Raw genomic sequence first — 459120 nt, 5'->3', positions numbered from 1 at the left:
CATTAAAATTAATATATTTATAATAAAAAAAAAGTAAATAAATAAATATATAATATACACTCACCTAAAGGATTATTAGGAACACCTGTTCAATTTCTCATTAATGCAATTATCTAATCAACCAATCACATGGCAGTTGCTTCAATGCATTCAGGGGTGTGGTCCTGGTCAAGACAATCTCCTGAACTCCAAACTGAATGTCAGAATGGGAAAGAAAGGTGATTTAAGCAATTTTGAGCGTGGCATGGTTGTTGGTGCCAGACCGGCCGGTCTGAGTATTTCACAATCTGCTCAGTTACTGGGATTTTCACGCACAACCATTTCTAGGGTTTACAAAGAATGGCGTGAAAAGGGAAAAACATCCAGTATGCGGCAGTCCTGTGGGCGAAAATGCCTTGTTGATGCTAGAGGTCAGAGGAGAATGAGCCGACTGATTCAAGCTGATAGAAGAGCAACTTTGACTGAAATAACCACTCGTTACAACCGAGGTATGCAGCAAAGCATTTGTGAAGCCACAACACGCACAACCTTGAGGCGGATGGGCTACAACAGCAGAAGACCCCACCGGGTACCACTCATCTCCACTACAAATAGGAAAAAGAGGCTACAATTTGCACGAGCTCACCAAAATTGGACAGTTGAAGACTGGAAAAATGTTGCCTGGTCTGATGAGTCTCGATTTCTGTTGAGACATTCAGATGGTAGAGTCAGAATTTGGCGTAAACAGAATGAGAACATGGATCCATCATGCCTTGTTACCACTGTGCAGGCTGGTGGTGGTGGTGTAATGGTGTGGGGGATGTTTTCTTGGCACACTTTAGGCCCCTTAGTGCCAATTGGGCATCGTTTAAATGCCACGCCCTACCTGAGCATTGTTTCTGACCATGTCCATCCCTTTATGACCACCATGTACCCATCCTCTGATCATTTTTTATTTTTTTTTATGTCATGACAATTTGTTTCTTAAAACAAAATGTAATTATATTGCAACGAAAATGTATTATATTGCAAATAATTGAAATTTGCTTTTAAAGCATTTTTGCACCATTCTGGAACAGAGTATTCAACAAACGGAGCAAGATATTTATCACCTCTCAAGTTTAATTGGGTTTAAATGCTTTTAATCATTATTTTATCACCATAAATAATGAATTGCCAGTAGAGTAATTATAGCACTGATCAGAATCATTGAGAGATAAACTCTCCACAGTGGCTAACCAGATGTTTCACTAAAATGACGTCTATATTAGACGTTAACACTTTAGATCGAACCCCCTCTGGATTTTGTTCATTGAAAAATTACAGTCTTTGGCTCTATGTCAGTCTAGTTTCCTTTACAGTAACAGACGGATGGCTTTTCTTCCTGTTATGAATCGTGTTTATTTGTGAAATCCAGACATCATGATGTTTTAATCAGGGTGTTGGAGATGCTCAGCCTGATTTGGTTTCATAAGCCGCCGTCAGCTCTCAGTCATATCTAAATGTGACAGTGTGATCTGTGTGGGTTTTTTTTTTCTGCGTCTCTCTGGTACACACACTCACACACTCCCTCGTGATTGTGGTTTTTGAATGACAGTCTGCCCTTGTCTCTGTGTATAAGCGGCTGGCAGCTCTCTCTCTCTCTCTCTTTCTCTTTCTCTCTCTCTTTCTCTCTCGCTCATTCTGTCTCAAACTCTCACAGGATTTCTCTGGATCTGAGCCCAGTGCTTAAATAAATATGAAAGTGCCCTATTTTCTGTCAGAACGCTGTCAGAAAGGCAGGGTTTTGTTTATTTCGCTTCACTTTCTCGAGTTTAGCACAATGGTTTAATGCTTAAAAGCTGTTGTGATCAATTTACAGAGCGGAATGAGATCAAGCCAGCTTTAAAGATTAAAATGGATCACAATATAAAATAAAGTTGCAAGCGTACGGGTGAATCTCACAGAAACGAGCTACATGTTCAGGTTACACTTGCCCCAAAATCAAAGAACAATCAAACAAAAAAATCATTAATTTTTTTATATATATTTACATTGTATACAGCCCGTCAGACAGATGTATTATTAAAATTAAGTGTTTATGCACCATGAAAGTATTTGTTGTGCCTTTAATTAATGTAGTTTTATATATTATATTAAAACAACATGACAAATTTATATAATTAGTTTTAATAACTTTAACGCACCTGGACATGTTACTGTTGAGGTGTTTTTTTTTGTTTTGTTTTTTTATAGTAATCCTAATTATTCTGAGTGATTTTCTCTTTAGATACTTATTTCTGAAATAATAAAGTAATTTTATTACAGTAATATTTTTCTTTATTATTACAGTAATAAAGGCTTCTATAAAATAGTTTAAGTAATATAAAATTAAATGTCATTGCATTTTTATTTTAAGAAATTGTGTATAATTTATTTATTAAAAAAAGCAATAAACTAATATTTTATTATATAATTGTCATAATTGTTGTCAAAAGATCTGACATTGAAAACATTACACACTTCAGCTTTAATGGACATACTTTTTGGAAATATTTTTTATAGTATTTGTTGATTGAAGAATGTTGGTTACCATTGACTTCCATTGTATGAACAAAAATAAGACATTTCTCAAATTATTTTCTTCCACATCAATTCCACAGAAGAAAGCAAGTCATATAAGTTTGAAATGACGTGAAGGTGAGTAAATGATGACAGAGTTTTCATTTTTCAATAAACTATACATTTCCTACCCATTTAAAACCCATTAAACTCACTGAATTATTTAATTGTAATTGCAGTGTAAATGCATTCATGCCATTTCTGAGCCACAATAAATGGTCTGAAAATATCTAAATACCAATTCAGATGCTGCATATGAAAATAAAAAAAAAGCAGGCCCGTTGTAGCCTAAAAGTTTGCATAATAAATGCCATGTTGAATAAATTACATTTATTACATTCTAAAGCTACTTTTTGTGATGTGTATTTGATACTTTTCTCATTTAACACAATAATGATTAATTAATGAATAATTTCTTTTGGGGGTCATTTCTCAGCCTTTTAATTTGCTTAAGTAATCAGCACATTATGTAAATAATTATATTAAAATATAGAGATCGATGTAGATAGATAGATGTAGATATATGTAGATGTAGATAGATAGATGTAGATAGATGGATGTAGATAGATATAAATGTAGATAGATATAGATGTAGGTAGATAGATAGATGTAGATAGATAGAGATAGATGTAGATAGATATAAATGTAGATAGATGTAGATGTAGATAGATAGATGTAGATAGAGACAGATGTAGATAGATAGATGTAGATAGATATAAATGTAGATAGATATAGATGTAGGTGGATAGATAGATGTAGATAGATGTAGATGTAGATAGATAGATGTAGGTAGATATAGATGTAGATAGATAGATGTAGATGTAGATAGATGTAGATAGAGACAGATGTAGATAGAGACAGATGTAGATAGCTATAAATGTAGATAGATATAAATGTAGGTAGATATAGATGTAGATAGATAGATATAGATGTAGATAGATAGATGTAGATAGATATAAATGTAGGTAGATATAGATGTAGGTAGATAGACAGATGTAGATAGATAGATGTAGATAGATAGATAGATATAGATGCACATATTTCTTTATTACTTTTTTTACATTTCTGGGATGGGATGACATGGACATGTTCTTGACCCATTTCTTGAGATTCGTCTGTATAGTGAATGTCTGCTTAGTGCATTTTCTGCTTAGGTTGGCAGGTTTCCCGTGTCAAGCGTGGAAAGAGAGATGGGCGGAAGGGTGATTATTAAAAGACGAGAGGCTGTTGATTAATCATGATTGAATCCTTTTCTCTCTCGTTCTGTCTTCAGTTATATTTTTTCTATTTCATTCAGGCTCACACCAGACTCATCATCCCATTGTTCTTTTTTTTCCCCCCATCCTCCTTTCTTTCCGGCGATGGCCAGAGCACTCATCTTAATCTTCATTTTTCTTTTCACCCTCTTGTCCGGTGATATCTCTCTCTCGCTCTCTCTCTCGCTCTCTCGCTCTCTCTCTCTCTTGCTCTCTCGCTCTCTCTCTCTCTCTCTCTCTCTCTCTCTCTCTCTCTCTCTCTCTCTCTCTCTCTCTCTCTCTCTCTCTCTCTCTCTCTCTTCCTCTTCGTCGACTCACTGCTTGCAGAATTGAGCCATGGGAGAGTAGGACTGTCAGACTGTTTTTCTAATCCTTCTCTTTTCTCATCCATCCACTCCTCCTTTTCTCGTTCTACCTCTCCTGTAAATAGAAAGCACTACTTGGCCGACAGCTCTGAGATTTGAGAGCATTTATCTCAGAAAAAAAAAAAATCCCCTAAACAATAGAATCAGGCTGCAGAGAGAAGTATGACCTTAAAATATACTGGTCTGTGAATCAAATCAATTCCTGGTTGCACACATCTTTCCCACAATGCACTAGTAAGGTAACTGCAATTTTGGGGTTGGTTTTGCTAAGATGCATTTTTAGATGTACATGGTTATTTTTCAAGTAGAAATGTTTCAAGGTAAGGTGATATACAGTATATAGTATATTATATACATAGTTAGTTCAACTATTTTAACTATACTTTTCTGTCCCGTATCCTTAATGGATAAATTAGTTAGCGGTCTAGTTGGTTGGAGTACTATTGGAGTTGGTTGATTGTTTTATGTCCTTTTAGGTGTTTGACTGCCTCTTGTCTTATATAGAAAGATATTAGTTAGTTGGCTGGTTAATTAGTTGGAATTCTTTTATGATACTTTTCTGTTTTATAAGGACTACCATTCCTCATCCTGAATAGTTGAATAGATGTTAGTTAGTCGACCTTTAGGATATTTTTCTATCCTAATAGAAGCTTGAATCTTTCGCTCTCTTTCGATTTTAGTTAGTTAGTTGGTCTACTTTTGTGATATTTGATGTACTTTTAGAAGATTGACTGCCACTCATCCTGGATGTATAAATATATGTTTGTTAGTCTGTCAGTTAGTTAGTTAGCTGGGATTCATTTATGATACTTTTATGTCCTTTTTGGAGCTTGACTGCCACTCATGTTGGATAGATCAATGGATTGGTCAGTTAGTTAGTTGGTTGATCAGTTGGTTGGTCAGTTAATTGGTTGGTTGATTGGTCAGTTAATTGGATAGTTGGTTGGTTGGTCAGTTAATTGGTTAGTTGGTTGATCGGTTGGTTGGTTGGTCAGTTAATTGGTTGGTTGGTTGGTTGATCGGTTAATTGGTTAGTTGGTTGATCAGTTAATTGGTTAGTTGGTTGGTTGATCAGTTGGTTGGTTGGTTGGTTGGTTGGTCAGTTAATTGGTTAGTTGGTTGGTTGATCAGTTGGTTGGTTGGTCAGTTAATTGGTTAGTTGGTTGATCGGTTGGTTGGTTGGTCAGTTAATTGGTTAGTTGGTTGGTTGATCAGTTGGTTGGTTGGTCAGTTAATTGGTTAGTTGGTTGATCGGTTGGTTGGTTGGTCAGTTAATTGGTTAGTTGGTTGATCAGTTAATTGGTTAGTTGGTTTGTTGATCAGTTGGTTGGTTGGTTGGTTGGTTGGTTGGTCAGTTAATTGGTTAGTTGGTTGGTTGATCAGTTGGTTGGTTGGTCAGTTAATTGGTTAGTTGGTTGATCGGTTGGTTGGTTGGTCAGTTAATTGGTTAGTTGGTTGGTTGATCAGTTGGTTGGTTGGTCAGTTAAGTGGTTAGTTGGTTGGTCAGTTAATTGGTTGGTTGATCAGTTGGTTGGTTGGTCAGTTAATTGGTTAGTTGGTTGGACTACTTTTATGATACTTTTCTGTCCTAGAAGCTTGACACTGTCATTCTGAATGGATGTTAGTTAGTTAGTTAGTTAGTTAGTTAGTTAGTTAGTTAGGCTACTTTTATGACACCTTTGATACTTTTAGGAGCCTGACTGTCACACCTAAGGAATGAATAGGTGTAGTTACTTAGTTCACCAATCAATTGTTTGCTTTCATTGTCGTGTGAATATTCTTCCAAATTTCTTCCATATTTAACAAGATTTTTGGATAAAATCTTTTTAAAAATCCTATATCAGTTAGGAGTAGAAGCTGGAGTCAGAACTGAACTGAGCTTTTTTTTTGGCCTAAGTCACTATTATAATCCATCTCTCTCTCTCCCTCTCTCTTTCTCGGCCTGGATGTGTTGGAGGAGAATCTGTTATTCCTGGAGAGCTCTTTCATCTGAAATTCTCATTCTTTATTCATTCGTTTACCGCCTCCTCCATCCATCAGGCGTCTGAAGTAGGAAAACACCTCGGGCTACCAGCACAATACTGCCCTTTTGCCCTTCTCCATCTCCCGTCTACTGTCAATCTATCCATCCTTTCCTCTCCTGATCTGTCACTCTTTCCCATATTGTTCTTTCCATCTGGCTCTGTCTGTCTCTGCTTCAACTTTTCAACTCTTTCTCACCTCTCCTCTCTGTTCCTTTTCTTACACCTTTTCTGTGCACTCGTCTCCCCTTCTTTCCCAACTTTCTCTGAATTGCAATTTATGAGTCATTCTCAATTCTGGATGGTGCGCAACCCTGATACAATAAAAGCCTGACTAACTTTTACTGGACAGGTTCATGTGCCGAATATAATAATGATGGGAGGGGCTTATGGGCCTGAATAAAATCCCTACTGGACGCCTCGACCTCGCCCTCGCCTCTCCTTCCAAATGGTGTCCCACAAGGCTGCACTCTTTGCTACCGCCAATAAGCAGAGGCCGGGTTAATGGCATGTGGTCATTGTGCGGTCTGTTTACACCGCTGGAGTGGTTGTGTCGCAGTCACAGGCGGCCTGGAGTGGTAATGTTTCTGAGTAAGACGGAGAGCCTGGCCAAGTCGAAGGACTCTGCTCATATGGTTTAGCCGGTTCAGTACACTTCACATAAAGCTTCTGTTCTTATGTTAATATATAGTATAGTATACTGTATAGATGGCATTTACCTCACAGTGCTAACAACCCCTGACGTCTTGGATGTACACAATATGTACAAAGTGTGGGTCGGTATTTAAAGGTGCTCTAAGCGATCCCGGGAGTCGTAACTTCTTGTTGACATTCGAATTGTTGTCAAACAAAACGGAGGCTAGCTAGACCCTCCCTCCTCCTCATCCCGTCTCCTCCCTCCTCCCCTCCCTTCCGGCATAAAGGAAAGTCAAAATAGTCACTACAAACAAAGTTAAGTTTTACTGATACTTCATTCAATGTGTAATGTCGCCAAGTTAGATAAATGCTTTTATATATTGCAGAACAGAATGCAGAAAAAGAGAAACATTGTCTTAAAATCGTTTCGCCACCTGAGGTTATAACTATAGCTCCCATACAAGGACGCAATAATAGCAAGATAACGTTAGCTTCGCGTTTCCCAGTGAGCATAAACAACGGCGGCGGCGTAAACAAAATTTAGTCAAAGTTGTCAATAGCCTATAAATGGACATTCAAATTCATAACAAACAGTGGGTGAAAACAGTCATTCAGACAAATTGCCGCCCTACTGTGAATTTGCTTGATCATTTACAATAGAGATTGATCGCTGCTAGAAACATAACTTACATGTTGTATTCACCAAAGTTAACGCTGACTGCATAGTTCTAGCTAATTACATCCTTGTGTTGGTTTGGCGAACATGAACGTCAGTTTAGAAAGAAAAATGGATTTACCTGTTCTGCAAAAACAGAGCAACTATGTCGGATTGGAAGCCCTTCTGCCGGCGGAGTTCTCGCCACCTTCGAAGGTTTTTCCGATGTAAATTCGGGACTTCACGCGTTCCTTATCCTTGTCCCTCTTCTTTGCAATTTGTTCATCGAAACGTCGTCTCTTTGGTCGTGTGTCGACCATAATTCAAACTTCCCTCTTCATGCTTCTCTCTCCTCCACACCCCCTTCATGTGTACCTGCACTAACCCCCCAAACCCCACCCTCCAATACTTCTTGTCAGTCATTGGCTGGAGCACTGTTTGTTATGTTTCGTGGTGCGGGTGAGCCCAGTTTGTTTTTGTTGCCGTTTGTGGAGCCTGTGGTGTCTAGAGAGACCGCGGTTTTTTTACAGTGTGTTCGGGGGACAGGCAGCTAGCGGATAGTGAGGAGATGTTTGCTGTATGTGACAAAAAATGTTTGGGCCTAAAAAACGCATCGCATCACTTAGAGCACCTTTAATATTATAAATATTGAAAAACCTTTGTCTTCTAAACTGGTACAGTGGCACAACCAATGTGCATAAACATCAAATGATATGATCGTTTCTTAAGGTATGAACTCTTATTGTCACTATTTATAATTAAATAAAATTAAATGTAAAAAAAACAACAACCAAAAAACCAATAATGGGTCATAGTTATAGTTTCTGCCTTAAATTAAGTACAATCTACTTGGTTGTTTAAAGGTCCCATATTGACAAAACTGAAATTTCCTGGCTTTTTTCATGATAACAGAGGTCTAGGGGTTATGTAACTACCATATAAGTTTCAAAACAGTCAATCCACAGACAAATGCACACAGCCTGCATAAAGTAGCTGTGCCTTTTCACGAGCCGTTGTGACTTCCGTATAAATGTGACGTCAGAACTACTCAGTCACCACCTTCAGTTTTCGCGTTCTGTGGGCATCTTTGCACATTTACCACAAGTACACCTTTTACAGAAAAAATTTACATTGTATAAGAAATTGTTGCACATCAACTTACTGTATCAGTAGAAAAGCAATAGTTACATAGCTTACTGCATTCTGTGTCTGTCTGCTAACGTTACATATAAAGCAGTTAAGTGTTTCAAAATCATGGTATAACTAGCTATTAACGTGCATATTTTGGAATTTGACAAAAAGTAGTCTGAGTTTGTTTACAGACAGTTTAAATTAGCGTTACGTTAAAGGAACACACCGACTTTTGGGGACTTTAGCTTATTCACAAGCTAGTCCCAAATAACAAGGTGTACAAATAACAAGGTCACATGAGAGCAAATCACTCCGCCCAAGTAGCAGTGCTTCGCCTTCTGAGAATATAGTTCCCAGTATGTGTACGGTTAGAAGATGGCTGTGTCTCATGTGACCTTGTTATTTGTACACGCTGTGACTATACAAATCTCAACATGTAAATAGGAAAATGTTGGCGTTATTTTGTCACTTATTGGGAGCTGTATGCTAGCTGGAGCCGTTTACCTCCAGTCTTTGTGCTAAGCTAGGCTAGCGGTGGGTGCGTCAGACAGAGGTACGGAACGCACAGAGATGAGAAGGGTATGTATGGACTTATCTAACTCTGGGGGATACGGTGAATAAGCTAAAGTCCCAAAAAGTCGGCGTGTTCCTTTAAATCTGCGTGCAGCATTGATGTAATGGTAATTATACTCTTACAATAACGCCGAAAGTAAGGAGGTGGTGGTTTGTCTCCTGTCGTCCAGCTCGAACATATAAGGCCAGATAAAATTTTCCTCAGCAATGTACATGTTTTATTTACCTTACTTGTGAGCATAACCAAGCCAGTGCAGGCTACAACATACATGACCCTAGTTTCCTGTGGTTGGCCTGGCTGTGTGTCACTCAGAAAACAACAGTCCAATCAGAAGAGAGACTCATGAATATTAATTAGACAGGCCAAAATCGACCTGTTCTAAGCAGAGCTCATGAGAAATGAGCTGTAAAAATATATTGGGATGATTTTTGGCACTTATACCACAAATATATATTCTTAAGGACATCAAAACCTAAAATAAAACTTCAGAAAGGTGTACAATATGATTTCAACTTCAAATGACATTAAACTGACATACAAATATGAGTTGAATCTTGTATAACAAAAAAGTTGAAAATTGCTTAACTTTTTTTGATGAGTAGAAGCAATGTAAAACATATGTTGTCGACTTATTAATCATTAAAAAAAAAAATCAGTGTTCATGTATTAATGTAATATGATCTGATTTAAAAAGTGATTTAGGCCCTGTGTCAAACAAAGCGTTTTTTCGCGCGGCTGGCGTATTTTTCCAGTTGTTTTCAATGGGAGCGATTTAGTTTAGTTTAATTTAATTTAGTTTAAATTAAATTAAATTAAATTAATTTCCTTTCCTGAGAAAATACGTTACATTGTATCGACATTTTAATATAGAATCAACACAGAAACAAAATATGAGTGAAAAGAAACACTAGTAACACTTTCACGGATATTCTGTATCATAACAAGCACAGCGTCTCAACTGAAAAAATGCTGCGCTACCAAAACGCTCTCAAGCGCGCATAGCTAGGCGTTTTCAGCTGGCTAAAAGCGCTTTAGTGGACACACCGCCTTATACTGTACATAACAAAAAAATATTTTTGGTGACATCCACCAAAACGGAAAGTTGTTTCAGAATCATTATATTTTGATGAAAAATTATGAAGTTGACATGTAGCTACTAATGAAATGTTCACAATAAGACCTGTAATTTTGATTAAAGGTGAAGAGGAAAACACTTTTCAGCTTTATGAAAGTAAATAGGGCCCTTTTTGGTTTCATGTCGACTTTAATACAAAGCCATACTGTTTATTTGTGCACTTTAAATCTCAGGAACTGTAATTATACACACCCCTGGTTACATATATAAATCCCAGGGGAAATTATAACGTTAATCCTTAAAAGTCTTATATTTTTGTAGCCTAACTTGAAGTTTCCATGCCTTCATTTTTCAGAATAGCAGTCTGTCAAAAGCAGTGCCCGAGGTTATTTTTACCGTCTGATATTTCCTTACCTGACACTCCGGTATGAGCGCGCGTGAGAGTGAATAAGTGACAACCGCAATCCAACAGAGCAGCTTGTGAATGTTTGCGATAGACTGTCCGAATATCAAATGTCATTTATAATTCTGTGTACACTCAAAGTTTCACTATACATACAATATTTAGTGTGATATATCAGCCAGAGCTGGAACAGAAGGCCCTCAAGGGCCCAACGGAGAACAGGTCATTGGGGGGAGAAGGGGAAGATGAAGAGAGACTTAAAAAATTACTTGACGGATGATAAATCAGTGAGAAGAGGGAGTGAATGTTGTGGTTGACAGTAAACAATATCTTCACTCCCACTAGTAGTCAACTTTGTTGCACGCCTAGACATGCCTGCATTGAATTCTCATGCAACTCGCTGTCGATGTGAATGTGCTCATGTCCTCATTAGGTAAAACTTTGCGTCACGCCTAACTCAGTCACTTTGTTCCTCTGTAATTAGCAGAGCGAAATCTCAAACGTGGCCACCGCGCACCACGTCTCCTTTTCAAGTGTTTGTCGATTGAAAGCCAAACTAAGGGAACATTATGATCTGAAATTTAATTTTACAGCTGCACTGTGGTATAGTACATTCAAGCTTTAGTTTCCTCACAATATGCGTTAAATGGCTGATGTCGAACGCTCTTGTAATTCTGATTTGTCTCTTTAATGCAAGGCTCCCAGCAGATGGAGTTATTTAGCTGGATTGTGATCTGTAATAGCCCATTGCACATACCCACAAACCATTTTTATGTGAACACTGTAATCCAACACTGTTGCAAACAATAAAGGTTAATGCTGGAATCAAACCAAAAGAGAACTAAATTGCTTGAAAGAGGAAAAACGATGGAGATCAATAAGGTGGAAGAGAAAGAGAGTCAAAATGGAGAAGGAATTCTTGCATCCTGTGTGTTTTTCCGGGACGGGTTAATGTTGTCTGTAACAGGCGGCATTCCCAGATGGAAGACTTTTAGCTGATGAACTTAATTGGCATGACATGGGCCGGGCATCATGCCAACTGGCCAGACCTCTCTGCAGCTGCGCACAAAGAGAGAACTTTCATCTCATTTATTTTCAAGATCCTTTCCTTGTCCAATTATGCTTTCAAAACAACAACTACAACAACAAACACTACATTATTCTGTAAAACCTCTTGAAAGTAAGAAATACTTCAGCTGAAATTAAAATTGTGTCATCCTTCACTCACTCTCATGCCGTTCCAAACCAGTATGATTTACTTTCTTCCGTGGAACACAAAAGAAGATATTTTGCAGAATGTTCAGTGCTCTTTTCCGTACAGATGAAGACTTGAGTTGTCGAGCTCCAAAATGTCTCAAACGCTTTATTGCACGCCTTACAAAGTCTCTAGATTAGGAACAAACCCAAATTTAAAGTCAGCATGAAATGAACATTTTCACCCTATTTTCTAAATGCACATTATTGATAATGTTTTGTAATGTTTTATGAAAAAGTCATAACTGGACCTTCCAGTGAAAACGTCAGACTTCTCTCTTGAGACGTATGCAGGATTCTCCAATCATTTAGTCTAACCCCGGATTTCCACCAACTGCGGAACGGCTGCGGATCCGCTCCGGGACGGCGGCGGAGTCAATAGGTTTCCATTAAAGTCAATGTGTGTATTTTCACTGACTGCGGAACGGTTGCGTTCCGACTCCATCCTAGCTCCGGCGATCCGCAGCCCTCCGGAGCAGATACGCAGATCTTCTATTTTTGCCGGATGCCGGAGAGCGCCACAGCAATTTAGCACTTATATCGTGCGATCATATGTGAATAAGCGAGATCTCGTGGGTCCTCGTGACTTCAGCTGTCAGTCATGGCCGCAGCCATTCCGCAACAAATCCGGACCTGGTGGGTATTGAAGGACGGTGGAGCACGGAGCCGACCCGCAGCCGTTCCGCAGTTGGTGGAAATCCGGGGTAAGCTTACGTTCATCCGCTTCCACTTTTGAGTGAAACGCCCACATCTCAAAATCAAATCCACATCCGATACACAGAATAATGTATATATAATCCGTTTCACAATCCGTTTTTATCGCCATCTGTAGCTGAAACCTAAAAATGCAAGATACTTGTAGAGTTGGGCTGTTTCGAAATCGCCCACTATTCCCTAAAACACTCCACTTATATAGCTCACTTGAGGTAGTGAATGAAAACAAGCGAGTGAATTCGGACACTGAGTGCACCGGAATGGCTACTGATTTGCATAGTTTGTGCTTGCTGTTTAATAATCATTTGAAACTTCGCAAACTGGCCGCTCCAGTAGTAATGAAAACTCTGCCATGTATAAACCTTAATTAAACAATTTAATAATCAAGTACAAAGGAATTTATACCTGTATGATATTACGCTGTACCCACATTGGACCAGCGGTTTGGATAATGGATGATTCGGCTGCGGGCGCCATCTTCTGGTGAGACTCAGGAATTCATTCGACACAACCATCTCAGTGCATTATGGGTATTCTCTAGCCGTTGAGCGTACATCGGTTGTACACTCGTCATTGCGGTGCATTGTGGGATTGAATGAGTGCACTTGATAACATCCACTATGCTTTCAGACACGGCTGTTCCCTCAAATATTGCCCCATTTAGGGTATAGGGGCGATTTCAGACACAGCCTTTTTTTTTTTTTTACTTACTGACATACCTTTAACTTAAAATTCCACAACCCGATTTCCGAAATATTAATGTACTATATAGTAGGCTTACCATTGTGATTTTAAAATGATTTTTAGTAGGGATGTACTCTAGGACTAAAGCCCAAACTATACTTCGGCTGTCCACATTCCGCGACGGTCCATCCACTGTCCGTTGTTACACAAAGTTGAGATGTTGTTGTTAAAAAAAATTTTTGGGGTACCTCATGTACAAATTATTATTGCAGACCAGAATAAACTTCAGATCTGGATCGTTTGTGGTTGTGTTAGTAACTTGTGTGTGTTGACTTTGTTTGCTGCATGCTGTGTCGTGTCCTCAGACTGAAACATGTGCCTATAATAAATCGCATAAATCCTCTTCTCTGCCTGTTAATTCACTTCCCCTATGAGTTTAAGTCGAGCTGTTTTTTAGGCCATTTAAACCACAAAATTCCCTCTGGATTCTCAAAACACGCTATCTGGAATTTTTCAGTGTTTACTCGCACTGTCTGGCCCTCAGGCAGAGCGCATACACTTTCTCTCTTCATCTTTCTTTTCCTCTCTCTCATTCTGTTGATTATTTCACAAACCCTGTTTTCCTTCACAAGCTCTTTCCATTCTCACACACACACTACATCTGGTCACAAGAACCTTTGTTCTTCACAGTGCGTTTTACACTTACATAATGCACCAATGCAAGCCAAAGAGAAAGAGAGATGAGAAATTAGAAACACAGCAGAGATTGAGTGTCCATTGACATTCAGCATCCATTTTTGTTCACTACAGTCACATGAAATAATAAATGTTTCTAGTCATATTGTGCATGTTGTTGTAAAGAATAAATGTTTGTCTCAAACGTAATATAACTTGCTCTGCCTTTAAACGACTTTCCTTTTGTGATGATGTCACCTAGGCCATTGGTTCATGATAATTAGCCAAAACTATATGATAGTTTTTGGCTACTGTTGTAGGTAACATAACGTATGTGTGACCTTAGCACTCACAGTCCAATCAATTTCCATTGGATAAAGTCCTATTTTCTTCCCCTCGTTAAATATCCTGTTTTACCTTTATATACATCCTATTACAGAAGTACATGGGTTACAAATGCTATTTTATGATGATTTTAATACATATTGACGCACGTTCACTTTCATTTGTAGTCTCCGACATGATACAATTTGCAAATGTGTCTCACAATGTCAAAATCTTCCACTCAGCTCCATCACCCTCTAGGACAGCAAAAGATCGGTCATAATTCATGTAGAACGTCCTCTATTTCCTGTAACTGCAAGGTTAGACAGTATAGCTAGTGGATATCATTATGTGCTGCATTCAAGTCCTCAAGGGAAATTAGTATTTACGAGTTTGCAAGTTGTAATTACGACGTCAGATGTGTTCACATCACAAAATGGCGATTCTACAAAAAAATACAGCAAGGTTTTTAATCACGTTTGCTTCAGAAGCGAGGAAACATAGTTAGATTTAGGACTTTATGGTTTATTCATAGGGTTCGTTTTCATTGAGGCAAAAATGCATGATGGGAGATTTGACAGAGCAACTTTTCTTTTGCTTAGAAGTTGTTTGTGGCATGATGGATTTCAATAACAATTGCAAAGGCCGCAAGAAAAGTAATTTTGAATTCAGAACTGCATACTTGTATACTACTCATACTACTTTTACCATTTCTTACTATGGTAGAAATAGTAGTATGCAAGTGTGTCATTGTCTATTGTCAGTAGTGTATCGATGTATGAAGCACGGCTCACACAGAAGTCACTTTCAAACAAAGCAGCTTTCTGTTGGTCAACTCGGCGAGTCCGGGTGACATACTTGAACCCATTCCGAAATCTGTGCCCTCATGCGAAAATTCCCGATCGCGCAAGTTCCTTCTAAAATGCGGCGAACACCGGTAAAAACAGTCGCATCCAGGGCAGTGCACAGGGCCCTGCAGCGGACGGACCTGAGGGGGGCACCCCTGGAACACGATCGCAAACAGTACCCACCCCCCTGGGACGGGGGACCCGCTTCCGCTACCCCGCACTGGGCCCAGCCCCATGCTTGAGACGGCCCTGATCGAAATTCGACGCCCTGATCGAAATTCGACTCCCTGCCAAATTATTGTTGGAAACTGCTACCTGATTGCCTAATCCTAACCCCACCCCCTAATCTTAACTCCACCCCCACCCCCACCCCACACCTAATCCTAAACCTACCCATACTGGGGGCATAGGGGATCAAATCTGGCGGGGGTCAGAATTCGGCACAACACTGGTCTCAATGTAAGACTATTATTAGCATACCCATATGTTTGCTAAAGGTCTGTGTTGTAGAATGATATGTAGGCTACATTACCGAAGCAGAGAGTGTGAAAAAATAAAGAAAAGCAGCATCTTTAGATCTGTAGTTCATGACAAGCTTACAGGCAGATGACTGAGGAAAGACTGTGTGGTGTTTGATGGCGCGAGACGCTACTCCGATTCAAGCTGCCACAACAGGTGAAGCCTTAAGTTAATTACTGGAGAGAGGCCACACTGATGCGCTCGCTAGCTAGCTTAGTTCAGTTAAAGAATAGACCCCATCTATCACAGCAATCGATACTCGCTGACAAAGGTCGTCTCTCTTTTCTTTCATTGTGTGTGTCCGTAGGCTTACATAGGCCTACATATATGCACACATCTCACTGTAACAATGCTAGTATAGGCTATTGCTTTACATTTGGTTTTACAAACATTGTTACAATATATTACAGTGAATTTTATGTAGCCTAACAAAAATAGTACTGTGGTACCATGGTAAAGATGAAATGGTATAATAACTCCCTTTGTGTTCCACAGAGAGAAAAAAAGCCATGCAGGTTTTGGAACAGCAGGGCAGAAGAACAATGATGACAGATTTTTCATCAGTTTAATAAACAATCTGCTCATTAATTTACAATGTTATCATAGAGCCACTATGACTCACCGAATAAAGAGAGTGTTTATTTGTTATTTCGCTTAATTGTTCAAGGCAGTCATCACTAGATGCTACACGTTGCTCATTTGTCAGTAGCGGTCATAGGTGATCATTTATGCGGCGTGATTGACAGCTGGAGGCGGGAGCGCGGAATAATCGGAACTTCAATGCCCACAATCCCTGTAGACTGGGCTGCACACCGGCCGCAGCCAATCAGTGGCCGCGAACGCAGCAATTGGTCCGCTTTAATCTCTGATGTCAAGCACCAACGTGGGTCCCCGAAGGTTTGATTGGTTAGATCGGATGAGTCGCTACAACCAATCAGAGAACTACTGGAGAGTGCTCCACAGCCTCGAAGTTTTAAGGTGGTCTGGAGAAAGGTGAGGGATGTGATTTATCTCGTGTAATTTACTCTTATAAAACTTAAATAACTTGATTTATATCTAAAACACGAATAAATAAGTAGAGTAAATAAAATACAACGGGACTTGTGATATTGCTGTGCGTATTTCCGTCATTTTCCCCCGCTTATATTTAGGTAAACATAAGACCGAAGTTTGGTCAAGAAAGCTGTCAGGACACTCGACACATTCTATTCAGCAGCCTCTTTATCTTTTACAAGCTTTTATAAGTTTCTACAAATACGACTTATAAAATATGTCTTGTTTGCTATATTGTTACAAATGAAATGATATATTACATGGATGGAACTTTGTATCACATTATTTGAGAACGAATTGCCACTGGTGCTGATTCGGATCAAATGTGAATCAGATGCTGATCTTGATTAATAGTGGTAAATTGTGTTCATGCAGGTACATTTCTGATTGACAAGCCCATTTATACCATGATATGTTTATTGATTATAGATCGATAGATAGGACAAAATATGTCAAAATGTCAGAATAAGTTGTAAATGCAGCTATAGTGATACATTATCCAGTTCTTCTTTCCCTAATTGTCATTTTTATCTTATTTAAACCCTGTTTACCTCTTACAGGATGCAAAAGCCCAACCAGTTCAGGGCAGATTATTGTCAAGATGGTAATTTCCATGAAGTCTGTCTGTTCTCAGCCAGCTTCACAAGTATCGTAATAGGTTGAAGGGAGAGAGTCGTGTGAATAATTACCTGTCTAATCCGCACAATTAGATAACGGCGATTAGGGCAATACCTGACCTGAGAGGTGTCGCAGACAGAGGGATGACTAACAAGAGACACCTCTGAGGAGAACAAGAGAATGATGAAGAGATGAGAACATGGTAGGGATGACTGAAATTTTGTGTCACACTAACAATCGAAGTGAACATATTCTGGATAAATCAAGGACGTGAGTTTTGCAATCACAACTACATTTGCAAGTTTATTTCTCAAAGGGCAGATAAATGCTCCTCTGTCAGAGGCGTACGTGGAAATATGAGGTTGGACACCGTGCTTTCAGGGAATTTGCTGGCAAATTGAATCATTCCTAATCTCTCTCGTTCTCTTCCTTTCACATCCCTTGTTTTCTGATTTGTTTTTCCCCTGAGGCAAACCTCATTGCTCAGAGGTTGTTCTTTCAATTCTCAGGAGACTGATTTGTGATCTCAGTAATACTTCACTGAAGTATGAATTTTGTCTCTGATATGATATTTCTTCTAAGAATAAATTGAGACCCAGTACAAATATAAGGAATAAACATTTGAATAATTTGATGAGTGCATATTGAAATCTCTTTTTATTGCAGATTTGGCAATTCTGAGCACAGTTTGAGACATTGAGATCTGCTGTAGAAAAGACACATTTCTTCCTTAACTAGGGTAAGTGTTGTTTTTCAGTCGAAAAATATAAGCAGGACACTCTTCATTTAATCTAGGAAACACAACTGAGATATCTAATTTGTGTTTTTTCCCCTATAGGTCTATCCGTACGATGATATGAATCTTTTGGTGGTTCAAAGCAACGATCATGTATATTTGTTTGTGTGCATGTACTGGTATCTATTTCTGTCTCTATCTCTCCGTAGCTATCCTTTATCTATCTCGCCTGGTCCACCTTAAGTGCAGCTTGAGCAGGCTGTCGTGTTTGTGTTGAAGCCAACAGGCACAATATATTACAGTCTAGGGCTCACTGCTGAAAAGCCTGCTGGATCTTCCAGTGACCTGCTGTTCTTTCCTGCTTTCCTGTGTGTTTTTTTTCTTCCTCTCTAGATTTAGATTAAAAACAAAGCCCGTTCCTTTTTCTCCTTTGCCTTTTTAGACCTCAGCAAAGAAGCCCTGTAGTTTAGAGGTACTGTTACAAGGTTGGAAGACTCGAATGGAGATACGTGTTTGTTTTTGTTGCTTATTGGGGACATTTGCAGAAGGACGAGACAGCTGGACTTGATTCTTCTGATTTCCTTGCTTCTCCCTGTCTCCTGATCTGTGGGGACTGAGAGCCGGACAGTAACGGAGTGGGACGTCAGGGGATTCTGGGGGGGAAATCCAGTCTTAAGTGTGAGTAAGGGGATCTGTTTTAGGAGGACCCTTCGTCAGATGTGCTGACAGCCTTCAGCGGCTCAGAAAGGACAGAGCCGGGTTCCCAAACTCGATCTGGGGATCTGTCCCCTGGTGGAGGGGGACACAGGAGTTCGGAGGGTCAGCGCGTTGGCCGTCAAACCGGCATCCCTCCGGTGACCATGTACCCACAGGGCAGACACCCGGTAAGTGCTACGCTCTCTCGTTCTCCCACATGAACAAATGGGACAGATGAAGCGCCTGGATGTAAGAGAGACGTCTCTTTAGGCTTTCAGCCGCACATACGCATATCACCCAGGTGTCCTCAAGAGCCAGTTGATAGAAAGTTGTGTGGGAGGAATCAAACACAATGTGTGTCTTTATTAGTTTGTGTAATAACCCTTTCTCAACGCCCCCTCTAATAGATGTCATAGTGCATTTGGGCAAATGTAGAGTGGTTTAGGTGTGTATGTGGGTGGGGTTGGATAGGGCTCACTGTGGGAAGTTTATTTGTCATCTGTTATCTGTCTTGTATATTGATGTTTCTAGAATCTGCCGTACATTGCAGCCTGTTTTAAGTGTGGTTCAGCGTACAAGCCTAAACTTGTAATACATGAAAGAACAAGGCATCAGTTGTGTTTATGAATGAATGAAAGGTCCCTTGACTGATTTAGTGTGTATGTTGGACATTTCCCCCATAGACTTACTTACATTGTAAGGGTGAAGCTCACAAAACTGCCATGGAATATCCAGAATGATAGACATTTCAACTTTTCTTCTTTTTTATCAGAAGAAAAGATAATCTAGATTTAGACTAAAGTCCATTTCACATCTTCCTCACCTTTCTTAGACCTCAGCAAAGAAGCCGTCAGATGTCTTTATTAATGAATGAAAGGTCCCTTGAGACTGATTTAGTGTGTCTCTTGTTGTATATTTGCCCCATAGACCTCCGTTGTATAGGGTGAATCTCACAAAAACTATAAAGAATTGTCCAGAAAGGTTCATATTTCACCTTAAAATCATAATTGAAAAAACATTTTAGGACCATTTTTGCGTTTGAGTTAACACAGGCATTTCTTCATGAGACTACTTACATATTTTGTTGTTATTTTAGAAATTAAAGATATAAGATAGACTTTAAATGCATTTTATTTTGCCTATTTTTTCATTTCTATAATTTTTTTTATTTTATTTTTTTTGCTGAAATATGACCTGAACATTTCTTTAAGTGATTCAGCTGTAAGTACATAACTGTCAGTGGATTTTTACCCAAATTCTTATTACACAGTTTGTATTTTAACCCATTATGTTCCTTTAACAAACATACAAACATGTCCTGAGGTTCCTAGCTTGAGTGGTTGAGCTTTTTTTATGAAACCGTGAACAAACTCCAAAGGACCAGTGAAATCTTCAGCGAGGTTTTATTTTGACCCTTATGGCCTATGAAACATGACCTACACCAGTTAAAAGGTGTGAGAAAGGTCTGTGCGTGTAACCATGCATAAACATTGCCTTTTGTACTCACACCTTTTCTTTGTCTCTAACTTTTAAGAAATCAAGTCCATGTGTGAGAGTATTCAGTTCTCAGAAAACACTGAGACACATGCTTTTTTTATTTTTTTTATTAGCGGTTCTAGTTAAGCCGAGCATCACTGTTACTTTTGCTCATACTTGCTCTTAAAAATGGGGGTTCTTTTAATACCATCTGTGGTTCTATGAACATCCATAGAAACTTTTCATTGGACAAAAGGTTATTTATAGTGGAAAAGGTCTTTAGAGTATTTTAGTGTTCTTCACGCAAGAAAAAATATGGTTCTTTTAAGAACTGTTCACTGAAAAATATTATTTGGGGAACCCAAAATGGTTCTTCAATGGCTAAAGAGTATACTCATTTCTACTTGAACCAACCAACCAAAACACCCTAGAAAAACCACTTAAATCCAGTTAGAAATCCTTAACATCCACCTAGCAATATCCTGGCAACCATACCTTTAGCACACTTCAAAGTTGTACTATTCAGAGGTAAATCCATCAGTGGTTTTGTCTAACCGTTCAACACCATGCAGTGCAAATCAGATGGAGACTATCAGTGTGAGATGAGTGTGTTTGCATGTGTCGGAGTCTGCACATACCTGCCTGTTGAAAGGGTTAAGCCTGATTTGCAAGGCAAACTGCATCCGGAGGACTGGTAATTGGTTCCACTGGATTTTTGTGGTTAGTGTTATCTGAAGCAGGGGGATTGGAAGGTGGAATGAGAGGAGGTTTACTGTGCTCCGTGCTTCTGAGCCAAAAACAATAACAATAAAAAAAGCCGGGCAGGGAAAGCTCATAATCCGCTGCAGCCACACCTTCAGTTTCCGACTGTTACAGAACGCACTTTGCATGTTTTTAGGCCTGGATATTAAGAGTCTAGAGGCAATGCTGGTATTCAGTCAACATTCAAGGGTGAGAAGTCCATAGATGTCATGTGTGAGGTGTAAGAAACATGAACTGTCTGTACAGGAGGTCTGTGGATATGTTTGACACAACAAGAACCCGATACAAATAAGAGGCTGTAATATGAGTGTGTTAGCGCACGTAGCACACGAGGCGAGTTTGCGCTCTCGCTAACAGTACCTGTGTTTGCAGTGTGTGGATTTATGGCTCTTTCTTGGCAGGTGCTTGCGTGTTGTATCAGGATGAGAACATTTATATGGTTACTGAGTTCATGATCTAATGGTGAAGATGGCATAAAGAGAAAATTCAACTGTCCTTGGTTCATCAACGTTTCGTCATTTAGTTTCAGATATGATAAAAGCGGTTCAGTGAGCAAGCCAGAATAAGCCAGTAACGGCTCATTCAGAAATATGATTCTCTTAAAAGAACCGGTTTATAAGATTTATTCATTTGATAATCGGACTAGACTTATTGTGCCGTATATTTTTGATTCATTAAAAAGAGCCGCCTCAAAAGATTCATTGTTCAAGAATCTGACTATATTTAAGGTCATGCTCGTTATTCACCCCCCAAAAATCTTGGCTAGCATTTGTTTGGGAATCAGACTACATTGCTCGGTCTGCATGTTTTTAATTCAGTATAATGAATAGGCTCAAGTTCAGATTAATTTGTTCGGAAATTAGACTAGATTTTCTAAAACAAACCGGCTTGTAAGAGTCATTTGTTTGGAAATCGGGCTAAACTGGTTGAAGTGAATGTTTTTGATTCACTAAAAACAATCACATTTTTAAGAGTAATTAGTTCAGTACTCAAATTGAGAATTATATTACACTAGTCAGTGTGTTTTTGATTCACAAAAAAATGCACAGTTTGGATTTTTATTACATTTTTTGTAATCAAACTAAAAGTTAAGTTAGTTCTGGTAATAAATATGGCACCTGAAATTTCTTTTCCTCACTTCCCAACCCTTTATCATGACTTAATAGCTGCTTTGACAGTTCATACATTCTCTGATTCTCTGATTCTCTGTAACTTTTATTCATACATGTTTTTTAGTGTTATTGTGTGTGTGTGTGTGTGTGTGTGTGTGTGTGTGTGTGTGTGTGTGTGTGTGTGTGTGTGTGTGTGTGTGTGTGTGTGTGTGTGTGTGTGTGTGTGTGTGTGTGTGTGTGTGTGTCTGAGAGTGAATGCCATCTTTCTGTTGCACTGATGTGATGGCCAAGTGAAAAATGTGGCCAAATTCCATGGCCACAAAATTCACATATGCTCATTTAATGAGCTGATAGTTTGGGCTGGTTTGCTCATTTTTACTCACTGCCGTATTGTTTTAATAAATGTTTTTTTATTCTGGCCACATTTGGATGTTAAATTTGGTTTCATATCTTCACACTCTTTTATTGTCTCTCTTTCGTGTTGGTCGGAAACACAAATATAAGGACTTCTTTCTTTCTTTCTTTCTTTCTTTCTTTCTTTCTTTCTTTCTTTCTTTTCAGCTAAATCCATTGGCGATTTACTCTGTAAAGTATAAAAGCTGTTTTCTCTGCCTGCCAATCCACGGTTCCTAATCCAGTATTGGACAGCGATGGCTTTTACTCTGCCTCACAAAGCGAGCCACTCCAGAGCCGCATTGTCATTGAGTCGCCAAGATATAGTCCCGAGCAGCCACCCGATGTCCAGCATTCAATGGGGTTTAAGATCAGGTGAAAGCTTCAGATATGATGAGCAAAAGTGGAAGTGGAGAGTCGTTTAATGAGCCGGTTTGAGGTGTACCTGCTGAACTCGAGCACCTCGAAATGATTGTATCCTGGGAATTGTAGTCGGTTTGTGGGGACAAGGTCTTGCAGGACTGGGCAGGAAAGAAAGACGAGTTTTTAGAGTGCGAGATCACACTCACACGCACTCACACATTCACCCAGATCCCCCCGAGATCACACTGACACTTCTCTTCCTCCCACTCTCTGGTGATCCTCATCTATTCGTGCGCCTTTTCGCACTAAATATTTCACCAGCGGATGATTATTTCATGGATGTCTCCATCCCAGCCTGTCTGCGAGGATGCGAGCTGAAAACTGCTCCGTATTTGTCTCGGCCGTTACTCTTTCGACGTGTCTCCTCCTTCAAGCCGATTTAAGACATTGTATCCAAAATAGCAACTCGAGCAGTGATATATGAGATGATCAGAGTGGGCGATTGGGAGAGATTTCATTTCCCACCATTGTTATGGGATCTGCTCATCTCTCTCTCCCCCTTTGACCTCCCTTAGAAGATAATCTCCAGTAATTCTAGGCTAGCCTGCTGCAGCTCGTCTAAATTGTGATTGACTAGCTGCTGTCCCACATGGCTTGCTGTCTGCCTCGTCCCCCTCCGTCCAGATTAACTGGATCAGTTTTGGATTTCAGGATTCCCCCTCCTTCTGTCCGACACACACTGTTGTGTCTAAACAGACGCTCTTTTTTTATATGCAAGTTTTGCATGTATGTTTGTACTGTGTTGTGAATCCCTCCAAATTTAATAGTCCGAACGAATCTATTTTTATAATAACTAAAAGCAAAGAAAGATCCTTTATTTTTTTGTTATTTGCAGTGCTAATTACTATTGCTCATAAAATACTCAGCATTTTCATTGTTTTGATGTAAATCACTCGGCACCATTTGACCATCAGACCTGATAGGCAAGGCAAGGCAAGGCAAGTTTATTTATATAGCACATTTCATACACAATGGCAATTCAAAGTGCTTTACATAGAAGAAATTAAAATAATAAAAAGAAACAAGAATAATTAAAACAGTTTAGAAAAATCAAATGAAATACAATACAGTACAGTCGGACGAACAGCGGCACAGTGCTCATTCAGTAAATGCATAGCTAAACAGAAGTGTTTTGATAGGACAGTTTTTTTTTCTTGGGCCAGTAAGTAACCACCTAACAACCACCCAGAACACCCTAACAACTGCATAGCAACACCCTGGCAACCACTTATCATCATTCCGGAAAATGCATTAGCAATGCTCTAGCAACCACCCACAACATCTGAGCAACTGTTTATCAACACCCTGGTAATCACCCATAGCATCCTAGTAACCACATGTCAACTGTGCAGGAAATGTGCAGCAACGCCCCAGCAACCACATACCACCACCCTGGCATCTGCATAACAACTCTCTGGCAACCACCCACAACACCCTGGCAATCATTCACGACATCTGAGCAACCACATAGCAACACCCTAGCAACTGTAGTCAATGCCTAGGCTACCACTCACAATATGGCAACCGCATAATAATTATCTGGCAACTGCATAACACCACACTGACAGCTACATAGCAACACTCTAGCAACTACCCACAACACATCATCAACCGCATAGCAACACCCCGGCAACCACCCACAACATCCTAGCAACCGCATTACAAGATCCTAGCAACTGCATAGCAACAGCCTGGCAACCGTGTAGCACCACACGGCGACAGTGTAAAAGTAACCCAATTCCATGGGAAAACCGTGGCAACACAGCACAACACCCTAGCAAATGCTTAGCAACCATTCACAACACTAGCATTGTGGAAGCTGGTTCTGCTCAGAAACTACACATTTCCTTCAGAAAATGTAAAAATTGAATATTTTTGGAGAAATGATTCAATTGTCACAGTAATTTAAATGAGACACTTCCTCTAAACGTTCCAGTAATATTTAATTCCTGGTTCTTGTGTTGTGGTGTGGCGTTCAGGATAGTTACTACTCACACACACGCACACACGTGTTTGAATGAATGAGGGTCAGTAGGGATATGATGACGCTCCCCCTCCCTCTATCCACACACAAACACTGTGGGGTGTGTACTGAACTCATCCAGTCAGCTGTTCTCCTGCAGCTTAATTACTCGAAAGCTCACCGAGTGTCTGACCTCCACCGTTAGCCTAATTGAAATTTAATTGAATTTCGCTTGTCTAGACTAATTAAGCTCCTACTGAAACCGCCAATCTTCAGCCGCTCACCGGACAGCGAGCTTCAGAGAGAGAACTGTAAGCCCAGAGGAGTGCAGGACAAAGGCGGCCATTTTAGGAAGCAGCTGACAGAATGGCAAACGTGTTTAAAAATAGCAAAGGAAAGGACTCTGGTCTTAATGAGGAGGAGAAGTAGGATCAGATTAAAGCATGTAGGTCTTGCTCATAGATGGGCCCGCATGCAATGTTTTCAGAGGGAAAATGTGTGGGTGTGGTAAACATGGTAACGTGTTAAACAATTCAGAGTACTACGCACTTATTTCAGTAATCTCTGCAATTGATTCGTTAGTCTTTTTGATTCACTAAAAAGAACTGCTCAGAAGAATCATTCATTCAGGAATCAAACTAGTCTAAACTCTTTAGCTGCATCCATAATCGCACACTCTCCAAGTAGCTACTGCATTTTAAAAAGAACTTTGTGACTGTTAAAGAGTATGTTCTGTGTAGTGTGAGTGAAATTCGGACGTATACTACATCCGCCATGTTGTCATTGTCATGCGACCAACTGTGTCAGTTGAATTGCTTCTCTGCCATTCACAACTCCTCTCCCGTGGCCTCATGGGATAGTTAAGTGTCCATCGGATGTACACTTCAGATTCTCACTGGAAGTAGTAAATCATCTAGGTACTTTACTGTTTTATGAATGCTGCAAATTCAGACGTACTAGTTTTCACATACTGTATTCGACTTCTATATAGTAGGTCAGTAGACATTTACGATGCAGATGCCTGTACTCTTTTGGTTCACTTAAAAGAATGAACTCTTAAGAGTCATTAGTTTGGGTTGAGTGGTTTGTTTTTGATTCAACTTAAAGAACCAACCAGAGGAGTCATTCTTTCTGGAATTAGACTCCACTGGTCAAGCAGTTTGTTTTTGATTCACTACGAAGAGGTGACTCATAAGATTCATTGTTCAACAATCGGACTACACTGGTTCATGATCTGATTCATGTCATTGTCTAGTTAATTGGTTCGTTCGGAATTCAGATTCATAATAGTGAACCGTCTGCATTACCATTATAGTTTTTGGTTTAGTAAAGAAATGCATTTTCTCTAATTATTAATAAAGTAGAAATCATCATGCTGGGTTTGTATAGTATTTTTGGAAGGACAAATTGAATTCTGAATATCTGACGGTACAATTTCCATGCAATACTCGTAGCTGCTTATCTAAAATAAATGATTTTCTCTTGAGATTGGGAGGCATATTCGTGACTACCAAGAGTTTGGGTTAAATCTTGTGAGAGCTTTGCAGAATGAGGGTTAACACGACCCCATAGAAGTGCTACTGTTATCAAAATGTCTCTCCTCTCTTACTAAAAATGCATGAAGTGTTTGTAGTGAGGCCAAGGTCAAAGATAATGTGGTGGGAGCACATTTTCATTTGTATTTCAATGAGTCACTTTTGATAAATTAATTTACCCAGTCCAATCTCCCAGCACAGAGTGAGGGCTGTTTACTGATTTTTAAGCCATCTCTTTCTCGCTCTCCTTAGGTTCCTCTGCAGCCTGGACAGTCATTTAAGTTCACGGTGCTGGAGACTCTGGACCGCATTAAAGAGGAGTTCCAGTTCCTTCAGGCTCAGTATCACAGGTGAGATCGTACGAGCTGATTTATCTCTTCCAAAGGCTGATAACTGGCTGATAATGCTACTATATTGTACACAGCAGTATGACATCAACATTTTCATGTGTTATTCACTGAAATGTACGTTCACCCCCGTGTTGGAGAGTAACTGACTAAAAGTGGTGATGGTGCTAACCACATTTTCACTCTGGCTTTTCAAACAACAAGCTACTTTTCCCAAGAATTCGTGGTTTTATATTACATTGTTACAGCTGAGCAAACTGAAACAATAATTAAAGCTCTGCTGATCTGACCTTTGTCAGTAGCATGAGAGAAGTCTGATTCGTTTAAGTGTATTCGTTTGTGTTGATTTCATAAGTGAATCAATTTGTTCTGATTCCTTTGAATGAATTGGTTTGTTCTGATTGATTTCAGTGAATTGATTAATTCTTGTTCTCTTTCTGTGAATTGGTTTGTTCTGATTAATTTAACCTCTGGTGCAGTGACCGAAAATGTAACATCTGTTTTTTCTTCATCGGAATGGTACGAAACTTGGTATAGGTTTTGGCACTTGCTATGTGAACACAAAAAAATCATGGACATGATTCGAACTGAAAAAAAATTGTCACACTTGTGCTCCTCGCAGTCAAAAATGACCGCATTGGAAATTAATAGGAGAAGAATTTCATCTAATGAAAAATGTTGGTACTGCGGCCAAACAAAAATTTAAATAGTATTTTTGCACATTTTTCAGAACAATAAACATAAAGTTCTGTAACTTTTTTTTTTTAAGTTAACTTTTTTTTTCTTTTTCACTTCAGCAATAATCTGCCAAGTGTCGTCTTTGAAAAGAGATCATACTTAAGTCTGTGCTCTAAAGCATTCAAGATTTACGACTGTTTAAGTTGGAAATTACATTTTCAGGTCTATGCTCAATAAGTGAATAAATGGATTATAAATACAGCGTAAATATAATTTAGTACCATAAAATCCCCTAAAAATACAAAATATTGAATAAAAAACATTATCGAACTAAAATATAGTACATTAGTTTCATTGAGATAAAAGATTAATTTCAGCCATTTTTTTTACTAAGCTTTGACCATGTTCTGTCATTTTTGTTTTGATTCTTGTAAGTAAATTGAATTATTCTTACTAATTTAAATGCATTAGTTTGTTCTGATTTATTTAAGTAAACTGGATTCTTTTGATTAATTTAAGTGAACCAGGTTGTTTTGATTTCAAGTGAATTGGTTTATTCTGATTCATTTAAGTGAATTGGTTCACTCTTGTTAATTTAAATTAGTTGCTTTGTTCTAATTCTTTTAAGTGAATTTGGTCATTCTGATTCATTTAAGTGAGGTGAATCATTCAGATTCATTTAAGTGAATCAAATTGTTTTGATTCCTTTAAGTGAACTGGTTTATTCTGATTCAGTTAAATGAATTGGTTTGTTCTGATTTATTTAATTGAATCGGATTCCTTTAAATGAATTGGTTCATTCTGATTCATTTAAGTGAATCAGATTGTTTTGATTTGTGTAAGTAAACTGAATTATTCTGATTAAGTGAACTATCTGCATAGTGTCAGCATGTGAACGGCTCTTTCAGGGAAGTCAGCGTGATGTCAGATTTAGCATGTTAAATTAAGTCGTTAGCATTAAATTAACATCAAAATTGCACAATTTATATATTTTTCTACTGTGTTTTTCATTCATATTTTTCTTTTGTGTTTTTCACAGTCTCAAGCTGGAGTGTGAGAAGTTGGCCAGCGAGAAGACAGAGATGCAGCGACACTATATCATGGTGAGCTTGTTCATCCCTCATATCGTCAGATCTGTCGTACGCTCCAGTAAATACAGCATAAAAGCCCTTCTGTATTTAAAAGAGAGATTGCGTTTGATTTGATGTTAGGGGGTGTTTGGTTAACCTGAGGACACGTCAGCGGGACGACGATAGGGGTTGGGGAGATGAAAAAGTGAGAGGGAGAAGGACGGGTGATATGCGAGAGCCAGAAAGAGAGGAGGATGGAATGAAGAGAGAAACAAAGATCGCAAGCACAGACATGTAAATAATGAGAGGGAACAGCAATTCGGTGCTTGCAGAAAGCAGATAACCCAGAAGGCTATATTTAGCCCGCTAGACCTGCCATGTAGACTAAGACTTGTTTCAACAGCCTTCCCTCTTATTTGAATGCATTTGTAGTTTACCACATTTTTCTCTCTGTGCTCTTTGACGACTAAACGGAGGACTGCGTGTTCTTCTTGTTTCTCTTTAGTGAATGATTTATATGTTGATGATGGGCATGAAATAGTTTTCTGAGCTCATTTGCGATGGTGCGTTAGCCTCCTGGCTAGCAAAAGCAACAGAGACAGTGAATTGGATGATATTCAAGCATTAAAAACCTCGTTCGGTGCCATGATGCAATGGCTGGCGCACACACTCCTCATATTTTGAGCAATGCTGAAAGTCTTATCTCTCTCTCCACTATGCAAAACTCCCCAAAAATTATTTCAAAAACATTTGAGTTGTGGCATTGGTCTTAAAGTAAGGTGTTTTGATGACTTTATCCATATAAAACCATAATTTACTGACAAAGCATTATGAAATCATTTACTTGTGGTTTGTGATTAAGCTGCGGTCAGATTCAATACAGATGACTGCTTCATCTTTCAACAAAAGTTTCTTTGCAAACTCTCCATTACACCGTGCCTCGTTTATAAAAACAAAATGCTCCGAACAAACATAAAATCCTCCGATGCGATCCGGGATGGCATTAAAATAAACCATCCACTTGTTTTCGACACTGGAATCCTTTTGAAGTCTATACAGAAACACAAACGATCTGTTTTTAACTGAACACTCTTTCACTCTTCCATTTGTCTCAAGTGACTCAAGTGTGTGGAGAATGTCAGAAAATGAACACGCATCTGTATATTGTATCCAGTGTAGACAGCGTCAGTGATTATAATGGGTTCTATTTGCTTTTGACGTGCTGCGACGCTCACATTTAGTTTAGCAAACGTCAGCCGTTAAGCGACTGAACTCTGGTGGGCGGGGCCTATAGTGCGATGATGAATAACTATTCGTCGATGTCTTGCTCTGGAGGCAGTCATATGCAAATGCTTTTGCCTGTGCGATTTCACAGATCCTGCAATGTGTAAAACGAGTCTTTTTGGAGCTTGATTAAATAAGTTATTTGTTTATAATGAGGAGGACGTTTTAGGCTATACAAATTGCAGGTTGTTTTAATGGTTTAAAGGCAAATTTGATTTCTCATGTCATGACCACTTACCTCACACTTTGTAACACATCTTTCCCTCAAGGGTCAAAATGACCCGAATCCCTAAAATTATACTTACATTTTTATTGTCCAGAAAACTTATTTTATATCATTTTGATCATTTGTTTTCTATTTTAAATGAAATTTTTTGGGAGATTTTTTTGTTGTTATTTTAGAGATTTGATAGGTTTAGAGGTTTGTGGTTCAAGTGCGACAAAAGCCCTAAGGTCTTGGACCCCTCTGATGAACACTCAATTTTACATAAAAAAAAAAAAAAAAAAAGAGATTCGGGACAAAATGACCCAAGGGAAGGATATTGAGCCATGGTGCAGATTCAGAAGAATCAGATTCAAATCTGGCCTTTGACATTACATCTCTCCTTCCATAAAATCTTACAGTTGTCTATCCAATGAAACAAAAGAACCTAATATATAGAACTATGTTAATGCAAGTTCGAATCTGGCTTCTGACATGTCCTGATCCAACTCTCTTTCTTAATAATATAGTTAGGCCTAAATATTAAATCGCAATATAAATAACAAGGCTATGGCTTAAAAAAGCTTGTTGAAGTTGTGGCTTTTGTCTTGATATATTGAGCTATGATGCTCATGTGGAAGACAGAGGTACGAATTCGCTTCAGGAAATCAGTGTCAGATTGTGAATTGCAGTATATGTGTGTCTGCTGATGCGCCATCATGATCTAGCCTTTAATGAGCGACCGTCTACATGGTCACTCTGTGACCGTTATGTGTAATCCAGACCCTGGGGCGGCCGAGGATAGAAAGATGGAGCGAACGAGGGGGCTAATGCGCTGCTTTTGCAGTAACACCCCCGCCTCGACTCACCCGTCTGATGCTCTCTGCTCGCCTCCGAACATTACTGTCACAGATTGCCCTCGCGCCAGAGAGAGAGAACATAAGGAGAGATCAGCGGCAAAGACGAACTAGGAGAGTAAAAGAGTGAGTGAGAGAGAGAGAGAGAGCGCGGTGATTGAAACACAGCAGTAAAAAAAAATAAGAAAGAGGAGGGGAAGATAAAGGCTGATAGAGAAGATGAAGAGGAGAAGAACTGACAGAGTGAGAGAGACAGTATAAAGACACAGCGGGATACAGTAAGACGAAGAAAAGACGAGGGCAGAGAAAGAAAAACAGGAGAAAGAGATGAAGAGAAGGGCAAAACCAGGAAGGCAGAAAGGATAAGACGCATTTGAAAACGATTACTTCTTTGTGAGCTAAACATTTGAGTGCTGCCATGTGTGTGAGAATAAGAGAGAGAGAGAAATAAAGAGTGCAGAGGGTTTAAACAAACAAAAAAAAGATACTAATGGATTGCTCCTGTTTTGAGAGATTTTGATGCTTGTTGATGTCCTGTGATGGAAAATAACTGATATTTCCAAACCAAACAAATCAAATTGTTAAGCAAACAGCAGCAGCAGCAGTGCAATACATTGATTTACTTTCAGTTTGACTTTAACTCTCATTTAAAGCTACGGTGCACAATTTCTGCTCCGTTAGCTAATTGCAAAGATAATTTTCGAAGCAATTTAAAATGATAATTTTTTTCCCGAAACATCTTTAATTTACTTTCAGTTTCACTTTGAACTTTCACTTTGAACTATTAAGGCTTGAAACATTTTCGTCTAACCACGCAAGCTTGATTTCAATGCCGAGAGTTTGGGTCGGGACTTCTGTTTCCAGATATCACCTTTAATTTATCCATCATGGTATGTTGGTCAACAACCTAGACCTAGAGGAACATTTTATTCTCCTTTAATAGCTCACGAAACCTTTGCTGTTGTCATTTTTCATGTATCATTCAACTCACATGTTGCTCTTAAATCTTTTTATGAGACAATTGTTGACATACAGTAAGAATATAGAGCTATAAAATTAGTGCGGATAACTCAGATAATTTTGATGATAAATGTTTGAGTTCATATTGAGATTTTGGCACCTTTGAGATATTTTATGTCTAATTTTACTTTGGTATCTTGGCAAATCTGAGCACATTGTTGATATTAGGGGGTGTCGCGATATACCTGTATGATGATAACCATAAATTACAGTGTATATATCATGTTAATACTACACATAAAATAACATCCTAAATAAGCAAGTGGCAGTAACTATCTGGTTGACACTCCAACATGGTAGGTGGCAGTATTGCATCTTATGTGGTTGTTCACATAGAATGCATTTTTGCATTCCACTGCACTTTTATTAAGCGTTTCTCAATACCAAGAATATAAAATAAAACATAAAATAAATAAAAAGAATAAAACATAAAACACAACCCTGTCTTTTTTTTGTTAAATGTCAGATTTAATGAGCAATAATAACCATTAAAAAAGTATAAATATAAAAGCTTATACAATAGGAAATAAAGACAGGCAAACAATTCAGCCAAACATACAAAGTCAGCGCTTTAGTAGCCTACAACAGTATTTAAATATGTAAAATTATGAAACTTAACTTTGCCCTCAGCCAAAACGATATGCCCGGGAACAAATAATAGATTCACATATTGCCCTTAGATATAGACAAGATGAATTATCTCATATTTAACCATTATAGAGACATCAGAGCCAGCGGCAAATGTCGAGGTTAACTTATGACTTGCCGAGGTAAGGCTGGTACATGAGCGCTGAGCACCTGGTGATCGATCGCCTGGATGTCACAACTCCGAAAACGTCGGAGAAAATTTAAGTAGTCGCTATCTTTATTAATAAACCACATTTGAGCTTTAAACAACTACATTCTCACCTGAAAACTCTTACAACTACAGTTCGTTAAAATATAGCAGTAGTATTTTTAAAATGATGCGGGTTTTCTCCTCTGCCATTGACGCTTGCTAGTTGGTGCGAGATGCATTCTGGGATACCTGGCTGTCTCAATGTCGCACAAGTCACCTCTCAATGCATCCTCGTTAAAAGGGGCGGAGCAAGAACACATCTGGGGATTTGAACTGTACTTGGGTAAATGTGAACTTTGAATTGGAACAGTACTGAGGACGTAACAGCCCTGGTTCTCGATCTCTTCTAAAACTCTTCTAGATTACTAGGATCTTTTTCTCAGGAAAAATCTTAGCAACAGGAGAAAGTCTCCTTTTAAACTGAAAGAATTGAGACATTATATGCATATAAGTGAGCAAATGGGAGATATTATTATCAGAGTGTTGCTGTACACATTAATATTTGTTTGCATTTCAGTTAATAGTGTTCCTTTTCAGAAATTTGCTATACTCCTCATACTTATCTAATTATTCAAGGTTTTATTCAATTTGAAATTCAATTTAATCAAATGGCTTTCTGCAATTTACTTAATCTATAATTGCTCTGATATGAATTGGCATTCTATGAATCACGGCTCTGGTTTTGTGTGGCTGATAATGCACTCACAATTTTCCTCCGTCTGTCAGGAAACTTGCCAGGTAACTCATAATTCAGTCTGGGATTCAAGAACAGCCGCCAGCAGCACTGTCACTTACGACATTCGTGGCTTTCATATAATGTCACTTTATTGTCTGGGGAAAAAAGGAAGTATAATGAAATAATTTATGGTACAGCTTTTTCTGTGGCTGATTTAAATAATGTCTTGGATTTAAAGGCACACTATGCAGTTTCAGTTTTTCTCAAACAGCGACCCCTAGAGTCGCTGTGGAGTACTTGTATTTAACGTTACTGTCGTAAATGCCACTCACACAGAGCCGTCTCTGCACTCTTTCAACCGCGCTTTCTTCGTTTTCTTCGTCAACTCTGCCATGATTCACGTCTGAAATGCGTGCTAGTGTCTTCCATAGAGGCTGCTTCATATGTTGTTGATTTATGTGACGTCGTGCCATAAAGCAAGTCGTGATTCTCGCGAGATTTGTGGGGGCGCCACTTCTCAAACCTGCATTGCTGGTTTTGCCAGCGGCGCCCTACTATGAGTTTGTTTACCATCGAAATTATTTCGAAGCTGTTATATTAAAGGGGTGGTAAAAAAACGATTTCACTTTTCTAACTTTAGTTAGTGTGTAATGTTGCTGTTTGAGCATAAACAACATCTGCTAAGTTACAACTTTCAAAGTTTAAAGCAAAGGGAGATATTTGCTTTTAAAGAAATCAATTTCTAAGAACTACAAAAAACGGCCAGTAGGGACTACACGACATTCCTGCGGGCTTGCTGACATCACTAAGCCCAATATTTACATAAACCCCTCCTCCGATGAAGGATTCGCACAACGGCTAGTCCTGAAAGATGGAGCAGTTCCAAGTTTAAAAACAGAAACTGTTTACGGGCCACAACCTGTAAGTATGATTTATTTTTCTTCGTTGTGTTTTCCTGTAATAGTTCGTATTGTTAATTTTACGTTGTAGCAAGGAAGTAAACGAAGGACAACGCTGTTTGGCTCCACAAACCAGTTAGTTAAATGCTAACGTTAATTCATAGCCTACTTATCCGACAAACACATACAAACTTCTGTTTAATATCACCAGCGCAGCGAACTTGGAATGTTCGTGGTTGTTGTCGTTTATGTGATCAGTGTAAATTATTCTTTGATTATAGCTTTTATGTATTGTTTATCTACATGCTTGTTTATCTACAGGCATGCTAAACATGGTTTTGTGTTTGATTTGGCTACTGTTGTAAAGCCAATGTTTAGTGTTCGTATTGGATTAATAGTTCAGGCGACAGATATTTAGCTACAATCGTTTCTAAATATACAAAAGTAACAGTGTCATATAGCGATCTGCAGTCTTAAAAAACATACCTTTCTGAAACGTCCTTTAACAGCCGTTTTTGAACAGGTTCTGCTCGATCCTCTCCACTAACATTCTCTGGGTCTGATTCGGGCTCAAACTGGTATGGCAATATTGACGCCGTTGTTTACTGAAGCACAAACTACCGGTAAAGATTAGGGGGCGTGACGTTTCCGAACAACGTGCACTTGGCGGTTAGCGAATCACAACACACTGGGCCAGCTAACCAATCTGAGCCCATTGTGTATTTTGAAGGGGGGGGCTTCATAGAACGCGGAAATCATCCGACCGTTTTTACAAGGAGGGACAGAGCAGTGTAGAATTTTACCACCCCCTTAAGGTACAAATATTGCATAGTGTGCCTTTAAGAAGACAATGAATTTCTTAATGCACAACTTATCATGGTTCTGTCATCATTTACTCACCCTCATGTCGTTCAAAACCTGTATGACTTTCTCTCTTCTGTGAAACACCCAAAAAGATATTGCGTGACATTTTTTTTTGTCACTACAATGAAAGTCAATGGGGTCCAATCAATATTGTTTTGGACCCCATTCAATTTCATTGTATAGACAAAACATTTTTCAACATTTCTTCATTTGTGTTCTTCTAAGAAAGAAACAAGTCATACAGATTTGGAGTGACATGTGACATAATTTTCTTTTTGGTTGAACAGTTCACAGTCTTAAAATCTCCCATTGACCTTCACAGGTGGAATGCTCAGCATTTACATCTTGAATTCACCCCATGTCGCATTTACCATAATTATGTTTTCAGAATCTGAATTATGTGTTTCTATGGCAACACTATTAACATCAGAATGAATCTGTGTATTTTGAGGAAAAGACATTATATGTCTTTTGTTTACTTTCAGATTATTATTTACACAACAACACTGTTTTGGGGGTCTGAAAATGCAAACTTTTGAAAAAAGATACCGTTATAGTCTCCGTGTAAACTACTAAAATGTGAATTTGTGAAAATGGTGACGTCATGCATGTGTGTTATCAGGGGGGTAATCGAGCTCTCGATTTCCGTACCACCCCCGGCGGCCGCCATTGGCTAACAAGCCTTCACCTGCTGTTAGCATCCCATTGACTCCCATTCATTTTGGCGTCACTTTGACAGCGAATAACTTTACATCTGAGGCGTTTAAAGACTCCATTTGTCCATTATTTATTTCTAAAGAAACACGACAATGTATAAAATGCTCCATTACCTTGTATCTTACGTTATGGCCACGTAGAAGCAGTTTTTGTAAAAACAGGCTAACGATTGCGTCATAACCACGCGACTCTCTGGAAATTACCGTATAGACAGGAGGAGAAGCTCGCAGTCAATCGGGGGGACGTGGAGGCATAAAGTCCGATAAAGTCAAGGGAGAAGCCCATAGAGAGTCATAAAGTTGCTCCTGCTCCTAGCTCATGGACAGCTCCTACTCACGCTCTCCGTCTCTGCAAGATTCGGAAGGGAATGATTCAGATTTCTCTTGGCACAGCTACTAGAAGACTTAAAACTGTCAGACAGGCTGCTCACGTCACATCCACGTCGTCAAGCTCAGTTTGAGTCTGCGCAGTTCGCTCGGCAATCAGGAAATGAGTGCTTCTAATTTGCTTCACTTTTCTCCGTTGAAACCTATGGGGTCGCTGTGTCCAGTTTATATAGTGTCTATGTGTGTTATGTGTTCAGTCTACTGGCATGTAGTGTTTCTTTACAAAGTGACATCGCCATCTACTGGCCTGGCATAAATAATACAGCGTTTTTAGTCGCTTTCATGGATCCTTGTGAACAGGGATCATTTTGACGAAGTTATCGTCTGTATGCGAAGCTTTTCACAAACGTTTTTATTACATTGTTGTCGTGTAAATGTAATCTAAACCTAAAATTCAGTTTTTCCTCGTAAACTCTAGCATTTCTTTCTAGAAGTGCAAATATATTTAGTATTTCCTTTTTTGGAGCTTAGAGGGTGGCTATTTTTATATCAGTCAATTCAAATTGGGCTGTTTGGTGTAAATGGGGTCATGGCTGATGCGATGATCCTGAGAGTATAACCCAATGGAAATTACATCTCATCAATGTTGCCTGTCTAGTGTTATTGGATCAGGATGAGCCAATCAATGTGTCTGAGCTTAGAAGATCACAGCTGCATGCAGTACAGGAGTGGACTGTCACACACACACGCACATATACAGAGATTTCAGCAAGAGCCGAGTGTCCAGCGACACAGCAGGATGTGTGTACGAGCGACGGATGGCAAACAGCTGCCGGGTTGAACCAAGGGACACCCAGTACATTTTGCCTCTCGTTAGACCGCCGAGGACTAATACACACACGCATTGCAAAGAGAAACACACGCACACACACCACGGCTGCGGCAGGAGGAGAGGCTTTGTTGAACCTCCGCCGCACTGAGCCCCGCTACATCCGCCACATGCTGCGCGCAATCTGCTCCAGACAACACACACACGCGCACACACACACACATTCATAGACTCAGGGGATTACACACTCACGGTGTAGAATGAGAATGCACATAACATGAGAGAGCTTATATAACAACGAGACACGACGAGGGAACGCAAGAATATAAAGCCATTACGAGCCAAAAGCGTATCAAAATCCCACTGATATTCAGAATAACAACACAATCACAAAAAACAACATCATGTCATGGTGAAACTCACACACCTTCAGTTATGAGCTTAAATACACATGTATGCTATGTAAACTTTTGCATCGCCACACACAGACTTTTTTCCCTCATAATAAAACTGTGTTCTTATCCTGACAATTTTCATTGGCCCCACCACAAAAAATAAATAAATAAATATATACTTTACTGTTACTTTAATTTCCTATTATCACTGTTTAAAGCTGCTTTGAAACAATCGGTGTTGTTAAAAGCACTATATAAATGAAGTTGACTTGACTTTTAGCAACATAATCATTTTTCTGTCAAGAGCAAATGTATTTGTTATTCATTACATTGATAAAAAGATTTATTTAAATTAATTTGAATAATTTACAAATCAAAAAGTATTTTGTTTTTTAAAAAGTATTAATTTTAAAATGGTAAATTAATTAAAATAAATTAAATCAGTTATTAAATAGCAATAATAGCTGAAAACATGCTTGCTGTATAATTTCCAACTATTATTACAAATAAAAAACGATTTAATTTATTATTGTAAGTTTTAAATATTTTTTTGTGAAGAAAACTTACAAAATTACGTATCTAAACACATTTGCTCCTGACACACTTAAACAAATTTAATTTAGCTATAATTTCATACAGTTTTGCTTTTTTTTTTGAAAATGATAGCAGTCAGCATTCTTATTGAATTCAACAAATTCTCTCAATTTTGAAATTTTTTTATTTTTTTATTTTTTTAAATTTTTATATTTGTAATGAGAATTTTGCCTTTATTTGAAAGAATAATATTCAGATTGAAGATCTTTATTTGTCACATACACTTTTATATACATAATACAACCTGCAGTGAAATCTGCTCCATAAACCGTGCAAAACATATATAAAGGATAAGCATAGAAATGATAATAGAAAATAGCTAAACCTGAAGAACTGCAAAGACTGTATACAATAGAACTGAGACATGAATAGAATAGAATAGAATAGAATAGAATAGAATAGAATAGAATAGAATAGAATAGTCAAATGTACAGAGAGTGTGGCATCAACAGTACAAAGTGCTGTTTGCAGATAATTGAGAACTGACAGGAAAGAACCGGAAAAGAGAGGGATTTGACCCAGTCTGGACTAGAACTTGTGTCCCCATGAGCACAACAAATGACCAATGTCTTGTTGGGTCATGTGGGAGGTCAGTCAGCTGGTCCCAAACCCTCTTACACTTGGCCCCTGGCGATCGGACTATCTTTTATCTCTAATATTGTAACCGAGGAAGCTGAAAGTTGCTAATAAAGCTGAACATAAAAGACTAAACTGCTTTGAAGAGAAAAAGAGCTGCAAGTGTCCCATCGCCTGTCTGTCATTCAACGTTTCCTCTAGGGAGACAGCAGACACAACACACTGACAATTTCAGCTTCATTAAACGTTTTATTTACTGGACTGTGTGTAGGTCGAGGTAATAGATCACTTGTCCACAACTCCATGCTTGACTGTACATAACTCAAGGCCATGATGCTGGAATGTTCTGGAAAGTTGTCAGCGTCACGGGTTTTCTAGGTTAGCCACTAAACATCTAGAACCATTGTTGCTTCAAACCAGTGTGTTTGGCATTGTGTTAAGTTTGGCTAAAGGTTGGCCCACACTAAAGCCAGGTTCAGACTACAGGATTTTCAGGCCGATTTATTCCAGATTTACCCCTCCCAATATTCGGAGAAAAAAATCGCGTCCAGGGCATCAGTCAGTTCCGATGTTCGTCCCAGATTATGTCGTAATGTGAGGCGTTTACTGATTAAATCTTAAATCTCCCGATCTGCTCGCGGACACATCTAGCCCGCCACGACAATATCAAACATGTTTGATGTTTAGGATTTGAAATTGCGACTATGATTGCGTCAACTATAGCCAATGAGAGACAAGGAGACGGAAGTGACAGAACTTTTGAAATGGTGACCGCAAAATAACATGCAGCTGTACGGGTCTGTTTTACAACAGAGATTATGGAACGGCTGGTCGAAATGTGTCAACAACATGGCTACCTTTTATAATGTCTCCTCATTTAATGTCTACAGCACGTTGCCGCGACACAGTATCCCTTTAGTTTACATCCGTTTCTCTGAGAGATGCTAAATCTGGCATGATAATCTTAAAGTCCCCCTGTGGTCAAAATCAAGTTTTTAATGTTGTTTATATGTCTATGTGGTGTTTTTAATACGCTTTAAGACAAACCATGTGCAAATTCATAAGTGAACATCATTTCTGAGAACTTTTAAACTGCAGTGAGCCAAAGACAATCTCAAAAACGCGGTTTGATCGCTGGTGTTTCTGGCCTTCTACCATGTAACCAATCAGGTCAATGTGATCGGCAACGAGTGGATCTCTGAGCTAGTCTGAGTGAGTGGAGGCGGGGCTAATTTGCATATTCATAGAAGCGCGTATTCTAAATGAGGCAAGGGTGTAGAGTTATATTCAAGCTATTTTAGTAAAAACTTTTAAATAAGTAATTTTAGTGATATTTAAGTGCTAAAATTGTTGACTACAGGGGGACTTTAATAATATCTTGTAGTGTGTGATGCGCAGTGGTGTTTCAAATCTTGTAGTGTGTGTACAGGTTTGAGATTTGAAAGAAGAAAATCTGTGAAGACTCTCCTTATGTGCATAATGCAACCAGATTTCACAATCGGTTAAGATTTATAAACTCCTGTAGGCTGAGCCCGGCTTTAATGTAGACATTTCCATTCAGTTGGCATCGATGTGTCAGCCAGGTCAATTTATTGACTGATATATCGCCCATTTTGACGAGAATTTGAATTGTCGCTCAGCTTTTTCTCCCTGGATTGATTCTACATCAAAACATGCTGAGAACTAATGTTGGTGTGGAATGATGCAGAGACCTTTTTTGGCCGTAGCGGAGGTAATATGAGCGCCGCTGAATATCCTTCTGGGCCGCCGCAGAGCTTTTTAAAGCGGAACTGTTTCCAGCGGCCCTGCTGCACTATCAGCATGCAGAACCAGCGAACATGATTTATATTTGTGTGTGTGTGTGCCAGCAGACCAGATAGATGGGGAAATAGTTCTGCTGTTTTGTCACGCTTTATCCAAAATTCATCACCCACCGGAGTGATCAATACTGGAAATGCAATAAATTTAAATAACCGCGCTACATGTCTAAAATGCTTCATTTTATAGACTTGCATTTAAACTGCCAGTCAAAAGTTTGCACAAAGCTTGACTGGATTTATGGCTTCATGGTCTTAAAATCCTTTTGGTTTAAAGGTTTATATGTAAAGGCTTGAAATGAGTTTTGTAGACAAAATTGTTTCAATGCATGACTTTCTTTGCAAAACAAAAATGTTTTTTTACTCCATTTATATTACTTGTAAATTAAAAATTGCCATTTCATTAACTATTAACTGTTAATTCCTACAGGTTGGTAAATGCTAATACTCTTTTGCATTTTAGGATTAAAAACTATGCAGCTCCATAAGCCACACAATTTGAGGTATCATTCATTCATGCCCATAGAAGAACCAGGAATATTAATATAGATACTTTGCAAGCACTAATAAAGAATGAATAGGTAGGTGTGTCCAAACTTTGAAATATTTTACCGCTTGTTAACCTCATATCGACACCTTTGGGGTTTCCAGGCGCTGTCATTAGATATGGTGAGACTTTAATCCTGAGATTAAACCACAGAGGTTTGATAGAAGAGAGGAGGTCAGGCACACATCACGGATAGGAAATGGAGTTTACAGAATAATAGAGGAGAAGGGCAGGAGAGAGGAGGATTAGAAAGGAAGGTCGGTAACGAGGGAGCCGATCGGAAAAGACAGAGATAAGGGGAGAGAAGAGGAAAAGGGATTTTTTAAAATCGAGCTACTCACAGAGCGGTTATCGAGTGTGTGAGCGTGACTGACAGACTGAGAGAGACACAGAAAAAGCGAGCAGTTGTGTCAGGTTTCATCTTCATCATTGGCATCGCTGCTCATCTCCCTGCTGAAAGAGACACGCTGAACCACGCGCTGTCGCTGACACGCTCAAAATCTCTTCGTCTTACTGTAGTTTCAGCGAGTCGTTAGTGTCTGTCAGGCCGCTGAGGTTTTAATTTGATTGATGATGATTCACTGCTGTTTAATTCATCAGATTTATGCTTTCACGTTTGTGTTCCCACAGTACTACGAGATGACCTACGGGCTCAACATTGAGATGCACAAACAGGTAAGATAAACCTATGGGGCAAATTCACTAAACCGTTTTGCCTGTGGTATTTTAGGACTCGAAAACAACATTTATTCTCTGGTCACACTAATCCGATTTTGTATTTTAAGTCAGATTAGGACAGGCTGTTTATAGGTTTTCAGCTATGCATAATATTACACATTATCACATTAAGCTTGCGTCGTGTCCTTAATGATTCTGATCATACTGTTTACACTCTAAATACATATAGATGTGGTTTGAATCTGGTTTGTAATAGCCTAATTTCATGTGATCTGACCATTACACTTGAAATACATATGAATGTTTTGGATCCTGTTTATAAACGTGATTTCATGTGATCTGACCGTTTACACTTGTAACATATGGATGTGGTTTTGATCCAGTTTATAAACATCTGATTTCATGTGATCTGACCATTTACACTTGTAACATATGGATGTGGTTTGGATCTAGTTTATAAACATCTGATTTCAAGTGATCTGACCGTTTACACTTGTAACATTTATGGATGTGGTTTGTATCCGGTTTATATACATCTGATTTCGTGTGATCTGTCCGTTTACACTTGTAACATATATGGATGTGGTATGGATGTGGTTTGGATCCGGTTTATAAACATCTGATTTCATGTGATCTGACCATTTACACTTGTAACATATGGATGTGGTTTGGATCTAGTTTATAAACGTCTGATTTCAAGTGATCTGACCGTTTACACTTGTAACATTTATGGATGTGGTTTGGATCCGGTTTATATACATCTGATTTCGTGTGATCTGTCCGTTTACACTTGTAACATATATGGATGTGGTATGGATGTGGTTTGGATCCGGTTTATAAACATCTGATTTCATGTGATCTGACCATTTACACTTGTAACATATGGATGTGGTTTGGATCTAGTTTATAAACGTCTGATTTCATGTGATCTGACCGTTTACACTTGTAACATTTATGGATGTGGTTTGTATCCGGTTTATATACATCTGATTTCGTGTGATCTGACCGTTTACACTTGTAACATATATGGATGTGGTTTGGATCCGGTTTATAAACATCTGATTTCATGTGATCTGACCGTTTACACTTGTAACATATATGGATTTGGTTTGGATCCGGTTTATAAACATGGTTTCATGTGATCTGACCGTTTACACTTGTAACATGTGGATGTGGTTTGGATCCGGTTTAAAAACGTCTGTTTTCATGTGAACGTTTACCCTTGTAACATATAAGAATGCTTTTTGGAACTGAGCATGCCAGCTTCTAAAACGAGGAACTTAACTGTGCACATCATGTTCAATATGCTATCTGATTTACATAATTCCTTTCATGAATCAGTTACTGAAACCACATAAACATGTGAGTGCAAATAAACCAAACTATCAGTGGGCGCAATTCATGCTCAGTGAATTCCCACGTGTGCACAATAAAATGGTTTTAATGGGGTTAAATCCTCCATGATACTTCATAATCACGTACATACATTCATAACATCATGCGCACACACATGATTTTTGGAGTAATGTTAAAAGCATGAAGCAGACTTTGTTTACATTTTAAAAGTATAATTATATATTTTTTTTTTAATGACATTTATTTTATTAATTTAAAATTGAATACATTTTATTTTAAGCCAGCCAATCAGATTGGAGCAGGCGATCAGTCCCTTTCCATTTCTGTAGACAAAATGCATCATAAGATCCATGAACGGGCTTTGCGCTGTCTGTGAACATGCCACACTTCATCAACAGCTTTTAGTGTTAGTGTCTGCTGTAAGAATAGACAGTGCTGTGTGTCTCTCTTTCCTTTCCTTTGACTGATTTCACAAAATCAGTCTTTCCCAGCCTCAGCGATGTGTGAGAAAGAGGGTAATCATACCCGCTCTCTGTGTGAGCTGGCACAGATGAATGGAGAGTGATGGAGGAAGACAAGAAAGAGAAAACGAAGAGAGAAAAACCTTTAAGTATCAGCATAAAGTTTTGTCAAGAATCACCCACTTAGTCAGGATGAGACTGTCTGATTGAAATGTGAAGCAACCAACCACACTTTTTTTAATCTTTTTTTTGTGCTGTTTTGGGGTGGGTCATGTGATTGTGTGTCAGTGGGCGGAGCTTCAGTCCTAATGCTTTCTGATTCAACAAACTGATTTGCCTCCTAATAGGATTCCACATCTCTCTGTCTCCGCCCCTTCTCTAATCCTTGTTTGATATTAGTTAGTCTCAGCCTCAGATGTCACGCTTATTTAAGTTGGCTGAACATCTGATGCGTATGGCACACTTATCCTGAAACACTTCAGGAGTTTCGAAGTCGCCATCTGATTGGTTGAATTCTACAGGATGTCCTGGAGACGTGTGTGTTGCGTTCTTTAACGGTCCGCCCGGAAACAAATGCCGTGACGCCAAACTCCCTCGTGGAAGAAGAACGCCGTCGTGTTTCCATCTGTGACAATGAGCGCTTACCAGTATCAACTAAATGCTGGACTTTCAAAAGTATGTGAAATACATACATATACATTTTCACGCCCCTAAACATGTCGCGGAACGAACTGTGATTGGTTACGTTATATGTCAGTCAAACGTCCTCATGGGTGGACCCTGACCAATGAAAGCTGTGAGAGAGCTGTGCTCTGATGTTTGCACATGATTGGCATCTCAATAGTTCACCATATCTGAATACATGTGTTTACTGAATCCCTGAAGAAATGCTCCATCCATCCATCCATCCATCCATCCATCCATCCATCCAAATCCATCCATCCAATCGCAGTGATATGTGTGTGTCTGAGAGAGCAAGAGATGAAATAGTGGACAAAATGGAGAGGAAAAAAAAACAGCAGAACCACAAAAAAGTGGGAATATAAAGCCACACACACGCCTTTAAAGTGATGCCCCCGGATGCAGGTTTGCCCCTTTTATGTCTAATGGAGCCAATCTCTCCTCTCTCTCTCTCTCTCTCTCTCTCTCTCTCTCTCTCTCTCTCTCTCTCTCTCTCTCTCTCTCTCTCTCTTCAAACATTTAAAGGCAAATATTAAGCATTGAGGCTCTAATCACTGATTGTGGTCACAGGCACTGAGGTATTCAATAAAGCCCTCATTTTCTCCTCTCCTCATCTGTCACACTGCGCTCTCTCTCTTTTTCAGTCGCTGTGTCTCTTTCGCCCCCTGTCTCCCTCTATCTGTGCTTGTTCTCTCTTGAATTCTCCTTCTCTCGTTTTGGCTCGCTCTACTGCTCGCTCGCTCTCCTTTTCTCTTGCTCTCTCTCTTTCTCTGGGCAGTGTGCCAGCCTCTCTTCCCCTGGCACTTCGCCAATATCCCTCTCTCCTCCCTCCTCTCCTCTCTCCCTCTCTTTCTCTCTGATTGATGGCCCTTCCATTCGGAAAAAGGAAGAAAAGAAACAACGAGGGAGGAAAGGAGAGCAGTAAAGCACTGAAAATCAGACACACACACAAAGGAGGACACAGGCACACATATATGCACAAAACCCTACACACATGCAAAGGCTCATGGGTAATTAAATGTGTGGGGGGAAAGCACTCGTAGAGGAGGGATACAGACACATTCCTGCACATGTGTACACAAACAAATATAAATGCACACACTCTCATCCAAAAACATTTTATAAGTTACTTTATTTTAATTATTATAAAAAAATATATGTTGATACTTAGACTATACTTTAGTGTACTATTTTTATGTAATATTTATTTTAAATGTTTTTGAAGTGATATAGTGAAAATATGATTTATTGCATTTGGATTGTAAAAAGTTAATAACTGTTCAACACAAACAAAGCAAGCATATGCAAATGTAGAGATATGTCCACACACTCGCGTGAATTCTGGGTAAATATATGTGCACACACAAGCAGCGGGGCATCTGCACCTACTCAGGTCCTTTTGATCGAGTGACAAAGCCATTATGCTAAAAGGTTGGCACCCTGGGACTTCCTCACAAACATGCACACACGTCTTGTTTTCCTTCTCCGTTTCTTCATTTCCCTCCTGCTCTCTCTCTCTCTCTCTCTTTCTCAAACACACTCGGTTTCATTCCAAAGCAGTTGCGTCACTCGCTCCCTCAACCTCATTATACACAAATGAGCTCTGTTTCACTCACACACACAATCTGCAGATGTTCAGCATCACTGCTACACTGTGTCCCAACAAAAATGCAAACAACCGAACATGCTTCCGTTCACTTGTCTGCGGTCTCATGTGGCAGAAATAACAAGTATTCTGCCAGGTAATAATAATATTGACAGATGATAATTATTCTAGGAAATTTCACAACCTAATTTTAGGCAAAAGTTAATATCCTTAACATTGTACTACATATAGATAGATATGTAGACAGGCAGATTGATTAAAGGGTAGGAAGACTTATTGACTTGATAGATAGATAGACATACAGATAGATAGACAGACAGACAGACAGACAGATATATAGATAGACAGACAGACAGACAGACAGAGATAGACAGATGGAGTTTACAGAATAATAGAGGAGAAGGGCAGGAGAGAGGAGGATTAGAAAGGAAGGTCGGTAACGAGGGAGCCGATCGGGAAAAGACAGAGATAAGGGGAGAGAAGAGGAAAAGGGATTTTTTTAAATAGAGAGACAGACAGATAGATAGATAGATAGATAGATAGATAGATAGATAGATAGATAGACAGACAGACAGGAAGATAGATAGACAGACAAACAGATAGATAAATAGATAGACAGACAGACAGACAGACAGATAAATAGACAGACAGACAGATATAGATTGATAGATAGCAGACAGATAGATGGATAGACAGACAGACAGACAAATAGATAGATATATGGATACATAGATAGCAGACAGATGGATAGATAGTTAGACAGACAGATAGATATATAGATACATAGATAGCAGACAGATGATAGATAGATAGACAGACAGACAGACATACAGATAGATAGACAGACAGACAGACAGATAGATAGATAGATAGATAGATAGACAAATAGACAGACAGACAGACAGACAGACAGATCGACAGACAGATAAATAGATAGACAGACATATAGATAGATAGACATAGACAGACAGACAGACAGACAGACAGACAGATAGATAGATAGATAGACAGACAGACAGACAGACATATCGACAGACAGATAGATAGATAGACATAGACAGACAGACATACAGATAGATAGATAGATAGACAGACAGACAGATAGATAGACAGACAGACAGACAGACAGACATATAGACAGACAGACAGATAGATAGATAGATAGATAGATAGATAGATAGATAGATAGATAGATAGATAGATAGATAGATAGATAGATAGATAGATGGATGGATGGATGGATGGATGGATGGATGGATGGATAGATATAGATAAATAGATAGATAGATAGATAGATAGACAGACAGATACAGACAGACAGATAGATAGATATATAGATAGATAGATAGATAGACAGACAGACAGACAGACAGGCAGATTGATGCTAGAATAACTGTTTCACAGCACAAGATTAATTAATAGCAAACCACAAATATCCAATCAATTCCCTATGGAAAAAATCAAGTCCTGCCTAACATTCTTTCCTGTTCGAGAAGCCATTTCACTCGGATATAGAGGGTAATGCATTGACTTCACTTTCCCGCTGTGAGACGCCCGCTCAGCCTTCTGCGTGAATGGATTTAATAGGGGAAAATGTGAGTAAAACAAATGATTTTCAGTTTAAATTAAAGGTTGGACTTGATATAAGTGTTCCTTACAACTTACCAAAGATCCAGTGATCCATGGATATTGACATGCAGCCAGGAAACCTGTTTCCTGACATTTATATGTGCCTGATTTCAACGCTGGGGAAATACATAAAGCAAATTTGCCTGTGAACGTTTTGTATAAATACAATATAGGTAGGTCTAAATCCGGATGAACACTAATATCAATGTTATATATATATGTTATATCATATCGTCCAGCCCTAAACTTGTATATTTTTTGTCAGTTTATTTAAAAACATCCAATTATGCAGAATATACGATGGTAAATATTTCGTTGTCATTGTCAATACAATGTATAGGGTATGATTTTACCCCAAAATTCTGCATATTAACACAAAATTGTAACTGCAAATCCAAATTTGCTTCTCTGTTCAGCTTTCGGCAGTCTGTAAAAAATATCTCAGATTTCTTGTCAAATCACTCCAATGGCCAATGGTGATGTCATGCATATACCCTCTCACAACTTCTGTTTCATGCTGCCTTTAATAGTACTGTGTGCAGATTAAAATAGCTCCAAAACAGGTTTGCTTCGCTCCTCATGTAGGTATTAGAGTACATTTAGAGGTCTGCTGTGTTTCTGTGCCTCCATCACTGCAAATACTCCTCCATTAGTGTGTGTGTGTGTGTGTGTGTGTGTGTGTGTGTGTGTGTGTGTGTGTGTGTGTGTGTGTGTGTGTGTGTGTGTGATCAGAGAGCCTTATCACAGGACAGAAAAGACTGGAAAAACTGTAAAAAGAAGATAATAGCTGCTGCATGGTGACTGGGCACCCTGTAAAATGTGTTGAAAGGAACGTGTGTGTGAAAGAAAGTAATTAACTGTTCTTGTGTTGCAGCGTGTGTGAAACACTTGTCCGCCTGTCTGTTGTTGTTCTTAGTGAGACTATAATTAAACGTGTGTGTGTTTGAGTGCTCTGTTGCAGGGAGATTGAGACTATTCAAGCTATTCAGCCCTGAAGTGCACTCTCTCTCTCTCTCTCTCTCTCTCTCTCTCTCTCTCTCTCTCTCTCTCTCTCTCTCTCTCTCTCTCTCTCTCTCTCTCTCTCTCTCAGGGAAATTGCTAAATGAATAGAACTCAGCACACACACAAACTAGACATTTTTGGTAGAAAATGTAAGTGTCACTTACAAACTCACCGCCTTAATTCTAAGGTGTTGCTATGTGGTTAGTAAGGTGTTCTGAGTGGTTGCTAGGATGTTATGTGGGATTGTTAGGGGGTTGCTAGGGTGTTTTGGGTAGTTTTTAGTTATTATTTAGTTTGTTATGAGTGGCATACATATAAGTGCATTGCTATAAGTGCATTGCTTGGGTATTTTCTGCAGTTGCCAGGGGGTTGTTAGGGTCCTCTGGGTGGTTTCTATGATGTTTTAAATGTTTTTAGCACATTGCTAGGGTGTTCTGGGTGGTTACTAAGATGTTGCTAGGGTGGTTGTTAGGGCATAGCTGTAGGGTTTATAGGATTTAGTTATTAAAGTATTTCTATGCAGTTGATAGTGTTTTCTGGTCGTAGTTTCGATGTTATGTGTTTTTATGGTGTTCTTGGGGATTGCTGTAGTTACTAGATGTGTTTGCTAGATTATGAATGGTTTTTAATGCATTGCTAAGGTGTTCTGTGTGGTTAATAGCACGTTGCTATTCAGTTGATAAGGTGTTTCTAGAGTGTTTTGCTGGTTGCTAGGGTGTTCTGGGTAGTTGCTAGGGTTTTATGAAGGGTTTTTAACTCATTGCTAGTAGAGATGCATGACTCTGGATAAATTGAGAATCACGATACTGAGTTCTGACAACTAAAAAAAAACATAATTTACTAGAGGTTCTGACAGTGTTAATTGCTTCAGTCTATTTCAAATGTTTAATTAATCTGAATTCTTTTCTTTTTTTATCGGTTTGAATGAATGATTCAATGACTCACTCATAAATACTTCACTTGTTTCATTACAGGATGAATCAGCCTTTTTGAATGAATCTCTTGAATGAATGATTCAATGACAAATAACAAAATTTAACAGTCACTTGTCGCCACCTACTGGTGCAACGATGTAATCGCTACAATCGTTATTTGAAGTGCTATGTTACAATTGTTATTTTAAGCGCTAAGTTACTTTCAAATGGTGATTTGCTCTATTTTGATCGCTACCGTGGACATCAGCGTTTATATCCGAACTATATACGTTTATACCAATACTTCTGTGATAATCTAAATTATTGTAACACGGAAATAACGATTCTGTGTGGTTGAAAAGACTGTTTGTGAATCTATTTCATACCTATACATGACAGCTGCTGTCTTTGGATCAGCGCCAGCGCAAACACAGATTTCAATGTTCCGGTGTGATTTTGCCAAAGGTTTTATAGACACAGGCGAATCGTTGTCGTTTAGGAACGAGATCGCGTGGGTGTTTGAATCGAGATCGCAATTTTTTTTAACGATTAATAATGTAGTTCTAGTTGCTATTGTTTTCTTGGTGGTTACTATGAGTGGTTTTAAACTAATCTCTACGGTGTTCTGGGTTGATAGCTCGTTTGGAGTATTTTTTTATCATTCATGTCCACAAAATTACAATTAACCTTCATCCTCCATCACAGCAGTGCTAAATTGCCTTCATTACATTATTATCTGTCACTCTCTTTCTCTGGCTTGTGTATCTGTTGTTGCTGAGACATCATTGTCATGAATATAATCTAAGCTGAAGCCATTTGTGTGCTTGGGAATTGAGAGCCCAGTGCAGTAGTACAGGTTTATCACTGTCATTGTTTTCTCTCCTAATCGAGCGTGTGTATGTGTGTGTTCTCTTGCAGGCGGAGATCGTGAAGCGACTCAGTGCTATCTGTGCTCAAATCATCCCTTTCCTCTCTCAGGAGGTACGCTGACAGTGATTGACAACTCATCAGGGTTCTGGGGTCTTCTCCCAGAGGCACACACACACATACACACACACTTTCTCTCCCCGTCAGACTGATTCCCCCTCAGTACAGCAGACAGCTTCTAGATTTTAACGACCCCGTCTCACATCTCCAACCAAACAAGGATTGCTGATATCCTGCGTTTTTTAACGAAGCAGCAAACTCCTGCCGTGTCCGGTTACCGAGAGTCATCTGTGATGGTTTGATGAGCTCAGTTTGCAAATTCAGCTCGAGTCCAGCATCTCTGTTTGCTTTATTAGCAGCTCTACTTCTAGTGATACCAGCAGGTAGTCCCGTTCCAAACCCATGCTATTGGTTGAACCGGAAGTCAAACAAATTACTCGCTTCACATTAATGAGCCAAAACATCAAATTCTAGTAATTCGTGCAAAAATCGAAGAGTTCTCGGGGAGCGCCGTTCAGTCACATGTTGCTTGTTTCTTTCAGTTCGTATGAAGGGTAGAAGGAGAAGCTCTTGAGATTCGGCTGTTGCTTTTCTAGCTGTACTTTGTTGCGAATGGCTAAGGCTGGAATGGTTTGTTTTGTGTCCCATCATACTCAAAGCTCCAGTTCCGTTGTCGTGGAGCCATAGGTCCATTATTATCTTCAAAGCTTTGGAGCTGCAATCCTCTCAAGTCCACGGTGGGTTGTATGAATGCACACTATGAAATTAAAGCAACTCTCCTTTAGAGTTCAAAACTGTACTGGAAAATGAGAGAGGATTGATTTCTCTCAAAACTTATCAAAGATTTAGATTCATCAAGATGATTTGTCTTTTAAATTATTAAATCCTTCAGGACAATTTCAGTGACATCACCTGCACACAGCTGATATCTCAACCAATCAGATGCTTCAATTATTGTACTTTACGTAAGACTTCTGTAAATAACATATCTGTTTACCGATCATTATTCATATAGTCTGTTTGTGAATATGACCTTTGATATAATGTATACTGATACAGCTCCCTTTCATGTGAGGATACCTGTGTTCAGAATGTAACGCCTGGAATGGATCTTTATTTCAAATGAGCGGATTTATTTGGGCAGATGAGCAATAAAAGATCAGGCGGACCTGTATTGATCAGGAGGTCACCTTTAGCATTAGCTTGAGTTAGTGTCTGCTGACGGGGAAGGACAGAGTGATATGTCTGTCAATACTTGACTGTGTGTGTGTGTGCGTGTGTGACAGACAGAGGGATGTAGAGAGAGAGTGTGTGAGGATAAATAGTTTAGCTGTGAGATGTTTACTTAAATTCACTTTTTTTTTTGTGTGTTTGAGTTTGTGTGTCTACAAATCTGTATTTTGTGTCTGTTTCTTACCAGTTATCTGTGTGTGTGTGTGTGTGTGTCAGCATCAACAGCAGGTCGTTCAGGCGGTGGAACGTGCCAAACAGGTCACCATGGCAGAACTCAACGCCATCATAGGGGTGAGTGACCTCTGACCTTTCTGACTTCTCATACAGACGGTTGGATGGATAGATAGATAGATAGATAGATAGATAGATAGATAGATAGATAGATAGATAGATAGATAGATAGACGATGATAGGACGATAGATAGATGGATGGATGGATAAACGATGATATAACGATAGATTGGTAGATGGATGGATGGATGGATAGATGGATGGATGGATAAACGATGATATAACGATAGATTGGTAGATGGATGGATGGATGGATAGATAGATAGATAGATAGATAGATAGATAGATAGATAGACGATGATAGGACGATGGATGGATGGATGGATAAACGATGATATAACGATGGATGGATGGATGGATGGATGGATGGATAGATAGATAGATAGATAGATAGACGATGATAGGACGATAGATAGATAGATAGATAGATAGATAGACGATGATAGATGGATAGATAGATGGATGGATGGATAAACGATGATATAACGATAGATTGGTAGACGGATGGATGGATGGATGGATGGATGGATGGATGGATGGATAGACGATGATAGGACGATGGATGGATGGATGGATGGATGGATGGATGGATGGATGGATGGATGGATAGATAGATAGACGATGATAGGACGATGGATGGATAGATAGATGGAATATTTGATCTCTTTATATCTCTGTCTGTATATATATCTGTCCATCCATCCATCCATCTCAGTTTATCTCCATGTGATATATCTTTTTGTGTATGTGTGCCTGACTGTTGTCTTTCTCTCCTTCTCTCTGTTTGTGTGTCTGTCTCTCAGCAGCAGCAGCTCCAGCACCTGTCTCACCACACTCCAGGTATCCCTCTCACTCCTCACCCTTCAGGTCTGTCTCTGAGCGGCACCTCGGGTCTGCTGGCCCTCACCGGGGCCCTGGGAGTCTCCGCTCACCTGGCCAACAAGGACGACCGCAACCACCTGGACCCCGAGCACCTGCGAGGTGAGTGTCTGTCTGACCTGTCTTACTCTTTAATCTCACAGGTGCATGGGGTTAGTAAATGACTTTAAATTAAATAATTAATTGTAAAAATAAAAATATATAAATATTTACATTTAATTTACAATAGAGAATATTTATATTTAATTTAAAATAAATATATTAAATAAAAAAATTTGTTTTAAATAAATTTATCAAAGGAATAGTTCACCCAAAAATGAAAATTAGCCCATGAATTACTCACCCTCAAGTCGTCCTAGGTGTATATGACTTTCTTCTTTCAGATGAATACAATCGGAGTTATATTAATAAACACCCTGACGCTTCCGAGCTTTATAATGGCAGTGAATCGCTGTTTCTGTTTTGAAAGTGCATCCATCCATGATAAAAGGGCACCACATGGCTCCGGGTGGTTAATACAGGCCTTCTGAAGTGAAGCGATGCGTTTGTGTAAGAAAAATACCCATATTTAAAACTTTCTAAAGTAAAATAACTCTACACAAAATATTGATTCGACTGAGTTTTAATACTTTATTAGATCACCAAATACAAAACTTCCACGAAGAAAAACCATTCCTAGAAGGCGTATAGCACTGCTGACTTCAGTAACCCGGATGAGCCTGCGTTATCTGTTTTGAGTGGTTGTTATCTGGGAAGCTATTGACCAATCAGAATCAAGTATTCCACAGAGCCGTGTAATAAATATGTATATTTTTCTTACACAAACGCATTGCTATGCTTCAGAAGGCCTTTATTAACCCCCCCCCCGGAGCCGTGTGGAGCACTTTTATGATGGATAGATGCACTTTTGTGGACTTTAAAACACAAACGGCCATTCACTACCATTATAAAGCTCGGAAGAGCCAGGATTTTTTAATATAACTCCAATTGTGTTCGTCTGAAAGAAGAATGTCATATACACCTAGGATGGCTTGAGGGTGAGTAAATCATGGGCTAATTTTCATTTTTTGGATGAACTATCCATTTAAACTGGAACGCATAAATTAATATGAATAAATATAAATTAATTTATTATTAATATAAATGCATTGGGCAGTTTCTCTCTTTTTCACTTTTTAAAAAAGACAAAGCTTTTTTTTTAGCTGACTTAACAAAATGAAACCTAATTTGTGAGCATTAGGTATGGATCTTTATCTGTGTATTTTATCATTTTCATGTTGCAATTCTTCATCAACAGTGCACAAAATGCATGCAGTGTTCAATTTTTGTGACCAATACCAATTAACTTCCGCTATGATTTATTTGTTGACACACCCCCAACTAGTTTGTTGATTAACTTTCATTACGGCACCGTCCATGTGCACTTATGAGTCTTCCGACATTAAAGTGATCATTTCAAGAGAGTGATGGAGCGAAAAATGGCCCAAGAAAAACAAAGCGGAAGACTAGCGAGAAGGAGCTGCTACAGTAGATTTGATATACTTCTGAGAAGCCTTAAAGCTCTGATAAGACTGAAGGCCAGAGGGGCGACATGTTCAGGGAGTTCAATACAATGGATGTATTTTTATTGCACCCTTACTGGATTTTTCAGCATGACCTTGGCTTGCAATGGAATTGTTGTTATTATTATCTAGACTGACGTCAATCCCCAACCCCTCCTTCTCTTTCTGTCTCTCTCTCTCCTCCGCTCCCAGAGGGTGCGCCCAGCAGGGTGAGTATCAAACTTGAGTGTTTGTTTGTATATATGTGTCTCCACCCCACTGACTTTGATAAATGATTCCAAATACAGAGTCTTTTAAAGAGAAGTACGGATTATGAAATCCTAAACTAAGACGCTTTAAGCACAGTTCCTGCCCACTGCCATTAGCACTAAGGAAAAGGGTTCATTCTGTACTTTTAATATAACAACCCATAGTTCTCTGTCATTTGGTTGCATCACAGTTAGCCTTAAAGGAACAGTCCACCCCAAAATGAAACTTGCTTGCTGGTTCTCTTACCATCCAAACTCCAAACTCTTGTGATTTCTATGCGCTGCGGAGGTTAACATTTTCAGTGAAAAATGATTTAAAAGCTATGAAAAAATGTCAAAAAAGTACAAAAATCACAGAATTTAATATTTGGGTGTACTGTCCCTTTAAAAGTTTTGATTTTCCTTTTAAGGGATTGTTCCCCCCAAAAATGACTGCAAGGTCATCATTTACTCACCCTCATGTCCTTCCAAATCGATATGACTTGTATGAGCTGCAGAGGGCAAACTTTTCAGTGAATAATGGCTTAAATTTAAGTCTGGCATTTGGTGACTTTTAATATAGCGTGCGAGTCATTTAAACTACTTTTATGGTATTTTATGGAAAATAGATGTTTTAAGGTACTTCCAAATAGTTTTTTTGTGTGTTCCAAGAAATAAAAACAGCAAATATGTTTGGAACGACATGAAGGCGAGTAAATAATGATAGAATTTTCATTTTTGGGTGCACTGTCCCTTTAAGAGTTTTATTTGGGGAAAAAAATGTTGAGAACTCCGAGGAGAATGATTCATAACAGTCGAATTCTTTGAGATGATTTCTTGTTGCTGACTATAAAGGAAGAAAATGAGGGAGTCAAGGAAAGGTCTAAGTGAGGGGGAGTGAAAAGAGAGAGAGAGATTTAGTAGAAAACAGGTTTGTTTGAGAGAACTGGGCTTCTTTGTGCACTTTTTCTCATCACAGTCCAATGCACTTCCTGTTTGGCTCATAAAACTGCACCGTTGCAGAAAACGAAGTTGTTTGAAGTCACTGATCTGAGACCGGTTTTGCTTTACTCCCCATAATGATAAAAGTTGAGAGACTGGACAGTTGACACTGGATGGTGACTAAATGTTTTGGGATAATTGAACTGTCATCATTTAATCACATCTTTTCCATACAATGACCTTTCTTAGTGGCCAAATACCCAAATTTACCTTTAAAATCCCTTCCACGGCAGTTCTCAAGTCAAATATGACGCAGGTTTTACATCATGACGTTTGGTTAAGAGACACTCGAGAAACAGTGACATTTGTTGTTATTGACCTCCAAAAGTTTAGCATTCAGTTGGGAATGAGACCGTGTGTGTGTTTATGCTGTGTTTTCTGTCTATAGAGTAAATCAGTGTCGTCGACTGACAGTCAGGCAGCAGATGATCGGCAGGGTCCGTCAGGGGTGTATCCCTCACAGGCCAGCAGCGATGCCAAACGCAGACGGTGTGATGACAAAGACGTCATCCCGTCTCACTACGTACGTCACATGATGATGACATCATTCTTGTCTTTCCCCCAATTAACTAAATGAGTGTGTTACACTGACAGTCTATCTATCTATCTGTCTGTCTGTCTATCTATCTATCTATCTATCTATCTATATATCTATCTATCTGTCTATCTGTCTGTCTATCTATCTATCTGTCTATCTATCTGTCTGTCTATCTATCTGTCTGTCTGTCTGTCTATCTATCTGTCTGTCAATCTATCTATCTATCTGGCTGTCTATCTATCTATCTGTCTGTCTATCTATCTGTCTGTCTATCTATCTGTCTATCTGTCTGTCTGTCTATCTATCTGTCTATCTATCTGTCTATCTATCTGTCTATCTGTCTATCTATCTGTCTATCTATCTATCTGTCTGTCTGTCTATCTATCTGTCTATCTATCTGTCTATCTATCTGTCTGTCTATCTATCTATCTGTCTATCTGTCTGTCTGTCTATCTATCTATCTATCTCTCTATCTATCTATCTGTCTATCTGTCTGTCTGTCTATCTATCTGTCTGTCTATCTGTCTGTCTGTCTGTCTGTCTGTCTGTCTGTCTATCTATCTATCTCTCTATCTATCTGTCTATCTGTCTGTCTGTCTGTCTATCTATCTATCTGTCTGTCTGTCTATCTATCTGTCTATCTATCTGTCTATCTATCTGTCTATCTGTCTGTCTGTCTATCTATCTATCTATCTCTCTATCTATCTATCTGTCTATCTGTCTGTCTATCTGTCTGTCTGTATGTCTGTCTGTCTGTCTATATCTATCTATCTGTCTATTTGTCTGTCTATCTATCTATCTGTCTATATCTGTCTATTTGTCTGTCTGTCTGTCTGTCTATCTATCTGTCTATCTGTCTACTTGTCTGTCTGTCTATCTATCTCTCTATCTATCTATCTGTCTGTCTGTCTGTCTATCTATCTATCTATCTATCTATCTATCTGTCTATCTGTCTATTTGTCTGTCTATCTATCTGTCTATTTGTCTGTCTATTTGTCTGTCTATCTATCTGTCTATCTGTCTATTTGTCTGTCTGTCTATCTATCTATCTATCTATCTATCTATCTGTCTATTTGTCTGTCTGTCTGTCTGTCTATCTATCTGTCTATTTGTCTGTCTATCTATCTATCTATCTATCTATCTATCTATCTATCTATCTGTCTATCTGTCTATTTGTCTGTCTATCTATCTGTCTATCTGTCTATCTGTCTATTTGTCTGTCTGTCTATCTATCTGTCTATTTGTCTGTCTATCTGTCTGGCTATCTGTCTATCTATCTGTCTATCTATCTATCTATCTGTCTATCTATCTATCTATCTGTCTGTCTATCTATATATCTGTCTATCTATCTGTCTATCTATCTATCTGTTTATCTATCTATCTGTCTATATATCTATCTATATACATTATATTATATATATATATAGAGAGAGAGAGAGAGAGAGAGATTTAAAAATATATATATTTTACTGATTTCCAGTGAAATTAAATTTTATTCTTAAATGAAATTCAGCTTCATAATTGTTTCAGTCCCTGACTGTAAAAATATGTTCTGGATAGTTATGAATACAACATCTGCGTTATTGTCAAATTTCTAATATAGAACATGATTGAAATTTGTGAATTTTTATTGACATTTTATTTCATTGCAGCTTCTATTGTGTTTACTGGACTGTTGTGCTACTGGACAATGTTCTGGGTTCAGTACAAGCTTGCTTGATATGGTTTTATGGAAAATAATGTTTAAAATTGTATAAATTATTTATTTATTTATTTAACTAATTATAAATAATTTAAATGTAATATGTATATTATATTATATAAATATTTTCATTAATAAATATAATTAAAAAATATTTAAAATAGAATTTTACAACTATATTTTAATATGAAAAATACACATTATATAATATTATGTTATATTATAATAAAAACGTATGCCTAATGTATAGGTAAAATCTTTTTTACTCTATAATTTTTGTAATATAGGTCATTATGCTCAACAATGCATTTACCAAATGCATACATGTAGGATGTGACCATCCGGGCGGGTGTAATTAGGGGGATGATGTCACTATAGGGTGATGGTAATAGGAACATCAGGCCATGATCACATCAAAGCCCTGTTGCCATGGTAACTAAGTGCGTTGTCAATCCCTGATTCCCAGAGATGGGCGAAAGAGGAGAGTGAGATGAGTGTGAGCTGTGTGAGAGCGATGGACAAGGTGGTGGGAGAGTCTCCCCTACTGTGATTGGTGAAATTAAACACAAAGGGAGGGGCGCGGAAAGAGCAGAAAAAGGACAGTGCAATATTGTACATGTACCTGATAAATATCCCATAGGGTTATATATTTTTGTGCCTGTGTGTGTGTGTCGTCTAACACCATCCTTCTCCTGCCTGTTTGCTTTTAGGACAGTGACGGAGACAAGAGCGAGGACAATCTTGTGGTAGATGTCTCAAATGAGGTCAGTTCACACGCACTGCTAAATTAACGTCAGTGAAAGTCTGGACTTACAGTTGTTCTGTCAATCGATTAAACATCCTAATTAAATTAATTAGATGATATGCTGATTAATTAATAAAATGATTTGCATATATCAAAATTTGCAACCAAAAAAAAGATGAAGGCATTATTGTGGTAAACAAGATTTAATTTACGTTACAAAAAGTAGGTTTAGTCATTAAGATTTAGATATTATTGTTTGTTGCCATATATTACAATTATGGTTCATATTGTCTTATGATTGTGATACTTTTAACTCAGATGGTAGGAAAATTCATAATTGCGGAATTTACATACAGATCTGATCAGCATGAATAAATGCATTTTTTATTTATTTTATATAATAAACTAAATTAATGTGTTAAATTGACGGCCTTAGTAAAAAAAATTAAGTATTTTATCAGGAGCAAAAAGGTTGCTGGCCGCAGACGTCATGCACGATGCGATTCATAAAATAAAAAATGTTTTGCTAGACGACTTCAGCTTGTACTGGATTCAGTGTGCGGCCAGAAACCTTTTTGCTCGTTTTCAAGTATTCCCTTGGCTCTATGCGCCTGAAGCAAAAGGATTTCTTGTCAATTTAGAGTGCAACATTTTTTTCTAGTTTTGTATTTTTAGGCACAAAGAAATGTTATTTTGTTTTAAATTAACATTTTTATTTTATTTATTTTATTTTTGTTTTGTTTTCTGGTTTGCTCTGTTGTTTTTGTTTTTTTGTTTGGCCTTTTAATTTGGTTTGGTTTGATTTTTGTTTGGTTTTGTTAAACAAAAATCTAACCAAAACAAAAATCAAACCTAACCAAATCAAAACAAAACAAAAGCAAACAACAACAAAACAACAAAGCAAACCAAAAAATAAATAAAAATCATTCAAATAAAATCTTAATTTAAAACAAAATAAAAATTTCACGGTGATAAAATACAAAAAAGAATTTAAACTACGGCTGTCAATTTAACACATAATTTGTTTTGTTTTGTTTTGATTTGTGTTTTCTTATTCCACATCAAAATTTACCCGATTTACTTGCTCCTGGTCTTATTTTGCACAATTCATCGGTTCATTCATTCAGTATATTGTTGCCCATAAAAAAGTTAGACTTCATAAACATTAATCAAAATGTAATAACTTTCTCTGCCTGTGAATATCAAACCAAGCCAATTACTGGAGACTATAATATCATGAAGATTTGGGCCAGCCCACACAGCAACCACCCAAAAACACCCTAGTCTTTCACTGATTTTAATCTTAATGATGTGTATTTGTATTTGATTGTAGAGCAGCACAAACAAATGCAATTCATCCTGAAAAACTCATTCTTTATTATTATTTCTATGCAATTATCATCCATTTCAAGGTAAAACGTTACAGCTCTGTTTCTCAATTACTGGATAAATATTGAACATCACTCATATTTATTAAACTGCATTCATTCAGTAATTGCTGATAATATCGCTCAGGCGAATCAGGATTGTTTTCAGCTGCAGAGCGGCTGGAGTCGGCGCTATGCTTTTATAATCATTAAGTGACCCCACTGCATAATTAACATGTTTAAAAAACATGATCCGAATTCCTGCAATATCCCACACCAAGGATTAAACTAGGACCTCTCAGCACTGTTTTGTCATTTACAGTTGAGTAAACACATTTGAGTGAATGGATGAGACCTTGATTTGTTGAACTCCAGGTTAACAAAGTTTAATGAAGGCAAGGATCCATGTTATTTTGAACAAACCCTATTAACTCATGCCTCGACATCTAGAACGTAAAAGGAAAATTCTCATATCCAAACTAAAGCATAATGCACTCAGGCTCTTGACTCTCCTTAACTCCTTCACTGTTTCCAGGAGGCTTCCTCTCCCATAGGCAGTGGCCTTCTGTCTCCTCATGGGAATGGATTGGACCGAGCCCCAAACCTGAGGAAAGAGCTCCCAGGATCCCCAAGTCCCCCACCGGCCTCCCCACCACACAGCCCACCCCCTGGCAAAAACAAGGACACCTCACAAGTACGAACGCTTTTCTTAGATACCTAATATGCCAGAGTTTACACTCATACTAAATATTATATGAACTGTTTTACTTTATACTTCTACTTTATAATTATTGTAAAAACTAGATTTGCAGATTTGGCCTAAAGCTATAGGGTACAGCTAGTTTGGGACAAGAAAAAATGTTGGTTTGTAGTTACTGATAAATATATTTTCTAGATAAAAAAAAATAAATACAAAAATATATATATATATATATATTTACTTATTTATTTATAGTTATTTATAGCTATTTTTAATATAATAAATTCCATATCAGTGTTACTATGGGGTAGGGGTGTAACAATACCCTCATGTCACGATTCGATACATATCACAATACTAAACTCACGATACGATATTATTGCGATACTTCATCAAAATGCTAAATTTAATATTACATTGTGGGTGTAAATTAATAGGTTTGGACTTGGTGCTGGTATCCCAATGCATGGGACATTAGTGACACCAGAATAAAAATATTCATGATTCTGAAGCTGAAAATACTGATTTATTTTAGACGAATGCTTGCACTCTTTCACTGACTAGATATATTTTAAATGATAAAGGCCACTTTTTACTGGGAACATAAGACATTTGGCATTATCAGGACACACAAATATTCCCCCATTGCATTATCATACATTACATTCAACATAATATATATTAGTTTAATGTAGTACTGACACTAAAACTCTGTAAACTCTGTAATTTTTTCAGATTGTCACTATGCATGATACATATTGTTGCATTTTTGTTTTGCGATATATTGTGACACCCCTACTATGGGGTCATTATGACAAATAATAGCATCTGTCTCTTGGTTCTATTGGCAGACAGAAAAATCTCAGTCGCCCTCCTCTAAATCAGGCAATTCCTCTCCCTCTCACCATGACCCTCTCACCCCGGGTCCACCCGGGCCCAGCACTTCCTGTTTACGCCTGGTCAACAAAGCTGCGTCCTCGGCAGACCCTCTGGGTAAGACGTTGTCTGTTTGCGTTTATCGCAAACACAATTCAATGAAAATAATTTGTTTAATTGTGTGTTCTGTAGCTCTACGGAGTCCCTTGACTATGACGCCTGGTTCTTACCCGGCTCACTTCGGGGTGGTGTCCCACGCTGGGCTTAACGGAGAGCTGGCCAGCCCAGGCGGGTTCGGAGGCTCGCTCACCCTCTCGCCCCAAATCAGTGCTGCAGCCAGTGCCTACACACGCAGCCCTATGGTAACTGTGTTTCCGAAGCTCGTACAGTTGACAAAAGTCCACCGAAAAGCACTTTAACCTTGATTACTTTTCCTTTACAGGTAGCGTATGAATCACGTTCACATCTTAGGCCCTCAGGGTTGTCCTCCTCGCTGCCTGGCTCCACCGGTGGCAAGCCGTGAGTTTTTCCTCTTTCTTTTACCTCCCTCTGTTTTGAGATGGAGTTGCACAGCGATGACCAGCGTATTAGTCCAAAATAGTGCTTCTTTTGTTTGCTGTGCTTGTAATACAATCCCCTCTCGAGCCCCCCACTGTCAGCTACAGCGAGGAAAACACTTGAATTTAGGCAAACATCCTTAAGGCAGCAAATTATTGCTACACCCACTGAATGACACATACATACAAACTTCTCATAATTATGTTGTCAAACTTAAGTACTTACGGATTGAATCAGCTCCTATTCTTATTTAAATTTTTGTTCCTTGAAGTCCACTTATAATGTTAGTTGCGGTTTATTGCACCAAAAACAGCCATAATTTAGTTTTTATGACTATTTTCCACAATCTGACTGACCTCTCAACTTGAACATAGCATTTTTTGTCCATACAGTGGAGGTCAATGGGGTCCAAAGTTTGGACCTTATTGACTTTTGTTGTATGGACAAAAACATCTTTCAAAATATTCTTTTTTGTTTTCTGCAGAAAAAGAGAAGTCAAACTTTTATTTGTAGAGTTAACTACCACTATAATGTCCACTTATGTCCACAGTGCTTACTCGTTCCACGTGAGCGCAGATGGTCAAATGCAGCCGGTGCCCTTCCCTCCTGACGCCCTCCTCGGCCCTGGCATCCCACGGCACGCCCGTCAGATCCACACCCTCAGTCATGGAGAGGTGGTGTGTGCGGTCACCATCAGCACCTCCACGCGTCACGTCTACACCGGCGGGAAAGGCTGCGTCAAAGTCTGGGATATCAGCCAACCGGGCAGTAAGAGCCCGATGGCCCAACTGGACTGTTTGGTGAGATCTGCATCATGTGAAACTCTCCTTCTAGTTGGTATTTACCATCCTAGTTGGACTAAATAATGTCTACCCTTTCGTCCAATCAGAATCGAGACAACTACATCCGATCGTGTAAGATTCTCCCAGATGGGCGGACCTTGATAGTTGGAGGTGAAGCCAGCACACTGTCCATCTGGGACTTGGCCACGCCGACTCCACGGATCAAGGCCGAATTGACGTCCTCGGCTCCGGCCTGCTACGCTCTGGCCATCAGTCCCGACAACAAGGTCTGCTTCTCCTGCTGCAGTGATGGAAACATCGTGGTCTGGGACCTGCACAACCAGACGCTCGTCAGGTATCTAAAGACTCCTGCTGGTGAGATAGATGACGTTCTTCTTCCTGAGGTCATGTGATGTTCTTGTGTCGCCCTCCGCAGGCAGTTCCAAGGCCACACAGACGGAGCCAGCTGTATAGATATTTCCAACGACGGGACCAAACTGTGGACGGGGGGTCTGGACAACACAGTGCGCTGCTGGGACCTGAGAGAGGGCCGACAGCTGCAGCAGCATGACTTCACCTCACAGGTACTGCAGCTCAGTGGGAACATAGTTGGAGTTTTGGGTATATAATTTTGAAAGAACATGAAACCTCTGACTCAGAACACACTAGCAACCACACAGCAACACCCTAGCAACCAGCTAGCAATGTTCTAGCAACCACTCAAAACACCTTAGCAACCACATAGCAACAACCTAGCAATCCCCTAACGCCATAGCAACCAGTTAGCAATGTCAACTTACGATGTCCCAGTAACCACCCTGCCTGAACACCCTAGCAACCCCATAGCAATACCCTAAAAATCCCCTGAAAATCACCTCAGAACATCCTTTAAAAACACATAGCAACACCCTAGCAATACCCTGGCAACCACTTAGAACATCCTGAAAACCACATAGCAACGCCATAGCAACCAGTTATCAATGTCAACTTACAATATCCCAGTAACCACCCTGAACACCCTTGTAACCACATAGCAAAACCCTAATAATCCCCTGACAATCACCCAGAACATCCTATAAAACCACATAGCAACACCTTAGCAATCACTTAGAACAGCCTATAAAAGCACATAGCAACACCCTAGTAACCAGCTAACAATGTCAACTAACAATGTCCAAGTAACCACCTAAAACACCCTAGAAACCACATAGCAACACCCTAGCAACCAACTACCACTGCCCTAGAAACCAGCCAGAGTAATGAATGGCTTGAGCTGTTGCATCATACATAATTAGACAGAACCATTTATTAGTAGAGTACATTCTGTGTCTTTATATTCCAGTTTTTAGAACTACTTGCTGTCGATTTTCATTCAGTTTTTATTAAAGTGTTTTTATGTGCACACACAGATCTTTTCTCTGGGTTACTGTCCTACGGGCGAGTGGCTTGCAGTGGGGATGGAGAGCAGTAACGTGGAAGTGCTGCACGTCTCCAAACCAGACAAATACCAGCTGCACCTTCACGAAAGCTGCGTTCTCTCACTCAAGTTCGCCTACTGCGGTACGAGAGTCACTATAAACTTGTGGTTTCTAAACTGCTCTTGCAATCATATGATCCTTTATTATTTATGCCCCATTTAAAATAAATGCTATTTCATAATCTAAGATAGAGAGGACATGATTTGTTTCTCTTTCAGGGAAGTGGTTTGTAAGCACAGGAAAGGACAATCTGCTCAATGCATGGAGGACGCCATATGGAGCCAGTATTTTCCAGGTTTGTTCCAAACCCATGTGACTTTCTTTCTTCCTTGGAACGCAAACGGAGATGTTTTGAATGTCCTAAACCTTTAAATGCTGCTATACTATTAACAGAACGGAATAAGAGTGCAGCTGTGCGCAGACAGAGAGCTTGGATTTAAAGCAAGACGGTTCTCGGTTTAGATTCAAAAATGATTTTACTCCTCTCTCTCGCTCTCTCTCTCTCTTTTATAGTCAAAGGAGTCCTCGTCTGTCCTGAGCTGTGACGTGTCCCCAGACGACAAGTATATTGTAACTGGTTCTGGTGATAAGAAAGCCACGGTGTATGAGGTGGTGTACTGAACGCAGACAAAGACATACGGATGGATGAACAAAGAGCGCCAAGCATGACACAATCATGGCCGCGTGGCAGGCAACCATGGCTCTTCTATTCGCTGTCCTTTCACTCCATCCAGTCACCATAACTTAAGAGATAGAGAAAGGCTTTGCTCGCAATGGCATACTAACATACTACTCATACTATTTATGCAGTATGTATCTTGTGCGCAGTACGAACATTTTCTTTATATTCGTAAAGATTTCCTTCAAAATTTGTGCGATTTCGAAGGAACGATTTCCTGTCAAATTTCAAAACACTATGTGAGATACTGTATCCCATGGCAATGTGCTCAACTTGACCTTCCAGTTTAAAGTCGGCATGAAATGGAAATTCACCCTATTTTCGAAATAATCTTATTGTGAACGATTCATCCATGCATGTTTCATATTTTTTGACCTATGTAATTTTTGTTTCTCTTCAGCAATTCGAATGTACAATAAATCACAATACGGAAGAAAAGATTTGTTGCTACTTCTGTTACATTGCGACTAACAATAACACATGACTTTCATAAATTTATTAGACTACAATGTTAAAGACAACAAAATGTAACTTTATTAACAAAGTGCACAATTTGCATTACTCATTAATTCAAAATGCAACAATGTAGCATACTACTATTTATCGCAACAATTTTCTGTTCTCATTGCAATAACAGTATATACTGTGAAGTATGTAGTACGCTAGTATTCCATTACGAACGTAGCATATGAGAGTGAAGCTGTTAATTAGAACAGTCTCCAAGCTAAAAGAGGAAGCCCCACAGACACCTGGTACTTAGGGAGCTGTTTCTTACAGCAACACCAAAACCAGACAATCATTTCATTAGTTGCAAACTCCCTCCATAAAGAGAGTGCAACATCATCCCCCCCCAATGAGAAAATGCTCACGTTGGAGCATTTCTGGATGAACACGAAATGGGCGTACAAACAATTCTCCACTCGCCTATCCAACCCAATTAGACATTCATGTGGCAAATCCCAGTCGAATTCTCCAACCTGCATTTAATTTCCTCCTTCCACAAGTCAGTGTCTAATGAGGAGCAAGGGTAAATCATGCAGGATTCGTGTGGCAAATATTCACAACCACGACCGTTATTTGTTTTAATTCCTGTGGATTATCATACAGATGTTGCGCTCATTTGTGGTTTAATGCTCATTTTCATGTCATTAATTATCTTTTAGGAAACCTTTTCATGATTGCTCTTCTTTAGTGAGATAAAGCAATGCATCAGGACCTATAATGCAAATACCTAAAATTTTGAAACTAGTATATGATATATACCATCAAAACAATTAATTAAAAATAAATCAAAAATTAATTATTATAAAAATGTGACAAAAATATATAATTAATCAACAGCATGGAAGAGAATGCAATCTTTATGAAGATAAAATTATTTTAATTTGGGGGCTGCAAATATTGATATAGCAGTTTAATTGGAATTAATAAATAGGGATATCATGTAACGAATTGAAATGTATTTTTTAATCAAATGACATCCCTAATGTAACCTCTTCTCAAGTTGAGAGAAATGTTTGAAAATCTGAGCGGTCCTAAAACAGAGCCCTGATGCACACCATTAATAAGAAGAGCTGTGGTTGCCAACCTGACCAGGAATTTTCAAGGAGAAACTACAGAATTCATCTACTACATGCACCAAACATCCCGCCGGGAACAGATTTTTTTAATTAAGTTTTTTTGTTCATTCTTCTTTTGATCTATAAAGCTTTTCTCAGCACTTAGAAAACGGTTGGATGAGTCAAACTGTTTTTTCTTGTGAACTGAAGGAATTGAATCATTAAGTTCTTTCTCTTTTTTATGGCAATAGTAAGCAGTGATACTACAGTGTTTTGATCAGTCTGTTTATTATCCAGAAAGTGCGGTGTGTTTATTTTTCAAATAGCTGAAAATATGGCTGCCTTGAAACTGTCATTTGTCTGTTTCAAGGTAGACCGTCTCTACTGCACGATCTGTCTTTGACATCATGCTATAGAAATATCTGTATCTATCTACCCTTATATAATGCATTATGTTTGTATACTGAACAATGTTCACTGTCAAGATTTCATTAAAGACTCTCTCTCTCGAAAGCCAAGGAACTTGGGCATTGCTGTGATATCCCTGTAGCACTTCCCATGTGATGTAAAAGACATATGTATACATCGACAAATTAAACTTGTGGTCATCTTTTGAAGTTGTTGCATTCTTGAGAGTGGTTCAATATCAAAGAATTATTACAAAAAAACTGAAGACATTATCCAGACCAACTCATGTTTATGCTTATTTTATTTACAGATGTAAAATTATTTACTACACCAAATTGTATTATGTTCAAATTAATTAATTTTAAAACGTGAACACCAGCTTGGTTACAATTAATGAATTTAATACATTCACATTTAAATTTCTTATTGTAAAAATTGTACACAAGTAAATAAAATTGGCATAAGTATGAGCTTTGGGGTCTGCATTTTATTTTTTTATTATATTATCTTCAAAATGGGTGAACAAGCTGGGATACCAGAAAGCATTTTACCATCTAAATGTAATTAAATTATTGGATTTACTTACTATCTACATCATTATGCAGGGTTCAACATTTTTATCTTCTTTATTATCTATATTATTATCTTATTCATTATGAATGAGATTTTAAACTACAAATAAATGCAAGTGTCTTTTGGCTTTTAAAGAGCTTTATTTACAGTTCATACATACCAAGTTTGTGACCAAACAGTCAAAATAATTTTCAACATGCTCCAACATACAGTATTCACGTGATAGGACATTAACTGAGTGTCTTTATAGCCATTTCCCTGAAGTCAATGAAACACTAAAATCCTTGTTGTCCTACATCATAAAGTCCATCATCCATACAATCATAACACAGAGCCGAGATCAGGTCAGCTTTAAGAAAACGATCAATGAAGAAGTCTTAGGCAAGTCCGTAAGTTCTCATCATAAATCGTTAATCCACTGCGGGTCCATAATTGTCCATTTCCGTGAAAATTCCGAAGGCTAAAAAAATAAGATTTCTTTTACTACTATATTCACTACAGAGGTTTCATCTTGTTTAAAAAAAGAAAGAGAGAAGAAGAAAAGAGGAGGTCTTTGGAGATATTCCATGTTTTTGAAGCTAGACTACCAGCTTTTCTCACAGCATTAAAAAAACAACAAGGTCAGTTCTGAAGATCCACCATCCGATCCTGGAGTTGAAAAGTACAGCCGTCCTGCTGTCTCAGAGTCCATATTCATGTCCATGTCACACCTTTTGTCTCCCAACTTGGAGACAAAATAACGATGAATCTGGTCTCCTCAATCCAATCAGTTTTTGTTTTATGAGCGACATTCTGAACACATTCAGTTTAGTAAATGACTTCATACACAGTAGCCTTCTTATCTCCTGAGCCAGTGACAATGAACTGGTCGTCAGGCGAGATGTCACAGCTGAGGACGGATGACGATTCCTTAGACTAGGGACAAAAAAATGATTAGTTAAGAGAGTTCGTTCAGGTGTTAGATAGCATTTCTAATCAGTGTTTGTCTTCTGTATCCTGATAAATATGGCACATAGAAAGTCTATTCAATAATAAACATTCATTTCTGACACGTCATTAAGTCTCCATGATACTGACAAAAATGTTTATTTATTATTTATTAATTCTTGTTGTAGCACAATGTAACCGATAATTGCCCAACAATCCCGGGGAAGCTTGTAGTTTGGAAAGCAAAAATTTGAGGAAGTTCAAGCTACACTTTAAAGTATTTAGCTAAACTACAAGCTAACTTGAACAGACTCCAAGTAAGTAGAAAATAGTGAGTGAAGGTATAAATATTAATATTCAAAACATCTAAAATGCTGCACAGATCAATATGAAGTAGTTCATTTATATAAACTGCTTGAACGAACCAAACAATGTATATTTTGGTGCTACAATGCTAATGTTGCTAATGCTTAATGCTAATGTTTTACTGGAAAAGCTGCACCATTTAGAAACTTGCTTACAATCTAGTTAGTAGCATCACTACTTTTAGTTATTTACTCCCCAACACGTTAGTATTTATAATCAGCAGGCACCATTTTGTAACCAAACAGCACAATACCTGGAATATGCTTGATCCATATGGAGTTCGCCATGCATTCAGTAGATTATCTTTGCCTGTGCTTACAAACCATTTACCTGCAACAGTGAAAAAGTATGGTGTTATGCATAATCTTTTTGTTTTTCCATAATGCTCAACCTCAAATGAAAAATCCACCAAACATACCGCAGTAGGCGAACTTGAGTGAGAGAACGCAGCTTTCGTGAAGGTGCAGCTGGTATTTGTCTGGTTTGGAGACGTGCAGCACTTCCACGTTACTGCTCTCCATCCCCACTGCAAGCCACTCGCCCGTAGGACAGTAACCCAGAGAAAAGATCTGCGTGCACAAATAAACATATTGTTTAATGCTAAAAATTATCACAATTCTTCCCAACACTATGAAAGTGAATAGCAGGCACAACTTTGGTACATCCAAAGATATCGGGTATATTATGCATCACATGACTAAACGTGCATCATCGTTTTTAAACGCCTCTGTTTTCATAATCCACACTACAACATAAAAATGGCATTTTCAAATTCATAGGTTTGCACTGGACAAAGACCCAGTCTCAGTGTGAACGAAAGGCCAAAATGTACAGAAAAAGATGCGTTTTCAAATCTTTCCTAAATAATGTTAAGAGTTGAATGAAAACTCTTCAAATGCCCAGTACCTGTGAGGTGAAGTCATGCTGCTGCAGCTGTCGGCCCTCTCTCAGGTCCCAGCAGCGCACTGTGTTGTCCAGACCCCCCGTCCACAGTTTGGTCCCGTCGTTGGAAATATCTATACAGCTGGCTCCGTCTGTGTGGCCTTGGAACTGCCTGCGGAGGGCGACACAAGAACATCACATGACCTCAGGAAGAAGAACGTCATCTATCTCACCAGCAGGAGTCTTTAGATACCTGACGAGCGTCTGGTTGTGCAGGTCCCAGACCACGATGTTTCCATCACTGCAGCAGGAGAAGCAGACCTTGTTGTCGGGACTGATGGCCAGAGCGTAGCAGGCCGGAGCCGAGGACGTCAATTCGGCCTTGATCCGTGGAGTCGGCGTGGCCAAGTCCCAGATGGACAGTGTGCTGGCTTCACCTCCAACTATCAAGGTCCGCCCATCTGGGAGGAGCTTGCATGAGCGGATGTAGTTGTCTCGATTCTGATTGGACGAAAGGGTGGACATTATTTAGTCCAACTAGGATGGTAAATACCAACTAGAAGGAGAGTTTGACATGATGCAGATCTCACCAAACAGTCCAGTTGGGCCATCGGGCTCTTACTGCCCGGTTGGCTGATATCCCAGACTTTGACGCAGCCTTTCCCGCCGGTGTAGACGTGACGCGTGGAGGTGCTGATGGTGACCGCACACACCACCTCTCCATGACTGAGGGTGTGTATCTGACGGGCATGCCGCGGGATGCCAGGGCCGAGGAGGGCGTCAGGAGGGAAGGGCACGGGCTGCATTTGACCATCTGCGCTCACGTGGAACGAGTAAGCACTGGGGGCGGGAAAGATGAACAATTTCATTCAAGACAGATTAGACCAAGAGCGTTCACACTGGAGAATTGGTGCATTTGACATCAGCAGTCAACCAAATGGGAACTGGCATTGGAAACCTACGGTTTTCCAGAAGCTGCTGACTGCAGGCTACCAGGTAACCCTGGTACTCTCATATGAGGGTGAGGAGACTCGTAGCCCACCTTGGGAAGTAATTAGGGCAATGAGATTAAATCGTAAAAGGCACAAGGAAAATGTAGGGTTAACTGTTTTTTTCCCCTCACCACAGGTGAACGTCCATATCCAGCCGCGGCAGCAGCGGCAGCAGCAGCGGAGCCATTCATCTGAGGGGAGACGAGGTGGAGACCGGCACCGTATCCCGCGGCTCCCGCCAAATCACCATTAACTCCCGGAGGAAGCCCAAATGCACCAGGGGGGTACGCGCCCTGCACAGCCAATGGGTTCCTCAGACCTAAAGCTAGGAATCCAAAAATGGGGGGAACTGAGTTATAAAGGTTTGTTTCTCAGTGTTGAAGCATTTAATTAAGTAATAATTAATAAATACTTGATTTAATTCGGCAAGTAATAATTTAATAATTGTCAAAATGAAACAAATAGATTTCAGATTGCAGAGTTAACACCAAATCCTTTTCAAATTAGTTTTTAAAAAATGTTTTGTGGTAAAACTTTTCTTTAAAAAAATATCATGAATTAGTCGCGCCATGCCATTTCTTAAAATAAAATTATGGAAAACTACTAAAGATTTTTTTTCCTTGAGAAATAATAAAAAAGGGTTTCAAGCTTTCATCAATTTTCATTCTTTAGAGGCTTTTTCTTCCTTATGATATAAAGACAGTAGGACTTTATGCCCTAAAAAATTATGAATTTTAATTCAGTAATTAAAACCATGTTCATCATAGAAAAGAGGTGCATTCAAGTCATTGTATGTACGAATAGTATTTTAAATTCATTTTTGAATAAAAAGAAAAAAAAAATTGGCCCTTTAATATCACTCTCAGGAATGCTAAAATTAAAGGAGCTCAGCACCATGATACAATTAAAACAAGACGTCCTCTCAAAAACAGGAAGACCACTACTGCCCTCTGCTGGCAACCTGACAACCCTCAAAAAAGACATTCAAACCTGGTAGAACTAAACACTCTACAAATACAGTCACTAAAGACTTGGACTATCGGGATAAAACAGAATCGTACCAAGAGGGTCAACGCCTGGCTTCCCAGGAACGGGACGAAACTGCGGAGGAACGCTGGGGCCTGGGGTGGACGACTCCTGGGACATGGGCGTGCCAGGCTTCATCCCTGGAGTGCTGGACTTCTCTCTCTATAAGGTTAAGGAACACATTTACACACATTAATTATTCAGGAAAGGTATATAGTCAATGAAAAAAGATGCAGCGATAAGTCAAACTCAAGCGGGAATTGTCTGTTTTTGCATTTTTAGGAGCAAGGGATGAGATGTGCAGGAGGAAGAAACGGTATTGTGCACTGCGAGTAACCTTCGTTTGAGGGAGTTAAAGGAACTTGTTCGCTAAACGAGCAATGCATTTGTTTAACATCGAGCAAACATGTTTGTGTTTGTTTTCGAGTAATTTATATATGTACCGGTGGAGGCTCCTTGCTGCGTGAAGGAGAAGCAGCACTGCTGGAGGAAGCCAGCGAGGTCGGACTGGCCTGGGGCAGAGGCTCCTTACGGGAAGGAGGGAGTTTATCTAATCCGTTCTCTCTGGAGGAGTACGACTGCACGCTTCTTGGAGAAGAAGGGTCCTGAGGGAACGGAATGCACATGACGATTTAATCAGGGGAAAATATGGCCAGCCCTGTTTTCATTCTTTAACACAAACCGACCTCGTCAACAACCAAATTGTCGTCGCTCTTCTCCGCGTCGCTGCCCTGAAAGACAAAACGCCGTAAGAGTTGAGCGTGTGTGCTTAAATCAAATAAAGATCATGCTTATGATTCATGAAAGGAGAGGAGGATGTAAATTTAACACTTACGTAGTCTGTCATAAACTCCTTCTCATCTGCTTTTCTCTTTTTTCCATTGCTGAGGTAGTCTGAAGGCCTGCCTTTGTCTCCGTTTGAGAGTGAACTCTGGCAGAGGAAGAGAAAGATGAGGAAATGAGAGTGGAAGAGACAGTGTAAGTGTGTGTGTGTGTGTGTGTGTGTGTGAGCGAGAAGAAAGAGATAATGATGTAGGAGACGAGGGATAAATCAAATCAGCTCTATAACTGCTGGACCCACAGGCAATAGAGACGCCTAATGCATGACAGTCTGCACTGAGAACTCAACTAGAAAGAGACAGAGAGGGAGAAAGAAAATGGAAGAATACTACAGATACTCACTGGTCCAGGTTCACGGTCTGTGTGGATCATGGGAAGGGCAGGTAAACGTCCCCGATGCCAGTCAAAACAAACCAAAAAACAAACAATGTGACTATGACAGTTAGACAAAACTCACCCTCTAACAGACAAAACAAGGCTTTGAATTACCCCACAGCTAAAAACAACAAAAGCAGATTCCTTCAGTTCCCACTCTTTCATGTTTCATTGATGAAATGCATCACCTGACAGATTTTAAAGGTGAACTGGTCAACGTTTCAGGGTAGATTAAGGGCATTGCTTTGTGATTACTAGCATGTTGCTATGTGGTTGTTATAATAATAATAATAATAATAATAATAATTAGTATTATTATATAGGAAATTGATAGACAAATAATTTTTTGGCCAAATTGTGACATCCTTACATTTTTTTTTTTTTTTTTTAATTCCAATTTGAATTTTTTCTCCCCAAATCCGTGCAGCCCTCACGAGTAATGTTTAGTTTAATTCGTGTTCAGATGATTTAGTTCATCACATGCGTGATGTCATCAAAAAGGCGTAAACAAGAGCGTAAACAAACAATGACTACCGAAGAGATGTGTTAGCTTAAAGCTAATTCCAGTTCTGACCGGTTCAACTGAAGCGCCTTCGCTATCATTCGCCAGCCCAGCATTTATCTTTTTTTACTTTTTGATTGTAGTTCCTCAAGAAAACATCATAAAGGCTAGAGTATTATTGAAATACCTCAAAAAACCTTTCCTATATTGCATAATTTCACCAAACAGCACCAATAAAATCATCTCTTTTTCGTTTCGGCATGTTTGAAAGCTGTGTTACGGATGAGCTTCTGTGTTCCTATTGGTCATCTTCATAGATGTGAATGAACCTGTCGCGGAGGACCGGAAAAAAACTTAAACTAACAAGCTAGTCTTTCTGTCGGGACGTCGTGAAGCGTCGTCTGTTGGTTGTTGTCCACTGTGACACACTACAAGATGAAATAATCGATTCTTGCGTCCCGACGCCCATTGTCGTTTACGAATACCCACGACACCCTACATCAAACAGATCGTGCCAAAATCAGGCTGATATCGTGTAGTCTGAACCCAGCATTAAACAATAAGTTTAATTATACATTTTATAACTTTAAAAGTTCAATTTCAGTTGGACTAAAACAATAATTCATCCTTCTAAAACACTTCATTCTAACTGAAACCATGCCAGTATGGTTTTTGCAAAGTCAAACTAACAGTTGTAGCTCCACTTATACACTCGTTAATTGGACAACAATTGGCCGCATGGTTTGAGCACTTGCTCCGAAAGATCCATTCGATTACGCATTTGTGACGTCCAATCGATTACTCGACAAAGCTCCATTATAACTGCACTTGTAAATGCATTTATTTTTTAAGTCCTGTTCCTGTTGTTAATAAACTGGTCAAGTGATCTGTCAGGATGATTTTATTTGTTATACCTCTGTGGTGCTCGGCTGCGGCGGCTGCCGCCACTGCCTCTAAATGTGCTCGCTCGTCTTTAGAGGCCAGTTGGGCACTAAGGGCCCCGGACAGGGCCAGCAGCCCAGAGCCGCCTCCCAGAGCCAGTCCCGGGTGAGGCAGGCCGGAGGGGTGAGGGGCCATGGGCAGCCCCTGGGCAGCATGCTGGGAAAGGTGCTGGGCCTGCAGCTGTTGCTAGAGGGAACGAGAGGAAGAGGACGATGGAGGGATGAAGGAAGGGCGGGGGTCAGAGAGAGGGGGGGAATAGATGAAGGGAGTGTGGGAGATAAAAGAGAGCGACATAGAGGCCGAGATGGAAGTGGAGTGAAGAAACAGATAGCCAGAGGAAATGAAAAGAGCATGAGGAGGAGGAGAGAGAGATGAGAGGAAAGGGAGAGGGAGAGAGGGAGAGAAAAAAAAAAAACACACAACACAGTTAAGACTTGGATCTGCACCACAGACGAAGAGGCCGTTACAAAGGGAATGCATTCATGACCCCTTCCCAGTGCCCCGAGAGTGAGGGAGCGTGTATCGAAATGGTGTTGACCTGCTCTAACGGGTGGGTCGAGGGAACAGCACATTCGCTAATGAGCACCCCAAAATTAAATTAAATTAAATTAAAAATCGCTTGAGCTGAAGCTGATGACGGCCATGTGAGAAATCAAAACGGAAAAGTGAATAAAAATACGTGAAATGAGAGGTGAAAAATCGTAAATGGGGATTAAAACACACACGCATTCTTAACATAAACAAGTCGACTAGTTGTTTAGCCAAATTCGAAAATATGGAGTTTTGCATATCCCTAGCCTAGTTATTTCAAACATTCAACGAAACCATAAAAAATAAAACCGCAATGACAACTCAAGAGGAAAGTGTTAAATAAAAAGGATGAAAAGATGGAAGTACACACTGTGGAAGGCAGAGGGGGGAGTCCACGTACCCCTATCGACGCATTCAACTCCCCCATAGTCACCTGTTTGGCGCGCTCCATGGCCTGGACCACCTGCTGCTGGTGCTGTGGACGAGGTCGAAAAATGGCCGTCAATGATAAACAAACAAGCAACAAAACAAGGCAGATGGCCACCCTAGTGTGTCTTTGTGTACTGTGCGATTTCCATTTTCTGGGGTGTGTGTGTGCGCTAACATTTTGTATGAATACACACTTAAAACAGGAGGGGGAAGTTGTTTTTTCTGTCAGGAAAAGCTTTGAGCAAACCGTAAGCGTTTTTGTGGAAGTGGGTTTACAAGAATAACAATAGGCTTCCCAGAGGCATCAGAATGAGAGACTATGTGAAAACGTGAGGAAATATGAGAGGAAGAGAGAAAAAAAAGTGTGATTGCATGTATGTGAGAAACAGAAAGAGCGATGTTGTGTGTGTGTGTGCGCGCACGCGCACAAGTGAGTGATTATCAATCACAGAACGTCTGAATGCAATGTGGCATGTGTGAGTGTCATGATGTGTAGCTGTGGGACTAAGTGTGTGTTGGTCTCATCTCACCTCCTGCGACAGGAATGGAATGAGCTGGGCACAAATCACATTCAGCCGTTTGGCGATCTCCGTCTGCAGAGATATGGAGAGCGAGAAGGATTTAGAAGCAGAAAGAAAGCAAATAAAAACTGATTTCATTTTTGCACAATTCCATTTTTTGTTAAATTACCATTTTCTACCCTAGTTTGGCTATTTTATGATAATGAAGATACTACAACTACTACTGATAATGATAATAATAAATTGACATTTTATGCATCTAACGTAAAACTATTAATTATTAGTATTAGTAGTTTAATAGTAGTTATACATAAGATTAATTTACTATTACTCATCTAAATGTATAACTACTACAAGTAACAATAATATTTATAAATATGAAGTTTATTATTATTTAAATGTATTATTAGTAGTACTAATAGTAGTTATACATTAGAAGAATAAATGTACTAATCATAATCAAATTGATATTTTAATGCATCTAGCGTATAACTAGTACTCCTACTAATATTAATAATTGTATTAGTAGTAGTCGTCGTCGTCGTAGTAATAGTGAGGTAGTAGTAATAGTAAGGTAATAGTAGTAGTAGTAGTAGTAGTAGTAGTAGTAAGGTCGTAGTAGTAGTAGTAGTAGTAGTAGTAGTAGTAGTAGTAGTAGTAGTAGTAAGGTAGTAGTAGTAGTAAGGTAGTAGTAATGTTGTAGTAGTAGTAGTAGTAGTAGTAGTAGTAGTAGTAGTAGTAGTAGTAAAGTGGTGGTGGTGGTGGTAGTAGTAGTAGTAGTAGTAGTAGTAGTAGTAGTAGTAGTAGTAGTAGTAGTAGGGTGGTGGTGGTAGTAGTAGTAGTAGTAGTAGTAGTAGGGTCGTCGTAGTAGTAGTAGTAGTAGTAGTAGTCAAGTCAAGTCAAGTCAAGTTTATTTGTATAGCGCTTTTCACAATACAGATTGCATCAAAGCAGCTTCACAGTATTAAATTAAAATAATACAACAAAGTTTGTTTCAAGAGGAATTTATTGATTGATAAAATTAAATTAAATATCCCCAAAATATCCCCAACTGAGCAAGCCAAAGGCAACAGTGGCAAGGAACCGAAAAACTCCATCAAGTGACCTAATGGTGTCCTAAAACTCCATCAGGTGCCTTAATGGAGAAAAAAAAACCTTGGGAGAACCCAGGCTCAGTCGGGGGCCAGTTCTCCTCTGGCATTGGATAGAGGCCGGATTGTAGTTTGAACTGTAGGATTATATGAATGCCTGGCTGAAGAGATGCGACTTTAATCTAGTTTTAAACTGGGAGAGCGAGTCTGAGCAACGAACAGTATCAGGAAGACTATTCCAGAGTTTTGGAGCCAAATGTGAAAATGCTCTCCCTCCTTTGGTGGTTCTGGATATCCTAGGTATGACCAAAAGCCTTGAATTTAGTGATCTCAAAGAGCGCGATGGATTATAGGGCGATAGAAGATCCGTTAAATAGACTGGAGCTAAGCCGTTTAGGGCTTTATAAGTCAGTAGCAATACCTTGTAATTAATACGGAACTTTATAGGTAACCAATGCAGTGATGATAAAATCGGTGTTATATGATCATATTTTCTTGATCTCGTAAGAACTCTAGCGGCGGCATTTTGGACTAACTGTAGCTTGTTTATTGAGGATGCAGGACAACCAGCTAATAAAGCATTACAGTAATCCAGTCTCGAGGTCATGAATGCATGAACTAACTTTTCTGCATCAGAAACTGATAGCATATTACGTAGCTTAGCAATGTTTCTAAGGTGGAAAAAGGCTGTTTTTGTAACATAAGAAATATGATTTTCAAAAGACAGGTTGCAATCGAGTATAACACCCAGGTCTTTTACTGTAGAGGATAAAGTAACAGGACATCCTATGATGTTAAAGTTGTATTGTGCGAGGTTTTGTGGGCGGTTTTTTGAACCGATAAGTATTACCTCTGTCTTGTCTGGATTTAATAAAAGAAAATTACGCGTCATCCAATCTTTTATATCTTTAACACACTCTGTCAATTTGGAAAATGTAGCGTTTTCATCCGGCCGTGATGAAATATATATTTGAGTGTCATCAGCATAACAATGGAAACTAATTCCATGTTTCCTTATAATATTTCCAAGTGGCATCATATATATTGAAAATAACAGAGGGCCTAATACAGATCCCTGCGGCACTCCATAGTTTACTGGAGTTATGATCGATTTTTCTCCATTTAAATAGACAAAATGGTAGCGGTCAGATAGGTATGATTTGAACCAGCTTAGTGCTTGTCCTTGAACACCAGTATAATTTTGTAGTCGATCTAAGAGTATTGTGTGATCTATAGTATCGAACGCAGCACTAAGATCAAGTAAAACTAGTATTGAGATACAGCCTTGGTCAGAAGCTAAAAGTAAATCATTTGTGATTTTAACGAGCGCAGTTTCAGTGCTATGATGCGGTCTGAATCCAGACTGAAACTTTTCATAGATATCATTTTGTTGCAAGAAAGAGCCCAGTTGAGCGGACACCACTTTTTCTAATATTTTAGACATAAATGGAAGATTTGAAATGGGTCTATAATTTGCTAGATTATTATGATCTAATTGTGGTTTCTTAATGAGAGGTTTTATAACTGCCAGTTTAAATGTTCTTGGAACATGACCTAAAGATAAAGACGAGTTAATAATATTGAGGAGAGGCTCTTCCACTACAGATAACACTTCTTTCAGTAGTTTAGTTGGTATAGGATCTAATAAACATGTTGTTGTTTTAGATGAAGTGATAAGTTTATTTAACTCTTTTTGTTCTATAGTTGTAAAGCACTGTAATTGTTCTTTCGGGGTGATAATTGAAGCTGAATTGTAAGGCGCGATTGAAGATTGAACGTTTATAATTGTGGTTCTGATGCTTTCTATTTTCTCAGTGAAGAAGTTCATGAAATCATTACTACTGAACTGTAACGGGATATTTTGTTCGGGTGACGTCTGTTTATTTGTTAGTCTAGCCACGGTGTTAAATAGAAACCTTGGATTGTTTTGGTTGTTTTCTATTAGTTTGCGGAGGTGCTCGGCCCTGGCAGCTTTTAGGGCCTTTTTATAACGTGACATACTGTCTTTCCACGCGATTCTAAAGACCTCTAAATTAGTTTGTTTCCATTTACGCTCTAAAATACGGGTTTCTCTCTTTAAAACATGCGTAGTATTGTTATACCATGGTGCTTTATTTTTCTCTCTGACCTTTTTTAATTTAATAGGTGCAACCACATCCAATGTTCTAGAGAGAATGGTGCTCATAGTGCTAGTTAGTTCTTCTAGTTCATCTGTTTGTTTGGGTTCAGGCAGCAGCTGAGACAGATTAGATAAGCAATTTGAGAAATTATCTATGGTGGATGGGAGGATTGTTCTGCCTGGTTGATAACGCGACGCCGCATGACATATTACAGCAGTACGTAATATGCAAGTTACCATGTAGTGATCAGTGACTTCATCACTTTGTGGAATGATATCTATATCGGTTGGATCGGTTCCGTGTGATATAATTAAATCGAGTGTATGATTAAGACGATGAGTTGGTCCGGTGACGTTTTGCTTGACCCCAAATGAATTTAATAAATCTGTAAACGCAGCTCCTAACGCATCATTTGGATTATCTACGTGTATGTTAAAATCTCCAACAATTAATGCTTTATCGACATTGACTAATAGGTCTGAGAGAAAATCTGCAAACTCTTTTAGGAAATCAGCGTAAGGCCCTGGCGGTCTATATACGGTAGCCAAGGCTAGAGATAATAGGGATGTTTTTCTAACATCTAAGAGCGTAACATTTAGTACAAGTACTTCAAATGAAATAAACTTATAACCCGTTTTCTGAGTAACATTTAGAATATCTTTATAAATGGTTGCAACACCTCCGCCACGGCCAATCAGACGGGGCTCATGCTTATAACAGTATCCAGGAGGAGTAGACTCATTAATACCGAAATAATCATTTGGTTTAAGCCAGGTTTCAGTAAGGCAAAGTACATCGAAGCTATTATCTGTGACTATTTCATTTACAATAACTGCCTTAGGTGTGAGTGATCTAATGTTTAGAAGACCTAGCTTTAGAAATAGTTTTTGTTTACTAATAGCAACATTTTCTGTTTTAATAACAATTAGATTTTTCCTAGATCCTGCATTAGATTTATTATTTGATCTCACTAAACGAGGAATAGACACGGTTTCTATGCAATGTTCTACACTAGTATTTATATCAGTTGAATTGGTGCAGCAGAGTAGTAGTAGTAGTAGTAGTAGTAGAAGAATAGTTTAGATGCAGCAACAACTATTATAAGGACATCCAAACATTGCTTATTTAGTGATGCCTAACACTCAACTTCCCACTCAGACAGAAAGAGTGTGTTTGACTGAAATAAAGTGTGACCAACCAATTTTTGTTTTAAAGAGTAAGAAAATCTGAACATAAGCTAACCTAGCTAACAATAACTTACATAATCACAAAGAATAATTTGTTTACTTGCAACTACCTTTCACAAACAAATCTACTGAACCGGTTTCCAAAGAGTTGATGCCATAAACAGTGCAGATTTTGCCTCATAAAGCCAAAGAAATTATATGAAACCAGACAGTTAGATTAGCGATCAAGTCTGTCAGCTATTACCATATTTTTAATGCACAAAGCATCAAGCGGCCCATGAATCTTTGGGCATGAGTCTGAGGCGGAAACTACAGTAACAGACTGAAATGCCTAAGCAACAGCAAAAAATACAATCCGGTCCAACAAGATGTTGCAGGAGTGTAACCTGCTACCTCCGCTCACACAGCTAGTAAATATTTTAGCCCTCCACATCTGGTTCATGCTAATAGTTGCACAGTGAGGAGAGAGGATCCCTGAAATATTCATGCCCAGCATCTGCTGCTCCGGTCCAGCCCAGAGGAGTGACACTGGTCTTGCCCCATTGAGCTGCTGAGTCTTTAGAGGCAGTGCTGGGGGTTCTCATGCTCAGGCCACTTTAATCTTAAACCAACAACCCAAACAAGAGCTGAGGGCAACTCTCTCCACCACTGCTTATTTTGCCAACAGGTATAAATTAATACTGTAATATCAACATTCACCCTCATGCTACAAAATACAACATTTCTCTTAAAGGGATAGTTCACTCACAAATTTCTGACTTTCATGTTCCAAACCTGTATGACTTTTAAAAACACTTAAGATGATATTTTGAAGAGTACAATGCAATGACAATGAATTGGAGACTGAAGCTTTCAAGCTTTAAAAGGAGACAAAAACGCCATAGAAAATATCATGAAAGTGATTCATACGACTGTCTTCTGAAGTCACACAATAGCTTTGTATGTCAGATGAACACACCAAAATGTCATTATTCACAGAAAATCTTGACATCTAGATGTCCTTTGCACATTCATATGAGAAAGCCTTAAGATTCATAAACAAAACGGTGTTATTGATAAATAAAACTATTAAAAACATTTTTGTTATTTGAAATAAAGCTGAAATAAAATATAAATATTAGATGGACAAACTGCCCTGGCAAGGAAATAAAATGTTTAGCCTGAAATTACTAAAATTACTCAAAGTAAATAAAATAAATAAAGCTAAACTGAAATATAAAAAAAAGGCACATGACAAAATTACTCAAATTTAAAATAAATAAAAATGAAAAATAAAAATAAAAGCTAATTTAAAATATTAATAAAAAATGTAATTTTTTTAAATCACAGTGGAACAAAAAATTCTTTCAGAAAAGATATATTTTATAAATCTGTTTGATCAGTTCCCAAAATGATTAATTTTTACAAATCAGACTGATCAGTTCTCAAGTTCAACTCACTAATTCAATCATCTGGTTGCATATGAATTCAATTCCAGTTTGCTCTTCACACAAATGTATCGTATGACCAAGCGATATTATAGTAATACAAAAAATAGTAATTTTTTTTTTTTATCACTTGAAATAAAATAAACTTTAATTGAATTTTATAAATATTTAAACTTATTATTTTATTTCAGCTAGTTGGCAAGAAAACATTTCTCATTTCAATTTATTTTAGTGATGTACTAAAACTAAAAAAAATAATTAAAAAAAACGATACAATGATACGCAAATTTCACGTTCCTTTTTGAATTCACTGTAATTGCCTGTTAAAGAGCGACCAGTGCGCTCTTCAAAATGCCTCTTCGTATTTCAATATATTTTACGGTGAGTGAATGCTGACAGTATATAAATTTGAGTCCCCTTTCCCTTTAAGTGAATTACTGGCTGTCCACCCCCCCCAAAAGAAAGGAGGAACAGACCCCCCGCCCCCATCTCCTCTATATCTATCCATCACAGCCATCCCCAGGGAAACACAATGATTTCTTGTTAGGGAACGGCAACTACAAAATGACATCTTCAGAGGAGAGAGTGGGGGAGGCTGGGAAAAGGGGAGGGCGGGAAGGAGGGAGCGAAAGAGGAGAAATGGGGAGAAAGAAAGAAAAAAAAGAGGCTAGAAGAAAGGCACAGTTAAGGAAATTACAGAGTGATGGGAGAGATGCAGAAAGATGAGGGAGGGGGAGTTACATTAGAGAAGGGAATTCGTGGAGCATGTCAAAAAAGAAGTGCAATTGAAACAGAGGAAGAGAACAGACGCTCCGAGAGCACTGACCTAATTTAAACTGACCTGACATCTGCACGAGAAAGAGAGAGAGAGAGAGACTGAGCGAGGAAGGTCGGGAAATGCAGATGCAGTACGCAATTTATGAGGAAGGAGAGTGAGAAAGACATAGCTAGCTACTTTTAGATAATCGCTTGTATGTGTGTGTGTGTGTGTATATATGTATGTGGGGAAAAGGGGAGTGTGTGCCGAAAAGGGGAGTGTGTGCCGTAGTAGACACGTTATTTGTTGATCTAATTAGTGTGTTTGCAGATTAATTTTAAAACAAGTGCCACGAGCCAGACCTAAGAGGATTTCAACTATATAAAACGGCTGTGGAAAAAAGATCCCTGCATAATTGAATCTGAATTATGAACCCTACAAAAGATAAAAGGAATAATAAAACTCTTCAGCACAAATCACAACGTGACATTGAATAGGCATTTTTACACCGGCAGCCCACGTTAAAACTGTCGAGTGCTTGCATGTATATGACTAGGGAAGGGTCACGATTGTCAGCTAGTCATCCAACAACTGACTAGCCGTTTAGTGAGGATTATGCTTTTTTTTTTTTTTTTCATATAAAGTTCTGAAATTGTGAGGGAATAGTGAGGATCCTTTATTTAGCAAATTTTTAGCTTATCCTGTAGAAAGCATGCCTTGGTCATAATAAAGCCCTAATGAGAAAAAAAAAATGCTTTTGCAATTGCAATTCATGACCTTTCCATAAAACCCCCCAACATTTTAAGGCGTTTACATGACTTTTGGCTTAAGCATAATTGACAAATTTGCTTAAAAGGAAACCAGCAAACTTACCTGTTTGTGCATCTCTATGTTGAGGCCGTAGGACATTTCATAGTACTGAAAAAGAAGAGGATATCATTAAACTGACGCATACTAGAAAGAGTATTTGAGGTAGCGGTTTATTAATTTCCTTATTTGCTTGGAAAAAAGAAGCAAAAGAGGTTCATAGTCTACTGTCAGTGTCACCAATGAGTGATGTATGAGGCACAGCTCACATAAAAGTCACTTTCAAAGCAAGCTTTCTGTTGGTCAAGCGAATTTGAGAGACCAACTTGAACCCGTGGTGAAATCAGCAAAAAATCTGATTGCATGGATTCCTATTGACACAACTAGATGTGACTGCAGGTCTTACCACAAACGGCTTGTTAATGCTAATCTAAGGCCAGTGTGTGCATATGATTCATTGTAAAAAATTGTCTGGAGAAGTTGGTCCTCATCCAGTACCAAAGTCCATCTTAAATCAGAACAGCACTCATGTAAATCTCGTAAAAAAACAAAACATTTATCTTATTATAACACACTGAACGCGCTGCACCGCAACAGCTAGAAGCTGTCGACACTGGATGCGACAAAGCAACTGTTGCAAATCCATTTGTCCTTCTTATGAGAAGTATCGCAAGTGCTTGGAGACCGTCATAAATAGAACAAGGCGTCAGATTACTGTTGGGGATTAGTCATGTAGCATCGCGTCACGCCGTATTCCAGTGTAGACGGCATCACTGATTATAATGGATTCTATTATCATTTGTCGTGTCGCGTCCGGTGTGGACACGGTGTAAACCTGTATGGGGTTATTTTTAAGAGTCTTTTATACAGTTCTTGCCATACAACGGCAGTGCATAGTGATTACGTCCGAAAGGTTCAAAAAGGTATAAATGTAGTCCACATGAACAACAAACTTCAAGAACAACAATCAAGAAACTTTGCTGCCGTACCATGAGTCCAGCAGGCGTAATGATATGACGCAGCGCCTGAAAATAGTCCCCAGCTCGGTAACTTCCAACGTGACTGGGACTAAGTTTGTCTAACCTATTAGACCTATTTTCAGGCGCTGCGTCATATCATTACGCCTGCTGCACCCATGGTACGGTAGCAAAGTTTCTTGATTATTACGCAGGAATGAGAGTATAGTTCCTAGCCATATCAGCCTATAAAAATCGCAACTTTACATTTTCCGTCGGTCTTAGTACACGATGTAACTACAGAAGAGTCAAGTTTTAAATAGGAAAAATATCGAAACTCTTTGGTCATTTTTTTGAGATAGATGCTAATGGTCCTGTCCGATTCAATGATCTATGCTAAGCTATGCTAAAAGTGGTACCGCCAGACCCGGAGATCGGCTGAATGGATTCGAAAACGGTAAAACTCAACTGTTTAACTCTGGGGGAGTTGTAAAATGAGCCTGTGGAGTATCCCTTTAATGGAAAATATTCACCTTCACAGAATCTCACATTAAGTCATCTTTTTTTAATCTGAATGTGGGTGCAAAATAAGTGAATACTAGTGCTGTCAAATCGATTAATTGCAAATAAATCGCATCTAACATGATGAAAGTGTCGATCAGATCATAAGTGGACGACGCTAAATACTATTAAACGTTTTGAGTCTAAAACGTTTTGAGTTTATCCACTTTTGACCACTTCCAGAGGTAGTTGAAAACGGATTCGACCGGATTGCTTTCGTAGTGTAAACGCTCCTGTGGTCGAATGAGTTCGAACAGCCACAAAAGACAGTCTTCTCTCCGCCTACTGACCTAATGCATAAATATCAAGGGAAGCGCTCTAGCCAGACGGGATTTAAACTTTGACGGCTGAAGACCCAAGTTTGGTTTGAAGATGAAAAACGCAAAGCACAATGTTCTCTGACCATTCCTGATTTTTAACACACACTCATAGTGTTCGGCCTGGTCTTGAGGCTGTCAGAACAGAAACGAAAACCGATTAAAAAAAACCCCGAAATCTCTGTATGTTTCTCTGTCATCTCCGGGCGCGTTCATATGTAAATTCTTATTTCGTCCATTAGATTGAAAGATCTGAAAAAAGAAATACATTTACCCACCCATAGACCCTCCCCTCGAAGAAATCAGGACAGAAGTGGTTGAAAGTGGACAAAAGAGACGGATTAAAACACCAGGTGTAAACGGGAATGTGTCTCCCTCGTCTGCCTTTGATCCGATCTACCAAAACGCATCTTAATACCAGATGTAAACAGGGCCTCAAATATGATTAATCAATATGACAGAACTAGTGAATACCGACACATTTTGAAAAAAGGAATAAGATGGTGAGAAAACAATTTTAACTTTTTACTAAATTCCTTTTAGCTAGCTGGATAAATACTGGTATGGCAGAGTCAAACAAGTGTAATTTTATTAGATAGAGAGAATCAACTAAAAAGGAAAGGAGAGGCAGATAGAGAAGGGTAAAAACAACAGAGACGGAGGGATAGAAAGACCCTGGCAATAAAAGAAGCCGGCCTGACAGCTGCCTGTTGTATTCACCAGCTCTGCCAAGAGCCCACGGTGTTGCTAGGCGACTCCCACACTAAAAAAATTATGAGCCAAGAAAGAAAAAAAAAAGGGAGAGAAAGAAAACGGACAGAGAAAAGGGGTTAACCCGTCTGCCAAGAGCAAATGGCATGCCAGGCGCACATAGCTGCCATATCTGTGGGCACTGAGGCACATGGCAGCGGCTCTGAAAACTCATTCTCTGTGATAGATGAGCCGCGTTTGAAGGACTTCTGATTGAGAGCTGAAGGAAGATGGTGTCTGGTGTTTGGATGTGTGTCGCATCTGATGCCCAATGCAAAACTAAGTTGGTGTGTGTGTGTGTTTTTTCTTACCATGACATAATGTCTCTGTATTTCTGTCTTCTCTGTGGCCAGCTTTTCACACTCCAACTTCAGACTGCAGAAGAGAGAGAGAGAGAGAGAGAGAGATGTTTTGTTGGATTGGTGGAAAGACTGTTTTGGTGCTCGGACATTTTGATTTACTTATAGTGTTTATGAATTGTCTAATAAATGTATCAATTTCTCTTTTGAATCACTCCCCTCCACTTTTAACAAATGCAGTGTATGCTGCCTTTGACAAACTGCGAAAACATGACGCAAGGACAGACATAAATATATAAAAGATATACAGAAAAACACACAAGACCCAGAGACAAATGGATAAATAGGCAGAGAGATGACAAAGACCAAAAAAAACTAAACAGATAGTAAGAGACAAACTGAGAAACAAGAAAGACACAAAGACAAACTGATGGATATGCAAAAAAAAAAAAAACCAGACAAATAAATAGAAAGACAAAAGATAGAGATAAAGACAGACAGAAAGAGACCTATTGAAAGACAGACAGGGGTAGACTGACAGACAAACCGACAAAAAGAGACAAACCAACAAGAAGTATACAGAAAGACATTTACAAGACAGACAAACATACAGAAAGACAGAAATAAACAGACACACAGAAAGCGAATACAGAAGACCGATAGACAGACAGACCCAGACTAAATCCACTAAGATCAAACAGCACACACTTTCTCATCTCCTGGCTGTATTTCAGCTCTTCACACACACTGACTTGTTTGCAGGCGTCAGATTTATGCGAGCGCGCGGGAGGGCCTGGGAAAATTAGAATATGATTAATACCGCAACATTACTGCGCCGCAACAGGTAATAACGGCACATCCGCTCTCCTTCACTGACTGCGCACAACCGTCGATAATTGACTCATTTATCACCGCGAGTGAGGAAGAGCGCAGAGGATGATGGGCGTGGGGTGTGCGGGGAAGTGAGAGAGTGATAGAGGGAGCTGTGGAGGATTAAATTCATTCCCCTGCTAGAATTTATTACACTGGAATTGCCTCACTGCAAAAGTCACCCCCGTCACAGGATTTCCGAGAACTGACAAATCTATCGGTGCGCGTTTCGCTGAGACCGTCTCTGCTTATTTATTTATTTCCCATCTCGCCTGAATGAGTTGGCCTCAATTATGCGATGCGGTGAAGACATCGCTCCCTTGTGCAAAATCGCAGGGGAAGTTGGAGAAAACAGCATGACGGCTCCAAATATTGTCTGGTTCATTGGATAAAGATGCTAGATCTGTTTTCAGGCTTATATTTACATAGTTACGAGTTTAAATGCGATCATTAAAAATTCTCCCACGTGGAAAAAGGGCAGCTGAGAGTTCAGCGCGCCGCGAGGCTGGAGTGGATTGAGGTAAATCAAGGCTAATGTGGAATTAAACTTTAAAGGGTAAAATCCGTTAAATGCAGGCACGACACCTCAACACGCAATAAACAACAGCAACTGGAAGGTTCTGCAAGTCCAAACAAAATGACTGATCATTATTGTTCCATCCCTTAAAATTTAGCATGTAACAGCTTGACAATTGTCATCAATGAAAGATCTTAATGTCAAACAATCAAAAAGCGTGTTTAAAGAAGATCCCATCTTCAATTATTAGTGGTGTTCTTTTTATAACCCAAGTCTCTTTTAACATGCATCATGGTGTTTGAATGGTTAAATGTGTTGTTAGGTGATCAAAACGATATTAAAATTCTATATTACCTCTGAAAAACTGAAAGCACTAAAAAGTAGGGGTGGGAATTACAGGGTAGGCTACCTCACGATATGATATACGATACATGGCTCACGATACCGATAATATCACGATACAGCAATTCAGCGATAATATATTAACAATAATTATAACAATAATAATAACAATATATTGCTAGACAATCCTGTAATACATCACGATATCTGTCTAACTATGATAACGGTTAAGTGCGTGTTTTCCAGCCTTTGGACTTAAACGTGGCTGGGGCAACTATTATTTTACTCACACAGCTGTTCGCCATCCCGTTAAAAACCTCTTTTTCTTAGGCTAGTTAATTTATGTTCACGTTTTCCTCATTCATGTGTTGAGCGCCACCTCGAAGAGGCATGAAGTAGCGACGCTGGGAGCAGGGAAATCTATTTAGAGAGCCTTATTTTATCAATTAAAATATTGATATTTGGCGCCAGAGATTCTCGTATCGCACGAAGATGGACAATGATATATTGCCCTATCGATATTTTGTCCTACCCCTCCTAAAAAGTCAAATAAATCAATTTAAATGCAACAAGTTAATTTAAACATCAATTTTACAGTACAAAAAAAAAAAAATGGATATTGATTTTGAGATTTGTTATTAAATTTGTGCTTAAGATTCACTTTAAATGAGCATTAGGTCATGCAATGGTAAAAATAATGCATAAAGTAATCATAAATCTTACTTTTACTAAATTCCCCTATGCTGTTGCTGAGAATATGAGACTGTCCAATAAATTCAAGGAAAACACCAACTGCCCAAACATTGCTAAAAATTCCAACCCTTAATTACATAAAATCAAAACCATGCAACGAGAAAGGTTGATAAAGAAAAAAGAAAGGTCTCTTTCTTTCCCTGACAACAAATAAGGTGATCGTCGGAACGGGCAACAAAACAGTCGAGCCAGCAAAGCACCATTAGGTTACTTCAATACACTCACAAGCTAACTGCACTTTTAATCATGTTGCACACCACAACAGAGTGAATTTATAATGATGACTTAAAGTAAAGCATCTGAATGAGAAATTTGAGTGAAAAAGCAAATATTCAGTCTGACGGTGAGGAGTATCAGTCCAATTAGAGAAAGTGAGGACACTTCCTCACAGATCTCATCCTCATTTGCCATGCCTGTGCCTCATTAGTAAAAGCCCTTGTGTCTTCTGTATTCTCATAGTGCTTTTTCATCTCTCTGCTTAGAGTGCACGCACACATAGTGATTAGTTAGTGAAATAGTCCAGTTCAGAGCTAAATTAAACCCCATTACTGCCTGAGAGAGGATTGATGAAGGTTTTGACTTTGGCAAATTTGCATTTGCGGCACACACTCTTTGAAGCCTGAAATGTGCTTTATGATAGAGCATGAAGAATAATAAATTTTATGCTTTGTCGTGTTCAGAAATCGCAGATTCGTAAAGCAAAGTTGTATTCTCTGCATTTACCACAGGGGGTGCTAATGGGTTTTTTTTTTTTCAGGTCAACAACTGTCATGGTGGAGCACCAGTTTGAAGAGAATACTGCTGAACAAGTTGATTAATTTTTATCATGTAACTGTTATAATGGAATATATATAGGGAGATTTAATGCATACATATGCATTATGTATAGTATGCAAATCTTACACTAAGGTGGCAAATGTAAATGGTATAAAACAAGGCTGTGCCCATGTTTTACCACATGGTGAAAACCCCCAAAAATCTCCATCGATACAAGTATATGGCAAACATTCCTGATGAAATACTCTGTCAGACACACACCAACATTAAAGCGCAATTGCAAACCAAACCACCCACCACAAACACATGCACTTAAATACACACGCGCCCGATGGGGGAATGCCGGGCCACACACATACAGCTGTATTCAGCAAAGCAGGCCTAAACCACAAACCCCAGACTTCATCATAAAGATGCCTAGAATCCACTAAAAAGTCCACTCTGTCTAGGCACAAAGAAGATATCATGGGTATCAGCGCAAAGCTGTTTCTGTGCGGGTGGCTGTCTGTGGGGTGGTTGTCTTCATGTCTGAGCCATTGCAAACCCAGAGGACACATTAGCAAGGTAGGTGAGCTGCTGTGTTCGTAAAAGGGCTGGGCAAAGCAAAAACTACTGTAATGAGAACCTCCGGTCTAAAGCCCTCCTGTCTGCTGATTAGAGGCCTTCTACACAAAAAACACCAAAACCTAAGCACACAATCACGAACATGCAGAGACATAGTCAAGTCCAATCACCTTCATTTATATAGCGCTTTTAACTATATGGACTGTTTCAAAGCAGCTTTACAGTGATAATAGGAAATTAAATTAATAGGAAATTAAAGTAACAGAGATTGTATTGGCTTTACAGCAGCTCTAGAATAAAAGTTATTGTCCAGCTTAAGTTAGTTTTGATCGATTCACTTCCGTTGCAAAGATCATTAGTTATTAACTATGGGGCTGCTAACACGACACCGTTCTAACAGAAAACCCTTTCAGAATTAGCAGAATTATTTATCGCTTCCGAGTAGCCATGTGAAGCGGAACTATTTTGACAACGTTTTATCTGTACAGAGGTAAAGGGAAGGAGAAGGGGGCCTCCACAGGGGAGAGACTAGTTGACACTTCAGGACTGCGTTGTCGTCATGTCCAGGCGCAGGTCCTTCATCAGATCTGGATACGGCCTGGATCCGTCGGACTTCCCGGACAATGTTAGGAAGACTGTTCCAGAGTTTTGTGTGCTAAATAGGAAAAGGATCTACGCAACGGTTATAAATGAGGCCCCAGAAATGTTATTAATAAAGCAATCTTTAGTAAATGAAATGATAGGTCTAACATATTTTTAACACAGAGTCGGCTTTGAAGCCTTGGCTAAATGAAGTTTACACGAGACTAGATAATGATCTGAGATGTCATCACTCTGCTGCAGAATTTCAACGGCATCAACATTGATTACATGTGATAATATTAGATCTAGAGTATGATTACGACAATGAGTAGGTCCTGACACGTGTTGTCTACCGGTAACTCCAATAGAGTTCAGAATGTCTTTAAATGCCAATCCCAATGCATCTTTTTTTCGTTATCTACATGTGTATTAAAATCACCAACAATTAGGACTTTATTTGCAGCCAGTACTAAATCTGATGAGCAAGAAATTAGCAATTTCTTTAATAAAGTCTGTATGGTGCCCTGGTGGCCTGTATACAGTAGCCAGCACAAATCTCATTGGGATTTATCATTTACACTAGATAGTGTTACATTAAGCACCAACACTTCAAAATAATTATATTTGAAACAAGACATCTCAGTAATTCTTAAGATATTACTATAAATTACAGCAACACCTCCCCCTTTGCCTTTCAGACGAGGCTCATGTTTATAACAATAATCTTGTGGGGTGGACTCATTTAAAGTAAGGTAATCGTCTGGTTTTAGACAGGGTTCTGTCAAACACAGCACATCTAGGTTATAATCTGTGATCATATCATTAACATGAGGTGCTTTTGAAGTAAGGGATCAAATATTCAGCAACCCAAGATTTATCATTTGTTCATTTGTATTCATCTGTTTTTTAATTTGTTTTTATTACATACGCAAAACATGTGCAGTGCAAACAAGACAGCATGGTAACACCGTATGGAGCAGCTCTCTTTGTTATGCAGTTCCTGCCCAGTTCACATTTCCTGCCGGACCTTGCGCTGTAACCTGACCTCGGCCTAAGTGTGTTTCTCACATAGACCAGCGCCCAGCCACCCACACACAAACACACCTCTCCCCAACTCATCTTGCCAAATCTCTTTAGCTCTGACTCTTTCCTGTCCTTTAATCCAACACCAATCAGCCTCCAGACACAAATTACGAGAACTAAAATTAAAATCTAAGCCACGCCACGTATAGCCAAGAGCTGTCTGTGCCTGTCTGGTGCGTCCCGTGTGTGCCTGCCACGTTCTACCTGGAGCGGGACCAGCTCAGTGGCAGGAGAATGCTTATGGGAAATGCCACATCTGAAACACCATGGGAAGGCCACTGCTAATCTTGTTGCCTGACCTAAAGGAGGTCTGTGATTTTAGACTTCACATTGTAATGCTTCATGAAGTGCCATTCAGGGGCTAATTACAGTGCTAGTAAGAAAATTAGATCAAACTGTAAAATCACCCATTGACTTGAAGTCATAGAATGTTTGACATTCAAATTATAATGCTGCCTTCGTCGTGTTGGAATGATTGTATTTACGAGCTAAGCATACATTTACAGTATTGGCTGTAAATACCAGTGGGGAAACTCTGGATTTCCTTACAGCCCAGACTTTGAGTTGGGGGCATGTCAATTAATAGGAGAAGCTTAGTGGTATTGATCATAATTGTGAATCTTGACTCTACGGTGTAGTATTCACCCATTTTGTGTACCATTGTGTACCAAAACAGTGATAAAGCTTGTCAGAAAATTCTACTCTTTTAGCCAGGTTATGAGATGCCAGCCTTGTACATCCAAATTCCCATCTGTGGCAGCATTTAAATGAAACAAAAGCATTTATTGCACACCTAACCATGCACATATTTTGCTCTTTATTTTGTCCATTTCATTTGTACCCAAATCACATTGAAAATTAAAACTGTAATATCGAATTACAAACTCCCACACCATAACTTTCATAAATCATGCAACTCTAGTATTTACATACAGTACTGATTGTCATGAAACACAAAAGTGGTTCATTACTCCTTGAGCAAAGTATTCAACTTATGTTGAAATGCTCTAATTATAATAAACACCCAACAATGAAACCAAGAAATGTCTCCCGCTCTAATCTGATAACAAGTGTGCAGGTGTTTGGCCCTCTGCATCAGGCTTGAGCCAGATTCATTAGATATTCGAGCACCAGCTAACTGCGAAAATCAAGAACAGATGAACAACTCTTAAAATCTGATTGGGAGACCAATACAGAGCCACATGAGAGTGGTATTATCCATTAATTTAGAAAGGTGCACAAAATATCTGCTTAGCTGTTGGCTTCTGGGAAAGATTTTGAGCAAATACAGCCATAAATATCCAGGCTGATATATGTGTAAACCCAGCAGCCATCAGAAGGGCTGAACTCTGTTTATACAGAGGATTTTTGAGCTTATTTGACTGAACACTGAAGGCAGGAACAGAAGAGACTAACAATAGGAATGTGGGGACTGGGTGGATTTGCCGAGTCTGGCATGAGGAATCAAAGCTGTAGCCGTGTGAAGGCTTGCCAGTAATAAGGAAGGGTGTGCGGGTGTGCAGAGGGGGCATGGACTACCGTGCCGGAGAGGATGCCAGCACCTACTAGAAATCACACACAGGTCATGCCTGGTCTGGCCACATTCCTGAGCCTCAGAGTGCACATAAAACAAACCCACAGATCCAAAGGAGTATGTATGTGTTATCAGAAAGCAGTGGGCCTTCCCCTTTTAGAAGCTACATCAAGGGATTTCTTTTGAATACTAACAAAAATCTAAGCCCTACTTGTTAGAAATTCCCACTAAAACTACACTCTGATGGTAGCTAATTTACATGTTGCCTGGCTGGTCCAAGCGAGTGATTAGCTGGTGTCGAAAAGGGATGTCCAATCTTGCTCATGGAGGGCCACCTTTTTGCAGAGTTAAGCTCTAACCTCCCAAGAATTTTCTAGTAATACAGAAGATCTTGATTAGCTAGTTCAGGTGCATTTAACAATGGATGGAATACTCTGCAAGAAAGCATCCCTCCAGGAGTAAGATTATACATCCCTGATATAGATGGATTTTTAGATGGACGGCAAGAAGTCAATCATCTTTGTCAAGCAGCCACCATGTTCCAAAAAGCAACCTGACTGCCCTAACCACTGACATTTTAACCTTTCTTCAGCCTTCTTCCTACAATTACATTGCATCAGGAATTCAGCAAAGACATTCTCCCATGGGTTAACTAAATTACAGGCTTGGGAAAAATGTATTTCGATTATGTTGACATAGAACATCTTAGCGAGTGTATGTATTAGCAAGGGGGTTGTACCTGTGATACTGTGTCTGCAGGAACTGGAACTCCTCCTTTATGCGGTCCAGAGTCTCGGGGTAAGTGAGTTTCAGAGGTTGGGTCGACCCCGATGCTGCAGCGACTGCGGCTGCTGCTGCTGCAGCTGAAGCCGAGGACCCGGGGGGTGGTTGCAAAGGTGCCTATGGGGGGGGAGAAAGTAGGGTTAGAATCTGAAACTCTTTTTTAAAACAGGATGAAAAGCATTTTTAAAAGAAATTACACTTAAAAGCTCATTTCAAGCAACTGCAAAAAGCTCTGTCGTAATGCACGAGTCAATAATTGTTCAACACTTATAATGAAACCAGGCTTAAAATAGTCATATTTTGCATTCTTTTAAAAATCAGACGGTTCAGAGAACTGATCAGAATCATTCAGTGCGAAAATATGATTTGAGGAGCTCATTGCATGGAGGTCTGTGAGCAAGATAGAGAGAGCTGTGCACAAGGCAGAAATGAAGGACATTGATGAAAGACAAGCTCCACAGAATGAGAGATAAAGCAATGAAAGAATGAGAGTGGATGGGGGTTGGGGAAGTTCCATGACATAGGCTCCATTGTAAAAGGATAAAGCATTACAGACAGATGCGTGTCTATATCAGAGTGGTTGTGTGCTGGGATGTGGGACTGGGGTGGGGACCATGCTCACTGCTAGAATTAAGACATTTGTTTAAAATTAAGCATGGATTAGAAGAGGGAGCAAGAAAGACTACCCCATCAGAAAGGGACCCCACCAAGCTAACTGAATTCCGCTGGCACCAGCAATTAGGAGCTTGGCCTCAGGGTAATGCAGACAGACAGGCAGACAAAAGCCTACGTGCGGTACAGTAAGGCCTGTCTATCCATCTATCTGTCTCCAAGCACCTCTGCTGACGAAGGTCCTCGTGCTTGTGACTGCGCATCACAGGGGTTCTTGCACTTCTCACGGGAATCTCTTCTTCTAATGAGCTAAAAGGAAAAACTGCCAAAAGGGACATGATTGACCAAATGTGAAAGTGCATAAAGCCCCATTACTTCAATTAACATGGAGCATGGTTTTGACGGTAGTCGCATTTACTGCCAAACACTTGAGCGGCTAACCGTTGGCAAAGTATCATAGGGTGTTATGAGCATGTGTGACCTGCATTAACACATAAAAGGCTTTGACCTAGCCAAGAATTAGAGAGAAAATGAAAACATAGTACATGGACAGTTTAAGCTTAAAGCTTGTCTTGGAGGGATGGGGACAGATGTAGCTGCAAATGTCAAGGGGGGTGGAGGGTGTCTGTGGGTAAAAGGGGTCACCCTGTGTCGGGGCAGCAGGCTTGGAGTACTAGGGGGGATGTTTGAGGAGGGGTTGGACCGAACTACACAGGGAGAATAGAGCTACTCGGCCTTCGGCTCATGGGAGACACGGCGCATTGTTAGAGTCTCTAACGAGCTCCTCTCTCCAGCCCTGCATTTCAATCTGCTGTCCAGATCCCCAGGCTCTCACAGCTCCAGCCTAGCAGGGAGCACACACACACTACAATTACTTCTCACAGGCCAAAGAAAAGAGTCTAGAGAACAAGAGGAAGGCCATTTGACAGGGGGAGGCGGGAAGAAGGGGGAATGACACTTGGCTCTATTCCCTTCTTCCCCTTTATCTCCTCTCTCTCTCTACCCCACCCAGCCTCTCACTCTGATATTCACCTCTTTTTATTGAATTTTGCGTACAGGTGCAAAGAGACTTCCGAAAAAAAAAAAAAAAAAGGAACGACAAAGAAAGCAGGTCTTTTTCTGAAAGGCTGAGACCAAAGAGCCAGTCGCATGGAGCTTCTTGGAAACTGAATGTTCATTAATTTGACATTCAGGTTTCCGAAACCAGATTGTCACTACCTCTCAGAGGCCATTATTGTGGTTCTTTCTATGTGTCCAGTCTCAATATGGGAGCCATTTTATTCAATGCTCTTATAACCTGCTTCTCAGGCTAAATCGCCTTACAAATCCTCTGTGCAACTTTCCTTGGTGGTTGTCACAATAAATGGCTCACTTGACCTTGACAGTTTCACAACAAGGTTTTAACCTGGCATGGTTTTGGCAGGACATAATCAGCATTGTGGGCCACTCTTGTCTTAGTGAAAGTCATGGTCACAGTTATCTGTATTATGGCAAAACTCTGAACACTCAAGTTTATTGAACTGATTAAATATCTTATGCCATGGCATGCTGACGGGTTACACAAGAAAAAGGTACCTAGAGGCAGTAATGACTTCAATCAAGGCTAAATGAAATTCTCACTTTTTGGATTTTAAATAGTGAAGAATCTCTTCGTTCTCACATGAACCTTAGTAAGGAATAGCTCAGGATCAAGTTGGGAGTGTGCAGGAAATTATAGCTTGAGCTGCCTAGATCCTATGAAAAGCCAAGTATATATATATATATATATATATATATATATATATATATATATATATATATATATATATATATATATATATATATATATATATATATATATATATATATATATAGGCATGTCCAAGTCCATTTCTTTACCAGACTCGGTGGTAAACACTCACACTCAACAATGAGTCTTGGAAATTGTGAGTGTGCATGCAATGTTTTCATTTCTTTTCCTCTAATTACATTGTGTGTTGATGTGTTGCATCAACCAATAATGATCTCCCAAATCCCCCTACCCACCCACTTACTAAGACACAAAATGTAGAAGACTAAAGAGACTGCTAAACACTACAAACAATCATACACACAGAGAGAGAACTGCTGCTTCTGTGTCCACTGAGCTGTCCAAACCACAGCTTCTTTCTTTCTGTCAGAGGTCTGGCTGAGGGACCTACAAGACTCCCACATGGCCTACATCTGAGAATTGCTACACAGCCTGTGAAATGCTGTGGCCGGGCCATGATGACCGACATGGCAAAACCTGTCAACACGGTTGCCTAACCTTTGATAAAGCCGTTTCTCTTTTCACACACAAATCACTTGGAAAGAACAGACCACGTGCTTGACGTTTCCATTCCCAGAGAATAGCTACAAAGCCCAATAAGGGATTCTCCAAAGCTTCTAACTCTTTCAGACCAGAGTATAAATTATAACTGTGCTTTAAATACCGTTGTATATTCTCTTTAGGTGTCTTTTCATGGTAGCCTCCCCAAGTGAAGCTTCTGAGAACCAGCAACCCCACTAATTATATCATGTTTTTCCCTAAAAAAAAACTAAAAAACATCCACCCTAGGAAATGGGGTGGAGATAGGCTAAAAATAATTGGAATGGACTTTCTGCATCTCTGAACCATTTGAAGAAGAACCTCTTTTTAGGTGTACACACAAATCCAAGGAACCAGGCGTTGCTTTCTGCAGCAACGTTTGAAGTTCAGGCATTGTATATGAAATCTTTCGACTACAGTGTCAACAACCGGCAGGCATTTGCATTTTAAAAAACCTCCCCGGGAATCCGACCTAGGCGTGGCCTTGTTTCATTGATTCCGTACTCTACGGCAGCATAGAGCTTTAAGGAATGCCCCAGTAATCCCTTACTTAGACGGGGGGAGGGGACATGGAGTGTAGTATGGTGCCAAGCACCTGTTTCATTAACATCACATCTTTTCTCTACCCTCTCTGCAAGCTCGTTATTCAAATTTCCCCGCTGTCAGGATACATTAGCAGTGCCGCGACGTTGGCTTGTCAGCTGTGGTAATTGCTGTAGGTGCTTCTTTATGAGGTAACCCGCAGCCTGTTTGTTCTTTTGCTTTCAAGGAATTCCACACTTTCTTCCAATGACTTTTGCAAACCTTGCCCAAAATGCTTTACTTAATGGCTGAGGTTGCCAAGGCCGGAAGGGGCCATGCCCTGATTCCCTTGGATTCCTCTGGAAACAGAAGGCTGGAGGAAATGGGATCACCATCAGGGAGGAATACTGAGAGATACCTCACATAGGAAGGATAGTGGTGCACCTCTGTTGGAGACATCTTGGCCAGAGCAGATCCCTCCAGAAAACAGAATCAAAACCAATCAGCAGGTGTCAGTAGGCAATCTGTAGGAATTGCCCACTGTTTCAAACTGGGAAATAAGATTTTCCACTTGGTAGTTAAATTATATGCAATGTAATAATAAAAAGAAGTCGTTAATGATGAAATTTGCAGTCTCATCTGTAAACACCCCAGTCTGTAGTTTACTCAAACAGCAATATAAATACATAAATACAGGTGCAAATAATTTCATCTCCTTTACCCAAATACAAAAGTCTTGTTTAATCCCTTAAAATATATGACTCTCCCTATTAGCCTAAAGTTAAACTGTGTACTACAAATACTTACTCTCTCATTCAATGTTAATTGCACTTTTAAAAACTGATGGACTGACTAATTAGCATGAAATTTGTCTTGGTTAAGAGTGGAATTGAGAGATTTTTTTACTGAAACCATCCCTTCATCAAACAAAATGTTTTGTGTTAAAATGCTTGTTTTAAACAAGATGGTAATTTGTGTATATGTATTAACCTTTTTCACACGTTGAGGAATGTGTGGGTTGGTTCTGTCTGTTTCAACCGCTTTTTTTATTGCACACGGTCTTTCATCAAGATATTTCTACTCATAATTGACTAAATTAAATGCCTGTGCCATAGTAACACTCTATTCAGATTTCATTCTTTAAGTTGATACTTAGCCTACAGGTTTTGTCTAGAAACTTTAAAAAAAAAATGATTTGGACTGAAGAACATGTCTTCCTTATTGAATGACAAAACAGCTGCATCACATCCCAACCACCTTTTCGTGTTTTAGGCTGTTCAAGGTGAGCGGAGAGAGGCCATATTCAGAAGTAGCTGGGTGCCCTGGAAAAACAGGTTGGACCAATCTTTCATTCTAAAGAGAAATAAGAAAAGAACCGAGCAGCCTGGTCACTGCAGAGCAACAACCAAAAGGGTTGGAAAACCTAAATACTTCACCCATGTACCATGCATCTCCTTCAGATCACGAAATTGCACACCCCAGTGGAATCTAATTTCCATCCCTTAGGAAATGAATGTCAAAGCACTCTTAGGGAAGGTTGGGGGTGCTGGGGGAGGGGTGTATGGTGACTGTAGTGAAATCTCATGAAGGATTTTAACACATAGTTTGATTCAATCAGTCCAGTACATTCAATAATAACTGCCTTTTATTAAATAGAGGTCGACCAGTATGAGCTTTTCAACAGTCAATACTGCCAATATGACAACTAGAGAGCATGGTGACCAAGAAGATAACACCCGATATACTTGATAAGGCTCGTACACATTTTAGGTTTGAGCAAATTCAATGTACACTGAAACCAAACAAACTTTTCTGACACAAGGGAGATCTACAGCATCTATTAATCGGCCAAGCAGTGCAATCGGCCAATTTACATAATAATGGCCAGACACAGACCGATTTATCGGTCTGGCTTATATATCAAGTCCCAAACTAGCTTTATGAGATGATACTTATGGTAAACAAAACAACAACCAAAAACTATGCAAAATGAGCATACATGAGACCATAAAGCAAAAAATATAAGTCTAAACCTTTATCATAGAGTGGTCAACATTGGAGATTCATGCAGAACTGAAATTTGAATATTCATGAAACTTACATGTATGAAAGGTGAAAAGCAATGTACTGTGGCACTTGAAATTACAGTAGCTAAAACTTACAGTAGCCTAGCTGAAACATCAGAAATACAGAGATCTGCCTATAAGCTATTAGGGGGTAGGCTATAACAATAACATAACATAACGGGAAGGTAGTATCATTTAAGCACATTGATTCATTTATCTAACTGGCTGCCTTGAATATCTCGGATAAAAAACTGACTATTTAAAGCACATTTCAGTGTGGTTTGATTTGATCTAATCATGCCTTGATGATCTGCACTACTCGGCCAACTCCAGTTTCACAATCAATGTGAACGTGTACCTTAAATGATGAGACAAAGGGTACATTCACACTTTGTTTTAGCCTGTACGTGAAATTCACTAAAGCGCATTGCGCACCAAGCAGACGTTCATTTTACAGAGTAGTAAGGCAACTTACCGGGGGTCGATTCTGGGGAAACATGGCGAATAACGGGGTCGTTGCCGTTTGAGGTTCTTCTGTTTCGGTGTTGTGTTAAACGTTGTTTCAGAAGAGTTTGCACCTTTTTGTGGGTCTCAGAAGAACATTTGGCCCTGTTTCGGCGGCGCCAGGCTCGGTCCGCGCATTCCTCGCTCAAGACTCCCTTTGTTCTGCTTTATCGCGCGATATAAGATGCGCCCAGTCCGGTATCGAGTCCCTCAATACGACGCACCTCGAAATATCAGAATGCTCGGCCTTCAGAGCTCCCCCACCCTTGATGTGTTTTACTGATGAAAATAATAAAGAAACCAAGTGGATGGCGAGCTATCGTGCTCCCAAGACGCGACACTCTACGCAGCCGCAGCTTCTTTTGTCTCTCTCTCTCTCTCTCTCTCTCTCTCTCTCTCTCTCTCTCTCTCTCTCTCTCTCTCTCTCTCTCCTCATCCGCTCCTTCCTTTCGACCCTCAGCTGTTTTTCAATGGGACATGCGAGTTGTTTTCTTCAAGAGAAACGCAAGCCCCCCCTGTGCAAAAAAAAGAGAGAAGGGGTTTGGCTTGTGGTAACCAGAAGCAAAGAGTTAAATTCTCAAGTTACACTCATTTTAGGCTGCGGTGGAAGTAGGAACCCTTAAAACGCATGGATTGATCTGTTCAGTGCTGTATTTGTTGTTAATGACAAATAAGGATGTCTGAGGTGATTAAAAAGAGAAATTAGTTTGTGGCTTGTTATTAAAAATGTGATCTGCAGTGTTTATGCTGGTTTCATACATTTTTTAAAAGAATTTATGTATTTTTCTACAAACATTCTGATTTAATGACTCCAAAAATGTCAACACTGTAAACAATTATATTCATGATTTGGTATCACAACATTTTTTTCTTTTGTCAAATCAACTTTAATTTATAATAATTTATAATGGTTATTTATATGGTTCAGATAACATAATATTGTGAGTTTCTGTTGATTAAACCAATCTCCTTCATTGTATTAACTAAATTTTTTTAATTTCAATGAACTTAAATTTTGAAGGCAACCAGGTTACAGGTTACAATATTTGTTTACAATGCAGTAGCCTAGTATAACCATCAAGAAGTAGTGAGTGCACACAACCTAAAAACATTTTTGAAGGAAACATATTTTTGATTTATGAATATGAGGACATTCTTGGGGTTACTCCATTTGAAATGAACAAACAGCGCATTTTTATATGAAAGTCTGTGATTTATTTTACTATTTTTTTTATGGCACATGACAACAAAATGGCTACCTTCATTTCAGTTACCACTAACCTTAATTTGGCAGACAAAGGTTTTTCAAATATTAATAATTGAATAAAAAGTATAGAACTGTTTGCTTCAATGCTCTAGAAATAAAAAGGTTACCAAACAACTTGTGCCAACATTTCTTCTTCTTTTTTCTTCTTCTTTTTTTTTTTTTTTTACGAATTTAAACTGTATAATGAGACTTTAGTTATTTGTGATGATCCGTTGACCATAACACCACCTACACATTTATATAAATATTGAAATATAAAAACTTCATTAAATAAGAATTTCAACATATTGTGCAAGTCATTTTCTGTATATAGCATACTGATTTTCTATGTATTTTAGTAGGCTACAATAATGTAAAATACAAGCATCACGACGATTATCCAAAATGCCTAAGTAGTGTTTTAGCAAATATATCGATAAAGATTATTAAAATAAATAGGTCTAATAGAATCTCCTCTGCACAAAATTTTATATTTTGAGATGTGGTTTAAATATAGCACCGTCTCTGTCGGCTATTCACACGTTCTCTTCACGTTGTCTAATTTTATGCACAGGACTTCGATTGAAAAATAAGGGTGCAGCTAACTGTACAATGATTGAATGAAATCTCCACGTGGGGTTTGACCCAGCCACAATCAACACTGGCTGCGGTAGCCAATCAGCGCCGAGAGAGCCCCACGTTGGGTACGCTGACCGCTCTCTGATTGGTGCGCGTCACAATTATAGAACCCCAAACGTCAGTCAGGCGCTCAGAGCGACCGAGAAAACCAGTTAACCCTTTCGGTGCGCGCGGTGGAGACATTTGATTTCAAATTCCTTTTGTGATGTAAAGTAGGGGTTTTTTTTCTCTCTCTCTTCTCCATTTTATTACTTTAAATCGCTTTGCATTGTTTCAGGGCGACCACAATGAAATCCCACGGCTAGTCGTTTAAAACGAGGGACTATTTCCTATGTAAATCACCTTTTGTTTAGGCCACCAGTCTCTTCATCTGTTTATGAAATGTCTTGATTTGAAGATTCCTAAGATAGTCAGTCCGGTATTTTGATCTTTGATCTCGAAGACACACGAAACATCCCTTCGCTATAAAGATAACATGCTCCGGGGAACAATAAGAACCAGTGTGTGACCTAAATCAAATCTCTTGTGAGTGTGTGTTGCTCTGGGTCAGGGAATACAGCTTAATATGCTCACAAAGGTATTATAAACCCAAGGAATCATGGAAGATCTTGGATAGCTTTTTTCGACAAAACAATATGAACGACAGCTATTTTCATGCACCGCTGTGACATAAATAATCAAATACGCAAACCCTCTTTTGGTGTTAAGAAATGCAAAAACGCATGAGCTATTTATTAGTATTCCAGTGGCATGACCCCTTTAGCTGGGCTCATAATTAGAGAGGCAGATATTGAAAAAGCAATTTTCCCACTGTAGAAATCACTACCTGGCAGCAGTGCGGCTGAAAAACAGAAAGAAGGGATGCAGAGGAGGAGAGAAAATAGAGGGAAGGAGGAGTGCAGGGATCTGCTGAAAAGAGAGATACAGATTTAGAGGATGTATGGAGACTGGAAGTCGAAGGGGGAGGCGGAGGGGGGTCATTATTGCCATTTTTCCCATGAATTTTAATGCACAGAGCAGGTCTCCTGGCCACTGCGGTCCATATTGGAAACAGTCATAAGCGAGCCACATATTAGAGTCATGCTGCAGGATGTCTGATATATGATGTTTGGTGTGTGTGTGTGTGTGTGTGTGTGTGGGCAGAGAGAAAAATAAGCGTTTTAAAGCTCAGATTTCACAAAAGTTTTACAAGCAACGGTCAATATCTCCATTTTTCAGATCTGACGAGAGACGCCTTTGAACCGTGTTTCCATTGGGCCCAAGAAAACCGAACAAAAAGACATTTTTATCCCCTACAATGTTTGACATTATTTATTCCAGAGACGTCCTTCACAAGTAACAAACTTGATCAATGATCTTCCCCCGTAATTCACTTTCACATGCAGCCCACACAATTGCAACAACACAGATATGAGCTTTTTTGAAAGCTGAACAGAAAAAGACCAACTTGCTTCGGTACTGGGAAAATATGCTTTCAGCATTTAGAACTGCAGTAGGGAGGATATTTAAAGGGATAGTAGGCTACACTGTAAATAAAAAAAGCTGCTGATTATTTTTTTTAAGTAGCCTACAATCCACTTCAGATGTTTAAGTCATTTCAACTTAAATTACATTAAACTGACTTAAAAATGAGTCGAATCTTGTATAACTATCAATAAGTTATGACAATATGTTTTTACATTGCTTTAACTCATTAAAATAAGTTAAGCAATTTTCAACTACAAGTTATACAAGATTCAACAAATTTTTAAAGTCAGTTTAATATAATTTAAGTTGAAATTACTTAAACATCCAAGTTGATTGTACTTAATTTAAGGCAGCATCTATTTTTTTAAATGTTATAACCATCAAATAAAGAGTATTTTCAGATTTATTTATTTTTATACGTGCAATATATTTTTCAAGATAAAACTTGCACTACATTTTACCACTTTAACTAACCTTAAAAGTGAAATTACCAGATTTTTTAAGAGACATATTGACCTTGACAGTCAAGAATGTCTTCAGGAGTCCTCTATATGACATAATTTCCTGTTTTAAGAGGTTTCTGTTTCATTATGATATCAGGACAGTTGTGTCACCCTGACATTTTACTTTATTTATTTGACATAATATGTATGTGTATTGCTATTCTGGGACTGGAATATTCCATTAAAGGGACAGTTCACCCAAACATTTTATTTCTGTCATCATTTACTCAACCTCATGTTGTTCAAACCTGTATGAGTTTCTTTCTTCTGTTGAACACAGAAGATATTTTGAAGAATGTTGTTAACCATTGACTTCCATAGTATATTTTTCCAGCTTTGGAACAACTTTTCAAATTTGGGTGAACTATCCCTTTCAACACAAACACGAGGCTTTTGGTTTCCCCTTTCCCTAACAACATACAGTTTCCATGGTGGATATATTGTTTCATGCACTGGATTGCAAACATACCTGCACACATATATCAAACTGACAGCGCTGACTTCACTTTCTCCAATTAAAGAACTATATTTAGAGCAGAAATGGTCACTTATTCCATTTGTGTTGGTACTTTGCTCTCGATGCGACACTCGTAGTACTTGACAATCTGCTTAATGTGATTGCTGCAATATATGCACTTAAAATAATGGGGTCTTGCTAAGAAAGCTCTTAATATGAATGTAAACTTGATACACACTTATCCACTTTTGTATAAACTTGACATTCAAAACACTAAAGAAAGAAAAGGAGAAGTAAAAACTGATAAATGAATGGATGTATGGTAATGAAGGTCTGCGGCCTCATGATTGGAGGCGTGTGAGTTTGTTGCCTGGCCAGTATGGAGGTGACTGACAGCTAGACAAGGCTATGCTGTTGTTGTGATCCCCCTCTACACACACACATACACACAAACACACACCCCTCACAGACAAGCCCCATGTCAGCACGGAGACGGGAGGCTGATTTATTGGACTCTCCTCCCCTGGGAACCCCTTACCATCCTCCACCTTTTCCCCCATCCATCCCTCCATCCCTCCTCCTCTTTCCTGCTTTCCCCAGGGGGCAGAGAAGGGGTAATGACCCACATCAGCATCCACACACACACACACACACACACACACACACAGACCCTATCGTTCAAGCACATTTGCACCCTTCACAGGATATCAAACGTCAAAAAAACAGGAATCAGAAATTCCACAGCACCCATTATTCAAAGTATAAATTAAGATGATTCATTCAGACAAAAATTAGGCTTCAACCTGGAACCAAGACAATGTATTTGCATATACAGAGATATGTCTCTATTATCTTAGATCTGTATCATGCTGTTGGCTTCCTGTCAGTTCTTTTTTTATTAGAACAAATTCATATCTGATCAGATTGGCAATATAGGCTTTTACAAAATTAACTATTTTATTGTTGTATTTTTCTGACCACCTTTTATAAGCCAACTGCGTGATGACATAAATCTTAAAGTCTTAAAGGGATAGTTCACCCAAAAATGAAAATCCTGTCATCATTTACTCCCCCTCAAGTTGTTCCAAACCTCTATGAGTTTCTTTCTTCTGTTGAACACAAAATAAGATATTTTACTGTCAACTGTTTGGTTACCAACATTCTTTAAAATATATTATTTTGTGTTCAACAGAAGAAAGAAACTCATACAGGTTTGGAAACTTGAGGGTGAGTAAATGATGACAACATTTACATTTTTGGGTTGAACTATCCCTCTAATTATATATTTTGTTTTGCAAGTAGATGTAAGTGATTAGCAATATGCTATGCTAATAAATAAAACAGTATATATTAGCTTAATATATAGGCTACTGTTTTATTTATTGGTTAATAATATATGTATTCTAATTTGTGTGCTCATTGTCGTATTCATTGCAAATCCGCTAATTTGCTTCTAATAAAGACTGCAATCGCAGTAATACTAATGACAACATATAGCATGTGTGTTACGAGCTCCGGCTGCCCCCTTCAGTTCATTATCAGTATTGCAAGTGAGGGAGTCAGCAGATTACCATTAAAATTCATAGAAGAGGTGTTATAATGCGGTAAACATGTTGACCGTGGGCGTCATTGCAATCCTCACATGTTGCGGTCTATTTCTGAAATAGATTCTCACGGTTGATGCATCTTTATCTTGAGCACTTGGTACGACAACGTTAGCTGAGCTTGCGGATCTCGTGGACGTTTGTTGTTTAGTAAATATAGTGAATATATTTGGATAACTTCTATAGTAATGCAAAAGTATATGTTGTACTTTTGTTGTACATGTTAAATAAAAAAAAAATCTGTAAATTGTCACTCAAAGTTAGGAAGACACGATGAGACGGTTTCTCAAAAACTCTACCTTTTTTGTAAAGTGACTATATTTTATAGATTAATATATGTTAGTGGCGTTATCATGGTTTCGTTGGATTGTCAAATACCATGTTGTGCCTCACGTGTTCACGCGGTTCTATGGTGTAATGGTTAGCACTCTGGACTTTGAATCCAGCGATCCGAGTTCAAATCTCGGTAGAACCTAGTTTTTGTAAGTATTGCAAATAGTAAGTTAAATACGCCGAAAACAACATGTAGAACTCGACAAAATTCCTATGTGAACGATAAAGACGACAGACCTGTATGGTAAACTGCTTACTGCTTACTACACTGACATATTATTATTATTATTATATATATATATTTTGTTTATTAACAATTTATAATTTATAAAACAAATTTTTTTTAAACAGTAAATGAAACACTATTATTCCATCATAAATATTTAAAATATGCTGCATTGTCCACAGTCTCAATATGTATCACGTGATTCAGTCGGTGTTCACTGTCCAGAAATCATTACAGTTAAACTGTATTTTTAATCGATTTTCAAGCAAAAACATCTTGACTGTTGGTATTCTGGCCATTTGAGGAATAACTCCTAAATAGTTCAATAAAATAAAACATAAATAAAACTCCTACCAAAGTAGTTATAGCAGCATTTAGTCACGTGACAGTTAAGATGTTATACTTGAAATGCCCAAGAGGAGTCAGTATATCACATATTACATGAACGTGGAAAAAAGTGCATGTTTCGAGTTCATCAATGTTACTACTATTTTAATATGGAGATCGTAAAGGAGGGGAGTATATATAAGCTTAATAACATTTAACATGAATTAAAAACATGATTTACTTTATTTATTAATCATTTAACCTTTCAAGGCCGTACCCAGATGCAAACAAAGAGAGGTTTTGTCAGATTTAGCTAACTTCTGGTATAGCTAAGAAACCCCTACTCAAATACACAATCTGCTCCCTTGATTTTCTTAGTCCCTCCACTTTCTAGATCTTAAAATACTCAATTTCTCTCCTCTCTCCAGCCGTAGAACTCACATTTTCCCCCTTTACCCACTATCTGTTAAACTTGGCAGTTTAACAGACCCTGCATTTTCCAGGCCTGAGCCGCTGCTGTCCATTCCAGATGTCTGTGGATTCAGGCTCAAAGGTCAGTCCTTCAGGCTCAAAGGACTGTACATGACTGTAATTTGTAGGTATAAAATTCCAAATTTATTAAGTATACAAGTCTACTTGTCTTGACCACCACAACATGTTTTTTTGTGTAAGTAAGAAGGAAATTTAGCTTGGCTAGTGTTCAGGACAGGTTTTCATTGGATCAAGCATTTGTGCATCAAAGTCACTTTAATTATGACCTTATAACAAGCTATGGAAAAGTTTACTTTGAACTTTTAAACACAATTAAATATGGAAACTTTTTTTAGTTTCACTCAAGTATGCTTTTGGCTGGTCAAAGGACTTGCATTTTCTCCCTTTTACGAGACTGTCGACCACTCGCAACGTGTACAACCGTCCAATGTGTTTTACCTGTAATAATTCCTCGCGGAGCCGCAGAGAACAGCAGCAACAGTGAGCGAGTATAAATATATAACCCATCCAGCCGGTGGTGGGTATGGCCGGGAGCCAGGCATCACTGACCTCTGGGCTGAAAGAAGTGTAGCATTGTCTCTCTGGGCCTCCAGCTCGGTGCATTTCAAAATGAACACAAGCCCTTCTGGATTATTTACTTTTGCCAGGCTATATGCCACATATGAGTCAAAATTACTATTTCCATAAAGGAAGAAGGCTGTCTCTGGGCAATAATGAACTGTAGGAAATTATTCTAACAACTAAGTACCTTTTTGTAGCAGTTGGGCTTGTATAAGCAGTAAACAAGAAAACCAAAAATTATGTAGATGAATAAAGTTATGATATATACAGTGCCAGGCTAATGACATTTCAGAAACATTGCAAATTTAGAAAACTTGGCAAAACTCACCAATGATTCTTTAACACGAAAAACGTGCCATTCTTTCCAAAAAAAAAAAAAAAAAGGTGATAACTTTTTGCCACATCTGCCAATGGCCGGTGACTTAAGAAAATGTACCGGCCATAAATATGTATTTACCAGTCATGAAACATAGAATAATCCTTATTAAAGTTCTAAAGTTTTTCAGTCAAGAGCAATGAGTCATAGTGGCATAGTGCCCCCTACCGTATAACAGTGAAACCACGGAAAGCCGGAACATTCCGTCAATGGCGGGGAAAGTTAACATTAAAAACACAGGCAGCAGCAGCAGGAATATTTGGCTGCTGTCACTTTAAGAGCTAATGCACGGATCCAATATAATGTTACATATGTGTTTTATTTCTCAACTGTTTACGTTCAGTCAAGACGGGTATTTTGACATAATTTTGTTTGAATATGTCTGTTCAAGCACAAGAGGACCTGAAAGAGAGTTCAATTCAGCATTCGCACACAGACGCGGATTTCTGGGTGTGTGCTTTGCGTGTTTGCGCTCAGAAAACTTCCCACACTGCGCGCAAGTAACGAATTGAATTTCCTTTCGTGTCTTTTTGAACTTGAATATTTTAATTTGACTAGGCTTAAACTTTAGTGATGATGCATCACTGGCTCGTCAACGTTCCCGCGCATCGTTCACGTTTGTTCACGTTCTCACAATTTTGCATTGTTAGAATTCATAGAAATGTTAGCGGCCAACTGACTGATGCAGTTTCACATACTCACCAACACAGATTTTTACTCGAACTTGGCAGTTGGCGAGTGTTAATGTTTAGGCCCTGTACGCAGCTCTCTGGAAAACTTGATTCTGATTGGTTAGTCGCGGCATTCAGCGGACAGATATTTCCTAATGTTTGCATGGTAATACTGTACATCAGTCCACTTATTGGTGGAGCTGAAACTGCGGCGCTACTTTCATGTCTCAATTGTTTAGGCCCTGTACGCAGCTCTCTGGAAAACTTGATTCTGATTGGTTAGTCGCGGCATTCAGCGGACAGATATTTCCTAATGTTTGCATGGTAATACTGTACATCAGTCCGCTTATTGGTGGAGCTGAAACTGCGGCGCTACTTTCATGTCTCAATTCTCTTAAATGGGGAGGGGCTTATAATAAGGGACTCGCGCTCTCGTGTTTCACGCAATTGCAACTGGCGCCATTACATCTCAGTATTCAATTGTAGTGAAAATGACCTCGATAATATACATGTAAATTTATTAAACAATTTCAAATGGCATATTAATTGTAAAAATAAATAGGAGTTCCTTTTGAGGGAACACCAAATAACATTAGCAAACATTATGAACTTCGCCAAATGAAATGCAGTACAGTTGCCGCACACTGACTAAAAGATTCATCCTGGGGTGCGTTTCCCAAAAGCATCGTTAGCCAACTATAGTCGCAAGTTCCGTCGTTATCATAGCATAGTTCAACGAGTCAGTGTTTCCCGAAACCATAGTTCTAACGAACATTCACAAACAGCATTGCAAAGCTGTGTGGTTGGAACGACAGATCTCGACCTGTGGTTCGAAGCATAGTTTCTTGTTTGCATGACTTATTTTATTGTGGACTCAATAAATCCTTATCTTGAGCAAAATAAGCAAGCTGACATTCAGTACAATCTGTCTCTTTTATTTAGAATACGTACAAATGTCATTTACGTCTTGTAGTTTGTCAAGAGATTGAGATTTAGTTTTTGCAGAATGTGTCAAGCTAAAAACTGAGCCCTCTTTACACAAAATGATCCCCAAATTAGTTATTGGGGGGAATATCAACATGTAACGGACGTAGGCCAGTAAGAGCTGTGCATGTAAACTTCACTATTTGCATCCTCGACTTTTGCATCCCTAATTTGCGATTAACGCTAGTGGCTGTGGTCTTTAGCGTCCTTGTTAGCGTGCCTCCCTCCCAGACCCCGTTTCGAATCCCGCTCAGAGTGGGTCGAGTAGGACTGGTTACATTTGGTGCCGTGACCCAGTTGGGAGTGAGGTTTAGGGGGGTGAGTGTAACGGACATAGGCCAGTAAGAGCTGTGCATGTAAACCTCACTCCCCTGATCCCAAGATCTTTAGCGTCCTTGTTAGCGTGCCCGCCCTAGTTCGAATCCCGTTCGGAGCAGGTCGAGTAGGACTGGTTACACACAGCTAAAATAGTTCTGAACACAGTGGTGTGACAACAGACCTACAATAATCCCCAAAACAAATAAAGGTGTTAAATATGTTAGAACAGCCTATGCTTTCTTTGACATCTTCTAAACCCAAATCTTGCATAAGCAGAGGCATCAGGCCAGATGGAAACCCACAAAATAACAACTTACAGCTGAGGTAAAAGGAACGCAACATGATATAGAGTAGCAAGAGGGGTTTTGTCTTACCATTGCAGTTTAGGAACACAAGGGTTGGATGGAAGTTTTGTTACCATCCTGACTAGCGATTACAGTTCATACTAACATATGTTATAATACAAATAATGAACTGTGCGCTTGTAACAACCTATCTGCCCACTCATACCTAATCACAGTAATATTATTTTATATGTATTATAAAAATCATAGAATATAATTAACAGTGCATTTCTTTCTCAATTTCTTCACCCTGACATGGAATTGTAATTGGTGGTCTGATTGAACTCTTGAGACTTTATTTTGAAAGAAAACTAGCGCATTTGTAGTCATAGCTGTGGCTGAATAGATGGTCATCATTAGATGTCTGGCTACTGCAGTTCTGGACTGACAGGAAAGTGCCCAGCAGAACATGGCTAAAGTAAATTACATTTGCAAACCGAATAAAATAAAAAGTGTTTGACATCCACTTCTGGCTGATATGTCCTTTAGGGTATGTAAAACTAAAGTTTGCATGTGGATTGAATTCATGTTTGTTCATGCTTACATAAATACATATATTATTGACATAGTCCTTCTGGATTAAAATATGCTAACTGGATATGCAAACATTAAATGTACCAAGTACACTAGAATACAAATGTGGTCAAAATAGACATTTTATGATATTTATCATTTAAAGTAGTGCTATACATACTATTAAAGTGTGGTACTTAATAACAACAAGCAGATTATTATTACAAATATTTATTAGGAATTTAGACAATGTAAACAACAATTCACAAGTTCAATAAAGCTGAATGCGAAAATTAAAAATGAAGCAAGGCTTGCAGATGTTGTAGTGGTATCTTAATTTAAAATTTTAAACATAGGGGGACAAAAAAAAAAAATATCCTAACAATTTTATGACATTATTCACTTTCTGCAATCCAGATTACTATTTATAATTATATACTAGATTTAATTACTAAGGCACATAATATTGGAAAAATACAGACAAGCAATGATTGCCAACATTTTAAACCACAGAATATGGGATTCTGTTTGGTTCGCCATTATTTCAGTAAGATTTACAATTCAAACAAAGATACATGTTGTACGTAAAACCTGATCCAGTACGCAGATTTAAAAAACAGATTCAGTCCCTTAATATCTGCGGCAAATCGTTTTGATTAAAATAAGTTGATTAAATACGTATAAAGAGTTCTCTCTCACTTGAAACAAAGGAACAGACACTAAAGCTTTTTCAAGGAGGACCATTGTGAGCATGTGCAGTCTTGCTCCGCCCCCTCCCGTCAGTCCAGTGGTTTGTGGGAGATGTAGTGCGAGTGTTTGTTCTCATTTCTCTCACACAGGTCCGTAATAGCCGAAATGGTTATGGTGGTCCACCTCGAAAGCTGTGTTTCTGCTCCTCGACTTCTGCTTCCGCCTCTGAACTCGAGTATTGAGGTGAAGGACGGACCTTGAAGAAATTCGCCACGTATCGCACCTGTAAGAGACAAGGAATGTTAGAAGAGTTAAAGACCTCACAATGCTACATTTTAAACTGAATGGCCTCTTACTTTTGGGTCACTTTACCAGAAAAGGAAATATTCAGTGGGGTAAAAAAAAAAAAAGGTTTGAGGTTTGAAAGAAAGTCATACTGGTTTGGAACAACGTGAGGGTGAGGAAATGATGACAGATGTAAAAATGTTGGGTAAAAAGTGTTAACTTACAATGAGAATTGCAATGAGCGCCCCCTGGAGGAGCCCCACCAGCACGTCGCTCCAGTGGTGCTTATAATCGGACACGCGGGTGTAACCTACATACACAGCAAAGGCCACCAGGAAGAACTGGATGGTTGGCCTCAGAAGACGGGCCCATTTCGCATTCAGTCTGGCCTGGACATAGAACTAAGGAAAGAAAAGAAAAATAGGTGTCTTTCATTTGCTGAATGATAATGACTTAATTTGTTGAGAAGAAATAACGAAAGCAAATGGCGATAACAGTTTTATCTCAGTGAGCTTTTAGCATTTAATATATCATTAAATTAATTCAAGGTTTTGCAAACTCTGCAACGAAAAACTCCTATTATTGTAAATACCCGCAACACCATCTATTCCTCATAGTGTCCTATTTATGTCATATCTATACTATGCTAAAACAGTTGCTCCTTTCAATGCTACACTTGACAAGTGGACCGGTTTGGCTGCTAAATTGTTGGCAAAATTTTCGAATGTGACCGAATTTTATGAAGCACAGCTCATATACAAGTCTCTTTGAAACCAGGCAGCTTTCTGTTGGCGAACACTGCGAATTTGCGTGAACAATTTGATCCTGATTCAGAAATCTTTTGCTCTCACGAGGAATTCTCGATCACGATGTTCCATTCTGATATGACTGAATTTGCTGAAAAATGGTAAATGTGACTACACATTTAACCCTCTGGTGATGCTCGCGTGGCAGTCAAATTGTTTTTTTAATTAATTATTTCAATAAAAATAATGTTCTATAATTTAGTTTGATAATGTTTTTTTTTTATATATATATATTTTGTATTTTTAGAGGATTTCATGGTACTAAAACTGGTACCTGAAAATGTCCAACTTAAACTGTCATAAATCTTAATTGTTTTGCACAGACTTAAGTTTGGTCTTTTTTTAAAGAAGACACATAGCAAATTATTGTTGAAGTGAATTTAAGTTTATTATGATGAAAAATGCATAAAATATTTATGTAAATATTTTAAATAAATTATTTATTTTATTTTATATTAAATATATATTTTCCAAAACATGTTTTACTCTAAAACTGTGAGAAAAATCAAAGCCATAAATCTAAACAACTTTTGTTCAAAATTTGAGGTTGATCAAACAATGAGCTTTCAGTAAGATTTTGTTTGGGCGCAGTACCAAACATTTCCACTTGATTAAATTCGTTTCCCATTTGTTTCCAATGCGGTCAAGTATAAGTGCGACTATTTTTTTCAGGACCATCTAACCATCTTTTTGTGTGTGTGTGTGTGTGTGTGTGTGTGTGTGTGTGTGTGTGTGTGTGTGTGTGTGTGTGTGTGTGTGTGTTCACATAGCAAGTGCCAAAACCTGTACCGAGTTTCATACTATTCTGATGAAGTAAAAAATTTAATAATAAAAAAGAAACGTACATTTTTTCAGCCAAAAAAGACAGAACAGCCAAAAAGACCTGAAAAAATTATTTATGACCAGAGGGTTAGATCTATACTTTTAGTGACACTAGTAAAATCAAACGAAACTGCAGAAATAAAGCCTATTTTCAAACATGTTTCCCCATTTGCCATTGGTTGCAAAAACAAAAAGACCCACTCCCAAACTGTTGGTTGATCCCAAGGGGTAAATGTTACACCACTCACCGCTAGAAACAGCATGCAGTACATCCCGAAGGAGGAGTGACCTGAGTAGAAGGACAACCTACGACACACAAATCACATATAGTTCACAGAAATTCACTGAAATCAATGCGTTAAAAGGATTTATGATGAGAGACATACCTGGCTTCGGTCACATCACGTGGGTTGCCAGTGCAGTTGATCGCAGTCACGTATCCTTTGCAGACTTTGGGGGCACACACTGCTAAGAAATGTGGACGTGGTCGCCCAATGGTGTACTTAGCCAAGTCCGTCAGTGATTGGCTGACAGCTCCCCCAAACAGGAAGGCGCCCAGCACCTTGTAGATGGCCGATACATATTGATTAAATGTAGAGTTGGAGTGAATTTTCTTGCTGTACACCAGATACGCTTCACCGGATGATATCTAGAGGAACAGAAGAGGTAAAAGTTGAGTGACGTGATGCATTTCTGTAGCGTTCAACAAGGATCAAAACGGTTACGCTACATTAGGTTTGTCATAAATCTGTCCATGAGCACAAAATGCTGTGTTGTTGTGCATAATAAACCCCTCTTCTGTGCAGAGTCATGAACGGACACTTTGTTGAGGATCAGCATGTGACTCAAGGGATGATGAGATCATGGGAGGGATGATGGAGATGAATGAACGAGGGACTCACGATAATGATAGTGCAGGTGATGGTGACCGCAGCCAGCGTCACGTGCGTGATGGTGTCCGGTCTTACAGGGTAACCGATGCTCTCGTCCTGGCAGAAGATCGCTCGCTCGTATGGCCGGGACGCGATATTCATTATAACGAAGGGCAGAGAAGCTACAGGAATAAGAAGAAAAAAATAAATACATAGAGAAATAAATATCTGCTTCCAAATGATGAGTTGACTAATGTGGAGAATATACAGGGTGAATCTCCTAAAACCTGGAAAAAACCTGTCTGGGTCATATTTCACCTCAAGAAAATAAAATTTCCATATATTCATGACAATTAAAGCACATTTTTTCCAGCCATTTCTCATAACCAAATACATATCAACAATACCAACATTATATTATTTTCATTATAATGTATATATTTACATGTATACATCATTGTATGTTTGTTACACTGCCTTTATTTTTATGAAAATCCTACATTAAATTAAAAAGAAGTATTTATAATTAAATCAAATATAATTATTGATTTATGGGTGAGATGTCATATTTTTGGTTATTGTTAAAGTAACTAAATAGCCCCAAAAAAAAAAAAAAAAAATTCATAAGCACATTTCCCTAACCATTTCTCACTACCTTAATACCAAAAAACTATATATTTACATTACAAATTATCGATATTCAATACCATTTTCGATATCACAGGGAAAATTGCCATATATACCTCCATTCAGATAATTTATCATCTCATAATTGTTTTATAATTTTGTCGTAATAGCTTACACACAGCACAGGAAGGCTTTATTTGAATCGTTGAACTAAATTAACAAAAATTAATTTAGTAAACAGTCAGTAATAAAATAAGAACAAATAAACAAACTTTGTTCTAAAAAATATATTTTTTGTTTTTCTTTGATTAACATGACAGACAGGTTTATTAGGCTGCTGTCACTTTAAGAGCTTATGCGCGGATCCAATATACTGTTACACAACATGCGTTTTCTCCAGAGGTTTCTGAAGAGCATTTTTGAAACCCAAAGTGGGAGGAGCCAGCCGTCGCCATCTTGCCAACGCATCACCGTGCGTGTCTCCCGGATAACCGGAAATGGGCAAAGAGGCGGGATTAGCTGAGGTGACGCGTGCCGCTAACAGACAGAAGACAAACGGCTAGTAGTGACAGCAGCGGCAATCCACCTGTCACTCAAGTGGCCACGCCCTTAATTATGCAGAACTTTAAGACTTAATATAATTTAAACGGATGAGTTATAAAAAAATTCACTCCCCTCACAGTTGTCATGAAGGGCAAAATTAGCTATATAGACCAAAACCAATTTTTGTACGAGGCTGTAAGCATATTCTTTTTCTGCTGTAAAGTTGGGCATATTAACATGGGGGTCTATGGGATTGACTCTCTTTTGGAGCCTGTCTCTAGTGGTCAGTCAATGAATTGCAGTTTAAGTCACTTCCATGTTGGATTCAAAAGAGAGATCGGTTGCCACCTGGTTTTCTCTCAACTATTTACTATAAGACTCTATAGACTTTTTTTTTTAGTAACACTCAGAACACCATCCGAATTAAGTCATGGAAGCAGCGTGTATTTATAGTACCTCTTTTTTCCAGAGTCACAAGGAAACACATTTATCCCACAGCTATGAGGAAGTCACCAGACCACACCGTTTTAACCCAAAAACATGTTTTGTGCCATATCATAAACATTCCTGTCCACACCCACAGCCTAGACATCCTTTCCACAACGCCTTGATCGGTGGACTGATGTGGCTGGAGATGCACATGTCTGAATGTTGCCACGGCGTGAGCCTTTAATGAATGGAAAATGACCTTGGGACATTTGGAAATGTTACAAAATCACTCTGCAACCACGTGATCCTAAGCCACAGCACTTAAAGAGAACAGTAGGAGCAATTCTACTTCCTGTAATTCCATTTTCTGGACATATAATGGCACAGTGTTCCAGTAAGTTTGCATATCTTTAACTGCCAGAAAGTATGTTTGAATGGAACATACTTGTGTAGATATTTTAAGCCGGCTAAGAATGTAAAAGAACCTTGTTTCTTCCAGTCAACATCAGGAAGATTCTACATCAGCAGGAAAACATGGTTTTTGTTGGTAAAAGCCAAAAATATGATTCTGGACCTTATGGTTGACTAAATATGGATGAGCAGCATCCCACACAAATCCAGGATTGCTCAAGTGCCATTTATACCACTGCGGTATTACAATGTACAAGAGCATTTGTGAGACAGACGGTCCGGTCCATCTCAAAATTTAACTCTGGGCTCACTGTGATATTTACACATGGTTTATTCTTCAATATTATTCTACAAGGGCCATTCAAAATATACAAAGAACAAGCTCATAATCTGTACATATGGAGCTTACTAACAGAATTTAGAATAATATATTCCAACTAGAAAAAAAAAAAAAAATGTTTTTGCCAAAACAAAAATATGTTTTGTTTTCTTTTGTTTTGTTAAAACAACAAAGCATTATGCTGGATAAAACATGGTAGCAATTTCTAAAATTTCATAATGAATGTTCTAGATGAATTAACACATGGAAACACCAGGGAAACGTACAAGAAAATTAGAAGTTTGCCTGTTTTAAACTCGTATTTTGTCAGTTTATAGACAGAGAGAAAAAGGGATTATTTACTGAATTGAATTGTTGGGTCATATGAAAAAACAACCAATCAATCACTTTAGCAAGTTAATCTTAATGCTGAATGACAACTTCATTAATTGAAATTTAATTTGAAAGTTTTAGCACTAGAGATGTTGAACTAAATCCTTGAGAAAAGTTGAAATGCAATGGTGCAAAATACACATCCAAAACAAGTCCTTTTGAGTTTCAGTGTATTCTTGAGACGTTCACGTCACGACAAGAGACAAAGAGTAATCGAGTCATAGAGAGTCACTTAAGAACAAATGAGTTTCTTTGTATTCCAAAAACAAAGAACAAGGGTGTTTGAAATGACACTGTATTTCCATACACTGTGGTCTGGGACAGTGAGAACACACACACACACACACACACACACACTCACTTACAAAATATCATAATGACATCCTCAATGGTGCACTAATAAAAACACACTGCTCATGTAACCTTGCCCCAAAAACAGTCATTAGTTTACTACGCTGTGTATTATTGAACTAACAATTGTGAATTTTGGAGCAATGATTCACAATTGTCAAAATCTGGGTCAAATTGTATCCTCAGGTCAAACAGCTCTAAATAACTACTGTTAAATCAGACTCCGGCCTCAAACAGATTTATTCTTTAACAATTATAATGTTTTGTTTTCTTTTGCTTTGTACCTTACATTTTTTATATACATGTATATATTTACAAATGTTTTGGTTTCTTTTTTTACATCTTTCATTTTTTTTATATTCACAAATGTTTTCTCTTTTGTTTTGTACCAGACAAAACAAAAAACAAGTGTTTTTTTTTTATATTTACAAATATGTTTCGTTTTCTTTTGTATTACAGCTTGCAAAACAAAAAAACAAATGTTTTTTGAAAATATTTACAAATACGTTTAGATCTCTTTTGCTTTGCAGATTTCAAAAACGTTTTTTGCAAAATATTTACAAATAGGTTTTGTTTTCTTTTGTTCAAACCTCCTGGGAAAACAAAAACAAAACAACTTTACCTTAAATAGTTCAGTTAGCTCGAAAGGATGTGATCCACTTGCTGAAAACTGTGTACTGAATGTAAACCCCAAGTTTTATTGTCATTAAGGAGATTTACTGTTTACAAGCAATGAAAGAAAAAGAAAAAGAAAAATGAACTATCCCTCAGGCCTCATTGATCATCATTGTGAGGGACTCGAGACCCCAAACAATGGCTACAGTTTTAACACTAACTTGAGATTCAGACACTCTGAGGATCTGGAGCTGAGCTTGGATGGCCTTTTCTGTATGTTTGCCAGCTGTATAATCTCCAAACAAATGAATGAAATGCCCAATAAAACTTAAGTCTCATTTTTCCTTCTTCCTCTCCAGGCTTTTCAACTCCTGAGACACATTATTAGGAAACAAAAAGACTAGTAAGACTGAAAGGTTTTTGATACAGATTTTTATGGCCAATGGAAAAATGAAAAATGAACCCTGAGGAGTAGTTTTTTTTATTTCAAACTGTCATTGATTAATGCCAAACACAATTAAAACACCTAGAAACACTGAGAACGAAGTCTAAAATGTCAACTGTGCAGTTAAAAAGGCCAAGCAGTATATTCTGGTACTCGTCAGTGAAATTCATGAGCATTACTTCTGAAATATTTTCCAGATTGTGTTCCCAAGGAATTAAGTCAGTATAAGGTGCATTAAAAGGTCAAAGAACTTCAAACGGTTCGAGTTCAAAGCCTCAGTTGGCAGGTGCGAGCTTGGCGGACGCTTAATTACGCAATGAAACAGGACTGCAGGGAGACATGTGGCGCTTAGAAGTGAGAGGGCAAGAAGTCTTGAAGAAAGGCACAGTTGACACCCAACACATTGCAATATTGGGGCTGCACTGAAAAACAAACCTCGTCTCAACTGCCACCAGCCGCCCCCCTCCAACCATTCCCTGAAACAAATTAGTTCCATTTGAAGGTACAGGAAGTCAAATTTCCTGTAAAACATTAAGGGAACCCGTTTTGGTATGAGCTCTTTTTATGAGGCCATGGACTGTGTTTTTCCCCCTTCATGCTATGCAAGTAAAAGGAATGAACTCTAGTTTTCTGAATAGTTCATTAATTAAAAGTCGGTAATTTACCTAACATCGTGCATTTTTTACTTGGGAAAAAAAGTTGAAGAAAGGAATGAAAGCGGATAGGCTTCAAATTAAAGAAGACCATACAACTTCTGCTCTATATTCCGAGTCTTCCTAAGTCATAAGTCATAGTTTTGTGTGAGAAACAGCCTGGAATTTAAAGTCCAGTTTAACTTGCTTAACAGCAGTGTTTTTTTTTTGTATTATTTATATACTATTCTAATATTCAAATAATATTTGGAATTAGCTTTTATTTTTAAATTATCAGTTTAGTTTGCATTAGCAATGTTGTTTATGCCTTGGTAATTTTGCTTTATTTCTTTTTTTAAATATGTATATTTAGTTTTATTTTATATGCATTTCAGTTTTAGTCATTTTAGCACTTCGAAAACCTATTTTGTTTCAGTTTCCCCACCAAATATTTATATAGGAATACATTTCATCTTTAATGCCCATGATTTCTAATAATTTTTAGTTTTAGTAAACAATAACAACATTGTTTGACAGTCTTGGTCACCACTATCTTTGATCGTATGTGGCGCCGCTCGGTTCCACAGAATAAAGACCGCGATATAGTTTTGGAATAACATGACGGTAAGCGAGGAGTAAACCATGAATGACTTCATGCTCCTAATGGAAAAAACAATGAAAATATTTTAACCATGGTTGCAAAGTTTCCAGACTTTTGGGGAATTTTCATAAACTTTTGGAAAGTTTCTGGAAGTTTACAGGAAATTCAGGCCCTTTGCAACCCTAATTTTAAGTTGAGTTGAGTTGCATTAGTTGAGTTGCAACAAAGCAATATATAGACTAAATCAATAGGGGGAGGAGAGAGTAAAATGTTTCTGGGTTGGTGATTGCTGAAGTGGCTCAGTGAGGATTCACATCCTTTTGCCCATCCCACAGACAAAAATTAGCTTGCCACTCCTGTAGTCTCCACCTCATTCATTCATAGTTTCCCAGTTTGTTTGGAGCCTCCTCCTTCACAAACACTATAAATATGAAGGGCAGAACTGAGTGTTGCTATATTTGGTTCAATCTGATGTGCAGTTATGGTATGTAGGAAGATAATTGTTGGCAATCTGAGTTAACTGAGTTGGAAACACTTCCCCTCACACCGCTGGAGGAACGCCAGAGCCATTATTGGACGAAACAAACAGTTTCATTCAGTATACAAAAGAGAAGGTTCACCCAAAAATGAAATTGCCATACTCGAGTCGCCCTTGTGTTATTCCAATTGGTGAAGTTAGAACAGGAAAGCAGAGGTTTATCAGAATGTCTGAGCTGCTCACTTTCCTACAGTGAAAGTGAATGGGGACCAGGGACTGTACTGGTTCAAAGAGGACAAATAATATGCATTACAGGAGTAGTTTAGATGACATGTGCACTATATTCCAAGTCTTCTGAAGTCATAATGATGCTTTGGTGTGAGAACTAAACAAACTAAAGTCGGTATGTAAATCTTGGTCACCATTCACTTTCATTAAAGGGAAAAGAGCAGCTTGGACACTGCTATAAATAACTACTTTTGTGTATCACAGAAAATCTTATACAGAAAAAAAAAAATCCACAGAAAAAAAACCATAGAGTCATCATTGTAAATTACACAATTTTCATTTTTGAGTGAACTTTCCCTTTAGCATCAGCTTACAGTAGCTCAGCTATTTTCAATCCTATTTTTTTTTTTCACCTTAAGGTTGTGGTACACTGTACACGTCTTTTTACCTTAAAAAAAAAACAATACACTAAAAATGCCTTTTACATTGTTAGTAATATTTCAAGACAAACATTTACTGGACAGAAGCAACTTAAGTTTACATGATTATCCATATATGATCAGGCTTTTGAGGAAAGTACATTTTTACTCCCAATCATCATTGTATTGCATTACATTATATGTTTTGTTAAGCTTTGATCATAAAACGGAGCATTTAAATATCATCTTACTACATCATATTATTGTGAGATTTAGAGTGACATCTGATATTTATGTGCATTTTATGTAAGTGGTCTGTTATACTATTATAAAGATCTCACTGATTTTACAAGCTATCAGAATTTAATCGTACTTTTTGGCCATGTAAATATCAGCGACTGCAACAAATTGCATATTTTTGCAATTGTGTGGGTTTTTTTTTACTTCTCAAATATGAGCTCCATATTCTCCTATATCATATTTGAGCATTACAATTCTGATATATCAAATACTCAAAAAAATATTGTCTAATAAACTGCCTTTGGCCCTCTGACTATTACTTTATATGTCAGGCTTTACATGGTTAACTACTTATTAAATAGTTTGTAACTTTGGAAGCTAAAGTTTCTAAGTAGCTTTCCCAACACAGGCAATGTTGGTCCAAGAAACTGAAATTCTGTGAACATTTAGCTGATACGTTTACAGTAAATCTGAGTTGCCCTGCTTGCAGTTTCAAGGACATACGAGTTGGTGCATTTCCAATGTCACAGGACTTGAAAATAAGAAAACCCTGGCGAAAATCCCATTTGTTTTTGTCTACACCACACAGCCTGTGAGGGAGTAGCCTGTTTTCTTAGGGTCGGCTTTGACCTTCACCCTGACATTGGCTCACCACCTTTCATTATCAAACCCTATGTTTTTATTGACCGCTTGTATTCTAACTCATTTTCAGGCATTTCAACAAATATATTAAGCTTTCAACACCTAACTTGATACATTATGGCTTCATTTCAACATTTGAAACCCAGTTCATAGCAGCTAAACCCACAAAGATCACGTTCGGTTTCTACTCTGAAGATGAAAATGAGATGTTCTTGACTTTCTTTGTGGGTTTTCTGGAGTACCATCATAAGTGTTACGAAAATACAATGTCGCCCCTTAAGTGAGAGTTTTGAGGGCGGTCTGTCTGCCGGCAGCACTCCCTGCGCGGTAGTTTGGCAAGGACGCCTGACTCATTTGGAAGCTATGTGCTGAGCGTACAACCTCGCAGGAGAGTCTGGAATCCTACTTCAAGAAGAAACACCCGCCCTCCTCCTCTTTTCTTTCACCATACACCAAAGTCTATCCGTCTCAGCCCTCTACCTCCCCACGCTAATGCTAGTGTGTGATTTACACTCTTGGAAACCATGGAAATGTATAATATTGCGTGGGAAACAGGTTAGCTGGTACGCTAATAGTGTTTAGCAAGTGTGTTTTGCTTTAAAAATAGCTTCTGTGATTAATGTAACAGCATCATTATGTTAATGGTCTCATGGTGTGACCAATTTCAGAACAATTTTGTTGATGTTGCAATTGCGATCTCACACAGACTGTTCTGAACAAGTTTATCCAAGACCTTAAATATAAAGAATGACTGTCCCAACATCCTGCAATTGTTCTTGTCGTTCTCCCATATTTCGCCAGTAGTTTTAGGGAATGAATCCAAATCGTGTGGCAATGTGTCTTTATGGGTTATTGCGCAATGATATGATGCTAAAAACCTTCACTATTCCTTGCTGGTGGAACCTTATACCGGAACAGCTGGCTTTTTTACTTTTCTTTTTTTGTTCATTTTACTATTTAACTGTCACGCATAGTCTATATCTCCATCTCTGTCCTAGCTTGCACTGTGAAAATATGTTGTATTGCAGCACTCATGTTTCATTACTACTTTACATTAATTGCATTCTTCATTCGTAAGTCACTTTGGATAAAAGGATCTGCATACAGGTCCTGTAAGCAATATAACAATTATCTTTTGTGTTGAGAAAATTGTTAAAAATACCAATAAAATGAAATGTAAAAAAGATGCCTGTTAAAACAGTTTAACAGAGGCCAGCTAGTAAGAGCTGTGTTGGTAAACCTCACTCCCCTGGCCTCAAGAGGCGCACTAGAGACTGACACTAGAGACTGTGGCTGTGGTCTTTAGCGTCCTTGTTATAACATCTGCCTCCCATGTCAGAAACGCTGGTTTGAATCCCGCTCGGAGTGGTGCAAGTAGAAATGGAGGGGTTAAGTAAGCCGCTTTTCCACTTTCGGGCCAATGCAAGCCTGTGCTAGGCGGGGCCACTAGCCTCGGACCTCAAGCACGAGGTCAAAATCAATTTGCGTTTCCACTGTCGGGCCAGTAGCCCCGCAGCACTACTCTAAAACACGCCTTCAGAGAACAACGTCTACAAATCCCACATCACCAGCATGGTGAAGCTAGTTGACTGAAAACTAGCTAGATTGTAAAATTAACATGATGTTTGGTCTTTAAATACTTAAGCATCGATATTTGACCAATAATTTACGCTACAATTTTTTCACAGTGACAGTAATTTATTAATTTGTGTCAGGACTGCACATCAATCATGCTCAATCAAACCGTATTTATCATTATTTATTTTTTATCATTATTTTCCATGAAATTATGGGATCTGAGGAGGTTTGAGCGATCTTTTCCATCTCACTATACTGTTATAGTTTCAGCTGGAGCAACAGAGGGAGCTCACGAGCAGAAAACAGGAGTTATACGAGTTTACCGGACTATATATAATTTATGACATGTGCGAATGCATTGCATCTGCATCAACAAAGGGACAGGGAAGAGATGGATGAAACATGAAACCAAATAAATACACGATTATAATCATATATGATTTGTTGAAGTTCTTCAAGCAGTCTTTGGTATTTTCCATAACCATGTATATTTATTATGGCAATGTTTAGCATATGTAGCCTTTAACATCGCATGTAAATAAAAAATAGATTAGAATCCCCATCGGATCGCACTCTGAAGTTATTTCAGAAACTCACTGGTGTCTGAAAGTGAGTTTTGAGCTGAAAATTGTTTTAAAATGTCTTAAATGTTGGAGTTAGCTGGTAGTCTGATATGAAGCATTGGAGATGAGCAACAGCGTTGTCCCTCTCCTGACTCCGCCTTTGTTCATGAACTCTCCTCAAGCCCCAGTTGGCCTGCTTTGGACCAAGGTATTAGGCGGGCCAATAACGCCTGGATGTTGGCCCCGAGGAAACCCTGAGGAGGCCCGATCAAGCCCTGGAAGTGACAGTGGAAACGCGACTGGCCCTGGCACGCACTAGCATGATCGATTTTGGGCCGACAGTGGAAACGCGTCAATTGGTGCCGTGACCCGGATGGGAGTGAGGTTTAGAGGGGTGAGTGTAACGGAGGCCAGCTAGTAAGAGCTGTGCATGTAAACCTTACTTCCCTGACCTCAAGACAGGGGTCTTAAGCATCTTGTTAGCGCACCCACCTCCCATGCCGGAAATACTGGTTTGAATCCTGCTTGGAGCAATGCGAGTAGAACCGGAGAGGTTACATTGGTGCCGTGACCCGAATCGGAGTGAGGTTTAGAAGGGTGAGTGTAACAGAGGCAATTTCACGATATAATGTTAAGAACGTTAAGAAATAACGAGCTTTATTAAAAACATACCAAAATACACTAGAGGTACCTGGAAGGAAGGCCTGGAAAGTCCTTCAGTACTGAGCCAAATGCTCAGCTTTTTATTGCAACAGATAAGCATAGATAATTCTCTCCAATTTCACTTTCACTGAAGTAAAATGCTGATCTTGTGGCTTTGACTTGCTGTATCAGTACAGAAGAACAGAGGCAGAATATTAAATGTCAACTCTTTTTTCTGTCAGTACTCAATGACTGATGATGTAAAATATCATAAAGAAAGGCAGCAGTAAAATACACACCGTTAGCCTGTGAGCGAAACCAAAAGCCAGACTGTGTTTGTGTGGAGGGAAAGTTTACTTAGACAGAAGAAAAAGAGAAGCAGAGGGTGGTGGGCTGGATTGAATGTCAAATACAGGGCTGGGAAAAGGATATTAAGTCCCTGAAACACTTACCGAAATTCGCAGTCAACTGGATTCAGGGACTTTTCTGTTAGTAATACAGCAATCTGAGAGGCTGATGTTTATTTGAAAATGACTGAATATTTCCACCTGTGCTGCAGTAAATCTTTCTGTACTTTCATTACCTCAAGGCCAAATGTCTCAAATTTATAGGACTTTGAACCATCTTTTATGTCAGAACCCAAACTATCCATACATAATGTAGCTATGGGTTTCTTAGCCCTTTCTTCCATACATTACATTAATTTCTAGCAGAAAGCGGTACATTTTAATATATTTACAACAAGTTGGAAATTCTTTAATAAGGTTTGTAATAGTGACGGAATGTTCATATTTGATAAACTATTCTGTTGTACGAAAAATATTGTTGGTCTTTTTATGTAGACTCTTAAAAGAATGATTCAATGACTCACTCATTTACACTTCACTTGTTTCATTAGTGAAAGAATCAGATTTTTTGAAAGAATCTCTTGAATGAATGAATTTCTGAATAAATTTAGCAGTCGCTTGTCGCCACCAACTGGTGTAACAATGTACTCGATACAATATTTATTAGAAGCGTCAAGTTAGTTTCAAAAGGTGATTTATCCTTTTTTTCCGCACTGTAAACTTTTATCCTAGTACGTCTGTGATAATCAAAATTTTTGTAACAAAGAAATAATGAAACTTAAAAAGACTCTTTGTAAAGCGGTTTCATACTTAAACATGATAACTGCTCTCTCTGGGTCAGCGGCAGCACAAACAGATTTGAATCGCTGTGATCATACTTGTCAAAGGTTTAATAGACAGTTGAATTATTGTCATTTCACCCTTCGCAGGGGGTTTGATTGACATGCGATCTGACCAATCATAATTCGCCATCCGCCGAATCAGCCATTTTGTCCGACAATTATGGTGCCTTCACGTGCTATGGAAAAGATGATATTTTCCACTTGTGAACTGGTATTTACCAGTGTGTTGTGTTCAAGTGCTTTTGTTGTCGTAATGTAGGTAAAAAAAAATGGACTCACAGATCCAGACCTGTTATTTGGCTAAAACAATTTTAGATAGCTTAAGTCAGTAAATCATGGTGTCGCTGGCGTACACTACAGACAAAATACATTCACGTGAGTAAATTGCCTGACCGCTCATTACTAGGAGGCTCCTATTGACTGCTAGCTAGCATCTGCTCTGGGTAGGTAACAACAAACCAAACTGACACTGAGTGTTAACGCATTATATTACAATTTTTAATGACACAATATTGTATAGGCTACAAAAACTATCCGCTAACAGTAGCAAAAAAACGTTTAGTTGTGTGCAATGCTTATTCATGACTCTTGCGTTGCTCTCCGCCATTTTGAAAAGGTCAAAGGTTATCTCATCTCGGCAACTCGTGCATCAAAATATTCTACGAGTTGCCCAGTGGAAAATACCACATGAGGGGGTGTTCATGTGCATTTTCCACGTCGGCTTTTGGTATTTACCATAATTACCATAGCACGTGAAGGCACCATTAATCATGCAGATCTACTATTTAGTTTTTTGCTTATTTCAGTTTTAGTCATTTTAGTACTTCAACTTGGCAAGAAAACATTAAAAAAATGTCATATAATTCTTAATAGAATATTTTTTTTCAGCTTTATTTAAATTAAAGAAAACTATATATAAAAAAAGAATGGTCTTAGTTTACTATAACAACACTGCACCACATGACTTTTTTTGAGCGATTACATTTAAACGTTTGCTGAAAATTGAATTTCAAAATCATATGTAACTCATATCTTACACTAAGAATGTGGCACATCCATTTTAAACTAGATTTTAAGAAGAATTTCCCCTTTCTCGCATTTTGTCATTATAGCCTAAATGCAAGAAAAGAAACATCTGTAATTGTCCTAACCATCTGATGCCCTTTATAGACTAGACGGACAATATTGTCTATCCCTGTCTACAACATGGATCATTTCAAAACGAGAGACACTTGCACCTGTAAAGGTGTAAAGGTGTAAAGGTGAAGGATCATGCCTAGGGCACATTCTAGCCCTCGTGAAATCCAAAGCTGAAGGTTGGAGAACACAGACACAACAAAGACTTCAAAGGGCAGGTGCAGAAACTTCATCTCATAGTAGGGTTACCTCATGTGGTTAAGAAAAACAGGCTCAAACACAATGTTTCCAAAGGAAGTAATGGTCATGATGGTTCACACTCACTTTAGCACTGAGGCAAGTCGAATCTTTCCGTAAATGTGACTGTGTTTATGGTCATTGAGTTTGTCTCACAGTTGGTCTGCAAGCAAACCCCTAAATAAAGCCAAAAATGCAAGATGAGGAACATTTCTGTGGCACTACAGGCTGCCAAACACTGTGGGAAATACTGACAGGCTTGGATCACATTTCCATAAACAAATACTCAACTTCCTGAACGTGCAAAATCCAGGAAAAGAAGCAAAGACGAATGCAACTCAGCATTCAACACAGAGAACACACCTCCCAATACATATTTAAATATGAAAATCTTCTAAAGATTGGCCCCTCACATGGCCACTGTCACCTAAAGCACCTGTTTTTGCAATAAGATAATATACATGAAATATCGGCAAAAGTCAAATACACTAGCTTCCAGATCAGTTGTAAATATATATTGCTTTATATTGCAGTTTAGTGCAAAGCCAAGCCAAGGCAATTTTGCAAAGTGTGAACTTGTGAACAAAAGCATATTTTATGTTTAAATGTCTAATAATAACCTAATGCTGTATACATTTATAAATTATACAGGCAAAGAAAAAAAAAAAAGGTCAATCAGATTATATACACAGGTTAAACATAAACCTGTTTTTACATACTTGCATATTTCACGTATTGTTGTCATAAAGCACACACTGAAAACAAGTTTTAAAAACAAAGTTCCTTACAAAATACATATTTTCCACTAAAATAATTGTGTTGATTAAAAAACGTCAGTGTATGTTATTTGTCAACAACCCAGTTACATAGCCTAAGATATAGTTTAAAAAAGAAGTTTTGTAAATGAACTTCAGAATATGACACTGAACGTTGAAACATTGAACTCGCTTACCTACAACTACACACAGCACGTCAACCAGGACGAAGAGTCTCTTTTTCCTCAAGTCCGTCATTATTTCTTTAGCTCGGATGCACTTTAAAACTAGCACTTTAAAAGTCACTTCATTTATGAGATAATGTCAAAGATAATCCACCTGGAAGAAGAAAAACAAAGGGAACGCGACCAGTATTGCGAGTTCTTCCGGCTCTGCTGTTCTACCTGCGCTGCTCGTGCTCCGCTTCAGCTCATAGGTGACGGTGAAACACTCGCGTCCTTTACGACTTTATATATCTAGAACTTCAAATGCTGACGGCAGTGACGCGTAGGTGCACATGTTGCTTTTGTTAAAGAAAAGACTTGTGTCCAGCCCTTCAGCAGATTTTTGAGGACGCATCCACTCCTTTTCCAAAAATAAAGCCGCTGTGTTCCCACTCGCGCTTGTGTACTCTCTCTCGCCGTGTCACACCTTGAGCTGACAGTGTGAGGCGCATGCGCAGTCGCGCTGCCTGGATATAAATCTCTGCACTTTGAGCTGAAGCGCAAAGCAACATGACACACACATAGACTATTTTTATTGCACATCATCCCATAAATATTAAATTGGTCAATTTATTCTACTACATGTATCTGTCACATTCATCGTTACATCTGGACATGTTGTGATTTACAAGTAGCCCTATTTCTGAGAATAAATGGATGGATGGATAGATATTTTTAGTTGACTGTCTGAACACACCTCTGCCAATATGATGATAGTCCTATATGTGACACAAAATAATGTATTTGTTTTTAAGTTAAGGGAACACCTAACTTATTTCTAGCACGTTAACATCGCCACACCCCAAAGGCTTCCTAACAATTTTTGTCTACTAGAACGTTATGGAAACGTCACTGACACTACAAATATTACAATTAGGCTATATAAATAAAACCTAAATAGTAGCCTACGTACTTAGCTATATTATTTGGTTCACCTAGGGTAGAGCAAACATTTTAATAGTTTAATTTCCTAATGCTTCATAGATGGTGACGTTCAAATGCTTTCATAATGTAGGCTAGTTAAAAAACTATAGCTGATAGCTAGCTATAGTTGACGTCACTCAGATCAGGATATAATGGCAGATTACTATTCTAATTAGTAATACAAAGTTTTTAAAGGTCCATCCTAGAATGTAGGGTGTAAACCGAAGCATGTGCCTCAGTTCAATCTTCTTTATCCGCTTGCTTGACATTTCATATATGTTAATCTGCCCTCTAGTGGACACTGACAGGCCACACAGTAAAACTATAGCAGCAGTTCGAGAATTATGTTGACAGTACTAAATAGGTTTATTAATCAGTCTACACATAGTTACATCCCCTAATTATGTAATTAAAATTAAAACAGACCACAGATATTCATGCTTCACAATGACAAGCCGTCAGCTGTGATGGCATTGGTCATTATGAATATATATATATATATATATATATATATATATATATATATATATATATATATATGTATATATATATGTATATATATATGTATATATATATGTATATATATATATATATATATATATATATATATATAAGAAGTTTCTTCTGCTCATCAAGCCTGCATTTATTTGATCAAAAATACAGAATTTTTTTTAATATTGTGATATATTATTACAAATTAAAATAATTGGTTTTCAATTTATTATACTTTAAATTATCATTTATTTCTGTGATGCAAAGCTGAATTTTCAGGATCATTACTCCAGTCTATCCTTTAGAAATCATTCTAATATGAGGATTCATTATCAAAGTTGGAAACAGTTCTGCTGCTTAATATTTTTTCATAACCTGTGGTACTTTTTTAGGATACTTTGATGAATAAAAAGTAAATATATATATATATATATTTTTTTTTAAATAAAGGATTCTAAAGGATCATGTGATAGACTGGATGTCACATGTGACACTGAAGACTGGAGTAATGATCCTGAAAATTCAACTTTGCATCACAGAAATAAATGATAATTTAATGTATAATAAATTGAAAACCAATTCTTTTAAATTGTAATAATATATCACAATATAAAAAAATAAAAAAATCTGTATTTTTGATCAAATAAATGCAGGCTTGATGAGCAGAAGAAACTTCTTTCAAAAACATTAAAAATAGTAATGTGTCCAAAGTTTTGGCCTGTACTGATATATATATATATATTGCTATTTTGCAAGTTCTCCCACTTGGAAATCATGGAGGGGTCTGAAATTGTCATCGTAGGTGCATGTCCACTGTGAGAGACATAATCTAAAAAAAAAATCCAGAAATCACAATATATGATTTTTTTACAAATAAGTATTTGAACACCTGTCTATCAGCTAGAATTCTGACCCTCAAAGACCTGTTAGTCTGCCTTTAAAATGTCCACCTCCACTCCATTTACTATGCTAAATTAGATGCACCTGTTTGAGGTCGTTAGCTGCATAAAGACACCTGTCCACCCCATACGATCAAGTCAAGTCAAGTTTATTTGTATAGCGCTTTTCACAATACAGATTGTATCAAAGCAGCTTCACAGTATTAAATTAAAATAATACAACAAAGTTTGTTTCAAGAGGAATTTATTGATTGATAAAATTAAATTAAATATCCCCAAAATATCCCCAACTGAGCAAGCCAAAGGCAACAGTGGCAAGGAACCGAAAAACTCCATCAAGTGACCTAATGGTGTCCTAAAACTCCATCAGGTGCCTTAATGGAGAAAAAAAAAACCTTGGGAGAACCCAGGCTCAGTCGGGGGCCAGTTCTCCTCTGGCATTTATGAGCTAGAGGCCGGATTGTAGTTTGAACTGTAGGATTATATGAATGCCTGGCTGAAGAGATGCGACTTTAATCTAGTTTTAAACTGGGAGAGCGAGTCTGAGCAACGAACAGTATCAGGAAGACTATTCCAGAGTTTTGGAGCCAAATGTGAAAATGCTCTCCCTCCTTTGGTGGTTCTGGATATCCTAGGTATGACCAAAAGCCTTGAATTTAGTGATCTTAGAAGATCCGTTAAATAGACTGGAGCTAATCCGTTTAGGGCTTTATAAGTCAGTAGCAATATCTTATAATTAATACGGAGCTTTATAGGTAACCAATGCAGTGATGATAAAATCGGTGTTATATGATCATATTTTCTTGATCTCGTAAGAACTCTAGCGGCGGCATTTTGGACTAACTGTAGCTTGTTTATTGAGGATGCAGGACAACCAGCTAATAAAGCATTACAGTAATCCAGTCTCGAGGTCATGAATGCATGAACTAACTTTTCTGCATCAGAAACTGATAGCATATTACGTAACTTAGCAATGTTTCTAAGGTGGAAAAAGGCTGTTTTTGTAACATATGAAATATGATTTTCAAAAGACAGGTTGCAATCGAGTATAACACCCAGGTCTTTTACTGTAGAGGATAAAGTAACAGGACATCCTATGATGTTAAAGTTGAATTGTGCGAGGTTTTGTGGGCGGTTTTTTGAACCAATAAGTATTACCTCTGTCTTGTCTGGATTTAATAAAAGAAAATTACGCGTCATCCAATCTTTTATATCTTTAACACACTTTATGCTTGAGTGTCATCAGCATAACAATGGAAACTAATTCCATGTTTCCTTATAATATTTCCAAGTGGCATCATATATATTGAAAATAACAGAGGGCCTAATACAGATCCCTGCGGCACTCCATAGTTTACTGGAGTTATGATCGATTTTTCTCCATTTAAATAGACAAAATGGTAGGGGTCAGATAGGTATGATTTGAACCAGCTTAGTGCTTGTCCTTGAACACCAGTATAATTTCAGTATAGTTTCAGTATGAAACAATCAGTAAGAATCCAACTACTAACATGGCCAAGACCAAAGAGCTGTCCAAAGACACTAGAGACAAAATTGTACACCTCCACAAGGCTGGAAAGGGCTACGGGGAAACTGCCAAGCAGCTTGGTGAAAAAAGGTCCACTGTTGGAGCAATCATTAGAAAATGGAAGAAGCTAAACATGACTGTCAATATCCCTCGGACTGGGGCTCCATGCAAGATCTCACCTCGTGGGGTCTCAATGATCCTAAGAAAGGTGAGAAATCAGAACTACACGGGAGGAGCTGGTCAATGACCTGAAAAGAGCTGGGACCACCGTTTCCAAGGTTACTGTTGGTAATACACTAAGACGTCATGGTTTGAAATCATGCATGGCACGGAAGGTTCCCCTGCTTAAACCAGCACGTCAAGGCCCGTCTTAAGTTTGCCAATGACCATTTGGATGATCCAGAGTAGTCATGAGAGAAAGTCATGTGGTCAGATGAGACCAAAATAGAACTTTTTGGTCATAATTCCACTAAACGTGTTTGGAGGAAGAAGAATGATGAGTACCATCCCAAGAACACCATCCCTACTGTGAAGCATGGGGGTGGTAGCATCATGCTTTGGGGGTGTTTTCTGCACATGGGACAGGGCGACTGCACTGTATTAAGGAGAGGATGACCGGGGCCATGTATTGCGAGATTTTGGGGAACAACCTCCTTCCCTCAGTTAGAGCATTGAAGATGGGTCGAGGCTGGGTCTTCCAACATGACAATGACCCGAAGCACAAAGCCGGGATAACCAAGGAGTGGCTCTGTAAGAAGCATATCAAGGTTCTGGCGTGGCCTAGCCAGTCTCCAGACCTAAACCCAATAGAGAATCTTTGGAGGGAGCTCAAACTCCGTGTTTCTCAGCGATCAGAAACTGATCTAGAGAAGATCTGTGTGGAGGAGTGGGCCAAAATCCCTCCTGCAGTGTGTGCAAACCTGGTGAAAAACTACAGGAAACGTTTGACCTCTGTAATTGCAAACAAAGGCTACTGTACCAAATATTAACATTGATTTTCTCAGGAGTTCAAATACTTATTTGCAGCTGTATCATACAAATAAATAGTTTAAAAAAATCATACATTGTGATTTCTGGATTTTTTTTTTTAGATTATGTCTCTCACAGTGGACATGCACATACGATGACGATTTCAGACCCCTCCATGATTTCTAAGTGGGAGAACTTGCAAAATAGCAGGGTGTTCAAATACTTATTTTCCCCACTGTATATATAAGACAGACAGATATATAGACAGAGTTTGTTTTCAAATTTTTTATTATTATTTACAAAATATAATAACATGGACAATAAATCAATATAACAGGAGCAGTAATACATAAATTGCTTTAAAAAAGGTAAAATAAGTCAAGGCAGTGTTCGACTCCCTTTCGTATCTTCTAAACCTTGTGTAAACTACAGACAAAACTGAAAGCCAATTAGAAAACATGTTGAAGCTGAGCATATATAAGGGGATGTGGATGATAATACATGATGCTTTTTAATCCTAAATAACAGAAGTCCAGTCACAAATGAGGTACTACACTAGATTTGACGGTGCCAGTTTGTCTGGAAAGTGAAGGATTCTGGGTAGTATGGTGGGCTGACAGGTTGTGGCTTCACGCAAAGACAACTGGCTGCAAAACCTGAGAAACTTAATAGAGTGAATCCGCCACTTACATCAGGATTTGTTGGCGAAGCATACGGAGCGTATATTCATAACCCATTTAAAAACCCTCTTCAACACTTAGTACTGAAGTACCGACGGACCAGACCGAGAGGGAAACGATCAAAGCCCCTGAGGAACTTGTGTTTTTTATTATTATTGCACAAAGAGAACCTACAACGGGAAAGCCAACAAATGAACGGCGACGCAACTGCATTAGTAGTTCATTTTTGATGATATCTTCTTTACAAGTAAAACATTTTATGCTTTAGCAAAAAGAAATAGATTTAAAAATTAAAGTTCTGAGAGCTTATAAGAACTACATGCAATGAAAGAAAGAATTTACTGCGCAAGCGCTTACAAAATGAGACCATCAAACATTTCAAAGGGACTGTAAATCCTCGCATATTTCCAAAGAAGCTTACAATTAGGTAGTTAAAAAACACTTTCATTGCATGTAGTAGTCTGACAGAGACAACCAGCTCCCTAAAACACCTGGTTACTAGTTTAGTAGTTGAAGACAGCATGGTTTAAATGAGGAATTCTTGAACACATTCCTTGATTAAAGGGATCATTCAGGCAAAAATGAAAATTCTGTCAAAGTTTATTCACCCTCATGTCGATTCCAGACCTGTATGACTTACTTTCTCTGGCAGAACACAATATATATATATATATATATATATATATATATAAACATAAAATAAAAAAGTGTGGAAAAGGGGATCTGAACATCAGATAAAAGTAGTGCACTTTTAGTAGCTATTGGATTACGTTTATGCTACCTTTACGTAATTTTTGGAGCTTGTAGGTTTTGGACCCCATTTACTTTCACTGTATGGACAAAATCTGTGTTCAAACAGATTTGGAATGACATGAGGGTGAGTGACGATGACAGAATTTTCATTTTTGGTTGAATTATCCCTTTATGTCAGGCTTTTCTGGAGTAGCATGAAGAGCAACAACTGCAAATTCCAGGTGAATGACAGTTGTCACGTTTGCTTAGATCTGGAATGTTTCCCTTCCCAGTGAGTTGCTGTGTTGGATGGGTGCAGAGCAGATGGAGGAAGGGGGGCACAAGAGGCTACCGAGTACCCCAAAATCTGGGACGGGTGGGACAGGCGAGGAAGGCCAAGAAGAGTCAATTTGAAGCCTCCGTGAGGCAACGTACTCTGAGCAGGCAGGTATAGGATCTTCAGGAAAAGACCCCAGTTGTAGCTGGTAAAGACCTGCTCCCAGGAGCCCTGAGTCTGGCTGGGATGAAGGGACGGAGTGGCTAAGGGGGAGCGAGGAGAAGTAAAGCTGGGTGGACGGGGAGGCTATGTCTGGCGTCTGGAGCGCTCGTGGGAGAGGCGAAGATTGTCTGAACAACTGCTCCACCTGTGGGCTAGAACAAGTACCTGCACATAGTTCCAGCTCCCCAATGTCTCGCTCAGAACCTGGAAAAATAAGAAAATATTAAGGAAAAAGTGGTAGAGCATTTGGGGGAAAACAGAAAAGAAAAAAACGAGTAGATGTAGTTTCTGTTTCACAATTTAAAACGCATGCACAAAGACAACTTTTCCAAAGGAGTTCCACTCTGTTTATTCTTGTAGTGATTGGATCATTCCTGTTACGCAGTACCACATTTAATAAATATGCTTTGGTCGCGTTCAGACACTTAACTTAATTATAGCTTCATTATTTTCGAAAATAATGAAAGTATGAAAGTATAACAGGGTGGAAATAAAGAAATGAACAGGATAGAACTGAATAGGGCGTAACTAAGTTAGGGACTTGACAGTTTATAACAATCTTTTATTATAAACAGATGAAAAACTTAGAAAATTAGAATGCTGACTAACTGAAAGAAATTTGTTGAAGTACTAAAACTAAAACTGAAAAAATAAAAAGATGAAGCACATAAAAACACTAAAACCTAAACTAAAATTGAAATTGAAAATATAAAAAATAAACGCTAAATTAGAATATTAATAAAATACTAAAATAACACAATACAACACTGATGTAAACAAACAGATAAAGTTGTGAAATTTTGTCAGATTTCTGTATTTTTATCTCACAGTGCGGAATGTTTTAAAGTGAGTAACAGGACGGAAAGTAATATTGAGGACAAAAAAACCCTATAAAATAATTAGTGCTGTCAAATCAATTAATCACGATAAACTGCATCTTAAATAATATATGTGTGTATAATATATATTTTTATATATATATATATATATATATATGTGTGTGTGTGTGTGTGTGTGTGTGTGCTGTATATGTGTGTATAAAAGTATATTAAAGTATATATATGTATAAATATGTGTGTATGTGTATATGCAGTATAAACACACTATATACACACACACACATATATATATATATATATATATATATATATATATATATATATATATATACACATACACATATATACATATATATATATATATATATATATATATACACACATACACATATATACATATATACATATACACATATATATATATATATACACACATACACATATATACATATATACATATACACATATATATATATATATATATATATACATATATATATATATATATACATATATATACACATACGCACATTATGTTAACAAAAACTTTTATGTTAGATGTGATTAATCAATTTAACAGCACTAAAAATAATTAAAAATTTAAAAAAATATTCCACCCCTAAAAAAACCCCAGCTGTGTAGAAAATTTTGATTAGATACAGGAAAAAAAAATCTTGCAAAACTTTCAGGAATATTCCTTAAGTCAGTTTTTATGTTAGTAAAGCAGCCGAGAACATAACTAATATGATTACCATTTTTTAAAAGATGATTTATTTTTTATATAATAAAAAAGTGAGTTTAATATTTTATTCACTATATGAAGACATATGATGTGGGCATGAAAATGTACTACATAACAGGAATGATCCATTTCCCGGGACTTCTCCACTTCTGTTTTTACCTGTGTATCTGTCAGTTTTAGGCTGTCTGTGAGCAGCAAGCTCAGGGCTTTAATAGGAAGCGCGGTGTGCGTTTCCGTCGTGGACGACCCTGAAACTGAGCTGCGCAATTCAGGCTCTCCTCTGGATTGTTCGACCAAATGAAAGGTGACGGAACATAAAAGAACACAAACACAATAGGGAAAATGCTGGCAGATGGAAAACAACAATGAAACAAATCATAGACCAAAACCAAGAAAAATGCATTTATGCTGGACATAAACAAATGAACATAAATGAAGAAGCTTGTAAAAAATTAAGAAACTTGGCCGCAATGGAAGATTCCATGAATACATATGCATGTGGAAAAGTAAGTACTATATCCAAGAACTATAAAGCGTACCTTTTTTATCCAGCTCCATGACTGCAGGTGGCGATGGAGGCTGGAGTTGAATGGAAGACCTACTTGGCAAACCTTGATTGGCACCTTCTACATCACCAGTATCTCCATCCGGCTCAGCATCCTCTCTAAGAGACACATAAACCATTTAAATAACATCAGATCATTTATCTAAAAATGTGAAAACTTCAAACAAACAAACAACAAACACACTCACGTGTTCCCAGATGGTAGATTGCACCTTTTCCGACCCAGCTTGGTGGCCTGCTGTGTGAAATACTCATGCCGCTCTGATTTCTTCCATATGTAGTAGTACTCTACACACTCACCCACCGAGCGCGTGCGGACCTGGGTGAGGGCAAATAAGAGAGACCGACACATGAAGGCACTCTAATTTCTCTAAAAGTAGAAACATCAGCAGCAAATCCTACTGGGAAACAATTTATGTTATGATACAAATTTGGTACTCACCTTGTTGCCCTGTATGAGGTGGAAGTTCTTCCCATAGGCACGGTAGCCATGCTCAAAGTTACGACACTCCTCCTCACTCCAGGCACAAAGCTCTTCTGGGAATTTTTTTTAAAATATTTGAGATTAACCAGCTATACATATCAGGATTGTCACTTCCTGCTAAAGAAGGTTTGAGAAAGAAAGGCATAAAAAAGACAAAACAGAGGTCTTACCATTGAAAACCTTGACATTAAAGCGATATCTTCTTAGTGCCTCTTCTGGATTAAAGTTGCATTTTACTAGTTCATAAAGAGCCTACAAAAGAGATGGAATGAAAGAATAAGTGCAACCACTGAAAGATCAAAACATGACCCACTGAAGACAATAAAAACTTACAACGAGATACAAAAGAATGAAACCACTAGTGAAAATGCATCTATGTAATTTCAGAATGTCTTTTTATGTGGCATGTTGCCGCTTTGCTTCAATGACAGTAGCACCAGAGTTGTATGAAATCTACAAAACCCGATGATCATATTTTCCAACATGTTTTGTAAAATCAAAAAAAATAAAATAAAAGCTTATATAATTAGAAATAGTGCAGATTGAATGTCACTACATAGTTTAAGAAAGTACTGGGTAGGAAAACTTGATTAATTTTGCACAGAGTGGTCTACTGATACTGACACTTAACTATGGGGTCCCACTGGGCTCTATTCTTGGACCATTATAATTTCATTATATATATTTAAATTAAATTGTATATATGTATATACACTATATATATTTGGACAATGAAACTGAAACACCTGGTTTAAGACCACAACAATTTATTAGTATGGTGTAGGGCCTCCTTTTAGAGTCAATACAGCAGCAGCATCTGTTCGTCCTGGGAATGACAGGCAGAAGTCCTTCACAGTGGCCAGAGGGATTTTGAGCCATTCCTCTTCCAGAACAGCGGCCAGGTCACTATGTGATGCTGGTGGAAGAAAACATTTCCTGACTCGCTCAATAATATTTAAGATCTGGTGACTGTACAGGTCATGGGAGATGTTCAACTTTACTTTCATGTTCATCAAACTATACTGTCACAAGTCTTGCTGTGTCTTGCTTGCTGTCACAACTATCATGCTGATACATGGCACCTCCTTCAGGGTACAATGTTTGAACCATTAGGTGCACATGGTCCTCCAGAGTGGTTTGGTAGTACTTGGCAGTGACGTGCCGATTGAGCACAGTAGGGGATGCCATGATATTGCAGCCCAATCACTGATCCACCCCGTGCTTCACTCTGGGCAACAACAGTCCGGGTGTTAAGCCTCTTTGGGGCTTCTCCTCACCGTAACTCCCACGCCGGATGAGGGAAAGACAGTGAAGGGTGACTCAAAGAACAATTCGGGCCCTATCTTGCACCCAGCGCAATTGACTTTGTACACCGACGCATGTATCATTCCTATTTTGCACCCGCGCACAGCGGACTTTTCCCTCCACAGACGCACGTCGGTAAACTAGGAAATACACTTGCGCTCCCCGTGGCGGTTCAGCGCAAAGAGGCGGCGTGTTCCGGTGCAAACGTTCCCTGGTGCTATTTTGCAGGTTTAGAAAACAATTCCGCCACTGACCAGGAAAAACCTAGTCTAAAGTCAGTGGCGCGTTGCACATGTTATTCATATGCTAGTTTAAGGGCGCATGCTTGGCCATAATCAATGTAGCGTGTGCACAACGCGCATACACTTTGATTCTCTCATCTACACAGAAGCAGCAGTTTTCATTTTTGCAAATCATACATTATTACAATAGATAGATAGATAGATAGATAGATAGATAGATAGTTTATTATAAAAGCATAAATCTAGCTTACACATTTTCCCAAATTATCATACGCCTGTTTAACCGAAGTTAATTTGGGTGGGTTTCTCCATCCCCAACGTCACTTCTCTGTGTTTTACGGCCCTGACGAGAACGTCGGTCTCCTCGGCTGTGAACCGCTCCTGGCGCACGTCTGGCAAATCCGCCGTTATAATAGCAATCCGCCATAGAACAAGCGCCTGCTCTTAAAGGGAATGTGAGATGTCGCTCTGATTGGTTTATTTCACGTTACGCCCAAACCACACCTATGAATAATGAAGCTACTTCAGACCAACCCATTTTAGATTTGCGTCGGGCGCAAGAGTCATTTATCCCGCCGGTATAATAGCAACAGCGCCCAAGTCACCAGGCTACGCATTTATAGGTATGAAAGCTCCAACAGTATATTGCCCGGTTTCATTGTCCAACCTCTGTATATACACACGCATGTGTGTGTGTGTGTGTGTAAGTTTAATTACAAGATGTAACTTGTCAAACACATCATACATTATTATTTGTCATAAAAATAATTAAGCAAAATTCAATAAATCAGTCTAGCAAGCAGTGTTGTTATTGTTATCTAAAGCTTAAAATATTAAAAACTATTTTTATAATTGAAATAAAGCTGAAATAAAACAAAATAAATGAAATGGAAAATAACTGAAATATATCCTGAAGTACTAAAATTCCTAAATCTGAAATTACTAACATTAGTGAAACATTAAGAAATACTGTCAAAATATTAAAATTCAAAATAATAATAAATGCTATATTACTATATAAATAATACTAAAATAACACTGCTAGCATGCTTCACCCTCCAATTCAGCCACTTTCAAATTGCATGAAAAATAAAGAGTTATATCTGAGTGATTCAACCCAACCTGCTCATTGTCTTTGACTATATCTCCTGTGGTCAGACTGTTTGAAGGTCCACTGTCACTCCCTTTTCTCTGGACTTCAAGCAAAAACTTCTCTACTGCCAGACTGGACAACACATCAGGAGTCCACAACAACTGGTCCTCATTTTCATAGGCTGGGGATAACAGTAACAAAACAGGTGTGGGTCCTAGGGGACTCGACAGGTCGGTTATGCAAAATAGACCACTGAAACCACAATCCTGGAGCCAGTGTAAAGGATACCAGCCGAGAAAAGACACTCACCTCTTTCATAAAAGGTGTGTGTACAGAGAGAAGGAATTAAAGCCTGATACTGGGGGCCCACCATGATGTCCTGATAACCAAAACATGGCATAAAAGCATTACTACAATGTTTTTTTTTCCACTAAGCTGAATTTTATAATATTATAATTGAATATTGAATATTATAAATTCAATTTTATAGATACAACTGTTCAAACATTTGTGGTCAGTAAATTTTTTGTTTTTGAAAGAAGTCTCTTATTCTCACCATTGGTGCATTTACTTGATCAAAAATACATTAAAAATAGTAATAATGTGAAATATTCATTCAAAATTAAATTAATATAAAATAACAGTTTTCTATTTGAAAATATTTAAAAATGTAAATTACTCATGTGATGCAAAGCTGACATAATCCTTTAGAAATCATTCTAATATGCTGATTTGGTACTTTACAAAAGTACTTCACTTTGATACAATTATTATCAAAGAGTATGAATTTCTTTTAAAAAACATAATGGTCATGTTTTCCAACGTGAAATTTTTAAGTATTGTGTCAGAAAACTTTATTCATTTGGCACAGAATGGCCTACTGATCCTTTTAAACTATGGTGTACCACTAGGCTCTATTCTAGGACCATTAAAATGTCATTAAACATAATTGTTAACCAAAGCTAAAACTATTAAAATAATTTTTGGTCACTGAAATAAAGCTAAAATTAAATTAAATATAAACATAGTAAACTATAACATTAATCATTTTTTTTACCTTTCGGCCATCACTGGAGGGGTTAGAGGTGCTTTCTGAGTCGTCTTCGGAGCAGCTGACTGAAGTGTCTTTGTCTTCACCTGGCAAGATTAAGAACAGGTTCAGAGCTCAAACATTTTTGACAAAAGAAAAACATGATTAAGTTTCAAATGTATGCGCAGTGTAGAAAAATCGGATTTAACAAAATAAAAATAAGGCAGCTAGCATGACATTGCTTACAAGAATATTCACTTAGGAGTTGATAGTACAGTAAAATAAGAGGCATTGTAATGTAATGTGCTACCTCTTAGGTGGTGTAAGAGGTCAGATGCATGGGACGTGATGGAGAGTGTGAAGTCATCAGCAGAGGAATGGTTGTCCACATCCTCTCCTCCTGAGAGCAGATCTTTACCTGTCTGAACCTACAAAATTACAGACTTTATTTGCAATTATAAGAAATAATATGTTACTTTGCAATTTTCCAAATGAAGGTCAGAGCATTTCAAGAATCTACTAAGGAGGACAAGCCCAAGAGTAAACCAGTGATAGTGACCTTGTCCAGTGTTATTTCAGGCAGACTAGCTGCTAGCTCATTCGGCTCCTGTTGTTGTTCCAGGACAGGATCAGGCATGTTGTACCCATAAAGTGCCAGCAGTTGCTCGAGTGGCATCTCACCACCCTGTGGAAAGGTAAATGAAACAATCCTTTTTTTTTGTAATAAGAAGCTAATTTAATCTATCAATGCAAAGCAAGAAGTAGTTCCACTCACTGAATGGGTCTTGGTTGCCATCTTTACCGCCTGCTTCCGCAGGGCTGCCAGGGTCCAGTCCTGCTCCTCTAGGAACGTGGATGCCCGGGAAGGGGCCTCCAGTGGCGCCGCATAGCCCTGGTGGAAAATGTCTACACGACTGTGCCGTTGTTCCTTGGAGCCCATTCGCACAGCTAAAGCACAATGAAAGCAAAGAATTCTCAAAATACATATTTCATATCAATAATTCAATTATAAGTCAATTACATTGCTAAATGTTGGTTAAATTTAAAAGTAATTGGAAAAATAGATTATAAAAATGTTTTGAGAATAGGTGTTGCATTATTTGTAGGCGGATGCCACTTGGTTTTATATTTTGATTCTCAAACGTTGACATTTCAGGCATTTTTAAAAGTGACTTATGTCTCCAAAAAACTTACAAAGATAATGTGGAAAAATGAAATAGGCCAGCCACTGTAAAAAATAATAGTTGGTTTAACTTTAAAAAAGTAACCAACCTGGTTGCCTTCAAATTTTGAGTTCATTGAACAGATTGGTTTAATCAACAGAAACTCAAAAAAGTATGTTATCTGAACCACGTTAATTATCTAAGTTGATTTGACAAAAAAGACAACAAAAAAAGCTGACAAAATCCTTACAAAACTTTACCACAAAAACATAATTTTCACCAAAATTACACTGTTTAAATCATTGTTCCAAACGTAGGTTCGGGAGGAGCCTAAAGATTCAGTCCTGTCCTTCATAATAATGAGCATATAAGCAGCAGGCACTGCACCATCCCAGCGACAATTCTTCCAGCATCCCTCCTCCACCTCCTCCATTTCTCTTATAATTCCTCTGCACATTACTGTTATGGGGGAGTTTAGCTCGAGCCTCCATCGAGGACAGCAAGCCAAGTTTGTTTACCATTTAACTATTAAGACTGCAAAGGGCAGGAGAACTCGTGAATTACTCTTCAAAGACTTTTAGACTATTTCATGAAATATTTAATCTAGAAGAATATTTCCAATACTAATTGTACAAGATTTTTTAGAACATAAGCCCTTACAAAAATGTACCATGGTAAACATAGTTTACACCAAAATAGCAGTTATTGTTTCTACGGTAGAAATGTGATAAGAAATTGATCAAAATTGCAATAGTATCACTAAAAATAAAGGTTCCAAAAGTGGATTTTCTCAGTGATGCCATAGTGTGAAGAACATTTTAATAATCCAAAGAATCTTTTTCCACTATGTGCGATGGAAATGTTCTGTGGATGTTAAAGGTTCTCCGTGGAACAATCAGTGCCAATGAAGCACCTTTGTTTTTAAGACACATGGTTTAGTAACATCTTGTCTCTTTCAAGCCTCCCTTAGAAAAATGACTTTATACCTCAAAATTGAACTTAATTCTCAAGGCGTACCTCATAGACACTTCTAGACGTAGTCTAAAACTCAAAGTAAAGAATTTTTAAGCACCTCAAACATGTTTTATGTGTCTTTTTCTCATTTTTTCCTAACGGTTAAACGCATATGTGACCTCTTTGAGCTTTGCTGAAGTTTGCAGCGGTTAGTCACTCAGGCGCTTTCCTGTAAGTCAGTGCTGAACATTTGCACCGTGACTCCGAACCGGTGCGAGAAGGAAACAGTTTTAGGGAAGTCGAGGAGGCTGTGACAGTATATCTGAAGTTTTGAAAGTTTAGACCTGCCATCCGTCCTGCTCCGCGCGCACCTGGGACACACTTCAGCACCAGCGCTCGCGCAGCTCTCCCGTTGTTTCGTACGGCGCTCGATCTGGCGAATTAAACGCTCGTGAACGCGTACAGACAGAGAGATAGATAGAGTGGCGAAACGCTGAGGAGTGCTCCCATTTTAACTTCCTCCTTATTAGTGACCGACTATCTTTGCCGTTTTCTGGGTCGGTCGGTCAGACGGCCGGGGTCTTAAGCTGTCTGTTAATGCGCGGCTGGCGGTTAAAGTGTATCGGAGCGGTTGAAACGTTTAATCCTTGTGTTGTTCTTCCCCCAAGCCCCGCAGCTCACTTACCTCCGCCATTCCGATTCTGCGCAAGCGGTGGAATGCCCGGATGTTGTGTAGAACTCCTATTGAACTTACATTCTGACTAACAGCACTGATGATAGTTACCAAACCATGTCAAACTAATCATAGAGGTTCTCTTATGCGGTGTATATATTTGTGTTGAATAGAAATGGATCCCACCGGTAACATTTGTGAGCAAAATATACTTTAGCGTCGAAGGGTCTAAAATAGATGATGTATTTTCAAAGTTATCAAATATGATTTAAATTGCAACTGTCTTGACTTCACGTGAGCCTTTTTACATGGCTAATGTACAGTCACATAAGCAGATGTTTAATTTCAGTTTGTGCCATGATCGGAGGTTCGTGAAAAAGGTTACAAAACTTCTACCATATTTGGTAGCCTACATCTGATATTTTTTAAGTGTTTATTGTTAATATATTTCCAACTTTTTGTCTCATATTAATCATGATCACAATCCATGTTAACATACAATATCGTAGTAGGCTACCGTTTAAAATTTAAGGGGTCTGTAAGATAAAATAAAAAATAAAATTAAAATAACTGGTTCTTTTCAGCATCATTACTTCAGTCTTCAGTGTCACATGATCCTTCAGAAATCATTTATATGCTGATTTGGTTCTATTGAAATATTTCTTATGTTGAAACAGTAGGGCTGCTTAACATTTTTGTGGAACATTTGACTACAATTGTGCTACATTTGTCCTTGATTTTAAGTATAGCTCCAGTTTGAATAAGTAGGCTAACTGATTGATTTACATTGTAAAAAATAAAAAATATATTTTTTAAATCCCCTTAGATTTCAAAATATTATGATTAAATGTATTAATATTAAATTATGTTACTTTGTTGTTTGCAACTTTCTTTTAGGTCTTAACTTTCCTTTCTTTTTTTCAGTAGTTTTCCACCGTTTACAATTTTGACCAAGAATAAAACACATTCTTTCACTATTGTTTTGAACTTTATTATTATTATTCAATATTATTACAGTTTAGAAAATGTAAGTTTGTTTAAAGGAGTAAAATACACATTCTTAAATAATGGGATTAAATAAGTTGCATATGATTTGAGTAGGTTTTTATTTGTTCTTAAACAACTTTCTACTTATAAATTTTTTTTTTTTTATCTTAAATTAACTATAATGCACGGGAGCGGGTAAACTCTAAGAAATGAGCATTGAAAAACTCACCAACTCAATATCTATGGTGGCCTTGGTAATGCATGTGGTAAAGACTCCATATGATATTTCTGTAAAGTTACAAACTGGACTATTAAATCCTAATGCACGCAGTTTTGGATGACTTGGATTTATTTAATCCAAAGGCAAATCCAAAAACCCCTTTGGATGGGCACTTCAAATGTTAGTCTATTGTAAAGATCTTGTTTTGAATGGTTTGTGGTTGCCCTGCACGCATAATAAACAAACTCCAGCTGGCCCAAAACACAGCAGCTCGAGTTCATAGAACCAGCAAGTGTTAGGCTGCATAAAATAGGTCAACCGGAACCAAGAACACTTCCCATAACACCCGATGTACTTGTTACATCGTAAGAAGAATGGCATCCATGCTTATATTAGTCTCTCTGTTTATCCAGAGGTTACCGTAGTCAGCCGTATCCGGTCCGTATCCAGATGGTGAACCTGCACCCTAAGACGACCACAACGGCCCTGAATCTCAGCGGAGACCCCGTCTACTAGACAATCCCCCTGTGAAGACCTTGTCGACACGACAGCCATCAACACAGATCCTCAGCAGAGACCACAAGAACCAGACAAGTCCACTGCACAGACCCTATGACCAGTTTCGGCTCCATACCGGCGTGATGAATCCGATCTTCAAGCAAAAGGAACTGAATGAAATATTTGAATGCTACCGATCCACAATCTGATTTCTGACTTGTGATGCAGCCTGAATCATAATCACACCATGTTCATACGTTGGGAGAACTGAGTTTTTTTCTCCATTCTGTCACCTGATGGAGTTTAGGTTCCTTGCCACTGTCGCCTCTGGCTTGCTTAGTTCGGGACACTTAATATTCAACAATATTATTGATTTGACTGTTGTATGAGAACTGAACTGAGCTGGACGATGACATCACTGTTTTCTGCAGAACTGCTTTATAGATGAAATGAACTAATTAATAATTGATGATCTTTACAACGGAACTGAACTGACTTCAGCTGAACAATGACATTATTTTCTTTAAGAGCTGCTGTACAGCCAAAATGATGGCTGGAATAATTTTCCAATTGTCACTGTAAAGCTGCTTTGAAACAATATGTATAAAGCGCTATATAAATAAAGGTGACTTGACTTGTATATAAGGCCTGAATTGCACACTTGCACATGCTCACAGACTGTGTTGTTTTGACATTGGATGGCATGTATAGACTCCATGTGATCTGTGCTACTAATCAGATGTAAATTCAATGGAGAGGATGAAGGGGGAGTGGCGAGTGTGTTGCTTGCAGATAAACTCATGTATAACAGTGTGTGTGTATCAGTACGGGTCGTCCTTTTGCCTTGATGTTCTATAAGCTATGCTTCCTTGCCAAAAGCCCAATCCTAGAGACTAACAGAAACCACACCACTGGTTTCAGATCAGAAATCAACCGTAAAGTCTGCAAACACCTGTGCAGTTTCTCAGAGGATGTGGTCTGACTGAAAAGAGCTGACGGGTTCTTTGCTGTGGAACAATTCAACATTCATAAATAATGTTTTAAATAATTGATATGATCAAATACATTGTATTTAAAATAGATTATGAGATTTGATTCTTTTAAGGAATACTCAATTATATTGAATTAATTAAGTAGGCCTATTTTTTCTCTGCTGATTTTGACTTATGAAATTTTATATTGATTATATATTGATTTTAGAAAATATGACTGTAAAACCAAATGCAAGAGATGCAGATTGAATTCCAGTTGATTGCCATATATTTCAGTTCTGTTGACTCGTCCATGTCATTTGATTCAGAAAGCTTTTATTAAAGATAATAGAGCTTGTTTAATATCCTGCTCATTGCCACAGAGACACAAAACACTGATTCCATTCACGTTTGCATTTACATACACTTGCAATCAAAAATAATCAAAGTGAGAAAGTAAGAATTCAAAACCTTACGTCGTTATCAGTAGATGTTTATTATATCCCAAATATTCCATGAGAGAGGTGTCAGCTGGGTTCATTTAAACTCAAAATGATGTCAAATTATTTGATCAAAATTGCTTGTATGTATCAATAAATATTTTGATCTAATTACTGAGACTTATTATGTATATTTTAATTCTATACACATTACCATAATACCTTTAAGGTTCTGGGTTGAATATTTCAGAATAAAAGTGAATATACGGTCTCATTGATGTAAAGACCGAACACACAAAAAATTGCAATGAAAACACAAATGCAAAAAAAATAATCGAAATAAAAACTTTGTGGGGAAAAAATATATTATATTTGTGCACATATGCATTACAACGAGAAACAAACATTTACACAACAACCTTGGATCAATCAAGTCCCCCTGTGGTGAAAATCAAGTTTTTAATGTTTTTTTTTTTTTATATGTCTATGTGGTGTTTTTAATATGGTTTAAGACAAACCATGTGTAAATGTATAAGTCAACACCATTGCTGAGTTTTTTCTCCTTAAAACGGCAGTGAACCGTAAAGACAGTCTTAAAAACGCGTTTTGAAATCGCTGGTGTTTTTTTTACGTCACAAACTACTTTGTAACCAATCAGGTCAATGTATGATCGGCAACAGAGCTGGTGCGAGTGAGTGGAGGCGGGGCTAATTTGCACATTCATAAACCGCGAATACTAAATGAGGCAAGGGTGTAGAGTTACATTCAGGCTATTTTAAGGCATGAATAATTTTTTGAGAAAGGTGAGTTTTAATGGATAAAATTATTGACTACAGGGGGACTTTAATATTACCAAAAAACACTAGGGGGTAGTGTCTGTAGGCGACCCTCTTCCTGTCATTAAAGATGCAGAAAGCGATTTCTGAGAAGTGCTGTTGAAAGTGGATCACACAGAGAGCGAAAAGACACTTTTAGCCAATCAGCAGTAAGGGGCGTATACACTTAATAGGGGGGTGGAGCTATCAAGATCATTTTGGGTAGGGGCATGTTTGTTTTGGTGATTTCATTTATCAACAGCCTTTTTCAGAAATCGCTTGCAACTTTAACTTTGATTTAGTCAGCATAAAGTAGCCTACTAATAAACCATATGTTCATGCGCATACAAAAGGCTTCAACAATTCACATGAGTCCTTCTCCAGTCATCACTTCTCTTTAACTGTAAGCCTATATCATATCGTTCCCTTTTCTATGAGCTGTTAAAATAAAAGCAGACACTCATTTTGAGAATAATCCTTTGTTATAGCTCAAATGTCCTGGACAATCAAAAATGATTTTCTCATGTTTCAGTCATCTGAAACTGATTTATCAAATCACTGTAGGCTACTATTTACTCACTTGTAATTTCATCAGTTATCTTACTTTATTAATGTGTTCCTTTCTATGAAAGCGCCAAAACAATAGCAGAATATCGAACACATGATTAGGCAAAAATATTAACTCGGCCATTTAGCCTAACTAATGACTGGAAGCATAGACTAAAAGAAAATGTTTATGTTTAATTCAGAACTCAGGCTTTTCTTCTCAAATTTGTGAACTTTGATTAATTTCGAATCCAAACGTCTGAATCCACAGAAACAGATTTAGAATCAAACTTAAAACTGAAAATAATCATAACGTTTGAGGATTTTGAAAAATTAAAAACGACGACACGTTATTAAAACGAAGAATTGAAATTCGAATCATATTGTTAAAAATGTCATCTTTATGTAATCTTTTGAGATATTTTTTTATTCATATATTTTTCCAGTGGACAGGATGTTGGAAAGCACGTTCTTCTGGTGAACCGAATAAAAAACATGATTTAATTTCCGCTGAAACGTTTAAAATAGAAGTGCTGACAGTTTAAATTAATGAGTTACTCAGGCCTTTATAAACATATAAATACCATTTCCTGCCATTTGCCAAATTTTCTATCGCAATGAAAGCATTACAGACATTGAAATGCAGATAAGCTGAAAACAGCTCATTTTAGAATGTTTGCACAGTTTGTCACTGATAGTATAATAATATATTTTCTTTTTGTGCAGTATTCGAGATATTTAATTATATCATTATTTGTTTTGATTATTTTTAAAGCAGACACCATCAAAATTATCTGTGGTTTGGCAGTGGTACCAACAAACCACCAGAAGGGGGCAACGTCACCTCAAGACTTTCTTAAAAGTGTTCTTTCTAGAGGTAGACAATAAATTAATCGAACTTTTGACAGTAATATCTAAAATTATACACTGACACAAGATGAAGTCTTCAGTCATATCAGTCTTCTAGAAATATCAGTTATTCATGAAGGTTGTCCCCCATCGTGGTGACAGCATTGATATATCCAGCCAAGTCACTTTAGCCTGTCTCACGCACTGGTTCAGGCGGACACAGGCTGACAGTGGTCAGGTCAGCTGTGTTGGTGTTTAAGGGAAATAATAAACAAGTTTGTAAATGTAAACAGAATGAGGAAGAATATTTGTGTTTTTGTGGTCCTGTTTGTGGATGACACAACCAGTCTGGGATAACATGATGTCCTTGCGTTGTGCCTGAGCATTACCGATTTATCATGTGACTTAGCCAGAGGAATTTTAAAGTAATGTAATTTATTGCTTTTACGTTTACACTAAAAAATATATAATCAATAAGTTATGACAACATATGTTTTTACATTGCTTTAACTCATCAAGTTATAATTTAAATTATTTTAAACTTAAAAAATATATAAATATAATACAAGATTCAACTAATAATTTTATGTCAGTTTAATATAATTTAAGTTGAACTGACTAAAACATCCAAGTTGATTGCACTTAAAAATGTAAGGCGTTCTTCTACTAATTCTAATACTACTAATTCTACTATTTTCACAAGATCATTAATTTTTCTTGCTTATGGTAAAACACGTGGACAAAAACACTGTGTTACACTAACATGTATCACTCTCTTTCTCTCTCACAGTATAAACAGGATGTTTATGCCAGTTTAAGGGACATAGACAAACCCAGAGCTGATGGTCAGATAGCCCAGTGAGTTCCCAGAGTAAACCTCATTCTTCAATCTAGATTAACTGGGATTAAAACCTCCATTCTGTTTAGTTTAGACTGCCGCAGGGCCGAAGCTTTTCCTGTAGCGGCAGGCGACGTGTTTTAGGATCGGATCCCAATTGCCTGTGCTTATTTCACTGAGCCTGGGTTTCTTTTCATAACAGCAACACACCGTCTGAGTTCTCAAAAAAATAGGATTATCCGAAAGTAAACATGCAAAGTTATGTTCGCAGATGTTCGGGCATAATAACAACTCAAAACATGCTATTTACTTTTATGAGTGATTAGACTCAACTTGCGAATGATTAAACGGACAAGAGACCACAGTATCCCTGCTGGGAAAAAACAGCCCAAGCTGGTTTACTGGTTTTAGCTGGTCTTGGTCATATCCGGTTTAGAGGGCTGGTCTTAGCTGGTCCAGCCAAAAACACCAGCTGAACACCAGCTTGATCAGACTGGGAGACCAGCTTAAACCAGCTAAGACCAGCATAGGCTGGTTTTAGCAGTTTTTGTCCCATCAGGAATCTTGGAGGCGGACCAATTAGAAACCACCTTGCGACGCAACATGCTAATAACCACCTTTGTAGCATTGAGTTCTGTGAAAAGTTTATATGTCTCTTTTTGCGACAATTTGATACAAAAATGTGACAGTAATAATAAAACGCCTCCTAAATTGTAAATTAGTATGGCATTTATTGCAGTTTTTTTAATAGTTTTCTCTCAGGTCATTGTAGACTATAGCTGGAGGCAGTTCTAGTAAAGCCAGAGGTGGTAATTCGAAGGAGAGTTTCCTGTAAGCAGCAATTAAAGTTGACAATTTTACCCAGGGCAGCCTCTCTGTTTACCTTTACAAATATCCCTCTCTTTCCTCACCTTCTGCTGTTTTATTTTCAGTATAGTTAACTTAAATAGTTTTGCCTTCAGTGTATCACAGAGTTCAAAAAAGTGTGATTAAGAGGCAAAAAAATAACGAAGGATGTCAACAGGATTAGCTAGCTGTGTGTAGCGCTAATTTAACCTCTTGATGTGACACAAGAGATTCAGTGTTGCAGGACTTTAGTGTTATTTTTCCAAACATACACAGCAAGTTGAGTGTAATTTGGGCCATGAGTGGTGTCATTAAACCGGCCAGACACACAGCGCATTCACGCTCTGACTCAGGTACACACAAGTGCCTTAGATATCCAACACAATTCCTCTCTTGTGTAGGAATTCAACTCAAACGGTTAGGACTAACACGCTATACAACATTGTTGATTTACTCGAAGTGTTGTGGAATCATTCAACGGCCATTTCCAAAGGTCTTATATGAAAAAGCAACATCTTGAAAAGCATTGGCTGACAGATACTGAGTGTTAAGCTAAACATTCAGTGCCTAGCGCTTTCCAATGTAAATATAGCCTTGGACACCAACTAGCATTTGAACATATTTCTTTTTCATTTGCATAAACATGTATTATAGCAAAATATACTTCATTCGATACCCTAAACAAAACTTAAAATGTCATTTGAGGACAAATTTTAAGCCATCAAATACTATTAATGTGTTGTCACTCTTTCCGAATGAAGAAAAAAAGGCTTAGCCTTTAACGCTAGTCGTGACTGTCAGCCTCCTCAGAGGGTTCTGTTTTAATCTTTTGGTTCCAGTCCATAGAAAACAATTCTTCAGAGCTGATGTGGAATGGATGCCGTGAGAATCAACAACCCTTTTGCGAAGTCGTGATTTGATATGAGGCACTTTATTACTGATAAAACTCCTTCCCAGGAGGCACCTCAACATGAACCATTTATGGGCGTGTTGACCCACAGCTAAAAATACTTTGGAAAACTGCTGTTGAACGGCACAGACCCTTTCTACAATTTAATAGAGACTGAAGGGGATATGACTAAAGGCCCGTTCACACCAAGAACAATAACAATGCCAATAAACATAACAATCTTAAGAGTCCACACCAAGTCGGGTGGATTCTGATTGGCTTTCAATGTTTTTATTGCTCATCACCTGGAAAAAATCGTTCTGAAAGTTATTCTAACAATATTGTTCCTCTGTGTTATTATCGTTGTATTCGTGGTGTGTACTTTGCTATTCTTTATAGTTGTACAGTAGGTATCACTATGGTTATCATCCTTGGAATAAATAGACATTAGAAGGGTCCTATTATGCTATTTCAATTTTTTTACTTTAGTTGGCGTGTAATGTTGCTGTCTGAGCATAAAAAGATTTATGGTTACAAAGCTCAAAGTCCACTTCAAAGGGAGATATTTTATTTAACAGAATCCACTTTCCAAGATCTACAATGAATGGCTCATTTGGGACTACAACCCGAATTTTCCGGGCTTTGTGAAGTCATAATGTTACTCATTTTTAATAATCTCCCCCGACAGAATGCTCAAAAAAGGGGACGAGGCCTGGTTGAGCTGCATTAGAGAAGACAGTGTTTTGTCCACCCCGTTTCCAAAACTAATTTGTTAGTTGCATTTTCCATTAACAGCTCCAGTTATACGTTTTTATGTTGTTACGATGTAAACAAAGGGCAAAGCTTTGCCTCCGCTTGCCTGCTAACTAACGTTTTTACAGTATTGATGTAGTGTTTACTGTAGCTTTTGTAAGCTCTCGCTTTTGTAAGGCTGTTCAGTGTTCACCGCTCCTTAGGAAAATTAACCAGGTTTTGTGATCGATTACTGTTTGTATTACCATAGTTTTTGATTAAATGCTGAATAACATCTCACAGTATTTAAAATGTATAAAAAAGAATTACAAAAAAACCCCATACCATTCTGAAATGTCCTGTGAAATCCGAGCTTGCAAAGTCCGGACATGAAATCCGTTCTGGACGATCCTCTTGTTTTTTAAAACATTTTTAAGTCTGAATCAGGCTTGAATTGTTTTGAAATTGACGCCATCCTTAATATTTACACCTGAGCAGAAGAAACTCGCAGTTATGGTAAGGGGTGTGACATTTCCCGAAGACGTGGTGCCAATCCCAACACACTGGGCCAGCTAACCAATCACAGCACATTTCGTATTTAGAAGGAGGGGCTTCATCGAAACAGGAACTAATGACGAATTCAAGCCAGACTGGGGAGAGAGGTGCTGTAATAAGCATGAAAGCATATTCTAATACACCCAAAAAACAAAGTCAAGTCCTTGTATATGAGCATAATAGGACCCCTTTAAATCACTCAAATCTTGAAAATGTAGCTATGTTTAAAAGTTGTGAATCTTAAACATTTAAAGTGAATTAAAAGTTGTGAATTTATATTGAAACAAATTTATTTTCTATTTAAAACAAAATTCATACTCAAATTTCTGACAGTTCAACCCAGGCACAACAAAGTGACAAAACACTGAACGTTTTCGTCCCAACCAGCCGCGACACTTGCTTTCTATTTCTGTTGCTGACTTGGTAGCCCCGCCCCCTGTGGAATCTCACTGGCTTCTCATAACTGTGTGATAAACATCACGTTCTGATTGGCCACGACTATGCCACATCATTGAAACAGTTTCGCATTTGAGACCTTTGACATTTTTTAACAAGGACATTGTGTTTTCAATATATCATTTTAACTTCAACACAAGATAAAATTGTGACACTAAAAGGCTTTTCACGGAAACAATTTTTAGAATCACTTTTAAAGGAACCGTATGCAAGATTGTGGCCAAAACTGGTACTGCAATCACTTTCAAATTACTGTAGAGCGGTGTCTCCCCCCCGGTGTATTCCCGGTGGTGTTGCGGTGTATCCCCCCGGTGTATACAAAAAATGTGGCTGCGATTAGTTATAACAACTTAAAATTTGTTGAGATAACTTAAATATCCAACTTAACTAAAGTTAACTAAGCTTAATATTTTAAGTCAAGCATGAACACATACTTTTTAAAGTTGAAACAATGTTGGATTTTAAGTTGTGCTAAATAATCGCAGCAATTTTTTTTACAGTGACTGTAGAGCGGTGTATTTTTTTCGGACTTTGTCACGACGTATTTCGGATTCATAACGAGGTCTTTTAGGTTTCGTAACGTTAGACATTTTTTATCCGACACGTTTGTAGCTGCAGCTGTGGTAACTAGAGCAGAGCTGGCAAGCCGGGTGCCGAAACACTACTGACTTCGTGATTGGTAGATAGGTGGAGAGTGGAGCATCAGGCCAAAACACAACATGACAACATCAACATCAGTTGAGGGCTGCAACTTCACTTTTAAATGACAATATCCTGGCCAGACTACTGTTGTCAGTGATATAAGTATTTTAAATGAACATGATTTCTTAATGTCTAGTGACATATCAGGACCATTTTATGATTAATTGAAATACATTTCTTACATACGGTTCCTTTAAGTCTAAGGTAGGAAGCAACATTCCAAAGCAAGGCCAAGAACACGTTTTTCCATTCTACTGCGTTACTTTTCCTTTCTTTTTCTTAAACGTGCTAGACGGATGTGCTTGACCATTGCGTCTCGCATCGACATTGTGTTTTTTCCTTTCCTTTTCCTGCGTCTCTAACCGCAAAAACATGTTCTGTGTGAATGGCCCCTAACAGAGCTAAAGTTATTCCAAATGGAAATGTATACTGAACTGCTAACATTCAATGTGACATACAACAATATAACCCAGAAATATGTTAAAAATACCCTGGATTAAAAATGTTAATACCTGGCAAAAAAAGACATAGGCCTATGCCAAATCTGACTTAGCTAATGGCTAACTAGACTCTTCATTGAAACCTAATTCAAACTGTGTTTTACTTCAAAAAGAAACTGCGTTTCATCCAGTCTGTCAGTTGGGAGGGGGTAGAGGAAAGGATGAGCTCATTAGAGACTAGAGAGATAATTCCACACCAATTCAATTCTTTCTTGGTGTCTTTCCTTCCCCACGCCCAGCTTCATGCTGAGTTTATTTTCACACCACATTCTCGTAAGGAAGCCTCCCAGCCAGAACCACATGACCTTCCAGCATCTTCAACCTCCACACCTCACCGCAGGTCACTCTAAGGATCCATTCAAGCGCGCCTTAGTAGCGTTAGCCATACGCTATGTCCGCCTGCAGACCCCCCACAAAAAGAGCCCAGTTCTAAAAACACGCTCAGTCTCAGAGGTGTATAAACACAGGTGCTGATGCAGGGCGGTAAGGAGAAAATGTGCCAGACAGATGCGCTTTAAAGATCTCAGGAGTGGTCCAAAATTAGTTTTTTTTTTCATTTTTTTTTTTAAGTCTGTTGTCCTGGTTGTGTGTAGGCTGATTCAAGACCAGCAGGCAACGTCACCGCGCCAGACTTTGTTATCTTAATGCAGCTTGAAATGCAACAGATCATAACCTACAAGGAATGTCTAAAATGCAATTGTTTATAACAGTGATCGACAAACCCTGAGAACATTTTAAGTATATCCACAGGCCTATCAATAACACTCAACGTCAGTAACACTTCTGCAAAAGCAGAAGTTTGTGGTTACCAAAGCTATAGTATGTGATCTCAACATGGCGGCTCCCTTAAGTGCATACAACTTTTTTCTTAACATATTTCAAAAAGTATGACAAATTTTGGACTAAAACATTTAAGTGCATCATTAGCAGAACTAATAGTGATGATTACTATCATAACCTGGATATCTGTAGCATTTCAAGAATACCTTGGTTTAAGGGAAATATCAAGGATGGAAAATTATTGTATCATCTGTACAAAAATATCTCATGTCTATGTTTATGAAGCTAAAGCGCACTGAACTGCAGTAACACAGGGTGAAAAAGAAACCCTTATTTGGGTAATAAGGATTTACTATCAGGCGGCGTTCTCTAGTGACGGGGTTTTAAAGTTATTGAGGGTAATACGGCGTGAAATGTTGTTTTTAGCACTTTGGTTGGTGAGGCACATTCATGGAGCCATGGAGCTTTGGGAAGGTTGGTTCAATAGTTAGACAGTCTTGTTCTTCATTGGATACGGTGAGAAGGTCAACAGGGCACGTGCTACCTCTGCAGATCTCTATCTCCGCTCTTTATGTCGTCACTCCTCTATTCATCCTCTCTTCTGTCTGTATAGTGGAATAGTGGAACTGAATTCTTCTGCTGGACAGAAATAATAATGAGAGGATATGTTACAAATTATCATGCAATACATTTCAAAAGGTTTAGTGTTTTGGAAGATACTTCTCAATTTCTCCCTCTGTTGAGATTGAACTCATGTAAACCAAACCTTTAAGTCTTTTGTGGCTTTTATATAATTAACTAACTAGACTTTTTAAACAAAATATTCAATATAATATGTCCTGTCCTGTCCTGTCATAGTCATGGGTTTGATTCCCAGAGACTTAATGCTTAAGTTTTTTATGCTTTTTATTCAATGTTTTCTTAATGATTAATGCTTCACATTTATAAAATGTGAAAATTGTTCATATTTATTTTTACTTTTTACAATAACTAAAAAACTTATTTGACAATGTTATTGCAACTTTCTCATGCAAATTAATCGCACATCAAAATGATCATTTTAAAGTCATGATTGTGTTAAATGAGAATAGCATAAAATTAAAACATTACAACAAGAATTTATTAGACAAACTTTTAGGCTACAATGGTCATGAGGCCATTAGGGTGAGTATCAAGACAGAATTTTCATTTTTTATTAATATATGGAATATGAAATAATTTTTTGAATCAAATAATACTCTAAATAAGAAATTAAAACTGCCAGTGGATCATTCATTCATTCGTTTAAATGGCTGATTAATTTTCGAATGAAGTCAATGACTCTCTTTATGAATCGGATCATTGAATCATTGGTTCACCCGATTGATTCGCTCATGACGTGAATTCATTGAGAAACACTGCTGTGTTGCTTAGAGATGCACAATTGTTTAATCATTTCCGTTTACAAAAACGTATATAAACTTAATTATAAAAACTAAATATTGCGTCTAAAATATTACAAAAATATTAACTTCTTATGTATTGAAACGTTGTATAAAATCAGTATCACATTTACACTTGTGCTATTTGGAAATAAAAACAGCCCTTGTGTGATATTTCTCAACTATATCACATGATATAAATATGAGATAAAAATTCATACAGGGGCATTTTTGCCCCAACACTGTAAAAATGACAACTCAAAATTGTTTACCTTACTAAGATTTTTGCATTCACTGACAATAAAATTGCTAGTTGGAACTTGAACTATCTGTTATAAGCCACTTGAACTCACTTTCAGACGTTTCTGAGGAAAAGTTCAGCTTATTTTATAAATTGAGTTGATTTTATTTTGAAGTTGTAGTTGACACCCAGTTAGAGTGAGGTCAACTTATCTGCGCATGCTCATTTGAAATTTGTCATGGCAACCGACTGCAACAGGGTTTCCAAGGATTTTCCCAGGAGCTCCCTTCGAAAGTTTGCGTCTGCCATCTTGTCACGATGCCAGCTTATTGACATGTGCCTTATTTGCTCTGGACACAAGTGCTTTATTTGAACTAAAAACAAATATTTTATGTGTAGCTGTCATATTACTGTCAAGAGACTACAGTATTGATTGTTCAGTAGAAGCAAGCTGTGTTTCACCATTACTGTTATAGCCTGCATGTTTGCATTTTTGGCTAATTTCAAAGTTCAGATAATTCAGAAAGTTCCGATAATTTGGCTTTTTCAGCTGGGGATTTACACATTTCTGAATTAATACTTACTTAATACAACTGTTTATCGGTCATCTTTGGCAATATTGCATTATTTGTAAGGTCTCAACAAGAGTCGGAAAGTAAAAAAAAAAAAAACTGTATTACGGTTCTGAAACCTGATGTATTTGCTTTGGGCATAAGATTACTTGTTTACATTGTGGAACTGTAAAGCTGTTTGTGCCAAAGTCGTTCAAATAAACATGCATAAATTAACTGGTTTACTGTCAGTGGATGATTTAATGTGGGGTGGGGGTCATTTAAACTCAAAATAGTAAGTTATTACAGGGGATGGTAATCTGAACTCAAAATAGTAAGCTTTTACAGACTTGAAAGTTCCAGTAACTTGAATTAAAAAAACGTAGTTGTCAGAACTTGAAAAACTTAGCTGACGCAACTTAATAATTGTAGTTCTTCAAAACTTAAAAAATTAAGTTGATATCTTCAACTCAAAAATTCTGTGCAGTCGGTTGCCTTGAAAATTTTAGTTGAACTAACTTTTTCTTTTTTACAGTGAATATCTTGAATTTTAGGGGTATATAACTGCATTCTAATGGCGCTTTTCCACTACACAGTACCAGCTCGCCTCGGCTCGCCTCGCCTCGACTCGGCTCTGTTTGGTTTTCCACTGTGTAAAAGTTGTACCTGTACCTGCTTCCAGGTACTTTTTTTTGTACCACCTCCGGCGAGGTTCTAAGCGAGCTGAGGCGATACTAAAATGTGACGTGAAAACACGGCAGACTGCTGATTGGTCAGAGAGAATCGTCACTATTCACTGCGTCATCATTGCACGCGCCAGACGGAGTATCCTGAATAAAAAACAGCAAAAACAAAAATAAAAACATCAAAAAACAGCATACACTCGATTTCCTCCATTGTCCTGTGTGTGTGGGTAGCGGGTGTGTCTCGCGTAAAAGATTAAGTCACGGCAGTTTCCTGCGGCGTCGCTATGACGACCAGGCACTATTGTGGAGGTACTATCTGCAATGGAAAACGGAGCGAAAAGCGAGCCGAGTCGAGTCGTGTCGAGTTGAGCTGGTACTGGTAATGGAAAAGCACCATAATTGGCTCCATCACGGAAGGAGTTGAAATGTCAGGTGACCTATAGCTAGTTCTGGGACCGGTGCGTTAAATGTGTTAATAATTTTAACATATTTGTGTGTTTGTTTGTGTGTATATTTACAAACTTTTATGTTAGACGTGATTAATCGACAGTTTAAATTTAAATAAGTAAGTGTTTCGTGCTGCCTTAAAATATTACGTTTGGTCAACTCAAATATTCAAGTTGTCATTTAGTACAACTTCACATTCACATTTCAAGTTGACTGAACTTAAAATTTTAAGGTAGCATGAACACTTTTTTAAGTTGAATTATTTTTTTTACAGTGCACTAATTCACACACACACACACACACACACACACACACACACACACACACACACACACACACACACACACACACACACACACACACACACACACACACACACACACACACACACACACACACAATATTAAATAACTATAAAATGAAAATATTACTAGTATATAACTTTACTATTATTTATTACATATGTATATTACATATTATATGTAATTTTCAAAGTGTCTTCATCAGAATTTCCCATAGTCACATATTAATGCATCCAGGGTCCATTTGCAATCTTCAGTTGTCGGATTTCCAGCAGATGCACATCAAGAAGGAGGGAGTTGAATAATAACATTTCTTGGAATGTCTTCTTCACTTAAAATAGTTTTGACAACTTACAGAATGCTGAAAATGAGGATGTGGTGAAGTGTTAAAAAGAGTGAGGACTGGATGATGATTGGACCTAAGATGTTTTTCAGGCTGTTTGAAGACATATTGGTCCAGATGTTTGATATTGTGAGACAAGGTCAAAATAAGCACTTTCAGAATCACTCCAGCCTTCTGTGACACCCTTGAGGGAGTCTCATTTTGACCTTGTCTCACAATCACTAAACATAGAATAGCTTTTGTTTGGACATATGGAGCCAAAATGCATATTTTTTGAATTCCAGAGAAGACAAATGCTTTGGTCCAATCCGTGGGGACAGAGATGGATTGATTTAATAGATGACCTCTTTCTACACTCGACATCTAACATGAAATGGACACATCTAGAAGGCACATCCCCACCCTCAAACGTTTGGATTAGAAAAGCATTCCCAGCCTTGCTGTTGTCTTGAAAGTGCCGAGTAGATTCAAAGTGCTAGAGTTGTTTACATGACGGCCATCCAAGTTCTTCACAAGTTATTTTCAACATCAAGGGGCAGAAGTTTATTTAGTGCAAGCCAGTGCACGTGTTTGCAAGCCAAAGTAAATCTACATGGTTAAAAAGTTCCTCTTGTAAATGACACATGACCCCCATACACATTCAATGATAAAAGACCTTTATGTTCAAATAGCGTCATTATGGCTATATATGATCATTATCATTATATTATGATGGTTAGAAAAGTAAATAAAAAATTTTGACCTACAATTAAAAAGGTATAGCTTTGTTGATTATAAGAACATATATGTCAATATATGTAATAACTATACTAACCCCTAAACCTAACCTTAACCCATGTAGTTACCGTATATTACCCAGTACTTTCTTAGGTAAGTACACTGTAAGTACAGGTAAGTGCACGATTTTAAAATGTAGAGAAAAAAGCAGTTTAAATAGGACTGTCGGAGGTACAACAGATGTCAAAAGTATTCTTAGAGCAACATCTGGATTGTAAAGTCCCAAACGCCAGTAGATAAGACAATGGGAAAAGCCAAGATAAGATAGCCTTCACACTCGTATCAGCAGATATATGTCTGAGAGGACTCTGATTGGTATACAAACAGGAATTTTAGTAGACGTTATTGGATCCCTGAAGGATCATGAGAACGTGGATGTGAGAACATGCCGTTATGTTCTGATGTGGCGTGCCACTAATGGAAAAGGAAAGCTTTCATTGATGGGAACTAGTAAAATGTGGTAAGTTATTGTATAAGCAAAAGCCAGATGTTTGGTGTCTGAGCGCAGGCGTATGGGTATGGGCTCGGGGCAGTTAGGATGGAGGCATGGGCCGGGGCAGAAAGGTGAAGGCCCGAGAGATTTTCCATTTTCCTACACTCATAAACACATACCCCTTGAGTTCCCACTGAACTTTACATTCCAAACCAGCCAACTCACCATTGTGTCAGGAAGCCTAGACTCACAGCAGTACCCATAAGCATTCCCAAACATCCGCACAATAAATCTAGCACGTTGCTATTAAAAACATACCTCGAAAATGACGGGCTGATTACTCGGAAGAGAAATCGCAAGGGGCTTTGCGTCTACGGCATCTCCTTTCCCCAAAGTCCAAGTTAAACAAAATGTGGAAGTAGGACACAAAGGCCATAACAAAGTCTTCTGGATGTTTTTGATAGAATTAATGGTATCTACACTCATGCGTCGTCCACATTAATCTAGATAAGTAAAAAAAACACTTATTTCTCTTTGTTTTGACCTTCCTTCTACACTGAGCTGGCATTTTGTCCAGTGAAAACCGCTTTTTGAAGCTGCTCTACCAAGTGGATACATTTGAAAACATTGTTTTTGGGACTGTAAATATAATAAATTATTATTATTATTTATTAGTCATATGATGCATATTATACCCATAGATATATATGGTGGTACTGGCATTGTTGTGCCAGCTATTCACATTCATAGTCTTGTCACTTAAATGTTGCCCTTGTATAATCTTCTTATCACCAGTGTTGGGGGCAATGCATTGCATTGTAACAAGTGCACAAAATTAGTTTTTTCAAGTAACTTTTAAATTTACAACAAAATATATGTTTCTTTGTGCATTTCTTTTTGTTGAATAATAGGCTAAATGATCCACCTCAAGCGAGTGTACAAGTTTCATTTTGGAGATCCAAAAATATGCATAGAGTTTTTCATAAAACCATTAAAGTTGGGTAGGCCTATTATGCGACCCATTTAAAATACTAGCCTATACTTACATTATTCCAACAGCCAAATTAAGCCAATTATGCCATACATACGTTTCAGAAAAACGCTTCACAAATAACAGAAGGTCATTCAAGTTTTTTTATGTGTTAGAAATGCAAATAGCGGTCAAATCCAATAGATCATCGGCAAAACATGGCATGGACCACTTTGTAGCGCCATTTCTTCACTTCTTAAAGTCCCCCAATAGTCAATCATTTTATCCCTTTAAACTCATCTTTAATCACCAAAAATACATATTTCAACGTTTTTTCCTTGAGAAATTGAAAAAAATGTCTTAAAATAACTTGAATGTACCTACACCCTCGCCTCATTTAGTATACGTGGTTCTATGAATATGCAAATTAGCCCCGCCTCCACTCACTTGTTCATGATCACGTTGACCTGATTGGTTAGGTAGATTGTGACGTCAAAAACACCAGTGATTTCAAACCCCTTTTTGAGACTGTCTTTGGTTCACTGCAGTTTTAAGAAGAAAATACTCAGCAATGGTGTTGACTTATGAATTTGCACATTAAAGCATATTAAAAACACCACATAGACATATAAACAACATTATAAGCTTGATTTGCACCACAGGGGGACTTTAATACTTTATTTTTAATATATTTGAAAAGGATATAGCAAGTGATTGATAACATCATCGTTAATATGCTTAATTTTCCTGAACATATGTTCACAGGTCATAACATAAATATCTTTCAGTGGTGTATGAGATGGGGGATCCCCCAAATGAGGTGTTGGATCCAGATCCGACTTGTTCCGGCAAAAATTAAGCACTGGCTGCGCTGTCTACTATAAATGCGTGAATTTGAATTTCCTGAATTTTGGTGCTAAAGGGCCTTTAAATATTCCAATAATACATATTTTTTGTTTGTTATTTAAAAAAAGACAAGAAAGCTCAGCCTTAACACAAAAGTAAAGTAACATAAGTAATGTGATTAGTTGCTTTTTAGGGAGTAACACAATATTGTAATGGATTACTTTTAAAAGTAACTTTCCCCAACACTGCTTATCACATTCCAAATAATATGACAGAAAATGTACGCGCAATTGCGGTAATGCGGCAAACCACGACAATGGTTCAAAATATGCCATAAAGGGAATGGCTATTTTAATTGGTTATTTTAATTAAGTGGTGGGATATTTTGCTAAGAAAATGGTTGTGTCAGAAAAATGGTGTGAAAACTTTATTATACATGGTCTCTCGGTATCATCTTAGTGAGCTTTTATTATGTTTTAAGCTGGTGCAGTAAGATTGAAGCGTTTTCAGATGTTTCAGTGTGGACGAGCAACTTTTGGAAAACACTTTAAGTCCACAAGAGTGGACAGAGAGAGTTTCACTGCTTTCAGTTATATCTGGATTGATGTGGGCGCAGCACTAAAAACCCACTGCTTTTTAGAATCTTTATTTTTAAGAGTGTAACTTAATGTTCCCCCCACATTTCCCTCATTCAACTTGAGATCTTCCATCTGATTGGACTGAGTAAAGTGGGGGAGATCAGAACCAGGAGAACGTGATAGTGGTCCATGCAGCGCCCCCCTCCCCAAACATTCCTTTGCCAATGCACCATCCCCAAGCTGGAACGCTAAATTGGACACTGTCCTCTGGGAATACTGGGAGAATGTGAAGTCTGGTTTGTGCACAGCAAGGGAGAAACGCTTAAGTTCAGCTTTGATGTTTTTATATTTATTAATCACTATGGCTATTTAGAGCCAAGGTCTAATTTAAGGCCAACTGTCTCACATATGAAACCAGACAGAACTTTTTATTTTTTTTGCATGTGTGTCTTGAGTGGATCGAGGCTCTGGGAGAGTGATGACCTGTCGCCCCAAAGGGAGGGGAAAAAATGGCTTTTCCCATTTTACCATGAAAAACAATGTTTGATCAAAGAATGGATATGAGATGTTGTAAGTGGAAATGTTTTGGGCCTTGGCTTGTCATCAGGCAATATATCAAATGAGGCGGGTTTAAAAAAAAAATATTTAGGTTATTTTGGATGCCCTATTAAAAGAATAGTTTAGTCCAGAAATCGTCGTCATTTACTTACCTTTGACGTTATGAACTTGTTTGACATTTTTTCTTCTGGGTGTGGAACACAAAAAGTGTGTTTCACATGCAATTAAAATGAACGTGGACCGAAGTTGGTTTCAAACTTCAAAAATCATCATAAACTATCATAAGAGTATAGATCACTGAATCAGTGAGTTGTAGGTATTAATGAAGGAATCATATGGACCGGTTTTGTGAACTGGATCAAATATTCATTGAAAAAGTCTGACTCCAAGGAATGATTCGTTCACAAATGGGGCAGTGCTAACAATAATAATGACTTGAGAAAACTTGGAATATAGATCACCGAATCGTATGGATTACTTTTATGACACTCGAATTATCTCTAATTTGCCTATATAAAAATGCCTAGCAAAAGTCAGAAAGAAAATCATAACATGTGAAGTAGCCTACGCTGTAAAAATTATGTTATGATCAATAAGTTATGACAACAAACACACACACACACACACACACACATACATATAAAGTACAGGCCAAAAGTTTGGATTACTATTTTTAATGTTTTTGAAAGAGGTTTCTTCTGCTCATCAAGCCTGCATTTATTTGATCAAAAATACTGAAAAATATTGTAATATATTATTACAATTTAAAATAATTGGTTTTCAATTTATTATACTTTAAATTATCATTTATTTCTGTGATGCAAAGCTGAATTTTCAGGATCATTACTCCAGTCTTCAGTGTCACATGTGACATCCAGTCTATCACATGATTCTTTAGAAATCATTCAAATATTCTGATTTATTATTAGTGTTGGAAACAGTTCTGCTGCCTAATATATTTTGATGAATAAAAGATTAAAAAGAACTGCATTTATTCAAAATAAAAAAATATTTTCTAATAATATAAATCTTCTTTACTATCACTTTTTATCAAGTTAACACATCCTTGCTGAATAAAAGTATTGATTTATTTCAAAAAAAGAAAGAAAAAAAATTACTGACCCCAAATTACTGACCAGTATTGTATATTGTTGTTATAAAAGATTTCTATTTTTAAAACATTTGCTTCTTTTTTTTAATTTCTTTTATTATTATTATTATTATTTTTTATTCATCAAAGTATCCTAAAAAAGTATCACAGGTTATGAAAAAATATTAAGCAGCAGAACTGTTTCCAACTTTAATAATGAATCATCATATTAGAATGATTTCTAAAGGATCATGTGATAGACTGGAGTAATGGTCCTGAAAATTCAGCTTTGCATTACAGAAATAAATGATAATTTAAAGTATTCAGGATCATTATAGTATAAACCAATTATTTTAAATTGTAATAATATATCACAATATTAAAAAAAAAATCTGTATTTTTGATCAAATAAATGCAGGCTTGATGAGCAGAAAAAACTTCTTTCAAAAACATTAAAAATAGTAATGTTTCCAAACTTTTGGCCTGTACTGTGATATATATATATATATATTATTGCTTTAACTCATCAAAATAAGTAGCAATTTTCAACTTTTTAATAAGTTATACAAGATTCAACTCATTTAAGTCAGTTTAATATAATTTAAGCTGAAATGACTTAAACATCCAAGTTGATTATACTTAATTTAAGGCAGCAACTTTTTTTACATTGTAAATGCGAAATTAAATGTGGTAGCCCATTCAAAACTTTTTTTACATTAACCGATTTGTTCATAACTTATATAAACTTCATTTCATTGGCTAAATCATCAAAAGAGTCTATTGCGTGTACAATATAATGAGTAATCAAACCTGGTAGCGCGCTCTTTCACTCTTGAAAATGTCGTGTAAAACACTCCTTTACACAAGTCAGGTGTCATAGGTCATCATTATGATGACTTATACGCGGTTATGTCATTCTGCGTGACTTAACCCAGTAATTTCCCTCAGTGCGTGATGCAAGTGTAATGACAGACGTGAAAATAAAACCAAAAACATCAGAGGATGCTCGCGCACGTGCGCGTTTCATCATCACTGTCTGATATTAGCGCGCGCCCTTTCCAAACAAACTCAAATTCAGAATCCAAACACACACGACGGAACGACGAATGTCCATACGCTGCCGGGGGAAAAAAAGTGCTGAGTTCCCGCCCAGCATGAGAGGGAATGTTGAGGAAAGACGAGTTTAGAGTTTAGGATCAGAACTCGCAGGTGAATTATTTTCCAGGAATAATCTGTCAGCACTTCTATTTGGTTCAACAAAAAACAAACAAACCTGGAAATAGTTCGGGAATCGAATCGGGAAAAGCGGATATATTGCTTCAAGGATTAAAAATTCCTCACGTCTGATCGTTGAGCCTACATGTTGGAAGTCTTTCATCTCCATAGAATTGTATTATTTATTAACCAGTAACCCAAGATGTAGGTGCATCTCTCAGATAAATAACAGGTAAGTCTGTTTCATCATTCAAAAAGTTATAGTCTTATAAAGGAAAGCTGTCTTATTGCCATAATTGTACCGTTTATACAGAACGTTATTGATTCTATAGCATCAAACCACTACTAACTCATATTAAAGTAAATTTGAATAAGCAGCTTTTGGTTAACTTTCTTTTATTAAGACAGTATAGCGACTAATAGGCTACCAAATCACCAAACGATTATAAACTGCCATTTTGAAAACTATTTAGGTACTGTATGTTTTTGTAAAATAGCGTGCTTTAGTTCAGGATAAGTGTCGCAATGCTTTAAAGAATAGCCTGTGTAATGACAAAAAATATACAACAAACGTCCACACCGAATATTATACAAATATAACCTACAGGTATCATTATAATTTAAGTGGAAGTCATAACACTTCATGGTGATATGACGGATTGGTGGTAAAATTAACTTGTTGTGTGTCTCATGGCTAACGTTAACTTGAAATGAATCCTGTAGTAACAAAGTTTAAATCAAAGTTCAAATAGGCTATACAAGAACACACAATTATTGAAAAATAGTCACTGATAATATAATACAGCCTAATAATATGATAGATAGGTAGATAATTGATTATTAATGACCTTTTGCATTAGCACACAGACCAGACACCTGAAAAGCTCTACACTTTCATAGACTGAAACCACATAACATGTACCCTTCATTCATTCATATAACTGTTTGCTTGATAAAAATATGCAAACCAGCAAGAAAGTTTTCTACAGGCATTTTAAACCATATTTCCAGGTCTTACTATCCGTTGTCAAGTCAGATGACGTTTTCTTTGCCCTGTTTTTGGCATTAGGTCCTACAAGAATCATGTGTGAAGTGGTGGATCCCTTTTCCAACTTTCTCACTGGAAGCTGCTCATAAACGCCATCTGCTGTTCAAAAGAGTGGAGCGAGTGTGTGGAAAATGGATGTCCAGCCTGAACCTGGAATGGATGAAATTATAGTTAACCACTACAACCACTCGGGCAAGTGGGGAAGACCAAAAAGCGTCGGTACATGCAAGACAGTCTTCCTGATTTGCATCTGTGCTCTGATTGTATTGGAGAACATCACTGTACTACTGGCGCTGTGGCGCAACAAGCGTTTCCACAGCCGCATGTACTTTCTTATCGGCAATCTGGCACTTTCGGACTTGTTAGCTGGAGTGGCGTACGTGGTCAACATCTTCACCTCCGGCCGCAATACTTATTTCCTCAGTCCCGGCCAGTGGCTTCTGCGAGAGGGGAGCATGTTTGTGGCGCTTAGCGCTTCGACCTTCAGCTTGCTCGCTATCGGGATCGAGCGCCACATGACGATGGTTCGCTTGCGTCCGTGCGAGACCGCGGGACGGGGGAGGTTGCTAGCTCTCCTGGGAGCCTGCTGGGCCGTTTCGGTCCTGCTGAGCGCTTTGCCCAGCCTCGGCTGGAACTGTTTGGGCCGAGTCCACACCTGCTCCACTGTCCTACCGCTGTACGACAAAAGCTACATAGCCTTCTGCATCAGTGTCTTCACAGCCCTGCTGGCGGCGATCGTGGTGCTGTACGTGCGCATTTACCAGCTTGTGACGTCCAGCGGGCGTAGAGTGAGCTCCCGGCCGTCGGATCGCTCGCTCGCACTTTTACGCACCGTAGTGATAGTGCTAGGGGTTTTTGTGGCCTGTTGGGCTCCTCTTTTTCTACTACTCCTGCTGGATGTGGGATGCAGTCCAGAGCGGTGTCCGGTTCTGTACCAGGTGGACTGGTTCATCGCTCTGGCCGTGCTCAACTCCGCCCTCAACCCTCTCATCTACACGTTATCCAGCCGCGAGATGCGGACCGCGTTCATCCGAGTGCTGTGCTGCTGCTGTTCCGAGACGCCACTGGACTCTCTGCCTACGGTGGCAGGGGCGGCGCTGCCGGGAATAGTTATCGCGACCGCGGAGAACAGCAAATCAAGCATGGCCGGGGCAGCCAAGTCCTCCCTGATGGGAAGTAAAGTTCCTACCCCGTCAAACTCCCATCATCAACATGGGGACACGTCTCAACCAGCTGTCACACACCCCTCAGGGCCAGGTGACCTACTGTCCGCGGTGCTGGTTAAAGCTGGCGCGCTTCCCTCATTGGGGAAGTTTTGAGACTATGGGAGTCAGCACAAAAGAGCGGGAATTTGTCATTTCCCAAGATGTTTTGGTCACGGTTCCCGTGTGATTATGTCCTGTTTTTTCAGCACTCTGAGGAGAACAAAACCTGGATTTGCTTTCATACAAAAGACAATGAGATTTTAAAGGAACTATTAAAGCATGATTGCACAAATGCTGACCAAAGGAGAAACAAACTGAATTGACTTCTACATGTATTAATATTTATGAAACTGAGCATGTGCTATGAGCACATAACATAGAGCCACTACAGAATGTAATCACTCGAAAAGCTTAAGTGTGCAATTTTTTCTATCAAAATAACCCAATTTGTAAAACGGTATATTAGCTTTTCATGAAGAAAAACGCCTTAACAGTATTATATATATTATTATGTGTGTAAGACTGACCTTTAACATATTCTCACAGTTCATTACTAGACAAAAACGTTTTGAATAGTTTGCTATTCTTATTACACATAAAGTGAGTGTTTAAAAGACTGTGGATGTTTACGGTTAATATTCTGTGGATCGGTTTAGATGGCAGAATGAGGTGGTTTCGTTGTGAATGTCTTGAATTTTTTTTTTTTATAGTACTTGCTAACTTACATAAAACTGTCAAAAAATGTATTTATATATGTTAGTGTGAAAACAACTCACTCTAATGTTAAGATTGCCTTGTAAACATTGTGTATAACCACTAGAGGGAGCTGTAGTATCATATTCAAACAGCCTGCACCACAGAGCAAATAATGTGAAGGCAATGGACACACATTTTGTCTGTGAATACAGTCAAGCACTATAATTTACAGTCGCTTGGTAGGCTCATTATAAATGGCTTTGTCTGTAAAAAAACATGATCAATGGCATCAATCTTTGAGCTATACTGCAGTAAATACTAACCATTGCAGTGCTATCTTAGATCATTATAGACAACTTGCTTTAAAGGGATAGTTAACCCAAAAATGAAAATTGTCATAATTTACTCACCCTCATGTTGTTCCAAACCTGTACGAGTTTCTTCTGCTGAACACAAAATAAGATATTTTAAAGAACGTTGGTAATCAAACAGTTTATGTGAGCCATTGACTTCCATAATATTATTTTTCCTTCTATGGAAGTCGATGGCTGCCGTCAACTGTCTGGTTACCAACATTCTTCAAAATATCTTCTTTGTGTTCAACAGAAGAAAGAAACTCGTACAGGTTTGGAACAAATTAAGAGTGAATAAGTAATGACAAAATTTAAATTTTTGGGTGAACTATCCCTTTAAGTTCAGTCGACAGCACTTGTGGCATAATGTTGAATAGCACAAAAATGAAATTTGACTAAATTTTGAGCCAAAACCAAGGTTAAAATGAGACACTCGCAAAGGAACTGAAGGAGGCCAATCTGTAAACATTAAAATACATACGGTTTCAATATTACTGCCACAAGACAAACAATATGCGTGTTAAGATTTTTGTGCGAAATAATCGCTTTTGAACCTTTTCAATGTGGTTATATATCAGATGTGACAACTTTGTTGCCATGACAGTAAAACAAGCGTAACGACGACAAACTTTACAGTACACCTCTAATAATAAAAAGTTTAAACAGAAGAATTAATGGAAGTGCTTTTATAAAAATAGAAGCTTCACATTTCGGCATTAAAACCCTCTAAAGATTGGCCCCATTCACTTATTTAAAGTCCCCCTGTGGTCAAAATCAAGTTTTTTTTATGTTGTTTATACCTCTATGTGGTGTTTTTAATGTGCTTTAAGACAACCCATGTGTAAATTCATAAGTCAGCACCAATGCTGAATATTTTCTCCTTAAAACTGCTGTGAACCAAAGACAGTCTCAAAAACACGGTTTGAAATCGCTGGTGTTTCTGATGTCACAAACTACCTTGTAACCAATCAGGTGCGTGCTGGCGGGCTTTAACATATCATTAACTCTGACCGCTCTGAAACGGTAAAATCTCAAAGAGAAGCCAGCTTATCCCGGTATATTTTTCTGTTGATATGAAAAATCAGGTATATTTAGCAATATAGGGGGTGTATGATATATATTACAATGAACTATATGCCTTTCTCCACAGACGTTCAGAGTTGTTCAAAGCATTTCTAAGGATACTGAGGCAGCGGTCTGACTCTGAGATGGCAAACGTGAACATGGTTCATGTAATATTAGCAACACACGATTAGCTGTTTCATAACAGTCAAGCAAAAGGATAGTCATATTAATATGACATTACCGTTGTGTGTCCGACTCTTGTAAAGAGTGATACCATTGTACAGCGTTTACCTCAGTAAGTTGGCGGAGCTGGAGTGAGTTAGTGGAGACAGGGCTAATTTACATATTCATAGATCTGCAATCTATGATCTAGGCGATCTTAAATATGTATTTTTGGTGATAAAATATGAATTTTAAGGGCTAAAATTGACTACGGGGGACTTTAAGTGCTTCACTGTAGCCTGGATTTTTGCGGTTTTAACGAAAACAAGTGATTAATTGAAAATACATTGAAAATGCTGTTGATTGAGCTCAACTTGAATTGAACCAGGAATTTTCCCTCATTAAAGGGTTAGTTCACCCAAAAATGAATGTTAGTTATATGAGAGTGACCCAACGTATAAGAATGTAGGAGTAGCGTACACTGAGAGTAGACGCAAACAAAAACGTCTAGGCAACAAACTCAAGACATGTCTTTTTTTAAATTTTTTATGTTTTGCTCTATTCTCTGCGCTTCTGCGTTCGTCAATACGTCATGCGTCGGGTAATTCTACCAATTACTGAAAGGCAGGAATTGCTTAGACGTGCTGCTTCTTGCATTGTTTGAACAAAAAAATAGAAGTTCAACATGACTTTTGTTCATATTGAGAACATTGCGAGAACAAGTGACATTTTGTTGAAGAATGTTTTTTGCAGCATTTGACAAGTGTGACATTTCGAGTAATTTACCACCCTAAGCTGTAGACACTCTCTCTCTCCATCACCGTGATCTTTGCAGTCAGGTTGATGGGGAAAAAATAGAATTGTAAACAAATCGAACTCATTTACAAGAGCCAAAGCAGTTTCCTTGGTTAGATCATGTCTGTTGGCATCTTGTAGCTGAAAACTAAGTCATTTAGTATCACAGAATCCGTTCGTCAAGAGATTTCACACCAAACGGTTGAAGTGTCATGAAGAATCAACATCAACAAAAAAAAACAATGATGGCTAAGTGTGATTCTATAATGCGTAACCTTGAGCAAAAACAAACATCAACCCACAACACACGACAATAAGCCTTATGCAAAGTCCTTGAAATAAGCACACGCCACATAGAGGACATTAATCCTTTCAAGTAAGGCATTACACACTTGCCACACACAATGTGCCTCTGCACCTCATGTAATGAATGGCTCTTTGCCACAATGGATCAAAGCACGGACCACTGAGCTATTGTGGATGGCCACTATTGAGAATATTCATTTGTCTGTGTGCTTGTCAGAGCTGAGGGGAGTCTCTGTGGCTGAATACATCAGACTGGCACATTGCTTGGCTCTGCACTCCGTGTGAACAATGCCTCCATCTGGACCAGTGACTCAGGATGTGCCTATGTGAGAGCACTCAATTGATTTTCTCCCATTCTGGGACCAGGGGTCACATTTAACAAGCTTTCAAGGGTTGACTGAGGTAGAAGGTGTTTGTGTGTACGTGTGTTGCTTAGGAAATGCGTCAGGACTAAGATATCGAAGCCATAATAATCTCTTTATGGTTCACTTCTGGTCGAGGTTTGGAATTGGACCTCCTCATTAGCCCGTGACCAGGCTTGCTAGCCCAAGACCTGAGATTAGGATTGGTGTAGAACAATCATTAGCTAGAGCCCTGGTCTTAAAGGGAAAGTTCACCCAAAAATTAAAACTGTGTCACCATTTACTCTCCCTCATGTACGTTCCAAACCTGTATGACTGATTTGCCTCTGGAGAACACAAAGGATGATGTTTTGAAGAACATTTTGGGTCCAAACAATGAAAGTCAATGGGTTCCAAAACAAGTGCACCCTTTCATTGTACAAACAAAGACATGGAAACATTTTTCAAAAATGATTTTGTCCTACACAGACATTCAGCTTTGGGATGACATGAGAGCGAGTAAATTGTCGTTGATCACGCCAAAACTATTGGTACCATTTGCTAGCACTTATTAGTGCAAGGCAGGATCCAGCACCCTTGCCTCAAGACCAATCCAAATTGGATATGAAAGCGGAGATGAGATGCTTCGACTAAGATGCCAGACTTTGACAAGCTGTATTGTGACACAAGCCCAGTCATCTTTTTTGACAGGGCGAGTACTAATGAAGGGGTGCCCAAATTTTGTTGGTTATATTTACAAAATTAATAATAAAATCGACTAAATGGTGGAATACTAAAATGCATGGCTGTTCTTCACTGGCAGAAATATTGCAAAAAGTGTACTTTTAGCTTGCCTTTGGGGCAGTACCCCCCAAGGTACACCGTTGCAACTTATCTACCCCTAATTATACCATATAAGTTCTTTATGAGGTAGATATGGTACAAAAATATAAAAATATATAATCCTCCTGGAGGGGCACCTTCCTGCAGAGTTTAGCTCCAATCCTACAGTAATTAAACCCACCTGAACCAGCTTTTCAAGGTCTTCCATTTTGATTTCAAGGGGACTTGAAGATTTTGGCTTTTAGCATGAATATGTTATCCTTACTGTTATCTATAAGCTAGTGTGCTCCAAAACAATGACAATTCGCTTTTAGAAGACAAAGTCTTCAAAACTTCTCATCAGATTTTCTGTCCAATCAAATGCAGTCTAGGCAGTTGTGTTGGAGCTAAACTGCAAAATGGTAGCCCTCCTGGAGCAGGACTGGACACCTCTGAGCGAGAAACAATTATTTGCAAATTTGACAACAGTGTTAAATGTATGTATTCTTCCACCAGTGAGATCCAAAGTTGTATAACTTGTGAACCCTAGACTTTTAACCAAGTCATGCAAGAACCACTACCCCTTTGCTTTTAGGGGTAGGTTTGATGAAGTATGATTGTTTGATATGAATCTTGGCTCAGGACCAGGGATATCGAACCAAGGAGCATTCCTACTTGGCCTAATCACATCATACGTGCACCTGAATTACTATTATGAGACCTGGAAATCTGAGGATCATCTATCCTTATCCTCTGAAGTAGAGCCCAGGATACATTCAGTCCTCCCCCAGAGCCGTCTTTTTCAATTCATTACAATAGCCTTCAGCTGCAGCCGTATGCGAGCTGCATCTGACGGGGCTTTAGGAGATAAGCTCTCCAAGATGAGGACTTTATCTGGGCCAGCTGCCCACAAGGGCGGGAGGAGGGTTCAAAGGTCAGATGTCAGTAAATTAACAGATGGTATAAGTTGCCAGTCCTCACCATAATGAAATCCAGATGACACCTTGCTTGAGCGACGGTAACACGATAATGACGGCAGCCCTTGTGAATGTGGTTGATTTTTTTCCACCCTTCGGTGCACATCTGGGCCCCCTTTTCACTGCTGGGCTTTTGTTTAAGCTTGCGGCTGAGAAATGCCTCTCTTTGTAAGGCCTTATTATTCCAAGACTAGTAAGAGCCTAATTACCAGAGGAATTAGCGCAGCGTTCATTGTGAGGAAGACGTCGTAGGGCTTTTGAGTTATTGACACAGTAGATGAGCCCCCAGTTTCAGCTGTTTAAATTTTGACCGATCTCTGGTTACAGTCTAGCAGACACACCTGTCGAAAAGGCTTTCCCTCCAAGAGTGAGTGCGTGCCTGTTTGTGGAATGTCTGAGCGAGATTAATGTGTCTGTCTCAGACAATGTGATACGAGGCGCTTGAGACGCACATGTGGACATGCCTGGATATGTGTCAGAGCAGCTGGGAACAATCGTTACCAGTAGCCAACACAGAAGCCACGAGCATTAGATGCCATCCGCCGTGGGATCGCGAGTTTTTGGGCTTGGTCGAGATTGGAGTGGTCAGAGTGTGAAATTATTTCTGGCTCCGTTGTGATCGCAGGTGTCTTTTTCAGTGAGCGCATCTGATAGATCATCATCTGCTTCCAAATGTGCACATTGGTGAGGCATATCCTAAATTGTGATAGACATCTCGAAGCACACCAAAATGTTATTGCATTAAAAAGCGTCAAAAACAACTCTTAATTTCCCCCCTCGCTTTATCTCACCATCTTCCTTACTGTAGTTGGATGGACGAGGACTGATCTGAACCTCCTTCTCCGCCCGTCACACCAGTAATCATTCTCCGCCATTTCATTTGGCAGTGTAATGAAAGCAATCCCAGAACGCTTCGCTTCGGCAGAACAGAGATAATGAGGAAGCACACACACACACATAAACACTGCCTGATTTAGGAAGACGGCCTTCTGTGGGCTGCAGTGGGAAAAGAAAAACGTTCACACTCGTGCTTTACATTCAATCTTTGCAGTCTTTTTGTGCATGGCATGTGGTCCCAGGATAAAACATGTGTATAATAACCATTTACACATCTCTCTGTCAATCTCAACACCATTTTCTCTGTCTCTTGATAATAAACTATGTGAAGCTATAAAAATAATATGCATGGCAAGCTACAGCAATTAAATTGCCTACTGGTGCTTTCTACGATAGCAGTATGACTTTTCAAATTCCAATTTATTTATAAAAGAACATTAAAACAACAATGCTGACCAAATGACTAGCTCATTCTTGGGTTTAAGGATGTGCGCAACCGCCTATCCGTGGTTCCTACATGCTGGTTACTTTCTTTAAGCAATCAGACTTTTCATTATCTCAGATAATAAAACAGACAAAAATTGAAGGATGGACCCAAGCCATATTTAGAAAGCAGAAGATCATAGAGACAAAGGGGATGGGCTCTTTTGGCTTAGGCTAGTATGCAACAACCTAGCAACCACTTAGAACAACCAAGCAACCGCCCAGAACTCCCTATCAATCACCCAGAAATCCCAAGCAATCGCCAAGAACTACCTAGCAGCCATCTAGAATAAACTAGCAACAAGATGGTGGGTTTTGCATATGTAAAATACAAATGTAAAAATGAATAAAAATCTTGTCTATATCTCAAACTCTCTGCAACTGACATAAAATACAGTTTGAAGCATCAGTTATTAACTACTAGCATTCTCTTTAGGAAGTTTATTATATAACACATGTAAATCAGTTTACAAACAGGAGTTAAAGAAACACAATTCAGCATTTTTCTGTATCTGTGACCTAATATACCAATTACAGGAACATCTCTGTGAGTGATCATGATTCAAACATCACATCAATCAGTTTCAGCTACTGTCCTCAACATTAAAATTTGCCAACATTCACTGATCTACGACCAGCCACACCGACAAAGCTGAGGTCAAACAAAGACAATGAAAGTTTTCCAAGGTCTACAGCCAAACAACATTTGTGTGTGGTCTCAAGGGTCTTACTAGAACCAAAAGGCTTTACAAATTTCAAAGAGACGATAGTCATAAACGGCCGTGTGGAAATGTCTTTTACAGCAGCTATAAAAGAGCGGAGGCTCGTCCGCTCATCCTAAGAGGCTACTAATCGATCAATAAACATTAGCAGTGGCAAATTCACCATCCCAGTGGAGAATAACACAGACAGACGACTGAAGACAAGCAACAGGTCTCGCTGCCACCAGTCCGGTACGGTTCACATAAGGTTAATTTGGTGAGATTGAAAAGAATTATTAACAAGTATGTGAAATGGCATGTGAACAGATCTAACTGTAAATGGATTTGAAGTATCTAATGTAAATGTTTGTGTCCTCAACCAGATGCTTTGTACAATCAAGACATGAGGAAGCCATAAGTTGGTGTGCCGAATTTGTTGAATGTTCATTCCCAATGGCATATACCTCTGCTGTCTGTTTTCACTGCAGTGCTCTGACCAATCAGAGAGTCTGAACCAGCACAGGGAAGAGCAGGGACAAGTGTTCAGCTCCTTTGATGGGGAGTTTATGTGTGGTGTAATAGTGGATCACTTCAGGGATGGTGTCAAACGGAGGGCTGTTCTGGCCCAGGATATAGCGGCCATCTTTGCACTGGCTGAACTTCATGTGCATGAAACCTTGGCAGCTCCTGAAAAAGAACATACAAAACCACTATTATTCTTTGGGCATGTTGAGCAACAAAATAAACCTGAAAATGCTTTCAACAAAACAAACACCACTTGTACCATCGCATTATACCATCGTTGAACCATAGCGCCATAGGCTTGCGTCATATGTTAAAATCCATATATTCCAATCATTTTACAATCACTTGCCAGCTTTAATATAACATGATCCCTAGGTGGGCCTGTGAATCTCGTATATAGGTCACTGGTGAACAAAAGACTACCCACAATAAATAGGACAATCTGAGTAATGTATAAACCCGGGTGCACACAGTGCGATTTTGGCCGTCTGAGACAAATTTTGCAAATCCTAAAAGATTCCTCTGATCCTAGGCTAAAATCTGAAGTCTTTGATCGTTAGTTCGACATGTTCACTGATAGCCGATTAATAACTGTTGCGATCCAATTTTACCTCAGATGAAATTCTGCCAGTGTTAGAAGATTTGACTCTGTCCTGCAGTGTGACTTCTCCTACGACGACCGTCAAATTGTCTTTGTTTATCAAGACAAGCCATGACCAAAATTAACGTTAGAGATTTCTTTGTATCCACCATTTAAATCCCACGTGTAATGCAGCTCGCATCACCGAACGTGTCATTGATTGATGATGTAAAACTCCGGACAAGTTTACTTGCATGCGTCCGTTTTTAACGTGTCTTGACTCTTGACTGTCGTACAGTCTGACATTAATGACAACTGAGATCTTACAGTGTGACATGGCTTACAGAGATGATCATCTTCATACAGTCTGACAAGCAGCAATCGTAAAGGACTATTATAAATCGCACAGTGTGCACCCGGCTTAAGAATATAATAACTTCAGCACGGCCTGATGTTAACATTATTCTAGACCTCCCCTTTAAGACAGTCCAAACTGCTGGATTTCTATGTATAGAAACAGGAAGTGATTGGTTTGTTTGAGGCTGTCATTATACTGTACTATACAATTCACTTTAATAAGAGTGAATAAAAACACAAGGAGGCTGAAAATATCTTTCTCACCCTTTTAAAAATCAAGCTAGCGCTGAAGCAGCACATTAAAATTCAAGACTTAACATGTTCAAGGAGCTTGTCGTCTCCAAAAAGGTATTATCTACCAGGTACGTGACGAACAGAGTCACTTATAGAAGGATCTGGGCTCGAGAAAAAGCCTGTGAATCTCAATGGCGGCTCGTTCAAAGCTCTTGGTGTTGAGCTGCTGTCACTTTGATTTGGATCAGACCTCAAAGGCCGCTGGCGTACAGCATTATGACATCAGACAGCGCTGTTCATTCACCCATTCCCACAGTTGTCAGACGCTGTCGTACGAATGCGGTTTGTAAAAATAAGATTTCACGTGAACAAAGTCTCAGCGTGTTGTTGAACGTGTTCTGGAGTGTTTTTGCCCATGACTTATGAAGTGTGCAGTTGTGCACTTGCATTACAAGGCGTGTGTGATTACGGAGTGTGTTCAGGTGTGTGAAAGGCCTCCCCGCTTGTGTCTGCGGCTTTCTGCGGGGTCATTCATATTCATTAATGCTGGCAGGAGCAGCTTTTGTGAACTGAAGAGCTGTTCACCTGCCTGATTACAGCTCGGGGAGAATAAAAGGAAAAGAAGAAAGAGGAGGGGAACCAGGGGCTCTGGATCAACACCGTAATTAGAGCTGCGAGATTTGACCAGATAAGCATTATCGCTCTAGCTGATAGCCAATCGAAAAGCACATCAGTGTGCAAATGAGGCAGGGGCCGTTTTGCAAAAGGAGAAAATTAAATCAGAATACAATTATGAGAAAAATAACAGTATGATAAAACAATAGAAAAACACGTTTTTAAATGTGAGATAAAAGAGCAGATGCATAGATAATTCAAGAAATACTGTCCAACACTGTCCAAAAAGTCACATGAAAGCAGACAAAGTCTCCACAGTTTTCTGATTGGCTAAAAAAAGGTTATTAATAATTGTAGGCAAACAAAGGTTAACAGTAATATCACATAAAATCACAAAATATGCTGTATTACTAGTCAGTTTAAAGCAATCAAAAATATGCTTAAAAACACAAATTTGAATCTAAAATGTGACTTTTTAATAAACAGCATGTTTTAAATTAAATTATAATATATTATATAAATGAAGGAAATAAATGTAAGGTATGCATATATAAAATACACAAATAAAAAAAATGATTATTATATTATAATTATATTATATTATATTAAAGTGAATTATTATTACATTCATATATTGCAATTTCTTTGAAAAGATTAACTCTTCTGATGAGTGAAAAAAATAATTGTAGGTGAGAATGAAGAACAAAAACAACTAAGATACAGACAACTAGACACAAATGAAGCAAAACACAAGGCAATTAGCTGGAATGGGGTAATGGGGATGAGATTTGCTCATTTCATTTAACGGTAATGGAGGGAATGGAGAAATAAAATGTGGCTGTGTTGGAGGGAGGCTGTACAGTACCTCAGAGAAAGGGAGTAGTCCAAGCGACTGGTCTCGCTGTTTCGCACCAAATAACTGCACTCCTTACAGAGGGTCAGTAGAGACTCAGCCTCTGAGCGCGACAGAGAGCCGTGATACCATCTGAAGGACAACATGATGTGATGTCAGAAACATGATATTTACACATCAAAAGCTATCCAGCAGTTTTGATTCTCATTTCAAAGGCAAAGAGGTTAGCAAATCATAACAAAAAATATTACCATATAGAAGTCTTAAAATGGCTGTATTATGCAATTTTAAAGGCTCCTAATTTTGTTTTGGACGTCTCCTACAAAAGGTTTACATGCATCCAAGGTCAAAAAACACTTACATTTTCCCATAATATAGATTGCAGCTACTCTGCTCTGAATGGTCAGATGGCACAGTCTGTTGTGATTGGTCTACTCTTCTTGGCTCTGATTGGTCAGACGGCCCAGTCTATAGTGATTGGTCTAATATTCTTGGCTCTGATTGGTCAGACGGCCCAGTCTATAGTGATTGGTCTACTCTTCTTCTCTGATTGGTCAGATGACCCAGTCTGTTGTGATTGGTCTACTCTTTTCTGATTGGTCAGATGGCCTAATCAGGGCTGCGTTCAGCCCCAACAAAAAGTTGCAAAACGTTTTTTAAACGGAAACGGTGGTGTGTTGAACACCCTGTTCTGATGATGCAAGAGTTGCAACTATGGCAGCTGAGAAGGCCATTCTTTGTGTTCTTTTTGAAGAATTTTCTAAGCCTGATTAAATCGGTATAAATACATGTTTAATAGTGCAAAACACGCTCTGTGTTACAGTCACTACCCTTGCCGTCCAGAATAAAAGAGAACATCCCAATAGAGTGAAGGGATTTGTGGAAACTGCGGTTCCTAATTATTGTGATCCAACATTTCAATTCGAACTGGCAGTGCTGAAAACAGTCTTCTCTACATGTCGAAAACACAAACCAAACTCTTCCAGGCCTCAGCTACAACTACAGTGTTTGAGGGCGGGTCAAAGTAGATGTTGTTCGTGAGCAGCCAGTGAAAAGCATAGGCTCGCATTATGCAAATTTGTTACAAACCTACATAGGTTTGAGCAGGAAATAAGACTGGAATTATTGATGACTTGTTTCAGGCAGATCAGAATTGGTTCTTTCGTTTGGGAGAGAATACCTTTATATTTATTGTGCACTTTGATCTTTCAGATTTTGCGGACTTTTAACATTCACAAAGAGGTTGTTTAATTCTAAGGGTCCACCTAAACTAAATTACCACTGCTTTTGGTGCAATACAAATGTGTGGAAATGACACCTGTAAATATTTTGAGAAGTGAGCGTGTGTGTTTGTGACAGTTGTGGCATGTCCCCCGTGAGACCACAGCTGCTGTCTAACTGAGGTTGATGTGTCTGGGGGATTTTGTATCCTGAGCAGCTGACTAATTCATAGCAATATTTTGGACGCACTTGACTGATCTTTCTAATGGATACTCCCATGCACACTGCAGTTATAAATCATATTCTCAGTCATAAAATGATAACACACTATGTTGACGTTCCCAAAGGCCCGAGAGTCACACTGTGAGACCATCATGCTAGTATCTTGAAAATGTCAAAACTGTAAATTCTGTCACCATTTACTCACCCTCAATGCATTCAAAACTCGCATGACATTATTTCATCTGTGGAACCGAAAAGAAAATATTTTGAGAATGTCTCCCACTGGACCTCACGGACAAAAACAAAATATCTTCTTTCATGTTTCACAGAAGAATGAAAGTACGTACAAGTTTGGAAAGATATATGAGGGTCAGCAAATCACAAGATGCATTACAGGATAGCATTCTAATTGCGGAATTTTTTTTAGCTTAGCTGTCTCTTTTCCTCTCTAATTTTTTTCTTCAAACCTCTAATGGTTTGTGGCGACGTGTTGGACGTACACTTGTTTCTCCAGGGGGAGGTTGGGATCCACTCTCTCCCCGATCGTGGAATGAGGATCGCTGGGCTTGCGTAGCTTCATGCTGCCTGTGGTCTGTAGGGGCCTGGAACACCTCAGGCGTTCTGTGGGAGAACAGGAACGGTCCCACTCTGCACCCTCAAACTGCACTGTATGAAGGACACGGCGAGAGAGACAAAAAGACTCAATTCAACATCAAACAGAAGTACAAAAGTGATTAAAGTTGTTTGAAAAATGAAAACACGGTAGGTTTTCTACCACCGAGTCCTAACCAGGAATGATGCAACAAACTGGCAATTGATAAAACTCTTTTATGTTAGTCTTAGTTTTATGCTTCAAATGATGTATGTGGTTTGTGGCGTAGTGTGGATACAACAGGATCAGCAAAAGACTTTAATCGGACAACTGTCATGTTGCTGAGTTGCGCCACCTATCGTGAAATGTGATTGGTCGTAAATCCTGTTCCATATATCAGATATTAAACAAATAAGCTTGTCGCATTATACCTGGTTAAAACGGTCAAAACAATGGTGGATATGCAGAGCAGGAGGAGTCTAAACCAGGGCAACGAGGAGTAATAAAACAGGAGGGTTGTTGGAAATTAAGGTGTCACATTTATAACGCAAACGTGCCAGGGTTCAGCGCAAACAATACAATGTGAAAAGAGACCTGCTGATCCATAGAAGGGGTTAATCGAACTGAAGTTTGGATCAAACAATCAAACCAAGTGTGAACGCTAGGGATGCACAATTGATCGGTACCTTATTGGTAATCATCTGATATTTTTTATATTCGTTTTATCAGTAGGTAGGCATTTAATTCGACACGCTCATTTCTCGTATTTTCACATTTAGATTATCTTTGCCGTCATCTAAGGCTCACTTCACAGCTGGCAAAATGGGTTTTCAATTAAAATTGCCAGCCTATACAATAGAAAGGTGAAAAAAATATATTTGAAATCGGTGCTACCTGACTAGAGAAAACAGAGAAAAAAGGCTGGTGTCTTCCCTTTTGCCAAATAGTTAGAAAAACTTCAACACCCATAATGCACTAGGCATGTTGCCATCCAAGGCCACTCCGACCAGTCGGCTATGGATACACTTGACCAGAGTCAAATACCACCTTGCTTTAGTAGGAAATACTTCTTGGCAAACTTTGTCATAATGGTGTCAACTTGGGTGCAAGAATTCAAAGAGTCAACATTTAGTTGAATTACTTTCAGATTCCAATGAAGGATCAAGCGTGATCCTGGCGGACTTTTCTTAACAAATAAACGTGAATTTCTCGGTCCAAGTAACATGAGAATGAGTAGCATTGTTCATTTACATATTCAACCGAAATTATAAAAATACTTTATAACATTGTGATGTCTAAATTCACTTGTCGCATTTAAAATAATTGTTTAGAATTGCAATATCGGCCATTTATTGGCTGAACAATAATCGACTTATCTGTATCGGCTGTATGTTTTGTTAAGCGTTTTTATCTTTTTTTATATATATTTCCATTTAGATTTTTTTTATTTCAATTGCAATATTTTGAGTACATCTACTTGCACTTATTTCAGTCAATTGCCAAGGCTATATTTCTAATTTTCATTTAAATCGTTTTTTTTTTTTAATAGTTTAAGTTAACATTACAACGCTGGTCTCAGTAGAATTATAGTATCGGTGCATCCCCAGTGAAGACCTCATGCACTCATCACATGCTACCGTGATGAGCGCAGCTCTGAGCGGGAGTGACTGAAATCAAACGGGAAGCAAACGGGAGTTTCCTAGCAATACAGCGATTCAGCGAGCTTGGCAGATGCAGGACACTGGAGGGGCAGCAGTGAGGAGGAGGGGTCAAAGTTCACCTTGCTCGCCACAGACGGGCTCCTCCTCCAGCTGTCCAACCGGAGGAGGCCACGGCAGCTCGGTCAGATCTTTCATATCTATGTCGGCGCAGAGTGAGTAATGCAGACAGTGAAAGACAGAGAGAGAATGGTGAGAAACAGAGAAAAGAGACACAATCCACCGATGTCAGTGCTTATCAGGCAGAAATGCAATGTGAGAGCTGACTCAACATCTAATTACCATCTCAAGCCCATAAATCTCATTAACACCACATATATACACACTCAAACAGGGGCCGTTGCGACACATTTAAGCTAGAGATGCTCATTTCAGTCAGATTGGCTGCTTGCGAAATCCCATACTTTCACAATGTGTGCTGAATTCCAAAAAGAACTCTGACTTGATGAGGTACGTTCCATTGAGAATAAACAGTAAAAGGTCTGGTCCATAGATCTTATTCTCATCTTATTTTTAATTAATCTTTTTAATTAATTAGCTATTTTGAATAGGTAAAAAAAAAAAAAAATCTAAATATTTGCCCAAAAATTCAATTTTTAAGCATCTCCATTGCAACTCGCATACTTACACGGGGCGTCTTGTAACACATACAAGCGCATCACACTCTCAAACAGGATTACAAGATGAAGAATAGGCCAAAGGGGAGGTGTGTGACATCTTTATAAACAGACCACCATCCGACACTTCCACCCCCTTCATCGCGCCCTCTCGAAAAGAACACAACGGGGTGATGTTTGGAAAAAGAAACAGGCGGGCCCATACGTCCCCCGCTGACTGGTGAATTATTGAAGACAGAATGTCACAGACTCTTTCACCCTGTTCCCTGTGCATTATTGATGCCTGGTGCGGTACAATGGTCCCATCTGGAGAACCAGAATCAAAAGTGTGGACCCGCTAATCCTCCTTCAAACCCGCCTAACCCTGTAAATAATCCACCTAATTCCACCAATAATTCGGATGATTTCACAAATAATCCAGTGTAATTCTTAATGAACCAACTATATGCATAGTAATATATACTGAATAATGATCTCATATATATAAACCCTGATAAAACAAATAATTAATATAAAAATCAAGGAATATGCCATTAATACATTTTAAAATGACAAAAATACTTTTATATATTTGTAAAATGACACATACATACAACATACATATATACATACACATACACATACATATACACATATCAATACATCATTTGTATTGATAAATATTATGGATGCAAGATATATCGTCACCATCTCGATATACGTTCATTTTTAACTTGATCGTTATCGGATTCGGCCCAATAAGAAAATTTGCCCGATATATTAAAGCCGATAAATAATGCATCATTTCCTTCAGCTGAGACACTTCAGATGCACACTGTTCGCCATGACGGTTTTGAATTGCGTAAAATATGAAGTGCAACATGTGCAGTGCAAGTCTGTCATATAGGCTACAAAAAATTATAATAATAACATTATTAATGTGTGCTTGGGACACGGCTTTTGATGGTGAGATTTTTGTTTTTGTAACCAGGCTTTCAAAAATGATATAAAACTTGGATTTAGATTTATCGGCCAATATATCGGTTATCAGTTTTCAGATATAAAGAATTATCTGTATCAGCCGATAGATATATATATATATATACACACACAGTGTCAACATTTGAAGGGGATCAAAAAAGTTCAAAGTTGTCCTAAGACAAGAACGGTTATTGTTCAAATTCATGTATAACTTTGATGAAAGGTTTTGATTCACTTCAAATGTTGACTACTGTATGTATACACTGCTTACACCTAATCTATGCAGACAGACTCCTCATTCTCTAGCTCTATAGACCTACAGGTGCCCAACATCTACTCTGGTTTTGAGACCTCTCTGGCCCTTCCCTGTATGACTCTAATGCTCCACATTAACTGTCCCATCACTCCTGCGGTTCCAGCATGCCTGTCAGACCCAGTCAGGCTGACAAAGGGCAGCACATCAGTGCCTGTTAGCCACAGTCCTGCAAAAAACCCACACAGAAGAGCTCCAGCCACTCGCCACAAAGGTCATCTCTGGGCTATAATACATCACGCTGGGACAGATGGCCACACCATTCGTACATCATTACTACTAAAGCACAAGGCTTTAGCGAAATGCTAGATGGCTAGAAATGTGCCGAGACGGCATATTACTCTAAGTGTGAGAGCCCATCTGGGATAATGAAAGCCTCATTTGAGCATCTCATAAAAAAGAAACGATATTACATCACTGGAAATCTGTGATTAAGTCTCAATTTACACAACAGATGTTATTACTGAAGGTGCAAACAAACTCTTAATGCGCTTTATGCTTTGGTAGCATTTTATGTGCGCTGTTAAAACTCATCTAGAGGATTTTTTGGGGGAATCTGGATTCAATTAACATGTTGTGGCACCTAACATGCACAGATTTTACTGCTAATGGTGACAATTAAGGCTGGGGGATACAGCTAAGTAAATCTCAACATTTTTCAGCCATTTTACAATACATTTTTATCTCAATACAGTAACTATCTAGTTAAAAATATATCAAGGCATCCAAGGATACACAAAAACATTTAAATTATGTCTGCACATTATAATATAGAGTATTTTATATATACATATTTTTGTTTTTATTTGATGTGTATGCATCTATGCGTGCGTGCGTGTATATATATATATATATATATATATATATATATACAGCTGTAAATGAAGTATATATTATATTTTTTTTCACTTGTTTATTTCATTAACATCAATATCTACCTACATATTCCACACACGCATATAATGTGCAATATGTAGATAAATATTGCTATATATTTTATTTATTTATTTTGTATGTGTATAAATAAATAAAGTATATATGTGTTAATATATATTTTATACTGTTAATGGTTTTTATATATGTATGACTTTTTTTAAATGATTTTATTTATATATATATATATATATATATATATATATATATGAAAAAAATAATTTTTAAAATTAATTTTATATATATATATAAAATCATTTTTAAAATTTATTTTTTATTTATACACATATAAAATAAATAAAAATATACAGCAATATTTACCATTAACATTAAAAAAACCTAAATTAACATTTTACATCCTCACAATAATCAGAAATATTTTGTTATCACCCTGATCTAGTGATATATGATAAAAAAATTGTTTATTCTATTTACCGCAAAGAGACTGTTATAATGGACACAATGACAAATAAAGCTAATGTGCTATTTACCTCACTTATTGTTCACGTAATTACCGGAAAACAGTGCTAAGAAAATCCCATTTCTCTCCTTTCATTACATTCATCCGTTTCAGTTCCACTGTCTGAGCTTTTTATCTTCTTTAAACCACTTACCGCCCTCTTTCCTCTCTCGCTTTCATTTTTCCTCCTAAGTGAGATGACACCCCCCCCTTCCCCTACATGCATTTCTCCCTCTCCTGCCTCAGTGTATTTGCGCGAGAGCGAGTTACCAGGACATGCCTTTTCATTACTGTCACAAAGAGAAAAAGAGAGAGAAATAAATTGATATAGGAGCCATTCTCGCTTCCCTCGGGCTTGCTTACAGCGGCTTGACAGACCCGGGACAAGCGAGCCACCACTTTCTCTCTCCATTTCACACACAAAAACCATGTCAGGACTTTCAGCCAGACCAAATCCTCCACACAACTGATCCAGTTGCACTTCGGTTTGGGCCGAAGCCCTTCCAAAAGAAGTGTGGGAGAAGTTTTAAAGGGGACACATTCGAAAACAAGTCTATGTTACATTTAAAGATTGCATGCACAATTCCTCATGTTTCCTTTAACCCCCAAAACAAACTCAAGAACACACAAGCCAACAAACCCTTAAATGGACCAAATGCCAGACAGTTAAACCAGCGTTCACATGCTCTACTGGTGTGACTGGGTGATCTACAGTCGGTGGCGTGCTGTTGAATGCATCTGTGTGGTAGATTAGCGTGGTAATGAGTGCAGAGAGGCTTGAGGGACGTGCCGGGCGGCCGTGTGGCTTAAGTGATTGTGGTAATTGAGTGGATAGTGACAGCTTTGCAATGGCCTAATTAAGACTCACTGGACTGAGGCCAAGATTTTACTGTCATCGTCACACTTTTAACAACCGAACCGAGATGGAAAACGAAGCTGAAATGCAAATAAAACAAAGCCATCTGTTGTGAAGGTATGTCAACACACAAGCAAAGGAGTTTGGGACATGTTTTATGTGACATTGCAGTCACATTTAGTGCAATCACTCAATGTATCTCAAACAGCTGGGAATTTTTTTTTTTTTTTTCTTTAGGGCCACTTATGATAGATACACATTTTTCTACTTTGCTTTCAAGGGGCTGTTCGAAAACGTTATATGCGTCTTGGCCGTTCATTTACATGACAACGGCGTTTTGATGGCCTGAAAGCGGGTTTCAAAGTGCACGTTTTTGAAAACTATAGCTTTATCGTCTCTGTGTAAACTACAAAAATACGAATTTGTGAAAACAGTGACGTCATGCACATTACGTGTTCAGGCTAGACACGTAGTGTTTCTTTACAACGTGACATCGCCAACTACTGGCCTGGCATGAGTAATACAGCGTTTTTAGTCATTTTCTGTGTAAACGGGAAACGTTTTGACAACGTTGTTGTCTGTACGCGAAAAACGTAAAGGAAAAACATTTCTGTTTGTAGTACATTGTTGTCATGTAAACGTACCCTAAGACTATATGCTAATGACCACTATTCTGACTGGCTTACCTTACGACTCTTGACAAGCAAAACGGCGCGATTAGAACTAGGAGTAGAGATTATAGAGCATGTTGCTAAGCTAATAACGCAATACTCTTAGAAGCTTAATAACACTTATTTTGGGTAAAATTATCTAGTCTGTTTTTAATTAAATAGTAGTTTAATTAAATAAAATCAACTTTGATCAATACATTTTAGCATATTTTTACTCAACGTTTCTCTCGACTCGCCATCGTGTTTTTGTCTGAACCTTTCTTGATAAGTGACTGCATAATTAAGTTTACCAATTAAATAAGCAACAGTATGGGGCGGGTTTCCGCTTAACTGGGTTGAAGGAGGAAACAATTGTGAATTTTCCACTGAGCTCAGGGCGATGGATTCTGGGAATGCCTTTCTTATGAGAATACATGTGATGCTGCCTTAGAATTTGGCCATAACACTTTGGCAAATAAAACGTAATGAAAAGAATGCTTCACCTTTAGTAACTAAGCATCTAAATGGCTGAGTTTTGAAACGGTCCAATCACAGGGCAGTTCTAAAATTGAAATCGACTGTATACGTGCTAAAGATGCTTTAATGTGTCCTTCGGTCTCTCTGTCCCCCTCAGCTCATCCCGCTCTCAGTCCAGTTGTCTTTTTCACTCCCTCTCTCCCCCGAGTGTGATAATCAGCACTGCTGGAGGGGTAGATGGGGGAGGAGGTGGATCGAGATGCCCCTGAACCCCTGCGGTGGTTTATCAGCCCGAGTGTGTCAGCACTGCAGGAGGACAAACCTGTCAGAGCTGAAAGGGTGAGAGAGGGAGGGAGGTTGAAGAGAGCGGAGGTGTCAGTGTGTGACTGATTGCGGCCCTCCACTCGCAAGGCTAGCCCCCTCCTCACATCACCCTCGTCTCTGCACACAAATCCCTTCACTCGCAAGAAGAAACACACACACACAAGTGCTTTCAGCATCACTATTCTGTGGTGGAGCAGTGTCACTACTAGAAATTTCCAAAAGTACACATACCGGACAATTAGTTGACTAGTTGGTCTTAACTAAGCTCTCCATTTCCAAAACATTGGTTTAATTTATTATCCGGATGGATGGATGGATGGAGTCACTTTATGGTTTCCATGGTGACGCGTCATTGCTTGTCACGTGACACAACAACAGCGCTGAATGAACGATTATCTGCTTTTATGTAATTTCCCCCTTTTTATTCAAAATATTAGCAAATTTGTTAGCTATGGCATGAAATATCTGATATTCCGATTGTCAAATATATGCAAGTGGAAGTGTTTTGTTGTTTTTACACCGTTATAACGATCGCGTTAGTTGAGCTGTATGTGCATGCTAGTTTGTGCCGCAGTTCAGAGAATCGGATCTGTTGGATTTACAACACGTGAATTCATCCACTTCTCCCGAAATACATGAAAGTAAAGTGAACTGGGAGAAGAATAGAGTAAACTTTAAAGTCACTTACACAATGTGTATCTGATATGAATAAAATGTGTCTAATTATAATGGAAAGGATTATTATTGCCTCTTCCATAGACATCAGTGTGTATTTTACAAACTCTAAATGTATGGGTTTTTTAGTACTTATGTGTATTTAAATGTCTGAAATCTAAAATAAACATTATGTGGTTGAAAACACTGAAAAGTTGTGATATATGACCGTGCTAAGCGCGCTTGTCTCTGGCTCAGCGCCAGCCAACGCACGAAAGCACAGTTTGAATATAGCAGTTGATCACGTGATGCACTAACCGTTCTAATCACACCGGTGTGATCGTACGTGCGAAAGGGTTAAATTAATTGGTAAATCAAAGTACTAAAGAGATTTAATATAATAAAGATAAAATTATAGAACTCAAATTAAATGAAAAATAAACAAAGAGAATTTTAGGGCCCGTTTTTTCCCACACTACAACACAGACTATGCAAGTATGACTAATAACTTTGACTAGTCGGTGTTAAGGAAGCCCTAAATAATCAGGTTCCACCAGATCCACAGATTTATTAGGCGGGGCTCACAAGATATGCTTTCTTTTAGTTTATTAATTTCTTTCCTTTTTTATTTCTGTGCTACAAAAGCAGGCTGTCAGATCAGTAGTTACCGCAGACCCCTTCCATTCGCTTTCTTTCTCTCAGCTAAAAATACAGAGTGCTTTTGCGGCAGTAACCCATTGCAGTATGGATGTTTTGCACTGCTGACCACTGCTTCTGCTATACTGAAGCTCAGACATGCTGAGAAAGGCTCTAATTAATGGGGAAAAGTGTGTATGTGTTTTGGAGGTGTGTGTGGCGAGCGAGGCGGGGGATGATTTATTCCAGTGTCACCTTGACCCCTGACGCTGAGATACAGCTCAATTAAACAGGATTGGCCCCACGGCACCGCTTTGATCTACTGCCCGTGAGTTCTGCAAAACACGCACACACATGGGGCCAGATTCACAAGACCCAGTAACATCCATATGGAGCGCTTTTCGCTTCCCTCTGCCACCAAAAAACAAAAATGGTAATGACCTCAACCAAAATAAACCAATGAACAAAATGAAAAATGAATGCAATAACATAAAGAAATGATTCCTACAGGCTGAATTGGTTCTTCTGTGGTTCCTAAGTGCTGTTCTAGGCATCTGTTCCCAAAACACTTTAAATCATTATCCAGAGATCTATAAAACTGGCCTCCGATCGGTGGTAGAACATGAAACAGAATTAACATGAAACAGCCAGCGCAACCCGTTTGACTTCCATAACGTGACGTGTTTCCAAGTGTAATACAATAAACAACGATTTGATCGAATTGATTTTCCTTTGCGCCCTTTTAGGCATAGGCAACAATGAAACATACTTTCCCACTGAATCCTTCACCTAAATCTCACAATTATGTTGGATGAATCCATTGGATGCCACTGTGGAGATGTGCCGCCCACAGAATTAATTAATGAATTCTTTACTAATTGACTTATGAACATTTCTTATTTCTTCATTTTAAATGTAATCAAGTACATTATATTTATTTTCTATGGTTATTTTTATTAATTTATTCATTCTTTTATTCATTCGAAAATTAATACAATTAATAATTAAATAGGGGCTAGAGACATGCTGGCCATATATTTAATAATAAAAATACTTTATTAATATAAAAAAAAGTATAAAAAATTATAAATGTAAAAAAATAAACCTAACTGTTACAAACAAATCCCCTGGACTTTATTCGTTTATTTATTAATTTAATTCATTCATTCAAAAATGTAAAAAAAGGAAACAAATGAATACAACTGAGGATTAATAAATAGGTGGCAACAAATTGAATGATGAATTAAAATAATTTTCACATTCACTTTAAACATGTCACTTTTACTTAACTTTTAAAATTATTATTTATTTATTTTTTTACATTTTTAAATGTATTAATATGCATATATTATTAAAAAATTTTAAATGTAAATTAATTAAAAATAAAAACATAACTCACAATACGTAATCGTTTTAATGAGGAATTTTGATGACAACATTCCCCCCCCCAAAAGTCGGATGCCGCATAAAATCGAGCAAGTTAAGGTACCTGCAAAAGCTTTAGAGATATGTTCCTTCTTCCACTCCCACGGTTGGTCGTATTCATCGGCGGGCCTCTCGTCGTCCTGCGGCAGCCTGCTCTCCCTGCCCTCCTCGGGCAGATCCGGCTGCCCTGGGACGCGCTCCTCGTACGGGGTGTCGTAGAGTTGGACCTCCCCTCTCCCCCAAACTCCTGCTCCACCACCGGCTCTCCTCTGCAGCTCTGCAACACCAAACAAACCTATTACAACCTCTCATCCACATTGAATTTGCTCCATTCTGCAAATTTCCACTTATGAAAAGTCAGTTCTGAGCCCTTAAAACAAAACCCCACTTCACATGTCCATTAGATGGTCTCTTCCTGTACAAGTGGGCGATCGTGGTCAGAATGAGCTGCAAAGTGGACCAGACTTTGTGTTGATGGTCCAAAGACTATTGAGAGATTAACAGTTGGGTTTTGTGAGCAGGCATCTTCTAGACTGACTTTCGTTGTGACGTTCATTAAAATGGTGCGAGACAGGGCATACTGTTAAATCAAGACACAACAATAAATCGATATGTTGCCTTGGCTCCACAGCTGGGCTCCCTCGCCTGGGCCACATTAATTATGGAAATGTCTGGTGAAGAGTGGCGGGGTATGAATCTGAAGGAGAGACAAATTGTGTTTGCACAGCTTGCTGGTTTCATAAGGGAGGGCTTAACAAAGAGAGAAAGAGATGTACATGTGTGTGCGTTTGTAGATCGAGTCCAATTTCAAGGATTGGGGTCTCTCTCTCATTTCCATTATCATACCTCTCAAACGGCAAGAACCAAACAACAGGATGTCTGAATAACCTTCAAGGGCTTTTCAACAAAACATAACAGTCGGTTAAAAGCCTATATGACATGAACTGCAGCTACAAAACGCTACACCAACATGTGATGCTCTTAAGGTTTTTTTTTTTTTGTGATCTCCAATTTTAGCTAATGTTAGCTTGCTAAACTGTTGTCTTAAATCAGTAGAAGAACTTGAAGTAGGGAGGCACCAGTTTTAAATTCTGGTCGATACCGATAAACTGATAACAACAACAAATTCTAAACTATTTTGTCTGAATAAATAAAAAATTTAACACTAAAAACTAAAATCAAACATTTTAAATGCTACAATTGTATTTTGGGATCAGGGTTATTAATGTTAACTAAAACCATAAAAAAAACATCTATTACTTCTAATAAAATAAAATATATTTAAAAAAACAAAAACGTTTTTAGTCGGCGAGGCAACATTTCTAATTTTTGAATATTTCTCATTTAAACTTAAAACTATTAAAAACAAAAAAAAAGACAAAAAATTACTAGAACTTTAAAGTAGAATTAAAACAAAAAACGAGATAAAAATATTAGCAATATTAATTAACAATATAAAAACTATTATATTAATGGTACTAATATAACACTGTTTAGCATCACAACATAATGTACAGCATGAAAAAAATAGATATTCATTTTGAGATTTGCTAAAGATTACATTTAACATTGTTAATATTTTTTACATATTAAAACTTAGTATTAGATGACAGCAAATGTAATCTAAATGTAGTATTATTTAAACTTTATTATAGTACTTAATATTTTCAATGAGATTTTATTTTTATATTATGCTTTAGTAATTTTATTCTGATTTTTTTTAGTTCAGTTTTAGTTATTTAAACTTAAAGTTATTTTATTTCAGTTAGTTGGCAAGGCAAGTTTTTCATCTAATATTATATTTTAGTTTTTTTCAAATCACTAAAACAATGTTTAATAGTTTTAGGTAATGATAACAACTTACACGGACCCTATTATTCCGATTGTAATCGAACGACTAGTACAGTCGTAATAAAAAAAATGATCACATGTAACCATGTCATTCAGAATGAATTGGTCAAATCCGATTAAAATTTCACTCGGATTGTAAGAGGTGGTTTAAACCTTTTCTAAGTGTAAACAACTGATCGGATTGAAAACCGAAAAAGTACTGCGCATGTGCGATGACGTAGAGATGGCATAATGACGTATGACACACGGTGCGAGCTGTTGTAGTTGTTGAACGAAGCGTCATAACTGACACGAGTTTCAATCTAAAATTTTCCTTCCACTAATCGTCTGTGAAGTGGAGCAGGACAACGTCCCATCAGTTCTTGTTTCGGACTCTCATCCAAAGATGCGGGAATGGGCGTTTTTACTGCTTGATAAATATATAAGCAGCACAACACAACGGTTCATGTGCTCGTCGTCTCCTAATTAGGACCCGAAATAGATAAATATTAGAATAGTATGCAAAAACAGCTGGAAACTGTATATTCAATGCAGTGCGCATGTCTAAAAACTATTCCGATTGGTCGTGACAAACGCGCACATCAACCCGATCACTTTATTTAGCGTTCATATAAACACTAAGAACGGATTCATCAATCGGAATGAATTCCGACAAAGGGTGCCCATGTAAACGTAGCTACTGGCATGCACAATTAAATATCCATCATAAATTTAAAGAATCTCTAATATCGGCCTATAATCAATTTGGTACCAATATATTGTGCATCCCTTGTTCATAATAGCTGATTTTTGTCAATTATGTCAAGCGTGAAATCACACCAGACATGGAACGGACTACCTGTAAAAGCAGCACTGGCATGGATGTGCGCTTTAGAGAGAGAAAGAAAAAAGCAGGATTGAGAAGAAACCAGAGTAAAAAGAGAAAGACAAACTTTAACCTTCACACATCCTGCTTCTATTGGGCTCCTTAACCGTCTCCATAGCGACAGAGAGGCCCTGGGGGACCGACCCTGAGGTGGAGGGAGTGAGGGAGCTATGGGAGTGTGTGTTGATGTTAAGTGTTTGTGACGCGTGAGCTAGATTCCCCATACCTGAGAACTGATGGAGAATGAGAGAAGAGATTAACCTGTAGAGATGGATTGAAAATTAAATGAGGCTGCCTTGAAGGCAAGACCGATCTGAGGAGAAATTAAAGTGGATGCTGGGGTCTCATGACGAGAAAATACGCCAAAATTTCCGTGAAAACCAGGGAATGCATTTTTGCATTCCACTGCATTGCTTTTCCATTATTTTTTTTAATGTAGCGAGGTAAAAACATAGCCTAATAATTCGTGTATATGACTCACAGCATTTCATTTATTATGACTGTTGTGATGTTAAATAAAGCATTTAAAACGGAAGAGTATTTCAACATTTCAGCACAGTAAATGCACAGTAAGGACACTTTCCTGTCATATAGCATATCACATAGCCTTTGCGCACTTCAGTAAGCCCAAAGAATGCAGGTTAATACGTTTACATGCCGGGAGAAATCAGGGTAAAAGGGACAAAAATAAAGCCGAGTCGATCGGTTTATGCTTAAGCCGTTTATGACTTCACTCTGATAAAGGTGTGAAGGTAAACACGCTCAATTATTCCTCAAAATGTGAAAGCACAAACTGACCGAGCTTTTGGCGTTTGTCGCTGCATTAATGGCGCATTCTCTTAGAGACGTTTACATAATTACTCCACACGATGGGCATTTTGACATAATTGTGTGTGTATTCGACCATTCAAGCGCAACAAGACGTGACCGAGAACTGAATTTAACATCAAGCATGTCCCGCTCTTTATATTCGCATTCATGCATTTCATCACACTGAAGTGTCAATAGTGCTATATATATTTCCATATCGCAATATAATCGATATAGCAAAATATCTAGACATTTATACCGTGGTAATAATATCGTCATACCACCCAGCCCTACTTTCAAACTTGTTTGGCAAGATTGTGATTCCTATTTCATTACAACAGCAGGCCATTTGCCAATTTATCAGATTACAAACATTCCATGTCATAGGTATTTATGGAATATAACATGCATGTCCGACAGATTTTGATCACTGAATGGATCATTTTGCATTTGAAGGCTCACACAACGAAAGAATGTTTAGAAGTTGTGAAGAGTTTACCAATTTTACTAAAAATCAACTCATCAGTTTTGATCAACAAGCCATGTGTATTTAGATATTGTATAAATTTGTAAAAAAAAAAAAAAGGCCCTGAAAGAGGCGTACGCCACTTCCGACACATAATCTGTGATTTATAAAAACAAAAAAACATTTGCGCACGTGCACGCAAACTCTGACCCATGTGTACGAACATTTTGGAGACGGAGCAGTTTGGCAACACCAATGGTGAGCTGTTAAATGGCATTTTGGTCACTTTTAGATAAATTAAAAGAAAATTACACATATACATGTGTGTAATTGAGCCAAATATAAGCCAAAGTAATTGAGAAAAACTGGAATGACCGCTTTAATATATTTATCTATTTAACTAATACTTCTAAATACTACATTGTGAATTAAACAAAGGTCTTTAGTTAATATCCCAAGAAGAGTTAGCATTTACAGTTTTGAGCCATGGGTTACCTGAGGAAATTTTGTAATAAGTGTTCAGAATAACAGTTTGAGTAAAATAAGGCCGTGTTTTGCTAGACAACATAAATTACACAAAGTTACACCTCAAATGTGTATTTCTGTAGCCACCTTTTGCTTTAACATGTAGCTAAGTTGCTAATTAATAATGTTAAGGATAGAGTTTACATACTTAACGAATCGGACAACTTCGCATTTTCATCCATACTGTACGTTTTCTAATTTGACATTTTGAAATGGCGATTAGAAGCCTATTTGAAATTGACTGCAACTACAAAATGCCAAAATGTGACGTATTTACATTTGTGAGGAATATTATGCTTCCATTTTTAGCCAAAAATAACTTGCTAAACGGTTGTAATTTCAGAGGCACTGGAATTAAAATTGTCTGATACTTCTAAACTGATAACTGCTAAACCAATTTAGACTAAATAAACCAACTAAAACGCTAAAATAAAACACTAAAAACTAAAATCAGTCATTTTAAACTGAATTTCGACATCACAATATTACAATGTACAGTATGAAAAAAGGATATTCATTTTGTGATTTGATAAAGATTACATTTAACAGTGTTACTAAATTATAGATTAACAATTAAATGAGCATTAGATGATGGCAAAGTAATGGAAAAATAGAGGAAATGAGCGTCGCAATTAAATGTAACCTTTAAAAAGGTATGATTGTTTGTCATTTATGTTAAGGAACCAAACAAAATGTGAAAGTTTATTCAACTAATGCTAACCTCGTTTTCCCAAATAAAAAAAATACTATTATAAAAACCCAAAGGAAATTCCCAAGGGAACCCATGTCGAATTAGCCATGTCAAATTGACATCATGACTAAATAACTCTACACAAGTTTGTTATAATCATCATTTCTCTGGGCTCTGCCACTACTACCACTGCATTGTGGGACTGCTTCAACTGCAAACAATATATAAAATGCTGCCTTAAGACTTGGCCAGGTGTCTTAGAAATCAGCAAAAATGTTAGTGGCTACATTTCTTCACATTGGAAACTTGTCTTAAAATGTTGTCCAACTTATATCTCTCCAAACAGCAAGTGCAGGGGGCAAACAACAATTTGGAAGGAATAAAACAATGAAACAGATTACATAAACACAGAACTGTAATCCGTGAGACTCCACGAGGGAATCAGCAGTGAGTCACCGTCTGACGCCCTGGATAACTGACAGCGACCGAGAGACTCGCTGAGAAAGACACACTTATAACACTCATACTTCATTCTCTCCATACGACTCAAAGGGCAAACCAGACTCCCCTGGGGCATGAGAACACAGACACCAAAATAGAAACGAGAAGAAGTTTGACTGACCGGTTATCACTTTCTGAGCCTCGTAGGGCTCCATGTAGCCGTTGTTCTCAGGAGTGATTGGGCCCTGGGCTGTTTCGGGACGCGGGTCCAAGCGAACATCGAATGGGTCGGAGTAGTCGGTATCGCCCATAACTGGAGCTGATGGAACCACCTGAAACCAGAAGAGTCATGTGATGATCACCCAGGAGAGGGAACACAAGAAATCCCTTTAATTCGGTGCAAAGAAATTGTAGATTATCTTAGTTTGCTGAGGGATGAATGAAGATAATTATTTTTTACATAATTCTGCAGCCCACAAAAAAACAAAAACAGTCATTTACAGTCAAATAGATTGCATCTCGTTTTCTAATTTTTTTACACTACTATTTGTTAGCACCAAAAAATTTCCCTAAAGTTTTGTGACTCAACAATACGAACAGCGCCACGTAAATCAGTTTGTCTCAACCGACTATTATAAGCAGCCGACGAAAGTCGCTAAATACTGGCTAATTGTTTTTATATAAACATATTTGGTCATGTGACAATTTCTGAATGATGCAAATTTGCAGCTTCGAAAAATAAAACAGAAACCATGATAAGGCTTAGTGCGATTATCAAAATGTAAAAAAATTGCTATTTAATTAAATAAATATATGCGCTGTACGTTTCAAGTGAAGTGAAGCAACACGTTTATTTACACACAGAGTTTGTAGAAAACTTCAAATGTCCCAACCATCTTCCCACACTTGTAATTAGAAATGCTTATAAACTGCCTGTCGTCATCAAAAGAGAAGCTTTAAAAGGCAAGTAAGCGATTTAGAGTGGAAAAACTGTTGAGAGTGGATCGGACTGTGCAGCACAACAAACTTGTAGCCAATCAGCAGTAGGGGGCGTGTCCGCTCATGATAAGGGAGGAGAGAGTAAAATCAACAGTAGGGGGCGTGTCCACTCATGATGGGGGATGAGACAGAAAGATTTGAAGAAAGACTGTAGAGAGAGATGGCTGAGAGACATTACAAAAGGCAAGGCAAGTTTATTTATATAGCACATTTCATAAACAATGGTAATTCAAAGTGCTTTACAGAGAAGAAATTAAAATAATCAAAATAAATAAGAATAATTAAAACAGTGTAATCAGTTGGACGCACAGTACTCATTCAGTAAATGCACAGATAAACAGATGTGTTTTGAGTCTGGATTTGAATGTGACTACTGTAGGAGCACATCTGATCTCTTCTGGAAGCTGGTTCCAGTTGCGGCTGGCATAATAGCTAAAAGCGGACTCGCCATGCTTAGAGTGAACCCTTGGTATTTCTAGCTGATGTGATCCTAATGATCTGAGTGATCTGTTGGGTTTATATTCAGTGAGCATATCTGCAATGTATTGAGGTCCTAGGCCATTGAGTGATTTATATACCAGTAATAATACTTTAAAATCAATCCTAAATCTAACTGGGAGCCAGTGTAAAGACCTGAGGACTGGTGTGATATGTTCATATTTTCTGGTTCTGCTCAGAATCCTGCAACAGCTGCAACTGTCGTATGGTCTTTTTGGGAAGGCCAGTGAGGAGTCCATTACAATAATCCACCCTGCTGGTGATGAAAGCATGCACAAGTTTCTCTAAGTCTTGACTGGAAACAAAGCATCTTATTCTTATTCGTTAGGCGATAGGGCTAAGTAAAGCTTTGTGTCGTCTGCATAGCTGTGGTAAGCTGTGGTAAGCAATTTGGTTCTTTCTCATTATTTGGCTCAGTGGGAGCATATACAGGTTGAACAGGAGTGGCGCAAGAATTGAGCCTTGAGGGACTCCACATGTCTTGGATGTCCATTCAGACTTATGGTCTCCTATACTCACATAATAACCTCTCCCATCTAAGTATGACCTGAACCATTTTAGGACTATCCCAGAAAGCCCGACCCAGTTTTCCAGCCTGTCAAGAAGTATGTTATGATCGACAGTGTCAAATGCAGCACTGAGGTCGAGTAGTACCAGCACTGATAATTTGCCTGAATCAGTATTTAAGCGAATATCGTTTATTATCTTTATGAGCGTCGTCTCTGTGCTGTGGTGCGGTCAGAAACCAGACTGAAAATTGTCAAAGTATCCATTCGAGCTTAAGAATTTGTTCAGCTGATTGAAGACAACTTTTTCAATGATCTTGCCTATGAAAGGAAGATTTGAGATCGGTCTATAGTTGCTTAATATGGTCTTATCCAGATTGCTCTTTTTCAGGAGGGGGAGTTTTTTCGATTTTCAGGGAGTTTGGAAAACTCCCAGAGAGTAGTGAGGAGTTTCAAGCAAAAGAGAAAAGGTCAGAGGAATATCCTTGGAAAAAGCTTTAGGACCCGCGTTAATTTTAGAAAAGCTTTCCAGCGCTGGAGAGACCCAAGTGGGAAGGCCTGAAAACGGATGCTGAGGTTGCAATGTTTCTGCTCCATACGCGAGTAACAATAGTTTTGCTATGTTTCACAGAAGCAAGACATGCTGTTGTGATGTTAGCTATAGTAACAGAACTGTTGTGAGTGTCATTGTTTGTCTGAAGCTCAGGGCCTGAATTTCATTTTGGAAAATGGGGGGGAAATCCCCCCTTAAGTGATTCTTATGTGGGGGGATTTTTTATTTGAGGGGGGAGTTTAGACTTTTTTTTTTTTTATGACATTTATCTCGCCTAAATGTATGCTCACTCATTGCATTTTTACAATGGGGTAATTTTGTTCTTAAGAATTTACACAACACAATTTAATACAACCTACATGCTAAAGTGAATCAATGTTTGCGGGAATTTCCCGCATTATAAATGGGAGACCTGCGGGAATGATTAAAATTATGCGCAATACCCCGCGCCGAAATTCGAGCCCTGCAAGCTGCTGGCGAATAACAATAAAATCTTGTTTGCATACAATCTTGTGTATTTTACAACATTTACAATCTAAATGTATGTTAATTGTATTGTTTTCCTTGTCATTCTTCATATTAGTTTTATTTTTCACAAAGCATTATTTTGCTTCGCTTCAGCTATGATACAGAAACATCCACTCTTGCATTGCCTGCATTTTAGGGGCGGAGCAATGAAGCGAGGGGTGTTTGTGTTTGGGCTGATTTCAAATATCAACAGTGTTTCTCAGAAATCGCTTACTGCACTTTTAAAGGTCCCTTTAAGGAGTCATATTGATATATAAATCACAAATATTTAGGTCAGATTGTTCAGCTCTACAAAACAAGCACAATAAACCTGTAACGTTTATTTAAAAAAATATATATAACAATAATAATAATTATATATATATATATATATATATATATATATATATATATATAATAGTAATAATATATATCAGAAAATTAGATTTTTTTCCACAAACAAAGCAGCCCTAGTGTCTCCACATACTTTCAAAACATGTACATTTAGAAACAACACCTCATAACGCGGAAGACGCAGAAAACCAGCAGACTCGCAAAAAATGTGCTACCTTCCCCCGTGAAGCAGAAGGAGGCTGAGGGGAAGTGTTGATGAGCATGTTATGAGGTGCGTTTGTCTCCCAAACCAGGCTTGGGAGGAAGCCCTCAGTCAGTTGGCACTGGGTCAATTACAAAGATGGCCATATGGTCTCTCAAACAAGGACTTTAGCCAACGGCTCCATGCGGCACCATTCAGGCTGCAAACTATGGCGTGCAACAATCCCCCGATTTCCCTCCAGGCAAATCGGCCATTGTCTAGTTGATCTTTAACAAGAATAGGAGGACAGTAAATCTGAAATGTTCATTAGGAACGCTATAAAAACTTAATTAGGATTACGGTGGAAATTAATGAAGGTTAACAGGGAATGATGCGAAACGATGCTTGCAAGACAATGCACTTAGAGGGTCACCATTAAATTGGGATTCAAATCGATGGCGCGGCATTGGCAGGATCGTTCCTCAAGACCAACCAATCAGCTCGCTCATCACTGGTACTGATTACAATCAATGAAACTCCACTGAAGGCTGCTGTCTGTCCGTGTGTGTCTGTGCGTGTGTGCATATACCTCAACTGTCTGCCAGTATTGGGTCTCTACTCAATGTCTGATCACAGGAACCTTTCTGGCTCTTATGTGTATTCTCTATGGGATTGCCCCATCCCTACCAGCCTAACTAAACTATGTATTATTCAGGAGCTTCAGCTTTGGTGGATCAAGGGGTTTTGACACCTACGGTGCTCCGAGACACTAAATCTAATGCAGGGTTAAAAGGGGGTTTACATGAAAGATTGTTTCACACCGCAAATCACTTGTTTGACAGTTTGTTTTATGCATTTCATGACCTGATGGCTTCAGGTATCCTTAAAACCCCTTAGATCTTCGACTACTTAACTTTCACGAGACACGATAAATTGTGTATATTGAGTTTAAGTATAAATAATTTTTATACACAAGTTAAAAACATTTTCACATACACTGTAAAAATGTATTTTTAGTTGTAAATAAAACTAATTAATGGAGGACGTTTTATATGAAAACACAATTTCAGTGTTTCTACTTCGAAATTTCACATTCAATTCAATGTGTCACTTGCAATTTGTTTGTAATTATTTGTGAAATTTACCAGCAAAAATTATGATTGTGTTCAAAGTTGCTTAAACAAACCCCATATCCCATTGGATGGTCAAACAGATAGCCCCGCCTCCAGACACACACCATTGGTTAAGCCAATGTTTTTGTGTTGGGCTGGTTGGTTGTGTTTAAACTACAAAATAAATATTATAAACTTCAACTTTAACTTAACATTCTACACATTATTCATGGCAAAAACGTTCTCCAAAATATTTGAAAACAGGAAATTTACATTGAGATGTTCAGACTTCTGTTAATCGTCCAATGCAGATAATCTCAAAACAGACAAAAATTTACTGATTACTAATATTTATATTTAAATTACTCACCGGATCTGTTGCTTCCTCTAAAGACACGGAGCTCAGGAGAATCTTGCTCCGTCCCAGGTCTTGTGAGTCCACCTTTATGAGGCGATGTTTCGGCGAAACGACCTTGATATCCAGACTTGAGGATTTCAAAGGGGATCCGAAGCTCATGTGGGGCACTTCAGTTGACCCATTGTCATTTCTAGCCCTGTTCTCGAAGTCTTCATAAGGGTCTTCAAAGTCTAGGTTCTTCTGTGCACGATACGCCTTCAATATCTCACTCTCTGTGTAGTCTGGTTTCGGCGGTTGCGGGGGAACACGTTTGCTCCCAAAACTTAAATAGTCCTTTAACCACTTTGCCATTCTAATCTGTTAATGAATGTCCAACAGTGAAGGACACAAAGAGTAAGTGTCCAATGATGACCTATAATCTGAAGTCAAGGAACTAGATTATGGAGAAAATTAGATGTGTATCCTGAAATTAAGATGAATACCTTTGGGAGAATACACTGAATTCATGTTTCAGTTCAAAGGCATGGCTGTGATCCAAGGTCAATCCTTGGGAATACCGACATGGAATTACAGGTGGTCCATGGACGGCAATGATCTTGAGGTTCTCAACACCTCTGGAACAGCAGAAATACACATTCAGGAATGAGATAAATGCATGCAAAAGAAACACACACAAAAAAAGAATAAATGCAACTCAAAATATCCATATAAAGTATTTTTTTCATGATACATATATGTATCTTCTGATCAATAATATGTCCTACTACTACAGACCTGTCAGAATTAGATAGATAGATAGATAGATAGATAGATAGATAGATAGATAGATAGATAGATAGATAGATAGATAGATAGATAGAGGGTTATACTTTGGTAGATAATAAAACTGCATGGGCGAAGAGCAGCTGCAACAAGCTGTTTAAGAACAAAAGCAAACAAACTGGTTTCGCACGTGCTTGTGATGCGCACAATAAACCATCTCAGTTCAACCACCAGAAGAAATTATTTCACAAAACCCCAACACTGACATTCACTTTCGAGTAAAAAACGTAATTGAGCAACTCTCTATGATAACAGCTGAGAACTCTTGTAAACTAAACGTGAACGCGCGTCTGCGATGAACAGTCGCACTTTTATTCAACGTTAAACATTTTACAGCTGACGTGGTGAACACTTAGTCCGATATATCACTGTATATGATTTTAGATCAAATTAAACGGCGCTGAAGAGACCAAGTTGTGATACTCACGTTTTTTGATAGCAGTGTTAAATTATCGTGGAACTCCAGACGCGGTTCCCGCGTTCCGAATGTTACAATGTTGCACGAGGACAACAACACACGCGGCAATAATGTGATGAAGAACGTGCTCGCTCCTGGAGAATATATAAGGAGAATATATGAGAAGAACTGTAAAGCTCGTCTGAACGCGTCTGGTTGTAAGTGAGTGAGAGAGGGAGAGCAACTGAGCGAGAGAGCTGTGGCGTTTAAAGGGGAGGTCCTCACATCCAGAGGTGCTGAATTTTCCCTTTAGCCGATTATTATTATTAGAAGCTGTGTATGGCATAGATCTGAAAATCTGCTTTTCATAGGTGTCTTGTGTTTAAGATTGGATACTGTTAACGGCAATCAATCAATCAATACATAAATAAGCAAAACTCCACACTTTTTATCCCAGCGAATATTTCTCTGAATGGATTTACAGTATTTTAAACAGACAGTTCTATTTAAAGTCTTGACTACAAAAAAACTCTTCACACTATTATTTCTCAAGGGATACAATGGGGTAAGTTGTCACAGTATAACCCAACGTTAAATGGCCAGTTATAGGCTTATCAGCCAAATAAAATAAAATAAAATAAAATAAATTTATGTAATTGGACTTTTGGCTCATGTAACTTTACTGAGATATAGTTCACGTGTGACTAGCCCCGGTCTCCCTAAAGCTGCAACTATTGTCAAAATCTATTGTCTACATAGACAGACAGACAGACAGACAGATAGATAGATAGATAGATAGATAGATAGATAGATAGATAGATAGATAGATAGACAAACACCTCCTCAAAGCAGCTTTCACACCTGTGAACCTCTATGACAGGATATGACAGGCTCACCAAAGTGTTAATGATGTGAAAGTGTGTGTAAGTGATTTGCACACCAGAATCCTCTCTCAGTTCCACATTTGGAGACAGCATGGAGGTAGAAAGACATCAAACTGAGGCCCAGGGCTAATCATTTACAACACAACAAATAAAAAACGCACATCTGTGCTGCCATAGCTTGAGGTTGCAGACGTCTTAAAGTCATTCAGATGCAAATTGAATTCAGAGAAGAAGCAGATGACATTGTCAGCATATATACTTTCCATGCCGTTCAAATGTGAACCTGGAAGCCTCACTATATAAAGACGCTGTTTTTACGACAGCCATGATCTCACTCTCTCTTCCTCCCCACATGGAGCGAGGGATGAGGTCATAGCAGACGGCTTCCACCACCCCCTCCATTACCAGCCAGTGTCGACACACATCTTCCCCTCACTTTTCTAAATTGCCCCTTTCAAACGGGGACATGTTGGAGAGAGGAAGGGCCTCCTGGGACAAAGAAAATGACAGTACAGAGAGGGAAATTGCCCTTTTTTTAAAGAGAGACCGAAGGGAAAAGGATAAAGGTTAAAATATGGTTTGAATATTATACATGCATAGATTTGCATTTTTGCCTAAGGTATACCAGTGACTGTTCTTAAACTGTATGTAGGTTTTTATGTAGCCTATAGAACCCCCCCCCCCCCCCCCCCCCCCCCCCAAAATACAAAAATACCTTTACATACACAATATGTGCTGCTTTCTAATGGAATATAAGAAGTAATGTGAAAATAAAACGATATAATAAATCACAAAATGTTTTCAATTCATTTAATAATTATAAATATTGCTATTTTCATCTCCCTTTGCTGTACTAGCTTTATCTATTTTATAATTCCACATTATATGAATATAATTTATACTATAATATAATACCAATACGTATTTATATTATAATATAAAATATATTGTACATATGATACACATATATATGTCGTATTGTACTGCATTGTAAAAATGTTTGAAGAGCCAATATGAACATATTAATTTAGTATTTATCGCCCCCAAGTGGTGATTCATAACTATCGCCTCATCTGAATGTCCACGTGCTCCTCAGCCATGTGGGATTTTTTATTTTTTTTATTTTTTTTAAATACATGTTTACAGTAGCCTACTAACATAATTACAGTTATAGCTACTTTTAAATTAACTATATACTCAACAATATAATAAATGAGTTGAGAAATAAAACATAAGGCTCACCGGCTAAAGAAAATAATCATATTTGCTTCAAATTAGTATTCCAAGTGCAATATTTAAGAAACGTCAGGTGATACATGCATTCTAAGCACTGATTGATTGGCTATTAGGATTTTAAACTTTAGACGATTAGCTTTAGGTATTTTTTTTACATTTTATTTCATATAGCCAGCATATATACTTAAATATATTTAACATTTTTCTTATGTTATTCTTATTAAATTCAGCGTCTTATTTAATTATTTAACACTGCTTTGTATTAAAAAAAAAGAGAGAGAGACGCGCATCGGTGAATCGCACATGACACCTGAAGTTTGAAACATGCGGTGCGCGGAACTGTCAATCAAGACTCTACTACCCGCCCCTCGTCGCTGATTGGTCGGATTTCGTGCCCAGTCTGCCAAGTCCAACAGGCGTGTATTCTGCAAATGACGTCAGGGCATCCCAGCACAGGACAGATCTCATACTGCAGACCTTAGGAAAGCAAAAGAATAACATCAGACACTGAATGTAAGTCATTGTGCATTTATCTTGCTTTATTTACTGCCTACTCTATAAAGCTTCTCTGTTTATTTATATGCTTCCTAGAGTTGAGTCTTTAGACTCAGAGCAAGAGCGATAATTCAAAAAATAAATAATGATACAAAATAAACTACGACGCAAAGTTTCTATCGATTCAATGTGAGACTTACTGAACATATTTCAGAAATTATTTATAGGCCTATATAATACTTTTCACACGCACGTGTGTGTAAAACAGTAGACTATTTTAATTTCCTAATTAAAAAAATATGTTGTTTTGTTCATTACAGCTCATCAACTACTTCAGAACAAGATGAAAACCTTAAAAGCAAAGTTCAAGAAGACAGAGGTAAGAGCCTGTCACGTACTAAGTATGCTAGATTTCTTATGTTTGACTTTTAATCCGAGCCATTATGTCTGCAAAACTGTTTTATAGTAGCTAAGCTGTTAAATCTCTTGAGTATTTTGGTGACTTGTTGCTTTGTATCTGTAAATGTGTTTTACCATTAGAGGAGCAGGCCAGCATGCAGACGGCACCTGTAACCAGAGAACTCTATAGTGTTCAATTATTGAAACACATTCATACACACTCACTCACAGACTGAGTATATACTGCGGTCTTCGTTGTTTTGAGTGTTCATTTAGCATTGGAAGCTTTTATGGCTCTTCATCTTCTTTAATATTCATAAAACATTATGTTATTGGATGTAATCCCACTGTGTGAAGACGAAATGTGTGTGTGTGTGTGTGTGTTTTCCCCCTGCTGAGGTGGTGTGTGTATCAGATTTGAGGTTGTGTTGGGATGAACAGATAGATGACCCACTGTAGGGGAGAGAAAGTGAGCTGCTTGTTTTCTCTTTGTTTTTAATATTATCTTTCATTCGAGCCTCATGTCTGGGTCAGATGTCCACAGGGAAACTGTCTCAGCTGCTACTAAAGTCAATGATGGATGGATAATATATCAGAGTGTGTTAGGAAAGTTATATTTCTCTGGATGGTTGGCTCTTATTAAACACTTTTATATACTTATATATATATATATATACACTCACCTAAAGGATTATTAGGAACACCATACTAATACTGTGTTTGACCCCCTTTCGCCTTCAGAACTGCCTTAATTCTACGTGGCATTGATTCAAAGAGGTGCTGAAAGCATTCTTTAGAAATGTTGGCCCATATTGATAGGATAGCATCTTGCAGTTGATGGAGATTTGTGGGATGCACATCCAGGGCACGAAGCTCCCGTTCCACCACATCCCAAAGATGCTCTATTGGGTTGAGATCTGGTGACTGTGGGGGCCATTTTAGTACAGTGAACTCATTGTCATGTTCAAGAAACCAATTTGAAATGATTCGAGCTTTGTGACATGGTGCATTATCCTGCTGGAAGTATCCATCAGAGGATGGGTACATGGTGGTCATAAAGGGATGGACATGGTCAGAAACAATGCTCAGGTAGGCCGTGGCATTCAAACGATGCCCAATTGGCACTAAGGGGCCTAAAGTGTGCCAAGAAAACATCCCCCACACCATTACACCACCACCACCAGCCTGCACAGTGGTAACAAGGCATGATGGATCCATGTTCTCATTCTGTTTACGCCAAATTCTGACTCTACCATCTGAATGTCTCAACAGAAATCGAGACTCATCAGACCAGGCAACATTTTTCCAGTCTTCAACTGTCCAATTTTGGTGAGCTCGTGCAAATTGTAGCCTCTTTTTCCTATTTGTAGTGGAGATGAGTGGTACCCGGTGGGGTCTTCTGCTGTTGTAGCCCATCCGCCTCAAGGTTGTGCGTGTTGTGACTTCACAAATGCTTTGCTGCATACCTCGGTTGTAACGAGTGGTTATTTCAGTCAAAGTTGCTCTTCTATCAGCTTGAATCAGTCGGCCCATTCTCCTCTGACCTCTAGCATCAACAAGCCATTTTCGCCCACAGGACTGCCGCATACTGGATGTTTTTCCCTTTTCACGCCATTCTTTGTAAACCCTAGAAATGGTTGTGCGTGAAAATCCCAGTAACTGAGCAGATTGTGAAATACTCAGACCAGCCCGTCTGGCACCAACAACCATGCCACGCTCAAAATTGCTTAAATCACCTTTCTTTCCCATTCTGACATTCAGTTTGGAGTTCAGGAGATTGTCTTGACCAGGACCACACCCCTAAATGCATTGAAGCAACTGCCATGTGATTGGTTGATTAGATAATTGCATTAATGAGAAATTGAACAGGTGTTCCTAATAATCCTTTAGGTGAGTGTATATATATATATATATATAATATAGTAGTCAACATTTGAAGTGGACCAAAAAAGACATCAAAGTTATCACAGTTCACAAGAACGGGTATTGTTCATTTGATTAAACTTTGATTAAAAGGTTTTGATCTACTTCAAATGTTCACTTCTGTATAAGCACAAAATTATAACAAATATTTAAATATTTAAAATTTAAAACTGTATGAAAACTGAAAATATAAAAATTATAATTACAAATAATATTTATATTTATAAAAGAATATATAAATAAGGTAATTCAAAATATTAATAAATACTATAATGATATAAACAATACTAAAATGACATGTTATTACTGTAACAAAAAAACCAACGATATTTATATGTATTTCTTTATTTTATATGTTTATATTTGTTATATATATAGAGAGATATAATTTTAATATATAGATAAGTTTTATATATGCATATATATTTACATTCATATATACATATATATCAGTATAAATTAAATTATTAATAGTTTACGTTAGTAACTGTACTATTTTTAGTATGTTAATTTATTTATGTAATACCTTAAAATATACTGCATTATATTATCTCTTTTGAGAATAACCATTTAGAATAATGGAACATTTACACTTTATTCTATTTTTTATATCAGTTTTAGTAATTATAATATTTACACTTCAACTTATTTGATTTTATTTAGTTGCCAAGGCAACATTTTAAGTTAATTTTTTTAATCTAATATTTTAATGAACGAAAAATATTTTTTAGTAAAAAAAAACAAAGAAACAATGAATGATAATACGCTTTTCTGCATTATGACGAAAAATATTTTTTAGTAAACAATAACAACACTGAATGATAATACGCTTTTCTGGATTATGATCATGTAAAGTAATGGTCCAATCAAATCTTGATGGTTAAAATCCTAGCCTACATTTTTTTGTAATTTTTTTTTTATGTTGACTATCATTTTTAACTCAAAATATGTCCCATTACAGAAGTAAAATGGCTTGTGATAACACTATTTTATATTGACTTTCATGCTGGAGTCTTTGCTGGAGAAAATGTCGCAAAAGGGAAGTTTAGAGAAAAGCCTACATCATTCTAGAGAGCATTTGATTGGACAAAGATATTGCTACACCTTTGTGTGAAAAAGATGAGTCATCAATATTTATAAAGAGAAAATGCATCAATATGCCTGTTTTTGCTAAAGCTATTTTGGAAACTATTTTGGACACTGACTAAAAAACACAAAAACTGTTATTCTACAGCATCACATCATCACAGGAAATGACTTAATCAGACTGAGTTAGCATGAAAGTGATACACTAGTGTGCACTAGACTGTTTATTTTTATACCTCTGTTCAGTCTGATTGCTGACTGCGTATTTCTCTCTGGTGTTTGCTGAGCTCTCTCCCCCTGATGCTAATACAGTAGCTTTGGGACCAGAGAACGGTTAGCCATGAACAGTAAATTACAAGGAGAGAGAAGTTAGACAGAATTGGGATGGAGAGTAAAAAAGAAGGACACCGGGACAGAGAGGTGTGTGCGTGCCAGGCAGAGACTGCAGTGTGTGTCGTAGATCTCCGCAGACAGCAGAACAGGAACGCATAGCAAGAGTTGCACTCGACAAATCAGGACAGATCAGATATATAATCAGACTTGCATATTCCTTCGTGTTGTTACCGACAGATTAGATATAAAGTCATAACCTTGGCTCTTTTGTGACAGCTTTGGCAGAATGTTCAGGTTCAGTTCATTTGAACTTTTTTGTGGAAGTATTCAGGGTGTTTGTTGAGAGCACATAGTGTGGATGGCTAGAGGAAAGAAGCAGAGGTTTCATACGTCCTCTGAGCTCTATGGATCCTCATGTCGTCTTTAGCCCAATGAAACGCTTCTGCATGTGTTACGGTGTCATTACGGTACGTACAGCCATACACACGGAAACAGGAGACTGCATTGCAACAATATTTCTTAATCGTTTAATTTTTGGTTTTTTAGTCAACATATCTGAACATCCTCAAAACAAGATGAATGTACTTGAGAAGCAAAAAAGATATCGTGTCCCTATGATTTATGAATACATTCCCTTGTTTTTAGTTCAAATGTGGCCATGTTGAAATATTTGGATTTAATGAAAATGAGGGTGTCACAATTGAACTTAAACAGGAATAAATCTGCACAATGTGGTCGGGATGTAACTAGAATGAGTCGAATGAAATTGGTATAACATGATTACAATGCCTCCCTCTGAGGATAGATTTTTTTTATTTCAATGAAATGAATGCACTATATTAAAGTTCGATAATGTTTTTCTATTTAATTATATGTATTTTTTGGCAGATTTTATTGGACTAAATTATATTTATCATATAGTTATGATCAATTTATTACCTGTGAATCACTTTTTGAGAGGTCTCATAGACCTAAAAAAAAAAGTCTAACTTAAACTGTCATAAATCTTGAATGCTTAGGAGCACAGACATTAGTTTGGTCTCTTTTGAAAGAAGACACTTAGCAGATTATCTTGATATGAATTTTTATTTTATTTTTTAAGTGAAACTAAAAAAGTTATAGAAGTTTAAGTTTATTATTATGAAAAATGCACAAAAATAAAAATTTTAAATTACATATAAAATAGCCTGTATATTTTCCTAAACATGTTGTATTCTAAAACTGTGAGAAAATAAAAGCTATAAATCTAAACAAGCTGTGCTCCACTTTTGAGGGTGATATCTCAAAAAATGAGTTTTTAGTAAGATTTTATTTGGGCGCAGTACCAAACCTTTCCACTAGATTTGTCTAGTAGACAATTTGTCTCCCATTCATTTCCAATGCAGTCATTTTTGACCCAGAACCAGTCACAAGTGTGACTATTTTTTTCAGGACCATTTAACCTTTTCGAATCATGTCTATGATTTTTTTTGTGTGTTCACATAGCAAGTGCCAAAATCTTCACCAAGTTTCTTACCATTTCGATGAAGTAAAAACTTTTTTTGGTCAAAAATGACTGAACAGACCTGGAGAGTTAATTAAAAGGAGGGAATACATTTGTACAATGTGGTCGTATTTTAACTAAAACAATAGAACAAATTAGTACAACAATGGTCGTCATTGATCTAAAACCAGAGAACGAATTTGTACAATGTGGTCGTGATTTAACTAATACGAATAAACAAATTAATAAAATGTGGCTATGAAGTAACTAGCAGTAGTGGAACCACATTCTTAATTGTTCCATAATATACATTTTTTCCGTATTTCATTGGTTGACGCATGTTGCGCTGTAAGATCTTATTGGTGGTGAGGAATCACAGCCGATGGCATTTTTGAAATGTGCAATTCACAGTCAGCTTCATTTATAAAGAGAGTTGAGGTGCGTTCACGCCATGTTGTAATTACTTCAGTTACGAGATTTCAACTTGTAAAAAGTGTTCACATCCTCGTAGAGCTCGTAATTACAGCGTGTAAGATGGGAATTTTCTGAGCTCTTACTTGAACCACCTGACCACTGCAGATTAATTTCACCATTGATAGCGTTGCCATAGAAAAGCATAATTCCCAGTCCGAGAATGTGAACAGCTCCGAATAGAACGTTATTCGGATATATAGAACGTTACATACGTAAACTTCTTTTTTCAACTCGAGACTATGGTAATTACGACATGGCATGAACGCAGCATTATTCTGCTGGTCATGTGATCTCAAAATGGCGGTCTCCGTGAGGGGTCTTTCTTTTCTCACCTTTCGTCGCTTCTATCCTTTCGGGTAGCGTGTTTCTGCCTGATCTTCATCTCAACCAGACACCTCCATCTGTCACAATCGTTTGTATCTTCCTTCTCTAAGCCACACCACTCCATGTCTGTCTTTATGGTGTCTTTCCAACGGTGCTTTGGCCTTCCCCTCTTTCTCTTTCCTCCTACTTGTATCTCCATGGCTCTCCTTATGTCCGCCTCTTCATCTTTCTGGCACACGTGTCCAAACCACTGTAGCCTTCTTTTCCTCATGAGATCTTGTATTGGTATTACTTGTGCTTGCTTCCTTATCTCTTCATTAGTTTGGTCTTCCTCTAGACTTATTCCAAGACAGTACCTCAGCATCCGCATCTCACAGGATCCAATCTTGTCTGCCAGGTTTCCTGTTATGGGCCATGTCTCACTTCCGTATAATAGTGTCGGTCTTATAGCTGTCCTATAGATGAGTTTTTTTTAACTTTGTTGGTATTTTCTTATCGCACAGAACTCCTGTCAGCTCCCTCCATCTATTCCATGCTTTGCTTATTCTCAACTCTACCTCTTTCCCGCAGCCTCCATCTTGGTGGATGGTGGTTCCCAGGTATTTGAAGGCTGTTTGTAGGGGAAGATTTGCGTGCTCTGTGCTGCCATACTCTCTCAACCTTATTCGCTCTTTTTTTCCCGTAGGTGGCAGGTGTTCGGTCTTGCTTCTGCTTAACTTCAGTCCAGCTCCTTCTAGTTTTTCCCTCCAAATCTCCAGTCTCCTCTCCAACTCCTCTCTATCCTCATCACTTATAACAATGTCATCCGCAAACAGCATTGCCCATGGTGTCTCCTCTCGTATATCTTCCGTGATCACATCAATGATTATTATAAATAGTTGTGGGCTCAGTGCTGAGCCTTGGTGTAGTCCAACCTCAATCTCCATCTCCTCTGTCTCTCCAACATTGGTAATAACCTGCGTCGTACAATCCTTGTACATATCTTTGATTATATCAATGTATATCTCTGGGACCTGTCTTAACCTTAGGCAGTGCCAAATCAGCTCTCTTGGTATAGTGTCATATGCTTTTTCCAGGTCTATGAACACCATGTGTAGCTCCTTGCTAAATTCTCTATATTTCTCCTGCAACATCCTCAGGCAGAACATGGGCTCGGTGGTCGATTTTCCTTTCTGGAATCCATATTGGTTGTCGCTGATCTGGACTACACATCTTATTCTCGCTTCTATCACCCTCTCCCATAGCTTGAGAGAGTGGCTAAGAAGCTTAATTCCTCTGCAGTTTCCACAGTTTAGGGGGTCTCCTTTCTCCTTGTATATGGGTGTGATCTTGCTTTTCCTCCATTCAGATGGTATGCCTGCCTTTCCAAATTCCCTCAAACAAGATGTCATCCATTTAATCCCTGTTCCTTTCAGCATTTTTACTAGCTCTATAGGGAGTTCATCTGGTCCTCGTGCCTTGTTAGCTGCCATCTTTTCTAGTTGTAACCTAACCTCTACGTCTGTGATGTTCTCAATAAGATAAGAGTTTTTTTTATCCTTGAACAGGATCTGTCTGTGGCAGTTCTTTTCTGTTGTTCTTTGTATTTAGTAGGATGTTGAAATACTCTCTCCACCTCTCCTTGATCTTGACATCTTCACAAATGATCTTTCCCTCTTGGTCCTTAACTAAGTTTAGCCGATCAATATCCTTTGCCCTCCTCTGTCTAGTCTTTGCCAGTTTGTAGATCTTCTTCGGCCCGTTCTCTTCGATATCTCTATAAAGCTGTTCGTATGCTTTGTCTTTTGCCTTAGCTACTTCTGATTTTGATATCTTGTTCAGATTGGTATATATCCGTGAGGGGTCTTGCTCCATGTAAAATAAATCAGCTGAAATGACTGGAGACCATTAATATGTATTGAATTCAAGTGTATTTTCTCACGCTATTGGATAAGAGTTTTTTTCTGTTTCAATTACAAATCTAACACAATTTAGTTGTTTATACTAGTGCTATCAAATCGATTAATCGCATCTAACAGAAACGTTTTTGTTTATATAATTTTTGTGCATATATTCTATACATGTATATGTGTGTGTGTACACACACCCATTTATTTATGTATATATTATTACATTATTATAGTATTATTATAGTATGTACGCACATATATATAAACAAAAACTTTCTGTTAGATGTGGTTAATAGTGATTAATCGATTTGACAGCACTTTTTTATACTTAAAACAAGAGATTTTTTTGTTTGCCAGTGGAATAAAATAAAATCAAGATATATTCTCTGAAAATGTCTTAATATTTTGAATTTATTAATGTGAATTTATCTTGTTTTAAAAAAAATTTTTTTTACTATTTGAAAAGTTAGACAATTGTTTCCGAATTTATACTTTTTATATAGTTTATGTGTGTAAAAGATTATACAGTAGGTTTGGGTCACAGATAGTAAAGTCATGTATAATTAAAATTGTTTGTAATTTTTTCAGTAAATTGGAGATGCTGTAAACGTTTATATGGTTAATTAAATGTGTTATTATAAATGATGTGTATATTTGTGAGTTTGTGTCTCTGTGTTTCTAGAGTCAGGACTGGAGTAAGACCGATGATAGATTGTTGCAGGCTGTTGAACAGAATGATCCGGAAAAAGTAGCCACGCTTCTGGTGAAGAAAGGTCTCTACCCGTCCAAACTGGACACGGAGGGCAAATCAGCGTGAGTAAACTTTTGATTTCAACTATATTCTGGCCTCACTTTAGTGACATTCTTGTAAAAAAAACCATCAACAATCAAAGACATTGTTCACAGGTTCCATCTTTGTGCATCTCGAGGTCGGTTGGATTGTCTAGAGGTCATCCTCTCTCATGGGGTGGACATCAACGTAACAGACGGCACAGGTACGATTTACTCGACTAGTTTTACTAATAGAAGTATTGAAAGATTTCAATGAGATCTGTTGGTTTCTCTCTGTAGGTTTTAATGCTCTCCATCTTGCTGCTAAAAATGGACAGTCAGATTGTCTAAAGAGACTTCTTCAGGTAGGAGTCTTGAACACAATCCCATAGTCCAAGAAAAATAGAGCTAATATTGATGTACAGTTGTAATGTTCGTCCTGTAGGAGAGGATTCCTGTCGACTCCACGGACAGTTTCGGGAGGACTTCCCTTCACCATGCTGGTAATAAAAACGCTTCTAATATATTCAAACATAATGAACATTATGCAAAACGTCGTATTTGTGCGTAATAGGAAGCTGTTTATGGTTCATTACGTATTTGTTTGTGTGCAGCTGTAAGTGGCTGCTTGTCCTGCACTGAGATTCTGTGGGACTTTAAAGCCAACCTTGACGCTCAAGATGGAGTAAGTCCATTTGAACAAAACACTATGTGAAAAGGTCATTTACTTTAGTATCTGAAGTGACATTCAAAATATACTTTTTATTAGCGTATGCATTGACGTATCCACCAAATGTTGAGTACAGTAGTTCTAAAGGGTTGAACATCCGGTTTTCTCTTAGGATGGGTCAACTCCACTGATCCTGGGGGCCCAGATGAGCAGAGTCGAGCTGTGTGCCTTTCTTTTGGAACGAGGAGCCAATCCTAATATACAGGATAACCAGGGCAGGTTGGATATGCTTTAAACAGCTGGTATAAAATTTGAAGGATCTTTAAAATTTTATTTTATTTTCAAAAAGGACAAAATACTGCATGGTTTCAATCGTATTGTTAACTAAAACTACTATAAATTGTTTCGTTTTTTAATTGAAATATGCTGAAATAGAATATAAATATTACTAAAGTAATGCTGGTTTAAATCACAATGTAAAAATTATAACATAATTGACATCAGCGTATCGAACCGTCACACATCACATCACATCACTTTTACTACAGTGAAAAGCCACCAGACGTGTATTTTTAATGTAATTATTGTATTATAATTTTTTTTATATTATTAATAATTTATATAAATTATTTTATCTAAAAATAAATACAATGAAAATGTTTTTTTTTTCCGTTTTTGTTGTTGTTTTTAGTCCTTTTGGGTAGTTTTATATTTCTCCATCAGTTTTTATTTCGGTTATGTCATGATCTGGGTGCTTTCATTCACACTCTCTTTCACGCGCACACACACACACACACACACACACACACACACACACACACACACGCTCTCACATACGCTGGCCATTAACACTCATTTACTCTTACGCACACACCTCTATTATCTAATCATGTTATTCAGCTGAGGCTCCTTAACGTCCTCCCTTACCTATCTCTCTCACCACCTGTCTCTCCTTTCATACTGATTACTTCTCTATATACCCGCTCTTTTTTCTATCTGACTTTGCTTGAGTATTGAATTTATCAGAGTTGTCTTTAAGGTTGACTGACCCTTGTTCCTGTCGTGTCCCAGTCTTGTCGTGTGGTCCTGAACATTGTGTTGCTACCCCGGGCCAGAGATATTCGCTGCCTGCTTGTCCTGTCCTGAGTGTGAGTTGCTCCAGAACACCAGTTAAACCTTGCGAACTCTACCAGTCCGTCGGAGAGACCTACCGGTGTTGCCACACCCTGAGAATCCTCTGTTCTATATTATTGCTGCTTTATTAAGACTCTTAGTTTCAAGAACTACTTCGAGTGGTTTTCTGTTCCCTTTTGTGACTGCTTCTGGTTCTGTTATCACCATCAAGCAACTATTAAAGTGACTGTTTCTCCGCATTGCTGTGTTGTCCGCTTATCTTCATGACAGAATACTCAAGCCAGCCTTCGGACCCAGCAGCGGAGAACCCGGTACTTTCTGCAGTCGAGCTCCAAGGCGTGATGCTGGGTAGACATGAGCAGGAGCTCTCCTTGACTCGTCATGCCGTCGATCAGTTGGCGGTTCAGGTCAACGACCTTACTCAGCAGCTCCACCACCTTCGGCATAATCCACCTGTCTCTCCTGGCTCGCCAAGCGCGTCCGAGCCGCGCATCAATAATCCGCCAAACTATACTGGTGAGCCAACCCAATGCAGAGCTTTCCTAACTCAATGCGAGGTAGTGTTTTCTCTCCAGCCTACTACTTATGCCAGAGACCGGTCCCGCATCGCCTACGTCATTTCTCTTCTCTCCGGGAGGGCACGCGAATGGGCCACGGCAGTCTGGGAGGCAGCAGGGGAGTGCACCGAATGTTTCCAACTCTTCAAGGAGGAGATGATAAAGGTTTTCGATCGTTCGGTTTACGGGGAGGAGGCTGCTCGTTTGCTATCTACGCTCCGGCAGGGAAGACGCTCGGTGGCGGACTTTTCTATCGAGTTCCGCACTCTCGCCACCACTTGCGGATGGAACGAACCCGCATTGCTTTCCCGCTTTCTCGAAGGTCTCAACGCTCAGGTTAAGGATGAGGTGTTGGCTCGGGAGGTTCCCAACCGTCTGGATGTGCTTATCGAGCTGGCCATTCGCATCGAGAAGCGGTTTGAATTACGGCGCAGAGCCAGAGGTATGGAGTCTTCTCTTCTGGCTTCATCGACTTCCACTATTACTCCCGCCGTAGAGGTCGAGACAGAGCCCATGCAGCTGGGGAATATCCGTATCTCGTCCCAGGAGAGGGAGCGAAGAATAGTCAACCGCCTTTGCCTCTACTGCGCTTCTGCTGCCCACTTCGCTTCGACCTGTCCGTTAAAAGCCTCCGCTCGCCGGTAAAGGGAGGGCTACTGGCGAGCGCAACTTCTCTGGACTCTCCACCACGTTCCTGCACCACCTTTGAGGTTCATCTGCGGTGGCCGGGGTCTTCGACTACCTGTAAGGCTCTCATTGACTCTGGCGCGGAGGGGAGTTTTATCGATGAGGCTTGGGCGCGCGCACAAGGTATCTCGCTCAGAGAGCTGGAGGGAGCCACGCCCCTGTTCACTCTCGATGGAAGTTCTCTTCCTAGAGTAAGACAAGAAACCATCCCTCTGACACTCACGGTTTCTGGTAACCATCGTGAGACCATCTCACTACTTGTTTTTAGTTCTCCTTTTCACCCTGTTGTGTTAGGTCATCCTTGGCTTATAAAGCATAATCCTCAGATTAATTGGTGTAAGAATTCTGTTGTTTCATGGAATGTTTCGTGTCATGTTAATTGTTTAACGTCTGCCCCACCTTCTGTCTCCTCTGTCTCTGTTTTTCAGGAAGAACCCGGGGATTTGTCCGGGGTTCCGGAGGAATACCAGGATCTCGGGATGGTGTTCAGTCGGGCTCGTGCCGCCTCTCTTCCTCCTCATCGTCCTTATGACTGCGCTATTGACCTCGTCCCCGGTAGCACCCCCCCTCGCGGACGTCTCTATTCGTTATCTGCGCCCGAGCGCGAAGCTCTTGAAAGGTATCTGTCGGAATGTCTAGACGCGGGTACGATTGTTCCTTCGACGTCACCGGCTGGGGCGGGGTTTTTCTTCGTGAAGAAGAAGGATGGATCCTTGCGTCCTTGCATAGATTATCGGGGGCTGAATGACATAACCATTAAGAACCGGTATCCCTTGCCTCTTATGTCTTCAGCCTTCGAGGTTTTGCAGGGCGCAAGGATCTTTACTAAACTCGATCTTCGTAATGCCTACCATTTGATCCGCATTAAAGAGGGGGATGAATGGAAGACGGCTTTTAATACCCCCCTGGGGCACTTCGAGTATCGGGTCCTTCCGTTCGGGTTGGTCAACGCTCCGGCCGTCTTTCAGGCGTTGGTCAACGACGTACTCAGAGATATGTTGAATGTATTCGTCTTCGTATATTTGGACGACATTCTTATTTTTTCTCCCTCCATGGAGATTCATGTTCAACACGTTCGGCGGGTCTTACAGCGTCTTTTAGAGAACAGACTTTTTGTTAAGGCAGAGAAGTGCAGGTTTCATGCTAATTCCATCTCCTTTTTGGGTTCGGTAATTTCTTCCGAGGGGATTAGCATGGACCTGGACAAGGTCAAAGCCGTCACCGGGTGGCCAGTACCTGATTCCCGTGTTGCGCTTCAACGTTTCCTGGGATTCGCAAATTTTTACCGTCGTTTCATTTGCAATTATAGCCAGATCGTTGCACCTTTGACCTCTTTAACCTCATCCAAAGCCCGGTTTATGTGGTCAAGTTCAGCCCAGAGCGCATTTGACCGTTTGAAGTCTTTGTTCACGTCTGCGCCTATCCTTCTTTACCCCGACGTCTCGAGACAATTCATAGTTGAGGTGGATGCTTCCGAGGTGGGGGTCGGAGCCATTCTCTCTCAGCGCTCGGTCGAGGATGATAGGGTTCATCCGTGCGCGTTTTTTTCACACAAGTTGTCTTCGTCTGAGCGCAACTATGACGTGGGAAACCGCGAATTGCTTGCAGTGCGTCTCGCTCTCGAGGAATGGCGTCAGTGGTTAGAGGGCACTTCGGTTCCGTTTGTCGTTTGGACGGATCATCGAAACCTTGAATATATTCGTTCGGCCAAACGCCTTAACGCTCGACAAGCTCGTTGGGCATTATTCTTTACCCGGTTTGATTTTACCATCTCGTTTCGTCCGGGTTCCAAGAATGTTAAGCCTGACGCTCTTTCTCGACTTTACGATCCCAACGTGGAGATTCAGCCTGAGGTTCCCATCATTCCCTCGGAACGCGTAATAGGCGCCGCTATCTGGGGCATCGAGCGAATTGTCAAGCGCGCGTTGGCCCAAGTCGTTACCCCTCGTTCGTGCCCTCGTGATCGCCTGTTTGTACCGGTCTCTGCCCGCCGTGCGGTTTTACAGTGGGCCCATTCATCCAAATTCATTGCCCATCCCGGCGTTAGGGGCACGTTAGCTTCCGTTCGCCAGCGATTTTGGTGGCCCACCTGCGAACGTGATACGCGGCGCTTTATTGCGGCTTGCTCTGATTGCGCTCAGATCAAGTCGAGTAACACCCCACCAGCTGGGCTCTTGAGACCTTTACCAGTTCCTTCTCGGCCGTGGTCGCATATCGCGCTTGATTTCATTACGGGTCTCCCCGCGTCTTTAGGAAATACGGTTATTTTGACCATTATTGACCGTTTTTCTAAGACCGCACACTTCATTCCGCTTCCAAAACTACCTTCCGCTAAGGAGACCGCACAGTTATTGGTGGAACACGTTTTCAGGCTCCACGGTCTTCCCTCGGATGTCGTGTCGGACAGAGGTCCCCAATTCACTGCGCTATTTTGGAAAGAGTTTTGCAAGTCTATTGGGGCTTCTGTCAGTCTCTCATCGGGTTTTCATCCACAGACTAATGGGCAGGCTGAACGCGCTAATCAATCCATTGGTCGTATTTTGCGCGCCCTGACGTTTCGGAACCCTGCGTCCTGGGCTGAGCAACTTCCCTGGGCCGAATACGCGCATAATTCCCTGCCCTCCTCCGCCACGGGGTTGTCCCCTTTTCAGGCCAGCCTCGGTTACCAACCTCCCCTTTTTCCCTCTCAGGAGGCGGAGTCCAGGGTACCGTCCGTTCAAGAATTCGTTAGTCGTTGTAAGCGCACATGGTTAAGGATCAGGTCAGCGCTCTGTCGGTCTCGCAAACAGACTCGTAGGGCAGCTAATCGTCACCGCATTAAGAGCCCTAAGTATCGTTGCGGGCAGAAGGTCTGGCTCTCTTCGGCCGACCTTCCTCTTCAGTCCGTGTCACGTAAACTCGCTCCTCGATTTATCGGACCTTTCCGCATTTCTAAGATTCTTAGTCCGGTCGCGGTCCAGTTAAAGCTCCCTCGATACCTGCGCCGTATCCACCCGGTCTTTCACGTCTCACGAATTAAGCCCGCTGTTCGCTCTTCTCCTCACGTTATTACGCCTCCTGTTCGTGTTGAGGGAACCCCTGTTTACACTGTTCGCAGGTTGCTGGATGTTCGACGCCGGGGTCGAGGTCGGCAGTTCTTAGTGGACTGGGAGGGTTATGGGCCGGAGGAGAGGTGCTGGGTACCATCCCGGGATATCCTGGATCAGTCACTTATTGATGACTTCCTCCGGTCCCGCCAGTCCTCCTCCTCTGTGGCGCCAGGAGGCGCTGTTGGAGGGGGGGCACTGTCATGATCTGGGTGCTTTCATTCACACTCTCTTTCACGCGCACACACACACACACACACACACACACACACACACACACACACACACACACACACACACACACACGCTCTCACATACGCTGGCCATTAACACTCATTTACTCTTACGCACACACCTCTATTATCTAATCATGTTATTCAGCTGAGGCTCCTTAACGTCCTCCCTTACCTATCTCTCTCACCACCTGTCTCTCCTTTCATACTGATTACTTCTCTATATACCCGCTCTTTTTTCTATCTGACTTTGCTTGAGTATTGAATTTATCAGAGTTGTCTTTAAGGTTGACTGACCCTTGTTCCTGTCGTGTCCCAGTCTTGTCGTGTGGTCCTGAACATTGTGTTGCTACCCCGGGCCAGAGATATTCGCTGCCTGCTTGTCCTGTCCTGAGTGTGAGTTGCTCCAGAACACCAGTTAAACCTTGCGAACTCTACCAGTCCGTCGGAGAGACCTACCGGTGTTGCCACACCCTGAGAATCCTCTGTTCTATATTATTGCTGCTTTATTAAGACTCTTAGTTTCAAGAACTACTTCGAGTGGTTTTCTGTTCCCTTTTGTGACTGCTTCTGGTTCTGTTATCACCATCAAGCAACTATTAAAGTGACTGTTTCTCCGCATTGCTGTGTTGTCCGCTTATCTTCATGACAGGTTATGCTGTTCGCGATGCTTCATGGTATTGTAGTTCTTTCCTTGTACTTTTATATTTTTGTCCAATTCTTAAATTTTAAATGTTCTGCTTCAAATCAATGTTTGTAGTGTTATGATTCATTTTGTAGCTGGTTGGCTTGGTTCATGCCTTAAAACACTTTAAAGGGATAGTTCACCCAGAAATGAAATGGGTAACCAAACTGTTATTTGGCCCCAGTAACTTCAATGGAAGTGCAACTGTCTGGTTACCAACATTCTTCAAAATATATTCTTTTGTGTTCAGCAGAACTAAGAAATTCATACAGGTTTTGAACAACATGATGGTGAGTAAATGATGACAGAATTTGCATTTCTGGCTGAACCCTCCCATTAATGAAGACTTTTTTGAAATCCCTATGGGAGAAATGAATGGAAAATATACTTCCGGAACCCGTGCACTAATGCACTCTATTGTCCTGTGTGGTGTCGTGTTTCGAGGCAGATCAGCGTTGATGTTGGCCTGCGAGAGTGACAGCATGGAGACTGTAGAGATGTTACTGAAGGGCGGAGCTAACCCACACCTAACCGACGCCCTGGGACATAACTCCGCCCACTACAGCATCACTGCCGGCAACCACAATATAACCCAGCTTCTGCAGAACGAAGGCGTGACCGCAGGTAACACACACATATCGCCCTCACCTTTAATTCCTCAGAGAGAGGGGCCATCTGGAGCCTGGTGGTTCTTCATCCCCTCGCCTCTGATGTTTGGCCCCATCTCCACTTGGATACGCTTGTAATCTGAGAGGAGAGACTAAAAAGCAGATGTTACGTTGGGTCAATGGATGAAAACATAGAGAAGTTTGCTAACTCGAGTTACAAAGGCTGATTGGAAACATATGTCGGACTGAGATGGAAATGGATCCCAGTGTTAATAAAGGGCCCCTGTGGTCGTACCACCTGACAGAGTGATAAATGCGCTGCCTGTCTGCTTTCATGTTGCCTCTTTTTTACTGCAACAGTGAACATGTGGTGGAACGGGAAGATTATATATAGTTATGTGTTTGAACGTGGTTTACAATGTGTTTTTGGAGTGGTGTGTGTAAGTCTCACCGCACTGCTGTCTGTTTCTTATTTCTGTCCTGTGCATTCCCAGCTGCTGAGGGTTCGAATGAGGAGGTAATACTTACTAATGGCATTTAAAAAAAAAAAACTTCCAACACTTTATCACATGCATACAAATAACTACACCATAGAAAACCTTCAAGGACAGTCAGGGATGCATTATGCTGCTGTAAAATACAAATGTTTCACAAATATTGTTGTAATTCAACTTAGAGTAGGGTAACTGTAGTATCTAAACTGCTTGATTTAAAGGTGAAGTGTGTCACTTTTGCGCCCCTTGTGGCACTAGACTGAATTGCCAATTTCTTGCCTAAACTAATGGCTTAAGATGCATTCACATTTATCATTGTTCTGCGAATTTTTGTGGCCGAAATCCAGTAATTTTAATAGGAATCCATGCAATCTTGAATTCTGTTTGAGGGCAAATGACTTTTCCACACATATTTTGCAATGGTTTTTAGTTGGTCAAGTGAATTCATGAATGACTTCTGTGTGAGCTGTGCTTTTTACATCACTACACTATTGACAATGGACTTTTTTGCCGGCAAAATTTTGCTAATGTGACCACACATCATATAGTTGTCTCAGCATGTTGGGATAGGAAAAAGTATTTAAACCAATTTTCACTTTAACATCACAAAAGAATGCATTTCACCTTTAAAGGGATAGTTCACTTTGAAATTAATTTTTGGTATGTTTTAGCTTACCTCAAGGGCATCCAAGATGTAGGTGTCTTTTTTTCTGCAGTAGTTTCAATTTTGATATTTTTAGGTCAAACCGTTCTTGTCTGTCAGTCATATAATGCAGGTCTATGGTCACTGTCTCAAAGAGCATGCACAGAGTCCAAATTAAAACAATTCCCCATCGTCCAAATTAAACAATTCCCCATCGTAAGTACACATTGATGGCCTAAGACACGAAACGAGCGGTTTGTGTGAGAAAACGAACTGTATTTATATCGTTTTTACCTCTTATACACAGCCATGTCCAAGTGATCTGATCTGACGTGTACGCAGACTGGTGCATAGATATATACACTAGATGTCGCCTTAAAGACATTCGTTCCAATGAACTGCCGTAGACAAGGCGACATCTAGTGTGTATATATCTATGCACCAGTCTGCGTACACGTCAGATCAGATCACTTGTACACGCTGTGTATAAGAGGTAAAAACGATATAAATACTGTTCGTTTTCTCACACAAACCGCTCGTTTCGTGTCTTAGGCCATCAATGTGTACTTACGATGGGGAATTGTTTAATTTGGACGACGGGGAATTGTTTTAATTTGGACTCTGTGCATGCTCTTTGAGACAGTGACCATAGACCTGCATTATATGACTGACAGACAAGAACGGTTTGACCTAAAAATATCAAAATTGAAACTACTGCGGAAAAAAAGACACCTACATCTTGGATGCCCTTGAGGTAAGCTAAAACATACCAAAAATGTATTTCAAAGTGAACTATCCCTTTAAGAACTCATTGACGTTGTGAAAACAGAAGCGTATGCTACAAATCTGACTAACACTGCTGCTACTTGCTTTGCTTTCTAACCTGTGCATCCTGAAACCCCGCCCACAATAGCAGGCTCCTCCTACTCCCAATCCCCCATCTAGCGGAACCACACCCCGCAAGAGGAAAGCCCCTCCTCCTCCTAAATCTCCCGCTCAGGTACAACATGGGATTCATGGATCCCGTGAAACATTGCTAAAAAAAAAGGAAAGCTTTTTTTTTTATTTGTCTTAAAGGATTAGTTCACCCAAAAAGTCTGTCATCATTTACTCACCGTCTTTTCTTCTTCTGTGGAACATAAAATGAGATGTTTTAACAAATGTTGACAAGTCAAGTCAAGTCAAGTTTATTTGTATAGCGCTTTTCACAATACAGATTGTATCAAAGCAGCTTCACAGTATTAAATTAAAATAATACAACAAAGTTTGTTTCAAGAGGAATTTATTGATTGATAAAATTAAATTAAATATCCCCAAAATATCCCCACTGCTCTATTCCAACAATGAAGGGACTGTAAAGCTTTAAAGGACAAATAAACACCATAACAGCATGGACTTTTCATTTTGCGTGAACTATTCCTTTAAATGCATGACAGTGGGTTTCATTAGTTAATAATTTCATGGATTATTCATATTTATGCGCACAGGAGAACTTCTCGCAAACAAAATGTCTGGCTTATTCATAACCCGTTTGTACGCAGATTAATTAGTACTTAACCTCATTCTAATGTTAATAAATTTGGAATATTCTAAATAAGCGCATGCCCAAGATTAGCATAAAATACGCCTAGACCATCTCCATATAAGGGCTTTCCCGACAATTTGAAAGTTATTGATGATCATGATTTTTTTGTGTGAAAACATTCGTACATAGATTTCACTCACAAATTTGTGCATACAAATTCAATGAAATCTGTTTTATTTTTTCACAAATTCAGTTTTTTTGAATTTTTATTTCTCTGGTTTTAATGGTTAAATTTAAATTTTTTATGACTGTATTCTGTGATTCAGTCTGCATTTTCTGCATTACTGAAATCACAGGGCCCTAGTTTCATAAACATGGTTATTGAATGGCACCCATTGTTTTCACTTACATATGCATGGCTTATGCATAATAATTTTGCAGGGCCCGCCCCCTTCCTCAGACGCCTCAAGTATGCCACCTCCCCCTGACCTCACACAATCACCTGAATCCCAGAGCCCTTCTCCACCTTCTCCCGCCCCCAGGACCCAACGTCCCCCATCTGAGAACCTTGTGAGTGGCAACGAATGTGAAAACTTTTAAAAGCTTTTAATGAACTGTAGCCCTGATTGTTCCAACATAACCCATAGTCAGCAGTTACAGTACATTATAATCAGTGTTGGGGGTAACGCATTACAAGATACGCGAGTTATGTAATCAGATTACTTTATTCAAGTAACGAGTAAAGTAACACATTACTTTTACAACAAAAAAGTTACTTTTCAAATAATTAACGCAAGTTACTTTGTTCTCCCATTTATTGGCTGACAGCTCTCCTGTCCCCATGTTGAGAGAAATTGAGAATAAGTGCAGAGGCGTTTTGTGTAAGCATGATGGTTATTGTAGTTCTAGACTAAATGTGAGCAGATATTTACTCATCTCACTTGCACAAAAACAGATACAGTGTTCCTCAAAATGAATAAAAACATTGAAATGCAAACTCTGAATATTACACAAACCTGTAATAATGAAATATGTTAAATTATACAAAATATACTTTATGTATATAATCTCACTTTATTATTATCCAATGCCTTTGCTGCTGACCTTCGGTTTTACACCTTGAGTTTACATCTCGCAAGACTGAGACTTATTCTGACTTCATAACACGCAATTGCAATTTATATCTCGCAATTCTGACGTTATAACATGCAATTGCGAGTTTATTTCTCGCAATTCTGACTTTATAACACGCAATTGTGGCGATTATATCACGCTTTCTGACTTTTTTATCTTGCAATTCTGAAATAAAGTCAGAATTGCGAGATGTAAACTCATAATTGTGAGATAAAAAGTCGCAATTATCTTTAAAATGTTTTATTCTGTGGCGGAAAGAAGCTTCCATAGCAATCCAGAATGGCAACACAGCTAAAAGGTTTGTTTGAGCTACACCCTCTACTGTACAGGCTTGAATTTACATTTCCTTCATCCGGAAGCTTATTCATTTGATGTGTGGTGGTAAAGGGCCTTTATGAAAAACATTTTTATTGTAACTTTTTTTGTTATTATTAAAAAATAGACAAGGAAGCCAAGCCCAGGTAAGAAAAAGTAGCTGATTATAATAATGTACACATTTCGTAATTTGGAATAATCACATACGCAGTTTTCCATGTGACTATGTTGCAATGTGTGTTTGTGTGTCAGACGGAGGATGAGGAGGTCTTTGAAGAGATCCGTAAGCTCAGACTGGAGAGAGGTCGCCTACTGCAGAAAATTAAAGTTCTGGAGCAGCAGCAGAGTAGCGCCACCACTGCCCTGGAGGAGGTACTGCACTTCTTTAACTATAATACACTTATTAGCACTGACAGGGAACAAAATGAGAATTGAAACTCTTGAAAAGTCACATTTCAGTTAAAGGGGATGCTTTACCTTCAGAACATTTTGATTGTCAACCGCAGTCCTCACCAGTAAATCAAAACATATGATGTTTGCCATTTTTGCAACCTAGATTTGAATGATTTTGTTGAATTACAATTGTTTTTCAGCTAAACTCTCTGAGAGAGCGTCTGAGCGAGGCTGAGGCAGAGCGTGACCGGCTGCTGGCCGAGCTGGAGGAGTTGAGAACGGCTCGGGTGAGCGGCGTGACCTGTGACTCGGAAGACGCCGAGGACTCAGATGACATGCTGGACTTCCCTGGTGAGCCAAGAACACTTCCTGACACATCAAGATCAATGAACATCAGTTTGGTTGGAAAGACTCTGATAAGTGGACATTATTTGAACATTTTTATATGTATGTCATCAGGAGCAGAGAAGTTGCTGTCTAGGCAATCACGAGGACTAGATGCTGATTCGCCGGCGGACCGGGACGAGGGCGCCTCTCAGGGGAATCCTGCCATGGTGGAGCAGCTTCGCAGAAAAGTGGAGGAACTGACGTCCCAGAATGTCGACCTGGTTCTCAAAGTGCAGGTGGAGCCTCTTTCCTTTAAACACTCACATGCAGACAAAGCATTAAAATCACAGGCATGCACACACACACACGCACACACACACACACAGAACGCTGACCTCATTGTTTGTGTTTAGATGTTTTTGGCAAGGTTGTTCAGATGTACAAGATAAAAACAGACATATATGCGCTAACCACATACTGCATCTGACTTGCTTCTTAAAGCATCACAGTTAATCGGATGCTGGATATATAGCTCATATATTCACTTTGAATCAGCATATTTTAACATATTGTTTACAGCATATAATGTGGTGAATTGCATATTATAGTAATATACCTAGACTTTTTACTTCTTGTATTATTATTATTCTCAATGGTGATTCTCAATGTTTATTTTTATTTATTTTTTTGCATTTAAGTATAAGTGGGAAATGTGCTTAACTGTAACACAAATCTAAAATGTGCCTTATTTTCATAAGAATAAAATTAATTGTTTTACTTCAGACAGATTTCTTGATATTCAGATCAAACCAAATAGAGATGGCGTTACATGTTGACACATGCCTCCCAATTTTAATCACATGTTTCATGGTCTAAAGATACAGAGAGTTTATTTATAAAGCTTAAAGACAGCTGACATTATAATAGCACTAATCAGATCAGTGTGGCACTGTAGCATATTCTGGTAAAAATAGCATGGCGTGTAATGCTAAGCGCTAATACGGCATTCCACTTACAAAGCCCTTGTGGGAAATGTTTGGGGAAAGTGCAGCACGCTCATGTTTTCTCATGCAAATGAGCTAAGTCGAAATTGTTCGTAGCAAAATGAATACTTATACTTTAACTGCATGTTTGGCATAAATCAATGTTTGCAAGAGTTCTCAAAAACTGAAGTCCAGGGTTAAACAAACAGATCAAAGAACACTATGAGGGTAATGGCTGAGGCAAACATATGGCAACTACATGTGCTGATAAATCTATAAAACATTTTCATTGCAGATGCTGGAGATGTTTGAGAAGGATGACACGGATATGCAGAGCTCGGGTCCAGATTTTGTTTCCACGGCTCAGTATGAATCTCTGAGGAAAGAGTTTGAGGAGCTACAGGAGAAATACTCCAGAACCCAGGCTTCAACTGAAGCCTCAAGCATTGCAGAGGATCCTGGGTAATGTAGTTAAAATGAAATCAGACTAATGTCAGTCTTTTTCTTGATATGATTCAGATTATTTCCGATTCAGGTAATTGATTCACTAATAGCACATACTGTACGTGTCGCCAAGACATCTATTCAATTTGTTCATTTTAAATGCATTATCAAAATCATAAACAAATGTATCATAAACACACTGGTTTGTAGTGCAATTAGTTTTACAGTTTACTGCTCTTTGTTATTATTCTAGTTATTTCCCTATGACAAACAGAACAAATTTAAAAACAAAATTTCTGAATTTAAGTGACCGCTTATTTTATACAATATTTACTCAAAATGAACAACAAAATATATATTTGTAAAGAGAACATTGACCATTCACAAGGATGTTGTTGGTAGATATTGGAACTTGCACTAAACTAATATCCACCACTCATGCACTTATGAATCCTGTCAAGTAATTGAAATGTTTGCTTTTCTTCTCAGATCTGAAGAGAAAGAGGAGAAACATCAAAACGCAATAAAGGAACAGCTGGCCCAAGCCCAGGCAGAGTTAGAGGAACTCAAAGAACAGATGCTTCTAGGGGTCTACTCCGTGGAGGACGCAGGAGCGAAGCCTGAACGGGGCTCTGAGGCCCCCGAGAAAGGGGCAAATTTGGAGACCCAGCAGCTGAAAGCGAGGGTGCAGGAGCTGGAGGCGGAGCTATCCAGAAAAAAGAAAGATGGGGAGAGGCTTAGTGAAGGTGACAATGACACCATCCAACAGCTGAAAGAGAGGGTAAAGGAACTTGAGGCAGATCTGCAGGATAGAAGGAAAGGGAAAGAGGGAGAAGAGGAGAACGAGACGGTTGTGAGCCTCAAAAAGCAGGTGGAAGAGTTGGAAAAAGCCCTGGAGCAAAGCAAAACGGCTGGGCGTAAGGAGGGCGAGGGAGCGCCGGTGAACGGGTTGCAGAAACAGGTGGAAGAACTTGAGAGGGAGTTGAAGGATAGCGTCCCTCGAGTTCGGTTTGAGGAGGTTCAGGTCACTTTGGGTCTTCAGCTTAACCAGATAGCTCAAGAACGAGCCGACGTGGCTACACGACTCAACCAGGCCTTGCTGGAGCTGGAAAGGCTCCGCCCCCCTTCCCACATAGACGGAAATGAGGACGACGAGGACCCGTCTGAGAGCTCAGAGGTTTCCATTGCATCTGGTGAGTGCACCTGTTGTCCCTCCGAGACTCTTGGAAATAACCATTTGATTCCAGCCTTTAAATATAACTAATTTTCGACCAATCAGAGCACTCCCTGCATCTGTCGCCGGGGGGACGGACCTTGGAGGCGATACAGGAGGAGCTGGAAGTTGCGAGGCAAGAGGCAGCACAAGCTCTGGACAGCCTGTGTGCCGAGAGAGAGAGCCGGGCTCATGATGTACTACAACTGAGAGATGCAATACCCCTTGTGAAACACCAGGAGGCGCTGTCTGCAGTAGCCCAGCAGTTAGCTCAAACTGAGAAAGAGCTGCAGGCAGAGAGGGCGCTGCGTGAGCATGCTCAAACCGAGCTCGCAAGGCTGCAAGCCGAGCTGCAGGCGCTGCAAAAAGACTCAGTTAGTAAGGAAGAACATGATAAAGTCAAGGTGAGTTACACAAGATGCTATATTCCATTTGCAAATAAATTGTTCTTTGGAAACGGCTCTTTTTAATTATGCATTTGATTCACTTATGTAAAGTGGATTTCTCAAAGCTACTAAAATGAAAATGTCTATCCCTGAATCCAAATATACCTACTTCCTTAGTGAATAGTAGTCAAAAACAATATATGAAAAAAGTAGTACTGTTCAAATTCATAAAACAGTAGGTGACTGTAACTACTGGCGAGAGAGTGCGAATCTGATGAACAGTTTTTTCCCCATGAGGCCACGGGAGAGGAGTTGTGAATGTCAGTGAAATGCAGTATGTAGTATGTATACTGTTAATACTATGTGAATTTTCTGAATGCACAGAATACCAGAATGACTTGCTACATTTTCCAAAATGGGAAGTGTTCATCAGAGCACACTAGACAGAATACTTACCAAAATTCACTCAATTCCAGTGTGGTAAATTACCAGGAAGTAAATACTGCCATGATTTCCTTTACTTTGACTGGAATGCAAAATAACGGTTTTAATGATAAAGAATATATTTTAAAGGCCCTTTGAAATCAAAATTTAAGGTTTTTAGCTTTTAGTATGAATATGTTAGTCTTAAGGTTATGAATAAGCTGGTGTGTTCCAAAACAATGACAAAATTCGCATTTAGGAGAAATAAGCATTCAAATCTACAGTCTATCACGGATTTTATGACATCACCGCGTACTTCAGCTTCTCATCACATCTTCTGTCCAATCAAATGCTCTCTAGAATCTAAAACGTCCCGCGACTCACGACCCCTATGCTATAAATACCACCTGGCCAAATCGAACGGTGTCACGTCACAGAACAATATGGGTTGGAAATGTGTTTTCAATTGCTCAAACGCTCGGGTTTTATTCCGTTTTCCAACTGTACATTGGTTAAGAATGAAATGGCAAAAATGTATTCACACCTCTACTATTGAATCATGGTGCTGTCAAGTGACTTGCAGTCTGTGAGGTAAACTAAACGCTATTGGCTATTTGAAAAGGGGGAGGAGCCATTCAACATGTCCCGCCTTAGCTTCCTGTTTCAGTGGAAATGACTTCAACGCATCATACAAAGCTGCACTTCAGTGAGCCTTTAATGGCACTCGCTTGCAACATAATGAGGACATGTGGCAGAAAAACATAACATTTATGAAATAAATACAGTTTTAGTATTCAGTAAGTAATAAACTAGCATTCTTAAATCTTAAAAACAGAGGTTCTTTATTGGCATTGTGGTTCCATGAAGAACTATTCATTGCACAAAAGGTTCTTTAGATTATTAAAATGTTCTTCACACTTAAGAAAGAAAATGGTTCTTTTAAGAACTGTTCTCTAAGAGGTTCTTTGGGGAACCCAAGATTTCTTCAATGGCATCACAGCGAAAAGCCCCTTTTTCAACATTACTTTTTAAGAGTATACTATGGTACACTAAGCTTGATTCTTCCTCACTTCAGGCAGAGCTAGAGCGCTCTCTAGAGGAGAGTCGGCAGAGTGCGACAGCGGCGCAGGATTCTCTGAGTGAGAGAGAGACCGAATTGAAAGAGCTGCGATCACAGAAAGCTTCAGAACAGGGACTGGTGTCCAAACAAGACCACGAGGCCCAGAGACTCTCCCTACAGGCTGAGATCAACACACTCACAGCCCAGTTAGCTGATCTAGCACGCAAGCATGAGAAGACCTGCATTGAGGTGTGTATGTGTGTGTGTTTGTTGTCCTTGATGTTGTTTATGACAGTTTCCACTCCACCTATTTGCATATATCTTAAAAAAGTGTCCCTCCGCAGGTGTTCCAGGTGCAGCGGGATGCTTTATTTAATAAGAGCGAGCGTCAGGTGGCTGAATCTCAGCTGGAGACGGTTAAAAAGCAGCTGGCGGACCTTCAGGCTGAGTCCACCCACATCCAACAGCTGCACCAGGACATCCAGCACTCGCAGGGGCTCGTCAAAGAGAAAGACCGCAAGGTGTGAGGGAGGAAGAGTCTCCATAAGGGAATTGAGTTTTAACGATAATTTATATTCCATTAAAGACAGACCTACTGTGAGCTACAAGATTAATCGATGGTATATGCTTTCGTTGAAGCCATCAGCCAACATTATTTCAACTTATACTTTTTTTAATAATCCTGTTCAACAGTAGAATTCCTGGCGATATATTTCCCATGATTCAAAAAAAAAAACCTCCACCAATCAGGTACGCAAATTGCAACAAAAGACCACAAAAATAAAGAGTTAATATTGAGTAACTTACATTTTAGACACAATACTGTCATTGTCTGTTTTTGCTCTGCCAATGAAAATAGAGCAACACACACACAATTTGTTTTCATGTTTTATGGGGACTTTCCATAGACATTTTTATACTGTACAAACTGTATATTCTATCCCCTTAACCTAAACCTACCCATCACAGAAAACTTTCTGCATTCTTATATTTTCAAAAAACATAATTTAGTCTGATTTATAAGCTGTTTTCCTGATGGGGACCAAAAAATGTCCTCATCACGTAGGGTTTACCTGGACCACATACACACACACAGCAGTGGTGGCACTGAATAAATCATTGGTATTGAACGAATCGGTCAAGTAAATGATTCAATGACTCACTTATAGAGTTTCATTCCTGAATGAATTAGTTTGTTTGAATGCATTAATTGAGCAAATGAGTCACAAATGAAGTTTTTGAACTAATAGGTTTGTGTAAGATTATTTGACTATATAGTCTTTTTTCGACCCTATAAGCCTGTTCACACAAAGGACAATAACTATAACTGAACAGTTATAATAATCATTTTTATTCTATGAGAATAGGTCCACACCAAACTATTACGATAACGCTGCAGAGGAACGATATTGTTGGAATCGCTTTCAGAACGCTTTTCCAGCCGATGAACGATAAAAACATTGAAAGCCAATCAGAATCAACCAGACTTTAAAGAGCTTGAGCATTTAAAGCAGCAGACGACATAACTGCTTATAGTAAACAGAACGTTATCGTGGGTTAGTATGGAAGCTAATATGGTCATCGTTCTTATGCAGAAAGATTCAAATTTGAGGGCAGTTACTGACTCTTGTATAAATAAATAAAAATCGAATCAAATCCATGTTACATAAAACATAACGTAACGTAAAACATTTATATTTTTACATCTAACATTCAGTGACATATTTTTCTAAATCTGATCCAGATGCACAATGCATGCAAAAACCCATGAGATGGAGATTTGATCCTTTCTTTTTCCTCTTTCTTAGATCACAGAGTTGTCTAAGGAGGTGTTTCGTCTGAAAGAGGCTCTGGGGGCTTTGAGTCCCCCGCTGGGACGTTCTCAATCTCCACCATCCTCAGGGACACCTGGACAACAGCTGGCACTGCAGAACCGTGTGACCACACTTACACAGCAACTCCAGGTACTGTAAGCATAAAGTCATCCTCCCTTTATCAGTTTTGGAGTTTTCTTCCGGGAACGAACACATTACAATATTCCTCATTTGTATAATTCCCGCCCAAAGCATACACACACAAAAAAAAGTGATGAGGCCTGGTTGAGTTGCCTTAAGTATGTTAAAACTCACGGTTATTGAAAGGGGTGTGACATTTCCAAAACAAGCTCGAAGTGATTGACCAATCACAGCACACCGGTCCAGCCGACCAATCAGAGCACACTGCGCTTTCTGGAAAGTGGGGCTTCATAGAGACCGTAACTAAAAAGAGCGTTACTGACTACGTTTACATGCAGCCAATATCCGGGTTATGGTCGGGTTAAGGTCACTATTTGGGTTTCTGAAACATTCGGAATAACGCGTTTACATGCGTGAGCAGAGAGAGTTACTCCTGTATACATGGAATTTACAATATCCCGATGTAAACGGCGACGCGCGGTTAGCGTCTGGACGTACGGCCTTCCTTAAGACGCAATATGCGTCATTTCCGATTCTTTTTCCTGTATCCAAAGACAACAACAACAGCAGCAGCACGCGGATAATGAATAGTTCGGGGCAGATAGCGATCGCCTTTGTTTGCGCTTTCCTCCTCGCTCCAAAAGTGTGGTGCTGTGCTGCGTCTCGCCATGTTTACCTCTATTTCTTGTTTACTTCTTGTATACTGCACGCGGGTTTCTGTATGCGCCGTCCCTACTCAAAAGACCAAGATTCCTTGCGAATAGAACATGCGCAGAACACAAATCAATGTCCCTTTTGATGGGGATATGCCGATACGCGTTTACATGACCAAATATTCGGGTTAGAAAGGGGGTACCCCAGGTATGATATCCGGGTTTTTAAAAACCGGGATATGAGCATATCCGGGTTTTTGCCGGTGTTTACATGGCCGTGCGCGACCGGGTTATTGCTAATATCCCGGTTTTGAACGGGTTATTGGCTGCATGTAAACGTAGTCACTGACAGACTGGGGAGAGAGGTGCTGCAACAATGAAAAATATGGGAAAAATAATGAACATTAAAGCATGAAAAACTAAATCCAGACTTTGTAGAAGTGAATACAACCAAGTCTTTTCTTTCTTCTTGTGCTCAGGACTGGGAGCGCAAACACAAGGCTGTCATTTCAATATATCGTTCTCATCTATTAGCTGCTGTACAGGTGAGACTCATAAACCCAACCTTACTTCTACAGAAACATCTGATGTCTTATATTACGCTTATCTGTGCTACTGTTTTTGACCTTAACAGGGTCGGATGGATGAAGAAGTTCAAGCGCTTTTGCTCCAAATCCTCCGTATGACACATAAAGGTCAAAATTAGTTAACTAATAGCTATACATACCCTTGAGCCGAAGCGTATCAGCACTGTGCACCGTCACAGAGAGGCATTGAAACTATGAATGAGAAGATGTAGTTTTGGAACATGACAGAGATTATTCTATTTCCTGTACCTGATGATGTATGAGGGAGAACACTGATCATTTTGTACCACGTTTCAATAAACACTGAGAAACGCTGCTCGTCTTTCTTTGCAACTCTGCGGTTGACACTTACATTGCAGGCCTCTCAAATGTTACTTTGTGATAAAAATAATTATTTATGATGATCACGTCTGTTAATACAGGTTTCTTTTCCTTTTCAATCAGAAGATTATTTCAAGTAAAAATGTATAATTTGATCATTATCTCTTCATTCAAACCAGTATAATTTTTCTTCCGTTTAAAACAAACGGAGATGCTTTGCAGAATGTCCGAGCTGCTCTTTTCCGTAACTTAAAAAAAAAAAAATCGAAAGAAATTAATACTTTTATTTAGCAAGGATGCATTAAAATAATCAAAAGTGAAAGTTAAGACATTTATAATGTTACAAAAGATTTCTTTTTCAAATAAATGCTGTTCTTTTTAACTTCCTATTCATCGAAATATCCTGAAGAGAATGTATCACAGTTTCTACAAAAATATTACGTAGCACAACTTTTAACACTGGTAATAAGAAATGTTTCTTGAGCGTCATTTCTCAAGGATCATGTGACACTGAAGACTGTTGTAAAGATGCTAAAAATTCAGCTTTGCATCACAGGAATAAATATTGTAAAATATATACAAAATGTCACTCTATTACTATTATTTTTACTGTATATTTGATCAAATAAATGCAGCCTTTGTGAGCACGAGACACATATTTAGACATCTCTTAAAGGGTGACATTCATTTTTGGGAGTACCATTCCTTTAAAAATAAACCAAACATTTTCTTATAATTTTCCCTTCCTGTTGAGTTTTATTGAGAATGCTTTTAGAGGAACACAGCATAGAGAAACAATATCCTGAGAAAGTAAAGTAAGTGGTTTTTGCTGTTGGCAAGGAGGAAGCTAGCCGTTATCATTCCCATTCATCTCAATGTCAGTTGCCCGGTTGGCACAGGAATCCCGTACCAATGTTTGTGTATCTAGGCCTATATATGTTGCTTACAGCTGCTTTTAAATTGCTGTCAGTGGATAAAATGCTTTTTTAACCCACATGGTGTGGCTAGAGCAGCAGGTGCCGACTGAAATATGCTAACTAGCTCAACCTTAAATTCTATTTCTACTGCATCTGTATATGGCTGAAATAGCAGTGTGCTAGTATGCTATTCTGAAGTCTGCATCTGACATATTCTATGCAAGAGCTGGGATGCAGAAAGAAAGTATAAACCATAAATAAGTGGTAAGATGTTTTTGAAATAAAAAATAAATACTTTTAAGGCACTGGAATGTTTTCAGATAATGTGGGAAGACATATGAAAGAAAATGTGGTTCTTAATACATACACTGTAGTGAGCCAAACACTTTTTATATAACAAGAATATTTGGACATTTATAAAGGCAGGTTGTCGACTACATTTCTCCAGAAAGCAGCTTTTAGGTTGAAATACGATGTGTGGTTTTTTTACATTACAAAATATGTATAGAATAGGAATGTATGAAAAAAGCTTGTGGATGACTTTTGTGTCCAGATAAACAAAACAAATTTTTTTTTAAATGAGGTGCATTCAGTAGTTCTTTAGCTAGCGTTAGCATCGCTGTTCTTTGTGTAATTTAAATACCAAAGCCACAATAGCGTGAGATGCTGCACTGCCATCTATTAACGTGGTTAGCATGGTCGTCTCGTCTTCTACAGAGTGAGCTTGACTGGTTTACATAATAATTCATTCCATTAACTGCTAAACAAAAAATAGTTTCCACTGATAATAAGTGTCTTTCATTGTCTAAATTTTTTTGTTCATCGCATCATCACGACCCTGCTGAATGTAAGGCCGCTACAATGAACGAGTTAGACTTGGCTTTTTATCTAAAACAGGAACAGAAGACGCCGCTCGAATCGCCGCTCCGCTGGTAGCTAAGCGTATGGGGCTTATTGTTGTGATTGGTCATAGTGTTATCCAATTGTGTGCAGTGAGATTTTCAAATGCATGCTTGGTGCCGCCCCTCGAGCTGGCCGATTTTCATTAGTCGACGCCAGACCATTAATCTTTTAGATTTAGGTCTGGATTTCCAGGCTAAGGAAACTAAGTCTTTTTCTGTTCGTCAACGTGGCGAAGCTATGACCAATGTCAACCTGTTGTGAAATCTGCGTAGGGAAATCTTTCGCCTTCGTTAAAACGGCACGCTATTGATAATGAACAATAGGTTTTTTTTCCCACCTAAAATTTTGCTAATGTGACCACAAGTCACGTCATTTCACACCATACATAATTAATATACATATGAGTAAAGTCTTCTCATGTGAGTGTACACCAATCAGATGACTCTTCACAAAAGAAACTACTGAATGCATCTTTAAATGAAACTGTGCGCATTGTGGACATTTGTTGATGTGACTAAACACAAAAGAGAAATGGAATATGCGTAATTGTGAAGTATAATTCATGTCTGGAACACTATCGTTTAAAAAAGGCCATATCACATGAGCATGACCCAAACGTTTGGTCCTGAGTACATAAATTAAACATGTGCATTTGATACGACTGCATTAGAGCGACTGAGCTTTACACAACGTCCTTAACAAATACTGCATCCTGAGAGCAAACTGTTGGTAAGCACAACAACACACTGATGTCCAGAGTTTCAGAGGTGACCATCAGAGAACAGAGTCACAGTTACCGAATACATTTAGAAAGGACGACAAACGCTTGTACGGATGAAAAGGAAGGGAATAAGACGGTTTGTCTCATGTGTTTCTTATAAGTTCACATTTCTGTCAGGCGATGCCAAGAACAGTCTGCTGGGAAACTCAATGTTCACAATCACTTTATTTCCCAACGCCAAACTCTCAGTTGGGGTCTTCTCTGTTGAAGAAGGGGTCGATTTAACAGGGCATGCTGAAAGCTGTTTGTGGTCAGTGCCTAAGGAACAGGGATATCCCACAAGTCCCAGTGGAAGCTCACAGTCTGTGTTTAAGGCAAGTGTGAGGCCTCTAGATTGGCGGCACAGGGGATGGCCTTTAACCCTGAAAAAGCAATACAAAATCTGTGAATTACGCAACCAAAAAGCTTTGATCGTCTGTAGGAACATGGCGCAAACCTCTCACCATGTACATGGGCTTCAAATGGAGGTCAGTGCTTTCTGCAGACCACCTGCTGGAGGTGTAACTCGCTCTCCGCCGCAACGATTGGCAGCTTGTTCGTCAGGTGGTAGTTGATCAGGTGACTGATGCTCTCAAAAAGCATGTCTTTAGTCCGAACCTAATGGAAACGGACGATTAAAACAAAGTTCATATAAGATGTGGCTTAAAGGGATAGTTTACCCAAAAATGAAAATTAGCCCATGATTTACTCACTGCTGAAGTCATCCAAGGTGTATATGACATTCTTCTTTCAGACGAATACAATCGGAGTTATATTAAAAAGCTTTATAATGGCAGTGAATGGCATTACTCTCATAAGTTGTGCTTTAACACTTAAGTGGAATCAATATGTGCGTTTGGCCGGAAGCTAGTTATTTAACTTTATAAAGTTTTAAATATGAATATTTTTCTTACACAAACTTATTGCTTCGCTTCCGAAGGCCTGTATTAACCCCCCGGAGCCATGTGGTGCACTTTTATGATGAATAGATGCACTTTTATGGACTTCAAAACAGAAACAGCCATTCACTGCCATTATAAAGCTCGGAAGAGCCAGGACATTTTTTAATATAACTCCGATTGTGTTCGTCTGACAGAAGAAAGTCATATACACCTAGGATGACTTGAGGGTGAGTAAATCATGGGCTAATTTTCATTTTTGGGTTAACTAACCCTTTAAGTGTTTTCATAATTGGTTTGACTGAGCTTGAAGCGTCACTCACCACTCCTTCTGGATCCACCAGCAGCAGATGTTTGGGAAGCCCACACTGCATCCCAGTCAGGACATATTGGCCTGGGTTAGTGGCACTGTCCCGCACCAGGAAATCCCCGTCTCGGCCCAGCAGATTCTCTGCGTCCCTGCGGCTCATGCGTCCGTGGTACCACATCTCCCGCCGGAGCTGGTCCTCTGTGGGTGCGACGGGGGCCCGGCGCCGTGGGGGACTCGGCCACTTGTCCTCCAGTACGCAAACTCCACTGGCTTCATGTAGACGGAGGGCGTCCTCAAACGGCCCTGTGAGGTCAAGAACAGTACAATTTGTAGGATGAAGTGAGTTGTATGCATTCTTCTTATTGAGATTGATCAATTTCAGTCATTTGCAGTGGACTCACTCATATCAAAAATGTCTTTCTTCGGGCTCTCTGGTCTGCGTCCTCTTTGGGCGTCCACTGAAGCCTCCATGTTGTCCAGATTCTGGGTGTTTACGTACAGGTGTTCCTCATAATCGCGGCTGCCGGGAGGATGACCGTCTGCTCGCAGGTAACCATCGGTAGTCAAACCTACAGAAAATAAACTGGTTACTAAATAACATCGCTGTTAGAAGGAAAAAAATTGAAATATCGGACCATGTTACTTCCAGCACCTTTAATATGTTAAAAAGCAACAAAAATCAACAAAACGTCACAAAAGTAACAATACTGATAATTAACCACCAGGCGTCTCACTTGAGCTGCTGTTCTCCGTGTCCCAGTGCATTTCATAACACAAGTGGGCGGCAGGGAGGCTGCAAGCATCTCTTTTGGCTGGTGACCCCATCTGAAAGAATAATTTGTATATTCTAGAATTATCATTTCTATTATTAGAAATTATAATACGTTGTATAATGTATATGTGTCCTCTAATAAAACGTCTTATACACTATGTTTCTTCTCAAATTATAAAAATTAAGAAACTAAAAAATCTTTTTTTTTTTTGCAGAAGGTACTTATAGCAAATTATGATGGTTGGTTTGACAGGGCAGGTTAAAGAGGTCAAAGGTTTCGAAAGGTCAAGCAGTTTTAAAAATAATCATCGATAATTGAAGAATTGCTCAGTTCTTGCAGATGGCATATAGGCTTTCAGCTTTCATTCGTTTTGTTTGGCTGACGCAATTAGCTTTATGCTAATAACACTTACGGAAGTGAAAGGCCAATTTTAGTTAATTCTCTCTACAAACCACTTCATGCTGTTCATAACACAAATCAAAGCAGCAATAAAACTCCACATACATTTATAATAAAGTCTATTGTTTTACCTGAGCAGTTTTGCTCTGTGGTTGTGTGTGGACGTGACCCAGTAGGCCCGCAGGAGGCCTGAGCCTAGAGTCCACCACTCCCCCAACGGGAGGCTCCTTCCCTGGGATGCTGTTGTAGTAATCGTGCTCAGACGATTCCTCGTCATCCCCCCACGCCGACTCTTCTGTTCGTATAGCCCTGAACATTAAATAAAGCTTTTTAGCATGTTTGTGCATTAACATATTAGCAATCAGTGAAAAGGTAATTATATATTTAATTCAATCTAAATATATAAATCATAAATATATTTCCATTTGGTACTGAAATGTGCCAATAAAAACATGCTTATTTGGTAATATCTACTTACAAATGACTATTTTAATTCATATTTGTCTGTGCTTTATGTTTTTATGCTTATTAAGGTATGGTCACATTTCCTGTTGTTCTGAGAGTTTTTTACAAGCAAAATCCAGTCCTTTTAATAGTAACACTCGCAATTGGGAATTTTGCGCAAGGGTGAAAGGTTCAAGTTGATCACGTGAATTTGGAAGTGACTAATGTGCTAATGTGATCGCAACCTTTAGAGTTTCATGTGTTAGCTTAACAACATGCTAACAGCACACAGAGCTGTTTACTATGTAGTGCGGTTAACATGGGTGATATCAGTTCCATTTCAGTAGGATCCTGTCTATATAGGGAAGTAGACTTATATTAAAGACAAGAAAGAGCATTTAACAACAATGATTTATAATTAATCAAATTGACCCATAACTGATGTGACACTGAGCAGGCTTGTGGTTTCTGAGAGCCCCTTAAATAAATTTAGCTTTAAATAACGGTCTGCGATCAAAACAGGATGGGTGAATGAAACACAAGCCGTGTGTATCCTGTTTCAACCTTGTGAAAACTGTTCAGAGCTGAAGTTTAACATTGACTGCAGATAAAACGATAGAGGAACTACTGTCATTTTCATGTTTTGATGCATCCAAAAGCCCAAACAAACGCCTATGGTTCAAGGGAAATTATGTGAATCTCACCTATCCATGGTGGGAATGGCTTTGGGTGGGCTGTGTAAGTACTGTTTGAACTGCAGTTCGAAGGCCTGGCCGATGGTACTGATCACATTCTGGGCAAGACCTTCACTGCACTCCAGGATGTGACACGCTAGAGGGATGAGAACAAGGTAACATTATGCACAAGTGAGAAATCTAGCCAAAATAATCAGTGACACAAACAAAAGAGAAGGAAAATCAATGGGAAATGGAATTGGGGACATGACGCGAGCTGGGATCAAACCCATTTTTCCAAAACAAGCACCATAGCTCAACATGTGCCAACTGAAGACCAACACTATAATAACAACATAATATGCATACACAATAAAATAACACACACACACACACACATATATATATATATATATATATGTACTGTATATATATATATATATATAAGTAAAAATATAATAAAAATACCTCTTTGATTGACAGGGTCTTTGGCCACATAGGCGACGTAATCGGGTGTATCCTGCAACACACGAAGAAATCAGAGTCAGAATCAAGTTGCAGTTTTAAATGTAAAGAGAAATGATATGAGCTTTAAGAAGAGGCCTTGAACAGTAAACATGTATTTTAGAGGTCTTACCGAGTCTCCACCAGAGGCGAAAGATATGGACTGCATGGGGTGATGGGCAATCACCTACATAAAGAGATGAAAAAAGTGTGATGTCTGCATTAATTCAAACTGTCCGACCGTATAAGTATTAATACAAAAATATAATAAAATAGAAAAAAATAAATAAACAAACAGTGTCGGGGGAAAGTATACAAAGCTTAAAGGGATAGTTCACTTTGAAATAAAATTTTGGTATGTTTTAGCTTACCTCAAGGGCATCCAATATGTAGGTGTCTTTTTTTCCGCAGTAGTTTCAATTTTGATATTTTTAGGTCAAACCGTTCTTGTCTGTCAGTCATATAATGCAGGTCGATGGTCACTGTCTCAAAGAGCATGCACAGAGTCCAAATTAAAACAATTCCCCGTCGTCCAAATTAAACAATTCCCCATCGTAAGTACACATTGATGGCCCAAGACACGAAACGAGCGGTTTGTGTGAGAAAACGAACAGTATTTATATCGTTTTTACCTCTTGAACACAGCTGCGTCCAAATGATCTGAGAGCGCGGGCGGGTATAGATATATACACTAGATGTCACATTGGCTACTGCGAAACCATAGCCAATGCGACATCTAGTGTATATATCTATACCCGCCCGCGCTCTCAGATCACTCGGATGTGGCTGTGTTCAAGAGGTAAAAACGATATAAATACTGTTCGTTTTCTCACACAAACCGCTCGTTTCGTGTCTTAGGCCATCAATGTGTACTTACGATGGGGAATTGTTTAATTTGGACGACGGGGAATTGTTTTAATTTGGACTCTGTGCATGCTCTTTAAGACCTGCATTATATGACTGACAGACAAGAACGGTTTGACCTAAAAATATCAAAATTGAAACTACTGCGGAAAAAAAGACACCTACATCTTGGATGCCCTTGAGGTAAGCTAAAACATACCAAACTTTTATTTCAAAGTGAACTATCCCTTTAAAGGGGCAATATATATTTAAATATATATTTTTTTTTTTTTTGAATTAACTCAATAAACTGAATTAACTTGGAAAACTTTAAGCAATTTAATTTCATCTTTAATTCAATTTAATTTTAATTTTAATTTAAGCAATTCAGTCAAAACATAGAAAAGAATATTATAATTTTACTACAGTACTGCACAGGAACTTGAAACAAATCGGAATCTGTTCATTTACATGAATCATCTAAAATAACTGATCCACTAAAATGAATCAAACTTTCCAAAGTTACACAAGTAAGAAAAGGCAGTTTTGAAATGTTTGCTTATTACATCTGCTGAAAAATGTAGTTTTGTAGAGTTACTGTAACTCCTCAACACCGTGTATAGGAATGATAATGTTGTGATAAATCAGTTGAGGGTGAGGCTGATATGATTTAAGGGGGTTATTCTGTCTAAAGGGCCGACCTGTCGCGTGGTGGGGACGAGTAGACTCAAACCATCAATGGAGATGTTGACGCCGATGCTCATTCCAGCGAAACGTAGGTTACTCTTTCCCATGATAGACTGGAGGGTTTTGTTGGTGGTCTAAAATGGGCAGCAAAACAAGTATTTGGATATCACTACATTTTCTTAGATTTGTGTTTAATAATTAAAAAAAAGGTCCAAAAATGCAATTTGCTCTTACTTTCTTCTTCCAGGCAGCTTTTCCTCCGGGTACAACTTCACACAACCTGTTGATGGCCTCCCTGTGTTTACACACACAGACACACACACACACACAAAGAGAAAGAGCACTATTAGAGCGGTATTACCAGATCTCACAATCTCACATACCCAGAAAACCCACAAAAAAACATTTCCTTTCTGTTTCAGTGCAACCGCTGTTTGAAAATAAATAAGGAATGTGTCTGAGCCTAAGAATAAAGCTTATTTAAATATTGCAAGTGTTTTGTCAGTGTATAAAATAAACAGCGCAAAACAAAACAATAAATCATGGAGGGCACAATCTCAAAATAAAAGAATAAAATAAAATACAACAAATTAATAAAACAAATCAATCAAAGAAATTGTTTCGGCTCAAGAAAACAAAAACAAACCAAAACAGACAAAATTGTTGTCAAATGAGAAAAGACCAAAACTCGCATTAGTGATGGGTGCCTTAAAGTGTTAGTTCACCCAAAAATGAAAATTCTGTCAGTAATTACTCACCCTCATGTTGTTCCAACCCCGTAAGACCTTCGTTCATCTTCGGAACACAAATTAAGATATTTTTGATTAAATCTGAGAGCTGGATCACTCCTGCATAGGCTTCTAAGGGACTGAAACTTGCTGGCCCAGAGAAGTTATTAAAGAGATCGTTAATATAATCCAAGTGACTACAGTGGCTCAATCTTAAGTTTATAAAGCGACAAAAATACTTTTTGTGCGCAAAAACAAAACAAAAATAATGACTTTATTCCACTATTCATTTCCTTCTCTCTGGGCCTCGAGTGAGTTCACGGAATGTTTTAGCGCAGCGCGTCTGTGTTGCACGTCACCACGTAGGCTCACTATTGGCCGACGCTGGTCATGTGTGTGATGCGTGTGACGTACAGCACAGACGTGCTGCGCTATTACACTACGTGAAAAAACTCGAGGCTCAGAGAGAAGGAAATAAATAGTGGAATAAAGTCGTTATTTTAGTTTTTTTGCGCACAAAAAGTATTCTCGTCGCTTTATAAACTTAAGATTGAGCCACTGTAGTCACTTGGATTATATTAACGATCTCTTTAATGCATTTTCTGGGCCAGCAAGTTATAGTGTCTTAGAAGCCTATGGAGGAGTGAGCCAGCTCTCAGATTTAATAAAAAATATCTTAATTTGTGTTCCGAAGATGAACGAAGGTCTTACGGGGTTGGAACAACATGAGGGTGAGTAATTACTGACAGAATTTTCATTTTTGGGTGAACTAACCCTTTAATACGACTAATAAAACAAAAAAAAGTGTAATTTGTGAAAAAATTTCAATAGCTGTGATGAGTTTGACAGAGGGGCATCATGGGTTGTGAGGTCAACAGCGGACGGAGTGACTTCGAAACACCAGCATGCTATCAAATAGCCCATTAATTATTTAAAAGTCCCAACTGTCCCAGCAAAGGACTTTTCAGGGAATTTTTCAAATAAATGTTATAGGATAAGCATTGCAAAGTGTGATTGTGACAATTTCCATTGGTGTGTTTTTGTGTTGCAAGATTACGCGCCTGTGTGTGTTTTGCCTCTTTGTTCTTATGGAGATTGCTTCTAGGCCTCACTCCATGACAATGACAAATGAGAGAGCCCACCCACACTCCCTCTTTCCCCAGAGCACCGCAAATCAGCTGATTTACAAGCCGTTCGTTTCTGCTGCAAAATAGATTCCGGCTAAATATGCAGCCTGTTCCAAGCATTCCCATTATAACCATTATAATGTCATAACGGACTGCCGCTCTCTACTCAAAACAATCACTCTTCTCCAGTCATCCTTGTTTATCAACTCTAACTCCACCCCATGCAATCTGCATCATCTTGGGCCCCAGAAGGCCTCCACAGTCATTAGTTGGAGTCGTTAATAATACATGGCTATATCACTCCGTCTCCATCTCGCCTGTGCTATCTGCACTTTAGTCCACTGTGGGCCATGGGGTTCGGGTTTCTGCTGATCGATGAGCAAGGGCAGGGAGAGGGACTCCACTGTTGCCCTCGGGAATCTGGAGCTCCGCCCCGTCACCCCCTACAAGAATGCACATGCTTGCACACATATAAATAAATAGACACCTAAGACCTAATGCAAGCGTGCACACTTACGTACGTTCAAACATGGTTTGGCACACAAAAAGTGAATCGCAAAGTGATAATAAATTGCTTACATGTGAAGTATATCACTCAAATGTACATTACGTAAAAATAAAATAAATAAAAACGAGTTAAATCAAGGAACTTGTTTCAGCCAATTTTTTTTTATAAATAAACAAGCTAAAAACATGGAGGGTAAGGTAAAACATTATATATATATATATATATATATATATATATATATATATATATATATATACACACTCACCTAAAGGATTATTAGGAACACCATACTAATACTGTGTTTGACCCCCTTTCGCCTTCAGAACTGCCTTAATTCTACGTGGCATTGATTCAACAAGGTGCTGAAATGTTGGCCCATATTAATAGGATAGCATCTTGCAGTTGATGGAGATTTGTGGGATGCACATCCAGGGCACGAAGCTCCCGTTCCACCACATCCCAAAGATGCTCTATTGGGTTGAGATCTGGTGACTGTGGGGGCCATTTTAGTACAGTGAACTCATTGTCATGTTCAAGAAACCAATTTGAAATGATTCGAGCTTTGTGACATGGTGCATTATCCTGCTGGAAGTAGCCATCAGAGGATGGGTACATGGTGGTCATAAAGGGATGGACATGGTCAGAAACAATGCTCAGGTAGGCCGTGGCATTTAAACAATGCCCAATTGGCACTAAGGGGCCTAAAGTGTGCCAAGAAAACATCCCCCACACCATTACACCACCACCACCAGCCTGCACAGTGGTAACAAGGCATGATGGATCCATGTTCTCATTCTGTTCACGCCAAATTCTGACTCTACCATCTGAATGTCTCAACAGAAATCGAGACTCAACAGACCAGGCAACATTTTTCAAGTCTTCAACTGTCCAATTTTGGTGAGCTCGTGCAAATTGTAGCCTCTTTTTCCTATTTGTAGTGGAGATGAGTGGTACCCGGTGGGGTCTTCTGCTGTTCTAGCCCATCCGCCTCAAGGTTGTGCGTGTTGTGGCTTCACAAATGCTTTGCTGCATACCTCTGTTGTAACGAGTGGTTATTTCAGTCAAAGTTGCTCTTCTATCAGCTTGAATCAGTCGGCCCATTCTCCTCTGACCTCTAGCATCAACAAGGCATTTTCGCCCACAGGACTGCCGCATACTGGATGTTTTTCCCTTTTCACACCATTCTTTGTAAACCCTAGAAATGGTTGTGCGTGAAAATCCCAGTAACTGAGCAGATTGTGAAATACTCAGACCGGCCCGTCTGGCACCAACAACCATGCCACGCTCAAAATTGATTAAATCACCTTTCTTTCCCATTCTGACATTCAGTTTGGAGTTCAGGAGATTGTCTTGACCAGGACCACACCCCTAAATGCATTGAAGCAACTGCCATGTGATTGGTTGATTAGATAATTGCATTAATGAGAAATTGAACAGGTGTTCCTAATAATCCTTTAGGTGAGTGTATATATATACACACTGTATATACACATACATTTACAAACTTTCATACTAGATGTGATTAATCAATTTGACAGCACTAATATACTATACAGTATACACACACACACACACACACACATACATACATATATATATATCAAACTAATCTACACTAAACTAAGCATGGAGAGTGAGGTTATGATTTGAAACATGAGAAATTTCCAAAATAAAAAGATGAATAAAATAATACAATAACAAAAACTAAACTAAACTACACAAAACATGGTTGGCGTAATCTCAAATATAAAAATAAAATAACAATAATAAATAATAAAATAAAAACAACCTGAGTTACATCAACCAAGGAAATTGTTTTGGCTCAGCAAAAACAAAACATAACAAAGCAACACATGAAAAAAAAGAAAAGAAAAAGAAAAAAAAAAGGAAACAAAGAAAATAATACACATTAAAAAAAAGCAAAACAAAACAATAAAATCATGGAGGGTGAGGTATTTGTGTACAGAAGTTTGTGCTTAAAAAAAGATCTACGTTCAGTAGCATCCAAATAAAAAACACTTTACCTGGTGACGTGTGTCCTTGTGCTGAAGTCCAAAGATCTCATCGATTTTAGAACCTCAATGCAGCCCATGTACTGCAAAAAAAATTAAAAAATAAATGAGAGCACAAAATGACACACATTACTTTCATTATACTTAATTAGTTTTTTCCCAGAGGTCATAATTGCTTCATGGAAATATGTATCTAATTCTTGTTGGCAAGAGCCAGAGTCCATGATGTAGATGCTAAAAACAAAAGCAACAATTCTCTCTCTCTCTCTCTCTCTCTCTCTCTCTCTCTCTCAAACACACACACACACACAAACAAGGATGGTTCAACTGCACAATAATGGCAGCAGGGTGCATTTGCGTATTTAGCATAACGCCGCATAATCACAGATAAATACTAAACGTATAATTCCAGCAAGACAGCTTGTTCTCGGCGGTTCTGAAAAAGACGACATAATAGCTGTGCTGGGGAAGGTAATTACAGCGAAGTGTGAGGAGATTGACGGCAATAACCACATCATGACCGGTGGGGGTGGACTGGATAAGAGGTATTACTGCAGTCTGGCCCTTCTGGGACGTGGAAAGTGCTCTGATGAAGGTGTAGGGAAATATCTCTTCGGCAGTTAGTCACTAATGCGTTCAAAAGGGTCACAGGAACATATCGCAAGATCCCCACCCCCACACTGACAGTGCGACATATGTCTGAATGTTTTGTGGTTACGGATGATTGTAGAAAGTAATTAGATCATTTCTGTTGTCTTAGGCCGGGTAAAGGATTTCGGAGGCATACGCTTACCTCGACCCAAAGCAAAGCACAGGTCACGTGGCCTATGGTTGAGTCAAAGTGGTTTCCCTAGATATGACAGTTAAGACAGTTAGAAACTTCATCTTAAAGGGACAGTTACCCCAATCAGGAGAAGTCTGTCATCATTTACTCACCCTCATGTCATTCTGTATGCTGAATGACTTCTGCATTAAGATATTTCGAAAAATGCTGGGAACAAAACAACACTGGAGTCCACTGATGTCCAGTTTATGGATGAAAAAAAAAAACCACTTTTCTTTGTCCCATAGAACATAAAAAGTCATGCAGGTTTGGAACAACATGGGGGTATGTAAGTAATGACAGAATTTTCATTTTTGGGTGAAGTAGGCCTATATCTTTAAGACAATAGTTTTTGATGTTGTTCTTGAAATCAACATCCTCTGTGTTTGCTTCTTCAACAAATACTGTACTAGTGTGCATTGGGGAAGTCCCAAAGAACTGATTATGACCTTAAAACTGTTCTCTACGAATATAAATCAGTCCCTCTAACATTGCATTCATGTTTTCTGCAATCACTCCTTTTCTCTTAAAGGGAGAGTACACACAAAACTGAAAATTCTCAGATGTACTCACCCTCATGTCGTTCTAAACCTGAATGACTGTCTTTCTTCTGTGGAACACAAAAATAAGATATTTTGAAGAGCTATTTGCCAATATAATGAAAGTCAATGGGGTCCAAAACAACATTGGACAACACTGAGATGTATTCAAAATGTCTTTGTATTCCACAAATGAAAGACAGACTCAGAGTTGGAGGCTGAGAAAATTAGATTTGTCATTTTTGGGTGTACTGTCCCTTTAAGTTTTTTTTTTTTTTAAGAGCATGTCTTGACACTGGTCAGCTCATTTATATCTAAGCAAGCAATTGCAGACATCTTAACTACATTAGTTAACAGCGGGAAGTGTTCAATCAGTGTAATGAATCTTCTTCCTTTTCTTTTGCTTCCTCTTTCTCTTAAAAAAACCCCTCATTGTTGGCCAACATGCGGTGTGATAAATTAATGCACTCCTTACAGCAAAATCTGCAATTATATATATAAATATACACATACATGTCTTCATAGTGGCAGAACAAGTGAAAAACATCATTCAGTGATGTCACATGCATTGTAGCTGGTGGGTCAGTAGTGGAGGTAGATATTTTTTGAGCTTGTCCTAATTTAATTTCATGGGAACAAGTTATAGACTACTGTTTTGATGATAGCAAACTGCAGATTTAGCTGTAAGGAGAGTGTTACTTTAGCACACAGCATGATGGCCAACAATGAGGTCTTTGAGAAAGAAAGGAAGCAAGATAATACACACACTATTTTTTATTATTTATAACAGAGGGGGGTTGCCCAGAAAATGTTTGCACTAGAGAAAATGACCAGTGAGGTTTATACTTCCTATTAATGAGGTGAAACATACAAAATCTGTGCGCTGCTATTCCTTGTAGTCTTTTGTTCTTAGAAATGTTGTCATCTTGGAATAACACAAACTAGTCTAAGTTAAAACAACTTTCTATTCACCCACGGAAATGCAGATTATAATTGTAAAAATTACATGCTTTTGTGTAGTTTTAGTTTTAGCATAGTTTTAGCCAAACTAAAATCCCTTTATTTATGGTATACTAACATGCCACAGTGTTATTTGGCTAACTGCCCCCCTCCAAGCCTGTTTCCTCTGCTACACATGTGATACAAATGACTGTGATTAAACGTAATTGAATAAACGAATGAATGGTGCCTGTGTAATGCAATTAAGGAGCGTGCGCAGGCCCAGTCTGGGTTGTTGGAGAGAGGGCCGTGTGGTGGATGAGTGCAGGGGCGGAGGGGTGAGAAACTGGGTTGAGAGAGGATCACTGTCATCGACGTCAAATAGTCTGCCAACATTTATAACTCTTGATTGACCAAGATGCAGCCCAGAGCTGAAGATATTGGCTTATATCCACAGCATCTACCAAGCTGTTATTGGTTAGCCTACACTGTTTCGCCTACTATGTTTTATCTAACAGGATTTGTCTACTTCAAAATTACAAACTAAGTAAACAATAAATCAAATACGTTTTCAATGTTTATTGAACGTGAGCTTAAAGAACTTAAATTTGCTAATGCTATGCTAATTTTAATCGCAGTTTCATTATTATTCCTAAGAGAAAACACATGCATATAAACCCGTATTGATCCCAAAATGGAAATTTGGGAATTGCTCAGATGTCCATCCTGGGATCAAATATACATTTTGCGAACAACTCATCTTGAGTCATAAACAATTAGCCACCCTCCACCTCCCTTCAGTTCTAGTTTAGTTGTTTACATCTGCAGTTTGTTTGTCCACGTCTGCCCCCTGCTCTGACGCAGTACCACACAAAGCAATATATCTGGATTAAATTATATATTCCTCCTTTCTCCTCAGGCAATTGCACCCTGACATAACCAATACACCGCAGTGAACAGAACCCCATTGTTCTCATATCATAAGCAGTTTTGCCTGAACTCAGCTTTTGAAAGGACAAGATGTTGCAGTTGTTTGTAAGCTGCAAGGGGAGTAAAATCTCTCACCACAGCTGATATCTCTTCAGAGCTGCATTAGATGGTGCAATGAATGTAAATGAATGATTATTGATAACACCACATAGCAGCATATTGACAACGCTGCAGACCTGCAAAATAACATAAGGCGGAAAGCATATTGAGATTTCAAGATGATAAGCAGGGGACTTACCCTGACAATGTACGAAGCTCCCGTGCTGCTGATCTTTTTGTCTGGGTGCAACCACCCCTGCGAGGGCTTATTGATGAAGCTGCCCTTCTGGGTAAAGTTATCTCCCAGCCATATTCCCTCCACCCTGTTCCTCCGGTTCATCCCGGTCCTGAAGCTCCCAGATCCCCCTGGACTCCCCTCGGCGGCCCCTGCACTGGACTCTCTTGGACTTGCCCTCTGCCTCCTGGCGGCCTGTAGGGAACAGGGACCCACACAAACAGGGTCACAGGAGTTGAACACAGCTGCAAGACTTGCCACAGGACCACTGGGGGCGGTCGCCCCCCCGAAAGCCGTAGCAGGGGAGCTATCGGTTGGAGGCGCCCTGCTGGATTCCTTGCTGGAATTGGAGCCGGAGCTGCTATTGGACGGGCTACGGCTGAGCAACGAGTTGGAAAACTTCCATTGGGGCATCTTGGGAATGAGCATGCAGAAGGTAGTGGTCCCGTCCTGCTCGCCGTCCAGCCCGGGTGAGTCGGCCAACACCTGGGCCGAAGGCGGAGGAAGGGCAGCGGTCTCCAGGGGCGGCAGCTCCAAGCCATGCGTGGACGAGGAGGCCACCGGCGTGGCCACCATCTTCCCGCTCATGGCTAGGCTCTGCATCAGGTCGTCGGAGGAGGTCACAGAGTCGTTCCGGAAGCGGCCATACTTGGGCTTAAGTAGCATGCCCGGAGGAGCGGTCCAGAGCGGAGAGGACAGTGGGGGGAAGAGGGAGGGGAAGGGGGGATGGCAAGGGAAAGGGAAAAGGAAAGATGCAGTGGAAGCAAAGGAGAAATCCACAAGGTTCTGTGCGGACTGAGTCTAGCCCTGCGTCCTCTCTCTCTCTCTCTCTCTCTCTCTCTCTCTGCTTTCTGACAGTTGCTCTGTCCCTTACTGTGGCTTGCTTAATCCCTCCCTCTCTTCTTCATTCCTTCTCTCTCTCTCTCTCTCTCTCTCTCTCAGCCCAGCTTGCCCCCACTCTCTTGATGATGTCATAGTGTTATGGTCTGTCTATTAGCCCTGCCCAACCTAGACAACATTAGCTAATGCACATCTGCCTGAGCACCTCCTTACAGCATCTTGCACTTATCCTCCACTGACACATACAAAGCCATTCAGCCCTGCAGCAGCATTAGCTAAAGGTGATGTGTGCCGTTTGGAATGCTACAATACCTTCCCCTATCCCTCTGAAAGGTGTAAATACTGTGGCGCTATCAAAACATCACTTTTTTTTGAGCAACCCGACAACTAGCCCAACTCGACAACATTGCCGTGAGTTCGGCCGAGAAATAACAGTTGTTTTTCCAGTTTTGTTTGGTGATGCTAGTAGCGCATAAGTTACTCACATCACTGTTAATTTCATGGGATCAAGGTTAGCATAGGACAGTTAGCCCCTTCTGGTCAATATTGTAACTACACCATCTGGCAGCAAAAACTTTTCACCATGACTTGTTATTGATAATAATTTGGTATATTATAGTCGATGTTTTACCGGTACCTAATTTTCACCTACAAATGAAAATGTCTCCGTGTTAAGTTTTTCTTCAGGGAAAGTCAGTGGGGTCCAATGTTGTTTGGGCCCCAACACTTTTCAAAATATCTTATTTTGTGTTCCAGAGAAGAAACATAAGAGTTAGTAAATGAAGACGAAAAATAATAATCTTTTTCATTTGAACTACCTCTTAAAAAACACAAAATGTACTTATATTTTTACTCATCTGCTGCCTTTCACAGTATGTCACAGATCAGGATAGTCACTAGTAAAAGGCTTGGGACTTTACCAGTTAAGCAATTACAATTGAGATGAACTGGAATGCTAGTGGTAGCTTTCTCTAAGATTTATAGACGTCCATGATTAATGCAAATTAACAATTAGAGCAAAACACCAAGGCCAACAGTATAATATCTAAGTAGCTTGTTACACGGTGCACACATACGAGTACTCAAGACATCAAGGCACCTTTTACACCAGTTAATATAGAATAGTATAGAATACCTCACAACAGCGTTACTTGCTTCTCCATCCAAACTGTGTTCTTCATATTGCTGCGGTATGGATAATATAACGATTGTTGAGACTTTCTCTGCTCTTCTCTTGCTGTCGAAGTCAAGAAAACATCTGAGTTGTCACATTTACAGGACTTGCGCAAGACGTGGTGCCTGTTTGACAAATAGTTTCTTCCCTCTGCACTGACGTCACTTTTTTTCGCAACTGGCCAAAAAGTAAACGCAAAGACTCCACAAGGCCAAATAAACAGGAAGCACTTAAAATACTCTATGTTCCGTTAACGTTGCCTATGTGTGCAGACTATTTTGGTGGAAACCTCAGTTTTGTGGTGTTGACAAAGCATCACACTTGCTTCATGACTAACAAATGGCTCTTTTTTTTATTTTCCTAAATCAACAGCTCTTGAGTAACCTCTCAAAGGTGTTGTGCAGAGATTTAGTTGTTTTTCCATTTGTCACATGGCACGCCTAGCTGGGGTTATTTTAGCTTCAATAATGGGGTCACCGGGACCATTTGCAATTAGTGAGAGTGCACATGCAGGGTCACCGTCTGGATCAATATCTTTGTTAAAAGCAAAACCACAAAAGAGTGCATAAAAGCGGGAAAATGAGAAAACAAGATTACTTCACTCATTCAATGTCCACTTCTCCTCAGGGAGCCATGAATGCTCAGTTCTGGAGGAATCAGACACATTCTTCATATTTACCCTTATGTCACCATTCCCTTAATTAAGTAAATTATCGTGAATTGTCACACTAAAATCAACAATGCCCCGAGGGCTACTGTGTGATCTCAGACTGCAAGATGCATTTTTTTTTATTATAAGTGGGATCATAAAAATAATTTTGACATAACGGACATTTACATATATTCAACCAGAGAAAATACAAATTTAATTTATATATATCATCCTGTTGAAAAGTTTACATGCTTACATGGTTCTTAAAATTGTGTGTTGCCGCCTCAAGCATTCAGAGTTGAAATCAACAAATTATTTTATATATAATTATTTACTATTTCTTTTTTAATTTGATCTCTTATTTAAAAAAATTGTTTTTATATAAATGCCTTTCTGAATTTTTAATTGTTTTAGTAAATGCATTTAAAAAGTGGGATTTGTGAACTTTTTAGAGCAACTGTACATTAATATGGGTTTAGGCCACTCAATTTTTATATAACACAAGACTAGGGATTTCCACTTATTCTCTCTGGTCCTGAAAAACCCAGCACTAATACATGTTTGTATCCGCTGTACTTACAAACAAGGTCATTTTACTCAAATATTGAGACAAAGATAATCATTGATTACAGCAGTTTTCACTGTATGTGACGACATAAGAATATTCATAAATGTAGTGGGGGAAAAAAACGTATATTTACTACATTATTTTGTGCCAACGTGGAAAATCAAGTACTACTTTTAAATCTGATAAAAAAATATTCCTACTGTGTAAAAGTCACATGTACATAAATCAACTACTACTTTTAAATCTGATAAAAAATATTCCTACTGTGTAAAAGTCACATGTACATAAATAGATCAATGCCAGACAGCAGGTGACATGCACTGCGAGTTCATTAACCTCATCTGCTCGAACGTATTATCAAGACATTAAACATCAAATTGTGGTAAACGTGGGTGAATGTGCCATTTTAATATTTGCTTTCTTAAAAAAATACCACCAAATGAAAATACATCTTCCACATGGCAGGCATTTACCACATCCTCTTAAAGCACTTGTAGCAATGTATCACAAAATGCTATTACTAAATATATTTGTGTAGAGAAAGATTAAATATACACATGAAAGAATCATACGGTAACTCACCAAATCTTGTGCTGCTGCTGCAGGTTGCAACGCCGCCCCTACACAAGCACCAAAAACACATGTGAACTTATGTGTTTGAATGTAGAGGAAGAGTAACGGCACATAAGAGTCGACAGATGTGAAGTTTTTGCCCAAAGGGTGAGAGAAACCACTCTAACCACAGGCTAGAATCATGTGTCCTGGTTCAGGAACGCACAGCATCACATAAACACACCTCCTGCAATGGCATGCCCAATCACGTTACTTATGTTCTGGTCTTATGCACTTTAACACAAGTGTCAATATTTGTTAAGTTGAACAACGCACAAACAACGTGTTGTACTAATGGTAGATGCTGCAAAGAGTTGTCGAAAGGTGGCACCTGAGTATAAAAAGCATATTTAAATTCGAACAAGCAAACTGTGCTAAATATTGTATCGGTAATATATGCACAAAAGCATTCCTCATTCGAATTCATAGCTTGAACAAAAGTTATACGTGTTAACGGTGAAACGGAAACCGCGTAATTCATTAACAAAAGAGTCACTGAGGTTAACCTTTAGTTAAATGTTCTAGCAAGCTTGAGTCGTTTTCTAAAACAACAATAGAGCACAGCATAAAAATGGATACAATTAAAAAAAAGTGTGTTCTGCACAACATGGCATCAAAAATACACTATTACTGCATCACACAAAGAGCAAATCATTTGTCATTTAAACTGAGGGGTGAAAGACAAACAATAAAGAGACTTTCTGATGCCTTCTTCGCTTGGCTGTACTTCATTGTGTACTGAAACGATATGCGCTTGTTAAAAAGGTCACAGGAACACTGTGGTCAAATCAGCAGCCCTGACATTAAACGTTAAAGCATCTGAAAAAAAGACACGACAACAAACTAAAGAAGAAAATGGAGCAAACCTCTGCCACCTCAAACAACTCAATCCCTCTCAGAAAAAAAGGGTACAATAGCCCCTTCAAAAAGGTTCTAAAATGTACCATTTAGGTACTAATATGTACACTTTTGGTACCAATATGTACCTTTGAGGGACTAATATGCACTCTTTAGGTACAAAAGTGTACCTTTTGAAAAGGTACCGCCACAGTGACAGCTTTTGTACCTTTTTTTCTGAGAGTGAATGTGTCCAAATGTTCAAAAAGAGAACCATTATCTAAGAACAAAGCTTGATACATTATTAAGAACTTCTTTGATTTTGTGAATGAACTGCTTGGTGGAAAAATGTGATGCTTGAATTTTTGTTAAAGCACTTCTTTTATACAGAAGTTACTTAAATTATACTTTTAAGCTTTTCGAGGTGGATGAACTTTTACTTATTGTGTTACCAATGTAATCCCTGTGGGCGTTTTGCTCTTTGTAAACTGTATTTTGTGCATCACATCATATCTTTCTAGCATCGTTCCACGTGTATCGTATCAGATTTGGTAGCTTTAAATGGTCATGACAGGAGTTAGTTACACCAAGTTATCACACTTGTCTGATTTTAACAGATATAGGCCTGGTTTCACAGTGGTTTCACTTAGATTAAGCCAGGATTAGGCCTTAGTTCAATTTGGACATTTAAGTAGCTTGCAACATTACTTGTGCATCTTGAGACAAAACAATTGCTCTGATGTGTATTGTAGTTAATTTCTCCATTGACTTCCGTTGTAAACATACGATTTTTTGAGGGAAGGGCGAAATTACTTTCTGTAGAAAATCTGTAGAAAATGTTATTGAAATGTAAATTGAAAATACATTGGTTTACAATATATTGGAAAAATGATGTGTAATAATTGTATGTAAGACACACAGGATAATAGTGAACTTTAGGAGGAGACTATAATTTGCTATCGTTTGATCATCTGACAGAATAAATGTCAAAAGTGCTGTCAAAGACCTTTTGGAGTAAAGAGAAGGTTGACGCATTCCCACTGTCATATCATATCATATAAGGTCATCAAAGTAAAGGACTGTCACACTTCTGTATCACACTTCACACTTCTGTATCACACTTACTTTCTTTCACACGCCTGAAACGACTAACGCGAGTAAACAAAAAAAAAAAAAAAAAAAAAAGTCCTTCAAAACACTTTCTTGTATAGAAGATCTCAAGAGAAGCGTTCAGATAAAACAAAAGAAGAATAAATCTGGCACTGACTAAATAAATAATTTGAGTGTTTTGCATTTGCACACTTTACCAGACCAACAGATCTTCTTCACGCGTGAACACCTGTCAATCAAACGCAGGCGCGCGCGGAGGGGGCGGAGCCTAAACGGCGAGTGACTCACTCGACCTATCAGAGGCGCGCGAGGGACCGTTTGAGTTCAAAACTGAAGCGGCGCCCTTTACAGGAAAACATTGACACTCTGTGACGACCGTCCGCGAATTTTTCCGGCATTTCACATCGGATTTTGCCTGAAATTAACATTACCCAAAATGTCTTCAACGAAAAAGCAGATTTACTATTCCGACAAGTATTCCGACGAGGAATACGAGTACAGGTGAGGAATTGCACTCGTTTTTTCACTGATTTGTTCACTTCACTTTCGAGGTGACGTGATACTTCATGATGGCTGTGTTATGTCATTTGGCTGTTTCATATTAAAAACATCCGCAAATTATTGAAAATTGTCTGTTTAAAACTTATTTTCCAGATTCTGTCGTCATTGCTGAGTTGTATTGCAGTGACACACTTTTTAAAAAGCTGTTTAGTCGTACTCAAAATATCAGTCAGTCAAAGTAACATACTGTCCCTCTCCTTCCACATAGACATGTTATGCTTCCCAAGCAGCTTTCCAAGCTGGTGCCGTCCTCCCACTTAATGTCAGAGGAGGAATGGAGAGGACTGGGAGTCCAGCAAAGTCAGGGTTGGATCCATTACATGATTCATAAACCAGGTTAGTACTTAACACCGTTACCTGTGGACCAGGGCTGTGTTTTAAAACCTACTTTGACAGCTTAATTACTGTCTAGGTTGGCAGCTCTCAAGTTTTGACACATTTTAGGTGTAATGAGTGAAATTGACTCAAATATCAGCAAACGCTGCCCATTATTCTCCAAAACCATGATTCCACTCTTTTTATACAGAGCCTCACATTCTGCTATTCCGAAGACCGCTTCCCAAGGAATGAAATTTCAAGATTATCATCGGAAGTTAAACTACATGGTTGAATCTGACCATAAGTGCATTTCTTTCCATAAGTTGTGATTTGTATATAAGTTTTATTATTTGCAGATCAATGGTAATGAAATGTTACAGCTCCTCCCCCTTTCATTCGGAGAACTGATGGCAGCAGGAGTCCTGGGGGGGAATTGGCTGCCTCCTCCAAAGTGTTTTCTTTAGATCTACACTGAAGTCATGTAAAATAAGTTGGATGGTGTTTCAGGTCAAGTAATCGCCCCAGTCGTGAATAGAAGGAATAGTTTTTGTTGTGCACTACGATGCTTTTCGTTGCGGAACTGCTTTTGTTAACATCTCCACCTTGTATTTTGAGCAGTCAACATTTGTTTGTTCTTCAATTGTTGTTGACAAATCAATAAATATTATTTTTATTAGCTCACTTGCATCCTCATTTGTAATCAGTGTTACGTGACATTAAATAATGACATAACGATCAATATTTGTTCATGTAAAGCGACAGCAGATAGATATATATATATATATATATAGAAAATGTTTTTTAAATAGACATCACACTATACAAAAAATCTAGCTCTCTCTCATATATAGAATCAAATATAAAAAAATAATATTTTAATATATATAGCCAAGAATTTTTTTTTTTTTTTTTGTGTGTGGAAAAGCAACCAGGAACAGTCTTGGAAATGCATTGGTCAAATGGTGTGAGAATGCTGAATATTTCCAACGTCAGAGTTCACTGTATGAAAAATATCAAACATTTTTAAGAATGCGATGACATTTTTAAAGTGAAGTCAAGAAAAGTAGTATTTACATATACAGCCTTCAAAATAGAATTTTTTTGAAGTAGACATCACAGTTGCGTCACTACAGTTGCGCACGTTGTGGTAGCAGAAAAACTGGTAACAAGGAAGAAAATGGATAAGATCCATGGAATAAGGGGGAAAATTTACGAATTCAGAATGCCAAAAAATATGTTCTTCATTTTTGAATCTGTTTATAGTTGCAAGCCATTAAACGGACAGACTGAACTGATGAAACCTGTGATGATTAGCCTACTATCAAAGCATGTAAAAATATAAATATATATAGATCTACATGATATACACATATGCAGTTCATATGCAGTTACAGAGTGTGTAATGTATTAGTTCTACATTTCAAGCATGAAATAATATTTAAACTTTTAACATTGAAACAACATTTTTATATCAAAATTCTGACTTTTTTCTTGCCATCTTTATATCATAATTCGATGGTGGGGGGGTCAGAATTGCAGGAAATTCTGAGAAAAAAACAGAATACATCTTGAATTTTCTTCTCGGAACTGAGATATAAACTTGGAATTGCAAGAAAAAGTCAGAATTGTGAGATATAAGCTCGCAATTACCTTTTTTAATATTTTTATTCTGTGGCTTGCCTCCAAAGTTCCTGCAGCTTCCTTTTCTGCAAAACAGGGATAGCTGCAGGTCGGAGTAATGGCCGTGCCGAAAGGTGAATTGCAACAACAGAAACTTAACCCTAACCCAACAGAAACTTAACCCAACCCACCCGAAAACCCTGACAGACAGCTTTCGCAACAATGAAAAAGACCTTTCTCTACGCCCCTACCTTTCGGCACGCCCATTACTCCAACCAGCAGAGACCCCCACACTTGCTTTCTGCCACCAGGTAGGCTCCGCCCACAAAACACCGAAATGGTCTATACTACTAATCTACCACTAAAGGGGTCACAAACTCTGAGTGCCTGACCCCTAAAGAGAAAGCAGGAGGTCTGGGCTTGTGCACTGTCACTTTCTCTGGGTTATGACTTCCAGGACCTGGTACAAGTGTGGACTCCCTCGCAGCGGCGTGTCTGCCCAACATCGAGAACGCAGGCTGCCTCGGGAGGTAGACACTGGGATCTGTGCGGTTATATCTACTAGGACCTGGAGTCTTGGATAAGTCCTCGGCTGGACCTCTCCCAGAGATGGTGTAACTGGCACTGGATGTTTTGGTCAGGATGTGGGAGCCCATGAGAGAAGGGAGGGTGTATTTGTTGGGGGCGGGCACGGTGTCCACGGTGCGATACTGAGTGCGGCAGCCCATGGTGTGGGACGGTGGTTTGCGATGGGTGCTGCACAGAGGGGCTTTCTCAGGGCTGTATGCTCCTGGTCCAGGGGTGGAGAAGGTTCCTGCTGCAATTGTCAGATACAACAAGGGTAAGGAACTGTCAAACTCAGTCCATTCCAGCTAAGTGTTTCCTGGTGGTTTCGACATGAAGTGGATCAGTCGACCAGTACTAACCGTTTCAACAGAATGACACATTGAATAACCGACTTACCTCGGTTTTCCATCCTGCCATGTATGGAATAGGCAGGAGTGCCGTCCCTTCCAAAGCGAGTCAGTTTGGCATCAATATGATATTTAGGCCCTGGACTACAGTCAATGCTATGCACTGTACAATCAAAGCAGAATAAACAGCATTACATCACTTAGGAAAGAAACTTTCACACTTTACATCACAGTATTCATGTTGTTGAATATGAAAGTAAACTGTAATGCACAATAACTACATGTATGTATATGCAATTATTGTGTTAAATATGCTACATGTAGGCTACAAGACCCTTTTGATTTTATCACATGCAATACAATGTTGCAGAATTTTATTGCTAATGCCTAAAAAAAATTAAATCTAAAATGTCACAAAATATCACAGATCCAAGATGTACAACATACTGTAATATACTGTAAGTAAGGGATAATGACTGTAGAGCGAGGCGGTTGTTATAGCGAATACAACCCCGACAGGCTGATCAGGACCCCGACGCGAAGCGGATGTAAACATTATCCCGCTTATTACATGGCTACCTACCAAATAAATCAATAATTTGACACAAAATATTGATTTAAAAAGGAGTTTATTGATTTAAAAACGATTGTATTGCTTCCACTAAAGAAAATAGTCCGTTCCGTCTCTACGGTTAGAATCCTGCGTCCATAGCAACGCTCTGTTTTTCATGGCAACGGTGTGTTATACTTAGCAGCGGTCTGTTATCAAGAAATAACAAACCGCATTCTACATTAGAATTCAACCAAGCCATGTAATAATGCAAAATAATAATTAAAAAGTTGGTGGCCAAAGTGAATAAGCAAATAAAAACAGATACAAAGTGGTGCACCATCTGAAGTATGTATTTAAATTTGTAATATTTCAATTATTAAAGTAGCTTAAAGTATATGCAATACTTGGGGTAAAATACCTTTCACTGACTTCCTTTATGACATGATTTAAAATTAAAACAAACATAATTTACTATATGCTTGTGTATGTGTGTGTATGCTTACTGAAAAGGAAAAATAATATTTTGAATACAATCTGGAGCAAGAAAAAGTTGCCTTGATGCAAATTTTAACAACATCATACCCTATTCTTTAAAATAATAATGTGAAATAAAATTATATAATGTGAATAAAATAAATTAGGTCGGTGCTAATCTATTAGCAAAACTACACAGCAATGCTAAGCAATGGAAATTTACAGCAGCTGTCTCCCTCTTGTGGTGACATTAGCAAAATACAGGATTATGGACTAAATGATTTAAAGGGATAGTTAACCCCAAAAAAACAAAAAATGTTGTTTAGTGATGGTACTCCTAAAAATTCATAAATACAAAACTAATCCATATGAATTGAGCAGTTTAGTCTAAATTTTCTAAAGAGACACGATCGCTTTATATGCTGAACAGATTGAATTTAGACTTTTATTTGCATATAAACATTCATCAACTTACACATCAAGTTCTTTTGATGTGCGAGAACCAATGAGGTTAATTCTCGTGTTACGCAGCACGTTTGATTTTCTGCAAGAACCAATGAGGTCTCGCATGTCAAGCAGCCAAGCAGGTTCGGTTGAGCTTCTGTTTATGTTCGCAGATCAATTTTTATATGTGAATAAAAGCCTAAATTCAATCTGTTCATCATATAAAGCGATCAAATCTTTTTAGAAAATATGGACTAAAACGCTCAATTCAAATGGATTAGTTTTACGATCTCAGTGTCAAAGTGGTAGTTGCGTAGCTGTCTATGGAGGTGCAGAAAGCTCTCAGATTTGATCAAAAAGATCTTTATTTGTCTTCCGAAGATGAACGATAGTCTTACGGGTTTGTAACGACATGAAGGAGAGTAATTAATGACAGAATTTTCATTTTTCGGTGAACTATCCCTTTAAGTGAAAATGTTAACATGGAAGATTTGGAAATGTTCCTCATGTAAAAATCCGCTAAAAGGATTTTATAGAAAAATAGTTCCATTTATATTTGCATTATTCTCTGTTGAACTAATTTATTTCACTGCAAATGATTTCACTGGCTAAGTCATTACAAACTCACTGTTGTTACTCATCCTGCCATGGAAGGAGAAGGCAGGACTCGTTGACTTGGTAAAATCGTGGCCTACAAAGCCGATGGCCGGTGGAAGGATGTATCGACCAGGCCCTGGCCCTGCAGACAAGATTGGAAAACACATGTCATGTGTGCACAACATATGCACAGCCCTACTTGTGCAAGTAATCAGAAATATTTAGTGATGCATTTTTTGGCAGGCAGTTGTGACAGAATCTGTTAGGGAGATTCACACCCTTTAGATGCAGCCCAGGAGGAATGTGAGCTCATCGCAGTGGCGTGATGGTTTTTCCTGGAGTGGAAGACAGACAATGCCTTTGGCTATCTTCTCTGATACTACCAGGGGAATGCCATGACATCAGCCCACAAATGTTTGTGTGCATGAGAAGGGCTACTGGAAGAACAGAACATTCTTTCACATTTACTTCAGCATGTTTTGTCAGGCCTGGGCACAGTTATCGTAACCTCCCTGAAAGTGTGAAAAAGTAACTCCCCTCCATTTAAATTAAAATTTGATGTTGATATAATAACACTGGAAGCATATTATTTGTTACAAAATGCATCACTATGTTTGCTATAGTAATTTTTTTTTTTTTTTTAAGAAAGTAAAACGGCCAATATCAATTAGCAGCTCAATTTGATTTCTCAAACAGTGAGAAGAACCCTTAGGTGAACCAAAATGATTGCGTTTAAAGCTATTGTGATGTTTTTAATTCACTTTTTAAAAACATATTTAAACAATACAACAAAAACAAGAGTTCTGGTTTTCAATTAACAATAAGTTAATATTAAGTAATGTATGTTTGGACGCAATATGCTGCCAGTTCCTTTGTCTATTTTTGCTCCGCCAATGAAAATAGTTCCAAGCATAGAATCAACCTTCACGCGTCTCCAAGCAGCACACCTTTCTGAATGAACCAGTTTGTTTAACGAATCGGTTGACTAAAATTTAGTCACTAAATTATTTAATGATTCACTCATAAAGAGTAAATTGTCTCCACCAAGTGGCATTAACGATGTAGCTTGCAGAAAGAATCGCTGAAAATTCTCCCCTCAGACATTATTCAGAGCAGCACCACGACAGGTAGAAAGTGAGGCTGTGAGGGTTAGACTTAATTATGGGCTGTAAAAACCTGTATAAAGCTCCTAGATCACTTATAATTTTCCACATCATGGGATTTTTTGCCTACTGAAATGTCTTGGAAAGATGTTTTGCAGTGTTTCGTAAGCAGAACAATTAATATATATATATATTTTTATAAAACAACAAATAAAACATTAAATAATAGAATAACCCACTGAAGAGATGTATGTCTATCCCTTACAGCCTCGCTTTTATTCTCGTTAAAAATCAAAGATGGCGCTGCTGTGAATATGCACAGATTAACGGTCCACTAGCGGACTGATACAAACAGTGAATAGTCCCAGTGCTGGAACGTCGGTTCACCAATTTGATTGGACAAGAGGCAACATTCATTTCCACACATGCTAATATATTTGCTCCACACACAAGTTTCGTACATTGAAGGTGAGATTGTTGCATAGACCACATTTATAAATTTGCTCTTATATTCACAAATATACACAACAGCTTACCTTTTTCTCTACCAGCAATGACCGGACGCTTCCTCTCCGTTTCACTCATAGTCACGGTCGCATTTGGGACTGTTTAATCATTTACTTCAAAAAATAAATTGTCTGTTAGCTGCAGTATTGGACAGAGGTCTACTTACTATCAAATCTCTATGCCAACTTTTCCATAAAATTAAAGTTAACAGAGCTCAAGGAGGCTGGAAAAACCCAAAGTAGGTGTAGATCTTCAGAATATCACCAAAGCTGAGGTGATGGTTAGTAGGACCTCTTCATTTTCATCTTCCTAGCTTCACTAAATCAGTTGGAAATTCTGCTTTCTGACCTCTCTTGAATTGGACAAGTTCAGTCAAGTTCTCTCCACCGTCCACCATCGGATAATGTCAAAACCGAAGCCACCCAAGTGGAAAACTGATGCTTTGGAGTAATCTTCATTCAACCTGACTGACTCAATCAGGGGCTGCCAAACCCATTAAATATACAAATGCATTTGAGAGACAGAAGCACAAAGGTGTCATCACTTGAATTCATTGTCATGTAACACTATCAGGTTATCCCTCCCCTCACTTACCCTTTCATGCTTTTCTCTGTTCATCAGAGCAGAGACAGACCATCATCAAGCATGGGTCGCCAGGGAGACCAGCCGCTGGGGGCCCCCCTGCAAAGCTGCATAGACAGGGCCCTCAGCAACTGAGAAGCTAGAAACATCTGAAGAAACATCTAAAAGAGTATGTACCACCAAATATCTATCCAACTGAAATGTGTTGTATACAATTCTGGGAGTGCTTTTAAAAATCACAAGAAGTTTGAGGGAAGTTAGGTGAACATATCCACCGTTGCACTGACCAGCAAACAAACATTAAACATTAACAGTGCTGTCTGATGCTGTGGTAACTGGAGATGGATATCAACATAGACAAACTCTCACAAAATGACCCAGCAGACGCAGACACACAAGGGGTCAATGTGTTGCTGGGACCTTTAAACAAGTTTCAGAGAGCTTTGAAGAAGCTGAAGCAGTTAACAGGGGTTTTGTTTTATTGGGCCAATGAGTTGCTCACAAAAGGGGATTAAGAGATACTCTAGTTTAAACAAGCAAATGCTTAGCATATGTACACAGTTTAAGTGAACTTCAGGCTTTACACATCCAAGAACCATTACAAAAAACTAAACAAAAATCCTGTTATAACGGATTGTGAGCAATGTTAGCCTATTTTGAAAATCCACACAAAATAGTCAAGCTGAGATATTATTTTCAACACACTATGATTTGGTATGCACTAATGCTAATTTTGCATATCATATAGAACGGGCAGTATGCAAATTGTAATTCAAGCATAGCAAAAGAAAGCTTTCACACCACACAGATTGCATATAAAGTTTATTCTCGTTGACTTTGTTGTATTTGATATCATTGAAGGTTAAATTCATCTTAGGTCCATTCAAATTTACAATGATTTTCAAAATTCACATAGGCCACTTTGCGAATTCATTTTCTGCATAGATTTTATGGGAATTTAAATACGTCAATGTAAAGTATGTTAAACAGGTCTATGAGAGTAATACCTTCTTATTGATACCTCAATGCATAATCAAATTTACCAATATATTTAATTAACTTAATGATCACAGAGGCATTTTGTTTGAAGTTCTGCGGGTGCATATTTCGTATGGGCCTACCGATTTTTATTTAGTATTGCAGTTTAGTCAAAATAGCTTATATTCTGTACAAATCATATTCCAGTTTATGTGTCAGAGTTTGTTTTCGCTGATTCAAAGACTAATTTAGCATAGGGTGACTGGGAAAGAAGCTTATTTATCAGCTGCAGTCTGCTCTCAGGTGAATGAACCAGACATCAATAAGTAAAAAATAGTAGCTACACACCTTAACACACAATTTCGTAAGAAAGAACTGCTCTGGAAGTGCACTTTCAATCATAGCACATTTTAACGGGGTGTAAATCCACACAAGTAGTATGTGTTCAGAAAGAAGGGAGGATCTGACCATGGAAATGAGAAAATAAAAAAATGAACCATACCAACAAAGGCACTAGCCACAAATAAATACCACAGATAGAAAACAAAAACAATAAAATATTTGATTCTTAGGTGAATTATACTTACAAACATAAATACTGGACTATTAAAACTAGATTACAAGAGGAATACAAGAAGACGTCATACCATCACTAAACGTAAAGAGCTATGGAAATTAATTTAAAAACAAAGAGTACTGATATTATTTCTCTTTCCAAACACACACATACACACGCAGAGCTGTCATCTTGCTAGGGGCACCTCTCTTTTCCAGCCCTTCTTTCACACAAACATATTCACAGAGAATGTACAATGTGGAGCTCTCGCATTTGCTGCTGGTGGCCAAAGGTCTCTGTTGTAAAGGAGGCAGAGAAACAGACAAAAGTTGCTTAATATAAATGTAAATGATGTTTTACATTTCTTGGATGAAAAAGTTCTTTAAGTGACAGCAATACATGAATTGTATTTCACCATCGCTCAGGTGAGTCCTTTGTGTCCACTGTGAGGATATGTCCACCCAGAAGTTGTGCGGTGTCTTCCACCTCCTCTTCCTCTTCTATAGGCACTAACTTCTCCTCACTCTCTGGTGAAAAGCTGTGCGTGTCAGGGTCGTACTCGTAAGAATAGTAGGACACTTCAGCCATAGAACCTGGCTCCTCCTCTCCTATGAAATAAAAGCAGTCAATCCCGTTGCAGAACAATGTGCTGTCTTTGACAAAAGCATTGTTTGAATTTTTCTGGAAATCAAGATATATATTTTTAAAGAATTCCCTTATTATGGCTGTGGTGTTCCTCAAGTGTATGTTTTTGGGCCGCTTTTCTTTTTTCTAAAAACATGTTTTTGCAATTAAATTTATATTTTAGCAGTTCTTAATAAAAAAAATTATATAATAAATAACTGCAGCTAGCAAATATCTATTGCCAGTCAAACATAAAAAAAAATGCATGTACAAAATGGCCAGTAGGGGGCGATCCTTGCATAATACTGTGTATATATATATATATATAAAGTAGCAACTCAAGCTGATTCTATTACTGTCCTATACTGTATTTTAACAGATCAAGTGTTTAAATGTATCTCTAATGTTAGGAATTCATAGCTTGGGTATGTTAACTCATTTATCTTTCTACAGGTTTGTTTGCAGGACTTTAATGTAAAAATGTCCATAAAAAAAGTCAAATCCCAGCTTAGAGACTTTTGTCAACACAGCTGCTCAGCACCACTTAATCATCAAGGATAATAAATGTCTTCCTTGCGGTTTGGAATTATACCTGAAATTGAAGCCTGCTCTTTTCCATGTTTTCCTTTGAAAATAATATATAATTCATACACACCTAAAACTAAGGTAACAGAAAAGTAAAATAAATGTAAATTATTTGACATGCATATCTGTTTTTTTTTTATATCTTTTTGAGATTTTGTTAGGGTTAGACATCACTGCAAGTCATGATTGTGCTTCAAAAAACATTTTGGATCTAAGACTAAGCTAAATCTGTGTCTAGAAAATCCTCTCACAGATTTCCAAAACACATATTTCTGCTACGCAGGTGATCTGAGTTTTCCCAAACATATTTACAAATGACAAATCCAAGAGTCACCTCAAGCATTAATAGACAAACAAACTTGGTAATTACCTCAAGAAAAAAAAAAAAGAACTAAATTCTTGCAAACATTTAAACAGGTGGCATCCAGGTAAAGGAAACTTAAACAAAATAAAAGCGGGCCAAAACCATAACCTTGAGGAACCCCAACAACCACAGCCCTATAGACACATTTTCTCGGCCCAAACACAACACAGGGCAAGTCTTAACAGCTCTACAAGAGACTGTCTAATCAGTCTGGGAGTTTTCCAGAGGACACAGACGCACATACCTACACACACACACACACACACACACACACACACACACACCCATGTGATATCATGAGCACTTCTAATTTGCCTTAAGTACTAATTGTGCTACTTAAATGGTTGTAATGTTTTTCCTCATCAAATTACAACCATTGAGGGTAATACACTACAAAAATAATGTACTTCTGTCCTGTTTCCCAATAAAACAAGCTAAACAAGATACATTTTCTTGAGAAGCAATATTGTGAAGACTTAGTTTCAGAGAATATATCTTGAATTAATTGTTAATTCTATAGATTCATAGTGCAATTTCATGTTACAATCTGTCCAATGAGGTTATTAAAGTCAAGAATATGAGGGATATAAATCCTGCTAAAGATACTGTAGTACAGTATTGATCTCCAACCTGGGAACACTTAAGCAGGTTCCAGGGGCTTTTTGGAAATATTTAAGTTTTGCTTTGTTAAATCTGCAAGTTGCGAGTTCAGATGAATGATTTAAAATCAAACCAAGCTAGCTTTTGCTCGCAGTTAATGGTATTTGAAAAGGCCAAACCCTATACAGGAGGGTGCGAGTTGAGCGACAGGAGGCTGGGATGCGAATTATCCGAGCATTAATGTAGTCTGGGATGATATGCAGGCCTGTGCTCGCATAAGCTTCTTTGCATGTAGTTTCTGATTGTTGAACTTTTCAACACCTGCCCATGTGTGGCACACGCTCACACCTGCAGGGCACTGATGTGTTCAAAGAAAAGTAGGAAGAGGAGAGGATGATACCTGCAGGAATGAGTATAGGTTCCTGTTCTGGTTCTTCTCCTGTAGCATGTTCTCGCTCTTCTACGGCCTCTCCCACTGTAAGATGACAATGCATACGTAAACAAGTCAGATTCATGTTCATTGCAATACTTTACGTTAATTAGATACATTATTTGCTTAGTGTTTCATATTTGGTTTCCAGTTCCAGGTCTAGAATCATTTGTTTGCACTTGTGATGCCAATGTATGACAATGAGAAATTCTTTTCAACCAAACAGCTGTTGTTTTCAAGTAGATCCAAAATAATTAAATGTACGAAATGAAACACAAAAATAAGACCTTCTCATATTTTTCACTATATTATATTTTATTATATTAAGTCATATGAACCAATTTAACAATAAATGATAATAAAATCAATATTTACCCATGTATATTCTTACTAAAACATTTTAATATGAAAAAAGTGCACTAATGATCCTGAAATTAATTTAATAACGCAATCTTTAAAAAATCTTGATGCCAATATATATATATATAAATAATATATTTATAATTTTTTTAAATTTTTTATAATTACAATATTCACGTTACTTAAAACGAACCAGTTAAATAATTTTAAATAATTTTACTTATACATATTTTAAAAACATTTTACTATATATATATATATATATATATATATATATATATATATATATATATATATATATATATATATAAAAGCGATGTGGAGACTTCTAGGATTTTTTTTTTAATGATGGTCAACAGAAATCACACAAAAAATATATAAATTTTTTGAAACTTTTTTGACTGATTCACAAAAATAAAATCACACTGGCCGACAATAAGACATCTGAATTTTTTAAAACATCACCAACAATCTTAAAATTAATCTAATGACACAATCTTTAGGAAAATCTGTGCCAAATAAAAAAAAATCTTGAAAATAATCAATATTTACAATGTTGCTTACATTCAACATGTAAAATTGTTTACAATCATTTTGAACAAATATAATTTTTTAATAAAACATTTTAATATAGAAAAATGTGAGACTTCTAGGAACTTTTTATAGTGAAGTGAAACCCCGAATATATAAAGTTAATTAAGTGTGTAAGTAGACTAAGATTAAAAATACAACAACCTAAACTTAGACCAAAACTACTTCTGATTTAGGGTATATACCCCGCATTTCACAGCTTCTAAAACTTCAAACACCATTCTCTTGATCAAAATCAGGGGACCTGCAAATAAAACAATCGCGAAGCCCTACACGGTACCGCGGCCTACCACATTGGCACAGATTTCCCGCGTAACCTTTTTTGTGTCCCCTTCCTGATGGCGGTCCTCTGTAAAACAAGAAAGCCCCTTTGTTGTTGGTCCGCGCGTCGGAAAGGAATGTGACAGGATTTTTCTAACCCTCTGCCCCCCCTTTCTTTTCACTGTTAAAGGGCCTCGGACAAAAGCACTCTGTCATTTGGGGAACCCTGTAATACACCATATACTGGTGTGTATGAGAGTATGTATGTGTTTATATCATCTGCAAATGCAGCACTTGAACAGCTGTTCCTACCAAAGTAGATACACACACCTCAGTCTTTCTCGGTTTGCGAAAACAGGGGTTTGATTCCTTGAATCGGGCCTGTCTGGACACGGATAATTGCAAAGCACTGAAAACACTTTGATTGTCTTTGATGCGCAAGTGGATAAGGCTTTAATCTCGCCTGTTATATGAAAAAGAAAAAAAACGCAACCAGATGTCAAGTGGCAAGATACAAACTCTCAACAGGAGACCAATACGGCTCTCTGGCAGCTCTGATCCACATAACAGTGATCCGAACAAGTGACCGGATTCACGAAACCTTTTTCTTACCTGCTATTTTCTTCTTATTTTAACTTTTTAACATTTAGTGATAACTAATATTTTGATTTCCCAAAATCATTTATATTTTTTCTTAAGATTGTGCTAAAGACACAGCATAAGAATAATTTAAATTTCTGAAAAGAATATTCTTAAAAATTATCATAAATACCCTCTCAAAGTTAGGACATCCTCTAATTTGTCTTAAATCAGTAAGCAAAGGTATGCCATTAATTAACTTATTGGGTTGTTTCAAATGTTAAGCATTACAGTGCTAATGTAACAGTACACTCCACTTAGTGGCAGACTCTTTAAAATGAACTTTTTAAAATACGTGGCACATTAGAAATCCCTGACTCTGTGTGCTGGACTCCCAAAAAGCCAGTCACACCGAAAATATTATTATATAATTTGCAGGCAGTGCAAAAAGACGTCATTGCGCTGAGTTGAACAGCGAGTCTTCCGCAAGAACCGCTATACAATCAGATACTGGAACACCGAAGCCTGTCATTTTCTTGTTAAGAAAAAGATTTAGAAAAATAGGTTCTTGAGTAAATATTTGAGATCTTAAGATTTTTTCCAAGAATGGCACCAAGGAACATTATTCCAAACTTCTTGCAATTTATCTTAAATTTCTTAGCTCCTTTCTTAAGAAGATTTGCTTGAATCCATCCCCCAGGTCGAAGGTTTGTTTGCCCGAAACATCTGCAGTTTTCCTCGCACATGTCAGTGCTTGTGTATCTGAAAGTCCTGCGAATGAACCTCTTAAAAGGAAGGAAAAAAACATGTCTCTAATTATGCAATGAGCATGACTTCATCTAAGAGTGTCTGGAGAGGGTAGCACCTGGTTCGAGATCACATGGCATAAATCTTGGCGAAAACGAGTTTCGTAATGAAACGGTACAGCTTTACAAAGCTTGGGTCCTTAAGATGCGCAAAAAAAATGGGGATTTCATATCTTGCAGACACGTCTAGGCTATAAATTCACGTGTAGGTTGCAGAACTTACTCTGTGGGCAGTGGCTGAAGGGCATCTGCTCTACCCGTGTGCCGTTTCTGCAAGCGGACACCTCCATCTGACACTGATTCTGGTAGATCTGGCCGTCAGAACCACACACTGGCTCGCCGTCATAGCCGCAGTCACGATAACATGTACAGCGCTCGTAGTGTTCCTCCTCCGGACAGTCAAAAATGTTATTGCACTGGCTGCCTTGCACAAAGCCTTGGGAGTGAAATAGTCTTTAAATGTCAAGTACAGTATGTGCTATTAGAAGTAGATATACCAGAAGACAAAGATGTACTGACCTGTCCAATGATTGCTGGAGCTTTCCACTTCATTACATGTGGTGCCGTCACACAGTTCTCGCGCTAGTGGGCTGCTCTCGCTCACGTTGTAGAAACGAGTGGCTTCAAATGCTGTACAAAGTCAATCAAAATGTGATTACCATATTCATAATAATAGATTGCCATATTCGTATACCAAAGTACAATGGAATTACCATCTAAAAAAAAAAAAAAAAAATCACCAATTTGTTGTACTATGGTACTACAACGGTACTCTTTTGTATGCAGTAGGATTGTCCAAACCTACCTGGTTCATAATAGTCATAGACTTTCACTGGCACTGGAGCCGTCTTGCCCACAATATACTCCCTCACGGCGTTGAAAGCCACACAGGTCATACACTGACTGGGAATCTGTGGAAAAGACAAGAGACCAGGGGATTTTACACCAATTCTTTAATACGGCCCCCTGACAAAACACCTGGAGTTATATGAAACTTGAACCTCAAGTTTTTAACATACAGCTCTCAAATTATGTAAATGTGCAGCTAGCGCTACACCAAGAAGTCATTACGCAACATTAACTCACCTCGTCAAAGTAGAAATGAACCTTCCTTCCGTCGACTTCATACCTCTTTAGCCCCACTCGCTTATCCAACAACAGCTGGGAACAAGATTATTAGAAATAATGATTATTTAGCACTGTAAACCATGCTAACTTCAAAGCTAAAGCTAATGTGTCCTTTAACAAATGGTTTTGTCTTACAGTACACTCTTAACAAGGACAATAATACCCATGTAAGCTATTTTATGAATGTGGCTAACTTGGTTAGCCAGATATGTTTTGGGCATAAACTAAGATTCTCCAAAACAAGCCAGCATTTAGCTAGCTACGTTAAAAGGAGAAATTAAGAAAAAGAAAATTTCTCAAAGTCACTTTACCATCAGTTGTATAATAAAAGTAAACTAAGTCTACCAAAAATATATGAATGGTTTGCAAAAGTTTACTTCACTTTATATTTCTTCTAGTTATTTACCTATAGCGGCTAATGAATCGGAAGTCTCACACATTCAGAGTAAATGGCATACGTCCGTATTGAAAAATAACGTGGATAGATTAGACGCTATATTATGCGTTGTGATTCTTCCCATTGATTTTCATACAAGTGGTCCATCTCTTTACCTTCATACTGTATATCTTCTCAAACCTGCTAGCTATCACACTAATGTCACTCTAAATTTGCATAAAGTTGAATTGCTCAATTTTGCTTCTCATGTCATGCACTCAGTATGTGAGTATCTGTACACTGCTTCCTCCCAAATACATCCTAACATCCTCTGTGTGTGTGTGTGAGTGAGAAAGAGAAAGGTAGCGAGCACTTGGACAGTTTATGAGGGGTCCAATGTGAGCTGGCGCCACAAGGACACATTCGAACATAAACACGCATACACAAACATACACAGTATGACTACAGCCCCAAATAAATGACCAAGAGTGATTTCATTTGTCCAAAAGCCACAGCAGAGAGCATGATGTCTGAGAAAGCCTTGCTTGTTAATGTTGCCAAAATAAAAATCTAAAAAAGGAAACTTGTTGCTTTACGGACCAAAGATCGTTGTCGTAATTGCAACATTTATAGCACTGTTCATTGTAAAAAAGTATTGATTTTCACTGTGGAATATATGAGAAGCAAACAATCTTCCAAGCATGTCCTCCCCCTTACTATAAATTAAAACAATGAGACATGACGGTGTAAGCAATCTCGCTTCCCATAGCGAAACGAGGAATGTGAACAGCCGGGGTCGTGCAATAAACATAGAGCCAGCCAGAGGTGGCTGTGTAAAGCCAGCTCGTTACTGGCTAATGGCGCTAATGAGACACGTTCCACCGCGGTGAGCGTCGGAGTCAGCTCACGTTATACGGCTCCAGAGGTAGCGTCGGTTTACTAGCGTGGAGGACATGAGGCCTGGGACCTATAACATGACTAATGAGGGACAATCAGTTGACTGGGGACAATGGTGGTGACCTAAACCAACCTCCATTTACCCACATACCCCCAGCTGGAGGAGGAGGTGGGGCTGGTTGACCCCCCCCCCAAACATTTCCTGTTCTAGGCCGCTGTTGTGGACATTAAGGTCCTGTGGAGGGTCTGTAAGCCCAGCTGGAGCTGCATAACCCTCACATTTGATTGTGGCCAGAAACTTTTATGAACTAATAATATTTACAAAACACACACATATAACTGTCTTCATCCTCAGCATGTAATGCAGTTATAAAATACACTTAATAAATATAAATTATATTCATGTTAATTATATGCCAAGAAGTGTCAATAAAATAAAAACATAACAGCCATTATTATTATTATTATATCCTAAATAAAGTCCAGTTAATATATAATAATTCTGATATTTTCTGGACTTTATAAAGAATATAATTATATCAATAAAATTGTAATTACATTTATTAATTAAATACAAAAAAGATATGTTTTTATTTTATTTGACAACCCAAATATGAATGCCCATTCTTCTGTGCGTTTATGTTTATGTGTGTGTTCGTGAGAGAGTGAAAGACTGATAAATTCCGCGCCATACTGCCTCCTTTGAAATGGCCTCCAGATGTAAACTCTGTCCATCTGCCAAGAGGACACATGCAGAGAAGGAGAGAGAAAGGGAAAAAGAGCGAGAGAGAGATGCACTGTCCTATTATAGGGACACCTTGTCAATCCTGTGTCTTTATAAGCTACCTTAAATAATGTGAAATGTGAGAGTGACAAAGGATGGGAAGTTAATATAATACAGATACAATAGATTAGGATAGATTAAGATAATACAGAACAATAAAAAAAGAGAGAGAGAAATCTTACCCTCTCCAAACTTTCAAAATCCGCACGGAAGCCAGATAACAGAGGGACTTCTAGGACAGCCATGTTGGATGAGCCAGCATGCAGCCACCTGAGGAAGTACAGGGGGAGTTGGACTGTAAACATCCCAGACAGCATGGTAACTGATACAATGTTGAGTTTTGATCCAAACCATCATTTTGGTTGAGATTGAAATTTCAATGTTTAAAGTGTGTTGGATCAGCATTGAAATTTTGATGAAAGTCAACAGCACACATGGGTGGAGACAGTGACATTGAACTAACAGTGATTTGTAAAGACCTTTCAGGCATGTATCTCTGCAGTGTTTCTCAATCAGTGGGGCGTTTTCAAACCACAATGGGCATTTTCAACCCGCTCTACCTAATCCACTGGGGGCTTGGTTTAGGGGTGGGCCTTCGTGATTTTAGCAAGTCTGTTGAAAAATGGTTGAAAAACATTTATTGTAGTTTGAAATTGGCTACTGATTGGTAAACGCCCATATTGGTTTTGCATGCAGTCTAATGCTTCCTCATTAGAGAGAAAACATAGGTGGATCCTATACAGAAGTCTTGTTTGTTGAAGCACCTGACATACTTACATGACTCCTCACAGTTTCAAACAATGGTGCATCTACCTTATTTCTCTGTTCCTTTGTTTTGCGTGCTTATTTGCGTTTAATTTGTGTTGTTATTCACTGTAATTAGATAGATTAAAAAGTTATTAAAGCGTTTGAATAAAGCATCTATTTTTCTACATTCTTAAATGCACCTTGCTTTAGTAAAGTTTATTAGGAATTTCCTGAATAAAGTTCTAACGTCATTTAAACGATTTCTTGTAGTGTTGGAGACATGAACATGAGCAAGAATGTTACACTGCAAACATAGCCCATGTCTTGCATCCGTCAGCGCTTGCATGCAGAGCACATTGCTCCTTTAGTAGGAGTGAAGGCAGATGAAGATGGACAATTAAAAAAAACCAAAGAGAAGCACCCTCCTGATAATGCTGACATTGATTATACACTGAGTTGTTGTCGACAGCATAATCAATCACCTGACCTGGGACGTGATGATATCCTGTGCCTTATCACTGCTTAATCAGGTAATCATTCATATTCCTGAATCTGTATTAAATTGAGAAATGTAACCGATTTCCATTCAGTTTAGCTTGTTTCCACTGAAACACAATAACAAAAAACATCTTGTGTTTATTAAGAAAGTGACTGACATGGCTATTTTGTGATATTGAAAGAGATTAAGGTCTACATAAGGTGAAGCTGCAGCTTCAAAGGGAAAGTTCAGCCCGAAATGAAAATTATGTCATCATTTATTCACCCTCAAGTTGTTCCAAACCTGTATGAACTTCTTTCTTCTGCTGCACACAAAAGATGATAGAGTGAAGAATGTTGGTAACCAGACAGTTGATGGTAGCCATTGACTTCCATGGTATTTATTTCCTACTATGGAAATCAATGGCCACTGTCAACTTTCTGGTTACCAAAATTTTTTTAAATATCTAATTTTGTGTTCAACAGAAGAAAGAAACTCATACAGGTTTGGAACAACTTGAGGGTGAGTAAATAATGACAGAATTTTCATTTCGGGCCGAACTTTCCCCCGTTTTTTCATTCTCAGCTTTCTACAAGATAAACTTGTTACTTGAATGCTATGTAGTTTCACAGAAAATGAACTGAGATATAGTTAATGGCTATAGCTCAGAGGTGTTTGTTCCTCTTCATGAAGAGTTTATCTCCAACACACCTGCCTGGAAGTTTTCATTGATCCTAATGACCTTGATTAGCTGCCTCAGGTGTTGTTTAATTAGGGCTGGAGATAAAATCGGACACCCCTGCTATAGTGCTTTCTTTTGAAGCATTAATAGATTTTAGGAAAATTAATTAAATAAACAGAATTTAACCATACTATAATCGTAGTTAGAATATTTTGGTGTTCAGCAACTTTTTTTTTAAAGTGAATCATATTGTGTTTAGTATATTAAAGGGATAGTTCACTTTGAAATTAATTTTTGGTATGTTTTACCTTACCTCAAGGGCATCCAAGATGTGGGTGTCTTTTTTTCCGCAGTAGTTTCAATTTTTATATTTTTAGGTCAAACCGTTCTTGTCTGTCAGTCATATAATGCAGGTCGATGGTCACTGTCTCAAAGAGCATGCACAGAGTCCAAATTAAAACAATTCCCCGTCGTCCAAATTAAACAATTCCCCATCGTAAGTACACATTGATGGCCTAAGACACGAAACGAGCGGTTTGTGTGAGAAAACGAACAGTATTTATATCGTTTTTACCTCTTATACACAGCCGCGTCCAAGTGATCTGATCTGACGTGTACGCAGACTGGTGCATAGATATATACACACTAGATGTCGCCTTAAAGACATTCGTTCCAATGAACTGCCGTAGACAAGGCGACATCTAGTGTATATATCTATGCACCAGTCTGCGTACATGTCAGATCAGATCACTTGGACATGGCTGTGTATAAGAGGTAAAAACGATATAAATACTGTTCGTTTTCTCACACAAACCGCTCATTTCGTGTCTTAGGCCATCAATGTGTACTTACGATGGGGAATTGTTTAATTTGGACGACGGGGAATTGTTTTAATTTGGACTCTGTGCATGCTCTTTGAGACAGTGACCATCGACCTGCATTATATGACTGACAGACAAGAACGGTTTGACCTAAAAATATCAAAATTGAAACTACTGCGGAAAAAAAGACACCTACATCTTGGATGCCCTTGAGGTAAGCTAAAACATACCAAAAATTAATTTCAAAGTGAACTATCCCTTTAACATTCTTGAATGTGACTATGTATGATAACTGAATTGACTTGTTCTTGAGTAACATCATGCTTTCTTTTCAGATTTCAGAGAACCCAAAAGAAAAGAGGCAGTAGTCTGATGTAAGACATATTTTTAAAACCTGAACCGTTGGACCACCTGTAGTTATGACATCAGACTTCTGTAGCCAATTTTATTTTTAAAGGTTGAAATGCTTTTGTCCTATTTCTCCCCCTTTCTTTTTTAAAGAATGATCTTTTAATATATTTTTGTCATTGATTGATTGAATAAAATAAATTGACTCAACTGCTGGAAAGGTGTCAATTATATTTTAAAAGGTTTTCGCCAAATTTTGAAATGGACAGGAATTTGTTGACGCACCATTGAAGTGTAGTTGAAATATTAATGTTGTTTCAACATTAACTTGTTTGACATTCCTTTTCAGTGTTTCAACTAAATGTTTTTAGAATCAACGACACATTGTAACATTGATCAAACAATATTACCAAAGATTATTTTTGTTAATTTCAGTGTTGATTCAACAGCAGTGATGTAGATTCAACATCATAGTGTAACGTTGATTCAACAATATTACCATTGATTATTTTTTGTTAATTTCAATATTGATTCAGCATCGGTGATGTAGAATCAATCATAGTGTAATGTGGATTCAGTAGCATTACCATTGATTTTTTTTTGTTCAACATTAACTGAGGGTGCAAAAGTGATGTTGATAAAATATCACTTTGTAATGTTGAATCAATACTATTACTGTTGATTTTTGGTTGAAATCTCAACATTGCTTCACCATTAACTGAGGGTGCAAGAGTGATGCTAAAGCAACATCACTTTGTAACGTTAATTCAATGTAATTAGCGTTGACGATACTTCTAAAATCTAGAATCAATCTCTAAATACACTTAAAAATGCATCAAATCCTTTTGTCGATGTTGTTACCTGGTGCAAACCTCCAAAGTAACACTGTAGTCCAGGTGATCTTTGTGTGCTGCGGGGTCCTCATCGTCTACAGGAGCCCTTCGCTTGCGACTCAGCTCTGATCGGTTATCATCACGAGAACGGGAGCGAGAAGACATGTGTCGAGAGGATGGCAAGATGTGCTGTTCCTGTCTGGGTTCCTTGAGGTCGACTTTCAGCTGAAAGGCTGGCTTAGCCACTGGATCAGGCACATTGTAGGATACATCAATCTGGAGATGTAGACAAGCATATGATGAATCCCCATGATGTCTGCCTGGCACCCCATTTCCATTCAAATTAGTATTTTTTGTATATATGAAATTTTATGGACAACCAGGAGTAACGTCGTACGCCTGGTCTCCTAAACGTCGTACGCCTGGTTTCATTCATGTCTGTAGCACAAATTGTGTTATCTACGTGCCAAAATATTTAGTGTAAGGGATTTTGTTACAAACTATTTGTTTGCTCGCAGATAAAAGATAATCTTAAAACTTGCATCTTTTCATCCAAACAACCTGAGAACAGAACGTCTAGGTGCTGATGTGGTTCTAGTTGTTCTGTGGCCTAGAATGAGTCTATTGTTTCGAAGGGACATCGTACCAAAAATATTTGAGTAGACCAACCCATCTAGGGGTAGATTACAGGAGAAAGAACATACCCCTGGCATACAATTACCTAAATTTTACCAGATCTTTCCATTCTAAAGGCAGGAATGTGAACATTAGTACTGAATTTCCCCAGTAAAGAGAGCTGGCGGAGGGATTCGCCTCTAGAAGAGGAGGAGGAGGACGAAGAGTACAACCGTTTATTCGTAGAGAGAATGTGGTATTGAGTTTGCCAGAAACATTACCTGCATTAGACAGCAGCCTTCTCCTTTAGCGCTGACAAACAGTCCTGTTGGAATGCTGGGTATCTGAACAAAGAGAGAGAGAAAATGCAAGACTTATCAATCAGATTACCGGCACAAGCATAAGCAAATACATTAACCGACTGGCCCCTGTCCAACATCAAAATTACACGCATTTAAACTGACACTGCTAATCACAAAATGGGGTGATGTGCCAAGCAGATGCTGAGAGGAGGGGCGTATCAAGTTCAGGCCCTCACTGAAAATACCTCTCTGACAGTAGAATGCAGAGATGTCAGTAGTGTTTGTGGATGATTTTTACCACAGCTTTTTGAAGAATCTTCTTATTGTCCCATTGAAGCTCAAAAGTTTCTTGGAAATCCAGATTAGTGGAAGCCAGAGATATGGTGAGATTGACCCCACCCACATATGACAGGATGGCATATTCAGACAGGGCTTGCAATGCCACACAAGTATCCTGTATTTGAATTAAAAAAAGAAAAGAACCCAAGTTGAATAACGCACAATTAACCTAAACTATGTTTGTGCACTCTAGTGTTTTACTTATTGCATCCAAAAGAGTAGTATGCTATTACAAATACAACAATTGTTGGATTGCATGCAATGCATTGTGGGATACATCATTTGCACACTTTAGCAAATGTAGTAGATTGTTGGGGGCAAATATAATGTAGCCCAATAACAAGGACTGAAAAACATATTTGTCACCTGAGTTGAGGAAAAACCTCCCAGCGCATTCCTTTGTTTTGACAGCCATTTAACTACAGGTAGGGCCGATGCCACGTCACCCAGAAGCGTGTAGGTGAGTAGACCATAAGCCGTCATCTCGACTTCAGCTGACACAACTGAAAAAGCAGAGAAAACAAGTTTGATAAATTGAATATCGTTTGTGAGTTGATTGATTGATAGATTGATTGATAGACAGATACCTGATTGGGAGAGGCCATCGCTGAAGCCCATGAATGTGTCCTCATCAGTTACAGTGCTTCCAGTAAGACTCCAATGAGTGAAACCATCTGCAAAGACAGCAAAACATTTGGAATCAACAATATGCTAATTGCAACCAATAACTATCTTTTAATACACCTTGATAAATTACCTTGGGTGATGGCCATGTGGTTAAGTCGCTTCAAAGCCAATGGAGCATATGGACTGCGAAGTAAAGTGAGTGCATATGCGGACAGAGCAGTAGTATACGGGTCATCAGCAGAGTATGTGTTGCTCTCCAAAAACGCCTTTGCTTTAGCAACTGCAACCTTTTCCTCCTGAATAAAAACACCATTCAGAACAATTCAAAGGCTGAAGATAATAAATATAGTTAATCAGAATAATAATAAGTGTATCTGAACATACTTCTATTTTTGCTAAGGTGTAGAGAGAGATTACTAAAATATGTAAAGACATCGCTTCGCTTTTACACTGCTAACAGGTGTTTCTTGTGCTAAATTTCAAAATACCTTCAGTACAAATCTATTTAAATCCTTCAGCTTTTTCTTCCTAAGAAATGTACAACCTCGCTAATGATCTTTCATCTGCTTAGCATCAGCAGACTGACTTTTATCTGTACCATATGTCCTTTTTCTCAAGGAACCTGGACGCTAGCCCTGAGCAGGCATGCACGCTAATCTGACTGGTATTCTTTTCATCAAGTCGATTTGAGAGTGAGAGATGTGGATCTTTGAAGTTAATCATTTTGTCTGTACTTCGAAGGCAACAATGCCACACATTACCTAAGCGAAATGTCAGAGGGCAGGGGGGAAAGACTTGGCTCTAATCTTCAGCAGGAAGTTATGAGGTGCTGTTTCGTTAATGAAAACTCAGATTGTACAAATGACTGAACCTACTCAAATTTGGCCTGTCAAACAATTAAAATATTTAAATCATGATTAACATCATCATGAATCCGTGTATCATTCGTTCAGTCGTTTTTTGAATTAATATTGAATATAGAAAAATAAGAAAACGGTTCCTTTTTCGTTTTTTCATTTTTTACAAAAAAACGAAAAACAAGAATTCAGCTGGATTTCTCGTTTTTCGTTCTCAGTTAGAAAAATGAATAAACAGCTTGAATATTCGATTTCTACACGTGGGCGGGAATTAAACGCCCATTTCCTCTGATTTGTCAGCCGAAGATCAAACTGTTCCGTCATCAGTTCTGCACAGCAGAATAAGAGTCCTCCGTTGTGCGGATTCCTAACGCATTTATTGCAACTACATTTAATCTTTTTCTCATCAAATAACCAGACTAACGAATGTCTCGACACAACCCGTACCGGGGAATAGACTAGACGGGGCTTTCTTCTGTGTAGACCAGGAGTTCTCAAGTGCCAGGGGGTCCGTGAAATAATTTGCTATTTTCCGGATTGTAAAGTCAAGTCACAGGGTTTTTTTTTTTAACAAGCACGCTGTGATTAATCTTAATGTTGACCTTCAAAAATATATAGGCGCGCCAAGAAGGCTATTGGCTGTAGGCTATTTTGGTTGATTTTTGGTGTGCGCCAGAAAGAATATAATAATCATTTATAATAATTATTATTCTTATATAATAATTTCAAAGGCATATGATATGTTGTAGTCATTTTGAAAGTACACAAATAGACATATAATGTTACTGTTTCGAATGAGAGTATTAAACGACAGTAGCTATTAAATCCCCTGTTGAGCAACACATCCAAGTGATGTCGGGTGTCGCAGCCTGTTCGTTATTAAAATAAAACAGTCAACCAAACATATAAAACGTTATTCTGCTTAATTGGTCTGTTGACATTCCAAACTAATTTCCCTTGCTGTGGAGATGCTGATTTACGTGTAGTATTGGGACTCGAATGAAGTACGAAGCCTTCTTTACATTATTAATTAGCATCCAAATGTTACATTGCAAATATGGATAGGCTACTGGACGAATGAGAGATGCCCGAAACCAACGTCTGCTCCTGTACAGTTTCAGTTTCTCGTTAAAATACGCATATTATGTTATTAATAGTGTTTATAATGTTAATGTTGTATTTTATTTACCGGTCTTTTACACTATTTATGAATATGCTTTTTTTACAACGATGTGACGCGCGCGTTTCCCTCTCAACATGACCCGGCGCGCCACGCACAAGCGCGCATCCTAGAGATATAAATTATAATACATTTTAATGAAACACAAGGCCTACATCATAAAACTTCTCCAGTTGTTAGATAGGCTAGTCAGTCTGAATGACAGTTTATACGTTAACGTTAATATAGGCCAATTATATAGTCAATGCATTATTCTTTTCTTTTTGTATTAGTGTTAAAAATATTTAATTTACAACTAATTATATTGATTTATATCTTAATTTATATATATATATATATATATATATATATATATATTAATTACTGGGCGAGTGCGACAATATAGGCTAACAGCCGGCTGATGCAAATCGTAGGTGAATTTATATATACACAGAAGAAAGCCCCATCTAGTCTATTCCCCGGTACGGGTTGTGTCAAGACATTCGTTAGTCTGGTGGTTTGATGAGAAAAAGATTAAATGTAGTTGCAATAAATACGTTAAGAATCCGCACAACGGAGGACTCTTATTCTGCTGTGCAGAACTGATGACGGAACAGTTTGATCTTCGGCTGACAAATCAGAGGAAAGGGGCGTTTAATTCCCGCCCACGTGTAGAAATCGAATATTCAAGCTGTTTATTCATTTTTCTAACTGAGAACGAAAAACGAGAAATCCAGCTGAATTCTTGTTTTTCGTTTTTTTTGTAAAAAATGAAAAAACGAAAAAGGGACCGTTTTCTCATTTTTCTATATTCAATATTAATTCAAAAAACGACTGAACGAATGATACACGGATTATCATGCAGGTCTAATTGGTTCCAGTTCATTTCATGCAAACATGTTACCTTTGACAGCCCTAAAATTTTAGTTATTTTTGGTTAACAAGTTGCATTTTTAATGACAATGAACATAAATGTATGCATTAGCTGGGCAATGTAAAGAAATTGCAACATGGTCATGGTGCATTTAATGGAATTGTCAAATCTCTTAAGTTTGAAGAAGGGAATGTAAGCAGGGTGAAAAATTCCATTGTCTATGCATGTTCTTATCATAAATCTTTAGATTTAGACAGCAAGCTTCCATATTAGATTACTTATCACAAGGCTGAAAGAAATACTGTTGATTCTCTGCCAGCACATCCATCATCTTACGAAGCAGGAATGCCCTCTTTACACGGATCCCGGAAATTTGTTGTGAAAAGGTTGTCGAAGAGACCTCACTGAGAGGTAGTTTAATGGGATACAGGGTAAACAAGATGTGGGAGATCTCTCACCTCGGTTGTAATCCCAGTTTCCATAAGAGCTGCCACCACATACGCAGTCAAGGCGATCTTTCCATGAATCCCACCCTTAAAAGGAATTGGACAGAGAAACTTTCACCAGAGTGATGATAAATAACACCTCTATCCAAGCTTCCTCAGTTTGACGAGAACTTGTAAACCTCAGGGCTACTGGCTTAATTATACAATGTTCTGAGACAACTAAACTGTTTTTTAAATAGTTATTCTAGAACTTCTAGAAAGGATCTGTATCAAGTGTAAACATATCTTGGTCTAAGCTATCCTTTTTGTTTAAGGTCTTTTGGATAAACTTTTACGAATTCAGTGGGCAACAGTCCATTGAATTCCATATGGACCTTTCCTAGTTCACCCATGTCACTGAAATCTCAAAGGTAGTCAGAATTGAACAATAAGAAGTCTCCATTTATGTACCTGCAGGTCTTTGTTGAGTATCCGGCCCATTGCTGGGAACGATCCTTCGTTCTTTTGATGAGTGATCAGCCAGGATTTGGCTGAACGTAATTCTTCAGGATCAATGAAGATGAAGCCACGTGACTGAGCAAATGATTTCAGTACGAATGCAGTCAACCTGGAGGACCAAGATGTAACAGATACCAACACTGATGTCTTATACAAGTTAATTCTAGGCAACTTGTAAAGAGTTTGAAATCAGTCTCATAAGGTATGACAATTGACATTAACCAAAAATTGTCCACTGTCTTTGTCCTTAACTACTTTCTTTCTTGGCCTGTCAAACTTACTCAAACACTTGCCTGTAAGTCAAGCTACACAGTTAATACATAGAGTGTGGAAGTGAACAAAGTAGATTTTCTTGGAGAATGCCAAATTAAGTATGTTTCTGCATGCAGGAATACATACATACGTACATAAACTGAAAGCTACTGAAAACATCAGAGCAACGATGAACTTTGACAAGTGTAAGAAACAGCTAATGGAAATGCTGAGTGATTTTGCCTTGTAAATGCTTTCAGCTCTGCGAGTTAAATGAACCGAGGCTCTACAAACATGTAAACCATGTTCTGATTTGTTTGAACTAAACATGGCATGTCATGACAGCATTCCCGAAAGCAGCCAGATGATGATACAAGTGACTTCACTTAAAATAAAGGTCAATAAATAAACAATCATCAAGTTTTTCCAAAGGCATGAGCTGTAGGGATGTCAAGACAAACACCCAAACAACACTACAGAGTCCTTGCAGGCCTGGCCTTGAATGTTATGTTCCCCAAGAGAGGTCGTAAGACTGAAGCATTGAGCCTTCAGGAATTTTTATAATGTTAAGTAATACCGTGTCAGAGTCTTTAACTGCCTGACCCAAGGGAAAGTTTCTAGAAAGTGTTCAGATGATTTAAAGAGCAGAAAAGTGAAGGGGACACCCCTGATTCTTCTAGTTAGGCTTGCACAAGACATTCAATCAGAAGTTTGCAAGGTGCCTTTCTCACAATGTGATCCTTGTAAGAAGTCACTTTACCTAATACTTTGGAATGCTCGGAAACCACTGCCAGGACTCTCAAGGCAAACAGGGCTCTTAAAATGATCCCGAAACATCTGTGTTGAACCACTTCAAGAATTCAATAACAAACTCGAGGTGAAGAGCTACTAACCTTAAGCATATCATTTTTGAATGTGGTTTTAAGGCAGCCCAAAATTTCAACAACAGAATTTGACCTTCATAGTATTAAACTGGGTTTTATTTCTATCCATGTCCACAGAAATTGTTGTTGACCTCATCAGTCTGGATCTCTTTTTACTTTTCCGTGTAGCCAGTATATTCAACATTTCTCCATAAGTGGTCCATGGGAGAAAGTCGTTCAGGTTCTAGAACAACCTTACATGAGTTTGTGGGATTGCTGGGGGTTACTGGGGGATGTAGAGTATATTACTGCCGCATGTGGCTCACATTGGATCCAGACATGCTGATGCCAGCGAGTGATGCCAGAGGATGGGTTGCCAGGTCTGGTCCAAGGTCTAAACATCTTTCCTCCACTTTCGAAGACATCCACACACATTACGAAACTCTGCTAAAGCTGAAGAGGCATTTATAAATAAAATGTTCCACTGTGTTCCAGAACATTAGCTGCTCTTTCCATTGAAGCAGATTAGGTTTGAAGGCCTTGGCATTACTAGGGCACCAAGGCGCTGATGGGGACATTAAATACTTGCTGCACCATTATGGCCAATCTTTTCATTAGGAACCACAATTTCCTGTCCTATCATTCAGCCCAAGCTGGGACATATTAGCCCAGCTCTGGAGCTGCTGTTCACCTGGCAATAAATGATCTGTGCTAATAGCTGAAACGGGACCAGAAACAAAAGCGGGGTTGTTTCGGACTTGTAAACAGTCTCAGACGAATGTACAATGTTAGAGAGGGTTTGACATTCCCATTGGATCATGCCCCAACAGCTTTAAAATGGAATCCCCCATCAAATCAAAACTTAAAGCAGTGATGCAACTCAAACTCTCAGTGATGTCAGGGTTTCTCAATTCATTCTTACCTAAATTTGTTTCTCACCTGCATGGACATTTTCTCCACTCACACACGCTATGTCAATGCATAATTGAATTGGCCAAAAACAGCTAAAACTGCTGTGGTTACAAGGAGTATGGTGGATAATTTACAATATAAACATTATGCTGGAGGCCAGTCAAGTACGTTTCTAGATGACTAGTTAAAATGGACTAGTTGGCTAGTAGTCATGCAAGTTTATACAAGAAAAGGGGGTACAGGTATCAGGCATGTTCCCTACTTTTAGTGACTCCAATGGCTATGGCTAACTTCATTTTCCTGTAACTCGGGCTCCTGTGTGTCCGACGGTGTAGCAGGCAATATAGTGGGGGTAGGGGGTTTTGACCTCACAGAGGGCATAGTTAATTATGGCTGTTCTAGACCACGGGAAGAAATTCCCCAAAACAACCAATAAATCTGTACTCCAGTGACTGGAGTCAGGGAGCTTATTAGTAGTTTGTTAATAAGGCTCCAGGGTACAGTCAGCTCGAAATTTTACAATCCATGGCTCTATTAAAAGTCAGACAACCATTCTTAAATGAATCACTTCAATTTTTGTGCTAAACAAATATATATCATGAGGACAATGCATTTCTTTGTGTTTTTAGGGAACACAAACATCATATACTTTCAATCTGAGGTTTAGCTTTCCATAAATCAGAGTAGAGTGGTGTCAATAAATGAAAAAATAATTAAACATGGAATGTTTGTGAAGTTCACCTTTCTCTTACTGGAGATGAGGGGTTATATAAAGGACATACTAGAACCAATGGCTTACGCTATTGTAATTAAAGCCAACTTCTTAGCAGACATGGCATGTACAGACTTCACACAGTAGAAGCTTACCACATGCTTCCGGAGGAATCTCTTTCCCCAAAGGCACTGTAGGAACCATCCTGCCTCTTGTATGTCAGTTGCCTCTGATAACCTGCCAGGTACATTGGAAGACCCAAGGCATTGTTTGCACTGCGTTTGCACAGATCTTCAATCACTTTTAAATAATTCTTCAGAAGATTAATAATCAAGAAGACGCATTTAAGAATGAAGGCATGTTCTGCCTTGTACCTTGCAGTAGGTAGTCGGTGGCCTCTGCCTCCACCTCTGGGCTAAGCTGATGAGTTTTCTGAAGGTACTTGAGCACAAAGACATTGGGAGCGAAGTGGATCATGTTCTGCTCCCCACAACCAAAGGGAAGTCGGAGGAGCTTGTCAAGGTTATTGAGGGTGGGCCCCATAACATCACCTAGGACACAAAAGATTGTCACTACAGTAATTATACATGCCACCTAACAAACTTTAATGTGAAGTTTTGGTGTGTTCTGTTGGTTGGATACACTAAGAATTCCTCCTCACCAATCATGGCGGCGGTGGCTCTCTCTGAGCCTGGCACCACGTTGTGTGGGACTCCTAGAGTGAAGGCCTCATTGTGGTTCTCGTCTGCATCTTCTTTGCGCCAGATCCTAAACTCACCTACGGAACCCCAACCAGTGGAGAAGCCAATATGCCGCACATGAGCAGGGAGTGGTCCAGCCCACTGCATGATCAGAGTCTCACTGGAGGGCTCTAGGCCATGGCCAACCTATTACAAGAAAGATTATGAAACCAGACTATAGTTACAGGTATTAGCTGATCACCAAGCTAGGCCAAGCTGTTCTGGTCTTTTTTCAATAGTTTCAAAAGGGTTTTGGGCACCAGCTAGCTAAAGGCCGAATCCAAACTGAGAAGCGCTGTGCAGGGGGGTTGTGTTTGCGTCTAAATCTTGTGAAAATAAACATTTTCGGAAACACCCTTACAAAACAATGAATTGCTCTGCGCATGACGTGGTGGAGATTTGTTTGCGTTCATTCAGAGGAAACTAAGCAAGTATGACTACACTTTAATTCAATAATAACATGGAAACCAATTAAGTTCTACTCAAAAAGCAGTTTGATGAACACTGCATTTAACAGGCACATGGAGCTCATAAAAAACAATTGCCAAGCCTTGGCAATAGCTACCCAAATCACCTTAAGCCTACATAGACCCAGTTTGGAATCTCCCATAAACAGACTACCTTGGTATTGAAAAGAGTTTGTCATTAAATATTAGACCATCTAAAATGGAATATGACTTATGCTACACTGAAAATAGCTCACAATATCAAAACAAATATAGCCCCCTGCTATGTGCAAGTAATGTACAAGTGAAGCAGAGTAACTTCAGTGTCGGATCTGAATCTTTTTGTGCCAGTAAGAGCTAGGCAGTGGTCATAAATCACAGCGTCTTTGCAGTGACATTAGCCAGTAGAATATGACCTCATTAGTATGCAATGCAGTGCTAGGGAGCTCAACAAAACAAACAGAAACACTACTAACACCACTAAAAAATGTTATTCTCCATGACAGTAGCGGAGCGGTTCTGAAAATGGTGTACTTTTTTAGTAACAAGCTAGAATTGTAGCCCCTCCATCCAATTTTCACTTTCATCTCAGAAATTTACCAAATGAACAAGCCTGACAAAATGTACAAAATGGATTTATGATAATCATAACTGTTACTGAATTATGTTCTAACAAAGTCAACTGGATGTGTGTAATGGTCCAAAACTTTTTCGTACCAAAGCAAAACTTGGTAAGCGCCACTTATCGCCATGATCTGAACATACTTGCTCAATTTGATGGAAGCGACCCCTTGTGGTCATAAAATCAGGTAATTTGTAAATCTGCTTATAACCTCCTATAATTTGGCCTAAAGTCACATCCTGAACTACCCTCTAAATGGTAGCCATCAAATCAAAAACTGCAACTCCTAATGCTTTAAATTTACCTGCACCCCCCCTCCTCTCCAGCTGATCCAAAAGCTTCGGAATTCATCCCAGGATAGGATTGCTGGCGTTGGGGCGCTGGCTACAGGCTCTCCCATCTTACCCTGTGAGATCCAGGAGCGCGAGTTTTGCCTTCCACCCAGCACAATCTCCACCATTTCCGTACTGTCATGTGCGCTTGGTGAGAGGGCAATGTGGGCGTCATTATGACTTTTGATGGCCACTTGAACGTGTACAACTTTGGCTGGCTTCTTCACGTATTGATACTCGTACTTGTTGGGTGTGGAGATGTGGATTCGTTCTGTGAAATGTGAGGGTAGAAATATTTGAGAATAAATTTCCCATTTTTGAAGCAAGTAACTAACACTATCAGTGTGAACAAATTAAAGAGTTAATAAAGAACATGAAACACTTGTTTACCATTTGGACAGAAAAAGACGCTGTACGTGTATTCTCTAGGCAAACCTTCAGGCTACGGAAAAACAAGAAGAGAGGGATATTTAAGCAAAATACAAACAAAAAAAACACTGTGCTCCAAGCAAAAAAAATCACACAACTCTGCTCACTCCTTTTTAAACTTTGTACCGCTCACATACTCTGGTCAGGAACACCGCAAAAACGAGATAAGAGATCTCCAGTGCAAATTATACTGTGCTCGTCCAATCAATCAGTACATTCAAAAAGTACCAGAAGAGGTATATAACACTCACTAAAACACCTGTTTGCAACACAACATATAGTGACAATAAGACTCAGGGTCCCCACCTCTACCAACACGCTCCTGCGAACATAGTCCATGCCTGCTGGGCTTCTCCTGTCCTCCTGTTCCTCACCCACTTTGCCTGCTTTGCTGGACTGCAACCCATCAGAGCAACAACTTGGCTCACTGTAGGCCACGGCACGAGCTGCCATGGAAACAAATATGGGAAATGACAGAGAACAACTCAATGACGAAAATGCTTTATTTGCATTGTGGGTGCATAAGAGGGGAAACGTTGCTGTTTGGAAAAGTATACATGCACTAATATGTATACAAGTGCACACATGTGAGACTTCTGGCAGCATGCTTTCTTCCCTTTTTTTTAACAAACCCGTAATGTCTTCCGAGACCCTGATGGCCTGGGGATAATAGGATACACACATGGCTTTGCAGCAGAATGGCTGCTTGCCAGCAAAGCCCCTTTGTATGTGTGTAGTGAGAAGGAAGGACTTGGAGCCAGGGGGACTAGGACAGAGCCATGGGGGGGGGCATTGGCTAGCACTGACCTACAAATTCATTGACACACCATAGAGATGGATGGAAAAGACCCCCACCACTATGCCCTTATGTACTTTTCCTCATCTGATAGCTCAAAAAGAACATAGCTATTCTCCAGCACGGGTCATTACATAAGTCAATGGCAAAGGATTTATTTGGCAACTGTGCTTTGCTAAGGATGAAATGGCACTACATTAAAAAAATTGCAGGCTGAAACAAGCCAAAGAGTCAGAAAGTTACAACGATTGATTAATATTCCCAAGAATGTTTGCAATGTCTTGTAATAATAAACCTTCTGTAAACTACAGTGAGAATAAATACACAACTCTTGTCAAACGCGTAGTAAGCCCAAGATTTACACACTACCAGTAAAAAGTGATGATCCGAAATGTCTTTTGGTCTAAGGGCTTCAAACCCACATGATATGAAGGCAGAAACATGTCCAGCATACAGGTTAACTCCTTTAATACGTTTTAAAAAATTATCCCAAGATGCACCTCACGTATTTGTTCTGATTTAGTTCGCTGTTTCTGTAAAGGAGTTGATTTACCCACCTGTAGGGGCATTGTTGAAGTATTTAATGGACTAACCTGTGATGTTGGCGGATATCAGTTCAGAAAAGAGCAGAACTATAAAAGTGGGCGTGGCCTCCCCAGGCGCCACACACTTTTTCCGGGTAAGATGGTGTTTCCCTGGGTGACCCACAAACTTGATCCCTTTGGGCACCGACACCGTCACATGGACCTACGGAGAATGAGCATACAATTAATTCATGGAGTTTCGCGGTATTGCACAAACACATGCTGCCTGCATTTTGAAAAAATATGGCATGAACTCCCAAGGGCTCCTAAAGGATTCTAGGGAATTTTTGAGGTGCATTGCACATTTTCCATGCTGCCTAACTCATGGCCTCCCATCGTTCCTCAAGGATTCAACTCTAAACCCCTCAGCGCCAAAAACTGCTGCAAATCTTTTCTCTGCACATACCTCAAGTCAAAAATAAGCTGACACTAAATAATATTTGAATCCACATGATATGAAGGCAGAAACCATGGTAGTGTATCAAAGTCATGTAAGTGTCTTGTAAATGGTGCTTGTCTGTGCAAAACTTGTTGCCATGATGCCAAAGTGTTGCTATTCAGTTGCTAAGATGTTCTGAGTTGTTGTTTTATGGTTGCTAGAGTGTGTTGGGTGGTTCCTTAGTGGCCCCAATTCTCTATGAAACTTCAATGAAACTTTTATCTTTTTCTGTTATCTGATTGTGACAAATATTGATCAGTTTTAACAAGATCTGTGTAAAAACACATGCGCGCGCACACATACCTCAGCACATGTAGGAAGGTAGTTATACACTGTCAGTGGGACTTTGGTTTGTTCACCACGGACAACGCTGTACGGCAGGGTGAAGTCGATGAAGAAGGGCTTAAATGTGCGCAGTTCAGCAGTCTGAGCCAGACCCAGACCCTTCTCCGCAGACAGACCAATAGCCCTCGTCACCCATGTGGTGATGGAATCGGGGACATCCAAACGTAACTCAGCCTCCCCAGTAGCACTGCTGTAAATAAAAGTTACAATTAGTAAAAAGTATGTATATATATATATATATATGTGTGTATATGAGCATCCTGTGGGTCTCATGTATCGCACCAATTGGCTTCCCAAAGAGAAGCATGCTGTGGTGAGCGCAACTTTAAGAAAAGGCCTACATTCAGACCATCCTTGGTTGGCCGCTCTCTCTTTTTAACGCGTTAATCTGAAAATATTACATTTATAAAAGAGTTAATAAAGAGATCGTCAAACTAATTCATACGAATCGAGAGGTTTAGTCCAATCATTCAGAAGAGACTTTATTGTTTTATATGATTGAATTTAGTCTTTATTCACATAATAACATTGATCAACGAACATAAACAGAAGCTCAATCATATAAGTTTGAAATGCGAGAACAAACCTCATTGGTTCCTGCAGAAACTCAAACGTGCTGCGTAACGCGAGAATGAACCTCATTGGTTCTCGCACGTCAAGCAAGCATGATTGAGCTTCCATTTACCACAACTTATGTGTGAGTTGATGAATGTTTATATGTGAATAAAATCCTAAATTAAATCTGTTCATCATATAAAGCGATCGTGTCTCTTCAGAAAATTTGGACTAAACCGCTCGATTCATATGGATTAGTTTTATGATCACTCAAAGTGGTAGTTGTGTGGATTTTTAATGGAGGGACAGAAAGCTCTCATATTTCCTTTAAAATATCTTCATTTGTGTTTCGTAGATGAACGAAAGTCTTGCGGGTTTGAAACCACATGAGGGTGAGAGCAAATGATTTTAATATTTTTGTGGAAACCATAATGTTTTTTTGTTTTGTTTTTAAGGATTCTTTTATGAATAGAAAGCTTAAAATACCAGCATTTATTTGAAATAGAAGTCATTTGGAACATAATGTCTTTACTGTCACTTTTGATCAATTTAAAGAATCCTTGCTGAACAAAATAATTTATCTCTTTAAAGGTGCATTGCGCAAGTCTCTGAGTTTTTGCAGAACTACGCCCCCTCTGGCGGCAAGCGAAACTGCAGCCAGAAGTGTGCACGCTCACGGACAAAAGTTTTCTTTTTTTTATCTTACGTGGAGTTTGCGTTGGTGTTTGAAATGAACTACAAGCCGGTCTCTTAGAATCCATCTTCTACGGAGAATGGCGGCGAATACACAAACCTGCCAGACAGCCAGGTGAGCGTGCCGTGAACGCGCATGACGTCACGCCCAGTCTAAAATTCCGGCCCGAATCCCTCTTATTTATTTTACTTTACAGGATTATAGAGACAATCTCAGTGATCAGAGAAGGGCTCATTCAGCCCATCAGGCAATTGTTTAAGCATGTATGGGTTAGAAAACGGGTATTTTTAACATGAAAAGTTGCTTAATGCACCTTTAAAAACATCTTATTAACCCCACATTTTGTAATTGTATTGTACTCAGTATGTTTCTGCATGCATCTAAAATCTAAAAATGCGAGTTAAAGTAATATTTCACTACCTGATGTTAAAGCAATGCCATATCCATGTTTCTGGGAAGAATGTACGTCTGCGGTTCTCTGCCCTGAAAAACACACACTGACATAAGAAACAATTCTCTTACTGAACTTAGAGACAATGGAATGTGAGATTAACCTTATAATTTCAGACACTGTGAGCATGTGTACCGTGTCCCAGATCGGGAGTGCATAGCTGCCACCAGGGTGGAGGTGTGCGGTTGGAAAGCAGGTACGGCCTCGTCTGTATACATCCCTCCACTCTGCCTGTGATTGAGACTCACCATATCTGTCATCACCACCAGCCCCGTCTCCTACAACACAGTTACATGGATATATTAGCATCTGATATCTAAACTAGAGGTTTATATTTTCTAAAACAGTGATGTCCTCACCGTAAAAGCAAAACGGGCATCTTTAGTGATGTCCCAGTGCCATGGAAACACAGAGGAGCGTCGTCTTCGCGACGACAAGCCTGGCCACCAAAAATGTCCCTCATCTTTGGGTATCCCAAAGGCATCAGATACATCAAAGTCAGCCAGTTCCTTGAACACCTTCAAACCAAACCCAGTTAAGACAACTTCCGAGCTATTGGTGGTATATATGAAGGTTCAGATGAGGACTGACCTTCTCAGGTGTGAGCTGGAAGCCTGGTTTGAGAAGATACATGCTTTTGTCCACAGAAGCTACACATACACATGAGCCACTCTCTGCTCTGACCTTCAGACTGATCGGACTGCCCGGCATCGACTCATTTGTGGACAAAGACAAAGAGACCTAAAGACAAGAAAGTCATACGAGTTTGGAACGATATGGGAGTGGGTAAATACTGTAATGACAGAACTTTTTTGGTGAACCATCCCTTTAATCAATTATACGCCAGAATAACAATTAGTGAGCAACTCAACCCACCTCATTTTCGAAGCGGGGCTGCACAGGAAGTTGCAGACTGTCACTCACACCCTCTCCATTTTCCCGAACATAGTAGACCAGTAGGCGACTGAGAGGGGCCATGGCAGGAGTCACATTGAAATGCAGAACCGACACGCAGCTGTCTGTTTCCGCCTGAGAAGAGGACACACCAGAGTCTGGGCAGACAGAGGACATAAAGATGGACAGAAAAAAATGGGGAGGAAAAAAAAAAGAGGAAGAATAGTGCCTTTATGAGCTATTAGTAAGCTTCATTAATTGATTAATTCATGTTCCAAAACATTTTGTTATGAAAATATGCAGCATAATTCTTAGTACACAGAACAGAAAACAGAAAGTAACAGAAATGGAAATAACAGTCCATTATAAAATGATCAATAACATGTTAAAAATGAAGAAAATCTAAAAAGGTGAAATACATCATTTCAAACATACTGGGTGAAAATGATATAAATACATTTTTCAAAAACTATGATTGTCAAATAAACGTAAAAATCACATGTGAACAGAATATTTTTGTTTGTCGTTTTCAACTTTATGCAAAAATGTAGAAATATTATTTAATTTTATTTGCATAAAATGTATACATATATAAATTCATACATACAATTTTAGCTATGGAATTATCTTTAAAAGAGTGACCAAAATCAATTACAGAATGTTATCAAATACAATACATAACTTTACATGTGATAGAAATGACACCGATTTTATTTTTAAAGGGATACTTCACCTCTGTAAAGATGAATGTGTATTTAAAATAGGTCATTTATGTAGAAGAAATGTGAAATTATTTTTGAATTTGGAGCTTTCTAGACTGAGAAAAGCCAGAAAATGTATTTTTGGCTTATGTGGATGAAAGACAACAACTCCCAGAATATACTTGCTTCGCTGCCCTAGGAGGCAACTCCCAAGCCACGCCTACCGGTAAGAAACAACAAGGCTAGGCTACTAGTGAGTCTCCGTGACGAGTCTGCCCGGGATTTCGAGATCGCCCAATATGTCCGGGATTCGGCTTTTGCGTTCTACAGTCGCCATTCATTATGTTTACTGTGGCGAGCAGGACAACGCTGAGGGGCCCGCGCGAGGCCGGTGGCGTGATTACTGAGACGCACCGATCTCATATCTCTCACGGATGAGCGGGAATTTTCTCAGCAATGTTAAAACGCACATCGACCGATCACTTGTTTAGCGTTCATGTAAACACTACATTCAGATTCACCAATAAAAGTTAGATTGAAACAAAAGGTGTGCATGTACACAATGAATGGCGACTGCAGAAAGCAAAAGCCCGGACATTTTGGACGATCTCGACAGCCGGACATGTTTGGGAAAAAGAGAATGGTAACCCCTACTACTCAGCTTTCTCCTACTTCTCAGCTTTCTCCACAGAACAAGACCTGCTAGCTTAGCTTCCAAAGAAAGACAGCTGATACTATGTGTACATTCTGTGAGTGAGATCCCACCCTCTATGGGCGGGTTGAGAACATGCGGGACAGCCCCTCCTACTGGCTGTAGTCTTTAGCCTCCGGCCAAAAAATCCTCCGATGACGCAAAATGACGATTTTTGCGTCATCGGAGGATTTTTTCCAGACAAAAAATACATACATAAATCTCTCATCTCAGGGGGATATGAGGGTGGAAAGCACGGTAATTCGAAAATACTACAGATTTTCTACTAATACAAAGCTTAATGCTAAATCCTGAAGTATCCCTTTAAGGACAAAAAGGCCTATTATTAAGTTAATAAACTGAACAAAGGCTTACTGCAGTTATTGCAATAAAACTGACCTGTGTCTTGTGGTGGTTTGGCAGTGGTGTGAATGTTCGTGTCAAATGTGATGGTAGCTCTCTTTTCACGATTGGCCATGCTCTTGGTATGCCTCTGACCAGACTGCACGATATTCCCACGAGAGGCGATCTCATAGTGCAAGGTGAAGTTACAGGGACAGGTGGACTTCAAGGTGATCTCTGCTTCTTTTCCAATCTAGACACATGATTAAAGGTTGTTTAAACTTAAAAAATACTTTTGTATATCTTAGCAATCACCACTAATGATACTGGCAATGTCTCTTACCATAAGAGGAGCATGGGGACTTAGAAGCTGGATGTGGCACTTGCTCGGAGAATACCAGCTACTGATGGACAGATAGTTGGGGAGATACTGGTCTCCTGCAGGCCTGCCATCAATGGCTGTCACTTTTGACTGCAATCAAAGAGAGAAGAAATTCAAATGAAGTTAGAAATGTAGGCACTGTGAGTTTCATTTGGACTCTATTTGGTGTTTCTATCAAACTTTTGGTGAACAGCTATGCAAAATAAACAATCAATAGTAGTTCTCTTTCAGATAGCCTTCTTATCAACCACTAACCATACTGTGGTTCACAGGCACCAAACTACAGACCCTGATAGATTTACACTGATCCAAGTATGGATCTTTTGTATTTACCTGTAAGACGGCCTTCTCACTGATCAAACAAACCTTTATGGTAAATAAAACCCAGTTTAGACCAAAACATCTAGTGTGAAAGTGACATTAGAGAGCCCATTGGCACTTGAGCAACCTTCCTGAACAATGGTACTAGTCATGCATCACCCTTTGCAGGGTTTGAACCTACAACTTTTCAGGGTTAGTACTATCAAATCATAATTAAGCAATCACTAGGTCAGGGGTAGCCAACCCTAACAACCTGCAGAGTTTAGCTTCAACCCTAATCCAATACACCTACAGCTATTAAAGGTGTTCAAGATTACTTGACAATCACAGGCAGACCTGTGACCTGGAGCAGGGTTGGTACTAAAGTCTGCAGTAAGGTAGCTCTCCAGGAGCAGGGTTGGCTACCCCTGCACCAGGTTAAACCACCCCCAGAAGAAGTTTCCGCTACATCTCCACATCCCTCCCACTGACCTCCAGCCAGACGTACTGGGCAGCCGTGGGGATGGAGGGGATCTCGAAAGTGGCTTTGCCATTGCGTGAGACCAGTTCGCTAGTGTAGACGTTGTCCTTCAGGGTGAGTTCGGCCTTAACCCGCACTTGCACTCCTTCCGCTGGGCTCCCGTCCGGATAGGTCACCTCAATCTGGGGTCAGTGGTGAAAAACGATCATTCCAAATTAGGATTGATTAGTAAAAAGGATAAAAAGGAAACATTATCTGCTTTCCAACAGAAGACTGATCCTCCTCTCACCATCCCCTTGTAGGGCAGACCAGGTTTGAACTGCTTGCGAGTATCTTTGGAGTACTTGATGTCAATGAGTTGCTTGTGGACTGGTGTAGAATCGTCAAATATGGTCTGCCGCCCACCGTCCACACTGCTCACTGTCACCCACATGTTCACTGAACCTCGGAAATGGTCTGTAACTTCTAAGGGCATCATGTCCTTTACACAGAGGCTGAAAGTGGCTGAGCCTTTGATCTATGTAAAGAAAAGAAAATGGTTACAAAGAGTTGCTACTTTTGGTCTTTTGGACTCCGTTTAAAAGACTAGCTTGAACAAGTTGATTAATGCTGGTTAGGTACTGGTCTACCTAGCCCCTGTCTTAACTGATGCTTTTGATCTCGACTTGCAGTCTCGTTCATGAAGTCCACAAGAGTGGAAGCTATCTCAAGAAGTTGCTATGGAGTACACCTTGGCGGATAACATCTGCAAGCAACGTGCCCTTTTGCAGAGCTTGCACTGGTTTAGACTTCACAGTGGACAACTGCTCGACAGTCTATATGACCTCAACTTGCATTTAGGACAAGGCACTGGTAGACCAGTGCAGCAATGCTTGCAGAACTGTGCTGTTGAAGGTGGTCAACCAAAGGAGTTTTACTGTTTGAATAAGTTAAGTATGCTAGTCTTTTAATCAGGGAAATACTTTATTATGCGCTCACCTCCATTGATTTCACCACCGGGTGGCCAACTTCATGTCTGTAGTAGCCTACTCCATTGACTGTCATATTAACTGTTAATTTGCCTGACACTGGCTTTCCAAAGGTGTACCTGGGAGATGGCAGGGTTATTGAGATATTGGAAGTCATTGCAAAATTACTTGTTTAAGATGACAGGCAGATTCTTCCTCTTACCTTGCCTTGACTGTGACCTGTTCACATGAATTGAGGTCTCGAATGTAGGGAGGGGGCTCAATGATGAGCTCAAACTTGGGCATGACTGTTCAAGAAGAAGACCAAAATCAATCATATTCATTAATTTCTATCCATTTTACTCTGACTGAAATTGCAAATTTAGTCAAATAATAGCATTTTTTGAATTCATGCTTTATAGAATGTTATTGATTTTCCATCTTTTAGAGATTATTTACTATGTTGTGTTACAATTATCTGAATCTGTTCTTGTAAAAGGATCAACACTGCTTACCATACTTTTGCACCTCAAATGACTTGTTGTACGTGTGGCCTTGCATCTCCACGAATACTAACCATTCTCCGAAGACTGGTTGGTCTGATAGTGGAAAGCTCATATTGACGATTCCTAAGAGACAATAGTGACGTTAAAATATCAGCACTATAAATATATCATAGCGATCAAAGCTTATTATATATTGTGACAATGATTGCAACATGATAACAAAATACAACAGCCTGATAACAGCCAAAGGAACAAGACAGTAAGAGTTCTTACCACAACAAACAGACTTCAGATCTTTCCAATGGACTATGCGGGATCCTCTGGGGTCCTGGGTAAACAAAGTGGTAATCTTCAACACTATGAGGTTAAAATAGTCTTTTTCTTACTTATTTGCTTGGCTTAAATCTGGAGGCCACTTTACACTCGTAAAAAGGCAGCATAGAAACAAGCTTAGGAAAACACGTTTCAAATCCAATGATGCTTTTAAACAAACTGACCTTGCCCTGACTCAAAGGGCCAACACTCCAGGAGCCCGTCAATCAAGACAAAACTACACACACCCCGACTGACACTTCCTCCAGCGAGAGCCAGAGGCCGACGGTGCCAAACTAACATAAACATGAAGCATCGTATACATAGCAAACATTTTTTCTGCTCCCCCTTTGGCCATTTGCACAGCTTTCAGAAGAATTTTCTGGAACTAAGCAACAGTGTTTGCCCCAGAGACGCTTCAAAGACCAAGCAGCATGTGGGAAAAAGATGGAAGCTAAGCACAGAGCAGCGGGGGGAAATGCCCCAGGAAGACTCGCTCCCTTTTATCTCCCTAGTCGCCCACAAGCGTCTGCTCCAGGGTCGAACCCAACACCGCCGACCAGTTGTCAAGCTCTATAGCTGTGCAACATGGACCCTGCTGGGAAAGAAACACTCCAACCACAGCAGTGTCCACCCCATGGCCTCCACTCACCACTATGTAAGCGTCAATCTGTAAAACAAAACAAGGAAATGATTAGAGGGATGAGGACGACACATATAACACATATGTATAACTACAGCTACATTAGCCCCATCAAGATTTCAATCAATCCTGCAACTGAGAGAAGTTTTACCAGCGGCCAACCTTTAGCAATTTTCAAAAAAGACACATTACAGCTGGAGCCGCTTTTGGAAAAAAGCTTGATTTCAAGTTGGCTCTGGTGAATGTGTTTCTGTAATTTGCATGTTTGTTTGTGTATGAGGGGCATACAGCTAAGCTACCTTTTGCCCCTTTCTGGAAATGCTTGCAGGATAAGCCTTTAGACACTAGATAAATGTTGCTAGTGCTAAAAAGGACAATATTCCTCTACTACAAAGCGTAATTTATCATGTAATTTCAGGACTTTACCTTTTCACTGGTTGGCCTTAGGTTTGGCGTGACAGCAAACACATTTATAAGAACTAGAGGGGAGAGAAAGAAACAAACAGCAATTAATTCAAATTCAACTTGCTTCTTTCTCAAAGCTATTTGTGACACTGGCCAAACTTGGAATAGCATGCTAATTTCTATGCTATTTTTGCTGCATTTTTAGTATGCACAAAATACAAAACACTCAAATTCTGCTGTATACAGCAAACCATACTTCGTAAAATACTGTATCCCACAATGCAATGCACTCAATCCTTTCATTTTTAGTTTAATGAATGTATTGGAAGTATTATCGAACAAGTTTTTGAAACATAAGAGTTTTGTTTACCACAGCATAATATATGCACATATTATTTTTAAAAGTATTAGGAAGTATACAGTCAGTGTATAGTATGTAGTACGACAGTAATCTGAACATAGCCAGTATCAACTGCATTGAGACATTTAGCATTACAAACACAGTTAGTGTCATAAGTAACCCATTTGTGTTAGGTGAATGTAGAGACCTTTCTGCAGGGGCTTATAAACTGGCTTGTCAGTCTGGATGAAAACAGTTGAGCCTTTGCTGTCCACCGTCACAGTGGTGTGGTTGTGAAAGATGTAGCCACCCTCATTGAGCTGACGGTTCCCCCAAACCTTCAGATGTGCCTGGCCTCTAAGATCTGATGGCACCTGGGAACATTGTGGTTATTAAGCATACGATAAATATCACACTAAGCTCAGGAGAATTGGCTGATGTGATTTGCTCACCTTTATTTTGATGGTGGCTTTATCTGAAATGAGGAAAAAAATGTAAGTGAAACCTGCACAAGCACCCAGATTTCTGAATCAAAACATGAATTTATTGTGATAGCCTATATAAGGGGCTTTATTGATCAAAACCTTCATTAAAAACTATGAATTTTGTTAATTCATGTAGAGTATGTGCCATATATAATTTCTCACAAATGAAAATGAGGCTTAAGTATTGATGTTTAACCAAGGGAATTCACCTTTGGTGCATCAAGATATTGCCAAAGAAGCTCTTGGTATGTTTGCATGTTTTTTCATGGTGAAAACTATACTTTAGTTGTTCAAATTTAAATGACATATTTAAGACCCAAGCTCTTGGCACCACAGACGTTACTTTTAGATGCTAAATTGAGCAAGTAAGTAAATTCCCCTACGTAACTCTCACCTCGTACAGTGCCATGGCTATGTGCCACGATCTCGCCCTTGACGCTGAGCTGCAGTTGCACTCGTGTGTCTTCTACTGCATTGAAGATGGTCACGCTCACGGCCTCTTCCACACCGGCGCGGAACACAGATGGCGCGGCAATCAGGTAACCCCTGTGAATCAAAGGACGGGAGTACAGAGCAACGGCTGTGTGTGTTTACATCACAAGACTCCAGGTAGCAATTACGCTAACACTTTGTTTAGTCTAGAGCGTACATCTGAATCTCACATCATAGGGCACACAAATCAAACAAACAAGCATCCCGAACCTTACCACTTGGGAAAACATAAAACAAATATCATGTTCAAACATAAACTGGCAAGTGTTTTGTGATTCTTTGTTGCCCAAGTTAGATGTTATGAGAATGGCGGAACCTTATGACTGATCTCGAAATAACAAATTTCAGAACAATAGTACGTTATTAAATTAGGCCGTAAGGTGAATATTCGTCGTGAATATTCGATCATTGGCGCCCAATTTAGTCTGCCAAATGTTTCCTTATTTGCCAAATTGGCCTTGTGGCTTAAATTACAATAAGGGACTAGGGACGGAAAGGGGCTCCAAACGGAACTTGCAGGACCATGACCTGGGTTGTGTCTCACCCCTTAGAGTGCACTCATTCAATCCCACTGGACTGCAATAACAAAATGTACAAACAATGTACAGTAAAGTCAGAGGCTAGAGAATGGACTCTTCCGGTAAGAGTCACTTCCGTGTTTTTTTTCCTCTCAGTTTCTAGTTTCATTAATCGTAACTATTGGAGCTTACCAGATGAGCATTGCGTTTATTACTATTAAACAGAAAGCACAAACAACGCAAAAGCGGAAGCTATTTTGGAGCACTTTGTGTCTGAATTCACCAACTCATTTTCAACTTCTTTAAAGGGTTAGTTTAGAGTTCACTCTTCCGCGTACGGCCGTTACCGGAAGCCAGTGATTATAGTTTATAAAGTTATAAATATGGATATTTTTTCTTAAAACAACGCATTGGTTCGCTTCAGAAGGCCTTTATTAACCCCCAGGAGTCGTATGGATTACTTTTATGATGGATGAATGTGCTTTTTTGGGATTCAAAATCTCAGTCATTATTCCCTCCTATTTGAAGCTTGGAAGAGCCAGGATATTTTTTTATATAACTGAAAATGTGTTCGGCTGAAAAAAGAATGTCATATACACCTAGGATGGCTTGAGGGTGAGTAAATTATGGAATAATTTTAATTTTTGGGTGAACTAACCCTTTAAGTGGACTATATTAGTCGACTAATAATAGTGAATGAGGGTATGGGGGGCAATTTCGGACACACTTGTTTTGCCGTATATATTCTGAGCTAGAAAAGACTATTTAAAGAAGAATATATTAAATAGAAAAATTGCCTTTGAAAGCAGTGTGAGTGCGTCACTCACAGTACTGGAGTACTTCTTTTGGTTTTAGTTCAACCTGACAAATATTAGTTTCAATCTCTGCAATGATTAGGCCATTTGTTGGTGATTTCTTTTGATGTTTGATGTGTGTAGGCCTTTCCTCAAAGAAAAAAAGTCACAGGGCTTCACAAATCCTATTTTAAAGGTCAATGTAATAAAAACGAATAGGGCTTTCTCAAACACACACTATGACAAAGGTTAGGGGAACATTATTACACAATTAAGCAACATTAACCTAATTCGTCAGGTGTTATTCGTCTGTTCGGAATCCAAGTTGTCTAGACTACTGCAAATTTGGTTCAAGTGACCTTAAATGATGAGAAACATTTGGAAGGTGACTCTGACCCATTGCATGCCCATATAAACCTGAGTAACTCAGTGTCCTTGAGTTTTAATAGCCTGCCTGAGTGTGAGATATCAGGTGATTGGCATTACGGTTCAGCGAGGCCAGAGGCAATTTAAGTCTCAAGGCATGAGAAAATCCCCTCCAAGGCATCTATGCGGAATTGACTGCATTTGATCCTCACCTTCCTATCTTACAATGGTCTCATGTGTGCGGTGGGCATAGACCTATTCAGTGTTTACATGATAGCACTCTCTTGTTGAGGGAAAGAACAGCCACAGGCTGACTCGAGAGAATGTAGCTCTTTGTCAAAGAGGTCAAGCTGGTTATTGACCTCTTTCTCTGGTGTTCGAAATACTTGGCACAACCACATGTAACAGGTACAGACACTGGCACTGAGCTCTGCCCAACCCTGGTATGAAGGATGAAGAAGTTTGTGGACTTCTGTAGTTTCTGGGTCAATTAACCCAACAACATTCCTGTCAACCAATCATTTGACTTAAGTTTAGGGTTAGAATTATGCTTGGGACTTGATAGTTGCTGAGAACTTATATAGTTACGGGGATTGTAACAGAAATCTGGTTCCAGGACTAATAAAAATGAACAACCAACTTGGCAAAAATCACAATTATCCAAATAGACCCAAGAACCATACAATGAAAATGTTTCCTGACAAGATAAATATGCTTTTCTCAACCATTGAAGAATCTTTTTGAGGTATATAGACCACACTCTTCTAATATAGCCTTGGGAAAGTGAACTGAAGTTTGTTCTAAAGGTTGTTCCTCAGAAGAATTTGAGTAGAATAAATTGGGTCTAATGTAAAGATCAGTACAACATAGCAGCATTGAGGCTGATAATGGAGTGAATTACTTCTTAATTATACTAATAGTGGGAATGAAGGCAATGACATAACCAACTTTAAATGCCTGCAATGTATGAAACATAACTATGACCTGTTTTGAAAGAACCACTTGGGAGTTGACAAAAATGTCCCATGGTAACCTTAGTTTCTATCAAAACAGCAGTTACTGTTACAACAAATCTCAGTTACACTTTATTTTAAGGTGTCAAGTGTTACAGTGTAATTATATATTTAAGTACCGAGTAATATTAATTAACATGTCCTTACTATAGGTTTATGGTAGGATTAGGGTTTGGTTGAGGGTTAGTTGCATGTAATTATGCATAATGTACTGTTATTACTATGGCATGTACATATAACATTATGTAACAAGGACACTGTAAAATAAAAAGTTACCCAAAACTGTAGTATCTAGGTAAGTACAAGAAAGCTTCCTTGAAGAGGATCCCATATTAGTTTACCACAGTGTGTTACACTAGTAAATGTGACTATGGAATTTTGGTAACAACTATGGTGACCATGAACATTTTTGTAACGGATTACTTGTAATTTGTTAGTAACGTCCACACACATAAACAGCTGTGCTGCTGAGTTTATTTGTTGTTGATGCACAAACATTTCCACATGCGCGCGACAATCCGAATCATACTGGTGAGTTATCACCTGACTGAAGTCTTATCAAAACATGCATGCTTGAAATGAAAAAGCGGTTTATATCATCCATAAAATAGCGCTACAAACATACTTACTGTCTTTCTTGTGAATGAACTCCACTCATAAAACACATGAACACAGTCCACAGAGTCCAGGAATTGTGGTGCACATGCAACACTCTCATTTTGTCCCTCGTTTGTTTTGTAATGAGTCCACAATGCGTATATTCCACAAATATATAATTACTATTTCGAGTGCAAACTTAAGTATCCACGAGGGGAAAGCACGAGCCTCCGGTGGAGCGCGTGCTGCGTTTTTATCCCAATTCCCAGTGTTGTGTCCGTGCAACTGATTTTTGAACTCCTCTCCACGCGTAAAGACAATCCCTCTTGGCGTGCCTTATTTATCCGCCTTAGTTCCGATTGCTCATATTTCAGCATTAAAACTTATCTCCATCCACCCCACCCCTTGTGTAGCACGGTATTTAGTGCACATCAGATCCATTGAGCTGAGCTCCACAGCCTAATGTAACAGGGCAGGCTGCTTTTGCCCCTTTGAACTCTCCAGGCTTTTGTCTCATTCAGTGGTGTGTCAGAACAAGTCTAACAAACAGAGCCCCTCTGAGCTAGTAGAGACAAGACTGCACTGTCCCTCAACGCCGATTGGAAGCTTTACAGGTCCGATTGAATGAGACTGAAAGGATCCCAACGTTTTAGTCGTGTGATGTTTAAATTATTTAATGCATGAGATAAATTGAATTATAAAATTAAATATCTTAAATATCTATTTATTTACATTAAAAAGTCTGTAGTTAAAATGTAAAACTTTAACCTGACGTAAATTCGTTTCGATATGGAAGCACAATAATGGTGGGAAAATATAGGACATTGGGGCCCCCTAGTGGCGCTTTAGCACTAGACATTTAAAAATACCGTTTTATGTATTTTTTGGGCCAAATGAATCGATTAAAAACGGTATTCAATTTCCTATTTTAGAAAATAAACATCTATTAAATGGATTTAGCATGGATAATAAATATATAGGCCATTGTGCATAAAAAATTGAAATTGAAATATACGCATTTATAGTTATTTTTATAAAAATTTAAAGGGATATAGTTCACCCAAATATTAAAAAATCTGTTATCCCTTTTCCTTCTTCTGTTGAACATAAAAGACGATATTTTGAAGAATATGGGCAACCAATCAGTTGACGGCACCCATCAACTTCCATAGTATAGGGAAAAATATCAAGTTAATGGCTGCCGTCAACTATTTGATCAACAAAATATCTTCTTTTATGTTCCACATAACAAAGAAATTCATAAAGGTTTGGAACAACTTGAGGGTGAGTAAATGATGACAGAATTAGTACATTGTGCTAAAAGTCACAAACCAAATGGGTTACAACAAGATAATTTAAAAAAGAAAAATAAGAAAGAAAGAAAAATAAATAGGAGTATACATATAACAAGTCAAAATAAACCACATATCAAAATAATATTTTTTCAGTTTTGTGGCCCAGTACGCAAGCATCGTGGTGACGTCACGTGATGACGTTGTCGTCCGCGAACCTAAACAGGAAGTGATGCCACAGCGTGACTAGACGAGACGATACACATGTTGCGCGAGAGAGTAGATTAGATACATCAGCCAAGCAACGAAAACACTCAAAGCACAGTTTCAGCATCATGGTAAGTTATTGAATATTCAGCCTGTATCATATAATCAGATTCAGGAATAGGAAATGACCAGAAATATATACACAGTCGTGAAATTGCTAACGCTAGTCTATACAGAAACAAATATGTTCAGAAGTTTAATATATTTAAATAAAGTAACGAATATTACATGTACATAAATTAATATTAACAAATTAAAACTATAACATATATAAATACATTATAATTATATCACTGAGTATTACCATGTTTTGAAGTTTTACCATGGTAATATGGTATACACACACACACACACACACACACACACACACACACACACACACATATATATATATGTCCCACAACAACAACAAAAAACCACACATTTAAAAAGCATTTAAGTATTCAATCTGAGATGTTAACTAAGATCCCTCTGTTATCTAGTGAATCCCACAGTAATATATCAAATATCAGTAAGCTTAATATATATATAAATAAAATCATAATTTATTGGGTACTTTTATTTGGGAGGTGGCTGTCCTGAATCATAACCCCTAAATTTCTACTTATGACAATGATATTGAAATAATTTATTTATATATATATATATATATATATATATATTTGATTTAAAAAATATATTTATTTATATTTTCTTTGTAAATCATTAAACTTTATGTAAAAAAAACATATGCTGCATTTTTACGTCACTTCTGATACAGTGTATGTTTCAGTCCATTGGCTGAGACTTTAGTTTTTAATATTCCTGTGTCCCTCTCTCTCATAGCTACATAGTGAGTAGATAGGGCCCTTCATTTTGAGGTAAATGTGTTAAAAAGTCAGAAAATCTGTGTGTAACTTTAAGGAATGTCACTACCAAACACCTTTTTTCTGCAATTAAGCAAACTCTTTTGTGTGTTATTCCATAAAATGTAGTTTTTGTGCAACTGTTCAGAACTGTGCTAGCCAACCATGTGCTGATTAGCATCTTTGAGCTCAAAAGTATCTAAAATTGTCACTACCGAAACAGTCACGACCGACACGTGGTAAAGTTTCGGATGTGACAATTGTTTTGGTAGTGACAAAAGGGGAACACATTAAGAAAATGTGTTTTAGAAAAGAGAAAAAAATTAAGTACATTTATGTAAAATCATTAGTATTTTAGTATTTTTTATTATGCAAATCATTAGTGACTTAAAATTCTGTAATGTGATGTGGTCGCGACCAAAACATTACTGTCACTACCAAAACATGGGATGTTTTATCAAAAGAAATATTGAATTATCAACTAAGATATTATTATAGTGTTTGGTTCGATGTATATCCAAACTAAAAAATCCTTAACTTAGAAATCAGTATGATAAACTTTGACTTTTACAAAGAAAGATTGGATTCAAAATACAACAAATCTCATATATTGCACTTAAAATACTGTTAAAATTGTAATTGTTATTGATTTACCTGTGAAATCTTTTGAATAAAATAGCAAAAAAATTATTTACAAATTATATGTAAATAAAATCTTAATAGGTCAATATAAGCCTTCTTATTACATTATTTATTATTGTTTCGGTAGTGACAGATTTGGGGAGAGGAAAAATATTCCTAAACTTAATGAAAATATAAATGAATACAATATGAGAATTAACTGCACAATTACTAGAAATGTGTTCCTTGGATATTATACAATTTGCATACATACAAATTTGTGGAAAAATATTTTTTTTCAATATTTTTTCAGCTATGAACCGATTCTGTAGAATAGCCCATATATATGATATATATATCATAAGGGATTCATATTCTTCTACCTAAAGTCTTTTTGATGTTTGTGAGTTGTGTCTGTTCTAACTTTGTTATGTATCTTTAATTTTTTAAAGGCACCTGCAGATTTCAAAAATTTGGTCCGAAGATTTTATGTTCTTCAAGCTGAGCGTGTGGAGGCATACAAACTATTTGAGGAGTCAGTCAGTCTATCTATCTATCTATCTATCTATCTATCTATCTATCTATCTATCTATCTATCTATCTATCTATCTATCTATCTATCTATATCTGTCTTTCTATCAGTCTGTCTGTATATCAACAGTATATCTATCTATCAGTCTGTCTGTCAGGGGTATTTTGAGGTAATACAGTTGTTGTTCTCAGGGGTCATGAGGCGTATTTAAGGACGGGGCCCCACTATGACTTCGAGCACTACAAACAGCTGGTACATGAGATAACCAAAGCGTTCTGTGGCATTTCCAAAGAAGTTCTGAAGATTAAAGAGCAACTGCACCAAGACTTCGACCGGCCAGACCTTTCAGAGCACATTGAGAAACTGCAGATTAAAGAGAAAGAAAAGCTAGAGCTGGTGGGCACTTTGCACAAGACTGTATTGTTTTTAAAAATGTTTGGCTAATACCACATAATAAATACCACAAATAAATCATTCTAATTTGCTTTTAATTCCATATTTGTGTAACTTTTGGTAGACGGCTAAAATAATGAGTGAGCATAGACATTAAACAATATAGCTGGAAATGAATTCATAACTTTGGAAATGGTAAGTTGAGTGCATTGCATCATGGGATACAGCATTTCAGTCAGTGTATTGATCTTTTATGCATAAGAAGCCATTCTAAGATGTGCACTGTCAAGCATATTTACTAAGGATAAAACATTTTAGTCCTGCACAACTTCTGCGTCAGCCAATTAGCATGTGCTGAAATGATTCTGCTCCTCTAAATTTATTGCATGAGATTAAAATAGTATTGAACCAAATGTATCTGTTCTGTAAGTGTTTACTATTCCTAATGTTTATCTATATTAATGTCTTTTCAGACAGCTAAGTTACAGTTGGCCAAGCAGAATGCCCAAGATCACCCAGAAGATGAGGATTTCCAGGAGAAAGTCCATGAGATCAAACAGGAGTAAGTGCAACGTTTCTTACACACCTGCTAATGTCAAATAAATTGAAAAAAATGACTGGCAACCAGTGTTGGGTGTAGTGCATTACTAAGTAATTCATTACTGTAATTTAATTACTTTTAACTTGAACTTAGTTTTTTTGTTGTCATTTAATTAGTTATTTCTGATGTAACTGCATTAAATACTTTCAATTCAATATAAAACAATATAAAACAAATTATAAAATGTATGTTTTAATGAAACCATATCCCTTTAAATATTTTTGGTCAATTTTATATTATTTATTTAGAAAGAATTAAAAGAGCAGTTTCATGTCCATCCTTGTATTGTTCAACTGGTCGAGGTTGATAAGGGACTTATAAAGTAACAAGTAATCTGATACTTTTTAGAGAGTGTAATTAGTACATTCATCTAATTACACTGTTGAAGATGTAATCTTCTAGTAATTAATAATTAATTACCCGACACTGCTGGAAACGCAACTGTATTTTTTCTTCATATTTTTAAAATGCATTTTTAATATTAATTTGTAATTTATTTATATTTCAATTAATTATTTTTATGTATATAATATAAATAGTGCTGTCAAACTGATTAATCACAATTAATCGCATCTAACATAAAAGTTTGTTTGTGTGTGTGTGTGTATATATATATATATATATATATATATATATCAGTAGCGTAGCCAGAAAAGAGACTCTGGGTGTGCATCTGAAAATCTGGGTGTGCCACATTTATTGTCAGATTACTGTGCAAAATTATTAACTATAACCATATAACCATGCCCCACATAACCATAAAACTATATAAAATATAACTATACATTACACTCAAGGACAAGCACTAAGCTGGTTCAAATCATACCTATCTGACCGCTACCATTTTGTCTATTTAAATGGAGAAAAATCGATCATAACTCCAGTAAACTATGGAGTGCCGCAGGGATCTTTATTAGGCCCTCTGTTATTTTCAATATATATGATGCCACTTGGAAATATTATAAGGAAACATGGAATTAGTTTCCATTGTTATGCTGATGACACTCAAATATATATTTCATCACGGCCGGATGAAAACGCTACATTTTCCAAATTGACAGAGTGTGTTAAAGATATAAAAGATTGGATGACGCGTAATTTTCTTTTATTAAATCCAGACAAGACAGAGGTAATACTTATCGGTTCAAAAAACCGCCCACAAAACCTCGCACAATACAACTTTAACATCATAGGATGTCCTGTTACTTTATCCTCTACAGTAAAAGACCTGGGTGTTATACTCGATTGCAACCTGTCTTTTGAAAATCATATTTCTTATGTTACAAAAACAGCCTTTTTCCACCTTAGAAACATTGCTAAGCTACGTAATATGCTATCAGTTTCTGATGCAGAAAAGTTAGTTCATGCATTCATGACCTCGAGACTGGATTACTGTAATGCTTTATTAGCTGGTTGTCCTGCATCCTCAATAAACAAGCTACAGTTAGTCCAAAATGCCGCCGCTAGAGTTCTTACGAGATCAAGAAAATATGATCATATAACACCGATTTTATCATCACTGCATTGGTTACCTATAAAGTTCCGTATTAATTACAAGGTATTGCTACTGACTTATAAAGCCCTAAACGGCTTAGCTCCAGTCTATTTAACGGATCTTCTATCGCCCTATAATCCATCGCGCTCTTTGAGATCACTAAATTCAAGGCTTTTGGTCATACCTAGGATATCCAGAACCACCAAAGGAGGGAGAGCATTTTCACATTTGGCTCCAAAACTCTGGAATAGTCTTCCTGATACTGTTCGTTGCTCAGACTCGCTCTCCCAGTTTAAAACTAGATTAAAGTCGCATCTCTTCAGCCAGGCATTCATATAATCCTACAGTTCAAACTACAATCCGGCCTCTATCCAATGCCAGAGGAGAACTGGCCCCCGACTGAGCCTGGGTTCTCCCAAGGTTTTTTTTTTCTCCATTAAGGCACCTGATGGAGTTTTAGGACACCATTAGGTCACTTGATGGAGTTTTTCGGTTCCTTGCCACTGTTGCCTTTGGCTTGCTCAGTTGGGGATATTTTGGGGATATTTAATTTAATTTTATCAATCAATAAATTCGTCTTGAAACAAACTTTGTTGTATTATTTTAATTTAATACTGTGAAGCTGCTTTGATGCAATCTGTATTGTGAAAAGCGCTATACAAACTTGACTTGACTTGACACTCAGGATCGCCAATAACTTAGTCATAACATAGTGCCTGAAAAAATTCTCTTTTGTTTATATGCGCGGCAAACATCTCTGGGGAGCTGCTGGGGTCACAGTCAGCTGCTGTTTGCTGATTGGTTGGCAGTCCGAATGTCGGAAGATATTTTTTTAACTAAAATAATTTAAACTGTAAATTACATTTTAACATTTTGAGCGTTATGGCACCATATATTGGATTCTTATTTCTGTGCCCCTGAGAGTATGATTTAGAATGTTCAGCAGGGTTGGGGAGTAACGGAATACATGTAACGGCGTTATGTAATCAGGATACAAAAATCCAGTAACTGTAATCCGTTACAGTTACGTCAAAAAACATAGTAATCAGATTATAGTTACATTTTGAAAAAAGGGGGAATACTTTCAGGATTACAATGGTTTCATTTAAAACTAAATAAATAAGTATTTTGCCATAATAACACTATATTAAGTCAAGTCAAGTCAAGTATATTTGTATAGCGCTTTTCACAATACAGATTGTATCAAAGCAGCTTCACAGTATTAAATTAAAATAATACAACAAAGTTTGTTTCAAGAGGAATTTATTGATTGATAAAATTAAATTAAATATCCCCAAAATATCCCCAACTGAGCAAGCCAAAGGCAACAGTGGCAAGGGCTGCTTGATTATACAGTAGTTCCTGGTTCTGTTGCCAGTAATGACTCACGTGTGCCATGCGCTGGTGCATGTGCAAATAACAGTTTTCTACAATCTCCTCAGACGCAGATTGAATCACTGCTGCTAGTAGAAACGATGCTGCCTGCGGGTAAAATCGCTTTTAATTCATGGAAATTCCGCTGCTATTTTGTAGAAATTAGGAGAGTAGCTTTTTTAGTACCCAAAATGTCCTTTCTTAATCTCTTCTCACGTAACGGGATGTTCGCTGTCTAGGTAACGTAGGGGAACTCCCACTGCCAACGCCCCACGTCCAGTCAGGCAAATTAAGAAAGATCACGGCTTTAGTCAACATGTAGGCCTATTTTAAAATAAACTAATATGTAGATTGTGTAAACATTTTAAATGTTGTGTTTTTATTTTTTTGTTAAAAATTTGTTAAAAATAAAACAAAATAATCTGTAATACCATACATTAGCCACTAGATGTCTGTATAGCCCTTTACATAAATATATATTCAGGCATGTGTGTATATTTTGCAAATATTGTACACTGGACCAAATTCTTAATAAATAAATTAAATTAAATTAATTTTAATAATATTTCTTCTTGCTTGACTTTATTTATATACGTGACCCTGAAGTAATCCCAAAGTAATCAGTTACATTACTTTCATATTATAGTACTTGGATTACGTTACTGAATACTTTTTTTATGAAGTAATTTGTAACTGTAACGGAATACATTTTTAAAGTAACCCTCCCAAGCCTGATGTTCAGTGACGTCACAGAATCTGCCAGATTCAAACTGCTTTCGCGCGTTGGCTGGTGCTGAGCCAGAGACGGATTTTCAACCACATAATGTTTATTTTATGTTTCAGACATTTAAATACACATAATTACTAGTAAAACAATACATTTGCAGTTTGTAAAATACACACTGATGTCTATGGAAGCAGCAAAAACAATCTATTCAAATTAGGGCTGTCAAAAGATTAATCGCGATTAATCGCATCCAAAATAAAAGTTTGTGTTTAAATAATATATGTGTGTGTACTGTGTATAATTAAATTTGTATATATAAATACACACACATGCATGTATATATTTAAGACAAATGTGTTATTTATATATAAAAAAATTATATTTATATAGAATATAAATATATACAGTATATGTATGTAAATATTTCTTAAATATATACATGCATGTGTGTATATTTATATATACAAAATAATTATACACAGTACACACACATATATTATGTAAACACAAACTTTTATTTTGGATGCGATTAATCGCGATTAATCTTTTGACAGCCCTAATTCAAATGTAATTTGCAGACGTGTTTTATTCATATATCAGACACACATAGCGGAACTATAAAGTTTACTCTATTCTTCTCCCAGTTCAACAGCCACTTACTTTCATGTATTTCGGGAGAAACTGTGGAATTCAGGTGCTGTAAATCCGGCTGAAAGGACTCTCTGAACTGCAGCGCTCATCTCGTTATAGATCAAGATAATTTATAAAGGTTTTTAAACGAAGAAACGGAATATCAGATAGCTGACATGGCAAGGAAGTTTGTGAATATTTTTAATAAAAAAGGAAAAACGAAATAAAGCGAATAGCGATACATCTGTTAATTGTTGTGGCTGCGGTGTGTCATGTGACAATCATGACGCGTCGCCATGGAAACAAGTGGTCAGTTAAAATATTTTTAACTTACGCGTGAAAGGGTTGATTTAAAAATATATATATTCTAAGTAAACAACAATAGCCCAAGTTTAGTAAAACATTTTTTATTGAGACTATAAAAATTATTCTGCATCCATTTAGGCTACGCCCCTGATATATATATATATATATATATATATATATATATATATATATATAATTATATATATATATATATATATATATATATTCATTATTCATACATACACACACACACCTACACACATATATATATATATATATATATATATATATATATATATATATACACACCTACATATTATATATTTACAAACTTGTTACATGTGATTAATCGCGATTTATCAATTTGACAGCACTAAATATAATTATTTTAAGTTATAATACTTCTATATTTAAAATAATAACATTACAATATCCATATCTTTCTATATATCTGTTGTTATATATTGAATATCAGTGACAAAAAGCTAATTCATTAATAAAAAGTTAATAAGATTGATTACTGAAATTTAATACAATTAATGAAATAAATAAAATGTCACCACTGTATCAATACTATAATGTTTCATCCCGGTTTTGATGTATTTTGTATATCAAGTTAATGATAAAACCTATTATTGTTGTAAACATCCAAATAAAAAATACTCTGTTTCTGTTTCGCTCCATCTCTGTCAGTACAATAAAGAATACGGCCGCTTTGAGTGAGATTCTGCAAGACTTCAAGTATGACTCGGAGGAGCCGGAGTGAGATGTAGTCAGTCTCAGGAGACAGCGATGGATTCAGATCCTCTATGAACTTTCCCTTCTAATGAAGAGTCTTCTAAGGTATCAATCGCTGTCTTGGGTGCTTTAAAGATAGACTGCATTGCCGCTGCAGGCTTTGCGAATCATATATTTATTAAATATAGTTTGACATCTTTTATTTTATTTTATGTTCGAAATAGCTTGACATTTTGTTTGTTCAAACCGACACAAAGTTCATTAAGAGTGTAAAACTGTTCAAATATTGTTCATGATCATATGCATAATAATAGTGTGGTACAAAATATATGAACATTCCTTAAATATTTTTTAAGACATTTATACAGACAAAACAATTTTTTACATAATGATACAGTATTTACATGAAACTGCATTACAACTTCCACGTACATGATCTAAACTTGTAATGTGTCTACCAATTAAAGGGACAGTACACTGAAATGAAATTAAAAGTTTGTCATTATTCATTCACCCTCATGTATTTCCTGTCAATCCTTTATTCCTTATGTGAAGATGTTCAAGTCTCTAGAATGATTCATTCACATCGCCAATTAAACTAGATTTAAGGTGGATGTAATGTTTTTCAGTGAATAACGACTTCAATTTGATCTGTTCGTCTCACAAAACTATCATGTGACTCCAGAAGCCTTGGATTATAAAGCACAAGTCAGATTAATGATATTTTTATAGGGCCTTTTTAATCTTCGAGCTTGGCAGAACCAGTCCTCATTAACTTTTTTTGGTAACACTTTACAATAAGGTTTCATTTGTTAACATTGGGACTTTCACACTGGAAGAGCGTTTTCATAGTTCCTATAACTATTGGCGAAAGAACCCACTTTTTGGTGCGTTCGCACCACAGGAACTAGGAACGATTTTAGTGATAGGAACGAGTCTAAATTAGCTCCTACTTGAGAGTAGGATCTAACACAGCACAAGAGGAACTACCAGTGACGTAAGTGTACGCTGATTGGCCGAACGCATGCCATACGAAAAACTGCCGTCCGCCATTTTTAAAAAAGCCGTGTAAACACACAATTTACATATACTTATGAACTAACTCCACGAACATGGAAAACAGCGATTGATTGCTGCCCCTTTTAGCTAACTACGTTAGTTATCATGAACTAACAATGAACAATAGTTAACAGCAATTCAACAGCATTTATTAATCTTAATGTTAATCTCAACATTTACTAATACATTGTTAAGATCAAAAGTTGTATCTGTTAACATTAGTTAATGCACAGAACATGAATTTATTAACTAACAAACAAAGGTTCATAAATTCTGTAAGAATATAATACTCATTGTTAGTTCATGTTAAAGCATTAACTAATGTTATCTAATGAGACCTCGTTGTAAAGTGCGACCACTTTTTTAGTCAACTTTCCCTTTAAGAGAGAAATATTTAAATTATCTTTTTTTTTGCTTACAAATTCTCTTAGCAAACACGATAAACTTTGTATATAGGTTTTTTTTTTTCATTTTCAATCTACATCAGTTGACTTGTCTTAAAAAAAGTGAACTTCAACTTAACTTAAAAAAAATAAACTTCATGCGTAATTGAAAAAATTAAGTTATAAGTTACTTGACAAGTCCACATAACTTAATTTTTTCAATTACGCATGAAGTTTATATACTTAATTTTAAGGCAACGGGCTTCCTCACTTTTATTTTAGTCAAGTCAACTGTTCACTTTTTACAGTGTAGTTGTAAAGGTCCTTTTTTGGATGACAGGTCAATAGTGAAATGAGAATTAGAGTCTCTCATTATCAACATTTTATGCTCTCTTTCGTCATGTTGAGTCTTTCTTTCTGCTTTAATGCCCTTATAAATAACACGTCTGAGACAAAAGCACTTCCTTTGACGTATTTGACGGGGACTATAGCAGGAGGCAAGCAGTAGATCATGTCGCCAAACTACAGTCTCCTTGCGGATTCCTTCAGAGAGTCTTGGCTCATCCAGATGAAACGTCCCAAGCACTGGAGAGTGATAAAAACCTTGTCGTCGCAGGCCCCCGCAAACTCTCCCAAGCCTTCTTTAGAGTTTCACTATGATTTACCGCTTTGTAGTACCTGAAAGGCAAGACAATGGCATTTACAAGTGAATGTGATGAGTTGATATATGGGGACAGAGAAGCGTAATTGGTACCAGCCATTCTTGTGGCAGTTACATCGTGTTCTTCAAAGGACAGTGTGACTAATGAAGCGGCCTAAGTTTCCCAACAGTCGTCAGTGCCAGAGCAACAGTAACCACTGAGTCGGTTCAGAGAGCGTGCAGCGGATGTCGGATAGCGTTCGAGTCCGCCACACAAGACTTTTCGTGCTCGGTTGGATCGCAGCTGAAGCTTTGCCGCACAGTCTAACCTAAAAGGAATTTATTAGCATTCCGGCTGATTACTTTGACTGGCTGTTCCCGTCTGTTGTGGTAACCGTCTGAAGATTATATGATGCTCCGCCATTAGCAAACGCAATCAAATGCGAGTCTATTGATCAAAAGCGTAAACAGATATTTTGGTTCTCTTTTGTGTGGGTCACATAAAACCACTAAATGTGGCTGTATTTCATGTGTGCCAAGAGTGATGATTTTCCGTCTTGATATGCGTCGCAAAACGGGGTACGCTTTGTCCTTACTGACCTGGTCGTGTGTTTTCTGGGCTTTCTGCAGCCAGACGCGCCATTGGTCGTAGAGTTTGATGCTGACGTCCGTACAGCCGTAAGAGTGTTTGCGCATCCAGCCGAAAAACTGCTTGAGTTCCTTTCGTAGCGTTGAGTTGTGCTCGCTGGGCTTCAAATCGCAAGAGCCACCATGTGACCTTTCTGCTGGGCAAATGGAAATGAAAATGACATTAAGTATAAAGTAGTAAGCAGTTACAAAAAAATCATAACTGTAAATGTTCAACTGCAAATTCAAACTCGCATATATTGGACTGGGAAATTATAAAAATGTTCACTATTTTTCAACATTTTGACTTCATTTTGGGATGCATGATATGTGTTTACCTACATACATTTTTATTTCAACATATTATATGTAATACATTAAAAATGAGAAAAAAATTCAGTGGTGAGTTTTTATTATTATTATTATTTATATACTATTATAATATTTATTAGTATTTTTTGGCGGGATATTTATATAATTTCTAACTTTTGTTTTGCATCAAATTGTTTATTCCAGCTTTATTTTAATTAATTAAAATCATTTAATATTAATACATTTAATTAATATCAATTACAACACTGGTTTGGAATTGATTCATTATTAATGATTCATGAATTAGACTGTTTTAACTGATTCATGAAAATGAATCAGACTTACCAACAGACTTACTAATCATTATTTAAAAAAATTGAAAAGATTTAAGATATGAAGATATAAAAGATTTTGTCTATAATGCTTTTATAAAAGGAAAGGAAGGATTGTGAAACTAGTCTAATATGACACACTCTTTTTATAGGAAACTTAAAGGTGATATCCAAGACATTTGAAATTCCTCCCGAATATATTTTGAATATTTAGTATATCACCCAGCTCTACGTAGCATCCATTATTTGGTATTTTATTGCATTAAGGTGTACATATTTTATATTAATTTTTAAATTCAACCCCAGCTGACGACAGTTGCTTAAATGCTGTCGATTGTACAGTGTGGCCTAGAGCAATGAATAATGGGCTATTTACCATCTTTCTGCTAATGAGCATTAAACAGAATGCAGGAAGAGGAGCTCAGACTTGCCATAACTCATATTGCTTGGCATAAAACAGAGGTTAATAACATCCTCTCTTTAATGCAAGACTTGTAACATCATTTCTTATGACCCGAATCTGTTTCCACTAAGTTTCAGGTCGACCGCCCCTTTAATCTGAACATGCTCTAAGACTTTTTTAATTTATCAATCTGAGACAAGCTCAAAGAATTCATCAATTGTCCCCTAAAGCGCTTTGACATTTTACTGGAGTCTTTTGAATCTGCTTATGAGAGATCCCTATCAAGTAGCTTGATGTTTTTTTCAGCGTTTACATATGGTTTGAATCTAATTAGCGCATGATGCAGAAGCCTAATGTGAAGTAAAGGGACGTTGCATTGCTGCTATGAATTTTGCTGTAACTCACCAATGCCAGGTGTTGACGCAGCGGTCGAGTGGCTCCAGTCGCTCCAGATACCTGGCTTCTTTGAGCCATAGATGCCCACTGGGTTGCAGCGTACTTGGACAAAATACACAGTACCGGCTCTGAGACCCGCTAACTGACATGACGTTTGGTTCCCGGCATCATCTATCACCTGAGGGGAAATAAAATTAAGTATGCACACTAGACATTATATTGGGGACGATTTGGGTAAAGCTGTTCACCCACAAATGTAAATTCCATCATAGGTTTTTCACCTTTATGTCGTTCCAAACCTGTATAACTTTCTTGTGCAAAGCTATCATAATAGTGGTCCATGTGACTAGCTTCTGAAGGTTTCTGTGAAATTAGATTGAAAACAGATTGAAATTCTTAATTTACTGATAAATTTCCTTTCCAGTGAGCTGTTAACTGCTGGATCATTGAGTCAGGAGTTGAACCTGAGAACCAGATCAATAAGATTAGTGAACGAGTCATTCAATCAAACAAAGCTATCTTGTTACTTCTGAAGACTATATAATGCATGAGTCATATGGACTACCCTTATGAGTCAGTACATAATTTAGGGGTTAGAAAAAGTGGCCAGGAGAGTCCTCAAATAAATGTTTTGTTTTTGTTTCACAGAACAAAGAAACGAGGCTGATTTAGGGTACATTTACATGACAATGATGCACTAAAAACGGAAATGTTTTTCCTTTGTGTTTTTTGAGTACAGACGACAAACGTCAAAACGATCCCAATTCACACAGATCACCAAAAACGACTAAAATTGCGGTATTATTCATGCCAGGCCAGTCGTTGGCGATGTCAAATGCATAAAAGTTGGATGTTTTTAAAGTGTTAAAAAAGGGTTGTGTAAACGGACCCTAAACAGAATATTCATTTTGGGGTGAACTATACTTTAAAATCAGGGGTGTCCTATCCTGCTCCTGGAGGGCCACTTTCCTCCAACACACCTGCTTAGAAGTTTCTAGTGATCCTAAAGGTGCGTTCTCGCCATATTGTAATTACAGTAATGATTCTGAACTGTTAAAAGCCTTCAAGTGCTTGTATATCTTGTAATTACAATGTGTAAACTCGTAATTTTCTGAGAGCTACGACAAAAAAAAAAAAGAGCTACCTGAACACTGTAGATTTAAGGTGTGTTCGACTTGTTGGCTGTGCAGATCGATTGGTGTGCGACATCAAAGTACCATGAAAGCGATTCGAGCGATTTATTTACAGTAATTATGACATGGCATGAATGCAGCATAAAGACCTTGATTACCTGGTTCAGGTGTGTTTTTTAATTTGGACTGGAGTCAAAGGCTGCATCCAAAATTGCACACTCTTGAGTAGGTACTTACTTTAAACAAGTACTTACTTTGAACAAGTACTTACTTTGCAAGTGCTAAAAAAAGTATGTTCTATGTGTGTAGTATGAATGTAATCTGGATGTACTACATTCGCCATCTTGTCACTGTCATGTGACCTACCAGTGTCAATTGCTTCACTGCCATTCACAAATCCTCTCCCGTGGCCTCAGAATCCCGCCGGAAGTAGTAGGTCATCCGGGTACTTTTTGCCTACTCTTTTATGAGTGCTGTGAATTTGGAAATATTTATGTGATCACATAATTTTTTCGCCTACTATATAGAAGGGAAGTACATCATTTTAGATGCTGGAAGGTGCAGCAGGATTGGACAACACTGCTTTAAATTTAGTTTTCTGTTGGATTAACCCAGGACTGTCCAATCCTGCTCCACACTCTTAAAAATAAAGGTTCTTTATTGGCATCAATGCTTCCAAGAAGAACCTTTAACAACCATTGAATCTTTGCACAAAAGATTCTATATAGTGCAAAAAGCTTCTTTAGATTATTAAAATGTTCTTCACACCCGGGCACAGTCAGACTCGTTGGCCCTAACGGATCTCTAGTCGGAGCAAAGACGGTCCAAAAACGGACCTTCGGGCTGTTGTCGAGGAGGGGGCAAAAGGGTGCCGAGTGGGAGGTTCTTGTAAGAACTGTTCACTGAAATATTCAAATACTTGCCTAATGCCTATAACCTTCTAGTAATCCTGAAGACCTTGAGTTGCTTGTTCAGGTCTGTTTGAATAGGGTTGGAGCAAAACTCTGCAGGACCTCAAGGGCCAGCATTGAGAACCCATGTTCTATGGCATCGCTATGAATACTTGAAACCATTATTTTCAATAGTGCAGAGTTTAGCTTCAACCCCAATTAAACACCCCTTGGATTACCAGAAACTTCCAGGCAGGTGTGTTGGGGCATGTTGGAGCTAAACTCAGCAGGACGTTGGCACTCCAGGAGCAGGATTGGAGACCGTTGGACAAAACCCTTCCAGCCATACCTTCCATTCGTCGCTCTCCTCCATACGGTATCGTATCTGATACTTGGCCTGAAACAGGTAGTCTTTCAGGGCAGGAGGACTGCCCCAACATACACTTAACTGATCTTCCAGCTCTCCAACGCGGCTCACAAGGACATCAGGAGGCGGATCTGTAGTTACTGAACAGAAATGTTTCCCATTATCTAACACTGTGAAAATTTTGCTTCAGAACTGTTGATTAAACCCAACAAAAAATGGTAACCATAAAACTATTCATTAAACTATTACAAGCAGCTAGTTTTTAACTCTTGGAAGGGAAAGATCCCTTCAAAGAGTTGAAAAATATGTAGCTGCTTGTAATTGAATCTCCCAATAAACCTTGATCGCTGCTCATTAGCTAGATGATATTTTGCCGCTGCAAATGTAATCTCCCATTTCCATTGATGTTTGCGATTGGACGTGCTCCACTGATACGTTTTTTTAATCAAGCTCGCCTTTAGGGCAAAGCCAATCATGGAGAATTCCGGAGCTTATTGTTTCAGAAGATGAGGAAATGAGGACTTGAAGATGGTGTAGTAATACTATATCTTTGCTTTTCTCTGCAAAAAGTGCTGATTGATGGAAGTAATTTAATTGTGATTAATTCGATTAATTCATTGGTATGTCAAAAAAGTAATTTGTCAAATAATATGTCAAATAATACATTTTAACCTATTGCCAACAGACTTTCAGCTGCCCATTGACCTTCAAACTTCTATTTTCACAAGATGCCTTTTGGAAATGTTTCAGCTGTTGGAAAGTGTTTTTATAGTCTGTAAAAATCTATTCTCTCAGACGAGTGTGTGCACCATATGCGAGACGTTCATATGGTTTTGTGCATCTATGTGTGAGTTGGGAAACGTAATCCCAAGTGACCTTGATCCCAACATCTATTTTTCCATCAAACAAGCATATTTTAGTCCTACTTACCTACATCTAAAATGTCTAAGGTGACCACATCAGAAGTGGCAGAGCCAAGCTGATTGGACGCATCCACCCAGACTTCATATGGTGTAAAAATGGCAAGGTCGCGTGGAACGTAGCACATATACGGCTGTCCTGTGTAGTCCTCGCAGTCTTTCTCTTTACCGTACCATCTAGATGGACATTAAAATGGAAAAGTTGCATGCTGAAAGGGATTCATGCAAAAAAAAAGTGGAAAAGTATGAATTTTTTTGGTGTCAGAATCTCACTTTAATTTGTACTTGAGGACGTATTTGGTATTGATGAACGTTTCTCCTTGACTCCCTGGACTCCATCTGCAGCTGAGATCTTTGGTGTTTCGTGACCAGCATGTCAGGTTGACGGGTTTCTCAGGGGGTGCTGTACATCAAATTAAAACGAAAAGAAGAGGACGGCATGAAAATTCAAAAACACATACCAAAAAACACCAAAACTTGTTCACACACTCACAGCCAACATAAATACACGATCCGGCCAACACTTCTCCGTTGCTTCGGTGGCAAACCAGGTTGTCTCCTGACTGCTGCAAGGAGCCATTGAGTTGATGAAGTGTGACGCTTGATTCGGTTGGGCTCAGGACTCTGTAAGTGTTTCTGGCCAAGCGTCTCCCATTCAGCGTCCAGTACAAGGACCTAGCTGTTATTTCCAGCTCGGCGCTAACAGTGCACACTGCAGTCAAGCTCGAGCCGATGCGAAGCACTGGATCCTGGGGGGATATGACAGCCAAGTCTGGGGGTCAGAATAAGAGGAGACTTCATGATTCCAGCAATTTTTACAACTGGATTTATGACCGGCAGTTGGAAAGGTTGCACAAGGTCAGTTTTCAGCATCTTAAGTGGTTTTCCATCTTGTAAATATTCGTCTTGTGTGTCCACAGAGCTCATATTTATTCATGTTAAAGATACATGTTCATAGGGAACAATGGCTGGGTTTGAAAAGCTACTACTTCTGGCCTTCAAGGAGAACAAGTGTTGATGTGGATCATTTCTGCTCCTGGTGGGAGGCGGACAAGCTCTTTAACGTGCCATTGGACTCTAAGGAACATTGAAAAGTTAGGAAACAAGACTGAATTGTTAATCTAAAACTATAGTACTTATTGGACACTTTTTTCTCCTTGAGCATTGTTTGAAAATACTGACCAATGAAACTGGTGATTGAACAACTATATTCACATTTATATTAAATTTAGTACACAGTTTCTAACGCTTTTGTTTGGTCAAAGCACAGAATGTAGATGATTATTTTTGTTGCATAGCATCATTATGTCTTCTAGAAGGATGCGTAAATTACTGAATTTGTTATAAAAAACAAATGAGGCAACTGTTTTATAAAAGCAATATTGCACTCAAGGACGAGCGGTTTTGAACTGTAAACAATTATTTTCATGATTTGTTATCACAACTTTTTAACTTATGTCAAATCAACTTAGATAATTAATGTGGATCAGATAACATAATATTTTGAGAATCTATTTATTTAACCAATCTCCTTCAATGTTTTAACTTTTTTTTTAATTCAGTTAACAAAAAAGGAAGGCAAGCAGGTAACTTACTTTTTTAAGTTAAACCAACAATATTTTTTACAGTGGGTGAATAACACGATCTATATGTTACCTTATTTTCTTGTTTATTAGTGAATACTGAGTTATTCTAACATAAATCTATTTTTGTTATCTTAATATAGCGTCTCTTTGCACGATTTTACCCTGGTAACTACCGTTTCTTCCAAATGCAAATTAAACGATTATAGGGTCGCCTTCAAACAGTAGCCTATGAAAAGCTTTAAGAACATTTCAATATTTCCTTGATGAAAGTGGATAATTGCCATTGTTAAAGGTAATAATTCTTCCTTAACTATAGTATTTTAGCCAAAACTAAGGAGAATATGACCACTAATTTGACATTCTTATAGAGATGAAAATGAAAACATCATAAACGCCTCCAAAAATAACCTTTAAATGAAGATGAAGTTTGTAGACTTCTTCTCAAATGGCTTTAATTCAGATAAACTTCAAATACATCTGAAATTGTACTTACGTGCTGTGAGTGCATATGGAAGAAGCGCAACAAAAAACAACATAATGACTGAAATTGTCATTTGTCTGTCGCGCGCGCTCTCAACTCGATTCTTGTCATGCTGATGGGAGCGCGCGTACCAATAATCCATTCTCCTTCACATAAACTGCAGGAAAATAAAAGCCTTAATCACCAGAAAGCTTCGTGAAAATCATTGCTGGTTCTGAAAAGCACCATTATGCGGAGAGGACGCTCAGATTCACATTCACTCTCAATTTTAGAGAAGAATCAATATAGCCTAGTGAACGCCTCAAAAGCTGAAAAAGTTGATTCTTCGGAAGCTCCTCCCAAGTATTACCACACAAACACAAGACATTATTAGTAGGACATCTGCAGCCAGTGTTTTCTTTACTCTTTTGAATGCTAAGTTGGCCACAACAGAAAATAATGAAATAAACCCTTTCCAAAAGTGTCGGCTATTCCTCACATATTCATTATTTGCACAAACACAAGGCCATAATTTTTTTTTTATCTGCAATACATAGTTTATTAAGGGCTTTTTTTTCTTCTTTTTTTTTACAGTGCAAATCCACACCCATGCTGCTTCAATATGAATTGTGTAATTGCTGAATAGTTTGGAAATGAACAAATAGGCTATAATTTAGAGATTATTCATTCATTTATCATAACAATAAATCTATTTAATTTTTTTAAATATGTATAGACTTTAGAGCTTTTTAACTCATGTATATTTTCTTAGAACATGAATTATGTTTATTGGATATATTATAGAAAAGTTATGGTAAGTATGTGTTTATTCCTGGTCACAGTTGTAACTGATGGGAAACAACAAACACTGTAAAAAAAATATATGATATGAATATGATCAATAAGTTATGACAAAATATGTTTTAATAAGTTAAGCAATTTTCAACTTTTTTATAAACTCCTTTTTTTAAGTCAGTTTAATGTAGCCTAATTTAAGTTAAAAATGACTTAAAGTTTATTGTACTTAAAAATTCAAGGCAGCAACTTTTTTATAGTGAATGTTGCATATCTCAAGTCAAATAGCATACACATTTTTTTTTTCTTCAGGCAATTATAATAGCCTACTTATTTTTAAATTAAAATGTAAAATGTAATATTTTGTAATTTATATATATATATATATATATATATATATATATATATATATATATATGTGTGTGTGTGTGTGTGTGTGTGTTATTAATACTAAAACTAATCTAAAATACAATTTTAAGGAGTTAAATCCTCATATTGTTCCATATGTTTTTATTATTATTTCAGTTTCTTTGCTCATGGCAATTTATTATTTCATGTGGTAGAAATGAAACATTTGTTTGGTTGCTTTTATTTACAATAATAATAAAACAAGAAATATTTTCCTCTATATTCTATGCTATATTCTGTCTATCCACTCCCGATCTACTGCAATGCAATGCATTGGACGGAGACGCGCAGCGCGTGCGTGATGATGTGAGGAATGACGACACGGCGCATCAAAGGCACGAGATCGCCGAGGCTGATAGAGCCCGCCCCGAACCGAAACAGCAGCAACGACAGGGACAGGGACAGGTCGAGACGCTCCGAACCGACCGCAGACGCGCCAGTGCACCGAATCCTGCGAATAAAAGATGTTCCAGTTCAGCGGCAGGGTGCGCGGCGTTCCCGCGCTCGTCTCTCTGATTCTGGTGGCGTTGGCGGCGGCATCATCTGATCTGTTTGACAACCAACTGGGCGATATCAATTACTGCAAAAAGCAATGCCAGATGTCCATCAAAAACAAAAGCCCCGCCAAAGTAAGTGCCATGTACCAGATGCTTCAGCAGTATATTGTAACGGCCTGTGTGGGAAAAAAATACATTTAATATTATTTGCCATTTACTAGTGGTTTATGGGAGCCGCAGCCATTTGCAAATGTGAATAAATAAAATCGTTTTGCAATTGAAAATTACTATAGGCAACGTGCGAGATTAGGCTAAACCAAACCTTCATTTTGACACAAAACTGTTCTGCGCAAAGACACTGCGCAAAAATGGAGTATAATTTGGCAGCACCCCGAGCCAATTCTTAATCGATTCATGGATTTCTGTGTCCTAGTTTTTTGGCACCGCATGGAAACGTTACTTTGTATCCACCAAGAACACAACAGGCCGAGAATGATGCTTTATGACGCATGGATTTTAACGGTCAGTATGTAGACACAGGCGCTGTCTGGCCGGAACTGTCATTCGGATGCGTTTAAACGGCAACAAGCATTAAATGCGCCAAACGGAACGCGGCAATAGAATTCTCGCCGAAGCACGCGAGCACATTTCCATTCAGTTCATTGTTTGATGATGGCCCGTGAAGCCTTATGTAAAGACGTGGGTTGATATTTGCTCGATATCCGTATGCGTCGTCATTCAATTATGCTGCAATCGTTTAGATTTAAATATTCAGAAACTGTGATGGAATCCTTATTTTCCCTGCAGCCTGCATCACTTTGCACTAGTGGAGGTTCCTGAGAAAGGATGTGAACGATTCTTATTCTTTTCAACTCAAGTTTCTTTTACTGCCTTAAAAAACAATGAGATAATTTCAGATATCAACAGAACAGAAATAACAAATAATATTGGAAAAGGTGTGTCAATAGACTTTGAATGACTTTAAAAGTGGACCTTTAACTGTAACTTTCATTCATTCATTTTCATAAAATCCCACTCATAACACTGAAGTTAATAATTTAAAGCAGGATATACAGAAAGTAGCCTAATTACTTGCAATTCAATAACTGTTCTGACTTATTCAGAAGTCTTTTTGATTTACGAAAAAGAAAAAAAATGGGTACGTTTACACGACTCATGTACTAAAAACAGAGACGTTTTTTCTTTGGGTTTTTCGCTTACAGATGACAACGTTGTCAAAACGAAAACGACTAAAAATGCTGTATTATGCCTCCAGGCCAGTAGTTGGCGATGTCACTTTGTAAAGAAACACTACGCGGCTATAGATTGAACACGTGATGCACATCACGTCACCGTTTTCACAAATTCGTGTTTTTGTAGTTTACACAGAGGCGATAATGGTATCGTTTTCAAAATCTTGCACTTTTAATCCCGTTTTTAATAGTCTGCATTTTCAGGCCACCAAAACGCTGTTGTCGTGTAAATCAACGGCCAAATCGCATAAAAGGTTTTGCATTTTAAGTTGAAAACTGTGTCGTGTAAACAGCTCCTCAGACTACAGTGGTCATGCTGTATGTTTTTGATTCGCTAAAAAGATCCGGCACATAAGATTCATTCGTCTAGCAGTTTGGAAAAATAGAAACGAAGAAGCTTCGCACCTATATTCGTTTGTTTGTTAGTTTTATTTATGAAAGTCTTCAAAGTGAATAAATCACTCTCTTAAAGGAGTGTCACGTCATGCCACAAATCAGTGCAACTTGTAAAAAGATTCACTGAACGAATCAGTGAACCAACCTCCTTTAGAGAACGGATTCAAATATTTGAGTCACAAAGATTAATTAAAATCCATACCTTGCATTCACCTCAACAGTTAGCATATATATATATATATGTGTGTGTGTTCAGCTCCCTGTAAATTCTGGAGTAACCTTTGATATTGTGGTTCACTGAAGGTCACTGCAGGGTCCTTGCGTGGGTTTGAATCATCTCACTTTGCCCTTCTGTCTTCAAACCTCAACCATTGCTCTGCTATCGCCACCCACAATCAATCCTCCATTCTGACGTACTATTCAGAAAATCGTTGGCATGTCACATCTTGCATAATGATTTTGAGAATCTCAAGATGGATTTTGCATAAAAGGTCTTTGACAGCACCTCCATATAACTACATCGTCCCTGTGGATAAAAACATCCGAACATCAATTAAAGCGATTCTTGGAATTACATATATTACTGTACAAAAGGATTCATTCTGAATGAAGCTTTTACCTTGTCCCTACAGGACTCCATCATGAATGCCTGTCACCGTGGCTGTCGGCTCTACTCCATCTGCCAGTTTGTGAATGGAAATACAGGCATCAATACCAGCAAGGAAGAATGCCAGGGAGGTACGACCTATTTTGATCAGTTTTGGGAAGTAGCTGAATGTATCAACGATATTAACTTAACTACAGCATTGGAACGTTCAGGTCATTCTAGTGAATTGGTTTGTTTTGACCGTTAGATTTAAAAACAAATTATTTACTGACTCAACTCCCTGTACTATGATTTGGACTCAGTTATGTACATTTCATGTTGTATTTATATAAATTTACCTGTGCAAATTTGATATTGTCACTCTAATTGAGATTCATTTATTCAATCATTCATTTTGTGCTAGCAAAAATATGACTATGCTTGACTTATAAATTAGTTTGAATAGTTATTTTATTAATTTATAAGTAGCCTAACTTCAGATTTTTGTTAGCAGTTTGTACGGTAGCTAACTATTTAAAATAACCTTTAGCTTGTAGCTTTCTAAGCTACAGTTTCAAATGATCTATTTAAAGATGCAGTCACATTAGTGAAATTTTGCAGTTAAAAAAAGGTCCATTGTCAATAGTGTGGCAATGTATGAATTAGGGCTGCTCGATTATGGAAAAAAATCATAATCACGATTATTTTGGTCAGTATTGAAATCACGATTATGTAACACGATTATTTCCCTACTTTGGGAATTTATTAAAAAGACACCTTTCAACAATTCTTAAAAAATGTAAATTGTACTTTTTGAACTATTAAAATAAATAATATAACAGATAATACTTCAACAAGTATTTTAATTTTACCGCAGGTCTACCACTTAAAATGCGGGAAATTCCCCCAAAAAACATTGATTCGCTTTAGCACATAGATTGTATGAGTAGCCTAAATTAATCCACACAGATTATAAAATCAAATCTATCATTTTAAAACTTTAGCAAAGACGCAATTTCACAAACCGCGTGAGTGTTCAGCGTTCTCAAAATGGGTTGGACAAAGCAAGCGTCGAAACTAAACTCTCGCGTTTAGGAGTCAGGACATGACGGAATTGTCACTTGCACAATTGGGCCAGTATTGCATCATAACTAAAGTTGATAATTTTCACTTCTTTAAGTCTTATCAGTTTAAACATTCAAGCTGAGAGAGTTTATGGCTTCGGGAGGGGCGGAAGTGCGCGTGTCATTCAGAACACAACAAAATAAGAGTGTTCTTGCAAAACAGAACATGGCAAAATAATCGTTTTTACTCGGTTGTACTATTTTGGTGATCGTTGGGAGCCGAAATCGAAATTCAATTAATTGCACAGCCCTAGTATGAATCACCTTAAAGGGTTAGTTAACACAAAAATTATCCCAAAATCTACTCACCCTCAAGCCATCCTAGGTGTATATGACTTTCTTCTTTCAGCTGAACACAATCGGAGTTATATGGAAAAAAAAAATAACCTGGCTCTTCCAAGCTTTATAATGGAAGTGAATAGTAACTGAGATTTTGAATCCCAAAAAAGCACATCCATCCATCATAAAAGTAAACCATACGGCTCAGGGGGTTAATAAAGGCCTTCTGAAGCGAAGTGAAGCGTTGTTGTAAGAAAAATATCCATAATTCTAACTTAATAAAGTGTAATCAATAGTTTCCGGTAATGTCTGCCCGCCCGTTCACGAGAGAGTTGAGTTCTGGCGTATTACGTAGGAGTAGAGAAAGCTTTGATGCCTCTCGCGGTTCAAACAAATAGGGCTGAGCAACAAACTAAAGCTCCTCTGGCGTTTCTCTTTGAAAAAAATTCTCGCTTTAGACTTCTAATTCGTGACCGGTGTTTTGTTTTGCACTATCCTCTGCGCTTCCGTGTTTTTCAATACATTATCCGTCGGGTCAGAGGTCACTCTTCGGCCGGAACTCGACTTGTGTACGGCCGTTACCAGGAGCCAGTCATTATAGTTTATAAAGTTATAAATATGGATATTTTTGTACAAAAACGCATCGCTTCTCTTCAGAAGGCCTTTATTAACTCCCTGGAGCCGTCTGGATTACTTTTATGATGGATGGATGCGCTTTTATGGGCTTCAAAATCTCAGTTACTATTCACTCCCATTATAAAGCTTGGACGAGCCAGGATATTTTTTGATATAACTCCTAGGGCCCTATTTTAACGGTCTGAAACGCAAGTATCAAGCGCGAAACGCAAGTAACTTTGTGGGCGGGTCTTGGGCGCTGTTGCTATTATACCGGCGGGATAAATGACTCTTGCGCCCGACGCAAATCTAAAATGGGTTGGTCTGAAGTAGCTTCATTATTCATAGGTGTGGTTTGGGCGTAACGTGAAACAAACCAATCAGAGCGTCATCTCACATTCCCTTTAAGAGCAGACGCGCTTATTCTATAGCGGATTCCTATTATAACGGCGGATTTGCCAGACGCGCGCCAGCAGCGGTTCACAGCCGAGGAGACCAATGTTCTCGTCAGGGCCATAAAACACAGAGAAGTGACATTGGGGATGGAGAAATACACCCAAATTAGCTTCGGTTAAACAGGCGTATGATAATTTGGGTAAATGTATAGTATGCTTTTATAATTATCTATCTATCTATCTATCTATCTATCTATCTATCTATCTATCTATCTATCTATCTATCTATCTATCTATCGTAATAATGTATGATTTGCAAAAATGAAAACTGCTGCTTCTGTGTAGATGAGAGAATCAAAGTGTATGCGCATTGTGCACACACTACATTGATTATGGCCAAGCATGCGCCCTTAAAATAGCATATGAATAACATGTGCAACGCGCCACTGACTTTAGACTAGGTTTTTTTGGTTAGTGGCGGAATTGTTTTCTAAACCTGCAAAATAGCACCAGGGAACGTTTGCGCCGGAACACGCCGCCTCTTTGCGCTGAACCGCCCCCGGGAGCGCAAATGTATTTCTTAGTTAACCGACGTGCGTCTGAGGAGGGAAAAGTCCGCTGTGCACGGGTGCAAAATAGGAATGATACATGCGTCCGTGTACAAAGTCAATTGCGCTGGGTGCAAGATAGTGCCCATAATGTGTTTAGGCTGTAAGAAGAAAATCATATACACCTAAGATGGCTTGGGTGAGTAAATAATGAGATTCTTTTCATTTTTGGGTGAACTAACCCTTTAAGTAAAAAAATTCTGACCGAAATCTTTTGAACTCGTGTCGTAATTACAATTCCAGTGCTTGTACGAGTTCAACCTTCCCTGGAGGACTTAAATGCTGCTTAAAGGCGAGATCACATTAGCGAAAGTTCGTAGACAAAAAAGGTACATTGTCAGTAGTGAACCACAACTCGCACAGCGACAGAAGTCACTTTCAAACCAAGCAGTTTTCTATTGGTCAACGTGGCAAATTCGAATGGCCAACTTGATCCAGTCGTGAAATCTGCATGGGGAAATTTTTCGCCCTAACTCAAAGTTCCTGATAGTGGGGATTCATATTGAAATGGCAAAAATTCACCAAACAATGGTAAATGTGACCGCACCTTAAGTCTAATTTTCTGACTGAAATTTCTTGAACGCATGTCATAATTGAGTTTCCAGTGCTTATAAGTTCAAACCTCACAGGAGGAATTGAACTCCGCTTAAGAACCAGTAAGAAGATATATCAGACTGCTATATGCTAGTACTAAATTGAATCGTTTTAAATGCGTTCATGAACATTTGACACGGCTAATGTTCGGGAATGAAGCGCTGCATAGCCCAAGGACATATACTATAGAGTGTGCAGACAGGCTGAAAGCACTCATTTTTATCTGGAGATGGTATTGTGTGCTAGTGGCAAACAGAGCTGTCTGTGGGAAGCTGCTAGGCATGAGGGAAGGTGTTTTATTAAAAATCAATCCTGTGCTTTCTGGAGCGGGCGGCTTTTGCTCAGATGTTTGTTGATATTGATGACTGCTTGACCGTGGGGAGGGTTGAATGGAGATGGAGCCGCCTGACAGGTATCGTTTGTGTGTGTGTGTGTGTGTGTGTGTGTGTGTGCGCGCAGCATGCCAGGAGGCCTACAGTAAACTGCTGGAGCAGGAGGCGTGCAGCACAGGGTGTGCCAGCCAACCCGCTGAGCCGGAGATCAAACGGAGAAAGGTAAGACTCTCGGTTGTTTCCTTTTGGGATCGCGCTGATGTTTTGACATCTCTATCAAATTGATCTCTCGGCTTGATCTCTGCAGCTCAAGGCTCTGACCAACCGGCCCAAGCCCATCTCTGTGATGGATGCCGTGTCCAGCTGGTGCAATGACATCGTCAGTTCCGCCCAGAGCTTCATTTCTTCCACCTGGACCTTCTACCTGCAGGCTGATGATGGAAAGGTCGTTGTGTTCCAGGTTAGTCCATCGGCGTCTCTGCTCTTCTGAGTAGACTTGATGGTGTGGTTCTCAACTGGTTTTGCTAATGGGCCAAGATTGTATATTGGACCCTATTGTTTATTTAACAAAATCCAACAAAAAGTTTCTGAAAATAGAAAATTTACATTTAAATGTTTAAATGTTAGTGTTTTTTTATTGAAGTTAAGTACTTAGAAATTACTTTTAGCACTTTGTTTCAGTTAGTTGCCAATGCACCACTTCTAATTTTCATTCAAGTTTGTTTCTAATATTTTTATTTGATTTGATTTCAGTTACAAAAATGATTTTTAATAGTATTCGTTTTTGTTAACAATAACAACACTGCAGTTTACACCTCAACATAAAAATAAAAAGGTCATTTTGGTATTGCTTTAAAATAATCTATACTTTTATGAGTTTATGATAAATTATGAGAAAACTGAGAAATTATATTTTGTTTTAATTTAAAAAAATTGTTTTGATGAAAGCAGGCTTTTATTCAACAATTTTATTAATGATTAATAAGAAAATATTAAATAATAATGCATATTTATTGAAACTTAAAATATTTAATGTCACTTAATGAAACATAATCCTGCAATGTATTACTACTATGTACCGTATATACTAAGTATTAATACTACTACTAATTAAACTATTTCATAATATTTAAAACACATTAATTAGTCAATATTTAATTATTAACCTGACATAGACCCAATTCTTTCTAATGCTTTCTAAATGTCTTTGAATTTCAAGGGTTTCATGCTCTTGGCGTTCACAAAACTTGTGATATCTGCAACAGAATATCTGGGAAGCATTTTCTGCTCCATTTCAAATGTTTTGAGTTTTATTATTTGCATTTAGCATTGTTTTTTCCTACCAGATCAAACCCGTGACCCATTTTGGGTTGCAGCCCTCCAGTTGAGAACCACTGGTGTAGAAGATTCCTCTAGTGACTCTCATATGCTCTTGGTTTCAAGATCTGGTATGTTTTACAAAGGTTGCGGTCACATTAGTGCAGTATTGGGATCATATGAGCGCAGGGGACCGGTTCTTCAAAGATGTTTAATCAGAAACCTCATTCTCCCTGGAGGTCATCCAACTTTATCCATAGCCTAGCATGTTTTTGTGAGTTCCCTGCTGTTTCTAAACCAACTACAATCATTAGACAACCTCAAAATGATTAGTTCTTCCAAAAAATCGCTAAGCTTCACTTAAAACAAATAGAAATGTAAAATTTCATCATTACAAGCTTTTTCAGTTTAGTCGCAGCCTTGATGATTGTGCATTTAACGGCCGTGACAGGAGAAGAGGCGAGAGAAAACCTCCACAGCCGTCCCGCGGCAGGCCTGGCCTGTATTTAGCGGTCAGCTGGAAGATGGCCAGCCCAAGTGAAGGACAGACACGGGCCAGAGATTGCACAGAGGGTGAAAACCCAAGGTTTAAACGGTAGCATCTCGCTACCAAATCCTTTAAATCAAGCATAGCATATCATGCTTTTATTTCTTCTCGTCTCGATTACTGCAATGTTCTGTATCTGGGTGCAAGTCAGTATTCTCTGTCACGTCTTCAGAGAGTACAGAATGCGGCAGCAAGGTTGCTGACAAACACAAAAAAGAGTGATCATATATCCCCTACCCTGGCCTCATTACACTGGCTACCAGTTCGTTTTAGAATAAAGTACAAGGTACTTTTGTATACTTTTAAAGCTCTGCATGGACTGGCACCAAAATATGTTTCTGAGCTTATACATTTTAGTTGCTCACGGAGATCCAAAATCAGCTGCTCCTTGAAATTCCTCGGTCACGCTTAAAAAGTAAAGGAGATCGTGCTTTCTCAGTTGCTGCTCCTAAGTTGTGGAATGGGTTACCAATGTTTATCAGATCCTCCACCTCTGTAAACATGTTTAAAACTCGTCTTAAGACATATTTGTTTGAGGACTTTGCTACTTTATAAGGACTGTTAGGCTTTGATTTGATGTTTATATTATTTTTATTTTTCATTTTTATATTGAATTATTTCTTTCCTTGTATTTTACTGTGTTTTTTTTAAGGTGCTTTATAAATTAACTTTGATTTGATTTGATATGGAATTAGAACTTTGTAGAAATAGGGAGACTCAATTTCTGGAGGAAGTGGAGCACTAATGATGGGCTTTTTGCCTCGGGCGTCTAAACAGAGAAATGAAAACAGATTGTTTTTCAACAGACCTGCTGTGGTGTGCATTTGGCCCGGATGATGCCGTTTTCACAGCTACGTGAACCACCGCACAACTGGAATATAAATAGCACGGCATGAAAACAGAACTTTGAGTGTGCTGGATTTTGAAAGTCGAGATTTATGTTATAATCTGTTTGATTTTGGGGAGGAACTAATAAAATGTATCTTCGAAGAGAGATCTGGAGGGAATTCTTGCACTTCAGAAAGAGCTTCCCCAAGTGCTTCCCACAGCACTACACACATTTCGTTTGAAAAAATGTCGAAAAAATCCAATCACTAGTTTTACATTGGTATAAACCAAATGTAAAATTCTATATGAACCTGCTTATTCAGCTCTTTGAATTGATGTCTGAGGTTCTCCGGTGGAAGTTCTTCCAGCGCTCCGTGACTTCTCTGGAACTTTTCGGAATATCTGTTATGGTTGAATAGTTTTCATTTGAACATTTGCGAGAATACATCAACAGCCAAATAAAACCATACCAGTATTTTTAGCCACATTTATTCGGAACTATTCAAGAACAGGCAATGTGTTTGCGAATTGGAGTACTATGCTGTTTCTTAAAGGAATTCTGTACAAGTTAAGCTCAATCAACAGAATTTCTCTCTCTTCCTTTTTCTTTTTTTTTAAAAAAAGCAACAATTGAGGTTATATTGAGGCACTTACGATGGAAGTGAATGGGGCTAGTTTGTAGAATATTTAAAAGCAGAAATGTGACCCTGGATCACAAAACCAGTCACATGGGTCAATTTTACGAAATTGAGATTTATACATCACCTGAAAGCTGAATAAATAAGCTTTCCATTGATGTGTGGTTTGTTTGGATGGAACAATATTTGGCCGAGATGCAACCATTTGAAAATCTGGAATTTGAGGGTGCAAAAAAAATCAAAACATTGCGAAAATCTCCTTTAAAGTTGTCCATTTATGTTCGCGATTCTGCTGCATTCACTCACAAAAATAAATGTTTTATATATTTACGGTAGGCAATTTACAAAATATCTTCATGGAACATGATCTTTAATTAATATCCTAATGATTTTTGGCATAAAATAAAAATCTATAATTTTGCCCTATACAATGTATTGTTGGCTATTGCCACAAATATACCCGTGCGACATGAGACACAAATGTGAAGCTTATAATTTTTTTTAAAGCACTTACATTAAAAATGCAGCTCAAATAATACACAAGTTTTAATAGAAGAATTAGTCATTTTAGGGTTTATAAGTAAAACTTAATGAACTTTATAGAAAAAGTTATTTTTACGTTTTGTGGCTAGTAGTGAAACGTATTTTAACATTTACAGATTGTCCCACCAACCTTATCTTAATGTAACCCAGATATTAGCATTTGTATTAAATTCCTCAGATCTACACTATGATCTGCAGCCTAGATTCACATCAGTATCAGGCCGACATTTGACATTGGTTATACTGCAGTCTGGGCTTAATGTTTGTCCGTTCTGTCCAGGGTTTTGATGAGGTAATCAACAGGAATCAGACTATTTCCTCTGAGCTGAAGGGTAAACACGACTCGTTCGCCGAATAGCCGCTGATTGGTGCAATGGATTTTTGTTTGGACGGAGGTCGGCCATCTTGTTTAAATTCTGTTCTAGTTCAGTGTGGATGGCCGCTACATGCGAAAAGACAAGTTTGGAGAAAGCAAGCAAATTCCTAATAAGGGAAATGGGATTGTTTACTATGAAGTCAACAATCTCTACCTCGTCGTCTTGGCAGTCTCGTAAGCTGCATTGATCACCTATGGCGAGTTCTGCGGTAATGCGTGACAGATGCACATCAGACCGCTTTCACTAATGGCAAGATTCCATTGGTCTGTGGCCAGTCAACATTAACTTCCTCAGATGTTCATTTTTCCCCCTTTGATTCTCATCCCTTGCGGACATCTGGATTCAATAGTTTTGACAGCATCCCTTTCAATTAACGCAACTGCGAGACTCAAGCTTTTTGCGGAGATAAATTGCCCATACTATGTTGCATTTCATGACTTCATGTCTGTTTATGTAAAGAATTAGTTCGCCATACATATAAAAATTCAGTACTCACCTTCATGTTGTTAAAAATCCAAATGACGTTCTTTCCTCTGTGGAATAATGTCAAAGACATTATTGAGTGTATAAAACAATTCTTTTGGAGCCGTAATCTTTTCAGTGAATTGGTTGATCCTGTTCACAAAACCAATCTTGGGAACGTTTCCCAAAAGCGATGTTAGCCAACTATGATCACAAATTCTGATACTGATTTCCAAAACCATAGTTCCAACGAACACCGAAAAGCTCTCGACTTGTGGTAAGAAGCCGTTTCTTGTTAAATTGAGGTAGGGATGCACCAATACGAACATTTGGGCGATATCGATAACCGATCATTCTTTATATTTGAAAGCCGATAACCGATATATTGGCCGATAAATCTAAATCCAAATTTTTATATAATTTCTGAGAGCCTGATTACCAAAACAAAAGTCTCACCATTAAAAGCCATGTGCCAAGCACACAATTATAATATTCTTATTATAATTTTATGTAGCTTGCGCTGCACATGTTGCACTTAACTGTATTTTCCTTTTTTGAAGTGATTACAATCATATTTCAAGTAATTCAAAACCATCATGGCGAAGAGCGCATCTGAAGTGTCTCAGCTCAAGGAAATAATCCATTATTCATCGGCTATAATACATCGGCCAAATTTTCTTATCATGGCCGATACCGATATGGTGGCAGATATATTGTGCGTCCACTACCATTATATGAGGTGGTTTAGCTCTTAAGCAAAATATGCAACATGGTTTAAACAGATGTGTGACAAAGTTACTACAAAGCTTACTTAATTTCTCCAACAATGCAACGTACTATGGTTGTTAAACAGCAAGCCATGTCATTGTACGGGAAGCACACCCTTGAATGATTTATTCATTAATCTGACTGATTCAGTTCTCGAAATCAATATAGTGCTCAAGTCATTTGGGGATTTTATGATACTTTTACCCTTTTGAAGCCTGAATGCTTCATTCCCTATAATTCCTGTAATTCACTGTAATTGCATAAAAAAGAATACAGAAAACAGACTTCAGATTTTCTCCCCACAAAAGAAAGTCATATGGCTTTAGAACAGCATGAGGGTGAGTAAATGATGACAAGATTTCCATTTTGTCTGAACTATTCCTTTAATCTTTAGAAATTAGGATTGGACACACCAGTCATTTTATACATATGTAAAAAGTACAATTCCAATGTACCCCTTCTGCCTCCAGTTAAAGACTATTAGACTATAGAAATAACATGACACTCCAAACAGTTCCTCACGTTCACGTCTACCGCGACTCTGACATGAAAAATCATGTGTTTCCCTCTCTGTGGTAATTTTGGAGATTCATATGAGCCTCCCTGGAGAGGTTATCTCAGAGGTCCGCTCTGCTGAGCCCGTTTTAGAAGAATTCAGTGGAAGAGAGCAAAAATCTCTCTTTAATAAGATCTCAAGGGGCTACTAAAGAAACATAGTCTTAAAGAACATGTGCTAATTTACACATACAGGGCGAGATGGAGGGGCAGAAAGGAACACGTCCAGTCGTAGACTGAGACAGATTTCAAATCCACATCTTTGGGATCATGTTTGAAAGTGGCCTCTTAAAAGCTCTTATTCAAGTCAAGCTGTCCCCTCGCTCTCGTCAGAGTTGCCGTCTAGTGCTCGGTTTGACCAGCATGGTTTAGCGCCGCCAGGCAGCCATGTAATTGACGGTGGAAAGAGAGACTTCATTGACGTGGTGCTCCAGCGTGGTTTCTCGAACTGGAAGCAGCTGAGTATAGCTTTTAAAGACTCTTGATGGCATCAAGCAAACCCAAAATGTCGACTTGACCTTCTTACACTAAGTTCTTACCAGGTGCAACGTGACAACAGTCAAGTGGGAAGTAGTTTGTCTCTGAAAGTACAAATTATGTGCAAATGACACAACCATATTCCGTGATATTCAGAGGCATTATATGTTGAGCAGGATTGGACCAATCAGATTCCACTGTGGACGGGGCTACCAAGTACAACGCAAACAAAAAAGGAAACCAAGTAAATGTATATATCCCCGTGTGCTATTTGTCAATGCTAGTGAGAACACAGTTGTAGATTATATTTAAAATGTATTTTATATATAAAAAAAAAATATATATATATATATATATATATATATATATATATATTAATTTATTTATATATATATATATATATATATATATATATATATATATATATATTAAATATAAATATATATATATATATATATATATATATATATATATATATATATATATATATATATTTATATTTATATTTATTAAATATAATTTATTTCACTGGTTGCAGATAAACCATATAAACAGGAACCACCCAGTTCCATAAAATGTCAGGTCTTTCTTTTTTCAAAGTTTGCCTTTTGGGAATCTATTTTTGACAATTCTAGCTGTCCACATGATACAGGCGCATGCAGGAGCTGCAATAGCAGTTTTTGAAACGTGCCCTCTACATCATCATATTTAACCGTGCTATTCATCATCTGTATGTTTGTAATTTTTTTTTACAGCTTTGCCAGACTGTGCATGATTGTGTTGAAAACCTCACCACAACAAAACGGTCCCAAACCCAACCGTTTCATTCAGAAGCCTTTCTGCTGAGTAAATCCCATAATACCGTTTCCTGCCCTTGACAGTGTGTTTGTTGATTCTCCCAGAGCCAGCCAGAGATCGAGTACTCCTTGCCTGAGTTACAAGCCCCGCGCTCCAACGTGGTTGACAAACCCTGGCCCCAAGTCAACTCCCACACACAGCGGCCACACACTGGTAAGAGTGACCGCTTTCACCCCAGATGGCTGCTGACAGCTTTCCTTTTTCCTCTGAAAGCTCATTTAAGCGGAGCCAAGGACCAGAGCTTGAGCTTTGACTGTCATTTGCGACACATCCTGTGCAGCGCCGCTGTAGTTTGTCCGGAGCTTGAGGGTCATAAAATCAATGTCCGCATGCTGAAAGTGCTGCCTCTGCATCCTTCCAGGTGGGAGGTCACATGGGGAGAGGAATGCGGCAAAACCTGGGGTGAAAGGAAAGCATGTCAGCCAACATGTCGAGGATCCAGCGGCTGAGCACGACTTCCTGGGCTGCATGTCAAGGTGGGTGTCAGAGGGGCTTTTATCAATCCAGCAGTTGCATTTTGGTAATAGCTTGGTTATGTCACAGTAAAATGTTTTAATAATGTTTATATGTTGTGTGTGTATGTATGTGTGTGTGTGTGTATACATATATTATCATTATTATTGTATGTATTAAAAGTATGTATATTTTGAAAAGTACATTATTTTTACATTTAATTTATATATTTGAATGTATTTTACACAGATTATTTATATTGTATACATATATAATTAATTTGTACAAAATATATATTCATATATAAACTATTTTATATATTATATATATATATATATATATATATATATATATATATATATTTTGTGTATGTATATTTTTCATTAATATACTTTTATAAATGCAATTTATATAATTAAATCATTAATACAATTTTATATACACACACATATATTTATGTGTATGTATCTATATAAGTTAAAAATAAATATGTAAATACATTTATTTACATATTTAAATTGATATATTTATATAAATATATTTAAATAATATACTTTGAATTGATATATTTTAAATTTTGTTATTTTAATGTACATTTTTTATATATATACACACACACACACACACACACACACACACACTTTTTAGTATATAAAAAAATCCTTGATACACTTTTAAACAGATTTTTTTAACATGATCTGAGCTTTTTTAAGTGTTGTAATGTCTTAACGGATGTATTCATCTGTGTAACTACTTACCCTTTCTGTCCCGTAGGCGCTCAGGACTGCCGCGTTGGATTTTAGCCGCGTGCCTCTTCTTGTCCATCATGGTGATGCTGTGGCTGAGCTGTGCCAGTCTTGTCACGGCACCCGAGCAGCACATCAAGACTCAGGTACCTGTTCATTCATCAAACACACACACACTACCAGTAAAACATAAGGCAGCCGATGTGAGAGCATTTCTTTAAATAGAAAAGTTGGAGCAAATAGTGAAAGAAAAGCAGCCAACAAGTATCCAGCACACATGGGAACTCCTTCAAGAGTGTGGCTACTATAAAGTACTTTAATATTATGTTTTGAATACAAAAATTAAATGTCAATAATCAATGTTATACTTCCAGCTTAGCATCAATGGAGATAAAGAGTTCATGGATGACACCCAGAAGGTGAACCCTTACCACTTGACACCAGTGATCGCGATGACAATCGGCCAATCGGAGGAGATCAAGGAGGCGGGGCCGCTCCCGGTCAAGGTCGACCTCAGCAAAACATCTCTTTAAAAGCACAGAAGAGGTCGATACTTTGAAGACTAGGGTTTAACTCCTCTCCAGAGCTATTTCTCGCAATTTAAGGGAAAGTTGCATTGTTTTTCTAAAAAAAAAAAAAAAATGCATGACGCCATTTATTATATCGTTTACGACGTACGTCCTGTCTGAATACTAGTCTCCTCACTGAATTCTCAAAACCTCATGGAATCGTAGTATAGGTGCTTGTTCACATAATGTACTAACGCATTGTTGACTAATATATACATACACTAGAAATGTTTGAGCTCACGAACAACTTCGCAGCAAGTTTCTTATTGCTGTTGTGATCCGTTCTTATGAAATTCTTGAAAAACGCACTGTATAAACACAGGGGGCTCGGATGCTAGATTATGCCAGAACCTCAAAAAGAAGAGCAGGGTTATTTGTCAAGCTTTGGCCAGCGTTTAGATACTCCGATGAACATTTAGTTCAGCGATGAATACTTTCAAAAGCGCCAGTCCCTGTTATTAATTAGCGCAGCATTTAAAACGGGAAGAGAAGCTTTGAAGGTGATCCGTTGGAGAGTCGCACTCGTAGATTCTCATTTTCATGTGAAACGAGCAAAGGAAAAATCAAATGCAGCCAATTAGCGAATGATCTGGTTTCGTAACGATGTTTACAAAACATGAATGCGTCCTTTGAACTGATATGTAATCAAACTGACAAGGACTCTTAATTTACTTTACAGATTGTGAATGCCTGTAATTTGAAGAGTTAAATTAGGATTTTGTTCAATTGTACAGGTAAATAAAAAAAACGGGATATTTTGTACGCAGGCAGGTATTTTGAGGGCGATTTATCATTTGCATAGTTATGCATCCATACTAAGCCTGACTAAACTACTCACATTCATGTCAGAAAAGCATGATGTGTATTTATTTATTTATGTATTTATTCAAAGCTTAAAGCAACCGCTTATAACGCCTGTAGTTTTTCATCTCTCGTTTAGCTCATGGATTTTATGATGCGTAATTGTACATTTATTCCCAATGTAAACTGTTGTAGAGAGGAAAACGCTTGCTGTTCAGACCGAATGTGAATTGTATCATTCCAATGCCTTTCCCCTTACATTCTCCATCTCTGCCTGGCCTATTGGGAAAACCGGTGGGGGGTGGAGTTGGGGGCGGGGTTTTGAATGAATAACACCAGGCTTTGACAAATATCTTTTGTAAACTAGGCTGTAGAATTGAGGAGTTTTCATGGCACTATTTGTCTTGTGCTGCTATTTTTCCCCATTTATGCCCAGCCACAGTGCATGCTAGTACGCTATGAGACATTGAATATATCGTCCCATCTATTTTGGAAACAAACTGCTGTATGCTTGTGTGATCTTTGTGTTTTTGCTTAATGTTCAGTAGGCATTGTAATTATGACCATAGATTACTAAGTCAAGAGGTGCGATACCTTAATAAGCCATTTAATATCTACTGGTTCATCGTTCCTGTATGAAATACAAGTCAGTAATATCTTTTTCTCTCTTTTGAACAGTTTCCCATACGATACGCCATAATATTGGACAAATAAAGTGTTTTCATGTTGTAATTAATCTGGTGTGGGTCAAGATCCTGTTCAAATTGATCTCAAATAAATTGACAATATTAAAATAACTTCAACCAAAGCTAAAGTTTAACTAAATGTTTCATCATACATCTTAGATGAAAATCTAGTTTCGTTGTGGAAATATAGTACTATATGCATGTTATTATAGGCCAGGTGATATTAGATAACGTAATTACATATAGCAAGAAAAAGTGTTTGACTTTCCCAATCCACTGCAACCAGATACTGTCATTCATTCAACTCATCTGCACTTTTACAGTGAAATTGAATTGTAATTATACATCTTAGACCACACGGGGGCGCTAGAGAGCTAGAGGTTACTTCAAAATTAATGGATGTGGATTATAACTGGCATCACATGGAGCAAAAGTGTACATTCCCACTACGGTCACTAGATAGCGCACTTTCACATAGAGATTAGTGTAGACGCCTGGGGGTTCCTTTATTACATGCACACAGATGTATTTTAAATTAATCACTGGTTGTATACCCTCAATTTCACCCCGGCATAATGTATATAGTGTCAAACCCCATTTATGACACATTACGACTCTGCTTCTCAGAAGTTTATTACTTTTACAGCACAAAAAGCTACTGCATCTCTTACCTTTTGCAGGTATTTTTCAAAACCAAACCACCTGTGCTGTGAAGCAGGTGCAAACCTGTGAAGGTCAGCGAGATGTCCAGCAGACTGTTCTTCAAAAATAACTTCCTTCAGATTTTCTCTCTCTCTCTCTCTCTCTCTCTCTCTCTCTCTCTCTCTCTCTCTCTCTCTCTCTCTCTCTCTCTCACACACTCACACTCACACACACACACACACACACACACACGTGCCCATCGGCTGTGAAAGAACGTTTACCACCTGGCGCTATGGATCCTCATCCACTTAATACAAGTCGTCTGTGTATTGATGATGAAATACAACAGATATGAAAAAGTGCATTATATGGTAAGTGAGGTATACCGCGGAGAGATTACTGTCGATGTTTATTTTGCGTTATATTATAATGACTAGCTGACGGCACTTTATCCCATTTATTGCACGGCTACTGACATCACAATTAAATACTCTTGACATTAACGTTACATGTTGAATTGAATGTAAATATTATAATCTTACCTCCTCAAAGAATAAAAATCGATTACGATATACACGATAATTGCGTGAGTCGAGTCCGCGTGATAGCGCCGACTTTGCGCTGATACACGTTGTCATGGACGACAGCGAATATTTGGAGTGCCCAATCAGAATCAAGAGTTGTAGAGAGCCGGGTATCATATAAATACGATCCGTTCTTTTTGTTTAGAACATGGAAAGGAGCTGCTGGAAAAAGTTGAATACCTAAATAAGTCAATGCATGGTCATTTCCTTTCTGTTGAGTACATATTTAAAGGGAAAGTTCACACAAAAAATTAAACTTGTGTCGTCATATGTATGTAGTCACCCTAATGTCGTTCCAAACTTGTAGACTCAATTTATTCATTGGAATAGAAATGAAGTGTAGCTGCTTTCCAAATGAAGTCGTTATTCGGTGTCATCCCGCATTATTTCAACTTATTTTTTTTAAGTTGAACAGCGGATTTTGTGGTGAGAAACTACATTACCCATGATGCTATACAGAAAATTCCACCAATCAGAGTCGAAAAAAGTTAAACGCTGAAAGAGCTCTTTAGCTCCGCCCACTCCCATGAAACACCGCAAATGACGTAATCGAGTCTTAAATATTTGTATATAGCCTAGGCCTACCTAGATATTAGCATATATTTGTATATATATTTCTCCATTGTTTTTAATTCGATTATGCAGTTCGCAATTCTTCATGGGATTGCCGTTCTTTCCCTCACTAAAGTCATTAAGTACACAGTACTTGATACGTTTTAGCGTCAAATCAAAGTTTGTAATTTTATGATTCACCTCGTAGCTGGTTGGCTTGGTTCATGGCTTATAATGGTTTAACAAAGACTTTCTTATAATCCCAATGGGAAAAATGTATGGAAAACATACTTCCAGAATCCATGTTCTCTATATCTGTGCCATTTATCATTGTAGTGTGGTGCTTAAATTTAAATTCAGAAAGATTTTGAAAACTACATCGTTATCGTCTTTGGTGTGAACGGGCCTTTAAAGAGGACAAAATTATTTATTAGATCATAATTATTATATTATTTTTAGGTGAACCATTCCTTTTATTCACATATTATTCTTACGACTCTCTTCTTCCCTCAGTCTTGCTCTTTTACTCATTATCTGGTCCATCTAGTCACCTCAGTTTAGTATTAACCTGATAGGTAGCAGATGATGTTATCAGATAGAGACCATTGTGCGGCTGTGCAAACATTAACATAGTCGACGGGACTGCGATGCCACACAATAGGCTTGCTAGGGGACTACAGAAACCCAACTAAAGATAGATTTGTTTGTGTATGACTCACACGGTCAGTTCCCGAAGCATCTGACTCAATGCTAACGCACAAAGCTTATAACAACCCTACATGAACCCTGTTCTGCTCCGTTTGTCCCCCCTACGCACAGACCGAGCCCTATCCCACAGTGCATTGCACTTGATGAAGACCTGCGCTGGGTTCTGAATAACAGTGGCTCACCACACCTGGGTATCTGATGAGAATAAATCTAGATGAGAATTTTTACAGTGGGAGGGAATATGGGGGTCCGTAATCCCAGTGTGGCAGAAATAAAAGGATGGTTCAGCCAAAATGAAATACTGGCATTTACTCGCCCTCATGTTGTTCCAAACCTGTATGAAGAAACACACAATAATTTTTTTTGTTTTTTGTAGAAGCCCAGTTGTTTGTTCATACGGATATCATTTTATTACTTTCATTCCATGTCATTGATTCCTATCACTAACCTGTAAGTGACGCCGGTATGACGTGCTTACCCGTAATACCTCAAAATAAGTATAGTGTGACTAACAAGTCAATCAAGTCGTGTGTCACAGTTCAAAGCTGTGCCTGCACTTCAGATGCGTGGTCACAGGGGGCGCAGTGGAGCCGAGCTGAAGTTCTGAGGTGTGGAGAGAGACCAAGAGACTGTCTTTGGGCTAGAACTCCGCTTCAACCATATACGACTTCCTTATCAGTCCCAGCCTGCTGGTAAAGTCAGCCTACAGTGCTTTGAAGAGCCAAAGCCGCTGCACACACACGGGGCCCTGTGAAAATAGCCATGCCTGTAGAAATGAACAGAATAATGAAAGAGAGAAAAACAGTGAGAGAAACTATGTGATATCGCCTATTTTCCATAATCATCTCATGTATGCATAAGTAGGTGCTTTCTGGATGTTTTACAAATGTGGTCATTTGTGGGCAACCAAATATGCATAAGGTATGACGTTGAAATATTTGTTTGGTCTCGCTTTTAGGTTATGTACTGTATATAGGTAGCATAGCAATAATAAACAATAAGATTCAATCATATAAAAATGAACATCTATATGCGAGAATTGCCAGCCCTCATTTCACACTATTTAATGTATATCTGTTAGCTCAGACAGCAAAAATAAGGGAAAATACATTAAGTATCAAACAGTCGTGTGTCAAAACACCTGGGAATTTTTACATCAAAATGTCTGGATGGACATTTTGTGTGTAATAGTCACTCCACTTCAATGAATTAAAACATTCAAATTCCCTGTAATGAAATTGTCTCCCTTTAGCAAGGAGCAAATTTTGTATAGGCTATTTTCATGCTGAAGTAGACTATATTTCATTGAATCAAATATTAAAATATAAATAGGCTATTTGAAATGTATAAAATGTTTATTGTATGAATTTGACAGTTAATGGCTGCACAAATCTGGTGATTTTAAAATAAACTAAAACAAAGTACACATCCAATATCACCCTTTCAATGTCATAAATATGTATAATATACATAATTCATGAGTTTAACGGCGCGTGACGTCACAAAGGAGTTGCATGAGTAATACTTGACGCCTGTCAATCAAATTAACCAAGTGAATCGGACCTACTTAGACCTGAGGAAGAAAAATAACCGTAATGTTTGCTTTTATACACCTGACAACGGTGCGGTAAAGACAAATAAACGTTTTTAAGCCCTGAGAGCAGACTGACTTGAAGATAAACTTTAAGATGTAAGTTAAAGAACGCGAAGAATGTTTTAATTTCCGTAACAAAACGAATGCGCGCGCAACGCCTGTTTCTTTCACTCTCAAGCGTACGTTCATGTTAGAAACATTTAAACAAATGAATATGTCTCCTGGAGATGGACAGCTTATCATACATCTTACACCCAGAGTTCAGCTCCGAGATACCCAACACGCCGCTCACCAAACTCAGCGCGCGGGCACGAGCGGACGGTTTCAAGCTCCCCTCTCTGTGAATTGATTCTACTATGAGCCTACCCGAATCGGAGCGAGAAAAGGCTGAGGTAAACACACACAAATATAAACTTTTAATCGTTCAAATATCATCCTTTTACGTCCTCTAATCAATCAGATATGTTTTTAAAAACGAGTTTTATGCGTATTTTGTTTCAGAAAACAAATCCTGACGTAATTAACGCCGTTTTCCCCTCCGCATGTTTTTCTCCACATAGTCGCTCCCCCTCCGTCGGAAATGGAACAGTCCACAATTTATTCCAGGGAAAGACTGACAGTTTTTTGGGTCATGAAGCAGCTGTTCAAGTCAGCAGCCGTTCCCCCCTCCGCTAGAATAAGAAATTAGTCCATTTTAAAGTAAATAACTAAACCCCGAAGCTGATAAGGGAGGGTTATAAAATACTGTGCCGTTATGATTTTACGGAGAGAATGGACTTAGGATAAAGACGCAATAAATGTGAATGTTCCTGTCCCATCATATTATGGAAATGTGAGATCTAAATATTTTGAATCTCAAACGGAGGGGGAACAATAGATGCTAAGGCCTAGACAATAAAACAGAGAGTCACACTATTATAGGCTCAATAAAACAAACCTTCTGGGTATGACAGATTTTAAATGTGGTTAATCTTAAGAATTCCCATAATTTACTGAATTGATGACCTTTCGAATGTTATTGTGTTCTTTTGAATATAATAACATTTGAGGCACCATATCTTTGTGAATTCCGTCATTCTTAACCCAAATGACTTTCATTTAACCTGGGCTGTTTTCTCAGAGGAGGCACGGGAGGCTAAAAAATAAGAAGAAATCAATTTATAAAATAATTGACAGTGTTGACAAATTGACAAAATTTTGGCCGATACTGATAACCGATATTTCTTTATATTTGAAAGCCGTTAACCGATATATTGGCCGATAAATCTAAATCCACATTTTTATATAATTTTTGAGAGCCTGATTGCAAAAACAAAAGTCTCACCATTAAAAGCCATGTGTCAAGCACACAATTATAATGTTCTCATTATAATTTTATGTAGCCCGTATGACAGACTTGCACTGCACATGTTGGACTTAACAGTATTTTCCTTTTTTGAAGTGATTCCAATCATATTTCAAGCAATTCAAAACCATCATGGCGAACAGAGCGCATCTGAAGTGTCTCAGCTGAAGGAAATAATCCATTATTTATCGGCTTTAAGATATCAGACAAATTTTATCGGGCCGATAACGATAACATTAAAAATGAACATATATCGGCCGATACCGATATGGAGGCCAATATATCGTGCATCCCTAATTCACACACACACAGAATATTATGGTATGTTTTATTGTTGGTAATGTAAGATAAATCCTAATGCATTTGCCTTTTACCTGAAACCATGAACATCAAATAGATTTTGAACAGGGGTGCCCAATCCTGTTCCTGAAGATCTAGGCTACCTTCCTGCAAAGTTCAGCACCAACCCTGATCAAACACTACTGAACCAGCTAATAAACATCTTCAGGAGTACTTGATAATTACAGACAGTATCTCCAGGAACATGATTGGACACCCCTGATCTAGAACATGAATTCATATTGGAAAAAATAACAAAGAGGAGACTTTGCAACTGGCACAAGTGAACTCTACATCAGTTCACACAAGTTGATCGGTTGCACTTGTTACATAAGCATCATCGGTAATCTCTGCACAAGACATCTCTTATATATCAAGGTTAATCTGGATAAATCTGCCGATACCTGAATCTTGGTTATCCTGTGCGATCTGTACTGCTCCCAGATAAAGATTCATGGATAATTCAGTTAGACTTTTCTCATGGAAATGCATTTTTTGTTTAGTTTTGTTATTTATCACATTTCTGTGATGTATTTTTTTTTGGCAAGAACTGTACAGTCCCAGTGTACAGTGGCGATAAATGGTGAGATTTAAATGACCTATACGCCACACGCCTCGTCTTTACAAAACCCTGTCAGATATCTCACGGTACATTTCAGCTCCTAGATAAAACTGCTTCTCAGATTTCGCTGAAGAGACTATACATGTTTGATGTCAGATTTAGCTGCTGACTTTTACCCCCAGTCTGGCAGCGGACGTCAGTGTGGTCTGTATTAACGCCTCGCTCCAAATCTATGTGTCCAGCATCACCGGTCAGCAACCACCATCCGTTCTTGTTCCAGCCTGTAATGAAGATCATATGTTTAGCTGGTGCTGAAACCCAACACGAGACGTCCACATCAAATAAAAGCTGCTGCCCTCAGTGGGGCCTGCAGGATCTGTCCCGCTCCGGTAAAATGAAACCATATCTCCATAGGCGTGCAACACAGGCCGTAAAAGTAAAGAGGGCCCCCATTCCCCTGAAAAACCCAACCCAACCAGACTGGGATGAGTTCACTTCTGCTGTGTCAAGAGTAGAGGTTTGGACAAGAGGTTGACAGACTTATCAAACTTTGACATTTCGACATACAAAGAGGCTTTTGAGGAGTCATACTGGAGTCTGACTAAACTGGTTGTGCTGTGTGTGTTTGATTTACTAAATAGAGCCAACTCATAAGAGTCATTCATTTATGAATCTTAGTCAAATCTGCAGAACTGGGCAGATCAATCAATGTGGCTCTCCGGGAAGGAGTTATGGTTGATAAGCCTAGCTGAATTGAGACGTTGTGATTAAGTGTTGGGTTGGACGAAACCACAAGCAGTTCTGTCTTCGCAAGGTTGAGTTGAAGGTGATGGTCCTTTATCCAGCAAGAAGTGTCTGTCAGGCAGGCTGAGGTGCAAGCAGCTACTGTCCTACCAGCTGGCTGGAATGAGTTGTAGCATTGTATGTCATCAGCATAGCAGTGGTAGGAAAGACATGTTTCTGAATGTCAGATCCTAGTGATGACATGTAGATGGAGAAGAGAAGTGGTCCAAGCACTGAGCCCTGTGGCACTCCAGTAGAATTAGCAAAAACGGTTAACTGTAACTGTGTTTTTTTCATATACCCTGTGTCGTTGTATATACATTGAAATAAATGAACATCCAACATTGCAGTTTTCCAGCGGATAATTTAAATGTATTGGATAGTGAAAGTAAAAATGGCAATGGTTTTGTCAGTTTCAACGACAGGAATGAGATTGGTGATAAACTGACAGTACAAAGTATTGTATGATTAACATATTAGCCAAACATATTTTATTAACTGGTTCAAATGTGCCATTATGTTTGTGGAAATTAATGCACTTAAACATGTTTAGCCAGCAAGGCTAGTTCAACCACAATTAACTACAAGGAAGTCAGTTGTGTATATTTGTAGGCTTTGTTCTGGTACAAACACACACTATGTGTGTTTAACTCTATGTGTCCGCATGAACTGTGATGTAGGTGTAATTTTCTTAGTAGAACCAACTGAAAAGAGTTCAAACAGAGGTATAAGACTCAATCAAGAGCATCTAATCCCATCAGCCTCAGCACAGTACTTGCGGCTCATGTAACATCCATTTACATTTATTTATTTGGCAGACGCTTTTATCCAATGCAACTAAGGCCGTGCCCTCACTACACGACTGACAGACTACCAAAATTGCTGTACAGCTCACATTACACAATCTTTCCTGTCTTCTGTCATGTTGTTGTCGTAGCAGAACACTTACTACAAAAAAGAGCACATGCGAGGTGAACAAATTACAAGATCTCTTTTCAAGACATATCTTGAGCATAACAACTCACATAAAATCCAGGAAACTTTAAACAACTTTAAATGTTATGTAAAACACTTCAGGTCAATTCTTTCTTTTTCTACATTTCTACATTACAATACGGTTTCATTTGTTAATAAATAAATATATTCTATTGCATAGAATACAGTAATAAAAATGTAAAAGGAGCAATTCATTGTTCTTGAACTCAAATTTGTGAGATTGTGTCACTGAATTGTTCATAACAATAAAACTTCACAGAAAGCGCAAAGCGACCATAGCTCCGATTTAGCTATACTCTATTGTTTTTTTGTTGCACACCTTGAAACAGATGTTCATCTATGACAGCAAAATCCAAGCAAAAATCACTTGGAAATCCCTCACATTCTGTATTTTTTTTTTTTCTCTGGGAATCCCACGGCCTTGGTATCACTAGTGCTATAACTCTACCAGTTGTACTACATGAACACTAAAACAAAAACATTCAAGGATCCAGACACTTAGGCTGCGATGAATCCTAGAAGAAACCTGAGTCCTGCTGTTTGCCAGACTCTCCTCACACACACACACACACACACACACTGGCTCTGCCCAGATCAGATGTTATCTCTTGAGGAGGTGTCTGTGGTGCGGATGGCTGCTGTATGAGCAGGATAAACAGCAGCAGTGGGTATAATCCACTGCGCTCAGTCTGAGAGCCGTGTGGATTAGCTGCCTCCGGCGCTACTAGCCTCTTCACTCTGCTTTCGCACCTTGAAAGGACCCTAATTGAGCCAAATCTTATTATTTGGGACCTGGACAATGAGACGATAATCAATTGGGCCCCGGTTGTCTTTAAATGGATCATCCTTGTCATAGCCACAGCTTGCTCTGATGTGTTGATTGCACAAAATGGATGGGAGGAGGAGGAAAACGGATTTGTTGTTCATTGATGGCAATATTTTTTATGGGTCTTTGTGGGTGTCACTTGAAGTAAATATAATTTATAATGCTTATGAGTTAAATGAGCAATTAATGCCACTTTCTGTGATTAGAGTGCAAATTACAAGAGCCTGCAAGGCTTCAAAAATGTTTTTTATTGTCAAAATTAAGCTGTATTCTTTTAAATCTAAATAAAATGTGAATTTAATAATGATAATAATAATAATTTAAATAAAATAAAAAAAAGGTGTTTTAATCTGGCTAATTTCCATGCTGAGTTATTTGTATATTAGATAATAGTTTGTGAAAAAATATCTTGTAGATCTCACAACAAAATGGTGGGATTTGTGTTAATGTTAATGATTTGTAAGAAATGTTAATACTCTTTTCTTTAAGAGTCTTTATGAGTGCTCTGTCACTTTTGAAGTAAATATAATTTATACATGTTTATGTGTTAAATGAGCTTTGATAGCAATTAATGCTTTGAGCCACACTTCCCAATTCATAACTACAGAAACTTTGAAGTCTTTGAAAGTATAAAAAAAAAATTATATTTTTTAAATTTAAGACCATGAATTCAGGACTTTCCTTCCTCTGACAATAAATGAAGCCCGAAAAAGTGTGGTATCCTTCTGAGATGGCAATGAAGAACAAGCCTTCATGAAGCTTTCAGGAGGACAAGACATTTTGGGAATTCAAAAACGTAAAAGGAGGCTCGTCGTCTTCTTTTATGCCAAACAAGATTAAATATATATAAAAAGTCTTGGGGAAGAAAACGATTAAGGCTATTAAGGGCTGAAAACTCAGCAAACAGTAGGCTAATTCCCAGTGTAACACACCTTGTGCATATATATAATATTTGCATTTCCTGATTTACATATGCTATTCACATGCAGATGTAAACAGGCATGGATATGTAGCATGCTAAGAAGGACATAACGCTTTATGAAGATGTATTGTGTTAATGATCAACTCCTGCTAATGCGACTGCTTCTCTTCTCTTCTCTTCTCTTCTCTTCTCTTCTCTTCTCTTCTCTTCTCTTCTCTTCTCTTCTCTTCTTTCTGATGACATGTTTACTGGCACGAGTGCGGGACAACCCAACGCAATCTCACAGTACATTGGTACGTATGTTACGAAGTGGCAAATACTTACGAATTCGTACGATTTGTCTACACCCCAGTGATCGGTAAGTTTAGGGGCGGGGTTAGGGGTGGTCCTTCCTGATGACGCATCTGAAAAATTGAGTGACGTCGTACGAATTCATAAAAATTAGCCACCTCGTTAAAATTGCCGTGAGATCAGGTTGGACAACCTGTCAATCACATGAGATTGACCAATAGCAAACCACAACAATCCAACCATCCAATCAAATCAAGTCCCGCCCTATATTTTTTCTTGTTCGTGAAGTCGTTTCACTTGGATATACATCACAATAGAGTACAAAAGACTATCGCAATTTCCATTTCATGCCGACTTTAAATCCAGATACATTTACTTGAGAAGCAAAATGACTAAATATATTAAGCCTTGTTTTAAACAAGAAAAAAAATGGTCAGAAAATAATATCGGTTTCCCATTGACAATTTTTTGTGTGTGTTTTGAGCATAAACTCACTTAATTCTGATCTTAATTCTGACAGTAGCCTGTATTTATATATATATATATATATATATATATATAAATTAAAATTGTAATCATTTTGGTTCTCAAGTAAATATATATTTTTTTACTTTAATAATGAGTAGATATTTGTACTGGCAAACAAGACAAAAAATACTAAGATAGAAAATCGTTTTATGCAATGCGAGAAAAAAAAAAAGGTGTGAACGTGCAAGAGTGAGTATTTGACAAAAGAAGCTTGTTTCCGGGAGTGTGTGTGGGAATCTCACAGGAGTCTGAGTGTATTATGGGTTTAAGAGTGTATGAAGGTGTGTGTGTGTGAGAGAGAGAGAGAGCCGCAGTAGTATGTCAGAGAGGAGGGTGTGTGTGGCGGACGTCACTGAAGAACTATGTGCAAGCGAATGTTTGTGTGTGTGTGTTTCTGGAGAAATAATGAACATCTCTGTGTGGGTGCGTCTGTGTGTGTGTGTGTGTGTGTGTGTGTGTGTGTATGCCGGTAGCCTGTTGGGTAAGCATATGTATGTGCCCAATTACGTGTCTGTCAGTGCTGTTGTGTGTTTTGCGTGAAAACAACAGGCTGAATGTGCACGTATCTGTGCAAGACAGCAGTTTGAGAGAGAGCAAGCGAGAGAAACGGCTTGGCAATGGTGTTTTTCCTGCAGTAATCAGTGAGAGTATAGCCCTGGCCCTGTGTACCTCTCCCTGCCTGCGGTTTGTCCACATGCCTCCTCTGCTCGCAGTGGGGGAGGGTTGTGTGTGTGTGTGTGTGTGTATGTGTGTGTGTGTGTGTGTGCGCGCGTGCGTGCAGTTTTAGGGGTGTTGAGGCCCTTGGAAGGGAACAGGCAGATCTTGTTAGCTGGCCTGACCCACGAAAACACAGTCAACAATGCAACACACTAAGACGAGATGTGATGACAATACGCCACAGAAAGAGACAGGAAAATTCCTGCGCTGGCATTTCTCACAGTGCAATCAAGCCGCAAATGTCATCTACCATGTATTCGCCATAAAGCTGCACAGTCTCGTTCGTTTGTCCCCATCTGAAATGCTCAAAAATCAACTATTTGATGCGAGAAAACCAGATGCGCTTGTACTCGTCACAGAATATCGTTTCTTTTTCTGATTCCCCCGACAGCTCCAAAGTCGGAGAGGCCCTGTTCCATCTATCTACATCACCGAAATGGCATGCATGGTCCGCCACAATGTGGTGGGACTTTTTTCATGCACGAATAGGCTTTTTCTTGTTGCTCTTAGCAATACCTGTTTTTGATTAGTTCGTAACGACGGTGCGTTCGAGTGCTGAGTGAAACCCCAGACAGGCAGATGCGATTCTGCTACTCTTAATCATAATCTTAGTATATGCATGACTTACTTTAAAAGAATAAATGGTAATTTCATTGTGAAAGCACATTGTTTCAGTAGGTACATCAATATATGACACTGTTTAACTTATAAATACATGTTCTTGATCTTATTGCGCTCCACCTTTAAAACAACTTTACCTTTCTGCTGATCTCAACTACCTAAGCCATGTGGAGTATTGAATAATATTAACCAATAGATAAATAGTAATTTTTGACGAATTTACTAGTAACAATATCTGAATCCATATTTAGATTTTTTTAAAGAAACTAATTTTATTCAGTAAGGCTGCATCAAAACTGACAGTAAAGACATTTATAACAAAATATTTTGATTTCAAATAAATGCTGTTTTTTATGATTCGTCGTTTCCACAAAAATATTTTGCAATCACAACGGTTTTCAACATTTAAAGTAATCAGAAATGTTTTTTGAGCAGCAAATCAGCATATGAGAATGACTTCTGAAGGATCATGTGACACACTGAAGACTGGAGTAATAATGCTGAAAATTCACCTTTGCCATCAGATAAATAAATTACATTTTAAAATATATTCAAATAGAGATCAGTTCTTTTAATTTGTAATAATATTTCACAATATAGATGTTTTACTGCATTTTTTTATCTAATAAAAGCAGCCTTGGTGAGTATAAGAGACTTCTTTAAAAAAAACTCTTACCAACCCCCAGACCAAGCTAGTGCTATATCTTATGCAGTGTTGCTTCTCAAGTAAATTTATCTTGTTTTAAAGATTTTACATTTACATTTAATCATTTAGTTGCTGTTATCCAAAGCGACTTACAAATTAGGAGAGCAATAGAAGCATTCATACCAACAGTGGGCAACAATATGCAAGTACCGTGACTAGTCCCAGTTTGTCCAGCACAGTACACGTAGCAAGGTTGTTTTTTTTTAAATAGTAAGTGTTAGTAGTAATGGGTCAAGTGTTGTCGAAAAAGATGCGTCTTCAGCAGTTTCTTGAAAATGGCTAGAGACTCAGCGGCTCGGGTTGAGATGGGCAGGTCATTCCACCAGCCTGGAACAGTCAAGGTAAAGGTCCGTGAAAGTGATTTTGTGCCTCTTTGAGGTGGCACCACAAGGCGCCGTTCACTTGCAGTATGCAAGCTTCTGGAGGGCACATAGGGCTGAAGTAATGAGTTTAGATATGGGGTGCAGAGCCAGTTGTTGTTCTGAAGGCAGACATCAGTGCCTTGAATTCGATGCGAGCGGCAATTGGCAATCAGTGCAAGTTTATGAAGAGAGGTGTGACTTGCGCTCTCTTCGGCTTGTTAAAGACCACTCTAGCTGCAGCATTCTGGATCAGTTGCAGAGGTTTGACAGTGCATGCTGGAAGGCCTGCCAAGAGAGCATTACAATAGTCCAGTCTGGATAAAACAAGAGGTTGGATAAGGAGTTGTGTAGCATGCTCTGATGGAAAGGGTCTGATCCTCCTAATGTTGTATAAGGCAAATCTGCAGGACTGGACAGTTCTAGCAATGTGGTCTGTGAAGTTCCACTGATCATCAATCACAACTCCAAGGTTCCTGGCTGTCCTGGATGGAGTTATGGTTGACAAAGCCTAGCTGAATGGAGAAGTGGTGATGACGTGTTTGGTTGGCCGAGACCACAAGCAGTTCTGTCTTTGTAAGGTTGAATTGAAGGTGGTGGTTCTTCATCCAGCAAGAAATGGCTGAGATGCGAGCAGCTACCATCGGATCATCTGGCTGGAATGAGAGGTATGAGTTGTATGTCATCAGCATAGCAGTGATAAGAAAAAACATGTTTCTGAATGTCAGATCCTGATGACATGTAAATGAGAAGAGAAGTGGTCCAAGCACTGAGCCCTGAGGCACTCCAGAAGGTAGATGTTGCGACTTTGACACCTCACCTTTCCACGACACCCTGGACCTACCTGAGAGGTAAGCCTTGAACCATTGGAGTGCGGCTCTTGAGATGCCCTTCGTCTTGAGGATTGACAGGAGGATCTGGTGGTTAACTGTGTCAAAAGCAGCAGATAGATCCAGCTAGAATTGTATTTTATTTTATTGGAAAACAAGTAAAAAAAAAAAAAACATAGGAAGTATTTTTTGCAATATCCATATGCTAGTGTACGACATTATAATTTTTTTAGCAAAAATACACATTTCTTTCTCATCCTGGAAATGGACCAAAAACATTGATGACACATGACGTTCTAAAATGATTTTGTCCAATCAGAGGCTCTCAAAGAATGAGAATGCTCCTCCCATAATACCAGCTGCAACTGATTAGCAAGTAGAAAATCAGTTCATGGCTGTGTTGTAACTAATGGTGTGTTCAAGTCATGTCGGAAATATTGTATCGTTAACGCACATGAACAGCACCACAAACTCTTGATTTTCTGTGAGGCCCGAGTTTCTGAGTTGGGGGCATCAGTGAGAAAACATGGCAGACGCAATGGATGCAACATCTGTGTGTGAAGATATAATTTTTTTCTATTTAAAATAAAACTAGATGAGTTTCATGTACAAAGTACGATAATATTGTTGCGATAGAATATATAACGACTCATGTTACAGCACCTTCATAAATGAATTAAAAACATAAAAAAGTAAAAACACACCTGAAGCACATTCTTTATTCATCATTCTGTAGAAGTACAGTTAAAAAACATTGCTGTATTTGTTATAGACAAGGTACATCGCCAGCACTGTATAAAAAAAAGTTGCCGCCTTAAACTTTTAAGTACAATCAACTTGGATGTTTAAGTAATTTCAACTTAAAATGCACCAAACTGACTTTAAAAATTAGTTGAATCTTGTATAACTTATAAAAAAAAGTTGCAAATTGCTTAACTTAATTTGATAAGTTAAAGCAATGTAAAAACATATGTTGTTATAACGCACCATACCTGATATCGTGAGGTCTACCCTGGTGTCAATCTGAAATTTAGGCTTTTGCTAAGGTTATTCTGCATAAATTACAGTGTTTAAATAGGCAGGCAATGAAATGTTATGCAGCCGTTGTTTAAAATACGTTTTGTGATTTAATTCAGTAGGAGTAAGAGGGACGGTGAACTGCAGTTACTTCTTGTCTGCCGTCGTCTCTGCTGTGCTTCTGTGGCATCACCCACTCTAATTTCAGCCTGCATCTCTGCAACTGAAAAAAGCCATAAACACTGAAGATTAGGTCACAACTGCTTTCATAACCACTTTCATGACCTCTTTATGCCTTCCCTCACTGTCTCGCTCTATCTCTCGGTCTCACTCAACTCCCACAACACCTCACTTTTAAAAACCGCTATTTTCCAAGGTCATGTTTCCATGTGTCTTGCGCTTAATTTCAGTATTCTCATTTATAAAACCTATTAATGTGAATCTAGACCTGTGGATCTATGTGAATTAAAGGGATAGTTCACACAAAAATGAAAATTCTGTCATCATTAAGTCTCCCTTCTATAATCTGACTTTTTTGGGGGAAAACAAAAAAGGACAAGTTTCGAAGAACGTTTACACTGCTCCTTTTTGATATAATGTTAATGGCTCCGCTGTAGCTCTCAAAGAGTATTAGTACTAGTTCAATATATTCAAGCTTTATGGGTCATAATTAGTAAGACGACGTGTGAAAACTAATATTGTTTGGCATTATTGACATCAAAGCCATGGTGATGCCAAGTTGAAAAATATGCATGTGTCAGTGAGATATCTAGGGACCAAAATATCGGGTCTGCTGTGATACTGCAGGGGGTGCACCAAATACTCTGTGATCTCAAACAAATTTTTTGTGAGAGAAAAAAATGCATTAATATAAGATAAATTTAACAAGCTAAATTTTCCATTGGCCCACATTAAGATGTATGTATTAAGCACCAGTGAGATTTGAGAATTACAGAATTTTTCCAACGAATAACAAATTAAGGACATTTTATGCTAAATTCACAATTTAGGAAATACACAATACACAATTCTTACATGAACTGTTAATAAATATGGAAACTGCTCCTGATGAATTGAATAAACATACCTGCATGCAAATCCTTCCAAGCTATCACATGAAGTACAAGTTACGTAATTTATTGGTACTTTTTGGTAATTTCATAACTACGATGTTGCATGCACGTAATTTATTTTGCTCTTTTTATACTATAGTGGAGTGATATACAGCGCACGCCTACGCATTTGAACGTGCAATTGAAGAGTGCGCGCAGCACGCTACGAGCACAGATAATGGCTGACAGGACAGGAAAGTAAATTTTTTATGAGGTGAGACACTTTTTAATATGTTAGAATAATGACTGAAAACTGAAATGTACTAAAAAGTTTTTACTTTTCGCTTTTCGCGACAACGTTGTCAAAACGATCCCCGTTCACACGGATCCGCGAAAACGATTAACAATGCTGTATTATACTGCCAGCCAGTAGTTGGCGATGTGACTTTCTAAACACTACGTGCCTATAGACTAAACAAGTAATACACATGCACATGACGTCACCGTTTTTTTTTGTGACAAATTCGCATTTTTGTACTTTACGGTTTTTTTTCAAACGTTTTAATTTTCAGGCCGCAAAAAAACGCTGTTGTCGTGTAAGTGAACGGCTGAAACGCATAAAAAGTTTTCCGTTTTTAGTTGACAACGGTGTTGTGTAAATGGCCCCTTATTATTTTTTATTTTTTTTGGTCGCAACCCACCTGTTGAGAAACATTGATCTACATATATATATATGTATATGTAGATCAATATATCATATGGCTTCAGAAAACTTTGTTCTATATTGCACAGCTCATACAGGCCAGGGTTGCTATTGTTAACTAAAAAACTATTAACATTTTTAATTAAATAAAATATAAATATTAGATGAGCTTAGCTTAATCTTAAAAAAACGTACATGGAAATAAATTGTCTTGCAACTAACTAAAATAGTTTAAGTATTAAAATCACTAAAAAGAGAATAAAAAAAAATATCCACCAATTTTTTTTTTTTAAAGAAGACAAAAGCACAACAAAATTAAAATAAAATTAAAATACAAATAAACAAAAGGTAATTCAAAATATTAATTAATACTATAATAGTACATAAATAATACTAAAATAATGGACTACTTTTATGGGATGCTTTTGTTCAGAGCTTCACAGACATACATGTAAAACAGCAGCGTGAACAGTGTACAAAATATCTCCTTTTGTAATCCACAGACGAACTAAAGTCATCCAGGTTTTTTCAGTCAATTTTAGGTGAACTATCTGTTTCAAATTGCCATTTCTCACCAGTGTGCAGTGAGGTGCATGAGATTCCACCTAGACGACATATGCATCTCCCTTTATTCTGTCTCTTACAGTGAATACATTGTGGTTTTGCTGCGTCAACAACTAAATTAACCTACAATGTCCACTCACTGTCAATCAGTGTATTATAGTGTTCTGTTTTCGAGTGTGTTTGGATAGGATGAAGAATTTCTTCAACACTAACAATTACTGGCTGCAGAGGAGAAGAGACAGGCAGTGGGGGGTGGGGGGCTGTTAGCAGTGAAGATGTAGGGTGAATAAGAAAGGGGGGGAGCATTAGCATTTGTAGGCTGCAATTATGTGTAATTTTCCAACAGCGGCGAAATTAGAAACCAAACAAAACAAGGAGGCAAATAGACTGTGCGGATTAGCTCCTCACTGACACATGCGATACAGTGGAGAGAAAGGAGGAGGGCGGGGGATGGGATGTGGGGGGGGGCGTTGCTGGCAACATCATCCTACATGCAAATATTGACAAACAGAAGCAGCTACAGACAGGTTCGACAGTATTGAAGTACAATGGACTCCTAGAGAACAATCTCAGTACATTGGATAGGTTGGGCGGGGCTGTAGATGATACGGACCACCCACCGTTCACAAAACTGCAACATACAGTTGAGCATTCAAAAACAGTCAAATATCAATTAGATACTGAATGTAGTCAGTACTCAGTACAACAAGACTGGTAATGTGAATTTTTATGTCATGTTGATATGAACTTACCTACGTATAGGCACTTTTGGCATCCCTCTTATATGTATGAATGGCATTTTGAAGTGAGATATCTTAAATACTGTAGATGATTGTCAGTTTTGATCAATTATGAGGCAGAGCTGACATTTGACCACAAGCATTTGTCAGCGTGCCAACCAACTTCATTGCAATGTTTCTCAAGCTTTTTAAATAGAAAAGTCATTGTTGTGTATTCCAGCTTACAAGTACAAGACCAATCCAACCGCAATCAGCACTCCTTTGAGAAAACGTGCAGGTGTTAAAAACAAACAAGCATTGGAGAAATGAAGCCAACTCACTGAACCACATACTCACTAAAACCTGAGAACAGCTCCGGAGAGGAAAGGCCAAATGAGGTAATTAGAAAGGGTTTGGTTGAGAGGTCTGCTTCCAACAACCACTCGGCTATGGCTAAAGGTTGTGTCTTCAATGACATCTGGACGGCGGTGATTAAAACCTGGTGTGTAAATAATCCCATCAAATAGGAACAACATAACAACCCCTGTTTAATCCCTAATTACCCTAGCTCCTCCCCCACCTTCAAATTTTGCATTAATTAGGAGCCCGCTAATGTGTAACCACCTCCGTCCTTGTCTCCTGATGCTGTGAAGTAAGCAGTAGAAATATACTCTTTTCTATTCCTCTCTCAAGGAAGACTGGCTTTTGGACAAGTTCACAACCCATTGGAGATCTTCTTGTCTTAGCTGGAGGGTGAGAATAATTAAGCGTTTTTCACAATTTCTAAAATGTACCATGACAGTGTCAACTAAAGGGAAAGATTTTGGTGAATTAAATCAATTAGTCCAGTATATGCAATATGTAAATTATATTGAAAAAATTTGAAAACCCTACTTTTAAGTATAAAAATTTAGCATGCAACTCATCTGGTACTGACCCAGAGTGCCCTAACAACCACCTAGCAATGGCTTAGCAACCACCCAGAGCACTTTAGTAGTTACATTGTCCTAGTAACCATCCAAAATACCCAAGCACCACCCAGAACACCCTAACAACCAGCTAGGAATGCCCTAGCAACAACCCTGAGTACCCTAACAACCACCTGGTAATGCCTTAGCAACCACTCAGAACACCCTAGCAACTACATAGCAACACCTTTGCAACCACCCAGAACATGCTGGCTACTACCAAAGACTTACATATAGAAAGACGGTGCACTCATGTTACTATGAATGGGAGAAAGTGCAACGCACAATATGGTGGAATAAGTCCCGCCTTCTAAATAAAAGAGCCAATCACTGATTGGTAAAGTCATCTCATCACTGCAGCTGCCATTAGAAGGGCCAGGGTAAGTGTTCTGAGAAAAGCGTTTAGGACTTTGGCTGCATGGTCCAGTCTTTTGGGTCATGATTTGTTTTTGTTTTGTTGTTGTTTTTGTCATGATTTTGAGAAACAAAATTTATGAGACAGTTGATTTCATTGGTGATTTCAAATATGAAATTTATTCGTAAGCTTGGTGAACAGCATTGGAGAATTGGAAGTTTCCCCATTTAAAGAGATACAGTAAGAGCTGCACTTGGCTTCAAAGATGGCCGCCAAGTGAAACGACTTACCTTAAAGGGACTTTGCTACTACCCAGAACATAGCAATCATCTAGAAATGATCTAGCAACAACCCATAACACCTAGCAGTCATCCAGAATACCCTAATAACTACCCAGAGCACCCTACTCACCACATAGCGATGCCCTAGCAAACACCTAGAAAACATGGAAACACCCTGACCCTATAGAGGCAAGTTTTCCATTGGCGAACAATACTCTTTTTTTTTTTCAGAATAAAAAAATAAAAAATGGGCTACACATTATATTATAAAAATTACAAATAAGAAAAAACAAGTTTAGTATTATTGTATGTATTAGGATGGTTTTGAATCTTTCATTTGACTAAACAGATGTCTCTGTATTTTGAGTCTAAAGGACATGCAAGACAAATAACTTTCTTGATGTTTGACTTGCATGTTGCGACAAGGGCAAATAGAGCATTCAGAACTTTCTGAGCAATGACTCCTGAACAGGTTTAACTGGAAGAAGAACATTCATCAAACACAAGGTCCATCCTTGAATCCTACAGTGTCAAAGTCAAGTGCCTCATTTCAACAGTGGCAAAGCTTTACACACAGATATTGATATATGTGTCTTTCAACAGGTACAACATAGGATCTCTGCAATTCCTCTGCAAATATTGATGAGAGAACTGAAGCGACACTGACTCTTTCTGAATTGCCTATAGCACTTTTCGAATGGGATTTTCATAATACCAACATCTGAGTTACAATTATTGATGCTGGATGTCTGGGATTTCAGGGCTGGAAATGGGGAAGGGACTCGGGGGGGGGGGACTGAGTCCAGGGACTGAATTTTTAGGGTGGGGGGTTCAAAATGTGGAAGATTTCCAAATTTTATCCAGATAATAGTCTCTAAACGCTATGCAGATTTCATACATAAATATAGTGGGACTTTCTGCATCTATGGTTTAAAAATATAAAATATGCCCCAAACTAGGGTCCCCCCAAGGAACCTCGACCATTTCCACTACTGAAAAGTACTACATGTATTAGGATTGGGAACTCTCTGTCTATTTGGGAGGTCAAGTGCTCTGCATACACACATCACCAAACCTGCTAAAATAAACAAGACTAATTATAACATTGTGTAATTAAGGCAAGGAATTAATTAAGATGAAAATCATGCCTGATCAAAAGAAATGCAGGGAGTGCCAGTTGTCATGTGCAGCCGTTACATCTTCAATATAACTTTTTTGCTGAGCCTGCCCTGATAAACACTTCAACCAGACAAGGGGATTAGGAAATTACGTAACCAAATTGTAGACTCCTCTGAGAATTTAGCACAGGACCTACAATAAAGGTACACCAGGCAGTGCAATGAAGTTAAAAAGTGACATGACGTGAAGGCCAAGTACGGTAACCCATACTCGGAATTTGTCCTCTGCATTTAACCCATCCAAGTTAGAGCACATACATTAGGAGTAGTGAGTAGTGAACACACACACCCAGAGCAGTGGGCAGCCATACGCTGCGGCGCCCGGGGAGCGATTGGGGGTTAGATCCCTTGCTCAAAGACACCTCAGCCGTGGGTATTGAGGGTAAGAGAGCGCTGTCTTTCACTCCCCCCCACCTACATTTTCATTTATTGAGACACCGAGAACCGGTGATCTTCGGGATACAAATCCTAAATAACTATTAGGCCACAACTGCCTAAAAATATATAGAAATATTAATTGAAAATCACATTGTCAAACAAAAATGTATGAATCCACAGGGACATGCAACTAGTTGCTTCGGGCTTATGTACATGCAAAGCTAACCACAACTTTAGTGTTTGATGAATTTGACAAGTGATCAAAGAAGCATGTTCCTCAAAGCCATATGTAGCCAGATTCTTGAGTATCAGGATAACATCTTGTTCTGGCCAAGTACCGCCCACTTATACAGGAAACAGCTCTCTGATCGACACGGTTTGCTTTTTACATGACACTTATCAGAATCCGGACTTGAATCAACAAGCTATATCTTATTTACTTGCTACTAAGTGTCTTAAATGAAACTATTAAATTTCTTTGAAAGATTCAGTGCCACAAACCTCAGAAACTAAAGACAAGTTTTTCCTCGTAAGTGCTGCAGTAGCTGGTGACTTGTAAACATGGCTTTCCAGGAGTGCTGATAAAAACCTGTGAAACTTGAAACCCAAAAATTGTGGAGAAATTGATTTGAGGATGACATTTTGGCAAGTACTTTAATGGTGGAGAAGGCAGATCTAACCCCAAAACTCGGCCAAGAACAACACCTACAACTTTTCTAACAGAACTAGTTTTCTAACAAAGTAATGGCTAAGTTAAACTTTTACTTGGGATCATCTATGATCAAACTAAAACATTAAGAGGTTAGCATGTGACTATTGTGGGTTAGATGGGAGCTAGTTCTTGGCTTATCCTTGGATGCAATGTTGACTGTAAATATGTTGATATGTCCTTACCATGCAGATTCCATCTTCATGCAGTCTCTGGGCCCTTTACCCATCATTTTATGTGGAACATGATGCAGTAAATCTTCACATCCTAATGGGAATGTTGCATTCTCTTGCCTTGCATTGTTGGCCTAAATTACCAGCTTCAGTTTTAGAAAATAGGAAGAGGGTGCACAATTATTTCTGATTTATCTCTTTGGACATAACCCAACATATTGAGATGATTATTGTTATGCACGCTTGAGATTCTGATGCAAGTTGCGGTCTCGTTATTGACATGCTTTAATCTGAAGAATTCCCTTGGACGTCCTCTATTTGAGCATTGTTTGTTATTAAATAACCATTTCTAATTTGCAATCCATTCTGTATTATTGTCACATCAATCGTTGTAGAGATATGATGGTGTAGCATTGGGAAAGATGTATGTTGTGAAATGGACTTATACTGTAGATAGAGCAAGATAGCTACTGTTGGGGTATTGCTTCAGGCTTGCATGTAAAACAAAGTGTAGACAGTGATGGGGAAGGACTTACAGACAGTACGGACAACGTTTGAGTCTTCCTAACTTCCCTAACATTTACTTGTCTCGAGAATCCAGAGAGTGGCTCTATGGCTGGATGAAATGGGCCAATGATAAGTGATTCTCACAGACTGCTTCCACACATGATTTCCTATCTCTGGCTTCTCCGGAGCGTAAGATCTCTGCAGGTCACAATCCTTCTCCACTCCTGCAGTGCCCATCCCCCCACCACAGTAATTGGACACAGCTTCAGCACAGGGAGGCATGTCTTTTTTTTTTTTTTTTAGCATGGCAAGCTCACTGAATTAAAAGAGAGGCTCTCTCTAGAGAATAAGAAAGAGCAGAAAGGGAGGGAGGCAGAGAAAGAGAGGTGTTGTGTTAGGATTGATTTTATTCTTGTTACTGGTGCAATGTCTGAAGACGCCCCAATAATTTAACTCTTGGCAAATCAGTTCACTTGGTGGCCATCTTGGAAATGCCCTTGCACAGCTATTTTCTACTTGGTAGGCACATATGTACACTCCTTTGTAGTCTTAAATGGGGAAAGATCATAATCAACTAAATGGTTTGTCAAGATTAAATGAACAATATAATCTGACAACATAGCTCAAATTATAGCTCTTATCACGCTAAAAAATTAGCTGCGTTCAAAATCGCATACTGTCAAAGCAGGTGCCACTAGGTATTTGATGAAGTACTTACTTTGTGACCATTAAAAAAGTGTTTTCTGTTGGTGCCGATAGCCTCGTGGGCAGCGCACAGTCATATAACGCTGTTGCGCTTCAGGCGACCCAAGTTCAAATTTCGGCTTGTGGACCTTGACCAATCCCGCCCACCTCTCTCTCCCACCTCACTTCCTGCATGTCCACTCTATACTACCCTATCACAATAAAGGTAAAAATCACCAAAAATGTATCTTTAAAGTCCCTCCTGTGGTGAAAATCAAGTTTTTAATGTTGTTTATATGTCTATGGGGTGTTTTTTTGGAGTATTTACTCCTTAAAACTGCAGTGAACCAAAGATAGTCTCAAAAACGTGAAATCGCTGGTGTTTCTGACTCCACAAACTACCTTGTAACCAATCACTTCAACAAGTGGATCTCTGAGCTGGTGTAAGTGAGTGGAGGCGGGGCTAATTTGCATATTCATAGAATCACGTAAACTAAATGAGGCAAGTTACATTCAAGCTATTTAAGGCCATTTTTCAAGTAAATACTACATTCGCCTTGTTGTCATTATCATGTAACCTAACAGTGTCAGTTGTGTAGCTTCACTGCCATTCACAAATCCTCTCCCGTAGCCTCATGGGATTGTAAAGTGTCTATTGTATATGCACACTTCAGAATCTTGCCGGAAATAGTAGGCAATACAGTAGGGTACCGCCTTCTGTTTTATGAGTACTGTGAATTCGGACATACTACTATTTTCGTATACTGTTTGTCGCCTATATAGTAGAAAAGTAGGCATAGTTGGATGCAGGGATGGTATTTTTAAGGTTGGTCTGCATGCATTTGCGTGTTTTGAAGTAAAACAAACTTCCTTTTAAAGACGACTTCCAGTTCTACTGCTGATTTGAGCATCACAATTCCTATTCATTCATTTATCTATGAACGGTCCATCCTCTCATCCTTTATAATGTCTCTGGTTCTAGTTCCCATCTAGTACACACACACACACACACACATACACATACACATACACATACATACACACACACACACACACACACACACACACACACACACACACACACACACACACACACACACACACACACACACACACACACACACACACACACATCCTTCTGTATTTTATTAAGGTTATTTCCACACATCTCTGCTGCCAACAAGGCAGCTCAGTTACCCTGGAGCTATTAAGCCATTAAGTGAACACAACACGCAATCACACCCTGAGAGGAGACTCTCCACATTACCCATCAGTCAGTGTGTATCGATTCAAACTGTGTTAGCCAACCAAGCAAACTCCCCGTATAAGCATCCAGGTGTACAAATTCAGTTGTTCTCCAAAGGAAAAAGAAAAGATCATTGGTAGAAAATAAACTTTAACCAATCTTATTGTTAAAAACCTCATAAAATTACTTGTGGACAACCATCATTTGCCCAATGTTGTATGTTTTCCCGTAAAAACCTCTAAAAGTTCTTAAAACAAGATAAATTGACTTGCAACACTGCGTAAGCTATTAAGACTTTTTCATAGATTGTATCTTGAATATGACTTACTACTTTTTCACTAACTTATGCTAACACGTTATTTCAGCATTGTAGATTTTTTTGATACTTCAAATAGAAAAGTAGACAAAATACATGTTATTTATTTATTTATACAAATACTGTTTTTAAAGAGCCATTTTTGGGGTGCTTGTTACATAATTGGACTTGGTTAGCAAACTTGCTAAAGCTAAATGCTGTATCACTCAACTAAAAAACTAATATTTCTAATATTAATATTCATAAAATATTAATGTTCCATTTGAGACTATGCTACCATTCAAATTCTTTATTTAGGATGCAGTTTTAAGACTTGGCTGCTTGCTTTTTGCTAATCAGAAAGTAGTGTTAGCGGGAAGGGACATTCAAAATATGGACATGGTATATAATATTATATGAATACAATATTCTTGGTTCATTTTCCTGTGCAAGAAATATGGTACATTTTAGATTCAAGAGATAATTCTGTCAATTTTTTTGTAGTGTGCTAGCATTCAAATGGCCTTCAAAGCTAATAGACATGAACTAAAAGCCACAAAACTCCCATTTTGATTTCAGCGGGTCTTTAAATGCTGAGATCTGTGTGAAAATGACATTCCGTGCCAGTGACAAGGATTTCTTATCCGTGTTTGGAGAAGCAGCTGTGAGGAATCAGCAATGCACCATTATGCTAGGACAGTCATTCTTGCGTTTAATGTCAAGCACAGCATCTTTCTGGTGGTGCATCATTGTAAAGTAGTGTTTGTGTGTGTGTGTGTGTGTGCGTGTGCGTGTGCGTGTGCGTGTGCGTGTGTGTTTGTGTGTGTGTGAGAGAGAGAGAGAGAGAGAGAGAGAGAGAGAGAGAGAGAGAGAGAGAGAGGGAGGGAGATATGCATAGTAATAGATGGTATTGCTGGTGTGCACAGCATCTATCATTTCTGTCTGTGATTAATGAGTGTACAGCGAAGGACTGCAGAGGGAAAAAAGGAGGAAATAGATTAACACTGGCGTAATCTCGGTCAAGTGACCTAAAAACACTAAAGACCTCCCAGCAGTGGCATACTGAAAATTTTAGGGGCCCTCTGCGAACTATTACATGGGGCCCCGCTATGAGTAGTGGTATCAGCACGATGTTGTTAATCAAGAACCTCTAAATACATAATAATACTTCATTTTAAAATACAAAAACAACGTAAAAAACTAATTGTCCTAAAAAATTTAACAAATCTATCTATCTATCATTGTATTGTTCTATCTATCTATCTATCTATCTATCTATCTATCTATCTATCTATCTATCTATCTATCTATCTATCTATCTATCTATCTATCTATCTATCTATCTATCTATCTAAATGTATTTCTAACCATCCATCCATCCATCCATGTTTTCACACACTCATCTTTAATATTTGGGTACTAAGTTATTGAATTTTTCAGAAATATATGCATTTGTTTCCATTATTTAAATAGATGGTAATTAAGGTCTCTTTTTAGTAGAACTGACTTAATGTTTTCACTGGTATTATACTAATTTACATTTAATTAACTCCAATAACATTATCCAATAAAAAGAAGCGTATTACTGACTATACTGTATTTCATTAACATAAGCATTTTGGACTGTAAGAAGAATAAACCAGCCAATATTTTATATTCTGACAGAGATGAATTAAGACAAAGGAAAGATAAAGCAAGAGACAGACCAACAGACAGACATCTGGTAAGGACGTAAGTAAGGCAGTTGACGACAAACAAAAGAGCTAATGTAAATAATGTAAATGGCCTTCTCTCACTGACCTGTCTGTGTGACTCAAGTCACTATTTATTATGTGATTGAGGATAATGGGGGCTATGCTAATGAGTAGTCGTGTGCATATATGTAGGTCACATCACCCACCCACTAACACCCTTCCAAACACAGACAGACAGACATTTTGACAAGCCAATCATTGGATTAATGATGACAGTCACATTCACACATAGACATCAAATGATAAACTTTAAACTAATAATTGGTCATGTTTGTAAAGGCAATGTTTTTTTCTTTTTCTTAAATCAACAACATATACTGTATCTCCTATTTAGGTCTCACCAGCCCTAAGCACAATTCAACACAAAATAAGACAAAAATAATGACTTATGGACAGGGGTGCACATAACTTTTTTGGTCTTGTTCTCAAGGGAGCACCTGGAGATGCTGCTTGGTACTGACACTTTACACGGCAGACTTATCCTACAAGCTGCCTAAATGTAAAATAACACTATTTGTTCACTGTAGAAATTAAATATAGGTTCATATTTGTTAAAGCTGTGTTTTTTATTTTATTAACATTAAAGACACAGACAACAGCAGGAATATTATGCTGCTGTCACTTTAAGACCGAATGCATGGACGAATATACTGCGACACATCCAGTTTCTTTCTCAACTGTTCAGTTATGACATAACCGAGAGAATACTTGCTGAAACGGGTATTTTGACATAATTTTGTATGTCAAGTAAACGCAAAAGAGGAATCAATTCGGTGTTTGAGCGCAGTCTGAAACGTGCCTCTCTCTCTCTCTGCGTGCTGCACACACACCCGAAGCGCGCGAGTCCCGATTTTCGCCTCTTTTTCCGTGTTTAAAATTGTTTAATCGTTTGAATGTGTAAATTGGCAAGACAAAACATGTCCAAATGATAAACTTTCACTCTATGATGGTTAAACTGAGCAGTTAATCCACAAATCACATGCGTGCTAAACCGTGGGGCCTGGTCCGAACGGATCAGGGATCAAATGCGATCTGTTGCACCCCTAATAATTACTGAACACACTTATCATCATGATTGCTATCTTATCAGAGATGGAGAAAAATCCTACTCCAGTAAGTAAACGTGTTCCTGTCCCCAAAAATTTGTGTTGATTTAGTGTTGTTTACTATAGCATTTGTAAGCTCTCGCTTGTATAAGGCTGTTCTCCGCCTCTTAGGAAATTAACCATGTTTTTATGATCAATTACTGTTTGTATAACCATAGTTTTCAGACAAATATCATCATTAAATGGTGGATAACATCGTATCTATAATGTATAAGAAAAGCATACCACTCTGAAACGTCCTGTGAAATCCATGCTTGCAAAGTCCATGCATGAAATCCGTTCGGCACGATCCTCTTGTTCGTTAACATTGTCAGGGTCTGAATCGGGCTCGAATTGGTTTGAAATCGCTGCCATCGTCCTTTATATTTACACTAGAGTAGAGCTCGCAGTTATGAAGGGGCGACAGATTTCCCGAACATGTGCTAAGCGCTGCCAATCACAACACACTGGGCCAGCTAACCAATCACAGCATATTTCATATTTCGGAAGGAGGGGCTTCATCAAAAACGACGCGTTCGGGACAGTGGAGCAGTAATAACGTAAAATATGTGAAAAATAATGAATTGTTTAAATAATCAAGCATGGAAGCATAGTACACCCCAAAATCAAGACTTCGTAAAAGGGCATAATAGGACCTCTTTAAATAAAACTCAAGTAATCCAAAGGTAACAACTTAAGACTAGGAAAACAAAGGAAACACAGGAAACAAGTAACTGACAAATACAAACTAAAAGTCCATGAAAGTGAAACTAAACACACAGTTTGTGACAGAACGACCCCTCCTTGCTCCATGATGGATGGTTCAAAGGAAGAAGGGTGGAGGTTCAGAGGTTTGAGTGGGGACCCCAGTGAAGCCCGAGGGATTGAGATGTCCGACGGAGCCATAGGGGTGGAGGAATGGAGCGCAACAGACAGTTCAGAAGTCTGTGGTGATGGTGGAGTGATGACTGACCAGGACGGAGCTGGTTGGTCGATGGCTCGAGGTGAAACTGAGAGCTCCGAGGGACAAGGCGGAGCTCAGGACTCCCTACACCAGGGCAGTGCTGGAGACCGGAAGCCCTAAGGCGGATCAGGGCTGCATGGCAGGGCTGATAGTGAAGGTGAGGGGTTGAAGGTAGCCGGTGGAGACGAGGGAATGACTGGCTTCAGTGGAGTGTGCAGGAGAGGAAAACTGGGTGAGGAAGCGGGCTCTCTGAAGGACAGGACTTGTGGTGACAAAGAACTCTCTGTGATGGACAGGACTGGTGTTGACGACGAACTAGAGCTGGGCAGGACCAGCGGCGATGATAAGGTGTTGAACATACAATAGTGCAGGAAGGGACCAGCGGCAGAGAAGGTTTGTGGGTGGGCAGGGTGGGAAGCATTACATCTGACTCCTAGGCTTTCCTCCTCATCTATCACCACCAATATTCCCAGTGGCACGGATGTTGCGACAGGCTCACACACCTGGTCAGCCAGGACCTCAGGCTTTGCTTCTGGGATGGACTTGGCAGCTGGTTCTGTTATGGGCTTTGACTCAGGCTATGGGGCCATGACCGGACGCTGGCGGTGGGATTCTCTTCTTCTCAACCCACAGGGCGAAGCTGATGTACTCAGCCAGCCTCCAGCAGGAGTTTCCTGAACCAGCCAGATCTTGTCGTCGAGTCTGATCCAAAACCTCTCCATGAGCGTGATGTCATTGCACACGGCGGCGAGGTGGCTGGCGCCAATGAATACCTTCACATTCTCCTCTAAGGTCCTTCCACCTTGGAAAATACAAATCATTACCCTGTTGGGACTGTTAAAGTTCCCCATCAGAGATGTGTTGATGGAGGCAATCTCCATATTAACTTGTTTGATGGTTCTGTAACTTTTAGTTCAAGATGATGAAGAGAACGATGAAAAAGGTTCCAAAACAAAAGTATTTATTAAATAAAACAAACTCAAGTAATCCAAATGTAAGAAGCAGGCAACATACAGCGTGTAACAACGACAATACCGGACAACTGAAGTGAATCAGGTAACTGACGAATACAAACTAAAAGTCCATGAAAGTGAAACTAAACACACAGTTCGTGACAATATCGGGGCCTTTAGCAACCTCCCAGCAAATGCCAAAATCACCCTAGAAACTATATGGCAGTGCACTAAAACACTCAAAACATCTAGCATCATGACTTGTTTTGCACAAGCAAGCACCATTCACATTTTCTTCAGAAATGTTTTAAATGTTGTTAATTTGTTGAACTCAAGTTTACCACTCATCTCCATCCCTATCAGAGCACAGGGAATAATCTGCCCAACCACTTAATTTTTCCATTCTGAGCAGTGCACACCAGGCATGCCATGTCGAAACAGCTAGTCGTGCCCATGAACTATATTTATACACATTTTTCATTTTCTTGAGTATTGTCATCTGTCATCTGCTGGCGTAGGTGTTGGAGAAGAACTACTGTTTGCTTTCTGGAGCATTAGTCATTTTCAGAGAGCCAGGGGGCGGAACATAATGCTGCCCATCTACCGCCCAGCTCTGTTTTTCTCTTTCTCTCCCTCACTCTGTCCCTTTGTTGACCCCGGTGTTTTGCAGAAACACTGCATAGTCCTTTGCTAAGTTGAGCTCTTTCCTCAAGCATACAGCTGACAAAAGCATTATTTGGATAGGATTTGTTTCTCAGGGTGACGTCTGCAAAAGAACATTTGCATGTCTTCTCCTCCATAAAAAAAAAAAATCATGCATTTCGGCGTCAATTAATTCAGTTGTGATGTAACTTCAATTTTATGGGAAACAACACACACACTGCAGTTTAGGCAGGTCTATAATATCTGAGGAAAGCAATCCGTTTGCATTCATTTTAATTGCAAATGAATTACATTTGTTGCATCAAACTGGCAGTGGTATAGGTATTTTCGCCAGTTGCTTCATGTAAACTTGTATGATTTGGATGAGAATTAGTACAACATGAAGCTGGTGTTTGTCAAAAAACAGTATGGAATTCCGCAAAGATTTTTCTTTTTTTTAAATGTAAGCAAATGCATTTCCGATTGGGAGAACAATAAAATAAAATCATTGGTTAGCACCTGTAAATACTGAAATTACATCAAGACTAAAACAATTACCGTCCAAATCGGGCTAAATACACAAACCAAAAAATAAAAAAATAAAGTTAACATTGCATTTGCTAAGTTCTAGAAAACACAATCTTTGCATTAATGTTGGTTTCATATGTTTCTATCAAACTTTGATACCATAAAAAAAAAAGAAGAAAAAAAATTTAGTGTTTAAAAAATGTAAAACATCAAATAAAAAAGTTATGTATTTTCCTTACACTTTGAACATCTGTAGAAAAACAAGAAAAGTACTGGTCATTTCCTGCCAGGACATTTTCTTTTAAGTTTTGGACTTTTCATTTAATACCTAAAACACAACAATGCAATGCGTAATTTTACAACGTGGGGAAAATACCCACATTTTATGGAAAATTCATATATTGGACCATATTTTTCACTGACTTTTTTTTAGAGTACACAACTTAATCTCATTCACTCAATCATTATCAAAAACATCTTCAAACATTTCAGGCTAAACAGTACCTTTACAAATGTCACATAAATATAATATCTTTGATTAATAGCATTCAGTTTCATCATTTCACATTCTAATCTTTTTCATGTCATAAAAAGTAAAAAAAAAAAAAAATCTGATATTTTATTAGATTTACTGATCTTAACACTTTAATAATAGGTGTCCTCTCTGTAACATAATTTCATGTTTATGGTTGGCTGTCACATGACAACAAAATGGCTTCCTACATGTTTGTTATTCTCAACTGCTGAGCTGCGTCCCTATTCGCCTACTTGTACTTTGCCCTAAAAGTTTTGTGAAGAAAAAGTACTTACTTTTGAGTGTGTATCAGAAGAGTAGGCAAGCTTTGGGACATACTATCCCTTCATAAAATTTGATAATTTGATTTCCTACAGTACTGGAGAGAAAAGAAGTAGCACATTAATCTGCCAGACGTGGGTCTTTCATGCGGAAAACTCTCCTCATATTTTTGCATAATGATGCATTAAAAAATGTATGGCTAAACATATCTTTATACCTTTATAAAATTGTTGTTGCAAATTAAATATAACACGGATAACATTAAATAATGTTTTTAATAAGGTTAAATGTTAGTCACTCAAACCTCTTTATCGAAACCTCTCTACTTAACTGTCGGTCGCACAGACCAGCCATGTTTGTAGTTTTTTAACACTTTTATTTGTGTTTGTAGTTCTGAACAGAATCCTCCTCCAAAGCGGAATGGGTTATGGGCAATATTAAAGTGTTCACGGATCCACACTTCGAAATGCTACTGGAAATAGTAGGCCATCTGGGGACTTTTGCCATACACTTTTCAACATACTATGCTTTGGGACACACTTAGGGTACGTTTACACGACAACGGTATGCTTAAAAACAGAGAAGTTTTTCCTTTGAATTTTCCGCATACAGACAACACCATTGTCAAAATGATCCCCATTCACACGGATCTGTGAAATGACTAAAATCCCTGTATTCTGCTGCCAGGCCATTAGATGGCGATGTAGACGTATATAGATTGTACACGTAATAGGCATGTGCGTGACGTCATCGTTTTCAGAGATTCGCATTTTTGTGGTTTATACAAAGACTGTTTTCAAAAACTTGCACTTTGAAACACGTTTTCAAAAGTTTGCGTTTCCAGCCACCCAAAACGCCGTTGTCGTGTAAATGAACGGCCAAAACCCCAAAAAAGGTTTACGTTTTTAGTTGAAAACGGTGTTGCGTAAACAGCCCCTAAATCTAATCTCACATATTATTTAGAATAGATAGGATGCACATTTGGACGCAGGGCTGGTTAGCATAGCCCAATTAGCCAGCAATTAGCTAGCAATAGTAGATGCTGTAACTACACCATTTGGCTCTAAAGAGCATCTTTCTCCATTGGCAGCCATTCAAAATAGCCGTGTATTCCGACAAAATAAAAGTTGTCGCAAACCACATATATATTGCTTATTATAGTATATGTTTACCAGTTTACCATTAGGCCATATGATATCTATGTATATGTGGTCACACTTTAGATGAAATGCACCACAAAGGTCTGAAACGGATGGGTTCCGTTCTACTTTAGGTTGTAGCTCCATCCGTGTCAGACCAGACTGTCTGATCCCTGAAGTGACAGCCTCCATTACCCGTCTGCTTAAATCCCTTCCTACTCCGTGTGCCCCCCCCCCCCCCCCCCATCCTCCCCCCATCCCCCCCATCCCTCCCATCCCTCTCATCCCTCTAGGCACAGTGAGGTCAGGCATCAGCATCGCTAGAGGGTTGTAAGCACACAGGATCATGGGATTGTTAGGGGGGTTCAGACTTAACACACGTCTGTGTGGGCAAGCAGGATTGGCAAGCGCGCACACGTGGGTGGTTTTGTGCGAGACAGAAAGAGGGAGTCGGAGAAGAAAGGAGAGAGAGAAATAATGGGAACCATTCAGATTTTTTTGCACCAGTGAACAGTGAATACTGGGAGGTCTCATACCGGAGATGATGTACATCACTCTGTTGTGTTTTGTGATGTCATAATACTTGGCCTTGAGTCAATAACATGTCAGTTAGCTTTCATTCAGTTCTTCTCCACTGTGTCCAACACTGTTTTTGGCACTGCTTGGGTTGAATCTCACGAAATCTGTCACAAACACGTCCAGGTCATATTTCACCTCAAAATCGAAATGAATAAATATGCATATCTTGTTATTCCTTTGATTAACATTTCCCCTCCCAAATTCTCACTACTGTAACACAGAAATGCAAAACTATGTTATTCTCATTACTGTTATGTTAATTTAACATGCATTAAAAAGCTAGCTATTATATTTTAAAAAATTATGTCTTAAATTATATTTATTGGCTTTTCTGATCAATTATAGATTAAATGCACTAATCCAATTAATTGATCCGCATATCTTGTGAGTAATTTGATTAACATTTCCACTCCCAAATTCTCATTACCGTAATGCAAATAGATTAAATAATAGGCCTGTCAATTTAACATGTTAAATAAGTGTGATTAATTATTTAGAGAAAATTATTAGTTAGGGTATTATTAAAAATATATATTAAATGTCTTAAATTATCTTTGTTGGATTTTCTGAGCAAATATTAATTATGTACACTAATCATTTTAATTATTATGCATATTTTATAAGTAATTCAATTAAATAGAAATACATTTTAAAAAATTGACTAACAGTGCTTTATTGATTTAGCTTATTCATTTAAGATGCCTATTTTTAGGACCATTAAGATTTTTGTATGGTGATAAATTGACAATTAAACACATTTCCCCTTATAAATGTCAAAGAAACCTTAGTTTCACTACGGTAATGCATTTATTTTTATTTTTTTTATATACAGTATAATAAATTACAGTAATGTGAATGTAACGAGAATATAGTGAATAAAAATAAATAAAAAAAAGAATAGAAGTAAACCTGAACACATTATGGTAATGAGGAATTGGGGCAGGAAATGTGCTTAATTCTCAGACAAAAATAACGCCCTCATGTTTTCCTTTTGATTTCTGGGAGAAACAGTGTGTTTTTTGTGAGATTCACTCACTCACTCACTCACTTTTCAGGAGACAAGTGAAACCCATCCATTTCTCTTTTAATTTTTTATTTCTTTCACACACATGCTCACCCACACATCCAGTGTGCTGTGATGGGACCGTACATCAGCTCTCTCTCTCACACACACACACACACACGAGTCTGCTGCGTTCAAGCTCGGCTCTTAAAGGGAAAGGCCCGTGCAGATGCGGCTTGTTAGCATGGTGACGGAGGCACTCCAGATTCAGAACCGCAAGAACACAACATGGCAAACAACAAGACTGTGGCTTCCATGCTAAATCTGGCTGAGAAAAGTAACATGCACGGAATCTAACAAGGAAGATCCTTAGCAATATTCATGCATACAAATACTTGTTTACCAAGACGTGTTGAATATTCAAATTTTCAGTATAATTTTTTTGTGCACAATTTCATGACAATTAAGCACATAAAATTATATTAAGCATTTCAAATTGACACTAATGCTACACTATAAGTTTGGGGTTGGTAATATTTTGTGATGTTTTTGGAAGAAGTCTCCTTTAGTCTCTTTGAAAGAAGGCTGCATTTATTTGATCAAAAATACAGTAAAAACAGTAATATTGTGAAATATTATTAAACTTTAAAACAACTGTTTTCTATTTATATAGGCCTATGTTTTAAAATTGAATTTATTCCTGTGATGGTAAAGCTGAATTTTCAGCATTTGTGTTTTTCAATTTTCACTGCTGAATATAAGTATTTACTTTTTTTTTTTTTTTTTATCTTACTGAACTCAATATTTTAAAAGACACTGTATTAAAAAAATAATATTATAAAATTACATATATAAAACGTAGTATAAAACTTTATTTTACTAAATAATTTGTAAGTTATTGAAATATTAAAATGATAAAATAACTGTAAAATTTCTTTGTGAAATCTGTACGGTACATAAAGTAAAGTCGTTTCTTGCCTTGCCACAGTAACAAACAACAGTAACTCTGTCACCCCGGGCTATTGGCCGAATACCTGTGTTTAGTCGGATGGTCTCTCTTACAGATCCCTTTTTAAGCGTCTTATTCCACAGCAATAAATATGGTCTGTCAGACTTCTAAGGGCCCGAGTGAAGAAGTGTGAAAGATCAGAGGGTTTGCGTGAGTCAGGGTTGAGTCACAGGAGTGGTCAGTTCTGTGGGTGTTTTGGGTTGTCTTTCCTCTCTGGGGGCCTCACACAGACTGTAGCGCTATGCCAGTCTTGACATTCTCCTGGGTCTATTGTTCTGGTCTAAGATCAGCTATAGTTTTGACTATTTTGGTTTTGATCTACCAGAAAAAGTGGTAGAATATTATTAGATTGGCCTATTATTTCCACAGCTTGATTTCTTATTTAAATTACACTCAAAAGTGGAATCAAAAATCAAATATTTTGACAAATCCGTGTTTTGATTTGCTCCCAGGGGATGCTACTGTATATTAAAGTGCTCCATTATGCTTTTTCGAATATTACCTTTCATGCAATGCAGCTGTTTGTGAAGGTAACAGGTCTGCAAAGTTTTAAAGATCTAAGTGCACGACAAATAAAATTATTGTCAGAATTAATTAAAATAATTCTGAACTGCAGAAATTAATCGTCAGCAATTCCAGTCTCACTTCCTGTTACAAACCTACGTAACAATGTAACAAATTTGCATAATGCTAGCCTATGCTCTTCACTGGCTGCCCGTGAACAACGTCTACTTTGACCCTCAAACAGTGTAGTTGTAGCTGAGACTGGAAGAGTTTGGTTCGTGTTGTGGACATGTCGAGATAACGCTGTTTTCAGCCCTGCAAATTTACTTTGCACGCACCTCCAAAGGATGAGGATTAGCACTGGATTGATACGGGAAAAAACGACTCCATCATTACTGTTCGTATCTCTGTGTAAACAACCGCTGAGAAAGTCTCTGGAGCTGAAATTCAGATATGGTAATGGACAGACGGTGCCATCTGACCAATCAGAACAGAGTAGACCAATCACAACAGACTGGACCATCTGACCAATCAGAGCAAAGTAGACCAATCACAGGAGACTGGGCTTCTGACCAATCAGAGCAGAGTAGACCAATCACAACAGACTGGGCCATCTGATCGATCAGAACAGAGTAGACCAATCACAACAGACTGGACCATCTGACTAATCAGAACAGAGTAGACTAATCACAACAGACTGGGCCATCTGACCAATCAGAGCAAAGTAGACCAATCACAAGAGACTGGGCCATCTGATCAATCAGAACAGAGTAGACCAATCACAGCAGACTGCGCATTTGACCAATCAGAGCAAAGTAGACCAATCACAACAGACTGGGCATCTGACCAATCAGATCAGGGTAGGCTTGTGGAAAGGCAGGGTTTAGAGAGACTAACTGAACTAACCGTTTTCAGACTCTTCGAGGAATGAGGTGATGTTCAATGTAAATTATGATAAAAGTAAAGTGTTTTTGTCCTTTAAAGCATGTAAATCTTTTGCGGGTGTTAAATCACAATTGAACTAAAATGAGGGAACAAATAAGAATGATTTAATAAGTCGTGGAAACAAATTCTTAATTCATGGCCACTATATATATATATATTTATTTTTTTAATATGTTCCTTGAGGTTCACTTATATGCGGAAAAACGATTATTTTCAACCTTCAATCTGTGTGAAATGATTATGGAAGTAGAATAATGTCAAATGTTTTTGAAATAAAAAGCCTGTTGAATTGCACTACTTGAAAAAAAATAGGCATTGCATTAACCATGCTTGCATTTTAATGCATTGTATTTTTAGTGCTTACATTTTTATGGGCTGAAATTCAACATGGTTGAATATTTAAGCTGTGAATATTTCAATTAAAAACATTTCAAACACCTTTTCATTATTAAAAATTCAATAATCCATATCCACCTTTCATATTTCACTTCCAAAATATTCAAACTGTTTAAAAATACAACCTATAATATTCAACAGGCAATTTTCGGTCCATTTTATTTCGCTTTGCAAATTCGCTTCCACAAATTCAGTGGTTCAAATTCGACAGTAAATTCAACATTGACGTCCAGGAACTGCAGGAAAAGCAGTAGATTGCCGAGCATACTCTCCATCTGCTGTTAGTCGACCTCACCATCAGATGGTGCAAAAGCGCTTGTTGCTGACGAAGACATTCATTCATAAAATGAAAATGATTATCTGTGTCAGTATATGCGGAAAAGATGATAAACACACAAAAACTGTGTTTATGTTTCATTCAATAACTTCATTGTTACTTTCCCTGTGTATTCTACATGTCATCAGCTTTCTCTACCATGAACAGGATTATAATCGGTTTCCCTCAATACCTCATACTCAAGGATTTCCCTTCCGTTGATAGGCCTACAGTGATATGAAAGACCAATCTTGCACCTTATTAGGGAAGTAGGCTGTAGGCTATTATATAGGCTACAGGCAAGAAGATGGACTCAGAATATGAACTGAACGCGCAAAGTTTCATGCTGAGCGTTTCGTGATATACTGGCATAAAATCAACACATACATACATTATATATATATATATATATATATATATATATATATATATATATATATATATATAGTATGCATACGTGTATTGCATTAGCTTAAACTGTCACAGCACTTGCATATTGTCCTCCTATTGTTAGTTTAACTGTAAATCGCTTTGGATAAAAGCTTCTGCTAAATGACTAAATGTAAAAATTGGCTTGACATTTGACATTCGCACATTTAGGGACCGTCTCTAAAGTTGCATACAACATTGGCATACACGTTTCTAACTTCAATAGCAAACTTACATTTATTTGAATAAATATCAAAAACCAAAGGGTGCGCATTATGCCTGACACTAAATGAACACTTTACATTTGGTTGTATGACTGTAAGTCGTTCTATTCAAATGCTATCGGAGTTAGAAACGTGAATACCAAAGTCGTATACACTTTAGAGACGGTCCCTAAATGTGCGAATGTCCAACATCAAGCCATCTTTATGCCAGTCTATCACTGGGAAACGCTCAGCATTAAGCTTTGCGCGTTATTCTGATCCCATCTGCTTGCCTGCGAGTTTGGTCTTTTACATCACTGTAGTCCATTAAGCTACGTTAAGCGTTGTATGTCCAGCAGGGGAATCCTTAAGTATTGAGGGAAACCCTAATAGCCTGCATGCAGCACATCCACAATATAAAGTTAAGGCAACTAAACAACCAAGAGAAATATATGTCAACCTCAAAAATGTAACATTGGATCTGTATATCCGCATCGGGGAATAACATTATAATCTCGTTCACGGTAGAGAAAGATGCATGTAGGCTACACAGGTAAAGTAACCGTGAAGACGCTGAATTTAACATAAAACAGCCGTCATAATAATCACAAATACACTTACATTGCTGTAAATGAGTTTTATGAATGAATGACTTGTTCTAACTGTTGCTGGTCTTCAACACGCGCTTTTGCACCTCCTGCTGGTGAGGTAGACTAACAGCAGATGGAGAGTATGCTCGGCAATCTACTGCTTTTCCTGCAGTTCCTGGACGTCAATGTTGAATTTACTGTCGAATTTGAACCACTGAATTTGTGGAAGCGAATTTGCAAAGCGAAATAAAATGGACCGAAAATTGCCTGTTGAATATTATTGGTTGTATTTTTAAACAGTTTGAATATTTTGGAAGTGAAATATGAAAGGTGAAAATGGATTATTGAATTTTTAATAATGAAAAGGTGTTTGAAATGTTTTTAATTGAAATATTCACAGCTTAAATATTCAACCATGTTGAATTTCAGCCTATAAAAATGTAAGCACTAAAAATACAATGCATTAAAATGCAAGCATGGTTAATGCAATGCCTATTTTTTTTCAAGTAGTGCAATTCAACAGGCTTTTTATTTAAAAAACATTTGACATTATTCTACTTCCATAAATGATCCGTTTTTAAGGTGCGGCTCCTTTAAGGCTTGCTTCATCAGTTGGCTGCTTCATCTTTCAACAAAATTTCTTTGCAAAACTCTCCATTACACTGTGCCTCGTTTACAAAACAAAATGCTCAGAGCAAACATAAAATCCTCCGAAATGATCCGGGACGGCGTTAAAATATACCATTCACTTGTTTCCAATGCTGGGATCCTTCTGAAGTCTGTACAGAGACGCAAACAAACTGTTTTAACTGGAAATAAATTTCACTTTTCCATTTGTCCTGTTGTGGACAGACTCGAGTGCATGGAGTACGCCAGAAACTGGACGCATATCTGCATGCAGTGTAGACAGTGCCAATGATTATAATGGGTTCTATTTACTTTTGATGCAACGCATTTAGTCAAATGTCAGCCGTTAAGCGACTGAATGCCAGTGGGCGGGGCCTATAGTGCGATGATGTATAACTATTCGTCAATGTCTTGCTCTGGAGGCAGTCATATGCAAATATATTTGCTTGTGTGACTTTAAAGAAGACTTTTTAAGAAGTTTAAAGCTAAATTCCCTGCTTAACAACTGTGACGTGTAAGAATTGAGGCCAAATTTAGGTGCACAAATCAACAATGGGTTTAAAAACACACAAAAAACAACTCTATGGAGGTTTGAGCTGCTCAGGGAAAGCTAAATGTCTCTAAAGCACATCTGATAGAGATCCAGCTGTCATGACGAGACACTAAAGTAGTCTCTGCCGTGAGATGTTCCATAGCCTCATGGAAATCAAGTCTTTGGATGTGTCGGTTCTCATTTAATGTCATCATTTGAATATTTACAGTTAAATTTTAAAAATGGCGAAACCTCAGCTATCACGGACACCAAATGATAGCGACAGAATATAATCATACTTTATGCCTTGGTTCACCCGCTGATGTCATTACCCCAAGCATGCTCCTTCAGCAAATGAGACTTTATGAAGATGATAAAACAGAGAGGCATAACTTTCAGATGATGCATTTCATTCTTATTTGCTTTTTATTGAAAATGATTCACCAGTTGATTTGGCCACAATATCCTATGTATGCTCCTAAAATGTACAATATGCAGGATGTACAAGCATTCAAACACACCTGCATTTTGACTCTTTCCATATGTTTGTAACCATTAAGCTTTATTATGAGTCCCAGAGCTAATTCTTAGGATGATACATAGTCTTTCTCCTCAATTCCATATATTTCCCCCCTAAAGCCCAAAATATACACAGTTTTTATGTGTACGCTAGGGTATGTATACAGTAAGGGTGGAACGGTACATAGAAGTCACGATTCGGTTCATACCTCGGTTCAGATATCACGGTTCGGTGCGAGTTCGGTACAATGGAGGGAAAAGCAAAACAAAAATGCAGAAGGCTTACGCATGTCTCAGGCTGTACCACCAAAGGAAAATAAATTACTTTGTATTTTTTAAATAAGTTTTATTAATAAAGTAAAGGCACAGAACCAGTTTATTTGTAGTGCACTGACAATAGTTTTATATAATTAGTTTATTAATTAAATTAATAAAAAGACAAAAATACCTTGAGATATGTTTGGTAATTGTACCTGAATGAATTGAAAATGTATTTGCTACATTTCAGATTAATATATTTGTTTTCCTTAAAATTTTAATTAACAGTAACTTAAACACTTTGCAGTTTGAATGATGTCCTGTATAAACAAAACACACACACGCACGCACACACACACGCACACAAATATAAGTAAACACTTTGCGACTTTTCGATCGCGCCCGCGAATATATATATTCCAGCATTGCAATCTTTACATCGCAGCCTGGGCCCTGTCCCAAATGGCACACTCCGGACTTGTGGACTTCCTCAGAGTCCACACTTTGGTGACGTCATGTAGTGCAGACCTATAGGGCCCTTGGCGCGAGTCCACGAGGGCGCATTGAGAGGTATTTTTGGGACAGACTCGCTCGGCATGCCGGAAATAACGGTCTGGTTGTTGTTGGACAGGAGAAATCACATTTTTGCGCTCCGACGTCTCATCTGCATGTCCACTACACAGCCTAATTTTACAGTTCTATATTTTGATATTGTGCATATCACCTGGGCATTAGACAATAGATAAATCATGCTTATTTAAATGATGTAACGTTATACAGTTGTACATAATAATACATAATGTTCCATTTGAACTAAGATTACAATTTTAAAACAGAATTTAAACATATTTTTTTCAATTTACAGGTTTCAATATTCATACTATGTTTACATATGACTCAGTAAAGCCCTGCCATTCGGTTTAATGAATCATAATGCGATCGTATTATTAAACACGCTATTATTATGTTTGAGACATCAACCACTGGTCGATGACCATAATGTTTGTATAAACTGTAGGTAACAACTGGTAAAATGTACATTTAGGTCATAAAAACAGTAATATTTTCTTCTCAGCCATGTCAACAATTATCCGTGAGTGAAATCTCCTCCCATCTGTTGTCTGATTGGCCTTTCGCAAGGATTCCTGGGTAGTTAAAGTGCGTGGAGCCTGCATCTATGCGGGCTTCGTGGAAGACCGCTTCAAGGGTACAAAGGGGGCGCTGCTGAGCACACTTCAGAGCGGTAAAATGCTGAATGGGACGGCCTACGGACTCGTAGACTCAGCGAGCACGCGCAATTCAAGTCCACGAGACCGAAAGTCCGCATGAAGTGCGCCATTTGGGACAGGGCCCTGCTTCAGAGCTAAGGCGGGGCTACATATTAGGTGTCCCTAAAGAACCCGCGTATCTAACAGTAGTTCCGCATTACATTCATTAATTTGCACGCGAGTTTTATTTTTATACCGTGTATTCTCCATGTAAATTTAAGCACAGAACCGTGACACCCGTACCGTTTCGGTTCAATACGAATACATGTACCGTTCCACCCCTAGTATACAGTGCATGTGATGAGAAGTACATTTCATATTTTTATGACGTAGGCGTAGCGCAAGTTTAGGTGATATGACGAATGCAGAAACTCAGTGGATAAAGCAAAACAAAATGCCGGTCACAAATCAGAAGTCTAAAACAAGAAGTTTTAAAGAATTTTTTTGGACGAGTTCGATATAAGAGTAGAGAAGCTACTTCCCACATTGGGTCAGAGGTCACTCTTCTGCCGGAACTCGACTCTCTCACGAACGTGCATGCAGTCGTTGCCAGAAGCCAGTGATTATAATATGGATATTTTTCAGAAGGCATTTATTAACCCACTGGAGTATGGATTACTTTAATGATGGATGGATGCGCTTTTTAGGGCTTCACAAAACTCGGGCACTATTCAATGCCATTATAAAGCTTGGAAGAGCCAGGATATTATTTAACTCCGATTGTGTTCGGCTGAAAGAAGAAAGTCATATACACCTAGGATGGCTTGAGGGTGAGTAAATTATGGGATAATTTTCATTTTAGGGTGAACTATTCCTTTAAGGCGGTCCCGCCCACTTGCCAAAAGTTAAGAGATGTTGAGGCAAAAGGGAGTTAATTTAATTAAAGATTAGGAAGGCAAATGAATTAAACAAAATGATGTTCACGGATAAATAATTAATAATAAATACTTAAGAGTGATCAGTTTGTAGCCTATTTCATGGTGACATTAAATATTATGTGTTGTCGTTTGTAGAACACACCTACAAACACGATCCAAAATCAACCACAAAATGAATATCAGATAGCGAGGAATGTTAGTCATCTTTAAAATTTCAAACAGCCTTAAGTTAAAATAATGGACATAACAATGCCTCAGATTCCCAATCTTGGAACACAAGCGTAAATTTTTACTTTCAAAACCTCAAAGTCATACACGAAGGCCCGAGGCAATGTTAGCGTCTTTTCCATTTCAGCCCCTGTGCCAAGTAAACACGGGAAGAGTGTGCGTTCCCCTTTAAGAGGCCCCCACCTCTCCTGGCGCAGCGGGAGGCAGAACACATTCCTGGAACAGCGCGCGAGAGAGAAAAAAATCACCAGCGACCTGTTTCAAGTCCCCCCAATAGAAACTGTGCCTGATTTGTGGCCAATGTTGGAGATGTAAAAAAAAAAAAAAAAAAAAGGGAGAGAAGAGGAAGAGGAGGAGGAGGAGGTGGGGGAGAGGGAAAACACTAAAGGGGGTAGCTATGGAGATAGAACGTTTTCCTGGCTGCTTTCTTTGACAGGTGTTGAGTGGGGTAAAAGTCTTAAAACAGAATCCAGCATGTACGCCAAAGGTAAAGGAGCTGTCGTCCCTTCTGATAGTCAAGCGAGAGAAAAGTAAGTGAATTGCGCGCGCTTTAAAGAGTCTCGCTTTGCTTATTGCGGACTCGGAACTTTCGAAAACTGTACGTACTATTGTTTGAAGGTGTATTTACTGTGAATGTGCGCTCTGGAGTGATATTCCCTGGATCTTTCTAACTTTATAGCTGGTTGTGGCACTTTAATGGTTTTAGGTGTCCATGCATTTCGATTTTATTTAAGTTTGGGTGCGCACGTGAACGCTTGAACTGTCCAATGCATCCAATCTGAGTGATGTTGCATGCTTCCATCTCTCATTTTGTGGCTTGTGCATCTTTTGCATCAACATTAGTTGCCGTGCATCTGTTGTTTATGAGTTAAATTGGTGGATAAATACACCCCAGTCTTTTTCTCGTGAATTTCAGACAAAGTTTTGGAGATGTTTAGCACGCGATCGTGTTTGGTTTGAACTCAATGTTATTTTGATCTCATCACGTTTTCCTTTGCGTTTTAAAGCAGACTGATAAGATATTTGAGCAATTCTAACATTTGTTTTGCTACAAGTAACACCGATGCGTGCATATCCCCTGATTATTTTTTAATATTTAGTGTTTTGTTGAAGGGTGAAGCACCGGCTGTTTATGAAAACTCGTGTTGCTTCAAGTTTTGGTGACTTTTCCACACTGCATAGTGTAATATTTTATGGCACTACATCACCATGTGATCTTTCCACTGTTGTGTACAATCTGTTGCCATAGAAACAACCCTTACAAACCTTAAATGTAATAAAGTCTTGTAAAAGTGACCTATAATATTCATAAATCTGTCATATGGGGGTCATAGGCTACTGTGTCAGACTTGGAGACTGCAATAGTATGTGAGGAGTCTGAGAGGATTTTCAGCTGTTGTGGATCTATAACACACTTAAGGGAATATTATAAGGTGAAACTGCATGAACGGACTGTGAATATGATGTATAGGAGATCAGCATCCTTTTGTGAAGGCGAGAGAAGTTGCTAACAAGACCATCTTTGTATGGAAATTCTGAGGGAAAGTGTAATTGGTGAGGTTTTTCAAACATGTCTGGAGTCATTTCATCATTCAAATGTTGCTTTTCACTTTAAGAATACTCATTTCAATGTTATGTTGTAGTTTTTGCGTGAAAAGCTTCCCAAAAGTTTGCGTTGTCCCTTACAGAGTCCTTTACAATGTGTTCTCTTTCCAAGAAACTTTCACTTAGCCTGACATTTTCATTTCGTCTCTTATAATAATGAATGTGAAGTTGTATGGGTCCATCATTCAGGTTTAGTTGTAAGGATGTGGACGGCTCCTCAAGTATTGGTGCCACGGTCGCTGCATTAACACTGCAGGTTACTTTTTCTCGTGTTGTATTAAAAAATGTGGTGTTGTGACCACACAGGCTTTGTTTAGTCAAATTTGTCGGCACTAGTCAAGCAAAGGCTCCATTAACCTCAAGGAACTGGTTTCATAGTCAGCTTAGGATTTTAAGATGGACTAATGAAGTTTAAACACCATCCACTGGCATCCATGGCAAGTTTGCATGGAGAAACCGCATGGAAAAGTGCACTATGAGGGCTCTACGAATCAGTAATGTCAAGTTTATTGCGTCATTCTTGACTTTAATTAGTTTTAAACCGATATCTATGCTCTGGTCCATCAAAGTTTAGCGTGCACGGCTCAGGTTCGGAAGATTCGATTAGATTTCACAAATGAGCTGGAATGCCACAAGAAATTGCGCATTGTGTTTTTTGGAGTGGAAATTAATGAAAACAGATTCTGGTCTGGGTCTCCATCTCTTATTTTCCCCCAACATCTTGAGCACTTCTCTGGGTTCCCTGAGTTTATTGGTGTGTCTAAGAGGCAAGCGAGTAGGTCTGAATGCATGGTTTTGATTTCATCCAGATGGTTCAGCCCCCTTCATAGAGGTGTTTTCAGCTACATATAAAGGGAATCAGGCATGCACACAGAAACAGGACGTTGTTCTTATGAAGAGCGTCTGATTTGCTCTGTTTTGGATAAACGTTGCTCTCAGACATAGATGAGAATCAATTAATTTTCCATCTTGGATAGCTGGATGTATGGCTTTTCAAGTTTACTTTGAAGAGAGATGTTCTCTGTAATTATTTCGGGGCATATTTAATGATCGCTCTCAGTTGTAACGCGGAAATGTCTGTTTTGTGCGTGCGTGTTTGGGAAATCTTTTCTAAAAGAGCGCTCGGTCCGCTTTCATCAGAATAATCGAGATGGATTGCCTCATGAAAGTTTATCAACATTTTTTATTTAGCGCTATTGCTTTAATGAATTTTTCTGTCAATCTTTGGTTATGAATGAAGGATCAGCCAAGTTGTGTCACAATCTACAAGGATGTGGAACCAGGCCACACCAACAATATTATGACAGCACTTTTCATGATGTCAATGGAACAATCAGGCCACTTGTGATAGGTTTGCGAACCATTTATGTGATAAAATCGAGTTTTCAGTTTGCCTATAAGTTGCATCTAAGCTAGCATGTTGTCTTGTGACCTGCACTCAGTATAGTCAGAATCAAAACAGAATGATTTATTGGTATCTGCAGATTGTATATTTAGTTGTACATGTTCATTAAACATTACATTACCTTTTGCCATCATCATTTATCTTTAAAAACAATAATTTAATACCAATGCTAATCTCAAAATGACTTTCTAATTTTCATGATGTACATCATAATGTTGTGATGCCTAAAGTAACTGGTAGAATTTAAAATCATTGTTTAGTTAATTTTGTTAACGAAAACTGACGATTTTTTTTCCATGACTTACAAGTAGATAACGAGACGACACCAAGGTCAATAAACGATTACTGCGATTATATTAACATGCTATGTCATTGACGAAAAAAGACTAGACTAGAATGACTGAAAGACTAAAATGACCAAAATCTCTCTTTATTTTTGACGAAAAAAGGAGACAAAATATTACAGACTGCTGTACAAGCCTCTACTACAAGCGTTCATGTTTGCAGTTGCCAGATGTCACAAACTTAAAGCTGATTCTTAAACTTGACTTTAGAGTAAACAAACATGGTGGACGAAGGGCAGGAAGAAATGGTGATAATAGTGTTTGGACTGGATGATGATGTCGTGTTATGCTTCCGTCAGCTTGCTTTCTGATTGGGTATCGTTTTGTTCCACATGACAAACTACAAGAGTGCGTTTGTCCTCGGGGTTCCCCTCACATATCAGGATTTCTGATCGTAAATATTCAACATGTTGGATATTTATGATTTGAGATCCGTGCTCCGACATTTTTCCGAGCAGAATTAATCACTCTTAACGCGCATCACACCACAGGAAAATCTGATAAGATAATCTGTAGAACCATCAGAACATCTAGGATTGTCAGAAGGGGAGAATTTGGCCCATAAACAGGCCGATTATCTTGTAGTGTGTGGGTGTATTAAAAGGATACAATTTACTTTGCAATCTGGCAACCATGCGCTCTCTACACTGTGGAAGAAACACTGATGATCTGAAAACACAGACAAACCAATAACCTGGGAATATTCTTCTTAAATAAGTGTCTGTTTTCTGTCACGAGCCACTTGCGATGTTCGCTGCGACTAAATCTGCGATCAAACATCCTCAGTGATGAAATGTAATAAATCCAAACATGAATCCCGACTATATTGTTTGCTATTGTGATCGCTGAATAAATGCACTTAATGAATTAATAAATGTCTGTGTTACAATATGAAGTCTTTTATGCTGTTGTTTTAATGAAAAAAACATTGTCATTTGGAATTACTATTAGGAATTGCACTGTTTTCATTTTTGTTAAAACTGTTAATTTATAGGATAAATAGCCTATAATGAATCAGGAGACTGAGGTAAAATAAACTGTGTATGGGTTGACATTCTCTTGATTTCTGCTTATAAATGAGAGTGCAATAATTCTGATGAAATGTAAAAATACATTTCTCAAATGACAACAATCATTACAATTATAATTTTGAGCAAAATAATCATGATTATCAATTTAATCGTCAATAACCGATAAATTAATTATCAGTTTATTATCGGAATCGGCCAGAACTTTAAAATATGTGCAGTCTTACAAAACAGAAATTGTGCAAATTCATGCATATGCCAACAGGGATGAGTTGTTTGACATGTACTAAAAAAAAAGTGGTGTGGAAACAATTTCCACTTTGCAATTTCTAAGTTTCAGAATTAATAACAAAGAGACAGGAAGTAACACATTAAATTAAACATGAAATATTGAAGTAGAAAAACATTTTCTAGTAAAACATAGTCTGATAATCTTTGTTTTTATTCTCAAAAAGCTACACCAGGTACTGGTTTGCTTTTCTCAAATTTGGGTTCTGAAACAAAACTAGAGACCCCCTGGTTCATGATATCCCTTAAGTTCACTTAAAAACTTTCTAGGACTTTCTAGCTCTCCTCACATGCTCTTCGCCTTCACTCCAGACCCTGCAACTGAATTATTGAAATGGAGACAGCAAAATTAATTTGTTAACTGTCTGCGCTTAAGCTAGCTAAACTTGGCTCTGCCTCTTTTATGTATAAACGGAGTCTTGACTGGGAGCCTCGGGCGAGATGTCAAGATGTGTTCTCAGGTTAAGTCAGGAGAGCTCATCATAATGAGACCGGACACACAGCGAGCCGCCACGCCTGAATGGCAGAGCAAAAGCAGAACCTTGTCAGATATTCCTGTCCATCATCGCTGTATCGGCATCCATGCAGACGTTCGTACGCCGCTGTCAAGGTCTAAATTATCCCTGCTGCGCGCCTCTCAGAAGCAGGCGTGTGAAAACGATAGCTTTCGACCGGTCTTATGGAGTCATTAATCTAAATATTAAGTCAATAGGTCCGCCTTTCTATTGCACCCCGAGCTGTTGTATTGCATGAGGATTAGTTGAACGCACACTGAGCATCTCAGCCTGTTGATCCTCCACCTGCGGTCTCGCTATTAGTCGAAATTACGATATGTTCCTCTGACAGTATGACAAAAAGCGCTCCCTAAAGCCCACTGTAGATGAAGTCCTTCACAGTTATGCCTCAGGCCAAGAGCAGGAACTCATCTTCAACCTGCAGAAGATCCTCAGATTATCTAGAGTTTACAATGAAAATTTAATCCAGCCACTTGTGGGAATCTCTGTTTGATCCATCTCAATGCCAGCTGGGTTCAATTGAGCAGACTTATGCTGTCCGGTACATGACTCTGACTAAAGGTCCAGTGGGATGTCTGAACGACGACTAGTTGACTAGTTTTAACCAGTGTTGTATTCTAAGGCTACGACTACATTAAAGGGATTTTCAACATTTACTCACTCTCATGTTCCAAAAGAAGATATTTTGAAGAATGTTGGTAACCAGACAGTTAACGACACCCATTGACTTCCTTAGTATATTTGCTTAGGATGTTTTCTTACTATGGAAGTCAACGGCGCCTACTGTCAACTTTCTGGTAACCAACATTCTTAAAAAAATTATTTTGTGTTCAACAGAAGAGAGAAACTCATACAGGTTTGGAACAACTTGAATGTGAATGGGCCCTATCTTGCACCCAGCGCAATTGACTTTGTACACCGACACATGTATCATTCCTATTTTGCACCCGCGCACAGCGGACTTTTCCCTCCACAGACACACGTCGGTAAACTAGCAAATGCATTTCCGCCGCTCCCAGGGGCGGTTCAGCGTAAAGAGGAGGCGTGTTCCGGCGCAAACGTATTTTGCAGGTTTAGAAAACAATTCCGCCACTGACCAGGAAAAACCTAACCTAGTCTAAAGTCAGTGGGGCGTTGCGCATGTTATTCATATGCTATTTTAAGGGCGCATGCTTGGCCATAACCAATGTAGCGTGTGCACAACTCGCATACACTTTGCTTATCTCATCTACACACAGACGCAGCAGTTCTCATTTTTAGAAAACCATACATTATTGCAAGGAAAAATATTAACACATGAGGGAAATCATTGTTGTGTCCATGAAGATGTGAAAAAATAGGCATAAATCTAGCTTACACATTTACCCAAATTATTATACACCTGTTTAACCGAAGCTAATTTGGGTGTGTTTCTCCATCCCCAATGTCACTTCTCTGTGTTTTATGGCCCTGACGAGAACATTGGTCTCCTCGGCTGTGAACCGCTCCTGGCGCGCGCCTGGCAAATCCGCCGTTATAATATCAATCCGCCATGGAACAAGCAATGTGAGATGTCGCTCTGATTGGTTTATTTCACGTTACGCCCAAACCACACCTATGAATAATGAACCTACTTCAGACCAGCCCATTTTAGATTTGCGTCGGGCACAAGAGTAATTTATTCCGCCGATATAATAGCAACAGTGCCCAAGACCCGCCCACAAAGTTACTTGCTTTTCGCGCTTGATACTTGCGTTTCAGATCGTTAAAATAGGGCCCAGTAAGTAATACAAACATTTACATTTTTGGGTGAACTATCCTTTTAATCCGGATGCATTCGAAAATGGCGTTTTCGTTTCAAAACACTCTCTGTCCATACTAGTATTTACAAGTTTCTCATCCACACCGAAACGTTGGAAAACGCTAAATTCAGCTTACTGCGATGTGTAAAATGTAACAAAGTTCACTGAAATCAGACAGAGAGACCACTTATAATAAAGTTATCAAGCTGTTCTTCTGGCTTGATCATTTTAGCTAAATATACATAATATACACTTAATGTTGTGTCCACTCAGTCACTGTTCCATGTCTGGTCTAAAACGCAGGACAGCAATTGTTGGTAAATTTTCTGTCATCTTTGCAGGAATATAATTGTACAAACAAACATTTATCTTGAGCTATACTGTGAAAGTCAATAGCACATAGACTGAAAAAAGTGATCAGTTGACAACTTAATAATTATACGGCAATGGGTTTCCTCACTTTTTTTAAGTAAATAAACTAAATGCATAATTGAAAAAAATAAGTTATGTGGAATTGTCAAGTTCATGCTTAAATTTGCTTAAAGCTACAATATGTTAATTTTTTCGCCGCTAGGGATCGCTAACCTCTTACAATAACAAAGGCGTAGGTTGATGACGCAGTGAATAAGCGGAATCATGGAACTTGTCCTCATGCCGATGGATCTAATAATGTTTAAGGATGAGTGAATACATTCATGTTTTTTTTTCATGACTGTGGTATGAAGCAAGATGCGATTGCTAATAAGAGACACATATCAGCGAGTCCCGCAGATATAAAGGAATAAGGACATTTCATTCTACCGAACTACCCGCAAGTGCTGTACAGGTCAGTTTATTTGACAAATTAAAATTGTGAGGTAACGCAGCGCTGTTTCACTTGGTCTACACTGTCACACTAAACTGCATTTGAGTGTGTTGAAAGTTATAATGTTATTCTATGTGTTAGTTTGTTGGCTGTATGAGACTAGCAGTAAGCTAGATCAACATTAGAATAACATGTTGATCATATTTTAACATTTCATCATGTTGAGCTATATGACATTGATTAGTTTTATGTACATTTGCTCAACTGTCTAATACATGCAAGAGCGGCGTCCCTGTCAAGTCGTGACTCGTGAAGCTGTCAAGTCAAAGTTTGTCGCGGACGTGGAGCTCTCTGCATCTCGAAAACGCCACGTCGATGTTGATCCTCGTTTTATTTCTCCTTTTGTCCCAAAGTCTGCTTACCATGGTCCATAATGTTTGAACGAAACAACAACAGCGTGAGCGTGCTAGACGTAACGCAGTTTTCCACGTCTGTCGCCATGGTTACTATGGTAGTACAAGCGGAAACCAGGGGTAATGCACAGGGTTACAAGGGACGTACACTATTTAAAATTGTGAATTTCTCTGTATTTACAAATTCTTGGAAACATTTTGGATTAAGTAAGCACACATTTGAAAGAAATATATAACACTGTGCAAGTGGTTTTTGGATATTTTGATACAAATTTCTTACATATTGTACCTTTAATAATTTTAAGGCAACAGGTTTCCTCACTTTTTTCAAAATTAAGTCAACATATCACTTTTTACAGTGTAGCAGGCACATACCGGTATAATAACTACAGATATCTATCAGTACAATATGCGTCACGACTAGACAATCACCATCATTTTCAAATACCTGTTTTTACACTTACAAAAATGGCATTTTCAGATGTATCCACTTGGGAGAGTGTCTTCAAAAAGCTGTTTTCACAGGGAAAAAATGGCATCTCCGTGTGGATGGAAGTCCAACAATATTTAGCCTAACATGTTTGTCTAAATGTTAAAGTAGGCACTGTTGTTAAAAATCTCCAAACTAATGAAGATGGAAGAAAAAATCTAGATGAATGAATCAAGTTGCGGAAGTCCATCTTTTTGGGAATGACATTAAAGTATGCACATTAATGCTCTTCTCAGGTCAGTTTGTCAGTCAGTTGATGGACGTGGGCGTTCGTGAAGTCGTCACATCATTGTGTTCCTCTATCACACTGCTGGAAGAACCTGCACAGATGTGCCGTTTTTTAAAAGTTTTTTTGGGGGGAGAAAATGAAGTGTGACACGAGTTCCGTGAAATGAATTTCCATTTTTCTAAATGTTAAAAATGACTGTAATTAAATTAGAAGGAAAACTCTGAAATCTTTTCCTCGCATTGCACAAAAGTACAACTTTGTTGACAGCTGTATATATACTTGAGGGTAGCTCCTAAAATGAGTACGTCTGATGAAACACCAAGAAATAATTCAGACGTTTGAGGGGAAAATGAGTCCTTGGTATTTGATCCTTGAAGCTGTTCTTCAGGAGTTGCTCTTTAAATAGTAATGGGGAGTGTATTTTGTGGACAGATAATGCATTTTTATTAGGCCTGTCAATTTTTACAATTTCAAATCACGTTAGTTATATATATTACACGTTATTATATATAGTATATAATATATTAAAGGAGAACTTGGTAACTTTTTTAACTTAATAAAACTGTCTAGAAATCATTTGGATGGTTAAACAACCTGTTCTGGTGATATTGGTGACTTTCCCCGCTCCCCCCAGCGTTCCCAGGCGGAAAACCAACCTTGCAACTTGCGCACTGCCGTCCCGGCAAAGTGAAATTGGAAGTCTCGTGAGAAGCGAGAACTAGAACGAGAACGAGCGCGAAACACAAATTGCTTTACGGCAATTCGACATAAACACACACGCATGTATGATGTATTACCAGATTACCCACCTCGGTAGACATAGCTCCACGCGATACAGTTGGCTTGCTCCGATCAAAACAAACGCACATGAGCAGCGGTAGAGAGGGGGAGGAGGCCGCCGCAAGTGAGTTTTTTACGACTGTGTTGTGAAATATACGCCCCCCCACAGCTGTAGGGGGAGCTCGTGGGGAAAACATGCGACAACAAAAGGGAAAATCAGCGAAGAAGTGACAAGAGTTCGCTAGAGTTACAGAGTTCTCCTTTAATATAAAAAAATATAAAAAAAGCCCAAATGAAGATAATTCAACATTTCATTACATTTAGATTTGTTTAATGTACATTACAAAGTGGCTCTCAAAAACAGTTGAATTGCTCTGATGCTAAGAAAACTTAATTAATTTATAGGTCAGAGTAATTGTATGATTTCAATGTAATTAATAAATTACATTATATATATTTTTTAAATAAATGTACGGTACTAAATTACTGTATTTAATCTTAATTGAAAACCCTTATTATTTGTTTAATGAAGGCTCATGCTCTGAATTAATTCATGTTCTTTATTGGCGTTTACTTTAATAATTTCTTGGAAAACTTTGTTTTATTCTGGAATATAATTGAAGGCTACATTTGTATTATTTTTGTTCATATGTATGTTCATATTTACCGTTTTAAATTAATAATATGCCAATTAAACGTACATCTTACATCATACTTGTATCACTGTTCAGAAGTTTTGGGTATAATTTTTTACTGTTCTTGAAAGAAGTCTCTTATGCTTACCAAGGCTGCATTTATTTGATAAAATACAGCAAAACAATAATATTGTGAATTTTCATTTAATATATTTTAATTTATTCATTTATTCCTGTGATCAAAGCTGAATTTTTTGCATCATTACTCTTCAGTGTCACATGATCCTTCAGAAATAATTCTAATATGCTGATTTGCTGCTCAAGAAACAGTTATTATTATTATTATATTATTATCATATTTTTGTGGAAATTGATACATTTTCTTCAGGATTCTTTGAATAACATTCTTTTTAACATTTATTTATGTCTTTACTGTCACTTTTGATCACTTTAATGCCTTGCTTTAAGAGTCAATAAAATAAATTAATTCAATAAAAGTATTAATTTCTTTAAAAAAAAAAAAAACTTACTGACCCCAAACTCTTTAATAGCAATGCTCTGATACTTTTTTGTTGTTGTTGCTGTGGTATCAATTTGCATAAAGAATGATGAAATCTCACTTGTGTTGTCATTAACATTGAAGTGTGACACTTAAGTGTCTTCACCTCAAATCTCAGATTTCCAAAAAATTTCACCAGTCTGCATTTCCAAGAATGTTTTGCAACTGAGCACCTGTGAGGTTTCAACATGCACCGAAGTGAATTGCTGTAATGTGTTTGCTTGTCCATCTAGAATGGGAAAGCCAGTGGAACAGCATTTTTCTAACTTGGTTTGGGACCAACCCAAAATTTACAATTAAGGAAAACCCTCAAGTCTCCTGAGATTTACAATGCCTATTTCCTCTTTTGTCTTGCAGGTTAGCTTTATATGTGTATGAGTACTTGCTGCATGTTGGCGCACAGAAATCGGCACAGACCTTCCTGTCAGAGGTAAGTGGTATCGCACAATCATCTTATCGTGTAGTCTAGAAATATGAATAAAATTCAAGGTGGATTCGAGGCCAGAAATGAATACGGTCTTATTGATGAATTGATCAATTAATCAATCAATTCCAATTGCTTTGTTTCAGCAACTGTGAACTGTTAGCTTTAGAACTGTTCTTTTTGGCAGTATATAGAGATATTTACAGTTGTTTGATCTGTATAAACATCATAGTTTCTTATTTAACTTCTTATTTAGAACCTCCGTTTATCTGCTAAAACATTGAAAGGTATTGATCAATAAAGGGAAGTGTCGTTGCTGTGATATTACGTAACATGTCACCAGCGATTGTGTTTCTGAAAATCAGTTTGAGCGCCACTGAGGGGGCGCGATCAGAGCATTAACATTCGTGCTGCAACTGCCGGCATAGTAAAGTGGATTGTCGGTATGGTTTTCATGGAGCGGTGGAGCTTCTACTGTAGATGATGTCAATGCCGTTCTCACTATATGAACATCATATGGAGCTTGAGTACACTACATGTCTGGAGTGGAGGTGATGCCACCACTTCTGTTCAGAACCGCTCTTAAACACGACTGCATGTTAAAAGTCTGATTTAATGTTGGCCTCTGTGGGAACAGGTGCAATTGGTTTGTAATACACTCTCAATCTGCTGTAATGCTCTCTTTTAAGGCCAATCAAAGACTTTTATTGGTTTGACTCATTTCTTTAATAATTTATATGGGCTTTGATAGCCTATCCTTTAATTGAATCAAGAAGGCAGTTTGTGTGGAACTTAATTTATTAGCATTTTTCAAGATTTTGCTGACCTGCGGTCTTGAAATGTGTCACACAGTGTGTTTTATTGTGCTTTATATTGGAAGGCATGAGGCAGGTGATGTCTGTTCAGCTTTTCAATTGGTAATTTGAATGAATATGGAAGCTGTTTTTGACAAGATATGTTTTTTCAGTTATAAAGATGTGTAAATGTTAATTGTTTGACATTATAAGACATTAACACTCTTCTTTAGTGCTTCAGGACCTTTACAGATTGTGAACTTTTCAAATGTTATCATCTATCTTATTGCATTCGCCGCGGCCCTCTGGCACCTGCTGCGTTTGTTTGTGTGGGTATCATTAAGTGCCCTTTTAAAAGCTCCCAGTGTTTTTAAATGTTTTGCTCACAAAAAGTTTGACAAAGATTGAAGCACTGTGCCAAATTCTGGCCTTGTGCATGTAAGAACCTCCTGGGACTTTGGTCAGACTGGTGAGGTGTTGTCTCTGAATTTTAGCCCAGCATTGTAGCATGATACACAAATATTTAAAAACACACCACAGTGCGATATCATGATTTTACACATTTCAATTCCTGGACAACTCCATACGAGTAAGATTCTTTAATAATGGCTTTTAATGCATTTTCAGAATATTATTTCATTCAATATTATTCAGATGAGATGTTAGATAAAACTTAAAGGGATACTCCACCGAAAAATGAAAATTCTGTCATCATATACTCACTCTCATGTTGTTTCAAACCTGTATGAATTTCTTTCTTCTGCTGAACAGAAAGGAAGATATTTAGAAGAATGTCAGTAACCAGACAGTTTTAGATACCATTGACTTCCATAGTATATATTTTTTTCCTACTATGGAAGTCAATGGTATCTAAAACTGTCTGGTTACTGACATTCTTCTAAATATGTTCCCTTCTGTTCAGCAGAAGAAAGAAATTCATACAGTTTTGAAACAACATGAGGGTGAGTATATGATGACAGAATTTTCATTTTTCGGTGGAGTATCCCTTTAAGTAATTTCCCTCTTTTTATCGTGAAATTTAATAAGATTGATCAAAAGTTATCAAAAACATTTAAGGCAAAAATCGAAGAAAGTTTTGTTATTTATTGTTTTTAGCTGCGATTCTTGTACGTTTTGTTGAAATGAAAAGTAATATATGTGAGCATGATATTTTTTAATATATTCCACTTTGTGCATTATCCTAATGAATTGTCAAACCCTAAAGAAGTCGACCGATTGATCGGTTTTGCCGATAACAATCGGTTTTGCCGTTTGCTGGAACAATCAGGTATCGGCAAAAATCCATACCGATTAGAGCTAGACGATTAGCTAATCGTTAAAAGATCACGATCTCGATTCAAACACCCGGGCGATTTCATTCCTAAATGACAACAATTTGAAACATTCAGATTTGCATTGGAGCTGACGCTGATCCAGAAAGAGTAGAATTCATGAGTTCATGTGTCTTTTCAACCTCACTGTATCATTATTTCAGTTATAGCAATTCAGATTATCATAGGAGTACTGGGATAAGTTTATAGTTCGGATATAAACACTGATGTCTCCGGTAGCGATAAAAATAGAGCAGATCACCTTTTAAATGTAACTTGGCTCTTCAAATAACGATTGTATTGATTACATTGTTATGCCACTTGGTGGCGACAAGTGACTGTTAAAAAGTGCATTTGTCATTGAATCATTCATTCAAGAGATTTGTTCAAAAATGCCAATTCATCCAATAATGAAACAAGTGAAATCTTGGAGCGAGTCATTGAATCATTCATTCAAACCGATAAAAAAATTAAAAATTATTCCAAATTAATGAAACATTATAAATAGACTGCAGGATTTTGTGACATGTTATTTTGTTTAGTTGTCCGTTCAGAATCGTGGGAGAATCGTGATCTCTACTGAAACAAAATAATCGTGATAATTCTTAATTCTTCCAGAATCGTGCAGCTCTAGAACCAATAGTTTTTCCCAGGGGGGCAGTGTTTCGGAAAACATTGAAGCTTCCCCGTACCCTGGTAATCCAGAGTTCTCGCGAGAGCACAAGTTGAATTTGCTCAGCGAGTTACTCTGGTGTCAAGCAATGGAGCTCATTAAATATGCCCCTCGAGCTGAGCTGCACCAATCACATCGGGTTATCTGATATAGGCGGGCCAGAGGCGAGCTAAACAGATGACGACAGCGATGTGACGTCGAAGTCATTAGTAAACATTGCAAGATGGCTATGGATGAATAGCAGTTGTGTGAAACGGCTTTGGCCGCTACAATGAACGAGTTAGACTTGGCTTTTTCTCTAAAAGAGGAACAGAAGACGGCGCTCGAATCGTTCCTTTGCAAGAAGGGCATTTTTGCTGTTTTGCCGACCGGATACAGCAAGAGTCTTATCTACCAGTTAGCTCCGCTGGTAGCGTATGGGGTTTATTGTTTTGATTGGTCGTAGTGTTATCCAATTGCGTGCAGTGAGATTTTCAAATGCATGCTTGGTGCCGCCCCTCGAGCTGGCCGATTTTCATTAGTCGACACCAGACCTTTAATCTGTCAGATTTAGGTCTGGATTTCCAGGCTAGCTTCCCCGGGCGCCGCCATTGATTAGCGGACCCCCACCTGCTGTTAGCATTCCATTGACTCCCATTCATTTTGGCGTCACTTTGACAGCGAATAACTTTACATCTGAGGTGTTTAAAGACTCCATTTGTCCATTATTTATTTCTAAAGAAACACGAAAATGTATAAAAGGCTCCATTACCTTGTATCTTACGTTATGGCCCCGTAGATGCGATTTTTGTAAAAATAGGCTAACGATTGCGTCATAACCACGCGACTCTCTGTCGCACAGTAGAGAGATTACCGTATGGACAGGAGGAGAAGCTCGCGGGCAATCGGGGGGACGTGGAGGCAAAATGACAAAGTAATTCATCAGAATACTTAGCAAAAGTTTCTCCTGCTCCAAGCTCATGGACACCTCCTACTCACACTCTCCGTCTCTGCAAGTTTCGGAAGGGAATGATTCAGATTTCTCTTGGCACAGCTACTAGAAGACAGACGGGTTGCTCACGTCACATCTACGTCGACAAGCTCAGTTTGAGTCTGCGCAGTACGGTCAGCCATCAGGAAGTGAGAGCTTCTAATTGACTTCACTTTTCTCTGTTGAAACCTATGGGGTCGGTGTGTCCAGTTTATATACTGTCTATGGTTTTTCCCCGGGTTGCGTCCATTTCTGAATCGGCCGAGAAGTGTCCGCTGTCATTACACCACATTAGAGCGGCCTCTAGAGGTGAAATTAAAAACTATCACTGACACCCTGTGGAGTTTGTTTTGACGTGTGAGACTGCGCGCTGCACAGAGCAGGACACTTTAGATTCGGATTTAAAACAGACAATGAAACGATATGTATACAGTACGCTACTGTACGTGTTTTTATATCATTATAAAGTAATTAATTTGTTGACTAGATGCTGCATTAGTAGAGAAAGAACAACATGTTTGACGTCGAGGCTGAGGGGATGCTAACATTAGCACTACCTCAAGCGGTTAAAACAGTGTGACAAAAACATGCGCAAGCCCGACCCAAATGTTTAATAGCACGATTACAATCTATTTTCATTCGTTTATATCCAGCTGGTCGCTTTTATGCATTTGTTTTGCCGCGAAGTTGCATAATTAAAGCTAGTGACATGAGAAAGAAAAGTGATGCAACCGCCATAAGCATATAAACAAATCAGAAATGCTTCCGATTTCAGTTCTTTTTTTTCCGTCACTGTAATACATGTTGTTATTATGATTAGATAATCAAGTGTTCTAAAATAGAAGCAAATAAAGCGGAAGAGTATACATACAATATACACGTTACTCATTTCAATGCTATGGCGTTTGTGTAAATATTCAAAGATAATTATAACATTGTATTTATATGAAATTGTAACACTTTACATTATGAGTCAATTTATAATACTTTTATTGGTCTTAGTTAATTTCAACATTTACTAATACATTTTTACATTTTGAGAACATTAGGTAATGCACTATGAACTAACATGAATGATCAAGGTATAATTAATATAATATTATTTATTTATATTTAAAAAGTACAGTACATTTCCATGGTTCAGTACTGTTTTTTTTTATTTTTGTAATAAAGTTCAGCACTATTTCATGTGTTATGTTATCTTGTTCAATATCCATTTTAAAAACTATCGGTTGATTATAATCAAAACTAGTTTTGATATTTATCTTTGATAATTATCTAGTTTTAATAATCAAAACTATCGGTTGATTATCGGTTGAACTATCGGTGATCGGGTCCATCCTTGTTATTGTTATTGATAAAATCAGTCGACCTCTACTCAGACATAGTTTTATTTTTTCCTTTTAAAGGAATGGACTGCAAAAAAGTATTGATAATTATTGAATCTGTTGACAGTCATAGCTTAAATGCATTAGTTGCCTAAGGCTGTTTATTTGTTGCCTCAAGTCTAGTCTAGCATAGTCTTAGAAAGGCTAATTCTACTGTACTGCTAAATAAACTGTACTGGGTAAATAAATATTAAAGAGTCAACAAGTAAACAGATGGCTGTGTTTATCAACGCTTCAGTGTTTTTGTAACGGCGGTAGGGCGTCAACATGCGTGCTGTCGAAAGTCGTCATTACCGCCGTTGCTATTCAATTAGGCGAACGCTCGTCAGATCTCGAGACCTTAGTGCAGGCACACTCGTACACCACAGGGGAGGTCTTTCGGCCCGGGCAGGTACACAGCAGGAGGACGCACCTGTGCATTGAAGCTTAATGAGGGAGCAGTCACCTGCTTGTTCCCTTTGCCACCTCACAATTACTGCTGAAACTCCCTCTACTTACACCTTGGCCCTCAAGGGGCTACACAACTCTGCACAGATCAGCACAAACACACATACACACTTTAAAACATTGTTAATCAGTCCCTTACATCAGGGAAACGCAGAATAATGCACATCAGCTTTTTGGGTGCATAGTTATAGACAGGGCATGTGCTAAAATCAATACGTCTGTTTGGAAAAGTAGCATCCGTTACAGTGGTAGGCTGAGTAGATGTAATCTTTAAAGATGGAGTGAATGTGATGAGCGAATAGCCTACTTTAAATGGTGTCTGTGTTATAGGGACAGATATTGGAAATATTATACATTAGGGTTGAATGTTTCAGTTTCGTCTGTAATTTATATTTTTAAGTTGCGTAGTAATACCTTTTAAAGTACCAATGATATAACCATCCACATTCGGACAGGCATTTTAGCCATTGCATCGTGATCGCATTGTTTTTGAGCATCTATTTAAGCTAGAAAATGTTTTAATATTATGAGGTATCCATATATCGCTTATAATGTGGTCAGTGTGAACCTAAACCAGTGTGACCTGATTATAGGACTTATTTAGGACTGCCTATTCAGCTAGTCGTTCAGATAACACAGCGAATAAATGGTTTTGTAAGTTTTTTTTTTGTACATCCCTAGACTGGAACCAGCTTGCCTTTGGTCTGCTGAACCAAAATTACTAGATGTTTAATTTGTTTTGCTATTATAATGGAGCTTTTTAACTGTAGTTCATGCTTTCTGAACCTGCTCTATTCATACTTGACCTCTTTTTCTCTGTCTCTCTCTATCTGTTTCTACCTTTTTAGATCCGATGGGAGAAGAATATCACATTAGGAGAGCCTCCTGGATTCCTGCACTCATGGTGGTGGTATGTATCGATCTTGTAACTCAAAACCCCTAACATTCTCTGACGGTATGCCCATGCTAGCCATTAGCAGCAGTAGAGGAGCCTTAATGAACGACAGTCCATTATTCTTGGAAGTGGTTGTCTCCTTATTACATATATATTTGTATGTTGCCATACAGCATTAGGCCTGTTTTAGGCCTGCGCAGCGTACCTGTATTTGACGTGCCGTAAACCCTGTGAAGGCGCTGTGTTTCTCACACACACGCAAAGAGAGAGTGAGAGTCTTACATGCCACACAGAATCGACGCATACATGTAAACGCTATTCTTTGTTGTATTTTCCTGTCAAAATAACGAGTTCATTTGGAATTATTCAGCTTTTAAGAACAAGCAGAAGATATGCCGGATTCTCTGGTAGTGCGCAGAACTAATGCGCAAACGGCAATCTCATTGGCTGGCGCTCACCTATTAACGTCCCTGTTTTGATATCAGCAAATCAGTTCGAGCGAACGCTGACAACGTGATTAACATTAATGTACCCAGTAACTCATTAATCCTTAGTGCGTTGTATATTGTTGTTGTTATTATTATTATTATTATTATTATTAGAATTAGTAGTAGGATTATCTTTTAATAATAATTACTATTATCTATTACTATTATCTTTTTTTTTTTTTTTTTTTTTACAGAAACACTGAATAACCAACAATATCTTAAGCACCACCACCAGTCCTAAGTTCAGTTAAAATGACAAATAATAGTGCTTGATTATCATAATATCTTAATATAAGGCTTGATTGACTGATGTTAAGAGTGTACGTTCAGTCTGGTGAGTAACCAAAATAATTTACTAGCCAATGGCAATTATATTGCCTCGGTGTGCGTAGAGGGTTGTCTGTGAGTGATTGCTGTGGATGGATTTGAAGATCTCAATAGAAGGATGACTGTTGGCTGATTTAAAGACATGTTCTTGTATTCCTCTTTGTTGGCTTCCACTCTGTGAACCTAAGCCAGGGTAGAGGCCATATTTAATTTGAATTTATTACACAAATTAAAATGAGGCTGTGAGGGCTAAATGTACAGTCCATTCAATAAGGTCTTATATCCAAAACCCTGTTGAAGAGACCAGCATTGTGCCTACAAGACTTCTTAGCTTGCTTAACCAGCAAGCCTCTCTTGGTCAACCAAGCATTTTTTTTTTTTGCTAGTGAAAAACGTGCCTAAGCTAGTGGACTAGCTAGTTAGCGAGAAGCTGCCATATACCAGTTAGGATTAGCTTGGAAATTCATGTTGATCTGAGATGGTATTTTCAACAGGGAACCATTGTTTCCTATAGATGTTATGTCCTCTGGTAATTTTTCGGAAAGACTCATTTTCAATGTTTTGTCTGACGAACTATCGAGCCCAAGGTACGCAACAGTAGAACCTATTGAACAATATGTACATCTATCCATAACAGCCTTATTTTATTGGAACCAAATTAAATATGGCATCCATCTTAACTTTGGTCCAATTGGAGATTCTTATGTTGGTCTGGAATTCACGTTATGTTCTAAGCTTACTCAAAAATAAGATCAGTGCATGGATATCAGGTTCACACAGAGCAGTGTGTTCATTTATCACACTCAACTTATTCTCCATCTTGGATTACTGGCTCCCCTCTGTGAGATTATTGGGAGTCTAGTGGGTTTTGGAGGGTCCCTGTATGCTGTTGACACTATTGGAGGGGGCTTCTGTCTGGAGCTATAGCACATAGAGGAGGGGGGTCGTATCGGGGTTTTAGGGACTCGGAGGGGCCATGGAGTACCGCCCTCTTCACCAACCCCCCTCCCCCAAACAAAAGGGCCAGATGGTAAGGGAAAGCCAACCCCTCCCCCCTGTGCGTACCCCCACCAACCTTTGTCTGGAGGCCTGTCCTTTGTTTGCGGAAGAACCCTCAAACGGATTAACTCCTTGCATTCCAGTCTTCTTTGTGTTAAACAGCCAAATCTCCTTCTCCACTACCCCCTTTTGCATTTTCTTCCCTTCTGTCTAAGACAGTTTCCTGTTGTAAGGGGGTTTGAATGGTAGCACCAGGCTCTGGGGTGGGGCAGAAGGGGGTGGAGGCAAAGTTTGGTGAGAGGGGCAGTCATCCACATCTGTTGTAAGGCGAGCAAGGGGTTGGGGGTGGTGGTTTTAGTTGGGGTGCAGGTGTGGATTGCAAAAAAAGGTCGACCGTTTGTGATTAATCTTGTGCATAGATTTGTTTAATCGATTTCTGGTAAGAAAGGAGAAAGTCGAGCCATAGAAATGTTACATGGATTTACTTTCGGATGGCCTATGGCTGACATCCTTCTTTGTGAATGGTAGAGATGACTGAAAAGCCACAGAGAAGTGTTTACCTTCAATGCACTTGAATTTAAACGCAACTGTGTAAAACAGGAAAAAACAGAAAGTAAGGGTGTTGTGGTTGTGTATGCCCTAAAGCTGACATAAAGCATGTAGAACACAATATGTCCTATTTTTAGTTTTTAATTATTTTCTTCTCTGACATGACTCAATCTAAAAAAACTTTATGCAAATGAAAAGGCAGCTGATTTGCATGTTACACTGATGAACTCTTAGGTCAGGTCATGTTGTACAACATTGCATTGATGCTAAGAACGTTTCTATGTTGGATAGCATCTGATGGATAGCAGCATGTGTTTAAAGTCAAGACAAAATCAAAACTGACCCTGAATGGATTCATGTTTCTGGTGAATAATTATTCAATTAAATAGTGAATAATTAATCGGTGTATGTTATTCCAAGAAATAAGTCAAATAGCTATTTAGGCGTTGTTTGATATGTAAACTCCCACGCCATCTAATCACTTCCTACTTTTTTGTTTCTTGCTGAACATCCAGTTTTACTTGAAAATACGTCACACTGAAGTATTGGAAGTACGTGGAATATTTTTTTGAGAGAGAGAGAGAGATTTTGATGTGTATTTTGTTTTATATTATCTAAAGGAACAAAATGTTGGAGAGATGGTATGGCGGGAAATCTACATGTACAGACCTGTTGCATTGTGGCACTTATATGCGGGCAAGTTTGAATCCTTCGTTTTGGGTCATTTCCCCATCCCCCCTTTTTATAGTTAGTATAGTATAATGGTGATAATAATTTAGAAAATTCCTGTTCTGTATTTACATTTTGTATTTTTTTGTTTTGTTTCAGGTATAGTATTATTTTTCACATAACAAGATTATGGATCATTTCACACCTGTTATAGCACACTAACATTTAGATCTGTCACACTTCCTCATGTCTTAAAAGCCACTGAGGTGTGTCATGTGTCATCACACCAGCTATTTAAAGACAAACTTTCCAACATTTCCTGTGTGTTAATGCAAAGTACACAAGCATTAAGCAAGTCGTCTTGCTGAATTCAAGGTAATCGAACATACTTTTTTTAGAAAACGCTTTTCAGTAACAAAGTGTAACTGGCGTCTTATTTCATTTCCCCTGCACCCTGATTGGATTTGAGATGGTCCTGCTGTCTCCCTCCAGCAGCTTTCCGACAAAGCGGCAATCTCTTTAACGGCGGCTGATAGATATGATAATGCCGCCCGGCTTTATTGTGAACTGACTGAAGGGCACAGAACAGGCATGACGTTCCCCTGTCAAAGTGCCTTTCTTGCTTTTTCTTTCCCCTTCCTTTCACCTGTTTTATTTGTTTCCTGGTTTATGGCTTCTATAGGATGTGAGGTGTTAATGTATAGTGCCTCCTACTGAGCACTCATTTACTCGCTTATCTATGGATCTTGTATGGCATCATGTCGTTTTTTTTGTCTCTTTGTGTCTCAGCTTTTTTTCAAATTTTTTTCAAAAAGGAGTAGTATGACTATGTAATTTTTAAAGAATATCCCAGAGTGAAAGAGAGATGGGGCTATCAAGCTCAAAAATGACAAAAAGCTACACAAACGTGGTCCACAGAATGCTATATAGATTTTAAAGCTGTATAAAGGCTTTATGCGAGGATCAGACTGAAATTTACTCAACGAAAATCCTGACATCTGCCTTGAGATTTGATGCATCACATGAGGTCACGAGAGAACTCTGATTTCTTGAATCAATTGTTCTTTTGACTTTAATCTTTTCATTGAATCACTTCATCTAATTGTCAAAAATGGTCTTAATGATTCATTTGGCATTTCGTCTCCACAAATCTATCATATGAACAACCTTCATTCATACCTTTATTTAGTCCCCGTTCATTGTAATTTCATGGAAAAGGGTGACCAGTGCAGTCTGATCCATGGAAGACAAAGTCACATGACTTTGGAACGAGAATTAACATTTTTGGCTGACCTATTCCTTTTAAGAAGCCTAAGCTCAATCTGCATATGAATCTAAACAATTTTTTACTGCAGTTCCTCTACTTTTGTCATCTGATGAGCTGAACGTTGTTTAACCTTGCTCTCTTATTCCACCCGTAAACAGTGAGTGATTTATGAAAGCTGTCATAAGCTATCCTTTGCGTTATGGACACGAACACAAATCCGTCAAATGGTTTCCACTCCACGGCAAGATATATGAAATGGGTGGAAACTGATTAGCCCCATTGACCTGTCGCTGTGCCGTGAGCGGCCTATTTTGTCCTTTTTGCAATCTGTCACATCAAACGTAAGCTTTTTCCCCACATTCAGAACAGAAGTTTAATTTTGTTACATCAGCAGAAATGACGCACAGCGGTAAAAAGTGCTGCCTCAGAAGATGGAACAACTTGCGTTCGTTTTCTTAAGCCCTGCTTCAGCAGCTTTTATGAAGCGTCCATTAAATCAATATCTAAAGAGTGAGAGCGGTTTAATGCCGACCTGTTTAACAGGTACTTATTTTCAATGAAGTAATTAAGGGACCATTTGGAGTGCAACCTGCTCCCCCTAGCAGCCCTTAAGGACTGTATTTCCTTAATTAACAAATATCAAGCCTAATTGATTAGCCACTTGCAGGTCGCACCTCATAAAGTGGGAAGCTATCCAGGGGGTTATGATTGCAGTGACCCAGCTTTGATAGAAGCTGTCAAGTTCTACTGAGTGTGATACTGAAGAAAATCATTTTTCTGTTATTCCTCGGAAGTGCCTTTTTACACAGACAGTGTACTGGAGCCGGCGCCTGATTTGAAACCATTTCACACGTTTCTAAAACAAAAATCTTGGCTGGCAAAGATTCGCTTAACGTCTGCTCCGTGCCTCTGCCAATCAAAACTGTTTTGAACAGAGTAATCGATGCAAGGAACTTAGATGGAGACAATCAGTCAGGTGGAGCAGAGAAGGTCTCCGTGAAGAAACGGCAAAATTACTGACCTTTTCAGGGCTTCAAGTCCAGCTTAGCTTCATCTGTAAATAGGCTGCGGATTTGTCTTCGTTAACTTAGCGAAGTATTAAACTGCTAGCACATGTTAGCAGTAGCACCCAATTACTATTGTCACTCAAAATACTGAATGCAAAAGAACGTCATTATTGGAGATGCACCGATCGACCGGCCAGGGACCGTAATTGGATGATTTTCCTCATGATCGGCCCAGAACGGTGACTCTCTTGTTGGCAATAACGTCAGCTGCTCGTTCTCGCTCTCTTCTCTCCGATGGCGAAGTGACACACTCCCGCCTCCTCTCACTCATTCGTATTTCTTACCTGAATATACTGTATACCCACCTGAAAACCGTAAAGCCATTTTTATTTCATATCTCTCGTTATTCTATTCCATTTATTTGTGCTGTTGTTTGAAATTTGTTTTTTTACTTGTTTTTAAAAGAAATGAAAATAACATTTTGCAATTGAAGAAAAGTAGATTTTTGTTTGAATATGCTGTCAATTATAGTTCTTTGAAAGAAAATCTGTATCGGAAGGTCACACTTACAAAAAAATCTGCCAAGAAAATTGCTATGGGTGCATCTCTAGTCATTCTTATATATTAGTCATCGTAATAATGAAATAACATGTTCAGTATTAAGATTTTTCTAAAAACATATTGTCATAATGTAGTTCTTGTACTAATTTTGACATTTTAGGCAATTACATTTTTTTTGTTTTATTATATTTGTATGAAATGTTTTTTTTAGTCCTTCTAAGATGAAAAACATCAACCAACACTTTACTAAGGTAATACTTTGATAAAGTAAGATCCTGTGCAAACAAATTACAATGAGGTGTTTTTTGAAACAAGGTTCTACTCATAACAGTAGACCTGCTGGACTGGTGAAGTGACAGGTACAAGAAAAAAAGCACAACAAAAAACGTACAAGGAAGAGAAGGAGAGGTGGGGGGGAAGGAAAAGGGAAGTGTAGGTGTAGTTCAAGAGGGAACTTTTATTTTGCATGGCCCCAGCATTAGCATTTAGACCTTTTTTATGTGATGGCCATACAGAAAATAGGGTTGTCCGTGGTTTAAAAATTTGTTGTGGGTGTATGGGATGGCCTGGATGAGTGTTCGATTTCCCAGCCTGAAATTGTGTCCCAGTCTGGCCCTACAGTGCTTTAAAAAAAGCTCATAATGGTGAAAAGGAACTGAATTAAATTGCTTTGCATGTTAAAAAAAACCCTTAAGGTTTATAAATGACAACTGCAATGTGGTGTTTATATTTGTGAGTAGGTCAGATGCATCACAGTTGAGCTAAAGCATTTTGTTAAAAACTCGTTTTTGGTAAAGATTAGGATAATTGGAAAAATTAGAACAACTGGGCCTAAAACAAACCATGCCATTCAGTACCATTTTCACATGGCCTTGATGTTGTAAAGTGTACCACAGCCTGTTGGTGTTTAGTTCGGCAGCTGTTTCGTTCTGTGAAGTTCACCCATTTATTTGATACTCAGCTTTGTTTATTCTGCCTTATTTTGCAGTGTATTCTGGGATCTGTACTGCGCAGCTCCAGATCGACGGGAGACATGTGAACATTCCAGTGAGGCCAAGGCTTTCCACGACTATGTGAGTTCCTTTTTTATCCACCGTGGGGTTGGGATAAACCTGAAGTTTACCGCTTGTAAACAGTTAGCAGTGCTGTTCATCTTAAGCTTTGATTCGTTATTACATTTGATATTTGCCCTTTCAACATATGTGCTAAAAATATGGCCACCCAGGTTATGACCTTTTTAAAGCATGACTTAAATGATGGACTTTTTTGGGGAAATATTTAATCACTGAAAATGTTGTAATATCTACAAATATTAGCATACGGTATACGTGTGGTTGCTTCATTGTCGGTGTACTAGGATACACCTTTGTCCAGTTCCTCCGGGTACCAATTAAGTTCTGCCACAGTAACCCAGATGCTTAAAGGAATGGTTCACCCCAAAATAAAAATTCAGTCCTCATTTCAGCTTGGCGTTCCAAACCTGTATGTCATTTCAGTCGATACAGTGAAAGTCAGTGGGGTCCAATTTAGTTTGGACCACAGTGTCAAAATTTCTTCTTTTGTGTTCTGCAGAAGAAAGTAAGTCATACAGGTTTGGAACAACAAGAAGGTGAGGGATAGTGTTTTTATTTTCGGGTAAACCGTCCCTTTAAAGCTGTGGGATTTGGAGTTGGCTGGGCTGTCATGGGTCACTCTTGAAGGTCTGCAGACTGACCCCTTTGACCCCTTGATCTGTAGAAGACCTTTAAGTTAGTAATGGAGAACTGGAGTAGCATGTGTGGACAACCCCTGAGCTCCACCAAAAAGGGTAGTTCTTTGTTGATGCAGCTTTCCAACTGCAAATGACTATGTTAATGTGACCACAAACACTGACCCTTGCTCAACCCTTGAAGTGTTAGCGCCTGTATCTTGCCGAGTATACAGGGACCTCTTTCCCACTCTGCATGTTTTCTTTGGCAGAAATTTAGCATCAAATATAAATTGTGCAAATATCTTTTACCCGCCACATTAGCAGTTTTAAAACCTTGTGAATACACTCCAGAGGAGGATAATATGTCAAAGATTATATGAAAGTAAGTATGATTTACTGCTAACTGCTAGCACCAGAGTTTCACCTGGGCCAAATCTCGGGCCTTGAGTCACAAAAGGGATTATGCGTCTATTCTTGCTTCAGACATTTAATTTGCTGGACTTACTAGCAGAGAACAGTTACAAGTCCGTGTCATCTGCCTGCTGAAGTTTCAACCAATTGGAATATGTACGTGTGTGTACGGCCTCTATAAGATTAATTACATGGTTAATTAAACGCCATGCTTAATTAAGTCTGACGTGTGTTCAATTAATCTATACGCCTAATCATTTCTAACACCCAATGGACACCTGGGATTGTCGAAATGAGTGTTCTGATGACCCCCTCCTCCACATGACTGACCACCCGTGCTCAAACTTGATGTGGCTATTGTGAAACAGGCTGTCTGCTCAGATTGACTGTTTGAAATGCTCGGTGGCCTTTTCTAAGAAAACTCTGGCTCAGTCTCCAAGCTTTGCTACTGGACCTCGGGGACTCGAGACTCGAAGCTCAGATGTCCCGCCCCCGAATTCTAGTCTGAGGATTAATGACCGGTTTCCCCTGACCTTTAACCCTCGGCAAAGTTCAGGAGGTCAGAGCGTATCCGGCCTGTGTAGTCCCGTTTCGAATGTTAACCCAAATCTTTTCATCAGGCTATTAATCTCCATTTGAGTTCAGAATGTTGCGTCCAGCAGACCAATTTTAGGTTTGGAATTTGTATTAATTGGGCTAGGATGAAGTGAACACATCAAGTTCTTTTCTCAAGGATTACTCAGCACCGTTGATCTTCCTGAGCGATTTCCCTTGGCCATCATCTCTCGAGCCACTGGCTGGCCACTTCTTAGAAGACCTGAGGCTATTTTCTATCTATTTTTGAGACTTTTGTAGACACCAGGCTGATGTTGTGTGAAGAGTCTTACGGTTGAGGTCGTGACAAGTTTTGGTGGTGATGGGAGTGGTGGAGATCGAGGACGAGGACGATGCGGCGGCGTTAGTCCCATGGGTTGCTCCAGACCTGTCTCTGTCTGATTAACTTCAGCTCTGGGATCCCTATGGACTGGCCGCCCCATCAAGCCTGCTATCTCAGGCAAGGCTGATAACTGTGCCCATTCCCTAGCGTGTCAGTGGATCAGGGGCAGAAAAACAAGCAGGTTCCCATGAGTCAAATCCTCCTCACTGTCAGCGCTGCATCTATATTGGCTTCTCCAAGTCAGGGTTTCAGTAGTGACTAGGTTTTTGCAGTCATAAAATTAAACCTTTTTTTTTGTGTGTGGAAACTTTTTTGTGGTGGAATTTGGGGAGGCTGAGAGTCTTCCTTCTTTTTGTCTACCCTCTCTGTGGCCAGTGATGGAGGTTGTGCGAGTAAGTCCTCCAGTTGGGCGGAAAGATAATGGGATATAACATGCAAATCTTGAGATCTGTGGAATCTGGTTCATAACTAATCCGAGGATTGCTATAGGATTGTGACTCTGGCTGAGCTCCCAGAAGCAGAAAGCCAGTTCCCCAAAACCAGGCCCTAACCCTAGTGCCACCAAGAAACTCTCAATACCACATTTTTACCATCCAACCCCCTCCCCCTTTGACAAGGCAGGGTCATCTGGAAGTACTTCAGTGTACTTATAGACAAGCTATTGATTGCTACTCCCAGTTATTGATCTGAAATCATAATTTAGTCCAACATGATGGTCTTTTACTTAATAGAAACAAAGTAAAAGAGAAAGCAGGGTATAGTGGTATGCAAGGTTTGTTATGTACCTGCTTGCTGCACACTTCCTAAAACTCCCACAGAAGCCTGTCTCCTGTCAGAGCCTTTGTCTAAACCTCTATTTAGTTACACAAGCAGAAAGATTTGCATATTTGTCATGTAATTTTGCATTTGGAGTTGCTTGTAAACTGATGACTTCAAAACAATATTGTTCTGATGAGTGATTTAAAAGATTGTATCGCTTATTTTCAGGATCTTTTTACAGTCCAAGCTGTGACCTAATAGTTAGCGTATGTACTGTGACAGATGAGAGAGTGCCTTTTGTATCGGTTTCATCTGGATGGTAACCTTGGTTCTGCGAAAAGTCTAGTTATGTTCACAAGCAACATTTACACATTGTTTATTTGGAGTTCTTCAGGAACTCTACTTAAAGTATTTCACAAAACAAGCCTTACCTTTTATTTGAGTAGGTTTTAACATAAATGTATCTGTATCGGTGGATATTGAACGCGTGTTTGCTGGCATTAGATATTTTTTTTAATTGTGCATGTTATTACATTTAAAATCTTACGTCTTAATATTATGCTCACTTAAAGTTATTATTTTAAATTATGATAATTGAATAACACTGATAAATGTAATCTTTGGCAAATTACAATTTTTCCTACTGTACAATTTAATGACAAATTAACTATCCAAAAACAGTCAATATATATTTTCAAAATAGACAGATACTAATAAATAATGGTACTAATATATTGTGCATCCCTAGCAAGAGCATGCCTTATGTAAATTCCCCTTAGCAATGGGTCAGGTGAACCCAAAACTCCTTGAATAGATCATGTTGCAAGCAGGGCGGGGTCGAGTGCCATGGGAACAGAGCGAGGCTGGTGGCGCGAGTGCTAATGAGTGTCCCCTGCGTGCCACACCGGTCTCGAGTCTTACAGAGGAGCTCCGGAAGGATAAAAGGAGGAGTGACGACAAGACAAGAGAGTACCAGGCCTGGATTTTATGTTTTTGAATTAAGTTTACATGCGGAAGTCGTCCGTTAAGGACTAATTAGTAGTTCAGGCAACCCGCTGACTAGTCCATTTTGAAAATACATAGTTTTGGACATCCCTAATGTCACCCACTTGCTACATCAAGTGTCACACTCTGGAAGATGGCTTTCCCCATCCCATCATGTACTGACAGAAACATTGTCAGTACATTTATGTAGGCCCTTTTCTTGACCCTCTGTTACACCATTTAAATTGGAACATAACTAACACCAATTTCAGCCGTCACATATGCCTACACGGCAGACATGAGCGTACCTCAATGACACACTTACGAGGTGGCAAACTTGGAGAGGATGGAAGGGCGACAGACGAACATGTTTTTCGATGCTGCATCTTTTGGCAGCATTTTGCGTCATTGAAAAGATGAGTGGAGGAACAGGTGGTTTATAATATCCGAGCGTTTCAAAAGTGTATTGTGAATAAGCATTGGTCATTGTCTTCGTCTTTGTTTCATGAGCTTCCAGGTGGTCCTGATGACTAATGCGTGACTGTGATTTTGAATGTGAGCTACGTGCTGCTTTTCTCTTCTCAATCTGAGCTGTTCTCACTGCATCATCTGCCCCAGCGTTCACCTGTCTTTTTTTTTCTCCTTTCGTATGCTCAGTTTCTGCCATTTTTCATTTGAAATCTCTCAATGTTTGTCTCTCATTTTCTTTCTCTCAATGAGATTTACCAGCTTTTTGGAAGATGACATACAGGAATAAACCTTAAAGACCCACTCCGATGAAAATCATGTTTTTCTAGGTGTTAACATGTTCTTGTGGCATTTTTCTTATGCTAGAGGACATATCTTGAGAAAAATAAGCTCAAAGTTGTATTTCTGAGTATTTCTGCATTCAAATGGCTGTGAATCAGTAGCAGACGCTAAAATGCCGGCTAAAATAGACTGGAGTTGTGACGTAGTAACTCCACTGGGCGGGGCCCGCCCGGTCGGTCAGGTTCTGAGGAGTAGAGAAGACGATGGCGGATCAATACCTATGTGCGGTAGCGGGTTGCAATGCTAAGAGGAGAGATATTGGTATTAGCTTTCATGCTTTACCAAAACATGTTGCTGTGAGAGATGAATGGATTACGTTCCAGGGTTCCAGACTGCGACCATTTTTTGCGAATGTGCGAGTTAAAATTTTATGTGGTCGCATTTGTGCAAGTGCATGGTCATGTACTACTCAGTTAAATTCACGCATGAATTTTCCTGCATTGAACTTGTTTTAGCGCCCGGCCCGCCAAAGTGAATTTTTGTCCCGCCAAAGTCTTATTTGATCGGTGAGTAATGTAGATGAACGGCTGCGTTTGTGACAGGTTTATAACTGAAAGAACGAGCAGAGAAAGAGACCCGGACGCGCGCGCGCGCACTCTCTGTCTTCGGAGTCAGGCGAAAATGTAAACAAGACCTCACCGTCTCCAAACTAAGCGCTGTCTTGCTCTCTCTCCCTCGCACATATTAATCAAAATAAATCGACACGGCGGTAAAAGGTCGGAAGACCAAAGTTTCATGTGGAGCATTCGGAGATTTTTTTTTCTTTTTCTGAATTGCCGCTGGGTGTGAATTGTGCTAAATAAGTTGCCTTATCTTCTCTGAAAAGCGTTCCGGACATTCAGCTGACATAAAACAACACTTTAATTAAACGAAAAAAACTATCCAGTGATGAAATGTTTTCTGTGTTGACAGAAAGAAAGAAAGACAGAAAGAGGCTGTTGCTGCCTATGTATCTCGCTTCAGCCAACGGCTCCGCCCACAACGCAGAGGCGAATTGCTAATGAGCTACTGCCGCTCTGCTGAAGCGAAGTCCCAGAAAACGGCACAGGTTTTGTGATTTTGGCTAAAAACGGCATAATCATCATTTAAAGACCACTGAGAATGTTTAAAAAATAGCTCAAAATATGATCGGAGTGGGACTTTAAAGCACCGATCAGTGACTCAAAGGATTTGCTGTTGTTCACCTACATCTTCCTCTCTGTAGATTTCCCGGCTGAAAAACACTAGGAGAAAAGCATATGCTGTATTTTGGATGCAAGTCCCCAGCATTAGATGCTAGCATGCTAGTTTCCCCTTCTTAACAAGACTTGCTTGGTCATGTTTTCCATGGTTATGCTGTTTCACCAAATATGTTCAAATGTTTTTTACTCTTTCCTCAAAATCAAGCTTTTGACTTTCCTGAGCATGTTGTGTTGAAACGTGAGTGTGAAATGGAGCTCCAGGCTGTTTGTTTTGTCTAGCCATAAGAGACGTCAAGAGTTGATTTGACCCTTTTCACGTTTCAGAGCATCTGGATGTGGAGAGCAGGTGTGTCCGAGAGTTATTTATTTTGAACTTCTACCACATCTTGCTAGAAATTGACTGATGTCTGAGCGCAAGCGTAAGTGTCTTGTATCATCCTGAAGTCACCTGTACGTTATCCCTCTTATACCATGGTAACTTGTCTCATTAGCACTGTATTCTTATTGTCCCTTGGCTTGTTGATACTGTTTTGTGTTTTTTTTCTTCTTCTGTGTTGAAGCAGTCATCGCAGTACAGTACATGCATTTTCTTGTAAGTTGCTCTGGTAAGGTAGCATTTGCCAAGAAAATAAATGGAATTTAAATGTCATCTGTCTGGAGGAGGTGTGACCTGAACTCCCTAGTGCTGTTTTCATCTAAACTCTGCTGTTACTTTGAAGATGGCCGGCCAACCCAGAATTAGGTTCTGACATATTCTCTTCCCACAGAAAAATTAATACATTTCAGGCATTAAATGAATAACACTGGTGACTCTCCACAGGTCGCAGATTTTGTTGCTGCTTTACCACTGTTTGTGCAATTTGGCTTTTTGGTTAATGCTACGTCACTGTTACGTTTTTTTTAAATGGTTTTTAATTCAGTGGGAAGCACTATTGATAAATCACATAGTTTCAGGTCTTGGCTGACAATCAATAAAAATAATCACTACCGGCATAAATTACGGTCTGAAGATTGTCAATCCACCTTTTCGCCATCTCTGACATTCGTGTTCGATTGTCGCATTTTGCCCACTAGTGCTAGTCGGATGGAGTGTTATTCACTGAATCGCTTTTTCGCTATGGCATTGGTTCCCAAACTGGGGTTTGCATACCCCTGAGGTGACGGAGTGCTGAGTTTTGTCATTCATTTAATTCTACCCTACCTTAAAATAACATTAAAACCGACCATGTATTTCTAACAGGCAAAATGCTGTAAAAAGTCAGATACATGACATCCAATCATATTAACTCATCTTTTGACTGCATCCACACAAGCAGTGTGCATATGATAGGTTGCGTGCAGAATGTGCTGCCTTAGCAAATTGTGCTACATTACTGCTGTTCTCGACAATGTACCTTTGTAAAAGTGGGGTTTTAGCACTTACTAGCATAGCCTATAGACACAGACTGTGAAGATCGATTTAAAGGTGAACGAAGTAACTTTTTTACCTTAACCGAACAGCTTCGGAGTCATTGGAATGGTTATATTACATTTTTCTGGTTGAATGGTGGTCATCTCACACCCCCCCAGGCGCCTGTGAGCGGAAAAACCACACTTGCAACTTTGGGCCGCCGGCCTCAGCGTCAGGAAGTATCGCGTGTCATCAGGTCTCGCGATGTAACAAATTGCTTTACGGCACTGCACACATACACTATCTAAACATTTATTTGCTAGCCTTCTGTGTATCATACATACCTCAGTGGACATGGCTCTGTGCGTTCGCCGGGTTCTTTGAAAACAAATGCACATGACCAGCGGGAGAAGATGGGAGGGGGGAGAGTCGCCAACGATTTTTGACGACAGTGTTGTCAAATATCTATTCCGAAGCTGTAGGGGGAGCTCTATAGAGAAACCCGTGAGCAAAAAGCGAAGAAATCGGCAAAGCTGCATAGTTCTGCTTTAAGACTCAAACTCTCTTCGGTACTCTGTGAGTTCGTTTTTAATGTTGATAATGTATTATATGAGTAAGAATGCAATTTTTCCCAATTATCTACATGACTCGATTTTAAATGTGACATTGATTTTATACAACAGTTCAACTAACAAAAGAGTAGTATTAAGTGATATACATATTAAACAGTATTGTCAGTATTGTTTGATCTGTTTGGCAGCGAAATAAGTTCTAACGAAAACCATAGCAGAACTGCAACACACAGTGGTGATTCCTGAATGAATCTGCGGCTTTGAACGAATCGTGAGAGTCAATGGTTTAATGAACCATTCATAAATACAGCCACTTGCTTCGTTACTGAATGAATGATTTGATAACTCACTCATTAAGACAGTGACTTCAATGCTTCAATCGGATCAGAAAGTTTTGCGTATGTATATGCTTGGAACTCCCGCATTATTGACTTCATGTTTGTCGTCTTCTAACCTCCATATTTTGTTTTGGATTTTTGAAAACATTCTTGGCCAATTCTTTCTTAGTGGCCTTCACGTTAAAGGTTATCACATTGAAGTAAGGAGTCGCAAACAATAAAATGAAGTAATTCTCCGTTGACCGACTCTTCCTTCCGTCCTGATCTGTTCTTCAGAAGCGGGAGGTGTTTGCTTGCTCTCTGCACAATGCTTCAGATTCCTGTTTGCACTGCTGTGGGTTTTGTCCGAATAAACCATCTGGTTCTTCTGTGAGTGTCAATACAGAGACCGCAGTGGTGCGTTTTTCTCATAACCTTGCAAGGGGGTGTGAATCAAGGGATACCACAGTTATTCCAAGTCTCTATTTCATTTCATCCCTCTTTGTTGCACTAGCGATGGGCTGTGCTGATGGCTGCGAGGTTAAGTTAGCAGGTCCCACATCTGGCATTTACCACATCTGGCACAGTTGGCATAGCGGGCCATCCTTCTCCACTTTGCTCTCAAGTGCCGGCTTGGCGCAATAAAGAAAAAAACGTCCATTTGTAAAGCAGGGGTGTTCTAGGGATCAAGTTTCAACAAGCTTCCAGAGATTGTGAGGAAAAAGCCCACAAAACTAGAATGAATCCCTCAAAACAGGCTCCTTCTCTAGGTTCCTGTAGATTGGTTTTACTCACGCAGACAGTATTTATAACTGGAGATTATGTTATTTGATTTGGGTGGAGTGTTTATTTTTCCACTTTTCACCTCTGCACACATACACTCAGTGTGGTGAAAGATACTGCGGCTCATATCGTCTCTGTCTTGTGTTGCTGTAACTGCTGCCATGGGTCTATTCTCAGACAGTGAGCGTAATGCAGAGTAATTATTATTTTTATACCCTGTGCTTCTTGAGGTTTTCACTAGAAGTCAAAATGGCTCCCCACTGACCGGCTGATTACCTCTGAGGCCGTGCCCGCACCTGCCTTCAGTCGTACCTTGGCAGAGCTGTACCCCGCTGCCCCAGCGACAGAATGACGGGGCTTAACTAGGATGGTTCTATACATGTCTTAAATTGCCACATGCTTTCACTGTCTTAACATTTCACAAGGTCCTTGCTTGCTTGCTTCCTTGCTTGCTTGCTTGCTTGCTTGCTTGCTCCAAACAATATCATGGCATTACCGTGGTACTTTAAGTACTTTGGAGACCTATATCCAAATGTCACGGTATCACCATCTGATACAAAAAATTTACCATGGTATCTTTTTCTTTTTTTGTATGCTTGTTTGTTTTCTTGTTTCACTAACAGAAGTTACACTAACAAAAATTACCATGGCACTACTTTGGATATCTGGGTAAATTGGATAAATTTTTGACATACCATGGTATTCATTTAAGTTTTTGTGAGTACAATGTTAATACCATGGTGTATGACTATTGTAATCAATCAGTTCTGTTTATTTTATGATTGATCTAAACTCAGAATCTAAAAAATAAACCTTTACCCCTATGAGAGACCAGATGTGATGGCTCTGAGCTAAAGATGCATCTGTCTCTGAGCTGATCAGGTGTGCTAAAGCTTTCTGTTTTTGCCTGTGTGTGTGTGTGTTTGCGTATTTGAGCCCCAGCTGCATTGTTGAGATATTACGCTCTCCTCTGCTTTTTCTTGTTTTTGTTAAACACTCAGTATTGCTTCTTTATCTTTACTTTCTTTCAGGTTTGATTGCTGGATTGTTAGTTTAACCTCATGCATTATGCTTATTAGCATATTGTTCTAGACAGAAAACCTTGCATAGATCTTAGTTTTTTGAGTATATGTGGCTTTTATGAAACCGTTTATGCTGCTTTGTGTTGGATATTTTGTCTCGTGTGTCTCTCATCTTCTCACTCGTTTCTTTTTTTGGTCTCATTTCTCTGCTACCTGCTTTGTCAGACTCTCCGCGCAAGATCGAGGGTTTAATAACTGCAGCAGTTTATAAAGGCTACGGGTCAAACAAAGGTCACCGGCTCTTCGGCTGCCAATCAGAAATCTTGAACTGCTGCTGTCTGAAATGTTAAATCACACCTTGCCCCTAAAATCTGACCTTGAGTTGTTTACCAAACATGCTGCATTGGTTTTCCCACAGTCTGTAGTAGTGATAAATTTTCTCTGTTAATATCCATTTGAGGAAAATCCAATCTGAATTGTATTCGCTGTTTTTTAAAAACATTGAGCATGTCCACCCAATAAGAGAGACTGAATGCAACTTATATGATCAGTTAATGCTATATTAACACTTGTAAAGAGACTGATAACATTGGCGTGAATAAATGAAAATTTGGACTATGTCTGACATGGGATGCCCAGACTGTTTGTCATGTTTTTCATGATGGAAGAGGAAGAGGAGGGTGATGAAGAGGCTGGGGGGAGGGGCTGTTGACCTGATTTTGAGGGGCTGCGAAGGCTGTGATAGTGGTGTTGTCGGTGGGTTTGTAATCCAAGGGATGCACGGTCAGATTAGAGGCTGCCCCATATTACAAGAGCCGAGAGAGGGGAGGGCGGGAAAGTCACCAAAAGGCTCAGGACAGATCAACCGCTGGGGAAGATGGCTTTTCACTTATTTATACCTCTCCTGCTGTTTATTTATTAGCATGTAAATTATTTATTTATTTATTTTTTGATCTCGAAAAATAATATAGTAATATATAATTTTACATTTTATAATTTTAAAAGTATATATTTTTAATTAATTAATTGATTTATTATTGTACTTCTCACTCATTTATTTTTCCAGAGAAAGATCGACAAAATTTTCAGAGAATTTGCTCGCCCGTCACTCAACAAGTTGTACACATCTTATGCTGCTTGGATATAGGGGTGGGCGATATGGCAAAAATATCATATCACGATTTTTTTCAGGAAAATCACGATTAACGATTTTATCACGATTCTTTTTATGTTGGTTTATGTTACTATTTTGTGACTTAGCATTACAGCCAATCTAATGTCCATATTTTAAAAACAAAGCCTTAGGTAACAAAATAAAAAAAATAAAAAAATGGCAGACAGGGGCGAAGATAAATATATTTGCCAATATTTTCTTTGTTATTAAATATTAAAGATACACATTACACATACACAACTTAATATACAAATTAAATAGGCTAAACAGTGCTTTACGTTTTCAGCTACAGGTGTATTTAACAGTAGCATTGAAGAAAGTAATTAAATGAACAAATATGAAAATAAAACAAAACAGACTTCACTGTATAAATTATACATTGATACTTATTAAAGCTACTATTAAAGTTATCAGTCAAGAGCAGTGAGTGATTTTCTCTTTGCATTTTGTTGTTTTATTCAAATTATCATAAATTCAAATTATCATAATTTACTCTCTCAAGTTGTTTTAAACTCGAATAAGTTTCTTTCTTCTATTGAAAATAAAAGTTATTTGGAAGAATGTGGGTAACCAAACAGTTGATATACTCCAGTGACTACCATAGTATATTTTTCTCCTATGGAAGTCAATAGGGACCAGCTATACTGTTTTTTCAAAATATTAATATTAGAAAAATATTAGAAACTATTAGAAGGAAATTAAAACAGGTTTGGAACAACATTAGAGTGCGTAAATTATGAGAGAATTTTTATTTTTGGGTGAACTATCCTTTTAAGGACAAGCGGCAGCGTGTTTACTATTGCTACTGTCTCTTTAAGAGCTGCGCGCGACGCGTCTAATATACACGCATTTGACAAGCAGATTTTCTCTAAATTTTCTCAAGTTTGATTTCACTTTAGACATCACCGACTTTGTTTATGTAAACCTTGTGTGTATTTAACAGTATAAGCACAATAAGACTCGAAAGATAACTTAGTCCAGTATGCAGGCGCTGGTAGACAGGCTTTTAGTGCATGTGAGCTTCACATGTACGCGCTGAGAAACGCACACGTTAGAACAGCGCATCAGCACGCGAATTAAATGTTTAACCGACAAGGCATTAAAGCACATGCAAATTGTGAACTTTTGTGAACTGCAGTCCCGTTCCGCTGCGTTAACATTTTATGTGAATATACGTCGCGTTGTTCAGTATGTTGGGACAGAGGCGCCAGAACAGATATAATGCACGATTCTACGATATTTCTTCAAAAGCAGATCGTGGAGACATTTTAATGTCCACGATCAAAAATCGTCATATCGCACACCCCTACTTGGATATTCATTTAGGCTATTGTATATTTTAATTTATCTGGTAATGTTTTCAACTATCAATAAGAATATAGTACTCTCGGCTAGTGTTGTCAAAAATATCGATATTTCGATAAATATCGATACTGAAATATCTGAACGGTACCAATACTAATTTCCTGAAGTATCGATACTAGCCGAACTGTCACTTTCACTTCTCTCCAAAGGCGCGTTGATAAACACCACACGCGCACTCGTCTCATTCGCTCTGGTTAAATAGCAAAAGTGAAGTGAATGGGGCCGATCACACTTGACGCGTTTTTTGCAGTGAGAGGCGCCTATTTTTTCAATTGGTTTCCAGCGAGCGTTCTGCGCGCTGTTTATGCGCCTGCTGCGCCTCGCGGGCCTTCCGTTTTAATGATGAAAGCTAGTTGCTTGAACGCCCGGAGAGTGCGATGATGGAGGATAAACTTATGGTGCTCTCGCGGGTTACCAGGAGCTTAACGACTTCACGAACCGTAACTACCACAATGTTAACAGAAAGTAAATAAAGTTAATAAAAGGCTGATTTGACGTTTACTTGACTGACAGGACAGCTGTTTCAGTGGTTGCCGAGCAACATAACAAACGCAGCGCACGGCTCGTTCTGTGTGATGAGTGCTGTGTGCCTCGCGTTTTCGAACCTGAAAAACGCGTTAGTGTGATCGGGGCCTAATATAGCTAAGCACCTGAAAGACCGACACCGGGATCTATATAAATAATTTCGAGAGGTTGGTAACTCTTCTCATTTTAACATTTCTGAAACATTAACCAAGATGACCTAGTATTGTTGTTGATATGAGTGTGTGTTGTCTCGTTTTTTCACCGTAATTCTTAAAGTTAATATAATCTGACTGAGAAATCTTAGACAAGTAACGTTAAATATTTTAACTGTGGTCAAATGTAAATTAACTTTTGCTTATTTAACTTTATTCAAAAATTTGTATTTAATTCTGCAATTTGCCTTCATATCTTTTCATCAATTTGATTACACAGATACTAATTAAACTAAACTGAGCTATTGAATGACATCTTTGAATTCAATAATGAAATGCCTTTAACTGAAAATTTAATGTTTTATCTTATTATTATACATTACTGACACTATATCCTCCAATTTGATACTGTTAAGTGCTTTGACACAATCTGTATTGTTAAAAGCACTAATAGCATTGTTTTCGCGTATAATGCACACACGTTTGTGTTTAAATCTGTTCATCAAATAACGTTAATGTATTAACCAGCATTAATGCTTTTGAACAAGTGCACTACTTCAGGACATTTTTGTTCATGTAAAATATCCCTCATTGTCATGTTCTAGACTTGTTATATTTAGCTTTAAATAATTTAAAAAAACGTAATATTGTGGCTGTTTTTTTCTCCGTGGTATCGAAAATGGTATCGAATATCGATATTTTTCAAGGTATCGTATCGAAGTTAGAAATTCTAGTATCGTGACAACACTACTCTCGGCTCCGATTAACATATTTTAGAATATATAAATTCATTCCACATATTGAACGTTTTTCACCTGTACAGCTTTAGTTTTGTACATATTTCATTCATAAACTAGTTTGGATGATAGGTAGCTTCTGCCTATGCATATATTCTTTTTCCTGTTGTGTGGCACATTTTCAGCTCCTTGTCTCTTTAATTTGTTCGCTGATTTATCACGAAAGGTTATTAGTGCGTGCTGCAAAGTTAATGTTTGTTGGTAATAAACGTCCCAATGCGTCGTAAATGCCCACCCAAAATAAAGGGTTTGACACTGCTGCAAATTGTGTTTAATTGCACTAATTAATTTGAGCGTGTGACTGCCAAATCTGATTTTTCACCAACGATATGTGCTAGGCTCGGCGTCAAAACATTAATGTAATTCTGATATTAATACTATGTTTCCTGTTGTGGCTTTTACTTCACAAATGTAATTATTTGGCTGTGGCATTATTATGGTTGACTGAAACGACTCCGGTTTATAATTATTTCTTGGCTTGGTTGCGATACAAATGAATAGTTTTGACATCTGTTGCTGTTCACAGTTTATGATGTTATAAGAGTTTTAAAAACATGCTGTGGTGTGCATAACAGATCTAATATATCATAATGACCCATGTGATATTGCAAAAGCACTGATTATATGTGTCTAATCTGTTGTTATTACCCCACGGATATTTCGTTGAATTAATATGCATTGATAACAATTCTAATATTTATTAGGGCTGGATGGAATGACGGTATATAACTGAAATACAATGTCACACTTTGAGAGAAGATTTTGGACACACCACCCACCCCTAATATTATTTTTTTTTTTAAACATACAGCAAAAAAAAAAAAAAAAGCTCTTATATTAGATATTTTGGCAAACTGTGAGGGTTGACACTCTTGATAAGAGAAAAAGAGAAAAATATCGACTTTCCCCGATGTCCCTGCGCTCTGTCTTTTTTTTTTTTTTGTTCTCTCAGACTTTTCCTTCTCTATTGCTTTCTCTCGTTCCATCTCTCGTTTCTCCGGTGCTCCATGCAGAAATGATTTCCATTTCTGAATTAATGAGGTTCAGCTGAACCAAAATCTCTCTTTCTCTCCACCCTAATCCCCCCCATCACAGGTTCCTGCACAAATACACACTGGCGGTTGCGTACTTTGTTAGTTTCAACATTACATACCGTAGGCAGAAATGTATACAATTTAAGATATGTATACAACGAAACAAACATTTATCTAGTCTTGGAAAAAAACTGGAAACGTTTCGTTCAAGAGTCCGTTCTGAACATTGCGTGCAATTATATGTACAGTCTTAAACCATTTATGCTTAATAAGCTGACAATGCCTTAAACAGATAAAAATACTACAATTATTTTTTTTAGGAGAATCCCTGCATATAATTTGTGCATGTCTTCTAGATGTATCTGTTTACATTCAGATGTCAAAGCCTGAGAAAAAAAACTGATTTTCTGTCTAAAATGTTGTTTTTCTTTCATTATCGTATTTTTATAATAAGCCCATTTTTGATTCTGATTCTGTTTTGACGTACATGGAAACACACAAATTGCTAAAACAAATTAAAATGAATGAATATGACAAAAATAACTATTTCTAAAGAGAGCTTGTTGTGGAATTTTCCCATAGACACTAGTCAATGTAAATTCTAATTGACACGGCTTCGATCAGCACAAGGGTACACATACTGGCTGGATGTGCCTTGTGGGTCAGGGCCTAGAATCGGGTCTTGTCACCATGGTAACATTGTGCGGTGTATGCAAAATACTACAGTGCTTTGGGACCGTTGGAGGGTGTTAAATCACCCTCCTCCTGCCCACCCCCAACACACAGACGCTGTACCTAGATGTTTTTGTCGAGCTGTGGTATTAGCGCCTTCAATTCGTTAGCTTGTCTGTACGCTGCAATCAGTATTTTGAATTAAAATGATATCTGTATTAACGTAATACAGTTTGTCAGCATGTTATAGCTATATGTTTGAAAACCGTGTTGCTGGTTGTCCATCGCTTCCTTTGAATTTGAATTTTGCTTTAATGTCAGAGAGAGGGGCAGCGATTGGTCAATAATCTGCTAAGTAGCATTGATTTAGAGCGTTTAGTTCCTCTGGCTGGCTACTTTGGTTGGGAAGCTAATCAATGCTGTTGAATGGGGGCCTCAGTGATCAGGGATTTCCTACTCCATGCACAGTGCGGTCACATCATTTGTCTTCATTTGGCATGCGATTATTCTCTGTAATGGGCTTCATCAGAAGGAAAAGGTTAACACACCTAGCTGAAAGGAGCACGGACATGAAGTGTCCGAGATTATGAGGCGTTCACATTCATCATTCTTGATGGATGCATGCTACTCTACTGGTTTTCCAGTTAATAATTGGTATCAATTCTCTGGTTTCTATTAGCTGGGATCTCACAACGACAATGCAAGACATCAGGACATCCAGGGCTGTGCGCAGACATTTTGGTGGGAAGGCGCTCAAGCGAAAAAAACAAAACATCATAAATACTATGACATTTAGTTAGTTACATTCTGTATAACATAGGGCTGGACGATTTTGGCTAAAATCATAATCGCAATTAATCAAACAAGTTACCTCGATTGCGATTATTGAACGATTATTTAAAAAAAAAATTCCTATGTCACTGGCAAGGCTTATACTGTAAATACGTTCACGGTTATTTTTTCTAATGAAAGAGTTAGGGATGTCCCGATACCACTTTTTCACTTCCGATACGATACCGATGCCGCAGCTTTGGCTATTTGCCGATACCAATATCAATCCGATATCTTTATTTTATTCTTGAACTAATACTACTAATAATAAAATATATGGAAGCACTTTCCTCAATTAGCCACATAAAAACATCTCACTCAAATGGAGAACAAACACTTCTCCAGTATATAGCTAGTCCACAACAACAGTTGATAATGAAAGACTGCCACCCTTTATTCAAAAGGCCTTGAGATAAGTTTGGTAACCTGAATGAATTTAAAATTAATTTGCTATATTTCAGATCAATATATTTGTTTCCTTAAAATTTAAATTAACTTTAACTTCTCATCTGAAATATAAATAATTTATTTCTGTATAAAATAATACTACCATTAAAAACATTTGATTTGATTTTTTAATCAATGTAGAATGTGTAACTTAAAAATAAAAAGATTAGTGCTCTGTTTTAGGACAAGAAATGAAAACCAATGCAATATGATGAATGTCCAAAAGATGAGATCATTTTTGCTTTTTGATCATTTGATTTAAAAAAAATTTACACAGTGTGTGTGTGTGTGTGATTTTGGTTGGGTGACAGTTGTAGGTTACAGTTTGACAAAAGCACAATGTTTTACACAAATATAAGTAGGCTGAACACTTTGCAGTTTTAATGATGTCCTGTATGAACAAATTGACTTTGATGTTATAATGACGAATGATGTTTTTATGTTTCCACTGATCGATCGCGCCCGTGCCTCTCTCTCTCTGACACACACATTCCAGCATTGCAATCTTGACATCGCAGCCTGTTCATTATGCTGCGTTCACACCAAATGCGAATAGAGCGTCAAATTCGCGTCTAGTTCTACGCTTAAACATTTTGAATCCATTCGCGCGTACTGTAAGCGAGCGTTTGAAGCGAAATAGACGCGCGTTCAGGGACGGGGCGGAGTCAAGTGACTACACACGCGGTAATATGTTTTAAGGGGAAAGTACACACACAGTAGGCGGAAATATTAATAGGATTAAAAAACCGAAATAACCGACTTGGTAAAATTACGTCGGTTACAGGCTCTGAATTTCGGTTTCGATTACTTTTCGATTAATCATCCAGCCCTAGTATAACATCTTTAAATGACTTGCATTTTTTTAATAAATAATTATGTCCTTTGTTGGCATTATGCTGCAATTGGTAAACAAGCAAAATAGTAGCAGGTTTTTAGGCTGCCGTCACTGAGACCTAATGGATGGAGACAATATGCTGTTACACATGCTGTTCACATTCACAAAACCGACGCGAATATTCGCCAAGATGGGCATTTTGACATAACTGTGTGCGTATTTGAATGTTTATGTGTAATAAGCCGCGAAATCTGACACTCGCGAGAGGTGTGCACTTTGGTTGAGCGCACACTGACTGAAGACCGTCTCTCAGAGAGCGCACAAGTACTTTAGTTCGTTTGAATATTTAAATTGGCAGAGAGAGAGAGGAAGACGCGGTACAGCTGAATCACTCACACTGTTTGTGAAATTACATCTCACAGAAAGTTTTAAAATTACTAATTTGCTATGATATGTTTGGGTTCAACCTACACGCTGTAGCGCATACATGTTCGTTACCATCGGTACTTACGGTACCTGACAAGTACCGTCAGGATTTTTTCAAATGTTGATACCGAAGTATCGGTTCTCATGACATCCCTAATTGTTATAATATTATTATTTTAGATGCATTCACACTACAATTACAGTTGCATGAATAATGTTATGAGATTAGTATTTTAAAAGTAAAATTTTGAATATTTATGAAATGTTGGAAAAATTTAAATGATACTTTTATATATATATATATATATATATATATATATATATATATATATATATATATATAATATATATATATATATATATAATATATATATATATATATATATATATTAGATATATATATGAAACTAAAACCGCCAGTAGGTGGCGGCAAGTCAAAAAATCATTATTTCACGGATTCGTTCAAACGCCACTGCAGGGTCCAACTATTCTGCCTATTATCATTGGTGAAATGAAGCAAAAACAATCAAAATTGGCATTACTGTGTGTTCAGATTTAAATGAATATCAACTTTTTGTTTATTGAACTTCTGTATTAAAATTAATATCACATATGCAATTGTGCTGGTATTCAGGAAAACGGCACTTTTGTTTGTGTGATATTGCTTAACCATATCATATGATATTAAAGACAAAATCTCGTGGGACAATTCATATCTTGAATTTTGCTCAACGCTATTTTATGCCAACGCCAGACTCGCTTGCTTGTTGTTGAGCTTAATGGAGGGCACTTAATTGAGAATTGATACCGTTTGCCAAATCTAAAACTGCTGTTTGCCAAAAATACAAAATATAAAACAAAAGAATGTCTTGAAAAAAGGGCACTTATGTAGTCAGAGACCAAAAGGGCAGGTGCTTGAGCACTACTTGGGGTCTATCTGTGCACGTGCCTGAGGACGTCCATTTAGAGTTCTCTAAACCAGAGATTTTCTAAATGTGGTCTAGGGTTCTTATAAGGCAGGGATGGGCAACTTCGGTCCTGGAGGGCCACTGTCCTACAGAGTTTAGCTCCAACTCTGAAAAAAATCACCTGCCTGTAATTTTCTAGTAATCCTGAGGACCTTGATTAGCTTGTTCAGGTGTGTTTGATTCGGGTTGAAGCTAAACTCTGTAGGACAGTGGTCCTCCAGGACCGAAGTTGCCCATCCCTGTTATAAGGGGATCGGTGGAAAACGTCTTGTTAGCTTTATAATGTCACACAGTTCAAATGAGTCTTTATACTTGAAAATACAAAGGAGATCATGATATTTGGGGGTCCTTGGCATCATAAGGTTTGAAACCCCTTGTTTGCCTAAAACTTCAGTACTAGTGAAGCAGAAACTGTCTGAGTTTGCGTATAATGGGTAGAAAAGATAAGCTTGACAGAGGACAATATGATTTAGTCATTTTTCCTGAAAGAATGCAAGTGGAAAACCTGAAAAGGAAAGCACTTCATGGATTCCATTAACTTCCACAATGATGGACAGTAGGCCTATTTTTTTTTTTTAGATGACTGTCTGCTTAAGTGTTTCATTATATGGAAATGGTCAGTTGGAGGTTGTGTTTTTCTATTGATCCTAGGACCCCCAAATTACTCTCTAAAGCTGCTGGTTTTCAGCACTGAGCTACAATGGTGTCCGATGTGTTTTCTTTGGAAAAAGAAAAGCTGTTAACATCTTTAGGAAGTGGTCCTTCAATCTACTACCCTTGTTCTTCCCCCTCCTGTTTTGTCTGAAAGATAAAGTTATTTCCTCTTCCCTTTGCCCTGCTCCCTCGCACCCTCCTCCCCTGCTGGGTTTTATTGGTCTTAGGAGTTGTCCATCACCGCTCTCGCTGTTTGAAGTGCTCCTGTCGTATATCACCGCCCTCTCTCACTGGATGTCCTCCCACTTCCTGCAGGATTCTCCAACATTTTTTTGTGTGTGCAAGTTTCTCCACACTGTATTTCTCAAGTCACACATAAACACACTTCCAAACACCCACGCTGGTCCTCACCCATGTTATCTTTACTGTGTGTTTGAGTTGTTTATAGCCCCTTGGTTGATAGTTTTGGTCAGTTGAGGTGATGTACCTCTTGAAGGCTGTAGTGATGTTGAGTATACCTTCCTTCCTTCCTGTAAAAACTATTCCTAGGTTTCTTATTTGCTTGTTTTTCCTTATTCCCTTCAGTACATATTCCCATTAGCTTTTTACGTTTGCTTTCTTTGTCTTTTTCATGTTCATTTACTGAATTTTTTGCTTTAGTTGTGGTCTTTGTTTTCCTAATGCTCTCTTTGCCCTTGTTTTTTTTGTTTTTTTTTTACCTTGCGATCCTTTTCTTCCCTTCTCTCTCTCTCTCTCTCTCTCTCTCTCTCTCTCTCTCTCTCTCTCTCTCTCTCTCTCTCTCTCTCTCTCTCTCTCTCTCTCTCTCTCTCTCTCTCTCTCTCTCTCTCTCTCTCTCTCTCTCTCTCTCTCTCTCTCTCTCTCTCTCTCTCTCCATCTCTCGTTTGAGGACAAGGAGGTGAAAGCCAAGCGGATTACAGTGGCAGTTTAATCTGGCCGACCTACAGAAGGCTTTTTTTTTTTTTGCACTTTCCTGCAAGCTTATGTGGCCAAGGGAGGGGGGGGCGGGGAAGGGGGACAAGGGGTCCGAAGAGTGTGGAAATGAACATAGTTGGTCTAGGAGCCTGTGTCAGACCAAACCCAGATCTATGCCAGATGCGGATGGTAGGGGTGGGGGTTGACAGTAGACTGTTGGTGAGCAAGCAAGGGATGCTAATACTGTTTTGTTACTAATTTGCTTCCATCTGTCCAGGCATATTGCCTCTGTGGCTGTGCATTCCCAGAGTACCAACAAGAAGAATCATTGTATCTTGGTCAAATGTTTGGCTCAACCTAGACCTGTTCCTAAAAGCTTTTAAAGGGTGAAAAAAAAAAAAAAAAAATTCTTGAGATTGGTAAAGATGACAATAAATTACCCAAGTTTTGCAGAAATGGGATAGCTATGTCTTTCATATTAGATTTATGAGTGCCGATTTTGCTGCAATTCAGCATCCAGTTTTGATTGTTTAATTGGGGCTAGGGATAGGATAATCTATTAGCCAGTTCTTAGACAACTACTCAGCCACTTGTTGTCTAAGAACTGGCTTATCGATTACTGACATTGACTACATCATTTTTACTTCAATTTTTTTTGTTTAGTGGCTCTACAACCATTCATAGAGGACGGATGTTTTTGACCATTTTGTCATGCTTCGCACAGTTTTTGAGTGTTTGGTTTCAAGATACAGTGTGAAATCTTTAACTTTTTAAAATCTTGACCTTGCATCTTGACCTTGCTTTTCCATTCCTTTCCATTTTTTTGTAATCTGTCCAGCTGTTTTTTGAACACAAGAACGTGTCTTATGTGAACAAATCCCTAAGAAATGCATCTGTTCAGGTCAAGGCAGGCTCAGCTCAACCTAATTATTCAATGCAATTTGTTGCGGCAATCCTTCAACTGGTCTTTTTTTTTTAAGTACTTTTGCACATCCTTACTAGCTATACTCTAATGTGACTAACGAAGGCCTAATCTGACCCTTTTAATAACGAATCTTGACACCAATTAAAAATATTACCATACCAATTTGTCTCAAAAGTTTCAACTGCCATAAAACACTAGTTATGTAGCGTTACCCCATGCAAACACTCAAAGCACACCATGGGAATTGAATACAAGGGCCATTTCAATGTAATGAGTGAAGCCATATTGTTCCGCTGACAAATCTATCCAGCTTGCTAACCGTCACTAACAGAATGGTGGTCAAACAAAGTGGTAGCACTTGTCTCACTCCGCACCTCCTTTGATGTGGCTCATATCGTTGGTACTTTCATCAGCTCTCCCCTGCTGTGCAAATTTAGAGGGAAGGGGTCCCTCCTCCAGTGGGATTAGCTTCAAACTGGTACTTGTCCAGTGGCGTTAAGGTTTTTGAAAAGGGCTTAACTAACCTCCACTCATGGGAGACTTCTGGAGGTTAATGTGGGCTCTCGGATTGTTTGCCTTGCAATTAACATGCTGGATGGCCCTAAAGGGGGAAGTCAAGAGCTGTAATAAGTAAGAAACAAGACTTTATGCAACTGCACCTCTGGATGAATTGTTTGTGTGCCATTTTTTATTTTTAAATGACAGGTTTACTACTGTTAGCATTCCGAAATGTCACTTGCAGAGCAGTGCCAACTCTTTAGTCCTTTGGATGTGGAGGGTTTGTGGTCATCTGGAGCAATGGACAAGAATCCAGATGGCTCGACCAGTGGTAGCATCTCACTTTTCAAGAACGTGCAGCGTGGAGAAAAAAGTCTGCAAGCTTCGAGCAAAGCATTTTGAAGCCAATTTTCAAAAAAAACACCAGTATATAGTGCAATATCAAGTATTTGCTTTGTCTTACATCTTGAATTGGCATTACTTGCTTTCACTTCATGTTTTCTAACTTGTTGACATCTTTTTAGAGAGGCCCATGGCCTTCTTGACAAGGCCCCTACAAGAGACCTTATTTTAGCCAGCACCAGGTGCACCATGTTTTAGGCGTGTTACATGATACGGAGTGAATGCAGAGGGGATCTGCGTGCAGTCTCTCATTGAAATAGGGCAGGATGCTGGGTCAGTTGGGTTGGAGTGGACCGGTGGAGGGTGTCTGAAAGGTCAGGTGGAGGGCGTAGGGTGCCAGGAATAGGGTGTGAGATGCCTACTCTATTTGCTGGCTCTGGGAAGTCGTTCTGTTGATAGGCCAGTCCATGCCACCCCTGACCTCTCTGTGTCTCATCGGATGAACAATGGCGGGTCAAAGAAAAGGCAATGGTTCTTTTCTCCCCTTATCCTTGTGTCCTGGTCTTGTCCCTTTCCTTTACGTCCTCCATCTTTCCTTACAACATTTTCTAAATGTGTAGACTCATTTTGCCAATGTCTATGTATATTGGTTTCTTCTCTCTCCATCACTCTTTGACTCTCATTCTACCTCTCAAAAATACAGCGTTCTCTGGATCTGAGATGCCTGAGGGACGGAACACAGACAGGACCTGTCACCATGACAACGGCTTCTGTGAGCTGCCTGACACCCAGACTCTATTGTGGGGGGGTTGGCGAGAGAGAGACAGAAAGAGAGAGAAGGGAAAGGGAGGGTGTGGAATCAGACAACCCCATTTTTACCCCCTGGGGCTTTGCGGTTTGCTCGTGTTCACATGTAGAATTAGCATAAACACAGAGAATGTGTGAGAGACCGAACACTATATCAAGACTGAGATTAGAGCGAGAGACAGACTGTGTGCTGGAAGTTTGCTGGACACGTGTCCTTATGGTGTCCCCAGGGTCCAGGTGCCCCTTTACTGTTTGAGATCAGGATCAAACCCACATTATTTTTCACCTTCTAGTGCCAAACACTTTGACTAGGGATGCTCCGATCGATCGGCCGCAGATCGGTCTCGGCTGATAATAACATTCAAACAACATAACGTGATGCGTAGATCTTGAGAAGATCCTCACACGGACTGACATGACATGCTGCTTGGCTAAAGCTGTAGGACTTCCGGGATCCGATTGTTTTCCAACGTCATTTAAAAGTTCAACCAATGGAAACGGGATCTCGGGTATGGCGGATAGGGACTGTGTGTAGAGACAAATTGGACACTGTTTTACAGCTGGAGCGCTCTTGGATTGGATCGATCACTCAGATTGACAGGTCTTGATTTACTATGAGCCATAGAATAGGAGCGCACAGCTGAAACAGCGCTTGAAGATCATCACTCATCAACCAGGATCTTAGTTATTACTCGTTACTTATTCAATGTTATTATAAATATTTTTCTCCTTTGTGACATTTACACATGTAAGTAGTTCTTATGTTCAGTAAAACACTCACTTATTTGGAGAGGTTTTTGGACTTTTGATAAAAAGGCTACCATGGTTTCAAATGCCATAGATTTTGATTGCTTTGAGATATCAACACAAACATTTGCCCAGATGCAGTTGACATGATTGTGAACTGTGAATGTGAATTTATGACCTGTCATATATACTTTATAATAATCATCGTGCCAAGCATGAATAATAACAAAATTAATCTTATATTCCATCACTTTTTCTGGGGTTTTCTGAGCAGAATTGTAACATAAGAACCTCCAAACATGATCAAAATCTATTTTCTTAAAAACTTTAAAGGTTTTCTATGAAATTAGACCATGTACTCAATGTTAGCCTAATTTTATTATTATTATTATTATAATTTTTTGTAGAGTTATAAGCCATTACCTTTAAATATGGCACATGAAATCTTTAAAAATGCCTTCAGGGTGTGAGGGGTTAACACCCCAGTCAACTTGCATATCACTTATATAAACTGAATGGTCGGGATCGGTATTGGCCGATCATGATGACAAGAAATTGGTAGTCGGTATTGGCTGCAAAAATCCTGATCGGAGCATCCATAACTTTGACACCAAATATTTGCTTTAAAGTGTCACCCTAATCACATTACAACACAAGCAAAGTTGCTTTCCATCTTCTTACATGGCTAATGCAATTAAGCTGAGCTCCAATTGAATGGATTGTTAATCTGGCTGATGTTAGACTAGTATTGTAGTTCCTCTGACAGAAACGATCACAATCAAGTGGAACCGTTGACTCGATGCAGTGTCATGGCTTTCGTGTACCCTTTCGATAAACGTGGTGTGATTTGCAATGCATTATGGGCAGCTGGAGCCTGGTTGCCGGCCGTGAGCCTGTAGAGTGGATACAAAAGTGCTTTCCAGGTGGAAATTATCTACATATATGGGGATGATCAAGCTTTAGATGCACATTAGTGTATAATGTTAGACAAGATAATAAAATAATTGAATGCATGTTATCTGTGTATCACATACCATGAGAATCTTCTCGAAAGTAATGCATTGGACTATGTGCTAAAAGTACCTTCCACTCAAATTGAGGGATTTTATTTTGTTTTCCTGAGCTGCAAGACCTTTTATCATAAAATTGTTTTGTTCTCCAAGGAAAAAGATGGAGACTAGCCTAGCATGTGCTAGGGCATGAGACTGGGGAGAGATATTTCTGTCAGGCTGTTTATTTATTGATGGGAATGCTAGCACAGGTTAGCATGACATGCATACGGTTATACACTGCTCTTTGGAGAAAAGCTATGTGCTCCTTTGAGCTCCTGGATGCCTTTTTTCAGCAAACGTGATTGTGAGACTTCAGGTGCTTTTGATTAATTTAGAGGGCAGTTTTTTTTGTATGCTTTTGAAGATCGGTTGCCACTAATGCTACCACATCTATTGACAGTTTTATAACTTTCTGTGGAGAAGAGAACTTGAGTTGTTGTAGATGGAAGATGGATTTGACCACTGGGTGGGCTGACCACTGTTTGCTACAGCCAGTTACGAGTTGGCTGACTCAGTTTCAGTGGTTTCACTCACAATCTGCATAAAGGGATTGTGGATTTGGACATCTGAGGGAACCCAAAGCCACTTTAACCAGGCTGAAGTTTGAAGAACAGGGAAACTGGTTTTAACTCTTAACGTGTTATGTTGTTGTTGTTGTTGTTGTTGTTAACTAGGTTATTTCTGCCACCACAACTTAATTCTTCTCAGTTTCTTCTTATCATTTTTCATCTAGGAATTCAACCTGCCCATAGGTTTTCTCCTTCATTGTGTTTTTTTTTTTTTTTTTGGCGCCTCAAGCATAAAGGTCCAGCGCTACAGACCCTTCATTGTCTAAGGAATGCCGTTTGTGTTTTCCCTTCTCCAAGCCCCTGTCTGGCAGGAACAAGGCCCTCTCTTTTTCCTTGTGCTTCCAGCTCTTCTGTGATACCTACAGCCTGCTAGGTTTCCTACACTTTCCCAGCGTTCAGACTCTGTGAATGTTAACTATAGTACGCTAAGCTCCTTAACCCCGTAGCAGGAACTCCAGAGACTCTTTTCCAAAGAGGAATGATTTCTGCCTGCTTAGAGGGCGTACTTAAGATAAATGAAAGCAGAGAGAGAAAGAAAGAGAGGGAGAGATGGGAAACTCCCCTTTTCTGCAGGCATCAATAGTCCCAATGGGAACGCCCTTCCCGCCAACCACTCTTGCAATGTATGGATTGTAATATGACTGCCTGACGTGTTTCACATTAGCTATAGGATGGCAACACTGACATTAAAACGTTTCTACGTCATATCCAACCCTACGCTCTTACCTTTACCAGTCTATCGCTTAGATGTTTACTAGGGGTGTAACGATATTCGAACCGAACCGAAAAACCGCGATACACCACCCACGATACGAATCGCGATACTCTCATGGCGTACCGAACACGCCCGCCCCGCCCCCTGCTGCCCCGCCCCCTGCTGTCCCGGCTCATTGGACCTCATGTCTTATGTGTACACAACGAATACAGCGTTGCCTAACCACCATTAACCACATTTAATCGCAATAAGCTCAGTGTTTTGTTACATTCGATAATAAGCAAGGTGTAATCTTTCAAATTCTGTCTATATGATGACGAAATTCAAACATTAAATGTCGTTTTGGCGCTCTTTGATGTGGCGTGACAGATCACCGTAGGCTACTAGGCTCCTCATTTCAAACGGCAGCGCGGAGCGCGAGTAAACGCGATTCTCTTCCTCAGTTACAGAATAAACATGAATGGACACCTGAAGGTATGTTGAAAGATACAGTATACTTACTGAAAGGCATCATAACTCGTGTAATCGCTCAGTCAGTGTTTCAACAGCGGAAATATGTCAATAAAACGCTTCTTTTTTCACATAGCTTTATTTACCTCAGGCAAGTCATTCAGTGTCCACAGCTTGTTGGTTTGCTAAGGAAATGAACTCTTTCACTAAATAAATGCACTATATTAGCCTATATATTATATTTTACTTAACCTGTTAATGACATCTTGATTATTTTATGTATGTTTAAAATATCTGTCATGAAAATGACAGCAACTGTGTAAATTATTATATTTCAATAATAAATTAGAGTAAAAACATATGTTAATGTAAAAACTGCCTTATGTGCAGTTTACATGTTTTCATACAATTTGTTACTTGAGTGTTGATTATTATTATATCTAAAAATAAATAGCAACTGAATTTAGGCTAAAAGTCTTGGCTCTGTTGTTAAGCTTTAATGTTATAGTAATGTGCAAGTAAGGGCTCCTATATAGTTTACAGCATTAGCAGATAATTAGTTTTATCCTTGCGAAACGTTTACTTGTAATTGAATTAATTTAAAGACAAGGACACAATTTGTTAATTAAATTATCTGTTTAAAAACAAAAACAATTTTAGCTTTCTAAACCCCCCACTCCACCTAAATGAACCGAACCGAACCGAACCGAGACGTCAAAACCGTGGGACGTACCGAACCGTCAGTTTTGTGTATCGTTACACCCCTAATGTTTACAAATGTGTCTGCACTTAGAACAAGCCATTCTCCTCCCGGCCCGCCCCCTCAAAACTACCCCCCGCCCCCCCTGAAAGAATGAAATTTTTTTTTTTATATATGTAGTAACTTTAGCGGCTATGATTTCCACGATATAGAGACAGAGCGCAACGCGTCATAATCTGAAGACCACGCCCACCCGGGGGGAAAACGGTGAAACCGTCTCCATTGACTTTGCATTGCGAGAGGCTGCCTCTTTGTCATTTCTTGCTTCTAACAAAAGACAGAATAATGCCTAAAAGCTGCTATGTGACAAGGTGTACAGCAAACAAGCTAAGAAACCCAGAAAAAAGTTTTCATAAGCTGTCGACCCCAAAAAACGAGCGTTTGAGGGCATAAAAGTGGATACAGGCTGGAACGAATGGGTAAATTGTGGGATCCTGACACTCAGTATGCACTAAAAATACACCACGTGTGCAGTAAGTAAGTGCAGTAAGGTCACTGGTGAGTCAAATATCCAAATGTCAGTTTTATATATTATATTTCTGTAAGATAAACTATCATGTGTTGTCGATCACGGTCTCCTCCAGTGGCGTACGTTAGTTCTCAGAGTAATGAGACACGTGACGCTCTGTCTCAACTGCCTGTATCCACTTTTATGTCCTAAAACACTCGTTTTTTGGGGTCGAGAGCTAATAAAAACGTATTTCTGTTTTTTTTAGCTTGTTTGCTGTACACCTTGTCACACAGCAGCTTTTAGGCATTTTTGTTAGAAGCAAGAAATGACAAGGAGGCAGCCTCTCGCAATGCAAAGTCAATGGAGACGGTTGCACTGTTTTCCCCCCGGGTGTGGGCGTGGCCTAAATACGCTCTGTCTCTATAGCAGTTCAGTACACTTGAAATAAAATCGTGATAGACTAGTGTGTGAATATTACACCACAAAAATACTATTTAAATACGAATCCTACATGTTGTGTGAATGAATGGTGCTGACGACGCGCAGTTTTATTTACCACACACACAGAAGCACACGCCAAGCTGTTTTTTTGCCTATATGAGGACACGAATGCTTGAACTTCCTCTCCAGACTCTAGATCCGCTCTTAAAGTCACTTCGTGAGCATTTAACCGCTTCTTTTGAGAAAAACTATCGTCATGTCATAAACACAGAAACTCAAAGGTCTTCACGGCAACCCGTCAAAAAAGTTCGGTTTAACTTGACAGAAATATATTACTGTTGTACAGTAGAATTTAGATACGTCTCAATGTAATAATAGGCCTAATACTAATACAAATAAATTATGATCAAAACTTTATTTTTTAAGGAATAATCTAAAATTTTCTTCCATGTTTTAATTTTAACAGTAAAGCTCATTATGCAGCACGTGGTTTGACAAAAATGTGTTTAATTTCATATGATTAAAATAAATATAATTCATGTTTTATATCTTCATTTGATTACCAGAAAAAACACAGAATTTGTGTGAAAAAAAACAAACATTTATTTTTTATATTGTACAAGTTTAATAATTGTTTATAATAAAAGTTTCATGATTTCAATTAATTAGACATGATTTTTGATTACAAAAAATTTGACACTACGTATCCGTAACACTCCCGCTCCGCGACACCAGTTTCAGGGGATCTACCACCCCCCCTGAAAAAAATCCTAGGGGAAATGCTGCTCTGGATGTTTAGCACTCTACATTGGTTTCAAGCTAACATAAAAATAACCGACATGTTGAAGATGTTACCTATAGAAAGTAGGTTTTAAAACTTAATTAATAAAACAAATTATACAGTTATACACATTTTTTGGGGGGTCAAAATACCAGATGTATTTCAGGATCTCATAGGTATGCTGAGGTGGCATGATGTAGGTGTGATCTGTTGATTGGATTGGATGTGATTGTTTCAAGCTTGATAAGCATTTTTGCTAAACATTGCTAACAGATCATGTCGGAGTCATCACATTTGAGATGTATAGCACCGCAGTTTTGGAATTAGCAGTGGGATTTTCTTTGAGACCTGACTTTCTGAGTTTAGGGTAGATCAATAATTCTATTTTTGAAAGGTAGTCAGTATTACTCATCATTAAGGTTTGTTTGTGAATGCTGATTGTACAGTTTAATTTTCTACAAAGTTTAAGTACTGTTAATGTACAATATAGCATTTAGTTTTTTATACTAATGTTTGTGCTGCAAAAATACAGTTCCCATCATTCTCTGTAGCGGCACAAGAATGATATAAGATTCCAAGCAATTAACTTAATTACAATTTTCAAACTTTTAAGTAAAATTTCAAAGCTACATTAGCATTTTGCTCAGTGTTGTTCAGTACAGTAGGGACATTTGTGTGACAGTGTACCAGCTAATGTAAATACCAGGCGTAGTGTGGCTACACATTTTCTTTTATCATGTTTCAGAGTTATACTGCTGCTTCAGCATTTCAAAAGGTGTTCTGGGTGGAAAACTTTCTCTCCACCTGTCCACACACATTAACACACTTGTCTCCGTACATGGCTTATGATTAGGCCCTTGAGCAAGCATAATTGTGGGCCACTGAGATTGAGAAAGCTAGGGGGTTCTGGGAATACAGTGTGTGTGTGTGTGTGTGTATGTATTTGCGGGGTGTGGGTGTACATGAGGGGTTTCCTCAGCAGATTTGTTTACTGGTAATTAATTCACCTGATTGATACAACAGCTGTTGACGCCATGGGAGGGAAAGAGAGGGAGCAATGGAGAGAGAGACCCCTTGTCATAGTGGCTTCCCTATGTTATGCAGTGTAGATTGCCATTGATTAAAAGGCACATCTGTCAGCCAGCATGGCTGATTATGGCTTTGGTCCTCACTGGCTAATCTTTATGGAGTCAACTTCACTGACTGAGTTATTGGAATTGTGGGATGTTGGAAGAAAGAGCAGAGGAGGCAGTGGGAATGCAGTAAGTGGGAAGAATGCTGGTATCTTGGATGTTTATTTGGGGCATGTTTAAAAAAAAAAAAAATTTGGACTAGGGATATCACAATAATGTTATATCTGACAAATAAAATCAATAGCATTGCAAAACAATAGGGGATATGCACAAATAGTCGAATACTTAATCTGTAATAATTTTGCTACATGTTGCTTTGCTGGCCAAAAATGTGGTGAATCCATGATAAATCCTAAGAACGCAAACTAAAACGTAGTTATAATTAAATGCATTGAATGCCGCTGTGGAGCATGTGAACAAGTTGCAGTGTTCATACAGTCATGAAAACCCTGGAAATTAAATTTGAAAATGGAAATTTCCAGGCCTGGAAAAGTTTTGGAAAATTAAATAAACCCAGAGAGTTTTGGAAAAGTCCTGGAAATTTGTTTCACAAAAATCTGTATAATAGTGTGTTTAATCAGCCTGAATTTCGGCGCTTGATTGCGAGTAATGCTCATAGTTTTACTCATTCCCACAGGTTTCACGCTGTAGGTTAGTTAAGGAAAGTAATCCATAATTTCGCTCATGTTTTGGGACAGTTGACGGAATTGTCACTTGCCCAATTGGAATAGTGTTGCATCGTCACAAAAGGCTTTAACGGCCAAATACACTCAAAAATGTTGGCTATTATCCTCATAAACAATGCCAGTTTATTTTCCTAAGTGAGCGTAAAACAGTTGAGAATCAGTATCGGATATGTGTATTTGGTCTTAAAGGGACAGCAGCCGGTGTCATTAATGTTAATAATACAATGCTTGACTGAATAGCGTTTGTAACTTTTAATTTTAAGGATTAATCTGTTTTTAACTTACAGTGAAGACTATTCAGTGTTATTTCACATTTGATTACTTTATCCAATTTGTATAGTATTTCATATATCTGTACCTGAATACTACTGTTAGACCTACCTAAAAAACTTTCATTCTTATCTTTATTTTAGTGTTAATCTTTATTTATTTCTGACAGTTTACCAACAGGTTGTAAATTTAATTCAGAGTTTCAAATTACGGTTCCTTGTGCTGTGTAAGCTATTACACAAATGATCCCATTGTAATTATCCCAAATACATGGAGTGAGCAATTTAGGTGAGATAATTTTACTTAAAGATGCAATAGGTGAATCTCTACAGATTTTTTTTTTTTTGTCATACTGGTTGAAAGTCTCCTCATATCCTGCTAGCAATCACTATGTTAAACGGTCTAAATTAATTTTTTATAAATGTATATCGTCTGTGGAAGGTGTAGGACCATAAAATGTTTGCTTTATATAGTCTTTAAATAATACGATGTCCTACCAGCCTAGCAACGTTTGTTTTTACATAACCTCATGCACCCTGTTCGCGCAGACATCATACATCATCAGTACGTTCAATGCTATGCAGAGTACAGACAGATGTCAGTCACGGAGCACCGCAAACAAACAGCAGCCACCACAGTTTTACAGTTCCTCCAAAACAACGAGCTCAATGAGCTATGTTCATTTTTATTGTAATGTTATGTACTTTGAAACATGATGTAGTTTAACGCCGTCTCTTGTGACGCTTTGCTGAGAGCAGGTATGTGTGTGTGTGTGTGTGTGTGTGTGTGTGTGTGTGTGTGTGTGTGTGCCTTCATGTGTTTTGGAGTGGGCGTGTCTTTGGAGAGCGATTTACAGGGAGGGTGGGATTGTATGCTAGCAGGCTAACGTTAGCATTTTCCAGATCACCTACTGCCCCTTTAAATAATAATAATAATAATACGAAAAAGAATTCCCCCTTGGGGGCCTTGGTTTACATTGGTTAAACAAATAACAATACTTAACATTCAGCATTCAGTCACCTGACACTGCGTGGAGTAACATCAGCACACAGTCGCAGCTTGGACTTATTATTAAAACAAATACCAAGCTAAATAATGAACATTTGTTCATGAATATCTCCTCAAAAGTCATGGAAATGTATTGGTAAAAATGTTTACGAACCCTGGAATTACTTTGATCAAAATGATCTTAAATGTAATTATTTTTGATCAAATGAATTAACATGTCGTGTGAGTTCATGTCGTTTTCTCTGCAGCCGGCCTTAAAGCTGATTTGTACTTCTGCGTTGTGTACTCTACGCTGTAGGCTACGCGTCGGTTTTCATTTATACTTCTGCGTCGTTGTCTGCATGGACGTGCAATTACACATGCAGAGGGAGAATGTGAAACTCGAGGGAGGGGTTCTCATTTTATAAAATTTATATATTTTTTCTTCTTCAAGGCTTGCACCTTGGAACCTATTTCAAGGTTTGCGTTCTCGAGCCACCAGGCACTGTGTGCGAAAGAGCGGGCCGGAGCGCGTTAAGGGTTTTCTGTTAGAACGATGTAGTGTGAGTAAGTTAATAACTTATGATCTTTGCAACGGAAGTGAATCGATCAAAACTAACTTTAGCTGGACAATAACTTTATTCTAGAGCTACTGTAAAGTCAAAACAATCTCTGTTACTTTAATTTCCTATTATCACTGTAAAGCAGCTTTGAGACAGTCCATATTGTTAAAAGCACTATATAATTGAAGGTGACTTGACTTGACTTGGTGTTAATACATGAAGACGACTTCCATGCTTACACGTCTATTTCCGAGCCACTGTATTGCTCATTCAGCGTATGCTGAATAGCCAGTGACTTCTTGTTACTAGAGTATGTGTGCATGTGTTTGTCGGTCGTTGATCTGGGTTACCCTGCTCGTCTGAGCACAGATAAGGTAGGATCCATTCCTCATCCTGGATCCCTGCTCCAGATCGATGCCCAGATTAAGCCTTTCCTCCGCTGTCTGCTGCCCAGCCGAGCCCTACGATTGATACTGATAATTAAAACAGCAGTGGCTAATTACTTCAGAGGGTTTGGACTTGTGTATGTATGTGTGGATGCTAGGTGAACGTATAGGTCACCAAAATTATTCATGGTTTATTAATAATTAATTGGGTACATTTATTGCTGAGCTTTATTTCTGCTGTAATACTGTTCCCAAAATACTGAAATCTGCACAATGGCATGACACAAAATATGCACATAAGCATGTACATGATGTTGGCAGTGGAAAATTATCATTAAAAATTCATTCAAACAACACACACACATTTATATATACATTTTATATCATTTTATGAAACTTTGAATTTCAAAGCAAAGCTGTGATTTGTTAGAATTTTTTTTAAATCACAGTTTTGTTAAAATTATTGGCTGATATAGCTTTTTTTTTGTTAAAATTGAAATCATGTCAGGTACAATTACATTAGCTAAATTTCAGCATAATTTATTGGCCAAAAAAGCTGCATTGTTGCTTTCAAACCAAGCAGTTTTCAGTTTGTCAGCATGGCAAACTTTTGTGACTAATTGGAACCCGTTGCTAAAGTTGCGTGGGAAAATCTTTCGCCCTCATGCGAAATTCCCACTTGCATGGATTCTTGTTGAAATCACAGGATTTTGCCAGTGAAAATTCTCCAACAATGCTAAATGTGACCGCACCTTAAGGGGTAAAACATTTGGAAAATCAGTTCTTGTATAATGTTCTTGCTTTAAGGGATGAGGGCTGAGCAAACATGCAAATCACGGCATGAGAAGTGTTAACAGGAACTGGAATGTGTCTGTTTATGTGGTCGAGAGGGAGAGAGATAGCAGTAGCAGCCAGGCCAATCAAAAGCCACAGGCTCCTTTAAACTCTATCTTCATTCTCTTCTCTCGGTTTCTCTCGCGCTCCCTCTCTTTCGCTCCCTGGCCGGGCGAGTGATTGACGGCCTGAGGGTTTTAATGGGCACCAGAGAGCGGGAGAGCCAAGGTCTGAGTTGTCATGGCAACAAGCCGATTGGGCCCTCTGCCGCTCTACCTGAGTGCAATGGAGTTGCGCTGTGTGCGTGCGAGCTACCAACGACTCCTGTTACCGCTGATGGGCCACTGGTCATTTTGGCCAGTGATTTTCCTTTAGTTCATCTCTGTGTGTTAATGAAAGTATTTATCCACCCTCCTTTTGCATTTTCACTCATTCATATGCTGTGGCAATAGAGTCGTGTGTCATTGTGCTGGTTAAACCTACACCAGGCACTGTGTAAACAAAATCTCTCCAGCCCGATCTGTCACTCACCCCCTCCCTCTCCTTAACCAAACACATTCGCCAGTCCCTCCACTGCAAGCAAACACGGCGCCTGGCCGTACCTCACCTGTTATCTGCCCAGCACCAGCCTCCGGACCCTTTTTCTTCCCTTGTTTTTGAGAAAGTGCGTGCTTGTATATAAATTATATGTAAATCTGTGACGGTTTTGTGGTAGTTTTGATTTGTCAATGTCTTAAAGGGAAAGTTCATCTAAAAATGAAAATTTGGACAATTACTCAACCTTATTTTGTACCAGACTTTATTCCACAGAACAGTTTTAGAACTATGTTGATGCTATTATTTGTCATATAATGAAAGCACATCAAGGCTTTCAAGCTTTAAAAGGCTTCATACAACTATCATAAAAGTATTCTGAAGCTATACCATAGTTTTGTGCGAGAAACACAATTTGAATCATCAACACCAAGGACGATACTATAACATCAAAGTTTTACTATTCGTTCAAATTCTATGAGAATATGGAAGTCCACACAACTACTGTAACAATACCGACACAGAGAATTATATCATTGAATTTTTGAATTTTAAAAACATTTACAGAAATCAGATACTTCACCGTTTTTTCATATTAAACCATGTTATTCCCTTAACTAAGACGAGTTGATACATACCTCTCTCGTCTCAGTGCGTGCACTCAATCGCTCTGGTGCACGGCGACACTTTGATAGCACTCAGCTTAGCCCAGTTCATTCATTAGGGACCAAACAGAGATGAAGTTAGAAGCGACCAAACACCTCCACGTTTTCCCTATTTAAATACAGTTACACCACCAAGTATGGTGACACAAAATAAAACGTGGCGCTTTTCTAAGCGGGTAAAAAGGATAACTATAATGTATGGCGGAATAGCACTTGAAGTTGGGAACACTTCGACTCTGCGCAGTAAAAAGTCACGTTGGTTCTAATGATAGAAGTGAGAGGGAGAGGATTTTTCAGGAGTGATTTTTTTACTGCGCCAAGTCGAAGTGCTTCCAACTTCAAGTGCTATTCCGCCATACATTATAGTTATCCTTTTTACCCGCTTAGAAAAGTGCCACGTTTTATTTTGTGTCACCATACTTGGTCGTGTAACTACTCGTGTAACTGTTTTTGTAACTGTAACTGTAACAAGCATTTTTCTTGGTGTGAACGGGCCTTTATTCTCTGAAATGTTTTATTTTGAGACATTTGAGACTCGTTACCAGAACCGATGGTCATGAAAAGCATTTTAAAAAATGTGCCAGTTCTTCTCAACCTTAGGTGCTGGTGGGATGAAGCCCCAGAGGAATTTTTGTCAAATTTGTCTTTGGACCTACAAGTCGACCTGTCTGTCCTGTTGGTGTGTGTGATTTGTATGTGATCTTAAATAGACTTGTATGTGGCTTTAGCGGGTGATATGCTATTACAAATGTGTTAGAGCTAAAGGCAGATAATCGTGTACCTATGACTGTGTATGTCGGTGTATGAAACGGTGCCCTTTGCCCTCTCAGGGTCAGCGGTGAGTGTCTGGACTATTAAGGTCAGCGGCAGTGAGGCGATTTACCCTCCTCCACCCAGACGAGAGTGAGGGATCTGATTACAGGGTGGAGGAAGGGGGCGCTGGGTCGTGTGTAATCCCTGTCTACCCCTTCTTTACCATCATGGGAAAGACACTGCTGAGTTTTGCTTTGTCTGGGGTGTTGGGGGGCCCAGGCTTCAACCTAAAGAACAGCTCACATATTTGACAAGAGATTCTATTTGTATGTTGTTGTATTTAAACCCAAATCTTGTCGATTTGGAATAATGGAATTGTTATTGGAAGAAGAGGAATTATTTACAAACTTTAAAAGAATAGTTTGAGTGGCTGAAAGGTGCAATTTTGTTTAGAATTTATTTTTACTTTGCGTGTTTCTCTGTTTCAGAGTGCGGCAGCAGCTCCCAGTCCTGTGATGGGCAACATGCCGCCCAACGATGGCATGCCAGGTGGACCCATGCCTCCCGGCTTCTTTCAAGTAAGAGCTGCTCTCTCCTTCCCCCACCTTCCCGTTCAACCTCCTCCTTTAACCCTGTGCGTTAAGCTTTTACCATTTTTTTTTTTGTCGCTCACCCCACCCCTCCTTTTTCTAACCCCCCTTTAGTTCTTCTAATCCCTGTCCAGATGTTTCTTTCCCGCTATCTCTCCCTCTCTGTATTTCCATTCATTTTCATTTTACGTCTAAATTAGTTGTTCAGTACAGTAGCAACTCACACTGACACAAACAGAGTTGTGGCCCCTGATCTGAGATCAGTGTGAATGCCTCGACAGTTTAATCCCTAAGGCCAAAATGGGTAAAAACATGCGTGCTTGGTTGTAGCTCTTTGGCAACACTTATCTAACAACATATCTGTGTATTTTAAATTCAAGGCTGGGATTTGGGGGAATGCTTAGGGGCATAGTTCCCAAAGTCAAGGCGCCTGTGGGAGTTCCTCTGCCATAGTGATCTTTATTGAGCTATTTATAGTCAGACAAGCGAGAAACCTTTCTAAACAAACACACACACTACCTTAGACAAATTTTCTTAGTCAAGAATTATTTTCATTATATCTCTGGGTCCAACTTGTGTAATAAGATATTATACTAATGAATTTATTTTTGTGTGTGTGAGTACACATCAAATAGACAATCAGATCATCTATGGATACAACATAAAATGCTTCAGATTGGGGATTTGAATCAGTGGATTTAACATATAGTAATACATCAGAAAGCTTAGAGCATCACAAATAGTAGCTAGTAGCTAGCATCCCATGGAGCATATATAATATTCATTAGATAAAAATACAGTGGATGCAGTGGATTTAACATCTTGTCGAATTTCAGATAAAGCATTCGATAGAGTTGATATAAGGTTAGATAGATCACCTGATAAAGCAGCAGATAGAGGATCCAATAGAATCAATGGAAGAAAAGATAATGCAAGATAAGTTAATACAAGATAACTTCAGATAGAAGATAAGATGGAGTGGAAGATAGAGGGTCCCATTGAGTATACATAACATAAGATTCAGTGGATAGAAATTCGGAGACAGTGGATTTAACATCTTGTTCGAACATCAGATAAAGTATCCGATAGAGTAGATAGGAGATCAGATTGAGCAGCAGATAGAAGATCCAAAGGAGTCAATGATATAGAAGAGTAGATACAGCAAATTTGAACATCTAGTAGAACATCATGTAGTTCAGATGGAGCATCCCATAGAATGTGTGTATATAACAGATATTAGATTCATTAGATAGAAAATCTGATACAGTGTCTAACATCTTGTCAAACATCAGAAAGGTTAGATAAAACATCTAATTGAGTAAATAGAAGATCAGATAGAGCTGCAGATCAGGGATCCAATGGAGATAGAAGACCGGTACAGCAAATTGATCTAGTAGAACAGTAGGTTAGATAGAGCATCCGATAGAGTAGATAGAATGTCAAGATAAGATAGAGTGGCAGATACATCATCTGATAGAGCATCCTATAGAATAGATAGAACATCAAGGTGGACTGGCGGAGACAATAATACATTCAGAATGTTGCAGATTGTCTGGGAGAATAGCTGATAGAGCACCCTATAAAGCAGCAGATGCTGAGATGAGCTTCAGGTAGAGCATCACATGGATTGGAAGATAGAACATGGACATGGTCTTTGAATTGAGGAGGAGAGTGTTAATGTTGTATGAGCCGTGTTCAGAGCAGGGAGCGATCTGACTGTTGCGTGAGTGACATTGCATTCTATAAATAGCGCCTGTGTGCATAAGAGCGAGAGAGAAAGAGAGAGAGAACTAAGAAAGGGAAGAAGAGGGAGGACTTTGTGCTCCACTGCAGTAATTCCCTCTTGGTAGCAGCCCAGGGCATGGCAAAAGAGAGGCATGGAGAGAGTGAAGGCAGAAAATGAAAGAAGGAAGAGAGAGAGGGCAATGAGGCAACAATTGCAAAAAGACAGGCTCCTCCAGGCCCACGTGCGTTCCTTGTACGCTCCCCGATTCCACGCGACCAGTTGCTGTGGTCTGGTGACACAAATTATATCTTGGCATATATCCTAGTGGCCAGTATATCACTCTTTCACACCTCTCAAGAGCTAACTACTGCTTCCTCCCACACTTGTCGGCCACGGCTGCTGGACACAGTTGTGCTAATAATTGGAGCTGCTTTTTTTCTAGCTGTTTTAATAGAATTGTGATTGGAACAGGTTGTGATCCATGCTGATTCTACAGTCATAATAAAAACTTAGCTGTTTCAAAAATCGGACATTTGTGCTCTATCGCCTCCTTTTGCAAGTTATGTTTTTGGTCTTTTTGTGCCTTTATTGGGTAGGACAGTAGAGATTGTGACAGGAAAGCGTGGGGTAGAGAGAGAGGGGAAGGGGATCGGCAAAGGACCTCGAGCTGGGAATCGAACTCGGGTCGCCGCAGTTGCGCTATATGTCGGCGCGTTAACCATGGGGCTATTGGCGCCAACATGATCATTTCTTTTAGTGATTCAATCAAAAAGTCTTATAAACTCCTGAGTTATCATTTTGAAGCATTCTAATGAATAACTCACTGAATGTCAACAGCAGTTAACATTTGACTAACTTGTGGAACTGCGTACCATTCAGTCATGTCCAACAATAATAGGGGGACAAAAACAATTCTGTAAGAAATACTGGTACTCAAGTAAGTAGTACGCTGTTTCAGTTAAGTTGAAAAAGCATTTTGGTAGTGGAGCTATGCAGCCAAAACGTGCACGCTTGAGCCTCTGTTTGTGTCTCCAGCACAGCTCCAGATGTAGCAGTGATAATTAACACATGCGACCACAGTAGCTGCCGTGTGATCAGCATGGTCCTGCGAGATGGGGATGAAGTTGAAGAGGGCTAAACCCGCCTGTACACCCTCTCCAGACTCTCCTAATCTGTACCTCGCATGCCCAGACTCCCAGCAACCTCCTGCAGAGAAATTGAGAGCGAAGGAAGAGAGTCTAGGGAGAGAAACCCAAAGCTCGCGTGCTGGCGTCTGGCCCGGATCTTGGAAATTTTTTATTATTTTTTTTCCCTTTTTTTAATCCCCCCCCCCCCCATTGCACGGGGTCGGCCTCTTCAATAATCTTCATGTCGAAACTCCACTGCACCAGCTCTTCTTGGGAGGACAGACTAGCAAGAGGGAGGCAGGGAGGGAGCGAGCAAAGTCAAGGAGTGGAAAAAAAGAGAAATAGTTTCAACTTTAGCTGGAAACATCTGAAATGGATGAGTTTGTTTTGAGCGAAGGTGGTGGGAGAATTTCATCAGCCCTTCTCCCACAAAAAACCTCTTGAAAACCAGCAGAACACTGAGAAAAGTGAAAAACTGGCAGACTCTAGAGAGGGAGAGTTCCATCAAGGTTAAAAGGACTGGAGGATCTTGTTCTGACTTGCTACGAGGTGCAGGAGTCTTGGGACATTGAAATAAGCCCAGCACTGTACAGTGTTGTATTCCTGTTGATGTAGACATGTCCCCATACTCAAGCAAATCTCAGTATACTTTCTATTTTGAGTTACGTTGTCTACCTTCCCAAGATGTAGCCTTATGGATGGTTGTGATTGAGTTGAGAGTTCCTTGGTTGCATCATTTTCAGTTACTTTTGAGGCACACAGTTTTGTGAGATTTCTTGACATTTTTTACATCTATATTCTGTTTGGTATAGTATATTATATTTATTGTCTCAATTTCCTGACAGTTGCACCTTTTGCACAAAAATCTAAATAAATAATTGTTTGCTTCATTTGGGTTGACTTTAAAGTCAAAGTACCTCTCTGGTGCACACAGGTTTGTGAGGTTTCTTGAAATATTCGACAGCTAGATCTTTTTGATGACATCTACATCCTGTATGGTACGTCACATTGCATTTATCATCTCGGTTATTGACAGATTCTGTGACTGCTGCACTTATCAGAATAATTACTTCCAAGATCATTGAAAAGCATCCTTCTGAAGCAGCACACCCTCAACCACACCAATTGCTCAATCCCACGCCATTTGCCCAAAAAGTGGTCGAATTAATTTTTTTGTAATGTTCACAGAAACAACAATGAAATATGCATTGTGTTGCTGTTCCATGCTTTGTTTTGCTTGGTACTTTGTGTCCCGACTGTCACTCTGCAAGTGGCTACACACTGCCCCCTTTTGGTTGGGAAGCAGCATTGCTTCTCTGAAACACTTGGACTCTGTGGTTGCTGCTGTCCTCTATGCCACTGTCCCGCTAGGAATACTATGTGCCGTTCCCTTTCTCGGCGGGTGGGGCTACTCTTAATGGTTTTGTAGTTTGGTGCCAAGCCGTTATCTCCTTAGCTGGGTAGAAAATGATTTTATTAATTGCTTCATTTAACATACCCCTTCCCCCCCACGCACGCCTCACTCAAGACACACATACAATCCCAAGTTATTCCTCAGTCACTCTCTACAGGGATGTAGTGCAGGAACAGGCGTCTCGGTAAAGGCCATATGCCTCTCTCAGTTACCAATAATGGACTCCATTGGAGGCCTTGTGGTGTAGCTCTGTTATGGGGTTCAGCAGCTGCCCAGCCCTGTTGGAGATGCCCTTTGCTGGCGGATAAATGGTGGATTTATTACTAATCTAGGGGCTGCATCATTATTAGAGACCATCGGAATCATCAACTTCTAAACCTAATCTTAACCAGCAAGACTATGTTGGTCAACCTACCATAGCAAAGACATATTTAATGGTATGTCGAGTGTAATCTCTCTAACTGTTTTGTTTTTTCCCCTCTCTTTCTCAGGGCCCACCTGGGTCACAACCATCACCTCATGCACAGCCCCCTCCACACAACCCCAACAACCCCATGATGGGGCCGCATGGCCAGGTAAGACACTCTTCCCCCTGTTTTCTTGTACTTCCTCACAGATAACCTGAGGAATAGATACATTTTGGGTATAGTTTAAAATTTCAGGAGTGCCTTTGGCACAACTTTCAATTCACCTTTTCCTTCCTTACTCCTCCATTCTTCTTTTCTTCCTTGCATTTCCTCACTAGCTAGATCTAGTAGTGTGCAAAACTTCAGACTTTAAAAAAAGTCAACTTGTTGATGGGGTTCCTAAATGACTAGTCGACTAATCTGTAGGGTTTGGGTACCGTTCACTTTTTATCCGTACCGGTACCAGTACCGCTACATGAAATTAGGTGCCGGTACCCAACGGTACCTTTTTCCGGTGCTTTAGGCATGTTTACCTCAATAACTGTACAGAAACTTTAAGTAATTTATAGAAGTGTTATTGACATTATGTCAGAGCTGCCTTGGTCGCTGTCTGCCATTGTCTGGGATGTTTGTATACTGTAATATTTACCTGTAAATAGTAGGCTACAGCTACTTAATTAATAATAAAAATAAAAAACTATTTTAATAAAAAATAAATTATTTCTATGAAATGTTTTGTTTTCCACAAATTATGTTGTGTATTTTCTGTTAATAATAAAAAAAAAAAACCATTAATTTCATTTATCTTTTAATCATTTGAAATTAAACAAACTTTTTTTTGTCAAACAACATACTGCACAACTGAGCTTTATACTGTTAAAATTAAAACATGGAGGATTTTTTTGAATTATTCCTTAAATAAAGATTTGATAATTTGTTATTATTAGTGTTAGTATTATTATAACATTGAGAAGCATCTAAATTGACGGCAGAGGCTGAAAACAGAGTAAGCGTCACGCCATTCATTCACACAGAGAACATGCAGGATTCGTATTTAAATAGTCTTACTCTCGGACCCAGATGCATTCTCAGGAATCGAAATTTGGCACCGATTGACTTAATGTTAATCGGTACTCTGTAGTACCGACGTCATTCGGTAAGTGTTCTTAAAAATACAGAGTTCGGTACCCAACCTTACTAATCTGACTTGACTGTAAACTCTTTACTTTTATTTTACATATTTGGCAGATTATTTTATCCAAAGTGAATTGTATTGTATTTAAGTTATATAGTTTATCGGCTTACTCATTCCCTGGGAATTGAACCTATGTCCTTGGTGTTACTAGATCTATTTGAGCTACAGGATTTTTAGTTCATTTTTAGTATATACAGTCAAACCAAAAATTATTGACACCAGATATAATTTGACTTTGTTTTTTACTAGTGGGTGCAGGACACTATAGTTAATTTATGTAAGTGAGGATAGCAAAATAAATTAAACTGTGACATATTATACCCAAAAATTATTCATACAGTGGACTACCAGTAAAATTTAATTATGAATATTTGGGACCAAATTTTATTCAGACACTTTGACCCGACCATGTTTTGCTTAAGTGTTTTTTCTTTAATTGCTAATGCGACCTTTTTACACCACAGACTGAACAAAATTAAGCATTGCTTGGTAATTGGTTGAGCTAAATTGGTATTATCTAATTGTGTACTTAAATTTAACAGCTGACAACTGACAGCTATTCAACCTAATTCATTTGTGAGACAGTCTTAACAGAAGGATGGCCAAAACCAGTGAAATATCAACTGATTTGATAACGCTTGAATTCTTGTCATATATTTTATTACCATTTTCTAAAATATAGCAAAGAAACTGTGATAATGTGAGAAATGTTGAAGGTGTCTGAATAAATTTTGGTTTGACTGTATACTATTAGACTCGCGCTAATTTAATTATATTATATTAAGGATAAAATAAAAATCGAATCTAGTCCAGTTTTTGAACGACTGGTTGCCGTCTTGACCCATCCCTAGATAGAGCACAAATCAGTCCATTACCTCATTCTCTGTTCTCTCTGAAAACACACACGTGCGCACACATGCACATATTCCTCGCTGACAGTGACGATGTTGCCAGATAAATAATGCAGGCTGTGGCCCAGCCCATCAGGAGTGGAAGTTCATCTAGCTGGGACTCTGCAGACTGGTCCCTCCCTACACCCTGCACTCAGTCCTTCATAGTCCATCAATATCCTATTAATAATGCAGCATGCGCACACGCACGCACACATAAACATGCTCTTGCGTTTACACATGCAAGCATAAACACAGGCTCTCAAACACAAATACGCAAACACCAACACACCCTTCTGAGTACACAAACTTGCTGCAACTTGGAGCGAACATGGGTAGACGGCGCGGGAACCAAGTTTGAACAAGAAGGGTCAATCCAAATGGTTGTTGGATCAAAGCCCGTGAAATGACTTATTACTCTGTGACGTAATAAAGCTTTGATCGATAGATCGTTTTACCGGTTGCTTTGTTTCTGTGACATTATGCTGGATGACTTCACCCACAGTGAAATCTCATTGGTTGAATGTATAGCTGTGTATGAAGCATGTGTGCGTAAAGATGTTCTTATTGGCCGAGATTGTGGCATCAGGCAGCATTTTTGCTTTAAGTGTGGAGAGACAAATTACTTGTTGCTGTAACTTGTCTCTTCCATGCCTGATTAGGATATGATGTTTAGCATATATTTGCATGCAAGGGGTCATTCTCTCTTTCTGCTCTTCTGTGAAACCTCTTTATAGCTTTGTTCTCGCTGTAAAGTCTTGTTAAAAATACCATAGGTTTCCTCTGTTAAACAATGTGATAGCAGCAGCTTCCCCATGTCAGTGTAGAGAACCAATGTTTATGATGTCTTCCCTTTATGCTTAAACTGATGTATTTTAGGTAGTGTGATTGCGCCCCCTGCTGGTAACCGTTGTACTGTGCATCTCGAATATTACATGCTATATTTAAACATTTTCAGTTACACTTTATTGGTGTCTGTGTTACAGTGTAATTATACATTGAAGTGCAGAGTAATAATAATTAACTACATGTACTTACTATAGAGTTAGGATTGGGGTTTGGTTTAGGGTTAGTTACATGTAATTATGCATAATTTATAAGTTATAACTATAGGAACTACATGTAACAAGGAGGACACTGTAAAATAAAGTGTTACCATATTTTCTTTAATTTTAAATTATAAATCCATAAGATTTTAATCAATTATAAATCCATAAGATACTATAAATTGCTTTTGGACAGTCCAGTATAATCATCAGAGTTGTAGTGCATGTGATTTCCATCAAGTACAGTTTAGGAATATGTTCTAAAGAGAATTCACAGCGGCATACTGCGTTTCAAGCAAAAGGGCTTTTCACCCTGCGCTTTTCCCCGGGTTATTTTCGTCCAATCAATGACACTGACTGTTAACCCAGGGGATAGGCATGTAAAGTGTGAACTATCAGCATATGAATATCCAGGGTTCTATTTAGCCAGGGTTTGTAATAACCCAGGGCTAAGTTAACTATTTAAAGTGTGGAAAGCCCTAAAGTAGTGCTTATGTCCTAATGACAGGTTAACTGTGGTGTATTCTACCCTGTCTTTTGAATGACAGATCCTGTGCTCTCTCCCCATAGCCTTTCATGTCTCCACGGTACCCAGGTGGACCCCGCCCATCACTCCGCATGCCAAATCAGGTACTGACCCCACCCACGACCCCTCATTTTTGCATTTTGCTATTGCTGTTTTCTCTTCTTGGCTCTTTTTTCATACTCTCTTTCTTGGTTTCAGCCTCCCGTTGGAGTCCCCGGGTCACAGCCGCTACTGCCAAACAGTTTGGACCCCACCAGACCGCAAGGTACCACACTGCACCATAGACTTTACAACCAGCTGTGTTTGAAAAATGTTTTGCTATGGCATTTGTAAAAGTGTTGTGGTTCCTCTTCCCCATCAGGACATCCAAACATGGGCGGCCCAATGAGGATGAACCCACCCAGAGGAATGGGAGGCATGGGCCCACAGGTTGGCTGATGCTCCTTTCAGTAAAACAGTCATGCTTAGATTGGGAACCCTGAGAACATAGTCATAGAAAATATCAGGGAAAAATACAAATCTTAGTGTCTAGTTTAAATCCGTGGAAATAGAAATGTTAGGTTATATGTTATAGAAATTGATAAATTATAGAAAATATATATTTTATGTATTGTATATTTCATATAAATAACATAATCTAATAAAAATAAAAATAAATAAACTATGGAAATAGTTTTATATAATTAATATTATATAATTTATTTAATATTATATTTTTATATATATTTATATTATATTATTTTTAAAAAGCCATGGACATTTTAATAAAAAACATAGGTTATTTATTGTATTTATATATTGTAAATATATTGTGATATGTGTGTGTATGTATGTATGTATATATATATATGTATACATGCATACATGCATACATATATATATATATATATATATATATATATATATATATATATATATATATATATATATATATATAATTTTTATATAGAATGTGGGAACCCTGCCTGTTGTCATTATAATACTGTTATGAATTTAGAAAATTGATAAATATATTGAAGATGAGGTGCTGAATTTAACATTTAAGGGAGTTCAGGGAAAGAAAAGCACATTGTAGTGCCATAGCATGTTTCATATGTAGATTAACCTTTGCCATCCCTCCATTTGTAGAACTACGGCGGTGGAATGAGGCCTCCTCCGAACTCTCTCGGCGGTCCTGGAATGCCTGGCATGAACATGTGAGTCGACACCACAGTATAACACACTTACACTGTCTCTGCTGCGCTTATACTCACCTTAACATTTCCTCTTGTGTTTTCAGGGGTCCGGGAGGTCGAGGGCCGTGGCCTAATCCTAACGCAAACTCAGTAAGTGGCACTTCCAAAAATGTCAATATCGCAATAACTCTGAGAAACCGCTTCATAACTATCTCTTCTTCCCACAGATAGCATACTCATCTTCATCACCAGGAAACTATGTGGTGAGTCGCACGCACAAGATTAAGTCTCTCTGTTTGTCCGAAATGTTCTTTTTGAGTAATCGTTTTCTGTGCTCGTCTCTCAGGGGCCTCCAGGAGGTGGCGGGCCTCCAGGAACTCCCATCATGCCAAGCCCAGGAGGTCAGTTTGCTTTCATCTAATCCATTGGATTTTATCTGGAATTTCATATCAGTCTTTTTTTATTATTGAAAGTTCATAACAATAGTGACTGGAGATTATCTTAAAACGGAAAGCTCTCGTTTTGGGAAACGGCGTGTAAATGCATCAGCTTGCTGAGGAGAATTTCCCAGTGAAACGCTAAGAAATATCATCTGTTTTCTCGTAGACTCGACGAATTCCAGTGAAAACATTTACACGATGATGAATCCAATCGGCCCTGGTGGCAACAGACCGAACGTAAGATGATGTTTTAATGCAGTATGAAAAAGGGTTTTGTAGTTTTATTATCATCGTTGATTTACTGGAGGCTAATGGTATCTGTGTTTCTGCAGTTCCCAATGGGGCCGGGGCCCGACGGTCCAATGGGTGGAATGGGGGCGATGGAGCCGCACCATATGAACGGGTCTTTAGGTGAGACTTCGTCATACAAACATCTAATATGTACAAAATAGCAAACATTTCTAATGGTCTCACTCTTACCTGCTTTTGATTACAGGCTCGGGTGATATGGATGGGTTGCCAAAGGTGAGATCTATGTATTATTTATCTACTATTTATATTTTTATATAGTATTTATTAATATTTTAAAATAACTTTCCTTTTTTATATTTTCAGTTTTAGTTTAAGGTTTAGTTATTTTTATTAATTTTGTTAAAAATATTTCTATTTAGCTTTATTTTTTATTTCATTTTAATACTTTTATTTCAGTTAGTTGAAAAGGCAAGATTTCTAAGTTTCATATTCGTTTTCTTAAGTTTACGTTTTTCATTTAATAATTATATTTAGTTTTATTTTAATTAGTTTTAGTGAACAATAACAATACTGATGTGAATTTAAAAAAAAAAATCTTTAGGAATGCGCAAAATATCGGTTATCGGCTGATATTAGATTTTTTTTTAAATAGATCAGTATCGGCTGACATTGGATATTAATATTTTTCATTGTCGTTTCAGCTATGGTTATGTTTAGATTACCTTTGATTTACCTTATTTAATAACGCTGTTAAATCTCAAAATCAGTATCCACTTTTCCTACTGCATATAATGTTGTGATGCTTAAATCACTTGTAGCATTTAAAGGAACACTCCACCGTTTTTTGAAATAGGGCTTATTCACCTTCTTTCCTACATTTAGATAGGTGGGCAAATGCATTTTTGTCTCAGTGCATGCATTGTTTTAGTTTGACAGGGTCGGCGCTAGCTTAGCTTAGCACAATGAATGGAATCCTTTGTTGCCAGCTAGCATGTCCTGAGTAAAAGTGATATAAAAAATTAAAAAAACCCTACCTAATTACTTCTTGTGGCCTGCATATTCACAACAAGTACAAATAGCGATGCAGATTAACACTAGACGATTTCCTATGCAGATATTGACTTGGGACTATATTAGGGGGAAGCACAGGTGAAGCACTGCTACTTGGGCGCAGAGATATCACGCCCAAGTAGCAGTGCTTCGCCTGTGCTTCCCCCTAATATAGTCCTTAATATATAAGTCAATATCTGCCAAGGAAATCGCCTAGTGTTAATCTGCATCACTATTTGTACTTGTGAATACGCAGGCCACAAGAAGTAATTAGGTGGGTTTTTTATTTTTTTTATATCACTTTTACTCAGGACATGCTAGCTGGCAACAAAGGATTCCATTCATTGGAATTATGCTAAGCTAAGCTAGCGCCGACCCTGTCAAACTAAAACAATGCATGCACTGAGACAAAAATGCATTTGCCCACCTATCTAAATGTAGGAAAGAAAGTGAATAAGCCCTATTTCAAAAAACGGTGGAGTGTTCCTTTAAATAATTTAATTATTTTTTAGTAATCTATTTTATTTTAATTTTTTGTAATCAAAATAGTAGATAATTTTAATATTGGCCTGACGTGAAAATAATTATCGGCTTATCGTTTTCGGCCGTTTCCTGTTGGATGCCGTTTCCTCCATTTTGTGAATGTTTTTGTGTATGTCACTAATCATCATTCGTCTGGATTTCTAGAACTCTCCGAACAACATGACAGGTATGAACAATCCCCCAGGGACTCCGCGGGACGACGGGGAGATGGCAGGCAACTTCTTAAACCCATTCCAAAGTGAAAGTGTAAGTTCACGTCACACCGGCCCGCTCTATATCTCTCCTCCCCTGCTTTCCTGTTTCTAGGGGTGCAACGGATCGTAGTTGACCCGTTATCCATACGGCACACATGTGATTCGATGCACGCAAGTTCAAGCATCACAGAGTGAAAATGTATCATTTGCACGTGTTTTGTTTGGCTAATGAACACATTCAGGCCATTTTAAACCATTCAAGCATAAAAAGAGGAGAAAGAACACCGAACTGATCCCTTTCACTTGAACAAAACTGTTAAAATACCCATCTCTGCAAGTTTTCTCGTAAACGCTGTCGGTTATGGCATAAACGTTAACAGTTGAGAAAGAAATTGGATGTGTATCAGCATATTGGATCAGTGCATTCGGTCCTAAAGTGACAGCAGCCTATAAATACCTGCTGCTGTCTGCCATTGTTAATCAAACATTAAAAGCTTTAACAAAGATTAATCTATATTTAAATCAGGGCTATGCAGTTTCGGGAATTTCTTCGCTGTATTCTCGCTTTTTGCTCGCAGGTTTCTCTATAGAGCTCCCCCTACAGCTTCGGAATAGATATTTGACAACACTGTCGAAAAACTCGTTGGCAACTCTCAGATACCAGAGGCTAGTAGATCAACGACATCAAAGCAGATGGGACATTCTTTAAAACGTCTTCTTCATTCGGGTTCGAACAGCGTGAGGGAGCGAAATAATGACAGAATTTTTGCAGATTTTTTTGCCGTAAAGCAATTCGTTACATCACGAGACCTGATATCACGCGATACTTCCTGACGCTGCGGCCGGCGGCGTGCCGGGCCAAAGTTGCAAGGGTGGTTTTTCGGCTCACAGCTGCTTGGGGGGTGCGAGACGACCACCATTCAACCCGAAAAAAGTC

At 38.5% G+C, this 459120-nt stretch overlaps 15 protein-coding genes and 2 long non-coding RNA genes across 38 annotated transcripts in view; 8 read left to right on the top strand and 9 right to left on the bottom strand.

Moving 5' to 3' along the window:
* Positions 1-18056: 18056 nt before the first annotated feature.
* On the top strand, positions 18057-67066 carry tle2b (TLE family member 2, transcriptional corepressor b). 2 transcript variants are annotated; one of them, XM_082139692.1, is made up of 21 exons: positions 18057-18124; positions 18224-19005; positions 26734-26831; positions 28546-28609; positions 41648-41692; positions 50263-50325; positions 51721-51795; positions 52599-52776; positions 54429-54445; positions 55854-55988; positions 58416-58469; positions 60353-60511; positions 61369-61510; positions 61586-61755; positions 61836-61912; positions 62502-62751; positions 62841-63088; positions 63170-63317; positions 64143-64293; positions 64430-64506; positions 64725-67066. In XM_082139692.1, the coding sequence occupies exons 2-21, from the start codon at positions 18982-18984 to the stop codon at positions 64830-64832; spliced, it is 2283 nt and encodes a 760-aa protein (XP_081995818.1). In that variant the 5' UTR covers positions 18057-18124; positions 18224-18981; the 3' UTR covers positions 64833-67066. The 2 variants fall into 2 exon arrangements, with proteins under 2 accessions (XP_081995818.1, XP_081995819.1); XM_082139693.1 differs by having other exon boundaries at positions 18059-18124; positions 52602-52776.
* A 484-nt stretch (positions 67067-67550) lies between these two features.
* tle2a (TLE family member 2, transcriptional corepressor a) lies at positions 67551-100353 on the bottom strand. Of its 9 annotated transcripts, none has more exons than XM_082139686.1 (20): positions 99845-100353; positions 93797-93957; positions 86048-86111; positions 83219-83263; positions 75773-75835; positions 75184-75288; positions 74255-74468; positions 72806-72822; positions 72459-72554; positions 72310-72354; positions 72067-72228; positions 71659-71785; positions 70729-70922; positions 70568-70647; positions 70196-70445; positions 69859-70106; positions 69630-69777; positions 69142-69292; positions 68977-69053; positions 67551-68345 (listed from the first exon to the last, which is right to left on the bottom strand). In XM_082139686.1, the coding sequence occupies exons 1-20, from the start codon at positions 99866-99868 to the stop codon at positions 68238-68240; spliced, it is 2379 nt and encodes a 792-aa protein (XP_081995812.1). In that variant the 5' UTR covers positions 99869-100353; the 3' UTR covers positions 67551-68237. The 9 variants fall into 9 exon arrangements, with proteins under 9 accessions (XP_081995812.1, XP_081995808.1, XP_081995809.1 ...); XM_082139682.1 differs by having other exon boundaries at positions 72806-72868; positions 74256-74468; XM_082139683.1 differs by having other exon boundaries at positions 72806-72868; positions 74256-74462.
* Positions 83273-237307, top strand: LOC309476597. The gene is made up of 2 exons (XR_014198291.1): positions 83273-83427; positions 236777-237307. It is a non-coding gene; the product is annotated as an uncharacterized lncRNA (long non-coding RNA).
* On the bottom strand, positions 111150-128544 carry plpp2b (phospholipid phosphatase 2b). Its single transcript, XM_082137690.1, has 6 exons — positions 128081-128544; positions 114440-114591; positions 113924-114186; positions 113786-113843; positions 112134-112310; positions 111150-111907 (listed from the first exon to the last, which is right to left on the bottom strand). Exons 1-6 carry the CDS (start codon positions 128139-128141, stop codon positions 111794-111796), a joined length of 825 nt encoding a protein of 274 aa, XP_081993816.1. The 5' UTR covers positions 128142-128544; the 3' UTR covers positions 111150-111793.
* On the bottom strand, positions 133190-143956 carry mier2 (mesoderm induction early response 1, family member 2). 2 transcript variants are annotated; one of them, XM_082139955.1, is made up of 13 exons: positions 143933-143956; positions 141906-142078; positions 141690-141815; positions 141441-141558; positions 141158-141237; positions 140410-140479; positions 140130-140281; positions 137631-137712; positions 137419-137513; positions 137165-137295; positions 136951-137075; positions 136571-136691; positions 133190-135034 (listed from the first exon to the last, which is right to left on the bottom strand). In XM_082139955.1, the coding sequence occupies exons 2-12, from the start codon at positions 142068-142070 to the stop codon at positions 136612-136614; spliced, it is 1224 nt and encodes a 407-aa protein (XP_081996081.1). In that variant the 5' UTR covers positions 142071-142078; positions 143933-143956; the 3' UTR covers positions 133190-135034; positions 136571-136611. The 2 variants fall into 2 exon arrangements, with proteins under 2 accessions (XP_081996081.1, XP_081996080.1); XM_082139954.1 differs by lacking the exon at positions 143933-143956 and having other exon boundaries at positions 137419-137510.
* On the top strand, positions 165657-175423 carry s1pr3a (sphingosine-1-phosphate receptor 3a). Its single transcript, XM_082137771.1, has 2 exons — positions 165657-166234; positions 167072-175423. The coding sequence occupies exon 2, from the start codon at positions 167182-167184 to the stop codon at positions 168367-168369; it is 1188 nt and encodes a 395-aa protein (XP_081993897.1). The 5' UTR covers positions 165657-166234; positions 167072-167181; the 3' UTR covers positions 168370-175423.
* shdb (Src homology 2 domain containing transforming protein D, b) lies at positions 175519-203197 on the bottom strand. 2 transcript variants are annotated; one of them, XM_082137769.1, is made up of 9 exons: positions 202982-203197; positions 202215-202346; positions 201745-202089; positions 196846-196996; positions 191080-191292; positions 182773-182850; positions 180901-181066; positions 178970-179089; positions 175519-176480 (listed from the first exon to the last, which is right to left on the bottom strand). In XM_082137769.1, exons 3-9 carry the CDS (start codon positions 202081-202083, stop codon positions 176294-176296), a joined length of 1254 nt encoding a protein of 417 aa, XP_081993895.1. In that variant the 5' UTR covers positions 202084-202089; positions 202215-202346; positions 202982-203197; the 3' UTR covers positions 175519-176293. The 2 variants fall into 2 exon arrangements, with proteins under 2 accessions (XP_081993895.1, XP_081993896.1); XM_082137770.1 differs by lacking the exon at positions 182773-182850 and having other exon boundaries at positions 201745-202346.
* ankrd24 (ankyrin repeat domain 24) lies at positions 209697-234758 on the top strand. The gene is made up of 22 exons (XM_082139700.1): positions 209697-209774; positions 214160-214290; positions 214384-214472; positions 214549-214613; positions 214694-214751; positions 214863-214933; positions 215091-215197; positions 221749-221924; positions 222403-222425; positions 223959-224045; positions 225012-225140; positions 226272-226391; positions 226613-226763; positions 226872-227035; positions 228018-228184; positions 228656-229359; positions 229446-229783; positions 231264-231497; positions 231593-231769; positions 233057-233212; positions 234336-234401; positions 234491-234758. The coding sequence occupies exons 1-22, from the start codon at positions 209712-209714 to the stop codon at positions 234560-234562; spliced, it is 3348 nt and encodes a 1115-aa protein (XP_081995826.1). The 5' UTR covers positions 209697-209711; the 3' UTR covers positions 234563-234758.
* Positions 236051-254827, bottom strand: shc2 (SHC (Src homology 2 domain containing) transforming protein 2). 4 transcript variants are annotated; one of them, XM_082139697.1, is made up of 14 exons: positions 254630-254827; positions 250782-251012; positions 247265-247335; positions 243112-243172; positions 242892-243011; positions 241481-241534; positions 241312-241363; positions 240874-241000; positions 239857-240034; positions 239288-239378; positions 238955-239122; positions 238567-238856; positions 237809-237962; positions 236051-237727 (listed from the first exon to the last, which is right to left on the bottom strand). In XM_082139697.1, the coding sequence occupies exons 2-13, from the start codon at positions 250920-250922 to the stop codon at positions 237834-237836; spliced, it is 1482 nt and encodes a 493-aa protein (XP_081995823.1). In that variant the 5' UTR covers positions 250923-251012; positions 254630-254827; the 3' UTR covers positions 236051-237727; positions 237809-237833. The 4 variants fall into 4 exon arrangements, with proteins under 4 accessions (XP_081995823.1, XP_081995822.1, XP_081995821.1 ...); XM_082139696.1 differs by having other exon boundaries at positions 254634-254827; XM_082139695.1 differs by lacking the exon at positions 254630-254827 and adding an exon at positions 252793-254598.
* A 2114-nt stretch (positions 254828-256941) lies between these two features.
* Positions 256942-258165, top strand: cks2 (CDC28 protein kinase regulatory subunit 2). Its single transcript, XM_082138160.1, has 3 exons — positions 256942-257111; positions 257380-257507; positions 257698-258165. The coding sequence occupies exons 1-3, from the start codon at positions 257047-257049 to the stop codon at positions 257739-257741; spliced, it is 237 nt and encodes a 78-aa protein (XP_081994286.1). The 5' UTR covers positions 256942-257046; the 3' UTR covers positions 257742-258165.
* Positions 258166-258389: 224 nt separating this feature from the next.
* Positions 258390-264952, bottom strand: cimap1d (CIMAP1 family member D). 3 transcript variants are annotated; one of them, XM_082137629.1, is made up of 5 exons: positions 263731-263790; positions 262370-262528; positions 262123-262233; positions 260073-260186; positions 258390-259926 (listed from the first exon to the last, which is right to left on the bottom strand). In XM_082137629.1, exons 3-5 carry the CDS (start codon positions 262133-262135, stop codon positions 259460-259462), a joined length of 594 nt encoding a protein of 197 aa, XP_081993755.1. In that variant the 5' UTR covers positions 262136-262233; positions 262370-262528; positions 263731-263790; the 3' UTR covers positions 258390-259459. The 3 variants fall into 3 exon arrangements, with proteins under 3 accessions (XP_081993755.1, XP_081993753.1, XP_081993754.1); XM_082137627.1 differs by lacking the exon at positions 262370-262528 and having other exon boundaries at positions 263731-264952; XM_082137628.1 differs by lacking the exon at positions 263731-263790 and having other exon boundaries at positions 262370-262731.
* Positions 264953-265088: 136 nt separating this feature from the next.
* cpamd8 (C3 and PZP like alpha-2-macroglobulin domain containing 8) lies at positions 265089-304749 on the bottom strand. 2 transcript variants are annotated; one of them, XM_082137616.1, is made up of 43 exons: positions 304242-304749; positions 300824-300975; positions 300397-300419; positions 300153-300318; positions 299626-299678; positions 299209-299226; positions 298518-298572; positions 298254-298367; positions 297962-298046; positions 297770-297878; positions 297081-297308; positions 296803-296973; positions 295972-296100; positions 295686-295881; positions 293877-294052; positions 293592-293741; positions 293360-293518; positions 293136-293278; positions 292970-293032; positions 291259-291490; positions 290526-290679; positions 289443-289582; positions 289098-289149; positions 288680-288978; positions 287229-287454; positions 286942-287118; positions 286723-286804; positions 283781-283937; positions 283343-283417; positions 280125-280290; positions 279955-280041; positions 279734-279870; positions 279327-279482; positions 279008-279070; positions 278140-278387; positions 274385-274472; positions 272104-272178; positions 271823-271928; positions 271537-271647; positions 271241-271453; positions 268391-268465; positions 266233-266425; positions 265089-266113 (listed from the first exon to the last, which is right to left on the bottom strand). In XM_082137616.1, coding segments are annotated over exons 1-43 (5592 nt in total). In that variant the 5' UTR covers positions 304331-304749; the 3' UTR covers positions 265089-266112. The 2 variants fall into 2 exon arrangements, with proteins under 2 accessions (XP_081993742.1, XP_081993743.1); XM_082137617.1 differs by having other exon boundaries at positions 291259-291487.
* A 944-nt stretch (positions 304750-305693) lies between these two features.
* Positions 305694-314543, top strand: rex1bd (required for excision 1-B domain containing). Its single transcript, XM_082138682.1, has 5 exons — positions 305694-305839; positions 307687-307769; positions 307958-308162; positions 308633-308721; positions 313986-314543. The coding sequence occupies exons 1-5, from the start codon at positions 305837-305839 to the stop codon at positions 314056-314058; spliced, it is 453 nt and encodes a 150-aa protein (XP_081994808.1). The 5' UTR covers positions 305694-305836; the 3' UTR covers positions 314059-314543.
* Positions 314376-324571, bottom strand: crlf1b (cytokine receptor-like factor 1b). 5 transcript variants are annotated; one of them, XM_082138676.1, is made up of 8 exons: positions 323572-324566; positions 321986-322264; positions 321766-321895; positions 321503-321669; positions 320555-320712; positions 318192-318360; positions 316713-316897; positions 314376-316150 (listed from the first exon to the last, which is right to left on the bottom strand). In XM_082138676.1, exons 1-8 carry the CDS (start codon positions 323699-323701, stop codon positions 316127-316129), a joined length of 1242 nt encoding a protein of 413 aa, XP_081994802.1. In that variant the 5' UTR covers positions 323702-324566; the 3' UTR covers positions 314376-316126. The 5 variants fall into 5 exon arrangements, with proteins under 5 accessions (XP_081994802.1, XP_081994803.1, XP_081994800.1 ...); XM_082138677.1 differs by having other exon boundaries at positions 316713-316894; positions 323572-324562; XM_082138674.1 differs by having other exon boundaries at positions 314376-316897; positions 323572-324571.
* Positions 324572-325066: 495 nt separating this feature from the next.
* Positions 325067-342095, top strand: tmem59l (transmembrane protein 59-like). Its single transcript, XM_082139783.1, has 8 exons — positions 325067-325370; positions 327520-327625; positions 331548-331642; positions 331728-331880; positions 338835-338943; positions 339152-339266; positions 340018-340135; positions 340364-342095. The coding sequence occupies exons 1-8, from the start codon at positions 325206-325208 to the stop codon at positions 340520-340522; spliced, it is 1020 nt and encodes a 339-aa protein (XP_081995909.1). The 5' UTR covers positions 325067-325205; the 3' UTR covers positions 340523-342095.
* A 43144-nt stretch (positions 342096-385239) lies between these two features.
* Positions 385240-459120, top strand: part of ssbp4 (single stranded DNA binding protein 4) — a 77601-nt gene continuing 3720 nt past the window's right edge. Inside the window, exons 1-17 of the mRNA XM_082137626.1 lie at positions 385240-385454; positions 396159-396231; positions 402677-402738; positions 409579-409663; positions 446097-446186; positions 450957-451040; positions 454574-454633; positions 454728-454794; positions 454891-454958; positions 455658-455725; positions 455809-455854; positions 455932-455967; positions 456051-456105; positions 456311-456381; positions 456477-456555; positions 456641-456669; positions 458134-458235. Of these exons, the coding sequence (XP_081993752.1) occupies positions 385399-385454; positions 396159-396231; positions 402677-402738; positions 409579-409663; positions 446097-446186; positions 450957-451040; positions 454574-454633; positions 454728-454794; positions 454891-454958; positions 455658-455725; positions 455809-455854; positions 455932-455967; positions 456051-456105; positions 456311-456381; positions 456477-456555; positions 456641-456669; positions 458134-458235 (1131 nt within the window). The 5' untranslated portion in view covers positions 385240-385398. The remainder of the gene's footprint in view (positions 385455-396158; positions 396232-402676; positions 402739-409578; positions 409664-446096; positions 446187-450956; positions 451041-454573; positions 454634-454727; positions 454795-454890; positions 454959-455657; positions 455726-455808; positions 455855-455931; positions 455968-456050; positions 456106-456310; positions 456382-456476; positions 456556-456640; positions 456670-458133; positions 458236-459120) is intronic.
* On the bottom strand, positions 430093-437223 carry LOC309475014. Its single transcript, XR_014197467.1, has 2 exons — positions 437127-437223; positions 430093-435941 (listed from the first exon to the last, which is right to left on the bottom strand). It is a non-coding gene; the product is annotated as an uncharacterized lncRNA (long non-coding RNA).

The sequence above is a fragment of the Leuciscus leuciscus genome, assembly GCF_965113295.1.
Source record: "Leuciscus leuciscus genome assembly, chromosome: 15".
Classification (NCBI taxonomy): Eukaryota; Metazoa; Chordata; class Actinopteri; order Cypriniformes; family Leuciscidae; genus Leuciscus; species Leuciscus leuciscus.
This window is presented reverse-complemented; position numbering and strand designations above follow the sequence as displayed.

Excerpts from the sequence above, each read along its gene's own strand:
- tle2b (XM_082139692.1), top strand. The coding sequence starts at position 18,982 with ATGTACCCACAGGGCAGACACCCG. Across the intron at positions 19,006-26,733 it reads ACCCACAGGGCAGACACCCG|GTTCCTCTGCAGCCTGGACA; the intron begins GTAAGTGCTACG and ends CGCTCTCCTTAG. Across the intron at positions 63,089-63,169 it reads CACAACCAGACGCTCGTCAG|GCAGTTCCAAGGCCACACAG; the intron begins GTATCTAAAGAC and ends CGCCCTCCGCAG.
- tle2a (XM_082139682.1), bottom strand. The coding sequence starts at position 99,868 with ATGTTTCCCCAGAATCGACCCCCG. Across the intron at positions 86,112-93,796 it reads CTGCAGACACAGTATCACAG|TCTGAAGTTGGAGTGTGAAA; the intron begins GTACAACCCCCT and ends TCTCTTCTGCAG. Across the intron at positions 68,346-68,976 it reads ATGGATCAAGCATATTCCAG|TCTAAGGAATCGTCATCCGT; the intron begins GTATTGTGCTGT and ends TTTTGTCCCTAG.
- plpp2b (XM_082137690.1), bottom strand. The coding sequence starts at position 128,141 with ATGACGGACTTGAGGAAAAAGAGACTCTTCGTCCTGGTTGACGTGCTG. Across the intron at positions 114,187-114,439 it reads TCACCTGCACTATCATTATC|ATATCATCCGGTGAAGCGTA; the intron begins GTGAGTCCCTCG and ends CTGTTCCTCTAG. Across the intron at positions 113,844-113,923 it reads CGTGATGTGACCGAAGCCAG|GTTGTCCTTCTACTCAGGTC; the intron begins GTATGTCTCTCA and ends TGTGTGTCGTAG.
- mier2 (XM_082139955.1), bottom strand. The coding sequence starts at position 142,070 with ATGGGCTCCAAGGAACAACGGCACAGTCGTGTAGACATTTTCCACCAG. Across the intron at positions 140,480-141,157 it reads CCTCCAGTGATGGCCGAAAG|GACATCATGGTGGGCCCCCA; the intron begins GTAAAAAAAATG and ends TTTGGTTATCAG. Across the intron at positions 137,296-137,418 it reads ACCTCATACAGGGCAACAAG|GTCCGCACGCGCTCGGTGGG; the intron begins GTGAGTACCAAA and ends GCCCTCACCCAG.
- s1pr3a (XM_082137771.1), top strand. The coding sequence starts at position 167,182 with ATGGATGTCCAGCCTGAACCTGGAATGGATGAAATTATAGTTAACCAC.
- shdb (XM_082137769.1), bottom strand. The coding sequence starts at position 202,083 with ATGGCAAAGTGGTTAAAGGACTATTTAAGTTTTGGGAGCAAACGTGTT. Across the intron at positions 196,997-201,744 it reads TAGAGGAAGCAACAGATCCG|GTGGTTCCATCAGCTCCAGT; the intron begins GTGAGTAATTTA and ends TTCTGGTTTCAG. Across the intron at positions 182,851-191,079 it reads TATCTCTAAAGCTTTTGCAG|ATATGAAAGATCTGACCGAG; the intron begins GTACCTTAACTT and ends GCGCCGACATAG.
- ankrd24 (XM_082139700.1), top strand. The coding sequence starts at position 209,712 with ATGGATCCTCATGTCGTCTTTAGCCCAATGAAACGCTTCTGCATGTGT. Across the intron at positions 226,392-226,612 it reads CCACCACTGCCCTGGAGGAG|CTAAACTCTCTGAGAGAGCG; the intron begins GTACTGCACTTC and ends ATTGTTTTTCAG. Across the intron at positions 231,498-231,592 it reads ATGAGAAGACCTGCATTGAG|GTGTTCCAGGTGCAGCGGGA; the intron begins GTGTGTATGTGT and ends GTCCCTCCGCAG.
- shc2 (XM_082139694.1), bottom strand. The coding sequence starts at position 251,483 with ATGCTACTTAAGCCCAAGTATGGCCGCTTCCGGAACGACTCTGTGACC. Across the intron at positions 241,001-241,311 it reads AGACCCTGTCAATCAAAGAG|CGTGTCACATCCTGGAGTGC; the intron begins GTATTTTTATTA and ends TCATCCCTCTAG. Across the intron at positions 239,123-239,287 it reads CACGGAGAACAGCAGCTCAA|GTTTGACTACCGATGGTTAC; the intron begins GTGAGACGCCTG and ends TATTTTCTGTAG.
- cks2 (XM_082138160.1), top strand. The coding sequence starts at position 257,047 with ATGTCTTCAACGAAAAAGCAGATTTACTATTCCGACAAGTATTCCGAC. Across the intron at positions 257,112-257,379 it reads GACGAGGAATACGAGTACAG|ACATGTTATGCTTCCCAAGC; the intron begins GTGAGGAATTGC and ends CCTTCCACATAG. Across the intron at positions 257,508-257,697 it reads TTACATGATTCATAAACCAG|AGCCTCACATTCTGCTATTC; the intron begins GTTAGTACTTAA and ends CTTTTTATACAG.
- cimap1d (XM_082137627.1), bottom strand. The coding sequence starts at position 263,779 with ATGAGTGAAACGGAGAGGAAGCGTCCGGTCATTGCTGGTAGAGAAAAA. Across the intron at positions 262,234-263,730 it reads CATTGCTGGTAGAGAAAAAG|GGCCAGGGCCTGGTCGATAC; the intron begins GTAAGCTGTTGT and ends TCTTGTCTGCAG. Across the intron at positions 260,187-262,122 it reads TGGCAGGATGAGTAACAACA|TGCATAGCATTGACTGTAGT; the intron begins GTGAGTTTGTAA and ends TTGATTGTACAG.
- cpamd8 (XM_082137616.1), bottom strand. The coding sequence starts at position 304,330 with ATGAGAGTGTTGCATGTGCACCACAATTCCTGGACTCTGTGGACTGTG. Across the intron at positions 299,679-300,152 it reads TTATAAGCCCCTGCAGAAAG|TTCTTATAAATGTGTTTGCT; the intron begins GTCTCTACATTC and ends TCTCCCCTCTAG. Across the intron at positions 287,455-288,679 it reads GGAGAGGAGGGGGGGTGCAG|GTTGGCCATGGCCTAGAGCC; the intron begins GTAAATTTAAAG and ends TTCTTGTAATAG.
- rex1bd (XM_082138682.1), top strand. Across the intron at positions 307,770-307,957 it reads GCATACAAACTATTTGAGGA|GGGTCATGAGGCGTATTTAA; the intron begins GTCAGTCAGTCT and ends TGTTGTTCTCAG. Across the intron at positions 308,722-313,985 it reads GTCCATGAGATCAAACAGGA|TACAATAAAGAATACGGCCG; the intron begins GTAAGTGCAACG and ends CATCTCTGTCAG.
- crlf1b (XM_082138674.1), bottom strand. The coding sequence starts at position 323,701 with ATGGATTATTGGTACGCGCGCTCCCATCAGCATGACAAGAATCGAGTT. Across the intron at positions 322,265-323,571 it reads TCCATATGCACTCACAGCAC|ACTTGGCTGTCATATCCCCC; the intron begins GTAAGTACAATT and ends TCTGACCCCCAG. Across the intron at positions 318,361-320,554 it reads AGGAGAGCGACGAATGGAAG|GTGATAGATGATGCCGGGAA; the intron begins GTATGGCTGGAA and ends ATTTCCCCTCAG.
- tmem59l (XM_082139783.1), top strand. The coding sequence starts at position 325,206 with ATGTTCCAGTTCAGCGGCAGGGTGCGCGGCGTTCCCGCGCTCGTCTCT. Across the intron at positions 327,626-331,547 it reads CAAGGAAGAATGCCAGGGAG|CATGCCAGGAGGCCTACAGT; the intron begins GTACGACCTATT and ends GTGTGCGCGCAG. Across the intron at positions 331,643-331,727 it reads CGGAGATCAAACGGAGAAAG|CTCAAGGCTCTGACCAACCG; the intron begins GTAAGACTCTCG and ends TGATCTCTGCAG.